Below are 576716 nucleotides of genomic sequence, written 5' to 3' on the forward strand. Positions count from 1 at the left end.
ACGGGTGGCAGCAATCTGGATGAGCTGCAAAAGCCTAATGGTGGTTGTCAAGTTGCAGTAGTCGAGCCGAGACATCACAGGTGTTTGGGCGAAAAGTTATGCTGCTTCTCTGGTGAGGAATGGATGTATCCTTCTGATGTTGTAGAGGAATAATCTACAGGAGCGTGCTGTTGCTGTGATGTTCGCCACACAGGATAAGTGGTTGTCAAGGATCACCCCAAGGTTCTTGGCTGTATGGGAGGAGGTCACAGTAGAGTCTTGTTAAGGTTGAGTGTCATCTGCTTAGCAGTGGCAGGAGAAACCTTGTGAGGAAATTACCGAGCCAAGAGATTTAGTATAGAGGGAGGACAGTAAGGGCCCTAGGACAAAGCCCTAGAGGACCCCAGTGGTGAGGGCTTGTAGAGAGGACAGTGATTCTCTCCACGTCACCTGGTAAGAGCGATTGGCTAGGTAGGCTGAAAACCAGGAGAGGGCAGAGCTGATGCCCAATTCTGAGAGGGTGGAGAGAAGGATCGGGTGGTTTACTGTGTCGGATGAAGCAGACAGGTCCAGAAGAATGAGAACAGAAGAAAGGAAGGAAGCTCAAGAAGTGTGGAGGGCCTCTGTGACAGCAAGGAGAGCAGTCTCAGTAGTAGCCTTAAAATACCCAGTGGTGAGGGTCAAGGAGGTTGTTCTGAAGGAGGTAGTGATGCAGTCGGTTAGAGGCAGCACGTTCAAGGGTTTTAGATAAGAATGAGAGAAGGGATACCGGTCTGTAGTTATGGACAGCAGACGGGTCAAGAGTTGGTTTCTTGAGAAGAGATTTGACTCTGGCTGTCTTGAAGGCCCCTGGGGCAGATCCTGTGGATCGAGAAGAATTGATTAAGGTGGTAAGGAACAGAAGGAAGTCTTTGGAGATGGATTGGAGAAAGGGGGAGGGGATAGGATCAAGGGGGCAGGTGGTTGCCCGCTTGGATGTGACCAGTTTTAGAATATCTTCAGGGGAGAGGGGGGGAAAAGCTGATAAACCAAAGACTGGGTGTAGCACAGTGGGTTTGGGAGGAAAGGTAGCAGTGTTGGTGAGAGGTAGAGAGAAAGAGCTGCTAATGTCATCAACCTTCTTTTCAAAGTAGGTGACAAAGTCATCCGCAGACAGGGAGGAGGGGGAGGAGGTGGGTTGAGGAGTGAGTAAAATGTGGAGAACAGTTTCCTTGGGTCAGAGGCTAAGGATTGAATTTTGGAATGGTAGTAAGAAGCTTTAGCAGCTGATGCAGATGAGATGTTGTTGAGGAGGAGAGAGATAAAGTTCTAGGTCATCAGGGAGGCCAGTTTTTCTCCATTTCCTCTCAGCTGCCCGGAGCCTTATTCTACAAGCTTGCAGGGTTTCAGACAGCCAAGGAGCGCATGGAGAGGATTGTGCCGGCCTTGAGGTCTGTGGACAGAGAGAGTCGAAGGATGAGGAAAGAGTGGACATGAGGGTGGAGGAGGCTGCATCAGTGGATAGAAGGGAGAAGGATTCAACAGAGGGTAGGGAGGATAACACAGAGGAAGAGAGAGCGGTGAGTGAGAGGGTACGCAGGTTGCAACGAGAGGATACAGTGTGGGTAGAGACTGACTGAGACGAGGAGGATTTGAGAGGAACGGAGAAGGATACAAAATGATGATCAGAAACCAAAAGAGGGGTAACAGTAAGGTTGGAGGTATGGGAGGATCTGGTGAAGACAAGGTTGAGCTGACTGCCTGCCTTATGAGTCGGAGGACAGTGGGACAGAGCGAAAAAGGAGAGAAGGTATGGTAAATATAGTCTTTCAAATAGGCGGGGCGGCCCCTGTCCCGTACTGGCCGGCCCTCCCTGACCACTGGCGGTGGCCTTTCCAGAACAGCTGGGGGGTCACCCTGAGGTGGGCCCAGACCATGGTTGAGCACTGGATCTGGCTGGAGGCCAGGAGGCACCAGATCAGGAGCTCGTTGAAGGTGCAGCTGAGGTGCCGGTGGCCATAGTGGCCCTCCCTGTGGGGGAGGGATTGGTGGCAGTGGGGCCACCAGTGGAGGAGCAGCCGGCTGTGGAGGGGTCCCCACTCCTTCACCCGGATTAGGCACTCTCCTCAGTCTCTTTGCATGCCAGCGAGATCCGTCACTCAGCATGAACGTGGCTGGACCCAGCTGGCGTCCAACCTGGAGGGGCTGAGACCAGTATGATGCCACATCTTATTGCCACAATGAGGCCTATGGGCCCGGACCCAGTCGCCCACCCAGAGAGCAGCACCCTTGACTCTGTGTTTCTGGTTGTAATACTGCTGCATTTGATGCTGTGTCTGGTTACGGAAGCTTTGACCTGTGCCTGGGGGCTGCCCTTGGCAGGTGTTGTCGTGCTTTGTGCCCTGAGTCTGTCCAGCGGCAGTTGCATTTCTCGACCCAGCATCAGGAGCGCTGGAGAGGCCCCGGTTGTGCTGGCTGGCCCTGTAGTGCATCAGGGTTTGGTTGAGTGCTGTCTGGAACGCACACCCCTGAGCCATGTGTGCTCGGATGCCGTTCTTAAGGCTCTGGTTGAGCCTCTCCACGCCTCCGTTAGCCTGGGGGTTGTAATATGCTGTGCGAATGTGCTTTATCCCCCTCTCCCCGAGAAACCTGGAGAAGTCTGCGGAGACAAACTGGGGCCCATTATCAGTAGTGATGGTGCGAGGCATGCCCCAGCATGCAAAGAGGCCCTCCAAGATGTCTGTGATCACCTGCGTTGTGACGGTCCCAGCCGGAACCACTTCGGGCCATTTTGAGTGGAGGTCATACAGCACTACCAGGAAGAGCTGATGGTGGGGGATTCCACGGCCGTGGATCTCCCCGCAGATGTCGAGCTGAAGATGTTCCCAGGGGCGGGATGGCCATGGCATTGGTTGCAGAGGGGTTGGCGCTGGACGTCCGGTTTTCCCGCTGAGAAGGCATGGTGCACAGTCCCTGACGAGTGCTGATGTCACGGTCAATGCCTGGCCACCAGACAAAGTCTCTGCACCTCTGCTTGAGCTTGACGATGCCAAGGCGCCCCTCATGTGCCATCGATAGCACACGCCCACGCAGGCCTATGGGCACCACTGTGCAAAGGCCCCTGGAGACGCAGACATCACCCCAGCATGAGAGTTCATCCCGCACCCTAGAAAATGGGGTGAGCTCATCGGAAACCTTCGCTGGCCATCCTGAGCGTATGTATGTTCGTAGAGCAGTCAGCATGGGGTAGCGCTCCGCTGGCTGAAGAGGCGTGTGTAGCATCTGGATGAGTTTGGGTTCTGTGTCGACACCCGGAGAGGCGATTGGTGTGGGGCCATCGATAGACCGTGAGAGTAGGTCGGCGACCACGTTGTCCGTGTGATGGTCCGTTCTGAGGACGTAATGCCGTCCATAGAGGTAGAGGTGCCACCGCTCGGAAGCCCAGACACAGGCGAGTGCCTCGCGCTCACCAACGGAGTAGCGCTGTTCTGTAGGTGTCAAGGCCCTAGTGGCAAAGGCTACAGGCCTCTCTACCCCGTCCTGTACCTGTGACAGGACTGCTCCAATTGCACGAGCCGAGGCGTCACAGGTGACGATGGTCTGGCAGTCCGGGCTGAAGTGGGCCAAAATGGGGGGCGTCGTGAGCTGGTCTTTCAGTGTTTACACCGCCTCTGAACATGCCGCGGTCCACTTCCACGGCTCCTCCTTCTTGAACAGCTGGCGAAGTGGAGCGGTGGTCAGTGAGTAGTGAGCCAAGAACTGGAGGTAGTAGGCTGTTATGCCTAAAAACGAGGCCACCTGGGAGGGTGAGGTCGGCTCTGGGATCTTTTGAATGGCGTCAAAGTTCGACTGCAGAGGGGCAATACCCCTGGCCGAGAGCCCAAATCCCACAAGTCGATGGCGGGCGCTGTAAAGCAGCATTTCTCCTCATTCAGTGTCAGGTTGTTCTCCAGGAGGGCCTGGGCCACCGCCTGGAGGTGCTTGTTGTGTGTCTCGAGGTCCGGAGCGTGGACAATAATGTCGTCGAGGAACACTGCCACCCCAGGGATGCCTGCCAGGATGGTGCTCATCACCTTCTGAAAGCAGCTGGGGGCGGAGCTTAAGCCAAACGGCATCTGTGTGTATCGAAACACACCGGCATGCGTCACGAAGGCTGTGAGGTCCCTGCTGGCTGGGTGAAGTGGCACCTGTAGATAGCCCTGGCGCAGGTTGAGCTTGGTGAACACTGTCGAGCCATAGAAGAGCGCGGTGAGCTCCTCAGAGGTAGGTAACGGGTACCTGTCCGGAATCACCGCCTTATTCGCCAGGCGGAGGTCAACGCAGATCCGTATCCGTATATTTCTTCTTCGCGATGACCAAGTTCGAGATCCAGGGGCCGGCATTGACCTGCTCGATAATCCCCATTTTCAGGAGAGAGCCGAGCTCACGGGTGACATCATCCCTCAAGGCCAGGGGAATCTGGTGCAGAGGCTGGATGACGGGTGACACATCTGGATTCACCAGAGGTCTGTGTGTAAAGGCCGTGAGACAGCCCAGGCCATTTTGCTGCCAGGTGGAGTCGACGTGGTGAATAGCAGAGCCGACGCTGTCCCTGAGCGTGAACCCCAGGCCCGTAAACAGGTCCAGACCCATAAGGTTGGCCCCCTTCCTGGCATTGTGAAAAGGGAATGAGAGCAGGTGCTTGGAACCGTAGTGGACAGGGACATGGAGCACACCCAGGATATCTATCATGGAGCTGTCATAGCCACATAGGGGAGTAGCAGGCTGTTCCAATGGCAGGTGGGAGAAGAACCTGTAGTAAGTGCTGGAGTTGAGGAGAGATGCAGCTGCACCTGTATCCATCAATAGAGGAAGAGTCACCTCAGCTAGCTGCACAGTGCATGTTTTGAAAGCCACCTGCCCAGCAGTCACATTCCTGATCTCTGTGTGATTATTGTGAGCAGGTGGGTGTCCCAAGGTCTGGGGTAGAGCTGCCGGGGCAGAACGGCACATTTTGGCAAAATGATTTTGTCTCAAACTATTTCTGCATTTTTGTCCCCTGGCAGGGCAATGTTGGGCTCTAGTATGGTGTGATTTTGAACCGCAGTTCCCGCAGACCACGGAGGTGCGCCTGTTGCTCTGCCTCTGTGTGACCTGCACTGGGAAACTTGCCTCCGAGCAGCACTGGCTGTCGTCTGTGCCGTAGTGCGCGTGATAGGTGGGCTGGAGCTGCTGAGTAGGCGCGTCCGCGATGGGTCGCGCGCCCGCGAGCACAGTGGTACACTCAACAGCTGTCTCAACTTGCAGCGCTACCTCTACAGTTCTACCCAAAGTCAAATTGTCTGATTCAAGCAACAGTCTCCCTCTTGTTTTCTCACACAGTATTCAACTCTATGAACTGGTCTCGAATTATCTGTTCCTGCAGTGCCCCATAGTCACACAGGCGGGCCATGTCTCTCAGGTTAGCCACATAGTTACGAACGGACTCACCGGGTCTTTGTAGTCGCCTTCGGAGCTTGTAGCGTCGGAGTAAAATCCTCTGTTGACCGGTGAAGTGATTCGTTAAAAGAGCTACTGTCTCCTCATAAGTTTCAGGCAGACCCAGGGTGGGAAAGATCCTTTGCCCCTCCACGCCGAGACAATGGCGAAGGAGTGCCATCTTCCTCTTGTCGGGTATATCATCATAGCCCAAAGCATCCAGGTATCGTGAAATTTTAAACCCAATTCGCCCACGGAGTTGGGGGGGTCTCCGGCCACGGCAAGAAAAGGAGCGGGCGGGGGTAAACTAAAGTCAGCCATCCTCGTTGCCAATATTTTGCTTGAGATAGATGGCAGGAATAATGCAGTTCGAGACGAGAGTAACGTTCAACTTCTTTAGTTAACTGTGCCACTCACACTGACAACACATTCTCACCCCGCCAAAACCCCAACGGTCCTTACGCTGTCACCTGCACTACCTAGTAGCGTCAGTACTGCGCACTGATTGCGCATAACATCAAATGCACATATATAACATGAGCGCTGCAAAACATGTTTGTCTACTGATGCTGTATCTTAAACCGTATTTAGTTAATGTTATACACACACAAAAATATCAACTATCTTTAATCAGTTAATGAGAGGATAAGAATGATTAAGTGTAACAAAATGAAGTATAGATTGATTTACTGTTTTGATTTATTGATTTGTTTGGATTGTTTTACTGTTTTACTTTATTGTTTTAATACTGTGAGTTGAGGGACAGAGCACTTCCTTAAAAGCACTTCCTAAAAAGCGACTTAGCTTTAGCCACAGCTGAGCCACATAGCTTAGCAACCGGTTTCCTGTGGGGCCTGCACACAATTCTGCAGAGAGTTCTGCAGAGAGTTTACAAGTGAGCTTGTGCAGAGCACGATGTCCTATGGAAAGTACCGCCTGGAAAGTACCACAATGGAAAGTACCGAATGGAAAGTACACATGGAAAAATCCTAGTGCACAATTACAAGTTATTGTGACTGCTTTCAAGTTAACAATTGCAAGTCAGCAGAACTGCATTTAAGTTAGAGCAAGTATATTGAGCCAGTACAAAGCTGAGCTGCCTACCCAGTCACCCTGTTACCCTTTGCCAGTTTGTTCCTTATTAAATATCTATATTATTTTATACCTGTGTCCCGACTCTGTGTGCTGCACTTTGGTTCACTAGTTCTGATACTTGACAGAAGGTGTCTCTGGACGAGACTGAACTAACATTGAAAGAGGCAGACAGTGGATGGGCTTTCATGGTAACTGACTGAGACTGAGCTGGACTTACCTAGGAGGCAGATAGTGACTGGTTCTGGAACTGGTTCTGAAGTTGGTGGAGACAGACATTAGCTGGGGTCAAAAGATGCCAACCACCCCATCTGGCCCAGTGCTGTCGGTATGGTATCTGGCAATATAAAGGACATATTTCATGTGGTCAGAGTCTGGATTTCATACAAACATTACATTTTAAGGGGAACATATTCAGCATTGCCCCAAACTACCACCCCATCTGGCCCAGTGCTGTCAGTATGGTATCTGGCAATGAAAAGTACGTATTTCATACAAACATTACCTGTACACTTACACTCTAATAAGTATGAAATCTGACTTTTTGGACACTGGACATTCCAAGCTCGAACGGTGATCTTGTAAATTGGGATACCGCGGTTACTTTGAGGGGGTGATACAGAGATTGAGTGCGAGCTGGGTGCACTAGACTTCAATAAGTTATAGAGGGCCCCAGGAGAGGAGATTACGAAACAAAGTTGAAAAAATAGAAAAAATAACCGGCGTAGATATTTCTCCTTCTGCCCCTGATTACGAATATATAATTGTCAGCCTGGGTTTAAGAGCTATTGAAGATTATTATTTTATTTTTTTTAAATACAATTTCTTTTTGAAAGAATTGAAAAAATAAAAGCTGGGTTTAAGAGCTATTGAAGATTCAAAAAAACAAGTGAAAAAATAAAAGGTGTACATTTTTTTCACACCCCTACCCCTCGGCATGCTCCAAGAGACAAACACGGGTCTGTTTCAGACCTCTGTGTGTTTGTGACTGAACAAGACGAGAAGAGGGGATGGGCAGTGGGCGACTTTGGAGGCGGGCTGTAGGCTGTTCACCCAATCAGAAGTTAGAAACGGTACTGGTATATTTTCTGTGCTATTTTTCCATTGGCTTGGGGAGCGTCGGGGTCATGTTGTTGGGCTTCTTCTTCTTGGATGATGCGGTAGAGCAGGGCTATTTAATTGGCTTAGATTTTTAACATTATCAAACATCTGCAAAAAATTCCAATATTTCGTGCTAAAATTAGCCTGAATCTAATTTACTCCAATCGGAGAAGCGGCTTTTCTCTGTTGTCCCGCCTATTGAGTACTGTCAATCAATATCACCAAAGTAGGGGTTTACAGCCAATCAGTGTTAGTGCGCGAGTCTTCGACATTGAATTTTGCAACACCACAAGACTACATGATATTGGGCCTACCATACCGCCTCAGCCACTTAGCTAATTTAACAAACTTTTAGCACGGAGAGATCTGAATCTAAATGTGAAAATGTCCCTCTCAATACTCAAGAAACGAAAAGTTGATGATGAAAATCGTCAACTCAGCAGTGAATGGACTAGGAAGTATCTGTTCATATTAATTACAGGGGGCAAACCAATGTGCTTGCTGTGTAATGAGTGTGTTTCTGTGTTAAAATACTTAATACTTAATATAATCTGAGGAAGCACTTCAAGACTAAATACTCAAACTTTGACACAAATTTTCCAGTGTGCTCAGATTTTTGCAAAAAGAAAATTGAAAGTTTAATGGCCTCCTATGAGCAGTAAGATATCAGAGATATCAATGGGAGATGTATATTATACACAATAAGAAAAGAAAACCACAGAAACCCCCCCCCCCCCCCACGATCAGGTCCTGTGCCTGTCTGCTGCCAGTGTGAAGAGGGCACTCTCTACCATCAACCCCCGCAAAGCAACAGGCCCAGACAACATTCCAGGCTGTGTGCTGAGGGACTGCGCAGAGGAGCTTAAGGATGTCTTCACGGACATCTTTAACACTTCTTTGAGTCAAGCTGCTATCCCATCACATTTCAAGACCTCCATCATCATACCTGTGCCAAAGAAATCCGTTCCATCCTGCTTCAACGACTATCGCCCTGTAGCACTGACCCCCATCATCATGAAGTGCTTTGAACGGCTAGTCATGTCTCACATCAAGTCCATCCTCCCCCCCACCCTGGACCCCTTTCAGTTTGCATACCGAGCAAAACGTTCCACAGAGGACGCAATCTGCTCTGCTCTCCACCCAGCCCTCACCCACCTGGAAAAAGCAGACTCATATGTGAGAATGCTTTTCATAGACTTTAGCTCAGCATTTAACACCATAATCCCACAACAACTGATCTGTAAACTGGACCAGCTGGGGCTCAACACCTCCCTCTGCAACTGGCTGCTGGACTTCCTCAGTGAGAGACCACAAGCAGTACGAGTCGGCAACAACACCTCGAGCAGCATCACACTCAGCACAGGGGCCCCCCAAGGCTGTGTGCTCAGTCCCCTGCTCTTCACCCTGCTGACTCACGACTGCACACCAACCTACAGCACCAATCACATGGTGAAGTTTGCAGACAACACAACTCTGGTGGGTCTCATCTCCAAGAACGACGAGACCCACTACAGGAAGGAGGTCAACCTTCTGACCACGTGGTGCAGAGACAACAACCTCCTGCTGAATGTCAGCAAAACTAAGGAGATTGTGGTCGACTTCCGGAGAGGCCACACCGAACACCCACCACTGACCATCGATGGTGCTGCTGTGGAGAGAGTGAGCAGCACCAAATTCCTGGGGGTGCACATTAGCGAGGACCTCTCCTGGACCACCAACACTGCATCACTGGCGAAGACAGCCCAGCGGCACCTCTACTTCCTCCGCAAGCTGAAGCGAGCGAAAGCTCCCACACCAATCCTGACAACATTCTACCGAGGCACCATTGAAAGCATCCTGTCCAGCTGCATCACTGTGTGGGGCGGTAGCTGCACCGAACACAGCAGGAAAGCACTGCAACGCATAGTGAACACAGCTGGGAAGATCATTGGTGCCCCACTCCCTTCCCTGCAAGACACTTACTTCACCCGCCTCACCCGAAAAGCTACCTCGATTGTGAGCGACGCAAGCCACCCCGCACACAGTCTGTTCAGCCTCCTGCCTTCTGGAAGAAGTATAGAAGAAGAGGTATAGGAGCCTCCGTGCCCACACCACCAGACTCATGAAAAGCTTCATACCCCAAGCTGTCAGGAAGCTAAATTCTCTCCCCTCACTCCCCCCAGCCACATCCTCCAGGCTGTCAGGAAGCTGAACTTCAACTGTAAATAGGGGTTCTGGGCTAAGCGAGGGGGGCATTGATCATTATTCACAATGGAAGATCAGACGATCACTGTCTTTGTATCAGCCACATTTAAACACATTTAAGTCACATGGCTGGTGCGATCAAATCTGTCTACAATTCTTAAATGGTAAATGTTGTTACACTTTACATTAAGGCCACATTTCATCATTTAGACATATTGGTAACTCATTAATTAATGTTGATAACTCATTAATAAATGATTAACAGTGTTGAGCTTTACATTAAGACCACATTTCATCAGTTAGATATTTTGGTAACCCATTAATAAATGTTGGTAAGTCATTCATAAATGATCTTCCACTTTACATTAAGGTCACATTTTATCAGTTACAAATGTTGATAACTCATTCATAAATGTTGATAACTAATTAATCAATGGTTAACATTGTGACATTTCATCAGATATACATGTTGGTACCTCTTATATGGTCAGAGGTCTTCTTCATAAGTACACAGGATAGAAGAGTGCTCACGTGACTTAATTATCAATGTGGTCTATTCATTGATATACCCAAAACCAGCTCAGAGTACTAACCACACACCAGTGAAGACAGAGAAGGGGTAAGTAGTGGATGGATACAACAACAAATAAAATCTGTGAACCTGCATGGTGGACATGTTTAAATGAGGAACATGTTGACAAGGACACTAGGATTTCAAGGGCTATGGTTAATAAAACATGGTGACAGCTGTAATGTACTTTGGGAGATCTTCACACTGTATGTACTGTATGTAAAGATGAGTTGAATCAGTTTGGTGCCAGCCGAATCATCCCCACAATTTTGGAAATAACTTTACCAAATGTGCAACCACTGTGCAACCATTTATAAAGCATTAATAATTGCCTCCTGATTGCAAGCTCCTTATTTGGCAAGCGCCAAGTGAATATCGAACAATCTAAACTAATGAGTTATAACTGTTTATGGTTTATAATTGAATAATAAACTGGTTATAAGTGATTTATTAACTAATTCTAAACCATTTATCCACCCTTTACAAATGTGACCTTAATGTAAAGTATTACCCTTCCAAGTAACTGGACAAATTCCTCTTCACATTCTCACATGAATATGTACAGTATGCAGATGATACCTCAGATAACACAACAGTGGTCAGCCCTATTGTCGAGTGACATCACTCCTAATCACAGGCGACGCTGGTTCCTCGACCAATAGTGCAGAGCTGACAAGACAATGTATCGGTCCTGATCCAGGAAAGCTACAGGATGTGCAGACCTTTGGTCCAGCCAAGCACTGTAGATTAGTCTAATGAAATAATTATTGAGATCATGAAAAGCTGAATCAGGTACGGTACTCAGTACTCAGCTCCCCAGATCAGGTCCAATGTTGGTGACCACTGAATAACAATATGTCAGTGCTTCCCTCTTGTGGAAGTAACAGGACACTACAGATTATCATGACATCTCATGGTCAGAACACCTGGATACAGGTACAGTACTGTATATAGCATTGTCCTACTCCAGTCAGGGTTGGGGTCAATTCTATTTCAATTCAGTAAGTGAATTTTGAATTTTAGAATGAAAAAAAGTCCAGCTTCTCATTTTCAGTTTATTGAGAAATCATTTAAAATAAATGCCCTATCTGCAATGATTCAATTGTTATTTAAATACATTTTACGTATTGAAAGGAGTGGGTGTGTTTGACTCTTATGACTGAACAGTGTTCCAAACTGTTCCCTATCTGATGAAGGGAGAAAAAATAAATCTGCCCCTCCTTCAGATCCCTTCTTGAGATCCCTTCTTGAGATCCTTTCCCCTGATGGACCAATGTAAACTCTCACTTGATGGTGAGAGACTCTTTGGAAATGTTTGAATACTGAGTGTCAATTGACTGTAACTAATAGGATAAGGTCAGATTGGTTCACCCTTGCAGCAACTCTTGATTTGAATGCTGATGGTTGAAAGGCGGGTATAAAACAGATTGTTGAGGAACATATCATTCTCTTTGTCTTGCTGTTGTGGTTCCAGCCATTGTCTGTGAGTATGCAGGCCATGTGGTATGTCCTCTCTCTATATATAGTATATACAGTATCTCTCTTTGCTCTTTTCGAATTTAGAATGTAACATTACTTTATGATATATTTGCTTTGTAGTGTAATAGATTTAGTATTCGTTATGTTATTAAAGCCTAATTTGATTTATTCTCACTGGTCATTCTTGCTCTAGTCAACCGAAACTCAACAATTATTTTTAAGATTATTAATATTACAGTATGCTTTGTTATTAACTATACAGAGCTCGACTTCCTTGGCAATTGCTTTAAATTGATTTATGCATTTGGTTGTTTATTGGTCCATCATGCTGGTAGTTGGTATTTATAATTGCATTGTTTGTAGGGATAACTCTGGCTGAATAGCATTATAAAGTAGGCCTATTTCAGGATCGACATATCTTTGGTAGTTGTAACCCCGTGCTTTAATAATTCAGGTAATCACTCTCCACGTTTAATGAACATAATGGCAAGGGGAAAATAATTGCATGAATTGTTTGAGGCTTCAGTAACCGTTAAAGACACATTACTGAAGTTGAGCAAGAAAGACAAGAATGGTATTACAATCTGATAATTAAATTTTGATTATTGGCAAACAATTGGCTTTCATAAAAGCAAGCCAGAGAAAAGGCAAATTGTGCATGTAATTGTGCCATTTTGCGCGTCAACACAAAAATCTTGCACAGGTGCCAGATGTCAAAAAACATTTACATAAGGATCTCGCCCAGGAGCAAGAGGAACTTCATGCATTAAGCCTACTAATAAGTGACAGAGCGAGAATGCATTACTAATACGTTTATTTATTAGCATACAGTCGTCAGCGTCACTTGGCTATGGCGAGCATAGCCACACTCCCAGCTGCCTCTCCGAATGTGCTTCAAGCTTAACTTCTGTGGCGTATTTGTAAACCTGAAACCCCAAATACTACTGCATGTCCCTGTCATGAAGACAAAGTTTTCTATAGGTCATCTTTTGACATCCAAGCCAACCCCGAACACCATGTTAGACATTGTAACAGACACGGTCACACAGTGACAACATGTTGGGCCTGGGCAGAGGCAGTTTTCCTACACACTCCAGACAGGGTGTACAGTATATTCTCAACATAGAACAACCCGCTGTGACTATTGTCAAAGAAGTGGCCACATCAAGTCAAAATGTTGGGATTTAGGCAACGGCCGACGCCCCTACCTTTTATGTTGCAGAATTCAGAGTTGAGCACAACAGAGCTCATAGCTCTGATTAACTGTATTCGGAAAGGTGCCTAAAGACATATCACATCAGTCCCCAGATGACCGTTATGTTTACAGTGCGCCAATGGGCTCACTTCTGTACATGCAATATATAAGGCAAGATCTTGTATTAAGTCCTATTGTCTATTATCTAATAATTGACTAATTGTCTCCTGAACAAACATACATTTTCCTTTATGTCAATCAGATTTTATCTGCTGCCAATATAGTATAATGCATTGCTATTTGTTACATTCCTAGCCACTGACTCTATTAAGGGAATTGAGTGGTGAGCTTCCTGGCAAATGTTACACTTTCCCATGGGTGCACCAGGGACTGTCATGCTGAGTTACACACTTCACTCTCAATTTCTGTCTCAAGGTAGCAAGTCAGTGGACTAGTGTTGTCTTTATACAGCAATTTTATAGTTGGATTGATTCAAGTAATACCTACTTAATACCTTATTTTAGATGTTCAAACTGATGTTCAGTTTGAATTGTTCCATCCCTGTTCCAGTGGTTCATTATCAATAAATAGCCTACCTTTGAGACCAGCTCAAGGGAAAAGAGTTATGTTACAAGTCTACTGGTGCCTGACCAGGCATTACCCCTATCCCTTCTCTCAAGTTCTATATGTTCAGGGTTAAATGTTTAATGTTATTATGCACACATTGCCAGCCAATGACAATCTCATTCTTTAATTGAACGCTTTCTTAGAACCTTTGCTTCTATGTTCATATTTTGTGTATTTACACTTTGCTCATAATTCTTGAAGAAAGCCGTAATGCTTATTATTGATACAACGCTAACCTAATTTATCCTATAATGCCTCAAACTAATTTTGTGTGCTAAGGGAATCTGCTAGAATCTAAGCAAAACATATACTTGAGCCTAGAAATTACTTTATGATCATTAGTTGCATTGTAAACTCAAGCATCATCGGACAACACACATTTGAATCAGTTGCTGTTCGAGCCTTGTGATTTCTGCAGTTGGTTTATCGCTTGTAATTGGGAGAGATATTTCCGACATACATATTACATGACAGGAAATGTCTCTTACTTAAACTGGTAATTTGCATGAGAGATTCCTGACCAAATCGATATTCAAAGATTCAGAAAGAAACTCTCGCTGTAGCCACAGTGTTTAAGAGTCATTATTATTATTCAGGGAATCAAGAATAGTTAGTCTAATTAAGTTCCATCTGACTCCAATTAATAAATGATGATAGATTGGCATCCTACTTGAGTAACTAGCCTAATATAAATCTCAGGCTGATTATATTAGGCTAGTTACTCAAGTTGTCTCTTACCAAGAGAGATGTCAGAGATGCACTGATAGGAATAGTGATTCTGGTTGATTAATAAGTTACATGATGCATTAGTATTACAGTTGTCAGATCAAATCTGCTCGATCAGGCCTTCGTGTCCATGGTTACAGAAGGTCCGCAGAAGGATTTGTTTTATCTTAGGCCAAGATGCTGGTGCCATTCCCATACTCAGCATAGTACCATCTTAACTTCAGGGTGGGAAGCTGCTGCCCATGTCATGAGACAGAAAACAAGAGGGCGGGCTGAGCGAGGTCATTAGATGTGCTGTCTCTGGTACTTTTCCACTGCTTGTAGTTTAGCTTAAAACTGAGGACCGGCCTTCGGCTCCTCAGAGATCCTTCCTACTTTGCTCTATGCTGTATCTCTCCTTTGTGCGGAAATTGTATTAAATCATTAAAAGACAACAATGATCTGATCTCACCTCTTGACTCCACACATCACACCTGAATCCAAGAATTACTAACAGAACATGTGGCTAATGTTGTGCCACTGGGAATACACTTAACAGTATGATGAAAGCAAGTCAAACTCTTGAAATTCCTCATACTGAAATCCGTCATTATTATTACTAGGCTTGCTTCAGCAAGTCCAACTATTGTTTTTCTACATACTTATAATCTATCATACATAATTATTATCTACAGTGCCATGCGTAATTAATGAGATGGTGAAGCATTTTTTCTGTTTTGGCTCTGTACTCCAGAAGTTAGAATTTGAAATCAAACAATTACTATGAGGTTAAAGTAGGTATCTTTCAGAATTGATTTGATGGTATTTGTGAACATATTAGTTTCACCATTTAGAAATGACAACACTTTTATACATAGTCCCCCTATTTCAGGGCACTATGAGTAATGTGACAGATTAATATAATGTACAAATTAATCACTCACGTTTAGTATTTGGTCGACAACGCTTTACATGCAATAACTGCCTTTCGTCTGCAACTCATTGACCCCACCAGACACTGGGTATCTTCTCTGGTGATGGTCTGCCAGGCCTGTACTGCAGCCATCTTCAGTTGTTGTTTGTGTCTAAAATCTTATCATCAGGAAATGAAATGGATGTTCAATTGGATTTTTAAACATGGTCTGTAAATATTTCTTGAAAATACCCTAGTACTTTTTTAGACATCACTTCTGTGTCAAGTAGGCTAATAATGCCTGTGTAGCCATAATGTTTATATATGTGTCTGTTTCACAATACGTCTGGTCATGTTACAGTTAGAATATGGATAGACTTAAGTTCTATTATATACTCATACATGATGTGTGTAAACCAACAAACATATACCTGCGTTGGGGTCCAGAAAAAGGAGGAGAAAGTTCAAGAGTTTTGGGTGGTCAAATATTGAGGCTTTTATTAAACAGAATCGATTCTGGAGTCAAACCCTCCTCGGATGCAGCTGGAAGGCATAACTACATTTTTCAGAGCAGAACACACTGTTTTATCGACTTGGTGCAAACCATCTGTTGTTTTGGGTGATAGGCAATGAATTTATAACAGGGTAGGTGAATGTTTAGATGAAACAAGACCATGATTGGAGACATTTGGGGACTCATGACCCAGAGAAATGTTTATAGGAGACCCAAGGCACAATCAAAGGGGTTCAAATGTGTTCTTAACACCTGCATCAGTGTTTCATCTTCAGCCTTTTGCCTTCAGACCTATTCAATAGAACACTGACCTGCATATTATTTTGTATGCAGCCTGACCTCTATGGGTTTGTATTATCACTCTGAAGAGTATGAATTAGGATTTTTGAGAGAAGCTTTGAACCTAAGCAACCTTCCCAGTGGTGAATATGTTGTTGTTTGTTTGAAGTAGAGTAGACTAACATACAGCACTATAGCAGGTATCAAAGCTGTGATGGAAACCCTTGTTAGTGCATAGGTGAAGTTATGGGTGGTGGTGCTCATTTAGCCATAACTTCTAACTAAAAACGTAGTTTTTGGTCATTAATTAGTTGACATTTTGATTCCGAAAGTATTGTCATATACAATCTCTGGTCTTATTATTCAAACATGCTGAAATCCAATGATCTAGGGTGAAGTATGTCAACCCTACACTGGGGGCAGAAGACTTGTGCATTAAAACTGTACTACGGACTGTGCTGAAATCGTTCCTACCCAATCACACACAAGTTTACTGCCCCACCGCGTCGGTGATCACCAGAAAACATTCCATTCCCTGATTGGCCATTTGCAGTCTTGTTACGATCTGTCTTAGCAGCGAAGGAAGAGAGCAATGGGAAGTGTTGATGGCAGTCATTAGCACTACAAAATAAATGAAGTCAGGAATTTTGAAATAATTTTAAACAGTATTGCCTTCATATCTTACTCTGTAACATTAGTTTTCCCTCCTTAGCGTCACTCATAACTCTTTACTGGTTTCGGAATTGCAATTTACGTAGTTGAACGGAGTTACGCGCTTATTTTGTGCAAGATTCCACCGGAGACGAGGCCCAACCGGGTACACTGAAGAAGCGGTCCCTCGGAGTTGAGCGAGGTAACCAGCCATAGCTAGCTAGCTATGTTTTCGGTGTTTCAGCTATCTCCCATATGTTGCTTTTGTGTTAGCCAAATATCTTGACACCTTTCCTTGTGTGGGGTGTGCACGTATCAAATTCCTACAATTGATGAAAAGTGATTGCATGGCCAAATAAAGAGTCGTCGTCTTCTTCTTCTTCTTCGTCTTCTTCTTCGTCCATGCACGAAGTAGCTAGCTAGCAGCAGCTCAAATGTAAACAACGCAGCCATAGCTGTCAGTGTCACAGGCCGCTAAACGCTAGCACTAATCTGTGTTGTGAGAAAGGCATCACTATTGATGAGCGAAATGTGTTTTGCGTTCCTGAAAATAACGTCACCTATTTGTGTTGTCCTCTGTTATCCCCACAGAGAATATGTAACATACATCAACTATGACATCTAGATTTGGTAAAACCTATAGTCGCAAAGGAGGGGAGGCCAACTCCAAATTTGACGAGGTCTTTTCCAATAAAAAGGCCACTATAAGCACTAAATGGGGGGAGACCACATACAAGGCCCGACTGGGCTCCAAGCGTCCCACCCTGAAGCCTGAGGTTCTTGAGTTACCCAAGAGGCCAAGGATTGAGGATGATGACAGTTCAGAGGACCCATTCGGTTTCGACAGTGGTGATGAGTCCAAACCTGTCACCTCACATAGTGTGCCCCAATCTAAACCTGCAGAGGATGATGCCATGGCCCCAGTGGATTGCAGTGGGAACTCAAGCATCACATCAGCAGGTAAGAAATAGCCTGAACGCCAAATGATTCCACAGGTAAAAGTTGGATACGGCAGCCATGGGTGGGCTCAAGCAAGGCAGTCCTTGCTGCTATTTTATGGTGGGAAGATATATGATGTGTGATGATAGTGATGATGATGATGATGGTTATTTCTGGAGCTGATAAATTAAGAGCCCCCTTGTGGGCTTTTTAGCCTCTGCTGGATGAGAGCTTCAATGTCAGCTTATCTCTTTTCTCCCTGGCAGTCTGCTAAAGATAAATCAAGCTGTACAGCGCAAGCATCATTCCGACAAGCTTTTCGACAAGTTTCATTTGAATGCAGATGAGTCACAGTTTGCCCCTGTAAGATCGGACACTGTTATAGTTTTCTTTCCCTTAAAAAATGTTTAACCTACTAAGGTCCAACACTTTGGATGAATATAATCATGGCCATAGAATTGCCTTTCCTCTTCCCTCACCACCCTGGCTCCCCTGAAAACCCGTTCAGTCTCATTCATTCACACTGCTCCCTGGTTCACCCCTGAACTTCGCCAGCTCAAAACCACTGGCCGTCGACTGGAGCGACTCTACAAAAAGACTGGACTCACTGTACACAGCCAAATGTACTCAGACCACCTCCATCACTACAAGAATGCCCTCACCACTGCCAAATCCTCATACTATTCCAACCTCATCAACACTGGTTCAGGTAACAACAGAGTCCTCTTCTCAACAGTAAGTCACTTATTTCAGCCTCCTAAAACCCTCCCTCCAGACATTTCCACCAATCAGTGCACTGCCTTTCTGGACTTCTTCAGCTCTAAGATCAACACTATTCACCAACAACTGGCCTCATCTTGCACCTCAAACGATCCGCCCTGGATGATCACCACTGGCCAACCTTTCATCAGCTCCCTCTCTGACTTCACCCCAGTATCAGAACACACCGTCACAGAACTCATCCACAAAGCCAAATCCACCACCTGTCAGCTCGACCCTCTTCCCACCTCCCTTGTCAAAGCATGTCTGCCGTCCATCTCCCCCATGATCACCAACATAATTAACTCATCCCTCTCTACTGGTACTGTACCCCCCACTCTCAAACTGGCTGCCATTACACCCATCCTAAAAAAACCCGGTGCTGACCCAGCCGACCTCAACCATTATCGGCCCATCTCCAACCTCCCCTTCATCTCCAAAACACTTGAAAGGGTGGTCGCCGCACAACTACAGTCCCACCTTGACACAAACAATCTCCACGACCCCTTCCAATCTGGCTTCCGTCCAAAACATAGCACTGAAACAGCCCTAGTCAAAATCACCAACGACCTCCTCCGTGCAGCTGACTCCGGACTACTCACCATTCTCATCCTCCTCGATCTATACCAGATACCATCTCCCACCCTCTGCTCCTGGACCGCCTGGCTGGCATTGGGATCACTGGTGCTGCACTGTCCTGGTTCACGTCATACCTCACTGACCGCCAACAATTCGTTCAGCTAAGCAACCACAAGTCTGGGTGTTCGGGTGTTTCATTGGGTGTCCCCCAGGGGTCAGTCTTGGGTCCACTCCTGTTCACCATTTACCTCCTCCCCCTGGGCACACTCCTCCGTCACCATGGGGTCCATTTTCACTGCTACACTGATGACACACAGGTCTACATCTCTTCCAAACCCACTGCCGCCATCCCTCCCACTTCCCTCATCACCTGCCTGGAAGACATTCAGAGCTGGATGAGCAGGAACTTCCTGAAACTTAACGGTGACAAAACTGAGGCACTGCTCATCGGCTCCAAATCCACCCTCACCAAATCACAACACACCCCAGCTCCACCCATCATCATCGATGGATCCCCCGTACCCTTCTCCCCCCAAGTCAAGAGCCTCGGTGTCATCTTGGACAACACCTTGTCATTTACTTCCCATATTCAGAACATCACCCGGACTGCATTCTTCCACCTCCGCAACATCTCCAGACTCCGCCCATCACTGACCCAATCCAGCACTGAAATCCTGGTCAACTCACTTGTCACACCACGCATTGACTACTGTAATGCCCTCCTTACCGGACTCCCCACCAAACTCATCAACAGACTGCAGATCATTCAGAACTCGGCCGCCCGGATCATCACCCGCACTAAATCATCTGACCACATCACCCCTGTCCTCATCCAACTTCACTGGCTCCCGGTACATTACCGCATCCAGTACAAAAACCTTCTCCTCACCTACAAATCCCTCCACAATCTAGCCCCCACTTACCTCCGTGACCTCCTCCATGAATACACTCCCTCCCGCTCCCTTCGCTCAACCTCTGCTGGACTGCTAACCATCCCCACGTCATGCTTCAGCACCATGGGTGCCCGAGCCTTCAGCTGCTCAGCACCCAAGCTCTGGAATTCTCTCCCCCCACACATAAGACAGTCCGACTCCATCACAACATTCAAGTCCCAACTCAAAACCCACCTGTTCAAACTGGCATACTTTCTATAAATTGGACACTCTGCACTTGTTTTTATCTAAATGTGTTGTTTGTTTTGTTTTTAATGATTGATGTCATGCTTTTGCTTTTACTTCTCTTCTGTAAGGTGACCTTGGGTGACCTGAAAGGCGCCTCCAAATAAAATGCATTATTATTATTATTATGGTTTGTAGGACTTGTAGGGTGGCTGCAGAATTTGGGTTCTATTTGTACTTGTTTTAATATTTCTTTTTACATTTATATGCCTGTGTCAAACTGGTTGACCTATTTTTATTTTTTTGTAATTCTCATTTACTCACAGGCAAACAAATGTCTAATGAAGGCGCAGAAAATAACAGCCAGTCCTGGAACAGAAACGTATCAGAGAGTAACCAGAGGGCTAATGCCCAGTCCATGGTTTCAAAGACGGTCCCCATGGACACCTCAGATGATTGGAACTCAGTGGGGATCCAGAGGTCTCTTTCTTCTTTCCCTTCTATAGACACCTTTCAGGGTACAGAGTCAACAGACACACCACCAGGGGCGAGCGGGGACTCTCAGTCATCAACTTCCCAGGATGGTCTCTCCTCCGATGGAATAAGAAATGCTGACCAGGAGACCTCAACTGAGCCTGCTGCTGACGACATCCCCCCTTCCCCCTTTCTCCTCAGGGCCTCCAACTGTAGGACGTACCACCGGCCCAACCGCTCCAACAAGTCCTCAGACAATGCCGTAGCTAGTGACAGCAAGCCGGCTGTCTCCGACACGGCACTGAAGCCCAACAACGTGTCCACTGCCAGCGGTAGCGGTAGCACTAATGCTAGTAAAGAGGCCAAACTGGCTGGCAGGGGCAGGGTTCGGGATTACACGGTGCTGCACCCATCCTGTTTGTCGGTGTGTAACGTCACCATCCAGGACTCTATAGAACGCAGCATAGACGAGCTGACGACCAGCATGGCCCCTGCTGACCTGGGGGAGGCCAGCAGGCTGAGAAAGAAGACAGACATACTCCCAACTAAACCCACCAGGTAAACTCCACCCTTCAGGTAAACTCCACCAACTGTGTATACTCTGGAATTTTCCTGGACAGAGATTAAGCCTAGTCCTGGACTAAATCATACTTCCAATGGAGATTCTTCATGCAAAATGCTTTTTAGTCTAGGACTAAGCATAATCTAGGTCTGGTAAACCAGCCGTCTGTGCCAGTCTCCGTATGCATGGACTGCATGTCATTGTGCAATAACCCTTTCCCCATTTGTGATAGAGGTCTAGGTCTGTATAGGCAGACTCACTTAGCCTTCCATAATAGTTTTCCATACAATGTTTACAAAACATTTTCACTGAACCTAGCATTGTGCATACATGGTCTTGATGAAGCGCCTCCTCTGTATTGCTGTCTTCCTGTGTCTACTGTGGCTGTAAACAATTCTGTTAACCAACAGATTTAGACCCACACAGAGTAAGACCAAGAAGGAGACCAAGCTGGAGTTCTTTGGCTTCGAGGATAAGGAGGGCCAGGAGGGGGAGGGGGGGGCAGACCCAGCGGCCGGCAGCAGCAGCTACAAGATTAAGTACTTTGGCTTTGATGATGTCAGCGAAAGCGACAGTGACGAGGAGGAGGGCTCCCAGGCTGCTGAGAAGAAGAAGGCCAAGAAGGCTATGGTGGCTGCAGCAGCAGCGGCAGTCATGACGGGCATGTCTGCCAGTGTGAACAGTCCCCAGCCTAGTGATTCTCAGGACAGTCAGAGCAGCAGCAATACTGGTGAGAGAGACATGGATACAGACAGTTTGTTTATTTATTAGGATATCTTTTAGCCTACAATCAGGCTTATCTTTCTACCTAGTACTTACTCCCAACAGTAGCAACAGGCATATGCTAACTGACGAAAATGTGAACATTTATTATTTACAAAAATATATATATATTAGCCTACTGGCATTACGACTGCCAATGGCCCCTGGTGTGAGCATTGATTACATTGTCTTATGATGACTGTTAGATAGATGATTCACTTACTTAAACAAATGTATTGTTGTACGTCGCTTTGGATACAGGCGTCTGCTAAATGCCATAAATGTAAAATGTAAATGTAATCTACAGTCATTACATCAGTTTGTACGTGATTCAGTTATATTGAGTTCACTGTGATCATTGTCCTGCCCCCTCCTCCTCCCATCTCAGATATTCTGGAGTTCTCTGATGACTCAAGTCCTACTGGGTCTGAGGGACAGAGGGGGCAATTGGGAAAACAGGGAGACAAATCCAAGGAGATTGGCCGGAAGATCTTCAGTGGGCCGAAAAAGGTAAGTGTAGGAATTCACTTTTTCATTTGAAATAAACAATGTGAGACAGACACCAGTGTTACATCAATTGGGATAAATCAAATGAATAATTTATTATCGTTCAATCAATACTCAAATGATGTCCAAGTAAGAATACAACAGAAATAATCAACAGAAAGAAAAACTTGCAAGGAGAGAGCAAGAACATACTCCAGGTGAAATACTGGAAGCCACAGCTCCCAAAGATTTGTTTTATAATTTGTTTTATACTGAAAAGACCTTCTAAAACACGTGCATGGAGAGGACAGATAACTTAGTCCCGTGACACTTGTATCTCACCCCGAACCAGCGAGGCGGGACTAAAACTACAGTAGGCTGACGTTAAGGTGATTCTCATAAACCAACCTTTGACCATGCCAGTGCTGATTTTTAAATAAAAACCATGATGTTACTATAAAATTGTAACATAATTAATTTCAATGATCATCTAATGCTCTTTAAATACATAAACACTAAACATATTTAAATAAAACTCAATGCATGTTCTTACCCTTGTTAAACCTGTCTTATAAATTAATTTCCATATATACATATATTTTAATATCATCCATGACCACCAGGATGTAGGCATATCCCCCACTGTTTGTTGTGATGGGTTCCGGTGTAGTCAATCTGTAGTGATTCCCTAGGGGGTCCTTGTGGTCTTTCTCCATGTCCTATGCCAAGGTGTCAGGCATCTCTTTGTGTACATCTGGCATTCTTGTCTTATTTTGGGCCACAGTAGGTCTGTTTTAGTTGGTGCCACATGGCGTCCGCCCCCATATGTGTGGAGCCATGGCATTGATATACACTCACTAAGCACTTTATTAGGATAATACACTACTAATACTGGGTAGGGCCTCTCTTTGCTCTCAAAACAGCCTCAATTCTTCGTGGCATTGATTCCACAAGATGTTGGAAACATTCCTTTGAGATTCTGGTCCATGATGACATGATTGTGTCACGGAATTACTGCAGTTTTTTCAGGTGCACTTTCAAGCTACCACATCCCAAAGGTGTTCTATTGGATTCAGATGCGGTGACTGGGAAGGCCACTGAAGAACTCTGAACTCATTGTCATGTTCATGAAACCAGTTTGAGACGACTTGCTTTGTGACATGGTGCATTATCATGCTGGAAGTAGCCATTAGAAGATGGGTAAATTATGGCCATGAAGGGATGCACATGGTCAGCAACAATACTCAAATAGGCTGTGGCATTCAAGAGATGATGGATTGGTATTAACGGGCCCAAAGTGTGCCAAGAAAACATTCCCCACACCATTACACCATCTCCACCATGAGAAGGTGTACAGGTGTTCCGTGCTCGGTGAGTGTATGAGTCCCCTTTGCATGTGTGTTGGTGTTATGGTCAAATTACCTTTTTTCCATCCGCTTGGGGGGGTCATCATCCTCTTTTGTGTTTGCCACTAGAATTTGCTGGCACTCTCTGGCGGCCTTCTTGGCTTCTTCAGTGATGAAACGGAAATGTCTACTGTGTGCTTGTTGGCTTCTCCCCACATTGTATAGGCTTCAGTCTTGTCTTTGATGTATACTTATAGAGGTGTGGACGTGGATGTGTTACTGCTTCCACTTGGCCCCAACTGTAGTTTCCCAATCCCAATTTGCCTTGCACGGGGAGAGCGATCTGTTTAACTAGGGCATGTGTCACCTTCCCTTCATATTCAAAGATATATGCTGCCTTGTCTGGTGTAGGGTCTGAGTGTAGGAGGGTGATTTTCTTCTATGGTTATGTCTTGGATCAGTAGTCGTAGTACTGGGGCGGAAGGTCCGAAAGTAGAGAATATACTTTGTGGGGTAAGTCCCACTATTCAGGGATATCAACTATTTGTCCTAATACTTGGGATTCAGATAAACCTAATTGGTATGATCTGTTACCTTCTGTACATCTTTGGTAAACTCATCCGTCCGTACCCTCGCGTCCGGAGTAATCAGGGTCAGGCACCTAGTGCAAGACCGGTCCATACCGTTCAGAATCTTCAGTGTGAGATTCAGGTCAATCTGGTGCCCTGTTGTGGTCGAGTATTCTTTAGGGTCTCGGAGAAGTCTTTCAAATCTACTTAGTTGACACTCTATGGCCTTTCTTCAGTTCTTGAAAGGTTGGTCAGAGGTGATGGTGAGGCGTTGGGAGGCTGGGGTTATCATAACCCAATATCCAGCCTCCACCTCTACTTCTGGTGGTCTTTTTTTTAAATCAATTTTGAAATGAGAAAATAGAATTTAATTTCTGTCCGAGAGCACTGCTTGCATAATTTCTAGTCCCTTTTTTTCACCTGCCCCAACTCTCCCCTAATTGGAGGACATGAAAAGAAAAATATAATTATAGGTATAAAACTTGATGATTGTTCAGTGCCCCATATGGTGAGCATTCTTTTGCTTGCAATAACAATGTTTTAATATGAGGCATATTATATTTTATATTACAAACTAAATCCTTACCTTCTCCTTTACCAATTTTCCTCTTCCAATTTTGTGGCAAGGCTGCAATTAGTTGATCCTTCATAATATCATTGATGAAAATTATTCTGTTGTGAAACATTTTTTCCAATAAGTATATTTGAGTTTAACCAGATTATTTGTTGTAATATTTTATCTGACTGTTCTCTGGAGGATAAACTTGAAATTGTAACCAGTTTTGTATGGATTGTTTTAAGAAGGGTTATACTTGGTACAGTATTTAATTGTACTGGAAATGAGATGTTTAATCTGTATAAAGGCAAAACAAAACAAACATATGCATAGGTCTAGTTGCTGAGAACCCATAAATAGGATATAACCAACCATTTAGACTGTGAAGAAACATCAACAATTAAACATACTCACTGAGTACTTTATTAGGAACACCTGTACACCTCATTCCTGCAATTATCTAATCAGCAATTATGTGGCAGCAGCGCAGTGCATAAAATCCTGCAGATGTGGGCCAGCAGCTTCAGGTAATGTTCACATCAACCATCAGGATAGGGAAAAAATGTGATCTCAGTGATTTTGACCATGACATGATTGTTGGAGCCAGACAGGCTGGTTTGAGTATTTCTAAAACTGCTGATATATGCTATTTAGCACTTTTATCCAAAGCGACTTACATTGCAGAGAGTGCATACATCTCAGTATATACACTCACCGGCCACTTTATTAGGTACACCTTGCTAATACCGGGTTGGACCCCCTTTTGCCTTCAGAACTGCCTTAATTCTTTGTGGCATAGATTCAACAAGGTGCTGGAAACATTCCTCAGAGATTTTGGTCCATATTGACATGATAGCATCATGCAGTTGCTGCAGATTTGTTGGCTGCACATCCATGATGCGAATCTCCCGTTCCACGACATCCCAAAGGTGCTGTATTGGATTGAGATCTGGTGACTGTGGAGGCCATTGGAGTACAGTGAACTTATTGTCATGTTCAAGAAACCAGTTTGAGATGATTTGAGCTTTGTGACATGGCGCATTATCCTGCTGGAAGTAGCCATCAGAAGATGGGTACACTGTGGTCATAAAGGGATGGACATGGGCAGCAACAATACTCAGGTAGGCTTTGGTGTTTAAACAATGCTCAATTGGTACTAAGGGGCCCAAAGTGTGCCAAGAAAATATCACACCACCAACATTACACCACCGCCACCAGCCTGAACCGTTGATACAAGGCAGGATGGATCCATGCTTTCATGTTGTTTACGCCAAATTCTGAGCCTACCAACTGAATGTCGCAGCAGAAATCGAGACTCATCAGACCAGGCAACGTTTTTCCAATCTTCTATTGTCCAATTTTGGTGAGCCTGTGCAAATTGTAGCCGCAGTTTCCTGTTCTTAGCTGACAGGAGTGGCACCCGGTGTGGTCTGCTGCGGTAGCCCATCTGCTTCAAGGTTTGATGTGTTGTGCATTCAGAGATGCTCTTCTGCATACCTTGGTTGTAACGAGTCGTTATTTTATACTGTTGCCTTTCTATCGTCTCGTACCAGTCCGGCCATTCTCCTCTGACCTCTGGCATTCAACAAGGCATTTTCGCCAAGAGAACTGCCGCTCACTGGATATTTTCTCTTTTTCGGACCATTCTCTGTCAACCCTAGAGATGGTTGTGCGTGAAAATCCCAGTAGATCAGCAGTTTCTGAAATACTCAGACCAGCCCGTCTGGCACCAACAACCATGCCGCGTTCAAAGTCACTTAAATCACCTTTCTTCCCCATTCTGATGCTCGGTTTGAACTTCAGCAGGTTGTCTTGACCATGTCTACATGCCTAAATGCATTGATTTGCTGCCATGTGATTGGCTGATTAGATTTTTGCGTTAATGAGCAGTTGAACAGATGTACCTAATAAAGTGGCCGGTGAGTGTATGTATATATGGTATATGTGGTCCCAGCAGGTCCCAGACCGAATCAAACCCACCAAACCCACGCTGTTAGTGCCATGCTCTACCAACTGAGCCACAGAGGACCATCTCCTGGGATTTTCACGCACAACAGTCTGTAGAGTTTACTCAGAATGGTACAACAAAGAAAAAACATCCAGTGAGCGGCAGTTCTGCGGATTGAAACGCCTTGTTGATGAGAGAGGTCAACGGAGAATGGCCAGACTGGTTCGAGCTGACAGAAATGCTACGGTAACTCAGATAACCACTCTGTACAATTGTGGTGAGCAGAAAACATCTCAGAATGCACAATGTGTTGAACCTTGAGGCGGATGGGCTACAACAGCAGAAGGCTACATTGGGTTCCATTTCTGTCAGCCAAGAACAGAAAGCTGAGGCTGCAGTGGGCACAGGCTCAGCAAAACTGGACAGTTGAAGACTGGAACAATGTAGCCTGGTCTGATAAATCTCGATTTCTGCTGAAGCACACAGATGGTAGGGTCAGTATTTGGTGCCAACAGCATGAATCCATGGACCCAACCTGCCTTGTGTCAACAGTCCAAGCTGGTGGAGGTGGTGTTATGGGGTGGGGAATGTTTTCTTGGCACACTTTGGGCCCGTTAATACCAATCAATCATCACTTGAATGCCACACCCTATTTGAGTATTGTTGCTGACCATGTGCATCCCTATATGGCCACAATTTACCCATTTTCTCAGAAGTTTGAGTCGGCGTGTACTTCAGAGAGTGCATTCACACTTTTTTAGCTGAGCAAGAGCTATACAGGCAGAGAAATGCGAGTAGCCACACTCTTGATTTTTCAATCGGTTTTCACATATTTTGGCCGGGTGCTATTTATCAGGCCAAAACACTTTTTTATCATGATTTGTGTGTATAAAACTGCACACAACTCGTGACGAGAGTGTCATGAAATAATGTTGCCAAAATGGACCATACTGGCTATGCTCTATAAACCTATTGGAGAGTTAAATCAGCAAAATAACAGCATGACTCCTACTCAATTGGCTGTCAGTAAGTCACAAATAGGAGAAAGGTTATCAGTTTATCATTAAAGTTTGTGCAGACTATTTTGTGCACGGCCTCAAACTTCTGCTGCGGGGGGCCCTTCAACTGCTGGGCATGTGTGCAACTTAGAGTGAACAACATGTTGGAATGAACAATATGTTTTGTGTCATGTTCTGACACGGATCATTTGTTCCAATTCTGCCAGAAATTGGGCACATGTTGGCAAGTAGGGATGGGCATGATTAATCGACGATCGATTAATTGATCATTAGAATTTCGTCGATTACATTATTTTTTTAGTCGATGAAGCTAGGCTTCGCGTTGTGCCAAACAACTCCCCTTACCTGTTGTAAAATCAGCGAAACCCGCGGCCTCTTGGGGCTTATTGCTTAATTTTACCACACGGGGGCAATATTTGAAAAAAACGCCACAGGCCTACTCAGTTACCTGCGAGTTTCCGTGTATTTCAAAAGTAATCATGAAGAGGTCACGGCGAAGTGTGGTGTGGGACCATTTTGTTTTAAAAAATGACTTAGTTAACTGCAAACACTGCGAAGCTGTGTATAAGTATAACTCGGCCACGACTCAAATGATGTACCATTTGAACAACGCGCATCCGACCCTGGTTAGTGGCGGTGCATCCTCCTCTCAGTCTCAACCTAGCATCAACTCGGTGTTAGCACGAAGGAGCTGCGATGCACAACGAGCAGAGAAAATTACCCAAGGGATCTGCAAGTTCATTGAGATGGATATGCTGCCCTTAAGTATTGTTGAGGGAGAAGGTTTTCGAAAACTGATAAACTTATTGGAACCAGCATATCACATTCCGTCACGACGTACTATCACCAGACTGATAGAAACTCACTACGAAGAACGGAAGCAAGAGCTGTTAAAAGAATTAAGCACAGCTGAAAGAGTTGCTCTAACCACAGATTGCTGGACCGCTTTAACAGCTGAGAGCTACATCACCATCACCTGCCACTACATCAGTGATGGCTGGAAAATGAACTCAGCGGTCCTGCTCACAGAAAGCCTGCCAGGCCGGCATACAGCTGACCACCTCGCTGAGAAAATGAATGAAGCTGTAGAGCAATGGGGACTTGAAGACCGAGTTATTGCATGCGTTCATGACAACGCGGCCAATATTGTTGCTGCCAACAGTCCCACCAGAGTGAACTGGATTTCCGTTGCCTGCTTTGCACACACACTCCAGTTGGCCATAAATGACGGATTTGCAACTGTATCTATATCGGGTAATATCAGCGGCTAGTAAACTTGTTAGCCACTTAAATCACAGCACCGCAGCAACCAATGCACTGCAAAAGAAACAGGAGCAAATGGGCCTCGCAACTCACCGGCTTATCCAGTCCTGTAAAACACGGTGGAACTCCGTGTGCGAGATGTTTGATCGGCTGGTGGAGCAGCGGTGGGCTGTTGCTGCTGTGCTGTCGGACAGAACCGTGACTAAGCTTCAAGACGCCAGGATCCTGGAGTTGAAGGATGAGTACTGGCAGATGATGAAGGACACACAGCCTGTGCTGTCAGCACTTAAATGTGCCACCACGGTTATGTCTGCAGAGAAAGACGTCTCCATCTCGAACACTTATCCCGTTACCTTCGGCCTCATCAATATCCACCTCATGCGCAGTGAAGAAGACGGGGCCAGACTCACCGAATTCAAAGCAAAAGTGCGGTCTTCCCTCATCAAGCGAATGAAGGTAAGCTAAACTTTTTTATTTTAGTTTAAATGATTTCCATAATAAATAGCCAATTGGAGTAGGCCTAATTACATGCATAGCCTACTTGCCAAGTTAGCACGGAGGTACCTGTGCACCACGGCAACGTCGGTCCCCTCAGAGCGGGTGTTTTCGGCGGCTGGACTGACGGTCACCAGGCTGCGGTCGCATCTGACCCCAGAGCATGTTAACATGCTCATCTTTCTCAACAAAAATCAGTAGACTGGTGCTGAAGTTGTATGTGAGTTACTGGTTATTTTTTATAGAGCTTTGTTAATAAGCCTAATTCATTGTTGGGTAGGCTAATCTCCCTCTTTCTCGACTTGGTGCCTTTTTTGATAGTTTTGAGTTACATTTGGCAAAACCTGTCCGACCTAAGTATTATATATTTTTGGTTAAATTATTGTTTAACATGATTGTTTTTTTTTTAACATTATTATTATTTTGGAAAAAAAATGAGGGTCAGTTGTGTTTATAAGCACCGGCTTAGCTGCAGGCTCCGCTGCGAGAGCACAGCAGCGCGTATCTTCAATTGAACGGATCCGGTTTAACTGCCACAAGAGTTGTTCATCTTGTAATAAAGATCTCAATGAGGAAAACACGCTGTGTTTTTGTATTTTCATTGCATTTTGAATATAGCCTATAAATAGTGAATTTTAATATAAAAATATTAATGATTAATCGAAAATCGATCGTTAATTTTCCCGACGATCGACTAAGACAATTTAGTCGAATGCCCATCCCTATTGGCAAGCTACCTTTTGAAGTTATATTCTATACAAAGATGCCCACAGCTGGTTCTTAGTAGCAAACTGGCAGTGCCATAGTATATTGCAAGTATCAAATATGCCTTCACAATAAATTGATTCCACAGTGTTTAATCAGTAATTGTGTCAGACATTGTTTGGAATCTGCTCTCGTAACTGACTGAGTCTGTGGTTGCAGTCTCCTGCCAAAGCTGTATACAATGCCCGCCACTGGAACCAGCTCGAGCCTGAAGAAATGCCTGCACCACCCCTGGCCCGCTCCAAAACTGCTCCGGTGAGAAACCCCCATCTAACATACAGTGCCCTGCCTAAGTAATGTGACAGTGAAGCATTGTTTCTTCTTTTGGCTCTATACTCCAAATGTTTGGATTTGAAATCAAACAATTACTATGAGGTTAAAGTATAGATTCTGAGTTTTTATTTGATGTTATTAATGTACATATTGGTTTCACCATTTTGAAATGACAACACTTTTTTTACAGTCCCCCTATGTCAGGGCACGGAAGGTAATGGGACAGATTCATATAATGTCCAAATACTTTTTACATAATACATTTTGCTGCTGCTGTCAGCAGTTACATCATCAATTAAGACAAATTAGCCAGTTCTAATGGCAGTTGTATATGTCCAAACCATAACACCCCTCTACAATGAAAATCTTGGGCAGATCCTTTTTTCTCCAAACTTTCCTCTTGCAATACCTCAGGTACATATCATCATATTCATTTTATCTGTCCATAAGAGCTTTTCCAGACCTCCTTCCAGACGCTTTTTAGGTACTTTTTTAGCAAACTGTACCAGACCTGACCATCCTTTTTGAGAATAACTAGTAGTTTGCACCTTGCTGTGAAGCCTCTGTAGTTTGGCTGGTAACGTATTTTGCGGATGGTAGTCTGACACATTTACGCCTTCCTCCTGGAGAGTGTTCCTGATCCGTGGGACAGTTGTTTTGGTTTTTAATTATGTTGAGCATTCTACGGTCATCCACTGTTGAAGTCTTCCTTGGCTTACCAGCACGTTTGCGTTTGCTGAACTCACCAGTCTTTTAAAAAAAAAAAGAAAATGTTCCAAACTGTTGATTTTGGTAAGCCTATGGTTTTGGCTATGATTTTTCAGCCTTATAAAATCCAAACTTTGAGTATAGAGCCAAAAGAATAAAACATGCCTCACTGTCCTATTACTTACACAGGCCACTATATCTGTTGTAATATTTGTTATTTCATCCTCCTTTCATCTACAAACAATACATTTGAGACAATAGGTAAGAGCATCCGATGCAAGAGTCATGAGTGTCCTCAACTTTAAAAAAAAAAAAAAAAAAAAAAAAGTCTCACTTTTTCATTGAATCTGCTCCTTTAGGCTAGTTTATCAAGCGGAAGCAAGGACACCAACTCCCATAAAGACGATGGGCTGTTTAAAGCTCCTCCCCCACCACCCAAGGTCATCAAATCAGTGACCATCCCCACCCAGCCCTACCAGGACATTGTTACGGCACTCAAATGCAGGAAGGAACACAAGGAGGTGAGCGTTGGGAAATACAGTCAACCCAGGCAGGTTCTCAACAGCCAACATTTACAAAACCTTTCAACCTTAATTTTTGTCTCCTGCATGCCGAACTGTCGTTAGTCAATCCAAACACAGTGTAAACTGTCGCCATTAATTTGGAGCACAGTGTAAGCTTGTTGTCGTTCATTTGGATCACAGTATGGGTTTGTCTGAGCACAAGGGGCACAGTGTTTCATTAAGGTCTACCCGCAGTGTGGCTTGTGGCTAATTTGCATTTTGCCCATTGACCAGGCATTTAGCTACAGATCCCTCATGTTAAGAGGGCTGAACCAAAGCTATCTCTGTGCTCTGACTGTCTTGGCTTTAGATAACCTTTAGTGGCCTGCAGTGCCACATGCACCATTGCTTAGACACACACACACACACACACACACACATACACACACATACACACACACACACACATACATTGCTGATCAGGCTCTTACACTCACAGAGGTGTTATTGATGACTCTATTAGCCCAGTCAGCAAATGGAACTGATGGAGCGAAGCCGGTTTACACGCACAAGCAAAAGCACACAAGCACACACACACATACACACACACACACACACATACACACACACACACACACACACACACACACACACACACACACACACACACTAACTCAGTCTCCTTTTTCTACCTCCCTGCAGCTCTACACAGTTGTGCATAATGTGAAGCACTTCAATGACGTTGTAGAGTTTGGGGAGAACCAGGAGTTCACAGATGACTTTGAGTACTTGGAGACAGGTCTGAATAGCAACCAGCCACTCAACACGCGATGCCTTAGGTAAGAACTCAGTCAAGAACCCCCATCCCCACCTTGGGAAACCTCCTTGACTTAGCATTTTACCCTCATGGTTGGACCACTGGTTGTACCGCTGTATATTTTCTCATCTCAATTTTGAAAGCAATGACAACCTTCCACATTTGCTCTTTTGCCCTCTCATCATTTGTGTACTTAATGTTAGCTCACAATAAAGACGATATTGTCGAAGTTTACCAATCACTTAGCGGATTCTAAGCATCTCAATATAATACAGCAACCACCATCACATTGGGTTGATAGTCCAATAGTCCAAAGCACAGGTGCACATGTATACGAGAGAGAGCACTGTAGGAAAATGAATAAAGGACTAATATAATAACACTTAACCTCCTCTATTTGCATTCTTTCTCTCTGTCCAGTATAATCAGTCTGGCCACTAGGTGTGCCATGCCCAGTTTCAGGATGCACCTGAGGGCCAGAGGGAAGGTGGCTCAGGTCTTCAAGATGCTGAACGATTCCCCGCAGCACCCGGTAGGAGTCGCATCCATTCACACATCTACAACCAGAACCCACCCCACATAACAACTACAGCTGACACCCCAACATTACACTCTACAGTGGGCTTTACTGAACTTCCTTTAGCTTATTTGACCCTTCTGCTGATGCGTGACATTAGATGACCTGCAGATTTTACAAGCAGGTCATTTTACAGCCAGTTTGTGGCTGTAGTTTTGGAAAATCACTGAATTACTGGTAATTTCCTTCAGACCTTGTTTACTACATGATGTAGAACATTTCCGGTGTTACATATGTCGTCATTCGTATGGTGCTAGAGATGATGGATATGATGCTAACAAATTGTGAGGTGTCCTAACTCGCAATTGATCCTGTCTCCACTAGTCCAGGGTCTATTACATATGTCAGATACTTCAGAGTCTTTGAAGCGTGCTAGTTTTGGGAGTACTTTGCACTCAACTCTATTCCATTGGTTCCATTGTACCAAGTACAATAAAAGAAGCACAGCTCAACCTTAATTTCCAGACAAATCAAAAATATTGTTTGTGCTTAAAATAAATAACCACCATTCCTCTTCTCTGTGTAGAACCTGTCCCTGTGCACAGCCTCTCTGATGTACATTCTGAGCAGGGACAGGCTGAACATGGATCTGGACCGGGCTAGTCTGGAGCTGATGCTCCGCCTACTAGAGCTGGAGCAGGACCAATCGGCCCATGAGGACCAGCTCACGGCCAAAGAGATGAGCAAGGTCAAGGAGAAGATACGTAAGCTCTGCGAGACCGTCCACAACAAGCACCTGGACCTGGAGAACATCACGGTCAGTGTGATGGTGGTGATGAGGATGATAATAGATTACATTTATGAAGAGCTTTTTGAAGTTTGGAAAGTACTTTTCTATGGCAAGGATGACCCAAGCAGGCTCTGGTTGTTTCAGACTACTAAGCTACTCTTAAGCTATCTCATCAATTGATTAGAACTTTGAGCTGCCATTGTGAAGAAGTTCATTCTGAAGTATTCTCTTGTGTGTTTGGGTTCCACTCTAGACGGGGCACTTGGCCATGGAGACCCTGTTGTCTCTGACCTCTAAGAGGGCTGGGGACTGGTTCAAAGAGGAGCTGCGCTTACTTGGGGGTCTGGACCACATTGTAGACAAAGGTGTGTGCGTGTTTGTCAGTCAAGGTTTTCCCTTTCCGGAAAATGTACATTTACATTTATGGCATTTAGCAGACGCCTTTATCCAAAGCAACGTACAACAATACATTTGTTTAAGTAAATAAATCATCTATCCAACAGTCATCATAAGACAAAGTAATCAATGCTCACATTGATGCTCACAAAAGTATATTTTATTAGCAGGAGAGAACTTGTACAGGGGGGTAGCAGGGGAGAAGAGGTCTCGGGGTTAGGGTTAGTATAGAGGGGGTAGTGAGGGTGAAGCGGTCTTTAGGAGGGACTGTTAAGATGTTGCTTGAAGAGATGGGTTTTCAATCTACGGCGGAAGATCGGAAGTGACTCTGCAGTCCTGACCGTTGTGGGAAGCTCATTCCACCAGCGGGGCGCCAGGACAGTGAAAAGCCGTGACCGAGTAGCACGGCCACTGCATCCACATAGAGGCGGCAGTGCCAGGCGGGCAGCCGAGGTGGACGAGCGGAGTGATCTTGCAGGGGTTTGGGGGCTAACCATTGCTTTCAAGTAGGGAGGGGTTGTTCCCTTTGCCGCCTGGTAGGCAAGCACCACGGTCTTGAATTTGATGCGAGCTGCTACCGGGAGCCAGTGGAGGGTGCGTGACATGGGAGAATTTGGGGAGATTGAACACCAGACGAGCGGCAGCGTTCTGGATGAGCTGCAGAGGCCTGATGGAGGAGGCGGGGAGTCCGGCCGAGAGTGCATTGCAGTAGTGAAGGCGAGAGATTACAAGTGCTTGGACCAAAAGTTGTGCTGCTTCTCTGGTGAGGAATGCACGTATCCTTCTGATGTTGTAGAGGAAGAATCTACAGGAGCGTGCTGTCGTTGTGATGTTTGCCACACAGGATAAGCGGTTGTCAAGGATCACCCGAATGTTCTTGGCTGTATGGGAGGAGGTCACAGAGTTTTCTACTGTGATGGAGAAGTCCTGGAGAGGGCAGGCTTTCCCTGGGAGGAAGTGCAGCTCAGTCTTGTCAAGGTTGAGCTTTAGGTGGTGGTCTGACATCCTAGCAGAAATGTCTGCAAGACATGCCGAGACGCGTGTTGCCACCTGTGAGTCAGAAGGGGGGAAGGAGAGAAAGAGTTGAGTGTCATCTGCGTAGGTGTGGTAGGAGAAACCATGTGAAGAAATTACAGAGCCGAGAGATTTGGTATAGAGAGAGAACAGTAAAGGCCCAAGGACAGAGCCCTGGGGGACACCAGTGGTGAGGGGTTGTGGAGAGGACAACAATCCTCTCCACGTCACCTGGTAGGAGCGATCGGCCAGGTAGGATGCAAACGAGGAAAGTGCAGAACCAGAGATGCCCAATTCTGAGAGGGTGGAGAGAAGGATTGGGTGGTTTACTGTGTCAAATGCAGCAGACAGGTCCAGAAGAATGAGAACAGAGGAGAGGGAGGAAGCTTGAGCGGAGTGGAGAGCCTCTGTGACAGCGAGGAGAGCAGTTTCAGTAGAGTGCCCAACTTTAAAGTGAGGGTCAAGGAAGTTGTTTTGAAGGAGGTAGTTAGACAGTTGGTTAGAGACAGCACGTTCAAAGGTTTAGATAAGAAGGAGAGAAGGGATACCGGTCTGTAGTTATGGACAACAGACGGGTCAAGAGTTGGTTTCTTGAGAAGAGGCTTGACTCTGGCTGTCTTGAAGGCAGCTGGGACAGATCCTGTGGATAGAGAGGAATTGATTAAGGTCGTAAGGAACGGAAGGAGGTCTTTGGAGATGGATTGGAGAAAGGGGGAGGGGATAGGATCAAGGGGGCAGGTGGTTGCTCGCTTGGATGTGACCAGCTTTAGAACATCCTCAGAGAGGGGGGAGAAATCAGATAAACCAGAGACTGGGTGTTGCGCAGTGGGTTTGGGAGGAGAGGTAGCATTGTTGGTAAGAGGTAGAGGGAAGGAGCTACTAATGTCATCAACCTTCTTTTCAAAGTAGGTGACAAAGTCATTGGCAGACAGAGAGGAGGGAGAAGGAGGGTTGAGGAGTGAGGAAAATGTGGAAAAAAGTTTCCTTGGGTCAGAGACAGAGGATTGAATTTTGGAATGTGACCGATTAATTAATTAATTTACTGGATATCTGACAAATTTACCAGACATCCACATGCATGTCCACCCACGGTGCTCAGAATCCAAAACATCAGCCTAGAAAGTTGTAAGAAGTATAATTATATGTATGTATATATGTAAGTCAAACGATGTTCTTATACCAGCATGATATATTTGATTGAAAAGCAAAACATCTCAGCCTGCCCCTTACGTCTTCATGCCTGGACTCGATAAACAGCTCTGATCACAAAGGTGGCGCATATACAATTGTTAGTAGCCTATATCAAATAGCGAGAGAGAGAGAGAGCGCAACATAATGCGAGATGGAGATGGAAGAAGGTCACCGCATTTTGGCTATTTATCCCGATTCCTATTTCCCACAATGACAGAAGATGTCCCGCATTGTAACATCAAACATTTCAAAATCCGTCACATCATAATATTTCATTTTCATAGTCATGTTCACCATGCCATTCACGCCAACATTGTAGGTGAAAGTGTTCAGGTAACAATTTTATTTATCTGCTTTTTTTTTTTTTTTTATGGCCAAAAGCCGGCTTTTGTGTGTGTGTGTGTGTGTCAGAGTGCCAGAGTTTCATTTTTTTTCATTCTGTTGTTCTGTACTTGAGAGTTCATATCAGATCATATTCAGTAGGGCTGGCCCCATTTAGTCGCCTATTCGACTATTTGGTACACTTATCCATTCTGGAGACTGGGGATGGCACAGCCAATCATTCTAAGACATATGCCAGTACTGAAATTATATAAGGTTATACAGTGTCCTACATAAGTATTGGAAAGAGGAAGCATTTTTGTCTTCTTTTAGCTCTAAACTCCAACAATTTGCATTTGAAATCAAACAATTACTATGAAGCTAAAGTAGAGATTATTATCTTTAATTCTATGTTTTCTTTGGATTGGTTTCACCATTTTGAAATGACAACCCTTTTTATACATAGTCCCCCTATTTCTGGGAACCAGTAGTATTGGAAAATTGTCTTGACAGGTGTTTCTGGTTAGTCACGTGTGTTCCATTTGTGCAGGCATAAGGGAGCTGTTTAGTGTTGATTCTAGTCTTTACGTTTTCCTTTGGAATTTGCTATTGGTGTCTGTCAACATGAAGACCTAAAGAGTTGTCATAATCATATCAAAAACCATAGGCGAACAGTTTGGAACATCATCCAAACGAAGAAAAACACTGGTGAGCTCAGCAATCAAAAACGGCCTGGTAGGCCAGGGAAGACTTCTCCAGTGGATGACCGAGTAATGGTCACCATAATTAAGAAAAACCCCAAAACGACTGTCCCACAAATCAAGAACACTCTCCAGGAGATAGGCGTGAATGTGTCAGAGACTACCATCCGCAGAAGACTTCACCAACAGAACTACAAAGGCTACACTGCAAGATGTACTAGTTAGCAACAGAAACCGGACACCAACAGTTTGCTGAAAAATACCCAAAAGAGCCTGAAGAGTTCTGGAAAAGGGTCTTGTATCTCAGCCCGGGGCCATCATTGTCTAAATTCACCACCTTGTTTTGTCGGGGACAGCCCTAATATTCAGGCCTTGTCATGTTGTTGGCTGATAGTCATGAACTGTTAAACAAGCTGTCACAAGCTGTCGCATATGTCATGTGTTGGTCTGTCCCTCCTGCAGTGAAGGAATGTGTGCAAAACCTGAGCCAAGAGGATGACAAGGAGAACCTTGTGGCATCATTATGGGGGGCAGAGAGGTGTCTACGAGTGTTGGAGAGCGTAAGTACCATGTCAACGAATTGGTCACATGCTCATAGGTTTTTTAAAGGCTCTGCACAGTGACCTTGAATTCCATATGAAATCATTTCTGGGTAAAAGTTACAAGTTTACAATTACAATAAGGGATGCACCGATACCACTTTTTCATTGCTCAGTCCTGAGTATCGGCCGATACCGATTCCAGGCTGCATGCCTAACATGTTAGAAAATGTTAAATTAGGCTAACAGGCTACCAACTATCGACACAGAGAGTTAAGGAGTGTCTAAGGCACCACAGATCATTAGATCTGAAAAGCTAAATATTTTTTCTTACTGGACATTTTGTGCTGCTTTGGTGAAAGCCCCCGTTTTGTGTAGCCGACATGTGCATCCAAGATACAATATCCTTGTATTGCCACACAACTTCCAGGGTCTGAAATAAACCTTAATTGCCTTAATTGCGGGTAGGTCTACATTTTCCTTGTGGCGGCTAAATCTTGCAGTGATCACCTGCCACATTCCTCGTTTTTCAAAGATTGGAGCAAATCATTTTTTGGCATATAATAGTTGCTTTCATGTAGGCCTATGGCTTTCACTTCAACAGGCATAAACTACCAGAGAATTATTTTGGAATCGTGGCGATTCTAAATGCACAACAATGTTTTGGCTGAAGTCTAGTGAACGGTTGAATGTATAATTTTACATGTCGCATCACTCATAGGCTATATGTTAGGCTATATAGAATGAAAATACAACGAGAGGGCTGAATAAATATCCAATATGTTGCATCATAAAAACATTATGTAGGCTAATGAACACTTTCAGCTCACTAACTATTTATTACACCAAAGTCAAATGGTCACACTGTGGAGCTCACTCACCTTGCACATTTTGCCTTAAGCGTGAAGTAATTCCAGACAGCAGACATGATTGTTAGTGTTGTCACCACACTCACATGTCATCTCAGCTGTGTAATCATCAGTCGGCGACACGCGTGTTTGGCAAGGTTTTACGACAGTTTGCGTCATGGCATCGGATCAGTAAATAACATTCCCCATCTCCGATTCCCGATCCAGCATTTTAGGCCAATATCGGCCTGATGACATAACTCAGTATCGGATCGGTTTCTCAACCCAGCAGACTGTCTGGCCGTGTTCTTTGCATCTTTGATTGACAAGTACATTACCATGCTTTGGAGAATTGAGATACAGCCTTAAATTCAAGCCGTAAGTTCAAACAGCTAGCAATTTTATGTTGAAACATCGCAGAGCCTCCACTAAGAGGTTCCTTGCCAGCAACTTAATCTAGGTGATACAATACAGCAGCTAGCTAGTGTGATATTCTCTCCCCTGATGGGTACATCGTAGAGAAAATTCCCATAAAGTAGAGCATCACCCAACTGTCAAGCTGCTCATGTCTCTGGTTTTTGCACCATTTTTGAATAATTTCCATCCTCCATCTGTTTCTCTTCATTCCATGGCAGGTCACCGTCCAGAATCCAGAGAACCAGGGCTACCTGATTGCCTATAAGGATTCCCAGCTCATAGTGTCCTCAGCCAGGTGAGAGAGAGTCAACAATCATTATGTTGTTGAGAAAGAGTGAGACACTTCACCTAAACAACCACAGAAGGATGGACATTCCTTTGAGGCTAAATTCTTCCTCTAAGCCACCTCCCTGGTGCATTAATGATCCATCAATGCCATTGGTTGACCAGAGTCCATGCATCCCTGATTCCCCCCGGTCTTAATCAGTCACAGATTGAAAGAGGGATAAAAACTAGCTGGCCCCTCAAGGACTGGATCTGTGGAGTCCTGCTCCAAAACCACTTTTCTCCAGAAACTCTGTTCAACTTAAGTCCCATTGAAAGGTCACCATAGTGGGGTGGGGTGCTGGAACTATGACAGCTACCACTTTGGCTTAAATCAGTGATCCACACTCCTGGTCCTGGAGAGCCGCAGTGCTGCAGGCTTTTGTCCCAGGTCCACAGGGAGACACTTGATTTAGCTAAGCAAGGTTTTGAGGAAGGTCAAAAAATGAACACCTGCCAAATGCGGTAAAATTTTGCCATTGGCGGGTAAATCTGTAAATCTTACCAGCCTCTTTAACAGGTAGCCAATACTATGCTTCAATGTAAAAATGAAACTGGTGAGATCTGTGATCATGGTCACCATAGATTCAATATTTCTGACAACAGTCCTGCTTCTCCTGCCTCCTCCAGCTGATTATAACTGCTGCACATCTAATTCACGCTTCTCTTGACTTTCAAACAACCCCCTGAGTCTATTAGCTTTCTTAGTTACAACGAAATAATGGATTAAAATAAAGTATTGAAGTAAAATTCAACTCCACATGACTAGCACAAGATAGCAACTTATATGTGGCCGCTTGCGATTTAGCAGATAGTGATTGGTGCAAAATTAAATTTTCAGTGCGTCAGGAGTCATGCTAGTGAGTTTTTTTTATTTATTTTTTTATCTTTGCCTTAATGATGATTTGAAAGAAATGTGGCTGGTAAAAACATCAGAGTGGCTGGTGAATTTTCTCATCCACAACCTTGGCTGGTAGACCAAAAAGGCAATTATATGCCCTGTTTTGAAGATCAGTAAGAGGATTAATTCAATCAGGTGTGATAGCACTATGCTGGGTCTAAAACCTAGACCCATTGCGACTCTCCAGGACGAGGATTGAGAATCAGTGTCTTAGATGATGATGATGGTGCCCTGACTCCCCTCTCCCACTGGTAGTGCATCAGAGCCATGACCTGTTTAGGGCTCAGCGTTAAATCTCTCCGTAGTGCCAGGTTAGGCTTTGACCAAGGTGGCTGAAAAAGCCTGAACTTATTTATACAATCTCGTCTCCTTTTTCTCTGCCCCCCCTCTCTTTCTTTATCTCTCTCTCATTTTCTCTCCCTCTTTTTCACTACCCTCCCTCCTCTCTCTTTCCTCCCTCCTTGCCCTCTTCCTCAGAGCCCTGTGCTGCTGTGAGGATATGATCCAGCGCTACAGTCGAGAGGTGAACAGCTCCCTGTGTTCATCGGGCACTGCTCTGCCCTACTGCAGCTTCAGTAACGTGGGCAAGGCTGTGGAAGACTGCATGAGGGCTGTCATAGGGGTGCTGCTCAACCTCACCCACGACAATGGTACACTACCTTTAGATTTATACTTCAATGACATCTTAACCTCACTTATAACAACATTACATTACAAAACCTTTTAAGCTTGTTCAAACACACCACAACGGTACAGTGTATCTATATTGTTACTACATCTATTTAACCTAAAGGTCACCCACAACATCAATACAATGCTACATGTGTTTAGCCTTACTCACAGCACCATCTTGGTAACTAACTGTGGTGTGTGTGTTGCAGAGTGGGGAAGCACAAAGACTGGGGAGCAGGATCAGCTCATCATCACAGCTCTCAACTGTGTCCTACGGGTCCCACGCTACCTACCTCAGGAACAACGTTTCGACATCAGAGTACTGGTGAGAGCATCGTGTGTGTGTGTGTGTACGTGCGTGCGTGCGTGCGTGCGTGCGTGCGTGTCTCATAATGCAGACAGGTGACATTGTTATGATAATCTTTGTTCTCACAATTATTATTAAAAGTATTCATATAAGAGAGAGAGAGAACTACCATGTTGTGTAGAGAACATTTCAAATAGGCTTTTTAACAGCAGCTCTGCCTCCTCTCTCATTTTCTTCTCTCTCTCTCTTCTTTCTCTCTCCTCCATCCTGCCTATGTTCTCCTGCAGGGCCTTGGGCTGCTAATTAACCTGGTCGAGTACAGTGCCAGGAACCGTCACTGTCTGGTGGACATGGAGTTCTACACCACCACCAGCCTAGAGCAGAGCCAGGGAGAGGGAGTGGGGGAGGAGGAGAAGACTCAGGGTCCTGAGCTAGCACCAGCCCTAGCCTCCACACAAGCAGGAGAAGAGCCTGCTACAGTATGCCCCACAGACGGACAGGCAGATGGGACTGAGGAGAAGACTAAGGGCCCCTTCTCTGGAGCCCTGGCTGCTCTGGTGCAGGTAGGAGTGCTTTTAACAACACCTTTTCAAACTAGTTGGAGAAAAACGTCAACTCATTCTCTCGTAGAGATGTTTTATATGAATGGTCAGGGATGGTTCAGGGACGGTTTCCCTGGACACAAGTCTTCGACTGGGCAAACCCTAACCCTAAACTCCCACTTTCAATAGACCTTTGACGATACTTTTCAGTTTTAAGCATCGGCTTAATCTGTTTCTGGGAAGTTAAACTCAAGTATCCTGTTCCATTTTATATGTGTGCTTTGACTGACCATTTTGTTTCTCTGTCCATAGTTCTTCCTGGAGCGGGAGCAAGCGGCCATCATGGCTGAGGCGCAGACTGATGTCATCATTACCGAGGCGCCCAAGCCTCAGCATGACCAGAGTGGTGAGTGGCAGGAGACCTCGGGGGAGATCCAGTGGGTCGCCTCAGAAACCAGCGAGAATGACAAGGGGAAGGAGAAGAAAGAGGAGGAGGAAGAGGAGCTGGACCTCAACAAAGGTAAACGAACACCGTGTGTGTGTGTGTGTTATTTTGCCATCACACCTATCAAATGCAGGAGCTGATGTTTATTACATGAATAAATTGGCATATGTAATGCATGAGGAGTGACACTGGAATATTTTTTGCCAGCTATGTTAGCCAGAGAAAAAACTGATGTTCTGAAGCTAGCTGCCAGTAAACCTGTGTGAAGTGACCTGTTGACTTGGATCATGGAGTATTTGGAGTAGAAAAATAAATTAAAATAAAAAAATTCGCAATGCGAGTGGGTGTGTTGTGCACCAACTGCAGAGCTGGCTTTATGTGTGTGGCTGTTAGCAAACATTAGCAATGTAGAGGCTAGTCTTATGTCGGTAAATCTCACTAATCCCATCTCTCTCTTTCTCTTTCTCTCTCTCTCTCTGTGGTGGTGCAGCTCTGCAGCATGCTGGGAAGCACATGGAGGACAGCATCGTAGCCTCCTACACAGCTCTGCTCCTTGGCTGTCTGTGTCAGGGGAGTCAGGTAAAACTCCAGCAAAACCCCGTAATGACAGCATGAAACTGGACAAAATACACTAGGAAACCAAAAACCTTGACAGTGACTGTGTTTTTTCCCTTTGAAATAAATTACAATTGTGAACAGGTCTATTGTAGTATAAGACTAGTTATACACTATTAACAAAATACATCTTTTTTTTCTTCGAATGGGGGTTCGGCTACAGGGGGAAAAGTTGTGAACCCCTTCGGCAGGACAATGGCAGGACAACTCTGAGCCTGGAGGACTGCTCTGTCTGCAGGCTTCTGTTACACACTTCTGTTAAAGCCCTGAATCAACACACCTGGTTCAACTAATAGTGGTCTCAATTGAAGACCATTACTTGTTGTTTCAGGTGTGTTAGAGTTGGGCTGTAACAAAAGCCTACTGAAATGTTTCCCCTGTGCTGCTGATCCGTGGCATTACTTCTAACAGATTATTTTTCTCCATGTTAATGGTGTGCATTTGCTTCTTTATCTCCCTGTAGGTCAGTGTGATTACTGTGAGGGAAACCCTACCCAAAGGTGATTTCTCCATCATGACGGAAATGCTGAAGAAGTTCTTGAACTTCATGAACCTCACTGTAAGTTACAGTAGGCCAGTGTTTAAAAGGTTCATACTGTCATCGCAATGGTGGTGTAGAGCATTTATAATAATATCAGTTTCCACATGAAGGTTTGGCAGAGACTGTTTGCTATATTTTGTTAATAGCAAAGCAGATCTAATGTTGATAATCTGACTCAAATGTAATTATCACAATGTGCAAAGAATTGTTGAGTTTGTGCTGCATTAGTGCAAGAAAAGTCAAATGAAATGAATCAAATGAGGCTTTAATAATACTATTGTTGTGAAGTTATGTGAGGTGCTACCAAAAGCCACCACAAGGTAGTAACGGGCTGTGAAGGATGTTTGAAAAGATCCATCCTTTTAATCACTAAAATAAAAATGAGAGAATGGTTAGTGATGGTTTGCCTTATCAGCTTGCCCTATCAGATAGATTGGCAAAATCAAGTTTATTATAGTAGCTCAAGAATAACAGAAATTAAGAGTGGAAATATCAGGTTATCTTAACGAGGACCAAGCAATGGGACCAACTCCAATCTACTCTCATACTGTCATTACGCATTTTCTCAGCGCAGAGAAGCGGGGGAAATGTTTCAGCACAGTCTGATATGAATGAGCACGAGTTGGCTTTAATAATGCAATGTATTGATTACAGAATGAAGTAATCTGATCAGCAGAGTGTGTAAATGATTCCTATTCAAATGAGGATTCCAAAGTTGTAACAATTATCATTGCATTCAATAAATGTTATGAGAGCCCCAGCAAAGGGGGGTGTAGCCTTTTGCAAACAGGTCTTCTGTTTTTAATGTTTAATAAATTAAAACCTTTTTAGATTTTTTTCGTTCACTTTTAAAGTGAAAATGCACTGTATTCTTATCACAGACAGATGACTTGTCTGACAATGGCCAAGTTCTCTCCCACATACTTTGCTCTGTTTGAAATATATTTACGGATCAGGTATTCTCTGTATTCTCTTTAAGGTAGCCATGGCCCTGTCCAGAGACAACCCATAACCCAGTGTTTCCCAAAGTGTGGGGCAGGAGTACTGCAGGGGGGGGGGGGGCGCAGGAAGATGGGATGGGAGAGAGAAATTAAGTGTACTGTAGTGGGGGAAAAATCCCTTGAATGTGTAGAATAGTAATATGGTGCAGGGAAGATCAATAAGTTCTGTGTAGGCTTTTTTCAATCCATGATTTCAACAAGGATAGGAGTGTGTAAGATAGGAATAGGGTGTTATATGTTATGTTACTTGAATTTTCTCTCCACAATTTAACTATAAAAAAGTTGTAACTATAATTGCATCTTTGTATTGTTATTTATAGAGAGAAAATGCCGGTTTGTACAACTATGCAACAAATACAATTCATTTTACCAAGAAAGATGGGGATCGTGTCGTGTAGGGGGGGGCCTGAATTATTTTCAATTACCAAAGAGGGGCCTGACTGAAAAGGTTTGGGAACCACTGCCATAATCCATTGGCCCTAGACGCCTGTGAAGATCTGAAAGGATTAAGATGGGTATACGTATAAAAGTCTGTACGTCACAGACTGCAGGATGTAAACATATTGAGTTGTGGAGACATTTTTTGGAGACCGGCGTCACTGTTATGATCGCTAGCAAAAAGTAATCTGTGGTTGCTCAGGAAATATGTTCTGATTTTTCAGATTTTTTTTTCTTAGTAGGTGTACTAAGCTAAGCCGTTAATTAGCTACCTTTTGCTAGCAATCATTACTCTGATGCCTGTCTCCAAAAATTACTAGTGTCTCCAATTTTGTTTACATTGTGCACTTTGTGACATATGGACTTCCATAGCGTATTGGCAAGAAGCTAGTAGCTCCACCCTGCCCTCTGACAGGCTAGTAGCTCCACCCTGCCCTCTGACAGGCTAGTAGCTCCACCCTGCCCTCTGACAGGCTAGGTAGAAGTATCACCAACTTGCTTATAGCTATCCTAATCCTTTCAGATCTAAAGTCTTTATTGTGATTTTCACAAGAGTTTCTGGACAGCTGCCAACTTTCACTCCACCTATCCCACTCTCCTCTTCCATTTCTATTTCTGTCACTCACTGCCTCTCTGTATCTCTGTTCTTCACCTTTCAGACTTCATTTCACACTCAAACACCTTTTGGATTTGCTACTAGAAATGTTGCTTACTGAATGCTTTGTCTCTCTATCTCTCCACAGTGTGCTATGGGCACCACAGGGCAGAAGTCCATCTCTCGGGTCATAGACTACCTAGAGCACTGTTAACGGACGATTCCTTGCACTCTGAGCGCACGTTTGGCGTGGAGGGATCACACCAAATCTGGCAACCCCACCTTGTACAGGCCCTGTACAGAGAAGCCACCAGGGGGTCATCCATGTCTCAGCAGTGTCCATCCGCATCACTTCAGGCTGAAGAGCAGGCCACACACATGCACACACACCTGGAGCACTTTCTGAACCAAAGCCACATAAACATACCTTTGTCTTTTGTATCAACGCTGTTCAATCTTCACATTCCCAAATCGATGAGACTGTAAGGTCCTCCTCTGGTACTTGAGAATCACACATTGCTCACCTAAGAGGAATGTCAACGTGTTGACACATGTCACAGTCAACACACATACTCGGCCAGGTCAAGCCTCCTTTCGAGAAAGATGTCTCAGAGACATCCTCTAATGCACCCTCCAACCGGGGGGACCAGATTCCTTGTATGAAAGGTTGAGATTGCTGGCATGCTGAATGAACCTGTTGGATCGTACCATTTGAACCATTTCATTGGTTCATTCATTGCATCATTTTGTTTCTGTATGTCCAATTAAGCTGAGGCTGGAATCATTGGTGATGGCATGAAAATGGGTTGTGTGTGTGTGTGTGTATGTATATGTGTGTATATGTGTGAGAGAGAGAGAATGATATCTATATGACACTTCTGCGTTTCACTAACAGTACATTGTTGCCCTTGGCTTGCGATAGAAAAAGGAAAGGGAATCTTTTAAAGCTTTGGTTTCAGCTCTGATTGTGCTCATTATCTGTGTAAGCTCTAAAGGGTATCGAGTCAGAATCTGTCTCCTTTGCAATGTGTTCACTTTTAAGAAATCAGCAGGTCTGGATGGCATAAAATGTAATTTAAGTCATTATTTTTGAAATAATGGCACTTGAAATATAATGCTATTATGAATGTCTTTTATCTCTTGTCTTTCCCAGTTTGACTTAAATTGTTTGAAATTGTAACTTAAATTTCCTTAAAAATGTACATGTGTAATTATGCATTAATCAACAATGATACGATTGGTATGTTACTAAAAATAATTATGAGTTGTATGTTCCTTTTAAATTAGCAATGCAGTTGTTACTGATGCTGCTTGTTTCAGTGTATGTATTTATTTTACCATACCATCATGAGAACTTTAACTGATATCGTATGAGACACTCCGGCTCCCCCTCTCCATGTAGATACACACATTTAGATTTCATTAAACATATTGGAGTTGGCTAGACATGGGCCTCATAACTCCTGTACAAAAGGTTTCCATTTGACTTGACTGAAACCCTAGTATAAAGGGTTACAGGGGACATTTTATTATAACCAAACTTGGGACTAATTGATTTTACATTACAATATAAAAACTTACTATATTTTAGTTTGTTTGCTGATTCAATCCATGCATGCACGTGTTAAAACCACAGTCCGTAATCCATGAGGCTGTTTTTTGAATATATAAATGTATGATATATACCCATTGATTCTTGAAGAATATTACTTATAGATACCTCACTGTCTTAACTCTTGAATATAAATCTGTTTTACTCCAATGTTTACAAACATCAGGGTCGTAAACAACCCCTGTATAACTTCAAAATATGTTTAAAACTCCTATGTTGATGTCACAAACTGTCAGTCCTTGCATTCAGAATTCTGTCACTTCATTTGAAACGTAACATTTTCCAACCCCATCCCTCATCTTAATGTGGCGGGCTGACATGTTTGTTGTATTTCAAATTACGGATTGTGGCTTTAAATTAAGTGATCATCTTTAAGCTGTCACATTTTCATAATTGTGTCCCCACTTAGTCATGTTTCCTTGCTCACGTTTGTGTCTCTCGTCACATTGTTGGATGTAAGGTCTCAACTACTCATAGACTGATCATGATCCATTTCTGCATAAAAAATAGTTTCAGCTAAACTAACCTGTCTTGTGCTCCAATAAGATACTGATTGAATGACAGCCATACAAATAGCAGGTTGTTCTGGTTTGTAGAGCTGCAGTGAATGTTTCCTGCCTGTTGATTTGAAAATCTGGCCCTGAATGTAAATACACCTGTACAGAGTGGGTAATGGATGTTAGAAACGCTAGACTACTTTTCTGAAGTTGATATTTTTATTTTATACAATATTTCCGAGTTGTGTCATTTGAAGTAAAAGTAATTTAAAAAGTATAAAAAGACAACTGCAGGAAAAAAAATAAAAGTTTGTACCGTTTCAAGGACATTGTCTTTGGTTACATTGTAAATAATTGTATCTCAAATAAACAGTTGCTACTTTCAGTACATCTCCTGTTTTTCTCATTTCTTATATTGAGTTGTACATGTTTTACATTCTCATACTAACTAGGTTATATACACTCTTTGGGATATTGAACATTGTTTTATTCTGTATTGGTATTCTTATGAAGAGGAGCCAGCCATGCATGACTATATTTGATCTTGTTTGTCCTTATTGTCCATGACAGAGCTTTCATTTGAGTGTGTACTGTACTGTATGTGATGCCTCTCTCTCTCACTACTCTTCACTCTTTCTCTCTTTCTCTTTATCTTCTTTTTCCTCTCTCTTCCGTCTGTGACAGACTCAGTGGCGAATGCTAGAAACACAATTTGTATACTTACCGGAGTGACAGTTTGCAGACAGAGCCCCTCTGGCTGACTGACAGGAGTATAATGGAGACAAATAGATGTTTGTTGGTGTTAAAACCACCGCCTCTTAAATCAACAGAATGCAAATGGGTTGAGGGGGGGGGGAGGCTGTTTCAGCCAGTGCATGTAGATTGGGACCTGTATACATGCTTGTGTCAGAACCGATGAGACAAGGTAATGAGAGTAGTGGACTGTAAATACTCTGAATGTACTTACATCATACTGTTGGTTAATCACCCGTGGTTATCGACAAATAGGATTACATTGATGCAGTGCAATGTTAGGGTAGTGAATGAATTAGTGCAATGTTAGGGTAGTGAATGAATTTATACATTGACAGGCTTGTTTCTTTGACAGGCATATTTCACCGCTCCCAGCACCCCATACCACCTCATTATACATGTGAATGGATTTGAATTCATGAGATTATCCTGAAAAAAAACATCTGCTATGAATATTCATGCAATCAATATGAGATGCAGTGGATGCTTTCTTGTATAGTTGAGAAACTATACAAGAGTTTCTGGGAGGGGGGGGGCAGTCTGTCAGGATTTGCTAAAGGCTAATGAGATTGATGTAAATTCCCCAATGAGTATGGATGTTCTTCTGAGAGAGAGATACTTTACAGAGGAAGAATCACCCAGTGAGCTTGTTGTTCATCTCAACCCTGCATTATGTACACACACACACACTACATACACAGACACAGCGACACACATATACACACACGAGCGAGACTTCATCAGTGGTACTACCTGCCATTTCCGCCTCAGGCTCTTATAACTCTGCTGTCTTTGGAGTGGATACCACCCTCAAATCAAGAAGACACACACCAACACACACACACACACAGACAAACAGGCTCCTCTTTAATCTCACACTTTAAATCATTGAACCCACTAGCCCATCTGTATTGCTAAGTGTGCGTGACCTGCACCGTAATGGATGGGTTTTTATGTCTACAGGCTAGCCAGATGAGTGCTGGGTACCTATGTGAGTGGGGTTGGTGAACTGCTTCTGTTTCTCTATTTCCTACCTTGGAGATGAGTCAGTCTTAATTCCATAAGGAGTAGAAGTGTGTGTGTGTGTGTGTGTGTGTGTGTGTATATGTGTGTGTGCATATGTGCGTGCGTGCCTATCTGTGTGTGTGTCTGTGTGTGTGTGTGTGAAGGAGGGGTAACTGACCACAGTAGAGCATCTTGGTTCAACCACAGCAATTGCCTTTGGGATTAGACTATTTCAATGCATTGCAAAACAGGCTATGCTGTGTACATTTAGGACACACACACACATGTACACACATACTTTGTATTCAGTGGCTGGAAAATAAACTGATTTCCATTCCGCTATGATATAATCCTGGCAGAATTGTAAATTATATTTTACACAGTTGATCCTGACCTCTCTTTGAACAGAAGTTAAGAGTGTGTGTGTGTGTGTGTGTGTGCGTGTGTGCGTGCATGTGTGTGGGTCTTAAGACCTGTTAAAGGGAGCAATTAAGGACTTTGTCATTCTAAAGAGTTAGATTTAGGGTGCATGTTAACATGGATGAGGTCCAGATAGATACCCCTGATCACACCTGCAGGGAGAGAGTATAGTAAGTGTCTGTGGAATAATTTTAAACATAATTACGACACTGATTTCACACCCAGCATGCTCTCTCTCTCTCTCTCTCCTTCCATCCCTCTCCATTTTCTCATTCTCATTTTCTCCATCTCTTTTATACCCCTCTAGCTCTTTCTCTGTTTACCTGTTAGCTCTTTCTCTCCCTCATTCCCTCTCTTTTTCATTTCTCTAGTGGTCTCTCTCCTCCGTGTTTCTCTGTATGCTTACCATGGCTTGTTTTGATTTTAGAGATAATACTGACTGCCAGCAGGCTCCTTCAGTCCGACTGTAGGAGACAACTATGGTTTTCACTGAAGAAAAGTACCTAAGAGCAGAGCAAGGAGTCCCAAGTCTACAGTAACCAGAAGTCTCTGTGATCACCATTGAACTGAGCATTCAGACAGGCTCAATTCACTTGAGTGAGTGATAAAGAGACAAGAAAGTAAGTGAACTGTTTGATATTGAGTCGTACTTGAAGCCTGCCTGTGCCAGACATAAGTTTTATTATAGTATTATGTAGCTAGCGTTAGTGCTGTCCCCTCAGATGCTAGCTAGCTAGCTAGCCCCTTTTTCAGCAAGAAGACAGACACTTCACAAAGAGACAAAGAGTCTTTCCAATGTCACATATGAGGTAAAAAAGAACAAAGGGGTTAGGGTTAGGGTATATAACAAAAAGGAGAAACAGCTGTGTTAGTGTTATCCAGGGGGATGCTATTTAAAAAGGTGGATTTTCGGAGAAGAAAAAGAAGAAGAAAATCAGACCTGAAAGGCTTTCTATTTATATTATCTTGAATAATTGAATCTCAGGAATTCATATGAATCCTTCTCTCTGGCAGGGTGCCCTGTAAAGCTGTAGTGCCTGGGGGGGTGGGGGTTTATTGAGGGTAGAGCCACACAGAGAGGCAACTTAGGTTCTAGTTTGGGGGAGTCAGTCTGAACCACAGAAAGGGGGGGGGGGCTCTATAGACTATGGATAAGTTGGACTAAATAGTGGGCGTGGTAGTTGGTATAGGGTCACCATGCGACTGAACCATAGAGCCACCAGTAGTTAAACCACACTCACCTGTACTCTGGCCTCATATTATTGGCCTCTGTTATTTACCCTAACCCTAACCCTAACCCCCTTTACAAAGATATGACATTGTGATAACAAGGGGTTGGACTGATAAGAACCACACCATTGTTGGGGTCCAGAAAAAGTTCAAGTTTTGATTTTGACATTCCCAGGAAATGAAGTTGTTTGAGCGAAAAAACACCTTTGTAATGCAGGTCAACAATGTTAAACTGCTTTGCTTCCAGAGTCTTGTGTGACTAAAACCTTTTGCATGGTAAATCCAAAACAACAATGCAAGCCTCTCTCACTATTGCTCTTGGTGTTATTAAGTCTGCTTGGTGGACTATGGAAAGTTCACTTAGTTTCTTCATTCTGTCTAGTCCAATTTATCGCAGCCTTCAGGCAAAGCTACACCTGAACTGCAAAGAAGTCTCTCACGTGGAACAAATTAGCCATCAGGGGCAGAGGATGTCTCTGTCTCTCTCCTGCTTTATTCCCTCTATTACTTTTTGTTATTCTTAAATTTCTCTCATATTCAATTTCTCTCCATCAAACACAAGAGTGCAGGTAGAAAAAAGACAGAGAAATAAATATATAGCTGGGCTTGCTGCAGAGAATATTTAGATGTTTGTACGTTTGTGTGTGTGTGTGTGTGTGTGTCTCTCTCTGTGTGTGTGTGTGTGTGTGTGTGTGTGTGTGTGTGTGTGTGTGTGTGTGTGTGTGTTTGTGTGTGTGTGTTTGTGTGTGTGTGTTTGTCCATTTTGGAGCTCCAGTATGCAGATGATGCCATCACTGCTCACTCGGAAGAGGACGTTCAGTGCATCCTGGATGCTTTCACAAAGGCATACAAGCTCAGGGGCTGGCCCTAAACATAAAAAATACTAAAATCCTCCACCAACCACTGCCTGACAAAAATAGACTGGCCCAAGTAATACATGTTGACAATACCACCCTTGAAAAAAATGTGGACTACTTTCCCTACCTTAGCAGCCTTCTCTCCTCCCAAGCCAACATTGAAAAAGAGTCTTTGAGGATTGTGACATCCAGAACTAAAATCCAGGTCTACAAAGCAGTAGTGCTCCCCACCTTACTGTATGGGTTAGAAACATGGACCACATGGGCACCATAAAGCCCTGGAATCACCACCAAAAGATGCCTCTGCAACATTACATGGATCAGATGGGAAGACAGGCTCACCAACACCAATGTCATATATCAACAGCACCACCACCATTCAACACCAGCTCCGATGGACTGAATGTGGTCAGGATGCCCAACTCTTGTTTCCTGAAACAGGTCGTGTACTCATAACTGAGTACATGACAGCAGACCCCTTGAGAACAAAAGAAACGGTTCAAGGACAACCTGAAAACAAACCTCAAAAAGTATCACGCTACAAAACACAGGTTGACATGGAGGAAAACTGTCCAGGAGAGTTCAACACTGTACGAAGAAGAACTCTGCCGTGCTGCAGAGGACAAGTGGCAACTTCGAAAGGAGAGACTTTCCATCAAGAAGGCCCGACCACCACCCACCACCACTCTCCCTGGCCCACATTGCACCAAAATATGTGGCTCCCGGATCGGCCTCTGTAGCCATCTGAAGACTCACAAGCAGGATCCACCAGGAGGGCAGTCATACTCGACCCTGAGTTATCACCAATGATGATGGTGTGTGTGTTAGAGAGAGTGTGTGTGTGTGTGTGTTTGTTTGTGTGTGTGTGTGTGTGTGTGTGTGTGTGTGTGTGTGTGTGTGTGTGTGTGTGTGTGTGTGTGTGTGTGTGTGTGTGTGTTTGTACAGCCTGACCCCTGCAGTCCCCTGAGTGTGTTTATTCTGTAACCAGCTGGGGGTGACAGAGAGAAAGAGAGAAAAATGAGAAATACTTTTTTCTCGATCACTTAAACCATTGGTATGAAACTGGAGTTCATATGCCCACCACAAGAGTAACAGTTTTAGCAAAACAGTAATTTCTCATTGCTTTCACACAAAATGCAAAAATGCAACTGTTTTCAAAATAATTAACACAACTCTCTACATAAGACACACAAATCTAGTAAGTCAACAAGTAAGTGTTGACAAACAAAACTAAATGATTTCCTTACAGCATATAGCTATTTCTCCAATTATAGTGAATCTTTGTAAACTCTCATTGCTCAATAGTTCAACTGACAATCGGTAATGCATTTTTTGTTGTTGTAACTATCTGCTTCTTTCTGAATATTTCAGATGAATTTGATTTATATTTATAGTAAGCATTAATATAACAGAAGCAAAACTACATAAAAAATATATAGTACAAATATTTTTTAAGTTCTTACTTTGATTTGTTTTACCTTTGCTTCCAATTGAAAGTTGGCCAACCTGCATAATGCATATTGATGGTTATAGTTACTATTTAGTGTGCCATTATTAAATTCATTTTTCATTAGATGACAAATGATACTGAATGATTTTGCAAAATAAATGTGGTGTTTAGGAGACCGTGTTAACTATTTTGAAAAGCTTAATACTGTTTCAATAAATGTGCTCAAGCAATCGAAAAAAACTGTAACACTGGGGGATTCAGATAAACTTTACATCCTCCCTCTCTTTTACTCCTAATACTCCCTCATGCAGTATTGATGGAACTCTCTCTCCAGTCTTAATTACCCTCTCCATCATAGCAATGGCAGCTCAGACCCGAGACCACGTGATGCTGGGAATTGGGCTGCCGTCCCCCTGGGTTTGATGTGGCATCTAATTTTAGGCCCGCTGCACACCGCTGTGGGAGAATCACAACAGTGACTGTGCGATAGTGGTGGCAGGCTGTTTTTGTGATGATCTCATTGGCCAACGGAGGGAGCTGTGAGCCTTGTGGTTCATACCGTTCATAGAACATAGAGCTGGATTAAGACATACATACCGAATGTGAAACATCATCATGAACAACACAAGTATCTACCTACTGAACTAAATAATGATTCAAAACATGAACCAAAGCATGTTTTTACTTTTCGAGAGATGTCTTGACATGTACTGTATGTACGTAACAGATTCTTTGCCATTCAATATTCAAATTTGATCAACTGATCAATTGTCATTTTTAATTATAGGTTTTGTGATTAGACCCTTTTTCATTTAACTTCTCTAAAACAATGAAGAACACATAGTAATTCACAGTCTTAACTCAACTACATTAACTTACATCTTTGTCAGAACAGTATGTTGGCAACACTAATTAATTCACATTATTTAGGATTAATAAAAGAAAGATTATGACACCTCACCACCTCTGGTTGCCATGGTGTTGAATCACAGACTGAAATTGACTAAAAGAATTGTGCTGATTGCCACCTTGTTTAAGGCTCAAGGTTACTTCTCTGTGCCCTTCCGGTGCTTGCAACTCACTAAGGCTTTGAAGGTTGCAAAGACTGGAGGTTGAAAAGACTGATTTCATTTGTATGTTTCTCTCTCTGCCTCTCGATCGCTCTTTCCCTCCCTCTCTCTCTTTCTCAGACTCTCTATCTCTCCCTCTCTCTCTATCTCCCTCTCTTTCAGCACTCCTACTGTGGGTGTTTGGCCCATACCTGCAGCCATTCCCAGAGAAGAACCAACATAGTCCTCAACCATGCAGACCCTTTGAAATACATTGTGCTTGCAAAATCCAATAGGAATCAAAGATAAGAATATGTCTTTCATGTTGTTGCTTCAGAAGCAATGATAATTTCCAGCCTCCAGTAAACTGAGAGTTTGAGTGAGGATCCGCTCTGATTTGCTTTCCGTGTGTCAGAGTGCGTAGAATCAGGTTCAGGGGCGATGGAATGATCAAGAAACTGGGGCCCTCTCTGAAAGGGTGTGTGTGTGTGTGTGTGTGTGTGTGTGTGTGTGTCCGGTGTGCATGCATGCATGCATGGGTGTGATGTAGTATGGTGTGTCTGTGTGTGTGTGTCTGTGTGTGTGTGTGTGTGTGTGGAGCCTTGAGGCCCCAGCCATGCACAAACTTTGATTCTTATGTTGTGGGTATTCCTTTGAAATCATAACCATCTATATTTAACATTTCTACATGAATGATAAACTTCAATAAAGAAAACACAGTAGTCATAGCTACAGTACAGTATTTCATTATTTAAAGGAGAGAGTTGTCTTTTACTCCCTTAGCCGGATAGAAGCACTGTCACGACTGTGGTATCAGGAAGACTTGAATTTGTAAACTATATCTGTAAGTTATCACTGTAGTAATGTACTGGGATTTATATATGAATTATACCTTAAGACTTGCATAAAACCTTTAAAAGACCTACATACTGTAGATGTTTCACAAATTGTGAAATATCATGCTTAAAAGGGTGGCAATGGGTTGATGCCACTTTTGGCAAAGAACCATAAGGACCCTTTAAGTAGTATGACTTTGCTTATTAATTAAATCTATGTCGGCTTTATCTATGGAATTAATTCTTAAAGTTATCCATCATTTAGACTGGGGTGGAAACTACCACTATCATTCTCCTCCCAGGATGGTCTTACAGCAGCCCCGCAACATTCCCATGAACTCTTTCACAATTCTCCCCGGAATCCAATCATTTGCAAGTATGGTTCATATAGCGGTGTCAAATGGAAATACACATATCAATACAGAAAACCAATTTAAACATATGTTTTTTTCACTTTGCGTTTTAGCTTGGAACAATAGCACAAATGTTCAAACAGTTGAAGGGAGAGCCTTTGTCTCAGTGTTTTGGTGTTGAATACACATCAGGAAATAGGCATGCAGACTATATTGCCCTAAAATGTCTCTTTGTTTTCCCATTTCAAGCCTTCGTAGCATCCCCTTAGATCCTGAGCTGCCAGAGTGAAAGACACACAACTATCTCCCAGCTTGTTGGCTGTGCGGGGCTTGTGGGGTTTGTGTTAATAGTCTAGGCACATATTAGCTAGCTAATAGCAAGCTAGCTGCCCTCAACCAGTACTTTAGCCATATGTGCATGACTGAGAAGATCTCTTCTTAGTCATACACGTACACCCTACAAATGAATCAGCAGCAACTTTAGCAGCGACTTCCATCATTCTTTCTGTCTGATCTCCATGTCCTTCTCTAGCTCTCTCGCTACTGCACTCCTTCTCTGGCCTGGCCTTGTATTCAGAGTATGGTTATGTTTTATTCAAATGCATTCCTATATAGAATGTTTCTCTCTTTCTCTCTCTTTTTTGTCCTAATGATGTCCTCTCCTGTTATTTGCTCCTTGCTGTATAGAAGTCTCTAGTGAGGTGTCCTCTTCCTCCCCCTGAATCCTCTACTGCTTCCTATCTCCTCCCTTGTTGCCTTTACCCCAGGCTGCCTTTTACCCCCCACACATACACACACACACCCTACACAATTTCCTAGCCTAATTAAGAACTCCCATAGGTTCTGGTTACTCAGCACAATGTTGACTTTTTATGGTTCAGCCAGGGGTTTCTGGGTCACACCAGGCGAGTGAGATGGGATGGTGAGGCTGGGGAGAGTTTATTTAGAGTTGGGACTCATAGGCCTTTGACAGGCACGTACAACGCATCTTAAATGTTTATGTATCCTTTTTTGAGTATCGAAGGAATTCAAGCACATAATTGACAACCATAATAAACTTCCTCTGAATGAGGAAAGAGCAGTGCCAATAACAGTCTTGTAGGCATGTATACTAATTAGTTCCCCATGTTTGGAGAGAAAAGGCTGATACGTTTTTCACTTACAATACTGATGGCAACGTATATACAGTTTACACAAAGGTAGCACTAAAAAAGAGACAGCATGCATCTAGACATTCCCTGCTTAAACAGTGGGGGAACTATTACCTGCTGTGTGTATTCCGATGAGTGACAAGCTACATTGGAGGTTAAACACAATGAAATTGATCAACACAAATTGAATGCAGCCTCTATCCCTCCGGGGGAGGAGCATGCTGCAATCACAAGGTGATGCAATTAAAGAATTCCCAGCCACAGAAGTAGAGCCTTGCGCTCCCTTCCTGTAGGATTCGTCTCAGGAAATGGAGAATGAGTAGCGCCTCATTTCCCTGCGATGGTGTCCAATCCCCCCCCCCCCCCCCCCCACACACACACACACACATACACCTGAGAGTGGACAGCTTAGGCGTGTCTGCCATAATAATCGGCTGATTTAGACGGCACACGTACGTTACCCTCTCTCTCGCTACAGGGATTAACTGTCTGAAGCATGCCATGAGGGTTCGAGCCGAGTGTGTGTGAGTTTCCAGGGTGTGCGGTGCTAAACGTGATTACATTGAGAGAAGATATACTCAAGAACTCATAGCTATAACTCCCCCTGTCAGCAGCTTTAACTTGTCTGACCAGAGGAAGAAATACAAAAAAACAGGTTCTAATCAAACCCTCTACTTTCATCCTTTGAATGTTGTTTTTGAATTTTTTGTATGGATTGTGGAATAGATTCTATTGAAATTCATGGTTACCTGGGTATCTGGAGGTTGATGTCTAGGGAGCATACTCATTACTGATGTCTGCTCATGCAAGTAGGGCTTCCATTAGTCTCTGGGTGCACAGGTTACCTAATAAACACAGTCTGTTCATCTGTTACAATGAAGGGTACATAATGAACATCCCCAGGAGAACATTACTGGTTGTCAACAGTGGACAGGTAAAAGTGAATTAGTGCATGCTTCCATATGATTGCAGTATCAATCAATCAAGCACATTTATTTATAGAGCACATTTCGTACAACAATGCAATGCAATGTGCATCACAAAAAGATACAACTGTTAAAATGAGGCACATACATTTGCATCAGTGGAGTATATATTATAAATTATAATTAATTAAATTAATTAAAGTATACATTATTATAGACATAAAAATACAGAGTAAACTCTAAATCTAGACTGAGAATAGAGGACTGATATTTTGACACATTATAATGTGATAATGGTGGGCTGAAAGACAAATGTAATACAATTAAATTAAATATAATGGACAGACAATGATAAAAGAAATACAAGAAAAAAAAGAAAGCACTAGGCAAAATAAAGTGTGAGAACTCAGTGTAGATGGGTAAATATATGATATGTGGTATTCAGTATGATATAGTCTGTCCTCTGAATGACCACATCTGGTCTACATTATCGTGGCACCTTAATCCTTACATACATTTGGGTTCTATTAAAAGATTCTTAGTCCCTAAAATGACATGATATAGGCTAAGGTGGAGGAGACTGTGCTCCCTTCAAAAGTATATAAACCAGTGTTTGAGACAACCAGTCGCTAATACATCTTGAATTGGATTCAAGTGCTTGTTGTTTGTTCTCTGTATCATCAAAACCAGGGTTATATTGGGTACATACCTTAAAAACATGTCAGACATGTACTCTGGTGCAAGGCCATGTTATGTTTTGTGAACCAATACAATTATCTTAAAATCTATTCTGAAACTAACAGGCAACCTAGGCAGATATCTTACAACTGATGTAAAAATGTGAGCTTTTTGGTCTTGGTCAGTACACGTGATGCAGAAATCTGAATCAGTTGCAGCTGGCCAATTGCTTTTTTGGGTAGACCAGACAGGAGAGTGTTACAGTAATCAAGTCTTCTAGTAATGAAAGCATGCATACATTTCTGGGTATCAGCCTAAGAGAGATACGGCTGCACCATGGCAATGTTCCTCAGGTGGTAGAAAGCTGTTTTGGTCTAATTTTTTATGTGTGCTTTACAATTTAGTTCAGAATCCAAGACCTGGTGCTTCATATTTAGTGCCTGTGACTTAAAACGTGAGGCACTCTTTCTTCCAATAATGAATACCTCAGTCTTGTCTTGGAGGAGGTTTTGAGCCATCCAAAGTATTTAAATTGGTAATACAGTTTAGGAAATTATAAATGGGGCTAAAATCTTTTGCTGCCAGAGAAATGTATAGTTGCATATCGTCCACATAGCAATGAAAATCAATACTGTGCTTTCTGATAACGCTACCAAAGAGTAACATACTGTATATAGACTGAACAATACCAAACCCAAAATGGAACGTTGTAGACAACATTGATGTTGATCTCTGAGTTAACAAATTAACAATTCTAAAAACTAAAAAACTTTGTGGGCTTGCACAGTCTTGGCTGTGAAAATAGTTTAAAGATGGTTTGGATGATACATCGATAGATTTGCTGGGGAGGCTGAACCAATGTACACAAGATGGTAAGAGGGTAGGATATAGGCTGATAGATCAGAGGTTAGATAAATAGATGAAAGAGGGGAGGGATAGATCAGAGAGAGGGATAGGGGTAGAGTAGTGCAATTGTCCGGGGGAGTGGGGTGCAGGGGTTGGTAGGTTGTCACCTAGGTGCAGAGTTGGAGTTCAGTAGGGTGACAGCTGCAGGGAAGAAGCTTCCTCTGAACCTGCTGGTTCGGGTGCGGAGAGACCTGTAGTGCCTCCCGGAGGGGAGTGGGGTGAACAGTCTATGGTTGGGGTGAGAAATGTCCTTGACGATGCTGCGTGCCTTAGGCAAGCATCGTTTGCCCTGGACAGCCTCAATGGAGGGGAGTGAGAAACCGGTGATGCGTTGGGCAGTTTTCACCACCTGTCAGATGCAGAGCAGTTGCCATACCATAGCAGTTGCCATACCAACGGATCACCACTTTCCCTAATCAGAAGCCATGGATGAACAGTGAGGTCCGACTCCTGCTGAAGGCACGCGACATTGCCTTCAGATCAGGGGATGCTCGGGCCTATAGCTCATCCAGGGCTAACCTGCAGAGGGGCATCAAAAAGGCCAAGCACAACCACAAGCTGAGGATCGAGGATTACTTCAACAACAACTCTGACCCCCGGCGCATGTGGCAAGGCATCCAGGCCATCACTGACTACAAACCCACCAACACCTCACCCCTCTCCGTCGACGCCTCCCTGCCTGATGAGCTGAACCACTTCTATGGCCGCTTTGACAGGGACAACAAGGAGGTGGCCATCAAGGCTGTGCTCCCTGCGGATCACCAGCCCCTCACTCTCTCTCCCACCGACGTGTGTGCGGCACTGAGCAGGACTAATGCACGCAAGGCTGCTGGTCCTGATGGGATCCCCGGACGCGTCCTCAGGGCCTGTGCTGTGCAGCTGACTGAGGTTTGGACTGACATATTCAACCTGTCCCTAGCCCAAGCAGCTGTCCCTGCGTGCTTCAAAACCACCTCCATCGTGCCGGTGCCAAAACACTCCACTGCAACGAGCTTAAATGACTTCCGCCCAGTGGCCCATCATCATGAAGTGCTTCGAGAGGCTGGTCTTAGCTCAACTCAAGACCTGTCTACCACCCACACTGGACCCCTTCCAATTCGCCTACCGGCAGAACAGGAGTACAGAGGATGCCATCTCAACGGCACTTCACTCCGCCACTTCACTCCGCCCTGTCCCACCTCTAGGTTCATGGTTTAGCCAAAGTATTGCAGAGGTACTGCAACAGTCAACTTGCCTTTTCCACACATTTTATTTGAGGTAATTCACTTCAACGGTACAACCACCAGGGGGCAATGTCGAGCAATTCTAATGGATAGGCTTGTTATATATCTGTGTCTTCACTTGCCCAAATTGTGAGCTGATATTGATTATACATTAATTACATTTGTTTTACTGTATTTTTATTATTTTAAAGAATTTAACAACAATGGCAGTCTGGATGAATTATTTTGAGGAGTAGTCTATGAGTTGTTGTTTTAATTGGGAAAAAGAAAAATTATTGTCTGGTCGGTGAAATTCAAAATGTCCCTGGATAAACCTTAATTTGGAATGAATCGTGTCTTCATGGACACTTAATAAAATAATGTCAAACATGGAATACCTGTGGCATTGATTCCCCTATCATTGATTTGGCTATCTTACATCAAAACAGGTGGTCAAACGCTGGTATAGCCAGATAATACGATCCCCAGACGTATTTCCTGGTCTGCAGAAACTATCCCCCAGAACATAATCATTTGGATACTATGTTGGAATCGGCAGGGCAGGCAGAAAAAATCTGAAATTGTATATTAATTAACTCATAGAGTTATAATGTTTCTCAGTTGATTCCGCACATTTCAACAGTAGGCTATACAGTGGCTTCGGAAAGTATTTAGACCCCTTTGTGTTATAGACTCAATTTAAAATGGATTAAAAAAATGTTTTGCCATCAATCCACACACAATACCCCATAATGACAAAGTGAAAACATGTTTTTAGAAATGTTTTCAAATGTATTAACATTTAAATACAGAAATACCTCATACCTCTTAACACAAGTATTCAGACCCTTTGCTATGACACTTAAAATTTGCTCAAATGCAAAAATGTCCTCTACAAGCCACATATTCATTTTGGAATGAATATCTTTTGTTTTTATAGTCTGTGGTTTGCATAGGAATCAAATACACACAGTGTGGATTAGGTTGTCCTTACAAACTGAACAAATGGAGAGGAACAAAACTGCTCACGAATGCGACTCTGAGGCCTGGGGAGACTTACTGGGATATTTATTTGAAGTGTATTATTAATGTATTATCAATGTATTTACATGTTATAAAGACATGAAAACTTTTATTGCACAACAAACATGCTTTCAGCAGAACACACCTACAATCAACCACAAGGGGGCGATGCGACATCATGCAACAGCATTGCCCCTGGTGGATTTGCCATGTAACATTTTGTTCCCGCCCTGTTCCTTAGTCTATGTTTGTCTTTGTTCCATGTTATTTCATTTATTGTTTCCTGTTTATTTTTGTGTTACCCACCTTGTCTCTCATTTCAGACACTTCACCACCTGCCCTTGTGTGTTTCCCGCCTGTGTGATTGTCTACCCCACCCTGATTGGCTTCACCTGTTCCTCATCATCCTTCCCTGTGTATTTAGTCTGTGTGTTCCCCTGTTTCTGTGCCAGTTTGTACCTTGTGTCAAGCATTCCAGCATTTTTTCCCCCCTAGTGTTGAGTATTCCTGGTTATTTTGATAGTGTTTCTGATAGTCTCTCTGATAGTGTTTCTGACTTTGCTTTTTGCCTACCCCTTTTCAGATTATCTGCCTGACTTTTTGAACCACTTACCTGTGTACCAAACCTTCCTTTGCCTACCTCCTTCCTGGATTATCTGCCTACCCATTGACTGCCTACCTGTGTACTGAACCTTTTGGATAGTAAAGACTATTCTATTGGATTTTTGTCTCTGAGACGTGCATTTGAGTCCTCTGCCTATGTACTCCAGTCATTACAGTACGAACTGGCCAAACTATGGACTCAGCTGACTCAGACTTGGTGCATGCTGTGCTTTAAACCCAGGAGAGATGGATTCTTTGCCATGACGAGCAACTCACCTCAATCTGCCTGGGGGTGAGTGGGCTGTCAGAGCAACACAAGGGCTTCCAGGCTTCCATCGGCAGCCAGGTTTGCCAGCTGGCTGACCAGATCTAGCAGCTGATGGTGTGCCTCGAGACTCGCTACTATTCCAGTTCCACTCCTGCTCCCCTGCTCACACCACCGACACCGGCTCCTCACCTCTCCAGATCCAAGTGGTTCTCCAAGGACTCCGGTAACTGTCAGGTATTCCTGGTCCATTGTGGGTTGCATTTCGATCTACAGGCATTGTCATTCCAGATGGAACGAGCCAAGGTGGCTTACGTCATAACCCACTTTACCGGCAGAGCTGAAGCTTAGGCCACGGCCGAGTGGGCTAGGGATTCTCTAGTCTGCTATTCCCTGGAGGTCTTCACTGTCACTCCCCGCAAGATATTCAATCACACAACCCCTGGTCGAGAGGCAGCAAGAGCGCTCATGGGCCTGCGCCAGGGCAAGAGGCGGGTTTCCGATTACGCCATTGAGTTCCACACCCTGGCAGCAGACAGCGGCTGGAACTCCTCCACCATGTTTGATGCTTTTCTTCATGGTCTTTCCGATCCCATCAAGGACCAGTTGGCATCTCTAAAGCTTCCCCCTGACCTTCCCCCTGACCTCCATTTTGTCACCATTGGAGGCACACACCCTCTCATTCATATGTGTATTGTATTTTGTGTTTTTGAAAAAATAAATATACAGTGCCCTCTGAAAGTAACAGTAAACAGTTAAACAATTTTTCTTCTTTTGGCGCTACACTCCAAAAGTTTGGAGTTGGTTAAAGCAGAGATTATCAGAAATTACAACACTTTTTATCCATAATCCCCCTATTTCAGGGTACCCAAAAGTAATGGGACAATTGGCTTGACAGGTGTATCAGGTAAGTCAGGTGTGTTCCATCACATCATTGTGCGGAGAGCTGTCAATGTCTAGTGTTGATTCTAGACTTTGCATTTTGAGATTGCTATTGGTGTCTGTCAACATGAGGAACAAAGATGTCAATGAAAGTAAAGGAAGCCATTATTAGGCTGAAAAATCTGATTTAGAGGCACTTTCCGAAGTAATCCAGGCCATTGCACTTTCAATATTATGCTGTCTGTTTCAGACTGAGGGCTGACTTTTGTTTGATTTAAAATCCAAACTTACTGGAGTAGAGCCGAAGAAAAATGCTTCACTGTCCCACTGTACATATAAACATTTTCTTTTTAAGAATTTGCACCGACTGTATAGGCCTTTTGTTAATATTAGAGCTGTGTCTTTACAGGAAATAATATACTGCTGAGAGTGCAACATATGTTGCTTTTGTATGTCAGTGTGTCAATGGTTAGAACACTCAGTGCTGCTTAGTCAGAGTACCGCTGCATGCAATGTGTTAGGGAAGAACGTGTATCATGTCAGATTTATGCCTTGTTTCATGTTATTCACCAACCTCAGAGGAGGAAAGTATCTTGTGAATAATGTAAGGACATATGATGGAATGTATATTTCGGCATTTTTCTTGCATGGGCTCTATCCAGGGAATTTACATTTCAGCCTATTATTTTCAAGAGATCTATCAGCAGTGTTGGGGATGAATGGATATAAAGAAAGTTTGTCTTGGTCAGGCTTTGCCTTTGGGGTGAACTAACATATGGTTACACATGACGGTTTTTCATAATAATTCATCATTGATCATCAGTGAGTGTGCCGGAAGAATGATCTTGCTGAAACATTTTTCAGCAACACCTGTGTGGATGGATGGTCTGAATTCAACATACATACAGTGTACTGGTGTCATTTTACATGGTTGGAGGAGAGTTAATAAGAAAACTGTGTGACCAGCAACATAGTCCCTCATCAAATCGGCCCTCAGTCTGAAACAGACAGCATAATATTGGAAATACAATGGTCTGAATTACTTAGGAAACTGCCTCCTCTGAATCAGTCAAGATCCTGTCTTCAGCACTTCCTCAGAATCCAATGTGGGTTTACGCTGAGTAGCTTGACCCACAGTGCAATCACCAGATCTGAACTCCACAGTCCACCCTGGCTCGGCCATTAATTCATTCTAATGGTGGCCCCAGACCAACTGTCAAACCTATTCCTAATACAACTTTGTCTCCATTTGCATAATATTATAGGAAAACAGAGGACTGAAGTGGCTCAGGGATAAGTATAAACCTGGGGAGGCTGGTGGGCAAATAAATCAGAGGAAGGGCTCAGTGTAATGCATGGAATGGAATCAGGAATGATATCAAACACATATAAAACACAGATGTTTGGTACCATTCCTCATTCAGTTCTAGCCTCTTGATTTCTCCCTCCACCAGTCTCCACTTGTGTAGTTATTCCTGACAGACAGAAAGGCTGTGTTTGATGCAGAACATCCACGGAGATAGGGAGGTTGAATTTAATCACACATAGGCAAACTGGCCGTGGGCTCAGCACTGTATTTCTCCTGGCTGAGTATTAATCAGTGCAGCAGTCCTTTCTGCTGCAGAGGAGGGTGAGATTCTCTCATCTTTGATTTTCCCTTTTTCAAGTCTTGAGGTTTATTTTTAAACGCATTGATCCATATCCATGCACAATAGTCAAATAGACTACCATTTTATAAATTAATTATGGTTATTTTTGAAAAGTCGACAATGCCATTCCTCCTTGTCCTGAACCTTTTCGCATGTACCATAGACATTTCCAACTGCCTCCCCAATGTGAGTAATGCACAGCTGCTGTTCTAGAATATGATTGTTGCACCATAAGTGTGTTTTGGATATCATAGCCTCGTTTGTCTAATTGGGTCGATCTAGCTTGTATTGCTTATCTTTATCTTCAATTTTGCCTGTATTGGATATCCAACAAATGTATTTAACCCAAGACGACTGGCCCTGCGTTGTGCAAAGGCTGCCTTCAACTTTAGGTTTGTCCAGTACCTTTCAGAGATCAAATATGATCATATAATATAAAATGTACTTTAGGTAGGGCTAACGGTGATCTAGATTGATGGATGGACACAGTTGTGCTTTTTAGCGTAACCATAATGATAAGGCCACATCAGCTGATTTGATTATTGCTCATGCAACAAACTTGGTATTTCACAAACATATGTGAAGACAACTATAATTGTCTCATACAAATAGGCCTATACCCTAGCACACATTTCAATATCCATGTAATGGCTGACGGCTAAACAACAAATGTTTGAACTGTAAATGGTGGAACAACAAAAATGTCATCCCCACCCCCCTCACTCTAAAGTCATGGAAGGTCACCTTTCAAGTTAGTCAGTCAGTCAGTAATTACTGCAGCAGTTGAAGCAGTCATTTCAATGAATCACACTCTTACTATTAGCTAAATGTAAAGACTTTGTCATTAACTGTTCGCCCAGTGTTTCTGACCAGGTGACTTACAATATAAAGCATCAAGACAAAGTTTGTTCAAATAAGTTGTATATACTTATAAAAATTAACAATTGACAAACAAACATGTCAATTTACAGCCAGTTGTATAGATTTGGCACATTTTGACACAGGGGTGTGTTACAAGGTACACACATGTACTTTATTAACCTCTTCTGCTTCCTTCCCCTGGTGCTGGATAGGCAGACATTTCAGTGCCTCCTTGTGCGACTGCCGTGCAGTGAGGCGCAGGGGAGTGTCGGCAGCTGGACGGCCCCCAGTGGATGGATGCCGAGGGGTGTGGTGCTCTTCCAACAGCTCTCTCATCATGTTCTCCTGGTATTTTGGTATGTGATCCCCTCACCTATGAGTGAGAGGGAGTGGTGAGAATGAGGGAGTGAAGTCTGTCTCTAGACTAAGTCAATTAATTTAATCTTGTTTAACTCAGTTTGTTGCTGTTAGCTATTGCTGGTGTTGTGGCTATGATGCCTGGAGCTTAGGGAGCTAGTTTCTGTTGAGAAAAAATTTGCTTGAACCCAATTGCTGTCAATCTCCAGTGGGAGGGCCTGAAACTTTTCTGCAACCTACTTAAGTCCCTACTCAGCTCTGACAAGAACAAAGTATATTTGGACTTGAGTGGTGAAGTCTCTCTGATTGTTAACTGATCGTTAGCAACTACAGAATCTGTACTTCTATCCTGACTGTCAAAGAGCGACAGCCACTGCAACAGCCTCCTGACACAAAGACGAAGGAGTCAATCTGTGGAATTCATCGAGGAAGGCCAGACTACTAAGTATTTTTATTCTACTAGTACTTTTTTAATTTAGCGCTACCTACATCTTGTATTGCCCACAAACCCTTTATCTCTATACCTTCAAATATCACAATGTGCTTTCTCCTCATTCCTGTTATTTCATCCCTCAGGAGGACCCATAGATGCTATACCCCCCTCGCAACCCATCTAATCTAGTCTACCCACTATGCACAACTGACCACGACCTCACTGTTGTGGGAGGACTTTGGAACTGCCAGTCAGCGGTCTGGAAAGCAGAGACTATGTCAGCTTACACCTGCTTCATGTCTCTCCACTTTCTGGCTCTCACAGAGACATGGATTACACCAGAAACACAGCTATTCCAGAAGACCCCTCTGATGCATAATCCTTTTCTCATTCCCCTAGACTGTCTGGTTGAGGGGGTGGCACAGAGCTCCTCATTTCACCTAAGTGGTCAAATAATATCCTTCCCCTGTCACACCTGTCCATATCCACCTTTGAATTCCATGCTGTTTCTGTCACCTCCCCTGTCAAACTTCACATTGTTGTCATCTATCGTCCCCCAGGTCAGCTTGGTGACTTCTTAGAAGAGATGGATGTCCTTCTCAATTTCTTCCCTGAGGATGGCACACGGCTCACACTACTGGGTGCCTTCAACATCCAGTCAGAGAAGCTTCACTCGTCTGGAGTATTTGACCTTCTCTCCTCCTTCGACCTTACCCTGTCCCATTCTCCTCTGACTCATAAGGCGGGCAATCAGCTCGAACTTGTCTTCACCAGATCCTCCCATAACACCAACCTTATTGTTACCCCTCTTGCAGTTTCTGATCATCATTTTGTATCCTTTTCCCTTCCCCTTAAACCCACCCCCTCCCAGTCAGACTCCACCCACACTGTATCCTCTGGTCACAACCTGTGTACCAATCCTCTCCACATGCTCCTTGGCTGTCTGAAACCCTGCAAGCTTGCAGAATAGGCAGCTGAGAGGAAATGGTGTAAAACTGGCCTCCCTGATGACCTAAAACCTTGTCTCTCTCTCCTCCTCAACTACACGTCCTCTGCATCAGCTGCTAAAGCTTCTTACTACCAATCCAAAATTCAATCCTCTGCCTCTGACCCAAGGAAACTGTTCTCCTCAACCCACCTCCTCCCCCTCATCCCTCCACCCTGTCTGCAGATGACTTTGTCACCTACTTTCAAAAGAAGGTTGATGACATTAGCAGCTCCTTCTCTCAACCTCTCGCCAACACTGCTACCACTCCTCCCAAACGCAATGCACTCCACTCGGTCTCTGGTTTATCAGCTCTTTCCCCCCTCTCCCCTGATGATAAAACTGGTCACATCCAAGCAGGCAACCACCTGCCCTCTCGATCCTGTCCCCTCCCCCTCTCCAATCCATTTTGAATCCATTCCTTACCACCATAATCAATTCCTCTCTATCCACAGGATTTGTCCCAGCTGCCTTTAAGATAGCCAGAGTCAATCCTCTTCTCAAGAAACTAACTCTTGACCCGTCTGCTGTCCATACCTACAGACCAGTATCCCTTCTCTCCTTCTTATCTAAAACCCTTGAACGTGCTGTCTCTAACCAACTGTCTGACTATCTCCTTGCGAACAACCTCCTTGACCCTCACCAGGCTGGGCACTCTAATGAGACTGCTGTCCTTGCTGTCACGGAGGCCCTGCACTCTGCTTGAGCTTCCTCCCTCTGTTCTTATTCTTCTGGACCTGTCTGCTGCATTCGACACAGTAAACCGCCAGATCCTTCTCTCCACCCTCTCAGAACTGGGAATTTCTGGCTCTACACTCTCCTGGTTTGCATCCTACCTGGCCGATCACTCTTACCAGGTGATGTGGAGAGGGTCACTGTCCTCTCCACAAGCCCTCACCACTGGGGTCCCCCAGGGCTCCCTCCTAGGGTTCTCCCTTTATACCAAATCTCTCGGCTCTGTAATTTCCTTCCATTATGGTAAATTTCTACAGCAAATAAATAGAGAACATTCCACATAGGACAGGACAAAAGCCAAAAGTGAGTTATAAAACCAATTATAAATGTTCCATAAGAAAACAGGTTGATGTAGAAAGGGAGTAAAACCAAGAGATAACCAGATGTTGATGAATGAATGGATTGATGTGAAAAGGAGAAGTTGCATGAAAGGATGAGAGCCTAGAGGAAGCAGTTAACCAGAGCATGAAAAACAGGAAATAGTAATAAGGAATACAGGGGGTGATGTAATATTAACCAATTATAAACATTCCATATAAGACAGGACAAAGAGGCTAACAGTGAGTTATGAAAAGCAATTATAAATGTTCCATAAGAAAACAGGATAAGGGATAGAGGGAGTGACGATTTATGGAGACACTGATAACAGTGCGGTTGGTAGGTGAAAGGAGGTTCATCGGTACCAAGCACCACAGTACTAATTACGATGAGCTCACCACCAATATTGTAGCAACCCAAGAACTATCTTTAGAAATGGGAGGGGAAACCAGGCCGTGACGAGATATAGGAACTGGGTGAATGATATTGGTGGCGAACAGCCAGGAAGTGTAAATGATTTGCATATGAGGGATGGAACCTAAATTTGAATGGTATAAACATGGTGGACTGGGAGACTGCTTTGTGAACCAGTTTGGCTTTTGTTACTTGTGAATAAAAGTCTGAATAAACCATCAGCTCTAGTCTTTGGCATTTTATTTCAAAGTATTTTTAACTTGGAATTCCACCACAGTTTCTCCTACCACTGCTATGCCACACTCAACTCTTTCTCTCTTTCCCCCCCTCTATGTCTTGCAGACACTTCTGTTTGGATGTCAGCCCACAACCTTAACAAGACTGAGCTGCTCTTCCTCCCTGCGAAAGCCTGCCCTCTCCAAGACTTTTCCATCACTGTAGGGAACTCCACAGTGACCTCCTCCCAGATTCTTGGGGTGATCCTTGAAAGAAAGACTGTTTATTTGCCATGCAATCAATTCACATGAATTGTTGGAATGGGTCTTTTTGCACACACACCCCCCCCCCCCCCCCCCCCGAGACAACACACACGCACTGCACACCCCCCCTCCGAGACAACACACGTGCACACCCCCGCCAGGGAGAACAGAGCGCTGGGCTCTGGGCACAGGGTCAGTCAAGTCAGCGCCCCTGGAGCAATTCGGGGTTAAGTGCCTTGCTCAAGGGCACAACGGCAGTGGTAGGGACCTGGATATGATGCCAGCAACCCTCCAGTCACCAGCTCACATCCAGATCCCTCCTGGAGCGGGGATCGAACCAGCAACCTTCCGATTGCTGGCCGGCCTCTTTAACCTCCAGGTTACCTGCCGCAACCACCTATCCTGTGCGGCGAACATCACAGCGACAGCACGCTCCTGTAGATTCTTCCTCTACAACATCAGAAGGATACATCCATTCCTCACTAGAGAAGTAGCGCAACTCTTGGCCCAGGCACTTGTGATCTCCCGCCTTGACTACTGCAATGCACTCTTGGCCAGGCTCCCCGCCTTCACATCAGACCTCTCCAGCTCATCCAGAATGCTGCTGCCCATCTGGTGTTTAATCTCCCCAAATTCTCCCATGTCACCCCCCTCCTCCGCACCCTTCACTGGCTCCCGGTAGCAGTTTGCATCAGATTCAAGACCCTAGTCCTTGGCAGCAAAGGGAACAGCCCCTCCCTACAAGCAATGGCCAGCCCCCAAACTCCTGCCCATTCCCTCTGTTCATCCACCTCGGCTGGCGAAGGTTAGGCATATAATTGTATGAAACTGTATTTAATTTGTATGTGAACTGTGTGTGTCTAATACAGAATCAAGAAATAAACATGTTCAGGAATCATCTCAACTGGCGGTGAACGATGTGGCCATTAAGGAGAGCAATATTAATCAGATGGAAAAATATATTTGTATACCACTTTTTCTGTGTTTTCCGTGAATAGTCCACAAAGCTGTTGCCCATGTCAGCCTTATCCACTGGCCCGACTGAATGCCAATGTCAGGCTGGTATTTCTTACTTTGTGTAAGGGGTCATTGAAGTTGGCATCAGGCATTATTAATGAAATGTAGGCATCGCAGCTGGACTAGGAAGCGGTCTTGGGAAAACAGAATGGTGAAGAAAGAGTTGCAAACATGGGATCCATGCTCCAGTAATCCCCAAGGGAGTTCTTCTTGTCACCAGGAAGGTGTACATCTTCCTGATTTAGTGAGCTATCCCCTCACTCCAGGCTCTGTCCTGTAACTCCAAGGCATAGAGGTCGGTCTCCTCCACTATGCCTCCTGCCAGCTCCTCTGTTAGGAATAGCTTGAAGCACTCTGCCTCATAGGGAGATGCAGGGGGATTTGCACTCCAGACTGGGACTCATCAAAAACAACAGCAGGGCCAGGGGGGTTGAAATGGCTGGCAGCCATTCAACTATTACTGCAGACTCAACTTCACTTACTGTTAGTCTGCCTCCATCACCACCAGCATCTTCAGCGGGACGTTGGTCTTCGTTGGTGGGAATGGGCCACTCAGGGTTCTCAATGGCCACAAGGTTCCTCACTGTCATCCTCACTCAAATACTCAGATTTATTATCGGAATTATAAAAGTTCTCTAGAATTTCAGCATCTGTGAGTTGTCTCTTTTGGAAGACATTGCTATTGTGTAACCTACTTTTTTGTGTACCCTAGCAACTTAAAACTAGACTGAATAGCTCTGAGTGTGTGTCAGTGGTGATGCGCTTGTCTGACTGAAATTATTGTAAGTACCGGTACTCTCAACTTGTATCAATAAAAAGTCAATGACAGAGGTTTGTGTGGTGATCATTTCTTTATTTACTGTGTTGTTCACATGTTTTCAAATACTGGTGACAAATCATGTATTCCAATTCTTGTATACATTGCAATGGACACATATGTTGCATGTAAAATACTTTTTTGAAGGTTGCTGTGATCATAATAAGCTAATGATGCTAATTACTGTCTACATGCGCATCCATGTCACGTTAACTTGTGTCAAACCAAAGATATCTTAGCGAAATTAGGTGAGTAGATTTGCTACGGGAAAACCGCAGCAAAACGTTCCAGAAGACTTGTGAAGGATGGGTGAATGATGAATGATGACCCATCTTGTCATCTCGTTTCATCTTTGGTTGGATGTGAACAAAACAAACATCTCAGTGTACACAAACAATAGCCACTGTTGGATTACTTTAAACTTTTGGAAAGAGTTTTAGTAAATTATTTCAATCACTGGTAAGCTCATTTGCTACATTGTAAATTGTAATCGCTATTAGCTAATGTTGGAGCCATTTATGTTTTAATATGAATTTGTAAATAGCAACATCTATAGGGCACCTGTGAAATATTATATGAGTGTACCTGGGACCTGGCACAGCCAGTCAGTCTAATTAGATGCACCTGTGTGTGAAACTGAAATACGCCAGAGGCCGAAAAGTTCATTATAATAATGAAGATGATGAGTCCGAGGGTGCAGAGAAGTGGCCTGTTCAAACTTTTAGAAAATCTAATTTAACTAATAAACTATCTAATAAACTAATTTATATTATGGTCCGAGAGTTGTCTCAATTAGACTGCTTGTAAAATCATCTTCCTCAGAGCTAGGAATAACGTAGCCTTAGCCTACATTTTCCAATTTTAATGTTATTCTGTGGCTAGTTCTGTGCATGTCTGAACTTCTACATCAATAAAATAAGGAGGACAAACAAAAAAAATTAATTTGTGCAAAATGTTTATGCGAAATAACAGTGTGGTCAGCTCGCCTGTGATTGTTCATTAGTCATAAATATATAATCAATTGTTCTAGTCACATCAGAGGCCATACGCTTGAGGAATCACTCTAGTCTGACCTCACCAGTTTGATCGTACGTGTCAAAGGTTTAAAGGATTAGTTCAATATTTTTCAACTTAGTCAGATGGTTCCTCACATTGAAACCTTGTTTTTGTTTTGTTCGCACTAGCTAAAATTAGCTGAAGTGGTGGCTATTTGAACATCTCTGAATCATGGATTGGATTTCTCCTGGCCCATAGACTACTTTCAGGGTAAGGAACCATCTGACTATATGTTTGAAAATACTGAACTAATCCTTTAAAGGAGCAGTCCAGTGTAAACTGCAATATACTGTATTCACATTTGGACCAAGACAGATGAAATTAGCATCACCAAAGTATGGAAAATGTATGTTATTGCTGTGTCCATTGAGCTTTATCTGAATAAAAAAAAATATATTAGCTGAGTGCGACCTGACGTCATATCGTCGCTCATAAACATATGCCAATAACGGTAGTATTAAAAAGCTAATATTTTCACCAGGTGGATCAACACAACTTTGTATGCTAGATACTTGTAAACTGCATGAGATTCAAAATGCCCATTCAGGTTAAAACAAGTAAACAAGCAGTTTTTAATGTAATGAAGGCATGAACATAATGATTAATTAAAGTGGCTATGCATAATAATTATGTTATCTACAGTATGAGTTGCATGTAGAATACAAGAATCAAATACTGTAGATAGGATTTGTAAATGTTGCAGATGTGTATCAGTGTATCATTACAACGACATTCCCTGGAGACTTAGTAGCCCAATCAGAGAGTGTATATTACAGAGACACCCAGCATCTGCTTCCATTCTGGTCTGTTCTGAGGGGTTTGTGATATAGGAAGTAACCGAGAGTGATGGACAAGTCGGGAACTTGATAATACGAGCTCCGAGTGGGAAAAATCTATTTGAGCAGCCCTCCAACGAGTAATTACAAGTGGGAAACTCAGGGATCATCCGACCTGTAGTTCTCTGACGTCATGTCAACAAGAAAGTCACTGCAAGCATGGCAGGATTTTCAGAAGCTTACGCTAAGTGAGGTGAAAATATAACTAAGCTGTTGTTTCTAAGCTGAATACACCCTGCAGTTTATTTTTGTGCATGAGATGCATTTTGGAGAGTTATAAACTTGCAAAATTCAAAGTTAAAACCCTAACCCTAACCGGCAGATGTTTATGTTGGAGTTTTCAACATCAAATCACAGATCGACCGCCAACTGCCTCCAGGTGGCCAGTCTGCTACTGATGCAGATACACAAACACAACTTGTCCATTTGAGTTGAATGTATGTGTGGCATAGATTAAGTTATCAGTCCTTTAGCATAACAATATTAGGTTTTAATAATGAAATCTGATCTCTTATACTCAATAGCATAGGCTACAAGAGGCACCAAAACACATCTGTACTTCAGTTGTAAGGTTTGACTGAAAACAATACAGACATGTTTAGTATGTTCCCCTATGAACCTTGATTAAATAAATAAAGCTCTATCACTACTGCGGCTATTTACTGTAGCTTTTCATGCTTAAACAACAGACACAAGGAAATTGAAAATGCTCAGGGGCTCAGTGTGGGGCAAGTGTTTGTTTATTTAACAAATACATATTTTACTGTTAGGAATGTACACAAAGAGAATAATGAAGAGTTTGCCCCAGATTGCCTGAGTCACTGTCTATGGTAGAAAAGTAATAATGTTCAGGTCTAGAAATACTGCACTTGGAAGACTTAAGTGTCCACACCAGCAATTCAAATGCACTATGTGTGCAAATACTGCCTCAAACAGTCAACAAAAGCTTTCAATCAACATGTTTCCCCAAGGACAGTCACACAACTGCAGCTCACAACATTTCAATGTTAATTTCAGTCTATGGTGTAGAGCGGCCTCACAGAGGATCTTAAGGTTTATCACAGTACTGTCTGTGATGTTATATCAGTCTGCCCCTCAGGGAGCAGCATTGTTGATCTCATAAGGCCGGTTTAGAATGACAGAACATTGTCTCTGATACTATGGTATTGTACATGTATAATGACTTAGTAGGCTACTAAAAACATATCATTTTCAGAAATACTATATTCAGGTGGCTAAAGCCCATGTTTATGTGTGATCACAATAAGTGAGAGGCATCCTCCCTGCAGAGGCGGGCCATCAGGGCCAGCAAGGCCTTCTCTGCTGGTCTAGAGATTGTCATAATCAGAAAACTATATTTTTATAATTTAATATATATTCTAAGTTCGTTCCCATCAGTCTATTAATGTCATGTCATTGCTACTCTCTCCCTGAGTTGTGCTGCTTCCAGTGCAGCTCATATAAATTAGAGCTTTTATCCAATCAGATTTTCCACCTGTGCTGTCTCAGGCTAAAAAATCTACCCTGAGGCCTTCAGAATTTCAAGAGAATCCCCTCCGCTGTTGAAGCAAATGGGGACGATGTTGTTGATTGTCATATTCTTTAACCAATCAGATTTCGAGTTTGCCATGTTGGGTGTATTCTTGGACACGTCGGAGCCTTCTAGCTTGCCTAGCCACCTACGTCAACATTTTTTGTGTGGCATGATCGGAGGGCCAGTCAGCTGACTGAAGTAAAACTTGCTATCACATAATGTAGCATCTTCTAAGATTTTTTTTTTTTGTGACTTTTAGATTTTTATATGTAGTGTTTCAGATTTTTTGTTTAGATTTTTACTTAGCCCTGTTGTTTTTTAACACACAATGACTGACGGTGGAGAAAAAATGGATTTGGTGGTGGATTTACTGGCAAAGCCTTTTTGGAGAAGGACCTTTCAAGCTAAGCTGGAAATTGTAAGGAAGGGTTGACCAACCCCGCAGCTATCAGCCATGTCCCAGCCAGGGAATGGATTTTACTTGTTATTGTACTTTCAATCGAGAAACTAGGAAAGGTACACCTGGCTTACAGCGTTGAGGGAACATTGCAAATTGTATTGCTGGGAATGCCTGTTATTTGCAACCAACCGATATGGTGTTTGAGCCACGCTGTGTTTGCAAACCTGAATTGCCTAACCAAGGCAGCAACAAGACACTTGATGGTTTCAATCACCATGTATTCATGTTTCTGCAATTAGTGTATTGTAACTCTCATAGGTGTTGAGCCTTGTGTTAAATCACTTTATTCCACTCGATAAAGGTTACTGTCCCTGGGAATATGGGGTGGTTATGTTGATAGATACAGTGCCTAAAGAAAGTCATCAAACCCCTTTGAAATAGTTACTATATTTGTCGTACAGCCTGAAATCAAAACCCATTAAAAGATTTAGCCATACAACATCAAACTAATGAAGAAAAAGGCGACAGTTCTGAAAATTTATAAAAAAATAAAAAATAAAAAAAGAATAACAGAGTTGGAAAAGTCATCAGTCCCCTGATTTACTACTTTGTAGAGCCACTTTTTGCTGCAATTACAGCCATCAATCTGTTTGGATATGTCTCTACTAGCTTTGCACACCTAGATTGGAGAATATTTGCCCATTCTTCCTTGCAGAATTGTTCGAGTTCAGTCAAATTTCGTGGTGAGCGGCGATGGACTGCTCTCTTCAAGTCCATCCACAGATTTTCTATCGAATTTAAGTCAGGGCTCTTTCTATCCTTAAGCCACTGCGTTGTTCTTTTGGCGGTATGTTTAGGATCGTTATCGTGTTGGAAGGTGAATGACCTGCCCATCTTCAGCTGTCTAGCAGAGGGACGCAGGTTGTCCTCAAGAATTTGGGTGTACTTGGCAGCATCCATTTTCCCTTCAATCCTGACCAATTGCCCAGTCCCCACTGAAGAGAAACATCCCCACAACATAATGTTGCCACCACCATGCTTCACAGTAGGTATGGTGTGTTTTGGGTGGTGTGCTGTGTTTGGTTTTCGCCAAACATAGCGCTTGGAGTTCAGTCCAAAAAGTTCAATCTTAGTCTCGTCTGACCATAAAACCTTTTTCCACATGGCAACAGAATCTTCCAGGTGTGTTTTTGCATAGCACAAACGAGACTGACTGTGGCACTTTTTCAGAAAAGGCTTCTTTCTTGCTACCCTGCCATACAGGCCAGCTTTGTGTAAAGCTTGTGAGATTGTTGTCACATGCACAGACAGACCAGTCCCAGCCATAAAGACTTGTAAGTCCTTCAAAGTTGCCTTTGGCCTCTTGGTAGCTTCTCTGATCAATGTCCTCCTGGCTCGGTCATCCAGTTTGGACGGACGGCCTGATCTAGGCAAGGTGTTGGTGGTGCCATACGCCTTCCACTTCTTAATGATGCTCTGAACGGTACTCAGAGGGATAGCTAAAGCCTTCGAAATCTTGTACTTTATCCCGGAGGCCTTTTGAAAGTACTTTTCCAACCATGGTGAATTCTTTACAGAACCATGCACTTCTAGTAGTAGAATCCTCAAGAAACAGCTGGTTTTATTCTGAAGTAATCAAAACCACTACAATTGATGTCAGGAGAGGGGCAATTAGCCTGGTGTTTGATCTGGAAGTTGATTGGTTGCACCCGAACAAGTTTACAATGGTATACTCAAAGGGACTGATCACTTAACCAAACCAGGTATTTCACTAATTAATTTGTAATAATTGTCCAGAATTTTAATTTTTTTAATTTTCACTTTGATGATGAGGGTTATAATGTGTACATACAGCTCAAAAAAGTTAGATTTGATTTATTTTAATTTCTAGGGTGTAATGTGACAAAAGGTAAAGATTTCACAGGGTATGATGACTTTCTATAGGCACTGTAATAGCCTATAGCCTGAACGTCATGGTGAGGTTATTCAAAGGCGGTTTAATTGTGGGAGGATAGCACTGAAGGCCTAGGTGTACACGGCCTGCCACTGCCTCCCTGTGACCTGTGTGCGATCGAGCAGTGAAAAACACTCTCCCCAGGACTGTGGCAGTAAAGGTGATGTTACAGGTGATTGAGGGCACAGTCTGTAGCCTCAAGGATACCACACATATACCAATGACTTACTTATTCAATCCACCTCTTCCAAATTCGCCTTGTTTTTGCTCCTCTTTGCCTTTTGAGCGCAATGATTTTCAGAATAGAAATAATGGTGATAATAACACATATATAAGGTTGTTTATTTGGGCTGTGAATGGAATACTGGAGGCCATACAGACTTCTCTGTGGTGGTGAGCTTGGCTAGGAAAGCCAGCGAAGCAGGACATTGATGCAGACAGAGGACAGAATGGATGTAATGGCTGGCCTTAGGGAGCAGAGAGAGAAAGACGGGGGAGAGAGAAAGCTGTAATGACTGGAGTACTCAGGCAAAGGACTCAAATGCACGACTCAGAGGCAAAAACTTAAATCCAATAGAATAGTCTTTACATTCAGAAAGGTTTGGTACACAGGTAGGCAGTTAATCCAGGAAGGATTAGAAAAGGGGTAGGCAAAAAGGCAAAGTCAAAAACACACAAAATATGTGATTGTTCAGACTTCTAGAATTATGAAGTGTAGTGATCTCAGTGCATTTCAAAATATTCAGTGGTTCCTTTAGTTCCACGAGCTTGGAGTATCTAGGCTACAGTTGCTACGGTGATGTTTCAGAATATGAAGTTTAGCTACAATTTCAAATTGTGTCATTGATGAACCAAACTTTGATGCAAAGAAATGTGTTTCAATCAGAGCATCCTCAAAGAGTCTATCCTTCCTAGCTTTTAAAGAAAAGTCTGATCAGACATGTACATAATAAATCCTGGTAATTCCTCTCTGTATGTTTGTTTCTGGACTGAGTTTATGAGTGAGTGACAGCGCACATTCAGCTACTGGTGAGTGAGAATCCTTACGGTGAAATGTCGCATTTGTTTCGATGTGGAACATTGTTGCTACAGTAGGTGAAGCAAAATTCTTTTTTTATTATGAAACAAACCAAGTCCACTTTCTGTTCACAACTACCAGGATCAAATCTAAATGTGTGCAGCTCATTTGGCAAAATATGTGCACTGAGTTCAGTTTGTTTTGTTTAGTTTGTTCTGCAAAAATTCTATGTTCACAAGACTACTCTTCAGCAGAACAAACTGCTCTGGATTATAAACAAATATTCCAGTCTGAACATGTCCTAACAATCAACAGATGGAACTCCTCGTGGAGGCATATTGACATGTTCCAAATGGACTAATAGTGGACCACCTTAGAATTGGCTCAGGAGTGGACAAATGATTCTGCTTGGTCTTCCCCTGCCTTAATGATTGACTAAATGGTTTCTCTCACTGTATCAGTAACATGAACATCATGCAAGTTGTTGTTAATCCTCATTATCTTGGTAGTCGAATAAGAAAACATTGTAATGCATAGTAGCCATGGTGAAGATGCAAAGGCTGGATATTTAGGTAGGAAAAATTTGAAGCATTTGAAGCATTGTGACAGTTTAACGCTTTGGGTGATATAGACACCTGGGAACAGATGTGGCAGTACTACAAGTGATTGACAGTCACCCTGGTGTCTGTAATATGGCACCCATAAATCAAACTTCCCGACACAGCATATATCATACTGCATCAATATGCACTAGTGCTGATTGGGTTTCGCTCCTACGATACATACATTTACTCTTCGTAACATATAACCTAACATGATACATTTATGCATACCTAACATGCAGACGCAGACACACAGAGACACATAGATATGAGACACGCACAGACTCACCACACACACACACACACACACACAAACAGAGATCCGATATATATAACTCCCTAACCACAGAGGAAATCAAAGTATAATACATTCAAACATAGATATGTTGTGGGTAGAGGCAGCCTCTTGCATTACATTATACTGCATATGAAGAATTAGTACTGAATGCAACCAAAACTACTGCTAGGGCTCACAAATCTAAGGTCATTGTTTCAAAGATCTGCACCTTAGATGGTTCCCAAAATTAGTATCTTGGCATCTGGATTGATGACAACTTATAATTTAAAACACATATAGTTGAATTAATAAAAAACCTGAGAGTTAAACCAGGTTTCTTCTATAGGAATAGGTCATGCTTATCACTTGACAGTAGAATAATTTTGTTTTTTTACAATCAACGTTTCTATCAGTACTTGACTACATTAAAACAATTAGATTCATGATTCTATGATTCAGCACTTCAATTTATTAAAGATGATACATTTCATACTCATCACTGTCTTTTATATCAGGCAGTGGGGTGGCTGTCCTGCTAGAAGGACCCACCACTGGTTTCTGTACGTATATAAAGCTATACTCCATAAACTCCCATGCTATCTTATTTACTTGAGATCTGGAGATCTGGAGATCTAGCACTTCAGATCAGCAGATGCATCAGATGCAGTCTCAAGATTGGTTAGTCCTTGAGGTCCCACGTGTCTCCTCTGAGCTGGTAAATGTCTTGTCAATGGAATGGGATGTAAATAGTATAATCAGGGCACACTTGAAAAAGAGATCCTGGTCTCAAGGTGCTTTCTCCTATACCTGTCGGCTGGCTAGTTGGTTTCGTAACAATACTTTTACTTTTGACACTAAAATAAAATAATTGCTGTACATGCCCTCCTCCTTCCTTGACTTTCCTAAATGTCTGTTTTTTAACATAATAGTGTTGTTCCATTTTCAAAATTACACAAAGAAAACAATCTAGAAGCATTTTCATAACTACCAATTTTTTTTTTGATAGCCAACATTCCCAAACCAATAATGGGTCGCACACATAGACAGAAAGACTAAAAGAACAAAAGTTATTTGCATGATTAGATGCCAGCATGCACCCAGCCTACGAAGAAGAGACACCTGTATGTCGAAATGGAATGTCTGCGGAACCAAATGACGGCACACAGAGAGGGTAGGGTTTAGCCCAAAGGCGTATTTATTAATAATAATAATAATAATAAAGGGAGAGGGGTGGTGGAGAGAAGGATAATCCGAGGGGGTCGTTGGGGTCCGGTCCGGGGTTGATAGCGGGAGGTCCAGTGTTCGGGAGAGGGGAAAGGCGCCGTGGGGGTAATCTGTGGGAAGTAGTCGGGGTTCGGTCCAGGGGTCGGTAGCAGGGAGGTCCAGTAGCGAAGAGGGCTAGGTCCGTGGATGGGTAGAGGAGGGGAATCCGAGGAAGACGAGGGTTCTGGATGGGGCACAGGAGAACGAGGTGAAAAGACAAAACACAAGGAACAGCTAGGAACTCTGGAGGGCTAGAAGCGGCTGTGGGTCTTGTGGAAGGTTTACCGTTAGTCACAGTACGATCTGGCACTGGAGTAAAGATTGGGCAGGGTTCTTATAGGGTGCTGATTGGGGATGGGTCACAGGTGTGCTGATTGGGGATCGGGTCCAGGTGCACTGTCGACTGGGAGGAAGACGCTCCAGTGATGACCGCCGTGGCCTCGAGGTGGTGCCAGAGGGTTGGTTAGAAGGGGGAACCGTAACAGAAACACAGTTTTTCTATTTAGACCTTGTTTTAAATGAGCATCATATGATATCTCCTCTCATGTGTATGTAGGCTACAGTATTTGTGTCTGCGTAAAGGCCATTGATTTTGATAACAATACCATAAGTGAGTGTATGTAGGCTCCAGTAGCCTACAGGTATGTCTGTCTGATTGATGATAAGAGCACCATATCAACACGCTTGGAGACGGACAAATTCCACCTGATTACAGACATTTGGAACACTTTTATGAGTAACTTGATTGCTTGTTATAAGACAGGAGACAACATCAATATTTGTTTTGAATGTGGTTTGCATGGTGGAGCATAAGAGCCGACAAATTTGTCTGTGGACTTGACTGATGCATTTGCATAAAGCGTGGAGCCACTGAAAGAAGAAGTGACTTTGTGTCCACTTTGACTTTTTTTTACCCTTAGCAAATGACTAGTGTATAGACCTTCTTGCAAATATGTATAATTATATGTCATTACATTTCATTATTGCTTCAGATTTGTGTTCTGTTTCACTTGTTATCAAGCATTGGTGCTTCACCCTTTTTCTTTTACAGTAGGTTATGTACAATTACTCCAGTTATGTTACATATTCAATATGTAAACTCTTTAAAAAGCACTTCAATGTGCTTTGGTTAGTAATGAGGGCCCAGGCTTCTAGTGTTAAGTACTTTTTACACCACTGCTGACAAGGTTGACATTCTATATTTATACTTGACTATGACACAGATCAATTTTCTGTGTTATTGACCCAATATATATCTCTGCCAAGAGCGTCAAGCAATATAAAAGCCTTGCTAGATTGTGCCCAGGTGAGAGCAATTGGAATTTATATATCTCATTGCTTCCTTATGCCTCTAGTGATGACAGACTAGTCTTGATGCATTGGGCACACAGTGTTCTACAATCCCAAGTGGCTCGTCAAACTACAGATGGTCGAACTACATTTTAACAGCTCATACATGTTTTAACTTCCATTGGAAAGTACATGAGGAATATTGCACATTACCCTTGGCTGTACTAGACTGTCAATAAAAATACGTAAGAGCACCGAGGGGCCTATTCAAACAAAGCCTGAGAGGGGGGAAGTCTTCATTTTTATTCATAAATAGTCAACACAGCTTTTGTCCAACCTTTGAAATTAGAGTGTGCATTCCCATAACCTTGTTGAGACCAGGCTTTCCTAGTTCGGACAACGCACATAACAAGCAATCATTCGTGACAAGACAACACATAACAACAAGCAATCATATACAGGCATGTGGGGGGAGTTCTTGGAATGTAACATCCAATGAAATTCCACTCCCATCGCTCCATCCAGGTTCAATCAAAGTCAGATCAGCTAATTTAAAGTTCTCCAGAGGAGGCATGAGAACAACGCAATTTGGAGGTATAGCTATGCAAGACAAGCATTCCCACAATGGAAGATGACTGCTGGTGTGACTTATCATGATTTCTCTTTAATACTGTCTTTGATTTCTTAATGCCAGAATCCGGAGTTGCTACAACTCCAGTGCCCACCCCACACCTTGTGTTATGAAAAGAAAGCAAGCCTTTTTGTGATCTCTCGCCTTGATTACTGCAACACACTCTTGACCGGACTCCCTGCCTCCGCCATAAGACCTCTGCAGCTCATCCATAATGCTGCCGCCCGCCTGGTGTTCAATCTCCCCAAATTCTCCCATGTCACCCCCCTCCTTCACACCCTTCACTGGCTCCCAGTAGCAGCCCGCATCAGATTCAAGACCCTGGTGCTCGCCTACCGGGCGGCAAAGGGAACAGCCCCTCCGTACTTGCAATGGTCAGCCCCAAAACCCCTGCCTGATCACTCTGCTCTTCCACCTCGACTGGCCGCCTGGCACCGCCGCCACTACATGGACCCATCTCTTTAGGCTACATCTTAACTGTCCCTCCTAAATAGCTCTTCATCACCTTTACTACCTGTACTATGCCCCAGTGCAAGTTTCTCTCCTGAAAAAAAAAAGTCCTTTCTTCTAGCATTGTGAGTGCCAATAGCCCCTGGTATTAGCATTGTCTCCCGGCAATCAAGGCCCAGTACAGGAGCCCCGGTGTAGCCCTCCTTCTAACGGGTAGATCTCTTAGCCTGAAGGACACCTCCCTAACAGGATTCTGAAAGATAGTTTAGGCTAGTGTCAACTAGATTCACTCCGCTGTTAACTGTCTCCATCCTATAGTCTCCCCTGCTTCCTCTTACCACACTATGCAAACATAAATAACCCGCTAAGACTTGCATAACATGGAAAGCCCTTATAGCCCTTATAACAACAGCTCTAATCTTAACGAGTGCAAGTTGTTGTGGTTGCGGATAAGTTGTTTATCGGTAAGTATACTTTTACCCAAAGGAGATAATTAGAGGTCTACCTGAATGATAGACATCTCTGAGGCTAGAATAACCATTCTGATCCTATAATGTGCTATAAGTCTAATACTGTATATTACGTAGCAAGGAGGGTAAATATCTTAAGTGACCAAAATATTCTAAATAAAATGTAATAAGCTGTTGCTTTAAAAATTAGAAAGTAATAAAAAATTCTTCCACTTTCCCTACTCTGTCTGTTCTTACTGGAAAAATTGTGCTTGGAAAAGGCCCAATGGCGTCCCGTCGAACGGCACCAGCTCCTCTGTCAGCCCCGGCAGTGTCAAGGGGATTGACTATCGTGCTCTCGCCGAGAGAATCGACTCTCGCTTCCTTTTCCATGTGAAGCAAGGATTTCTTCCCTGAGCAAATGTCTTAGTAACAACCACCGTCTCAACCAGCTAAGGGCATGCCTAGTGCTGAGAGAGAGACAGCACCTGTGATTTCAGGACCCACGGCAGGATTTAATCGGAGTGGACTTTGGCAATAACCCTAACCTCCCGGAATGGACCCTGAAAGTCTGTACCCGGTCTCTGGTCTCAGCACACTCCCTCCTGGATTGGGTCTTCAGGTTTTAACACTCCTCAGCGGGGAATGACCGTTGTGGTGCTCCGGAGAGCTCCTTATATGCTCTGCTCCGAGCTAAGCTGGGTTTTTCCCAGCTCTGCATTGTCCTGTAGACATTTGATAATGACACGATGACAGTCATGATATGACAGTCATGATGACAATTGTGCACTAGAACCCTTGGTACTTTTCAGGGATTTTCCCTTGGACTGGTTTGAGCTCGATTAAGGACACCATGCTCTGCACAAGATCTTTCTGCAGGACTCTGCAGAACTCTCTGCAGGCTCCATAGAAAACTTGGTTGCTTAGCATGGCTCAGCTAAGTTACTAAGCTAAGTCGCTTTTAAGGAAGTGCTTTTAAGGAAGTGCTCTGAAGCTCAACACTTGATAGTACAACAGTATTAAAACAATAAAATAGAAACAGTAAAACAATAAAATAAAACATTAAATCAAAACAGTAAATGAATGCGTACTTCATATTATCATTCTTAATTATCATTATTACTGATTAAAGATATATTAGTGAATCTTTTGTTGTGTATACTTCACGTACTTCACTCTGTATGATCCGCACACCATTAACTCTTTATGCATTAATATCACACATCAGTAATCATCCCTGAGTAAGTTTACATAATCAATCATCAATTTTCATGTATACTTAGTGCATTTCATTAGTTATATTTGCTATCATTAAGATGAGGCCTATGCAGATATGTTGACGTGAGGCTTTCACACTCATGCTTTATATTTTGCATTGGTTATTGATTATATCATGCTGGTTATATATATCTGAATCAACTTATCAATCATAGGTCGAGGGGTAGCGACTTGGCAATCAGATCCATCACCTCCTTGTCCAGTTCTGGCATCTCCAGTTGCGGTAGGGTCATCTCGTCGTAGAGGTCAAGGATGTCGACCTCAGCGCCATGTCTACGGATGTAGGTAGGACACTTAGTAGCATATCCCCTGTCTCTGGATCAAGGGTTGGCATTGGAACATCCTGTTGCTCAGGTACATCACCTCTTTTCGGTTCTGCAGGGAATAGGTCGAGGACAGACAGCCATAGCTGTGAATATTGGCTCTGGTATGGATCCCTCGGTTTGTGCGGAGGTTGCTAGGTCTACTACTTTCCAACCGGGTGGTAGCTTTAGATGCTCACAACCGGTGAGACAATCACAATCCAGGTGTGGAGTGTCATCGGCTGAGGCCTCCTCTGGCGGTGGTGATCTCATCCTCTTTGTATATGCACCTTGACCTCCCTCGGGTCTCCGTGGGACATTGATCCTCACCTCTTTCTTTCTGGTGGTGGTTTGAGTAGCTCGAGTGGCCACGCTACTACGCCTCTTAAGAATGGGTTCTGGTCGATAGTAGGTAGACTCAGGCTTTGGTTCCAGGATAAGGCCTCCTGGTGGAGTCATCTCCCACGCTTGTTAACAGGCTTTGATTCGCTTGTAGCTTTTGGCGCCATCTCCTGGTCTTTGGACCTCTTTTCCCCCTGTCTCTCCTTACTTGACCTTGTCTGGTATCCTTTGGCATGGTGTTCAGGTCGAGAAAGGGCCGTATCGGCGAAAGCATTGATTACTTTTCTTATGATGACTGAGGGATAGATGATTCACTCACTTAGACAAATCTATTTGTTGTAAGTCGCTTTGGATAAAGGCATCTGCTAAATGCTGTAAATGTAAATGGCCTTTGTTTTAGGCAAGAAGGGTCTTTGTGCAAAAACAATGTATGGATGTTATTTCATCATTAATGTCTGTAATAGACAAAGGAAAAAGTGCCACTTCTGAATGTCTGTACCCTTTCAAAAAGTGTTTGATCAACTACACCATGGAATGTTCATGTTTACTTACCCTGGTAACGAACGTGATTAGCCAGTTGGTAACTTGCCGTCAATGAGTTCAAATCATGACATTTTATAAGGTGTCAAAAGAATGAGCAAAGAAATCATCATAAGGAAGAAAATACTATTAGATTGTTTGCTTCGGAAAATAAAGATTCTGATTGAAGTAAAAAAGCAAGTGATTTATTGTTCAAGTAATTTAATGCTTAATGCTTGAAAACTTAAAAACAAGATAAGGAATGTGGAATCAAGATATATACATGTTTGCCAAGATGGCGGCGCGCATGCATCGCGACGCTCAGTGTCTCTCCAGAGTTTGCGAACTAGTAGTTATTTGCTTGTTTATCTTAAGTATTCTCGCTAAAAACAGTTTAGCGTACATATCGTACAGCCGACAAGAACTTCTGGACATCGGTTCCGGCACTCCAGTCATCTTTACCGACGACATACCCGAGATTAGCAAAACAGCGGGTCCAGCTAACTCCGCTACACCGACCGGAAGAGGCCCCAGACCGGCTCGGAAATGAAAACACAGGCGAGGGAGCCGAGGTGGGCTGAGAGCTAGGCTAAAGCTAACTCCACACCGACTCTCACTACCTAGCCTTTTCCTTGCAAATGTTCGTTCCCTGGCAAACAAGATGGATGAACTGCGGCTGCGGATCACCACCCACAAATGGATTATGGACTGTAACATCATGGTTTTCACTGAAACCTGGCTCAACAGCGAGGTTCCCGACAACGCTATCGAGCTAGCAGGGCGCTGCGTTCTCCGAGCAGACAGAACAGCAGGCGACTCCGGTAAGACCAGAGGTGGAGGTTTGTGCATTTATGTGAACAAGACGTGGTGCACGGACACTACCATCACCGAGAGTCACTGCTCAGCTAACCTGGAGTTTCTCATGGTTAAGTGTAGACCTTTCTATCTGCCCAGAGAGTTCACGTCTACTGTTATCACGGCAGCCTATATCCCCCCGGATGCTAATGCTAAGATTGCTATGAAAGAACTGTATGCTGCCATTAGCAAACAACAGACTCTGCATCCCGAGGCAGCCTTCATTGTCGCGGGTGACTTCAATCACTCCAACTTAAAGACTGTACTGCCCAAATTCCACCGAAATGTCTCTTGCCCCACCAGAGGAGACAGGACATTGGACCAAGTATACACCAGCATGGCTGATGCGTACAAAGCCGTTCCCCTCCCCCACCTAGGTCAATCAGACCACCTCTCATTGTTCCTACTGCCCAAGTACTCAGCACTCATCAAACGAGTGAAACCTACAGTGAGGACAGTCAAGGTCTGGCCAGAGGGAGCTGACTCAGCGCTCCAGCAGCGTTTTGGAAACACTGACTGGGGTGTGTTTGCCACTCAGGCCACCCATGACTCCCACACGGACATTAATTCATATGCCTCATCTGTTTTGGACTACATCAATTCCAACATCAGCAGTGTCACCACACTCAAGCGGATCACCACTTTCCCTAATCAGAAGCCATGGATGAACAGTGAGGTCCGACTCCTGCTGAAGGCACGCGACATTGCCTTCAGATCAGGGGATGCTCGGGCCTATAGCTCATCCAGGGCTAATCTGCAGAGGGGCATCAAAAAGGCCAAGCACAACCACAAGCTGAGGATAGAGGATCACTTCAGAAACAACTCTGACCCCCGACGCATGTGGCAGGGCATCCAGGCCATCACTGACTACAAACCATCTAACACCTCACCCCTCTCCGTTGACGCCTCCCTCCCTGATGAGCTGAACCACTTCTACGGCCGCTTTGACAGGGACAACAAGGAGGTGGCCACCAAGGCTGTGCTCCCTGCGGATCACCAGCCCCTCACTCTATCCCCCACCGACGTGTGTGCGGCACTGAGCAGGACTAACGCACGCAAGGCTGCTGGTCCTGATGGGATCCCCGGACGCGTCCTCAGGGCCTGCGCTGTGCAGCTGACTAAGGTTTGGACTGACATATTCAACCTGTCCCTAGCCCAAGCAGCTGTCCCCGCGTGCTTCAAAACCACCTCCATCGTGCCGGTGCCAAAACACTCCACTGCAACGAGCCTAAATGACTTCCGACCAGTGGCACTCACGCCCATCATCATGAAGTGCTTCGAGAGGCTGATCTTAGCTCAACTCAAGACCTGCCTACCACCCACACTGGACCCCTTTCAATTCGCCTACCGGCAGAACAGGAGTACAGAGGATGCCATTTCAACGGGACTTCACTCCGCCCTGTCCCACCTCGACAAGACTAACTCTTATGTGAGAATGCTGTTTATTGACTTCAGCTCAGCATTCAACACCATCATCCCCTCCAAACTGATCTCCAAACTCAGGCAACTGGGCATCAACCCCTCCCTCTGCAACTGGATTCTAGACTTCTTGACCAACAGGCCGCAGTCTGTTAGGCTTCACAACCACACCTCCTCAACCCTCACCCTGAACACCGGCGTTCCACAAGGCTGTGTGCTGAGCCCCCTCCTTTACTCCCTCTTCACCTACGACTGCACACCTGTACATGGCTCAAACACCATTGTTAAGTTTGCAGACGACACAACGGTGATCGGTCTCATCAGCAACAACGATGAGTCGGCCTACAGGGAGGAGGTCCAGCACCTAACAGTGTGGTGCAACGACAATAACCTGGCTCTCAACACCAAGAAGACCAAAGAACTCATTGTGGACTTCAGGAAGTCTAAAGCTGGCGCACACACCCCCATCCTCATCAACGGGACTGAGGTGGAGCGAGTCACCAGCTTCAAGTTTCTGGGTGTCCACATCTCTGAGGACCTCTCCTGGACCCTCAACACCTCCACCCTGATAAAGAAGGCTCACCAGCGTCTCTTCTTCCTGAGGAGACTAAAGAAGGTCCATCTACCTCCTCAGATCCTGGTGAACTTCTACCGCTGCACCATCGAGAGTATCCTTACCTACTGTGTCACAGTATGGTATGGCAACTGCTCGGCATCGGACCGGAAGGCACTGCAGAGGGTGGTGAAAACTGCCCAACGCATCACCGGTTCCTCACTCCCCTCCATCGAGGCTGTCCAGGGCAAACGATGCCTGCGTAAGGCACGCAGCATCGTCAAGGACACCTCTCACCCCAACCATAGACTTTTCACCCCACTCCCCTCCGGGAGGCGCTACAGGTCTCTCCGCACCCGAACCAGTAGGTTCAGAGGCAGCTTCTTCCCTGCGGCTGTCACCCTGCTGAACTCGAACACTACACCTACCTGACAACCTACTACCCCCGCAACCCCCACCCCCCCCCCCCACCCGGACAATTGCACTATTGCACTATACTCCCCTCCCCTTCTCTTACTCAATACCACTGCTCTTCTGTACATACCTGTTCATAATGCACATAATGCACATATCCTATATTTTCTTTAATACTACTGCACATACTGTACATACTTGTTTATACAGCATTCCATATTTATATTTATTCGGCATCTACCTCATGTTACTGTTAATACATATATACTGCTAGACTGCATTACCCATACAGCTCATATGCTGCTACACTGCAACTATTTATTCTGCTATAATGCTACTGTTACTCACATACTGCTACACTGCACTGCTATATTATACTGTTTATATTATTCTATATTACACTGCACTACTACTGATCATATATTGCACTACCTGTAAATACTGTTCATTGCACTTTCTGCTATTTTGCACTTCTGGTTAGACGCTAACTGCATTTCGTTGTCTCTGTACTTGTACTCTGCACAATGACAATAAAGTTGAATCTAATCTAATCTAATCTAATCTAATCTACAACATATCAACCCTAATCATGTGTTAATCAGTGAATTGAATAGTCCTATAATCAATATATACAACCTATAGTTGTGTGTTGAACAGTAGTTAAAGGTTGTTATGACTGTGTAGAAACTATAACTCAGAAGTAGGGAAGTCTGTTTGTGCCTGTGTCTTGAGAAACAGGAACCTCTATGGAACCACCTTGCGAAGTTGGCAGTACGAGTAGAAAGTATCCAAAAAGACTAGCACAAACATGTTGACATGTCTTAGACCTTGTGATTGATTTGTTTGAGAATCTTCTTGTCATCAGCCTAAGTTCTGTAAAGAATTAACCTGTTAGATAGAGGTCTGATCTGGGGCCTTGTACTGGGCCTACCCAGAGACATTTTTGCTGTGAGAAAATAAGATTTCTGAAGAAAAGGAAAGACTTCTGCAGCTCAAAGTGAAAACATCTGTGGCTGATTCTGAGCAGCATTGAAACCAGCAAAGCGCCTGGAGAGAGAGTCATCAGTGTATGAGCACAAAGTACACTGATTGACGGGCATAAAGAAACAAACCAGGCCAGAGAGAGCTGGAGACCTAAAGCTGATAACAGTCGAGAGTACTGGTTGGAAGGACAGACAGACAGGGGAACCAGTCTGGTGACCTGAGAGCTGCATGCTACTCCTGGCCTCTGCAGGGACCCAAGGGGGTTGTAGCGGGCAGCGACTCGAAGCTGGCAAGAAAAATGGCAGAAAGGACTGATCACTCCATGAGGGTCATTGTCAAGATCGGGAAGTGGGACAGAACACCCAAGGGAAGGGTGGTACCAATAGAGACCGTGGAGGGGGTAGTGGATCAGTGCATAAAAATATGGGTCATGCAGGTCTACTCCCCATACGCAAGGAACTGGAGAAGCACAACCTTTGGGTTCCAGAGCAGTGAGTCCACCACATTCTCAGAAACTGCGCTGTATTTGGTCAGTACAATGCAGGAAGGAGAGGACAAAGAGTGGTGGTGCCCCAGGTGAGAGGATTGCTGAAGAGGGCTGGCGTCAAAGGTGTAGGATTGGTGAAACCAGTTCTGCTCTAGAAGCTAAACAGGAACCAACAACCAATAGCCACAAGCATGCAAAGCCTACCACCCTGGGTTAGAGTGGCCACTATTAAAGGGGTGGTTGTCACAAGAAGAAGTACAACCAGGCTCTGGGCAGGCAGAGCTCTGAGGAAGATGAACACTTCTGCTTACCTTTCAAGACATAGACTCTGAGCTGATAGGGAGAATTGGCAAGCCAGGCCAGCTTTTCTACCCTCTCGGGGAGGGAGGGTATACAAATCTTCTCATCAGCCTAAGTTCTGTAAAGAATTAACCTGTTAGAGAGAGGGCCGGTGTGGGGCCTTGTACAAGCAAAAGTAGAAAATCTTATGCCCTGCAAACATTTGCGGTGATATTCTGGTGAACACTGGACGAAATCATACTACATGCATTACTCAATTTCTTGTTTTTAAAATAAAACAACTTTACAATACAACTTACCACAGCACAATGAAAACAGTATTCCAACATTTCTTGCATGCATTATTAAGACCTATTTACCTTTCAAACTATGATATTGAAGAACAAGAGCAAAGATCTATTGAAAATACAACATTTATTCAACTGTTTAATACAACTACAGGACACAAGAAAAAGTGATCAAGTGATGGTTATGGGGGCTATAAGAGAGACAAACAACAAAGTGATATCTCTGGAGTTTCAACCTTGTAAGGTCTAAAGCAGTTTTTTCAGAGATACAAGCTAGAACCATTACAACTGATATTACGAGAATGAAAAGGATGAAAAAGCTACAATATTTTTTTTTTTTGTAACCCTAACCCTAACCCTAACCCAAATAAATAAAATTAGAGAGTGTGGCATTTTTGCAGTTGTCAGTCAGTCCTTCATCCTATGGTTGTTCACGAACACTTGATAGCATACACTGAAAAACAAACACAAAACTAAATAACATTATCTTGTATTATTATTATAAAAAAAAAAAAAAAAAAGTGTATTAAGCAGGATTATTGTATTAAGTTCCTTCTGTTCTTTGAGAGCTACATGCATTTGTCCCAGCCAAGCATTGGCTCACCTGGATCGACAATCGCCTATCACATAACAATTTGGAGACATTCTCCTAATGAAAGTGATTACAATGATTGATTAAGTGATTTTGCAGTGATTACAAAATTTGGAGAGCACTGGAACTCTGCACATGGGACTAAAATATATGTATTGAAATCATTTAGCTGCTTGGTGTAAATTGGGACTAAATGTCTTATCTGTTCCTTGATATCTGTCCCTCAGATGGAAAGATGCCATTCAGTTTAAGACCTGGGTCCAGAATGGGGTCATGAGTGAATGCTGTGACAGTAATGGGAGTGCCCACTGCCCATGGTGGGGATGGGGATGGTCATGGCTCAAATGGTCAGTCATTTGAGCCACGGTGCAACTGTCCGCGGGGCCGTGAGTGGAATGTGATGGCCGTTACCTCAAACACACAAATGACTGAAAATGATGGAGCAAGTGACATATGTGATTTGGATTTGTGTGTGAACTTTAAGGTGCAAAACCGTACATAATGTAAAGTTATCCACACAATCATACAACTCCAAACATCAAACTTTTAAGTTAAAACTGATGGAAAATGAAGTGACAAATCGAATCAAATCAAATTCATGCATCTACAGTATGAATTCAACTGATGGAAAAATTGCTATGTGCTTCCGCAATAATAAAAAATATATATCTGCCTGAAACAAAATACTATATCATAGGAATTAACAGTATATCCAATGAGAATCCAACTTCACTTGTCAAGATGTTAACAGTGTTGACAGTAACAAACTGGGTGCCAGGAGAATCCAAGTCTTACCTAACAGAGTAGGATGGAACATGTAGATAAATACAACCCTAGCTGTATCAGTGCCAGGGGACATCACAGATGCTCTTATGCATTTAGTTTTTATATTTATTTTTCTGAACTTATTACTAAAATTCAAAACAAAAGAATCCTCCCTCACACACATGCAAAAATGTCCTAATGAGCAGCCACATGCTGGGAAAATGCCACATGCTCAAATGTGCACATTCATTGTGTAGTGTCGTCAGATAAACATGAGAGGGAGGAATTTAAATCAATAGAGCAAGAGCACAGAACACTAGTGAAGTCAAAGCAGCTGTTGAGAAAACAGGCTCCTGTCTCTGGTGAGTTTATAATCCTCATGTGCTCATTCAGATTATAACAGGGCCATGACACTTCTGTAGATAATACGAGAGGAAGCACAACAGCAAACCTATTGGTGTTCTTGGGAAGGAGACAGGTTAGGGCTTACTTCCCTGCAAACAAAATGACTTATTTTGGCTAAACAGTTTCCATTTCAAATCAAACAATAACTGAGGTTAAATTAGAGATTAGCTTTTATATTATCTTTTAATATATATTATATATTATAATGTGGCTAATATATTATAATGTGGCTAATGTGACTAGTCTCCGTTTCTGGGATGATGGGATGAACTAATTCATGAACACGAGTACATTTTACAGTACTGCACACTTGTTTTTCATGTCAGTGACATTCCGCTTTACCAGCATATTGGCTTTCCAGGTGTTTCTGGTTCATCACATCATTTGTGCAGTCATAAGAGAGCTCTCAATGTCTAGTATTTGTGTTTGCCTTTGGAGTCTGTTATTGGTGTCAACATGAGGACCAAAGAGATATCCATAAAGGTCAGGGAAGCCATTATGAGGCTGAAGTATCAGAAAGAAACTCAGAGTCAGAAATATAGCTAAAACCTAAACCTACCAAAATCAGCAGTTTGGAACATCACTGAAAACAGTGGTGAGCTCAGAAATTGCAAACGGCCTTGTAGGCCAAGGAAGACTTCTACTGTGGATGACAGAAGAATGCTCACCATGATTAAGAAAACCCCCAAAATAACTGTCACACAGATCAGGAACATTCTCCAGGAGGTAGGCGTGAATGTGTCAGAGACTACCATCCGCAGAAGACTTCACCAGCAGAAAGTTTGCTAAAAAGTACCTAAAAGTGCCTGTAGTGTTTTGGAAAAAAGGTATTTTGGACAGATAAGACAAATATTTACATGTACCATAGAAAAAAAGGGTAACCTTAACCCAAGCAAATGTAATTTACCTGAGACCCAGTCATTTCATGCTTTTCACTCGCACTAACCACTACGTTATTCTCCCATCTAAAGTCGCCAGAATTGCTTGTTTAACAGGTGACATGCAACATTTTCTCTGGGTACAAGGGGGGGCACAACCCCCATTTACCCCCCTCACAACATTTTAGGCAGCACCCACTTGTGAAATATAATTCCTATGTCCCTGCATAAATAAACACAACCGTTTTAATATGTTTGTGATGTAAAATTTAATTTATAGCAGTTCTCTAAAAAGGTTTTGGCTACAGTAAAATCAATGTTTGCATGTCAATCTTCTATGAACTAATGGAATTCATTAAATTAAGAATTTTACTGTTCAATGGGAGGAGTGGGACTGGATTGTACTCAGCATTCAAAGTGTATCTCTGAAAGACTGTCTAGTGGCTAGATACATTGTCACACTTTTGTTTGTTAATGGGAAATGATTTGAACTTGTTTTAAGTGGAGCTCAAGCATGCATACACAGGAGCTGAATCAACATGTGTAGCCTACAGATCATGAATGTCACACATATCAAGAATTGTCCAAGGCTACAGCAATGTTATGACAACTATATGAAATGTATCCATTTGTAGCCAACTATGATACATGATATGATGGGCAGGGGCAAAAAAGGACAGTCAAATACAGACAGTAGACAACTAGAAATGACTAGTTGCCAGTAAAAAATAAGCAGTAAAAATATATTTGGTTTTATTCTCATCATTGCACATGACATGTAAACATTTTGATTAATTCATGAAAGCTCTCATTTCAATCATGTGAAATACGTTCAAATACATTGAACTCACAGTGCCAGAGTGGAAAATTAGTGACAAGAACTGCGCTCTTTGCTTTGTTTGCACGCTTCGTCCATATAACCTACTGCTGAAATGTGCGGAATCAACTGAGAAACATATCACTATGAGTTAATTGATATGCAATTTTGACACACTGCTACATAAAATCCATGTCGGACATTCATGAAGTGTCCATGAAGACATGATTTGTTCTACATTAAGGTTTATCCAAGGACATCATCAACCGCATACAACATTTTAGACAGCAGCCCCTCGCAAAATATACTTCCTACGTCCCTGATAACAACTGTAGGGTATGTTTCTATCCAGTCTCAATCCCACTGAAACCCAAAATTCGTACTCCTGTTTTACATGAAAATCCCTAACTTCATTCTGTAATCAATGCGTTGGATTATTTAAGATGACTCATGTTTATTAATGTCAGATTGTGCTGAAACATTTCCCCTGCTTCTCTGCACTGTGAGAGAATGTGAGGTGATGGTATGAGAGTAGTGGTCCCATTTGCGAGGTCCTCATTTAACCTCTATGCCCTATTTGACTAATTTCTGCCTAAAAAACAAACGCAAACTAAACTGCTTATAACATTATCAGTTGCATGACCAGATGCATGATGATCAGATGCAAAAGCAGGAAGCCATTTGATAGGTAACACCTTGAAGTTTGTGTGGATATGCTCAGATCATGGTTCAGAATAACATACTACACAACAAGGAGACAAAGTGCAAATAAAACATACGAAATGTATTTTTTCATTTTCAAAGTCATCTTCCACAGAACATTGACAAGTCCACTATAGGTCGCAAGAGCACAGTGCCTCAGCAACTTGTCAATAACATGTGTGCAAAAGAATTGTGTTGCTACTGCTAACAGAACAGAAGTTATACAGCTTTTTCTGAGTGGTTCCCTTGAAACCTCTCCAGGTGTCCCGAAATCTCTCCTAAGTGTCCAAATGCTTTACTTTCTTTTAGAACCATAGAAATGTTCAAAGAACATAATGAAGTCAATAAAACCCATCAATCCACCCATATGTACAACATTCTGGATGTTACGTACCCCGGCCCAGGTCTAGGGAATGGGTGAGGCACGTAACAGGACACATGCAGGCAGTCACAGTGGAGAGAGCACAATGGAGAACAATGACACAGAGGCAAGGAAACAGTATAAGGATAATTTATTTGAACAAAGGCTAAGGAGAGAAGGGGGGGGAATTGTGCCCAAAGAAAGAAACAAACATAAATTGAAGTCCCTAATCTAAGGCTAACCTAGGTCTAAGAAGGCCGCTAGACACAGTCTAGCGCCCCCACTCTAAACTGACCAAAAACTACAGCAGATGGCACCTGCCCCCAACTAACTAGTGTGTATAGACAAAAGTAACTTATGTGCAGGAATGTATACCCATGGGCTGCTCTCACCTATACCTAGTGATGGCAGTGCGACACTGAAGCTTCGATACGTGCTTCAAACCCTGAACAACAATTCCATAGAACCACTGCTTCAAAGCTTGCTTTGGTGCGAAAAAAATCACGTGACATATGACGTCCGAAGCAGCAACTGCTTCATTGCCTGAATGAATCACCTGACTGGTTCGCGGTCCAATCAGGTGATTCACTGGCACTGCCTCGTCTCGATTCTGACAGGTGACAGGTTGCGACAGTTTTGAATTTGAGCGCCTCAACACTTTATAACCGCTCTAAACAATGCACAATTTGTGGGTTGTCATAGTAGGTGCGTTGTTGCTGTTGTTGGTATTGCGTTTGTATTCTCTGGGTGTTCTTCTTGTAATCTTTCAGTGTTCCCCATCCCACATAATCACCCCCTGCCATAGTTACACAAGCACACCCAACCTATGCCATATTTTCCCCAGCACTCTCTCCTCAATAACACAATACACACATTCATCAATCTTTATTTGTAAATAGAACATGATATTCAGTCTTAGTGTGTGTGTGCATCAAATAATTTTCAAAGCAAAGATACTTTCAATCCAAGGGTGATCAAAGCAAAGATGCTTCAGAACAAAAGATCTTTTCTACAAAAGTAAAGTAGTTTCTCCAACACTGCTCATTGAGGTGTGTGTGTGTGTGTGTGTGTGCGCGTAATTAAAAGCCTTCGGTCCACCAACTAGCCTGCCTAATTTGACTGCAGCCTTGCACTTCACCAGGAGAGGTCATTGTAACTGAAGCTTCAGGTAATGAACCCATTTTTGAAACAATTGGCTCAAGTGGTTCAGTGCTTCACAAAAGCTTAATTTGCCCATCACTACCTATAACACTTCTCTCCTGTATCCTGAAGAGAAAACACAAAGCATCGCTTAAGGCTGAACAGAGAATTGTTACACCAACACAGGCTCAGAACAGGCGGACAAACAAATGGAAGAAGAGGGAGAGGAGAGGAAGTGCAGGGTTTAAGTATGACCGGGCCGTCCTCTGATAGGCTATGGAGGTGATTGGGGAATGAGCTGTAGCTGAATACCTGTGGGGAAACACAACAGAACACAAGACAACCAAAACATACGTAACATGGATGACTATCAAACAACATTACATACATCAACTATAAACAATATGAACAATAATCACTTATACACCTCTTGATTGGAAGTCACACCCCTCCCCCCCCTCATTGGCTACAAGCCTGTCTGGTTTTCCACAATCTATAGCGTCATAGTGTGGCTTCAACACAGATAACATTGTATACAGCGCTCTTTCGATGTAGTGACCCTGTTGTGCATTTAGAGTGCTCACACACTCAATCTTTGTCTGATCAGAGCAAGCTATACTAGATATGTTTATAACAACCTGATAAATAGCTACATACCACACATATGATGTCTGATCAGACACAGAGACCTGTACAGTGACTGTTATGACATGTTTGTAGTTTGATTAAAAAAAAATGCGACACTTTTTTGCTGTAGATTAACTTATTTCACAGAAAACAACACTGACCTGCTACTTAGAACCAATAGACTGTCCTGTTTCAACCAGTACCAAACATGTGTATGTTCTGTAATATACTTCGAGTTTTCAGAGCGTCTGGAGACGGGAGCGTCCATCTTTTTTTACTTTGCGACTTGAAGCGCTGCCCATATATAGAGGTGACGGCATTTGCGATGTTGGGCTGAACCTATTAACCACGTGCCCACCGTAGTAATAAATATAAATGCACCGATCCAATACTGAGCATCGTTATCGGACCGATATTAGCCTAAAATGCTTGATCGGAATTAGACATTGGGAATACTATTTACCAATCTGATGCCATGACGTAAACTGTTGTAAAAACTTGCCAAACACGTGCGTCATCGACTGACGCTGCACAGCTGAGATGACAACAATAACAACCATGTCTGCTGTCTGGAATTACTTCTACCTACTACTTTGTGAAAGACTTAATGAAATAAAGTTGTATGGCATAATTCAGTCATGTTGAATGTATTTTGTCCCCCATTCTGAATGAAAGACGTGTCAGAGTTGATACAACTTCTTTCATGCTCCCATTTCCACATCCAGGTTTCAAAACATCCTTGAGAAGTTGACAGCTCAATGAGAAAGATGGCAGTCTTTCAGTGGCTTGTTGTATGAACAAAGGTTGATCAATGGCAATCGTTTTTTAAACAACCAAGCTGAGTGTTGTAATTTTTCTCTTCTCTCTCTCAATGGAATTAGAGTGGAATGGAATGGAATGCCCTTTTTGTCACTTTTTACCTTTATACACATGAAGGGTTTAAAAAGGTATAACTTTGGCTCTGATGGAGATATCTCAGTATTTCATTAATATTCAATGTGAAGGGTTTTCTGAGGCTGCCATACAGTTATAAAGTGGGATCATTAATCATTAAGTTAATGTTTTCCAGCTTGAGCATGGTGTTTACCATTTTTTCAGACAATAATGATAGCAAGAATAGCAAATCCACACAGAGCTTGTATAAAGCTGTTTAATAAAAAATAAAGAGCCAACTGTACATACAGTTAGCGTTTGTGATAGTTACTAGGCTAGGCTAACAACAACAATGGTAGCCATCTTGGATGTGGTGAAATGGACGCCATTTTGGTAAGGGCTTGTTTGGCTGGAAAACAGCAGGGTGGCCATCTTAGACCCATGATAATCTATGAGGAGAGTGGAAAACCTGACTTGCCTAACAACTAAACTAAAATAGTGTAGAATGGTCTTATCGATAGATTTGCATATGTAACCTATAACACTGCAGTTATTATATCTACATAGCTTATAAACTGATAATTATACAAAAGTAGACAGAAGCTCTGTACCCTATAATTACATATTAATAAATAGTATGCTGTTGTATAATAGGTGTTTGCAGCTGCTGGAGAGGGACTGATGTGTATACCCCCAGTCCAGAATAAACCCGGGTATAGTTTGGCCCAGGCTAGAGTATACCCGGGGAATAAACTGTCCTAGGCCAAACTATACCTGGGGTATAAATTAGCCTAGGCCAGACTATACCCCTCTAGGCCAGAATATACCCCTCTTGTGTAAAGAGGTTTTGATTGTATTTACACAAGAATTACTTAATTGTTCAACATTTTAATGGGGTTTCAGCTGTGTCATGTAAGTTAAGTGAGAAAGCTAACTGACTTAAATCTTGAAATAAGACCACAACCCTGAACACATATACTTTTATTACTTCAACCATGAAAGCCACAATCAGTAAAAATAAAAGGCTCCACAAAGATCAAAGATTACTACCACAGTTCTCAGTAGTGTTTACACATTAAAATAAAAGCACAGACTCAAAACAACATAATGGAATTGTAACATAATTCAACTTGACTGTTCATAATGTGATAAAAATCAAAACATCCTGAAACTTCAACTTCTAAGACTAGAAAGTCCTCGCTACAATATAAATATACAAAGTTAAACACTGATAACAACATCAAAATGATCATGCCTGTTTTCAAGATAAAGTGCATGTTCTGTTGTTGATTGAAGATTGAAGCTTGCGGGGTAGGTAAGCCAGTCCATGGAGTCACCGACTTTTGTGTGGATTACGATGTCACAACCCAACAGATTCGCTGTGGCCATGATCTCTGCATCAGTTGCCCAGACTCCATCACGAGAGATGCCAGAGGTGTTTACATATTCATTCACATTTTGGTTCAAGTAGTCCTGTAGTTTTTCTGTCAAGTCAGTGTTCATGTGGTGGATGACTTTATCTCGGAGAAGGGAGTGGTTGTCCTCTGATCCTGTAAGGATGTAGCTGATGGCCCGGAAGTAGCAGTTCCCATCACCTTTGGTTTTATATGTACGCCGTGGTTGTCCAAGGTCCCCTGTGCGTCCATAGTACACAACTTTACCAAACATAAGGCCAAGAGCAGTTCTTAGATACTTCCTTCCTGAACTTGGTAGTGGTTTGAAAGTCTTGGTCGGCTTGTGTTTCTTTGAGATGTGGATGTCATCATTGTCTGATTCTTCACGTGGTCTTTTGAGTGTCTTTTGCTTTGGGCTCTCATTGCCAGAGTCACTGGGACATCAGGGGACTGGGGTGATGGTGGAGCCTCTTCATTCTGGTAAATCTTAAGGTTGCTGGCGTGGTAGGTGTTGCTCAGTATCTTGCCAGTCTTATTGTTCTTGAGTTTTACTCGTCCCTTGGTCAAGGATTCCTCAACTGTGTAGGGTCCAATCCAGCGTGGTTCCATCTTTGAACCCATGCGATGAATGCGGCGCTCTATTCTTGATATAAACGGTGGAGCCAGCAGTGATTTCTTTGTTGCTGTTGTGTCAACGATCAAAGGCACGCTTCTGGTGTTCCTGGGCAGAGTGGATGTTGGTACTGACAGTTGAGCGGAACTTTTTATGGATGGTTGTCAGTGTATCCAGCACATCAGAGTTACCATCATCTGGAAGGGGCATGGGGTCCACAGTGCCATCTTCTGAAGATTTGAGGTCCATAGGAAACTTGGCCTTCCGTCCATACATGACCTCAAATGGAGTGCATTTGGTTGAGGCATGCACAGATGTGTGATAGGCAAACAGCACACCAGGGATGAACTGGTCCCAGTTGTTTCCTTGGTCATTAACAAGCTTACTAAAAGATTCTTTGAGTGTTCGATTGTCACGTTCCCGCTGGCCATTAGTTTGTGGGTGGTAGGCAGATGAAATGCGGTGATCTGTTTGAAAATGCTCCATCAGGTTGTCGATGATCGAGTTCACAAACTCTCTTCCCTGGTCGCTAATCAGAGTGTCCATACAGCCAAGGCGGCAAATAACGTAAGTACAAAAAATTTGCTACTGAATTGCCACTCTTGTCTGGGACAGCTGTTGCTTCAGTCCACTTGGAGAAATGATCAGTGACAGCAACTATATATTTGTTGCCGTTCGATGTTTCCTGAAGGGGACTGATCATATCAATCCCGACTAAGCTCCATACTTTTCCAGGCACTGGTATACTGTTGAGTGGTGGAGCCTCCTTGCTGATTTTGGGTTTTATGACAAAACATTTTTGACAGGCTTTGACATGTTGGTGAACATAGTTCTTCATCTTCTAATAACGGTCAGATATTTTGGCTAACGTTTTATCTCTGCCAAAATGGCCACCAAAAACTGGGTTGTCTTGACAGGCCTTCAGGACATTTGGCATTCGGCTTTTATTGAGAACCTCCTTTTCCCCATGGTAAAGAATCCCTCCTTCTGCTCGATATGGCTTAGCTGTTTGTCTGAACTGGGACTTGGCATTTACACGTTTCTCTGGAGGTAGATCGTAGATCCACTGAGGGTACTTTTGTTGTGTTGCAGTGTAGAATGTCAAAAGCTGGTTATACAGTTGATCTTCCATGGTTGCCAAAGTTGGAAAACTGAAAAAGTTTGGTGGTAGGGCAAGCAGCTGTGTGTCTGAGCATTCACACGCTTTTGGCCTTGAAGCTAAATTGTGGCTTGTGAAATGATGCCGTCCACCAAAAACGTCAACAAGTCAGAAAAGAAGAAACTTCATTTCAAAATACAAGGCGACAATCCACCACATCAATATCACCCTAAGAAAATGTGAAATGTCAAAAGTTTGTTAGTGGCCGGACGGCGAGTGGGCATACCATCTGCTGCCCCTCCTGTCAGGGGAGGCGCAGCTCGCTGCCCACAGCCTGCCAGCGGCCGGCCAACGGGATTATCCCTCCCTAGCCCGGGCAATTCGAGACCGCCTGGCCCTCACGCCGGAAGAACACCGTCGCCGGTTCCGGGCCCTTGCCTACGCCCAGCGGCTGCGGGACAGCGCGTGGCGGTGGCTGGACCCGAGAAACAGCTCGGCGGAGGAGGTCGAGGACCGGGTCGTGATGGAACAGTTCCTCACGGGGATCCCGGCCCGAACCGCCGCCTGGGTCCAGTACCACCAGCCCCAGGATCTCACGGCCGCCGTTACCTTGGCGGAGGACCATCTCTCCCTCCCGCCGCGGGAGCCCCGGCGACCAACCCCCGGAAGCAGCCGTGGCGCCGGATGAGGAGGGACCAACGCCCGCCCCGAGGATGAGATGGCAGGGGCAGACACGTCGAGAACCAGCCCTGGCCCCACAAGAAGCACCCCGAGTGGCAGGGGGGGTGTGTTGGCGCTGCGGGCGGCCGGGCCACGTCCAGGCGGATTGCCCAGTGATGGAGGTGGGGCAGGTCGTCTACCCGGCAACAAACCGGGCCCTCCCCCCAGACCAGGACAGGCGTATTGTGTTCCGGTAAGGATACAACACGATACGCACCAGGCGTTCTTGGATTCGGGCTGCATGCAGTCCATGATCCAGGAGCGCCTGGTTCGACCGGGGGCACTGTTAAAGGCATCGAGGGTGTTGGTGAAGTGTGTGCATGGGGACATTCACGAATATCCTGTGGTCGCTATTGAGATTCATTTTGAGGGGAAAAAGCATAGTGTACAGGCGGCGGTTAGCCCGCACCTCACGCATCCCCTTATTCTGGGTGTAGATTGGGAGGGGTTTCCTCAAGCGGTAAAGCGGGCTACCGGGGTGCATGCATGACAGAGAGGGAGGTGTGAGGTGTGTAATGTGCTCTGCGCTGAGGCGGTGCCTCGCGACACTGCCGAGGAACCGGAGCCGGCGGGGGGGTCTCAACCCGAGATTTCCCCGCCGAACTATCCGCTGCTAGGTGACTTCCCCCTCGAGCAGTCTCGTGACGAGACCCTACGATCGGCCTATGACCAAGTGATAGCAATTGATGGTACTTTGGTACAGCCAGACACAGTGCACGCCCACTCCTATTTTGCGATTATCAGCGACAGGTTATACAGAGTAAGTCGTGACTCACATAGTCAGGAGGAAGTAACCCAGTTGTTGGTTCCCCGTAGCCACCGGGAAATGGTCTTCCAGGCGGCTCATTTCAACCCCATTCGGGCAGAGGTGCGTAGGTGGTGCGCTTCTTGTCACAAATGTCAGTTGGTAAAATCCCCCAGCCATTCCACGGGCCCCCTTGCGGCCCTGACCATTGGTCAAGAACCTGTTCGACCGCATTGCCATGGATATTATCTGGCAATTTGATCGGTGTACACAGGGATATCGATTTGTGTTGGTCTTGATAGATTACGCAACCCGATACCCCGAGGCAATACCGCTGCGCAATATTTCTGCCAGGAGTGTAGCGCAGGCATTGTTTCAAGTTATCTCCCGCGTGGGAATCCCGAAAGAGATTCTCACCGACCAGGGCACAAATTTTATGTCACGCACCCTTAAGGAACTGTACGGGTTGTTGAACATCAAGGCGGTTCGAACCAGTGTTTACCACCCAGCCACTGATGGCCTTTGTGAGCGGTTCAATCGGACCTTGAAATCAATGATCCGGAAGTTTGTACACGAGGATAGTCAGAATTGGCATAAATGGCTAGATCCCCTGCTGTTTGCGGTACGGGAAGTCCCCCAAGCTTCCACCGGGTTTTCCCCATTTGAATTACTCTACGGGCGTAAGCCCCGGGGTGTCCTAGACCTTCTTAAAGAAAATTGGGAGGAAGGGTGAGATTCAACAGGTCCTGGACTTGCGCACAAAGCTCTACGCCCTAGGGGTTATCTCACGCGAGCATTTGCTGTAAGCCCAGGAGCGTCAAAAGCGCCTATACGACAGGGGAACTAACCTGCGAGAATTTATACCGGGAGACAAGGTGCTCGTACTGTTACCCACCTCCAGCACGAAATTACTCTCGAAGTGGCAAGGGCCGTTTGTGGTCACATATCGCATGGGGGACGTGGATTATGAGGTAGTACACTCGAACCGGGGGGATAGCTTGCAGGTGTATCACGTAAATCTCCTTAAAAAATGGAACGACGTGGTCACTGTTGCTCTGGCTACAATAATTCCAGAGAGAGATGAGTTCGGACCGGAAGTCCCAAAATCAAAATCATTAGCACTCCGGTCGGCATTGATAACCATCTCTCTGCTAGCCAGGCCACGGACATGCAGATTTGCAAGCTAGGTTCGCTGACGTGTTCTCTCCCCTGCCCGGTCGGACTACGCTTATCGACCACCATATAGAAACGCAGCCGGGTTTAACGGTGCGCACGCATCCCTATAGGTTGCCGGTGCGCAAACGAGACATTGTGTGCAGGGAATTGGAGGCCATGCTGGAGCTGGGTGTGGTCGAGGAGTCCCGCAGCATGTACAGAGTGTGGCTGTTGTTCTGCGGTCCCTCAGGCAGGCGGGGCTGACGGCCAACCCGAAAAAGTGCGTGATCGGGCGGATGGAGATCCGGTATCTAGGGTACCACTTGGGTCGAGGGGAGGTGCGGCCACAGATTGAAAAGACTGCGGCCATCGCCGCCTCTCCGCGGCCCAAGACGAAGAAGGAGGTGAGGGCCTTCCTGGGGCTGGCTGGCTATTACCGGCAGTTCGTGCTGGGATTTTCAGAGCTGGCCAGTCCCTTGATGGACCTCACCCGGAAGGGTGCCCCGGATCCGGTCCAATGGTCGGGCCAGTGCCAGGGGTCGTTCGAGGCCCTTAAGGGCGCTCTTTGTGGAGAAACGGTCCTGTATGCTCCTGATTTTAATTTCCCTTTCTCCCTACAGACGGATGCGTCGGATAGAGGCCTGGGGGCAGTGCTGACCCAGCAGGTGGAGGGGGCTGACCGGCCGGTGCTGTACCTGAGCCGCAAACTGTCGGAGAGGGAGGGCCGGTACAGCACGGTGGAGTGCCTGGCCATCAAATGGGCGGTCGGCGCCCTCCGCTACTACCTGCTGGGTCGCGCTTTCACCCTCTACTCCGACCATGCTCCCTTCCAGTGACTCCACCGCATGAAGGATGTGAACGCGAGGATCACCCGGTGGTATCTCGCGTTTCAGCCCTTCAACTTTTCGGTCGTGCACAGACCGGGGGCGCAGATGGTCGTGGCAGACTTCCTCTCCCATGCAGGGGGGGGGGGGTTAGGTTGTCGGCTGTCGTGTCCCCGGCCTGTGACGGGCGGTGGGGGTATGTGGGCGGACATGCAGCGCTCGGCCTGTAGAGGGAGCTACAGGACCGTGGCCAGGGCTACGGAGGCGAGGTTTTGTTGCACACCTGTTGCAAATGAAGCCTCGCTAACGAAAGGGTTTAAGATGTGTGTGCCTCTGCTTTTAGGAGGAAGACAGTTGCCGAGTGTTTGGAGGAAGGCTGAAAAGCCAATGACTGGAAAGTCTACTGGAATAACAAATAAACAGGACTATTCCCTTAACCACTAGCCTCTGTGTACAACAGACCTTGTTACAATACTATATTTACAATTCTATTCCATTACAAGTGTAACTGATTGAAGGTTAGGACCAAAGAAAGAATGAGTAGAACGGACATGCCCATTCAAATCAACATTCCATGATGGGTGTACCGGCAGCCATCTTTTGGTGTTTGTAGTGACAACCTGATCAACACAACACAAACAAAGATTTTAATTCCAAAACTATTATTCTTGCACTCAGATTCAATTCAATTCAATCGAGTAATTTGTTGAAGAAATGTTTGCATTTGAGATAATTTTAGGAGTGTCATAGCAAAGGGGGTGAATACTTATTGACTCTAATTATCTAAGATCTACTGATTGACATTTCAGCTTTTCATTTTTTTATTAATTTGAAAATATTTCTAAAAGATAATTTTCACTTTGACATTATGGGGTATCAGTGTCAAAACATCTCAATTAAATCTATTTTAAAGTCAGGTTGTAACACAACTAAATGTGGAAAAGTCCTGGGGGGTGAATATTTACTGAAGGCAGTGTATGGACAGTAAAACCTATTATATCTGTGAATGTTATATTGTAACAAGGTCCGTGACACACAGAGGCAGACACAGTGTGGGAATAAGGAAATTGTCCGTTTATTTTGTATATCGCTAGGGACTTTACAGTCCTTTGGCTTTCCAGCCGTTAAAACACTTGGCAACTGGAAAGTTGCCGTTCTTCTCGTATGCTTTCTCCTCCTGCTCCGCCATTCCCAGCCCCCTCTACTGAAAGCAGAGGCACACACATCTTAACCATTTCGTTAAACGAGGCTTCATTCGCACCAGGTGCGCAACAATGCCTCGCCCCCCGTAACCCTGGCCACGGTCCTGTAGCTCCGTCTACAGGCCGAACGCTGCATGTCCCCCCACATATATTCAATATGTAAGCCCTTCAAAGTACAAAAATGTGGTATTCTGATGGTTTTTATGTCTACACTAAACACAACCAATGCATTATTTCTTTACATGATATTTATCTAATGATTGAATGATTACACTGTTACACTAATGTAAAAATAAAACAGGCAGTAAAATATGTTCTCTGCACTGGTTAGTGCGGAGGGCCTTCTTTGTTATCTTTCCTTTATAGCCACACATCTCAGATCCATACTGTAGTAACAAAAGATAGGGGACAAGAACAGGAATTATTGTCGATTTTGAGCATAACCGATTGACATGATGTATTCCCTTCATTGACTGGTCCTCCGGATAGCGGCAACCTGTCTCCATTCTATTAGGCAGCCATTCTTCTCCTCTAAAAAAACATTGTATATGGTTGACTGCATTGAATGATCATCCTAATGGAAAATCAATGGTCTTTGTCCGCCATTGTCACCACCACTCACAACGTGAAACTCTATTTTTTCAAGGGTTGTCTCAGTTCAATAATGGAGTGATGGTCCTAGAGGTATTTACAGGGTTCAACCTCACTGAGCTACAAATGACTGGATGACCAACTCTGTGATGGATGTCTCCCTTTTGATTGCCTGAACCCTCTAGATGCAGCACTACCGTGGAACTCAGAGAAACACACATACACACACACACACACACACTCAAGCAGCTCCCACACATGTGCATGCACACACGCACACACGCACACACACACACACACACCCAGAGTGACTGATCACCCATTCCCCTCTGTCACATTACCAGGTCTGTTGATTGTGCTCCTCAGCTGTAGGGGAAAGCAGCTGTAGGAGAGTAATCTCACCTCTAGTTCATCCACTACTCCCAGTGTCAATAGCTGTCTCTAGTCAATGCATCTCCCTCATCCCTTATGTTCCTCTATTCAGTTCATGAGATACTCTAATCTACTATATTCACAGATACATTATCGTTCATAATGTGAAATAAATGCTTATTGAGTACTTCAATACGGCTCATTCAATAAAGCTCTCAGATCTGTGTGGGTCACCTATTGTAATGTCAGCATGCTCTAACACTACTAACACTAGAAGGGAATACACTGAGTCTCTTTGGCAGGTCATTGCCAATTCCTCTCACTCTATAACTGCATAAAATAATGCCACAAAGTACACAACCAGGTGTCTCTTAATCAGTTGTTTCTCCCGCATGGTGTTTCCAATAGTTTTAGGACATTTATTGTGTTTTTTTCTTTTAGCTATTAAGACTATTATATATATATATATCCTGCACGAAAGAACAGGTGGCTACCCCCCGTTATAGTGAACTCTGTAATGACATTTCACAATTTGATAGTGTACCTCTGTAGCCAACAGAAACACTATCTGGCAGGAATTTTTTGAATCAGCTTGTGTTTTACATTGATGATAAGTATGAAAATCTGTCAAAATACACTTGGACACATTTAGAATGTACAGTATCCGACAGATTGTGTTTTGCATTGGAGACACACATGAAAAACACCTAAAATGACCTTCGACACATTTATCAACTCTATAGTGAACAGCTGAATTACATTACACGATTTGATAGTGTATAGACACCTCTGTAGCCAACAATAGTATCTGATCAATGTAACCATCAGTTTAGCCTTTGGCACATTTGATTTGGGTTTTCATTGGATTTTGCTCTAATTTTGCCGATTACAACCATGCTGTTCACTTGTGTATGAGAGCCTCTAGTGGTATAAATTGCTACTGCTCCATTCACAGCATATGTATAGCTGATAAGTCTATGATTTATAGTTCTGTTTAGTTATCCGACAATAGATCATAAAACACTCATGGGGGAATGCAAGCCTTAAAGAAGATGTGCAATTGCTGTGTAATTATAAATTGTGAGCTAGAAGATCATAAAGGAATAATAAGATAATAAAACATATATGAACAATACCGTATTGATGCAAAGTCATTTTTTGCAAGCACACATAGACATATAATTCCCCTTCACCTTCCCTCACCATTTGTTAACAATAGCCAGGTGCGGCAGAGGTTGGCAATGACATTATGAATGCCAAATACGCTACAATTCGCTCACCTTCCCCCACTACAATGACCTGTTCTAATAATTGTACAGTACATAGAAACTCCTTTTGTCCCACTTAATCATCGACATATGTAAATACAACTACAGAATTAAAAGTGTATGAGGGCTATAATAAGAGCCATATAAAGAGTCAAGTGAAAGTTTATTGGTCATATGCACAGGATAGGGTTGTAAACTGTACAATTAAATGTGTTCCTTGCAAGCTTCATCTCAACAGTAAATAAGGCAATAAGTGTAAGATAAATTGAGCAATACAATGTCCAGTTACACTGGACACAATGTGCTGGTTTGTGCTGTTATTAGATTTTTATTCAACATTGACATTCTTGATCACATTCCAGTTGATGGGAGAATAACATAGTGGTTAGCGTGAGTGAAAAGCATGAAATGACACAAGGCTGATTCACCCGAGTGCACCCGTCTGGGCCCAATAAACAGCTCTGATCATGAGAACGTTGCATATATTTGTCAGCATATCAATCCCAACTCATCCAAACCTGCACTACAATCTGGTAGGAGCCTATGTCAATGCACACCACTACACAAAGTGATCGCATATAGTCCTTTAGGAGTAGCCTAACCAGTGATATCTAGACTACTAGAGCGCAAGTTGGTATCGGTATATTAAGGAGTGAGTTAAGACAGAGAGACTTGTAAAAACGTACGTTCTCTATGACAACTGAATCATAACATCGCAACATCGGTAGGCTAACATTAGACAAATCACAGAACCATGACAAATATCGATAAGTGGGTCATGATGGGCTGTGAATTATACTATAGTGGGGGAGTTGTTACACTATAGGAGAAGGTGTGGAGTGGGGGAAGGTGAGCGAATTTGTCAGTAAATGTGGGCTGATATCACAGTCATCTTCTGCTGTCCTATATAGGTTGTTATCAAGTGTCACAATAGCCTGAACATATCCATCATGCTCAACGATGCCTCCTGGTGGTTGTTTTGCTGAGGTGAATGACCTGAAATAAAACTCACTAATGCCTACCTACTGTAGTATTTGTCTTAGGGTTGCTGGCAATAGTGGATAATATTCAATGTAAAAAAGCAATACATTGTGGGGTCATTAATAATAATAATAATAATGATAATAACAATAATAATAATAATAATAATAATGCATTTATTTTGTAAAGAGCTTTTCTCAGTACTCAGACACTACATTCTATGGAGTGAACAAGAATAGATGGATACATAAACAGTAAAACAAAAGCATAATCAGTAAAAACAATAAAAAATAGTTAAAGATTAAAAGCAAGTTTAAAAAGATGGGTTTTGAGGGATCGTTTGAAGGAGGAGAGTGTGCTGGATTCTTTGATGTGGTTTGGGAGAGTGTTCCAAAGACTGGGGGCTGCAGTGGTGAAATCCCGGTTAAGTTCTGAACATGTTAGAGTCCGTTGAGGACTCTGTCGGTGGCCTCAAATAGAACACTGTTGCAGTAGTCCAGCCTGGAGGTAACAAACGCATGGATGTCTACATTGCTGAAGGACAGGGAGCGTCGGAGACGAGCAACATTCCAGAGGTGGAAGAAAGCAGTTTTAGCCATGTGTTTGACATGAGGTTCAAATGAGAGGGTGTGTAAACTTTAGCACGGATGGAGATTCAGTGAGGAGGCAGACGTGTTGCAAAAACCCTTTGTGGGGCATTTTATTGGTACCAAACTCAACAAACTTCCAATGGCCACACTTAAATACCCTCCCAGGTGACATGATTAACACAGGACAAACTAAGTAAGAGGGGAGCTTCACAATGTACACAAACCAAATTACATAATCTAACATCTATTTTTATAACATTCACACACATCCAAGTATCACAGGCACATAAAAACAAACAATCACTATTAGGCTATAGTAAATGCAAAGGACACAGAATATTCTCCAGCCACCAATACCATTCCCCCCCTTCAATTAACAATGGGAGCTTCCAGAACTATATAGGCTGTCCCTGTGGCTTGAGGACTCCTTTTGCCGGTGAACCAGGAACTGCAATCACAACCAGGTGAGTATATACACAAATTCTACCTTTCATTCATCTCCCATATACAATGTAAAATATAGAATACCAATGTTTCACAATAACTCAAATGTTATTTATAGTTAATGTTATTTACAGCTATCAATACCAATGTGTTAGTAACGTACTCATACCTTTTATTCTTTGCAGAACCGCACCTCATGACTGCCCCCCCCTGAAGCCTCCGCCTGCGTTGCACAAGCACCTAAACACCACATATACCCCTGCACACAAACACACCCATACACTCCCAACCCGTGATGGACTGATCTCCATCACAGGGTGGAGTCCAGGCTAATGCCAAGGTTATGGACCTGGCTTGATGTGTCTTGGGCAGACTGGGAAAGGGACTTTGGGCCAACAAGTATGATTTCTGATTTGTTGCAGTTCAATTTAAGGAAGCTGCATAGCATCCATGACTAGATGCCAATAAGACAGTTAGCAAGGGTGGAGTGAGTGGCTGGAGTGATAGTTTTGGTGGTGAGGTACAGCTGAGTGTCGTCAGCATAGCAATGGAACTGGAGACCATGGCGATGGATAATCTTTCCAAGAGGGAGCACATACAGGATGAAGAGGAGAGGACCAAGCACCGAACCTTGAGGCACTCCTTTGGTGACAGTGGCTGTGTTGGACTTGCAGTTGTTGATGAAGATATAGTGACTTCAGTCAGAGAGGGACCATATATACTGAAAAATGTATGCACTCACTGCAATGTAAGTCGCTTTGGATAAAAGCATCAGCTAAATGGCATATATTATTATTATTATTATTATTATTATTATATTATAGAGGTAGGAGGTGAACCAGTTCAGAGCAGTACCGGTAATGCTGAGGCAGGACTCAAGGCGAGTGGTGGAGACTGAGTCGTCGCTGGTGTCAAAAGCGGTGGTCAAGGAGGATGAAGATGCTGAGGGATCCGGCGTCAGTGGAGAACAGTAGATCATTAGTGACTTTTAGGAGCACTGTTTCAGTACTGTGTTTAGATCTAAAGCCAGACTGAAATGACTTGTAGAGGTTGTTGGAGCTACAACTTGTCCCAATATTTTGGACAGGAGAGGGAGGTTTGAGATGGGTCTATAGTTGTTTGGGGCTGTCCTGGTCCAATCCAGGTTTTTTAAGTATTGGGGTGACAGCAGCAAGCTTTAGAGCAGAGGGGACATTATCAGTTGAGAGGGAGGAGTTGACAGCTTTGTTGATGAGTGTACTGATTGCAGGGTGGCAGGCATTTACCAAGGTGGATGGAATTGGATCCAGGGCACAGGTAGAGGTCTTCATATCTGCAACCACCTTTGCATAGTCAGAGGTGGTGATTTCAGAGAAACTGGAGAAGGAGCTGTTTGTGAGAGAGATGTCCGAGTCTAGCTTAGACGAGGCAGAGGAGGTGGCCAATTGGTTAGAGATTTTGTCGATCTTGGTTTAAAAGAATGACAACAAGTTGCATTTGTCAGTGGTGAACGAGTGAGAGAGATTGTCCACTGGTTTAAGGAGTTTGTTAATATTGCTGAACAGTACTCTGGGATTACCACAACTGGACTGAATTACATCAGAGTAGTAAGAGAAGCGGATACTTTGGAGAGCATCTCTGTACAGCTGCTGGTGTTGTTGGTAGGCCTTAGCATGTACAGTGAGACATGTTTTCTTGAAGAGTCACTCAAGTTGACGTCCTCTAGATTTGAGTTGACGCAGCCCAGGGGTGTACCAGGGGGTGGAGTTTGTGAAAGACACTGACCTGGTCTTCATGGGGGCGAGTTAAATCAGGCAGGTGGACATTGTCGTTGTAGAACTTCACCTGTTCTGTAGAGGACGAGAATATGGCCACAGTTGTGTGTGGGGAAATCAACATGTTGCATGATGTTAAAACAACTGAGAACCTCCAGGAATTCAGTTAGTTTACAGTCAGCAGAATCAACATGGATGTTGAAATCAACCAGCAATACAATTGATGGTGATAGGGTTTCTCACCTTGTTACATGAGGGATGGCATCTCTGAAGGAATTAGGCTTGATGGATTACTGCCATCCCGCTCTCTTTCCTCTATATGTTTTCCACCGTAGTAGGCCCAGGGACATGAGAAAAGCCTTACATTTCACTGCAATTGCAGTTTGCAATTTTTTAAATTTAGAGGAGGAGGCTAGCTGGGTATCTGTTGTAGTACTCCAGTCTAGTTTGAAACTTTATCCTTGAGGAACGCATTGTTTGAAACTGTGTCTCACAGCGCAGTTCCAATGATCAGTGGGGCAATCATGCAGTGTGGGGGTGGACTTACATAGGCCTATTACATGTTAGTTAGGAGTTCAAGCCTGAAGGCTAACCCTATTGTAATTGCTGGAATTCTTTCTTTTTTATATAGGGGTAGATCAGCTTTGAAATTAGTCAATTGAATTTAAGTTCTATCAGATAGCATTGCGTTACGATAGCATTGTAAGGTACACATATAATACTATATATAATACTGACACACATACACATAACATGCTTATGAACAGGAATTTCCCATCACTACCTGTATTGTGTTTATATGTGAATCAATTATTTAATCCAATTTGAATTCCAACCTTCAAATGTCCACAGGTTAATCCATCTTTCCCAGTATACTCTTATCATTACCATTTTACTATTTCCATTTGCAATACATCCTTCTATTTTACTGTAATGTTTTATGAAGGTCTTAAACCTCTCCATTTGTATAATTTGCTGAAATGTAATCATGTAATACCAATGAATGGGCCTAGTCTGTTACACAGAAAGTCTGAGGAACCAAACGACGTTACACAGAGAGGGTAGATGAAGCCCGAAGGCGTATTTAATGTAGTAGTAAGGAACGGGGAATGGGGACAAGTGGAGAATCCAAAGAGAGTAGTCAAGGTTCGGTCCAGGGGTCGGCAGGAGAGCGGGGGGTCGGGCAGGTAGACGGGTAGTTGGACAGGCAGGCGGTCGGGCAGACAGACGGGTAGTCGGACAGGCAGATGGTCGAGAGGCAGGGCGGTCCGGTAATAGGTAAGGGGGGGCTAGGTCCATGAAAGGGTTGACAAGGGGAAAACCAGGGAGGACGAGGTATCTGGATGGGGAACACAGGAGAACAGGTAGGGTTACGAGGAGGAAGACTAGGCACAAGGAATTTGCAGGGTATATAGGAGGGCTGAAGCGTCTGTAGGTCTCGATGCGCAAATGTTACCATGGGATCACAGTACGTTCTGGCACTGGAGTGGAGTTCAGGCATGGTTCTTATAGGGCGGTGATTGCAGATGGTTCGCAGGTGTGCTTAATGGAGACAGGGAACAGGTGCGCTGTCGACTGGGAGCTGGACGCTCCAGCGATGATCGCCGGGGCCTCAAAGTGGCACCAGAGGGATGGTTAGGAGGGGGAACCGTAACATAGTCCCTCAAATCCTCAAACAATATAGATTGCAGGTCTATCTGCACACCAATTTTATGCCTTAACAACCATTCCTGGAGCTGAATCCAAAAGTGAGCCACCGAGGGACAGTACCAAAATAGATCTATTGATTCTGTTTCCTTGTGGCAGAATCTGCACAAGGCTGACCATATATTGAGCATTCTTTTAATGGGATTTAATAAAGGTTTTTATGTGAGATTAAATAATGGATAGCTGTGTCAATTGTTGTTATGTATGTTAAACCTGATACCATGGTTTTGGGACATAAACAATCTGTTCCCAACTATCTTGTATTGTATATTTACATTTACATTTAAGATCCAGAAACTCTTAAAACTATAGGCCTATATCTAACTTGCTGTTTCTCTCGAAAATACTTGAGAAAGCAGTAGCCCAGCAGCTCACTATGTTTCTGAAACAGAATAGCATATATGAGACCCTGCAGTCAGGTATTAGGCCCCAACATAGCACTGAGACAGCGTTAGTCAAAGTAGTTAATGACCTATTGCTGGCTTCAGACCAGAGCTCTTTCTGTTTGTCCTTGTACTTCTTGATTTAAGTGCAGATTTTGATACTGTTGATCATATTGTCCTTTTAGAACCATTAGAGAATCTTGTTGGTTTGTGTGGTTTAGCATTAGAGTGGTTTAGGTCTTACCTAACTGATAGATAACAGTTTGTTCAACTAGATGAGAAAACCTCGGCTCCCTCTAAAGTCCAGTTTGGTGTCCCACAAGGCTCAGTACTAGGCCCTTTACTGTTCTCTCTGTATATGTTGCCCCCAGCAATATTATTCATAAGCATAGTGTACATTTTCACTGTTATGCAGATGACACTCAACTCTATATTTCGATGAAACAAGGAGAAGTACCACGGTTGGATGCTTTAGAAGCTTGCATTTCGGGCATTAAAATGTTCATGCTCATCCTTGGCGCAAAGAAACAGAGAAACCTACTATCCGATATGACACTCAGTCTCAACGGCTGCACGATCACTCCAAAGCAGGCAGTAAAAATTCTTGGTGTTACTATTGACCATGATTTTTCATTTCATATACATATCAAAACCATCTAGAAAATTGTGTTTTTTCATTTCCGTAATATATCTAAGATTAGACTTCACAGATTCACAGGTTTGTATCCTCGCAACTTGATTACTGCAGTGCGCTATTATCTGGCTGCCCAAATTCTCCAACTAGTACAAAATACAGCTTCTAGAATCCTTACTAGAACCAAAAAGTATCACATCATTCCAGTACTTGCGTCTTTGCACTGGCTTCCAATTGAAGCACGAGCAGACTTCAAAATTCTAATTTTAGCCTATAAAGTGTTACATGGACTTGCTCTCTCGTATCTCACCGACCTCCTTCAGCCATATAAACCTTCATGTGCACTTCGTTCACCAGACACAGGGAGATTAGCTGTTCCCAGAATATCTAAGACTACGGCAGGGGGCAGAGCATTTTGCTACAGAGCACCTCATCTCTGGAATAATCTTCCGATTCATGTTAGGGAGTCAGATTCAGTCTCAATTTTCAAATCTAGACTCAAGACTCATTTCTTTAGTCAGTGTTACGACCAGTCTTAGCCTGGTGATAAACCATCCTTGTTGTCTCTGCCTGGGTGGCTGGCTTGCTGGGTGGTTACTCAATCCCACTCCCTCCCTTACCCTTAACCCGGGCACGTATGCTATTTCCCATCCTAACCCATCCCTTGACCCTCTGACCTGCTCTGATGTCCCTCTAGAAGGCTGCCCGTGGCAGAATGGATGCGGTGTAAGCGGGCACTTGCCTTGTCCTTTGGATGTATTTTAAATGTGCCGGGGGCCTCAGGCCACCTGCTTTATTCTAATTCTCTCCTACTGTTTAATGTATCAGTTTTTCAGTTTGCAACAGCCTCTAATCTTGTGTTGTCTTTGTGATTATCTGTCCGAGGGGCTCTGAGCCCCTCAAAACTAGACTCCAGTTCCTGAATGAGTCTAGTCCTATGTTATATCATATATCCAGGTCCACCCAGGTCCCATCAGAAAGCTGCCCTTCACTATGGACCCCTGAACTCTTGCACCACACCACATTCCACATTAGTTTACTCTTCAGCACCTGATCAGCCAGAGGAGGATGTGTCCCCTGGAGTCTGGTTCCTCTCAAGGTTTCTTTCTCTGAGGGAGATTTTCCTTGCCACTGTGCCCTATATTTTTCTCCCCCTCTGGGGAGTTTTTTCCTTGTCTTACTCCTGGGGGTCTATGATTTGGTGTTAGATTATATTGGTGTATTGTATTTATTGTTTATATTGTTTCATATTATTTTGTTGTGAAGCGCTTTGTGACATTTGTCTATGTAAAAAGCGCTATAAATAAACTTGATTGATTGTTTGAAGTAGGCAGGGGCTGTTCCCTTTACCGCCCGGTAGGCGAGCACCAAGGTCTAAATCTGATGTGAGCTGCTACCTGGAGCCAACGAAGGGTGCGGAGGAGGGGGGTGACATGGAAGAATTTGGGGAGATTAAACACCAGACGGGCAGCAGCATTCTGGGCAGCTGCAGAGGTCTGATGGTGGAGACGGGGAGCCCGGCCAACATTGCATTGCAGTAGGGAGAGGGGGGTAAGAGCTGATAAACCAGAGGTCGAGGGTAGTGCAGTGGGTTTGGGAGGAGTGGTAGCAGTGTTGGCAAGAGGTTGAGTGAAGGAGCTGCTAATGTCATCAACCTTCTTTTCAAAGTAGGTAACAAAGTCATCTGCAGACAGGGATTAGGAAGGGGGGGGGGTGAGGTGGGTTGAGGAATGAGGAAAATGTGGAGAACAGGAGCAGAGGATTGAATTTTGGAATGGTGGTAAGAAGCTTTAGCAGCTGATGCAGAGGAGGTGTAGTTGAGGAGGAGAGAGAGAGAAGGTTTTAGGTCATCAGGGAGGCCAGTTATACTCCATTTCCTCTCAGCTGCCCTGAGCCCTAATCTACAAGCTTGCAAGGCTTCAGACAGCCAAGGAGTGTGTGGAGAGGATCGTGCTGGCCTTGTGGTTAGTATACAGAGAGAGTCAAAGAATGAGGAAAGAGTGAACAGGAAGGTGGAGGAGGCTGCATCAGTAGGTATATGGCAAAGTTGTCACAACCTTTTGCCCTCAAATGAAACTGATACACTTTACGGTTTATATTAACCATTTTAAGCCATTTGTGGTTCTCTTTCAGTCATCTCAGTTCAACATCTCATCATGGGATATGCGTGTGTGCAAAAAGATTCATTCCGAGAATTGATTGAGAAAATAAACAGTCTTTCTTTCTTACAGATCAAAGTTCTCTCGAATTTGGTTTGCCAACAAGAGATTGAATTAGCTTCTAGCCTAGCTAATTCCTCAGGTGCCATGTGAGTTTTGTTGATAGCTTGTGGCTTTCGTTGTTTACACCAGTGCTCCCCTCTATTACTATGACTGTTAGCCTCCTCCCCCCACTTCAATGTTATTAGCCTGGCTCGCGTCAGACCACATCAGAGTAATAAACCCACACTAGGTAATTACTATGAACCACTACCTGGCTACTTTCTCTCGTAGTTCCTTTCAGGTTCAACTTGAGTTTGTGTCAGATAGTGACACACATGTTGCTACTGGCTCATTTGCATTGCATGCATTCAGAGCTAGCTAGCATACGAATCACACTGTTGACCTAGCCATTTTTAGGGGATTTTCCACTAGCCTGGTGGTAAGCTTCAGTCTTTGCTACTACCCTGTGCATGGTCTGATTCATCAGCTATGACGTGGGGTGGTTGTTGGCAAGGCTCTCTCTGTACCAATTAGTTTCTCTTTATTCTCATCCTCTGGGTTGATAGAAATCGCCGATCAGATATAAATAATCTGATCAGTGTCAGAGAAAGGATTGAAGAAGGCATATGCTCTCGTCATTGTGGAGGGTCTGTGAAATGTTCATCCTGCTGGCTTCAACATTTTACATATGTGAGGACAGTTTCTATATCCTTCAGTTAGTGAGCTTGCTCCCAATTGTTAGGTTGGGATCTGTGATGAAAGCCAGCTTTGTGGCATGTTGAGCTGGCGGATAACCTGTGACATCACAGGTCTTCCCCCTCACCTCTCAGTGGAGAAGAAGGTGGAGCAGAAGACTTGCACTCTACTCAACCTGTGTTTAAAGAACACAGGTGAGTGAGGGTTAGGAGTCTATTGCTGAATTGCTTTCTTGAAAATGATCAGACAGGCTGCAGTGAAACTCTATGTCAAGCTTCTTGCCCCTTACTCTCTTTCTGCACACAAAAATAACAATAATAATAATTTAAAAAAAACAGGCTGACCTGTGATGTCACAGGTTATCCGCCAGCTCAACATGCCACAAAGCTGTCTTTCATCACAGATCCCAACCTAACAATTGGGAGCAGTCTCACCTGCAGTCTAGGAGAGTTAAATCCCCTCTCCACAACCATTGTCATAGACATGAATGAGTGGGCTGGAACTCCCTCCCGTGGAGACCTTGGCTGAGTACCTCGACCCGAAGGTGATGAGTTCCTCCTCCTCCAACATGGCCACTCTGAAGCTTGAGAGCTTCAATGCTACCATCTATGACAGGATTTACAGAACTGCTGCCCAGGCGACGCGCTCAGATACACAGGTCTCCTCTCTGTTTACTTGCCAGTGTAGGCTAAGGAGCTGACTCCATGGTCTGAGGGGCTACAGTTGAGTGTGAGAAATTAATGGAGCTCCACCTCCTTTCTGATGTGCTGCAGCTACTGGCAGAGTGATAGGGCAGCTCAGAGAGCTCTGGCCGACCACCAGAACAAACCATTGGAAAAGGAGAGGAAACGTATCCTTGATGACCCATCGACACCTCAGGTATGTTCGGGCAGGTAATGGTCAACAGAATACAAACCCTGTTGGACAAGGGAGCTGTCCATACGGTGCCATGGGACAAAGCCCAGCTAGGCTTTTACAGCCATAATTTACAGGTCCTGAAGAAAGGGTATCCTCGATATATGGTGAGGCTGAGGCTACTTAGCAGCATATGGTCAGACTCAGGCACTTTATCTGTTCCAACAGGGACTTCATGTCCTGTCAGGTCGGACAACGCGTCCTCAGTGACGCACGGAGGGATGTGCTCCTAGCAGCTCCTGGCTCTAGCACGGGAACTGCTGCTTTGGAGCAGGGACCATCTGTTGTCTCTCAGAGCAACACATGTACCAGGCAGGCTAAATTCGGGAGTGGATTTAGTGTCGCGTGGAGGCCCCCTAACAGGGGAATGACATCTCCATCGAGATACCATACTGGAGATGTGGAGACGTCACAGCAGGGCTGCCGAAGATCTTCATGCATCACAACACAATGCGCTTTGCCGTCTGTCTTAACTGATAAAGGATAAATTTGTCTTCATTAATTATGTAACTGCTGACAGCAGCAATAGAATGTATTCTTAAGTGTACAGAAACATCTTGTCTGCTTGAATCGAAGCAAATGCCTCCAAATTAATTGGATGGTGCTTCTTCATACAGTAAGACAATGACCCAAAACAGACAGCCAAAGCAACTAGAGCAACTCGAGTTTTCAGGGCCAAAAAGCAGAAAGTTCTTGACTGGCCAAGTCAATCTTCAGATTTAAATCCAATTGAACATGCATTTCATTTCCTGATGAGAAGTAGGCAAAAAGACCTCAAAACAAATAACAACTGAAGATGGCTGCAGTACAGTACATCACAGGAGAATATACCCAGCGTATGGTGGGGTCAATGGGTCACAAACTTCAGGCAGTTATTGCATGCAAAGGATTGTCGACCAAATACTAAACATGAGTACTTTGTTTGGACATTATATGTACATGTACTTTCTAAATGGTGAACCCAATCTGAAAAAAACAACATTGAATTAAAGCTAAGAATATCTACTTTGACCCCATAGTAACTGTTTGATTTCAAATCCAAACGGTTGGCTTATAGAGCTAAAGGAAGACATGCTTCCTCTTTCCAGTATGTATGTAGGGAACTGTATTTAGGCCTAGAAAAAATATAATATAGATAATAAATAGATTTTTAATCTTTTGAAAAAAAATTAAGTTAACCTCCGTGACTAGGCTCTGTGTTTGTGGCGGCAGTGCTTCGGTGACCCTGGCGACATCGAGGACAGTAAGGACAGTCGTCATTTTGGAGAGGTCCCCCAAAATGGCCAAAAGTTTTTTTGTGATCGAACTGTGGGAGGCATGTCCACCTGTCCAACGGTTTGCCTTGTGAAGCATCAATAAGTATCTGCTCCCAACACGCAGCAATTGCCATCCCCTCCTGGTCAAAGTGCCACACCAACTCAGACTTTACCAAGTCAAGGGCCTCGTAGAACTCCCTCTTCCACACAATTGGATATGCACATGCTCTGCCTCCACTGTTTGTCAGTAGCGGGCAGGAGTCTTGCTGGAGTCTGTTTGAAAGCATGCCATTCACAGTGGCATCACTTTGTAGTGCACAGGAGGAGCTGAAGTGTTCATTGTGAGATGTCAGAGCGAGTCGACTAAGATGTACTAAGAGGAATGTAATCCCGGTTCTCTGAAGGAGATGAAGGAGGCATCTCTCCAGATTGCCCCTCTTTTACAGGCTTGTGAAGAGGTAGTTCGCAGAATGAAATGGGCACTGGAAATTAAATGCAAAAAGATCAGTTTTAAGTGACATATAAGATTATATAGCCAAAATATACAGGAAATTCAACAAAGACCTAGAAATCTATATGCTATGCACTGACAAGGTTTTCCAGCACACTCAGCTTTGACTCCTGCCACAGTATAGTACAATTCAACTAAACAACATACACTCACCACTGGGCAGGTTGTTTAGGATTCACACCTTCTCTCAAATAGCCAAAGACTTACTCTTCAGAGAGGACCTTATAGTGGACTGCTTTTAGAAGAATAGCTTAGAAGTTTGCATTTAGGTATAGGCCTAGGTTACACAGTGCCCTCCATGGAAAGCATTTGGAAGGATTTTGTCTTCTTTTAGCTCTATACTCCAACAGTTTGGATTTAAAATCAAACAATTACTTTGGGGTCAAGGTGTAGGTTCTCTGCTTTAATTCAGGGTTTTTTGTTTTAGACATGCTTCCCCTATTTCAGGGCTCCAAAAGTATTGGTCACATCATTTGTGCATAAATAAGAGAGCTGTCAATGTCTCATATTGATTCTAGGCTTTGCCAAATGGAGGATGATAGGTATTATATATCTGCCAGGATTTTTTATATATGCTTTTAAATAAGGAAACATTTTCCTGCATATTTTCAGGGATTGTGACAGATTTATTGGCCCATTAATAAATCTTACTGTGAAGAGTAACAGATTGTGGAGGAGCAGATCCTCATGGTGGATGCTATGGGGGGGAGGTATCAGTCTAAAGGTTGCACTGTTGAAAGCATCGTTTCAGTGGAATCTCAATGAAAATTTAATTTGGTTTCAACGGTGCTTATTGTCATGGATTGTCATTGGCTATGGGCTAAAGAGGACGGAAAGGCCCAAACCCTGATATCTTCACTATCTACACATTGGATGGTGATGAGCAACTGTATAGGCAAAGTGTATGGTGAGAAAGAAAGAATTTTTTAATACACCTTTATGGTACAAGAGTTTATGGAGCACACAGCCATATAGTTAAAGTTTATTTTTAATATTAGTTCCATATAGACTGGACAAAATAAAATAAAATAAAATTTTAAAAACCTAGAGGCCTATTCTATTATAAAATGTCAGTATGTCGCAACATATTGTGACACACAATTACATAAGTGAATAAAGAAATAATGTTTCAGTGTTTTTCAATTTTAGATAGGGACTCTGTGCATGCATGTTTCCTTTCTGCCAATTACAGTGATAAGTAAGAAGGTTTAATTAAATGGTAAATTTGAACTGGTGTGAACCATTTCTTCAAGCTAACTCTTCAGAGGATGTTTTTTTCAGTGCATCTTCTTTCCAACTGCATAGGTCTTTTAAGTGGTTTCCCTTAAATAACCTCATCGACTAATTACTGTTTTCAAGGCACAGCTGTGTGTCTGGCACACACAGTGGGTGCGCTGGATCAGAGCTCACTAACAACGCTGTAAGCTACGATAACAATAGCTGATGCATAACAGGATTTACATTTAGGCAACAACTGTACACAAGCGATTCTGGTGAAGCTTGAAAACCAGTGTTATCACATTGTTGTGTAATACATTAAAACAAATAACTCTTCTTTGATCATTTATGTTCAACTGAACAGCATCTATAGATTATATATAACATTTCCAGACTGGGATCTAAATGGCTTCCATTAGTAATAGTGAATACAAATTATTTTTAGCTGTATGTCCATAGGCACTTCCATTCATAGTGTTGGCCCATTCAGTTGGTTGACATGCAGTACAATACATGCTTTGTGCTCTGTCCTTGAAAATTGTCACATGAAATTCTCTATGCTCACTCTTTAGTGACACACTGGCTTGCACTCTATCCCTTCATTATTTCTCTCTCTCTCTCTCTCTCATATGGAGACATGGAGTCATGCATACGGAGACATGGAGGAATGTAATGGCCTATATTTGACATTTCATCCCTGGTCTCAACTCAGTTGATTGCTTGTACACAGAACATGTTCGCAATCACACATCCATATATCACATGACTAGGAGAGAATGTGTGTGTGTGTGTGTGTGTATGCATGCACATGTGTAGGTTAGGGTGCATGGATGTGTGCCTGTGTGTGCGTGTGTGTATGTGTACACATAGTGCTTGTTTGATTTCAAATCTTTTTGTCAAATCTTGAGTGTAGAGCCAAAATGAAAAAAAATGCTTCACTGTCCCATTACTTACACAGGACACTGTATTTGCTTATTCTAGCACATGTAGCTAATAACCCCAACTATCGACAGCAGTGACCAAATGTAGCTGATGATATTAGTGACTCCAACTATAGCAACTGTAAAGAAAGGGTTAGGGTTAGGTGTGAAGACTACATAACTTCTACAAAACTGTCTATTCTCTTTCTTTGCTTATTATGTGGGACATATTTGAACAAGATGGACTCTTGGTAAATAACCAGAACCAACAATATGGCACATTTCCTATCATGAGAAATACACTTTTAGACTTTAGACTTTATCTACTATAGTGCTTTTGTAAGATTTCAGAACTAATGTTTTTTTCTATGTATTTCTTGGTACATTCCTGCCAAATACATATTTTACCAAGGTTGGCATTTCAGTGTTGAGATATGAAATTATTTATTTGTGTTCAATGATTCATTGGCCTCTTTTTGCAATGCAGAGGCTGGAGTTTGTGTTATTATTCCATAACAAGATTAATCTATCATGTTCACCATGTTGTGAGTGAAAGGTCTGCTCAACTCAAATAGGTAGCCTTTCATATTATGCTCTGTGTAATACTCCTTGTATTACGAATTGATTCAAACAAGTCTGAGGTCTTACCTAACTAAATAAGTGCATGACCTGATCATATTTCAACATACAGGAGTGCTAGACTACACAGTTCCTGATTCTGCCATCCACTCATAATATTAATGTCATAGCCAAGGATATTAAGACATACCTCTTTAACCTTGCTTTTATTTAGGCTATTTTATAGTCCTTGAGTCTTTTAGTCCTGTATTTTATTTTAGTCTTCCTGGTCTTTTAGCCAATTGGTTACTCGCTTCACTTTGTTTAGTTCTTTCCTTTTATTACATTTGAGGTGTTAGTTTACCATGCATTAATCTCTACAGTCCTCACATTTCTTTACTGTTTGAACCTCCATGTCGATATATTTTTATATATTTTCTCAATGTCTTTTTAATTTAGTCTTTTCTGGCTTTATTTATTTCTTCTTTTCTGTGAAGCGATTTGTGTTACCTTCATGTATGAAATGTGCTATATAAATAAAGTTTGATTTGATTACATGTTTTAAGGCAGGACTAGGCTATGTTGCATATTGTGGAACTATGAATAGGCTTTCTCTCCTCGATGTTATGCTCAATGTATTTCCTCATTAAATCAGTAGACAAGAACACATACCAGAGACCATTGGGACGTAATCTGATCTAATTATGTTGTCTTGCAATGTGCTTTACCGCCTACCGGTCTACTCGGCCCTCCACTTGTGATATAAATTAATTTGTACAGTGCTAGAGTTGTTTTGTACAGGGCTAGAGTTGTTTTGTAATAGACCTAATTGCGCTCTTGGGATGGTGCCTCATTTCTGATTAAAAAGACAAACTCAATTAACAAAAGAAGCGTTTGCATTAAGAATAGGAAACAATTGTATTTTAATGCCCACTTTATTTGGATAGTCCCCTACAGATGCTTGAACTATCCCTGCAACTCTGCTGGCATGCAATATTTGCTAAAGTTAGGATTAGGGTTTAGGTAAGGGCTAGGGTTAGTGCACTGCAAAAAAAATGACCACTCAAAAATCTATGATTTTGACAAAGAAAATGTGAGTTTCTATCTTTACATGAATATTTCTTGTAAAACTCAACATATTTTTTTGATGACATGCATCTTCTAATACAGGGGTTCTCAACCTTTTGCAAGCTGGGCCCCCCCAAAGCTGGTTCATTGCAGTTGGGGCCCCCCCTCCTCCCGGCGCCCCCCCCCCCCCCCCCCCTTCCCGGCGCCACCCCCACTACACCACCTTGCATAGATAGATAGATAGATAGATAGATAGATAGATAGATAGATAGATAGATAGATAGATAGATAGATAGCCCTAGGCTAGGCTATTATTGTTAGGCCCACACTATTATTATTATTATTATTATTATTATTATTATCATCATCAGTCGCGGTAGGTAGGCCTATTATCATTACTAGGCTATTGTTATAATTGGCAGTAGCACCAGACTTCTAGTGTGAGCTTGCAGGCATTATTATTATTATTATTATGAGTAGTGGTAGGCCTATTATTATTACTAGGCTATTGCTATATAATTATATGAGGTTACATGCTTTATTGTTGTTGTTGTTATTATTATTATTATTATTATCAGTAGGCCTATTATCATTACTAGGCTATTGCTATAATTGGGAATTGGCACCAGACCTCTGATATGAATTTATGCTTTATTATTGTTATTATTACTAGGCCTAATAGTAGGCATATCATCTGCATTTTTTACAGAAGCTTGCAGGTAGGCGATGTTAATGTGAGACCTGAGCCTGCTTTGCCTTGCAAAGATCCTCAATTCTTGGCGCAATGTCTGATAAACATAGCCTCAAATTATCCTTGATTTGTGCACGATTGCGGTATTCCGTTTTGAGTGCAGTAATTTTTGAGAATCCTGCCTCACACAAATATGTCGACGCGAAAGGGAGGAGAATCTTCAAGGCAACGTCACAGAGTTGAGGGTATTCCTGCATCAATGCTGCCCAGAATGACGAAAGAGGGCAGGAGGTAAAGAGTTCCTTCAGCCTACTGTCACTCTTCAGCTCAATAAGCTGTTACTGCATATCAATTGACAGCTCGTTTGCTGTGCACACAAATGGATCTCGAACCCACGCAAAAGAGCGATAATCCTCTTTAAAGTACGTCGCAAATTGTTTTCTCATTGCTGACAGGTGCTCAGACGCTGATTGAAATAGAGAGGAGAAATCGTGTGACGTGCCTGCATCAGTGATAAAGTCTGCAAGGCTGGGGAACATGTCGCAGTTCCTTCGACTGATGCGGCCATGCCAGAGGTCAAGTTTTTGTGTGAAGGCGTCCACTCTGTCTGCGAGGAGCAAAATATGAGTTTTGCGGTCTTGCAAAGACAGGCTGAGGCCATTCAAGCGGTCAAATATATCGACCAAATAGGACAGAGACGCAAGCCACATAGTGTCATCCAGATGCTTCGCCAGATCTGATTTGATTTCTGTCAAAAACCACTTCACCTCCTCTCGCAGCTCATACAACCGCTGTAACACCCGCCCCCTGGAGAGCCAGCGAACTTCAGTGTGCAGAAGCAACTGTTCGTGCCCTGACCCCATCTCCTGGCAGAGGACCCCAAACAAGCGAGAGTTTAGCAGCCGTGATTTGATGAGATTTATCATTTTCACAGATTGGTTCAGCACGGAGTCAAAGAGAACCGGCATTTTTTTAGCAGCTAGTGCTTCGCGATGGACCATGCAATGTGTCCATTTCACAAGTGGAGCTACTTGCTGAACGCGAGCAGCTAGGCCACGCTCACGGCCCGTCATTGCCCGCGCACCATCCGTGCATAGGCCAACGCATCGGTCGCAAGCCAAACCATTTTCATGGATAAATATATCGAGGACATTGAAGATGGCTTCTCCTGTAGTGTGCGACTGAAGAGGCCGGCAAAACAGGACATCCTCCTCAATCGCCTTGTCCCGCAGATACCTGACATAGGTGAGGAGCTGGGCCTGCCCAGCAATATCAGTGGATTCATCCAGCTGCAGCGCGTAGTAAGGACTCTTTTTTATGAACTCTATCAGTTGCTCTCTGATATCATTAGACATGTCTGAAATTCTCCTAGCGACTGTGTCATTGGACAGTGGTACTGTACCGAGTTTGGCTGCTGCACCTCCTATCATTATTCTGCACATGTCTTGCGCGGCCGGCAAAATGAGAGTCTCGGCAATTGTATGTGGTCTACCCAGTTTACCTATTCTTTTGGCCACTGCATACGATGCCTCCAAACACTGTTTAGACACAGTGCTGTGCACTGAAATGGTTGCCTGTTGCTGATGGAGGCCATCAAGCTTTCTTTTAAAATATTCAGCCGGTTTATCCTTAATGCCAGCATGCTTTGTTTCGAGGTGCCTTTTTAGTTTGCAGGGCTTCATGCTGTCGTTTGCCAGCACCTCGGCACACACGACACACTGAGGTCTCAGATCAGCCGTGACTGTAAACCCAAACTGCAGGTATGCTTCATCGTACCTTCGAAGCTTTTTTGCAGCTGGTGGTGCGTCGGTTGCCTTGTTGGTCCTCACTAGAAATCTCTCCTTTTTTGTTTGGTTTTGAAATAATTTGGATGTGGATTAGTTGTGTTTTCAATAGTTTAGGTTTTCAAAGTTTAGGCTATGATCTAACGATGTGTGTGGCCATGTTGAGAGACTAGTATTGGGGGCTAATCAGTCGGGACTTAGGCACGATCTTTAATACAACAGTACACAATAACGATTTTGCAGGCAATGCAGATTTTATTTTAAGACTTAACAATTGTAGTCCTTTGTGAGTGAGTGAGTGTGAGTGTGTGTGTCTTAGTCGCGTGGGTCGTATAGTTGTGTTGCAACACGGTGAAAAAGTTGCTAGCTAGTTAGCTAAGTGCACGCCTAGCAGTTAAAAAATTACTGGCGAGGGCTGAGATGGGGATAATCTTTTAAAAGACTGTTTGTGGGGTTAGTCTTTAAAAAGACTGTTTGGGTTTTGAAGTATAGGCCTAAGTAAATCGATATCGAGATTGATAACAGATAGACTAGCGAGAGTTGGCACAAGCGAACTTGGCAAGAGACTAGACTAGAGTGAATGGAGCTACGACGCGTGTGCGGACGCTTATATAGTAGCACTTACGTGACGTCGCGTCACAGGCTCAAAATACTACCCCCTGTATTGGTAGATTTGAAATGAAACTGTGTGGTTGATTTGTTTGTGTGTTATAATAGTCCAACCACTTGCATTTCGACATGGGGGGAATCTGTTGCATCTCCTTTGTAGGTCTACTAATAGCCAGTGAGTCCGTGATTATTATTATTATTATTTTATTTTTTTCCCTCCCATCCTGTAGCCTACTCGCGCCCCCCCGGGAGAGTGTCCGCGCCCCACCGGCTGAGAACCACTGTTCTAATAAATATGATGTTACATTTACTTACATGTATACATTTACTTAACTAAAACTCTCATGACCTGTACAAGTACTATCATATCAAAAAAAATACCATCCCAACAAAACACATGAACATGAGCGCAGGTGTAATACAGTTCAAATCAAATAAGATCCAACATCACAGGTACATTGGTTAGTGAGATAATGCGCCACAAAGAACATAAATTCACACTTAGCTACAATTCTCTAGCAAATATGCAAATGTATTCCTTCTGTTGCAAGGGCATTGTGGGTAATTGTGAATTTTCTTTCTGTTGCCTTATCTCACTAACTAATGTATGTGTGATGTTGGTTCTTGTTTGATTATAGCTCTATTATGTCTGAGCTTATATTCATATCAGTGTTTTGTTTGGATGGTTGGACCAGCACCCATTGGCGTGAAGTGTGTGCAAGTCTATAGGTCCGGCCCTAATCTTCACTAAAGAAAGTTCTTTACCTTTGAGAAATTTAGTGCTATACTCAGAAAAAACTGCTTTTCTTTAGAGGGGCACCCTTGAAGAACCCTTTTGGGCTCCATATTGAGCAATGTAAGAGTAATATTTAGTGATGGGCAAATTAAGCTTTTGTGAAGCACTGAACCACTTGAGCCAATTGTTTCGAAAATGGGTTCATTACTCGAAGCTTCAGTTACAGTGACCTCTCCTGGTGAAGTGCAAGGCTGCTGTCAAATTAGGCAGGCTAGTTGGTGGACAGAAGGCTTTTAATTACACGCACGCACGCACGCACGCACGCACGCCAACGCACACACACACACACACACACACACACACACACCTCAGTGAGCAGTGTTGGAGAAACTACTTTACTTTTGTAGAAAATATATTTTTGTTCTGAAGCATCTTTGCTTTGATCACCCTTGGATTTAAAGTATCTTTGCTTTGAAAATTATTTGATGCACACACACACTAAGACTGAATATCATGTTCTATTTACAAATAAAGATTGATGAATGTGTGTATTGTGTTATTGAGGAGAGAGTGCTGGGGAAAATATGGCATAGGTTGGGTGTGCTTGTGTAACTATGGCAGGGGGTAATTATGTGGGATGGAGAACACTGAAAGATTACAAGAAGAACACTCAGAGAATACAAACGCAATACCAACAACAGCAACAACGCACCTACTACGACAACCCACAAATTGTGCATTGTTTAGAGCGATTATAAAGTGTTGAGGCGCTCAAATTCAAAACTGTCGCAACCTGTCAGAATCGAGACGAGGCAGTGAATCACCTGATTGGACCGCGAACCAGTCAGGTGATTCATTCAGGCAATGAAGCAGTTGCTGCTTCGGACGTCATATGTCACGTGATTCTTTTCGCACCAAAGCAAGCTTTGAAGCAGTGGTTCTATGCAATTGTTGTTCAGGGTTTGAAGCACGTATCGAAGCTTCAGTGTCGCACTGCCATCACTAGTAATATTTACAAAAGAAAATGTAGGTAACTATTCCCGTCAGCTTTTTGAGTAGGATGTATATAAAAAAAGACATTAGGAATGCAAATAAAATACGTTTAATGAATCTGGTTACGATAGGTAAGAAAAATCTGAAACATTAAGTAAATCAAATTTACAAGTACAGTTCTGGACTAGAAAAAATAAGTTGATCCAATTTACAATAATGACTCTGGATCTGATACAATTATGTTGGTTTTACACTAAAAGCTAAGTATATGATTCATAAAACTCAGACTTGTTGGTAATACTTAAAACGATTATGCAAACAGTTGCCTCACCTTTTTTTAAAGTAGAGCAAGCACAATATTTATTGTAGGATAGATGGTTAGATCTTGAGTTGAGCATCTATAAACCATCTCAACAAATTACAACACATGTATTTGTTGTAAGTTGCTTTGGATAAAGGCGTCTGCTAAATGCCATAAATGTAAAATGTAATCTCCTGTTCCATCTTGGAACACAGAATCTAATCTTGCAACTAATTTATTGAGAGTTTGACTTAGTGAGACTATAGGTACTATACAAAATAACAATTCTCATCTAGTTTTCAATTTAACTACCTTGATATCTGATGCGCAAGACTGACATCTGAGTAGGCAGATTTTTATTGGAGGGGGAGAATGATAGTTGCTGTGAGTGAATAGGCGTACAGAATATTCATGAACGGCAGAGGCCAGTAACAATGCAAGCACGTTTATTGGATTGTAAACAATCGTCATTTCACTGTCAACCATCTGCTCTGCTTCAAGCTAGGAGGAAATATGGATAAACCTAGGCCTCAAAGTCATTATAACAAAGTCCCAAGGAAACCATTTAACTCATGTCTCTCCTTGATAATGAGGTGTTTATTTCATCTTTCTGCTCCAGGCCTCCCGTTGGGCTCATTTGGATATACAGCTGGATGACAGACAGTACAGTAACTTTAAGAAATAGTCCATGTTACTCTTGGTCGTCTACAAATATCTAATTCATTCCAATAGCATTATTTGCTCTAACCGCTGTGCTTCAATATCCCTGATGTGATAACGTCTCTTCTTAAATAAACTTCTTGCCAATCCTGGAAAAAAATAGTTTCTATCCTCCTCAGTTCATTGCTTGACTGCTCAAAGTCGGTGTCTCATCAGACAAATGTTGACAAACAAGGAGATACACTTCTTCAGTAGAACTGACTGACTGTTGAACTGACTATACCAACAACCCCCCTTTTACTCAGTGACATTGCACTCCACTGACACTGCACTCTATACTCTTATTACACTTTACTACCTACTTTTGCTACAAAATTCTGTATATTATGAATATTTCTACTTATTTACTGTTACCACTTTAGTGCTTATATTTATGTTTACATTTATGTTTATGATTATGTTTACATGTTTTACTTATTACACTTTATTGTTGATGTTGATTGATGTGGTAGAGCTGCTCTGCATTTCTTTGCCCTGTATATGATATAATGACAAATAAACTTGAACTTGAATTTGAAGGTGGCTTAACTAAGGGGGCTCATTTCTTTCTTTGTAAAATTGCCTGCAGGCTGCAACTACCATATTGTTATTAATGCCTCTTTTCCTTCTCCTCTCACACTTCTCATTATTAAAACACATGAAATGACAGCACTTATGAGTTGAGTATGAAAACAAGAGGGGACCTTTGGTGTTTCAGATGATAGCATACTCCTCAGTCGATCGGGAAAAGGAGAGAGGTGGGGATGACATGGGAGGAAGCAACAAGTCGTAATTTCAACATGTGGCCAGTAGGGGTTGTATGTGAACTGTGATTCGACAACGTATTTGGGGCTTTGGAGCATGGATCCAATGTCTATGTTTCAGGTGGGTGAAAACTGGATGGTTAGGATGCATAATGATATTATACTAAGATAAGTTACAGCTGGAAAACCTGGATCCTTGGATCCTTTATGTTGGATCCTTAAGCAATTGGAACGCATGTTGCTATTTATCCAAACGACAGCTCAACTGGCCCTAATCCAAAACAAGATTTTCGTAGATCCAAGGCAAAGCAACGTGTGGTTGTACACGTTTTATATTGTCTGCGCATGGATGTCAGTAGTATTTGGACATGAACGTGTCCTTGTGAAGTTATGGAATGAATAAGTTGTATCTGAACATTGGCGACTGTGGAAACAGTTAAGTAATAGGTGGTTGTCTGTGATTACGATCGACAGGTGTAGTCGATTGCCAAGCGTTCCTGCAGCATATTTCCAGAGGCGCTGTCCATGGTGCTGAAAGCTCGCGACCTGGTAGACGTAACCACACAACTAAAAGATATTTCCGTTTAAGTACAGTCACAAGAAATATCCTTTAATTGTAAGATTATGCCTATCATGAATCTTCATATTGCACTTGAGCATTCTTCCCAAAATGTGTCCTGCAATTAAGACTACGGTTTGTAGAAAATGAAAGAAAGAAAACAGGACTTTACCACGCCTCATGAACCCTAGATGTTATAGCCAAAAAATACAATTGGAAACATGCAATCGGCTCAATTATGGCAGTGCATTCAGTTATTTAGTAGATTGCATGCTAGTACTTGTAACAATTACCATGATAGTTATTGCTAAACAAGTGATCAATTTTTTTGTTTGCTCAACGTATAGGCTACAAGTATATTCATCAATCAATAATTTCGTTTGCAGCGCGTGTTTTTCGTCTCACTCAGTCCTCGATTCAGGTCAAATTCGACTGTTGATCCGTTTTCGCTTGCACTAGGCTGTAGAGTGATCTGTCAAAAGTCTGTCCGTCATCCGTCACCTTTCATCGGTAAAAATGGGTAGATCCATGTCGTCGGTTCAACATCTGCACACGGCCGTCTACATGCGTAAATGTAGTAATGTAATCCTAGCCCCGCTGTTCTCATGCCTCAGCTTGGTGACAGATAACTTTCTTAATGCACAGTAGGCTATATTTATTACTACGTGGAGAGGAGCTTAGGTAATAAAACTTGCTTGAAAAGCCAAAACTACTCAATTATCAATGACTATGGTAGGCTATCTGACTCTTTCAGTATCTAGTTGACCATCAGCCCCCGGGTATCTGAAACTCCGCTCTACCCGCGTCTCTTTCCGGCTAGAACAAATTTCATTTCTGCCTCGCTTCTCGGGACAGCGCCAGGACTTGAAGTCTCTGCAGTCACGTGGTCGGGAGAACGAAGGAATGTGTGTGTGTGTGTGTGTGTGTGTGTGAGAGAGAGAGAGAGAGAGAGTGAGTGAGAGTGAGAGTGAGAGTGAGTGGTTAGTGGGGTGTCCCTCCTCCGCATTTCTGCAGCTTGCCATGCTTTGGACACCTTGAGCACAGGAGAGGACGAGAACGAGAACGGAACGCCGGGCTGACTACCTATCTTTGAACATAACCTCTGGTTTTCCAGCCCTTCCTCTCCTTATTTACTCCTTACTTTCGTTTTTAGACAATTGAAAACACAGTCACTACTTTTTCGTTCGTCTTTTGGTCTGTCGTGCATTTTAGGCTTGTGAACTACAGCTGCTGAGATTATCTGTTTTTGATCGTCTTTTTTGTGGTGGCCCATTGGATTGTTGGATAGCCGTGGAAGTGTGGATGAGCTGCTTCTCTGAAAGCCGGAGATGAAGTTGCTGTTTATTTGCCTTTCCCTGTGGGTATTGCAATGCAATTCTGCCCGAGCGGACTCCATCATTCATATTGGTAAGTACCGTGAGCAACTGTGCGTGTGTTAAAGATAGACGTGTGTTAAAGGTTGCTAGAATCATTTAGTCGTATAGCTGAGACAACAAATGCAATTCACAACGATGCATGCGCTCAAAACCCCAGAGCATTCGGAGATGGAAGAAGCGTTTGAAGAGAAGAGCCGCATGGAATTAGCCCCTTATTTTTTTTTACCTCTTTAGATATAACCTGTCAAGTGAGTTGGCAAGTTTAGGTGCAATCAATACACGTTTAGGCTATTGTTTAATTTCCTGAACGTAGGCAAATTTTCATCTGTTGGATGCAGACAATATCGCGACGTTGCAGTTATAGGTGACTGTCCATAGCTATTAACAAGTCAATAACAGATAACGTATATGTCAATAATTAAGCCAACTGTGGCAAAACCTTTTTCTTTTCAGGAATCAATGTTCCATGTGTGGTCGACTGAACCAAGCCCTCCCCCTATTAAGCCTGAACTTTCATTGGAACGTGATCGCAATATCAATAATCATAGAATGCGTGTCAAATGGGTTCTCATTGTAGAAGGTGCAGAAATATGAATTTCTTTTCTCCATATTAACTTAAATTGCTTAGTTTTTGACAGCTTTTAATGCGTCATTATTTTAAAATAAAAAAATATATTGTTTTACAAATATCAGTTATTATTATTAGTAGTAGTAGTATTATGAATATTATTATTGTTATTATTATTATTATTATTATTATTAATAATAATAATAATAATTACAATAATAATAATACACCAAAGGTACGGAAAGTTAGAGGGAAATGGGGAAGGACATTGATGCCCATAGCTCCACAAAATAGGTGCTCAAATGGCTCATTCAACAGCCTTGGGGGCAAAATCTCCCAAAACCTAATTTAAAAAGCAGTTGTCGGCCATACGCGACCCTTATATCCGTCTCGCACGGTTCTCCGGGGAAATTGCGGTGAGTAGCCCCGACGACCCGGATAAATACAGCATAATTAATCACATGCCATTTTTTTGTCCAAGTGCATTATGCAACACGACTAATGAGGTCTACTAATTCATGTCTCAGTATATTCTTACTTTATTTCCAAACCTATGAGGTCATGATGTTGCATCCACTACTATTACTCGTGTGGTCCTTGCTAAGACAACTTTTCTTTGCTTGCAGACAGTAAGGTACTTAGGTACAGACTACAGAGCCGACCCGCGAATATTTTTCTTCACATTGTCCTTTCCAGCGCTGTTGCCGCAACCACGGTGGATCTGTAACAAGTACAGCCAAGTACAGCACGTTTGGTTAAACCCGGTTCGGCTCTGTAGTGAGAATTAGGGTTTATACACTCAGCTTCATAGAGTGGGAATTGAGTTGCGTTACAAGTTTCAGAGCTAGGGTTAAGTATATAGAGAAACGCCAAACCGAGCCGTGGTCGCTCTCCAAGGTGCTGAAATGCACAGTTGACTAACGAGTTGAAAACTTGTTATTTTCAACAGGTGCCATATTCGAGGAAAACGCTGTAAGGGACGACGAAATTTTCCAACTTGCCATCTCAGACCTAAGTCTCAACGACGACATTCTACAGAGTGAGAAAATCACCCACTCTGTAAAACGTATCGAGGCTAACAACCCCTTTCAGGCGGTGCAAGAAGGTAAGTGGTTTCCGACGGAATCATTTTGCAATCGATTGTTTTGCTGTTTTATTTCATTAGTCGGGGCTGGAGGATTGGGGATGCATCCCAGTTGCATCTGCTTTGTGGTTAGTACGAACTCAGTCGTATAATAGCCATGTTTAATAGCCACACTTGAGGATATCATCAGCATGAATTCTTTCCACTTCATTGGTTGGTGTCAAGGTTGCTGTCATATTAAGACTACTACGTCAGGTCTAAACCTCACAAGTTAGTCAAAATTGATGTTATACATTGTTCAAGGGTGTGGGAATGATAGAGCAGTGTGTGTAACTATGAACACCAAAACATGTGACCCTAGCGTAGCTGCCTGGGTGTCTAAGGAGGGTCTGTGTGTGGTGTCACCTGCCAGACACCCCTCCCACAGGGACACAGTGTCTTCTTTGACAGAGAAGGTGGACATATTGAGTCAGAGTGCAGGGTAATGATGATGATCTATCTATTGATGTATATCTTCTAAAGAAAAGAAAGGCATTTACAATATGCAGATGATCAGTTCTAGACTGCCTAGATTTAATCAATTACATCAGGAACATATTTAAATTCCTTCATGTAGAATTATGTCAGGGGACAACTGATTCCAGCAGCAACTGTAATCTATAGAATTCAACAGAATCTTCAACTGTTAAAACAATGGTGGAGGATGAGTGAGCTTTCAATCATTCAGAGGTCAGAATTTCTAGACCACTGTGAGAGACAATCAACACATATTCTAATGCACCTCATTAGATACCAAGGAAGCTGTGAAATTAATGCCCTTCTCTTTTACAAACCTGGGATTTTGTTCCTGCATCCTACTATATCACAATGGCCTTGATTAGTTACTCCGAGACAAAGTCACATTTACATTTTTACATTTTACCGGGCTAGGTATTATTCATTGTTATTCAAGAGGACTCCAGTTTAATTGGAAATACATACAGTGCTTTCGGAAAGTATTCAGACCCCTTCACTTTTTGCTTTGTTATCTCATTTTGTTATGTTATAGACTCAATTTAAAATGGATTAAATTAAAATAATTTGCCATCAATCCACACACAATACCCCAGAATGACAAAGCGAAAACAGGTTTTTTAGAAATTTCAGTAAATTTATTAAAATTGAAATACAGAAATACCTCATGTACATAAGTATTCAGACTCTTTGCTATGACACTCTTAAAATTTGCTAAAATGCAACAATGTCATCAACAAATCACTCAATAAATTGAATTCATCTTAATGCAATGATAATAGTTCATGTAATTTTGAAATTAATATCTTTGTTTTTATATTGTCTCTGATTTGCATAGGAATCAATTACACACTGTGGATCAGGTTGTCATTACAAACTGAGAAAATGGAGAGGAACAAAACTGCTCAGGAATGTGACCCTGAGGCCTGGGGAGAATACAAATCTACAAAGTTGGTGGAAATTGGTCTATAACCAAATGGCCAAAAATAATCCCTTCATGGAAAATCTATCTCATATCCGTAATTGTTTGCAACAATGAAATCGGGTAATACAGCAAAGACTGGAAATGTGTTTATTTAGTTTTACTACTAAGCATTAAGTTTGGTGCAAATCCAGCACATGCAATGCAGTTTCTGCACCATCTCGCGTGTGATGAATAGTTGTAGCTGCATCAAGTTATGGGTATGTTTGTCACCAGCAGGGACTGGGGAGTTTGTCAGGATCAAGACTCTTGACGGTGGGTCTCAAACTCAACTTACCTGGGGGCCGCTGGAGGTAGAGTCTGGGTGAGACCCGCATCAAGTATTCCACAAAAAAAGGGTTTCAAGTATTCAAAAAAAAAGTACAACTGATCCAATCTTCTCAGTCTTTATTAATAACAGTTCAGAACATAGGCTTCTCTTACCTACTCCTTGCTGCCAGCGACCTGGCAGCGCTTCCTCTTACATAGCTGATCTTATTTAGTATGCTCTTTCTATATATTCTGAGAGGGATTTGAAAACTTTATCATTGTTCATAGCTTTTTTGAGCACTTAGTTTTTCTTATCATTATTACATTTATCAATCGTGTTCTCTCTCAGGTGTTTATACCTTTCACAATCATAAATAAAGTGATCTAGATTTTTTTCTTTTTGTTTACATCCTACACATCCTTCTGCTCTACCAAATCTCTCTGGATACCATTGAGCTAACTCTGGTGTCCATGTTACTCCACCTGTCTTAATTCTTAACATCAAGTGCATTGTCTCATGTTTTATGTCTTTTAATTTCTTGCTCTTTTTGATTAAATTGTTCTTGGTAAATTTGTTTTATTTTGCGATCGCACATATCTGTCCTTTTTCCTTTTCTTTATTTCTCTTGTAATAATAATCTATAACTTCTTCTTTATAATATTCAGGTTCTAACCACCATTTAGCTTTTGTTCATGCCGCCCATCTCATGCTATTTGCTATCCGTGTAATTATTTTCCCTTTCCTATTGCAACACTCTGCTGTCTGTATTAGGTCACTGATTACTCTTGTTGAGTCCGCCCACTTCCTAAATCCTCTGTACCTTGCACTGGGTGACAGGATATATTTTCCTTCCACTTGGTGTCACTCCGGAATCACGTTTCAACCAAGTGACTAACGTTGCTAATTCGCGTTGGCTAACTTGTCAACAAACACCACCGGAAGCTGTCACGAGCCTGAGCTATGGTAGCCCAGAAGTGATAAAACTATATAAAACGCCCAGGGCAACGACTCGGCAAAAAGGTGCGTGTGAGAAAAACGCGCGGGCCACACTAACACTAAACTTTGATGTCAAGTATGGGGCCACAAAATATCGTCCCGCGGCCTCAATTGGCCCGCGGGCCGCGAGTTTGAGACCCATGATCAAGAGAAAATTATCAAATTTGCTGAGTTGCTAGTGACATCCTAATCTACATAATGTGTAATTGATTCCTATGTAAATCAGAGACCCTATAAAAACAAAGATATTAATTCCAAAATTACAACTATTATCTTTGCATTAAGATGGACTCAATTCAACTTACTGAGTGATTTGTTGATGACATTTTGCATTTTAGCTAATTTTAAGAGTATCATAGCAAAGGGTCTGAATACTTATGTACATGAGGTATTTCAATGTTAATAAATGTATTGAAATTTCAAAAAACTTGTTTTTGCTTTGTCATTCTGGGGTATTGTGTGTGGATTGATGGCAAATTATTTTAATTTAATCCATTTTAAATTGAGTCTATAACACAACAAAATGTGGAAAAAGTGAAGGGGTCCGAATACTTCCCGAAGGCACTGTACAGTATTTCATATTTGTGACCTTCTGTAGTGAGATTTAGGTTTAGGCAATAATTACATTCTTATTCAATTAGACCCTGATGAGAGCTGGAAATCCAAAGACCATAGGAAAGTTTCAGAGGAAAAGGGATATTGTTGAGCATAAACAAGTGTCAAGTCATGAATGTGATATTTCTGAATGTTCTCTCTCTCTCTGGTGAGATACAAGTCATTTCATTTCATTTACGTTTTAGAACTGTGTTTATTGCAGTTCCATTTACACATTTTAGGTTTGAATAGTTATTATAGTCATGAATAGTAAAATAGTCATTTATCATTGATAATCATTATAATTGAATTTATATATATATATATATATATATATATATATATATATATATATATATATATATATATATATATTGCTTCTGATGAAAGGTTTGTTATCATGTCCTAATTCAAAGTTGATGCCTTGTGAAAAATTCAGAAACTAAACATTCAATTTCAGAAAAACAATATTTCTGCCTGCTTACAGCTGGGATAACTTATTAGCTGTAAAACATATAAGAGATGACAGGAGATGTTCATTTTTCTTTTTCAGTGCAGAAGAACAACAACAAAAGGCTCCAATGGGTTTTGCAATGTTTGATTGATATTTTTATTTGATGGTTGTTAGTTAGTCACGTGTTGTTTGGAATCAACACTTTATTAGATGTTGTTATCTGATGGCTATTTTTCAACTTTCAAGGTTGTCATTTGATGCAGTTTTTCTTAACATTGGCAGTTGATGATCAATGTCAGACCATCTCACAGTTGAAAATAATTTTTTTAAATGTTGCCTATTTAAGCAAATACAACGTTAAAGGTCTAATATTGATATAATGTGAACTTCCTAACCAAATGGATACTTAGGCACAAAAAAAAGCTTTGATAGTTACCCCACCCCTGTATTCCACTTGCTGTATCTGAGCAATTGTGTCATTGATATGATTACCTCTTATGCAATCATGCTTATATTTAGGCTTTTACAATCAGGATTACATTTTAACATTTGAATTCAATGTACTCACTTTTTTATGTGTCCTCACTTGGGATTTGAACTTATAACCTCTTGTAAGACATTGCTTTGCCTTTGTGCGCCACCGTTATCTAGTGTTTCAGTTGATCTACACTCTACCATTGATTTAATTGACTTCTACAGATATGTTTCAACAGCTTAAGTGTTTTCATTGTTGTCTAATGTTGGTGGGGGTATACCTCTGTTCTATTACATACTGAGGATTTTTAATCCTCAAAGTGTGATAGAAATGTATGAGTACACATTATTTAACCTTGTTAATGTTACTCACCCATTACTAAAATGTATATATATATATATATATATATATTAACTGTTTTAGTTTGATATTTTACGTTTTATAATAAACACATATTACTGTACAATAAGTCCACTTTTTTTCATTTCAGAGTCCAGAAACTGGACTATTATACACCTCCATTAGGCTCACAAATGTTAAGAAGTAAAAATTAACATGATACATAGCCTATATAAATACTGGGATAATGTGAAGATATTAGACACTCCATGCACATGAGGTTAAAAACAGAACGGAAATGAAAACATAAAAAAATAATAGAATATTTAATTCAAAAGAGATAGTGGTAAAAGTAGTATAAGAGGATAAAGTTCAGAACATGCTGTAAAGGCTATTACGACAAGAAAACCCATTCTTCTTACAAATGTTCAACATGTCCAACTATTGTCTGTCATTACAACCTCAAGGAAAGTATTTCCCCAAGTTTCTTAATTTCTCTGACGTGCAATCCCAATGAATCCCATTATTACTTTGTACTTTGCATTGTGGACAGAACAATGTACTACAAACCAACAGGTTGTGGGTTTGAATCCCAAACAGTGTCATAAAAAACAGTGTTTATTCAATCGTAGTGCATGGAGAAAGGACTCTTATAGCTCAAGTCAGTGTTAAGTAAAACATTCAAGCTTCTGTTGATGTAATGATATTTTATTGTTTTTTTTACTTCCCTTTGGTTAGGAAGCAATAGACAATCTTGGTACAATGTTGGATCATGACTGTTAAATAATGACATGTAGAAAACTTTTCTTTACAGTCCACATACAACCTTGTCACAAATGCTGATTTTCAGAAAACCTTTATTTATGTAAATACATACATTTTAACAATTATTTTCAACTGTGACTAAAATTGCTATAGTGTGGGCTACTTGAATGTTAATTTGGGTCATGTTTTGATAGAAAAATGATACACAAATGTATCTCGAGCCAAAGTACTGTATCTCGCACCAAGGTAGTGTATCATTATTGTGTATTTCGCACAGCCTACACTGTTAACGGATACTAACAACAAGTTTGATCATTATTTTAAACCAATTGATTCAAAACCAAAACATGATATTAAGGTACACTAGGGAAATATGTAGGCACAGGAGATCCATTCAGAAGAGGAGGAGGGCAAAAAGGGCAAGAGTAAACAGACTTTGGAGTCATCTCCATCAGAAGAATACAATTATAACACTGCTAACTTCAAATGCTCTGACCACTGGGTGCACAACTGAACAAGTCGTTTAGCAAGGCCTCGGCCACAGGGAGATTTGTTTTTCGGATGAAACAGTGCAACACCATTTCGAAGACAGGGACTGGGTCAGAGACACCAACTGGAGAAGGTATGATCTTCCCACAACAGTTGTTTATTTTACCTCCCCTTCTCAAATAAATCAATGGATAATTCAAAACTGAAACCATTGTCAATCGAACTTGACCTTTGGGGATCCGTATAATAGGCCTACTATCTTAACTTATTTTATCAGTGTGTTCACAAGAGATACATTGTTTGCCACGGAACATAACTGTGTGCTTGTGATCAATATTTCCATTGATATTCACAGTTTCTGACTATCTATTTGGGATGAAGCATGTCCATGTTCACTGCACAGCTGATACAACATGAACTGAATGTTTACCATGACATTTAAGGCTGCACTGTAGTGTCTCCACTGATAAAATAATACTACATAGGCGTCTCTGGGAATAGGGGTCGAGGTGGCTCAGAGAATACTTTTTTAGGCCGGCTTTTGGATGGCTTTTAACCTTTCCACAGAATTATATGATGGTATAGTGCTATCTCTGTGCAGACATAACTCAGGATGACAGGATGGATATTGTTGGCATTGCTCTGCTGCTTGTGTTGTATTGGGTAACAGACAGTTTCATCTACAGGCATGCACATTGCCATGGTGATTGCTGGCCTTTAAACAACATCTGGTTGACAGCACCTGACCAAACAGCTCAAACTTCTCTCAGCTACATTGTCAGTTTCAACTTAGCCTACTATTTGACAAAGTACTGTGAAGTCTGTAATTGAACAGGTCGTACGTGTTGTTGTGTCATGGGGAAGGTCGGGAACCAACGCTTTATCGCTCATAAGGATGTTTAGATTTCCAAAAGATGTGGAAAGACGACTTGCCTGGGTTGTGCAAAGGGAGGACTGGGAGCCCAAAGATCAGAGAATATGTAGTGCTCACTTCATCTCAGGTAAGGTCATAAGTAATAAGAAAATACCATCTGAAAGTGGTTAAAGCAATATCGATAATGTATCTAGAAAAACTAGTAGATATGATTTTAGAAACCTTGATCTGAATGTTCTCAGTGATTCAAATGACAAAGTAACAGAAATGTAAACAAACAACAGCCATGCACCAGGTTTCTACACCAAGACTGGGAAACTGCTGAATCTCACAGCCATCCTTGTGGCCACACTGCTGCTGCTACTGTACCACTCTGCCACTAAGCATTTTGTTGCAAGATTGGAAGGGGCTAGAATTCAGATGCATGTATAGAGCTGAATAAAAATAAAACGTATGTATTGCTTTACATATTCTATAACATATTGTTTTACTACCTATGCTTCACATATTCTGTGTTCCAATTTTTTTGCTTTAGGTAAGCCATCCCGAGACCGGTCCCATCCAGACTACATCCCATCCATATTTCCTCAACAGAAAAGTACAGACGGTCCTCAGAAGATGGCAAGATACTTCAAGATTCAGACAGATAAATAGATAGATAGGTACTTTATTGATCCCGAGGGGAAATTAAGGCGTTACAGCAGCTCACATCACAAACAGCAACAACAAAATAAAGTGACAATAGAATAATAAAATAAAATAGACATCTGAAACATTATACACAGTAAGAACAGTCCAGTGTGATTTAACATCCCCCAGCCTGACTCTGATCACCCCAATCTAGCCAGCTGGAGGAGGAGTTGTACAGTCTTATTGGCAGGCAGAAAAGATCTCCTATAGCGCTCCTTAGTGCAACATGGTTGTAGTAATCTGTTGCTAAAGGAGCTTCTCTGCTCTGCCACAGTGTCATGTAGGGGATGGGAGGGATTGTCCATGATGGCCAGGAGTTTGGTACTCATCCTCCTATTGGCCACCGCCTCCACACTGTCCAGGGTGACACTGAGGACAGAAACAGCTTTCCTAATAAGCTTGTTCAGCTTCTTGGTGTCACCATCCTTGATGCTGCCTCCACAGCACACCACTGTGTACAGCACTGCGCTGGCCACTACTGACTGGTAGAACATGTTCAGCAGAGTCCTGCACACGCCAAAGGACCTGAGCCTCAAGAAATAAAGCCCCTCTTATACTGGACATCTGTGTTACCAGTCCAGTCCATTTTATTGTCCAGGTGCACCTCCAGGTACTTATAGCTCTTGATCACCTGGATGGAAGCAGGAGACAGGGGAACCCTAGTCCTCCTAAAGTCCACCACCATCTCCTTTGTCTTGCCGATGTTGAGTAGCAGCACAGACCTGTCTACGGTGGGCACAGACCTGTCTATGATGAGTGGACACAGACCTATGTCTATGGTGGACATCGGTCTGATCCAGCAGAAAAAAAATCTGAGGAAAAAAGTGGCAAAAATTTAAATGTCAAGAAAAAACAATGGAAGACAGGATGTTTGCCAGTCCATCAAAATGTATTTTGAATGACTACCAACTAGGGTTGAATAGCGGTAACCGGGTTCCCGAGATTTCACGCCCAAACCCATTCCCGTTTCCTGAGATAAATAATTGCGAGAAACAGGTAAATTATAATACAGTATTCTATGAACAGTCTGACATGAAACAGAACTGTTCTATTATATGCAATGTCTAAATCTGTCTCCTCTATGGTCTTCTCTTCTCTGCTATCTGCTTGATCAATAATCAACGCTCAGTGTGTGTGTGTGTGTGTGTGTGTGTGTGAGAGAGAGAGAGAGATTGCACTGTTGTAGTGTACCGTATTTACTTACAAAAAGTCACCATAGAGTCAAAGCGCATATGCTGAAACTGTACTCACAACCTTGAAAGTTTGCAGTTCATGCGGTAATAAAATTGGCTCCAACTTTGAGCTACATGTAGACCTAGCAGCTATTTGTAAACATTGAAACATGTTGGCCTACAATTCTGTGTGGAAGAGCTTTACAAAAATAAATTACACTGAAGCGTAAAATATGCAAGTGTAAAATAAAATGTGCAGGCGGTTCGACCAGTGGTTTGATCAGACATGCAGGTCTACACCCTGCAAATAGCGAGGCTAATGAAGAGAGATGGCTTCAGCAGCAAAATATACTAGAATGCTTGACTCTTACCTCAAGCCAATGCAAGAACTGGATGAAAAGCAGAAATGGCTGCATGCGACGGGTTCTCATACCATGCCATTGCAAACAGCAAGTACATCAGATCAGCACTCCAAAAAGATGGCCATACTCTCCCTAAGAATCACTCAGACATCTCACAACTGGTGAGAGAATATGCCGAAAAAGAGAAGATCAAATTAGCCAAGATGTTCCAGGTCATGGTGAGGAAAGGCAGCTGCTTCTCACTAACCATAGATGAGTATACCTCCAGCCAGAACAAATGATTTATGAATACAAATCTGCATATCTTCCAAGAGCACTGGAACCTGGGGATGGTTAAGATCCATGGTGGCCTGTCAACTGATCAGGTGAAAGAGATGATGGAAAAGCAACTGACCTCATACAATGCAACCTCACAATGCAAGATCACATTGTGTGCAGCACTACAGATGCAGCATCAGTTATGGTGAAGTACGGGAAACTGATTGTCCCAGAGCTACAGCTGTGCTACTTACACATAGTGCACTTTGCTGTGATAGACCTAATGTACCGCCATCTACCTGATTGACAGAGATGATGACAGTGATACTGAAGAGGAAGATATGGTGCGTAAGGAAACATGCACCCAGTATGAGCTGAGAGGGGAACTGCGCAACACAGTGAAGAAAGTGAGAAAGATGAGATCTTGTGCTTCATGCTCAATGAGCTAAAGAAACACAAGTCCCAAATATTCCAAGAGATGAGAAGTGCCATCAAGGCCAGGTTCATGGAGAGAAGGCAAAATAACTTGGTTTCTCTCTCCAGGTAGGCAAGACTATATTATATTATGGTAAATTAAGTTATGATTAGGCTAATAATGTGAATGAAATTGGTTAGTCCTATCTGTCTTTTATGCAAAATGGGTCTGCTTTTACATTTTAATAATTTATCTTTTCATTTTAATACCCAGTAGGTACCTACTGAATCCCACAGTGCTGAGCAATCCACCCAACAAAGTGTTCTCAATGCCATCAAGGGCCATGCTGTTGACGACGGCAAAAGGCCTTGTTGAACAACTGTTTGAAGAAGAGGAGAGAAGCGCTGAGAATGCAGTATGTCAGAAGAACCCCAGGAGAGAAAGGAAACTGACCTGTTGAAAATCCTCCCAAAGGAGTTCTCCCTGTTTGAAGCCACAAATATGGGCATATTCAGAGCTGAGTTGACAAAACTATGCATTAGTCCTGTTGTGAGCTTTTCAGACGACAGGAGTATCTCTCGACTTAAGTGTTCCATGGTGAGTTGCGGGTCTGGGTGTTGTTCCATCAAAATAGAGCTGTGTTATGAGATGTTTACAATTCAGATTTTGACTTAAATCAGTGTTTTGAAGGCGGTCTTTGCTCATGAGAAAAGGTGCTACTAACTGGTGGTTATGGCTCATGTCATAAAACACGATTTATTCTCTAGCCTATGTTGGGTATTGATTTTTTGTTTCTTTATTTATTGCATTATCATAACACAGAATGCCCAGAATGTACCCTTGTGTTTAATAAAGTTTTTTTTTTATTTAACCTGTTCTATTTTTGCCTGGTGATTTAGGCTGTTTCAAAACCCCAACGACAAATCAACATTTTAAAAGAAGACCTTCAGATGATTTTATTACTTTAATGGATTCAAAGGAATAATAACAAGTACAATAAGAAAATATTAGCTTTTAAGTTACAATGGCTCATGATTACGTCCGATAGTTTTATATGCTTTAGAATGACACTTCCGGTTTTGGCGGGAATACTGGGTTACCCGGGAGAAAAGTGATTAATTCTTAGGATGGAACATTTTTAAATTTAGGGGAAAATATTCAACCCTGCTACCAACACATTTACTTCTACACTGGTCTTCCCTCTGCGTGCCATTTAATCTTTTCCTTTCCACTCTGTCCGAAATGTACTGTATTTATATTCTTGTAGCTAGCTAGAACTTAACTGTTCCACCGAGACAGCCGAGTCCTCGGCTAGCTTTGACAAGCACATTTTTTCTCGCCTCGTGTGAGAGATATTAGCACCCTGTTCACAGGAGGGTTTGCTAGCTTGTGTTTGTAGTCCCAGGACTACTGAGCATGTAGTTTGACATAATTCCTAGCTAGTTACCTCTTGTAATGAACCTAGGTCCCTAGGGTAAGCTTCATCCTTGAATTGGACTCCCTCCCTTCTACCCAATCTGGTACGGCAGTGTGTGAGTCGAAGGATGTGGTCCCCTCCAAGCCGGACATGTCCTTCATGGATGCAATCGGCAGAGCCTCCTCGGTCTCAAAATTGAGCTCCTTGGGGCCCTATCACCACCCAAGAGGACCAGGCTTGGGATAACTCTGAATGGCAGTCTACCATCCTTGCGGCAGCATGTGCCGATTCTCCCCAAATACCTTGAGGCCATCAAGGCATCATGGAAGCAGACCCATGAAGTGGAAAAGGCTGGGTGCCCCAACCTGCCTCTGATTGAAGGCTTACTGGCCGAGTATCTCGACCCTACTGCTCCCAGGGATGCAGATTGGTTTGGGTTTCACACCTACGACCGCATTTATCGCTCTGCGACATCCTTGATGGCCCTGTCGTCCCAGTTGGGTTGTTCGGAGTGGCTCTCGAGGATATGAAAGTGAGAGTCAAGTCGAGATGCAAGGACAAGGAGACCTACATCTCCGTCCTCCAGCTCAAGGACCGACTGAGGGCAGAGAAGAAACCCTTCCCCGGCCAAGTCGTGACCACCGCACTTCAAGATCCCGAAGTCGCCCTCTTGAACTCCTGTCAGTGACACAGAGGTTGTTGACATAGAGCAGTGAATATTGACTGTCCCTCAGAAAAAGCTGAACACTGGAGCGAACTTACTATCACAGGGTGGACCCCTAGAATGGCGACTACACCCGCAGACCATCCAAGAGGTTTGGAGATGCTACGGCTTGGCAACCATAGGTCTGTTTGCATCATGAGAAAACGTGATTCTTTGCAATCATGCTCCACTAGGTGGAGGCGCTCTTCCCCACCAGTGGCCACCCGTGCTCCTGTATGCCTTCCCTCCAGTGGGCCGAAGCCCTCCCATACTCGATAGCTGTTAACAGTTTGTCAATACTCCTGGTAACCCCGAACTGGCCTGGGAAACCTTGGAAGGTCACAGATAGCTCAGCTACACCCACTTTGCAACTCCCGTTGTGCAGAGACATACACTCACCTGTACATCTTCTCATGGTGGAGGTAGTGTAATGGTGTGGGGAATGTTTTCTTGGCACACTTTGGGCCCGTTAATACCAATCAATCATTGCTTGAATGCCACAGCCTATTTGAGTATTGTTGCTGACCATGTGCATCCCTTCATGGCCACAATTTACCCATCTTCTAATGGCTACTTCCAGCATGAATAATACACCATGTCACAAAGCAAAAGTTGTCTCAAACTGGTTTCATGAACATGACAATGAGTTCAGTGTTCTTCAGTGTCCTTCCCAGTCACCGGATCTGAATCCAATAAAACACCTTTGGGATGTGGTAGAACGGGAGATTCACAGCTTGAAAGTGCACCTGAAAAAACCTGCAGGAATTGTGTGATGCAATCATGTCATCATGGACCAGAATCTCAAAGGAATGTATCCAACATCTTGTGGGATCAATGCCACGAAGAATTGAGGCTGCCCTACCCAGTATTTGTATAGTGTTCCTAATAAAGTGTTCGGTGTGTGTATTGTCCCAGCACAGGCTCATTTATTCCTCCTTCATCCCAAGCTGATAGATACATTGGGTTTAGGCCGTGAAAGGTCCAATCAACATTTATTTTTTACATTTATGGCATTTAGCAGACACCTTTATCCAAAGTGACTTACAACAATTACATTTGTTTAAGTAAGTGAATCATCTATCCATCAGTCATCATAAGAAAAAGTAATCTATGGTAGAACCAGGGGCTATTGGCAGTCACAATGCTAGAAAATTACATATATATATATATATATATATATATATATATATATATATATATATATATATAATTATTATTATTTTATTTTTTATTTTTTTACAGGAGAGAAATTTGTACAGGGGGGTAGTGGGGATGAAAAGGTCTTTAGGAGGGACAGTTAAGATGTAGCCTGAAGAGATGGGTCTTCAATATACGGCGGAAGATTGGTAGTGACTTTGCAGTCATGGCAGCAGTGGGAAGCCCGTTCCACCAGCGGGGCACCAGGACAGTGAAAAGTTGTGCCACCTGTGAGTCAGAAGGGGGGAAAGAGAGAAAGAGTTGAGTGTCATCTGCGTAGCAGTTGTAGGAGAAACCATGTGAGGAAATTATCGAGCCAAGAGATTTGGTATAGAGGGAGAACAGTAAGGGCCCTAGGACAGAGCCCTGGGGGATCCTAGTGGTGAGGGCTTGTGGAGAGGACAGCGATCCTCTCCGCCACATGGTAAGAGCGATCGGCCAGGTAGGATGCAAGGTCCAGAAGAATGGAAACAGAGGAGAGGGAGGAAGCTCGAGCAGAGTGGAGGGCCACCATGACAACAAGGAGAGCAGTCTCAGTAGAGTGCCCAGATTAAAGCCAGATTGGTGAGGGTCAAGGAGGTTGTTCTGAAGGAGGTAGTGAGATAGTTGGTTAGAGACAGCAGGTTCAAGGGTTTTAGATAAGAAGGAGAGAAGGGATACCGGTCTGTACTTATGGACAGCAGAGGGGTCAAGAGTTGGTTTCTTGAGAAGAGGTTTTACTCTGGCTGTCTTGAAGGCCGCTGGGACAGATCCTGTTGATAGAGAGGAATTGATTAAGGTGGTAAGGAACAGAAGGAGGTCTTTGGAGATGGATTGGAGAAAGGGGGAGGGGATAGGATCGAGGGGGCAGGTGGTTGCCCGCTTGGATGTGACCAGTTTTAGAATATCATCAGGGAAGAGGGGGGAAAAAGCTGAGGAGATACAGCCTAGTTTCGGAAGGCCTGCTCTGAACGTGGTTGCTATGATTCAGAGTGCAAGAGGCTGTTTGAGAGAAGCTTTGAATCCTAAGCAACCTGCCCAGTGGTGAGTACATGTTGTTTGAAGTACAGTAGACCAACATACAGCACTATAGCAGGTATCAAAGTGTGCTGGAAAAACTTGTAGTGCATTGGTGAAGTTATCGGTGGTGGTGCTCATTTTGAATTTCCTGTCTTTTGCGGCTTTTGACAAGCCATAACTTCTCACATTTTTTGGTTATTCATTTCCATGGTTCCATGGTCTGCAGTTAAATTAGAAAAATGTGATCTCATCATTATCTTGTGAGAATTCATAATCCTATTAGAAAAGCAAAAACATTTAAGAACTAGGCGTATCATAAATAAATTTAAAAAAATAGTGGCTTGTTTTCAATGCTGTTCTCATTTGAAAGAGTGGGTGTATTTGGCATGGCCTATGACCACAGCCTATTCGTGCTTTATTAAACCGATTAATTCAAGAAAATGTTTACATCCATTCTTGGATATTCTCTTTCATGTTATGCATGGTTCACAAGCTAGCTAGCAGCTACCCTTGTCTGAAAGCATAGTGAATGAATGTCACAAATTATCTGCAGATCGCCCAAGGCTGCTATGCTTGGAGTATATACAGTAATGTTGACCAGAAAAATTATCTTTCCGATAATACTGTATTACCAGTGCAAGCTTAGTGTTAACTGGCTGGACCTAGCTACATCACTAGCATCGGAGGAAGTATTATGCCATTGCCATTTTACAGATTATTTACACAATTGTCACAGAGGAGCATCAATGTTTGGACATAACAGGGGTAAGCCCAATACCACACCTCTTGTCCTAAATGCTATGGGGAGGGGCTTTCCTCTAGGAGCCTGGCCAATACACAAATGATCAGTTACACACTACCGTGGATAGCAAGCTAGATTTCTGTTTTATCAGGCATAAATTAACATTAGGGCATACATCGTTATCCCAGCAAAGGTACCTCTTTCAGCAATGTCATTATAATGATCTGCCTAGCTTTCACATACATAACATATAGTCCTCTAGGCTAAAGCTATAGTTTAGATGATGTAGCCCATGGGGCTAGCTCTGATGATAACATTGTTAGCTATGGGTAAAACAAAAATAGTTGTAATCACACCCGAACCACATAGTGTTTACTAAACCTTTTTGTTTATTGACTCGATTTCAGCGAATATTGTAGCCAAGCTCTAATGATGTAACTGTTGACAGCAGCAGCAGGATTAATTCTGAAGTGATCAGAACCATCTTGTCAGCCCAAGCACAAAGTGAACGCATCCCAACTTATTGAACAGCACTTCATCATACAGCAGGACAATGACTCAAAACATACTTCCATAGCAATTAGGGAGTTCTTTAGGGTCAAAAAGTGGAAAGTTGTTAACTGGCCAAGTCAATCTTCAGATTTAAATCCTATTGAACATGGCCTGGCAGAGCATCACTAGAGAAGATACTCAGCATCTGGTGGGGTCAATGGGTTGCAGACTTCAGGCAGTTATTGCATGCAAAGGATTGTCAACCAAATACTAAACCAAATAATTAATTTGGACATTTGATAAATCTGTCCCATCCCTTTTGGGTACCCTGAAATAGGGGGACTATGCATACAAACTGTTGTAATTTCTTAATGGTGAAACCAATATGTACACAAATACCATCAAATAAAATCTGTACTTCAACGTCAAACTTTTGGAGTGTAGAGCCAAAAGAAGAAAAAAATGCTTCACTGTCCCATTACTTATGCACGGCATACCCATATCATAAAAGCAGCAATCAAGTCTAGGAGGAAGGCTAGGCCAGCCGATAAAGATGCATCTTAAGGCCTGCATTAGGGCACAGTCCTCCATTGTGTGGAGCCTGGTTCGATTGTGGCATCAGCGGTGGTGCCTCACAGTCCACACCCTCCATGGTAGAGTGCATGGTCTGTGATCCACTCCAAACTGTCAATACATAAATCATGAATCAAAACTGCATCCATATTGTAATGCAAGAGAACATGTCTGACATAAATATACTACAAGGTAGCTGGCAACCGACCTTCATATCATGCATGGGAAAACTAGCTTACTGGAACTAGCTTCCAGCAGTAATTTAAAAAAATAAGCCTAAAATGTTAGCTGTCTCCTTGAGGTTGATGATAGGTGGAAAACATAATGTTTTCCTTGAAGGGAAGGCTTCTGTTATGAGGATTTAGCTACTACCCATAAATTACCTCAAATAGCTAACCAGTTAGCCCTACGGGCCAAATTAGCTAATGTTCTTGATTCTAGTTACTAAGATAAATGAAACATCTCTCAAAATAGCTACTCACTTGGTGGGTTGGAGGGATTAGATGGATGGTTGGTTGACTTCTTGGTCGGTTGGATGGATTAATTGATAGATAGTTAGATAGTTAGATAAATGAAAGAAGGTTAGATAAAAGGTTAGATAGATTAGAGAAGGTTATATAAATGGATAGACAGATGAGAGAAAGTTAGATAGATGGAAAGATAGATAGATGACAGAAGGTTGGATGATGATGAGAGAGGGTATGTATAGATAGATAAACATGAAGGTTAATCAGTATGGGTTAGAAATTTAGTTAGATAGAAAGTTGTAATGTTGGGTAGTTCAGTGGAGTGGTTGTAGAGGTGGTTGGTTAACTGGAACAGTTTTTGGAGTTACAAAAACCTTAATAGTTTAAAAAGTTCAATAGGTATCAGACAGTTGTTATCAGAGTTGATAAGATTTTCTGGGTAGCTGAAAGAAGGTGAGAGAGTCTTATTATGGTAGCGGATAAAGTTAAAGATGGTTTGGTTGATTGGTTGGTTGGTTGGTCGGTTGGATGAATGAATGGATAGATATAAGAGAGGATGGATAGATGAGAGAGGGGATGTATAGATAGATAAATACAATTAAGAGGTTATCAGTGTAGATTATACTCAGTGAAGCAGGAGTGACTGGTGAAAGAAAGAAAGGGTGATGCTAGGTAGTTGAAAGGTTAGATAGAGATAAGGTTGGAAAGATAGAAGGTTAGATAGATAGTATGTTAGAAGGTCATAGATAGATGAGAGGATACATAGATAGATAGATAGATAGATAGATAGATAGATAGATAGATAGATAGATAGATAGATAGATAGATAGACAGACAGACAGACAGACAGTGAAGTGGGTAGGGTTGGTTGATTGACTGGTTGAGAGTGGTTTCAGTAGGGTAGAACTGGTAGCCAAGAGAGTGCATTGTTGTGTAATTATTCCAAGAATGTGTTCTCCAGATCTCCTGATTTTTATTCAAGAGTTGTGAAAGTTCCATAGCAGTTGCAGTAACAATGGGGTTCTTGAGAATGTAGGCCAAAATCAACATTCCACCATGTTAAAAGATAGGAGTTTTTGAGTTACAAAAAGCTGAATAGTTTAAAATAGTTCCAGAAGAAACTTTGTGGGCTTTTAAAGTCTTATTTTGGTAGTTTAAAGATGGTTTGGATGATAGATAGATTTTCTGGGAAGTTGAAAGAAAGGGAGAGTCTTATTTTAGCAGATTTGTTGGTTGGTTAGTTGGATGGATGAATTGATAGATGATAGATACTTCGATAGATAGATAGATAGATAGATAGATAGATAGATAGATAGATAGATAGATAGATAGATAGATAGATAGATAGATGGGAGAAGGTTAGATAAAAGGTTAGCTATATGAAATAAGGTTAGATAGATAGACAGATAGACAGATGAGAGAAAGTTAGATAGATGGAAAGATAGATACATGACAGAAGGTTAGAAAGATGAGAAAAGGTTAGATAGATACAGTGCCCTGTGTAAATAATTAAGTAATGGGAACAGTGACAAGTTTTTTCTGGTTTTGGCTCTACACTCCAAAAATGTGGAATTGAAATTCCAGTTCCAGTGGAAGCCATACATGCCCAAGCCATAACACCCCCACCACCATATTTCACAGATAAGGTGGTATGCTGTGGATATTGGGCACTTCCTTTTTTTCTCCACACTTTACTCTTGCCATTACTCTGGTACATGTTAATCTTTGTCTTATCTGAAGACCTTTTTCCAGAACTCTGCATGATGTTTTAGGTACTTTTTGGCTATGTTTCTGATTTGTCAGCCACATAATGGCTTCCTTCACTTTCATTTACATCTTTTTGGTCCTCATGTTGACAGACACCAATAGCAGACTGCGAAGGCAAATGCAAAGCCTAGAATCAATACTAGCTCTCTTATGAGCTCTCTTATGACTGTACAAATTATGTGACAGAACACACCTGACGAACCAGAAACACATGTTTTTGGGTTTCCTGAAATAGGGGAATATTCATAAAAACTATTTCTGAATGGTGAAACCAATATGTACACAAATACCATCTAATAAAATCTGATAATCTCTACTTTAACCTCATGCAGGGCACTGTATGGGCTGTAGGGCATTAGCTGTCTATATATCTCAGGACATTGAATGAGTGCATATCCACCCTTAGGAAATATCCACATATAATGTTAGCACAATATGATATGTCTACAAGACATATCTGGATTCAGAATTTGTCAGGATATGGTGCATATCCAAAAAATTCAAATATGCATCAGAAATTGTCCCTATTGTTAACATATCAAAAAGCATATGAAGATCCGGATATGGATTCATATCAGGACTCAAAATAGCTTTATTGTATGCTGAGAAAATATAAACATGCTATGTACTGTCAGTATTTGCCTATATAGAGAAAATAAGAAGTTATATCTTAGGATATCGAACGAGTGTCAATATGTCCATACATGATATTCAGAGTAATCCCAGTTCATATATGTTTGAGAAATTTGACCAGCTTGATGCCCGTCAAAGGTGATAACCACCTGATGAACCATCAGCGTCAGAGTCAGTTGTTTTGGTACATGACAAAGTCTCCCACTCTATCTGTCCATAGGACTGTATATAGGAGGATGCTTTTTGATGCAATAATCCAAGCAGTTTTTTTCAGTTTGGCTGGCCCCGATCTCTCTTCACTCACATCTTGTGAGTATGTCAAAATTCTTCACCTTTTCAGAGTAAAACATAATTCTAGACAATTCTAGAGCTGTGAAGGATGTTTGAAAAGAGAATGGTTTGCCCTATCAGCTTGCCTTATCAGAGAGATTGCCAACATGAAATTTATTATAGCAGCTCATGAATTGCAGAGATGAAGAGTTTAAATATCAGGTTATTTTAATGAGGACCAAGCAATTGGATCAAATCCTATCTACTGTCATACCATCATTACGCATTCTCTCACAGTGCAGAGAAACTGGGGGAAATGTTTTAGTGCAGTCTGACATGACTAAGCTTTATTAATGTAACAGAATGACTACAGAATGAAGCTAGGAATTTTCATGCGGGACAGGAGTATTGATGTTGGGTTTCAGTGTGATTGAGACTGGATAGAAAAGTAGCCTACAGTTTTTACCATTAAAACAGTCATAATAGGGTGCTCATGTTCACATTTTCCTCAAGGGCAGCCTTCTTTCGTTCACGCAATATACTACTACTACTACTAATAATACTAATAACGCATTTATTATGTATAGAACTTTTTGAGGGATAGTTTGAAGGGGGAGAGGATGCTGGAAAATGTGTCACGCTTTTGTTTCTTAATCGTTAAAAAACTATTTGAGCTTGTTGTAAGCGGAGCTCAAGCTAGCACACACAGACATTTAATTCCCCCGTCACATTCCTCCACCCATTTGTTAACAATGGCTAATGCTTGGTTGTGCTGTTATTTCATTTTTATTCAACACTGATGTTTTTGATCACATTCTGGTTGATGGGAGAATAATGTATTGGTTAGTGTGAGTGAAAAGCATGAAATGATTGTGTTTACGGTAACTGACACAAGGACTACAGCTGATTTACCCATGTACCCACCCGGATCCGATAAACAGATCATGACAGCGTTGCATGTATTTGCTGGTATATCAATCCCAACTCCAAACCTGCACCACAATCTAGCAGTTGCCTATGTTAATTCCCACCATTACATAAAGTGATTGCATATAGGTTTTAGGAGTAGCCTAACCAGTGTGATATCTAGACTACCAGAGTGCAAGTTGCTATGAGTGGGGGAAGGTGCTCACCTTTGAATTTGTCAGCAAATGTGGGCTGATCTTCTACTGTCCTATATAGGTTGTTATCATTAAGCATCACAATAGGCTCTGACAAATCCATGCACACTTTACTGGAAAGCTGACAAATGAGGCTAAATCAGCTGGAAGTTTATGCAGTCGATCTATCAGATTATTCATACAGTTGCTATGCATTCAACGTTTTTAATGATAACAACCAGGCAGGTCGGAAAAGGGGGTGCAGCTGCAATCTAAAATATCCAACATTAAAGGCTACTGTAAAATCAATATTTGCATGTCAATCTTCTATGAACGGAATTCGTTAAATTAAAACTTTACTGTTCACTGGGGAGGAGTGGGATCATTCGAAATGTATCTCTAGTGGCTAGATAAATTGTCATGCTGTTGTTAGTTACATTACTGTCTCATTATATGCAACCACTTTGTGTCGTGGTGCGTGTTGACATAGGCGCCTGCTAGATTGTAGCACAGGATTGGATGAGTTGGGATTAACGTACTGACAAATATATGCAATCGCAAAACATACTTTCTCGGCCCTGGACAGTAAGCAACTACAAATGACTAGATGAAATTATCAATCAATCAATCAAGCTTTATTTATATAGTGCCTTTCATACAAAATTGCAATACAAGATGCTTAACAGTAAAATTGAAAATCCATAAGTACAAAACATACAAGCATACATACATATATATACACACATACATACATAAATAGAGAATAGAATAGAAATAAAAATAATAATGGATTAAGAGGGTAAATAAAAAGAAAACATTTTTTTTTTAGGTAGACCAGAGAAGAGAGCATTGCAGTAATCTAACCTGTTAGTGATAAATGCATACATAAGTCTCTCAGTATCTGCCTGGGAGAGAAATGGTTGCACGTTGGCAATATTTCTAAGGTGATAAAAAGCGTTTTTAGTAATATTACTGATGTGTGATTCAAAATTCAAATCAGGGTCTAGAAGTAAGATTTTTTGCGAGGGGCTTGGTGTTTTGTGCTAGAGACTTTAAGCTAGTGCATAGTTTCTCTCGTTCGACCTTTGTTCCGATTATTAAGACTTATTAAGACGTCTTATTTTATGGGACATCCACGAGTTGATATGATCAATGCACTGAACTAGTTTATCAACAGGGCTGATGTCATTGGGTGATAAAGAAATGTACAGTTGTGTATCATCGGCATAGCTATGACAATTAATTCCATGTTCTCTGATAATGTTTCCTAGAGGCAGCATATAGAGACTGAACAACACAGGTCTCAAAATGGAGCCTTGAGGGACCCCACACGTTATGCTAGTGTTAGCTGAGGAGTGTTCACCAAGGGAGACCGAAAAAGCTTTGCCGGAAGATAAGTCCTAAACCAGTCTAAAACGGAGCCAGAGAGACGAACACAATTTTGTAATCTGTTAGTAAGTATGTCATGATCAACTGTATCAAATGCAGGGCTTAAATCTAAGAGTACTAATAGTGTGAGTTTATTGAGAAACAGTGTATGACTTAATTATTATGCACACATATCAGTGTCTGATATAATTTTATGAAGTGTCCATGAAGACATGATTTGTTCTACATTAAGGACACCATTTCGAATTTCGCCGACTAGACAATAATTTGTCCTTTTCCAAATTGAAACAACAATTCATAAACTATTCTTCACATAATTCATCAGGCGGCAAAGTTCGTAAACATATCCATCATGCTCAACGATGCCTTCTGGTGGTTGTTTTGCCGAGGTAAAACACTTGAAATAAAACTAAAAGTGAGGGCCATCGTGGTACTCCTGTGACATCGTCACACTGGTGGCCAAATTCTAAACTTAGGCCTCCTGTGAAATTACATTAATTCAACTGTTTACTAGACTTGAGACAAAACATTGAGCATTTCACGTTACATGTCACATTTAGAATTGCTGCGATTCCAAAACTATTATCTAGTATTTCTCGCTTGCTGAAGTGAAAGCCATAGGCCTACATCAAAGCAACGATTATCTGCGGATAAATTATTTTCTCCAATCTTTGAAAAACGAGGAACTAAAATGATTAGGCCTAAATTATAATACCAAATAGATATTTAAAAACTGATAATATTGAATAAGCCGCTGCCATTCGAAAGCACCGGCCAGAGTGTCAGGTGATCACTGCAAGATTTAGCCGTCACAAGTAAAATGTACACCTAGCCGCATTCAAGGCTTGGCAGGTGTTCATTTCGGACCCTGGAAGTTGTGTGGCAATACAAGGATATTGTATCTCGGATGCACATGTCGGCTACACAGTGTGGAGGCTTTCACCAAAGAAGCACAAAATGTCGAGTAAGAAAACATATTTAGCTTTCCTCATATGACTCTGCGTGTGGATAGCTGTTAGCCTAAATTAAAATGTTCTCACCATTTGATAGCCATATGACTTGTCTTGGCCTATACTGTCAGTGTAATGCATGCAGTCTGAAAGTGCCTTCCCCGCATGCAATTGCGATGTCATGATTTTTTATTTTACTTCGGCCTAATGTGTATACACAGACTCCACCAAGTACTCAAAAAGGTGCACTTTTGTTATCTCTGGGAGGCCTATCAAACTCAGCAAAAGACTGATCAAAGGGGTCAAATAATGAGCAGACCAACATTAAATTTTTCGCTATATCTCCTTTGCTCATCTTCTTTAAGCCCATGAAAATATTGGCTGCATATTCATACCTTCGTAGCTAACAACCTCGCTTAATACGAACAGCTGGAAGCTGTCTCGAGGCCAGTTTTACGCACATGCGCAGTGACGTTTATTATTGTTATAAAACTTCTTTATTGCTAAGTCACTATTCCCATGCTAGCTGTGCTAATTGGATATTGTAAATGGTTGATTGGGTGAGGGTTTGAGTGAGTGTTAGGCTTGTGGTCGATGAGAGCCCAGGATAGAAAAGTCTCCATGGGGCATGGGTGTGTGTGTGAGATGGGGTCATGGTGGTGGTTGAGTGGCAACAGGGTCGCGATGACCTTTGCTTTGCCCTTTTCTTCACATTCACCCTACTGTGACTGCCTCTCTGGACACTGACAATGCTTGGCAGGGAGGAGAAGACAGGCAGGGGTGGGGAGAAAAGAAAGAGAGGAAGGAGGAGGATGAGTGCTGGAATATAGGGTGAGTAAAGGAGCAGGGAGAACAGATGGTTAATAACAGAGGAAAGTGCTGTGTCATTGTCCTCATTAAGTAAAGAAAATGGACACCCAACATTTTCAGCTTTCTGTACAGTCATAGATTTAGAACACTTTCAGTATCAAGTCAACATTCTACTGACCTCTGCATGACTGTCAACACAATCTGATCAGTGACAACAAATATATCAAAGACTACATTTTAGGCTCAACTGCTCTTAACCATTGAACAATTGAAGAAGGGGTTAAAATATTACCTGAGAGAAAGACTTACCAGCAGACTCCCCACGCTGGCTTAGTTCACTTTGGCTTTACTCTTTACATTGCAGGGGCTAAATTAGTACTTCCCTAAAGAGTATCTCTAAAGAGTCTACTTATGATAACTCATTACTCACAGGGCTCTAAAGATAATGGAACACTGGCCTTTGACTATTATTGTCCCCCGTGGTTTGGTAACCTAGTGTAAATCTCCATGATGGCTGTGTTTGTGTTTTTATGTCTATTCACCGGGTGTACAGTGGAGAACCATCATGCCATTTTTCCAGGCCTGTTAATTACCCAATGGTTATTTTGAATCCATCATAAGCTCCTAGATGGACCTTGCACCCTGTCGTGCCCCAATCAGCTAAGTGAGGTTTCAGCCGATGTACATTTCACCTCACTATTTAATCCCTGCCTAACACCATGTCTGTAATTACACTGCATGCCCCTGCGACCAACGTGGAAGTCAAGTTATGGGGGCGTTGAAGGTCCACTGTGGCCATAACATTATAGAAATTGTATGTAGATTTTGCATGACAATCTACATGCGGTAGATGCTGAGCGGTAGTTATCTAAGAGGCAGTATGCTTTGTGGGTGATTCTGCTACAGTTCTGCTCATATGTGTGTGTTTTTTGTACTTCATGCTGAGTTGGCTGTATGTGTTCAAGGATGTGTGTGTATGTGTGTACAGTATCTGTGTGAGAGAGACAAAGCTGTATTTATTATTGGAATCCAAGTTATGTGGTTGTGTGTGTTTGTGCAGTAGTGACCATGCAGTCTGATGCCTATTAGATCAAAGTTCTTCATGTAGAATGCTGCCTGCATGGCTCAAGGAAGGCCCTGTCAAAACCACAGCCCATTGAGGCCTGAAAGGCAGTCCATTAGCGCCGTAATTACCAGGTTTTCCAAGAAATTAAAAGAAATGCACAAATTAGGTTGTCAAAGACACACCAGGTCTCTCTCTCTCTGCCAACCTTATTTCCTCATCTTGGTTGAGTGATTAATAGGGACCTTAGTTCGTTTCACATAGAAGTACTTTGGATGTTGATGTTTTTGGGTCATTCTGTAGCAGGTTAAGTAGAGGTTGAATAGACTCGCAAAAGTACAATTGAGTCACTTGATGTGGAGGTCAGGTAGTATGGCTAAGATGGAGAAAACCTTGAACCTAAAAGGAGCAGCACCCAAATTAGATTTTTTTAGCTCTAAAATTTCCACCACAGAAGATCTAAATTAACGGTTACTTGCTTGCTGGAAAATATGTATTTTGACATATTAGGGATGGGCATTCGACTAAATTGTCTTAGTCGATCGTCGGGAGAATTAACGATCGATTTTCGATTAATCATTAATATTTTTATATTAAAATTCACTATTTATAGGCTATATTCAAAATGCAATGAAAATACAAAAACACAGCGTGTTTTCCTCATTGAGATCTTTATTACAAGATGAACAACTCTTGTGGCAGTTAAACCGGATCCGTTCAATTGAAGATACGCGCTGCTGTGCTCTCGCAGCGGAGCCTGCAGCTAAGCCGGTGCTTATAAACACAACTGACCCTCATTTTTTTCCAAAATAATAATAATATTAAAAAAAAACAATCATGTTAAACAATAACTTAACCAAAAATATATAATACTTAGGTCGGACAGGTTTTGCCAAATGTAACTCAAAACTATCAAAAAAGGCACCAAGTCGAGAAAGAGGGAGATTAGCCTACCCAACAATGAATTAGGCTTATTAACAAAGCTTCATAAAAAATAACCAGTAACTCACATACAACTTCAGCACCAGTCTACTGATTTTTGTTGAGAAAGATGAGCATGTTAACAGACGCGACTGCAGCCTGGTGACCGTCAGTCCAGCCGCCGAAAACACCCGCTCTGAGGGGACCGACGTCGCCGTGATGCACAGGTACCTCCGTGCTAACTTGGCAAGTAGGCTATGCATGTAATTAGGCCTACTCCAATTGGCTATTTATTATGGAAATCATTTAAACTAAAATAAAAAAGTTTAGCTTACCTTCATTCGCTTGATGAGGGAAGACCGCACTTTTGCTTTGAATTCGGTGAGTCTGGCCCCGTCTTCTTCACTGCGCATGAGGTGGATATTGATGAAGCCGAAGGTAACGGGATAAGTGTTCGAGATGGAGACGTCTTTATCTGCAGACATAACCGTGGTGGCACATTTAAGTGCTGACAGCACAGGCTGTGTGTCCTTCATCATCTGCCAGTACTCATCCTTCAACTCCAGGATCCTGGCGTCTTGAAGCTTAGTCACGGTTCTGTCCGACAGCACAGCAGCAACAGCCCACCGCTGCTCCACCAGCCGATCAAACATCTCGCACACGGAGATCCACCGTGTTTTACAGGACTGGATAAGCCGGTGAGTTGCGAGGCCCATTTGCTCCTGTTTCTTTTGCAGTGCATTGGTTGCTGCGGTGCTGTGATTGAAGTGGCTAACAAGTTTACTAGCCGCTGATATTACCCGATATAGATACAGTGCAAATCCGTCATTTATGGCCAACTGGAGTGTGTTTGCAAAGCAGGCAACGGAAATCCAGTTCACTCTGGTGGGACTGTTGGCAGCAACAATATTGGCCGCGTTGTCATGAACGCATGCAATAACTCGGTCTTCAAGTCCCCATTGCTCTACAGCTTCATTCATTTTCTCAGCGAGGTGGTCAGCTGTATGCCGGCCTGGCAGGCTTTCTGTGAGCAGGACCGCTGAGTTCATTTTCCAGCCATCTCTGATGTAGTGGCAGGTGATGGTGATGTAGCTCTCAGCTGTTAAAGCGGTCCAGCAATCTGTGGTTAGAGCAACTCTTTCAGCTGTGCTTAATTCTTTTAACAGCTCTTGCTTCCGTTCTTCGTAGTGAGTTTCTATCAGTCTGGTGATAGTACGTCGTGACGGAATGTGATATGCTGGTTCCAATAAGTTTATCAGTTTTCGAAAACCTTCTCCCTCAACAATACTTGAGGGCAGCATATCCATCTCAATGAACTTGCAGATCCCTTGGGTAATTTTCTCTGCTCATTGTGCATCGCAGCTCCTCCGTGCTAACACCGAGTTGATGCTAGGTTGAGACTGAGAGGAGGATGCACTGCCTCTAACCAGGGTCGGATGCGCGTTGTTCAAGTGGTACATCATTTGAGTCGTGGCCGAGTTATACTTATACACAGCTTCGCAGTGTTTGCAGTTAACTAAGTCATTTTTTAAAACAAAATGGTCCCACACCACACTTCGCCGTGACCTCTTCATGATTACTTTTGAAATACACGGAAACTCGCAGGTAACTGAGTAGGCCTGTGGCGTTTTTTTCAAATATTGCCCCCGTGTGGTAAAATTAAGCAATAAGCCCCAAGAGGCCGCGGGTTTCGCTGATTTTACAACAGGTAAGGGGAGTTGTTTGGCACAACGCGAAGCCTAGCTTCATCGACTAAAAAAATAATGTAATCGACGAAATTCTAATGATCAATTAATCGATCGTCGATTAATCATGCCCATCCCTACTAGATACAGTATGAGAAGTTGTGTATTTCTATTAGAATAGATACAGTATGAGGTGTTGTGTGTTTGGAATAGATACAGTATGAGGTGTTGTGTGTTTCTATTAGAATAGATACAGTATGAGGTGTTGTGTGTTTCTATTAGAATAGATACAGTATGAGGCTTTGTGTGTTTAGATTTGATACAGTATGAGTTGTGTTTCTATTAGAATAGATATAGAATGAAGTCTTGTGTGTTTCTATTAGAATAGATACAGTATGAGGCTTTGTGTGTTTTTATTAGAATAGATACAGTATGAGGTGTGGTGTGTTTAGAATAGATACAGTATGAGGTGTTGTCTGTTTCTTTTAGAATAGTTACAGTATTAGGCATTGTGTGTTTATATTAGAATATATATATAGTATGAGCTGTTGTATGTTTTTATTAGAATAGATACAGTATGAGGTGTTGTGTGTTTCTATTAGAATAGATACAGTATGAGGTGTTGTGTGTTTCTATTAGAATAGATACAGTATGAGGCTTTGTGTGTTTTTATTAGAATAAATACAGTGTTGTGTGTTTAGAATCGATACAGTATGAGATGTTGTGTGTGTATAGAATAGGTATAGTATGAGGCGTAGTGTGTGTAGGATAGATATAGTATGAGGCATTGTGTGTTTATATTAGAATAGGTACAGTATGAAGTCACTCACACACTCACTGACATCATAACACATATGCACACACATAATTATCCATTGCAGACTCATCTTCCACTGTAATTATCTGTACTGTCAACCTGTCATTGCCATTGTATATAGCCATTCCATTGTGTACATTGCTTCACCGCTGTTTATACTGCTTATACTGTTTATACTGTTTATATTTTTTTTATTATTTCTATTTTATTTTATTTTATTTTATTTTATTTTCAAACTTATTGTTGCACTACTCTGTGGCACTGTCACTTTTGCATTTCACTGTATACGTGTATGCACGTGACAAATAAAGAATCTTGAATCTTGCTATGAGAAGTGTTTAGAATAGATACATTATGAGGTGTTATGTGTTTCTATTAGAATAGATACAGTATGAGGCGTAGTGTGTTTCTATTAGAATAGATACAGTTTGAGGTGTTGTGTTTTTCTATTTGAATAGATACAATTGGAAGTGTTGTGTGTTTCTATTAGAATAGATACAGTATGAGTTGTGTGTTTAGAATAGATACAGTATGAGGTGTTGTGTATTTAGAATAGATACAGTATGAGGTGTTGTCTGTTTAGAATAGGTACAGTATGAGGCGTAGTGTTTTTCTATTTGAATAGATACAGTAGGAAGTATTGTGTGTTTCTATTAGAATAGATACAGAATGAGGTATTGTATGTTTCTATTAGAATAGATACAGTATTCAGTGTTGTGTGTTTAGAATAAATAAAGTATGAGGTTTTTTTTGTTCAGAATAGACACAGTATGAGGTTTTGTGTGTTTCTATTAGAAAAGATACAGTATGAGATGTGTGTTTCTATTCGAATAGATGCAGTATGAGGTTTTGTGTATTTAGAATAGATACAGTATGAGGGTTTGTTTGTTTAGAATAGATACAGTATGAGGTTTTTCTGTGTTTCTATAAGAAAAGATACAGTATGAGATGTGTGTTTCTATTCGAATAGATGCAGTATGAGGTTTTGTGTATTTAGAATAGATACAGTATGAGGGTTTGTTTGTTTAGAAAAGATACAGTATGAGGTGTTGTGTGTTTCTACTTGAAAAGATACAGTATGAGGTGTTGTGTGTTTCTACTTGAAAAGATACAGTATGAGGTGGTGTGTGTTTAGTTTATAATAGATACAGTATAAGGTGTTGTGTATTTAGAATAGATTAGGTATGAGGTATTGTCTGTTTAGAATAGATAGCAGTATGAGATGTTGTCTGTTTCTATTAGAATAGATACAATGTTAGGTATTGTCTATTTAGAATAGATACAGTATGAGGTATTGTATATTTAGAATAGATACAGTATGAGGTGTTGTGTCTTTAGAATAGATACAGTTTGAGGTGTTGTGTGTTTCTATTAGAATAGATACAGTATGAGGTATTGTGTATTTATAATAGATATAGTATGAAGTTTTGTGTGTTTCTATTAGAATAGATACTTTATGAGGTGCTGTGTGTTTAGAATGAATTCATTATGAGGTGTTGTCTATTTCTATTAGAATAGATACAATGTTAGGTATTGTGTATTTAGAATAGATACAGTATGAGGTGTTGTGTCTTCCTATTTTAATAGATACAGGAAGAGGTGTTGTCTGTTTCTATTACAATAGATACAGTATGAGGTGTTGTGTGTTTAGAATAGATACAGTATGAAGTGTTTTGTGGAAATTATCATACTTTTGGATTATTTGAATGGTGAATTGACTGTTTCTGTTTTGAATGAAGAATCTTCTTTTGCTTTGTTACTACATTCTTCTGTGCAACGTTTGGTTTTAACTTTGTCCCACAGTTATTTTCCATTGTCTCTCTATGGTTGGCACAACACAGTGAATCATCTGTTTACATTTGTTCATACAATGTTTGGATTTAGACATTTCCGCACCATACCATTTTTCGTCATGACCTACATACAACGATACAATCAAAAACCGATGTAAATACAACATGTTTTTTTTCTAAAATGCCCATGGGGATGTTACATTTCTGTGACCCTCAAACCACTCGGGATTAGCTATCAATACTGTTCTACCTAAAGTAACTAAAGAGGAAAGAGAGACAGATTGTTTGCAGGGAGATGATCTGACCATTCAGATCGATGCTCATAAGTGTCTCAGTGTCAATCAACTGTTTGACATTCAGGTTGGGTCATGTCACTGTCAGTGACAATATTTCTCTTCACCCTATAGTTTGTCAAGCTTCTGCATTATTGAGTTGCTTTAAATGCGCTTGAGGAAATGGTGGTGGATGGGATGATGGGGGTGGGAGTTGAGGGGGAGGGAGTTTTTGTGGGTGCAGGAGGGAAGCATTTGTTGCAACCTCATGTTGAAGAGCTTTGAGGACAGTGTGTATAATTTACTACCCACCACCTGCACTGTTGGCTGCGGAGGACTACATTCCATGGCGGAAGACAAGGAGTGGAAAATAAGTTCCAGAGTAAATCCTATTAGACTCTAAACAGGAGGCAGCCAAAGGAACACCGGTTGGCTGCCTCCCACCTCTCTTTCATTTCAGAGTGAAAAAAAGAGAGAGAAAGAAAGAGAGAGATATGGAGAGAGAGCACGCTCCAAATCTTAGGGAATAAGAACAAAATAAATAGATGTAAAAAACTAAAGTAATTTGAAACTCTGTGTGTTGGTACAGCCCACTGCCACATTGACTACCAGGCAAATGACACAGTGTTTTGAGAAGTTGTGTCTTTCGTATTGCCCAGAAACACATATCTACTGCTCAGCATCAATACCTTGGACCATTTGTATCTTGGCCCCCCCTCCACCCTCTCCATGCCACCAATGTGTATCCCCTTCTAATATTCCTGCTTCAACTTCACGGGTATTACTTGGTGATCAAGCCATGTAAACCCCTAAGACTTAAGATTAAACCTCTCCCCAAAAAATAGTTATTTTGGGGTTTAAGAGTGAAAATCCAATTCAGAAAAAAGAGTGGATGATATTTTAAAGACAATAATTCTTCTGAGCAAAATGCTTTGATTCATTGTTTGATTCCCCTCATTGTTCTAGTTTTTGGTGTCAACTAGGAAGCTGCAAGCACAGTAGAGGGCTTAAGGCCTTTTTTACTGTCTCACACATAAATGCCAGCAGACCTTTAAAGTGGTGCAGTACCGAGCTAATGCAATGGGAGTGAAAAAAATACACTTGAGAATTTAAACTCAGTCTCTCTCGCCTTTTGTTTATCGTATAGGAGATGTTGTTATTAAATATTCATATAGCTTTGCATGTTGTGGTGTGCTTTATGTTTCACAAATGAAAGCATGCATCATTGCTTTACACAGTATGAAAACTGACTTGAACTTATTACCATTAAGTAGGCAAAGTCCTCACAAAGTCATCACATGCTAACAAAGAAAAGAAAGGAAATATTTCTGGAACCATTCATGAGTTGTTCTCATGAAATATCTACGCATCCTGCTATATAGTCAATTTCAGAAATGTCAATTAAAAGGATGGTCTTTAGCAACCACAGGAGGGTGGGGATCAGTATCTCTGGTACAGCACCTCTACTTAAAGAGTTGGCATGAATTATGAAGTAGCTACAGGTTAAGAAGGATCTTAAAAAGTGTGAGAGAAAGAGAGAGGTGTGTGTAATGTGCATCCTCAGGCCCTTTTAAACTGGAGTTAATGTGAATGATTCATAATTCTACTCTCCTTCAGTCTAGTTTGCTTATCATCCTCCATTATCTAGTCACCTACAGCTATGGCCTCATTTTGTTCACCTCAGACAGAAAATGTTTCCATGTTGCTGGGATACTGCACTTACTCTGCATTTGTCACCCTCATTTTCCCTGCTGTGCTCCTTCGGACAGTAATACAGTGCCTATAGAAAGTCATCATACCCCTTTGAAATAGTTACTATAGTTGTCGTACAGCCTGAAATCAAAACCCATTTTTCCAGCTTTATGTACAAATTTAGCCATACAACATCAAACTAATGAAAAAAAAAACGACAGTTCAGAAAATTTATAAAAAATGAAAAACAAGAATAACAGGGTTGGAAAAGTCATCAGTCTCATTATTTAATACTTTGTAGAGCCACCTTTTGCTGCAATTACAGCCATCAATCTGTTTGGATATGTCTCTACTAGCTTTGCACACCTAGATTGGAGAATATTTGCCCATTCTTCCTTGCAGAATTGTTCGAGTTCAGTCAAATTCCGTGGTGAGCGGCGATGGACTGCTCTCTTCAAGTCCATCCACAGATTTTCTATCCGATTTAAGTCAGGGCTCTGACTTGGCCACTCAAGGACATTCACCTTTCTATCCTTAAGCCACTGCGTTGTTCTTTTGGCGGTATGTTTGTTACATTCCACGTAGGTTTGTCTGTTCTGTTTTCCCTCTTTCTTTATAGGGCGACATCACCACTCCCATTTGCTGCACCTGCTGCCAATCCTCCTAATCACCTGCCATCCCAGTCCAACCCCAATCAACTCCCTTCATTTAGTATTTAAGCTGTGTGTTTCATGCCAGTCGCTCTCCTCCTGAGCTCATGCTTTGTTGTACACTTTGATGTGTGTATCCCCACTGACACTTGTTTTCCCCTACCTTGATTGTGTGTGTGGTAGTTGTTTGTATGGTCCAGGCCCTGGGGCAGGTAAGACAGAGGCCTCTATACTCTCACACGTAGGTGGAACTATTGTATAGATACACTAGGAAAGGGGTGGTTGCCAACCATGTACATTTTGATGTCCTTGGTCAGAGTAGTTAGTTAGTCAGGGAGGTATTTTGAGTTTTGGATGTTTAGTTAGGATCAGTTAGTAGCCTCTCCTAACCCTCCTAGATTTTTGTTACTTTCTTTTCCTTGGCAACATCCGTGTCCCCTTGGCCTGTGGGCTGCTAGTGTTGTGTGTGTCTGTTGTGTTGTGTGTACACTGCCCGTACACCCCCCCCCCCTACTATTTACAATATACCACTATTTCAGTTCACTCCATCCTTGTCTGGTCTCCTTTATTTCACACCAACGCGCTCAAGATTCCTGCCTTTAGTTGGTCAAATCTGTTACGTACTTCCCTTTACCCTAGACACAACTGAGTCGTAACATATTTGGGGGCTCGTCCGGGATCTTGAGCGTCTTGGTGTGAATATACTGGTTGTCTCAATAGCAGTTTAGAGTATACCGTGTAGTGTGTTGTTTTTTGTTATTATTAGTATTGGTACACTTGGAGGCATAGAGTAGTGAAGAGGAAGGGACTATGGCTTCAGCGGCTTTTGATTTGGAGGCGTTTATTGAAAACCCTTCAGTAGTGGACCTTGACATATGCCGTAAAGTGGATTTGGTACAGATAGCACAGCATTATGATGTCCTTGTGCGTAAGCAGTCCCGTAAGGATGAGATTCGGGCTGCAGTGAGGGGTAGGTTGGAGGAGTTGGGTGTGTTGGCCCCGCCTTCTGGGGAGCCAGAGCGGAAGCTGAGTGGCACAGCTTCCCCCGAGGTGGTGGAGAAGGAGGGGGGATCGCCACCGCTTATTTCGTTGCCGAAATTCTCGCCACCCCCGTCACCAGCGCTGTCAGCAACATCATCCTGGTCTGATTCAGCGAGGGTGAAGGTCCGTTTGGCTCGCCTGCAAATGGAGAGAGAGCAGAGTGAGAGACGAGAAGCCTGAGAGGCACAGAGAATAGAATTTGAGCAAAAGCTAGCCCTGCGCTCCCTAGAGATTGAGGCAGAGACTAGGTTAAAAGAAATTGAGGCAGAGTCTAAACTTAAATTAGACCTCCGCAAATTAGAGCTGGAGAGCTCTGCAGCACATGCCGCGCCTCTCGGTGAGCGTCATGATGTGAGGAGGCATGTAGCTCTACCCCCCTTTCGGGAGACAGAGGTGGATGCTTATTTTAGCATCTTTGAGCGCCTTGCTACGGCACTTAGCTGGCCAAAAGATGTTTGGACCACGCTGCTACAATGCAAGCTAACAGGCAAAGCACAGGATGTTGTAGCTGGGTTATCACTCACCGATAGCCTGAATTATGAAGTGGTGAAGGCGGCGGTGCTCCGTGCATACGAGCTGGTTCCGGAAGCCTACAGACAGAAGTTCAGAGATTACCGTAGAGCCCCGGCCCAGTCTCATGTTGAGTTCGCCAGAGAAAAGGGGACTCTTTTTGATAAATGGTGCGCTGCTAGCAAAGCGACCGATTTTAATTCACTCCGGGAGTTAATCCTTCTAGAGGAATTTAAGAAATGCACGTCAGAGTGGTGCATTGTGTACCTGAATGAGCAAAAAGTCGCCTCCCTTAATGATGCGGCGATCTTCGCCGACGAGTTCGTCCTAACACAAAAGTGTATTTGTATCCCGTGGGCAACCTGCTGAGGCAGACCCACATTTCGTGCCCTCAGCTAAACCCCCTAAACTACCCCCAGTAGTAGGCATACGCCCCAAGGAAGAGAGGGAGTGTTACTACTGCCATAAGAGAGTGCATATCGCCACAGACTGTTTCATATTAAAAAAGAAAAGCCCCGGTAGTAAGAAACCGGCGGTTTTTATTAAAACAGTGAGCCCCACTAGTAGCTGCGATAAAGGACAGGGTGGCTATGAACCATTTGTTTTCGAGGGTTTCGTGTCTTTGGGAACCGAGAGTCAGAAAAGCAGTCCGAGTTTTAAGAGACACTGGAGCGTCTCAGTCCTTCCTGTTAGCGGATGTGTTGCCCTTTTGTGGTGCGGACGTCCTTGTACAAGGGATTGAAATGGGCTATGTTAGTGCTACGTTGCATGAGGTGCAAGTCGACACTGGTTTGGTTTCTGGCTGTTTTAAGGTGGCCGTGCGTTCAGCTCTGCCGGTCCAAGGGATAGATTTTATTATGGGGAATGACATTGCAGGTGGTAGAGTGTGCCCTGTGCTGGAGGTTCTACAACACCCCGAGACGGTCGCCATCACACAGGTCTCAGAGTATCCTCCTGACATTTTCCCTGCCTGTGTACTAACTCGAGCACAAGCGAGGACGTGGGGAGAGCAGGTTAGCCTGTCTGATACCATTTTAGCCACTCCCTTGGCTACCGATGTTCCCGTATTGGAACCTATAAAGAAAGAGAAACCACTATCAGTGGAATTGCCTACAGTCAAGCTACCCGTTACTCGGGAGAAGCTTATTGTTGCACAAAAAAATGATTTGACCCTTGTTTTAACTCTGCTGTCACCCCTGAAGCCGCGAGAAATATGGCGGTAGCTTATTGTGTGATTAATGGCCTATTGGTGAGGAAGTGGACCGTACCTGTGGCAGCTGGCATGGACTGGGGTGTGTTGACACAGGTAGTGGTACCTACACCCTATCGCCAGCAGGTTCTGTCGCTGGCGCACGAGAGCCCTTGGTCTGGTCACCTGGGTATAACCAAAACCTACAACAGAATATTACAGCATTTCTTTTGGCCCAAGTTGAAGACCACGGTATCTCAGTACTGCAGAACATGCCATAGTTGTCAGGTTACGGGGAAACCTAACCAAACTATTCCTCCCGCTCCCCTCTGTCCTATACCAGTTATGGATGAGCCATTCACTCACGTGATAGCTGATTGCATAGGGCCCTTGCCGAGGAGCAAGACCGGTAATCAGTTCCTGTTGACCCTCATGTGTACAGCCACACGGTTTCCGGAGGCTATTCCCCTGCGTGCGATCACTGCAAAGGCCGTGGTAAGAGCGTTAACGAGGTTCTTCTCTACGTTTGGCTAAGACCTAAGACCCTCCAGACGGATCAGGGATCCAATTTCCTATCACAAATTCTTAAACAGGTTTTAGCGTCCCTAGGGATAAAACACAACGTGTCCTCTGCTTACCATCCGGAATCGCAGGGTACGTTGGAACGCTGGCACCAGACGCTGAAATCGGTGCTACGTACAGTGGGGGAAATAATTATTTGATCCCCTGCTGATTTTGTTAGTTTGCCCGATTACAAAGAAATGAGCGGTCTTATAATTTTTATGGTACTTTTATTTTAACAAATAGAGACAGAATATCAACAAAGAAGTCCAGAAAAACACATTATATAAAGTTATAAATTCATTTGCATTTGATCGAAGGAAATAAGTATTTGATCCCCAAGCAAAACATGACTTAGTACTTGGTGGAGAAACCCTTGCTGGCAAGCACAGAAGTCAGATGTTTCTTATAGTTGGTCACCAGGTTTGCACACATCTCAGGAGGGATTTTGGTCCACTCCTCTTTACAGATACTCTCCAAATCCTGAAGGTTTCAAGGCTTTTGCTTGGCAACTCGAAGCTTCAGCTCCCTCCACAAATTTTTTATAGTATTAAGGTCTGGAGACTAGCTAGGCCACTCCATGACCTTAGTGTGCTTCTTCTTGAGCCACTCCTTTGTTGCCATGTTTTGGGTCATTGTCATGCTGGAAGACCCATCCACGACCCATCCTCAGTGCTCTGGCTGAGGGAAGGAGGTTCTCATCCAAGATCTTACGGTACATGGCCCCGTCCATTGGCCCCTCAATGCAGTGAAGTCGTCCTGTACCCTTAACAGAGAAACAACCACAAAGCATAATGTTTCCACCTCCGTGTTTGACGGTGGGGATGGTGTTCTTGGGATTGTAGCATTCAGCATTTCTCTCCCTCCAAACACGACGAGTCGAATATATGCCAAAGAGTTCAATTTTGGTCTCATCTGACCACATTACCTTCTCCCAAGCCTTCTCTGAATCATTTAGGTGTTCATTGGCAAACTTCAGATTGGCCTGTACATGTGCCTTCTTGAGCAGGGGGACCTTGCGGGCACTGCAGGATTTCAATCCGTTACGGTGTAGTGTGTTACCAATGGTTTTCTTGGTGACTGTGGTCCCAGCTGCCTTGAGATCATTACCAAGCTCCTCCCGTGTAGTTCTGGGCTGATCCCTCACCCTTCTCATGATCATCCTTACCCCACGAGGCGAGATCTTGCATGGAGCTCCAGGCCGAGGGCGATTGATGGTTATTTTGTATTTCTTCCATTTTCTAATAATTGCACCAACAGTTGTCTCCTTCTCACCAAGCTTCTTGCTGATGGTCTTGTAGCCCATTCCAGCCTTGTGCAGGTCTACAACTCTTACCCTAATGTCCTTTGAATGTTCTTTGGTCTTGCCCATGGTGGTGGAGAGGTTGGAATGGAAGAGATTGATTCTAATGACAGGTGTCTTTTAAAACCTTTTTCCACATGGCAACAGAATCTTCCAGGTTTGTTTTTGCATAGCACAAACGAGACTGACTGTGGCACTTTTTCAGAAAAGGCTTCTTTCTTGCTACCCTGCCATACAGGCCAGCTTTGTGTAAAGCTTGTGAGATTGTTGTCACATGCACAGACAGACCAGTCCCAGCCATAAAGACTTGTAAGTCCTTCAAAGTTGCCTTTGGCCTCTTGGTAGCTTCTCTGATCAATGTCCTCCTGGCTCGGTCATCCAGTTTGGACGGACGGCCTGATCTAGGCAAGGTGTTGGTGGTGCCATACGCCTTCCACTTCTTAATGATGCTCTGAACGGTACTCAGAGGGATAGCTAAAGCCTTCGAAATCTTTTTGTAGCCTTCACCTAACTTGTGTCTTCCTACAACTTTATCCCGGAGGCCTTTTGAAAGTACTTTTCCAACCATGGTGAATTCTTTGCAGAACCATGCACTTCTAGTAGTGGAATCCTCAAGAAACAGCTGGTTTTATTCTGAAGTAATCAAAACCATTACAATTGATGTCAGGTGGGGGGCAATTAGCCTGGTGTTTGATCTGGAAGTTGATTGGTTGCACCTGAGCAAGTTTATAATGGTATACTCTAAGGGGCTGATCACTTAACCAAACCAGGTATTTCACTAATTAATTTTTAATGATTGTCCCGAATTTTTAAAATGTTTATTTTCACTTTGATGATGAGGGTTAGAATGTGTACATACAGCTCAAAAAAGTTAGATTTGATTTATTTTAATTTCTAGGGTGTAATGTGACAAAAGGTAAAGATTTCACAGGGTATGATGACTTTCTATAGGCACTGTATATCTGTCTGTCTGTGTGTAGGTGTGCCTGTATGTAATTCCACTGTTATCATGGGTATGCCTTTGCCATAACATAACAAGTTACCGTTATTATGGGCATGTCTTTGCTATAGCATAATAATGAAATCATGGAACATACTGCGCGTGCGCACGTGTGTGGGTATATGTTTGTGTGCATGTGTATCTTGCCTTGTCTTGAAGCAGTAGAGGTTCTCATGTCCTGACGCAAATACCTCCATACTTCCACTGACCAAATAGCCCATACTACACTGTCAGCATTGCCACACGGACTGTCCTTTGATGCACTGACACACCCTTAATGCCCTTTGAAATAACAGTCCTCAAACTAAATGCATAACATTTAAAATCCTGCATTATAGTAGTATACAGCCATTATATATGCATGTAATTTTAATAATTGAGACTCAACTGAAAGGGTATAATAAGATAGGCAAGCTGTGATAATCATATGGATCTTCAAAAGCTGATACATATATACAAGCCAAGTAACTGCATCAAGAGTAAACAGTCTCTACTTAGTCAAGAGCAACATTTTCTCTCTGAAAGGCAATGGTTGGTTTTTTTAAACAGTGCATCAGCTCTTCGGTGCCCTCATACGTAGCTAGATTATTTTGGCAGGCCACATACAGTTAGTCAATCTGCCCATGGGCCACACATACTCATCAGCCGAGAAATCATATTGCAATTATACTGTATTTCTATGTGTGAAACAATATAGTACTTGGTGGATTTTAGCGAAGGACTTTACCTTTGACAAAGAAACCACCACTTCTGAGTACCAGTAGCATGGTAAGTTGTTAATGAGTAGGAGGGCATGAGGAGCAGTTAGCCGGAGGGGAGGAAGGGAGGAAGAGGATGCGTTTCTAATCGTCTCCATCCTCACTTTCTTTCACACAGCAGGATGGATGTCTGTCCTCACTGTCCTCGTTCCCAGCAACGGCAACTTCATCCTAGCAACCGCTGAAAATTCAGGCACAGGACAGAGGAATGATACATCCTAAATAGCTCCCTCCCACTGTGTCTACTGACAAAAAAAAGGCATCCTTTGTGTAAATCTTGGTAACAACACAATTATGCATTGTGGATGGAGAAGGAAGCTTGAACATACAGTATGGATTCCTCTGGTGATCAATAGTTGACATGGTAACAGCTCTCTGTGTGAGGAAACTGTTCAATGTCCACCTGTTGCATGTACTGGACATTGTGTCTGCGTCCGGCTTTGTTGTTGTACTTCATTGTGATTGGTCGAGAGGGTGCCCAGCAGACAATTGTGGGCCAGATCTGGTCTTGTGGTGGCACATGTGGTGAAGTGCCGGAAACAGCAAGTATTATATGGGACAGCACTGGATGAGAGTTGGCATCTTGCTCATGGACCAGCTCTGGGATGTCATATCTGGCTCAGATATGTTCCTGTCATTAAAGGGCCATTTTTGGTTGAAATATGGGGGACCTGTTCTGGGTGAGAGTTAGCACTTTGCTCATGGGCCAGCTCTGGGATGTCATATCTGGCGTTGATATGTTCCTGTAGTTACTGGGCAATCTTTGTGGTTCACCAGTACTCAGTGACAGTTGGAACTTTGCTTATGGGGCAGGTACTGTATGTAGTGAATGGCTATAATAAGTTAAGATTGTTATTAGGCCAATGTCGGTCTGAATGTACGGGACCAGTACTGGGTGAGAATTGGCAATTGGCTAACTCTGGCTTGCGTGCGGTATGCAGCCCAAATAAGTTAATGTAGTTGCTGGGTCACTTGGATTTGCTAAGAAATGCCATGAAAATGTTCATTCTGTGAAAGCTATTATATGTCTCACCTCTAAATCAGTCAACTAGATTTCATCAGACAGACGACCTATGTCCCAGATTTAAAAAAAATTCTGGACTGACAACAAAATCTCTACATATTTAGATTTATGGCATTTAGCAGACACCTTTATCCAAAGCGACTTACAACAAATACATTTGTCTAAGTAAGTGAATCATCTATGCATCAGTCATCATAAGAAAAAGTAATCTATGCTAGGACCAAGGGTTATTGGTAGTCACAAAAAAGGAAGATTTTTAAAAATTAATTAATTAATTTATTTTAATTTATTTATTAACAGTAGATAAACTTGTACAGGGAGGTAGTGCAGATGAAGCAGTCATTAGGAGGGACAGTTACGGTAGCCTGAAGAGATGGTAATCTTCAATCTACGGCAGAAGATAGGTAGTGACTCTGCAGTCCTAACAGCAGTGGGAAAAGCCATGACCGAGTAGCGCGACTGCTGCATCCACGTAGAGGCGGCGGTGCCAGGCAGCCAGCCAAGGTGGAAGAGTGGAGTGATCGGGCAGGGGTTTGGAGGCTGATCATTTCTTGAAAGTAGGGAGGAGGGGCTGTTCCCTTTGCCGTCCGGTAGGCGAGCACCTGAATCTGATGCGAGCTGCTACAGGGTGCAAAAGGAGGGGGGTGACATAGAAGAATTTGGGGAGATTGAACACCATTGAGCCCCTCCCACCTAATGATCAGTTAACGACCAGACAGGTTTCACCACTCAATTCCAAATGTATTAGTCCTGGTCCAAGGTGAGCAGGAGTTAAATACCTTGCAGAATAGTTTCAGGCCCTCCCACTGGAGATTGACAGCAATTGGCTTCAAACAAATAGCTTTCAACAGAAACTAGGTCTCAGAGCTTAATGCAGGATAGCCACAGCAAAACTACCAGCAACACACTGACTTTAAACAAGATGAAATTAACTTACTTAGACTGGAGAACAGGCTTCACCTCTCAAATCCACTGAACAAATTGGATAAGAACACAAACTGGTAGCACATCAGCTTCCCCTGACTTCCAAAAAGCTGCCCCAACACTTGACACATCCTCCATGTATAGGTGACATCCAATAAGACTCAGGTGTGGCCAATTACGAGACAACACACCTGATGGCAGTATCATTAAGGCAGTATTTAATCCCAGTGTAATTTGGGGGGAGTTCTTTGGTAGGAGACAAAAGGCTAGGTTGCTTATGCTTTTGTTTAGATTGCTGAGATGCTGGTAAACTGGGAAGCTAATTGTTCTTGTAATTAGTAATTTTCACGTCAAGTCCTACAGGTCTTTGTCATTATCCTAAATGTTCTTCAGTTAAATTTTAGTTCACCCGACTTGAATGGATTTTGTTTTTGATCTGCCATTAAGTCAAATTCAGGCTGTGCTGGGTATTTATTTAACTTAAGTCTCTATATTTTGTATGGTGAGTCTCTGTAATGTGTTGCTCTGCCTTCCTAAGTGCTCAAATAGTTTGCCTTCCCTGAAATGATAAGTTTGTGATATTTAATGTTATAATCCAGTGGATCCTTATTTGTAAAGTTGTAGATAGACTTATATTAATATTATATTAATATCAGTTTCCACATGAAGGTTTGGCTATATTCTGTTAACAGCAAAACATAATATTGGTAATCTGACTCCAATGTAATTATCACTGCAAAGAATTGTTGAGTTTGTGCTGAATTAGTGCAAGAAAGATCAAATAGAATAGAAATAGGCTTTAATGGTCCACTAATCACCCTAAAAACCACAGTGTTTAAATTAGGAGCTGTTGATAAGGAGACCCAACCACAATCGATGTTATTCTTCACAGCTTTGACACCTCAAGACATTCCACAGAGCTCACAGCCATTTTCCTTCCGGGGGGGATGGTAAACTTAAGAAGATTGGGGCAGAATTGAAATTCTGAGTACTCAGAATGGAAATTCTGCCACTATAAAGTAATCTTTGGCCGAAGAGAAACTTATGCTGCATGCATGACACGTCGGAACAAGGAAACTCTGATATTTCCAACTTGGAAACTTGTTGTAGAAAGGTGATACCAGACTTAGGGCGCTTTCACACCAACCTCGTTTGGTGTGGACTTAGCAATACGGATCATTTGGACAGGTGTGAACACTCCATCTAAGAAAAGGATGTTCTCGGTCCCCTTCCATTCTAACCGTGGCGCGGTTCTTTACTAGTGTGAACACAACATCCGGATGCCAGTAGAAAACAGACATGGGCCAGATCTGGGCCATCATTTCTCTGCTTACTGGGCATAAACATATCTATGCTTTCAATCACATTGTGTTATCATGAATTTGACATTGGCCATGTTGAGGGAATCAGAAATACAAGTACAATGTAGGGTCTATAGATAAATAGATAGATTGATAATATATATATATATATATATATAATATATATATTATGTCTTTGAAGTATAGGCTTTATTATGTAAACCTTGACATAAAAAAAAAATACACTTCATTGTGTGCAATGGTGAGACAATCAGAGGTAGGCTATAATGAGCTAATTGGTTCAGAGAAAATGCCTCTGACTGAATGTAGCGAGTAGGATGTCTGTGATGCAGAGATTCCTTTTCTCTGAATTTCCCAGGAGAGAGGGTGGGTGATGGGATCTTTACAGACTGTGTGTGTTAGCTGGCTGTCACTGGTAGTTAATGTTCTTGTTGGAGTTTCTCAGTATCATACTGTGTTTCTGTCTTTGTGTTTTTGGAGACATTTCTGTCCCATGGATATTCTCTCAGAACCAAAATGTGTTACAGTAATGCAGTGTTTTTTTTTCTTTTCCATGGACCGATAGAGATCTGATGGCAGCGTTTGTGTCGAGATAATAGTGCGTTTTTTTATGGGATGTACAATTCATGTAAAAGGTCAATGCCAACTCAGGATTATCTGTAATTTGTTAAACTCAACCTGTGCCCCCAGGACAACAGCCTTTAGCCCGCTAAAGCTACTTTCCAAATGCATCCTTTAATATCCATGATAAAAGCCACTGTATTTGATCGGATTATTATTGCCTCCCTCCCTGGACAACATTGGAACAGAATGTCCTTACACCATTGAAACACTCTAGATGATTTTCCAGGGGAAATCCCAATTTGGCGCACATTGAGATTGCAGGGCTCATGGACCAGTTGTTGAGGCTAATGGCGGCTTTAGTGTTGATCTAGATCAGGATAGCTATCGGAGTGTGAGAGCTCAATCCCCTGTCTGCAGGGGCAAGTAGCTTAGACAGCATACTTTGTGAAAAGCTCTCAAGCTATCTCCCCTCGGAGAGGCACAGCCTTCCGTCCTCCCTGCACCCAACAGGATTTTCCCTTAAACAGTGTAAATCTCTGATGACGTGTCAGGGTATCAGAAGACTGTGGTTCAGAGAATAAGGCTGGTGGGGAATATCATTGGTAATCTCCCTAGTCCCATAATGTATTTCAATCCTTCAGTGCAGTTGACGCCTCAGGTACTGTAGCTCTTGTAGCTAGCACTATGATACACTGTATCCCATAGCTTAGCTTCATCCGACAGTCTTCCCTTTTTGTGCTTTTCAGGGCAGTTTTGGCTTGAATACAGTAGCTTCAGTATGTGACCAGTATACACAAATAAACTATGGCAAATCTTGAACATTTTGTCAACGATCAGTGGTGGTTTTAATTGATATGTTATGCTGACAACTGTGCCAGTCCTGTGCTGCTTGTGCTTTGAGTGAAGACTTGTCAGGCTGGTGCCAACTATGGTCTCATTCTAGGCTCATCTCTGGCTCAGAGTAACGATTCTTTGATTAAGACTGATTAGCACTATTTGAGCATCGGGGGTTGACCATGCTGTCTGAACTGAACCATATTTAATTCCCTGTGGAAGAACCACCAGCATCTAAATTATCACCAGAACTATAATGATCAAAGAGATGAGTTTCCCCCCAGCTCAGCAGAAGAGTTCATGTGTTCAAGAGTTCACATGTTTGGCTCAGGTCCATCAAGGTTCTCTTTTTACACACACACACACACACACACACACACACAGGTAGGCACATCCTCCACACAGACATGATAAGCTTATTATTGTTGCACATTGGTTTCTTGGTGAGCAGGTGAATCATGTTTCACACTTTTCTAGGTGTGAAAATGCATACTCCTACGTTTCCACCCACAGGGTTGAGCTGATGTCCTTTCACATATCACTTCTTCCTCTCCAACAACCATCACACACTGTCAGTCACAGAACTAATGGCAAACAACCCCTTTGGTAAGCAGCATGGATACTTGATTAGAGAAGAAAACATATGGGGAAGGTCTCCTCATGCAATTATGGCACACTTGGAGAATAACACTCTCTCACTATACTTACTGCACTCTGATTATTTTAAATTGGACAGTTTTCTGGTATTGCTGAAACTAATTAATTATAAACCTTAACTTTTCAGTATTGTCGTGCTGATAAACTGCCTCCCTGGTTACTTTTTACTATGTGCAATGCCATGTTTTCCACGTTGGCCAGCCAATTCCCACTTGCAGTGTATTGTGCTGTATTTGTTTCCCCACCGTTTCCTAGTAATGTTGTCTGTATACCTTACACTCTCATCCTACATCACACTGTCATTATATGGATTAGCTCTTGGGTTGTTTTCTCCAAGGATTCTGGAAAATGCTGAAGCCATCGGTGATCTCTCACCTTACTTATGATGCCTGCTTGGTATCAATCACAGCGCATTGACATGTCCTTGTTTCTATGTTTTGGTTTTGTACATTAATTGACTTCATGATTACTGGACAGTTGACACCTGTGAATTTGTGGGCCATTTGGTGCAGATATACTGTACATCCTACTGTATGTAAATACCTAATAGGCACTCTCCCTCCAGAGAAAGATAAAGCACTTGAAGTGTACCATGATCTTTACTGCTATTTTTGTGTTATTTAGTGTTATCAGGTCTTTATCAGAGTATATATATATATATATACACACACACACACACATAGCAATCTGTGTTTAGAATCTTTTCTGTATCCCCCAGTGAGTATAGCCACGCTCCAGATAAGGTTATTAGAATTTTGGAGATTGGAGACACACTTACACCTTTCAGAAAATGTAGACAATTTAGTCTCAGCTGAATATAGTATACTCTCCTGTAGAAAAGAAGATATGCGATTGCAATTGACCATGGTTGGAAATAGAGAGCAGGCTTCGATTCACATGATTGCTCATGAATCTATTCCTTGCTCAATCATGCAGGTTGAGTCTATTTATTTATTTATTTTTTAAGACGATATCCTTATTGTATGATATGAGTGACAGTTCGTACCTGTTATAATGTCATTGCTAAGAAATCCCTACTTATGGCTGTAGGCCTGTTTGTTTACTGTGCATGATAATATCTTCCTGTTACATGGCCCATCGCATCTGATAAATGGGATCCAGTGTAACAGTTTAGCATGTTAGTGTTGCAGGATAAGCGTCTTCAAGAAGATTACTTTGGCTACACACAAAAGCTGTGGCAGCGGAGAAACTTTGCATTTTATGGAGTGACAGCACACTCTTGATAAGAGTCATTAAAATGACGTGCCAACATCAATGTTATTACTGGCCCTGTTGTTAATAGCCCATAGCCCCTCTGTCTGAGTTACTCACTGTCCTCATACTCTTACTGCTGGCACTACCCCGCACCCTCCACCCCTCAGCTGATCAGCAAAGTGTTACTGCCCCCCCCCATACAATAAAAAATATACTCGTACTTGTGCATTCAGGCATTCACTTGTGCCTTTTGGTATGGGTTATTATTATCATCCTGCTATGATTATCATTATTCTTTTTTCTTCTGTTAATCATGCAAATTTCCCAGGAACACTGGCAAGGTGATCACAATTAATTTGGCAGTGAAAAGACCACTCTGGAGAGGTTATTTTATCACTTAGAAGTGGGCTGCTGCATTATCCAAATGAAAAACACGAGGCAGATTTGTCACAGACTGATTAGTGTGCTTACAGAAGCTTTCCTCTGCTTCGACAGTAGCACCTCAAGGACAGAGCAGAAACCTTCGAGGTGTGTGCCATCATACAAATATAGCAGAGATGATTTGGAATCATGCTCTTGTGATGAGGTTGCCCTACCTGCAACTTCTAAGACCAGATATAGCCCCCGTACCACAATGATTTCCTTTTTGTATAACGGTTTATGCTGTGGCATCCATGCGTGTGGTCTTCAGTTCAAACCACCCAAATTACCCAAACATACATTTAACTCTTTACTGTGTGGCATGCAAAACAACACATCCCTCCACCAAACTGTTAGAATCTCTGTCTACATGGACACTGTAGATCTGGGTTGAAGGGCTCAGGGTGACAATGTTGACTGTGTGCTTGATGTATTGTTGCTGCTTGGAGATTGATGGTCCCTATGATCATTTTGCTGCTACTTGACTCAATAAGCAAGTTGAGTGATACAGTAATAGCCCATTGTGTGTTGGTGACTATGTTGGTGACTATTGATATTACCATGGTTGATTTGCAACACGCACACACACACACATACATTTTACATTTTTGACATTTAGCCTTTGGACGCCTTTATCCAAAGTGACTTACACACACACACACACACACACACACACACACACACAAAGACATGCATGCATACACCACAGGAAAGCCACTCACAGTTTACTTGTGGACAATCAATTTAAAAATAGACACATTTCCCTCCACCTGTACAGTAACTGTGCTGCTGTGTGTGTTACTGCTGCTGTTTCTTGGATTAGAGATGATGTTGTGAGACCCTGAGATACTTAATTAATGATGGGGCATGTCGACAGACACTGGAGTGCTGCTACCGCTAATGAAGCTCCTATGAGGACTGTAAAAACTCAATAGGTGCCTCAGGAAGTGGAGAGAGAGAGAGAGAGAGAGAGAGAGAGAGAGAGAGAGAGAGAGAGAGAGAGAGAGAGAGAGAGAGAGAGAGAGAGAGAGAGAGAGAGAGAGAGAGAGAGAGAGAGAGAGAGAGAGAGAGAGAGAGAGAGAGAGAGAGAGAGAGAGAGAGAGAGAGAAAATATCTATGTGTGTCAGCCTGTATCATTCATTGTGATGTGATAGGACACTGCAGTGAGCCTGTTTGCTCAAAGTAACACTGTGGCACGCTTTGCCTCACGCTTTGCCTCCAGTAGCCATTCTGACATCCCCTTAGTCATTCAAATTTTTTCACTGAAGTTTTAAGTGCTTAAGAGCAGCAGAGATCTGAAAAGCTCCTGTGGCTCATCATCACCTGTATTCTTTACTTGCCCTATAATTTGCTGGATGGCAGGATTTACATAAATTAACCTGTTGCCAACCAGTTTCTCTGTTACCACAACTGACTCTCCACACCCTCTACTAGCTAGTCCCACCTGCCCTGAATATCGGATGATTACAATACCAGTGGAAAACAGATGGTATTATATTTATGATATTTAACTCCCCCTTACTATTATTTTAAAATGACATTTCCCAAGATGGGACCGTTCCTCAAGATGGCTGCCGAAAACAGATCAACAGACCAAAAATGTCTGGCTCCACCGGTGAGGTAATCAATTATACGCCCAAATGGAAGTGTCATCCCCCAGTGTTCCCCTCAGTATGTGGCTGTGCTCCAAGGCACGGCAGTGGGTAATATTCCTCTGGGGGTTTTCCCCTGTGGAGAGTAATGTGGGCAGGAGAAATGAATGTTCCCAAAGCGGTTTTTGTATTGAGTTCCCCAGCTGGCCAAGGTCTGTCTTTTACACTACAGTAGCTGCATCTGTTCTGATTGAATTGTAAGTTCTCCAACAATGCTACTGAATCATGTCTTACCAAAGAGTAGTCTCAGCTCTAACACAGTGAACATGCCAATTATGCCTTTAGGAGGAGATAGCCACGTCTGTCTCAAACACACACACACACACACACACACACACAAAAGAGAGACAAAGTCAGACTCCCACACACATGCTCACATACTTCCACCTGTGGTGTGTGTGCACATATGTGCATTCTTATATCCCAGCATATCTATGTGTCAGTGTGTATCAGTAATTATTCATTGTGATGTGATAGGACACTGCAGTGAGCCTGTTTGTGTGTGCACACACACACACACAGATGTGTTGGACACAGACTGGTGTTCTCACATTAGATCATCATGCACAGGATGAAAAGAAGGACACCCAGATCATCCAGTCATGAGCTTGAATTATATCTATTCATTACGCTTCAATTTTCACATTCATTTAGTGGTTAGCCATGTTGAATGTTAGTCATGTTGAATAATAAATGCACTCGGAGTCCACCAATAAAGAGGTGATACAGTGCCCTCCATAAGTATGGGAAAGAGGAAGCATTTTGTCTTCTTTTAGCTCTATACTCCAATAGTTTGGATTTGAAATCAAAGAAAGAAAGCACTGGTAAGCTCAGCAATTGCAAACGGGCTGGTTTTCCAAGGAAGACTTCTCCAGTGGATGACAGAAAAACATAATTAAGAAAAAACCCAAAACTGTCCCACAGATCTGGAGGTAGGCATGAATGTGTCAGAGACTATCCTCCACAGAATACATCACCAGTCAAACTACAACAGCTTCACTGCAAGGTTCAAACCACTAGTTATCCTCAAAAAGGATGGTCAGGTGAGAGTTTGCTAAAAAGTACCTGAAAAGCCTGCAGAGGTCTGGCCCTCCAAATTCATTGGATGGCGCTTCATCATACAGTACCCCAAACATACTGCCATAGCAACTAAAAAGTGGAAAGTTATTTACTACTGAGTTCTAACAACTGAATAAGGCTGCAGTACAGGCCTGGTAGAGCAACACCAGAGAATATACCCTGCATCTGCTGGGGTCAATGGGTCACAGACCTCAGGCAGTTATTGCATTCAAATTATTGTCTACCAAATACTAAACATGAGTACTTTATTTAGACATGGTATGATTTTGTCCTCTTTCCAACACTTATGGAGGGCACTGTGTATGCCCTGAAATGGGAGGTCTTTCTAAATGGAATAGGTTTACTTTCTAAATGGTGAACCCAATCTGAAAAGAAAGGTCAGTAAATTCATGCTGCCCATAGTACTTGTTTGATTTCAAACTGTTGGAGTATAGAGCTAAAATAAGACAAAATGCTTTCCAATACTTATGGAGGGCACTGTATATGTCAAAATACATTAAAATATGAATCAGTCTGACATATGCCAAAATATAGAATAGACATCATATTGATTGTCCATGTTCCCATGGACCTTTTACAAGATCTTTATCAGGGATAAGCTCCACACACAGGTCTTCCTAATTTTCGTTCCACATTTTGACATTTGGGACATTTTTGAAAAGGTTGAATATTCATCTATGAACATGTCTGTCCCAGTTCATGGTGTTCGGCAGCATGTTTGTGTTCGCCCTGCTACATGCTATTTGAAGTCTGTTGGCTGACTAAGTCCCTGCCCAACATTGCTTCACCCTGCATCAGCAAGTGTCAGATGAAAAGGCTCTATTGAAATGGGTATGAACAGAGTGAAGTGCAGCCAAGGGTTGGATGCTTAATTACCTGGGGAACCGACATGAATCACCAATCCCTGTTTAGCACTGAGAACACTGATTTTAGTTGTAGACGAGCATGTTCCAGAGAAATCATACTGCTAGGGAGGGAGGGAGGGAGGGGGGGAGAGAGAGAGAGAGAGTGAGTGAGTCATGGTTGGTTCTGTTCTGTTCCTTCTTTCTCCTCACCATGATCAAATAATGTACCCATGGCGACAGTGGATGGAACTCCAATAAGGAGAGCAATATGTGAGGCTTAGCATATTTCCAGTGCACTGTTCCATGAACCTCTATGATTTGCTTGGCATTGAAAAGACAATGTTTCATTGACCTATGCTTGTAATTACATAAAGGAAATATCAGCCCCTCTCTAGTATAAATATTGACTAACATGAGCAAAGTGTAATCGAAATGGGTGCCTCATCTGATCTGACACATTGTCAGCACTAAATGTCAATGATGCCATAAATTTGCTTGCAGATTATTCCCACAATTCTTTCCTGGGAAAAAGGAGGGAAGTGGCACCTTTTTTCTACAATCAAGACGTGGTAAGGGAGGAATATAAATGAGACAGAGCTGACACATAGCTGATGAAATATACATTATCCCCTGGCCTAGATTGGTGGTATAGCTGGCGGCCATGACAGAAGATTGACTACACTATGTATTGAGGTTGTAAACCGAGCACGCACACATGCTTATCTGATGGGGAACACCTCCTACAATACAGAAGTTATTGAGAATGGCAAACATTCTAAGATGACATCTGTGTTTAGAAACAGGCTGTACCTATACCAGGCAGGAGGGATGGTGTGTAACAGGTTAACTAGCATATTTGAAGTGCTATATCGAACCCGACAGACTGATATGAAAGAGAGATTGCATTCCAATCAATTTTCATACTACTGTATGGCGAGGCCACACATCCAAGTGTAGTCCGAGTACCTACACATCCAATTTCAGATCAACATACTGTATTGTGAAACAAATCAATAAGTACACTACTACATACTGCCGTAGTCTGTTGATAGTATTATAGAGTTCTTTTTGACAAGATGCATTTGAGTAGCTTTCTGTGTGACACAGTTGATATAAGACATTTTGCGTGACTGACAGCAACATTACATTTACATTTATGGGATTTAGAAGATGCCTTTATCCAAAGCGACTTACAACAAATACATTTGTATAAGTAAGTGAATCATCTATCCATCAGTCATCATAAGATAAAGTAATCAATGCTCAGACCAGGGGCCATTGGCAGTCACATCTCAAACCCACATTAGCGCACTGAGCTAAAGTCTTGACATTAGCTCTGGGAGCATAATGTCTCTTCAGGTGTCGCGTGAGCATTGTTCACCAACCCACCTCTCCTACATGTACATACATATATTGATACGTCATTGAATGATAATATTAAAAATTCTGTAAATCAATGTGGGCGGTAATGTGCCATGGATACTTTCCACACCACCCAGTAACTCCACTATTCAAATGAGCCTCGGCTTCAAGCTAAATGAAGAGAAAAATGAAATGAAATCTTGTTTTAAAACCACTATACAGTATATAGTAAAATGCTGTGGCATAGAAACAATGTAGTAAACGAAAACCTAATGCACTCAGACTGCGTTTCTATTTTCTCAAAATGCTCTTCAAGACCTAAAAGCTTTGCGGAGGTTTCCTCTCATGTCTATTGACAAAAAGATGTGATTCTCATGCATAACAATCCATTTGACACTATAGATTTTCTGATGTATGTTGATGGGGGAGGGTCATCTTTTTCATTACAATGAGTATGAGAGAATGAGAGGGTGAGAGAGATATACAGCAGAGTGTGTGTCCAAACCTGGGGTGCATTTTCTTGTGTGCCGGTGTGCTCCTCCCAAATAGGCTACACTTAGTTATTGTCAGCCTACTAGTAAGAGTAGTGCATTTTGTACTACGAGATTCTCAACTTTTATTTTGAGGTATTTGTGTACATATTGGCCATTAAGAAATTACAACACTTTATGCAGAGTCCCGATATTTCAAGGTAACCAAAAGTAATGGAACAGATTTATCAAATGTCCAAATTAAGCACTCATGTTTAGTATTTGCCTGCAATACCTGCCTGCAGTCTACGACCCATTGACCCCGCAGGTCTATACTCCAGCCATCTTCAGTTGTTGTTTGTTTTTAGATCTTTTTGCCTAAAATTGTATCATCAGGAATGCCTGTTTAATTGGATTTAAATCAGAATATTGACTTGGCCAGTCAAGACCTTTCCACTTTTTGGCCCTGAAAAACTCCCTAGTTGCTATGGCAGTATGTTTTGGGTCATTGTCTTACTGTATGATGAAGCACCATCCAATGAATTTGGAGGCATTTGCTTGCACTCGAGCAGACACAAAGTTTCTGTACACTTCAGAATACATTCTGCTCATCATCAATTAAGACAAGCTAGCAAGTACACTGGCAGCTATAAATGCATTTACATTTACATTTAGCAGACACTTTTATCCAAAGTGACGTACAATAAGTACATATGTCAAAAGTAAGTAAATCATCTATTCATCATGAGCAAAAATCTATGCTAGGAACAGGTGCCATTGGCAGTCGCAATGCTAGAAGAAGGAAGGTTTTTTTTTCACAGAAGATTTTTTTATTTTTTATTATTGTTTTATTATTAACAGTAGAGGAGGAATACAGAGGGGTAGTAGGGGGTGAAGAGGTCTTTCGGAGGGACAGTCTAGATGTAGCCAGAAGAGATGGGGTGGAAGATAGGTAGTGACACTGCAGTCCTGACAGCAGGGGGAAGCTCGTTCCACCACTGGGGTGGCAAGACAGTGAAAAGTCATGACTGAACAGTGCGACTGCTCCATCCTCGTAGATAGCGGCCAGCCGAGGTGGAAGAACGGAGTGTTCGGGCAAGGGTTTGGGGGCTGACCACTGCTTGCAAGTAGGGAGGGGCTGTTCCCTTTACCGCCTAGTAGGCGAGCACCAGGGTCTTGAATCTGATGCGAGCTGCTACCAGGAGCCAACGAAGGGTGCGGAGGAGGGGGGTGACATGGGAGAATTTGGGGAGACAGAACATCAGACGGGTAGCAGTATTCTGGGTGAGCTGCAGAGGTCTGATGGCGGAGGCAGGGAGCCTGGCCAAGAGTGCGTTGCAGTAGTCAAGGCGGGAGATCACAAGTGCCTGGACCAAGAGTTGTGCTGCCTCTCTCGTGAGGAATGGACATATCCTTCAGATGTTGTAGAGGAATAATCTACAGGAGCAAGCTGTTGCTGTGATGTTCGCCACACATGGCAAGAGGTTGTCAAGGATCACCCCAAGATTCTTGGCTGTCTGGGAGGAAGTCACAGTGGAGTTCTTGACTGTGATGGAGAAGTCTTGGAGAGGGCAGGCTTTCCCAGGGAGGAAGAACAGTTGTTAAGTTTGAGCTTGAGGTGGTGAGCTGACATCCAAGCAGAAATGTCTGCAAGACACGCAGAGACACGTGTCACCACCTGTGAGTCAGAGGGGTGGAAAGAGAGAAAGAGTTGAGTGTCATCAGCCTATCAGTGGTAGGAGAAACCATGTGAGGAAATTACAGCCAAGACATTTGGTACTCGCTATGAGTTTATTAATATGACATTTTTCATTTTCTGCCTGCCCCAATGGTAGGGTATGCCTATCACCTGTCACATATATTCCATGTCTGACATCATTTTACCAAGTGTCCAAGAAGTCATGATTTGTTCTAAATTAATATTTATCCAAGGACATCATTTTGAATTTCTCTGACCAGACAATAACAAACATCTCATTGGCTACTCCTCACATGGTTCATCCAGGCTGCCATTATTGTTAATTCAGAATGACAAAATAAACCATTACAATAATACAAATTAAATTAAAATATACAATTAATATCAGCTCACAAATTGGGAAAGTGAAGACAAATATGAGCTAGTCTTTCACAACAAGCCTATCCATTAGAATTGCTCAACAACGTGCCCTGGTGGTTGATTTGCAGAGGTAAAACACCTGAAATAAAAAGTTTGGAAAAGGCCAGTTGACTCGCTACTGCTGTCGTGGTACTCCCGCGATACCATGCTCAACCACGGATCTTGTAAATACTGACCTACTGTAGGTTTATACATCTACATGATAGCTCCTACTTGGTCCTTCATATTTGATCTCTCTCCGTCCACTTCGAGCATGTTTTAACATACGTCAGAGGACTAGAATAACACAAGGCACAGTGGTTGAAGTGGGGAAAAAATGTGGTCAAGAGCTGTGTCATACGGCATTATCTGGCTGAGCTGAGGATCTGCAGGGCTAGGACCTCTTATTGGCTGCTCTCACTCCAACCTGACCTTTCCCATTAGGGAGCAGGGATAACGCAGAGGGAAAGGCCAGGCCTGGAGACTGAGAGGGAAATGTGTGTAGATGATGCAGTACTGCCAGACACACACACAGACGTTTAGTCTCTCCCTAACTACAGTGTGTGAGAGAGAGAGAGAGAGAAGTCAAGGAGCCAGCGAGATGTGAGATCTATGGGATTCAATTCCCCTCTCATAACAGCAGTGCTCAGCCTGTGTTTAATGCAGTTTGCTAAACCAGTGCACCAGTTTGCAACCCCTGTGAGGTGCAGAGCACAGCCACTATCGGGGGGGATGGGGATGGAGATGGAGGCTGTGTGTGTTAGAGTGTGTGTTTTATTGTGTGTTTGGGTGGGGTGGTGGCAGGGGGACCTTCTCTTCCAACACAGAGAAGCTCCCTTCAGTTCACAGCATAGCAAGTCAGTGCGGTGGTGGCCCCCAGGATGGGGGTGGGGGAGGTCTGATGATAACGTGGTACATCCAGGCAATTAGGATGGAGAGAGAGCAGGCTGATGCTCTAACAGACTCCCCCCATTACCACGCATGCTGTTACTGCCTTGGCTCCTGCTGAAGACAGATAACAGCTGGGTGGAGGTTTATATTTGCTTTATTGAACATTGGATTCACTTGTGTGTATTCAGTGGTGATTGATGCTCTTTATAAACGAAGAACGAACAAAGTGATCGGGCTGGGGTTTGGGGACTGACCATCGTTTGCAGATTAGGAGGGGCTGTTCCCTTTACTGCTCTGTAGGCGAGCACCAGGGTCTTGAATCTGATGCGAGCTGCTACTGGGAGCCAATGAAGGAGGGGGGTGAATTTGGGGGGCTGCAGCGTTCTGGATGAGCTGCAGAGGTCTGCTAGTGGCAGGCAGGGAGCCCGGCAAGAAATGAGTTGCAGTAGTCTAGGCAAGAGATGACAAGTGCCTGGACCAGAAGTTGCACTGCTTCTCTCTTAAGGAATGGGCATATCCTTTGAATGTTGTACTCTTTAACTCTTTCCACTCTTTCCTCATCCTTCGACTCTCTCTGTCCACTGACCTCAAGGCCAGTGGATCCTCTCCATGTGCTCCTTGACTGTCTGAAACCCTGCAAGCTTGTAGAATAGGGTTCCAGACAGCTGAGAGGAAATGGAGAAAAACCGGCCTCTCTGATTACCTAAAACCTTTTTTCTCTCTCCTCCTCAACTACACCTCATCTGTATCAGCTGCTAAAGCTTCTTACTACCATTCCAAAATTCAATCCTCTGCCTCTGACTCAAGGAAACTGTTCTCCAAATTTTCCTCACTCCTCAACCCACCTCCTCCCCCTCCTCCCTCCTCCCTGTCTGCGGGTGACTTTGTCACCTATTTTAAAAAGAAGATTGATGATATTAGCAGCTCTTTCTCTCTACCTCTCGCCAACACTGCTACTTCTCCTCCCAAACCCACTGCGCTACACTCGGTCTCTGGTTTATCAGCTTTTCCCCCCCTCTCCCCTGATGATATTCTAAAACTGGGCACATCCAAGCGGGCAACCACCTGCACCTTTCCCCTCCCCCTTTGTCCAATCCATCTCCAAAGACCTCCTTCTGTTCCTTACCACCATAATCAATTCCTCTCTATCCACAGGATCTGTCCCAGCTGCCTTTAAGACAGCCAGTCAAGCCTCTTCTCAAGAAACCAACTCTTGACCCATCTGCTGTCCATAACTACAGGCCGGTATCCCTTCTCTCTTTCTTATCCAAAACGCTTTAACTAGCTGTCTCTAACCAACTGTCTCACAACCTCCTTCACAACAACCTCCTTGACCCTCACCAATCTGGCTTTAAGGCTGGGCACTCCACTGAGACTGCTCTCCTTGCTGTCACGGAGGCCCTCCACTTTGCTCGAGCTTCCCTCTCCTCTGTTCTCATTATTCTGGACTTGTCTGCTGCATTCGACGCAGTTAACCACCAGATCCTTCTCTCCACCCTCTCAGAACTGGGCATCCCTGGCTCTGCACTCTCTGGCTCTGTCCTAGGGCCCTTACTGTTCTCCTTCTGTACCAAATCTCTTGGCTCAGTAATTTCCTCACAAGGTTTCTCCTGTCCTGGCGCCTCGCTGGTGGAACGAGCTTCCCACTGCTGTCAGGACTGCAGAGTCACTACCTATCTTCCGCCGTAGATTGAAGACCCATCTCTTCAGGCTATAACTATCCCTCCTAAAGACCTCTTCATCCCCACTATGCCCCTGTACAAGTTTCTCTACTGTGCATAAATTAATAATTAAAACAAAGAAGTTATTATTCCTTCTTCTAGCATTGTGACTGCCAATAGCCCCTGGTCCTAGCATAGATTACTTTTTCTTATGATGACTGATGGATAGATGATTCACTTACTGACAAATGTATTTGTTGTAAGTCGCTTTGGATAAAGGCTTCTGCTAAATGCCATAAATGTAAATGTAAATGTTGTAGAGGAATAATTTACAGGAGCGGGCCTTCGCTGTGATGTTAGCCGCACAGGACAGTTGGTTGTCCAGGATCACCCCAAAGGTTCTCCACCATGATGGAGATGTTTTGGAGAGGGCAGGCTTTCCCAGGAAGGAAGAGGAGCCTCATCTTGTCAAGACTGTGCTTCAGGTGGTGAGACACGTGTCACCACTTGTGTGTCAGAGGGGGGGGAAAGAGATAAAGAGTTCTCATCAGCATAGCAGTGGTAAGAGAAACTGTGTGAGGAAATTACAGAGCCAAGACATTTGGTATACAGAGAGAACAAGGGTCCTAGGACAGAGCCCTGGGGGACACCCTAACCCTCTCCATGTTACCTGGTATGAGCAATCGGCCAGATAGAATACAAACCAGCAGAGTGCAGAGCCTTGAGATGCCCAGCTCTTAGAGGGTGGAGAGAAGGATCTGTTGGTTTATTGTGTCAAACACAGCAGACCAGTCCAGAAGAATGAGAACAGAGGAGAGGGATGACACTCTGGCAGTGTGGAGGGCCTTCGTGACAGCAAGGATACCAGTCTCAGTAGAGTGAGCAGTCTTGAAGCCGGATTGATGTCAAGGAGATTGTTCTGAAAGAGGATGCAAAAGTTGGTTACAAGCAGCACGTTCTAGAGTTCTAGATAAGAATGAAAGGGATACTGTCTGTAGGTTTGGACAACAGATGGGTCTGGTTTGACTCTGGCTGTCTTAAAGGCAGCCGGTACAGAGCCAGTGGTCAGGGAGGAATTGATGAGGATGGTAAAGAAAGGAAGGATGTTCAAAATGGATTGGAGAAGGGGTGAGTGGGTGTGATCGAGAGCGCAGGTGGTTGCCCGATTGGATGAGACATGTTTTAGGACATCATCAAGGGAGAGAGATGATAAACCACAGCCAAATCTACTCGTGGTAGTAGTGATAGCACAATGTTGCGTGAGCCTTCTTTAGAAAAATCATCTGCAGAGAGGGAGGGGAAGGTGGGTTGAGGAGTGAGGAGACAGTTTCCTTGCTGACCTGGGGGGCGATGTGAAGTTTGATAGGGAAAGTAACAGAAACAGCATGAAGGATATGGACATATGTGATAGAGAAAGAAAATTAAATGACCACTTAGGTGAGATGAGCCCTATGCCACTCCCTCGACCAGAGGGTCTAGGGATATGAGAAAAGGAGTAGGCAGCGGAGAGTGCTGCTGGAATAGCCATGTTCTCTGATGTGATCCATGTCTCAGTGAGAGCCAGGAAGTGGAAGGATTTAAAGAAGGCAAAGGACGTGATAGCCTCTGCTTTCCTGACTGCTGGCTGGCAGTCCCAGAGTCCTCCGGCAATAGCAAGATCAAGACAGCTTGAGCGTGTGGGGTACACCAGATTGGATTTGTTGCTACGGCGAGGTGGAGTGCCTCGTCTAAGTACCCTATGGAAAGGTGAAATAGCTGGCATGGGGAGAAAACACATTATAGCAGGTGAGGTTAGATTGAGGGATTCTAAAGCAAAAAGGAATATAGCTAGCGCTGATGACAACTATACCAAAAGCAAATACTCAGCCGTGAGGCCCTTCTCTGTCCTTCCTCGATGGACTCTCACAGATAGACTACCTTGCCTTTGCGCACCCGAGTCTTAATGCGCAGAGGCTGAGAAGAAGAGGCTGACGCTACAGCTGTCAGATCAGTGAGGCTTAAAAGGGCAATTCACAAATTGCTGATTGCCTAGCAGAAGTGTAAGGCCCTCCCATCTATTAACAGACAGTAATTAGCCCACAAACTACCAGTCAGCACCTTCAAACACAGCCAGATGGCCAATATATTCAAAACAATAATAAAATCATTTCGACAGAAACTATACAGAAACTGACAGACTAACCAATCCCACTTACTCTACCAAAAACTGACTGAAACTCAGCCAATCCTGAAGAGAAGACACAGAAGATTCCACAGCTCTAGACAAGTGTGTGTGTGTGTGTGTGTGTGTGTGTGTGTGTGTGTGTGTGTGTGTGTGTGTGTGTGTGTGTGACTGTGACAGGGTATGTGTGTGTTTGGGGGGGGGTTATGTGTGTGTGTGTGTGTGTGTGTGTGTGTGTGTGTGTGTGTGTGTGCGTGCATGCATGAGAGAGATAGAAAGCATGTATGACAACATGGCTGCAATAAAACAGTTTCTGTAAACAGATTATTATTAGTATTGTGTCATATAATTTTAATCCTTCTTTTATCATATTTCACTCTTTCAGTTTATTTTCACTTCCATTCCATATTGCCTTTTCTTTTGAGGCTCAATACAGTAATCTTCCATCTAATTTCTCCATAAACCTGGCATTGCAGTAAGTCACTATTCATCAGACAGTTGCCTCCTTTCATCTCAGAATTAATTTACCTTACCTTGATCCTGGATAACATGAAAGAAATCACATTATTTAAAGGGGAGATATTTTCTCTGATCACGTTTATTTGGTGTATTTGACCTTTGCTGAGGGTGGCATAAACTAATGCTAATCAAACTCACCTCATTGTATCTTCTAATCTCTGCGTCCCACCACCATCATATTTACCCACACACCTGTGCACAGGCATCCTTTGCTGAGGGTGGCATCAACTGATGTCTTACAATATGGATGCTGCTATTATCAGTCTACCATTTATTTCTTATGTCGCCAAGATAAGAAGACCTTAATTAAACACAGATGATCTGTAAATCTTAAAACATGACAGTACTGCACTAATGAAACATCCATTTGTTGACGTTATTGTAACAGTTTATTTATTTAATGAGATCCATGACATACCTTATCAATTTAATCAATTTATTTGTACATTGAATTTTAAGGTAGAATTAGAAACTGAAAGTACTGTATATGAACTGAGTGCAGTAAGTGTGTATTTTTGTATAAATAAAACAGTCAAGTACTTCAAATCAAGGTCAAATGTGAAGTGCCAATGTTTGAGGTAAAAAATAACACAAAACAAATCTTTGGAGGTTTCCTGGTATCAAACTCACCTCATTGTATCTTCCGATCTCTGCATCCCACCACCATTATATTTACCCACACTCCCACGCACAGGCATCCCTTGAGAGAAGCCACACTAGTGAACATGTTAATATAAAAATAAGCCCACCGCTGATTAGTTCTGTCCATGTCTTCATCAGGGTGCGATGAAGGGTTCACCCATCGGTCATGCAAATAATTGTTTATCTTTCTGGCTACAGTATGTTGCTGATAGCCATTGTGGTTGAAATGGGTAAGCCATTCATAACTGTGACACCATTGACTGTCCACTTTTGGTATTATCAACAGTCTATCACTTGCTTTTACGCACAGAGCCACATACTGTAGCCTACATACACACACAGGTAAATAGCCTTAGATCTTGCATCTAGCAATATGATAAACGGTATGAAAAGGACACTCATTAATAACAAAGTCTAAATGACTGAGAGCAAAACTATGGTGTGGCTTCAGTAAAACAAATGTAAAACATTAAGCCTGCGCTTGGACATACAGATGTGATAAAGGGTACCTGTCTGTCCTTCGCAGGCTGGGTGCGCACTGTGCGGGCTTATATTCACTGTTATTGTCTGTCTTTCTATGTTGCTGATAGCCTTCACAGTGGAAATGGGTAAGCCATTCAAAACTGTAAGGTCGGTTTCAATTCACCATGATGAGGGTAAAGCTACGGTGAGTCTAGTCTTAATGGACCATTTGCGCTTGGAGTCAGGTACTAATCTTGTGACTTGGCTATCAAACAAGGTGTGGTAGTTATACATATTGCTTTCAGATTTGTTTCTATGTGTGATTTTGAAATTTTAACACTATTATGTTAAAAACAAACATTTAGGAAAAGTCAGAGAAGGAGGGGGACATGGGTTTCACAAAAGCAGAGCGATTTTATTATTAAGTGTCACATTGCCCCCATGGACGTCTTTCGAGGCAACTCGTGTTAAAGACACCTTCGAGGGTTAGTGAAATTTCACTTAGCGTGGCGGGATCTGACTTCACTTAGCGTGATCTGACTTCATTAGCCGACTCTTTTCCCCTCTGTTTGGATATGCAAGATAATGTTTGTCTCAGGAGGGTGGCCGCAGGTTAAGGCTGGTCCTCTACCAAGGTGTTTGCCTGTATAGATGTCATCATGCTTCAGTGAAGAGAGAATAATGAGTGGATCCCAGGGGACATCTTTAAGTATGTGCATAATTTCTATCAAGCTGAAGATGTATAGCAAGTGATAATGATACCAGGGGCATGGATAACAGATGGGGTTCTACGACATGTTGTTGCTCTCCAGTGTATAAAGCCTCAATCAGGTCTTTCTTTGTTCATTCTCATTTGTTCACAAAATCATGGTTCTAAACACTACATTTTCGTCCTAGCTCGTATCCAGAGCGACTTACAATAAGTACATTGCCCTAAGGTAATTAAAACAACTCTTTGAATGCACATTTTGTATTTGCCCAAATGATTATGTCATATCGCCATGGCAAGTAATACTGTATGTATTCCAATAGTTAATACTGATAGTAAAATTCTCTATTCTCAGCCTCAACCGTAGCATTTCCCAGACTAATCTGACCCATACCAAGGCTAAACTGTATCCAGTATGAGGGTCAGACGGATATAACAATACAGTGCTCTCATAGCTGCCACGCAACTGCTTTTGCTGACGTTAAAGTGACTTTAAGCCTTTAAGTTTAGAGCTTCATGTATATTTTATGGTGAGCCTCTTTTGTGCTTCTAAGTTCTGTTGCGATGTGTCGGGTGCTACACTTAGAGAGGGGCGTTCACTTCGTGTTGATGCTGATGAGATTGTACAACCGTGAAGCGACATTGATACAGTAAACATAAGCCATTTTGAAAAACAAAGTAAAACTGGCAAGAACGAACACAACTGTTTCTGAACAGATATGATGTGTACTTTATGTCCCTCTTGTAGCTGTGGAAATAAATAATAATATGTGAATTGTATGCGAAGGTCACAAAGAATAGCTGAAGCAATGTGTGTGTGTGTGTGTGTGTGTGTGTGTGTGTGTGTGTGTGTGTGTGCATGTGTGTGTGCATACTGTATGGTTGTGTCCTTTTCCTCAGTTTGCTTATACTGTAGACGGATTTAGACAAAGACAGTGATCGTTTGATCTTCCGATCATCGTTCAATCTTCCGTGTGAATGGTGATCAAGGCCCCTCCTCTACCTATTTACAGTTGTATGAGCATGCCTGGCAGACATCCTGAAGAAACAACACAACATAATTGTGACCAGGTTCTTCCATTTAATGTATAATGTTCGCATAAATCATTAACAACACGTAGAGTGAGTCATCAGCTTCAGATATTGGCCTGAGCGTAAACTCCTCACAATCCAATTTATCTTAACTTGAGGGCATGGTAAGACAGCATTTTGGGTATTCTTAATGAATCTAGGATCCGATATGATCGATTGTCTGTCACACAGGGATGAGCAATGCATTGTCAATCATTCTTAACCATGAAATATATTTTGGAGTCAGATATAACGTAATGTGTTAACTGGTCATGTGACCACTGAGTTCGATTCATCATGTCAATAACCGTTTGAAGTTGCACTTGGGAATAGATGTATGTATTATTCTTAACCCGTCCTTTATTCTTCAGTGTTTTTATTTCCAATTCTTCAATACTAGCCACTGTATTCCAACCTTGTGGCTCTGTTACCTACCCCTTTGGTTTCTATCTGATAATCTGTTATTAATTACAGTAATTACAATGACTTAGATGCCAATTCCTTTCAGGACTACACTCACAATCACACTCATTCACACACATACACGTACACACACACACCCACACACACAAACACACACACACAGTCTTAGGTCATTAAGTCTCCACAGTGCTACAGCTTCTGGCTTTCAACTTTGACTGTGCCAAAAAACGTTATTCTGGCAGTGATGGTCAGTGAAGAGGGCATGGCTCTTCTAGTGTGTAGAGCCCACCAGCGGTGCACATGGTGGGGGTCATAGATCAATAGCTTATGGAGGTTGTCTCACAGTGATGACACAGTTTAGCCCACTGCTCTTCCTGTAACCATCAGCCCAAGACAAGGTTTTGTGTGGCAGTGCCCTTATTACTTAAGGAGGAAACTGATTTATTAGAAGCACTTATCTCTAACATGCAGACGATGATGGGAAAATGCCCTGTCAAATTCATCAATGTGTGTGAGTATGCACTCACTCTGTATAATGTGAATAAGTTAGCAGGCACATTGGGTTGATCGTCGTCACAGTTACTTTCTTATCCCATAGCTACCCATGTGACATTCAGCTGGAAAATTAGTTCAACTTAATCTACTCATTCATATTTCATATCTTATCGGGCCCGTTTAAGCATGAATGAGTGTGTTTGAAGCTCTGCCTTTTCAAGGTCACTCTTGGTGAAGAATTGGGATAAAAACAGAGAAAGGACTGGACGGGATTATAATAAAGACATACATTTATTCCCCAATACTTCAGACAGTTATGGACATAATAAAGACTCTACACACTAGTGGTCACATGACCAACCAGTGTCAAAAATAAACATTTACATTTAGGCATGTAGCCCCTCCCCACACACACACACACACACACACACACACACACACACACACACACACACACATTTTATTTGGGTTCACAGTACAGCATTACATCAAATAACCAATAATAGGTAAAACACATAGCATGAATTTTTTATCACACACACACACACACACACACACACACACACACACACACACACACACACACACACACACACACACAGATTGTGTGATCTCTTTAATTATTAATAATTCATTCAACAATCTATTTATCAAACTGTATCTATTTACTTTTTGGTCTACACTCCAGGGAAGTAATTCTCTCAGATCAGCTCCCCAACCCTAATGCCATACCTATCACCATACTATTCATACCTTTGAATAAGCAATTCTGACCTATGACCAGCTATTAAATCTGACTCTACAAGAGAAGATCTGCACAATGGCAGACCTGAACAATGTTCCACATTCGAGCCAAAGGCCTGGCCCGTCCCGCTAACACACTTGATGATATGAATTGTTTTTAATAGCTCTGGAGACACTCTGCGGCGGCAGCGCCTTTTGAAGTTGAGAGAAAGTAAAAGGGAGGAGCCTTGAGGGGCGGCCAGGCTGTGAAGTGTATGCTGCAGGACTGTCACGGGTGTGCAGGGAGATAAACATCGCTAATGGCATGAAAACAAATGAACAGCTTCACTACAAGACTCAAGGCAGTGTCCCTTGAGTTGACTGTGCCACACATTTCCTATCAAACGTGGCTATGAGGGGCCTGTGTGCTTTATAGCCATTTGTTTTTTGAAGCCTCCAGAGGTGCAGGGCCAGTGAAGTGTTTTCTTCCCCCAAACGGGGCTTGTCTGACAGGGGTCCGTGTGATTGGCATCACCCCTCAACCTCCGTTCTATCCTCTGGATCCTTTTATGCCTGAAGGATGCTGATTTGGTGCTACTCAACTGCGGATGTCTTTTGATGATTGCCTCCCCCCTCACAAGGGAAGATAAGACACACACACACACACACACACACACACACACACACACACACACACACACCCCCCAAAAAAAAGGCACATGCAAGAACATACACCCAGACACACACACTCACAGGAATGCAGGCAAGTACATACGCATATGCACATGCACACACACACACACAAACTAAACTCCAATCTATGTAGATTGTGTTTGCTTTGTTCTATAGGCAAGGCAATCAGTCTTGGAGGGCCCCTTTAACTCCCACTCTGCCATCTCTCTGTGCTGTCTTATCTCCTTCATACAGCATGCTAATCTAAACTAGCCAAGCCCTCTATCTCAAATTGGGATCAATAGGTTTCTTTAAGCCCTCAGCAGAAAGGTCTCACAAACGGACACTGCTTAATGAGCCCAGGAAACAGGACTCGACCCGTTGTGCCACTGGTGGAGGATCATGGAATGAATTGAAAATCTCACAGCCTAATATGCATAATATGCTTGCATATTGTGGCTAGCTGTAGTGTCTGTGGTAGCCAAATCTGAGTTGATTATAGATATCATTTACATTTATGGCATTTAGCAGACGCTTTTATCCAAAGCGACGTACAACAAATACATTTGTTTGTGAGTAAGTAAGTGAATCATCTATCCAACAGTCATCATAAGACAAAGTAATCAATGCTCACACCAGGGGCTATTGGCAGTCGTAATGCCAGTAGGCTAATTATTATTATTATTATTATTATTATTATTATTATTATTTATTTATTTTTAAATATATTTTATTAGCAGGAGAGAACTTGTACAGGGGGGTAGCAGGGGAGAAGAGGTCTCGGGGTTAGGGTTAGTATAGGGGGGGATATACAGATGATTAGGGACTGCTTAATAGGGACTTGCTGCTATTGCAAGGTGTGTGCATAAATAGCTATTAGACTTCAAATACTAAAATCGCTTTTTGTTTGTGCCTTTCTTCGAACTGTTTATCTCTGTATTTGTTTTTCTATTTTCCCCAACATACTCCCTCAATGATAGAAAACACAGCACAAACTGAGATAAAAGAAGAGTGTGCACATTACTAGTAACAGAATGATGTTTTGATACATGCTTCCGGACATGCAGCTGTTTTTATGGTTTACGAAAGTAGCCACCCATGCAGTTTTATACGAGCAGATTGTCATGGTGGAAGGGATGGTGGTAGAGTGGGCTACAGATGGAGAGAGACAGAGGGATGCAAGTGCTTCATTTCACAACATCTGCTGTGACAGACTGGGATATTCCTAAAGGATGCATTTCGACATGTACACTTCATGTTTTTATAACTATTTATTTATCTGAAATGGAGAGAGAGAGAGAGAGAGAGAGAGAGAGAGAGAGAGAAGGATAATTGAATTCAGACCCCACCTTTGTGATGGAGAAGTGGGTCCCGAGCATGGATCGGTGGACTACAGCCAATCACACTAAGAAAGTGTGTGGCCAGTCCCCAGCGAGAGCCACATGATCTGATGATGCGTGTTTGTCAGGGTAATGAGCCTGCTGTCCCAGCCACAGGAGTGACAAATGCAGCTGCTCTCTCTAGAACTCTCACATACCAACTGATTTTGCTATGTTATTTATTGCTGTCTCCGGGCTGTGTATGGATGGGATGTGTGTATGTATTCACTCAGCTGTTTTATATATTATATTTGTGTGTGTGTCACATTATTGTGTGTGTACCTGTGTGTATCAATGCATAAGTGTGTGTGTTTGTACACACACACCTCTCACGCCCATGGGTTTGTCATAAACCACTGTCCTCTGCCTGTGTTCTCATTATTCTGTAGTCTCCTGATGGTTCCTTTGTCTCCCAGTCTATTGACGGGCAGAGCCCCGAGGATTACTGATCCCGTGTCAGCCTTTATGAATATTTAACCAGTCCTCAGGCTCTCTCTCTCTCTCCCCTCTCACTCTCTTTCTCTCTCTGTCTCTGTCAGATCATGCAGCTCCATCACTCCCCCTCTCCTCCCCTCCTTAGAGAAGGAAGAGTCTGCTAGCCAGCCTTGCTCCCCCCCCCCCCCCCCCCCCCACACACACACACGCACACACACACACAGAGTACACATTTCCTGTTTAATCTGTTCCACTTTATTGAATTAAATTATTTCAAAATGATTAACTCAGGATTCGAGGAGGGGCTTGGGGGCAAAAGGGGCTTGTATTGTGCGTAGCACAGTAGAGGGGGTCACAGGAAAGATAGTGGGGCAGTGTTTCTTTGTTTGTGGAGGCAGGGAGACTAAATAGCCACGCATGCATGATCATCAGTCTTGAATTTCATTACCATGGTTGTGCTTTGAGCGCATGCAAAAATAGAGTGTGTGCGTGCGTGCGCGTGTACGTGCATCCCCAATTAAATTAGAATCAGCACATATAAAGAAGTGCCTGGTTATGGGGGTCAGGTTAGGTTTTTCAGTGTGTGTGACAGATGTAAAGGCACGGCAGTTTGCCTTTCTGTAGTTCTGCCACTGTGAGAGGCAGTATTCATTACAATAAAGGCCTTCCTGAGCTATTGAAACCAGACCTGTCATTATGTCCAATGTGGAGAAGTGGAAATGTGGCTGGGTAACAGCAGCTTGGAAAGGATGGCTGTTTCTGCTTCTATTTTACCCTAATCACTGTGAATATGTCCTTGCCCATTGCAGTGGGAGGCCCATTCAACATACACAGACTATTCTTTCAGTCTCTCTCTCTCTCTCTCTTTCACTCTCTGTAATTGTGTATTTAAAGTGTTGTATATATCCCACAGAGTAATAGTTAACACTAGAAGCTCTGGGCCCTCATTACTAACCAAAGTACCCAGAGTGGCGTCTGGAGACCTCTATTTGTTGATGTTAGTGTAACAGTGTAATCATTGAATTATATCAATACCATGCAAACAATAATGCTCTGGCTGTGTTTAATCAGGACTTAAGAATCATTAGCATACTACATTTTGTTGAATATAATTTTGATGGACATAATTGGTATAAGTATACATACAGTAGCTTACTGTATAAAACAGTGCTATCAGATATGATGCTGCCAATGCTTGATAACAAGTTAAAACAGACCACAAATCTAAAGTGATAATGACATAATAAATATAATTTGCAAGAAGCTCTATGTTGAAAAAAATAAAAGTGGACACAAAATTGCTTTTTCATTCTGTGGCTATGTGCAAATGCGTCAGTAAAGTCCACAGACAATTCCGTCGGCTCTTATGCTCTACCATACAAAACACATTCAAAACAAATATTGATTAAATACAAAAAAATACTTTTAAGTTAGATATTTAGTGTTGTCAAAAACCGAAACAGATTGAGCAGCATAACTCTAAATCTGACCCTGACAGGATTTTCCAGCACACTCAGTTTTGACGCAATAGCTACAATGCTACAATAGCTTTGTTGGGCTACTGCACTTCAAACAACAGGCTACACTCAGTACTGAGCATGTTGTTTGTTTGAATTGGTCACAAATGGGTCTTCCAAATGGACAATGGCTTAAGGGACAACAAAGTCAAGGTGTTGGAGTGGCCATCACAAAGCCCTGACCTCAATCCTCCAGAAAATTTGTGGGCAGAACTGAAAAAGCATGTGCGAACAAGGAGGCCTACAAATCTGACTCAGTTACCCAAGTTCTGTCAGGAGGAATGGGCCAAAATTCCACCAACTTATTGTGGGAAGCTTGTGGAAGGTTACCCAAAATGTTTGACCCAAGTTAAACAATTTAAAGGCAATGCTACCAAATACTAACTAAGTGTATGTCAACTTCTGACCCACTGGGAATGTGATGAAAGAAATAAAAGCTGAAATAAATAATTCTCTCTACTATTATTCTGACATTTCACATTCTTAAAATATAGTAGGGATCCTAACTGACCTAAGACAGGGAATTGTTACTTGGATTAAATGTCAGGAATTGTGAGAAACTGAGTTTAAATGTATTTGGCTAAGGTGTATGTAAACTTCCGACTTCAACTGTATATATATATTAGTATCAATCCAACATGTGGGGAGTGGAGTACGAGGCAGTAAATCATTTTAGTTTGATGACTGCAGTGTTCTACGCCACTGGATGTCTGAATTATGTGGGATGTAATGTGCTCATCATTTGCTTTCTATGCATCTCCACTGCTGGAGATATACACTCACTGGCCACTTTATTAGGTACACCTTGCTAGTATTGGGTTGGACCCCCTTTTGTAGCCCATCTGCTTCAAGGTTCGACGTGTTGTGCGTTCAGAGATGGTCTTCTGCATACCTTGGTTGTAACAAGTGGTTATTTGAGTTACTGTTGCCTTTCTATCATCTCAAACCAGTCTGGCCATTCTCCTCTGACCTCTGGCATCAACAAAGCATTTTTGCCCAGAGAACTGCTGCTTCACTGGATATTTTCTCTTTTTCGGACCAATCTCTGTAAACCCTAGAGATGGTTGTGCGTGAAAATCCCAGTAGATCAGCAGTTTCTGAAATACTTAGACCAGCCCGTGCCACGTTCAAAGTCACTTAAATCACCTTTCTTCCCCATTCTGATGCTCAGTTTGAACTTCAGCAGGTCGTCTTGACCATGTCTACATGCCTAAATGCATTGAGTGGCTGCCATGTGATTGGCTGATTAGATATTTGCGTTACCGTGCAGTTGAACAGGTGTAAAGTGGCCGGTGAGTGTATGTTTAGGTGATTAGCTACACACACTCTGTTATACATGTTATTACATCATTGTTAGTTTGTAGACTAGCCAACAGTAGCTAGCAAGCTAACATTAGGCTACTGTAGCCTGCATACACACACAGGTGGAGAAAAATAAGTTTTAATAGGCTGAGAGTAAAACTATGGCTTGAGTACAATAAATGTAATAAGCCTGTGAGGGTGTGATGAAGGGTATGTGTCTGTTCTTCGCAGTATGGGTTGTTTTGATCATGCAAATAACAGTTATTATCTATGTTGTTGACGGTTGAAATGGGTAAGCAAACCAATTCTGGAAACATCATGTTTTCCTGTCTCACTGCCAACATTTTTTGTTTGTTTGATACATACAGTACATAAAGCACCAAACCATTAGCTTTGTTGCTGTTTCAGGCTGTGACTTCAAGCTAGTGAAGAGAGAAAGGAGAGGTTGATTGAGAAGAAATGAAAACCTAATTACAGTATTTTTAAACTTGAACTAATTTGACTAATTTAAACTAAGACTAATTGCCATGAAAGGCTATCTTTGATTATTTGATGATTTATGCATGTGTTGGTGAAAAGATTAGTTATACTCCGAAAACAGATGTGTATGCCCATACACACATCTATCCAACCACCCACCCACCCACCCAAACCCACTCGCCCACACACACACACAGACCCACTGATAAGAATTTAATTACTACAGGAGAAAGTCAAGGTGGATGACGTGCGTGTGTATTTTGCGTGGGTGGGTGAACAAATAACAAATCTGTTCACCAGCAGATACATTCCCATCAAAGAGAGCATTTCATTGCAATTAGTTGGAGACATGGATGTTGGGTCTGGGTGTATGTAGTGTACAGTATATGGTGTGTGTGAGTATTCACTGGCCCAACATGTGTGTGTGTGTGTGTGAGTGTTATTAATACCACTGCTATTTAGTAGTTTTTTTAGTAAGCTTTGTAAGGGTTCAGAAAAATTCCCATCAACACTACCTGTAATTTTATGACTCATAATTGCTCTCTTTATTCAGTGATCTCCATTGTAATGATAATATAATATTTGGGTATTCATGGGGATTCCATGTTAGTACAAAGCAGCATGTTCAAGATACTATAACGTAAGTGTACCTGTACAATTCACATAATGTTCGGTGCCAGTCACAGGCTTAATTGTTATGATTCGCCTGAGTGGAACGAGTGACTAAGGAACAAATCGTCATCCTCCTGTGAGGGGTTTGTGTCTCATAGGTTTGGGCAGTGAGATAGAAAGTGTATGGGACTTTGCACCGGTTGAAATCATTTCTACTTTGCTTTGACACACTGGATCACGGCAGAGGCCACCACAACCAGTTTTGGAAAATGGTTTGGTCAAAAAGCTTAGTTGAAGTTCAGGTTCCACATGCAGTATCTTGCTCTGTCCTAGGTTGAAATCTGTCCTTGATTGGTTTATATCTAACACTGCCTCTGGCCTCTCTGTTACCCTCACTGTCGCTCTTACTATATGATCTCTCGCTCTTTTTACATTTACGGCATTTAGCAGACGCCTTCATCCAAAGCGACTTACAACAATACATTTGTTTAAGTAAGTGAATCTATTCAACAGTCATCATAAGACAAAGTAATCAATGCTCACACCAGGGGCCATAGGCAGTTGTAATGCCAGTAGGCTATTTAAAAAAAAAAGAAAAAAAAAGATATATATATTAATATATATTGTGATGGCCGCCGGGGTGTGCGGGCGCGTCACGGACCCAAACACAGTGTAAGCAGAGAGATCCACACCAGAATTACAGTCAAAAATATTTATTCGATTAGCGGGGAGATAGCAGGGGGTTTCGGTACACGGTGGGTGGTCCTCTTACGTTCCAGGTCGGGGCGGCAGCAGGGTAGTCAGACAGGCGAAGGTTGGCAACGTAGCGGGCTCTCGGACGGTCTCGGGGTCGGGCTTCAAAGGGGGCTCTCATATGGTCAGGGATCGTACACAGGTCGACGGTGACTTGGCTTACTCTCGCTCTCATTCACTACTCCGTGGTTCGCCTTAGCAACTCCTCCTCTCTGGGTGCTCCGTGGGCTCCTTTTGTCCCGTCTCTGCTGCTCCTGCTGATGCCCTTCACCTGTGCCTTGATGGGCAGGAACTCCATGTATGGGCATACGGTGCTTATCTCCATGGGTTGCAGCTGTGGCCCCTTGGGGCGCAGGAACTCCATACATGGTCCTGCCAACGACAACACGGGGCAAGAGAGGGACAGCAGAAACAGCAGAGACAAAGCGAGGCGAGATATACACTCCACTTACCACCGTCCCACACTCGCGCATGGGCTTAGGCACGGGGCGGGCGCCACAATATATATATTAACAGGAGAGAACTTGTACAGGGGGGGTAGCGGGAATGAAGAGGTCTCTAGGGTTGGGATTAGGGTTAGTATAGGGGGGATAGTGAGGGTGAAGCGGTCTTTAGGAGGGACTGTTAAGATGTAGCCTGAAGAGATGGGTTTTCAATCTATGGCGGAAGATCGGAAGTGACTCTGCAGTCCTGACAGTAGTTGGAAGCTCATTCCACCAGCGGGGCGCCAGGACAGTGAAAAGCTGTGACCGAGTAGCGCGGCCACTGCATCCACGTAGAGGCAGCGGTGCCAGGCGGGCAGCCGAGGTGGATGAGCGGAGTGATCTTGCAGGGGTTTGGGGGCTAACCATTGCTTGCAAGTAGGGAGGGGCTGTTCCCTTTGCGCCCGGTAGGCAAGCACCAGGGTCTTGAATTTGATGCGAGCTGCTACCAGGAGCCAGTGGAGGGTGCGGAGGAGGGGCGTGACATGGGAGAATTTGGGGAGATTGAACACCAGACGAGCGGCAGCGTTCTGGATGAGCTGCAGAGGCCTGATGGAGGAGGCGGGGAGTCCGGCCAAGAGTGCATTGCAGTAGTCAAGGCGGGAGATCACAAGTGTTTGGACCAAACATTGTGCTGCTTCTCTGGTGAGGAATGGACGTATCCTTCTGATGTTGTAGAGGAAGAATCTACAGAAGCGTGCTGTCGCTGTGATGTTCGCCACACAGGATAAGTGGTTGTCAAGGATCACCCCAAAGCTCTTGGCTGTATGGAGAAGTCTTGGAGAGGGCAGGCTTTCCCTGGGAGGAAGAGCAGCTCAGCCTTGTCAAGGTTGAGCTTGAGGTGGTGGGCTGACATCCTAGCAGAAATGTCTGCAAGACATGCCGAGACACGTGTTGCCACCTGTGAGTCAGAAGGGGGGAAAGAGAGAAAAAGTTGCAGCAAATGCAGCAGACAGGTCCAGAAGAATGAGAACAGAAGAGAGGGAGGAAGCTTGAGCGGAGTGGAGGGCCTCCGTGACAACGAGGATAGCAGTTTCAGTAGAGTGCCCAGCTTTAAAGCCGGATTGGTGAGTCAAGGAGGAAAAAAAGAAAAAACTAGCCTGATTATTTTGTCTTATGATGACTGTTGAATAGATGATTCACTTACTTAAACAAATGTATTTGTTGTACGTCGCTTTGGATAAAGGCGTCTGCTAAATGCCATAAATATAAATCTTGTTTTGAAGGAGAGAAGGGATACCGGTCTGTAGTTATGGACAGCAGACAGGTCAAAAGTTGGTTTCTTGAGAAGAGGCTTGACTCTGGCTGTCTTGAAGGCAGCTGGGACAGATCCTGTGGATAGAGAGGAATTAATTAAAGTGGTAAGGAACGGAAGGAGGTCTTTGGAGATGGATTGGAGAAAGGGGGAGGGGATAGGATCGAGGGGGCAGGTGGTTGCCTGCTTGGATGTGACCAGCTTTAGAACATCATCAGGGGAGAGGGGGGAGAAATCTGATAAACCAGAGACTGGGTGATGCACAGTGGGTTTTGGAGGAGAGGTAGCATTGTTGGTGAGAGGTAGAGGGAAGGAGCTGCTAATGTCATCAACCTTCTTTTCAAAATAGGTGACAAAGTCATCGGGAGGGAGGAGGGGGAGGAGGAGGGTTGAGGAGTGAGGAAAATGTGGAGAACAGTTCCCTTGGGTCAGAGAGAGATTGAATTTTGGAATGGTAGTATAAGGCCTTTAGCAGCTGATGCAGATGAGGTGTAGTTGAGGAGGAGAGAGAGATAAGGTCAGGTCTGTGAAGAGGTACCCGCTCCATTGCAGTGCCCTATGAAAGATAATTTCTAACGTGGAATGACAGGGAGGGACCCCTCCAAACAGCTCAACAAGTTGCTGCAGGCTTCTCATCACGTAAGACCCAGTTTTAATAGCTAGGACACAGTGAGAAAGTAAATGTATCTGCTTGCCATGACAGATCATTCTTAAGATGAGGATGTAGCTTTCACTAATATAGACATTAGATGCATGCGATGCCATCCAGTGTATTTCCCAGAGCAGTGTCTCAGGGTCTCTATTCTTAGCAGCTCACAGTTAGCTGCTCTAACTACAACATAGTGAACTTACAGTGACAGGCTATTCTTTGAGGAGTTTAGTTGAATGTTATTCTAATACTCATTGAAATGCCTTTTAATCTCCCTGCTTGATCACAAAGAAACCCTGGAAGAGGCTGTTAATCCACTACGCATTATGATGTCTTCTATTCCATCTAACCAGCGCATTGATTCAGTATCCACTGATAATCAATTGGCTAAGCTTTAATCTACCCCCCTCCCCCCCACACACACACCCTCCACCTTCCTGTACCCTGCTTGTATCATACAGCGAAGGAGCTGTCCCAATATATACACAAGGGCTTCCGAAAACACAAAAGCATCTTCCGTGGAGAAACGTATCATAGCCCTATTAATCTGACTAGCACCCTAGCCATAGAAAACGTGTCAGAGAGGCTAAGGGAAGCCACTGCGGTCATAACCTGTGCCCATTAACTATACTGTATGTTATTATTACTGCATATTAAGTTGCACTGAACTTCTGTGATTATTCTGTTGTTATTATTATTCCCATTGTTTTTTACCAAAGCAACTGTGAGATAGTAAGTCAGTCATGGGACCACCTGCATTCATAGTGGGGTATACTGCTACCACTTGTGAAAACAACGATTTCCCCAAAGAAGAAATTAGTTACGTGAAATTACGCCATTAACTGAAGTGTGACAAGGGGACACACAAGTTGAATTTATATCTCTCATGGGATTGTCTCTTCCACCCACTTGAATGCCCCATGATGCTGAAGCAATCTGTTGAAGGAGTGTTGGAATGGAATGAAAAGGAATTCATGGAGTAAGCAGTGGCAGCCATCATATGCACATATCTGGTACCAGTTTAATGATGTGAGTAATTGGCAGGCAGTAAACACATTGGTTGGGTGGGTTGGGTTTATTAAGAGGCGTCAAGAAAGCCTGGGTTTAAAGTCCTGTCAGGACGTTGTGTTAGAGTCCATTGAATAGCAGTGTGTCAATGGGCATATGGTACTGTAAGGTGTTAGGACTGCGTGTCTGTGCCAGGTGATGGCAACTGTGTGTGTGTGTGTGTGTGTTTGTGTATGTGTGTGCTTGTGAGTGTGAGTGTGCCTGTGCATGTGTATGCCAACCAGGCTGGCTTGAGATGGCCAAAAGGCGGCTTGGGCTTGGAGGGCTCTGAAGTCCCACAGGGAGGACAGACTGTCAGCCATATCAAGTGGGTAAACATGGCAGTGAAGGGCCTGAGGGCGTCCAGTTAGGTCAGAGGTCATTAGCACATGGATGAATGATGGCACTGTATCAGAGACTGTGTTCCAAATCCACCCGACAGTAGCATCGTAGAAAGAGTGAAGCAAATTACTGCCCAAGCATCCTAAGTAGAATACTACAGTAGGCAAGTGTTTAAAAGGTTCATACTGTCATCGCAACGGTGGGCTACCTCAATGATCTCAGGACCTCATGACGGTTGAACTGCTGCTGGAAGGCACCACAAGGTGGTGACAACCTGTAAAGGAACGTTTCAAAACGTTTGAAAAGATCCATCCTTCTGTTGGTATAAATTACTTATTAGTGTTCCCTCCAAATAATCACGAGAAAAAAATAGAGAGAGAATGGTTTGTGATTGCAGAACTTTGCCCTATCTGCTAGCCTTATCAGATAGATCTGATACAAATCTAAATCAAGCAGATCAGCTTATGAATTCCAGAGATGAAGAGTGGAAATGGTTTAAAAAATCAGGTTATCTTAATGAGGACCAAGCAACTCATGAACAACTCATGTTTTTCAAATATCCTTATCTACTCTCATACCGTCATCACACATTCTCTCATAGGCCCTATGTGCAAGCAGCCACCAACCAATCCTTAACAGCGCAGAGAAGCGGGAAATGTTTTAGTGTAATTTGACATGAATAAACGCATGCCAGTTTTGATAAAAAAGGAATTTTCATGCGAGACAGGAGTAAGGATTTTGGGTTACAGTGGGTTGAGACTGCATAGAAAAGTAGCCTACAGTAGGCTATATAGGACAGCAGAAGATGGCTGTGACATCAGCCCAAAGTGTTATTCCCAGACACTTCAACCCGAATATGCAAAAGGTCTGGTGGACCAACATGTTAAATTTGGCCTTCATTAAGTCAATAGAAAACTAAATCCAAACATATGGCAGGTTTCTTTTTATGTGGTGCCTGTTGTAACCTAGATCCTGATTAATATGTGCACATTACCATCATCAATATCCACTGTTGTCAGTGGTAAAATACTATCTGTTTGTTGTATATTTAAGTGATTCAGATTATTCTTAACACTCATTGTGTTATAATCCAGGCGTTGCCTGAGTGCATACGGGGGCGTGACAAATAAGCTGTAATACCCCTAAAGACATTAACAGTAACCTTATTCATTCCACACCATTACAATTACTTAGCCCTCTGGCACTGCCTATCAAGACAATATCATCCTTACACACACACACACACACACACACACACACACACACACACACACTCACACACAATGACACAACAACAACAAAGGAAATGTTCCTAAATGCCTTTGGAGATGTTCTGGGGGTGGGGGGGACTGCAGTAAATTACCACCAGGTTGCATAGAACTAATTAGGCTGTCTGGTTGTCTAGAGAGCTCTGTGTTAACTGTTGATCTATCTGCACAACAGAACAGTGCTCTGAGATAAACCCCCAATGAGAGAAATTATGTCTGTAAACAGGCGCATGCATCTCATAAATGCATCTGCATTCATTTGACTCGACTGTGGGCCTCGCAGGAGGGCATCTTTGAGGAGACACTGCACTAAGCGAGAGGCAGTTTATACCCGCCATCTGGTGCGAAAGCAGGCAGCATCCAGTGTCTATGACCTCTCTGTCCACACCTGGTCATTCAAAAAATGCTTTGTCACTTTTTAGCAGAGGGGGGAAAAAATAGAACCAACTTCACGGCTCCTAGCTCATGAATATGCAATAGTTCCACTCAGTGGCAATAATTCCAGCATAATGGCTTTACAGTAATAGCGTTACAGTGTGAGTTTATGCAGGAGGCGGGCAACAAGGCCCTGTAAGTCATCATAGCCTAGCCCCATCGACATGCATTGCATTATTAGAGTGCAGAAAAGGGAGTATGAGCGTGTTTACTTCTGGGGACACTTTGGGAAGAGATTAATCTGACAGTGGGGGATCTCAATCATACCCTGTTGGCAACACCATCCATGTGACAATCCATCAGACATATTGGGATATTAACATTGGGACAACAACAGTGTGGGGACGATGACGAGGAAGAGGAGGAGGAGAGTGAAGTCTGTTCATTTTAGGAGTTTAAATTTGAGCAGGTGTGACACTATGGGGGGAAGGGTAAAAAAGATAATAAGTAAAAACTGATTAAAGTGGAATAATGCATGTCATTTATTCATAGCATTTCTCAGCTTTGGACATGGTGTTTGAGTGAGACCATTGTGGAACTGTACTATTATTTTTCTCTTTGGAAAGACACTAGTTTTATTATCACTCGTAGTTGTGATATTTTGTGAAACAGTTTTGAACTCTCTCTCTATCCATTTAAACTTTGAGTGGTAAGTTCGAGCATCTCATTTGCTTTTCTTCTCAGCAACAACCTTTGAAAATGACAAGTCATTATATTTATCGCAGTAGTTTCATATTTGTATGAGTAGTGCTCATTTGTATAAATCCCATTTCCACTATTGTCTGTATTTCAAAAGCAGAGACAATAAATTATTAGGCAGCCAGTTTCATACCCCCTTGATTGAAAAAAAGACATTTATTGTCATGAATCAGAAGCTGAACCCAAATGCAGACAAGGGACAAGCAGGTAAGTGTAAAGCAAGTAATTTTAATAAGAAAGGTTTTAACAGAAGAGGATCAGGTGGGGCAGGCAGGGGTCGAGCAGGCAGGCAGGCAGGTAAATGACTTTAATGCTTTTGATATATTGCTTGGTATTTTACAAGTCTGGAGGTTATGTCTAGTAGGGATGAAAACATCCATACATTTTACTGTGTGTGTGTGTGTGTGTGTTTCAATCAATCAATCAATCTGCACGTCACGCTCCTCTGAAATGCCCGCATGACTCAATCATAACAACAAACAACATAACTGCTTAGCTTTTATTAGAAACGGGACAAACAAGCTTTGTCTTTTTGTAATGTTTATCCCGTTCCTCTCTTTCTGGGAAGACGAGAGACAAAAGCAAAACAATATTGAGTAATCTGGGGATCTCTGCGTGAGTGAATGATAATTAGCTTGTCTTTTAAGAGGGCAAGGGTAGATGAACGAGCGCTCCCGCCAAATGAAATGGAAGTGTAGCCATGGATAAAATTATGAAATGAATGTTGAAGCCAATCAATCAAGCTTGCTGGAGAGCTTGCTTGCTGTGTCCACGGCAATGGCATGCAGGTCAGAGCCTGCAGGATTAAAAGACAAAGAGACACTGGATTCTGATGCCAGGAAAGATGCCACTGAAAACATTGCTAATAGGCTGAAGCCTATTAACTGTATTGTTGTGCATTGAGTTATGATGATTGTTGTATACTCCTATTTTTACTGGAGTAGAACTGTTAATAAAAAGGCATGAGACGTAGGAGTATTTCTTATGGGCAATTGTATTCTTGTCAGAACCCCGGAATCAGCATAACCATAACACACAAGGTATATAAGGGATACGTGACGGTATCTTCGGAGGGACAAACCCAGATGGCCAATACATAACAATGATGATTAGTTATTATTCTCTCATACTGTAGCCTAGCAAGGTAGCTTTATCCAGATAGCAATCAGTATATTCTTGTCTTGATATAAGAATACTCACAGGAGGCGAAGGATATGCAACCAGTTGTTCTGTTTATCTCCAGTTTACTGATAATAACAATGTGTATCACAATACAACAAGGCTGCTAGCTGCAACACTACAGGATAATATCCACCGCAAGGTAGAGAAAGACGCAAGCCATTAGTATGTCAAACAGGGTACTGAAAACACACCGGATAGGGAAAGGTGGACACGCCCGCCCCATAATAGTACACCCACAACAGTATTATATGACATTTGATGTTCCTCCTTTTTTATTTGAAAACCCTGCTGATCCACTATTTTTGTTTGTTTACCTTAATGTTAATCTTTTCACAAGCTCTGGCACATACAGTGGGGGAAATAATTATTTGATCCCCTGCTGATTTTGTTAGTTTGCCCGATTACAAAGAAATGAGCGGTCTATAATTTTTATGGTACTTTTAGTTTAACAAATAGAGACAGAATATCAACAAAGAAGTCCAGAAAAAACACATTATATAAAGTTATAAATTTATTTGCATTTGATCGAAGGAAATAAGTATTTGATCCCCTACAAACCAGCAAGAATTCTGGCTCATACAGACCGGTTATATGCCCATGAAGCACACAGATTAGTCCTGTCACTTTAGGAAAAGTACTCCTAATCTCTGCTTGGAATGGGTATAAAAGACACCATCAATCGCCCTCGGCCTGGAGCTCCATGCAAGATCTTGCCTCGTGGGGGAAGGATGATCATGAGAAGGGTGAGGGATCAGCCCAGAACTACACGGGAGGAGCTTGGTAATGATCTCAAGGCAGCTGGGACCACAGTCACCAAGAAAACCATTGGTAACACACTACACCGTAACGGATTGAAATCCTGCAGTGCCCGCAAGGTCCCCCTGCTCAAGAAGGCACATGTACAGGCCCATCTGAAGTTTGCCAATGAACACCTAAATGATTCAGAGAAGGCTTGGGAGAAGGTGATGTGGTCAGATGAGACCAAAATTGAACTCTTTGGCATAAATTCGACTCTTTGTGTTTGGAGGGAGAGAAATGCTGAATGCTACAATCCCAAGAACACCATCCCCACCGTCAAACACGGAGGTAGAAACATTATGCTTTGGGGTTGTTTCTCTGCTAAGGGTACAGGACGACTTCACTGCATTGAGGGGCCAATGGACGGGGCCATGTACCGTAAGATCTTGGACGAGAACCTCCTTCCCTCAGCCAGAGCACTGAGGATGGGTCGTGGATGGGTCTTCCAGCATGACAATGACCCAAAACATACAGCCAAGGCAACAAAGGAGTGGCTCAAGAAGAAGCACACTAAGGTCATGGAGTGGCCTAGCTAGTCTCCAGACCTTAATCCTATAGAAAATTTGTGGAGGGAGCTGAAGCTTCGAGTTGCCAAGCAAAAGCCTTGAAACCTTCAGGATTTGGAGAGTATCTGTAAAGAGGAGTGGACCAAAATCCCTCCTGAGATGTGTGCAAACCTGGTGACCAACTATAAGAAACATCTGACTTCTGTGCTTGCCAGCAAGGGTTTCTCCACCAAGTACTAAGTCATGTTTTGCTTGGGGATCAAATACTTATTTCCTTCGATCAAATGCAAATGAATTTATAACTTTATATAAAAAAAATGTTTCTGGACTTCTTTGTTGATATTCTGTCTCTATTTGTTAAAATAAAAGTACCATAAAAACTATAGACCGCTCATTTCTTTGTAATCGGGCAAACTAACAAAATCAGCAGGGGATCAAATAATTATTTCCCCCACTGTATAACTAAAACTTCCTCTGTGGTTTGTGGGTTTATTTAGTAATTTGATTGCTTCACCTAGCTACCAATTTGCACCAATGGATATACAAGTGGCTTATAAACCTTTATATACATGTGTATAAAGGGTGAATAGTTGTAGCTTTAGATTAGGAACTGCAAACGATTAGCAAATGAGTAATGTATTTTCAAATTATTCATTCATAAAATATGAACAACCCTTGGGAAAAGGGTCAGTAATGACGTTACAATGTATGGTCAAGGTCTACAAATGCTTCTAAACATTTAAAATGTTTGTAGAGTGTGAATTGTTGCAATGTGTTTTAATTTATTTTGCAAATGATTTGTAAATGTTTATGAATATAGTTACTAATAAGATGCTAAGCATTTAATAATACTTAAAAATGTTAATCATAATTTATTATAGTGAGTTCATTATTTATGAATTGTCTATAAATGGCTTATAAATGAATGTTATTATTAAGTAATAAGATAACGAGATCTCACTATAAAGGTGTTTATCCTTTTATGTTGCGGACGTGATTTGGAATCACGCTCTAATGATGAGGTAGCTGTGCTTGAGTCATATAAACTCAAGTGTCGCCCTCGGACCCTAAGGATGTCCTCTTGGCCTTATGGTATACGCTTGTGTCTTCCATGTGGGAGAACAGGTTTGAATCCCACCCGCCACTGCCCAATAGAACAAACAGCATAATGTTGATCTGATGTCTAATGCTAGGATGAAGGTCTTGCGAACTGAAAGCTTAGCTCAATACATTTAAAAACTTTGCTTTGATCGGGAGTGTGCCTTAACACAGTTCTCTTACATGCTACAATACAAAATATGCCTACGTTCATTCAATCATGTTTGAGTGATGATATTCTTCTGAGATGTTGTGTGCAGCGAGGAGATGGCCCTTGAACATTTTCACTGCGTTGCAACATGTTGTAGGCACAGATAGTGTTCCTTTCAGTTTTGTGACTGCTGCAGAAACAAATCCACACATTTAGCCAACCAGACAGCCTGTGTCTTCTGGTTAACAACGAGTTGTTATGTAAATTATGTAAATGATTCTTATGACATGAGCTCATAGAAGACAATGGGTAGGGTAGTTGAATTATAAATGCAGCAGTCATGAGAAAAGCAAGAGAGAGATATTGGAAATCAGCCTACCATTGAGTTGATCCCGATTTTTGTAAATTTTCTAAAAGATAGAGGCAACCTTCTGAGGCATCTGTTAATAAGAGATACCAACACAGATGGTGGTATCACAAGAGTAGGCGTGTTAACGTCGATGTCCTGGCTAAATTCCAAATCTGGCCCTTGTACTATCATGGCCACCTAATCACCCCCTGCTTTCAACTATATTTTTCATTCCCTCTCCTCTCCCCTGCAACTATTCCCCAGGTTGTTGCTGTGAATGAGAATATGTTCTCTGTCAACTTACCTTGTAAAATAAGGGTTAAATAAAAGCCTTTAAAAGCCTTGAGCCTAAAGTGACACTGATAATATATTGTTTCACACAGTATGTCAAGGAATTGATCACAATTTCATGTGGATAGTGGCTTCCATTGCCTTTTTCAGAGTGCACAAACTAAACAACACTATTTTATACAGTTTTTTGAAGACACTGTTGTACAGCAGACAACAAGTAGCACTGGACAACCCACAAAGTCAAAAATCGGGATCTCATACTCCCAGGCTGCACTCAGGGCCCAGATTACCAGGCAATACTTTAATTAAACAACCTGTCTAATCAATGTGTTCCATAGAGAGAGAGGAAGGGAGGGAGGCAGAGACAGGTGGTTAGGGAGAGAGAGACACACTGCCATACTGGAAGGGTGGACACAGTACTACTGCCACAGTAACATCATTAGTAGTCCTCACCTGTATCTATCACTCTCTTATACACAGGGCTTTGGACAGGTGTTTTGGGCTACATTACATGACCTGTCATTGATGAGACAATATCTCCCTTGTCCAGGGGTCCAGGTGCAAAACATAGACTTATATACGTGTTGGTCTAGGTCTTGCATTTCACATATTTAGCACTGTCTTTACTAACACATTAAAGAGGGCAGCTCCTTATTGATGGGTTCAGGAGTCAAGACCATTGCTCTGATTGGTTGACTTGATCTTTTGACCTCAGAGAAAGCTCACTTTCTCGATTAGTGACGGTATGCAAATTGTCGTCACAAAATCAATGTGTGTGCGTGTGACATATTCATCCACTGAAGAAAGTTACTGTCTGGACTTCGGGATGACTTGACTATGAGATAAGCGCTGCAGTAATGTCCTGTGTCGCTCAGTTGGTAGAGCAAGGTTGTGGGTTTAATTCACACTAAGACCATATATACAAAAATTTATTCACACAGTGTGCTACATGTCTCTTTGATAAGAAATGCCTGCTAAATGGCATATATACAGTGCCCAGTGTAAGTAATGGGACAGTGAAGTATTGTTTCTTCTACACCAAAAGATCTACACCAAAAGTTTGGATTTGAAATCAAACAATTACTATGAGGTTAAAGTTGGTTTCAGGGTATTCAAAAGTGATGGGACAGATTTATCAAATGTCCAAATTAAGCACTCATGTTTAGTATTTGGTTGATAATCCTTTGCATGCAATAACTGCCTGAATTCTGCGACCCATTGACCCATCAGACACTGGGTATCTTCTCTGGTGATGCTCTGCCAAGCCTTTACTGCAGCCATCTTCAGTTGTTTGTTTTGAGGACATTTTGCCTAAAATCTTATCATCAGGAAATTAAATGTATGTTAAATTGGATTTAAATCTGAAGATTGACTTGGCCAGTCAACAACTTTCCACTTTTTGGGCCTGAAAGCCTCCCCTGTTGCTATGGCAGTATGTATTGGGCCGTTGTCCTGCTGTATGATGAAACGCTGTCCAATGAGTTTGGAGCCATTTGCTTGTACTTGGGCTGAAAAGATGTTTCTTCATAATTCATCCTGCTGCTGCTCTCAGCAGTTACATAAACAATTAAGACAAGTGAGCCAGTTCCAGTGGAAGCCATACATGCCCAAGTCATAACACCCCCTCCATCATATTTCACAGATGAGGTGGTATGCTGTGGATATTGGGCAGTTCCTTTTTTTCTCCACACTTTCCTCTTGCCATCACTCTGCTACATGTTCATCTTTGTCTCCTCTGTCCACAAGACCTTTTTCCAGAACTCTGCATGCTCTTTTAGGTACTTTTTAGCAAACTGTAACCTGGCCATCCTGTTTTGTGCAAACTATTGGTTTGCACCTTGCAGTGTAGCCTCTGTAGTTCTGCTAGTGAAGTCTTCTGCAGATGGTCGACTCTGACACATCCACACCTACCTCAACAAAAGCATACAGTGCTAATACAAACCCCTGTTCTGCTCTACTGACCATGAATCATTTTGACTGCTGCATGTGGCAGAGCCTCACTAGACCATGTTTGCTTAGCCATGTCCTCGTGTAACTTATCACTTGTGAAGCCTCAGAACATACTCTACTGTGCTTGGCACTGAACTGCTGTAATATGCATAGAGATTTCCTTATGTACATTTGGACATGTATGTGGATGAGAAGCTATGTTTTAACAGCTTTTTGAAGACACTAGATTGCGTTTCACTTGATTGTCTTCTTCTGTACAGTAGCTTGACAAAGTGATGGTGCCAACCGACACTGCATTGCAGTCATGTATATTCTATTCTATTCCTATGATGTGCCACAGTGCTGCTTGCTGCTTGCATGCCTGGCCGCAGAAGAAATTGTCGTGATTTGATAGTGACAGCCATGGTGATGTAGTTATGACTGTCATTCTAACTAGGGCTGAACAAAGCACCCACTCTCCGTCTCTGTCTAATGTATTTCACATCAACTGTTAAATACATTAGACATGCAAACTAACACACGCAAATGTGCCGTAAGCATGTCTCGCCTGTTGAATTATAGAAACAAATGATGGAAAACTGTGATCAACCTCCACTTATTTCTCATTCTTTTGATCAGCTTGACAGCACACAGATAGCAGGGAGCATTCAGAGAGAATTAGAGCCACGATGCATCACATCTTCCAATCAGTTTGTGGAAGCTGTGGGGACATGTTAGGTGCCTGTTAGCCCCTGTCATAAACAAGCTGTGGGGACATGTTAGGTGCCTGTTAGCCCCTGTCATAAACAAGTGTCTGGACTGATGATGGTGATGATGCAGAGACCCAAGCATGTGCTGTCAGTCTCTGTCAGTTGTATCTGTGTGCTTCAGTATGTGGACAGTGTCAGTTGGACTGCATATCACGCATGTAGCCCAGGATAAGATATTGGTATAGACCATCAAACCTGGCTTGAATATTGTACATTTGAAATACTTAGTGTGCTTGATTAAGCTTGGAGAGTTAACAATTGTGAGACTTATCCATTGGATCCATTATACAAGGCAAAGTAAATCAAGCGCAGTATTCGAGAAAATATGCAACAGATATATTTCACCCAGATCTGTAGAGTAGGCCCTACCAAAGCAGCCAGTCATTGAGCCAGTAGTACTGTAGGATAGTGTCTTCTCAGTGAAAGTTATAGCGCTGTGAATGCTAGCGGGATCCTTGTTTCTCGTGCTCAAACACTACTCTACTCTAGGCCTGTGAGCACTTTCCCACAACAGCTTTGTGGGATTTGTGCGGGGCTATGTTGTGAGGCTGGCGCCCAGCCAGACTTGAGGGATGTCTCCCTCTGCTCCCGTTTCGGTCACGCCCTTTTCCCCTCTGCTCGGCTAATCCAGCCTGACAGTGTAATGTTACATATACCCCACAGCCACACTGTGGCGCTTGCTGATTAGCTCCCCTTGTTAGCCATTACACTCTGGAGGACTTTATAAAATCCATATGTTACATAAGTTAAAAGAGTTATTCTTACTGTATAGGCCCTCAGTGCTTTGTGATTCTCAGCAGTTGGTCTGAAATAGATTATCGTTATTTTTTGGAGTTAATCTCTTTTGGTTTTTGAACTTTTTCACTCCAAATGCACCTGCCCATATTGTAAACCCAAAACTGTCAAACAGGTCATTTTCATTTCATTTTTCTTGTTACTGCGAATGACATAAAATATGACTGTAAATATGTGGTAGTCATTTTAGGATTCCAAACTTCTCTTCTCTTCGGTCTGTCTTTTGCTGTCAAGCTTCAAACAGACACACTTTTCCATCGTCAAGCTCTCCCCATCCAGAGGGGTTTGAGTAGGTGGATAATGAGTGCAGAAAAACAAACTTCAAAAACAGCCCTTGCTGTCACACTGCACACACTCTCTCTCACACTCTACCTACTGCTGCTTAGAATATAACCTATTTACAGCAGGGTTTTGATGCACCCACTCTCTGTGTTAGATGTGAGAGAGCTCTGTCCAAATGGTAGTTAACTACAGCCATTGTCTGTCACAAACAATAGCTCTGTGCACCTCAGGGCTACAATTACCACCGGCACTTTTGATCAATTGACCAATTCAGAAGCAATACAGTGATGTAAATGTATTTATTTTTTATTGCTCTTACGTTTTGTATTGCTGTTATCATGATGACTCATTGCTCTTTGTTCTTTATCAAGGTGTGGATGCATGTGTAGTGGTACTGTGGTGTGTATTGCTCCGTTCTAATGTACTTAAGTCAAGACACAGCAACAGTTCTCTGGTCACTCTTTACAAATGCCAAGTGTTGGCCAAGTGTGCTTGTTCAGCAAAACATGATCGGCCTTGACTCGCAGCTCTTCTCCGTAGCATGTAAAGCCATGCTGTGAATCATGGGTAAAACTTAGACAGCAGCCTTACTTGTGTTTCTATTTTCAGAGAAGTGAAGTGAGAAGTGACTCACTGAGTGCTCTGCTTGGCAGTATTACCTGTGTCGGATTATATTAGTGAGTGACCCTGGTTGGGTTTACGTCATGTGTCTGAGTTTGTGAGGGGAGTAACAATGACTCCCTAACAAGACCGGGTTCAGTCCCCTTAAATTGGAACACAAAGCTCTCAAAGGCTGAACATCGGTAACCAAATGGCATTTTTGCCGGGGGAGTGAATGCAACATTACTATAGAAGACAGAGAACGATACTTTATAGATAGGAAAAGCCTTCAGTTCGCATGTAGCCATCTCTGTAGGAAATATACACTCACCGGCCACTTTATTAGGTACAACTGTTCGACTGCTCGGTAACGCAAATATCTAATCAGCCGATCACATGGCAGCAACTCAATGCATTTAGGCATGTAGACATGGTCAAGATGACCTGCTGAATTTCAAACCGAGCATCAGAATGGGGAAGAAAGGTGATTTAAGTGACTTTGAACGTGGCATGGTTGTTGGTGCCAGACGGGCTGGTCTGAGTATTTCAGAAACTGCCGATCTACTGGAATTTTCACACACAACCATCTCTAGGGTTTACAGAGAATGGTCCAAAAAAGAGAAAATATCCAGTGAGCGGGCGAAAATGGCGAAAATGCCTTGTTGATGCCAGAGGTCAGAGGAGAATGGCCAGACTGGTTCGAGATGACAGAAAGGCAACAGTAACTCAAATAACCACTAGTTACAACCAAGGTATGCAGAAGACCATCTCTGAATGCACAACACGTCGAACCTTGAAGCAGATGGGCTACAAAAGGGGGTCCAACCCAGTACTAGCAAGGTGTACCTAATAAAGTGGCCGGTGAGTGTATACTCCAGCAATGTCACAATATTATAATTAAAATGAAGACTGTCAAGCTCATATTATCTTCCCTGCTCATTGGTTAGCATATTTGTTCTTGGCCAGTGTGCCAAAGAACATTTTATATTTTATGAAAAAATAATGTTATCTTATCTGAGGAATCCAGGTTTTAGTGAGTGAATCACTCACTGATATCACCCTCCTCACTCTACTGCAGGCCAGGTTAGTCTAACACTAGAATAGCAACATCACCTTTGGCTACTACTCTACCCGTTTATAAAGACGTGGATACAGTATCACTCTCTTCGCCATGCAACAACATGTCTTGTTTGTATTTAATGATTTGACTTTCCCTTAAATGCAACTCCTAGCTCCTCTGATGATCAACAGAAGGAAGGAAGGGCAGTAAAATGTGCATGCGGCTGTAGTACTAAGTGCATTATTGGCATGACCTGACTGACTGTAGCTGAGGGGAAAGCATGAATATTCAACGACATTGGTCCACCTAAGGCTTTTTGGCTCCTCACAATATCCCACTGAAATGAGTAGTGAGTGGTTAGCTCTGAAAAATAAAAAATAAACTTTCAGTGTTGTTTCCCTTGTGTAGAACAGGGGATACTGGTGGAGGTAGAAATCGGAGGAGGAGGGCTCATTGTAATGCATGGAATGCAATGGAATAAGGAATGGTACTAAAGACATGGTGCAGTTTCAATCCATTGTATACTGATTTCGGGGGTAGGTGGGTGGGTGGGTGGGTTGGACGGTGTACCCCTCTCCTAATGCACTCTGGAACCCTCTATGCTAAACTGGTCCCCTTGGTGGCAGTGCTAGCTGGCCAATGGTACATGCCACACCTCCCTAATCATACCCCTCGTGCCAACCCTGCCCCCTCTCTCACCCACCTGGTCCAACACTCACTAACCAACCACTGAACAATGGTGGCTAGTCAAGAGACTGCCACAACCCCAAACACCCTCTTGTAATACAATGGTGTTTTATATGCTACAGTAAGTATGTAAGTGCTTCTGTAAAAAGCCCCCAGAAGTGTGCAATGTACTAGCAATAAACCATGAACATCAACAAAGAAAAAACACTAAAACATGTCACACTGTCACCTCCTGCTCTGTTGTCTTGCTATCTAATAGTACCAGTATAGCATTATGTCCCCTCTACTGTTTTTATATTCTAGGTTTTTCTCTGCTGTTTTTCTCCTGTTGTGAGATTATATGAGCAATTTAGTTAAGTGGCATATCCATGGCTGGGGACAAAAGGCTTGTACGTGCGTGTTTTTGTGTGTTTAGCATATATCAAGGCTTGTTTGTGTGCGTAGCATATTATCAATTGTGTTTAGCTTTGATTCGAATGATGGAGGAGGCACTGAGGGTGAATGAACAGTGTCCATCAAGCAGTTCTCAACTAATAATGATCGTCTTTGAGCAATGCTTTAGTCTTGCACTTTGTCGTTTGTTTAAATTAACACACCACAGAGTTCTTCCTTGTATTTGTAAGTCAGACCCCTGTCTCTATGTACTCTTGACTTCTGTTTATTCACATGTACTGTGTATGTTATGATGTTGTACTGTATGTCTTAGTGTATGTTATGGAGTTATTTTCAGTATATATAGACTAGCTTGCTGCAGATTAGATGCAGAGGTCTTGACTTTCTTTTAGAATCCCACAGGGGTTCAAGAGGTTATGCAGAGTCACAGCATACTATGAAATTTATGTTTAAGCTTATTATGGTTTATACAGTTATAATTATTTCACCATGGTCACAACACACTTTACATCAGATAAAAACATACACATACAATAAGGATAAGGATAAGGATAAGTAAGAGAAAATAGAAGGAAAAAAATACAATTAAAAAAATGTAAATGATTTGGAAAAAGGAACGACAATTAAAAAAAGTGAGTCTTTAAATGTGTCTCAGATTCTCTAACTTGGTAAGAAAAAAGACCTGCCATCCGCTGTCCTTTTAGTGATGCTGGGGGTGACTAAATGTCCTGCTCCAGAGGATCGAAGGAGATGGACAGGCATATAGAGCTGAATGATATCAGCCAAATAACTTACTTTGAAATCAACCTTGACCTTTATTGAAAGCCAGTGCACTTAAGCTGAAAGCCCTATTTAACAGATTTCCGTCTAAAAACCATACCCAAACTAAACTGCTTATAACATTAGATATATAATGATCAGATACAAAAGATAAAAAAGTGTTACCTAAAAATAGGTAAAGCTGTGTTTGTAAGACCAGATAATAGTGTTACAGTAATCTAACCTTGATGTGACAATACCAGCATTGACCACCTGTGGTGCTGTAAGATACGTCAAAAACTAAAGATACATTGTGTGAGAGTTACGTGAATTAGGACTTACATGGCGGTTAGGCAGTATTAGGGATTAACTTTGAGTGGTTAAGGTTAGGGGAAGTTGTCAGGGGAAGGCATTAGCAAATGTTAGCATAAGCAACAACAATTAGCAAGAATTAGCACCCAAAGAAGTCTCAAGCACGATTCAAACCAACAATGTTCAGGTTTTAAGTTTGGCGGTTTGGCCTAAAACCTGATTGGAAGCTCTCATAGATATTATTAACATTAAGGAAATTAGTGTACTGTTGAGCAACCACTTTTCCAATATTATAGACAAAAATGGTAAATTAGACCTGCTTAATTACTGCCACTTTCAGTAGGTTGGGAACACAGACGGTAGTGAGAGATCCATATAATTTATGATGTTTAGGATTGACTCGCCAAGGACTACAAGAAGATCCTTAAAAAGTTTAGTAGACACAGGGTCCAGAATCCAGCTGGATTACCACTAAATCATTTAGACAGTGTGTCACTGGAAATGGGTAAGAGCCAATCAAGGGTCTCAGGCAACCTTTGAGCCGACTGATGTGTTGAGAGCACTCATATGCTCACGTAGGCACGTACACACACACACACACACACACACACACACACACACTCACTCTCTCTCTAACACATACACACTCACATACACACACACACACACACAGACACATATTCATCTACCTTATATGGCAGCTTGTCAGCCCCTGAGAGCCAAAGGGGTGGCAGAGGTTACAGTGAAGGTGGTCAGACAGGTCTGCAGGGAGGGTGTGTGTGTGTGTGTGTCCAGGGCTAAAAGCAGCCTGGATGCGGGCCCTGCAGGCTTAATGGAGCGCTACAGTGACAGTGCATTATCGCAGAGAGAGGGCCCTTTCACTTTCACGCCTCCCATTATAAAGAGCTTTGATAGGACGTGCAAACAGGATTGTGTGATAGAGGAAGAGGCAGACACAGAGATAGTCAACTTTGTTATTTTTCGTTTTTGACAAAATGGTGGTTTTAATAGTCACATGGCACTGCATTTCTTAACTTGGATCCACCTAAACATGTACTGTACTTTACTTAATGTGTGCACACTATTCATGCTCATTGCATCAGGAAAGCATCACGTATATGTCACTATCAAAACCTGCACTACTGTCTAGCATGTGTCTCTGTCCATGCGTACCACCAGAAAAAGTGATCGTATAGAGCGAGAGAGAGCGAGAGCAACGTAATGCGTGATGGAGTACGCTGAACACCTTACCGCATTTTGGCTATTTGTCCTGATTCCCACAATGACAGATGTCTTGCATTATAACACAACACATTACACATTTCAAAACCATCAGATCATAATATTTAGTTTTCACAGTCATGTTCATCATGCCACATTCAGTCATTCATGCAACTTTAAGGGAGCGTGCATAAATTGCCTCTCCAAGCAAAATGGCAGAAATGATTTGAATGTCTTGACTCTGTGTGACAGGTTAAGTAATGTGTAGTAGTGATGTGCCTGGCAGTGTAAGATTAACCAGGGGTCTCTCTGGTAGTATAGAAGTCTGCCTGTGCCAATCACAATCAGCGGGGTAGGGACGTGTGTCACTGTGGCCCACATCACTCAACACTTGATTAATGACTGTTCAAATATGGACTTGTGAACAATGTGACATTGATAGATGTCACTCTGCCAATATGGCTTTTCACTTACTCTCAAATTGAATTCATACTGTGCATGCATTAAACAGTGTTTTCTTCACTCACAGTTCTTTTCTCTTTTCCTTCTATACTACTCAATCCTTGCTGGGGTTCACTACATTAGGTAAGATGATGTTTTGTTGTTAACTATCTAGAACACACACATGCATGTGCAGTACACACAGGGGCACCCACTTCCACACCCATTGAGAAATGCTGTAGCACATGGGCAGAACTCCATGCATAGAGTCACAGTTGAAAATGCCTTGTGTATGCTAAACCATGCCTATACCTTTTGTATGCTAAACCATGCCTATACCTGCATGGATGTAAGCAATTGTCCTGCCTCATACAGTATGCATTCTCATGATAAATAAAGCACTAAGCACCGTTCTTATTCATGTCCTGTTAAAGGCTAAATGAAATCACATTGGCTCAGTCTATCATAATCTCATGCTAAACCAGAAGCCTGTGGTTGAGGGCTTTGTCCATATGTGCACGAAATCAAGGTCCTTATGGCAACATGGATATTGTATGCTGGATGTTTTCAATATGAAGAAATGGGTGTCTGGAGAGCTTTTTAGAGTGACCAGCAGATTCATTTATGTCAAACTAGGTGTTTTTTTTCCTGTTAAACTATTACGTTTTTTGTAACTCCGAAATCTTATTCGGTTAACATGGTGATTTAGGCCAACATTCTGAGAGCCCCATTGTTACTGCAACTGCTATGTAACTTTCACAACTCTTGAATAAAAACAACAGGAGACCATTCTGATTAACCTCTTAATTGTTTTTATCTTCGATCCTGGCTCCTTCTATCTATCTATCTATCTATCTATCTATCTATCTATCTATCTATTTATTATCTATAAGATTATATCTGTACCTTCTAACATACTATCTATCTAAGCTTCTATCGTTCAAACCTTATATCTATCTTACCTTTCAACTACCTAGCATCATCCTTTCTTCCATTCACTAGTCACTACTGGTTCACTCAGTATAACCCATACTGATTGACCTCTGAATTGTTTTGATCTTTCTATACCTTCTCTCTCTAATTTATCTATCCTCTCTTTTATCTATATATCTAATCAACTAACCTAACCATCCTATCTCACTTTCTTTCAACTACCCAGACAATCTTCATCAACCCTGATAAAAGCTTTCTGATACCTATTAAACCTTTAGAACTATTAAGCTTTTTGGAACTTCAAAAACTCTCATCCAGTTAACCAATCAATTCTACCAGTCCCAATCACTCAACTAACCGACTCTCTACCCACTCCACTGAAGTACTCCTGGCTGATCCTATTTATCTATCTATCTATCTCTATCTATCTAACATTCTATCCATCCAACCAACCAAACCATCTCTAACTTTATCCGCTACCATAATAACACTATCTCACCTTGTTTCAATTACCCCGCAAATCTATCTATCTATCGAAACATCTTTAAACCTTTTCGACTACCAAAATAAGACTTTGCAAGCCCACAAAGTTTCTCCTGGGACTTATTTTTCTAGTTGTTGTTGTTGTTGTTATTATTATTATTATTATTATTATTATTATTATTATTATTATTATTATTCCAATTCTTCCACCTGCTACTCCTCCGACAACTATTTAGCTATTCACACCAATCCAACTTTAAAACGTGCAGAGAGGTCTGACTCGCATTGCTATGACTTTAAGTAAACGTTTTAAACTATACAAACTTGAAACTGCACGTTTTAACATCGAGGTCTATGGAAACTAAAAGATGCAGTTTTTGAACCACTGCTGCTCCTACACCTTTTAAGCTATTCACACCATTTCCACTATGTGCCAAAAACTCTGATAAAAGCCTATTGACACCTATTAGACTTTTTGTAACTCCAAAACTCTCATCCAGTTAAGATGGTGGAATGGTGATTCACACCCACATTCTGTGAGCTCCTTTGTTACTGCAATTGCCATGAAACTTTCAGGACTCTTAAATAAAAACAACAGGAGACCTGCAGAACACATTCTCAGAATGATTACACAACAATGCACTCTCTTTGCTACCAGTTCTACCCCACTGAAACCACTCTCAACCACTCAACTAACCAACCCTATACCCACTCCACAAAACTACCCAAGGCTCATCATATCTATCTATCTATCTATCTATCTATCTATCTATCTATCTATCTATCTATCTATCTATCTATCTATGATTTTCTAACATACTGTCTAAACTTCTATCTTTCCAACCTTTTAACTACCTAGCATCACCCTTTCTTCTTTTCACCAGTCAATACTGCTTCTGATTAACCTCTTGATTGTTTTGATCTTTCTATACCTCCCCTCTCACATCAATCCATCATCTCTTTAATCTATCCATTCATCCATCCATCCAATCAATCAACCAACCAACCAACCTCTCTCACTTTCTTTCAACTAACCAGAAAATCAACCCTGATAAAAGCTTTCTGATACCTATTCAATTTTTTAAACTATTAAGCTTAAGTCACGTGATGCTGTCGATGTGAACGGTACGTTTTTGCTGAGCTCCTGCTTCCGCCAAGCAATGTTTTCTATTACCTGCGTACGTTGTAGCTACAAATCTCTTTCTAGTGGCAAACAATGTCCTAACATGCCGTTGACCGAAAGAAGTTCATCCTACCAAGAAACTGCAGTGAAAAGTGTTCATAAGCTAAGAAACAGAATGCTAACCAAAAAATCGACACGGCACACAGAATGCTCAGCCATGCCGTGGATGGTCGTCTCAGGCCTGTGCTGATCAAACTTCACTGCTTCAAACAAAGGATTCTTGCAGTGGTAAGGGAGAAGAACCAGCAGAAGTACAAGGGGCGTGCCATCTCCGTCAAGCAGGACTTTTAAGCCAAGGGGAAGGAGTCATGAGTTCAACACTGTGTGCAAGAAGGACATTCGGTTTGTGATGCGCTTCCCAGCCACACTTGGAAGATGACTAGTCATCTGCCCGCAACGCTAAAGTATTGGATAAACTGAATTGATTGGAGATGGCCTTATTTCCCTTTCTATCAGGCATGGTTGTTTAAATTGACAGTTTTGCTGGACTTTCCCATATGCCCTGCTATGTATGCCCTCACAGTATGCCATGGATATTCTGTAGCCTAGCTAATGTTTACATTGTTTACATTTATGGAGCCCTTGGTATAGGCTGGTCATTTCTTTCATTAGCCTATGCCTACTTTTCTCCTGTTTTGAGTTGCCTACCTACTGCTACTGCATTGTATTCTTACTCTAATTATTTGCTCTGACAAGAGAGTATGTACTTTTATTCATATGGGAGCATGCTTGTTTTGGGAAATCAGTTGCTGCTTTGGTTTTGGGCTCACGGCTGCAACAATATTCTTATTTCTTGAATAGAGTGTGGCAGGAGGGCTGGAGAGGGCTGTTTCTCTCCTTTGGCGGGGTGTCACCTCTCAGCTTCATGTGTCCCAGTGTACACGGTACAGACCACTTTATGGTCAGTTTGAGTTTATGTTCGGGAGGGAGAATGGGGGGGATTTTTCAAAGTGTATTCCATCATTAGGGGATGGCTCCATTCCATCCATTAACCATATTCACCTAGAATCTGATTCTGTCGCCATCTGTTTGCCCATTCTGTGTAGGCGTATCCTAGTTGACTATGAGTGATCTTAAAATAGTCTCTCTTAATATTAAGGGGTTGAACCATGTTATTAAATGCCAAAAGATAATTTCTCTCTTAAAGAAACAGAAGGCTCAGATTGCTCTTCTCCAGGAAACCCACATATGTGATCTAGAACACATTAAGTTAAGGAGGAGCTGGGTGGGCCAGGTGTTTTACTCTTCCTATCACACTAATAGCCGGAGTGTGGCTATTCTTATACATAGAAGCCTCCCTTTTACTCTCGACAACACTATAAAAGATGAAGAGGGCCATTACATTCTCATGTCAGGATACCTCAAGATGGCGCCTCATACGGCTGCCACGGTGTGTTGGTTCGCACTTCTTTGTTTGTTTATAGTCTTTAATTCCGTTAATTGTGATTCCACTAAGTTTACTTTCATGAGGGACGAGATGCTTAACATCAGGGACTCAACACCATCTGATTTATGTCCCAACTTTCTCGCCTCATCCGTGGATTTACTGGACATTCTGGTCTAAGGTGCTCTGGCCCTTGGCCAAGCAGTGCGACGAAGGCGCCGGCACCGCGGCAAACGCGCTGGGGCTTTAGTGTGCTTTAGGGAGAGAGGATTACGCTCGCCTCTACCGGGAATACTCCTCTCAAATGTCTGTGCACTGTGCAACAAAATTGACAAATTGCATCTTCTTATCAGGACAGATAGAGACTTTTCCCTCTCTTCTGTTTTGTGTTTCACGGAATCGTGGCTGATGGAATCGACACCGGACTCCGCTGTACATGTGCCCGGCTTTCAGCTGTTCGGGCAGATCGCGACTCGATTTGTACTCGCAAGGCGAAAGGAGGTGGGATCTGTTTCTATATAAATCAACGCTGGTGCAACAACGTGAAAGTGATTTTGCAAACTTGTTCTCCTGACCTGGAATCATTTTTCATCACCTGCAGACCGCTTTACTTTCCACATGAATTCACTTCTTTTATATTGGCTGGAGTTTACATCCCTCCGCTAGCTGACGTGAAAGTGGCTCAACGTCAACTCGCCGACCAAATATTAGGAGTGGAGAGAAGGAGAGCCAACACGTATTCCCCAGTTATTGTCCTTGGGGACTTTAACAAGGGCAACTTAACTCACAAACTTCCTAAATATAAACAGTTAATCAAATGCCCGACCAGGGAGGAGAAGATTCTGGATCACAATTACAGCACCATCAGCAGAGCTTATCACGCAGTTCCCTGCGCGGCTCTGGGACTATCTGACCACGCTCTTATTCATCTGATCCTGGCATACAGGCAGAAACTAAAACTTTCTAAACCTGCTGTGAGGACATCAAAGAATTGGAGTAGCAGAGAAGCAGTGGAGCATTTGCGTGACTGCCTTGACACCACAGACTGGGACATTTTTAGGACTGCTTCTAACAGCAGGACGAATACACGGATTCTGTGACGTCATACATCAGCTTCTGTGAGGACAGATGTATTCCAACACGCACCAGGGTGAGTTACAACAATGACAAGCCCTGGTTTGTCATTGACTCAAACAGCTTTGTTTGGAGAAGGAGAGGGCTATCAGGAGTAGAGACAAGGAAAGGTTCAGACTAGCTAAGTACACGTTTGGCAAGGAGATTAAGGAGGCCAGACGACAGTACTCAAATAAGCTAGAACAACAGTTTGCAGCCAACGACTCCTCGTCAGTCTGGAAAGGCCTTCGAGTGATCACAGACTGCAAAACCAAATCCCCCCACTCTATAGAAGACCTCAGACTTGCAAATGACCTGAACGACTTCTACTGAAGATTCGACAGACAATGGAGCAGCCCTGACTCTGACCCACAAAACCAACCCTCCCCTACAGCTATCACACCTCTCCTTCCCTGCCTGGACAGAGACACTAACCTCTACAGTCCCCTCCCCCCCATCGCACCTCTCTCCATCCAGGAGAGAGACGTTAACAAACTTTTAAAGAAACAGAACCCCCGCAAGGCAGCTGGACCAGATGCTGTCTCCCCCTCCACACTGAAGCACTGTGCAGACCAGCTGTCTCCAGTGTTTACGAACATCTTTAACACCTCACTGGCTGAATGCATGGTACCTGCCTGCTTCAAAACATCCACCATCATCCCAGTTTCCAAAAAGCAGAGGATCACAGGCCTTAATGACTACAGACCAGTCGCCCTGACCTCTGTGGTAATGAAGACCTTTGAGCGCCTTGTGCTCACCCACCTCAAGGCCATCACCTTCCCCCTCCTTGACCTACTGCAGTTTGCCTATAGAGCCAACAGGTCTGTAGACAACACAGTCAACATTCACTTCATCCTACAGCGCCTAGACTCCCCCGGCACCTACGCCAGGATCCTGTTTGTGGACTTCAGCTCTGCATTTAACACTATCGCCCCAGCTCTCCTCCAGGATAAGCTATCCCAGCTGAGCGTGCCTGAGCCCACTTGTAGGTGGATCACTGACTTTCTGACAGACAGGAAGCAGCAGGTACGGCTGGGCAAGCTTGTCTCGGAGCCTCGGACCATCAGCACCGGAGCCCCACAAGGCTGTGTGCTCTCTCCTCTACTCTTTTCCCTCTACACCAACAGCTGCACCTCTAGCCACCCTTCTGTCAAACTCCTGAAGTTCGCGGATGACACTACCCTTATTGGATTAATCTCAGCAGTGATGAGGCCGCCTACAGGGAGGAAGTTGACAGCCTGGCTTCCTGGTGTAGCCAGAACTACTTGGAGCTGAACGCCCTAAAAACTGTAGGGATGGTAGTAGACTTCAGGAGAAGCCCAGCCCCAACCGCCCCCCTCCTTCAAGATTCAAGATTCTTTATTTGTCACGTGCATACAAGTATACAGTGAAATGCAAAAGTGACAGTGCCACAGAGTAGTGCAACAATACAATAAGTTTTAAAATAGAATAAAATAAAATAGAAGTACTAAAAAATATACAGTATGGACAGTATAAACAATATAAACAATATGAACAGTATAAGCAGTAAGCAATATAAACAGCAGATGGATGATTATGTGTGTGCATATGTGTTATGATGTCAGTGAGTGTGTGAGTGACTTGAGGGGGGCACTGGTGGGGTCATCGTTGATGATTCTGATGGCGTGGGGGAAGAAACTCAGCCTTAGCTTCTCTGTTCTTGCTGCATGACAGCGGAGGCGTTTGCCTGACCGCAGCGGCTGAAACAGTCCGTTTTTCGGGTGGTGAGGGTCCTTCATAATCCTGTAGGCTCTGGTCCTACACCTCCTGGTGTACAGGACATGGAGAGGGGGGGTTGGAGCTCCCATGGTCTTTTCTGCCAGGCGTACCACCCTTTGCAGAGCTCGCCTGTCCTGGGCCGTGCTGTTACCGTACCAGATGGTAATGTTGCCAGCCAGGATGCTCTCCACAGCTCCAGAGTAGAAGGACTGAAGGATCATTCGGGAGACTTTGAATTTCCTCTGCTGCCTGAGATGGAACAGGCGCTGCCTTGCCTTTCCCACCAGAGAACAGATGTGGGTAGTCCAGGTCAGGTCCTCTGTGATGTGGACTCCCAGGTATTTAAAACTGCTCACCCTGTCCACAGCAGTCCCATCGATGTCCAGCGGTGTGTAGGCCCTTAGTTGTTGTGCTCTCCTGAAGTCCACAATCAGCTCTTTTGTCTTGGAGACATTCAGGATGAGGCTATTCTCCTGACACCAGAGTGACAGGTCCGCCACCTCGTCCAGGTAGCCTTTCTCATTGTTGTCTGAGATCAGCCCCACCACGATGTTTTCGCTGGACTTAGCCACACAGTCATGGGTGTACAGGGAGTAGAGGAGGGGACTAAGGACGCAGCCCTGGGGGGACCCTGTGCTCAGTATGAGTGAGCTGGAGGTGTGTCTACCCACCCTGACCACCTGAGGCCTGGCCGTCAGAAAGTCCAGGATCCAGGCACACAGGGGAATGTTCAGTCCTAACCCAATCATCTTATCAGGCTGTACTTCCTGAGGAGGCTGCGGTCCTTCAATGTCTGCAGCAAACTCCTAGGGATGTTTTACCAGTCTGTGGTCGCCAGCGTTCTCTTCTATGCAGTGGTGTGCTGGGGAGGAAGCACTAAGAAGAGGGATGCCGGGCGACTGGACAGGCTGGTAAGGAAAGCTGGCTCTGTTGTGGGAGCTGAACTGGAGAGCATCACTTCAGTAATGGAAAAAAGAACTCTGAGCAAACTGCTCACCATCATGAACAATGAAGGTCACCCACTGTACCACACCATCATCCAGCAGAAGAGCTTGATCAGCTGGAGGCTACAAGCACTGACAAGCAAAACTGACAGACTGACTAAATCATTTGTCCCCAGAGCCATACAACTTTACAATATGTCAATCAAGGGCAGAGAGATGGACTTCTCTGCATAACCTCCACCCTCTGTATCACATCATCATGTCACTGTTTCACCTCATTTAACTACCTCCCTCCACCAGCCTGGACTAAATGCACTTTAAAAATAGTCCATATTTATGTAGCCCGTATTTAGTTTTTAGTATTTAATGCTATAATTGCACTGTCTGCCTTACCTTTTTGCACCTCACCTAACTGCAAAGACATTTACAACTGCACCTCGCCTGTATACAATACTGCTAATGTTGTATGTTGTATGTGTATGTTATGTGTGATACCCCTATGTCTGTACGCTACTTGGAACCTGAATTTCCCCCTGGGATAAATAAAGTTTCTATCTATCTATCTATCTATCTATCTATCTATCTATCTATCTATCTATCTATCTATCTATCTATCTATCAGCCAGTCTGGTGGGGACTATGGTATTGAACGCTGAGCTGTAGTCTATAAACAGCATTCTCACATAGCCCCCCTTCTGACTGTTAAGGTGAGAGAGAGTGGTGTGGAGGACCTGGGAAACTGCATCGTCCGTAGATCTGTTTTGTCTATATGCGAACTGCAGTGGGTCCAGGGTCGGAGGGACGGAGGAGCAGATGTAATCCTTAATCAGCCTCTCAAAGCACTTCATGACCTCTGAGGTTAGAGCCACGGGTCTATAGTCATTTAAGCAGGCTGGGGCGGTGATCTTGGGCACAGGGACGATGGAGGATCTTTTAAAACAGGTGGGAACTACTGAATTTGCCAATGATAAGTTGAATATGGTAGTGAACACAGGAGCAAGCTGGTTAGCACAGGTATTCTCCCCGGAATGCCATCCGGGCCAGCAGCTTTTCCTAGTGTTCACCTTCAGCAGAGCCCTCCTCACGTCGTGTTCCGTCACGGAGAGTGCTTGCTCTGCCCTAGCGTGTGAACTCCCATCAGCCGCGCTAGCCAGCACTGATGTTGTTATTGTTAGCCGGCGCGCTAGCGGTGGTGTTGCCAGCCTCAAACCGTGCATAAAAAGAGTTCAGGTCTTCGGCTAGGGATGCATCTGCACTTCCGGTTGAGGGGAGTGTGTGCCGGTAATCCGTAATAGATCGTAGTCCTCGCCATAGGCCCCTGGTGTCGTTGTTCTCCATCTGCGCCTGCATTCTGTCTGCATATCTCCTCTTGGCGGCTTTCACCGCCATCCGCAGTTTGTAGGACTCCGCTTTATACTCCTCCATGCTGCCGGATGCCAGCCCAGAGTTGTAAGCGGCGGTGAGAGCCCTCAGAGCGGCACGGATGGAACTGTCGACTCAGGGTTTCTGGTTGGGGTAGATCTTTACCGTTGTAGTTGGTACGATGTTATCGGCTAATGTAGAGATGAAGTCCAAGACAGTCTCTGTAAACTCGCTGACATCGCTGGAACTTGATTGAAACATATCCCAGTCGACGTCACTCAGCGCGTCTTGTAGCACGGCCTCTGATTGGTCGGACCACCGCTTTCCCTCCCTCTTCACAACCACTACCTGTTGGATCCTCTGTTTGTAAACAGGCATCAACAGAATGGCGCAGTGGTCTGATTTCCCAAAGGGAGGGTGGGAAACAGCTTTGTACCCATTCTTAAACTGAGTATAACAATGGTCCAAAGTTCTATCTCCCCTGGTGGCACACTTGATGTGTTGACAGAAGTTAGGCATAACTTTTTTAAGGTTAGCCCGATTGAAATCACCTGTTACTATCATCGCCGCCTCAGGGTGGTTGCTCTGATGCCGGCACAGCGTATCATGTATGGTCGATAGCGCTGCCTCGGTGTTGGCCTGTGGTGGAATGTAGATGGCTGTGATCATGATTGAGCTGAACTCCCGGGGAAGGTAGAATGGGCGGCATGAGATGGTCAGATGCTCCAGGTCCGCCGAGCAGGTCTGAGAAAGCGTTGTTACGTTGTTAGGGTTACACCAGTTGTTGTTGGTCATGAAACAAACTCCACCACCCTTGGATTTGCCGGACTCCTCCGTTCTATCCGCCCGGAAAACAGAGAAGGACTCGGAAGGGCAGATGACTCGGTTCAGTACCAATGAGGTAAGCCTTGTCTCTGTTACACAAAGGATGTTACAGTCTCTTACGTCTCGCTGGAAAGTAATCCTCGCCCTGAGATCCTCCATCTTGTTCTCCAGAGACTGGACATTAGCAAGAAGTATGCTAGGCAGAGGTGGACGGTGGGCCTGAGCTCTCAGCCGATTCCGAATGCCTCCCCGCTTTCCCTGGTGTTTCCTCCTCTTTTTTGGTGCGCTCCCATTGTTGTTATCGTGGGGGGTCTTTCTGATCTCCGCCGGCCACGCCGGGTCGATAGAATAATTATCCAAAATACTTGGTCTTAAGTTGTAAGTTTGGTCTTATGTCATCATGTGTGACTCCCCAGTTAACATTGTGGAGTCATTCAGATTCCTGGGGACAATCATTTCAAAGGACCTCAGTGGGCGGAGAACATCACCTCCACCATCAAGAAGGCCCAGCAGAGGATGTTCTTCCTACGACAGCTGAAGAAATTCAACATGCCGCAGAAAGTGATAGTTGAGTTCTACACGGCCATCATTGAGTCCATCCTCAGCTCATCAATCACTGTCTGGTTTGCTGCCTCCACTGCCAAGGACAAAGGCAGAAAGCAGCGGATCATTCGGTCAGCCGAAAAGGTCATCGGCTGCAACCTGCCATCTCTCCTGGACCTTTCACTCCAGGACCAGTAAGAGAGCAGGAAAGATCATTGCTGATTCTTCCCATCCTGGTCATCACCTCTTCCAGAGACTTCCATCCGGCATAAGGTTCCGGTCAATCAAGACTAAAACATCGCGCCACCTGAACAGTTTCTTCCCCATGGCAGTGGGGCTCACAACCAAGCCCCCTGCCTCTCTCTGACCCCCCCCCACCCTGTCACACAAACAACGCACTGACAGTGTAATTTATAATTATTTAAAATTATTATAATTTATAGTGTACATGCCCCACAACCATTTCACAGCCTCTTTGTGCCTACAAGATGTATTGTTCTGCTGCTCTTTTTTGTAAATTTGTTATTTTTGTTAATACTTTGCTATTTTCTTGTCAATATTTGTTTTTCATGTCCACACACCAACCTCATCAAGTCAATTTCCTGTATGTGCAAATATACTTGGCCAAATAAAATAATTCTGATTCTGATTCTGATTCTTAATGGAGAATATCCTGTTAGGCTGTGTTTATGCCCCTAATGTTTTTGAGGCTACATTCACATATCAGATGTTTCCTCATTCTCCACTCCATACATACTAATAGGTTTAATTGTGTACCTGACCCCAAGGTTGACCAGTCTCCCTCAAAACCCACACTCTCTCGTAAAAGTTCCAGGACTTTAGACCTTTGCCATGATCTTGAGCTTTTTGATACCTGGAGAATACTGAATCCTAAAGCGAGGGATCATACCTTTTTCTAGAATAGATTATTTCTTATCTTCTAAAATGATTCTAGATAGGGCAAGGAATGCATCCCTCTTCACTGAGAAGTCCCCCATTTGTAGATTATATTTTTAAACAACTGGAGTACTTTATGACTGTAAATAAAACACTAGATGTTCACCCCTATATTTAATGGGAGACAGCTAAAGCATACTTCAGAGGTGCTATTATATCCACCGCTGCCCAAAAAAAGGAAGCTCTTAAAATTCTATTAGAGTAGGAGAACAAAATCCAAGTCTTGGAGAGAGAGTTCAAATCAAGGAACTTAACAAAACAATTGGATGCAGCTCATTCAGCTTTAGACCAACTTTTAACCAGAAAGGCTAAATCCTCTTTTTTTTTCGCTAAGCACAAGCTCTATGAATTCGGCAATAAACAGGATCCACTCCTTGCCCGCCTAGCCAGAGGGAAAAGGGAAACTATCTCAATATCTTCACTGAAAGACAGCAACTGGGCCAGGCACCTTGAAACTAAAGGTATAAATAATACTATGAGGATGTTTTATCATAACGTATATTCATCTGAATGTGCTGCCTTGGAGGAGATGAGAAAAGGTTCCATGATAAGATAGCTTTTCCATCTCTTTCAGAGGAGCAAAAGGCGGATCTTTGTATGTAAATCGCTTACTGTGTCACTAGATGCCGAGAAGGCTTTTGATAGGGTTGAGTGGGTGTACTTGTTCGACGTCTTGGAGAAGTTTGGGTTTGGGGTGACATCCTCAAATGGATACAAACCATATAACACAGCATGTGTTTTAACTAATGGCCTGTGGTCTGAACCCTTTCCCCTGGCCAGAGGTACTAGACAGGGGTGTCAACTTAGCCCACTGCTCTTTGCTCTCACTCTAGAGCCACTAGGACAGACTATCAGACTTTGTCATAAAGGGTTTTGCAGTTGGGGGTACGCTACATAAGATTGCCTTATACGCGGATGATATACTTTTGTTCCTGTCATCCACTGTCAATCCCAGCTATATTGTCAGTTATTATTGATTTCAGTTCCATATCTGGATATAAGATAAACTATCGTAAATCTGTGGCCATGCCTCTAGACTGTTTTGATGATCTTGACTCTTTGGTGAACTTTCCCTTTAAATGGTCTAGCTTCACGTATCTCGGGATTAAAGTGCCACCAAATCACAAGGATCTTTGTCTATTAAATTTTGCCCCTGCCTTGCTTTGTCAAATATACGTTTTGACAACTGGGCGTGCCATGCTCGGTCTATTTGGGAATGGTTACATGTCTATCTCAACTCTAATCCCTCTGTGGCTTCCAGGGCTTGTTCACCTTTTTCCGTATGGAATCTGGTTACATCTGAAAAGGGAAACATAAATAAGGACATTAAAAATAACCCGATCATCTATAATACTATTAAAGTCTGGCGGCACATCACAAAATATATGAACAGAAAACACCTCATCTATACTAACCCCTATTTCCAGAAACCAGGATTTCCCCCCGGCGCTAGTTTTTGATTCATGGCGAATGAAAGGCATTCATGTAATTGGGGGTCTATTTCAGGACAATGTCCTAATGTCCTTTCAGAAGCTTCAAAAACAATTTCACATTCCAAAGGAACATTTCTTTGGTTACTTACAAATACACCACTTTATTTGCGCTAGAAGAATCCCTCCCCCAGATACTCCAGTATATAGCGAGGCTGAAAAGCATATCTTTGATCGATCTCTTTTTACTTGCCTACCCTCTAAGGATCTTTCACTCCCTTTCTCGCAGTATATACTTTTTGACACACTATTACTCCTAGCAAGGAAGTGTATTTTGATAAATTGGATCAAGAGACACCCCTGACTGTCACTCTGTGGTACAGAGAAATGTTCAGGGTACTGAAAGAATGAGAACTGTTCTGGGGGGTAATGAAAGGTCTTTTGAAAAGATCTGGTCTCCAGTTCTAGATTATTTACCTTCAGAGTTTACTGATGTTCTCTCTGGAGTGGGGGCTCCCTTCCGGAGATGTACCCTAACCCTAACCCTAAAATATCTGTGATTGGTGTACGTGAATGTGGGGAATTAGAGGCGGGTGGTTGGGGGCTTCTGGGGGTGGGGGGTGGTTGGTTACACAACAATGCACTCTTGGCGACCAGTTCTACCCCAATAAAACCACATTGCTTCTCTCTGTCTGCCTATATGCTGCTACCATCTGACCATCTTTTATCCATTGGTCCATCCTACTATCTCACTTTCTTTTAATTACCAAGCTAATCTATCCATATATTGTCCCCAGTTAACCATCTTTAAACTTTTCCCACTACAAAATTAGACTGCAAACCCACAAAGTTTCTTCTGGAACTTATTTTTCTAGTTGTTATTATTATTATTATTATTCCAATTCTTCCACCTGCTACTCCTACAATTTGTAAGCTATTCACACCAATCCAACATTAAAACCTGCAGAGTAGTCTAACTCGCGTTGCTATGACTTTTGGTTTTGATACCTATTAAACTTTTGAAACGTTACAAACTTGAAAGTGCACTTTTTAACATGAAGCCAAAATCTGTATTCAGATCTGTGTATTCACACCACCTCAACTGTAAAATGTACCAAAAACTCAAAATGTGTTGTTTGTTGTTTGACACCTACTAACATTTTCCAACTATTAAGCTTTTTATAAGTCCAAAACCTCTCATCCAGTTAACATGGTGGAATGTTTGATTTAGGCCAGCATCCTGAGAGCCACCATTGTTACTGTAAGTGCTATGGAACTTTCAAAACTATTGAATAAAAACAACAGGAGATCTGCAGACCACTTCCTTAGAATAATTACACAAATATACATTCTGTTGGCTACCAGTTCTACCCCGCTGAAATCACTCTGAAACACTTAACCATACCAGCTCTACCACTCATCTACCACTCAACCAACCAACCATCTACCCACTCAACTGAACTTCCCCAGGCTCATCCTATCTATGACCCTCTAACATACTATCTATCTAACCTTCTGTCTTTCCAACCTTATATCTATCTAACCTTTCAACTACCTATCATCCCTTCTTCCTTTCACCAGTCACTACTGCTTCACTCAGTATAAGCCATACTGATTAACCTCTTTATTGTTTTGATCTTTCTATACCTCCCCTCTCTCATCTATCCATCCTCTTTTTCATCTATCTAATCAACCAACCAACCTAACCAACTCTCACTTTCTTTCAACTACCCAGAAAATCTTCATCAACCCTGATAAAAGCTTTCTGATACCTATTAAACCTTTAAACTATTATGCTTTTTGTAACTCCAAAAACTCTCATTTGGTTAACCGACCAACTCTACCACTCAACCAACCAACTCTCTAGCCACTCCACTGAAGTACCCCTGGCTAATCTTATCTATCTATCTATCTATCTATCTATCTATCTATCTATCTATCTATCTATCTATCTATCTATCTATCTATCTAACTAACCAACCAAAGCATTTCTAACATTATCTGCTACCATAATAAGACTCTCACTTTCTTTCAATTACCCAGCAAATCTATCTATCTATCGAAACATCTTTAAAACTTTTCGACTACCAAAATAAGACCTTGCAAACCCACAAAGTTTCTTCTGGAACTTCTTTTTCTAGTTTTTCATATTATTATTTTTTTTCACATGGTAATTTAAGTCCATTATGGTATATTTGGTATTATTTCTGGTATACACGCTAAGATATTTTTCATAGTTGAATTTTTATAGTTCTTGAGATTTATTTTTCTCATTTGGTTTTGATGAATGTCAGTGTGGCCAGTAGGTTGACAAGATTGTTGATGATCCAGTCAACTTGAGATAAGTCTAGATTTTATCAGACAAACCATTTGTGTCCCAGACTAAGATGTTAACAAATTCCTGGATTGATACAAAATCTATACATATTTATTTCTGAAGAAATTGGATAAGAATACACACTGGTAATACATCATCTTCCTCTAACTTCTAAAAAGCTCCCCAAGCACTTGACACATCCTCCATTTATAGGAGACATCCAAAAAGACTCGGTGGTGAATTAAGTCAACGCACCTGATGGCCCCCACTCATTAAGGTCAGTGTAATTTGGGGGGAGTCCTCTATTGCACAACCCACAAAGTGTTTATGGATGGTGCGCAAAATTTGGCATCAGATCAACATTTTTTTAGCAATCACTATAATACTACTCTTCTGTTGAATGACCAAAAAGAGAAAACATATCAGTGTGGCAGTGGTTCGGCACGGCTGTGTTGTGTCTGGGTCAGAGATGACAGGAGCGGGAGGTGGAGGTGAGAGCGATGGCAGTATGGAGGGGGGGAATGGTGCAGGCAGGGGTAAGAAAAGATATAGAGGTAATGGAAAAAAGGGAGGGGGAATGTGGTGGGTTTGGAGACGAATAAGAGAAGAAGTAGCAGCAGTGGTGGTGGTGTAGAGAGTGGTGATGAGGAAGGGGTCCGCAGGTAAGTTAGGTGAGAAGCATAAAGTTATTCTGAGATTCAGGGAGGAAGCGGGAGTGCGGGTGTTTAATCTGATGAAGTTGATTACTGCGATAAAGGATGCTATTGGGAGGTGATATCTGCCAAAGTGTTCATAGATGGAAGTTTGATGGTGGTGTGTAATGATACGGAGCAGGGCCTCAAGGTGAAATCTATAGGTCAGTTTAAAGTAGTGGCATGCCTGACCATTCAGGGATCCAGTGGAATAAAGGGGTGATAACTGATGTTCCCATGAGCATGACCGATGTGAGGGCTAACTTCAGAGGAGGTTCTAGTGAATGCTCTTAGACTGCAAACCACCAGGGATGGGGTGAGTAATGACACCCTGTCAGTTTTGCTACAGTTTGTTGTTGAGGAGTTACCGGACAGAGTAACCATAGGGTATATGAGCTATTATGTGATGGCTTATGTATCAAAAACCTTGCTGTGTTATAAATGTCAGCGGTTTGGGCATGTTGCAGCAGTCTGCAGGGGGGGAAGGAGATGTGCCAGGTGTGGGGGAGGTCATCAGTATGGCCAATATGGGGTAGGCATTCAACCAAAGTGCTGCAGTTGTGGGGGTGCTCATAATGTGTCGTTTGGGGGTGTGAGGCAATGAAACAAGCGGTGGAAGTGCAACAGGTGAAAGCAGAGATGAAGGTTTCATATTCAGAGGCAGTGAGCATGGTCAGGTCCAGGAAGCCCCAATTTCAAGAGAGAGTATGGTGGAATGGACCAGGGACATCTGAGCAGGAGGGTGGTGATATGGTGTACATAGACAAGAGAAAGTTAGTGACTTTTATAGCAGGAGTGGTCAAAGACAGAGAGGATAAGGCTGATAGTGAAAGTAGCTATGAGTCATCTGGGTGTGACAGGACTGAAGTAGGAAGAGGTGAGGGATGACCTCACCATGCAGTCGAGTCAGGACACATGTATTGGTTGGTCTTTGTTATGGTGGTGATTCTACAATGGAATGCTCAAAGCCTGTTGGCCAAGGAGTACAAGCAGTTTGTTGTTGATATGCCTGTTAAGCCTGATGTGATCTGTGTGAAGGAAATGTGGCTCATACCAATGTTGATTTGATTTGATTTGTTGGATCATATCATCATAATGTAGTGGTTCGTCGGGATGGAGGGACTGGGACAGGGAAGTGTGTGCTACCTTCGTAAAGCGAGATCTTTCATATAGGACTCTAGAGCAGGAGTATGTGGTGGTTGAGGTATGGCTGAGAGGTGTGGCAGAGAGGGGGGAGGTTGGTGGTTGTGAACTACTATAATTCCTGCCAGGAATTGGGTGTGCTGGACAGGGTTGAGGGTCAGGGTATTTATAAGGTACTGTGATGTTGGGATTTCAATGCCCAGAGTACGCTCTGGGGTGGGGTAAGGATGGACAGAAATGGCAAGATGATGGAGGAACTATTGGACGAAAAAGGGCTGGCATGTCTAAACGATGGTCGAGGGACCAGGATAGATGTAGCCACAGGGAATGAGTCAGCCATGGACTTCACTCTTGCATCTAGTGCGATTGCAGGACTCGTGTATTGGAGGTATGGGAGGAGTCAATGGTAGGGAGTGATCATTATCCCATAGTGTGCACAGTTGGCCTGGGGGATGAGCTAGTGTCTGTGGAGGGAGTGGGCAGATGGGTGTTTGGTAGGGCTGAGTGGGATCGGTTTCAGTTTTGAGTGAGTAGGGGAAGGCCCCCTAAAGGGTGTGTTGGCGTGATTTCTGTGACACCATTGGAGGAGCGACCCCAGTGGGAGATGTGTGGAGGATGATTAAAAGGATGAAAGGGGTCAGACGGGATTACCCTCTGATGGTGAGTGTGGAGGTTTTGGCTGTGACGGACTAAGAGAAGGCGGAGATGATGGCATAGGCTTATGTCCAAGTGCACAGCTCAGCTCATCTGTCAGAGGAGAGCGGAGAGAGAGAATGAGAGAGGAGCACACTGGCGTACTGGACAGGAAGGAGGAGGTGAATGACGCGCTGAGTGCCCCATTTACTATGGCTGAGATGAAGAGAGCGATAACCACGGGTGGATTAACTTCACCAGGAAAGGATGAGCTGGCCCATCTCAGTGGTGAGGCGCTGGGTAAGGTGGGTGGAGTGGAAGTTACTGGGCAACTGGAAGGAGGCAGTGGTGGTTCCAGGGAAGGAGCCTACTAGTTATCAGACAAAAGCCCTTACGTAGCATGTGTGTAAGATCCTGGAACGTATGATCACTTACAGGCTTACGTACTTCCTGGAGTGTAGAGGTTGATGGCTCCATATCAAAGTGGGTTCAGGAAGAGGTGGGGAACAATGGACCCTGTACTCTGCCTTGAATCAGAGGTAAGGTTTAACTCAAGTAAACAGGGAAGCGGTGGTGGCTATATTTTTTCATCGGGAGAAATCATTTGATGTGGAAGGAGGGGCTGCTTATCAAGCTTGATGTTCTGGGGGTGCCAGGTAAAGCATATAACTGGATAAAGGATTTCTTGTTCGGTAGGTCTATTCAGGTGAGGATGTGGAAGTCTATGTCAGGCAGCTACATGCTGGAGAATGACACGCCGCAGGGGTGTGATTAGTCCTCTTTTATCATGATCAATGTTGTTTATGTTCGGGTACAGCCGGATATTGGGAGGTCACTGTCTGCAGATGATGGGGCCTTATGAAGGAGGGGTAGGAATATTCCGTATATAGTCAGAAGGTACAAGAGGCATTTGATGAGGTGGTGCAGTGGTCATTTATTTGGGGTTTTAGGTTTTCTGTAGAGAAAATACAGACATTGTGTTTTACAAGGAGGGAGGAAACTTGGAGAGGGTGGCAGCCTTCAGGTTTTTAGGGGTTCACTTTGATGCTAGGCTGACCTGGTCTGTACACATTGAGAGTGTTGTGGGGAAACGTAAAAGGGTTTTGAATGTGATGCACTGTCTGACAGAGATGGAGTGGGGGGCTGGACGTTTTGAGCATTGAAGACTATGCACAGTGCTCTGCAGGTAATGGGACAGTGAAGCATTTTTTCTTCTTTCGGCTCTACACACCAATTAATATAAGGTTAAAGTAGAGATTCTCAGCTTTTATTTGATGGTATTTCTGTACATATTGGTGTCACCATTCAGAACTTTTTATGCATAACTTATAGGTAACCAATAGGTAGCTCTACGCAAATAACTTACATTCATTTTAACATGAAGGTTTGGAGTTTCCGACTTTCCATGGTTTGGATTTGTTTAAACAAACACATTACATGTGAATTTGTGGTGATTTGGCTTCAAAATTGAAACGTCAGTATTTCCATAGCACCTTTTTTGTTAGCAGTGGCTACAATTAGCTTAAGTTAGCCTTGCTTATTTCAACATATCTGAATGATAATGTGTCTGTGTTTTCTCAAAAATAAGCGCACAGGGAACCCAATTGAAATGTTGATGCATCCCACTTGGAATAAAGGAACAGAACTATAGTTACTATACAAATGTGACATTTCTGACAATGCAACAAATGACCTGTTTACCACGCTGGATCTCAGCACACTCAACAGTATTTACATTTCCTGTTATGGTTGTAAACCAAATCTTGGCCACAATACAACCATAAGTGCTACAATACAGTTGGCAGATCTTGACTACAATTTGAGTAGAAGCAGCCAGCCAGCTACAGCCAGCAGTAGCTAGCAAGCTAACAACAGACTTATTGCATGTTCAAATTGGATTTCTGAAGATTGAGTTGGCCAGGCAATAACTTTCTGCTTTTTGGCCCTGAAAAATTCCAAGTTGCTATGTTTGAGGTTATTGTCTTACTGTATAATGAAACACCATCCAATGAATTTGGAGGCATTTGCTTGTACTCAAGCAGACAAGATCTTTCTGTACACTTCAGAATATATTCTGGTGCTGCTGTCAGCAGTAACATCATCAATTCAGTCAAGTTAGCCAGTTCTAGTGGCAGCTATACATGCACAAACCGTAACACCCCCTCCACCATGTTTTACAGATGAGGTGGTATGCTGTAAATCTTGGGCAGATCCTTTTTTCTTCAAATTTGCCTCTGAGAGGTGTTCAAAGCCATGATTTAATAATGATAATGTCACGGTTAAATCATCTATTATGATATTCCTATTCCACAGTAGATTCGTGTATCACGTTCCCTTGACAACATTTGTAGTTTTGGAATAGTGCAGGGCAGAAACAAAAAAAAAAATGTAGCACAAATTTCACAATTTTCTGATTTGTTGTGTAACCATTTATCGTCAGTATTGTCACTTGGTAGAGGTTTGCCGGTACTCTGCTGCACGTTGTGCCTAACAATTCCCCCTACCTGTGACAATACTGATGATAAATCACAGCCTCTCGGGCATTATTCCTTAATTAGTTAGCAGTGCATAACAATATCTCTACGCTGTAGATACAGTGAGCTGAGAACAAAGTGTAGTCAGCTAACTATCACATTAGTTCGAACTTTGCCTTGGTTACCAGGTATTACACTACATTGCTAGCTATCGTCCTGGGGGTAACCACATTGTTATTGTTGATGCCAGGGACAGTGTGTGTGCATGCATGTGTGCGTGCGAGCGAGTGAGAGAGAGAGGTTTATCACCAGGCTGAAAGCCAAGCCAAATTAAATGGGCAGCTTCAACATGATATAATATATTGATAACTAACAGTAGCAACAGCAGCTGACAAACAATGATAACTCAGCTGCAGCACGGGGAAGACTGCCGCAGACTGCTCATGTTGTTATTTTTATGAGAAGCACTAAATCATGAGGGAAAATTGAAAACCTATGACCAGTTTGCAATTTTTCTTACATTTGTAGCTCGATCATGTATTGTAGCCTGAGACAGGAGGTCACTGCTAGCATAGACCTCCAACTATAGTTCATGCAGCTGACAGGTGGCAGTTGTCATTGAAACATATTTGTGTAGATTTGACAGTCCATTTGGTCCCATGGATTAGCATTGAAAATGTTCCTGATATAACATTGGAAGGTGAAATAGCAAAAGATGGATTATAATGAACTGCCACATATTAAATCTTCTAGACATACAGCTGCACTGCTTTATGTACACAACACATTTTCTATTTTTTTGTTATTTGAAAATGTAATGTATATTCATGTTTGTGTGCATGCGTGCTTCTCCCCAAATGTATTGCTGATGATAGATAAGGGGGATTTAAAGGTATAGTTCACCCAAATTACAAAATCATATATTTGGTTTCTTACCCTGAAAGTACAGATTTCAAAAGACACTTTGGTTCGGTTTATCTGGGCACTGTCACTAACTGTTAATTCAACCAAAAAACAATGAAAGTCAATGGACCCAAAATTAGGATGTTTGAAATTCCATTCCCAAATCTTGGCATATTCTGATTTTAATTATTGAAAGGATGATTCAGCCAGGATATTTCAAGCATTCTAATTCAGGAGACCTGGCCATCAATACATACTTAGGCAATTTAAGTTGAGATAAGTTGCATTAAGGGGTGTTAAGTGAAGCATTGGTTTGTTTAGATGTCTTAAGTGCTTATGTACACGAGAGGACCTCTTTGGGGTGACAGCAATTAAAGCCCACACTGAGGAGGGCATGTACTTGCATGATTGGAGGAAATGTACTTGTGTTATTCCCCACCAGGGGTTATTGGCTCATTGAGCAAGTTGAAGCTTCCTAATCGAGAAGGCAGCACTGAAGGGCTCTTGTGTCCTGCTAAAGCAAACACACAACTGTAGGACTGAAGAGGAAGAGAGAGAGAGAGTTTTGAGTTTTAACACACCTTTATTGTACACTTAAGGATTGTTACAACTGGTACAATGGAACATGACAGGCATAGACCGGAACAAAACATCACCTCCACAAACACAAGTACTACCTCTACTACGTAACACACTGACAGAGAGAGAGAGAGAGAGAGAGAGAGAGAGAGAGAGAGAGAGAGAGAGAGAGAGAGAGAGAGACTGTCAAACAATAGACAAGCATATCAACCATTTCAAATAGAAGTTACTCAAATGTGACTGAAGGATAAGATAAGGGAATCGGATGGAAAAAGCGCAAGAGGGAGGGAGGGAGGGAGGGAGGGGGAGAGCTACATTGACAGCGACAATGAGTGAGACTGGTTAGAAGTATATAGAGAGATAATAGTGCTACGAGGCCAGCAGAGTGAGAATGTGGGCGATTTCTCTGTCAGTAGTGTGACTGAGCACAAAGGCCTCTAGTACAGGGGGGCACTTGAGGCCTTAGTAGATTTAAGGGCATACAGTAGATCACTGTTTAATATATGAATTTGTCAACGATGGCACTTGGGTGGGGTGTGTGGGGGAAGGGGGGGCATTGAAGTTGTGAATATTGTTTTAGACAATGTGAGAGAAGGAAGATCACAGCATACTGTATGAGATAAACATATTATAAAACAAAATTGTATGTATAGCCTATCATCAAAGTGAGTAATTTATTCTCATTTATTCAGTAAACAGTGGTGTTTATTCTCGCAGCAATCATACTGCATTTGACTCCTTTATCAATGCAATTTGCAAGAGTAGGCTACTACAGAACCAATGTTAATTTTTTAAATTAAGATTACATTGCAGGGGAGAGATCTTTTTGGGGGGATTGGAACTTTTTTGGGGGGATTGGAACTTTTTTTTTGGGGGGGGGGGGGGTTGGTATTGAGAAAGGGTACCCTGCCATACCCAAATGACATGCCTGCCCATCTCCGCAAGGCAGCTGCACCATCGTTAGTATTAATTCTCAGAAATTCGAGCAAGACCCAACTCTTGGAGTCCCATCAGATTCACGCTGAATAAAAGCTGTCAAAATAACGCACCCCTAGCCTATTGCATGAAATGCATTTCTATTAGGCCCAATGTTGTCCTATTTTATTTGGGGAAGAGAAGCTGACAAGAGCGGCCTGCAACAAGTAGTCAACATTGATTGCTTAGGAAGGTTTTGCCAGGGGTTATCGAGCTGGAAGGAGGCCCATCCGGAATGTGATCAAGAACAGTGTTGAATAAAAAAATAAAAAAATAAAAAAACAGGCCAGAGTGTGGCATGTGTGTCATGTTCAATTTGATTTAAATATAAAGATTGACTTGGCCAGTCAAGAACAATGGTAGTATGTTTGGGGTCATTGTCTTACTGTATGATTTTATTTATTCATTTATACAGGGGAAACAGACTGAGACCAAGGCCTCTTTTACAGGTGCACCCTGTCCACAATATTTACACAATAACAAAACAACACATGACAAAACAACACATGACACAGTTGAATACAGAAGTCAATACATCATACACAGCCACAATATTAGGAGAAACGATCACTTTTTTCACGAAGGAGGTCCTTAATTGACACCCTAAATTGCACCAGAACGTCCAACTGAATTTTCTTCTGTAGATTGTTCCAGCAGTTCGGTGCACCATAACTAAAAGCAGATTTATCCAATTTGGTGGAGACACAAGGAACCTCAAGATTTAACCAATTCTGAGAACGGGTTAGGTAATTTATTCCTTGAGTTTTAATAATGAGGTTAGGTTAGCCGGGACTTTATGCAGTAAGGCTTTATACACAATAAGGGAGTAATGAAGAGATTTACAAGATTTTAATGAGGTCCAGCCAACCTTTTGATAAAGTATGCAATGATGAGTATTAAAACTATCACCTGTGATAAAGCGAAAGGCGCTATGGTAGATGGCATCCAAAGGTTTAAGAGTAGTGGCTCCTGCATTTTGGTAGATAATATCACCATAATCAAGTACTGGCATGAAAGTTGAAAGCTTTCTGCTGTTCAGGGAAAGGCACAATCTATTCCTATAAAAGAAGCCAACCTTAAATGTTTGCTTTTTAACAAGCTCTTCCGTATGTTCTCTGAACGTCAAGTCTTTGTCAAACCAAAGTACATAAGCATAAATCAGATACATTTTTCTGTGATTTGGTAAATAACATATATTTTGTCTTTCCAGCATTAAGCACCAACCTCAGCCCAACAAATGCTCTCTGCAGGACAGTGAATGCAGATTGTTGCTCAGAAAGAGCTTGGTCAGTCGTGGTGGCAATAGCATGTACAACAGTATCATCGGCATATAAATGCAGTTTACAATAATACAATATTGTCGATGTAAACCAGACCAAGAATTGATCCTTGTGGAATAATGTCCAGAAAACCTGATTGAACACCATCAGTTAAGGCACATTGTGTTCTGTCCATTATATCATCAAACCATCTACATGAAGCCTGATCCAGGCCTATTTCAGACAACCTCTGAATGAGTAGGCAATGGTTGACTGTATTGAATGCCTTGGAGAGATCTATAAATAAGGCAGCACAATGTTTTTTTTCTGATCTAGGCAATTTAACACATCATCTAAGACAAGCGTAGCAGCTCAGATTGTGCTATGACCAGGTCTAAAGCCAGATTGGTGCACATTTAGAATCCCAATATAAACAGGTTCTTGGAGGTTCTTGGAGCTGGGAGTTGACCAGGGACTCTAATACTTTGGAAAGGCAAGGTTGCTTGGATATTGGGCTGTAGTTATCTAGGTCGGAGGGGTCACCACATTTATGGAGAGGGAGCACATGGGCTGCCTTCCAAACCTTTGGGGATAGTTCCTGAGATAACAGTTATATCGAAATTATCTGTCAATGACAGATAAATCAAGGAAAGCTGCAATAGGCCAAACAGATGAGCCCCAATGGATTTTTTTAAACATACATTTTAAGCAGGGCATCGAGTACATCACAGGTAGAACATGGTTGAAATGAAAACAAAGATTCGCTAGTAGTTGACTGAACTCTCATTGAGCCAAGGGGGGGCTGGTAGTTGACCGTCTTACCAGGATTAGCCAAACCACCATTTCTCTTAAATAAAAAGCCTGCTGGGGCGCTTAGTGGCATAGCACACTAATGCGCATACCACGTAATCACAAGGTTCCTGGTTCGATTACGATCCCCGACATTTCTTGCATGTCATCCCTCCTCTCTCTCCCCATCCTTCCTGTCAATCTCTACTGTCTCTATCTGCCCAAAAAAGCAGAAATGCCCTAAAAAATAAATAAAAAGCCTGCTGAGATAAAATGCTGGTTAAAGGCTTTACTTATCTGAATCTGACAATTTCTTTAGGTAGGGATGAAGAGGAATTTCCAGATCGCACTTAGGAAGTAACTTGATTTTAGCTTTCTTAATTGATGAGGTACATCTATTTCTCAGTTGTCTGAAAATCAGCTACTGAGTCTGTTTTTCTATCTTTGGCCCAGGCCTGGTTTCTCAACAAAAGGAGATCTGAGACTTCTGTGGAATACCAAGGATTAGATTCTAGCATAGCAGTGCAGCTAAATTATCAAGGGTATTATGATGAGCAGATGGTGGGTGATACACTCCTATCACAGACAACTTAGAGTCATTTCCAAAATATACACTTAGGACTAAACATTTATATTGATTTGGTACAGTGGAGGACAGCAGAACAGATGCAGTAAAACCGTTGTTGACAAAAATAGCCACCCCTCCACCACTCCCTTCTCATCTCCCGTCTATGCAAAATATGGAATAGTCATTTAATTGAAGACCCATCTCTTCAGGCTACATCTTAAGGGTCCCTCCTAAAGACCTCTTCACCCCCACTACCCCCCTGTACAAGTTTCTCTCCTGTTAATTATTAAAAAAAAAAAATTTAAAATTTTTTTTAAAAAAAAATCCTTCTTCAAGCATTGTCACTGCCTATGGCCCCTGGTCTGAGCATTGATTACTTTATCTTATGATGACTGATGGATAGATGATTCACTTACTTAAACAAATGTATTTGTTGTAAGTCGCTTTGGATAAAGGTGTCTGCTAAATGCCATAAATGTAAATGTAAGGACACATTTTTTTGTTTGTTTCAGAGATCACAAAAATGTCTGGGTTTGCCTGTTGAGCCCATGTGTTGATGAAGTCCATTTTATTTATTTGGCTTCTGGCATTTAAATGTAGTAGTCCAAGCCTATTTGTCAGTTTAGAATTGTCTGGTGTTTCTTGGGTGGCTACCTCCCCTGAGGCATAGGCCAATTTGCTATCCTGTACTGAAACAGGTTTTTTTGGCAGTCAATGGGGGAAATGGAGTTACCTTAACAGGGCTAGGACTAGCGTCTCTTCACCACTTTAACACCTTCTCCATGTTGTTAGATAGGGTCTCTACTGCTCTTCTGTTTGGGTGTACTCTGTCATGTTTAAAAAATGCTGGTCTCTCCCAAAACAAGTCAAAATTGTCTACAAATGGAATATCCTTGGTGTTGCAGAATACTTTCAGTCACTGATGTAGCTATCATAGCCTGCTGAACCTCATGTCACCTGAGTGTAGCAGGGGTAGTGGACCAGAGATCACTGGCTGTAGACCTGATTCCTTCAGGGTTGTGGAGAGCTTGTATAAAGTCCGTTTTCAGTTTCTCTGAACAGGCTAGTTTGATGTCGTTTGACCCAACATGAACCACAACAGTTTTTGCCTCACGGTTATGTTTCAGGACTGAGGGAAGAATCTGGTTTATGTCCTGGACACATGTTCCCGGGTAGCAGAACATTTTGTTCTCTGAGACCACAACATCCCACACCATAGAGCTGCCAAAAACTATCCTAGAAGGGGGTTGCTTAGGGGAGGGTGGGCAGGGAGTGAGGTGCTGGTGAGACTGGCGTGGCCGGCTGCTCACTGGAGGCCTCTGGGCAGATATATCCAGTACAGTAATATCCAGAAATAAAGAGTAGAAAAATAGAAATGTCTGTGTCGGAACGGTATACGCAGCAAGCCAGAGCCCGACCACACACTTGAAACCAGCCAGCACTAGGACTCACAGCCAGAAATCACTTCCAAAAAACATATCTGGCCAGCAGAACAAACAGCAAAAGGAGAGCCAGGAAATACTCAATGCGACTTATCTGCCAGGGCCCATCAGACAGCAATGCATTGATGGCTGAATTACCAGTGAAGCTAAGGGAGAAAAGTATTTTAGAGGGAAGGAGTTGTAGAGAAGTCGGCAGACAAGCAGGGAGGAAGCAGGCGAGCGCTACACCGGCTTGTACGAGAATCAAGAGAGTGGGTAATCCAAGGGTTTCTCACGTTTGGTAGCCAAAAAGTTTGTTAGCATACTCTCACAACAAGCATGACATCACTTCTGTGTTAGCGTGATTACGGTGGGATGAATGAAGTGCTAACCAATGAATTTGGAGGCATTTGCTTGTACTTGAGCAGACAAGATGTTTCTGTACACTTCAGAATACATTATGCTGCTGCTGTCAGCTGTAACATCATCAATTAAGACAAGTTTGCCAGTTCTTGTGGCAGCTATACATGTCCAAACCATAGCACCCCCTCCACCATGTTTCACAGATGAGGTGGTATGCTGTAAATCTTGGGCAGAGCCTTTTTTCTACAAACTGTCCTCTTGCAATCACTCTGGTACATGATAATATCCATCTTATCTGTCCACAAGACCGTTCGGCTGGTGATATATTCTGCAGATGTTAATCTCTGACATATTCACGCCTACCTCCTGTAGAGTGTTCCTGATCTGTACTTTTTTCTTCCTCATAATGGCTTCCTTGACTTTCATTGACGTCACTTTGGTCCTCATGTTGACAGACACCAATAGCAGACTCCAAAGGCAAATGCAAAGCCTAAAATCAATACTAGACATTGGCAGCTCTCTCATGCCTCCACAAATTATGTGACGGAACACACCTGAGCAACCAGAAACACCTATCAAGCCAATCTTCCATATGTTGGTGCCCTGAAATAGGGGGACTGTGTATACAAAGGTTTGTAATTTCTAAATGGTGAAACCTGAAAAAAGAAAACACTGAATTAGAGCTGAGAATCTCTATTTTACCCTCATAGTAATCATTTGATTTCAAATCCAAACTGTTGGAGTATAGAGCTAAAAGAAGACAACATGCTTCCTCATTCCAATACCTATGGAGGTAAGGCACTATACTGTCCATGCACAAATCCTGTCTGATTATGATGAATAGTATCTGATAATACTTTCTTAAATTTTGTGCGCTTTACATTTTGCCAGAATGTTTGCATCACACACTGTAGGGTAAGGGGCTTCCAGTTTTTTAAACAGACTGAGTGTTTATACTGACCACCTGGATCCTGTTTTAGTAATAGCGAGATCAGACTCTTGTGTTGCATATCGGATAGTTTGCCGTTGTTGTAGGAATAATTACAACTTGCTAGCAAGGGGTCTTTCAGTATCTGTAAGTTTGATATACTTCTACTGCCATCAGGACCAGGGTTTTCCCGTCTGAAAAAACTGCAGAGTCACTACCAATCTTCCACTATCAAAAAAAAAAATCCTTCTTCTAGCATTGTGACTGCCAATGGCCCCTGGTCTGAGCATTGATTACTTTATCTTATGATGACTGATAGTCCTGATGGCATCCCCGGACACATCCTCAGGGCTTGTGCTGTGCAGCTGACTGAGGTTTGGACTGACATATTCAACCTGTCCCTAGCCCAAGCAGCTGTCCCCGCGTGCTTCAAAACCACCTCCATCGTGCCGGTGCCAAAACACTCCACTGCAACGAGCCTTAATGACTTCCGCCCAGTTGCACTCACACCCATCATCATGAAGTGTTTCGAGAGGCTGGTCCTAGCTCAACTCAAGACCTGTTTACCACCCACACTGGACCCCTTCCAATTCGCCTACCGGCAGAACAGGAGTACAGAGGATGCCATCTCAACGGCACTTCACTCCGCCCTGTCCCACCTTGACAATAGCAACACCTATGTGAGAATGCTGTTCATTGACTTCAGTTCAGCTTTCAACACCATCATCCCCTCCAAACTGATCACCAAACTCAGTGAACTGGGCATCAATTCCTCCCTCCGCAACTGGATTCTGGACTTCCTAACCAACAGGCCGCAGTCTGTTAGGCTACATAAGAACACCTCCTCAACCCTCACCCTGAACACCGGCGTTCCACAAGGCTGTGTGCTGAGCCCCCTCCTTTACTCCGTCTTCACCTACGACTGCACACCTGTACATGGCTCAAACACCATTGTTAAGTTCGCAGACGACACAACGGTGATTGGTCTCATCAGCAACAACGATGAGTCGGCCTACAGGGAGGAGGTCCAGCACCTAACAGTGTGGTGTAATGACAACAACCTGGCTCTCAACACCAGGAAGACCAAAGAGCTCATTGTGGACTTCAGGAAGTCAAAAGCTGGCACACACACCCCCATCCTCATCAACGGGACTGAGGTGGAGCGAGTCACCAGCTTCAAGTTTCTGGGTGTCCACATCTCTGAGGATTTCTCCTGGACCCTCAACACCTCTACCCTGATCAAGAAGGCTCACCAGCGTCTCTTCTTCCTGAGGAGACTAAAGAAGGTCCATCTGTCTCCTCAGATCCTGGTGAACTTCTACCGCTGCACCATCGAGAGCATCCTCACCAACTGTGTCACAGTATGGTATGGCAACTGCTCTGCCTCTGACCGGAAAGCACTGCATAGGGTGGTGAAAACTGCCCAACGCATCACCGGTTCCTCACTCCCCTCCATTGAAGCTGTCCAGGGCAAACGATGCTTGCGTAAGGCACGCAGCATCGTCAAGGACATTTCTCACCCCAACCACAGATTGTTCACCCCACTCCCCTCTGGGAGGCGCTACAGGTCTCTCGGCACCCGAACCAGCAGGTTTAGAGGAAGCTTCTTCCCTGCGGCTGTCACCCTACTGAACTCCAACTCTGCACCTAGGTGACAACCTACCAACCCCTACACCCCCCCTCCCCCGGACAATTGCACTACTCTTACCCTATAGTATTACTATAAACTGTACATACTGCATCCTCACTTGTACACACTGCTCTTATACTACATACTACTGCTCTTCTGTACACATCTGTCTATACTGTTCATAATGCACATATCCTTATTTTTTTAATGCTACTGTTAATACACTGCACATCTGTACATACTGTACATATCTGTTTATACTGTTCATACTGCACTCCATATTTATTCTGTTTATTTACTTTGCTTTAATGTTACTGTTAATATATATATACTGCTTATACTGCACTGCCTATACAGCTCATATGCTGCTTATACTGTTCATACTGCATTCTATTTATTCTGCTTATAATGTTACTGCTAATACATATACTGCTACACTGCACTACTTATACTTATACTGCACTACTTATACTGCTCATATACTGCACTACCTGTATATATTGTTCACACTGCACTTTTCTGCTTTTTTGCACTTCTGGTTAGACGCTAACTGCATTTCGTTGTCTCTGTACTTGTACTTGCACAATGACAATAAAGTTTAATCTAATCTAATCTAATCTAATCTAAAATAGATGATTCACTTACTTAAACAATGTATTTGTTGTAAGTCGCTTTGGATAAATGTGTCTGCTAAATGCCGTAAATGTAAATGTAAAAAAAAAAAGGTTCAACTGCTTTAAGGAGTTTATCTTCTGTAATTTGTACAGATTCTTTTTGTACTGATGCTAATTTAACATTATCATCATTAAGAAATAAGTTCTGTCATTTGTAATGAGTTTTTGAATATTCTTTTTGGTCAAATTTCTGTATTGAATGTTGAATACAGAATTTCATTTCAGAATTTTCCATCCAATTCACTTTATTTTTGTAATATATTCCCCCAGTTCATTTAGTTTGTTTTCTAAGTTGTTCTGTTCTTCTATAGTACAGTTTTCATCTGCATCCACCTGTTAGTTTCTCTATTTCTGTTATTAGCCTAATCTCTTTTAACTGGAATCGTTTTTGTTTTAATGATGAGTATTGAACTGAATGGGCTCTGGTGGCACATTTGAAAGTGTCCCACACAATAAAAGGATCAGCTGTACTGTACCTATATTATGGAAGACAAAATCAGTTAAATTATTTTGTCTTAGTTAAGAACATACTGTCATTCACATGTTTTTATTCAGTTTCCAGTATCCCCATCCACATGGAAATTCTATAAGAGTTATTTGAAGGCCAACTAAATGATGGTCTAATCGCATTCTGTCACCTACCAACACTTTTTTTTTGGAGAAAGAGAAAGACCCTAAATAAAAAATAGTTGATAAAAAGCTGATATGTTATGAGATGATTTCACTAATCAGTAACATAACAATCGCCAAGGGCAATAAACAAACAAAAACCAAAAAATAAGTAAACATAAAAATAACAAGCAACAAGAAAAATAATAATTAAAATTAAGAAAACTAAATGTGAAACAATACCAACATGCCAAAAACACCAGTCAACATCGAATACCTTGACAGTAACTACAAAGGTAAAAAAAAGCCACATTTACCTCAACATCAGCAACAGCTACAGTACATCTGTAGCCTATAGTCTATCCCATAGTCTACCCCAGCAAACGGTCAGGCCAGTTCCGATTAATGATTTAAGTGTGATAAAGGGAGTTTAGATGTACCATTATCAGATGTGGGGAGAAGGGAGCATGCACAAGTGAACTCTGTTGCTTAATGTTCACTGATACACAAAGTATATATGAATTTGATATTTGTGTTTGTTCATTAAAACATGGAACAATAAAAACATTTAGCGGGCTATAACTAAAAAACTGTGAAAGTATAGGAATGTAAAGCTAGTTGAATAGGCTGTATAACTCTCTGTGTATGTAATTTCTACAAACCCCCCAAATTCGCTCTATGGACTGGGTATTTTAATGGCTGGCGATCACGCCTACAATGTGGGGCGATGGGGGCAATCTGTGATCCTGTTTCTGAGCGCATTTATCATCAGAATTCTCTATGCTACTGATGATCCATTCTGGGATATTGAGAAGAGAAGATGACACGAGTTCAAGTTAGGATTCAAGTTAGATTCTTTCACATTGGTGAAAGATGTGAACAATTGTACGCTATTTAATTTAATTAATCAGATCAAATAACATAGACAGGAAGTCTAATACTACTAGAAAACATAACAAAGAATCCCCCCCAAAAGGTCAGTTGTGTGCACAGGGGTTGTTGTCTCTTGGACCATTTTTATTTGATTCATCAGCAGCCCAATGACAGTATTATTTGAAAGCAGGTTTCAGTTTTGAATCATCCGATAGGGGATTGTTTACATACAGTATAGCCTATTTGCAAACATTATTGCTTACCTATTACTCTAGATGGCGCATTATTTACAGTTTCAACACTGATAAAAAAAAATATGAAAATGATTTAATTTTTGTTTTGATTTAATCATGTTTTGTATCTAAACAATTTCAACAATTTTCAAATTTCAAACAATCAACTTTGTTTGGCCAAAATAGGATATATTCCTGCAAGGAGGTTATCTAGTAAACTGATTAAGCGAGGCTCTGCAATCACAAACCATTCTCTCTCTCATTTTCATGTTTGTGATTATTTTGTTGTGAGGAACACAAATGTCTGCACTGTCAGACATTTCTAACACCGAAGGATGGATCTTTTCAAACATCCTTCACAGCTCTTGCCTCCACCTGGTGGTGGCTTTCAACAGCACTTCACATGTCTTTTTACATTTTACATTTATGGCATTTAGCAGACGCCTTTATCCAAAACGACTTACAACAATACATTTCTTTAAGTAAGTGAATCATCTATCCAACAGTCATCATAAGACAAAGTAATCAATGCTCACACCAGGGGCCATAGGCAGTCGTAATGCCAGCAGGCTATTTCTTTTAAAGGTATTTTATTAGCAGGAGAGAACTTGTACAGGGGGGGTAGCGGGGGTGCAGAGGTCTCTAGGTTTCGGGTTAGGGTTAGTATAGGGGGGATAGTGAGGGTATAGCGGTCTTTAGGAGGGACTGTTAAGATGTAGCCTGAAGAGATGGGTTTTCTCAGTGACTTCTTCAGTGACTCTGCAGTCCTGACAGTAGTGGGAAGCTCATTCCACCAGCGGGGCACCAGGACAGTGAAAAGCCGTGACCGAGTGGCCACTGCATCCACGTAGAAGCGGCGGTGCCAGGTGGGTGGACGAGTGGAGTGGTTTGGGGGCTAACCATTGCTTGCAAGTAGGGAGGGGTTGTTCCCTTTGCCGCCCGGTAGGCAAGCACTAGGGTCTTGAATTTGATGCGAGCTGCTACCGGGACCCAGTGGAGGGTGCGGAGTAGGGGTGTGACATGGGAGAATTTGGGGAGATTGAACACTAGATGAGCGGCAGCGTTCTGGATGAGCTGCAAAGGCCTGATGGAGGTGATGGGGACTCCGGCCAAGACTCCCCGACAATGTCTTCACAAGTACTATCTGCCGCAGTGGCAGCATTGTAGTCAGCCACCAATGTTCCGATACATAAATATGTGGGGTTTTTTTCTTCTTCAAATTGGGGGAGTGAATTTCATGAGGTGTGAAATGGGGGGCTCCGGGTGAAAAAGGTTGGGAACCCCTGCTCTAGTAGATGTTCTCTCCCTCCCTCTACATCTTACATGCTTCTTTCTTGCTGTCCCTTGTTCTCCACCACCCCCACACCCCCCCACACTCTTCTGGGCTTTATTGGCACAATAAGAGATTGCCAAAGGAGACATATAAAACGTATTAAATAAGTGATGTCAAAACATAAACGATGGTCAAGTCAAAATAATAATACATTACAGTAATGACTGGTGTAGCAAATTACAAATAACAAAAAACACTTTACTAGCTGTACCACATATCTAGCTGTCATGTGATTTTTCTTTTTCTTTGTCTGTTTGTATTCCTTGTAGTTGTTTATCATTTAGGAAAGAATTCTGCTCTTATGTGCAAATTTGTTGCAGTGTAGGAGGAAGTGTAGCTGTGTCTCTACCTCTTTTTGGGGGCAGAGCATACACACTGTTATATGTTATACTGCTATAACATATATAATAAAGTACCCCTCTTGTCCTTGATATTAAGGTCCTGGTGAGGCAACCTGGAGTCCTGCAGAGCCACACACACACACACACGCCAGTGGAGGCTGGTGGAGGTAGAAACCGGAGGACAGGCTCATTGTAAAACATGGAATGGAATAAGGAATGGTATCCAACAACCAGGGATGCAGTGGGGTAATCACTGTTTACATCCCTCTTCTAATGGTGAATAGCGTTTACCCACCTTTTTATATATATATTTTTTGTGTTTGTGCTTGTCATCCTAACACCTCAAAGACTAATATGGGGAAATTATCTTTGGGCTCTTTCAGAGTTGCTTCATTCATTCACATATGTTGTATTAAAAACTGTGTATGAGAGAGTGTCCAGGCATGGCTATTCTATTAATATCTCTGCTCTTGGGCATAGTCATTGAGCAGATCTAATGGTGAATGAAGCATAAGTAGATGGGGCCATTTTGATATAGCATGTCGAGCATGTAATTGACCATGTCTCTCTCGCTCTCTCTCTATCTCTCGCTCTTTCTCTCTCTCTCTCTCTCTCTCTCTCTCTCTCTTTCAATGGAAGCACCCATGTTCACTGTTGCTACCCGGGATGCTCAATCTAAACTTGAATAGACAAACACAAATTGGTAATTAACATCCAGTCAAAGGGAGTTCGTATTTCCATTCTTTAAATGAAAGTTGAATGTTTGAATGGTCAATGAGCAGTCCCATGTATACCTTAAATGAGTAGAGGAAGAGTGCAAACCAGATGTTCACCCCTATTATGATTTCCATTACATGGTAGACTGCACCTGCAATCTAATTATTGCCCTAAATTGCATTCTTATTTCATGTGATGCCTCCATTCAGACTGTGACTGTAACCCATTGTAGTCAACATCCTTGAAAAACACAGATATAGAGAAACACTTTTATGTGCAAAACCATTTTGGGTTATATAAGTAGGGAGAATGGCATCACTGTCCAGCCTGAATGCTCCTCTGGGCTTCTAGTGGAAGCTGCAGTCATGAATATTGTTCTACCAGCTGTTACACGACCCTCCCATGTCTCTTGAGTCTAAAGCCAGTCATGCTCAGGACAGCCTTTCATGGTAAAGTGACGTTGAAATCTTACTGGAACATTTTTTTTCTCCATTTGAAGCACCTCTTTTCTTGAGACAAGCCAAATTGTTTTCATAGATGAGAGGAGAGGGAGCAGAGGCATGTAATGGAGGGGGGGGGGGGGAAACAGAGTCACAAACAGGTATCAGTGTTTGTGTCTATTGTGGCTGCTGCATCTTTGTTTTGTTTAGATGTATGTTTATTCTGGTTCTTTGTGTCTGTCTCTGTGTCTGAACATGTGCCTTTAAAGGTTCAGTGTAGACTTGAGTTTTTAAATAGTGCTAAATGGCCATGATAAATCGGTAGTGATCAAGGGGTCACACAATGAAAAACGTTCAGTGAAGAGCGTCCAAACAATGCGCTTACTGTAATCTGGTGTTGTGGTTGAGCACTGGCCTTTATGTGGCCTACATTTGTTTGCAGGATACATTGTCAGAAGAAAGTTGTATACATGCGTATTTTGTTGTGAAACCATAAAAAGTAAATGTAAACACAATTTAAGTGTTACGTATGATTGTGATTGAACACACTATTACAGTAAACCAAAACACTCAAAAGTGGTTCTTGAATCAGGACTTTGGTGTAGTGAGTATGTGGCAAGAGATTGGTCAAAAATGGGCACACCTCCCAATGTCCATAAGCAGAGGCCTATTTTTGACAAAGTTTGTAGCCCTAAAACTATGAACTGTATAGTTTAAAATTAGGTATGTCATCTATTTTCATTTCATGATAGGAATATGATAACCGTACACTCAACACTCAAGCAGAAATGAATTAAACTTCTGTCATGTATCTTTAATTAAAAATAATAATAAGTAGGGTGAGTGGAATTCACTCTACAAAAAATAGATAATGAGAGATCATCATAGGCATTATATTTTGCCTTGGTTTCCAATGGGGAGTATTTCAACACACCTGATTTGACGTGTCTTAAAAAGTCTGGGAAACGTGTTTTAAACATGGGGGAACAATATGGTGTTTTTATTGTACCTGCTCAACCAATGACCTGTAATAGGATGCATTAACAAGTATGGACACTACCCCTTCTCTCTGTCAAAGAGTGGTGTGTGAGGCCATGTAGTCCCCAACATTGTTGTTTTTTCTAGGTTTTAATGCTAGTAGTTGCAAGAGACCATGTTTTTCATGCATTCATAACCAGTAAGTACTTGGTAACATCTTGTATTGTGTTCTGGTATGCTAAGTTTCTTCACTGATAGTAGTTCTTAATCATAGTGTTTTGCTCCTTAGGTAAACAATCAATATTCCAGTTTTTTTATTGTTTGGTCATCTTTTTTGTTTTTGATATACAAGATGGCTGACGCATTGTTCTATTCAAAATGGCCAAACATAAAATGCCCATGCTTTGTGTGTGTGTGTGTGTGTGTGTGTGTGTGTGTGTGTGTGTGTGTGTGCGCGTGTGTGTGTGCGTGCGTGCGTGTCCATCTGTCCGTCCGTCCTGCTAGTGTTTACAGTATCTGTTTGTGGCAAGTCGCTGGCTTGGCTACCTGTTCTGTGTCTGGGGTCTGGTACTTATGGTGGCAGCAGTGGGATACAGTATGGTTTCCCTGTAAAGACTCCACCTTGTCCTAGGGTTGGTGGAAGCTGTTTAGACGATGGCTAACCTCCTCATGGCTACCCTCCCGTGGGTAATCAGGCTAGCCTCATGCCACTGGAGGTAGCTTGTAATAAGCATTTCATTGTACCATTTACAGCTGTATCCTGTGCATAAGATGAATAAACTTTGATTTGAGTAGACCACGTATAGACCAGACCACAGGTTGGGGGGAGTGGAGGCACTTCATTAGCACTGCTAGAACAGCTGGAGGAGAGAGCTCCCCAGATGTGTGTGTGTGTGTGCGCGCCCATGTGTGCATGGGTGGGTGTGTGTGTAGGTGGGGGTGTGTGTGTTTGTGTCTGTGCATGTGCATGTGTGTGCGTGTATACGTGCGCATAAGTCAAGACATAAGTCGACATAAGTTGACATAAGTCGTATAGCAGCTTGTCTGAGACTGACCACGACACAGACAGGTCTATGGAGAAAAACAAAATGATCCGGCACATGCCACCTGTCACACTCAAATAAACAGATAGCCTGTATGATACACACATGCCTTGGTGCCCTTGTCCACCGGGAGCAAAGATGATAAGGCACATGTACAGTACAATGCTCTCCACATAAGACCTGCCCAGTCATTTGGATGACCCATGTGTCTGCGGCTCATGCTCACAGTAAATCACGCTCCGTCATAACAAGGGCCCTTTAGCTGCATCAGCTAAGCCAGACAAATACTGTAGTAGTAAGTTCAATACATAATTGACCGATGGCGAGATGGAGCAGAGCAGAATGCCTAATCATACTGTTGATAGTGTGACTACCCTCATTATCTCTTCCTACCGTAGAAGTAAAGTTTAGAGAGATAGAGGGTATAGGAATGGATGGATCGCTCACTTTAAGAGGCCTTCAGACTGTCAGCTATCTATCACATTGGGTCAGTATATGCTCAGAATATACTAGGGAGTGGGGGCAACCTCTCACTGCACATGCACATGCACATGCACACGCACACACACACACACACACACACACACTCACACACACACACACACACACACACATACTTTCTCTCGATCTGTCTATCTCTCTCTCTCAAACACACACGTCTCTGTGTTACCGCAGTTACTGTAGCTAACTTAGTCTGGCTAACAGTTCTCCGTGGAGACTTTGCTTGCAGTAATGACATTTTGAACCAGTGCCACTGGGAGAATTCATCATTTTTTAATGGCAATTTTTAACAAAACATTATTGGTTTGTTTCAGGGGCATTTCTATTCATTTTCATTTTGGGTAATTGGTGAAAATATCATAAAAATCATTGTTGCTCCTGCTACGTGAGCAAGTGAAGTTATTCAGGCCGTTCCGACACCAAGGACAGCAAAAGCCATACATATTGATGAGAGAATCATTAGTCACATAAAAACGCCCTGGATGAAGATAAAAAAGCCATTTGTGAATTTCCTTTCAAGGTATTCATTATGGCAAGTTATCGTATAGACACTCATGGCAATCTGACAAGGCTAATTGACTGAAGTCTGGACATCACAGACACAAAAGTGCCCGAGGGATGCTGTCTGATGGATCTGGTGTTTTCAGTGGTAGTCACCATTTGTAAAGATATATCAACATATGTCATGGAGCAAAGTGTATATTTAACTTTATTTACTACTTAATATTTTACTATTATACAGTATTGTACATCCAGTTGTTGTGTGAGGCATATTGAGGATTATTTATATAATGAGGAAGTTATTGATTCAGATGCCATTCAGCACTACAACACTATACTAGTGAGCATAGGGAAGCAATGCTTACCTGAGGATGAGTTCAACTTCTGAGCCATTTTACCTCATGATTCTTGCTGAAGATGTCTGAGTTTGAAGTGGGTGCTTAAGAGGATGCTTAGGGTCAGTTTGAAAAGTCATTCCACTTTTGTGAAAATGTGCTTCTTGCTAATTTTTTTTTTTTTTTCTTTTTTACTAAAGGGGGAAGTCAACAATAGTACCAGCAGTATTACTTGGATGTTTTGCATTTTTTATGGGTTAGTTTGGGATTGGGATGAGTTTTCATTCTTTCATACAGTTTTGATAACTCTGTATCGGAGGGGAAGAACAAGCACACACACACACACACACACACACACACACACACACACACACATACACACACACACACACACACAAACACAGACATGCACACACACTGTTGAGCTGAGAGGGGATTTGAGTGGCTCAGGCAAGAGTCTTGAAATAGCAGAGGTAGTTGGAATTAAGATTCTGAAGTCAAACCTTCCCATAGCCATTTACTGCACTTTGTCATTGAAAGAAATGGACAAAGCAACTGTGCTAAGGAGGGAAGGTGTAGACAGAGAGGGAGGACAACAATACATGAGATTTAGAATACATGTTGTGTGTGTGTGTGTGTGTGTGTGTGTGTGTGTGTGTGTGTGTGTGTGCCTGTATGCACGGTATGTGTGCGTCTGTAAGAACTCACCCATGTCTCCGTGAAGCATGGACATGCTTAACTTAACTTTGCATCGTCTTTCATACTATGTGGACAATGTTAATTTATGTTGGCACGGTGCAGTAGGTCCAACGCTGTAGAAGCTATGACACTGCTATTCATCTCAGCTAATTAATCCGGTCAACACATTAGTCACAGTTATGTTGACTATCAATCATAGCGTGCGCCTTTGTGAGAAGAGGTTGGTTAGAGAGATAAATGAATGTTGTGTAAATGTATTTGAGCTCATACCTGGATCTTTTATAGGGAACACTAAGCCACAGTACACACAATGACTAAGGTAAGATTGTTGTGTTAACAGCTCTGTATATGCATAATGTGCCCCTATACCAGCCCACCCAAAGTGGGGCCCATGGACCAAAGTTGAAGATTCCTAAAACATCTAAAAATAACAGTAGAACAGTAGAAGCCTATGGATCATGACTGTAGAAGGACCAGCATCATATATGAGAAGAAACTATTTACAGAATGTTCAAATTAAAATTAGTAATTATTTTTTATGAAAGCTACATCAAAATATGTACCACCTTATTGATATTTGAGTAACCTCTGCTCAATGCTATCTTTTATCAATGTTATATAATTATATAATTATATAACATTGATATCATATAATGTATATAGAACTCTCACCTTTCATGGCAAAAATGACTGACCACTTGTTTGATAGTTAACACTTCCTGCCAGAAGTGTTGTCCCATGGTGCTGGTCATGTTTTTTTAGGTTCAATTGCTAATTTAAGGTGTCATCTGTGTTTTTGGCCTTCGACCCACCACTCAGATCTGATTTTGACCCACCAAGCCAAGATGTTTTGGCACCCCTGCTCTATACAGTATGTTGGTCTGTATACTGTATGTCTGTGTATGCCAGATAGCAACTTGATGTTTTTTCCTGTTGATTTTCATTCGTTTTGATTAGTGTTAAATTGCATAATCTGAAACTATTACATATTTCTCTTAATATCCATACCCATATCCAAGATCCATACCCATATCCATGATCCATACCCAAAGGACTAATTAATATACTTAAAATATATTCATGTTTTTCTATACTTAGTTAAAGTACCCAAAAGTTGTACTGACTTTGTACTTTTGTGTAGTTACTCAAAGTATACTTTAATTTCATGCCCTTAAATTTGTGTTTTAGTATACTTGCAAAAAGTACACTAAAATTGAATGTACTTTAAAGTATACTTTATTGTCATGGAATTTAACCTGCACTTTAGTATACTTACAAAAATATATTGTATTTCAGTATACTTCTAACATAGTGTACTAGTATTTCAAAGATTTGTATATATATACACAATTCGACAATGGAGTCTAGGTCCATTTCTTAGATATGATATGTAGTGCCTTTGGAAAGTATTCAGACCCCTTCACTTTTTCCACATTTTGTTGTGTTATGGACTCAATTTAAAATGGATTAAATTTAAATAATTTGTCATCAATCCACACACAATACCCCAGAATGACAAAGCGAAAACACGTTTATAGAAATTTCAGTAAATATATTAAAATTTAAATACAGAAATACCTCATGTACATAAGTATTCAGACCCTTTGCTATGACACTCTTAAAATGGGGTCTGAATACTTTCCGAAGGCACTGTATATCTGTAATACTGTAACTTTCAAAAGTTTCAAAGAGATGAACACTGTGTAATAGTCAGCCTACTTAAATAAAGGACACCGTTTATGTGCTCAGAAGCACTGGAGTGCTTGAGGTCTGTGTAAAAATAAGGACATACAACTTTAAAGTATAGCTCACCTTAATGTGACTGCTAAAAGTGTGACTTTGAAAGTATTGTTCATCAGTTTGTAAAATGTTTCCTTTGTTTTCTTGGAGTCACATTGACAAAAAGTTTCATTACAGTGTGTTTGTTTTTTCACAGCAACTCCCTTGAGTCTCTCATGAATAACCCTTGCCGGTCCAGATTTTTAGATTTCTATTTTTGTGTAAGTCTACCCCTCTCCCTAGCTCCATAACTTGTGACATCTCTGCTGTGCATTTGACTATTTCAAACAGAGCTGATATTTTAGTTTCTAGACTTCCAACTGCTACTTGGTCATTACAATATGCTGCATGCTCAATTACTATTTGTTTCAAGTATTTCAGCATTGGAGTGGTTGTCTGAAGAACATTAAGTTAATGTGACTGTTGGCGGGTTCAGAGGAAGAAAGATAGAATTCAAATTGCACTTGGGCATTGCTACCACAGATATCACATAAGCATGGATCATCATGAATAATCTATGTATCTAGTGCTCTTTTCTCTGCATGAGCCACAATTTGGCGTCATCACAAAGCCAACACCTCCCTCTCCAGACAAAAGAGCCAGATGAAGTGAGGGATTGGTCATGGACATGGTGTCATCTACGTATGTTATCTGTCTGCAGAGCAGGCTTGCACTCTGAAGACCTGCTGCAGCCCTGAGAGTTCTGTCTATCTGCAGATAGAGGGGCAAAACTCGGCCAAATGATTCATTGGAGATACTGATAACCTTCATGATCATACTAAAGATAACAGTCTTGGCTTCTTCTTCATTCAGTTTGCTCTGTAGACTTTGTCCTGTGTCGCTCAGTTGGTAGAGCATGGCACGAGCAACGCTAAGATTGTGGGCTCGATTCCTGTGGGACCATATACAGTAAAAAATGATGCACTCACTTAAGGTTGCTTTGGATAAAAGTATGCTAAATTACATATATTATATACTGTGTACAGTGCCCTGCGTAGGTATTGGCTCTATACTCCAAAAGTTTGGATTTGAAATCAAACAATTACTATGAGGTCAAAGTAGAGATTCTACTTCAGCTTTTATTTAAGTGTGTACATATTGGTTTCATCATTTATAAATGACAACACTTTGTATACATAGTCCCACTATTTTAGGGCACCAAAGGTATTGGGACAATTGGCTTGACGGGTGTTTCTGGTATGTCAGGTATGTTCGGTCACATCATTTGTGCAAGCATACAAGGGCTGTCAACATCTAGTATTGATTCTAGGCTTTGCATTTGCATTTGGAGTCTGCTATTGGTGTCTGTTAAGATGAGGACTGAAGAGGTGTCAATGAAAGTCAAGGAAGCCATTATAAGGCTGAAAAATCTGAAAGTAGCAGAAACATAGTCAAAACCTTAGGCTTGCCAAAATCAACAGTTTGGAACATCATTAAAAAGAAAACTGGTGAGCTCAGCATTACAAACAGTCTGGTAGGCCAAGGAAGACTTCTACAGTAGATGACCGAACAATGCTCACCATAATTAAGAAAAACCCCAACGTCTGTAGTCTCGCGATGCATGCTGTTATTGCGAGACTACAGACACAGCACCCCAGTGCATTCATCCAGGGATTTTAACCATGTCACCCTGACAAAAACACTGGCAATGTTCTCCCAGTTTGTGAAGTGCCCCACTAGGGAGAACAAAACACTGGAACTGTTATATACTAATGTGAAGGACTTCTACATCTCTACAGCGCTCTCCCCCCTGGGCAGATTGGACCACAACCCAGTCCACCTTAGCCCATGTATGAGCCTCTAGTCCAGCAGCACTCAGTGACCACTAGGACTGTGAGGAGATGGACACAGGAGGCTGATGAGGCTCTGCAGGACTGTTTTGATATAGCGAATTCCCTCCTTTTTTTTTTTCCATTCCCCTCCTCCAGCCCCACCATTTCCTCACTTCACAACTCTTCAGCGCACCCCATCATTCTGCCCCCCGACACCACTGCCACAGCCAATGACCCCCTCACCAGGAAGGCTGCGGGCCCTTGATGATGTGAGCCCGAGGGTGCTCAAAGTCTGCACGGATCAGCTGTATGGAGTACTCCAGTACCTTTTTAACCTGAGCCTCAGTCTGGAAAAGGTCCCATCAATGTGGAAAATATCTTGTGATATTTGGTACCAGTACCAAAGAAAAGGAACCCCAGTGTTCTGAATGACTATAGATCAGTAGCCTTGACATCCCACATCATGAAGACATCATGAAGACTGATGCTAGCACACATGAGGCCCCTGGTGAAGACATCCTTGGACCCCCTGCAGTTTGCCTACCAGGCAGACATCGGTGTGGATGATGCCATTATCTCCCTGCTACACAGAGCTCACTCCCATTTAGATAAGGCTGGCAGCACTGTGAGGGTCATGTTCTTTGACTTCTCCAGAGCATTTAACACCATACAGCCCTTACTCCTTGCGGATAAGCTGCTGAGGATGCAGGTGGACTCCCCCATTGTTTCCTGGATTACAAACTACCTGACCAACAGGCCACAGCTTGTACGGCTGCAAGGATGTGTGTCGGACTGGGTGGTGAGCAGCACTGGAGCCCCCTAGGGAACAGTTCTGGCTCCCTTCCTCTTCACCCTCTATACCTCGGACTTCAGGCATAACACAGATACTTGCCAACTGCAGACGTTCTCAGATGATTCTGCTATTGTGGAATGTGTCAGTGGATGTCAGGAGACCGAGTAGAGAAGACCGTGGACAGTTTTGTTGAGTTGTGTGAGCAGAACCACCTGCTACTCAATATCAGCAAGACAAAGGAAATGGTGGTGGACTTTAGGAGGACTAGGGTCCCCCTCTCTCCTGTTTCCATCCAGGGAGAGGACGTGGAAGTGGTCCAGAGCTACAAGTACCTGGGGGTGCACCTGGACAATAAACTGGACTGGACTGGTAACACAGATGTCCTGTACAAGAGGGGCCAGAGCCGGCTTTATTTCCTGAGGAGGCTCAGGTCCATTGGCGTGTGCAGGACTACCAGTCAGTGGTGGCTAGTGCAGTGCTGCACGCGGTGGTATGCTGGGGGCAGCATCAAGGAAGGTGACACCAAGAAGCTAAACAAGCTTATTAGGAAAGCTGGTTCTGTCCTCAGTGTCACCCTGGACACTGTGGAGGAGGTGGCCAATAGGTGGATGAGGACCAAACTCCTGGCCATCATGGACAATCCCTCCTATCCCCTACATGACACTGTGGCAGAGCAGAGAAGCTCCTTTAGCAACAGATTACTACAACCACATTGCACTAAGGAGCGCTAAAGGACATCTTTTCTGCCTGTTGCAAAAAGACTGTACAACTCCTCCGGCTGGCTCAATCAGAGTGATCAGAGTCAGGCTGGGGGTTGTTAAATCATACTGGATTGTTCTTACTGTATATAATGTTATAATGTTAATGTTATATAATGTCAGATGTCTATTTTATTTTATTATTCTATTGTCACTTTATTTTGTTGTTGTTATTTGTGATGTGAGCTTCTGTAATGCCTTAATTTCCCCTCAGGGATCAATAAAGTACCTATCTATCTATCTATCTATCTATCTATCTATCTATCTATCTATCTATCTATCTATATAAAACAATCAGTTTGGAGAAACTGCCCAATGATCTGCCCAAAACTTCCAGCATACATCTAAATTTACATTTAAGACATTTAGCAGATATCTTTATCCAAAGTGACTTACAACAAGTATATTTGTACATTTGTCACCTAACCCTAACCCTGTGAAACATGGTGGAGAGGGTGTTATGGTTTGGGCATGTATAGCTGCCACGAGAACTGGCTTGTCTTAATTGATGATGTAACTACTGATGGTGTGTGTGTGTATATATATATATATACACATATATATATATATATATATATATATATATATATATATATATATATACAAGCACACAAATATACAATGGGAACTGTCACTCCAATTCATGAATACGATGATAACTGGGTTTTCTTACAATCTCTCTCTCAGCCCAGAGCAGTGATTTACAGTTCAAATCAAACTTTATTTAAAGTGTATATCACATGTAATATAGAATAAAACATTATTAACACAGTGAAATAATGACAATGCAGAGCTAAAAATGGTAAGTCTTGAGGTTGGACTTAACAATTGTAACTGTCTCTGGGGAAAGGCTATTCCACAGAAGTGGTGCTTGATATGAAAAGGCCCTGCCTCCAACTGTATTATTTTTTATGCAGGGGATGACAAGCAGTCCAACATCTTTGGATCTGTGGGTGCAAGTGGGTTGGTGGGATTTGATCAGGTCTACTAAATAATCAGGTGCAAGACCATTTAATGCTTTATAATTTAAAAGGAAGACATTGAAGTCTGTGCACTATTTTACTGGCAGCCAGTGTAATGATGGTAAAACAGGGGTGATATGATCACATTTTCTAGTTCTAGTCAGAAGTCTGGCTGCTGCACTCTGGACTAGTTGCAGACTTGTTATGGTATGTTGGAGGAGCCAGATAGTAATGTATTACAGCAGTCAAGTCATGATGTTATAAAAGCGTGAGTCAATTTCTCAGCGTCATGAAACAATACAAAATTCCTGACCTTAGCAATGTTGCGAAGGTGCTCTGGATGTGTTTTTCAAGTGTGCATTGAACGTCAGTTCAGCGTCAACGAGGACACCAAGATTTTTTACATTATTATTTGGTACAACACTGTAGCCGTCATACCTGATATGAGATGTCTCTGTTTTGGAATACAGTAGCATAATCTCTGTTTTCTCTGAGTTTAGGAGCAAGAAGTTGCTCGACATTCAAAGTTGTATCTCCACAACACAGGCCTCTAAACGAGAGACTAGTGAAAGATCTCCAGGCTTCATAGAGATGTACAGCTGGGTGTTGTCAGCATAACAACGAAGATTCACACCATGTTTCTGGATTATATCACTCAATGGGAGCATGTTCACTGAAAAAAGTAAGGGTCCAAGCACAGAGCCCTGTGGAACACCGCAGGTAACCTTGTACCACTCAGAGGACTGGTCCTGAGCTGAAATATCAATGGAACCAGTAAAGAGCATCACCTTGAATTCCAGCATAGTCTCCTAGTCTCTTAAAGAGAATCTGGTAATCAACAGTATCAAAAGTGGCACTGAGGTCCAGGAGACAAGACATGAAACAGAACTCTTATCAGCTGCAAGTAATAGATAATTTACAACTTTAACTAGTGCTGACTCCATTGAATGGTGGGGTTAAGAATGTCGCTAGATACTTTGGAGATTGTCTACACATTTTTGAGAGGTCTCAGGTTTTAAAGAACGATTAATAACAGTTCCTCTGACTTAAGGGAGCATGTTAATGTAAGTGTGTCGGTAGTTACAAGGACAAATTAGTAATAATAGAGGATTTTGACCACACAGACTCCATGACTAGAACTTCAAAGGAGAAGTTATTCTCTGATTTAGGCATGAGACACATATGTAAACCATGCAGCAGTGCAACACCTCCACCTCTGCCTAAGGCACATGGGACATGGATGTCAGAATAGCCAGGGCAGGTGGATTCATGTAGCTCAACATGTTCATTAGGCTGGAGCCAGGTGTCAGTCAGACTAATCAAATCAAGTGTGTTCATCAGTATTGAGTTCATTTATGATAGTTGTTTTAGAGGTAAGACACCTGATATTCAGTAATCCAAATATAAAATGTTCGCTGCTATATCCCTCAGACACAGACATGGCTTTATAGTGAACAAATTACTAGAGCAAGTAGACCTACCGCTGTTTGACCAGAAAACACTGTGCATCTGTGAGATTTCTTGACAGCAGATGGGCTCCTGTTATAGGTGGAGAAAGTACAGATTGTATGTTTTGCACCAGCTGGACAGCCAGCGGTTGAGGGAAGTGAGATTTCATCACTTCTTTTAACAGTGGGCCAGAGAAGATGTAATCAGTGGGCCAGAGAACAGTGGGCCAGAGAAGATGTTAGCCCACTGACCTAATCTCTTATTTTTGAGAGCCTCTGTTTCTTCTTGGCTACTAGCTTCAGATTTTATTTCATGTCTGGGCCTCTGGCACCTGGGAGACATGTTACAGTGGTGGAGGTTGATTGCTCAATCCTCACATTTCTGAGAATGGAATCTCCAATCACCAATGCCTTCGGCATAAGTGAGTCAGCAAGGGTGGGTCTGTTGGTTCTTTCAGAGGAGTGTGGATGGTCACTGAGAACTTATTTAGAGTACGGACTGGGTGGGTCTGGAACACCTTGGGTCTGTTACGGGGCAGGAGCTGTTAAGGAGCAGGAGACACCCATGGTGTACAAGTGAGGGGGTTATGGCGGCTTAAAGGGGTGGCTGGATGCTCATTAACCTCCTGGGACTGAGGGCATGGTCAGAAGGGGGAGCGGCATGCTGATGTGGATAAGGAGTTAGGATCACTAATATTTAGGCTAAGGAGTTAAGAGTGTTCGGGCTGTAGCAAGACTGATTCAATAAATTGCTTGTTTTTGCTTTTTGGTAGAGGTTCCTGATTCATTCTTCAAGGTCTTTAATTGTTGTTAGCTAGGACAGTTGTCTTTACACACTTCTTGCAAAAGCCATCACTGTTCAGTCTAATATCAGGCCTGGCACCATGCTGCACTCTTTGCAAGGAGAGGAGGATAGAGGCATGGTTTAAAACAGTAGATACATATGAAGAGATAATGTGTTGTAGGTGAATGAACAATAAAAAAAGGTGCTATAAAATACTATATGAGAAGACATACCAAAAAAGGACAATACAAAAGGACAATACAGTCAGTAGATAAGGTCCATAATGAGTCTTTTCTTGAGTCCGATCCAATTCTCCAGTGGGTTTTCTTTGTCGCTCTCTAGAAGGCCATCAGTCTATAAAACTTCCATTAATTTACAACAGTGTTTTTTGTTATGTTTCTTTTAACTATTCAATTGGTTATTTTGTATTGATATGCTATTCTCATTCTTCCTCTTTACGTCAATGTAATATGGTGCACTAACAGTTCTGCTAAAACAGCACAATATACTTGTGACCAGGTTTTCACACAGAATTCACTAATGTTCATGTACAACTGTTATTGACAGCTGGGCATGACTACTTTTTTTCATACGAGTTAAAGTAGGAGGGTCTGTCCATTCTTGACATAGCAGTTGTTCAATCACATGCAAGTAAAGACACTGCCTCCTATCACTTGACTTTCAATATGAATTTGGGCTTTGCCCCTTCATAATCATGCATCACTATATGTCTCCTATCTGGAGGCAAGAGCTCTCAGGAAGACATAAACAACACTGTCTCTGACCACTACACTACTGGGTCGCAGTTGTAAACTTTTCTATTGGTCTTAAAATCTCTGCTGTGTGTATTATTATCATATTTTTTGACAAATGAAGCAGTTTTATTCTTGCTTTTTACATTTTGAGGAGGCACTGCCTCCCATGCCTCCTCACACCACACGCCACTGAACTCCAGGTAACTCTGACCTCATACTGTATGTACTATTACCTCAAATATAATAATGTCACGTCCTTGAGAAATGCGGAATACTGTACGATCAACAATGTGATTAGAAGAACAGAGTGTATAAGGACAGATTGGAATTGGGAATAGGAATTGGGTTGTTGGCTGTTTGGCTAGCATGCTACTGTAGCATCATCGAATATTAGCATTGGGCAGGAACCAGGGAGTGGTTAGCCAGCCAGAGGGGAGAGGCTTTCTGTGGAAGTACCAGAGTGCCTAATGAAGAGGAGATGGTGGGGAACACTTGACTCCCACCTCACACACCGCTTTACACATCAGCTGGAAGCTTATTTAAGCTTATTTTTCACCTCAATTGACTTTGGGATAAGGGGTAATCAGTGGAGTTTTAGTACTGAGAGAAGACCATAATCGCTGTACTCTTTGAGCGGGTTGCGTTGGGGGGTCAGTTGAGAAGTGGGGTGCTCCCTCCTTACTCTCTCTACTATATTTCTCTTTTATGCAGACTACTCTCTCTCTCTCTCGTTCTCTCTCTCTTTCTGAGGAGCCATTAATTCTGCTCAATCAGCTCAAGGTCACTTGAGCAACCCAGAGAGAAAGAGAGAGAGGGGCAGAAAGGTAGAGGGAATAGGAGAAACAAACAGGAGGGAGGGAGAGATGTGGTGAAACATCAAAAGAGAATAACCATGATATAGCGATAAGAAAGACATCTCTTACTCCTGTTTGCGGACCATCACTTACAGTACATGGAATAGGGAATCAGTGTGCAGTCAGGCCTACGCTGTGATACCACACACAGTAGGAGGTAGGTCTGTGTTATGGGAGGTCACCACTGTGGCTACACACAAGGGGAGAGTTTCACTTTATCCAGAGCTTAACGCTGGGAGTGCTCCGCACACATTCATCTAAAAACAGCCAGGCTGTCAGGTACTGTAAGTGCTAAGTGCTATTCACTGTATTTTGCTCCAGGTAATGTAGCATACAATAATGACCACCCACCTCCCTTTTGTCTGTCCTGCTTTTTTACTTCATCATTTGTCTTTGACCATTGACAGAGTAACAGGCCTTTTCAATTAGTTCCTTTTGTTCAACGTATTCGCATCTTAGCCATTCACCTCTTGGACTGGATGCAAATGACCGAAGGCGAAAGTAAATGTGTTTCATCCCAGGGATAGACTTTGAGGGGTCGAGGGGGTGTGAAGTCAGAATGTGTAACAAACTGCCTTTCGTCAGTCCACAAAACCACCCAGAGTGATTTCAGTAGACATGTTAGTACAGCAAGTTATTCTAACCAAGATTATACTTCTTTGATACACACAGAATGTCACAGTTGTCAAAGTAAATTCCAATCTGTTATAGTTACCATTAGAACACATTGCTCCCAGGCCTCTCTGCCTAGAGTCATGTCATGACATGTCTTCATTCCTAACAAAAAGAGATGGTCTTAGTGGTCCAAACACCTTGGACTGTGACCTCTGGAGGTCACACATCTCCCTCTCTAACTTCAAATCTGTTATCTAATTACACTCACCGGTCACTTTATTAGGTACACCTTGCTAGTACCGGGTTGGACCCCCTTTTGCCTTCAGAACTGCCTTAATTCTTTGTGGCATAGATTCAACAAGGTGCTGGAAACATTCCTCAGAGATTTTGGTCCATATTGACATCATAGCATCACGCAATTGCTGCAGATTTGTCAGCTGCACATCCATTATTCGAATCTCCCATTCCACCACATCCCAAAGGTGCTCTATTGGATTGAGATCTGGTAACTGTGGAGGTACAGTGAACTCATTGTCATGTTCAAGAAACCAGTTTGAGATGGTTTGAGCTTTGTGACATGGCGCGTTATCCTGCTGGAAGTAGCCATCAAAAGATGGGTACACTGTGGTCATAAAGGGATGGACATGGTCAGCAACAATACTCAGGTAGGCTGTGGCGTTTAAACGATGCTCAATTAGTACTAAGGGGCCCAAAGTGTGCCACTACCACCACCAGCCTGAACCGTTGATACAGGGCAGGATGGATCCATGCTTTCAAGTTGTTTACACCAAATTCTGACCCTACTATCTGAATGTCGCAGCAGAAATCGAGACTCATCAGACCAGGCAATGTTTTTCCAATCTTCTATTGTCCAATTTTGGTGAGCCTGTGTGAATTGTAGCCTCAGTTTCCTGTTCTTAGCTGACAGGAGTAGCACCCGGTGTAGTCTTCTGCTGCTGTAATCCATCTGCTTCAAAGTTCGACATGTTGTGTGTTCAGAGATGGTCTTCTGCATACCTTAGTTGTAACGAGTGGTTATTTGAGTTAATGTTGCCTTTCTATCATCTCGAACCAGTCTGGCCATTCTCCTCTGACCTCTGGCATCAACAAGGCATTTTCGCCCAGAGAACTGCCGCTCACTGGATATTTTCTTTTTTGGACCATTCTCTGTAAACCCTAGAGATGGTTGTGCATGAAAATCCCAGTAGATCAGCAGTTTCTGAAATACTCAGACCAGCCCATCTGGCACCAACAACCATGCCACGTTCAAAGTCACTTAAATCACCTTTCTTCCCTATTCTGATGCTTGGTTTGAACTTCAGCAGGTCGTCTTGACCATGCCTAAATGCACTGAGTTGCTGCCATGTGATTGGCTGATTAGATATTTGCGTTAATGAGCAGTTGAACAGGTGTACCTAATAAAGTGGCCGGTGAGTGTATCTTCCTCATATAGTGGCAAAAAGAGAAATAGTCTCAAGTGTGTTTAGAGCTAGTCAAAGTCGAGCCATTGGAGGTAGTCACTGTCTGTCGTAATTGGTCGACCTCTGATTCGGTTCTAATTACAGTCCTATTGTAATTACAGATAACTACTGCGCTCCTGTTTTTTTTTATTGGTCTAGAGAATGAAGGAGACAGAGAGAGAGACACACAGTTAGAGAGAGAGACAGAGAGACAGAGGGGGAGAGCAGTAGGGAGATTAATTGTCTGTTGTCCTAGGATTGGCTTTCAGCACATAGCTTCCTGTCACACATTTATACGAGGTGGAGATGAAAAGGGGAGGCCTTGTGTGCCGTATTTCCATACTGATGAAATTAAGACTCAGCCCTAGAGGGAGAGAAAAACAGATGGATGGAGGCTCAGAGAGAAAGGCTGATAGAAAGTGAGAGAGACAAAGCAAGAGAGAGAGCCGAGGAAAATAGATGAATAAGGGAGAGAGAGAGAGAGAGGTGGGGGTACATAACTTCCCTTGTCACTGCCCTTATTGCAGCACTATTTCACTGCCTCTTTTTTGTACTTTTTTTCTACACTCTGCTCTTATGCTGACCTATGCCACAGTGGACAGGCAAGACATTTTTCCTTCTAATCGCGCTATTAGCTCTTGGAGTTTGTAAACCCCTGCTGTAATCCAATGTACCCAATCGCAAAAGTGATATAAATGTTTTATTACTGGTCTTTTTCCCTCTTATCAACTAGTGCATGTAATCCCAGAGGGAGAATGGACCAGAGATAGAAAGTTCAGAGAGAGAATAGACCTGGGTTTTAGCAAACAAACCAGAAGCAAGTCACCCTTTTCAGAGCCAAAGGGGTCATATCAACCTGTTAGGCATTTTACAGTATTCTGTGGAATGGTGTGCACTGTATAGATTACATTGTCTCTTCACTGAGGCTTTTTAAATGTGCAAAATCAAAGTCATGAGTAGTTTTTACAATCACCCTAATGTGATTGGCCGTCCGTTTTGCTTTCGCCCTGGTTTGTGAACATTTTGTCATATGCAGTTTGGTGTTTCTCATTAGGCTTGTATATTGACTGGACACTGTCAGAGTAATGATATATGATAGTACTCATATGAGCGAGAGGCTGTATTCATATCACAGTGACATGATTACATCCCATGTATGACTCCAGGCCTGTGGAGGGGGAAATTATATGTGATCTGACTGAGGTGATGCACTGTTTCAAAACTGTTTTTTAAACTAAATGTTGCAGAATTAGGCTTCTGTTAAACATTCCGATTTGTTTCATCCTTCCAATTAAAAGTCCCAATACGACATATCACTTTACATTTGTATTTTGGGAGAAATGTACATTTTTTTCAGAATTTGCCTGAAGTCATGTCGGTAAAGTGTTCGGAAATATGACGTCAATAGGAGAACTACCCGAGCAGGAGTGAAACCACTGTATATAGACGGTGAAGACCCACATCATACAGTCCTCCTGTTGTTTCTGAAAACATATTTTGGCACTCTGAATAAAGCCAACTTATTATCTGACCAGACCCTTGATTTCTTTATTCTTTATGAGTAAATGTTTTGGCTCAACATAAGTTTGTCTCCTGAAGTTTGGATTTTTTTTTTTGCTATGAGGTTAAAGTAGAGATTCTCAGCTTTTATTTGATAGTTTTGGGTACATATTGAGAATTCATATTCAGAAATTACAACACTTTTTATGCATAGTCACCCTATTTTAGGGTACCCAAAGGTAATGGAACAATCGGCTTGACAGGTGTTTCAGGTAAGTCAGGTGTTTTGCGTCACATCGTTCGTGCAAGCATAAAAGAACTGTCAATGTCTAATATTAATTCTAAGCTTTGCATTTTCCTTTGGAGTATGCTATTGGTGTCTGTCAACATGAGGACCAAAGAGGTGTCAATGAAAGCCATTATTAGACTGAAAAATCTGAAAACATTGCCAAAACCTTAGACTTGCCAAAATCAACAGTTTGGAACATCATTACAAAAAAGGCATAGTTGAGCTCAGCAATCGCTAATGGGCTGATAGGCCAAAGATGACTTCCACAGTGGATGAATAGTGCTCACCATAATTAAGAAAACCCCAAAACAACTGTCCCATAGATCAGTAACACTCTCCAGGAGGTAGGCATGAATGTGGCAGAGAGATGGTTACAGTTTGCAAAAAAAGACCTAAAAAGCCTGAAGAAGTCTGGAAAAAAGTCTTGTAGACAGACATATTAGAGTGCTTGCAAGAGTAAAGTGTGGAGAAAAAAGGATCTGGATTTACAGCATACCACCTCATACAACCTTGAAACATGCAGGTGGTGTTCAGTTTGGCGTGCATAGCTGCCACTAGAATTTGCTAACTTGTCTTAATTGATGACTGTAACTGCTGAAGGCAGCAGCAGAATGTATTCTGAAGTGTACAGAAACACCTTGTCTGCTCAAGTGCAAGCAAATGCCTCCAAATTCACTGGATGGCGCTTCATCATACAGTAAGACAATGACCCAAACATACTACCATAGCAACTACGAGTTTTTCAGGGCCAAACAGTGGAAAGGCATTGACTGGCCAAGTCAATCTTCAGATTTAAATCCAATTGAACATGCATTTGTTGATAATAAGATTTTAGGCAAAAAGACTTAAAAACAAACAATAACTGAAGATGGTTGCAGTACAGGCCTTGCAGAGCATCACTAGAAAAGATACATAGCATCTGGTGGGGTCTATGGGGCGCAGACTTCAGGCAGTTATTGCAACCTGATGTCATATGGACACATGTTACAATTGTTCATGCCTCAGAATATAACCTATTTTTACACATGCTTGACCACGTGAATTACGAATTGTGTGGCCGTTAGCCAATTTTAGGCATTAACTATGAGTGGTTAAGGTTAGGGTAAGTTGTTGGGGAAGGCATTAGCAAATATTAGCATAAGCAACATGAATTAACATGGATTAGCACCAAAATTGTTAAAAAAAAGTAGTGCCCCAAGCGTGATTCGAACCAGTGATGTTCAGGTTGCATGTTGAGCGAACTTTATCCCCTCTGTGTCATGCGACAGCAGTTCCCCTCATGGCCGGTGGAGGCATATGTAAAGTATTCGTACACATTGGTTGTTTTCTGTGGCATGAACAATCGAAACGTGTCTGTATCTTGGGGTGAGCAGGTTGAGTTATTGCATGCAAAGGATTGTCGTCCAAACTTTTGGAGTGTAGAGCCGAAAGAAAAAATGCTTTACTGTCCATTTTGTTTTTTACACATGGCACTATATATAGCATTTGCATAGACAGTTTGAATGGAATATCATTTGCATAGACAGTTTAGATGGAATATCATCAATTTATGTTGTTAGATTTGTGGAAACCTTTTAATATTCCCTTTAATATTCATATTTAAGTTCAGTCCATCTCTCCTTATTTGAGGCGTACACAATCATCAGAGGATTGGAATTGAAAGCCTGCAATTTGATTAAATGCAAGTGTGTCAGTGGTTGAAAAGTAATCGCGTTATTGCTACACATCATCAGCCGGCTACTGTCATTCAAATGTTGAAAGGCATCACATGAATAGTGCTAAATTAATTTCACTCTCCCAAGATGAAGGCTTCTCTGAGATAACCCTGAGAAACAGGACGAGTTCAATTATTGCTGTGTAGGGATTTATGGGTTGAAGCAGCTTTAAGGATTTAAGCATACTGCATTTTGTATGATGCATTTATGATGATGATTGTAGGGTGATTGTAATTCAAGACCAAAGGATAATAAGGATAAGGTGATACAAATATCAAATGATAAGAGACATTCATAAAAGATGTAAGCTTTGGATCCCAGAGAAAATACATTTCTTTCTGTACACAATGTTCTATTGAAGAATGAAAAACATCAATAAAAAATATGTTGTTCTTCAATTGAGGAGCTTTATTGCGTGGTCATAGATTTACATTTTATCTTAATCAGATGCCATCTTTCCATTGTTAGATGCATAAACTGTAGTTAGGTTTTAGCATCCATAACCACAACCATAGTCTAGTTGTCCTTTTACCGAGTAGTATTTTAATTGACAGGACATGGGGGGGAGGGGGGGTGACCTTTTAGCATGTGTGTGTCTTCTCCTCTAGCATAACTTGTTAGCATGCTGATATGATGCTGAGTGTGTCGTCCCTAACACAATTGGAATTATTATGGTGTTTGGCCCTATGTACCAAAAGTTTGGATTTTAAAGTAGAGATTCTCAGCTTTTATTTGATGGTATTTGTGTACATATTGGTTTCACCATTCAGAAATGACACTTTGTATGCATAGTCCCCCTATTTTAAAGTACCAAAAGTAATGGGACAATTGTTCCATCACATCATTTGTGCAGGCATATACTGTAAGAGAGCTGTCAATGTGCAGTATCGATTCTAGGCTTTGGATTTGCCTTTGGAGTTTGCTATTGGTGTCAAAGAGGTCCAAAAACAAAGCCAAAATGTTAGGCTTGCCAAAATCAAAAGTTTGGAACATCATTAAAAAATAAACAAAAGCACTCGTGAGCTTATCAATCAGCTGGTAGGCCAAGGAAGACTTCTACAGTGAATGATGGAAGAAAGCTCACCATAAGTAAGAAAAACCACGAAACAACTGTCCCACAGATCAGGAACACTCTCCATGAGGTAGGCTTGAATGATACTACCATCCGCAGAAGACAAAAACAGGATGGACAGACTACTGTTTGTAACTTAAAGACCCTGCAGAGTTCTGGAAAAATGTATTTTGGACAAATCAGACAAAGATAAACCTGTACCAGAGTGATGGGAAGAGTAATGTGTGGAGAAAGGAAGAAACTGCCTAATATCCACAACATACCACCTCATATGTGAAATATGGTGGAGGGGGTGTTATGGCTTGGGCATGTATAGCTGCCACAAAAGCTGGCTAAAATTGTCTTAATTGATGATGTAGAATGTATTCTGAAGTGTACAGAAACATTGTGTCTGCTCGAGTACAAGCAAATGCCTCCAAATTCAGTGGAAGGCACTTCATCATACAGTAAGACAATGACCCCAAACATAGCAACTAGGGAGTTTTTCAGAGCCAAAAAGCAGAACATTCTTGACAGGCCAAGTCATGTTCTTAAATCCAATTGAACATGCATTTCATTTCCTGATAATAAGATTTTAGACAAAAAGATCTAAACTAACTGAAGATGAAACTAACTGAAACTGAAGATGGCTCCAGTACAGGCAGTAAATATCCAGCGTCTGATGGGGTCAATGGGTCACAAGGCAGTTATTGCATGCAAAGGATTTTCGACCAAATACTAAACATGAGTACTTTATTTGGACATTATATCATTCTTTCCAATACTTTTGGATCCCTGAAATAGGGGGAGTATGTTTAAAAAATGTTGGTGGTGAACCCAATCTGAACCCTCCCCCCCCCCCCCCCCCCCCATTGAATTAAAGCTGAGGATCTCTACTTTGACCCCATAGTAATTACTCTTAGAGTATGTAGAGTATGTCACAAGATTGTGATTTACATTTTGCATAGAGATACAACTTTATTTTATTGTTAGTGGACCTAGGTTAGTGGAATTTGTTTTCAGTACAGCATGGTGCTCTACATTCACTGCAATGAATAGTTTGTAGATTGCACTCGGTCCATGTAATACAGGATCCTTTTCCTCTCATTGTTCACTGTTACTTGGTAATGTTTTGGGAAGAGTCACATGCGTAGTATGTAAAGTATAAGGTTATAGAAGCTTTAAATATGTTGTCCTGTCTGTAAACATTTCACTGTTTGACATCAAACTCAATACCATAATAATTACCATAATTATCCATAGAATGTGTACACAATTCAATCACTGTGTAACAAAGAATAAACACAGTCTATAAATATTTCCTTATTAAAATACCCAAGTACTTTTTCAGATCATTGGATAGTCCACATCATTCTGTGTCAAATAATTAGCTTGTCTAGACTTGCTTAGGGTTAGAATATGGATAGGCTTACATTCTATCATATACAAATACTTGTGTGTAAATCACCAAACATACACTCACTGAACACTTTTTTTACATTTACATTTATGGCATTTAGCAGACACCTTTATCCAAAGTGACTTACAACAAATACATTTGACTAAGTAAGTGAATCATCTATCCATCAGTCATCATAAGAAAAAGTAATCTATGCTTGGACCAGGGGCTATTGACAGTCACAATGCTTAGAAGAAAGGAACATTATACTAATACTAAGTCCCTTTGCTCTCAAAATAGCCTCAAATCTTCATGCCATTGATTCCACAAGATGTTGGAAACTTTCCTTTGAGATTCTGGTCCATGATGACGTGATTGTATCACGCAATTCCTGTAGATTTTTCAGCTGCATTTTCAAGCTGTGAATCTCCCGTTCTACCACATCCCAAAGGTGTTCTATTGGATTCAGATCCGGTGACTGGGAAGGTCACTGAAGAACACTGAACTCATTGTCATGTTCATGAAACCAGTTTGAGACGACTTTTGCTTTGTGACATGGTTCATTATCATGCTGGGAGTAGCCATTAGAAGATGGGTAAATTGTGGCCATGAAGGGATGCACATGGTCAGCAGAGATGTTTCATAGAAGCTTTGTTTTATCTTTGTTTTATCTAAGCAACCTGCCAAGTGGTGAACATGTTTGAAGTACAGTAGACCAACAGGTCTCACGATAGCAGGTATCAAAGCTGTGTGCTGGAAAACCTTGTTAGTGCATAGGTGAGGTTATGGGTTGTGGTGTTCATTTTGAAGGTTAGGGTTAGGCCATAACTTGTCACTTAAAACATAGTTTTTGGTTATTAATCTCCAGGAATTTTACACCGGAAGGTGATCTGCTGTTAAAATACACAAATGTGATCCCATCACTATCCTGCGAGACAATCCCATTAGAAAAGCAAAAACATGTAAGAACTAGACTTATTTATAAATATGGGAGTGGCTGACGTGTGGATACAAAACAAAACAAAACGCAACAGACCGACAGTGAGATAGTGATGTCATATTATGGATTTTTTTGACCAACAAAAATTAATGAATGTCGCAGAGCAATAGCGATGGACGCAGGCAGCCAGGTTCGAAGTTTGGAAAGTATGAATAATGTAATGACCCTTTGACATGTCACTTGTAAGCTGAGGGGCTGGATCTATGTAAACACATACAGTACAACTACAGTGGGAACAAGGATGGGACAAGGCTGACCTTTTGTTTTGCAATGTTGTTCTCTTGTTTGAAAGAGTTGGTTTATTTGGAGTAGGTTATGGCTAGTACTAGCCTGTGTTTTATTAAAGCGATTGATTCAATAAACTTTTTACATCCATTATTGGGTATTCTCTTATATTTTATGCATTGAATTCGCTACCTAGATAGCAGCTACTCTGAAAATGTAGTGAATGCATGTCGCAAAGCATCAGCGGATCACCTGAGGCCTCAGAAGTTTGGACAGTAGTGATGACCAGATAAGTTATCTTCCCCTTGCCAAGCAGGTTCCAATAACATTACCAGTGCAAGCACTTGCAGCGAGCTTCACAGTTAATTACCTGTACCTAGCTACTACATCACTGGCATTGCCATTGATATTTGGAGGACATATTATACCATTTTATTGATTATTTCCATAATTGTCACAGAGGAGCATCAAAGTTTGCTGGTAAAACAGTACCCAAAGTACCCAATTATGTTTTTCTTAAGCATTTTCTGATTTCATCAGCATTCCGAAAGATGGCAACTGAAAAAAACACCCTTCTTTTTCAACATCTATCTTTTACTCATGACCTGGTGCAGCACCACACCTGGCTGGGAAAATGCATTGCATTGTATTCTATGTCTGTGAGGTGCCCAGCCAAGCTGACAATGTTTTCAAGGGATGCTACACTGTCCCAAAACAAGTTTGGGGTCTCCTTGGGCAGTCACAATTACTGCTTAATTTTCATGCAAGGAAAACTGGGTCAGAGTATTGAGTATCTAAGGGTTAAGACCATAATGCAAGGCAATTTTACTCATAGAAATGTCTTCAAATCAGCGATGTGAGTTGCCATTTAGTGGTATGCTACCTTTGAAGCTAAGTCCCTGCATCCCCTGTGCCTAGCAATCTGTGACTAGACATCAACAACATCCAAATGTAAAAAGTAGTTTGTTCAGTCGCAAATTGGGGAGAATCTTCACCATACGTCGTCGATGGGCATGTGTGACATATTTTAGATATTTAATAAAAAATATATTACCCACAAACTTGGTCTCAGTGCACTGGTCTGAGACATTACCCGACAGGGCCGAAAGCCACATCTTAATTGGTTGTGTATAAATTGCTGTAGTTCTGACTAGGAACATGTCTTAATATTTATACCAATTTTTAAAGATACCAGGTAAACTAAAACAACTGAGCTGATATTGTAAATATTCGAGGATGTGTAGACATTGGTACGGTGAGTAGACCTACGAAATAGCATCAAAATTGGTGGTCAAGCAGCCAAGAAATTAGCCAAGGCAGTTCGGCGTTTTTAAATGTAGCTCGATTCAGGCCATAACTAGGCTAACACCGATCACACAATTCACTAAACATCATTAGAGTCACCTTTTCTCAGTCAACCTCACTAGACTGCAGAAAATGTTGTCTTTCCTCCATAACTTACTTTCAGTGCTTTTATTAACTCCAGCTTGATAACTCAACATTATTATTAAAATGTAGGACCTAAATTCTAAAGATATTACTTTTTGAGCCTGAGAACAGTTTGAGCCTTGCCCGAGTTGTTGCGATGGAATATTTATAGAGCTCAATTTGACTGCACAGATTGGAGATCAAGTATGTTTTTTTTTTTTAATTGGAGGACAAATAAAAACTTCTTATTAAAATGTATACAGATTCTAAAGAGGCACATTGCTCCTGCTCAGCCCTTTTGTTCAACAGGAGTGTGAGTGCTGTTTGCTACTACCCTGTGAATGCTATTTGTGTACCTTTTGTGTGACTTCCTCATTTTATTTTTTCAGCCTAACCCATTTTATTTGAGGCACATGTGTATATCTCCCTTAGCTGGGTAGCAGTACAAATGTAATCAAGAAATATTGCAGCTCTGTTAACTAAGCATCAAGGTGTTTTGGATTACTAAGGTGTTTTGAATAGCTTGTGCTTAAAGCTGCATTTGCACCTAGCGTGTGAATCCCCAGATCCTTTTCACTACATTATTAAATTGAATTATGCCTCCCTTCTCCCATCTTTGTTGCAAGCCACCCCTACTCCCACCCCCGAGCATGGCTTGGCTGGCTGGCTGAATAATTGACTTTGGAGATGCAGCCTGGTGCTTCCTACATCGCACGCAGCCTCTAATTGGCATTAGTGCTGTACTTTGTTTTGGGTTTGTTAATGAGGCCTCTTGTCAGTGCCAGTGTCTGACTTTTCCCTACTGCTAATGGAACATGGAGTAGCATACATGTGCACATGCATGTGTGTGTGTGTGTGTGTGTGTGTGTGTGTGTGTGTGTGTGTGTGTGTGTGTATCAATCACACATGGGTTGGGATTCAGTGTCAATTGTAATAAAGGATGTACAGTACTAAACAACGCTTTTATCAATTTTACACAGTGGAGGATACCACGATAAGCCTATGTTTTCTTTTGAAAAAACAATTACAGTGCTATTTTTCCCCCTTTTTCATAAGATTGAACGTTAGCAGTCATTGCTCTAACCTTGGGATGAATTACTGCCACATTATGGCCACATGTGGAGATATAATCCATTAAAGTGAAGGGAACATATTTCCTGCCTATCCATCTGGGTATAGGGTTATTCTGTGTCTGCAGGGGAATTATGGGGAATGGCAGCTAGATTTGGCCTCTGGCCCAGTCATATAAATCACATTGTAGAGGAGGGAGAGAGGACAAAGTGGGCAACAAGAGATGGGGGAGGTCGAGGCAGGTGCACCTGGAGGAGCTTGGGTTAGACACCTCTGACAGGCACGAGTTGTGAAGACATGTTATGTGCTGCCGAAATCCACCACAAGAGCTGTGAAGGCTGTTTGAAAAGATCCATCCTTCTGTTGGTATAAATTACTGACAGTGCTGACATTATTGGTGTTCCCTCCAAATAATCACTAAAATAAAAATGAGAGAGAGAATGGTTTGTGATTGCAAAGCCTTGCTTAATCAGCTTGCTAGATAGATTACCTCTTTCACGAATGACAGAATAGCTCCTATTTCCTGAGAAAATCAGATCATGAATTACAGGGAGATGAAGAGTGGAAATTGTTTAAATATCAAGGTATCTTAATGGGGACAAACTCGTCTTTTTCAAATCTCATTCCATTTGTTGGAGGCCAAGTGATCATGCATACTCTCATATGTGCAGCAACACGCAGTGGAGAAGCGGGAGAAATGTATTCGCGGTAATTCGACATGAATAAAATCGGCTTTCATAATGTAACCTATGCATTACAGAATAAACTTAGGAATTTTCATGCAAGACATGAGTAATGATTTTGGGTTTCAGTGGGATTTAGACTGAATAGTAAAGTAGTCTATATAGGCTCTAGGACAGGAGAACAAATTGCCCTCCCATGCCTCTACTTCATGGCTATGACAGAGATTCCTAGTGCATTAAATTCCCCATTCACCTTCCCCCACTAATTTCTTAACAACTGGCCAGAGTGCGAATAGTCTGTTAATGACCCGCTTCAGATTTTCTAACATAACAAGTATCCTATCAGAGTGCATATAGTTCCATAGACTAGCCTAGCCAAATAATGGGGGCAATACAGTACAGTTGCATGCCTAACCCCAAACGCTGAAAAATATCTTCAAGGTCTCAGGTCAGAGTAGTTTGGGCAGTTGGTGCCATAAAGTGACAGTGAAAAAGCGCTAATATGTGCCTTAATTAAAATGCATTTTGATACGTGTTTAATGTTTTCAATATCGCACTGATGTACAAAGACCACACATTTGTGCCTATACTCAAATGCATTTGATATGTGGATACGTTTATTTGTTCCATGTTTTAGTGAAAAATTTAGATTTACTGGTGATTTATTAGTTCTCTATGAGTATATATGGTATTTCTTCATTGTCAGATTTTTAGACATTTGCTTTACGTACAGAATATGCATTCTGATAGGATACAAATGTAACAAACATACAAAATCATGAATAACAAGACAGCTTAAGGACTCCCTTCCCCATAACATAACTGTAACTCCACTCCCTCAAATACACATTACCTTAGCCCCAGATCCCTGCGCTTTAACACATAATGTTAATGCACAACCCTAGTTTTCAAAGTCCATAATTCCATATTTCACTATTGCACATTTGCAAATGAGCAAATCCATCCCCATGCCCCTAATGTCCTCCTCATAAGGGTCAGTGAGTGTGGTACAAATTAGTTTTTGCACCTAACCAGTTTGTACATGGGGAGTCAGCATTGCTTCATGGATGGCAAGACGACACACTCTTAGTTGAGCACATGGGAGGGGTCCTCTGCTATTTTGTTCGCCATCCTCAGCAGGGTTTTTTTGCCAACTATTTTTTAGGCAGTTTTCAGCAGACTTTTCAGCTTGTCTTTCGCTTGTACCGTGACACTCTGTGATGCAGTACTACAAAATGCTCTGGATACTGGAGCAAAAGAACAAGTTCAGTATTTCCAAGCTTGCCCTGAAAATACATGTGCTGTTGCACCTTAGCATGGTCAACATACTCCCAGGTGATGTGTTTGCTGTGGACCAGAAAGTTTTTGTCACACCACTGCACTAGGCTGTTTAAAGCATCTAGGTACATTACAACATCACTGTTGTAATCCATCAAGGCCAACAATGACCTTCATTTTGGCTAGTAGAAGGTGTGGTTGTATGGTGGTGTTAAAGGTAGAGGAGAAATCTATAAAGAGTTCTCTGGCGTAGGTTTTTGGTTGGTCAAGTTTTTTTTTTGGATCAGGTGTGTGAGAGTGGTCACTGTGTCGTCTGTGCTGTGCCCTAACTGGTAAGGGTCCAGTTTCCTATCCACAGAGTTTTAAGTTCCCAAACGACTATTTGCTCCAGCGATTTGACCAGCACTGAGGTCAGGCAGTCATGGCATGGCTTTTTCAGGATGAAGATGACATGAGATGGTTTCAGGATGAGGATGATGTGAGATGTTTTCCAGGCCTGTGGTATTATGTGTCTTTTGAGGGATGACTGGAAGATGAATTTACAGACAAGCTCCTCAGAGAAGGTCTTGAGGAGGAGTGGGCTCACATTGCCTGGCCCCAAGGCCTTCCTTGGGTTCAGATGTTTAAAAACCTTTGTCACCTGTTCTGTGGTAACAATGATTTCTTCTGCGTTGGAGGTAGAGACAGTCTGTAGTCTGTGTGATTGTGGGTGTGAAATCTTTTGTAGAACAGCCTGAATTCACGAAGATCTTTATTAAGAAAAGTGATAAGAAATATTATGAATATTTCAAATGAATGCTTATTAATATTAAGACTAAGATATTTCTTAAGTACAATTCCTCAAAATGTTCTTAATACTAGTCATACTAAACAGATGTGCCACTATAGCGAGATGTGACACTGTAATAAAATAACTCAATGCCCATGTGAAACCAATGCCCTCCTTCTATTACTTTTCCTAAATGTCTATTTTTAACATAATAGCGTTGTTACAATTAACAAATCTACCTCCCTCACAAATTGTCATCGTTTATCATTACTGCTGTATACATCCCTCCCCAAGCGAACACTGCACTCAAAGAACTGAACACGACAGTGAACAACCTGGAATCGCCTCACCCCGAGGCCACCTTCATCATTGCAGGGGACTTTAGCCAAGCCAGCTTAAAGAAAGTCCTACCAAGGTATATACAGCACATCTCCTGCTACACGTGAGGGAAAATACATTAGACCATCTCTACTCCACTTTCAAGGACGGCTATAAATTCCTACACCAACCTCCATTCCGCAAATCTGATCATGCCTCCATCCTGCTGCTACCCAATCAGACTCTATGCTGCAGGACTGCTTCAATTGTATGGACTGGAATGTATTCAAGGACAACAACAACAACATCAATGATTACTCAGACACTGTTACCGGCTTCATTAGCAAATCTGTCGGTGACTGTGTTCCCTGTCACTGTTTGGACTTACCCTAACTAGAAGCCTTGGGTTAATGGTGAGATCTGTGCTCTGTTAAAAGCACGGACCAACGCATTTAACTCTGGTGACTCAGAAAAATACGAGAAATCGAGAGGCGAGCTGTGCAGGACACCAAGACCGCAAAAAATAATTACAGAGGCATGGTCTAAACACTATACCAGGGCGCTGATGTGCATGGTATGTGGCGTGGACTACAGACTATTACAGACTACAGATAGAAAGCTACTTTCTCCTACTTTACTCCTTGTTCACCCACGACTGCGTGGCTACACACAGCTCCAACTCCATCATAAAGTTTGCTGATGACACCTCTTTGGTTGGCTTGATCACTAAAAACAACGAGTCAGCCTACAGGGATGAGGTAAGAATCCTGGCAGACTGGTGCCAGGACAACATCTTCTCCCTGAACATCAGCAAAACCAAGGAGCTGATCGTGGATTTCACATCGGCAAGGCTGCAGTGGAGAGAGTCAGCAGCTTCAAGTTCCTTGCTGTCCACATCACCGAGGACTTAACATGGTCACACCATACCCACACTGTGATCAAGATGGCACGTTTTTCCTTAGGTGGCTGAGGAAATTTGGTATGGACCCCCAGATCCTTACAAACATTTACAGATGCACCACAGAGAGTATCCTGACCGGCTGAATCACCGCCTGGTATGGCAGCTGCCACGCCCTCGACCGTAAGGCTCTTCAGAGGGTGGTGAAAACAGCCCAGTACATCACGGGCCGCAATCTACCAGCTATTCAGGACCTCTACTCTGAGAGATGCAAGAGGAGGCTGGGAAGATCATCAGGGACCCCAGCCACGCCCTGTTCTCTCTGCTGCCTCCCGGACCAACAGGCTCCAAAACAGTTTCTACCCCCAGGCCATAAGACTGCTCAACTAACCACGCCCCCCCCCCCCCCCCTATTTTATTTTATAATTATTTTATTTTATTTATAATTACTGTATACAGCCATAGGAATGCCAATATTTCTAGCCTACGTTGATCTTCTACTTCATCTCAATAATACCATTTAGAAATGTAGAAACTTTGATATCTATTTATTTTATTTTAAAAGTCAGTCACTCGCCAATATTTCCTGCCTATAATTGATAGCATAAAAATATCAGTCGCTCCGCCTGAATAAAGCCATTTAGGAATCGAGAAACCTTGATATTTAGATTCTTTACTTTCTTGACAGCAAAATCCACAATCCATTTGGCTATAGCTCTAACTTCACGAGTCACTGATCACAGTTTGCATATGGCCCAGGCCTAATACAATGCTATTATTATATTATTATGGTAGGCTTTATTACTTTAAAAAAATAATTTACCAGTTCACATGCTAATAAAAGTGGCAATTATTTTGTTTTATTTTATTTACACTGTAGGCACAGTATGCTGTAGGTGGTTAAATGGATTGGATCATACTTGACTTACATTGACGCATGCACACGCACATTGTATTTCAAGGCTAATATTTACAGTTAAGTCAAGGTGATGGACAATGATGATGTTGATAACTCCCTGAACCTTGCTATGGATCTGGCATTGGAAATGATAAAGATGTGGAGATCAATGGCGACTGATCACATGTTGGATGGTGATCAATCTGGGCTGCTCACATGAACATTTAAAAGGCAAGGGTGGGGGGTGAGGGTGAGAGAGAGAGAGGTATGCAAACTGAGGTAGACATGGGTCTCCTCTTGATCAAACAAAGAGAGGGGGAGTATGGAGATAGGTAGAGAGAGATGGAGTGAAAGATAGCTCATTAGTGGCATTTGATTAGAGTGGGGATGTCTATTATCAGTAGAGGACCATGTGTTTTGGTCTTGCCAAGTTCTGTACATGCAGATGAGGCTGTCAGATAAGTAAAGCCCTCTCCTCTCAATATCATGACAGACTGGAGAGCACTGATATCGCTGTGTGTGATCAAATATAATCGCTGTCCTTGTTGTTGAGGACACACTGATTAAAAAAATGTAAATTGTGTGTGTATTTCTGACAACTGAATCGGTCAGGCCATGCTCGGGTTTGATGCGACAGAGCTGTGTTTACTTATTTTTGTATATAATCTTGTGTGGCTGCTCTCTCTCCCTCTTCTCTAGTCAGTGGTAGATGCACAGCAGCAGCACCACCTGTTCAATCAAATGTTTTTCTTGTTATTTTCGTTAAGGCTATATTCTGAGTGCCCTGTGTAGGTAATGGGACAGTGAAGCATTTGTTTTCTTCTTTTGGCAATATAGTCCAAAATTTTAGATTTGAAATCAGACGAATACTATGAGGTGAAAGTAGAGATTCTCAGCTTTTATTGAATGAGTTTTCTGTACATATTGGTTTCACCATGAAGACATTACAACACTTTTTAGACATATCCTCCTATTTTAGGCCACCAAAAGTCATAGTTAGTATTTGGTCGACAGTCTTTTGCCTGAAGTCTGCGACCCATTGACCCCACCAGACGCTGGGTATCTTCTCTGGTTATGCTCTGCCAGGCCTGTACTGCAGCCATCTTCAGTTGTTTGTTTTGCCTTAAGTCTCCTCTTCAGAAAATGAAATGCATGTTCAATAGGATTTAAATCTGGAGATTCATTTGCCCAGTCAACAACTTTCCACTTTTTGGCTCTGAAAAACTCCCTAGTTGCTATAGCAGTATGTTTCGGGTCATTGGAGGCAAATGGAAGCATTTGCTTGTACTTGCTGACAAAATGTTTCTGTACAGTTCAGAATTCATCCTGCTGCTGCCTTCAGCAGTTACATCATCAATGAAGGCATGTTAGCCAGGTCCAGTGGAAGCCATTCACACCCAAGCCATGACACCCCCTCCACCATATTTAACAGATACTGTATGCAGATATTCCTTTTTTTCTCTGCACTTTACTCTTCCCATCACTCTTGTGCATGTTCATCTTTGTGTAATCTGTCCATAATTCCAGAACTCTGCAGGCTCTTTTAGGTATGTTTTAGCAAACTGTAACCAACTGGCCATTCAGTTTTTTGGGCCAACTAGTGGTTTGCACCTTGCAGTGAAGCCTCTGTAGTTCTGCTGGTGAAGTCTTCTGCGGATGGTAGTCTCTGACAAATTCACGTCTACCTCCTGGAGATGTTTTGCTGATCTGTGGCACAGTTGTTTTGGGGTTTGTCTTAATCATGGTGTGCATTCTTCGGTCATCCATTGTAGAAGTCTTCCTTGGCCTTCCATCCTGTCCAGCTTGTGTTTCTAATTCTTTCACAATTTTCAGCCAAACCTCTTTGGTGCTCATGTTGACAGACACTAATAGCAAACTCCAAAGGCAAACACAAAGCCTTACAGTATGCCTTGCCAAATGATGTGACGGAACATACCTGACTAACCAGAAACACGTTTTCAAGCAGTCTCTCCTTATTCCGCAGTGCTGCAATTTTTCTGTTGTACACAATGGATAAAGCCACAGACGTTTTCTAGAATTCTGGCTTTTTTTGGGCTTAAAATATCTTGGATATCAGGCTCAGGCCTCATCTTAATGGGCCTAGGTTGGGTTGGGCATTTTCATGTCCGTTTCAAACTCTATTTCAACAATCTAATAACTGATCCAGTTACACCCTTATGCCCTCGTCTCAAGGTTAGGATGCCTGATTGCCATCAATTGATGTTAATCCAGATTGTGTGTGAAGAGGCTCTTCGTCTATCTGCCTCTAAATCTCAGGATTACCACTGCACCTCCATTGTTCACAGAACTTCTCCAACCAAACGCTGCTATTGTATGAGTGGTAAATAGTCTGTAGACTACACTTTCTCTTATAACTTTCTTTGTGCTTGGCACTCTCAATTTGTGCGTTGTTGCAGTTCTAATCCTTGGGAAGGGCTAAGGAGGGCTAAAATAAGGCATCGATTTATTTTTTATATTTATGGAAGTAGCTACACAAACTTTTTTTTTATTAAAAAAAAAAAAAATTGTATGTGTTTGATGATGGATTCAAGCCTTGAACTTCCTCATTACTGAAAAACCTTTGCAATCTGCATGACATCAAAGAGCACTTCCAGTCAGCTCCTAACCCCCCCCCCCCCCCCCCAACTCAACTGCAGTCCATCCAATGCTTGTCAGCCTGTCCTAGTTTCTCCCACGTATACACACATCTACCAGCACTTTCTTTTATGGTAAGTGCAGGTAGTGTCATGAGAAGTTTGGTTGGATGAATCAGTCCATGCTGCATGATACTGTTTATTCACATGAGTATGACGTTATCTTATTGCACACAGAGAAACTACAGTATGTTTCGGCAAGCACTGAGTGAGTGTCAAGCAGAGCATATTATGATGACATGGTAATCTACTGCTGTCCTGCTGTGCATTCAAGAAGTTTGCTTTGCTCAACTGATAACCTTAGGAAAGATGGCCCCTATAACATTCACTGATTGCTACACTTGTTTTCATTATAATTGTGTTGCTTGTTTATACTCAACATTTTGTAATACTACTCATACTGCATGTAAATGAGTATCTAAGGTGTGGTGGTAGAGTAGTGGAGTATACTGGAGTTCATTATGATTTCTTGGGCCTCTAGTGAAGTCTTTGAGCACTTCTTTTGACCCAGCAAATTAAAATGTCTGGTCTTATCAAAGCCCCCTGGAGAGAGAGAGGGTGTTACCCTGTCTGTCCTTGTCACGTCTTGAGGACTGTCTGCTATCACTCTGCTCTCATTTAACCTGACGTCACATTCAATAGTGCTCACAGTCTCAGTATGTGTTTATGTGTGTGTACGTGTGTGTGCGTGTGTCTGAGAAAAACAGTGACAACTTGGCTCGCTGTAATGTTATGGGTAGAAGGAATACATATTATCTGTCTTTATGGGTGTGATTGTGTATGCATGTGTTTGTGAGCAAGGGAGGTTATTGTGCATCAAGGGGGTCAGTGCATCAAAATAGAAAACATATTTTAGAATAATATTTTGGCTGACACTGGATTTGTATGTGTTTTGCTGTGTTTGCCTTCACATAGGGTTCCCTCTTATTAACTGGATGTCTTTGCACATCTGTGTCCTTGCATCTGTGTGTGTGTGTGTGTGTGTGTGTGTGTGTGTGTGTGCGTGCATGTGGTGAGTTGGCTGATGTATGTATAGGGCAGCAGCAGAGTCTCTAATGAGGATGTATGGAACTGGGTGCCGCCATTCCACTGCTCCCCTTCTGAGAGAGTTAAGATTTCACTCACGTCAGTCTGTCTCTCTCACACACACACACACACACACACACACACACACACACACACACACACAAACGCATTGCATCATTAGTTCGCTCCCTCCACCTGCCCGTATGTTTATGTAGGTTGTTGAGGCAGGGGAGGTCAGACTAAGGGAATCAAGCACACTGCATATCGATGTTCCAGACGCAGTTAGCAGGCATCACAACTGATCTATAAAACCATCCCTCCATCTCTCCATTCCTATACTTCTCTTTCCACATTCTTAGCACCACCTCATCATATCCTCCCATTTCTCTTTGCTAGCCATCTGTTTTCTTAGTAGAACTCCCTCTCTTGATTTGTCCATCTCCCTTTTTCCTATTTCTCTTTCCCCTCTCTCTCTCTATCTATCTATCTATCTATCTATCTATCTATCTATCTATCTCTATCTCTCTATCTGTCTCTCCACTCTCTCTCTTTTGCAATCAATGTAACAAAATGCAGTAAAAAATGCATGTATATATAAGCCTAGATCCTTTGACAGCACCAGCAAGCAAAACACAATTGGCTGAGGATGAAGAAGGTAGATAGTCACTGACAGCAAACAAATAGGCCTGGGGGGACTTGACAGGATAAGATATCCCAGCCCTACATGCATTAAGTGCTAGATCAGTAGACTGATTACGCACACTATGCCTCGGAACTGGTGAATCGGGTAGATAGACCTGATAGCTCAACAGCTGATGTGTGGTGAGACGTTGGACAGACTGTGAATAGAGCACACTCTGGAGATACAAAGTCAAAAGTAATTTTCTTTCTCCCATGAAGTAATTTGTCAAACAATGTTCAACAAAAGAGCCAGTGAAGAATTGGATGAAAGCACTGAAGAATAGAGAAAGCACTGGACAGGATTATAATAAAGACATACAGTTAGGTCCAGAAATATTTGGACAGTAACAATCGACAATGAATCGAGATGCAATTGAAGTGCAGACTTTCAGCTTTAATTCAAGGGATTGAACAAAAATATTGTATGAAACATTTAGGAATTGCAACCATTTTCAGCCCCCTATTTTCAGGGGCTGAAATGTAATTGGTCAAATTAACATAATCATAAATAAAATGTTCATTTTTAATACTTTGTCGTTAATCCTTTGCAGGCAATGACTGCCTGAAGTCTGGAACCCATGGACATCAACAAATGCTGAGTTTCCGCCTTTGTGATGCTTTGCCAGGCCTTTACTGCAGCTGTCTTCAGTTGTTGTTTGTTCGTGGGTCTTTCTGCCTTTAGTTTTGTCTTCAGCAAGTGAAATGCATGCTCGATCGGGTTGAGATCAGGTGACTGACTCGGCTATTGCAGCATATTCCACTTCTTTGCCTTAAAAAACTCCTGGGTTGCTTTCGCAGTATGTTTTGGGTCATTGTCCATCTGTACTGTGAAATGCTGTCCAATCAATTTGGCTGAATTTGGCTGAATCTGAGCAGACAGTATGTCCCTAAACACTTCAGAATTAATCCGGCTGCTTCTGTCCTCTGTCACATCATCAATAAATACAAGTGACCCAGTGCCATTGGAAGCCATGTATGCCCATGCCATCACACTGCCTCCACCGTGTTTGATTCGGATCATGAGCCGTTCCAAGCCTTCTCCATACTTTTTTCTTCCCATCATTTTGCCACAGCTTGATCTTAGTTTCATCTGTCCAAAGAATGCTGTTCCAGAACTGGACTGGCTTTTTTAGATGTTTTTTGGCAAAGTCTAATCTGGCCTTTGTATTTTTGAGGCTTATGAATGGTTTGCACCTTGTGGTGAAACCTCTGCATTTGCTCTCGTGAAGTCTTCTCTTTATGGTAAACTTGGATAATGACATGCCTACCTCCTAGAGAGTGTTCTTCACTTGGCTGGATGTTGTGAAGGGGTTTTTATTTACCATGTGAAGGATCCTGCGATCATCCACCACTGTTGTCTTCCATGGACGTCCAGGCCTTTTTGTGTTGCCAAGCTCACCAGTGCGTTCTTTTTTTCTCCAAATGTACCAAACTGTTGTTGACCACTCCTAATATTGCCATCTGCTATCTCTCTGATGGATTTTTTTTGTTTTTGCAGCCTAAGGATGGCCTGTTTCACTTGCATTGAGAGCTCCTGTGACCGCATGTTTTGAGTTAACAGCAAAAGCTTCCAAATCCAAATGCCACACTTGGAATCAATTCAGACCTTTTACCTGCTTAATTGATGAAGAAATAACAATGGAATAGCCCACACATGTCCATGAAACAGCTTTTGAGTCAATTGTCCAATTACTTTTGGTCCCTTGAAAATAAGACATATAAAAGAGCTGTAATTCCTAAACCCTTCCTCCAATTTGGATGTGAATACCCTCAAATTAAAGTTTCATATATAACTGTCACTTGAATATGTTTTGGTAAACAGCTAAAATAACAAAAAATTTCTAAATATATATGGACCTAACTGTACATTTATTCCCTAGTACTTCAGACGGTTATGGACATGATAAAGACTCTACACACTAGTGGTCACATGACCAGTTAACACAAGTTAACATTATGTTATATCTGACTCAAAAAGATATCATATGATTAATAATGATTGATAATGATTTGCTCATCTCTATGTGACAGACACTCGATCATATCAGAGCCTAGATTCCATTAAGAATACCCAATATTCTATTACCATGCTTTTAAGTTAAAAGAAATTGTAAGGAGTTTACACATGGTCCAATACCTGATGTGACGACTCAAGTCTACGTGTTGCTAACTATGCATGTGAATATTATACATTAATGGTGAACTCTGTGATAACCTGGTCATGCTTCTGTTATGCTGTTTTAACAGAACTTTTATCTAGCGCACAACATCACGTTAAGCGCAGAGTATCAAATTAACCAATGTAATAGTTTTAAAGAAACATACCAAATAAACAAACTGTAGTAAATTAATGGAAGTTTAACCATTTGTCTAACGCTATTTGTGTCAAGGACAACACAAAGACCGGTGCACATAGGCTTAACCCGAGGAAATCGAAGAATTAATGGTGTGTATCTTCCTTAAATATTCTCCAAACAATAGAACATAGGTGGGAGAGGCCTGTTATACTATGTACATTACAATAGCAAAGGAATTGATGACAGTCGAGGTGTGATATCTTTATCCACCAGGCATGCTCATTTAACTGTAGTAACTATATACTGGAGGCAACTATAGTAAAGAATAAATCTGTTATTGTAGTATCAAAGCGAACCAGATGAAGTAAGATGAGAGACTCTTTTTTCTGGAGGAAAACAGCTCTCAGCTCATACCCGGGTTGGAATCACTTCCATCCTAATACACAGTAGTTTTAGGGAATACAGTACATTGAAATTCAGTTATTGGATTGAAGTCTTGTCTTGGTATTTCGCCAATTCAATAACTTGATTGTGACATGTATCAGTCAAATGTAGTATATAGTACAGGTCACACATTATTATTATGGGGGGAAAGGAGGCGCTTCAGAGAAAGTTGTATGTACAATGTTTTCATTTATGTTTTTGTATTTGATATAATATATGGTGATCAACTGTATGTGACTTTAAATGTCAGACTGATGAGTAAATGAAAAGTCATAAAAAAGAGTGTTTGCTGAGAGGAGGGGAGACAAGGATTTCCGCCCCTGGGGAGTCAAAAGTTTGAGTGACCTGGGTCTGTGAGGACGATTTAATCTAAAAGCCGAGAACCGGTGGATAGAGTATTGTACAAACATTGGCTAAACATGGAATATTGGAGCGGAGATATTGGAGTTACGACGGCAGAGATCAGGTGAGATCACTTCAGTTTTTTTCGTTTCTTTTTTTTTTGCACTGCTAGCGTGTTTTTGCCAAGCCGCTATTGCCCAGCCAGTGGGTTTTTGACAATCCGCTATTTGTTTTTTTTGTTAAGGCTGGTGAAGGTTCCTTTTTGTTTAGATGATAAATTTGTGGGGATTATTTTGTAGTTGCGTCACGAGCGGATCCGTTTTCTATTGGGACTGAGTTAGGGCGGGACTTGGACTTGAGTAGGGAAAAAGCCAGTGAATGGTTGGACGTTTAAGGCACACCTACAGTGAGTGCTGTAAATGTGTAACTAACATGTCCATTAATGATCCAGTATGTAGATTTTAGCTTCAAAATAGTGCTAAATGGCCATGATAAATTGGTAGCCATCAAGGAATGAGATCACATGATGAATAACTTTCAATGAAGACTGCTGTATTGTTCCAAACAAAGAGTTTTCTGAAATCTGGTGTTATGTTACAACACTGGCCTTTACTTGCCTATTTTGTGTTTGGTTTGTTTACAAGGATATGCACATTGCTGCTATTTAGAAAATGGGAGGGCAGCAACACACAAAACTACTTGCTGCACCTTTAAGTATGGATGCCCCCTCTTTCCTCTTTTCACTAGTGTCAAGATAGACGACCATGCCCTTTACTTCACGCTTTGACTGGTGCTGTCAGCCTAGGATAAGGGCATCCATCCCCATCAATACATATTGAAATAACACTCATCTATGCTGGTATTGAGTGTTTGGCTGTTGCAACCTAAAGCTCAGGATGACAGTTTAACAGTTAGCATACAGGCTTCAAACATCAAAAGGGAGTTGGTTCAAGAGTTAGTACACATCGACTCTAACCCTAACCCTAAACAATGCAATTCTAAAAGTAGTTTTACTCTTTGGTTTCAAGAGTCTACTAAGCAGTGTGTGAGCCCCATTGCCAAAGGGGTCAACATATTGAACTGTTCATGAGAAAGAGAGAGAGACTGAGTACTAGGAGAAAAGGCGAATAGGAATGGCTGACAAGAGAAACCTCTACCACGTTAAAGTACTGTATGAACTCACAAGAGAAACATCTACCATGTTAAAGTACTATATAAATTCAAAAGCTGTCGGGCCACTTGCAATGTCTCTAGCATGTTGGCAGCTACATTGCTGTAGCCTCCTCGTACTAGAAGTTACTTGGCATAACACCGTTCGTTCAACAAAACACAGGAATGCTTATCAATCAATTCATTTGAAAGGGACAGCTGTGGATTTGTCGGCATGTTGGACTTATGACAAGATGGGCCACTCCCACCATAAGACAGTGAATAAAAAAAATATCACCACACAAACCTCTGTCGGTGATTTTGTATTGATACAAGTGGGGAGTGCCGGTGTCTTGGGCTGAATAAATGTGTTGGATATCCAATACAGGCCAAATTTAAGATAAAGTTAAGTGGGGAGTGCCGGTGTCTTGGGCTGAATAAATGTGTTGGTAATCCAATACAGGCCAAATTTAAGCTAGACCAACCTTTTTAGCCTACCGAGGCTAAAACATACAAAATGCAGCGCATATCCCGCAACAATCAAATTCTAGCAGCAGCTGTGCATTCTGATCACGTGCATAAAGAATTTACGCTGGGGGGCTGGGGGACGACGACATTAGAACGTAGCAGCCAGAAGTTGTGAAGACGTGTGAAGTGCTGCCGAAAGCCACCATCTTAGTGCAGTCTGACATGAATAAGTGCGAGCCGGCTTTAATAATGCAACATATTGATTACAGAATGAAGTTAGGGATTTTCATGCGAGACAGGCGTTTTGGGTTTCAGTGGGATTGAGACTGGATAGAAAAGTAGCCAACAGTTGCTATCATTAAAAACGTCATAATAGGGTATAAACATCCGAAGGGCAGCCTTCTCTCGTCCACTAAATGTAAAACACTGCTCAATCAGACATCTTTCTGTCATAACTGGCGAGATGATTTAATATTTGTGATACATTTTTAGAAATTCATTATTAACAGTTATAGTACTTTTTGACTCGTCATCTGTCAAACAGCAGAGAGATGGGTCACAGCTAGCTGCCTAAACCAGCTAAAAGTAAGGATTTGCAGTAAACATGAGGTAAAGTTTATCAGCAAACCTTGAATTCCTAGGTCTAACGCCACTATTGTAAAAGTGGGGTACGCGTACCCCCGGGGGTACGTGGATCGATCTAGGGAGTACACGGAATAAATCTGTGATTTACCTTCCCAAACAGTCCTGTTGAATAGCCGACTGCAGTCTCAGTACCAAAAATAAATGCATGCACCCTATCCAACAGAATAATATTATCACACTGTCTAATATGTAAGGGATAATGTTCATAGAATATCAATTAGGCTACAAAATAACCAACGGTGTGAATCGCGCAGGGTTATTCAATTTAGCTGGAACGCATTTCTCGAATGTTGCCTGAACATAATCCCGCCTACACAATCCATTAATTATGTTAAATAAGAAAACGAAAATAAGAAAGAAAATGAGAAACATTTAAAAGTGAATTGACTGGACAATCTTATCACCTTTGGTTTAATTTTTAAATGACAATTATTTTGGCGATTGAGTGCATGTAGGCGCATGGGAGGCATCTTGAGTGAGGGGTGCTGCCATGCAAAAGCCACAATTGTAACCTTGAATCGGCTACATTTAAGTTGCTCTTTTCGTTATATTTGCCCCATCTAATCATTGATTAGATTGTGATGGAAGTATTCTCTCGCTTCGTTTCATGCACTCTCATTGTCGTTTCGCTCTCTCTCTGTCGCTCTCTCTCACACGCGCGCGCGCGCGCGCGCACACACACACACACACACGGTGTAACCTTGCATCAGCTGAAGCCCTCGGTAACAAATAATGTATGGACTTTAACTGCTGTAGCTAAATTAAATAATATAAATAAATATTTTATATTCTTAAATTTAGCGCGAATATCTTTCTGTGCCTATGAGTGCATGAGAGCAGACACCTCTTGACCAATCACAACAGTGTTTATGCTCTCGCGCCAAGGAATACAAAATTGCCGTTATACATGCTCTTCATCACTGACATGTAAGCTTGTTTTACACCGCTAATTTGTGAAAAAAAAAAGAAGATAAATGGCTAAAAAAAAGTTCAGCCCACATCCAGAGTGGAAACAGAAAATTGATGAAATGAAGCCCCTGCTGTTGGGACCAGCTGCTCAGGTCATACAGGTGTGACCACCAGTTCTGATGCTAGCTGTAGCTCTACTGGTGCTGCTGGCCAAGCTGCCACCAATATGGACAGTGATGACGAAGCAGCCCAAGAGTCACAGACCCCTGCCCCAGGAAAACACCAAATTGACAGGGAGGTTGGTGTCTCAAAGAGACGCAAATATAACGAAGACTATATTACTATGGGGTTCACTTACACTGGGACTAAGGACTTCCCTCAGCCTCAGTGTGTCATATGTGCCCAGGTTCTGTCTAATAACATTTTGAAATCTTCACTCTTGCGCAGACATGAAACATGACCATTTGAAAAACAAGCCACAGGAGTTTTTTGAGCGCCAATTAAGACAACTTTCTAACACCAAGAAATGTCTAACAGCGACAGATACTATTAATAAGGCAGGTCTAGAAGCGTCTTACATGGTCAGTTGTAGAGTGGCTAAGTCAGGCAAGCCTTACACTATTGTGGAGGACCTCATTGTCCCCGCTACTATGGACATGGCTGAGAAAATGTTGGGGGAAAAGGCCAAACAGACTTTTCGGAAGATGCCTTCATCAGACAACACTGTGTCAAGACGCATCAGTGACATGTCAGCAGACGTTTTAAAACAGCTACTACTTTGCATACAAGCCAGTGAATTATATGCATTACAGTTGGACGAATCAACTGATGTAGCGGGCCTGGCTCAGATATTGGTATATGTCAGGTATATTCATGGGGGGTCTATTCAAGAAGACATCCTCTTCTGCAAACCGCTGGAAACCAGGACAACCCGGCAGGACATTTTTGGACTACTAGACAGCTTTATAACATCACATGGACTTACATGGACCAAATATGTTGGAATCTGTACAGATGGTGCAAAAGCCATGACGGGGAAACACAGCGGAGTAGTCACTCGAGTGCAAGCAGTTGCCCCCAATGCCACTTGGGTATGCTGCAGCATCCACAGAGAAGCGCATGCTGCCAAGGGAATGCCTGACAGCCTGACTGAAGTATTGAATAATACGGTGAAAATGGTGAACTTTGTTAAAGCAAGGCCCCTGAACTCACGCCTTTTTTTCCACCTTATGCAACGAAATGGGCAGGGATCATTTAACGCTGTTACTCCTTACAGAGATAACTGGATTCGTTACCCCTTTTCTTCCAACAACTCATGCCACCTACCTATGTCTGAACGAGAGAGTCTCGTTGAGATATCCACCAACGGGTCAATGAAAATTGAGTTCAATCAGAAGGCGCTGCCAGATTTCTGGATTGCCTTGCGCGTAGAGCATCCTCAATTGGCAAATCGCGCCATTAAGACTTTGATGCTCTTTGCAACAACTTACCTGTGTGAGACTGGGTTCTCAGCTCTCACTAGCATGAACACCAAGTACAGGCACAGAATATTTGTGGAAAACGATCTAAGACTGAAACTGTCTCCAATACAACCCCACATTGCAGCGTTATGTGAGGCCATTCAAGCATATCCCTCACATTAATCTGTGGTGAGGTGAGGCATTATGTGTTCAAGTTCAAGTTTATTTTGCCCAATGTATAAGTACAACGTGCAGCAAAATGCTCTGCTGCCAACTCCTTTTCTAACTGCAATGTGTGTGTATACAGTGGGTAAAGTAATAGTACTATGTACAGTAAAGTGGATGTGTCTCTGGGTATTTAGGATATTTACAGAATTATCGATACAGGTATACAGGTTGTATTGCATGTGTGTTCATTTTTACAGTTTTGTAGTCCACTATAGTCCATATAGCCCAGTTCAAATTGGCAGATACAGTACTGTTTATGGCTATAGTCCAGTTTGTTACTGACCAGTTTTGTTGACCTTGTTATGTGTTATGTTGTGCGTGAGTTTAGGTGCTGATCACCTGTTTGAAATCCTAATAAAAAGCAGGAATTATTGGTTATTCTGTCTCATATATTTATAATTTATGTATATTATATATGTGTGTGTTTACTTTTTGTTTATGCAGCAGAATTACAAACAAAAAACATTGTAGTGAGCTGTCCGTGGTGCTGGGGGTACTCAGTAGGATGTAGAGTGTCTCAGGAGGTACATGACTGTTAAAAGTTTGGGAACCACTGGTCTAACGTATTGACCAAGTTAGCGAAACAGATCTGCCTGCCAATATCTGAAAGTGGTACGTTGCAAGTGAGATTTACCATTCAGCATTGCTGCACAGGTGCCTCCAATTACACCTGAATTAGACTTTGACATATTGATGTTGCAAGTGGGTTTAGTCTTAAACTATTCAGAACACACTACCCTAGTAATAGGAAAGTACTTAAGAAGTTACAGAAAGAAATGTTTGTTGCAAGTGGCCCGTCAGGTACAGCTAAGAGTGGCCCAGAAATGTACAGTTAGGTGTACTACATTAACTTGTCTCACAACCGTTTATATGTTAATTTCAATACATATTAATGCATTATCCTTGTCAAATTAAAGCCCCAATATGGTAGTAAAGTGGAACGTCACTCGCTTTTTTGGAGACACAAACATGCATGCAACGCTGCAACACTGACATGAAAATTGTGATATTTGGCTGCAAAATTTGCTCCTACTGTAAAAAAAAATAATATTCTTCATAAATTTGCTTTCCCATAAACAGAGCCAATAGGAAAAAAAGCTGTGTAGGTTAGAAAAGTGTCTTCAAAAATGGTCTTCCAGCTATATTAGCTACTAGTCATGTTAGCCACATTACTGCACCAGTGCAGTCTTGAAAATATAAAATTAAAATATTATCACACTCAACAAACTAGCTTAAACAGCTATATTTACTAGTTTCCTATAGGGATTCCAATACAAACTTGCTATGTTTGTCTCCAAACAGCTGATATTTCTGTTGTCATGGTATACTTATGGTTATGATGGAATCTCTTTACCAGCGTATTAAATGGCTCTTGACTTTTTTTGCAAAGCTGCTGGCTGTTGATTTCAGTTCCTTGTGGATTCTAAGAGATGGGTCCCCTCACTTGTGAATAATAAACTAATGCTGCAGCACAATAGTGAGACCTATCTCTATTTCCTGTACAGTTCAATGTTTTTTAAGCATAGCCTACTTGTGGCTTCATGGAACATTCCTTTAATGTTATTGTTCATCTGAGTGAATGTGGTTGCACAAAGTTGTCTCTAAACCAAGGTTCTTTTCATGTGCAGTATAATGGATCTTCCTCTTAATCTCATTTGAATTTGTGCAGCATAGCACACATGTTAGAATAGAGACCCATTTCCTCCCACTGAGGCATTCATGAGTGTTATCTGACATAAGCTTATTTAAAAGCATGCCCCTTAGAAGATCCACAAAATCCATTTGTTTTTAAGAGGCAGGGCAGCAACTATTGTCCTTCTGTTGTGGAAAAAAATGTAACTGTACACATTGCATCATGTATACTTACAAACTGATGAGGCCCCATACAATTGACTGCATAAAGGGACTTTTTGACTGTTTCTAGAAATTGAGCAGGATATTTTTCAGAACGTCTCTACCCTAAAGATATATAAAACCCTGCACTCTAAATACCTCCAACCTGTGCCATCTCGGAAATCCAAACATAATGTGACAGAATCCACTCCTTTCTCATTTGTGTTGTATAAACAAGTGTATTATTTATTGGGTTTTGTTGACAAGGACGTCTGCCGGTATCAGTTTTCACAGTGGGACAACTGAGAGTGAGTCAGCGGGTTCCCCTGGCACTGGGCTTGAGGTGTGTCTCCGCAAACACAGGCCACTGGGGTCAGCAGACAGAGTTCACAACATAAGCTTGTGCACGCACACACCCTTTTTGTTTTACTTCTCATTCCTACCGGGTTGGCTCAATTACAAAGTAGATTAATATCATTTATCATATTGTTACTTCCGATTATCAAATGTCTGTAATCGTTCTCCCAGCTCTGATAATTACTTTCCGCACGTTAGCATAAAACAATTTGGGGGACCTCCAGGCTAATGAATCTGAATCAGAATCAGAATTATTTTTATTTGGCCAAGTATATTTGCACATACAGGAAATTGACTTGGTGAGGTTGGTGCATGGACATAAAAAACAAACAGCAAATATTGACAAGAAATTTACAAAATAGCAAAATATTAACAAAATAGCAATAACAAACTTACAAATTTACAAAAAAGAGCAGCAGAACAATACATCTTGTAGGCTGTGTGAGACTAAATGGCAATGAGTATATGTAGTATACTCCTTTGCATGCTACTCAATGACATTTTCCTAATGCCATATTAGCTGTCTATAATGACTCACAGTTTGGCTGAGAAGACAAGGTGCTCCCTGGGCTGTCTACGCTGTGCTGAATGTGGAATTGAACTGAAAGTGAAGTTCAAGGGAGCCCAGGTCTCATCTAACTGTCACCTGTTTGGGTTGTTGGCTGATTGATGTGAATGGTGAAGGAGCGTTATGTAGTGTTTTCAGAGGATAATTGTCACTGAGATTCCTCCTCTTCTGGATGGTCCCTATGGTTGTTTACTGCTGGAAGTCGGAAATGTCTCACTGCATGATATTCATCAGATTCAGAAACCTCTCACACTTCATCTTTGTAATCTGTCCTTAGCTCTCTCTCTCTCTCCTCAGCCACAGTCTCTATCTCTGTGTTTCTCTTTACATTCATTCTTGTCTTATCAGGATAATGGAGGAAACAATACCTCAAACTGCTACGGTTAACAATGATTCAAACTCATTCAGGCATTATCCTGTATATACAGTACAATACCTGGATTGCACACATTTAATTATCTGTAATGTTGAGGTTGTTTTACCCCCGAAGTACAATTTCATACTGTGCTATTTGCCACTAGAAATGGGGAGTAAACTGTATTTTATTTAAGACAGTAATTTATCGAAATATAAGGAAACTACATTAAAAGGTATTTCCGTTTGGACTGTCACTCTTTTAGGCAGCCCTCCCTTAATTAGGGGGGCAGTAGGATATAACGCAAGATCAGGAGACAGAGGCTGATGGAGTGCAATTCATACTGCAAATCAACCACCACAGAGGATGATACAGTAAGAGCCTAGATTCTCATTTTCATAATGAAGAAGACCTTCATTCTCACTTGGCTGTATAGCAGTGGAGTGGAGGAGTTCTCAGAAGTTTTACCTCTCTGAATAGTTTGGTTCAGACATCTCACAGACACATGTATATTTCAGTCTCCAAGCACCCCTGAGCCCTCGTTAAAACATGTCTCGTCTGCCCGTAGCACTGTTTCAGTGGCGGAGGCACCACTTGAGCAGATGTTGCTGTGAGAGATGATTCTGCAGATAGGCAACCATGAGTGATCACGGACCTCAGTGTGCCATGACAGTGCTACGGCACAAAGAGAGACCCTGACTGGGAGGCTCATGCACTGTGTGGATTGGATGGATGGTACTGCAATATGGCTAGCTTTCTCTGTACCATTAAGCTACTGTAGTATTTGGACTTCTCAGGTTCAGCAGTTAGCCAGCCAGCTTCATTGTAACTGCAATAGCAAATGGGCTAGGCCAGCTGTTTAGGGTTGTCAGGTCTAGGTATGCGTTCTCTAGGATATTGTAACTGGTGATGACTCAGCAAGGGAGCTGTGAGTTCAGTTGTCATTGAGAGTTGGCTCCAATTACATGGTTATTCTTCTAAACAAACATTGGAGATATGTTCATGGAGTAGCTACAGTATCAGCAGGCTTTACTCTCCTTTCTATTTTCAATAACTTCCTTTGGAAAACTGTTGCAGTAAAGCAGTTAATGGAGAATTAAGTGGTGCGTTATGACGACTGAATTAGCTAACGTGCCACATTTATCTGGGAACATGTTTGTTTATTTATAGATTTTTTCTTTCATTCCTGACAATGACAAGTTCCAGTGTTCTACTCCAGTGGGTCTGCTTTGGTTACCTGTAGGCCTGCCCACATCACTAATATGAAAAATATACCCCTATAGAAAGGCACCCCCTGTGCAGTGCTAAATTTAGACTCGTTCCTGCCGACACTGCTTTTTTGGGGATCGATGGGAGAGGTAGAGCACCGGGAGGGAGGGAGGGAAGGAAGGAGGGAGGGAGGGAAGAGGGCCTGTCAGTCAGGCATGGCCTAAGTGGAGAGAGTCAGTCAGTATCACTCTCCCTCATACCCAAAACAGTCTGTTGCACTTAGCACAACAACCCGGCCTATATAATCATAATAAAAAAGGGGCATAGGGGAGGTGGGAGTGTGTGTATGGTATGCTGTAAACTCAGCAGGCTTGTCACCATGTTGTAAAAAGGGTGAACATTAATCAAATTGCAATTAGCATGAGTAAGCTTTTAACTCAAGGGTGATTCAGGGAGGCAGTTGGTAATGGTGCCATAATCAAACAAACACAACCCAACAAAGATAGCAATTGTTTGTAATGTATTTTTTTCTTTCTTCTGCATCTGAAATAATGGTTTAGGGAGATGAGGTTGTTTTATTAGGTGCACTTGGTTTAGTAATTGTGCATCATCAATCAACTTATCGATACAGTCCACATTTAATGTTTTTTTTTTTCTTTGAGTCTCTCTCATTTTCAGCCGAGCATTGAATATGAAATGTCTTTGTAATCTCGGGTAAAGCAGCTCTGGGCTTAAACACACATTTAAATGCATGCTGCATTTGTTTGCCACCATAAAGAACATTTTTAATGACGAGTTGATTTTAGGACCTTTTCAGCCAATAGTTAATATCCAACACCCCATCTGCTTTCGTGAAATGAATACTCTAATTAAGTATGTGCAGGCCTAACTTCTTATATATAAATAAATGTATACTAAATTATATTTTCCAGGTTAATCTCTAAATGTGTGTTTTGCCTGTAATCAGAGTCATGTATCGGGGTGTAAAAGTGATTGAAATGGAGTCAGATCAGTAAAATGCTGAGTTTGTCATTATTGTATTGGGGCCAAATCCTATCTTGAGATATACACTCACCGGCACCAGATGGGCTGGTCTGAGTATTTCAGAAACTGCTGATCTACTGGGATTTTCACGCACAACCATCTCTAGGGTTTACAGAGAATGGTCCGAAAAAGAGAAAATATCCAGTGAGTGGTAGTTCTCTGGGTGAAAATGCCTTGTTAATGCCAGAGGTCAGAGGAGAATGGCCAGACTGGTTCGAGATGATAGAAAGGCAACAGTAACTCAAATAACCACTCGTTACAGTCAAGGTATGCAGAAGACCATCTCTGAATGCACAACATGTCGAACCTTAAAGCAGATGGGCTACAGCACCGAATCCGAGAAATCCGCTGACCATTTCCTAAGCCGGCTTCGTCCGTCCGCTACGTTCGAACGGAGAGTCCGATCGGCCCCATTCAACGTGGGTTGGGTCACAAAGTTTGTAGGGAACACGGGGATATGTGTCTTTTGATTTTATTCCGAGGGGAACTTAGGGTTTGGTCGCTTCAAAGTGAGGACCTCCCCCCCCCCGTCTACCAAACCCGGGGTCGGCGCGTATACAACTCCATAGTATTAGAGCGGGCATTCCGCTGACCATTTCCTAAGACGAATTGATCCGTTCGCTGCGGTCGAAGGGAAACTCCGATCGGTTCCATTCAACATTTGTTGGGTTACACGGTTTGTAGGGAACACGGGGATATGTGTCTTTTGATTTTATTCCGACGGAAACTTAGGGTTTGGTCGCTTCAAAGTGAGGACCCCCCCCCCCCCCAAGGAGGATTCTTGGCATGTTTTCACTTGGTTTTTATGCCTGTGTGTGTCTGTGTGTGTCTGTGTGTGTCTGTGTGTGCCTGTGTCTGTGTCTGTGTCTGTGTGTGTGTGTGTGTGTGTGTGTGTGTGTGTGTGTGTTGTCTGCCTCCATGTGTTTTCACCTCCAGAGGCGCATAGGCTTAAGGCCTACACAGAGACAGACAGTCAAGTGCCTGCCTATGACAGTCTCTCATGTCCCTGGGTGTGTGTGTTGTCTGCCTCCATGTGTTTTCACCTCCAGAGGCGCATAGGCTTAAGGCCTACACACAGACAGACAGTCAAGTAGCAGAAGATCACACCGGGTGTCATTCCTGTCAGCTAAGAACAGGAAACTGAGGCTACAATTCGCATGGACTCACCAAAACTGGACAATAGAAGATTGGAAAAACGTTGCCTGTTCTGATGAGTCTCGATTTCTGCTTTCAGATGGTAGGGTCAGAATTTGGCGTAAACAACATGAAAGCATGGATCCATCCTGCCTTGTATCAACGGTTCAGGCTGTTGGTGGTGTAATGGTGTGGGGGATATTTTCTTGGCATACTTTGGGCCCCTTAGTACCAATTGAGCATCGTTTAAACACCACAGCCTACCTGAGTATTGTTGCTGACCATGTCCATCCCTTTATGACCACAGTGTACCCATCTTCTGATGGCTACTTCCAGCAGGATAATGCACCATGTCACAAAGCTCACATCAACAAACTGGTTTCTTGAACATGACAATGAGTTCACTGTACTCCAATGACCTCCACAGTCACCAGATCTCAATCCAATAGAGCACATTTGGGATGTGGTGGAACGGGAGATTCTGCAGCAATAGCAGATGCTATCATGTCAATATGGACCAAAACCTCTGAGGAATGTTTCCAGCACCTTGTTGAATCTATGCCACAAAGAATTAAGGCAGTTCTGAAAGCAAAAGGGGGTCCAACCCGGTACTAGCAAGGTGTACCTAATAAAGTGGCCGGTGAGTGTATATTTAACTTGCAGATTTGCCTACGTCATGCATTCTACTGATTGAAGCAATTGTGGCAGATCACTCGCAACTCCAACTTCGAATTTACATCATGACGAGGATCTTCCGATAACCAAAAGCCTTGGGTTAATGGTGACATTCGTGCTCTGTTAAAAGCACAGACTAATGCATTTAACTCCGCCGATTTCAATGAGTGCAAGAAATCTAGATGCGAACTGTGTAAGGCTATCAAGATCGCAAAAAGGAATTACAGAGGCAAGGTCGAAACGCTGTACCAGAGTGCTGATCTGAGAGGTATGTGGCGTGGACTACAGACGATTACAAACTACAAACAGAAAGCTGATAGCTTGTGTAACGATGCTGCACTACCTGACGACCTCAATAGCTTCTATGCTCAGTTCGACAGCAACAACACTGAGCCCCCCATCAAGGCTCTCGCTGCTTGTGAGGGCAGTGTGCTAGCAATCATCCCAGCTGACATGAAGAAGGCGCGTCAACACGCGCAAGGCTGTCAGATGTCTTATATTCAATCTATCCCTGTCCAAGTCTGTAATTCCCACCTGTTTCAAAGCAACCACTATCATTCCAGTCACCAAAAAGAACAAGGTAACCTGCCTCAATGACTACTGCCCCATTGCAATGACCTCAATCATTATGAAGTGATTTGAGAAGCTGGTTAAGTCACACATCATCTCATCATTACCTGCCACTTAGGACCCTCTTCAGTTTGCATACCGCCCCAATAGATCCATAGATGATGCCATCGCCGACACCCTGCACACCGCCCTGTCCCACCTGGACAAGAGGGACACCTACGTGAGAATGCTGTTCATTGACTACAGCTCAGCATTCAACACCATTGTCCCCACCAAGCTCAGGGGCCTGGGTCTCAACATCTCCCTGTGTAATCCTGGACTTTCTCACCCCAGGTGGTGAAGTTAGGCAGCATCACCTCAACCACTCTGACTCTCAACACAAGAGCCCCCCAGGGCTGTCTGCTCAGCCTCCTACTGTACTCCTTGTTCACCCACGACTGTGTTGCCACGCACAGCTTGAACTCCACCATAAAGTTTGCTGATGACACCACTGTGGTTGGCTTGATCACTAAAAATGTCCTCGCTTGTAGAAGAAGACTAGTAAACACTATAATTGCAAATGGAGATACACACTCACTGAGCACTATTAGGAACACTATACTAATACTGGGTAGGGCCTCCCTTTGCTCTCAAAACAGCCTCAATTCCTTGTGGCATTGATTCCATAAGATGTTGGAAACATTGCTTTGAGATTCTGGTCCATGATGACATGATTGCATCACGCAATTCCTGCAGATTTTTCAGGTGCACTTTCAAACTGTGAATCTCCCATTCTACCACATCCTAAAGGTGTTTTATTGGATTCAGATCCGGTGACTAGGAAGGCCACTGAAGAACACTGAACTCATTGTCATGTTCATGAAACCAGTTTGAGACAACTTTTGCTTTGTGACATGGTGCATTATCATGCTGGAAGTAGCTATTAGAAGATGGGTACATTGTGGCCATGAAGAGATGCACATGGTCAGCAACAATACTCAAATAGGCTGTGGCATTCAAGCAATGATTGTTTGGTATTAACAGGCCCAAAGTGTGATAAGAAAACATTCCCCACACCATTACACCACCTCCACCATGAGAAAGTGTACAGGTGTTCCTAATAAAGTGTTTGGTGAGTGTAGATAACAACTTCACAGTGCCTCAGCAACTTGTCAATAATGTGTGCAAAAGAATTGTGTTGCTACTGCTAACAGAACAGAAGTTATTAGGCTTTTTGTGAGTGGTTTCAACGTGGTTCCCTTCGAAATCTCTCCAAAGTGTCCAAATGCTTTATTTTCTTTTAGAATCATAGAGAACCATTTTATAACATGCAAAGAACATATAAACTGGTTCAGTAAAGCCTATCGATCCACCCACTGTAGAAAATTCTGGATGATTATAAAAAAACAAACACATAAATCAACTATATACAATAAAGCACACTAATATGAATATTAATCACCTTCACACCTCCTGATTGGAAAATCACATCCTGTTGACCCGGATATCATTTGAAAGGTAATCTCATTGGCTACAAGCGTGTCTGGTTTTCACAGCCTGCAGCGACAAGTGTTTCGCTTCAACACGGAGAACATTGGAAACTGGCTCACATTTCACGTTTATGGTGCTCACGCACCCAATCTTTGTCTGACCACAGCATAACTAGGCTGGTTATGTTTATAACAACCTAATAAATTACTGCATACCCTACATATGATGTCTGATCAAACACCTGTACGGTGAATGTTATGACATGTTTGTTGTTTGAAAAAATGAAACGCAAAATCAACATCTCGACGTTTTGGGCTGTAGATTCACTTAACTTTCACGGAAAACAACACAGCAAAGATATTATAGCACCGTTGGCAAGACAAGATCCCCATCTTTCCAGTGATATACAGAGATTGGGCCCGTATTTGGGCCCATCCGGTTTAAGAGGCACAAAGCACAATGTTGACCATGCCTGGTAGATTAAGCTTTTGTCATAACCCGTTGTCAAGCAAGCAAACATGTTTCTTTTGGAGACTAGTTTTTTCAAACAAATCTTGTGTACATCCTTTTTGATGTTTTGTAACCCAGACAAATAGAGCCTATTAATAATGCACTTCCGGTATTATGAAATGAGTTAAATAAATAGAATGATCCTTAAAATAAGTGAATTAGTACTAAATATTAGACATTAAAAAAAAGCAGAATATACAATGATTAAGAAGCTAAAATCTATAAAAGATAAGATGATATGGGATATATTCATGGTTAAAACTGGAAATGGTATTTCATGTAAGAACTTGGAAAGGTGATTTGTGGATGACATCATTATTATTTAGCAGTAATTCATTAGATTTTGTCGAATTGAGAGACTATTCAATCAAATAATGAGAACCCTAGTCTCATTGTGAGTTAAGCAATCAGAAGTGTAGATCTGCCCTAGGCCTCATTGGATCATGGAAAAATCATCGCTCTGTCTTTTCCGTGTCAGCTCTCGTACTGATCAGACCTGTATGTACTATGCGCTGAAGATTCCTACCACGTGTGTGAAGAAATGCTTTAAAAGTAATTTTCCTTAGCAAGATCTAGCCCTAACCCTTAGAACTTCTTACTTCCATTATTGAGAATATAAAAGGCTAGTGTTACTTTGACAAGCATCGAGTGAAGTAGTGTGTGGAGTAGCATAGCTCCGCTAGCAGATAGCCTCATAGCTAACAGTATTCGGTATCACTCCAATTGGTGTTGCCTCCAAGTTATCTACGGAGTTAGGGTTAGGGTTTCCACGAATTTCCACCTTCCACGAATCCACAATCTCCGAAACACCCTTCTACAATTCCAGTTTCAAGCTGTTGTAACCTTGGAAAGATTTCCCTTTGCCGGGTTTTTTTGGATGAATTCATGATGAGTTCATTCCCTTTGGATCCTGGATTTCATCCTCATTCTGCTATGCTTCTGTTGGGGGAGTTTTGCGGAGCGTGGACTGGCGAGCCATTCCCAACGTCCCTTTTGTTGATTTGATCTGAGTGAGAAAAGGAGAGACACAGTGCACTGTGCCTTCTGGATTTTGGTAGGACAGATCCTTTGCATCCACACACACTTGAACTACCGGACGGACTGGTCCATGGACTGAGACTAAGCAATCACAAATCTCCTCATCCACTCATCGGAGTGTGGTACTGTTTTTGTAATGTTACTTATTGAAGTTTATTGATGTTTGAATCCAGAGTATACATGTATAGACGAGTGTCAGAGTCAGTTCACTACACTGATCTTGTCGCGACTAGAAAAGGGATTTCCCAAACCCACAAAGACTACCGCAAAGAAACCACCACGTCAGACAGGCGAACCCGTAGAAGCAAGAGTCAACACAAACTGCTTTAAAGTGTCGGAAATTGGTGAGAAAACAGATAGCCGATCTTCAAGCTCAAAAGACTACTCCACAAACGCCGAAACGTCAGCCTGAGAGAGCAGCTAGTTCAACTGGCACCCCAACCAAAATCGAAGCCGCACCTGCTGACTCGAATACCAGCGAGCCACCTAGGTACAATGGGCCAACAGCCAACAGCCAACCGGCCCTGTCCCTGGTACTGTTTCTGCTGCGGAGAAGATGGGCATATTCAAGTTTCAAGTTTCAAGTTTATTTTTACGTCTCATACATGTGCAGGGAGTAAAATTCTTGGGCTCAGTTCCATGACAATGCAGCATACAAAATACAAATAATACAAATACGCAAATACGCAGTAGTGCAATGAAATAAGGACAAGACAATAAGTGACATAGTACAAGATAAGTGAGACAGTTGGACAGTGACGATTGTTGGACACATAAGACAATAGACATGACGCAATTTATAGTATAAATAGTAAGTACAAAAATTAAAGTGGGTCAGTGGAATGTCATTGTTATTGCACTGTGCCGATGGTGTTTGTTTAAAGAGGTGTTTGTTTAAAGTGACTGTGTGCTAGTGAAGTCCATTCTGTGGGTGTGCTGGGGGTAAAGTCAAGAGTTTGAGGTAGGCTTGTTCATGAGCCTGAAGGCCTGGGGGAAATAGCTGTTGGTGAACCTCTGAGTTTTGGCCCTGAGGCTCCATCTTTTGGATGGCATCAGTTCAAACAGGCTGTGGTTGGGGAGGCTGGGGTCCCTGATGATCCTCCGGGCTTTGCTGACATCTTTTATTGTCCTGGATGGAGGGAAACTCACATCCACTGATGCGCTCAGCTGTCCGCACCACCTTCTGCAGCGCCTTGCAGTTGAGGGCGGTGCACTTGCCGTGCCAGGCAGTGATGCATCCCGACAGGATGCTCTCAGTCGTGCCCCTGTAGAAGGTCCGCAGGATCTTGGGCCCCATACCAAACTTCCTCAGCCGCCTGAGGTGAAAGAGGCGCTTCTGTGCCTTTTTCACCACCTGATTGGTGTGCTTGTCCCAGGTGAGGTCGTCGGAGATATGGACGTCAAGGAACTTAAAGCTGTTCTCTACTGCGGACCCGTTGATGGTGATAGAGTCCTGTTCCCGGCCTTTCTTCCTGAAGTCCAAAGAATACTTCCAATTCCTCCAAGGCTGATGAGAAGAGACGCCAACTGAGGGATGCCCAAGCTCAGTGGGATCTCCAGAACAATGTCACTCACATATCTCATTTAAACAGAAGAGAGTCTCCGTCGTAGGGCAGGCTGAGGCTGTGAAAAGAGACAAACAGCCAAGAAAAGTCAACACTGCTGCCAATGAATGCTCACAGCAACAAGAACAGTCTATCAGATTGGCAGCTGGATTAATAGGAACCAAGTGCACAGCTCATTTTATCATCGGAAAGAAAAAAGTGAATTGCTTACTTGACACTGGATCGCAAGTAACAACTATTCCTCAATCACTATATGAGAGCCAGTTGTCCAACCACCCCATGAAGTCCCTAAAAAAAATGTTGGACGTTGAAGGAGCCAATGGACAAGCTGTACCTTACCTGGGGTATGTGGAAGTGAACTTCACATTTCCTGAAGATTTTCTATGAGCTGAAATTGAGGTACCCACCTTGGCACTAGTGGTTCTGGACATGTGCAATGTATCCCAGATTCTCATTGGTACGAACACCCTGGATGTTCTCCACTCCATCTCCCTCCAGGAAAAAGGTGTCTGCAAACCGTCATCCCACAGTTATTGAGCCATGTCGGAGATCCTTGAAGCAAGACGGAAGCATACAGACACTGGTGCCCTAGGATGGGTGAAGATGCAAGGACCCAACTCTGAGGTCATACCAGCTGGTCACACAGTCATCATAGATGCAGTTGTCCATGTGAATGGAGCTACCACCGAAAGGTGGGCAACTGTGGAACCTCCGTCGATGTCCTCCCTGCCTGGTGGATTGCTATTAGCTAGCTGTCTGTATGCCGTACCTGCTAAACAGCCCCATTGTCTACCATGAATGAAACTAATCACAACATAGTGATTCCTCCAAGGACCACATTGGCTGAAATGCATGCTGTTCAGCAAGTTATGGGAAAAGACCACCCCCCAGACTCTGGTAGTTCCTTTAGCCAGCCTAGAACACCCACCAAAACCAAACTCGACTTTGACTTCGGTGATTCTTCATTATCACCCCCTTGGAGAGAAAGAGTAACCGACTTATTAAACTCCATGCCAGAAGTATTCGCTTCTCACGGCTTCGGTCATTGCGACAAAGTTAAACACAGCATTAAACTCAACGACAAGACTCCTTTCAAACATTGGACCCATTCATCCTCACAATGTGGATGCAGTCAGGAAACATCTGTTGGAATCAGGTATCATTTGTGAGTCTGTGTCTCCCTTTGCTTCCCCCATTGTTGTGGTCCAGAAGAAGAACAACTCTGTGTGATTATGTACTTACTACAGATAGCTCAACTCCCAAACGATTAAAGATTCATATGCCCTGTTGAATTGAAAAGTGAAAAGTGTTCTCGTTGCTCACTGGTTCGAAATGGTTTTCAGCGCTAGACCTGAAGTCTGGTTACTACCAAATTGAGATGGACGAAGCAGACAAACAGAAGACAGCTTTCATTTGCCCTCTCAGATTTTGGGAGGAATTATCAACGCTCCGAGTATCTTCCAACAACTTATGGAGCAGTGCATGGGAGACTTGTTCTTCCAAAGCTCTGTGAAGTACCTCGGCCACATCGTGTCTCAGCATGGAGTGGAGACAGATCCAAACAAGATTGAAGCTTTAAAAACCTGGCCCAGGCTGCGAAATCTCAAGGAGCTACGATCGTTCCTTGGATTTTCTGAGTATTATAGACGCTTCATCCAAGATTATGGTCTCAAAAATACTGAAACCTCTAAATGACCTCACGGCAGGATACCCACCTCTCAGGAAGAGCCACCACAAAGGGAAGGAGAAGGAAAGCACATACTTCCATCCAAAGGAGCCCTTTGGAGAAAGGTGGACACATGCGTTCCAACAAGCATTTGTGGAATGCATGTGTCCACCTCGGTGTAGCGTTATACCAAGACCAGGAGGGACAACAAAGAGTAATTGCTTTTGCAAGCAGAGGTCCAACGAAGAGTGAGGCAAGGTACCCCATCCACCAATTAGAGTTTCTGGCACTCAAATGGTCTGTCTCAGAGAAGTTTAGCAATTACCTTTATGGGACTGTGTTCGTGGCCATCACAGATAGCAATCCACTTACCTACCTTTTAACATCTGCTAAGCTGGATGGCACCAGTTATAAACGGTTGTCAGCCTTATCCACTTACTCTTTCAAAAGGAAAGAGAGAGAATCAGGCAGTTTGCTTTGCACCATTTAGTTGACACTGACTCCTCTGAAGAAGTTCTTCCTAGAGCATTTTTTTTTGAAAGACATAAAATTTGTCTAGTTGACTAGTTCTGTCCACAATGAAGATCTAGGCCCACCAGTTGCGTTGATTGAGTCTCTAGCTCTTCACCCTGATGTTATTCCTAGTAGTTTCCAGTTGGAAGGTGAGGTCTCCTTGTAATTCCACATATGACAGAGAAAGAGCTGCGAAAACGACAGCGAGCTGATCCCAATCTGAGAGAAGTCATAAGTTATCTGGAGGCCGGGGAGACACCTCCTCCACTGCTCAGGAAGGAGGCCCCTGATGTTGCCATATTGCTGCGAGAGTGGAATCGACTAGAACTGAGAACGGGAGTGCTCTACCGAAGAAAACAAAGTCAAGACAACATAATCTACCAATTGGTGTTACCTCGGGAAATGAGAGCCATGGTGTTGAAAAGTCTCCATGATGACATGGGTCACTTGGGGATAGAACGAACCACTGACCTGGTGTGGTAAAGATTTGATTGGCCTGTCTTCTGATGTGGAGAAGAAGATGAAAACATGCAGCAGGTGCGTACACAGAAAAACTCCCCCTGAGAAAGCAGCTTCCCTTGTAAGCATCAAGACAAGCCGACCCCTGGAACTAGTCTGCATGGATTTAGATTTTTGCCAGACCGTAGCAATACTAAAGAAATCTTGGTCCTCAATGAACACTTCACCAAATATGCTGTAGTGATCCCCACAAGAAATCAAAAAGCCCAGACAGTAGCAAAGTGCTTATGGGAAAATGTCCTGGTGCATTATGGATTTCCAGAAAAACTACACAGGCCCAGATTTGAATCATGCCTTATGATGGAATTGTGTCAAATAACTGGAATCTACAAGATAAGAACTACACCTTACCACCCGAGAGGAAATCCAGTGGAGCGCTTCAATAGAACCCTCCTTCAAATGTTGGGCACTTTGGACAGCCAGGATAAGACCAGGTGGAGTGGGTTTGTCAAGCCGTTCGTGCATGCGTACAACTGCACCAAAAACGATGTAACTGGATTCACGCCTTATGAACTGATGTTCGGAAGACAACACCGCTTGCCAGTTGATTTAGCATTTGGCTTACCAGTTAATAGTTTCCCTAAGTCACATTCCCAGTACATGTAAGATCTCAGGAACCGCTTGGAAGAAAGCTATAGAATAGCCACAAAGAATGCCATGAAAACAGCTAAACGCAACAAACTCCGGTTTGACAAGCGCGTAGTCAATCATACCCTTGCGATTGGAGATTGTGTATTGGTGAGAAGTGTCCGACTCAGAGGAAAAGTTAGTCGACAAATGGGAACCTGATCATGTCGTCATCAAGCAAGCTGGTGACTTTCCTGTGTACAGTCCGACCAGAAAGCAAGGATGGCCCACTTTGCACATTGCATGGAGACCTGCTGCTACCATGTGGATTTCTACCAAAAGTGCCAAAACCTGTCTGTCAACCTCGAACACGAAGGAATCCTGGAACCTCCATTGCTGAAGAGGATGAAATGATCAGCAACCATTCTGATTCAGAAGAAGAGATATTCTATGATCAGTATATCAACCCACCAACGAGCAAGACGCGACGAGAAAAAGAGACCTACCTGTAACCATTCCGGTTGAGCTGAACCATGCTCCCGTCAAACCTGTGGAAAAAGACTTACTTGAAGGAGAAACTCCTTCCAACCTAGAACCTGCAATTGGAAGCACCCAAGATGTGACGCGTGCTGTGTCATTTGATGTATCAAACATTATGGATGAGACATTACCTGTCCCGTCAGACATACAGTGACAGCAGCAAAGATTACAGGTTGCCCGACAGTGAAACTAGTCAGGATGAGTTGATGTCAAGAAGCTGTGAACACAGAGATGAAGTTCAGGAACAGGACAGAACCGCTTCCATGTCAAGTACTCCAGTGAGGCAGGAGCCAGAGACTTCGGGAATCCTTTGTGTCTGGTCATCCAGTCACTATTACAAGGCATTAGTGCTGCCTGCACTGCTTCACTAAATGTGACTTCATGCAGTTAACACTCGTGACAGAACTGCATCAAAAATGTCTTCTGAAATGTCCATGTAGCATAGTAGGGAAGCATAAACAGGGGAGAGGTTAGGGGGAAGATGTTGTTGGAGATGTTTGGTTAATAGATTAAGCTGATTAAGACAACAGCTATGCACCGTCCGTTTTCGATGAAAGTGTCTAGGACTTACACTTGTACTGACTGACCCTACTTAAATAACTTATATACATATTTTTTATACTATTTAGACTTTTTAAACATTAAGCACATTTGCAGACTCTCTCTCTATCTATTTATCTATCAGACAATCTATAATCCAAAACCACAAATTTCTTCAGGAACTTCCTTTTCTAGTTCAGATATTACTTCTTGTTCCAATAAAAGGTTATTTTCAAATAATGTTTAAATTTCCTGCCTATTTAAATATATATTATTAATACTGAGATAGATAACCTGATTGGTGGGGGGGGGGGGGGTCTGATATGACACAAACTGTATAGATTGAACTCTGTGATCTACACTATTTCCTGTGTGGATGATTTGACTTTATTTTGCTGCCATGTTGAAAAATTAATTAGCTCGTTATACTTGCTAGGCTGAGTAGTACCGTGGATCAGTCAAGCATGAGGTGCCAAGGCTATGCATGAGCCAAGCTGAAAATGTCAACAACATGCTTCCGTGAGCTCACATTAAACACTGACAGTAATAGCTGCTGTCACAAGACACACCACCATTATCAAGTCCATTAAGCCACACACATCTCACTTTTACCTGGGAACAAACATAACAAACAACAAACATGTTCAATGAATCACATGGTGTTGTTATTTAGGATGAGTGGAACCAAATCTGTCGAGAGGTTTTTGGGTCGGTTTTGAATGAGCATGCTCGGTTAAATGTGAGGGTGACTCCTTGTGGTGCAAAAAACACACATGTGGACACACACAAACACATACGTGTGCGCGCACACACATATACACACACACTCCCCTTTTCTGGAAATGTTTCTTAGAGTTGAACTGTATGCAAGCCATGTTTCTCGAGATGCATGTGATAGAAATCAGATGTGATGTATGGTAGTGGTACAGCACATGAGCAGCACATTAGTCCCTTAATTACCATTCCCCTTTGCAGTCTAATTAACAGGTTGTTGAACAGCCCATAGCTCTCGGTCTCTCTCTCTTAAGCTTTGTCTTCTGTTGTGTGTGGGTGTTACATTGCACATATTATGCTCCACCACTATGGCAGGGCTACAGTAGGATTGGTCTGCTGCCACTGTTAAGCTAGGCAGAGGTTTGTATTGTAGGTTCAGAAAGCGCAGTTTAAGATGTCATTTTGTAATGTGACTTCACACAACAGGGTGTGCATTGTTGTGATGCATTGTTGTGGTCACAGCTGTGTTGAGGTCAACAAATACTATTTAGCCTGCTGTACCATAGCATAAACATGTAGCATCATGTGTTGTGACTTTTGCCACTATTTAATACTGAATTAATGGTGGGTCTGACAACCCCGCCTTGTTGGCAAAGCATTTTAACAGTTGTGTTTGAAGCCCCTTGGTCCCCAAACAGATGATTTGTCTGAAATATGCGTACACAGTTACACACATGTAAACACGCACAAATCCTGGTCAATGTTTATTTTTCGATAAGTATGTGGATTAGTGTTTCTTCTTACCATTTCATTTGACACATTTTCAAGAGAAATGAAACATCAGTTATAGATAGTCCAAACAGACCAATGGATTGTATGGTTTAAATAAATAAAAGCTGCAAAATTGACAGAACATCTAAAATGGTTTGACATGTCCACAACAATATCATGTGTAATGACAATATGTACATTGCAATACGATGGTGATGAAGATGATTATAATGATGACTGCTTTGTAATTTGTTTTTTTATCTTTCGTACTCACCATCCTGTAACCGAGCATGTCTAAGGTCCTGCAAGAGTCACGTGACCACGCTGAAGTAAAAGAGCAAGTTGAGTTAACAGGTTTATTTTTCTAAACTATTACCACCTCAGAAACTTTTCTCCTTTGAGTTTATTTTCATCGAGAACACATCTAAGACCCACATCTATTATTATTGCATTCAAACTCCAGATGTACTGTATATTTTCTATTTGTAGCCCCTTCCCGTAATTAATTACTTGCTTCGAAATCCCATTTCCTGATTCTCAGCCCATCTCTTTGTTCTGTGGATGGTTCCGCATGGTCGTTCTTATTCATTTCCTCCCTGGTAAAGTTCAGCATAGTCGAACAACAAAAGCATCGAGAGGGATTCCTCATGCATGAAATAAAAGGAAATTTCCCCCACGTATCTCCAAAAGTAAAGCCAGTATATGCTCTCAGGCACTTTGTACATTTTCCCACTCTACTGAAAGGGGGCTGCCATGTGTCTCCCGGTATTAGACCCTATACAGGAGTCCCGGTCCAGCCCTCCATCTAACGGGTTAAATCCTCAGTCTAAAGGGTCTTACCCTAATAGGTTTCTAAAGATATACTTAGACTGGTGTTGAATAGACTCACCCTGCTGTTAACCGTCTACTTCCCACAGTTTCCCCTGCTTCAGCTTAATGTTATGCTCTGAAAGTGAGTTTAGCATATGAAAGCCCCAATGGTTAATGACAGCTCTATTCTTATTTGAGTTTCCAGTGCAGGAATGGTTGCAGGAATTTAATTTATCGATGTGGACAATTCATCCAAAGGGGATATTTTAATACAGGGGCTAGAATAACCATTCAGATCCTTTGGTGTAATATGCACAGTGTAATCTATCTTTTTATGTTTAGCAAGGAGAGTAACACAATTTAGGTGACTATTTCAATTCTGTCTAAACTTCTAACAAGAACTAAAATACTTGAAGAAATAAAAGAAATTAAAGTAAATAAAAGGAATAAAGTAAATAAAAAAAATTAAAGTAAATAAAAGGAATAAAATAAATTAAATCTTACCCTATCTGTCCCTACTCTGTCTAACTTAGAGAGGCTCCATCCAGCACCGGCATTTCCGCAACCACCGAATATTCTCTGTGCCTCTATCAGCCCTGCTGATTTCTCTGGAGTAGCACTGTGCCCTCAGCCGAGGGGCTTGGACGACTCATGCTTCCCAGTACAAGTGAAGCGGTCACTCAACCTCCAGCAAGCCTTGTAACCGAGTCCCAACCACAGGCAGTTATGGGCAATGCCAACTACTGAGAGGGCGAGGGCTAAGTCTCCAGGCAGCTGAGAGGAAGCCTACTCCGATACTAACAGCCACCCAGCCATCTAAACTCTCCCCAGAGAGGACTTTGGTTGTGGATACCCCGATTGGGCTAGACCTCCTGGTCTCTTAGGGATCCGTCCTCCGTGGGGGCATAAGGAAATGCCCATTGAGATGCTCTTGTCATCCCATTTTATACCTATTCTCCGGACCTGGACTCCTCCTGGTAGGTGGAACACTTTTCCCCTATCAGACTTCTTTCTCCTTCCCCACACCATAATTGGGCATACCTTCCCCTGTTCTGGAAAGTATCGTAGGTGGATGTTACGCCATATTTGGGCACATCTTCCCCTGTTTGTACAGTACTCTCCAGATAAGGCCCACGTCCCAAGGTCATTCACCTCTCTCTCCCTACCAAACTTGAATACAGATCAACACTTCAACTTTAATCATAAAACAAACTTCAACATCAACCATTAAACATGTTAAATACATTTCAATCATTAGTCAATCTTGAATCACTCTGTTAGGTACTCAACTTCAAACATTAAACATGTTAAACACATTTCCACATTAATCATTCTGTTAGGTACATTTGAAACATTAAATGTATTAAAACATGTACTATTGGTTATATTTGAATGGTTACATTTGCTGTTACTTATTAGCTACATTGGAATAGTTATATGTTGATATTTTATCATTAGTTATTTAGTATATCCAATTGATGACACTTAATTTTACTTCAGAACATCATTACTCCACACAGGCCTGTCTAGAACCAGACGTTGCAGGTCGAGGGAAGTCCATATCTTTTGACACACACTTATATGATTCTGCCTTATAGGGTGTGCATCTTCTGCTGTAGATCTTCTGTGCGTCTTCTGCCTTCACCTGGCAGCCCCTGTGGAAGTATCCGGGCATATTCAGGATATCAGTGGAGATGTATGCTTTCACACGGTGACTATTGGCCTCCTCTGTAACGATTGGCCCCTAAATACTCTTTCTGTCCCTGTGATCCTTGTCACACCCCCTCCATCAGACAGCCTGTACAAGTAATGGAGTGTGAGATGATCCAAGCCATGTTCCAAGCTGTTATTTCTGTCATCCAACTTACATGCTCATATTTTAGCTGTTTTTTTCTCTCTCTGAGCTGCAGGCGTAGAATTATAGCTAGAACCAGGCTGGCCTATCTTACTATGGCCTCCCTGGAGGCATTGAGGCCACATAGCTCTGAATCCTAATGATGTCATCTAATGACAGCTAAGAGGGATACATTCTACAGTAGGCAGGGGTTTAATACGAGCACACTGACATCGCAGCGGGGTATACCTCAATGCTGTTGCTGCAGCAGACGCACGGTGTGAAGTGCTGCCAAAAACCACTTGGTGGCAAGAGCTGTGAAGGATGTTTGAAAAGACAATGGTTTTCCTTATCAGCTTGTCTTATCAGATAGATTGGCAAAATCAAGTTTATTATAGCAGCTCATGAATTGCAGAGATGAAGAGTGGAAATGGTTTAAATATCAGGTTATTTCAATGAAGACCAAGTAATGGGAACAACTCCTATCTACTTGAACTTGGAATTTGTTAAATTAAGAACTTTACTGTTCCATGTCTGACATCATTTTATGAAGTGTCCATGAAGACATGATTTGTTCTAAATTAACATTTATCCAAGGGCATAATTTCAAATTTCTCCGACCACACAATCATTTGTCCTTTTCCAAATTGAAACAACAACTCATAAGCTACTCTTCACATACTTCATCAGGCGGCAATGTTTGTAAACACACTAAAACACACTGTAAGCATATCTATTAAGCTCAACAATGTCTCCTGGTGGTTGTTTTGCTGAGGTGAATGACCTGAAATAAAATTCACTAGTGCCGTCGTGGTCCGGTGCGACATTGTCACACCGGCGGCCAACTTTAAAACTCAGACCTACTGACCAACCAGTGTTGTTTCAGAAAGGTCATGTAGAGATGTTATCTAGAAATTACCTTTATATGTACGTACACATTGTCCAAATATGTGTATCTCTAGGTATCACAAGGAGATGGATGAAGAGCTCCGAAGTGTGCCGTCAGAATGTAGTTCCTTCTTTCTCCCAGTTATTATTTCAAATAAGTGTAACATATAGGTTTACAGTTTCTTGTCCGTTTTTTTGTCAGATTAAGTTGTGTTTGATCAGTCTTTGAGTTGGCTATCCCTATTCTCTAAATTAGGGTTAGGGTTTGAGAAACAGTTACCAGAACCAACAGCTCGATAATCTGAAATGAAAACATTAGTAGACTGTACGCCAATGTGTAACACAACGCTTATATTAGCTTTTTGGAAAAATCCAGATTGGAAAAAATGTATGGGAATTTTCGGCTTGAACCGGATATACCCATAATGTCACATCGTGCCATTTTACAAGTGTGGCAAGGGAGGCGTACTGTATAGCACATGCCATCTGTTCATGGGGACTGAGCTACATGTGAATAGACAGAGAATCCAATGGAAATATGATGCAGTTTATGGAGTAAGCTCATTTATTATAATGTATCACGAGATTTGGGTATTAAGCTGGGCAAACCTGCTATATTATCATGTTGATAACATCTACTTGGAGTGTCACCTCTGAGGTGAGCAATATTAACCCATGAGGATGCTGTCTCCAGTCCTCTGCTGCAGTATTTCTGCTTAAAATCACAAGCCTTGGCTTTCACATCCCACATACTGTGGATAATTTTTTGTTTCATTTAGTCTCAGAGTTATTTTTTCTCCCTTTTTTCTACATGCAAGATGTTTGTTGTTGGTAAATGTGGTAGATATGTCACGCGGTATACATAGTCGTGCTTATTACTGTAGATTTTGATTTTAGCACTAGTGATACAAACAACAAATCTGCACGCTTTTAGTAGAAGAAGCTTATATTGCATTCAAAACTAACGATCAAGACACAGGATATTTTTAGTTGCTTGGACATTCCATTGAAAAAATCAGTTTTGCCTTTAATAATTTCTCAAACCTATCTACTTGAGTGGTGACAGATTAAATATAGGCAATATTGTGAAGATCTGATTCATAAAGATCCATTCAGTTGTTTTCATTAAAACAGATTGTGTGAAAATTTAGCATTTTTTAATAGCATTTTTTTGTGGTCAAATAACAAAACGCATAGGCCTACGACTCTGTTTACAACATACAACTTGTTTGCAGCCGTATGACTAGAAGATTGAATGTGTGGCAGTTTTCATTAAAATCCATCTTTTGCAATTTCACCGTCCCAAGTTATGTCAATAGGAAAATGTTCAATACAAATCCATGGGGCTGAATGGACTGTTAAATCCACAGTAGCAGCTGTAGGCTAACTAATATGTTTCTTAGGCTAATTAATATGTTAAACTGCTGCCTGTCAACTGCATGAACCACAGATGGTTGTTGATGCTAGCAGTGACCTCCTGTCTCAGGTTACAACAATAATTGAAGAGGGCATCTTTACTGTACTCTGCTCAGCTGGGATAAAGCTACAAATGTAAGCAAAATTACATAATGTTTTAATTTTCCCCTCATGGTTTAGTGGTTCTCCAAGTTAACACTTTGGTGTTATCACTGTTTGTCAGCTGCTGTTATTGCTATCAATAAGTTACTCAGCAAACACAGCCACGTTGTTGCAATGTAGTGTCAACCTACTCCTTTTGGTAGCAGCAGAAGGAAGCCATTGCATTGCAAATAAATACTTTTAAGGGTCGCGACAAAGTAAGTGTGCAGCCTTTAGCCTTCCTGGAGACAACCGATGGTCAAACTTGTCAGGGGATGTACCCAATACAAAGTGGCAACGATTATTTATGTTTTGCTTACAAGGTGACAACTAGGACTATGTTTTACATTGCCAAAGCCCGCTATTAAGATACTTGTTTAACTGATGCTCTAGCCAAATATTGTAAATGGAGCTGAATTCATGAACTGAACTATCAATCACAATCACTCACACTGACATGTAATTAGACAACAATGTAGGGCTTCCAAAGGTAGTGTTTGTGGGACCAATAGCACAGCCTAACATAAGACTACATAACATTGGTATTGTTTACTGTTTGCTTGTAGCGCTAACAAACGGAAAGAACAGATTTAGTTGAATAATTAAATATTTATTTGAAAATCATTGCTTTTTTGGACCTGACATTGTTAGTTTGCGTTTTGACAAACCCTCTCCTATTTGAGATCTGACACCTTCACCCCATCATGGCAGGAGCCTACCTTGACACAACTAGCTCATTGAGCCCAATGAGGATCAGCTTGATTCAGATGTGACAACTCAAAGTATCTAACTTAACAGAGTTTCTTTTTTATTTTTATGAATATTAATTATTTTGTAGCCTTAATTGATCCAAAAAACTGAGGAAATGAACCTTTCAAACAAATAACAGAGCTGGCTACTGAGGCACTACTGACCTTAAAAAAAAACATCATGAGATGGTGAACACAGTGTTTTGTAGAGGAGACGTGTGTTGCTTAGCTTGCTACAATGTTTGACAGTGTTGTGCTTTTTAGTCAGCACAGGTCACAGCTGCCTGGTGCTCTTATTGTTCTATTGTTGCATTGTGAGTCACCCAGTGGACCTACCATCTGCTACAGCCATTGTTGCCCTGTCTCTGTCTGTCGAATCTCAATGCATTTTCTCTTTCTTTCTCTCCTCTCTCTCTCTCTCTCTCCCCCTCTCTCTCCTCTCCAGTATTTGGAGACCCATACCCATACTCATCTCTGTCTTGCTATCTGTCCTTTTCTCTCTGTCTATCTCTCCCTCCCCTCTTCCTTTTCCTCTCTCTCGCCCCTTTTCTCCCTCTACCTCTGTTCTCTACCCCCACCCCCCCTTCTGAACCAACACAATAACCTAAGCAACACAATGCCTTTATCTGCTACTTTCAGATCCCTCAGCATCCTTGTTTGATGTATTTTTTAAATTTGTGTTTGGTTTAGAGTGTCTACACACAGAATAGTGTTAAACATACATCATCATTTGTCAGCTCATAAACAAAAGTATCCTAATAGGCATCAAGTGCAGATTTCATGGCTATATGTTATCCCGTGGTGCAGATATGTGTATACTGTAAGGTTTACTGTAGGTGCAAGCATCTGCCAACTGAAGGCATCATTACTGTACTCAGTTCAGCTCCAAGACTTCTCCTTCACAGTAGAGACTGTGACCTCCTCCCAGACAGCCAAGAATCTTGGGGTGATCCTTGACGACCACTTATCCTGTGCTGCGAACATCACAGCGACTTCACGCTCCTGTAGATTCTTCCCCTACAATATCAGAAGGATACGTCCATTCCTCACGAGAGAAGCAGCACAACTCTTGGTCCAGACACTTGTGATCTCCCGCCTTGACTATTGCAACGCACTCTTGGCCGGGCTCCCTGCCTCCACTATCAGACCTCTGCAGCTTATCCAGAATGCTGCTGACCGTCTGGTGTTCAATCTCCCCAAATTCTCCCATGTCACCCCCCTTCCTTCGCACCCTTCACTGGCTCCCTGTAGCAGCTCGCATCATATTCAAGACCCTGGTGCTCGCCTACCGGGCGTCAAAGAGAACAGCCCCTCCCTACTTGCAAGCAATGATCAGCCCCCAAACCCCTGCCCGATCACTCTGCTCTTCCACCTCGGCAGGCCGCCTAGCACCGGCACCTCTATGTGGATGCAGCGGTTGCACTATTTGGTCATGGCTTTTCACTGTCCTGGCACCCTGCTGGTGGAACGAGCTTCCCACTGCTGTCAGGACTGCAAAGTTACTATCTTCCGCCGTAGACTGAATACCCATATCTTCAGGCTACATCTTGACTGCCGCTCCTAAAGACTTCTTCATCCCCACTACCCCCTGTACAGTTTCTCTACTGTAAATATATAAAATTAAATAAAAATAAAAAAGAGTAATTCTTCCTTCTTCTAGCATTGTGACTGCCAATGGCCCCTGGTCCTAGCATAGATTTGTTTTTCTTATGATGACTGATGTATAGATGATTCACGTACTTAGACTAATGTACTTAGTAAGTCGTAAGTCGCTTTGGATAAAGGCCTCTGCTAAATGTCTAAAATGTAAATGTAAAAGCTGGGTCTAATATCAATATCAACCGTGGGATTTCATATCTGTATATGCATATAACATCACAAGAGACTTGCTGATCCCACAGTTGTGGGATAGCTGATTAGCTATGTCGAAACTTATGTGAATTGCTTGTCTTTCCCAAAGTCCATATTGCAACACAATGTCCAACACATACAGTATGCATGGGTTGCTATTCTATTGTCCCCCTCCCCCACTTTCTCTCTATTTACTCACACACAGAAACACGCACGCACGCACGCACGCACGCACGCACGCACACACACATTCTCTCTCTCAATCTCTGTTTCTTGGAGTTAAGGCCATGATTCTCTAGATGCATGTGATAGAAATCAGATGTGGTTCAAGGTTTCTTTATTATCCCCTAGGAGAAATTAGTTTTGCAGCCAGAGTTCACACAGACAGAAAACAAAAAGGACAACATCACGACAACATCAACACAATAAATCACAGAGCTAGTTCAGAGATAGAAATTCATACCAAGTACAAAAAGTACAAGTGTGCAAAATGTGCAGGGGTAGTACAAGGAATACAGCCAAAGAGCTATCTGCCATTAAGCATATCAATAGCACTTGGGATGAAGGAAACATGAAATATTTTAGTCCTCCAAACAGGTGCCCTGAAACGACGGCCTGAGGGCAAAGGCTCAAACTCCCTCTGGAGTGGATGGTCCTGGCAGACCAATATAGCATTAGCCCTCCTAAGGACCTGCCTGTTGTAAATGTCCAAAAGCCTGGCCTGACTCCCCCCTGACATCCTACTGGCCACCTTAACAAGACCTCCAAGTCTGTTCCTTTGGACAGATTTAGGTTACCAAACCAAGCAGTAATACAAAATGTTCAGATTCAATTAAACTTCTGTAAAAGAGATTCATAATATCAGTAGAAACGTTAAAAGAGTTAATTTTTCTTTTAAAAAAGTCTTTGCTGGACCTTTTTAGAGGTAGCGTCAACATGGGATTCGAAACACAGTTTGTTATCAAGAACAATACCCAGATATGTATAGCTATCCACTAGGTCAATGTCAACACCTTTAATAACAGTTGGCAGTGGGCTTGGTGGTGACTTTCTTAAATAAATGTACATGTCTTTCATTTTTAACACATTAAGATGGAGGAAAGACTCATCACACCAAGCCACAAAGTCATCCATGATCCTGTTTCTCTCCTTCAAGGAGGCTAACAATAACGAAATCATCAGCAAACTTTAAGATGTGTCTGTTCTCATAGCTGCTGCGACACTCATTAGTGTACATGATGTAAAGAAGGGGGGAGAGACAGCAACCTTGTGGGGAATCGGTGGATTAGTAGAGCTGGTTGGAGAGTGCACTGTTAACTCTCACACACTGTGACCTATCAGTTAAAAAAAACATTATCCAACCAATCAGGTTAAGATCGAGTTTAAAATGACAGATGAGCCTCTCTGAATGGCTGGATGGTATTGAATGCCGAAGAGAAATCAATAAATAAGAGTCTGGCATGAGTCTTGGGACCCTCCAAAAGCTGGTACAGAAAGTTTAATAGTGCCATACCATACCAAGTTTAATTAACAACAGAATCCTCCACACCTCTACCAGGCCTGTACACAAATTGTAATGGATCTATCCGTTCCTCGACCTGCATTAAAAACTCATTCTTCTTAAGTTCCTCAAATTACTTCATAACTAAAGAAGTCAAAGCTACTGGCCTAAAGTTTATTATTTTTACATTTAACTCTTTAGGGGTTTTACTCTTGGCTACTGGGACAATAATGGAATGTTTCCAAAGCTTGGGGACCTTCTGCAGCATAAGCGATTGTGTGAAAATATACTGAAAGATGCTAAAGAGCTGGTTTTCAGTACCTGCCCACAGATGTTGTCAGGTCCTGAGCTCTTAGTCTTAGTATGCCTGAAGAGGTTTGCCACTCTCTTCACATCAATATCAAATTGTGGAGAAGCTGTGGTCTTCTCTGTGGTTTTCTCTTATCTCATTCATCTGTGCAGTAAAATCATGAGTATCAAATCTTAGGTAAAAAACATTTAATTCATCAGCCAGGTTTATCTGAATTAAAACCATTTAGAGCGACGCCCATGTTGCCCTTAACCTGTGTTCCTGTCATAGTTTTCATTCCGTTCCAGCTCTCTTTAAGTTGTTACTGCTTAGCTCTGCCTCAATCTTATCCTTGTACCTCATTTTAGCATTTTTTATTTCAGCCCTCACCTCCTTTTTAGATTCCCTCTCTGTATTGACATCACCTTCATTTAAAGCATTTTTCCTTTTACATATCAGACCCTTAATGTTTTTGGAAATCCATGGTTTGTTGTTAGGAAAAATCCTAACTTCTTTGGTAGGAATCACAGTCTTTGTAAAAGGAGATGTAGCTGCACACAAGGTCCGTAAGTTCATCAATATCAGAGGAGTCCTCCTGAAACACTTACCAGTCGGTGCAATCGAAACATTCGATCAAGAGAACTGACCTCAGTCCAGACCTTGACCTGCCTTTTAATAGTTTTCTCCTTCCTCAGCACAGATCTATACACAGGCAGAAGGTGCACAGAATTGTGATCGTAAGAACCCAATGCAGGTCCCGCCTTAGACTTATACGCCCCCTTAATGGAGCCATAACATAGATCTAGAGTTATGTTGTGACGTGTTGGGCAGGTGACATATTGATAAAAACTGTTGAAAGATTTCTTGAGATTGCAATGATTAAAATATCCTAATATAATATTTGGAGCATCAGGAAAGATGAATTGCAATTTCTGTGTCACTATAAAAATGGTGTCAGCAGCAGATTTAGCGTCAGCCTTGGGGTGAATGTAAACAACGGTAAGAAATAATTGGGGAAACTCCCTCGGGAGGTAAAATGGCCTTAACGACACAGACAACAGCTCTGTCGGGAAGGCACAGCCTTCACATTACTGCACCATCTGCGGCTGATGCAGATGTACAAGTATGTACAAGTATACCCCCCTTTTCATTAAATGACTTCCGCCCAGTGGCACTCACGCCCATCATCATGAAGTGCTTCGAGAGGCTGGTCTTAGCTCAACTCAAGACCTGTCTACCACCCACACTGGACCCCTTCCAATTCGCTTACCGGCAGAACAGGAGTACAGAGGATGCCATCTCAACAGCACTTCACTCCGCCCTGTCCCACCTCGACAATACCAACTCTTATGTGAGAATGCTGTTCATTGACTTCAGTTCAGCATTCAACACCATCATCCCCTTCAAACTGATCTCCAAACTCAGTCAACTGGGCATCAACTCCTCCCTCTGCAACTGGATTCTGGACTTCCTAACCAACAGGCCGCAGTCTGTTAGGCTACACAACCACACCTCCTCAACCCTCACCCTGAACACCGGCGTTCCACAAGGCTGTGTGCTGAGCCCTCTCCTTTACTCCCTCTTCACCTACGACTGCACACCTGTACATGGCTCAAACACCATTGTTAAGTTTGCAGACGACACAACGGTGATTGGTCTCATCAGCAACACAGGCCTACAGGGAGGAGGTCCAGCACCTAACAGTGTGGTGCAACGTGTGATGCAACGACAACAACCTGGCTCTCAACACCAGGAAGACCAAAGAGCTCATTGTGGACTTCAGGAAGTCAAAAGCTGGCACACACACCCCCATCCTCATCAACGGGACTGAGGTGGAGCGAGTCACCAACTTCAAGTTCCTGGGTGTCCACATCTCTGAGGATCTCTCCTGGACCCTCAACACCTCTACCCTGATCAAGAAGGCTCACCAGCGTCTCTTCTTCCTGAGGAGACTAAAGAAGGTCCACCTGTCTCCTCAGATCCTGATGAACTTCTACTGCTGCACCATCGAGAGCATCCTCACCAACTGTGTCACAGTATGGTATGGCAACTGCTCGGCATCTGACCGGAAAGCACTGCAGAGGGTGGTGAAAACTGCCCAACGCATCACCGGTTCCTCACTCCCCTCCATTGAGGCTGTCCAGGGCAAACGATGCTTGCGTAAGGCACGCAGCATCGTCAAGGACATTTCTCACCCCAACCATGTTCACCCCACTCCCCTCCGGGAGGCGCTACAGGTCTCTCCGCACCCGAACCAGCAGGTTCAGAGGTAGCTTCTTCCCTGCGGCTGTCACCCTACTGAACTCGAACTCTGACAACCTACCAACCCCGGCACCCCCCCCCCGGACAATTGCACTACTCTTACAGTATTCACACTTGTACAAACTGCTCTTACTCCATACCACTGCTCTTCTGTACATATCTGTCTATACTGTTCATAATCTGTCTATACTGTTCATAATGTACATATCCCTATATTTATTTTTTTATAGATTGAACATTTGCCAGGATTATAGAAGGCAGAGGAATGCGATTCTTTAGCTGTTGCTTCCTGAAGCGTTGACGCATGCCGCCTTTCTTTTCTCGTTTCCTGACATAACACAACTTAACAAAGTTGTTATCTGTCCCAATAAATATTCCCTTATTAAGGTTTTGATCCAACAAAGAGTGTATGGTATCATCCACAGCCTGGCAATTCCATTGTAATCCCAGGAGAAACTCACGCGTGAATGATTTGAATGTTTGGGGACACTGGTAACTCCAGGCCAAGTTCACAATAATCGTTGAAAGATAGTAAAAAAAATCAAATAAAAAAAAAAAATGTAAAAAATATCAATTTCTGAATTAACTAAACAACGACCTTAGGACATAAAGGGGACAGGATCGGACTCACATGGAAACTTAGAAACAACCTTTTAAAACAAAAACAAATGACACAAGAACACAAGGAACACTCACGACTGGTCACCGCAGAGCGGTAGTGGTACAATACAGTACATGAGCAGCACATTAGTCCCTTAATTACCATTCCCCTTTGCAGTCTAATTAACAGGTCGCTGAACAGCCCATAGCTCTCGGTCTCTCTCTCTCTCTCTCTCTCTCTGCTGTTCCATATGAGTGATGAGTGGGAGTGCTGTAGGTAAACTGTTTCACTCTTTCCCTACTGGCTCATGGTCATTTGGGCCTATGTCCAATGTCCTATAGGCATATGGTCATCACATCGCTGAGTGAACACTCGCCAGCTCATATAAGCTCTATACATGCCACCACAGGGAGCCCATAGCTCAAAGCTTCCCATATTAGTTTTGTTTATAGGCATTTGTGTATATACGCATGCAGAGGGAACCATTAGCGAAATACATCTTCTCCTCAAAACGGTTATTTTTTCTGTACGTCGCGAATGCTCCTAACAAAGTTATATATACTTAGAAAGTTATATATACTTAACCCTTAACATTATATATTTTTTTGACAACCTAATCCGTGGACACGGTTTAAAAATCCAATATATTACTAAAGGCTACAGTTGTGTCTAGTTCATCCTTTCATGTGGCTGCGGTGTGTGTTATATATTATATAGTCCTATTATATATAGCTATTCTTTCTGTCAGGGAGAACAATGACATCAAAGCACCTGCGGTGGCCCACTACCGATGCCGCGCATGCGGCTATCTGCATTAATTGAAACATATTCATGGTCCTATTAATCAGTCACCGGCATTACTAACACAAACATGAATGTGCTAGCCAAGATAACCACACTGGGCAAATACAAAGACCGCACATGCTGTTGTTGCCTGCTGCGGCTGTCCCCATCTATGTGTATTCCAGAATGGCAAACCATGGACACGGATTCCTAAACCGTGCGCACAGATTAGGTTGTACATTTTTTCTCTCTACCTGACCTGTTAGGGGCTCCGTAAATATGTACTGCAGATGCACCGCTTGTTCCTTTTTTGCTGAGTTGAATGAAACTGGCTTTGGATCAATGCAGTTGATCTGACTCTAGCAGAGAAAAATAGATATTCCCATTAGTGGTTAATGTACATTTTGATCCACAAGGATTTCTATCCAAGCAGTTTTCTACCTCATACTGTAGTAACTGTACTGTGCATGTAGTTTTTAATAGAAATAGGCTCTCATGCTGAGAAGCATGGAGGATAATCACCATACTGTATTTTCTGGTGGTTTAAAACATTCCACAGGGAATTCATACCATAATAAGATTCTCAATGAATTCAGTGTACATCTTTAGAAATCTACTAGGACCTTTGAGTATATTACAAATCGCCAGCCTGGTATAAGAGATATACTGTACATCTCCATCTCCTCCTCCTCTTCTGCATTGTCTATTAGAGTTACAAGCTTCTTTATGTTGGCCTAGTGTGGCTAATTGGCCAATCACACAGCCTCTGAGACAGTATAAAGCAGCTGCAGGCAGTGTGGAGACCTCTTCATGTCACGGGGGATTGAGAGTAGACCACCAGTGGCTCTATACACCTGAGCCAAGGCTGATGGTAACCAGGTAAAACTCCAAAATGCAGAGTCAGAGGCAGTAGGGAGGTCCAAGGCGTTTACTCGAAAAACTTAGGTATCTTTACAAAAGGCAGCAAGACAGTCTTAGGCATAAACTTTCATTACTTGACAAGGAGGCACTGCTAACAGAGGTCTTAATATACTATAACTAATAAGGTCTAATGAGTGGAACACAGGTGAGAAACATAAACACGAAACACAATCACTACTGTCATGGGTGGCAGGTGAGTCCCGAGGGCAGGAAGGACCAAATAAGGGCATCTCCTAATTACTTCCTCTCGGTCCCCCTGGAGGTGCGCTCTGTCGCCCTCTGCTGGTTGGACAGCCTCGTGACAGGACCCCCTCCTCTACAGCCGACTCCCGGCGGCCCAGGGCGACCTGGTCGACTTCGATGAAAGTCTTGGACAAGGCCTCGGTGCAGGACGTGTCATGAAGGGACCCAACTCCTCTCTTCCGGGCCATAGCCTTCCCAGTCTACCAGGTATTGTAGTCCCCGTCCAACACGTCTTGAGTCTAGCAGCCGCTTGACGGAATAAGCCATACCTCCACCTATGAGACGGGGTGGGGGAGGGGGGGGACAGAGGAGAGGTAATCACTGGCTTCAGCAAGGAGACATGAAAAACTGGGTTCACCTTCATGGATCTCGGGAGCTCCAGCTGGTAAGCAACCGGATTCACTCTCCGAATGATGCGGAACGGTCCGATGTAACGTGGAGCCAGCTTCCGAGACTCCACTCTCAATGGGAGGTCCTTGGTGGACAACCATACTCGTTGATCCGGTCTCAATTGTGGGACCGGTCTCCTGTCGGTTGGCCTGCCTCTGGTGGTGCGATGTAGACTGGCTTAAGGTCCTGCGAGCCCGTTTCCAGACCTTCCTGCAGCGGGACACGAATGCCTCAGCAGATGGAACTGCCACGGAGTCCTGCTGGTTGGGGAACAGAGGAGGTTTAAAGCCAAATTGGCACTCGAATGGGGACATACCCGTAGATGACCACTGGAGGGTGTTGTACGACAGCTCTGCCCACATCAGAAACTGGCTCCATCTGTCTGGGTTGGAGGACACAAAACATCTTAAATACTTCTCCAGGTCCTGATTCACCCGCTCGGTTTGGCCATTGGATTGGGGGTGAAATCCCGAAGAGAGGCTGACTGAGGCATCAAAGAGGGACCAAAAGGCCTTCCAAAAACGAGACGCGAACTGGGGTCCCCGGTCGGAGACGATATCCGCAGGAACGCCATGGATCTTCACCACATGCTGGAGGACGAGATCGGCGGTCTCGCTAGCAGATGGCAGCTTAGGGAGCGCTATGAAATGTGCTGCCTTGGAGAACCGGTCTACCACCACGAGAATTACCGTATTACCCCTGGAGGTTGGCAGGCCTGTTATAAAATCCATTGAGACGTGGGACCATGGTCGCCTTGGAATGGGCAACGGCAGTAGAAGACCTGCAGGTCGTTGGTGGCTGGACTTGTGCTGAGCGCAGACTGAGCACGCGTCCACAAAGGTCTTGACATCCCCTCGCATCTTGGGCCACCAGAATATCCGTCGAATGAATTCAAAGGTGCGCTGCATGCCTGCATGGCCTGTCAGTAGTGTGGAATGGCCCCATTGTAAGATCCGTGACCTCGTTGAGCTGGGTACGAAGAGACAGCCTTCAGGGGCCTCAGGGGGGCAAGTCTCGGACTCGAGGGCCCGGCGGACCGTGTCCTCAATGGCAAACTGTACTGGCGCCACGATGCAGGAGGCTGGGAGGATGGGCTCTGGAGTGCGATCCCTTTCAGAGAGGTCAAACTAGCGGGAGAGGGCATCTGCTTTTGCGTTCTTCGACCCGGGTCTGTAAGAAAGCACAAAGTTAAAACGGCTAAAGAATAGTGCCCACCTAGCTTGCCGTTCAGTCGTTTGGCCTCTTGGATGTAGGATAGGTTTTTGTGGTCTGTCCAGACCTGGAAGGGGTGTTCCGCCCCCTCCAACCAGTGGCGCCATTCCTCCAGTGCCAACTTGACGGCCAAGAGTTCCTTGTCTCCTACCGCATAGTTCCTTTCGGATGAGGTCAAGCGGCGTGAGAAGAAGGCACACGGGTGAATTCTACCGTCTTCCACTGACCTCTGTGAAAGGATGGCTCCTACTCCGACATCAGAGGCATCCACTTTCACCACAAACGGCTGGAGCGGGTCTGGATGACGCAGAATGGGGGCAGTCACGAAGTGTGTCTTTAGGGTGTTGAACGCCATCTGTGCCTCTGTTGTCCATTTGATCTTTGCTGGGGAACCCTTGGTAAGGGCAGTGAGTGGCGCCGCCACCGAACTGAAGTTCCTAATGAAATGGCGATAAAAGTTAGCAAAGCCTAAAAAACGTTGTACCTGCTTAAGGGTCGCTGGTTGAGCCCAGTCCAAAACGGCCTGCACCTTGGTGGGGTCCATGTGAACACCCTCCTGTGATATGACCAACCCCAGGAAGGAGACCTGAGTGACGTGGAACTCACATTTCTCCCATTTTACAAACAAGCTGTTCTCGTCCAGTCTCTTCAGGACCTCTCGGACGTGTTGGACATGGAGACTCTGGGAACGAGAAAAGATTAAAATGTCGTCCAAATAAACAAACACAAATTGGTTTAGCATGTCTCGCAGGGCGTCATTTATGAACGCCTGAAACACCGCTGGACTGTTGGCCAACCCAAAGGGCATCACCAGGTATTCGTAGTGGCCACTGGGGGTGATGAATGCAGTCTTCCACTCATCCCCTTCCCTCATACGCACCAGATTGTAGGCGCTACGCAGGTCCAGCTTGGTGAAGGTGGTGGCGTTGCGCAGCTGCTCAAAGGCGGACGACATTAAGGGGAGAGGATATCGATCCTTGATGGTGATTTTGTTAAGGCCCCTGTAGTCTATGCAAGGACGGAGCCCACCGTCCTTCTTACCTACGAAAAAGAAACCTGCCGCTGCAGGAGATCTCGACGGCCTGATAAAACCAGTCTTTAGTGCATCCCTGATGTACTCCTCCATGGCCAGTTTCTCAGGGGGAGAGAGGGAATAGTCTGCCCCTAGGTGGCATAGTACCAGGCAGCAGGTCGATGGCACAGTCATAGGGTCGATGTGGGGGAAGCACTGAGGCTTTGGCCTTGCTGAAAACCATAGACAGGTCTCTGTATTGCTCTGGCAATCCCGGTATCTCTAACCGGGGTCTGGAGTCCCCGCTACTCTGGAGCTGATCGGGCACAGGGAATTCCTCTATTTGGGCGTAAAATACTTTCTGAGCTCTGAGGCAGGAGAGGGCACAGTTAGGACCCCAGAGCGTTAAAGAGCCTGTGGACCAAGAGAACTGAGGTTCATGCTTACACAACCAGGGATTGCCCAGAATCACAGGATCCATTGGTGAGTCGAGTAACTGAAATTGGATGGTCTCATAATGGTCCTCAATACATAGCTGGACAGGCTTAGTACGGTAGGTTAGTTTGCCAGTGCCAATCGGTTTCCCATCAACGGCCTGCACCATTCGTGGCGAAGGGTTTAACTCAACGGGTAATTATAATTTTAAGGCCCATGACAAGTCTAAAAAGTTCTCTGCCGCTCCAGAATCAACAAGGGCGTTAACCTGTGCTTGCCCGGTCTGAGGATCCCTCCATCCAAGTGTCGCCTGCAAATGTAGGCCAGACACTGACCTGGACGGGAGTATGGCTCCGCTCCTCAGGGTTTCCCAGCTCCCTGAGGCGGTCTGACTTTTCCCTGCAGCCCTGGGCATTGGGGGCGGCGGTGGCTGAGAAACAGCGGGTGACAGGGTTGGGGGATGCAGGCCACTGGATGCCAGGCTCTTGCCACCTCGCTCTCTTAGGCGTTCCAGTCGGCGGTTGTCAATCCGGATGGCAAGGGTGATAAGTGCCTCCAGGCCATCGCCCCAGTCTCGAGTAGACAGCTCATCTTTGATGTCTTCTGCTAGTCCACGGTAAAAGGTTGAGACCATGGCCTCTTCTCCCCATCCAGTCTCCTCAGCTAGGGTCCTGAACCGAATGGCGTAGTCGACCACCATCTGTGATCCCTGACGTAGGTCTAGGAGTCGTCTGGCGGCCTCACGCCCACTTACGGGATGGTCGAAGACTTGACGGAGTGTATGGGTGAACACATCCAGACTGTCGCAGGTCGGGGAATCCTTCTCCACTAGTGCTGTGGCCCAGTGTAGGGCCCGATCAGACAGCAAGGTGATGATATAGGCGACCTTGGAGGCTTCTGTGGAAAAGGAATAGGGCTGGAGTTTAAAAATCAGTGAGCACTGGGTCAAAAATGGCTTGCACCCACCCGAGCGACCATCATAGCGCTGAGGGGCCGGGATCCTGGGTTCAGGGCCTGGTGTCTGGGGGTTTCGGTGTGGCTCTGGCGGAGCAGTCGGCATTGGGGCTGGTGAGGGTCCTGACAATCAACTCTCCAGGCGGCGCACAGAGTCAAGGAGTATTCCCACCGAGTCGGTGAGGTGCCGGAGCTGGTCGTGGTGCGCACCCAGCCGCGCTCCTTGGTTCGTCAGTGCCGATCGGATTTGCTCAGCCTCTGAGGAGGGTGCTGGTGACTCCGCGGGGTTCATGTTGTTGGTCAAGTAATGCGGTCACGGGGGATTGAGAGTAGACCACTCTATACACCTGAGCCAAGGCTGATGGTAACCAGGTAAAACCCCAAAATGCAGAGTCAGAGGCAGTAGGGAGGTCCAAGGCTTTTACTCGAAAAACTTAGGTATCTTTACAAAAGGGCAGCAAGACAGTCTTAGGCATAAACGTTCATTACTTGACAAGGAGGCACTGCTAACAGAGGTCTTAATATACTATAACTAATAAGGTCTAATGAGTGGAACACAGGTGAGAAACATAAACACGAAACACAATCACTACTGTCATGGGTGGCAGGTGAGTCCCGAGGGCAGGAAGGACCAAATAAGGGCATCTCCTAATTACTTCCTCTCGGTCCCCCTGGAGGTGCGCTCTGTCGCCCTCTGCTGGTTGGACAGCCTCGTGACACTTCATGGGTCCTTTGCTGTGACGGTCATGTACACCCCCTGACAACATTTATCACACGTCTTGTAAATGTCTTGTAAATGAGCACCAATGCATGATTTATCACTTTCACACCCTAGTGGTAATGCATGACTTCTGATGGTATAGTGCCGGTATTGTGGCTTTGCAGGAACACACCAGGCGATGCAATGTGTGCTACCCTCGCCAAATAAAATAGGGTAAATAAGGACAAGGATAAATAAGGGTAAATAAGGACAATAAATAAGGACAATAAGGGTAAATAAGGGTAAATAAGGACAAGGATCGAATTAGAAATAGTTTTCATTAAAATGCACTCAATATACTGTAGCTTGCTTGGCCCACCAGGTGGTCAGGCTTTACGCATTTAGAATGATTCCTTTGGTTTGCCTAGCGAAATGAAATGCACCTAAAGTACCTAAAGTATTTAAAAGACAATGAACACTATTCCAACGCAGGTCTCTGAGATACATTCTTGTGTAGCTGTACCTCCAAATCATGTTTTTCTCACGCCTCCTTTGGAAGTCTGCAGAATTTTTTATTAGCTGATCTCGCTCAGATGGAACGCTGGGTGCAAGCGACTGCGAAAGTTCACATTTTGATTGGCTTTGAGCAGAAGTGATGTTTCGAGAACAACAACCCCCTCCCCTTTTTCATTACTCTTGAAAAGAGCAAATGAATCAGTGTTAGCCAATCAACTTAGCTAACATTGCTAGCAAGCTATATTGATGAAAATGGACATTGCTGAAGTGGTTTTATTTTTCCTGGAATTATAATTTGGTTGTTGAATTAGTGGCTGTTCCGTTTTGAGCTGCTTATTGACTGGTTGGGAGTGTGGCAAGCACGTTACAGGTCTCCACCCCTCGCGAACAAACTTCTACTTCAAATTTCCCCAGGCTTTCCAAACCAGGGAATGATGATTTCAAATCCAAACTGTTGGAGTATAGAGCTAAAAGAAGACAAAATGCTTCCTCTTTACAATACTTATGGAGGGCACTGTAGGTAGGCTGCCCTCCAGATTTGAGCAAACAAAAGAGGAAATACAAAACAAATCCACATACAGATATAAGCCATAATACTGTACATTCTCCCTAAAGTGTTCTGTTAATTGCAAGTACATAATGTTCTTTGTAGTGACAGCATTCTGTCAGAGTGACTATACCCATTCTGTAGACACATTGGGCCCAAATGTTCTTGTGCAAATAGTTATAATATTTAACTCAGTATACCCATGATTTGTATTGTACCTGGTCTTTAACAATGTTTTTGATAAAACGTTTATTACTCAACCAGTTTTAATAAACAGTCTGAAAATGTATTGCATATCATGGAAATGCTAGTTGCAGTATTCAAAACTCCAATTGGATTATGTCTATTAGATATATTACACTTAAAATGGCCAGAAGTTGCTCACGTTTTGGCACTTTTTTGCACATGCAAATTGGACCCCACAATACCATGTCAACAGCACTGCTGTGGTGAGGTTATCTTAGCAATAGCATGGCCTCCCCCTTTGAATTCCTGTGTTCTGTTCTGAGGGAGACAGATGCCAAATGAGATCATCTCATTTTCAGCATGAAATCGCTCAGACAGCCCAATTTATACAATTTGCACCACAGCCATGGCACAGTGGTTTGTTCTGTTCCACTGTATTACATTGACCAATGTACTGTGCATATCGATGATATCCCTGTCATTGTAATGGCCAGATAGTTGTGTAATTTAGGTCCCCCATGAATATATTATGATAATCTTTCGATCCGTCTATCTCTACATCAAATAGTGCTTTGATGTGACAGGGACACTAACATCTGCAGGAACCGTCTACATCCAAAACACATTTTGAAATGGCCTTAATCTGCTTGGCAGATGCCTCTCTAATGTTCTCAATTAAGAGCTTAGGAACAGAAGAGATTTCAGCTAGAGGAACAGAAGAAATTTGGTTTCATTTAAATGACAATAAATGCATGACAGCATTGTGGCGGTAATCATGTCTTATTCTTGAGATGCAATGAGATTTTAAATAAAAAATTCCCACAATTCACCACAAATTCATTATTTGGTTTGGAAGCCAAATATTTTATTAAATCAGTGTCATCTCCTATTTATAAAGAAAAAATAAAGACGTTTACATTATGTGGCTATGCTACCTACACGTTGTACTCAGATACTATCCTTGATAAATTAAAGTTTCATAGCTAAATAAATATAATGGCCAAATGAGACACACGCCACACCTTAAGTACTGTATGTGTCTATACCAATTTTTCTAAATATAGTATTTGATTACAGTGTGCCTAGTTAAGAAACCCTCCTTTGAGGGTGAGGACACTAGTCCAACTGACATTACGTGTCACATATACAGCCCAGAGATGAGTAATGGCCTCGGTCCACTTTAGGCAGAGCATTTAGGAGTCATTACTCCGTCATTATCATCCTTGCCAATTACCTGTCAGAGGGTTGTCTAGCGGTATAATGGGCCTGAACTATCCATTTCAGCATCATCATCATCTCTTCCTAATACTGAGATAGGAGGGGTATAGAAATATGGCAGTGTGGTTTGACTGTGTGGTTTCCTATCTATCGCCTGATGTTTAATAAAGGATACACACTGCATGCATCATTAGCTTGTAGAATGAGGGGGGTTGGCGGCTGGTTACCCACAATATGTCCACCTGAGTACAGTGATACTGAATGATTTTGGAACCCCCAGAAGCACATTCAGTATCCAGGATATTTCAGGGTAATATGAGCTGCACTTGACTCAATTAGCTGTACAATAGGCTGCTATACACTAGAGTTATACCCGTGAGTAATGGTACAACTGGACTAGCATTTCATAATCTTGGAACTCAGAATGTCATCTCTCAATTGAGATTCTGGGGCATTGGAAGTCAACACTGGGGACGACAAGTTGCCTGCAAGTCTCAACCCCTCTAAAGATTTAGCTTGAGCTGCTTGCGACGCCCCTACCGTTCCGCCCTGCTCTAGTGTACAGTATTTACAATCCAACTTGCATGCATTGCACGAAATATAAACACTGAGTTAGCAGTATGTCCCTTTCTCTCTGTCTCTCACCTCTCACTTTTCCTCACCCCCTTTCTACCTCTGTTTGCTCTCCCTCTCCTCTCACTCTCTCTCTCTCCTCCCGCTCTCTACTCACCCCCTTGTCACACTCTTTACTTGCCCCAGTGCACCTAATTTACAGTCAGTTTATAGTCCTGTGCAAGGAGTCAGTAAGTGATCAACATTGCAGATGTGCTTGGTGCAGCGCAATAATATTGCATTGGATTTCATGTCATTATGCTCCTGTGTCAGGCCCAGTGTCAGGGAAAGTAAATTGAAACATAACATGTCTGAGGGGGCACAACTATTTGAGCAAAAGAAAAACAACCAAAATGTACTTAAACTATGCTGGTGGTGACCTGACAATACCTTCAACCCAGGCACCTGGCTTTCATTCAGTCAGTGGCTGGCTCATATCAAGGCTTCAGATGGTCCAGCCTAAACCAATCAAATTAGTGTTGTTTTTGCAGGCGGGAGGAAAACATGCAGATCTTGAGACAGTTAACCCTTTATGGAGCAGACAAAATTGCTTATCCAAAGACATTCAGATTTATCTACATTTTTGAGGCACAAAACTGAGGTGCACAAAATTCAAACTGAGTGGAGCCAGGCCCGGCCTGTGTGTGTCTTTACAAGTTTATGCTTAAATAAAATACAAAAAGAGGCATAGAGGATTATAGTCATACAGGGTGTAAAACCACATAGATCTGTGTATGTTAAACATAGATGTTTACTGTAACACTCATCATTTCAGATGTCTTTGCATTGGAATTCAGAAATAGCACAAATAGGGTTGGGGTATTTCAACTTGAGCAGGGGGTTTAACCACATCAACTAGGTTACATTTTTACATAACTTTTTTCACCCAGTCCACTCTACTACTCAGTGACCAGAGACTGGTGGTAAAGCAGTGCTCCTTGTTATTTAATAAGACTGCTGGTGCATTCAAGGTATCTTCTGAGTTTCTGTTTTTGTTTGTGTGCCTGACAGTGTGTGAAATTGGGATTACTATATTTAACGTATTTTGCAAATTCCTTGTCTGTGACATCATCTTCTAAGAGAGGCAGACATTTCAAAGCACCTATATACTTACATATTTATCATTGTGAATATTTGCTGTATATTTAATTACAGTATATTTTCACTTACAACCTACAAAACAAACCCTGTAGGCCTTCTTCATAGCTTTCACTTACCACAAGCTTACTAAAAGAGACATGTGATATTTACCACCAATATTTACCATACAATATTTACCACCACTTATAATGGACAGCTTTTCAAAGTAAATTATGAGTCATTGATGTTTGAAGACTTCACATGAATCTTTGAGTGAGCTTTTGGTAATTTGTCCCAGCAGCAATTTTAGCCAAACATAAACACAGAGAGCAAGAAGTGGTTGGACAGAAGCCAAAATATTACAAACATGTATTTCTTTAATTTGGATGACACAGATTAAGCGAGGATGTGTGTGTGTGTGTGTGTGTGTGTGTGTGTGTGTGTGTGTGTGTGTGTGCGCGCGTGTGTGTGTGTGCGTGCATGCATGTATGTGAGAGAGAGAGAGATACAGTATGTATTGCATTACATGATGATAAGACAGTGGTATATTTTGATTGACAATACATTTGGAAGAGAATGATGAGAATGATAATCTAGTACATGGCTCACTTAACCAGTTTTCTTTACATTGTGAAGAAAGAATGCTGCATCACTTTAGAAGGACACCTTTTCTACCTCTCTCTCCTACTCCTAACCAGTCATCTACTGACTACTTTTGCCACATTTCCTTTTTGCTTCATCTCCCTCTTCAACTCCTCTTACACACCTTACCCCTAACCTCCCCTCTTCCCACTGCTCATCCTTCCATCTTTTCATCCTCTTGTTTCGTATCCTCCTATATACTTACTCTTCTCCCTCCTTTATCCTTCTGTCCTCAACCTCATCTTCTTCCTCCCCTCTTCTACCTACCTCCTAGCAAATCATTCTTCCTTTTGTAGCTTCCTGCCGGTTGCTATAGCCTTATACATGCATGGCCAAAGCCCCCGTGCCGTCCAGTAGTGGAATTTGTAGCGCGCAGCCTGCTTGACAGCATACTAAGAGACATACGGGCGGGTATCGGCTGCGGCCGTAACACCCTCCCCCTTAAGATACAACTTTATAACAAATACATATATGTTTATTGTACACAGAATAACACACATCTATATTCTAGACAGGGCATCTGCTAAAACATTGTCACCGACCTGAAATTGTCTGGGGACGGCGGAGCGGTCGTAACGACGCTTCATCGCCGTTTGTGAACTGGCAAGAGCTTCTCTTGCAATGGCATGGGCCTTATGCAAGCGCTCACGAAATTGACTAACAAAGTCCAACACATTCCGCTCGGCGGAAGATTCGGACGCTAAAAATGTGTCTTGTAACGATTTCAGTGGACCACGGGGCGTGTGGCCAAAGACAAGCTCTACGGGGCTGAATCCTAAAGATTCCTGGACGGCTTCACGGGCTGCAAATAGCATAAATGGAACTCCCTCGTCCCAACTTTTCTCAGTTTCTAGGCAGTATGTTCGGAGCATAGCCTTTAAGGTTTGATGCCACCGTTCTAACGCACCCTGAGACTCAGGATGGTATGCACTAGAAAATGTATGCCGTACACCTAACATTTTGAAAGCCTGCTTAAAAAGCTTTGACTTAAAATTTGTGCCCTGATCCGTTTGGATCACACGGGGCAGGCCGAATGTGGAAAAGAATTTATTTAGCGCCTTCACTACCGAACTGGCGGTGATGTTACGCACCGGGACAGCTTCGGGAAAACGAGTGGCAGCGCACATAATGGTAAGTAAATACTGGTTTCCACTCTTTGTTCTGGGCAAGGGACCAACACAATCAACTATTACCCGTTCGAACGGCTCTCCTATTGCAGGTATAGGATGCAATGGGGCCGGAGGAATGGTTTGATTTGGTTTCCCTGCCAGCTGGCATACATGACAAAAGCGACAATGGTTAGCTACATCAGCCTTTAACCCTGGCCAAAAGAAGTGCCTAAGGATGAGCTGATAAGTTTTGGTTATCCCTAAATGTCCTGACCACTGGCTCTCATGAGCTACCGACAAAACATGGGAACGATACACAGACGGAACAACTACCTGATAGACAGTACTCCAATCAGAATTGTTCGCTAAGGGAGGCGACCACTTACGCACCAGAACCTCGTTATGGAGTAAGTAGGCTACCTTCTCTTTTACGGTGTCAGCACTCACCACATTGGAGAAACACTTAGCCAGCGTCGGATCAGTTCTCTGAGCAGCGCACAGGCGTTCGCGGGTCACTGGAAGTGACAGGGTATCAGAAGACGGCGTCTCTGGGCCGGTCGGGCGCACTTGATCTGCGGCACCTTCATTAGAGGATGCGGTTGCGACCTCCGTTCCACCCTCTCCTGAAAAGGTCTGCGCAAGCACACTGTCAAAGAGAGAAATATCCTCATCCCTATCCTTATCTCTGACTGACTGTGAGCGAGTGACTGCGCACGCAGGGAACAACTCCGTTTGAGACTGTCCCATTTTTCGTAACTCCGGGCACTGAGGGAAATCCAACACTTCCAGTGTAGGAGTCACTTTACCCCCAGCTATGTCGTTACCCATTAAAAAGGCAATACCTCTAACTGGCAACGCAGGACAAACAGCAACAGGAAAGAAACCTGTGATCAGTTTTGATCGTATGTGTATGCGGTGTACTGGCCGAGGGACGTAACCCATTTCAAGGCCACGCAACACAGCTCCATACCCGCATGCAGACTGCTCTGTGAAGGGTAACGCATCGGCGACCATTACCGACTGCGAGCAACCCGTGTCTCGTAAAATACGCACCAGGCGCTGATCACCAGTCTCGCCTGTCAGTGATACTAACCCCTCGAATGTGAATGGTTCAAAACATGCCTCAACTTCCGCAACACTAGTCTCGGTGTCAAAACGCGGTTCACTTTTAATTAATCCGACACTTTTCGGATACGGGCCCCTCTGAGAAGGCTGTTGCTCTTTCTGTCTAAGAGTCAAACAGTTTGCAATTATGTGACCAGGTTTGTGACAATAAAAACACTCTCTTTCCTCTTTCTTAGGATTTTGTGACTTAAACGAATGAGTGTGCACCGCCGGAGCATGACGAGGCTTCTCAACAGAGACTGACGGAAACACAGTCCTGTGAGTTAGCACATACTCGTCGGCCAGTACAGCAGCAGAGGAGAGTGAACTTACTTTCTGTTCATTTAGATAGACAACAAGGCGATCGGGCAAACTCTTCTTGAATTCTTCCAACAAAATCAACTCCCGCAATGAAGTATAATCATTGGCCTTGCAGGTTGTGATCCACTTATCAAACATTGTTCCCTTTTCCCTTGCGAACTCACCATAAGTCTGGTTTGGGGCTTTCTTTAGATTTCGAAACTTCTGTCGATAGGCTTCAGGGACCAATTCGTAAGCGCGTAAAATCGCGGCTTTTACATTATCATAATTTAGACTATCCGCTATAGGGAGGGAAGCAACTGCTTCTTGGGCTTTGCCATGCATTTTGCATTGTAATAATAATGCCCACACTTCAGCCGGCCACTGCAGCGCTGAAGCAATGCGCTCAAACGCACCAAAATAGGAGTCCACCTCCGTTTCCTTAAACGTTGGCACTAGTGCAATGTGCTTGCTAATTTCAAAAGTTTTATGCGGTGAAGTGGTGGAAGGAGGAGACATACCGTCTGCCGCAGCGGACGCCTGCAGTGCCTGCGCCGCTCTCTGGGAGTCGAGTTCCAGCTGTCGAATTCTCACAGCGGTGTCAGCCTCGATCTCCAGCTTTTTAATTTCCAGCTGTAACTGTGCTTGCCTGCTTTGTGCTTTCTCCTGGGCTTCTATGTGGAGGCGGGCAAGACGGACTTTTAGCCGAGCCCCGTCTTTGGACCCAGTGCTAGTAAAAGGCGAGGGATCGTAGCGAGGCAGCGTAAACGGAGTTTTCACCCGCTCATCTGTCTCACCCTCCACTTCCGCACTTGCCTGAGCACCTTGAGGATCACCTGCCACTTCACCCAGTGCACTACCATAGAGCACAGCGGACTCTGACTGAGACAATACAATGACTTCTCTCTCCACCAATTCGTGTATTACTAAAGCCTTAAGCTCGGCTTTCTTAATTATCCGCTTGGAATAAACTAGACCGTAGTGATGTGCTATCTGTGCTAAATCATCTTTACGGCAGCTATCAATCTGCCCAAGAGTGGGATTAGCCAGGAATGTGTTAACGTTGAACAGTGCCATGTTCAACGGGTACTATAAGCTCACACAATACCCTATTGTATTATTCTAAAAACAATCCAACCTCCCAGTTGTCAATAACTTTTTGTTTGGCTACGGGAATTAATCCTTTAACAGATAAATATCCCGGACGAGCCCCCACTTATGTTACAACCCGGCTCGCTAGGGGAAAGGGAAGCAACATATAACCAGGTGGAATTGGTAAATTATAGTTATTTTATTAACAAGGAACTTAAATTGTCTTAAGGGCAACAAGGGTAATACAGATTTAGTGGCTACAACAATAGAAAAAAGGACCTACAGGGGCTGTTCAACTCAACTAAACAAATATAACCAAAAGCAAGCTCATAAACAGGGAGCAAAACCTAAACCTTTATCATCTAATCAAAACCAAAGCGAAAACAAAACCTCACTGGCCTAAAGCAGTGGACAAAACTTAAATACAGTGCAGAACAGCCACCTCTACTCCTGGAGAGTCTAAACAAAGGAATCTACAGAGTGTGGTGCAAAATCAGTGCAACAAAACTATACTTGGCCCAATTTTCGGTAACCATAAACTAATAAACGATTATGCTATACACAGTATCACAATACACAATACTAACAAGTTTCTACAAAGTCTATCTTTCTAATGAGTCTCTACAAAGTCAAGTGTTCTACACAAGTCTCACGGGTACTGGTCAAACATACACAGCCCGCCGACTGACAAGCTGGCCCGGCTTTTTATCCGGCCCGCGCTGGGACCCGATAGGCGCGCTGGTTGCGATGCATCCAATCCGGATCCGCGCTGGCGATGTCGACGGAGTGGGCGGAGCCTTGGAATTTGTAGCGCGCAGCCTGCTTGACAGCATACTAAGAGACATACGGGCGGGTATCGGCTGCGGCCGTAACACACACACTAAAGCTGGTAACTACTATTGTGTGCAGAAACTTTATAAATGACTGGCCTGTACTCTTCCTCTCCTCTTCCCTCTCTCCTTCCTCCTCCACAGCCTGTGAGCTGATGAACCAGGGCATCCTGGCTCTGGTGACATCAACAGGCTGCGCCGCTGCCAGCGCCCTGCAGTCACTGACAGATGCCATGCACATCCCCCACCTGTTCATCCAGAGGAACGGGGACGGGACGCCACGCACCGCCTGCCACCTCAACCCCAGCCCAGACGGGGAGAGCTACACCCTGGCGGCCCGCCCGCCCGTACGTCTCAACGACGTCATGCTGACCCTGGTCACGGAGCTGCTCTGGCAGAAATTCATTGTCTTCTATGACAGCGACTATGGTGAGTAATGAGGATGTGCTGTGTGTTCATATGCAGGTAATCAAGAGCCTTTAAATGTTGCCTTTTCCAATTTGGAGGAACTGTATATGATGATGATGATGGTGGTGGTAACAAAAAGTCTCATGATAGCCCATCAAGATCTCATTTAGATGAGTCAAAGAACTTTTTTTTTTTGCTTAAAACCACATTGCTCCCGTTAAACAGTGCACAGAGCTGATAAACTGTGGAGCCTGTTGTACAGTATGCATGTGGGTTGGTGGCTGGGTGCACACACTGCACTAGTTTTTTATCAGCCTTAGATTTACGTTCTTCTCATTAGCACTTTCCTCTCTGAATTAACTGCTCATCTGCAGTGCGAGAGTAAAAATCCTCGCCTCACCTCACTGCCTTTGATTACTGTTCTAATTAAGTTATTTTGGGGTTCCATTGAAGTGTGGATTAAATATTATGCACAGTCAATATTTTAAATAATTTAATTGAAATAACATGAAATGGAAGCTTATGAAGTTTTCCTGTTATTTTACTGTTTGCATGGAAAGTTAATGGTGAATCATATTAATATATTTAGAAATTGGGGATTTGATCATGTCTATGAACTATTGAGCTAGTAAGAATAGAAAGTTGAGTTATTCCAAATATCCACCAACAGTCCCTCAAACTGCCCATTGGTGCTCACAAACAATCAAGATTATGTTCTCAGTACTTTTGTGTGTGTGTGTGTGTGTGTGTGTGTGCGTGCGTGCGTGCGTGCGTGCGTGCGTGCATGCGTGCGTGCGTGCGTGCGTGCGTGCGTGCGTGCGTGCGTGTGTGTCTTACTGCTACAAGTTGATATGTTCTGAAGAATAGAGTCAAAAACAAACCAGAAAACCTTAGTGGTTGTGGCCATATGCACATCACCACTGTTTGTGGAGAAGCAAGTCCTAATTAGCTGCATTGTGAAATAACAGTGAGTGAGAGGGTTCCTCACTCAGACATTCCATTTCATTTTATCTCATCCTGAACACCCAGAGGGCCAGACCTTTTCTGACCCACATTTTTATACACGGCAACCTCTATCTCTGAGCAGTTATTGGCCTCAGAACAACACAGAGCAGATGAGATAGAGCAGATGCTGGTGTATTTGGCATTCCGTTAAGAATACTTGGATTCCACAGTATAATCCCTCTACCAGTCAGCATCGCTAGCCTATGTTGCTATTGTTATATCTGTCTGTGTACATTTCTAGGTAGCAGCAGTGAATGTTATCCTCTTGGGTCTGTCTTCTCTATATGAGCGTGAGGGGTCATGGTTGGTCAGGCTCACGGTGGTGAGAAGGAAATATTACTTCTTTTACCAGCTTTGTCCTCCTGTAGGTGTGTATGTGACAGGTTCCTCACCCCATCATTGGTTATGCACATCAGCTTCCCTCTGCAATCCATCAGATGGACTGAGTGAACTACCAGAGTGTGGTGTAGTATGTTAAGCATGTGCCCTGATTTAGAGTTTAGTGTAGATATTGTATAGCAACATAGTGTACACACGTATCTAGCTCTGGCAAAACATCTCTTATCAAATAATTGTCCGGACTAATTTTCAATGCAATATAGTGGCTTACATCAGGCTACAATGCAACTTAAAGGAGGCTCCCTCTTCAAATCATGTGCGCATGCAGAAACACAGCTAATGTCCGACACTGGAAGTCCATTTTGGGGGTTTATATTATTATTAGAGAGGTGGCAGATTTCTGAATTTACCCCCTGCTCCTTTAGCACTAGTCATCCCAAGCAGACGCCCATTAGAGTGAAGTGACACTATAATAAAACAACCCATGCCCTCTTCCTTCCCTGACTTTTCCTTAATGTCTGTTTTTAACATTATAGCATTGTTATAATTTACACATAGAAACAACTCTGGAAGCATTTTCATGACTACCACAGTATTTTTTGATAGCCAACATCTCCAAGTCACATCCTGAGGTGCGATTAACACCTGCTCCCAAAAAGCTCACCGTAGCTTTTACCCTCATCATGGTGAATCAAAACTGACCTGACAATTAGGAATGGTTTACCCATGTCAATAGTTCATAGACAAGATAATGGGCCGTACACATAAACAGAAAATCAATAACACTTATTTGCATGATCAGCCTATGAAGAGACACCATATGTCGAAATTTGGACCTTGTTTTCAATTAGCATCCTGTTATCTCCTTCTGTGTAGAGAAAGACACAGAAAGATGTTCAAATTCTCCCTGATTACAGACATTTGGAACACTTTTGTGAGTAACTCGATTGTAACTGCTTGTTATAAGCCAATAACAAGGGTTTACAGGAAGAGGAGAATCAGAATGGTAGCAAGAACCAGAAATAAACAAAAAGAAATGAAAGAACACAATAACCTATCTTACTCCAGACACATAGCCAATACATGAAAAAACACACACACACACACACACACACACACACACACACACACACACACACACACACACACACACACACACACACACACACACACATACATGCATACACATACACATATACATATACATACACACACACTTACTCGCTCAGCCAAATATATACATGAACACTCACTCACTCATTCACTCACTTACACACCCACACCTACACCCACACCCACACAGGGGACTATTTTGGCCTAGTACAATCTGATAACCTTTGATGCACATGATGCGACAGCGTCCCATCTAGTGCAAGTCTGTTTCTACGCTCTGTGTTGTTGGCCAATTGTTGAGAAGACTCGTTCTGCATCCGCATTAGAGTGAGGTAGGCATAGAACAAGCTGTGCCACCTTCCCAAGTCTGGGGAACTGTTCTTTACCGGTTATTCAGCTCTTCTGTGTAGTCAAGTGTGCCCACACCATATCCAAACAATGGAATTGGTCTTCCTCTCAAACACTCACCAAGGCACTTTTCCAGATGGTGTCAGGTATGTCTGTTTCCTCCGGCATCTGGTAATCCAGAAACTCACCTGAAATCCTGTCCTGGTCCCTTGGGTCCTCGAAAATAATAAGGAATATTCAGAAGTTAATTTCTCCATTAGATTATTGAATTCTGTAAATAAAACCTCCATAAAACTATAACTAGTTCTTTATCCAAATAGAAAGAAACAACTATTTTCAATAGCAGAATCTCCCTATTTAATACCCCAGAGAGCAGTCTTTTCTCACCCATTACATTTTGATCAAAATCAAAATCACACTTTATCTTGATTTAACTTCTCACATTGTTTAAATGAAGTGTTGATGAAGTGAAAATAAGGGTTCAGTAATTTACCTTTGGACAAAGTAGAGCACATCATCCACATGCGAGTCTTGTCTCTGCCTGAAGTCCACAAACTCAGCATGTGGCAGCAGGTAGCTTCTTCAATGCATATTCTGTAGACCTTAGCAGGAAGCCACTTGCTGCCTTGTAGAATTTGGTGACATCACCTGAGGGAATCTCACCAGCTTCATGCAGCCTTTTCAGCGTGGCCTTTGCAGTCAGTCCAATACAAGTTGGAGGTCTGAAAGGCAAAAAAATAACATGCTATTTTTCACCCTTGCACCTTTTTGCCCACACTATATACCTGTAGATTTTTTCAGTTTCCATAAAATGGTCAAATAATATATTACAGTCAATTGTATTCACCTGGTAGCTGATTTTCCTGATCCTGAAGATCAACACTCTCCAAGCTTGTTGTTCTGAAAGCTGCAGGCTTCAAGAACTTTGACATCAGCTTTCGGATGAATGCCCTAACCTAAAATACAGAAAATATGCAACCCCCCATCCATAAACATTAATGTAAGAATCAATTATACTATTTGACATTACCAATACACTAACTGAAACAGTTAAGTCATGTACCTGCCCATGGAGTAGATAGATGCATGGGTGCTGCCTCTGGAACAACAGATTAAACTGGCAGAATGTAGGCAGAAGTGCCTGGTAGAGGAGGAGATGAACCTTTGTCAACGGATCCTCAAAACAGGCACGGAGCTGCAAACAACTGGCTTGCTTTTCATCTAAAAGACAAAAAGTTCCAAATTAAATAGTAAATAGCAAAATTGTATTTGATGCATTTTTCATTATTTACATAAATAATTAAAATGGGACTACAAACCAGTGGATCTGAAGAAGCTCATCAGGGCCTTGTAGAGGCGGAGTATGCGGTTGACAGCAAGATCCAAACTGAGCCACCTGATGCTCAAATGCTGAAGTACCTCCATGTACTTAGTGTCACAAAACATGCTGAATTCTGAGTAGAACAAAATATGTATTTTAGAGTGGCACAAACAATTCAAACAATTTCTAAATACAATAAACGTGTTATGTGAGGATAACTTGCCATCAAGCATGTTCTTCCTCTTAGTGCTGGGTTTAAACCAGTAGGCAAGATCGATACAGAAATCTTCTGGATGGTGAGCAAAAACATTTGTTAGTTTTAATAATTTTACAAAATGTAAAATGGAGCCAACTCAGTGAAATATTGCAAATGCAGAATGCAGTTGTGACTGTCAAGCCTTTACCTCGGAGTACACCAAGCCACCAGCGTGTGCATTATTGTGCACAATGTGACAGGGACAGCCAAGAATGTAGATGGATGGACATTGGCCCAGGACCTTGCTCTTAATGGAATTCCTGAATTCCCAGATTGACACTAGCATTGTCAACTGCAAGGGCCACACAGTTGGCCCATGGGATATTGTGCCTTTTCAGCACTTCATTCATTTTGCTGAATATGGCCTCTGTGGTGCTGCAGCTGGTCCCTGACGTCAGACACATGTCGAGAAGTTGTTGAATCACACCTTGTGAACTCCACAGTTTAACGGTCAGTGGATTCATCTTCTCTCTCCCTTGTCCTGGCTTGTGTGTTCCGGCGCAAAAGGCTAACTTGACCTCACTATGAATAACCAATGGAGGATATGCTGATGGTATAGCATTGTATTTCTTTGAACAGCAGACAATAGCTTCAAAGTAGAAGGAAGAGAAAGGTTCTCCTGAACCCTTCAACCGGAAAAAATATCTATCTATCAGTTTTCTTTTATGGATCATAAACTCTGCATTCTACAGAATCTCCAAAGCAGACCTGGCTCATGAAAATGAACTGAATCATTTAGTATACAACTAAAGTTCATGCAAAGTATCAAATGATGTTTTTACTTTTTTTTTTTTTTAACGTGATGACTGGGAGACAGTCAGAGGGTGACTGAGTAACCTTCACTGTGGCTTCTCTCAAAAGGCAGCAGGGTTCAGTACACTAGAATAAAAGTCAAATAAATATTATGATTTTGACATTTTTTCACAATTGAAATACAGCCATGTGCTGTTTCTCTCACCTTTTTCCCTAATGTTCTGCTGGTTTCAATCATTGCCTTGTTAATCAGCCTCTGACCTGCAAGCAAAGTCTCTCACCAATCAATTTTGGATCAATACATCAAGCAATTAAGTACCAGGAAAAGTAGATACAACAGCAGAATTGTGTCCCTTTCAGAGCATGTGAGTGGAATTGAGCAGTAGGAGATGTGGAGCAGGTATTCAAAACATTAGAGCGTCGGCCTTTACTCCCGCTCCAGTTTTGCTCCAATACCGCTCACATCATGAGCTCAGGGCACGACAAGACCAAAATATTTTGTCGATATTCAATAACTCCTGCATGGAAATGTGTTTTGTCAATGACATGATAAAGCCCTCCTATTACTGCCTTTACAATCCAGTGTCAATTCACTTTCGTTACTGAGCAAATGATCTGTTTTCTCATTACTTAGTAAAGATGGTAAATACTTTCAAATAATTGTTTGAAACAAAGAAATTAATGGAGCGACAACCTTTTTTTGTGAGCAGTTTTGGAGCGGAGCGCAGCAGAAGATGTAGAGCGAGGAGCGGCATCTCCTACCACTCAACTCTGCTCACATGCTCTGATGCACAAGCCTTCCCTCTAATGAGGAGGGAATGATCATAGGCAAATAGAGGGGAATGTGCTAGGGGCTTGTGTTATGAGGGAGGTAAAAAGAGGGGTAACATTGATTCTCAATCCAGCCCAAAAGCATTGTCTGCATGACACACCTGAATCTTGAAAAGTTCTGGGACTTTTTGACTAAGTACCTGAATCAGAAGAAATTGTCATCTCGCCCTATAATAGTAAAAAAAAAAAACTCCATAGAAACACTCAAATTCAACTCTGAAATACTTATATAATAAAATGCTCTGTTCTGTTTTAAACATCCTAAATACATTGGACATATTTCCTGACAAATATGCAAGTGGCTGCCTCTCGTACAGCAGTTGTGATTGACGCGAAGCAGGTCTACTTAACATCAGAGGTCCCTTCCTATTGGCAGTCAGAGTTGTGGAGTGAAAACCAAGTGGAGTATGCGATAGCGAAACAGGAAAATCTGCCTGTTGGATTGGAACTTCTCTCAATAAAGAGTAAGAAATTATTATTTTGGGGTGAACTATCCCTTTAAGTAAATCTACCACTGATCAATTACAATGATAGTCATGACTCACAGTGTTTTCTCACTGATATTATTTTAATAAACACTGATATTATGCATTATTTTAATTATACAGTGCTTGTTAGGAAACAAACATTTGGGTTTCAGCTATGTTTGTTTTCATCTCGGAAGGTGTGAAAAATGCAACTGCTTTCTCTGTGTGTTTCTCTGGGAGCGAGCAAGGAGTTTGCAACGTATTGTATAATAAAGCAGTGTAGAGGTTTATGTGGGAATTGTTACACAAACATGCCTTGACAGCAAAGGTCAGATGCCATGATTTCAAACTCAAAATGTTGACATGAAACAATGTATAGTGCACCTATAATTCAATTATGTTTATGGTCCTATACCCACAACAGATTGTCAAAAGATGTGGAAAAACAACTCCAACAACCATGATCACAAATGTATCTGAGTAAAGCTCAATATTGAAGCACTTGTTTGGAATAGCATTCAGTAAAATGGTGGCATGCTAAAAATACAATCGATGCACAATATCTGTGAACATACTGTCCAGTGCCATTGGCAATGGAGATGACAATAGTGATGGAGAGGTCAATATTCAGTAAGGAACCAGTCCAAACCCTTCTCTCGGTTTTCTATGGCACAGCCCTGGCAATGGCACAAGACCATGAAATTAATAATACGCCTTTAGTTCATGGTTTTATGCTCTGTGCTGTTTTTGTGTGGGCTTTGATCAGTTCACACTAATGTAGGAGAACAATCCTTTAGCAAACAATTTCACTTGATGCCAACATGGTGCTCATGTACCATTTAAATATCAATTGAGCTCTATACAGTATGTCTCTTGCTAGCATCTCGCACTCTTACACGTAGACACACTTACAGGTAAACACATGCACACAAATATCAAATTGCCATTGTAGCAGTCTGGGAGGGTCTTTCTCTGGAATGGCATATAGCAATTAGTTGCTAGCTACCTTGCTACGACAATGTCACAGTTAGTCTAGCTACTTTTCTCGTGGTTCCCTGAACTTTCAAGGTCTGTGGAACAGTTAAGCTAAGTCACAGGTTTTCTGAGAACGCTGCAAATTGCTTGATGCAAATGCGAGTGAAGAGGTGAAGAATGGGCGGTAGTGAACTGCCTTTTATCTGGGATAATATTTGCCTGCAAAGTCCTCTCCAGCCTGTTAAGCATGATTGAATAGGGCTTCAGCGAATGACCTGCACAAGTGTGTGTACCATAGTGAGATGTCTACCCTTATCTCCTTCAGAGAACCAGGGTTACATGCCATAACTTCTTAAGTTCTTAAAATGTTTACAAACAGATTTCAAAACTGATGCTTGTGAAAACATGTCCAGAACTCTGACCCATAATTCCTTGTTAATCCTCTTTCCGCACCTCCTGTGGTTGTAAATACTGTCAAAAATAATGATGTTTGGTAAATACAGAGGTTTAATGGGAAGACAACGAAATAACAACATTTGCAGATGTGTCCTCAAAGTACGTAACAGTATTGCTTTCCTAATAACTCAAAATGCACTAGTTCACTAGATTTCCAAAACATACTAGTTCATTTACAGTTCATGTAATGAATATGAAATATTACTTAGCCACACAGTACCATAATTTACCTAATTTGTTGTCCCATTTCTGGACTTATCTCAAATGGCTTTGCAGAGAGGCCAGTATTCTGGGCAGCACTGGAGAGGGACAGTGAGGAAAGTGTTACAAATGAATTGTGAATTGTTGTTTTTGCTTTTAACAGTGCATTAGAAACTAGAAATGTTCTTCCCCCTCTTGAGTTTAATGTCAGGAGGAAGAGTGATAAAGAGTGAAAAGATTCTGAAGTAAATAAAATGCTTATGCTTCAAAATGATGAATGCATTTAATTGTTGTATGCCTATAACCATTATCTTCAGTTGTGAATATGAGAAAATATCAGGTCTGTGAGCAATCAAGATTGCATTTGGAAAAATGCAATGGAAATGAAGTCACTGTACAGTGTATCCATTCAATACAAATGGCCTTATTGTGGCAAGACGTGAGCCTACTGTAGTTTGCCTCAAGGGACACAATGAGAAAACAGGAGAAATGTACAGTATGTTGGAACTGCTGCTTGCTTGGTCAGGTCAAGCATTTTCTTGTTATTGTAATTTCCCTTTGTGGCCCTGAGCAGCAACAGAAACACAACATCATGTCTTTGTGTGTGTGTGTGTGGGGGGGGGGGGGGACTCATTGATCATCCAGGTACAACAAGTAAATAATTGTAAAACACACAGCACACATGCACACACACTCTTTCATAATGCTCCAAAACATAGGATAACAATGTAGACTGACACTACAGTTGGACATTTCACAGTGACACTACAGTTGGATTCTGGAGGGTCTTACCCATCTGCTAGGCCAGGCTACTGTAAGCTAAGTATAAGATGGGGGCAGGGTACAGACGCTATGATGATGGGACTGGTGACAGTGAGGCTACAGGTTGAGTACTATAAGCTGGTCATTCATAATATGGGGGGGATCAGTGGCATTTTTTGTTCTGTTGACAGGGGGAGGGGTAGTCTGTTTTTGAGTTGAGCTGTGCCAATAAAGGCTTTGTTAGAATTCAAATGATCTCTCTCTCCCTCCCAGACATCCGTGGGCTCCAGATCTTCCTGGACCAGGCGTCTCGGCAGGGCCTGGAGGTGTCTCTCCAAAGAGTGGACCGCAACGTCAGCCGGGTCTTCTCCAACCTCTTCAGCACCATGCGGACTGAGGAGCTAAACCGCTACCGGGACACGCTGCGTCGCGCCGTGCTGCTCATGAGCCCCCGCGGAGCACAGGTGTTCATCCACCAGGTGAGTGACTGATGACCAGGGTCACCACCACCCATGACCAGGACATCATCGGGGTTACTCTTGTTCTCAGACACTTCTACCCAATTCTCAGAAGGACTGGTGGACCAACATGTCAAACTTTGTTTACCCAATACAAATATCTGGAAAAACTCCTAACATATAGCCATTAGCTTTACCTCCCATCATTCATCACCCACAGCACCTCCCCCAAGTACTTGCACACCACACATTTAGGATCTGTAGCCATGCCTCGCAGTGGTGTGATTCACAAAGATCAAATACTAGACTAGATGTTCACTCCCACAAAAGCCATGTTTGAGTCGTAGTTATAGCAGGATAACTGGGAGGCAAAAACATGAATCTTCATGTGCAGCACATGAATCAACACATTCATTAGTGCTGTGCAAAGAAAAATCATGTATTTGTCTTTTCCTGGAGGGGAGGGGTTGGGGGTGTGTGTGTGTGTGGGGGGGTGCTCCTGGCACTCAGGCTTGGTTAAGGGGTGGGTGGGGGTGGGCCTCCTGTGTGGCTGTGTTTTGCCAGGAGAGGGACAGGTACTTGTGTGTCGGTGCCAGGGAAGGGAAAGGAATGGAGAGTGGGTTTGTCAACCTTGGGGAAATGCGGCAAAAAAGGAATGATCAGACAAGAACAAGAGAGAGTGCAGCCAATTGTAGTTTGTTTTGTACACTGTTCAAGACAACACTTAGTCTGATGGGATTCAGTACAGTATTAAACACACCTTTACACCTTTATGGCAATATTTTTGATGGTAATCAAACCTTTCTAATGTGAAGTACAGTATGGATTCCTTTATCATAATAAGAGCTACCAGCTATAGCTTTGTCTCCCTCCTTCCCTGACTTTTCCAAAATGTCTGTTTTTAACAATGTCTGTTTTGACTACCTCACCTTTTTTGATAGTCAACATCTCTATGTCACGTCCTGAGGCGTGAGTAGTACCTGCCGCAAGAGCAAATGGATGGATTTTGAAACTAGCCTCACCTAGCTTTACCCTCATCTTGGTGAATCGAAACTGACCTTAGAGTTATGAAAGGCTTTCCCATTTCAACCATAATCAGCAACATAAACAGGAAGACGATTATTAGTTATTACAGTTATTTGCATAATCAATTGCTCAATTCCATGTGAATAAGCCCGCGCACCGGTTCATCACACTCGTATGTTCTGCTCTCAGTATATTTAGATGTTGTTTTCAATGAGCATCCTTTTGATATAGTTTGTTGTACTGTTAGATAGCAAGATAGTGTATTTTTAAAAAATCTACTCCAGTGTGTGTGTGTGTGTGTGTGTGTGTGTGTGTGTGTGTCTGTGTGTAAATGCACTGTGATAAACTGTTGATAACGGGGCAATACCGAAAGTGGATAGTCAATGGTGTAATAATAGGATAAGAGATGTATAGATAGAGCTAAACCATTTGCTTCCGTGTGTGTGAGTGTGTGTGTGTGTGTGTGTGTGTGTGTGTGTATGTGTGTGTGTGTGTGTGTGTGTGTGTGTGTGTGTGTGTGCTCGCACCTGTGTGTGTGCACCTGTGTGTGCGCCTGTGTGTGTGCGCCTGTCTGTGTAATTTATGCTTTCTATACAAAGAAAAAATAAATGGTTACTGTGCTCAGTATTGTCCATTGAAACTAACCTTACAGTTATGAAAGTTCTTACCCATTTCAACCATCATGGTTATCAGCAACATAGACAGAAAGAACTTTTGGAGAACTGATGATTGGCGTGTACCTGTCTTCCCAGACACCATGTCACAGAACTGCTTCAGTAAAATAATGTGATTCCTGTGTTTTGATGATAATGACATGAGACCCATGCACATGGAGACTGACAAAGTGCAGACATCTGGAAAAGTTTTGTGTGGAACTCAATTGCTTATTATAAGCCAGGAGACAACATCACTGTTGATGACCAATTGTTTCCAACAAAAGCTCAGTGCTGCTTCATGCAGTACATGGCTAACAAACCCGACAAGTTTGACATTGGCCAATTTGTACAGTAGGCTATGTACAACACCAATTATGTCCGTCAATATGTTTAAAATGTAAACTCTTTAAAATACAATATGTGATATTCTAATGCCTCTCAAACCCTGACTAAACACAACCAGTGCATTATGTTAGGAATGGTACCCAGTCAGCAGACATTTGTGGGCTAGATCTGGTTTTGTGGTGGCACATATGGCTGACTGCCAAGGCGGCAAGAATTATATGGGACAGATCTGGTCCGAATGTGGGGGGCCAGTCCTGGGTGAGAGTTGGCAATTTGCTGTGGGCCAGCTCTGGTATGAGGCCCTGATACCTTCCTCCCAGTCAGCAGACAATTGTGGGCCAGATCTGGTTGTGTGGTGGCACATATGGCTGGGTGCCAGAAACGGCAAGTATTATATAGGCCACACCTGGTCTGAATTAAGGGGGGCCCTGGGTAAGAATTGTCATTTTACTCATGGGCCAGCTCTGGTATAAGGAATGTAGTTACTGGGCCATCTTTGGTCTGGTGTGGTTGGCCAGTTCTGGGTGAGAGTTGGCATTTTGCTCGTGGGCCAGCTCTGGGATATGATATCTGGCCCTACCTTCCTGTCATTACTGGGCCACTTTTGGTTTAAATGTGGGGGACCAGTACTTGGTGACAGTTGGAACTTACCTTATGGTCCAGCACTGGTATTGTATTGTATGTCGTGTATGGCTTTGTGTTATGGCAGATTGTTACTAGGCCAGTGTTGGTCTGAATGTGGGGGACCAGTACTGGGTAAGAATTGTCAGTTTGCTTATTGGCAAACTCTGGTTTGAGGTATGTAGGACAAATAAGTTACTGTAGTTGCTGGGTCATTTGGATTTACTAAGAAATGAAAAAATACAACCTTGAAAGCTATTCCACGTGTCCCTTCACACCCTATGTTTCTCCCTTCTCTCCCCTTACTTTACTAGCCCTAACCCTTACATGAGGAATGTTGATCCACTGCTGGGAACAATATAGCAATATTTAGTCCTAGACAATGAGAAGATTAATCATAAATTCTGTGATATATCTTGAAATGGATGAACTGGTGGTTTTCAAAGCACCTGTGAAATTGTCTCATACACAATCCCAAGTCACATCCCAACCTAACTGAGCCAACAGAATTTAGAAATACACAGACCATTTGGTTGTAGAAGAGTTTGACTGTGGAACACTGACAACTCATCAAAACTAGAGGAGAAACATACAGACCATCTGAAGAAATCTAGACTCATCTAATTTGGTTTTGATGAGTTTATCAGTGTGGCCAGTAACAAAAAAACAGGAGGCGGAAGGCTAGGCTAGATTTGACCAGAGTCTGTATTTTGTGTGGCAAGTGTGTTTGTGGTATTTAATGTTGAAATCAGATGGATGCTTGTAGTAGTCTTTGGGCCAATAGGAATCTATGCTGCATTCATGACATGTCGAAACTATGAAACTCTGATATTTCCAGCTTGGAAATTAATTGTGGAAAGATACCAGAGTTTCCCACTTGGAGTATCAGAACCATCAATAGGCTGCTCTACACAAATAACTTTAATTAATTTGAACTTAAACCGGTTCTGAGTTTCCTACTTGTCATGAATGCAGCATTATGGACTTGGATTTGTTTAAACAAACTACTGTTAACATCAGCTAATTTTAGCTCCTTCAAACAAAGAAATATGCTAAGGGCATTCAACCAAGTACTTAAAGTAAATACTTGGTTGTATGTGAATTTGTGGTGATTTGACCACAAATTTGAAACTTTGAAACAGTAAATCTATAAATGGGCCTGTTATTGAAGACTTCGAAAAGAAAAGAAGACTGGATGAGATAGGAATGAATAACTTTACATTTATCCCCCAATGAACTTCAAAGACATGATCAAGCAGACTCTACACACATGACCATTTAACACAAGTTAACATTATGTTATGTAATAATAATAATAATAATAAGCTTTTATTTATATAGCACCTTTCATATATAAGAATGCAGCTCAAAGTGCTGTACAATACTGCGCAAAAGAAAGAAAAAGGAACAGATTAAAAAACGAGAACAACCAAAACATTAGCAAAGTGCTGTACAATACAGTGCAAGAGCAGTTTAAAAACAAAAACAACTATAACATAATTAATCAATACAATAAAAGCAGCATCACTCAATCTAGTTGCATAGTTAGTTGATCAATACAATAAAATCAGTAGAGATAGCAACATAGATAAAATGCTAATTGAAAGCTAAATTGAAGAGAGAGGTTTTTAACTAGCGCTTAAAGATGTTGACTGAGCTTGCTCTCCTGATTTCTTGAGGTACTGTATTCCATAGTTTAGGAGCATAGTTAATAACTGCAGCATCACCAACTTTCTTTTGGGTTTTGATAGTAACCTTCAATAAGCCAGCAGCAGAGGACCTGAGTGCTCATGAGGGCATGTAGAATGTCAGCGAATCAGTAAGGTAGGATTGTCCCAGCCCATTTAGTGCTTTAAAAACGAGTTGAAGGACTTTGAAGTAAATTCTAAACAATACAGGGAGCCAGTGCAGAGCAGTTAAGACAGGAGTGATGCTCTCTCCTCCCTAATTTTTGTCAGTAGCCTAGCAGCAGAGTTTTGAATTAGTTGGAGCCTGTCTTTAGACTTCTTGGGGAGGCCAGTAGAAAGTGCATTACAGTAGTCAAGTCTACTTGAAAAAGCATGAATCAGTTTTTCAGCATCCCCCTGAGTTAAAAACGGCCACACCTTGGCAATGTTTCTCAGATGAAAAAAGGCTGTCTTGGTCACCTTGCTAATGTGGGAATTAAAACTCAGATCAGAGTCTAAGATAACTTGTAACCAAGGGAGTTAAATTCCCAAGGCTGTTTAAAAGCATAGCCTGTTTGTCTTGTTCCAAGTAAGAGGATTTCAGTTTTGTCCTCATTTAGCTTTAAAAAGTTATTGTTCATCCATTCATTGACAGCTGATAGACAGTTAGTGAGGGGGCAAATAACATTAATACACATTAATAAACATTAATTTGATTCAACAGAGATCCGTATAGCTATGGACGTTTACATTGTGTGCTCTGATAATGTCGCCAAGCGGTAGCATATATATATGACTGACACAGAATTTTCTCCCTGTAATATATGTACGGAACCATCTTAGGATGCAATCAGTGAGACCAACCCAGAAGACGATTGATAAGCATCTCATGATCAATCGTGTTGAATGCTGCACTTAAATCCAAGAGAACAAGAATGGAGACCTTATTAGCATCAGTGTTTAGTCTGATATCACTGACAATTTTAGTGAGAGCAGTCTCTGTGCTATGATTAGACCTGAAACCTGACTGAAACTTTTCCAGAATCTTGTTTTTGTGTAGGAAGGAGTTAATTTGATTATAAACCACCTTTTTGAGTATCTTGCTAATAAAAGGGAGACTGGATATTGGTCTATAATAAGTTAGTGAGACTCTATCTAAATTAGATTTCTTCAGCAGTGGCTTCACAACAGTTGTTATAAAAGCAGATGGAAAAAAGCCTGATTCTAGAGATGTGTTGATGATTGTCAAGACAGGGTTTGAAACACTGTCAAAGACTCACTTAAAGAATGCAATGGGGACAGGGTCAAGACGAGAGGTGGACGTGTTGCTCTCGGCTATAGTTTTGTAAAGTTCTGCTGCAGAAATGGTTGTGAATTTATTTATTATTTATTTTATTATGCGTTTTATTATAAGGGTCACCAGTGTCAATAATCCCACCCCATATCTGACTCCAAAAGATATAAAATGGTTAATAATGATTGATAATGATTCACTCATCCCTGTGTGACAGACAATAAATAATATCTGATCCTAGATCCCATTAAGAATCCCAATATGTTATGCATAAGTTGTAAGAAATTGTGAGGAGATGTACTTGCATGGTACGATACCTAATGTCGATGACTCAAGTCTACGTGTTGCACCCCACTTTATCAAGTGATAACTGGGCCACATCCCCATATTGGCCAATGTCTGGCCAATGTCTGGCCTTTTCATGGCGAAGATAAAGCTTAGAAATGACAGCCAGAGCCGGCCCACTTCTGGCTTGGGGAACAAAGTTGTACTTGGGCCACATCTGTATGCCGGTAGAAAACAGATGTGGGCCAGTCTGGGCAGTCATTTCTTCTCTGCTGACCGGGTACAGTATTGATCTATTTCAGTGATTACACTGTTACACTAACATCAATTGGGTGTTTTGGTTAGTAATGAGGGCCCAGGGCTTCTAGTGTTAAGCGAGTTGTTTTTCCATATTGGGTGGTAATACCACCTAAAAACTGGCAGTTCTGGATGCTGGGATTGTTGGTAGCCAATGTGGGGCTTCTAGAGAAACGCCCAACATTTCAAACCACAGTTTATAAATATAAATAAATAGTTAATAAATATTCTTCTATCTCAGTGACCTTAGACATCCCAGTTTGGCAGTAGTAAATTACTATTACTGGGGTTTGTAGTTTCTGTTACGTTCCCACTCCTGCATATGTGTGTGTCCTTGTTGTGTTTTGTGTTTCCTTCTGTTTCTCTTTATCCTATCATTCTACATTCAGGTGTCCGTCAGCAATTGTCCATCCATCCCCGTCATCACTCATCTGTTCTTGTCCAATCAGAGGGCTGTCTGTTTCCTTCAAAAGCTCCCTTCGAGAGTTGACCCGTTTCTTTGTACTCGTATGTTAGCTGTTGACTCACTATTCCGTTGTTTGTTCGAATCCCTTCTGTATTATAGTCTACATCGTGTTTTCTTTTGTTAGGTTGTAGTCAGTGGTTGTTTACGCCATTGTTTACTTATTTTATTTTTCGTCCTCATCTTGTTTTCTCATAGTTTGTTTCTTTGTTATTTGTACTCCATAGGGGTAAGGTGAATAGGTAAGAGACCCATGGGTTTACATTTCCATCACGTAGGCTTATCTCTGTTACAATTCACCAGATTAGGAGTGGGTGCCTCCCTCTGTATGTATTAGTCTAGTGTAGCATAGCATTATAGCATAGACTTGATAGTATAGCCTACTATTGCACTAGTTTAGGGGATCATTTTGTTTAGGATTTCTTTGCTTTGGCACCGCTCGTAGTTCCCTTTTCCCCTTGGCGTGTATCTTGTGTTTGCCCTGAGCAAATAAATAGCTGTACATTAGTTGGATTGTGGCTTGTTTAATTCTTAAAATAAGTTTGGTGTGCTCCCTTTTGTTGCGACTCCTCTACAGCCCCTAGACGTAGACGAGTTTTGATCTACAGTCATAACAGTTTCCTAATGCCTGTGATAAATTGTAGCTTTTCCAATATCTTGCTTTCTTACAGTGATACATTGTACAGTAAATAACCACTGTGGCACCTCAAGTTACTGTAGCGTCTTTTTTGAAGGATCCATCCTATTCATCACTGAAATATTCTCAAAATTGTGTCAGGGTGTCACTATGTTAAACCTGAAATGAGTAACCAGTAAGATGAATAACAACTTAAAGCAAGTTGTTGGCAGTTCCTTGACACACATCAGCACAAGGAAAAGACATCCACAGACTGATTGACTTTCTCCTGTAATGGATGGAGCAGATGGAGCAGAATCAGGAATGGTATCAAACACGTGTTTGATATGTTTGATACCATTCCTTATTCCATTCCATGCATTACCATGACCTCGTCCTCCAAATTCTACCTCCACTATCCACCACATTGTTACATAGTTGAGATGACTCCACTTGTCAAGATGGAAACCTATAAGCCCCTGATTAAAAACGGGGGCTCCTGACACTTTGTGCACGATGCAATAAAAGTATGCCCTAGCTGGAAATTGTGTTTTCATGCCAAGGACTCCTTTCGTCTGACTGTCTGAAGTGGTTGTTGTGTGGACTGTAATTTAAAAGCGATCATGTTGACGTGCTATTATGGCGTGCTTTGTAGACAGACAGCAGGGATGAGTTGTCATGCAGCGATTCAGAGTTATCTACATGACAACCTGGGGGCACTAATACAAACACCCTTTTCCACTCACTAACACTCAGATATAGATGGCTTTTGACAGTTACGCTTCACTCCATAATATTTCTATGCCCTTCCTTATTGTTTTGTCAAAGTCAGTGAGCTACAGGTCTGAGATAGGGTAGTAGAAAAAAGTGTTTGAAAATGGTCTTTACTAGTTTTGGGTTATTACGGATGTGAAACATATGTGGTTTTGCGGCTACTATGAAGTGTTGGGGTTTCCAGGCAAAATCGCAGACTATCTAGTGTATAATCTAACCCAAGGATCCAGCAACCCCTATATTTAGAGGGGGGAGGGGCGGACTCAGTATACCTCTGCAGGGTGTCCTCCCTCTCCTCAAGGTCTACATTGTCTCATGTCTACCAAAGAAAGATATTAGTTGAGTGTTATACAGAATGCAGCAGCATGAGTCCTGACCAAGACCAGACTGAGAGCACACATCACACCAGTTTTAAAGTCTCTGCATTGGTTTCCTTGGAATTGATTTGAAGATTGTATTTTATTCGTTTATAAATCACTCTATGGTCATGCACCCCACTACATGTCAGACATGCTTTTGCTTTTTGGGACAGGTCTCCTAACTGTTCCAAAGCCCAGGACCAAGAAGCACAGGGAGGCAGCTTTCAGTTTCTATGCCCCCAGCCTTTGCAACAGCTTGCCAGAAAACCTGAGGAGAGCTGAAAATGTGGCCATTTTTAAGACATACATTTTTTACCTTGCTTTGATTTCGGGTGTTTTATAGTAATTTAGTCTTTTAATATTGTATTTTATCTTATGTTATGTCCTACCCTATTTGTCTTCTGGTCTTTTAGTCATTTGGTCACTCAGTTCTTTAGCTCATTCTTTTTATGAGAGGTCGAAGCAGTGGAGCTTCACAGAACCCTATTGTTATTGTTGCTGTTGCTTATTATTATTATTATTATTATTATTAATAATACTAATAATAATAATACATATTATTATTATTATTATTATTATTATTATTATTATTATTATTATTATTATTGAATTTATTTTGTGTAGCGCTTTTCTCAGTACTCAAATACACTACACTCCATTGAGAGATGGATACATATAAAGTAAAACAAAAGCATAATCAGTAAAAACAACAATACAAATAGTTAATGATTAAAAGCAAGTTTAAAAAGATGGGTTTTGAGGGATCGTTTGAAGGAGGAGATCGTTATTATTATTATTATTATTATTATTATTATTATTATTATTATTATTATTGTCCTGCATCCCTGTTTTTGCAATGTACTGTACCATGCAACTTTTACATAGTAAGGCAGATGAGCTTGCAAATTGGCACGATGGTAAAGGGCCATAGGCCATAGCCTGTCATGCATTATCATGCAATCTGGCCACAAGGCGGCACAAGACCATGCGATTTAAAATGCAAATTTGGAAAGGCCATAACCCTCACCCCATATGACCGAAAATTCAGAAATTTTGTGCAAAGCTCTGTCTCCTTACAAAGAACAAATTTGCCTGAAGGACCCACAACTTCTACCATGATGGATATTCCACCATTTTGACTATTGTGAAAAACACTCAAAGAATGTCTTTGCTGCAACTGCTGGGCCGATCTGCATGAAAAAAGTATATACATCTATGGACCAAGGTATATCAACGCAAACATATTTTAGTCAAGCACCATAAAAAACATGGCCACTCTGAATCAATGAACTATTATTTACATGCTTAAAAATTAGACATGGTGGGGTGCATCACTGCCAAACTTGGTCCCTCTCAGGACCTAACATGTGCAGTCATATTCTGATTTGTCACATCGTCACGCACATATTTATATCATATATCTTATTTTTATTCATTTCTTGACTTAGTCATGGAATTTGCACAGATGGTCAGGGGTATGTGTGTTCTGTTGGTGCCCTGTGAAATATGCAGTGTGATACTGTGCCATCGACCCCGGGCATGCCTGCTCACAGCTATATTTACATTTGAGGTTTTAGTTTCCCATGCATTAGTCTCTACAGTTCTAACAGGTTTGTTACAGTTCGAGCCTTCATGGCCGCTTTATTTGTATCCTCATATATTGTCTTCTTGTCTTTTAAAATGTCTTGTCTTTTCTGTCTTTATTTATTTATTCTTTTCTGTGAAGCACATGGTGTTTGTTACCTTTGTGTATGAAATATGCTATATATATGTAAATAATAATAAAATAAAATCAAGTTCATTCAACATACTGTATATACAGGGTACAGCGGAGTGTAAACACTGCAATGAAATGCTTACTTGCAAACTACCTCTCAATAGTGTCGTGAAATATCAAAGAAGTAAAACTAAAAATATAATTATAACACAATAAGGCAATAAGTGTAAATAAGGCAAAACTCAATGTGTCTCAGTACAGTATGTGATGTTGCTTTCTCTTTCACACTAGTGTGCTAGTATCCTCTCTTGCCCATGTTTCCTTGTTCCCACATGCCTGTAGTCTAGTTGTCAAATTATAAACTATTGTCGATTCATTATCCTGACACAAAGAACCCAGGGTCGTTGAAGAGATACACAGTGCTGACATAAACAGCAGACTCCACACACACGCTTGCACACACACACACACAGGAGAGAACTTGTACAGGGGAGAGATGGGGGTGAAGAGGTCTCAAGGGTTGGGGTTAAGGTTAGTACAGGGAGGGTAGTGGGGGTGAAGAGGTCATAGGAAGAACTGTTAAGATGTAGCCTGAAGAGATGGGTTATCAATCTATGGCGGAAGATCGGTAGTGACTGCAGTCCTGACAGTGGGGGGAAGCTCATTCCACCACACACACACGCACTCTTGCACTCACACACACACACACACACACACACACACACACACACACACACACATACACACACTGGCACACACACTCACTCCACCCTATCTCTTCCCTTGATCCATCACTGCCACCTCTTTATACCCCCTCGCTTGCTGTTAATAAGAGGGTCCAGGTATAATCAGACGTGTCTGTTTTCAGCGTAGAAAAAAAGAGTTGGGTTCAATTAGTCTGGCTCAGAATGATAATGAGAGTCCCCAGTGTTGACTGCTTAAGTGACATGTTTGGAGAGGATGGTGGAGACGCTTTGATTTTGGGGCACACAAAGTAATACTTTGAGTTGACAGAAAGATAGCAGGAAGTGTGAGATTTTGAATAGAGAACACAACAACATTGCTCTGCTTCTTTGGTGCAATAAAATCAGTAATTGTGTAATCCCAGTTTGAAGTATTTTAATAATTCTGATTGAAAATATTATTCAATTGCAGCAAACCTCCACTCAGCATTTGATATCCTTTAATTATTTCAAGATGTGTTGGAAATCTTACGGCTTGGGTTTATTCGCTTTTGATCACCAACTCCAAAAGAATCAGGCTAAAATCTACATCTTATTGATTTATCTGAGAACAAGATATACTTCTTGAAGAGACTCTCTTTATACCAAATCTCACCATTAAATTCTGTTTTATTAACATCCCTTATATTTAGGATCCTATGGATGGTAAGGGGGGCATGGGTGGCTGCTGTGATCACCTGTCTTGGGCAAGGGGGTGAGAGGTTCACAGAGTTTATCTCGGTTACTGTCCACTCTTAGCATTCCTCTCTGACTTAAGAGCTCCCACCCCCTGGCTCTTGTCCTCTCCCTCTGACCTCTTATGTACCCTTTCAATTCCATTTTCCTCACAATAACATTATGACAAATTGAGCCTGCCAGTGAGCAATCCATCATTGTCCTACATCTCATCCTCCCCTGCCCTCTGCTCTCTCCCTTTCTCCTTCTTAAACTCTCTTTTCCTTTCCCTATTCTACCTTCCCCTCCCTAATGGTTTCATGTACAGTATTGAATGTTATGTAAGTATAGAATGTTCAAAATATATTAAATCAACATCTCTACTGCAGATTCATTTTTCACAATGGGGAGGAATAATCAAGAAAAATGTCTGCGCATTAAAGTTCTGGTATTAAAATGGGAGCGTATGCAGTTGGCAACCTCTTTACTTGATGGATTGTTATAATAGTAGTAGTGGTAGTATGAATCATCTTGGGGATTTAAAGAACTTTTCATAAATAATTTTCCTTTTTCATGAGAAATCTTTTAGAATTAAGGCTGTGTTTGAGGAAATGTTCATTCTTGGGGAGAAGATGTAGCCAAAAACATGACCTTCTTGATTATTCCTCCCCATTTTGAGAAATGAATCTGCAGTAGAGATGTTGATTTAATATAGCAGGAAAACATTTGATGACACTTGACGACGATAGTCAACAGGACAGAACTTGTACAGGGGGGTAGTGGTGGTGAAGAGGTCATAGGAAGGACTGTTAAGATGTAGTCTGAAGAGAAGGGTTATCAATCTATGGCGGAAGATCGGTAGTGACTCTGCAGTCCTGACAGTGGTGGGAAGCTCATTCCACCAGCAGAGCGCCAGGACAGTGAAAAGCCGTGACCGAGTGGCGCGGCCGCTGCATCCACGTAGAGGTGGCGGTGCCAGGCGGGCAGCCAAGGTGGAAGAGCAGAGTGATCATGCAGAGGTTTGGGGGCTAACCATTGCTTGCAAGTAGGGAGGGGCTGTTCCCTTTGCCGCCCGATAGGCGAGCACCAGGGTCTTGAATCTGATGTGAGCTGCTACCGGGAGCCAGTGGAGGGTGCAGAGGAGGGGCGTGACATGGGAGAATTGGGGAGGTTGAACACCAGACGGGTGGCAGTGTTATAGATGAGCTGACGATGACGATGATGACAATGATGATGATAACGATTGATGATGATGGTGTAGCCACATTAGAGAGTGTAGTAACCTAACATATGAGATCTGCCTTGTTCTGAACAGGATGGATAAATGCAACCTGTCCATTATGACAGTGCTTAGCAGAGAGAGATAGAAAGGAAATCTTTTTAATACAGTTAGGTGCATAACATAAACTCCCGTGAACTCCTGTGAATTTCATTTGTGTATTTCTGTGGCAATACCCCTAAAGATATTCATGTCTTGACAGTAGGTGATAAAGTTTGATGGATGTTTGTGACTGTCAGACATCCTTTAGTGTTATTGAAACCGTAAACCTCTTGGGCACCTTTTATTTATTTATGCTTCCGCAGTCCAGGAAACAAAATGGTTAACCCATAAAAGGCGAGTAATCAAGTCCATCTAGTTTATATGTTGACCTCTACACTTGCCAATCAGTGTTCAAAACAGCTGCAAGTGGAAGCTCCTACTCACTATCGGCGCACTGAGATTTATTAAACACTACCAAGATGTATGTATGGGAGTCTCTTTGTTGTGACACAGAAATAGGATGTTTCAAGACTAGAATGTTTTGTTGTTTCATGGGATATTCATTTGGCATTCACATTGAAATATAGATTATTTCATAGAAATTGATATAAAGGTTGAGGTTCATGTGTGCAGGGGTTTCCTTTGTAAGTCGATGGGCCTGCTTGTGCAAATAATGCTGAGCAGAGCAAAAAAAAACAGCTCAGAATGATTTTTATTGCACCTGGTCTCAAACAATGTTTTTGAGAAAAGTGTCATTATTTAAGTTTAGTAAAAAGTCTGAAAATGCACGATATATCATGCAATCAGAAAATGCAAAACAGGTATTTCTACCCAATACACAGCACACCACACACCCTGAGATATGAGTAGAAAAGGTAACATTGAGAACTGCAATTGTTGAGCAAACTCTAAACTGTATGTAAATGCAGTAATACAATGTTAAAAACTCCTTGGGCCAAATCCTAACATGAGATGTGTGTGCTTATCTGACATGTTAATAAAATCAAATGAGAGACTCACACACAATTCAGAATAATCAACATGTAGCCATATCTCAAGATTTGCATATCTCAAGTTATGACATTTTTATCATGGCTGTGATGTTCAATAGGTGATATAATGTTCAATAGGTGATATAATGACATTCAAAATACAACTGGTAAAATTGCTTTACCTTGCTTTACCTTCTCCCTTTGTTATTGGCTCATCACACCAAATGATTTAATCTGAATTACAGAAGTGATTGATTAAATGGTTAAGACAGCGTTTCCCAACCGCTGTGCCGCGGCACACTAGTGTGCCGTGAGAGATCGTTGGGTGTGCCGTGAGAAATTATCCAATTTCACTTTTTTTTTTTTTATTAACATTTATTAATTATTATCTGCAAATAAAATGCCATTGTCGAGTGTCTGTGCTGTAATATAGTGACTGGCAGAGTAATGTAATATTCGTCCGGGTGGCAGCAGGTGACAGGTGAATTAGTGACGCATGCGACAGGTCGTGGTGACAGTGATGGAGAAGTTTTTAAAAAGGAAAAATGTAAACTCCGAACTGGGCCCTGGACAAGATTCTGACCCAGGTGAAAGCCCTAGTATGAGTGGTGGTAAAAAGAAAGCAAAGACGGTGAGCTCGAGGCAATACAGCGAAAGCTATCTTCCAACAGCGCCATGGTGCCAAGCAGCTTAAACACATCTCCAAACGAAACACCCGTCGCTTCAAAACAAGCCGATGGACTATTTTGTTCGCCTGCGTGAAAACACAGAGAAACAGGCAACTTTTATGAGAAAAACCACAAAGGTAAATGAGAAAGCCCTCAATGCTAGTTACCTAGTTGCTGAACTCGTAGCTAAATCAAAAAAGTCCCACTCTGTGGCAGAGACATTAATACTACCTGCCTGCAAAGCCATTGTCAACGAGATGCTCGGCCCTGACGCGGTTAAAGACATAGCTAAAGTCCCGCTCTCAGATAACACAATTGCCAGGCGTATTGATGACATGTCTACAGACATCGAAAGTCATGTTTTGGGAAAGATACGCATCAGTAGGAAATTTGCGTTGCAACTTGATGAGTCTACGGATATTAGTGGACATTCTCAGCTCTTGGCCAATGTGCGTTTTGTGGATGGAGATGCCATTAGAGAAAACTTCCTATTTTGCAAGGCACTGCCAGAAAAAACAACAGGAGAGGAAATTTATATAATATTGTAATTATATATACTGTATCAGGCTACAGAGTGTCATTTTGTAACATTTTTGGTTGGTGGTGTGCCGCAAGATTCTTCCAATGTAAAAAATGTGCCGTGGCTCAAAAAAGGTTGAAAAACACTGGGTTAAGGTGTATGTTTTTTTTCAAAAAACTTTGTTGTGAAATGGTGGTAACGCAATGTTCATACAAGTCATATTGCTTTAAAATAATCATTAGATTTTTCGCTAAAAATCAAAAAGCCACAACAGTTTTTGTTTAGCAATTATTTGATGTTTGGCTGGAGCCTGACGTCCCAGTCATTCATCCCCCTGGAGCAAGATGGAAAGGAAAAAGAGAGATGAGATCCATCATGACTTAAGTACATAAAATGAGTTTTATTTTACTATTACTTAATCACGTACTACTATTATATTTTGTCAGTAATGGAGTTAGAGATAAATTCTCACCAAAACAGTAGTGCTGCTGCCGTTCCCCATCACCACCGAACAGAGTCAGAGAGTAGAGAAACATACAGAGAGATAATGAGGGATTAGTTAGAGAAACATTGGGAATGAGACTTTCTAAACAGATGACTGAAGGGAGTTCAAGAGGTCAAGGCAGAATTGAATGCCAGAGTCCACTGCCTTGAGCAGCAGCTGATGTTCAACTGTCAAGTCGAATTCCATGACTTCGCTCCAGGTGTGGAATTATTGTGGCACCATGACTCGCTCCACAAGAGCGGTAGAAGGTCATTAGATCAGCTATGAGTTTTTCATTCATTGATTGGATTGGAAGAGTCTAGCTGGAATAGTATGTTCATCCTGTTCAACTCTCTCACCATTGGCTGCATAAACTTTAGGTGCACAAGGTTGGCTGGGTCAGTGTACATCTGATAAAATAGCTCTGCAGCATGGTTCCTCTCATTGTCTTTGGTGATCTGAAAGTGCAGCTTCAGCTCATCATACTGTGACAGTACCCGATTGACACCCTCACTGACTGCAAGCCATCTGATGTCAGAGAGTTGCAATATCTTCAGAGGGGCTTCATCTATATTGATGGTGGTATATATATCCTCATATTTGGCATCTGAGAACCATGTATACATCTGTGACACCATATATTAAACTTTTTGTGAAAAAACATTCATTGCTTTGGAGGCACAGAGTTGCGGGGAATGACACACACATTTGATGTAAACAATATTTGGATTCCGTATTTGAAGTTTTGTCAGGAAGGAATTGTTTTTGCCATACATTGTATTGCAGCCACCTGTGGCTAGACTGATACTTTCATCAATAATCAACAAGTAAGAGTCATTCTCAATGTTCTTTATTAGTTCCTCATGCTACGCAGGCCCTACAAAAACTGTATTTATGAGCGCTGTGAATTCTGTTCTGTGGATATTGATACCTTTCTTTGCAATGTCTTCAACAACACATCCCAGGTGATCTACAGTTACCATGCTGGAGTGGCATTCAATATGTGCAGCCATCTGTAACTCTGATGTTTTAACTGTGTCATTCTTTTTTACAAATGTAGTGCCTGTCTCAAACAATGTTCTTGCATTAGAAAATGGAGCAGCATTTCTCTTGTATTTCTCCGTTTGTGCATGAGAAATCAGATCGGAGTGGTGGGCTCGCATTCTGATTTGCAATACCTACAGTAGGCTTTTCTGTCATCTCCTGGGATGCTCTTAATCCATTCCATTAAACCCCATTCTCTTTCCAGTCTGCAATATTTTTGCCCATATTTTCCCCATTTACCTGGCATTCTGGAAGTAGAATCATGTCTAGCTAATAAGCTAGTTCATCAAATCTCTTCTTCTGTCCTCACCTCTGCACTCTCTCTCTCCTCTGAGTTTACCTTTCAGGCCAACATTAGCTAGCTAGCTACAATTTTCTTACAGTTTCATATTGTTTAATCCTCTGCCTTTCTCTGAAACTCTGTTTCTCTTCCTCCTTGCTGTGTGGCTCTAGGATTGGTAGGAATTGGCGGTCGGTCTGGAACTGATACAAGATGAGGTTGTATGTAGCTAGCTAGTTTGTTGTTCTCAGTCTCACTCACAGCGTGTGCGTGTGCTCTGCTCACTCACTCAGCTCATTTTGCAGGGATTTAGCTGCAGTTTGACTTTGCTAGACAAAACAACAGTCTTTGAATGACTGGACTTTATATTCAGACCCCGTCTTGAATATAGTCATGTCTGTGTGTGTGTTCAGTCACATAGTGTGTGTGTGTGTGCGTGTATGCCCTGTATAATTTACTATAAAACCAAACAAACCTGTCATACAGTACATGTCTGTGGATCTGAGTCTGGCCTCCACTCTCCTGTGTATTCTACCCTTTTGTTCACACTGGCCCCAGGAACTCCCTACAGCACATTTTGTGTGTTATGGCTTGGGGGCCCCACATCACTCCAGAAATATGCACAAACACACCACACACACACACACACACACACACACACACACACACACACACACACACACTCACACACACACACACACACACACACACACACACACACACACACAGATGGCCCATTGCTGCAGTACTATGTCTGAGCTCTGGTCATGTGACTGTGATTTAGCCAGGGGCAGAACAGGAGACTGGAGAGCACTGGGGGCTTTCACTGGCCTGTTTTGATGAGACCTCTGCTTTTCTGGTGGCAGCCATGATCAGTCTGACAAAATGCAGCCATAATACAGTAGGTCAGAAATATTACAACCATGTCACTGCATGGATTGCCATGACAGGGCTAAGAGAGTCCTCCAAATAATTAGTTATTGGTAGAAGAGACTAAGCTAAAAGCACACCATCTGTAAACTCTATTCTCTCACTCTCTCGCCCCCTCTCTTTGTCTGACAGTGCCTCTGTCTCTGATTTAATGTTCACACAGCTGCAGTGGGATGAACTAGATCATCAGTAGTCATTAGTCTGATGGACAGGATTGCTCCTACCCACTCCCACCTTGCTATGTTAGGCTTTCTAACCATGATGTAGAGAAAAACATTATTGTCCACTCCCTTCAGCTCTAGTGCGGACCTTAAGAAATGTCTAGGTGGGTGGAAAAAAGTGACTCCCAGCAGAATGCCTGGACACATCCCTCAATGAATGTGAATGGAGTAGAATAGAATATTGTATAACCACCATTAAATCTCCAAGATGTCAAGATAACCCTACCCTTTCGGCATACTCTGAGAAGCCTGTCACTTTTTCCGTAGGTCCTTCTTGTATTTTAAGAGCAAAATTTTTTCTGTTACCTTTGTGTGATTATGTAAAAATGGAACTCAAATCAAACCGAATCCAATTTTATTTGTCACACATATATCGCATACGACCGTAATTGACATCGCAAAATGCATTGGGATCTTGCTCATTGCTCAAAAACAACAGTCAGCAACAATCAACGATTCAACACTAAGGGTAATAAAAAAGTGACAATAGAAGAAAAGTGCCAATAGTACTAGTGCAAATACTCATAAACCCTGCACTTGTAGCCCCCTCAAAATGATTCCTGACCTGAAATGAGTTATTCTACCCAATTTACAGGGACATGATTGAAGATGAAGTCTCCATCTTCACAGATCATATTCCATAATGTTTTATTGTAATGTATTTTGTCCATGACTGACACTTGAGACTTGCTAATAAAAAACACTGTCCATACAACCCACCTACAGTGCTTTACATACATTTCTCTCTCAATGTTACTGCCAATTAAAGCAATGCCAATTCAAACAGTGAAATAGAATACTTGCCTCATAAAAGAGAAGTTGAGTTGCCTCTCATCATCATCATCTTGATCTGCCTTCTAATGTAAACCAACATGAACTTCAATGTGAATGGGATTCCACGTGTCACCATTTAGAATAAAAACTGTCAGATAATATCCAATACCATTTATATCAATTTCTATAGCGGTTAGTATGGGGAGATCTGGTTGAACATATCAGTAGACATGGGGAGGCTTGGGGGAGAAGATTTAGATGAAGGGTGGGTGGTGGCAGGCAGAGATGGATGGAGAGGGGAGGGGGAGTGTGCTGTCCAGGGTGCCCTGTAGAATCTCCTCTAGATACCTCTCTGAAACAGGCCTTTTATTCCCCGCTATCCAAAAAGCAGTAATTGCATCATTTTTCAAGGCCCTTGCCTCTGTCTGAGGGCTAGGCTGGCCCTATTAATCAAACTAATGGAGAAGTAAGTGATTTAAAAATGTAGCCTTTGATCATGTTTCCCTCAGCGCTCTCTCCCTTCACTCTATGTATAGTGGGAGAATGTGTACATGTACATTTTTTTATTTTTTTATTTTTTTTAAATGTCTGACTTGCCTGTGCAGTGCTAGGGTTTTGACAGCCCCATGTTTCTCTGGGTTGATGGGAGACTTTTCCCTTTCTTTTCAGTCTGAGCTGTTGCATAGGCATCACACAAAATGGTTGGCCTAAAAGCACTCTATAGTATTAAAGAGCATTACGTCCCCAGGAGCCACAGTTCAGACACATTTATTGATCTTGATGAGAAAGATTGAATTAAAGTGCTCCTCAGGTGTATTGGAACGCTCTGTGCTAGCTATAAAGCCTTGTAGTCATTACTTACGGCCACTACTGTAGTGGAACTTAGATTCTGGCCAAGCAGGCATTGGACCACAGCTAGAAAAAAATATAATTTCTCTCTTTCTCCTTTCCTCTCTCTCTCCTTTTTCCTGGTGTAGTGAGCAAAAAGACTTTATAGGTTGTTACGACTGTTTTGGTTGTGTTTTGTGTTCTATTGTATTTCCATCCCTCTACCTATCTCCATCCTTCTCAGGCATTCAGGCAATCAATTTGGTTCAGCTGCACCTCATTCCTCATCACCTCTATAGCCAATCAGAGGACCGCCGCAACGTATTTAAACCCTGCGCTTCCTCCCCTCACAAGATCCTTTTGTTTCTGTCTGTCTGTTCAGAGCGTATGTGTAAATTCAGTGTGACAACTCTCTGTTCAGACCTCATTCATTCATAATTCATCCACTGTATTTTCATTCCGGTTACAGGAGAGAAGTGGTATAGGTGAGAGCAGCCCATGGGTATACATTTATGCATGTAGGTCACTCTTGTCTATATACACTAGTTAGTTGGGGGCAGGTGCCATCAGTTTAGGGACTACCTTATATTTGGTTCTTTCTTTGGGCACTTCTGTCCTTAGTCTTGGTACAATAAATCATCATTACTGTTCACCTTGTCTCCTTGTCATCGTTTGTCACTGTTCTCACTCCATTGTAACTGTTGTCTCCCGGCAACGGTAAAACCTGGCCCTGTACAGGTGCCCCGGACTAACCCTCTGTCTAACAGGTATGGACCTTAGCCTATAGGGTCTCACCCTGATAGATCTCCAAAAAGGTCCTGCGTAGGTTAGTGTCGATTAGACTCACTCCGTCCACATCCCATAGTTCCCCCTCACTTCATTTACCCACTTCCGTGAACTGAAAATCCCCCAAAAGCATACACAAAAATGGGTAACCTCTATGGTTAACGACAGCTCCAATCTTATATGTGCAAGTTGGTGTGGTTGCGGAATTATGTTTATCGGTAAGTATACCTTTACCCAAAGGAGGTAATAATGGGCTAGATATAACCATTCAGATCCTAAGATGTAATATGCACAGTAATCTATAATGTTTTATGTCACCAGGATGGTGTAAATTCTTTGATAAATGGATAATGATTAAATTTAGAAAAACTTTTGCTTTAAATGCAGGTTAGATCTTTAATCAGGCTTAAAGCATTACAGCATAGCAAAGTTGTCAAAATAGAATGGGTTACAGACAGAGTATGAATTATCAAAAATTGTTAATCATGTAAAATTGTAAAAATTAGAAAAGAATAAAATCCTACCACTTTCCCTACTCTGTCTGATCTTACTTGAATGTGAATTTTGAGAGGAGCCAGTTGTGCTCTGTCGAATGAAACCGGTTCCTCTTTCCACCACGGCAGTGTTAAGGGGTCGGCAAAACGCACCCTCGGCCGAGGGACTCTGCCCTCGTTTCCCCTTCCAAGTGAAGCTAAGATTGTCTGCCAGTGTATACAAATAATAGAATGTAAGACCGATCTTAGTCACAACCACAGCCTCAAACAACTAAGGGCAATGCCTAGTGCTGAGAGAGGAACAGTGGAGTTTTCAGTGTGGTCAGGTCCCCCAGAGAATAGAAATAATAGAATGTAAGACCGATCTTACTCACAATCACAGCCTCAAACAACTAAGGGCAATGCCTAGTGCTGAGAGAGGAACAGTGGCGTTTTCAGAGTGTGGTCAGGTCCCCCAGTGAATAGAAATCATAGAATGTAAGACCGATCTTACTCACAATCACAGCCTCAAACAACTAAGGGCAATGCCTAGTGCTGAGAGAGGAACAGTGGCGTTTTCAGAGTGTGGTCAGGTCCCCCAGTGAATAGAAATAATAGAATGTAAGACCGATCTTACTCACAACCACAGCCTCTGTTACGTTCCCACTCCTACATGTGTGTGTATCCTTGTCGTGTTTTGTGTTTCCTTCTGTTTTTCCCTTACCCTGTCACTCTACATTCAGGTGTCCGTCAGCAATTGGCCATTCATCCCCATCACTCATCACTGTTCCTGACCAATCAGAGGGCTGTCTGTGTCCTTTAAAAGCTCCGCTGGACTTCCCCTCGGGAGTCGACCCATTTCACCGTAGTCTTGCGTTTGCTGTCAACTCGCTGTTGCCTGTTTGTTCAAATCTCCGACGTATTGGTTTTTGCATTTGCTGTTTGTTCAAATCTCCGACGTATTAGTTTGCATCTTATTTTCTTTTGTTAGATTTACGTCATTGTTTACTTATTTTCTCTTCTCATAATTTGTCTGTCTGTTAATTGTACGCCATAGGGGTAAGGTGAATAGGTAAGAGACCCATGGGTTTACATTTCCACCACGTAGGCTCACCTCTGTTACAATTCACCAGGTTAGGAGTGGGTGCCGCCCCATGTATGTTCTAGTCTAGTGTAGCATAGCACTTTAGCATAGCCCTGATAGTATAGACTATTGCACTAGTTTAGGACATCACTTTTGTTTATGATTTCTTTGCTTTGGCACCGCTCGTAGTTCCCTTTTCTCCTTGGCGTGTGTCTTGTGTTGTGTTTGCCCAGAGTAAATAAATCGCAGGCGCCGGCGTGAGCAGGCTGTCCATCCAGTAGCTCTCGTTGTTTTGTCTTTGTTAAGTCTTTTTAACTACTTTTCCATTTGCAATTTTTATATTTTATTTACATGCAACGCGTGGACATGTTGTATCCTATGGATACGGATACTTTTCCGCAGGAAAGCAGCAGCACAACGCGGACTTACTCGAGGAATCTGCTACTCGAGCTCAGATCAAAGGGAACTACCGACAGTACTTACGTTAACAGCATTCCGAAGGAGATTTGACGGCCTTATCGAGGCTGCAGAGCTGGGGCTAAAGTTAAGGAGAGGGTCCTAGCGAAGCGGTGGAAGTATAAACCGTCGATCCCTTCGTGTGTGATGGGTAACGTTAATTCACTTTCCAACAAAACGGACGAGCTGGCAGCTTTGGTGAGGAACGTTAAACTGTACAGGGAATGCAGCTTGATGATTCTCACGGAGACATGGCTGAACAACAACACACCAGATGCTAACATTGAGCTCCCTGGTTTCTCGCATGTGAGAGCGGACAGAGACCCGAGTTTAAGTAGCAAAAACAAAGGTGGCGGGCTCGTACTCTACATCAATAACAGATGGTGTAACCCTGGACATATTACGGTGAAGGACATTATCTGCTGCCCTGATGTTGAAGTACTAGCGGTGAGTTTACGTCCCTATTATCTGCCCCGAGAATTTACGAACGCCATCGTCATCGCTGTGTACATACAACCCCGAGCTATGGCTGAAACCGCGTGTGACGTCATCCACTCTACCATCGCGAAACTCCAAGCTCAGTACCCCGATGCTTACATTGCCATATCAGGGGACTTTAATCATGTCACATTGGATTCAACACTGCCCGCCTTTCACCAGTATGTCAACTGCCCCACACGACAGAGCAGAACAATTGACCTTCTGTATGCAAACATTAAGGATGCCTACACCGCCACATCACTACCACCACTGGGGAAATCAGATCACAATCTGGTCTCCCTACAACCACTGTACACTCCATGTGTTCGGAGAGAACCAATCAGAACACGCACCTTCAAGAAGAAGTCCCCCGAGACGGATGAGGCCATGAGGGACTGCTTGGACATAACAGACTGGAATATTTTCCAACAATCATATGGTGATGACATTGATGGGCTCGCACACTGCTACTCCGACTACCTGAACTTCTGTGAAGACACGCTGCTTTCCAAACAACAAGCCTTGGATTACCAGCGATGTCAAGGCCCTCCTCAATAAGAAAAAGTGGGCGTTCAAAGAGGGGGACCTAGCAAAGCTGAAGCACGCACAAGGGGAACTCAAAGTCAAGCTGAAAGAGGCAAGGGAGTTATACAGAAGGAAGGTAGAGAGGAAGTTGCAGCAGAACAACGTGCGAGAGGTGTGGGATGGGATGAAGATGATGACGGGCATGAGGAAGAGCAGTAGCTGTGTTGAGGGAGGTCGAGACCGGGCCAATGAACTGAACCAGTTCTACAACAGGTTCGACCACCCAGCTGCGGTGGCCTAACCCACCCCCTCTCCAGGAGCTGTCTCTGTCGGCGTGCAGGGCCATTCTACACCTCTCCCCCATCTCACACAGCCCCCCATCTCCCAACACCCCCCATCATCAAAGGCGTCACCGACCTCAATCACCAGCCATCAGCCACTGTCTACTGGAGCGCCCAGGGACAAAGAACCACCCCACCACCCACCCCCCCTACCTCCCAGCCCCTCCCCCCTACAATCACAGCAGACCAGGTGAGATCGGGACTAAAGCGACTTAACCCCAGGAAGGCAGCGGGTCCAGACAAAGTGTGTCCCAGACTGCTCAAGACCTGCGCTGCCGAACTGGGAGAGCCGCTGAGGTACTTATTTGACCTGAGTCTACGTCTTAGTAGGGCCCCAACACTGTGGAAGACATCATGTCTTATCCCTGTCCCAAAGAAGCCACACGCAAAAGAACTCAATGACTTCAGGCCTGTCGCACTCACCTCACACATTATGAAAACAATGGAGAGACTGCTTTTACATACACTCAGACCCCAGGTTAGCCATGCACTGGACCCACTACAGTTTGCATACCAGGAGAAGGTTGGAGTAGACGATGCCATCACATATCTACTGCACAGGACGCATTCTCACCTGGACAAAGGGAAAAGCGCTGTGAGAATCATGTTCTTTGATTTTTCCAGTGCTTTCAACACCATCCAACCCCTCAGACAGGGAACTGTGCTCTCTCCTGTCCTGTTCACCCTGTACATGTCTGACTTCTGCTACAACAAAGAGTTATGCCACATGCAGAAGTTTTCAGACGATACTGCAATTGTGGGGTGTATCAGAGATGGGCAGGAGGAGGAGTACAGGAGCCTGGTGGAGGACTTTGTGCAATGGTGCAAACTCAACCACCTCCAACTCAACACTACAAAGACCAAGGAGATGATGGTGGATTTCCGTAGGTCTAAGCCCGCTCTGCTACCAGTCTCCATTGAGGGAGTCAATGTGGAGATGGTCAGCACATATAAGTATCTGGGGGTCCACCTGGACAATAAACTGGACTGGTCAGCCAACACTGATGCGATTTACAAGAAAGGACAGAGCCGGCTGTACTTCCTGAGGAGGCTGCGGTCCTTCAATGTCTGCAGCAAACTCCTAGGGATGTTTTACCAGTCTGTGGTCGCCAGCGTTCTCTTCTATGCAGTGGTGTGCTGGGGAGGAAGCACTAAGAAGAGGGATGCCGGGCGACTGGACAGGCTGGTAAGGAAAGCTGGCTCTGTTGTGGGAGCTGAACTGGAGAGCATCACTTCAGTAATGGAAAAAAGAACTCTGAGCAAACTGCTCACCATCATGAACAATGAAGGTCACCCACTGTACCACACCATCATCCAGCAGAAGAGCTTGATCAGCTGGAGGCTACGAGCACTGACAAGCAAAACTGACAGACTGACTAAATCATTTGTCCCCAGAGCCATACAACTTTACAATATGTCAGTCAAGGGCAAAGAGATGGACTTCTCTGCATGACCTCCACCCTCTGTATCACATCATCATGTCACTGTTTCACCTCATTTAACTACCTCCCTCCACCAGCCTGGACTAAATGCACTTTAAAAATAGTCCATATTTATGTAGCCCGTATTTAGTTTTTAGTATTTAATGCTATAATTGCACTGTCTGCCTTACCTTTTTGCACCTCACCGAACTGCAAAGACATTTACAACTGCACCTCGCCTGTATATAATACTGCTAATGTTGTATGTTGTATGTGTATGTTATGTGTGATACCCCTATGTCTGTACGCTACTTGGAACTTGAATTTCCCCCTGGGATAAATAAAGTTTCTATCTATCTATCTATCTATCTATCTATCTATCTATCTATCTATCTATCTATCTATCTATCTATCTAAATAACTGTATGTAGTTGAATTGTGGCTTGTGGTTGTTAAATTCCTATAATAAGTTCGATGTACTACCTTTTTGTTGTGACTCCTCTACAGCCCCTAGACATAGACGAGTTTTCATCTGGAGTCGTAACAGCCTCAAACAACTAAGGGAAATGCCTAGTGCTGAGAGAGGAACAGTGGAGTTTTCAGAGTGTGGTCAAGGGTGCCCCGTCCTTAACAGCAATCCAGCGGCAAGACCTTTAGTCAGGAATTGATCAGAGTGTGTGCTCCGGCCCCGGACAACCTCGCGGGCACATGGACTATGAGAGCTCCAGTTTTACCCCGGTCTTAGGTATTCAACACACTCCTGATTTAGGCCTTCAGGTATTAACGCTCCTCAGCGGGGAATGTACTGCTCCGGGGAGCTCTTTTTATACTCTAACTCTGACCCAAACTCCTCCTATAGTCTCCTCTGCACGTATCAGCATCCAATGGCGGTCATTGTGGTTTTTAGTTTAGTACTAGGATTCTTGGTACTTTTTGTGCGGAGCTTTCCATTAGACTGGTCTGTGTTTGACTAATGACATTATGCTCCGAGTTTGTTCATTTGAGGATTCTCTTCAGACTCCTTCTGCCGAATTTCTCTATACGCCCCACAGGAAACTGGTTGCTGACTCAGCTAAGTAGCTAGAACTGTTGCTTCTAAGGAAGTGCTTTTAGGGAAGTTCTCTGTCCCTATACTCACAGTGTTAAAACATAAAACCATTACTACACAATAATCAAACAAATCAATAACTTTATGGTAAATCATTCTATACTTCATATAGTTATTCTTAATCAGTTACTCTTAATCTTTTCCATCATTTTGTTACTTGATTATAGATACAGTAGTACATCTTTTTGTGGGGGTGCTTTGCCTACTTCACTCCGTAGGCCTTACACAACAACTTCTTTTTATGCAATAATAAAACTCTGTATCATCAAAATAAACTTCAGTAATATAGTATCATACATCAGTAATCATCCCTGAGTAAGATTACACAATCAAACATTGGTATTCTTATATACTTAGTACTTTCATTGGTAGCATGCCGTCATCATAGTGAGGCCTAAGCAGATATGTTGACATGGGGTCATACACTCACACTCTAGTTCCTCTTAAGCAGTTATGCGGTTACATATATTTGAATCAACTCATCATTCAGGGATCTAGGGGTGTTGAGTTGATGATCAGCTCCATCACCTCTTCTTCCAGTATTGGCATCTCACATCATCGATGAGGTCAAGGAAGTCGACCCCGTCGGGCATCTCCATAGCCATTGGTGGAGTGCTCAGTAGTGTTGTTCCTGTTTCTGGAGTAAGGATTGGCATTTGAACGTCCCGGGTGGTAGCTGTGGTATCCCACAGCAGGTGAGCCAGTCACAATCCTGGAGTAGAGTGATGTCGGTTGAGATCTCCTTTGGTGGCTCTGGTGAGTCACAGCAGATGACACATTCATCCTCTAGGTATGATGGCTCCTGTGGTGTTGGTGGTGGTGGCGGTGAGGTCATCCTCTTGGTGTGCGCCCCTCGGCCTCCTTTAGGTCTCTCTGGAACAATGATCTTCACCTTCTTCTTGGAGGTTCGAGTCGCGCTAGTCGCCACACTGCTATGCCTCTTGAGAATAGGTTTCGGTCGACAGTAGGCAGTCTCGGACTCAGACTCGGAGGCCCAGATTAGTCCACTGCGTCGTCGAGGAGGCCTCATCTCACGCATGTTGGCAGTCGTAGCGGTGCTCGTACCCTTTGGCGCCATCTCCTGGCCCGCAGATGTCTTCTCCTTCTCCCCTGTTCCCACTACAATCTCAGACACCTTCACCAGATTATTAGGGACTGTCTGAGTGGCCTCATCATCCATTCGTGGCGGTAAAAACCCCATACTGTTACGCCTCTTAAGGCGTGATGGTTGCGCCCTGGTACCGTTAAGGCACTGTTTCCTAAGGAGCCTCTTCTCTTTATCGCCGTATCGTGGTAATTCACCAAGGTTGCTTTCCTCAGTAGCGGAGGCCCCTGAGGCCTTTGCTCCTCATTGCCCCCTTCTATTGGTGTCTCCCCGAATTCCGACAGGGTTACGGTTCCTCTTAAGCTCGTGCCTTGGACTGTTCCTGACAGGCTTAGCTGGGTAACGTTGCGAATGGTGTTTAGGCCGGGGAAAGGCCATACTAGACACTGTCTGTGTGTGTCCTATGTTTACATGCCTCACCCACCCGCTAGACCTGGGCTGGGGTTTGTAACATAAGGGAACAACTGTACATTTGGGAAATGTGTCTCTGTGCCTTAACCTCTCTAACTCAGTGGAGGACTATCTGTCAACATGTACACCCTCTCTCACTCAGGGAAAGTGGAGTTAGAGTGAAAACAACAGCAATGTCACAGGGTTATAATCCTCCTCTCTCACTGACTAGATAGAACTTTTTAGAATATAGCAAATCTCTGAAGACATTTTTTTGGGAAGCCCAATCGATTCAGAGATATGGCAAATGCATTTTATTAAATAATATTGAGTACTGGATTCACAATTGTACCTTTTTGGAGCTCTCAGCATAATAGTCTGTGGGCTTACTACGCATACGTGCAGTAGTAACAGCAACACACATGTGCACGAGGGGACTCCTCATACGTCATTCAAAACACAGATACGGGTAGCACTTTTTTTTTTCTTTTTTTTTTTACAACACAGATAGCTAGCAATTGTAATGCATATACCAGCGGTTTTCCCAAAAACTGACTTCAGCACAACTAACTAAGCTGTGTGATTTATTACCTCAGTGTGTCACCATTAACAAAAGCACCAATGCCAAACTTGTCGTGCTTGTTAGCCCTGTACTGCATGAAGAGGCGCTGAGCATTTGTTGACAACAATTGCTCATCAACAGTGATGTTGTCTCCTGGCTTATAACAAGCAATCAAGTTCTGCTCAAAACTTTTCCAAATGTCTGAAATTGGGGGCGAATTTGTCCATCACCATGCGTGTGGGTCTCGTGTCCTTATTATCAAAACACAGGAATTGCATTATTTTACTGAAGCAGTTCTGTGACATGGTGTCTGGGAAGACGGGCATGTGCCCATCATCAGTTCTCCAACAGCTCTTTCTGTCTATGTTGCTGATAACCATGATGGTTGAGGCTTTCATAACTGTAAGGTTGGTTTTGATGGACAGTACTGAGAAAAGTAACAGTTTTTTCTTTGTATAGAAAGCATAAGTGCGCCAATGACACACACACACACACACACACACACACACACACACACACAAACACAGGGAAGCAAATTGTTTGGCTCTTATCTACTATCCTATCATTACACCATTGACTATTCACTTTCGGTATTGCCCCATTATCAACGGTTTATCACTGCGCCTTTACGTACATACAGTATATGTGGGAGAAATGTAAAAGGGTGAGTGGTCTTATTCACATGTAATTGCGCAATTGATCATGCAAATAACTGTTTTTCTGTCTATGTTGCTGACAACCATTGCAGTTGAAATGGCTAAACATGCATAACTGTAAGGTCAATGCTGATTCACCAAGAGGGTGAGGCTAGTTTCAATGGACCATCTGCACTTGCAGCAGGTGCTAATCGCGCCTCGGGACATCACTATCAAAAAAAGGTGTGGTAGTCATGAACTTTTTTTTTTTTTTTTTTTGTGATTTTGAACTCAAAAACAGATATTTACAGTAGGTCACTTTTTAAAATATGCATGTTGTCATTGCAACGGTGGGCTAGGTTAATGTTTGAAAAGATCCATCCTTCTGTGGTAGAAATTACTGACAGTGCTGAAATTTGTGTTCCGTCCTTGTAACACAATAATCATGAGAATGAACATGAAAGAGAAAATAGTTTGTGATTGCAGAGCCTAACTTAATCAGCTTGCTAGATAGATTAACTCCTTGCATGAATGAGAGAATATCTACTATATGTGGGTTAGAGGGATATCAAGAGTGGAAATCTAAATATCAAATTATCATAATGGGGACAATATGTTTTTCAAATATCCTTATCTTTTCTCACAGTTTGTTGTAGTCATCACAGCAATACATGAGAAGTAGGAAGTCTTTTAACTGTAATTTGACATGAATAAGCATTTAGCAGATGCCTTTATCCAAAGCAACTTACAACAAATACATTTGTTTAAGTAAGTCAATCATCTATCCATCAATCATCATAAGATAAAGTATTCAATGCTCAGACCAGGGGTCATAGGCTGTCACAATGCTAGAAGAAGGATTATTTTTTTTTTTTTACATTTTGTTATTATTAACAGGAGAGAAACTTGTACAGGGGGGTAGTGGGGATGAAGAGGTCTTTAGGAGGGACCGTTAAGATGTAGCCTGAAGAGATGGGTCTTCAATCTATGGCAGAAGATTGGTAGTGACTCTGCAGTCATAACAGCAGTGGGAAGCTCATTCCACCAGTGGGGCGCCAGGACAGTGAAAAGCCGTGACCAAGTAGTGCGGCTGCTGCATCCACATAGAGGCGGCGGTGCTAGGTGGCCAGCTGAGGTGGAAGAGTGGAGTGGTGGGGCTGACCATTTCTTGCAAGTAGCTATAGTTACCCAGAATGAAGTTAGGAATTTTTATGTCAGGATTTGGGGTTTCAGTGGGATTGAAAAGAAGTGCATTGTGTGCAAAATGTGTTTTGTAGTGTTGGGGAAGCTACTCAGAAAATGTACATTTACAATTGAAGAAGTTAAACTACTACAAACCTACCCTTTAGAGAAATATAGTATGTCAAACTAAAGCTACTTTAAAAAAGTAGTTAAATTCATCGAAAATTAAAAAACATGACTGCAAGAACAGATCACGCTGGAGTCGTATGTTAACAGGATGTGTAATTTATTACACAAAAAGGCCAATTTTTGGAACACTTTATAGAACATGTTTCTAGGGCAATAACAAATGTTGTCCTTATTTGACACTGAAATGCTGTTCACATGCAGCAGACATACCTGTGTTGAATTTAAGTATTTGTAGAACTAGACCCTGTTACTTGGATAATTACTTTATAACTGTTTTGACTGATCCTTCCCAATATTGAAGTGTTGCTCACGTTAAGCAGGCAGGAACACTGTAAAGTCTTTGGAGAACTAGACCATCTTGCTGCTATAGGCCAATTATTTCGTTAACCACCATGCTCTTTTCTCTCACAAAATGGCCCTATTCAGTTGTCTGACTCATAGCAGAATCTGATTTCAAGAAGATTTCATCCAGACCTCATTCAGTTCCCTGTTCTTCTTTTTTGGGGAAAGAATGCAGTGATTTCATCTCCATCACTGTGGATCTTCTGCTTCAGGGGTTGTGTGAGCTGCTGCTGGGGTTTGAAAACATCTCACCTCCTCTTTAAGGTTGGACATGCTGCCAACTACCTTGTGCTCAGTGGGGATGTATTCTATCCGGAACATAGGGTGGGACGCATGACGCCATGACACATCTTCTGCTCTCAAACACATAGCCAAACCCCCCTCCAATGAGAGTGTTGACCAATGGCTTACAATACTGGAGTTGTGAATCCCTCTTGATCTTCCGGAGTTTCTCAATGAGGAGTGAGATGGTAGGCACCAACACCCCATAGTAAGCCATCTTGTCGGATTGGAGGACATCAAGAGCTTTTGCCAAAGGAGCCATCACCTGAAACACAAAGTGATACACCGTTACTGAGTAAAGACTTGATACATGATTGCAAAAAATCGAGCATTTGAATCTATATGATTCCAATCTTGGAAGAATATGAAATACACCCATAACGTAATATGCATACCAATGCATACCTTGATTGGATTTTGAAGTGAGGCTGGATCTTAGATTGATCAGAGAGTGTTGATCTGATTCCAATTAATAAAGGATTGACTTACGTAACTAGCCAAATATACCTCATGGTCCACAACAAACCTGAGGGTGAGTTTGTTGAATTTCAACTGCGACACTGTAGTCGCTTATCTTCCAAAGTAATGTGCTGTGCTGGCCTGTATTTTTGCCGGGGTAGTTTTTTCCTCTGCAGGTCTTGGTCTTTGCCGGCAATCTTGCTGCAATGTATCAATTTCCTTAGTTTTGATGGATGAATCTTCTGATAATCAAAAAGGACACATTTCAAACACAGGCAAATAATAATAAAAAATGATTGCTTCAAATATAATATAGCTTAGTGTCCTTTGAACTTGAGGATGGTACTGTCTACATATCTGGTATATTAGGCTGCATACAGTATCATGTTATGCAGTTCTAATATATTTCCACCAGTTGGCAGTAAACTAGACAGGGTTGCACCCATGGGGAGATAGGCCTAAAAATGTATTTCATAAGCTAGCTGTACACAATAGCTCGTTATGCAATTTATTCCGACAATACATTCAATTACAGAAGTGTTTATGCTTTTCTGCTTTCTGCTTGAAATATGCATAAACATTATTGATAATCTAGGTCAGATTACCAACTCTCATTCAATTTTTTGCAAGCTTGCTTATTCCATTAGCTAACATTTGCCATTTGAGTCTAAATGACGCTGACATTTAGCTAGCTACGATAGCGAGCTTCCTAGGCTAGCCAGAGTCAAACATATGGCTACCGGATAGCTATGAGACATCTACTGTACTGGCCAGCTAGCTAGATAGCGAACAAACTCACCTTGATATGTGTTCTTAAGTTTGTGTTTGACATCTTTGCTGTGGAAAGTATATTATCTTTGGGGTTTTCACAGCTCACATCGCACAGCTACACGATCTCAGCACAAGATCTCAGATCTGGCTTCTGAGAAGAGGTTTGACTTTGGCTGTCTTAAAGGCAGCCGGGACAGAGCCAGTGGTCAGGGAGGAATTGATGAGGGTGGTAAGGAAAGGAAGGATGTGGTTCGAGATGGATTGGAATAGGGGTAAGGGGATGGGATTGAGAGGGCAGGTGGTTGCCCGATGGTATGAGACATGTTTTAGGACATCATCAGGGGAGAGAGGGGAAAGAGATGGTAAACCACAGCCAAATCTACTCGTGGTAGTAGATTCTTCTTTACAAAATAGGTGACAAAGTCATATGCAGAGAGGGAGGAGGGAGGGGGAGGGGAAAGTATGTTGATGAGTGAGGAGAATGTGGCAAACAGTTTCCTTGGGTCAGAGGCAGATGATTGCATTTTAGAATGTCACAGAGGAGGAGAACTTCAGGAGGAGAGAGTGATAAGATGCTAGGTCGTCAGGATGGTCAGTTTTCCTCCATTTCCTCTCAGCTGCTCGAAGGCCTGTTCTAGCTTGCAAAAGTAACAGAAACAGCATGGATTTCAAATGAGGATATGGACAGATGTGATAGAGAAAGAACATTAAATGTCCACTTAGGTGAGATGAGGAGCCCTTGACCAGAGGATCTAGGGGTGTGAGAAAAGGAATAGGCAGTGGAGAATGCTGCTGGACTAGCCCTGTTTTCCGATGTGATCAATGTCTCAGTGAGAGCCAGGAAGTGGAGGGATTTAGGAGGCAAAGGACGCGATAGCCTTTGCTTTCCTGTCCGCTAGGTCAAGACAGCTTGAGCGTGTAGGGTACACCAGATTGGATTGGTTGCTGTGGCGAAGTGGAGTGCCTCGTCTAAGTACCCCACAGAAATGTGAAATAGCAGAGATTGGGAGAAAACACATTATAGCAGGTGAGATTTGATAGGGATTCTAAAGCAAAGAGGAATATAGCTAGCATTCAGTCTGTGGCCCTTCCTCGATGGACTCCCACAGATAGACTCCAACTTGCCTTTGTGCACTCTATGCCACTTATTCAATCAAAAACTAACAAATTAACTAGCAAATCACACTTAATTCAAATACAGAAGAAATTCTATTCAACCAGTCCTGAAGACAGAAGATTCTACAACTATAGACAAATATATCATCTTCAATAGGCTTGGTGAAATGCAACTGGAAATTATAGAACACATCACATATTTGCAAGAAGTAAAAGTGGGCAAAAAATTGAATCTTCTTTCAGTGGCTATGCACTTTACACCATTGTGTCAGTAAAGTTCACAGACATCCAGCAGCGATTATGCTCCACCATGCAAAACACATGAAAAACAAATATTGATGTTGTCTCCTGGCTTAAAACAAGCAATCGAGTTACTCGCAAAAGTGTTCCAAATGTCTGTAATCAGGGTGAATTCTTCTGTTTTCCTGTATGTGGATATCGTGCCGTTATCAATCAGACACACATACCTGCTACTTTAGCCAACATACACACACAGGGGAAGAAAATATGGTGGTTCTCAAAGACTGAGAGCAAAATAATGGCTTAAGTAAAACAAATATAATAAGCCTACGTTTCAAAATACGGGTGTGATGAAGGTTACATGCCTCTTCTTCACAGGCTGGGCTTCTATTCATATGTAACTGCTTTGATCATGCAAATAACTGTTATAGTATGTCTGTCTATGTTGCTAAAATTGACACTATGGTTGAAATGGTTAAACCATTCATAACTGCATGGTAAATTTCATTATCCACTTTTGGTATTGTTATCAATATCACTAGCCTTTACACAGGCACATCCCATAGCCTACATACACACATGGGAAGAGATATTATAGGATGCTCATTGAAAACAAGGTCTAAATAAACAGTGAGAAAAACTTTCGGAGGCTGGGTGCGTGCTGGCTTCTATTGTAATATTGGTCATGCAAATAACCGTTATTGTCTTTCAGTTTATGTGTGCAACCCTTTATGGTTGAAATGGGTAAGCCATTTATAACTGTAAGGTCAGTTCATTCATTATGATGAGGGTAAAAGCTACAATGAGGGAGCAGGTGTTAATCGCACCTCAGGACGTAACTTGGAGATGCTGGCTATCAAAAAAAGCTGTTGTAGTCATGAAAATGCTTCCAGATTTCTTTGTATGTGTGATTTTGAAATTGTAACAACACTATTATGTTAAAAATAGACAGGACGGCAGTTTGGGACAATTTGTGTTAAAGAGGAAAAATGCACAGATGCATCCAAAATGTTTCAAAAGAGAGGGGTGAAAAAGGAGACAGGAATTGTGTTTTCATTGGGAGTTTGTTCTACTCATCACATCCTGACAAAGCTGTCACATCTTAATGCTTTTTTCTATGTAGTTCAGTTCTGTTTATTTTTTTCTCTCCTCTCCTGACAACTTTCCAGCATGCATTGACTTCCTGGCAGTTAAAGGGTGAGCTGGTAGTCTGAAGCACAGATCAAAGGAGTGTGTGTGTGTGTGTGTGTGTGTGTGTGTGTGTGTGTGTGTGTGTGTGTGTGTGTGTGTGTGTCTGTGTGTGTGTGTGTGTGTCTGTGTGTGTGTTGTGTGTGTACCTGGTAGGTAGTGTTATCTCCTTAGAGACAATGTGAGACAAAGCCTCAAGTGCCTGATAGGATTGATAGGCTTCGACAGCCAGAAGTGTTGCACAGTAACAGTGCAGTAGTCTGCACTGTAGGGGACTTCAGGGAGAAAAACTGAGTGGGAAGACCCCCCCCATCCCTAATTTTGGAAGCTCACTAATGGAAGCACCTTGGGGCACATTTTTACTATTTAACAAATTAAGCTGAGTTAGACAGATTGAACCCAGTATAAACTTTCTACTGACAACTATGCCAATATCGCTAAGCTTACTGCAAAGTAAACACTGTGACAAATACTGCTTAGGCTATCAGTAGGGAATGCATTCTATCCCATCCCTTACTTTAATGAATACTGTTTCTAGAAGTTTCGATTAAGGAGCTTGCACACTGCCCATACAAACGGCAACAAACACCAACAGTGCCCTACATTCTAAAGATGGCGTAGTTGGCTGTTGTTTTTAGAATGTTCAGAAAGCCAAATGTCAAGGCACACTGCTCAAACATTGCTCAACAAAAAACACATTTTCCATTGTTATATTGCTCAGGCTAGGGTTAATCCCAGGGAAAATATCCAAAATTCACACATTCCATTAGATCACAGCAATTAGTCAATACCATTTAAGTCACAACAATACAATTTAAGTAACACATTTGTTAAGATAATTAGCTGGTCATTGGCTATGCAAAACATTGTTTACTTCTTGCTGCACATCATAGCGTGCTCTGCCCTCCCTACCATCAACCTAGGCTTTTCTCTCACTGTTATCAGTCTTGTCTGCAATGGATATGCAATAATATCAGACAGCTTTGGCTTCCGGTGCCAGTGCCGGTTGAGCTGGCTGCCTGTTTCAGCAGCTCCATCTTTTTTTTGTTATTTATCGTGGTTTATAGTAGGTTTTTGTTAAAATTGACATTGGAAATTAACCAAATAAACACTAAACTTTTTATTTACTTTTTCACTGACTTACTACTCATGGGGACTGTTTCTATTCCTGGTGGATTTGCATGCAGAGAGTCTGCTATTGTTTACTTACGAGAACAGCTGATCGCGTTGCCTCAGCCGGCAATGGTTTGTGTGCGGCCCACTGTACCGCAGGAAATAAGGAGACAGCATTGGGGGAGCAGAGCGGGGGTGAAGTGACTGATGAAGAAAAGGAGATATAAACAGCATCTTCCTTCTATCATCATGGGCAACGTGAGATCTCAGGGTAATAAGATGGAGGAGCTTACGGCACTGGCAAGAGGACAGAGGGAATACCGTGAATGCAGTTTTATGTGTTTTACAGAGACATGGCTGCAGGAGGTGCGGGCGGACAGGATTCATTGTCAGTGCGTCAAAAAGTGAGGCGGAGGAGTTGCTGTATTTGTCAACAACAGATGATGCAATTCACGTGAAGGAAAGTGTCTGTAGCCCGGACATTGAACTTTTGGCTGTAGGACTTTGCACATATTATTTGCCACGTGAGTTCTCTCATGTTATTGTTGTGGTCACATAAATACCCCCCTCTGTCGATGCAGAGGCAGCATGTGAGACTATGCACACTGTTATCAAAAGACTACAGACCCAGCACCAGTGCATTCATTGCAATCTCCGGGGATTTTAACCATGTCACCCTGACAAAAACATGTTCTCCCAGTTTGTGAAGTGGGGAGAACAAAACACTGGACCTGTTATATGCTAATGTGAAGGATGCCTATGTCTCTACAGCACTCCCCCCTCTGGGAAGATCAGACCACAACCTAGTCCACCTCAAGCCCATGTATGAGCCTCTAGTACAGCAGCACTCTGTGACCACTAGGACTGTGAGGAGATGGACAAAGGAGGCTGATGAGGCTCTGCAGGACTGTTTTGAGACAACAGACTGGGAAGTTTTCTGGGAGTCACATGGGGAGGACATGGTCTGATGGTCTGCATCTTGGACTACATTAACTTCTGTGTGGAGAACACCGTATCTACTAGGGGGGTGCTGTGTTTTCCCAATAACAAGCCTTGGATTACAAGTAACCTAAAGGCCCTCCTCAATGACAAGAAGAGAGCCTTCAGGTCTGGTGACAAGGAAGAACTGAAGTGGATGCAGAGGAAGCTCAAGGAGAAGCTGAAGGAGAGCAGGGACACCTACAGACGGAAGATGGAGGACAGCCTGCAGGACAGCAACACTAGAGAGGTGTGGAGCAGCGTGAGGAAGATCACCAGCTACAAACAGGCTAACAACCCACAAGTGGCTGGAGATCTGGATAGGGCCAACAAGTTGAACCAGTTCTTCAACAGGTTTGACTCGGGGCTCATTGTTTCCCTCCCACTTGCTCCACCAACGACCCCCCCCCCCCCCCCCCCCCCCCGCGCTCCAGTGGCTGCTGGCCCAGACGGTGTGAGCCCGAGGGTGTTCAAAGTCTGTATGGACCAGCTGTGTGGAGTACCTCCAGTACCTCTTTAACCTGAGCCTCAGTCTGGAAAAGGTCCCATTAATGTGGAAAACATGAAAAAAAACTGAATGACTATAGACCGGTAGCCTTGACACCACACATCTTGAAGTACCATGGAAAGACTGCTGCTAGCACACATGAGGCCCCTGGTGAAGACATCCTTGGACCTCCTACAGTTTGCCTACCAGGCAGACATTGGTGTGGATGATGCCATCATCTACCTGCTACACAGAGCTCACTCCCATTTAGATAAGGCTGGCAGCACTGTGATGGTAATGTTCTTTGACTTCTCCAGTGCATTTAACACCATACAGCCCTTGTGGATAAGCTGCTGAGGATGCAGGTGGACTCCCCCATTGTTTCATGGATTACAAACTACCTGACCAACAGGCCACAGTTTGTATAGCTGCAGGGATGTGTGTCGGACTGGGTGGTGAGCAACACTGGCGTCCCACAGGGGACAGTTCTGGCTCCCTTCCTTTTCACCCTCTATACCTCGGATTTCAGCCACAACACAAATATTTGCCATCTGCAGAAGTCCTCAGACAATTCTGCTATTGTGGGATGTATCGTTGGAGGCCAGGAGACTGAGTACAGAGGACTGGTGGACAGTTTTGTTGAGTGGTGTGAGCAAAACCACCTGCTACTCATCATCAAGATAAAGGAAATGGTGGTGAACTTTAGGAGGACTAGGGTCCCCCTGTCTCCTGTTTCCATCCAAGGAGAGGACATGGAGGTGGTCCAGAGCTATAAGTACCTGGGGTGCACCTGGACAATAAACTGGACTTGACTGGAGGGGCCAGTGCCGGCTTTATTTCCTGAGGAGGCTCAGGTCCTTTGGCATGTGCAGGACTCTGCTGAACATGTTCTACCAGTCAGTGGTGGCCAGCACAATGCTGTACGTGGTGGTATGCTGGGGGGGCAGCATAAAGGATGTGACACCAAAAGGCTGAACAAGCTTATGAGGAAAGGTGGTTCTGTGTCCTCTGTGTCACCCTGGACAGTGTGGAGGAGGTGGCCAATAGGAGGATGAGGACCAAACTCCTAGCCATCATGGACAATCCCTCCCATCCCCTACATGTCACTGTGACAAAGCAAAGAAGCTCCTTTAGGAACATACAGTATTATTACAACAACGTTGCACTAAGGAGCGCTATAGGAGATCTATCTATCTATCTATCTATCTATCTATCTATCTATCTATCTTTTAGATTAGATTAGATTAGATTCAACTTTATTGTCATTGTGCAGAGTACAAGTACAGAGACAACGAAATGCAGTTAGCGTCTAACCAGAAGTGCAAAAAAGCAGAAAAGTGCAGTGTGAACAGTATATACAGGTAGTGCAGTATATGAGTAGTATAGTAGTGCAGTATAGTATAAGTAGTGCAGTGTAAGCAGTAGATGAATTAGCAGTAGCATTATAAGCAGAATAAATAGAATGCAGTATGAACAGTGTAAGCAGCATATGAGCTGTATAGGCAATGCAGTCTAGCAGTATATATGTATTAACAGTAACATTAGAGTAAATAGCAGAATAAATATGGAATGCAGTATGAACAGTATAAACAGGTATGTACAGATATGTGCAGTGTATTAACAGTAGTTTTAAGAAAAATATAAGGATATGTGCATTATAAACAGTATAGACAGATATGTACAGAAGAGCAGTGGTATGGAGTAAGAGCAGTTTGTACAAGTGTGGATACAGTATGTACAGTTTATAGGAATACTGTAAGAGTAGTGCAATTGTCTGGGGGGGGGGGGGGGGGGTGCGTGCAGGGGTTGGTAGGTTGTCACCTAGGTGCAGAGTTCGAGTTCAGTAGGGTGACAGCCGCAGGGAAGAAGCTACCTCTGAACCTGCTGGTTCGGGTGCGGAGAGACCTGTAGCGCCTCCCGGAGGGGAGTGGTGAACAGTCTATGATTGGGGTGAGAAATGTCCTTGACAATGCTGCGTGCCTTACGCAAGCATCGTTTGCCCTGGACAGCCTCAATGGAGGGGAGTGAGGAACCAGTGATGCGTTGGGCAGTTTTCACCACCCTCTGCAGTGCTTTCCGGTCAGATGCAGAGCAGTTGCCATACCATACTGTGACACAGTTGGTGAGGATGCTCTCGATGGTGCAGCGGTAGAAGTTCACCAAGATCTGAGGAGACAGATTCATGCGTTCTATCTATCTATCTAGCTTTGCACGGGCCCCCTCCATGATAGGCTATGTTGCAATATTCTCCAATCCACCTTTGCAATATTCTCGGAGCCACTCGTTGCTATTTTTTTACATTCATACAGTGTTTCAATATTGGGTTAGGATGTTTCCCAAACTTTCCACAACTCCAACAAATGTAGATTAAGCAAACAAAAAAAAAACATCATCCGACCAGCGCCAACAACCGCAGTCGGGGGCACACACTGACCCAACACTGTTCGTTGTTGATGGTCATTGGCGTTGTTTGTTGTTTGTTGCTGTTTGTTGATGGTTGGCGTTTGTGCAAGTGTGCAAGCTCCTTTAGAGAGAGTGCAACATTCCATTAGACTTTAAAGTACTGTTTATCTTTCAGTGCCTGTGTCAAGAGCTTCTAAGGTGTTTTATCCACACTGCCTTAAAGGTAACATTGACTGAAGTGACATCTAAATGATTCATGCATTCCCAAATAAAAATGAATTTTATAATTGGATCCAAAGTATTTTTCAAGTGGGTGCAAGGAGGCTCTGTACCTGTGATCCGTTGTTCTCCACTAATGGCCTTTAAATAGTGTGAAATGCTGCTAGGGGAAAACAATGATGGAGGTCTTCTCCCCTGGCAGCACTCCACCAACTCTATGAGTAACCTGGCTCACACTGCTACAAGCAGTCTTGCTTCCTCGCACTCCGAGTTGCTCACATAAGTCTCAAAGCTGCATACTCTGTATTATCAACACATGTGACTGTCACCGAAAAGCTGTAAACCAGCTACTCCACCAAAAAGCTAGTACTTCGATGGCACAGGTGGGACTTGTAAGTTTATCTTCTTTTCAACTTGACAGTCATATGTGTAATGATCATAGAACTTTTAATGTTGTTGCTTTGATAATGCTAAATTGTTGTTGCAGTATTAAACTCTTGTGCTTTTGTTCTCAAGCATGTGTATCCTAAACAGACCTGAAACAGTTGTAGAAACTTTAGAAAATCCTATTTCAGGATTTTCAATTTCAGAGGAGGTTGGGGGCGATTGAGTTACTTGCTGATACTTATTTAATAAGCTGATGTACCATATGTGTAGTACAGGTCTGGGTTCAAATAGGATTTGTTTTGGTTCCGAAAGCTGCAATTGATTGAGCTTACCTGGTGCAATATAACTGGAGGAATGGTCCCTAAAGTGCAACAGGCAGGCTCCATCAAATGGTGAAAGTATTTGAAGGAAAACAAATGCTATATGAACAGAGGTCTGTATACAGTAGGGCAATTCCAACATTTAAAACTATTTAAATTGAAATATCTGCTCCAAATTAAGATTCATGTATGTCTGCCGAAAGAGTGGGGTATGTCGAAAGATATGGACTTCCCTCGACCTGCAACGCCACCTGGTTCCTGACACCTCCGGGTATACTCCACCTTCGATGGTATGGGTATACTCCGGTCCCAGCTTACCACAGTTGTTCTTAAAATAGGCTACTGATACCTTAGCCAGCATTCTGCCTAGGCACTCCTTGCCTTGCTCCGAGAGGTCACTCTCCTCGACTTTCTGCCTCATGACCTCTGGAACCTTCACTGGCTTGTACCAGTCCTGTTGTATAGGCCTCATTCCTACCAATCTTGTAGTTGCTCCAGCTTTTTTCATACTGGAGTCTGTTTTTTTCCTGCTCTGTGTATATCTGCCAAATCTTTAACCGTTATTAGGTTATTTGGTCCTAGTAGCTATACAATACCTTTCCAGATACCATACGGTACCTTATAATCTCATCAGCCAGTACCCTTCTTTTCAAAGCTTATTGTGGTTCATGGATACCTCAGCCCCTGAGTCCACTAGGTAGGGGATACCAAAGATGTCCATATAGATGTCATCTCCTACCCAGTAGGCATTATCCAGGGTGACCCGCAGCTTGGCAGCTATTACTTTTTGCCCCGTTCCAGCTCCCGCGCCTTTCGGGACTGGAATCGGACCTCTTTCTGTTCCGGAGTCATCTTGTTGAATTCCTCTTCTGGGACATAATCCTTATGGGGAGCCTGATTCCCACGTGTTGGGTTTGCTATGGCAGCTGGGACATAGTCCCTTCGGGTTGAGGTTGCCGCTGCGCCTGGGACGTAGCCTCTACGCATCTGGCTTGTTACCCCCTAAGTGAAACTTCCACCAGCCTGTCTCCTCTGTGTTTCTGGAGCCATAACAGGCTGGTTCCACTGAGGCCATGGTGTCGTCGGAGCTGATCTCGCTCCAGCCCCTGCGCCCTGCTTCCTTTTTTGTTCATAGTGCTCCCGGAGCAGGACCTACTTTGCGATCGATCGTCACCTCCATCTCATGTTGGGGGCTCAGACCCTCAGAACTCAAGCTCTCCAGGAAAACCCTGCATCATTGCTCTCAACATTCTCACCTGTTGCCTTAGAGGGATTTTTCCCTTGACACTCTGCCAGACAGCTGTCAATGGATGTTTTTCTCCCAGTTGTTTCCTTGCGACTGGAACCAGAGTTTCCTCCTCTCCACCTTCTCCTCTGGTGTACTCCTCAAATATTTGCTAAAAAAAGCTTTTTGGCCCCTTCACAGCTGCTACAGTCGGCTACTCTAGGGATTCATTCCATTCCATCGTGTTCCATTAAGTAATCGTTTAACCCCTCAGTCGCTTTCTTAGCAGGCACCATTAGATCTATCCTCTTTAGTTCTTTCATCTCATCTACGGCTGGCCCCACCAAGTAGGTGCTGTACCCTCTTGGTGTCTGACCCCCTTGGGTCAGGTTACCTGGCCCCGGTGTGGTTAGCCTGCATAAGTATGCTCACCTGACAGGAGTGGAATCAGCGGGGTCTGCAATGGCAGATCATCCAACGCTGAATAGCCCAAAGACACTCTCACCATCTGTTGACCCATGATCCTTGGGTTCTCCCCATCGACACCCTCCTGTGACGGTGTGACGATTGTCAGCGTTTTAGCCTGTACCAATTGGGGGACCTCGCCCTCATCCTCAGATATCACATCTAGAGCAGCCACCTTCCCCTGAGGGTCTGAGTGCATATCTAGGTATCTCTTTGGATTTGAAATCAAACAATTACTGTGATGTTAAAGTAGAGATTCTCAGCTTGTATTTGATTGTATTTGTGTACATATTAGTTTCACCATTCGGAAATTACAACACTTTTTATGCATAGTCCCCCTATTTCTGGGTACCCAAACGTAATGGGACAATTGGCTTCTGGTAAGTCAGGTGTGTTCCGTCACAAGCCAGATGTGTTTACATCATTTGTGCAGGCAAAAAAGAGCTCTTAATGTCTTGTATTGATTCTAGGCTTTGTGTTTGCCTTCGGAGTCTGCTATTGGTGTCTGTGAACACGAGGACCAAAGCTGTGTCAATGAAAGTCAACGAAGCCTTTATTAGGCTGAAAAATCAGAAGAAAAATCAGAAACATATCCAAAACCCTAGGCATGCCAAAATCAACAGTTTGGAACATAGTTTAATGGAAAAAAAGCATTAGTGGCCTCAGCGATCGCAAATGGGCTGGTAGGTCAAGTCAAACTTATACAGTGGATGATTAATTAAGAAAAAACACAAAACAACTGTCCCACTGATCAGGAACACTCTGCAGGAGGTAGACGTGAATGCCAGAGACTACCATCCAAACTACAGAGGCTTCTCTGCAAGGTGCAAACTACAAGTTATCCTCAAAAAGGATGGTCAGGTTGCAGTTTGCTAAAAGTATCTAAAAAGCCTGCAGAGGTCTGGAAAAAGGTCTTGTGGACATATCATTTTTTACATTTACATTTATGGCATTTAGCAGACGCCTTTATCCAAAGTGACTTACAACAATACACTTGTTTAATGTAAGTGAATCATCTATCCAACAGTCATCATAAGACAAAGTAATCAATGCTCACACCAGGGGCCATTAGCAGTCATAATGCCAGTAGGCTAATTTGTATTGATTTATTTTTAAAATATATTTTATTAGCAGGAGAGAACCTGTACAGGGGGGTAGTAGGGGAGAAGAGGTCTCGGGGTTAGGGTTAGTATAGGGGGGGTAGTGAAGGTGAAGCGGTCTTTAGGAGGGACTGTTAAGATGTAGCTTGAAGAGATGGGTTTTCAATCTACGGTGGAAGATCGGAAGTGACTCTGCAGTCCTGACCGTTGTGGGAAGCTCATCTCACCAGCGGGGTGAGGAATGGACGTATCCTTCTGATGTTGTAGAGGAAGAATCTATAGGAGCGTGGTGTCGCTGTGATGTTCGCCACACAGGATAAGGGGTTGTCAAGGATCACCCCAAGGTTCTTGGCTGTATGGGAGGAGGTCACAGTAGAGTTTTCTATTGTGATGGAGAAGTCTTGGAGAGGGCAGGCTTTCCCTGGGAGGAATAGCAGCTCAGTCTTGTCAAGGTTGAGCTTTAGGTGGTGGCCTGACATCCAAGCAGAAATGTCTGCAAGACATGCCGAGACACGTGTTGCCACCTGTGAGTCAGAAGGGGGGAAGGAGAGAAAAGTTGAGTGTCATCTGCATAGGTGTGGTAGGAGAAACTATGTGAAGAAATTACAGAGCTGAGAGATTTTGTATAGAGAGAGAACAGTAAAGGCCCACGGACAGAGCCCCGGGGGACACCAGTGGTGAGGAGTCGTAGAGAGGACAGCGATCCTCTCCACGTCACCTGGTAGGAGCGATCGGCCAGGTAGGATGCAAACCAGGAGAATGCAGAGCCAGAGATGCCCAATTCTGAGAATGTGGAGAGAAGGATTGGGTGGTTTACTGTGTCAAATGCAGCAGACAGGTCCAGAAGAATGAGAACAGATGAGAGGGAGGAAGCTTGAGCAGAGTGGAGAGCCTCCGTGACAGCGAGGAGAGCAGTTTCAGTAGAGTGCCCAGCTTTAAAGCCAGATTGGTGAGGGTCAAGGAAGTTGTTTTGAAGGAGGTAGTTAGACAGTTGGTTAGAGACAGCACGTTCAAGGGTTTTAGATAAGAAGGAGAGAAGGGATACCGGTCTGTAGTTATGGACAGCAGACGGGTCAAGAGTTGGTTTCTTGAGAAGAGGCTTGACTCTGGCTGTCTTGAAGGCAGCTGGGACAGATTCTGTGGATAGAGAGGAATTGATTGAGGTGGTAAGGAATGGAAGGAGGTCTTTGGAGATGGATTGGAGAAAGGGGGAGGGGATAGGATCTAGGGGGCAGGTGGTTGCTCGCTTGGATGTGACCAGCTTTAGAACATCCTCAGGGGAGAGGGGGGAGAAATCTGATAAACCAGAGACTGGGTGTTGCGCAGTGGGTTTGGGAGGAGAGGTAGCATTGTTGGTGAGAGGTAGAGGGAAGGAGCTGCTAATGTCATCAACCTTCTTTTCAAAGTAGGTGACAAAGTCATCGGCAGACAGAGAGGAGGGAGGAGGGTTGAGGAGTGAGGAAAATGTGGAAAAAGGTTTCCTTGGGTCAGAGACAGAGGATTGAATGTTGGAATGGTAGTATAAGGCTTTAGCAGCTGATGCAGATGAGGTGTAGTTGAGGAGGAGAGAGAGATAAGGGTCTAGATCATCAGGAAGGCCAGATTTTCTCCATTTCCTCTCAGCTGCCCTATTATACAAGCTTGCAGGGTTTCAGACAGCCCGGGAGCGCGTGGAGTGGATGGTGCCGGCCTTGAGATCTGTGGACAGAGAGAGTCGAAGGATGAGGAAAGAGAGGACAGGAGGGTGGAGGAAGCTGTGTCAGTGGATAGAAGAGAGAAGGATTCAACAGAGGGTAGGGCAGATAAGACAGAGGAAGAAAGAGTGGTGAGTGAGAGGGTGCGCAGGCCTCGACGAGACAACACAGTGTGGATAGAGACTGGTTGGGAGGGTGAGCATTTGAGAGGGAGGGAGAAGGATATAAAATGATGGTCCGAAACCGGAAGAGGGGTAACACTGAGGTTTGAGGTATGGGAGGATCTTGTGAAGACAAGGTCAAGCTGATTGCCCGCCTTATGAGTGGGAGGAGAGTGGGACAGGGTAAGGCCGAAGGAGGATAGAAGGTCAAGCATTCCAGACGAGTGAAGCTTCTCCGACTGGATGTTGAAGTCTCCCAGTAGTGTGAGCAGTGTGCCGTCCTCAGGGAAGGAGCTTAGAAGGACATCCATCTCATCTAAGAAATGTCCAAGCTGACCTGGAGGATGTGAAGTTTGTGAAGTTTGACAGGGGAGGTGATAGAAACAGCATGGAATTCAAAGGAGGATATGGACAGATGTGACAGGGGAAGGACATTATGTGACCACTTAGGCGAGATGAGGAGTCCTGTTCCTCCTCCTCGACCAGAGAGTCTAGGGGAATGAGAAAATGAGTAGGCATCAGAGAGGGCTGCCGGGGTAGCTGTGTTATCATGTACCAGAGTGATTGCAAGTGGAAAATTTGGGGAACAAAGGATTTCCTCAAGATTTACAGCATACCACCTCGTCTGTGAAACATGGTATAGGGTGTTAATGTTAGGGTGTTAATGTTAAGGCATGTATAGCTGCCACTAGAACTGGCTAACTTGTCTTAATTGATGTTACTGTTGATGGCAGCAGTAGAATATATCCTTAGGTGTACAGAAAGATCTTGTCTGCTCAAGTACAAGCAAATGCCTCCAAATTCATTGGATGGTGCTTCATCATACAGTAAGATAATGACTCAAAACTTACTGCCATAGCAAATAGGGAGGTTTTCAGGGCCAAAAAGTGGAAAGATCTTGACTGGCCATGTCAATCTTCAGATTTAAATCCAATAAACAAGCATAATCTAACATGCATTTAATTTCCTGATGGTAAGATTTTAGGCAAAAATACCTAAAAACAAACAACAACTGAAGATGGCTGCAGTACAGGCCTGGCAGAGCATCACCAGAGAAGACACCCAGCGTCAGGTGGGGTCAATGGGTCACAGACTTAAAGCAGTTATTGCATGCAAAGGATTGTCGACCAAATACTAAACATGAGTACTTTGTTTGGGCATTTTGGACATCAGACCCTTTCACTTGTTCCACATTTTGTTATGTTATAGACTCAATTTAAAATTGATTAAATTAAAATAATTTGTCATCAATCCACAGACAATACCCCAGAATGACAAAGCGAAAACAGGTTTTTATAAATGTCAGTGAAATACAGAAATACCTCATGTACATAAGTATTCAGAATCTTTGCTATGACACTCTTAAAATTAGCTAAAATGCAAAAATGTCATCAACAAATCACTCAATAGGTTGAATTGAGTCCATTTTAATACAAGGATAATAGTTAATGTAATTTTGGAATTAATATCTTCATTACAACAACAATGTCATTACAAACTGAGCAAATGGAAAGGAATACAACCCTGAGGCCTGAGGAGAGAAGTTGAATGATGGAGAGGAAAAAGCACAGTTGATGGGACAACATCATCTCAGTCACTCTACAAAATTGGTCGATAACTAAGTGGCCAAAACGAATCCCTTAATGGAAAATAATCTCTCTTATATCCATAATTGTGTTTGCAACAATGAATTCAAGTGATACAGCAAAGAAAGTGGCTGGAAATGTGTTTATTTGGTTTTACTACAAAGCATTAAGTTTGGTGCAAATCCAGCACATGCAGTGCAGTTTCTTCACCATCTCTCGTGTGAAGAATAGCTGCATCAAATTATGGGTATGTTTGTCACCGGCAGGGACTGGGGAGTTTGTCAGGATCAAGAGAAAATTATTAAATTTGCTGAGTTGGTAGTGACATCCTAATGTACACAGTGTGTAATTGATTCTTATGCAAATCAGGGACCCTATAAAAACAAAGATATTAATTCCAAAATGACATGAACTATTATCCTTGCATTAAGATGGACTCAATTCAACCCATTGAGTGATTTGTTGATGACATTTTTGCATTTTAGCTAATTTTAAGAGTGTCATAGCAAAATGTCTGAATACTTATGAACATGAGGTATTTCTGTATTTAAATTTTAATAAATTTACTGAAATGTCTAAAAACACTGTTTTTTTGTCATTCTGGGATATTGTGTGTGGATTGATGGCAAATTATTTTATTTTAAACCATTTTACATTGAGTCTATAACACAACAAAATCTGGAAAAAGTGAAGGGGTCTGAATACTTTCCGAAGGCACTGTATCTTTTCTATCACTTTTGGGTACCCTGAAACAGGGGGACTACACATAAAGTGTTGTAATTTCTGAATGGTGAAACCAATATGTATACAAATACCATCAAATAAAATTTGATTTCAAATCCAAAGTTGTAGAGTGTAAAGCCAAAGAGAAGAAAGAAATGTCTGATGAACAAAAAAGAGCCTGTGGTCTGGTAATATGTTTCTCCTCCATTAATTGTCTTTATTATAACCATCAATTTTGCAATATAAATTATAAATTCAATTTGTAGAGGTAGCATCAAATATTCACAACATGAATTCCTTTGCAGGTGTGATGCATACAGTAGTTTATGTTCCACACAGTGGTACGGAAAGGCACCTTTTTGCGGTGTAAAATAATGTGCATCCTTCCTCTTAATCAATCAAAAACAATTGATCTCAATTATGTTTCAGGGATTAAATGAGTATATATCACTTTTCAACAGTTTATTTTCACGACTACAGTATGTGCCGTGTGCTGTATTGCATATCCTGATGACTACTCATTTTGTTGCGTTTTTGGAGGCTTACCTGCTGTCTGCAGGAAACTTCTCTTGTTAGTTACTAGTGGAGCATTAGCGATTCAGCTCAGGGCTAACGTCAGCCGTAGGAGGTGAGCTGCAAGATGAAGGGGTTGCAACCTTAATGCTGTGACAGATGGGAGCAGTGATTCTGTTTAATGTCACACAGGCACAGGCTTCATGGGAGGGCTGGCTGGTCTGGAATACTGACAGGGAAGGATGTGGGATGTCATTAGATGTGAGATGTCTAGATATCTCTAGTTTGTCTGTTAACTCTACCATGACAAGAGGAAAACTCCTCCCTGGCTTTGATAGATGACATCCTGATGCTAGGGAGCACTTCTGGGAATGGTCAGCATATGGGGTCAATGCATATGTGATGATTTAGTGACAAAATAGCTGTTAGCAATGAGAATTAACAGAGGGATTGGAGACCTCCACCAGCCTCCCCTGCTGGCGACTGGATGAAAAATACCTCATGATTGTGAGTATATGCTTTTATGTAAATGTGTTTATGTTGGTCAGACAGACTGTATCTATGTGTTTACCTCTGTAATTTATGGATCCGCACCCCCCCTGCAGTTTCATGGAGGTGGCCCCAGTCCACTTGATTGGATATCATGCAGACAAAGCAATGATCTGAGCCGGACCCAAACCCAAAAAAAGTAGGGTAGATGGTCAGTAGCGCAAACAAGTGGAATAAAAAAATTAATGAACATAGAATCTTTAATCATTTGAATTTTAGAAAAATGTATAGGCTAAGCCTATAAAGTAGGAAATAAAATACCAACCATAATGTAGCCTACATTTTATTAGCCCATAGAATTTGACCCAAACCAGCTGCCTAATCTGTGGGTAAACCTGCAGGCCTTGCTGGTCCTGGGCCGACCATCACTACTGTGTACTAATAGAGATTTTACATTTTACATTTATATTTATGGCATTTAGCAGATGTCTTTATCCAAAGCGACTTACAACAAATACATTTATTTAAGTAAGTGAATCATCTATCCATCAGTCATCATAAGAAAAAGTAATCTATGCTAGGACCAGGGGCTATTGGCAGTCACAATGCTAGAAGAAGGAAGAATTGTTATTATTATATATATTTTTTAAAGTATACAGGAGAGAAACTTGTACAGGGGGGTAGTGGGGACGAAGAGGTCTTTAGGAGGGATAGTTAAGATGTAGCCTGAAGAGATGGTCTTCAATCTACGGCGGAAGAGATGAACAGGCTTAGGTCTGAAGTTGTTTCCACAGCAACAGAGCGCTGGGAGATAAGTCCTGGGTCTCGTTCCGTTGTAAATATTTCATGAAGGGCCTCATTACGGGTCTGTTGCCTTTGTAAGACTGGCACAGAGGGAAACTCCTAGGTGTGATGGCTTTGAAAGGCTTCTCATTTTCCATATTTCCAAATTACTGGCTGTTAAAGGCTAAAACCCTTCCGATCCATTTCCACCACTGATAGGCTCTGTTTCAGAAAGAGGTGTCCTCTGGTTGTTATATACCCATACCAACCATAACCAATTATATGTTCCAACTGTAGTGAAGAGAAAATGCCATGTTACAGTGCAGCATCATGAAGTAGGTAATATGGTTTATATAGGTTTGTATGAAAGGAGTGACACACTCATGTCTGCATTCCATGGAAGTGTAGGCTTTTGTCAGAGGAACTTGTTGTAAATAAAGTACAAATCTGCATTTAAAGAAAAATAAGTATTTTAGTTCTTGTTACAAATTTGGATAGAATTGAAATAGTCACCTAAGTTGCGTTATCCTCCTTGTCATATTTAAAAAGTTAGATTTCACTGCGCATTGTACATCATAGGATCTAAATGGTTATTCTAGCCTCTTTTTAAAATATCCTCTTTGAATGAATTGTCCTCATCGATAAATTAAATTCCTGCAACTACACCAACTGGCACTCATATACGAATAGAGCCGTCATTAACTACTGGGGCTTTCATAGGCTGAGTTCCATTGTGGGTCGCTTACAGAACAAAGCCAGAAAGAGGAAGCAGGGGAAACTGTGGGAAGTAGACGGTTAACAGCAGGGTGAGTCTATTCAACACCAGTCTAAGTATATCTTTAGAAACCTATTAGGGTAAGACCCTTTAGGCTGAGGATCTAACCCGTTAGATGGAGGGCTGGACCGGGACTCCTATATAGGGTCTAATACCAGGAGACAACCTGGTTCTATGTCAGATTTACCATTGCACTGATTGGTCTTTTCTATGGGAGGAATCAAAATCAACTTATCATATTAGAACATCATAACAGGTTTTGGGTTTCAAATCATCAGTGAGCTGTTACATACATTTATTGCAGTGTATGAAGTCACATGCAGATGTGAGACCTTGACCAAATAATGAGCTACCTCTGCACCCCATCTTATCTTACCCTGTGCCAGGCTCTACGAACCACAAATTCTCGGGTCCCATGAGATAACATTAAGGAGTAAAACTCTTCTCTAACTTTATTAGGTACACCTTGCTAGTACCAGGTTGGACCCCCTTTTGCCTTCAGAACTGCCTTAATTCTTTGTGGCATAGATTCAACAAGGTGCTGGAAACATTCCTCAGAGATTTTGGTCCATATTGACATGATAGCATCACGCAGTTGCTGCAGATTTGTCGGCTGCACATCCATGATGCGAATCTCCCGTTCCACCACATCCCAAAGGTGCTCTATTGGATTGAGATCTGGTGACTGTGGAGGTCATTAGAGTACAGTGAACTCATTGTCATGTTCAAGAAACCAGTTTGAGATGATCCTGCTGGAAGTAGCCATCAGAAGATGGGTACACTGTGGTCATAAAGGGATGGACATGGTCAGCAACAATACTCAGGTAGGCTGTGGCGTTTAAATGATGCTCAATTGGTACTAAGGGGCCCAAAGTGTGCCCAGAAAATATCCCCCACACCATTAGATATTTGCATTAACGAGCAGTTGAAGTTGAATAAAGTGGCCGGTGAGTGTATTGTCTCTCCCATTTCCGCAGGGACAAAGAATAACAGGGCACTTTGCACTTGTTATCAAGCATTATTGCCGATTCTGGTTGTGCCCAAACATCCTTTCACAGCTCTTGTCACCACCTTGTGGTGGCTTTCGGCAGCACTTCAAGCATCTTCACAACTTGTGTCCACTGCAGCAGTGGCATTGAGGTAGACCACCATTGCAATGGCAGTATGAACCTTTTAAACACTGGTCTACTGAATATCCTTCAACTTTCAACTCCTGACAAAAAGTCACTGCCTGACTTCAGGCATATGTGTTCTTTTCAAATTAATTGAAGTAGAAGAAGAATAATACAATTGTATAGTGCATTATCTTTCAGTGTGGAAAAGACCAGCCCACTCCATAAAAATCCATTCCTATAGAGAAATTGTACCTGCGAGCTCCTGTAACAGAACTACCTGCCTTCCAACCAGGCAGCGTAAATCCCCTGAATTCCCCCTCTCTTCCTATCTAAAGTTCCTTGTTTGAAAAAGTTTAGTTTGTTTGTTTTAATTTCAGTGGGTTGCATGCATGAAGCAGTCAGTCTCAACAGTGATTTTTTTTTTTAGATATATCCTTCAGATACACATCATTTGATAAATATTGGAGGAAATACAGGAAAGCTGTGTATGTTTCTATAATGATAGGAGAAGGACTAAATCCTGCTCAGGCATGGGGTCCCTCAAGTACCCCAGTTAGTTACTCCAGAATCACTTTGATTGGACCTTTGTTGGACCTCCCCAATAAAAAATGTTGACCTATACCTGTAATTCAACCAACCCCAAACTTGTTGCAATTGGTCAGAAGGTGATACAGAATAACCTCACATGAAGGCTTCAAGGTAAATGCTATATAGGATGCTTGGGATGACTCAATTCTGACATCACTCCATTGAAGTTGAGATTTAGTGACAGTTAAGATAAAGCTTAAGGGTAAGGGTTATGGTTAAAGTTAAGGTAAGGTAAGGGTTAAGGTAAGGGTTAGGGTAAGAGTAGAGGTTAAGGTTGGGCTAGGGTTTAGGGCAGGGTCGTCCCAAGGATCCCACTGCCTCAATGTCTTATTCCACATGATATTTTTCTAAATCTAACGAAGTTCAAAACTGTGATCTGGGGGACCCCCAAAAATGTTATCTGGGAGGTCCAAGAAGGTTATCTTCCCACATGGAGGCAACTAAGTAGGCCGCTTTTGAAGCCTACCCCACCCCTTTGATGTGTTTTGAGTCACATCTTCAGAAAGGTTGAGGCTAGAAACATGAACAACTATGACGCTCAGCTGATTTTTGAAAGTGTACACTTAACCAAAGGTCACCTTATAGAGAATCACTGCCTTCTCCCATCGAGAGAGAACCATTGCCTGCAGCACTTAGAGAACCAATGCCTGTCTGTGGGCTGAGATTATGGGATGCCCTTTGTTAAATTTCAGCTTTCTATACCCACAGGTATACCCTTAGGTACCTTAACATGGTCATGCAGTCTGTCCCTGCAGTTGCATGCCGACAGCTTCTTAGACCCTGTGCATAACAATCATGTGCCTGGATTAAGGGCCATAGGGGCTGTTTTGAAGGAACATAAAGTACATTGTTAATCGGACCAAAACATCTTTTGAACACTGGTCTTGGAGTCTTAGATATTGAGACCCTTAACCTACAGACTTGAAACTCACTGGACCTTTTAGGGATGTCCCCAGGAATTAATGTTATTTAACAATTAAAGTTTTGTGATAATTTCACCCCCATTATCATGCTCCATGGCATCAGTATCCTGGATGCCATCTCCTGCTGTTGTGCCCTTTAGCTAGGCACTAAAGTCTTAAATTCTCGAGGTGTGCTGAACTGTGACTGACCCTGGCTTGAAACCCCTCAGAGGTTTTGTATGTGTATTATGAGGGGCTGGGTTGAAGCAAATTACCAATGCTTTAAAAGAAAGAAAATTCATTATAAAAAAATCTTCAATTCATTTGAAAAGCACACCTATGCGTCACGTTAAGCAGAGACCTTTCTTCATGAGATGTCGTGCTGTTCATATTTGGATATACACATTATTTGTTAAAATAATTAATTCTTTAATTACATTGCATAAATATCACAAATGTGCAAAGTACAAATATTATGATGATATTGCACAAATACTGAAATCACACAATTTGGTTTAAATTTGTCACATGCAACATGCTGTATATAGCTTGGATCAAAAGAACACTACAATTCTCCCCCTCTAACTGAATGAGACATGTTAAAGTCCCAATTGGAAATATACAGAACAACATTCATGCAGCAATACGTCTTATTTAAAAGGGGGACAATAGTCCATACACAATCATTAGTTTGAGAATGAATGAATACATATTTATAAAAAAGTACTGCAAACAGATAACAAGGCCCAAGGCGATATAAAGTTAAAACTGTTACATATTACCAACATAACAGCTAGAAACATTGTTATTAAATGAAAATCATGTCATTTCCTCAAAATGAAATGACAATAGACTGTAAATAGCTTACACTGTTCTAACTTACTGCTTAATGCATAAAACCCAGTGAAATCAAAACAAACAAACAATGTGGTCAGTCAGTCCTTTATTATATATGTTACTTTCCCTCTATTTTTTCAAACAAGGAACTTCAGATAGGATGATGTGTAGGAAAGGGTTAGGGTTAGGGTTAGGGTTAGTGGCAGGGACTATGTTTCCTGGTTGGAAGGCAGGTAGCTCTGTTACAGGTGCTTGCAGGTAAGGTTTCTCACTGTAGGAATGGATTTGAATTGAGTGGAGCTGGAAAGAAAGTGCATTATAAAAAAAGTATTCTTATTCTTCAGTTCATTTAAAAAGCACACATATTGTATGCCTGAAGTAGAGTAAAAGAATCACATTTTTAAATGAGCAACCATAAGTGACTCTAAAAAGTTGATTAATTTATTTTAAAACATACACTCATTTAAAAATAAAAAGATTAACAAAAATGTTACTTGCAATGTTCTCTTTTCATAAATTGTTGCAGAAATACATAAGAACCATGATTTCTTTACAATAAAAAGAAATTAGTCAAAAAGTGGTGGTATGTTTCTTTGCTCTTTCATGCTCTTTTCTGTTTTGTAATATGTTATTTTGTTACGTAATTTTTATTTACTGTATTATTCTTTCTTAAGTTCATGCCAGTTGAAAAAGTCTAAACTAGCTCTTATGTTATAAAGATAAGCGATATTTATTTTCATATGCTCTATTTTTATAAACAGTTACTCTTGTTATTCATAACATATACGAAATAAGACATTGATATTTTTTCTTGGAAATAAATATTTTTGTATAGATTAAAGACTTTTTTTTCTGGAAAACACATCTTTTCTTTTCAAAATGTACATGCTCATTTTATAAAAGGTTGTTATATTTATTTTAAAAAATGCTTTCTATTAAAAATATTGCGAAATTTCTAAAAGTTTCTGAAAATATGTTAAAGTTACTCTTTCAGAAACATTCCTGCCACAATTGGGAGTGCCTTTGATTTATCTACCTCTCCCTAAAAAGTGTGTGCTTGAAATCGAAAGCGCAAATCTTTTTCTTTGCAAGCTAAAGGCTAAAGGTAACAGGATGCAAGGGATTCTGGGTACACATAGCTATATCCTCTTTCACTGGAACGACCCTAAACTACAATAGCGTACTATGATCACTGCTCAGGACATTGATTGTAGCCTATATTAAATCATTTCAATGTAAGAATAGAGCCAGAAAAATGCAATCAATTTTTTAGTCAACGTGTGCAAAAATACACCACACTGCAGGCACGTTTCAGGCACATTTCACAGTGTGCGTCAGAAGGCTGCGGCCGAAACATCCTTGTGGCGGTGTATTTGTGGACATGAATTGCCAATTAAATATTATGGAAACTTGATTAAGTGCTGGTGTAGTGGATGGTGTGAACAGCATTTCGCTGTGATGTTTCAGAGTGCTGCGGTTGCTCAACCAATACCTAGGTCTTGGTAGGATAATGGTTATGATGCTGTCCTGTTACGAGCCTGGCAAGCATCACCAAGTTTCAAGTTTCAAGTTTCAAGTTTATTGTTACGTCTCATACACGAGTGCAGGGACTGAAATTCTCGGGCTCGGTTCTATGACAATGCAGCATACAAAATACAAATAATACAATACATACCAGAGAAGATACCCAGAGTCAGATGGGGTCAATGGGTCGCAGGCTTTAGGCAGTTATTGCATGCAAAGGATTGTCGACCAAATACTAAACATAAATGCTTAATTTGGTTATTTGATACTGTCCCATCAGTTTTGGTGGCCTGAAACAGGGGGGACTATGTCTAAAAAGTGTTGTAATTTCTGTTTTACTATTTAATCATAGTCATTTGTTATTTTAAATCCAAACTTTTGGAGTGGAGAGGCAAAATAAGAAAAAATGCTGCACTCCCATTACGCCATTACTTACTGAGGGCACTGTATCACCATGAACTCAATTTATTACAGAACAGGTTTGTTTGACTAGCAACTGCATCTTTGTTTTATAAAATTCAACCTTTTTTGGCATATATATTCTAAAAACATGCATTTTCATTTCCAAGGTGAGATTACAGAATAGGTTTTTACCAGTGTTTCAAATTATATTTCAGTGAAAATTCCCAAATTCATTCTCACCCAACTAGACAATAAAATAATCTCCCTCTCTACCATATCTCCAAGGGACAGTATTCATTTTTTTTTTATAATTTAGAGGTCTGCATTTATGGAACGCCAACTCATACCTGGTAGACATCTCGCCCTCCCTGCCTTTCTTTAAGAGAAAATTAAAAGATGTGTTAATAGCACCCAGATGTATAAAATTGTAGCCTTGATTAATATATTGTATATTATTTTGTTTGTTTCTTTTGGCATTTTGATTAAAGTATTTAAGTTCTTAAGTTTCATATATTGTGTTGTTGATTTTTCTTGTTTCATCTCAAATTAAATAGCCTAACCATTTAACTCTCGCTGTTGCATAGAGGCAACAATGTCTTTAATCTATTCACAGGAAACTACTGTCGATAGTGGCCAATTATTGTAATAACACCAGCCTACTTTTCTCTGAAATACGTTTTCGCGGAAATCACACGTCTGTAAACACAAAAATTCTGCTTCTCCGAAAGAGTCTTGTATGTGGTCAAAAGCATGAGTTTCTGAAATTCAATGCATGCAAATTGCTAAAAAATTGCTCATTTATGGCATTTAGCAGACACCTTTATCCAAAGCGAGTTACAACAAATACATTTGTCTAAGTAAGTGAATCATCTATCCATCAGTCATCATAAGAAAAAGTAATCTATGCTAGGACCAGGGGCTATTGGCAGTCACAATGCTAGAAGAAGGAATAATTACTTTTTATTTATTTATTTTTTACATTTATTTACAGGAGAGAAACTTGTACAGGGGGGTAGTGGGGATGAAGAGGTCTTTTGGAGGGACAGTTAAGATGTAGCCTGAAGAGATGAGTCTTCAATCTACGGCGGAAGATAGGTAGTGACTCTGCAGTCATGACAGCAGTGGGGCGCCAGGACATTGAAAAGCTGTGACCGAGTACCGCGGCTGCTGCATCCGCATAGAGGTGGCAGTGCCAGGTGGCCAGCCGAGGTGGAAGAGCGGAGTGATCGGGCAGGGGTTTAGGGGCTGACCATTGCTTGCAAGTAGGGAGGGGCTGTTCCCTTTGCCGCCCGGTAGGCGAGCTCCAGGGTCTTGAATCTGATGCGAGCTGCTACCGGGAGCCAGTGAAGGGTGCGAAGGAGGGGGGTGACATGGGAGAATTTGGGGAGATTGAACACCAGATGGGCGGCAGCACTCTGGATGAGCTGCAGAGGCCTGATGGCGGAGATGGGGAGCCTGGCCAAGAGTACGTTGCAGTAGTCAAGGCGAGGGATCACAAGTGTTTGGACCAAGAGTTGTGCTGCTTCTCTGGTGAGGAATGGACGTATCCTTCTGATGTTGTAGAGGAAGAATCTACAGGAGCGTGCTGTCACTGTTATGTTCGCCACACAGGGTAAGTGGTTGTCAAGGATCACCCCAAGGTTCTTGGCTGTTTGGAAGAAGGTCTTGGAGAGGGCAGGCTTTCCCCGGGAGGAAGAGCAGCTCAGTCTTGTTAAGGTTGAGCTTGAGGTGGTGGGCTGATTCAGAGATACCTGAGAAATATATTCAGAGAAAGACAAATATTTATTTTTGGCGAAGGTATAGTCATTTAAAATATGGTATAGTCATGTAAAATAATATTTTTGTGGCTAAAAAGCTGAATGAAAACTGACATAAGACTTAACAAAACAATGTTTCATGATAACAACAGTGCCATGACAAATTGTACATGCAAAAATTAAATGTGAACCAACAAACTAGGGACAAACTGAACCTATAACATTGTTAATTACTTGAATACCACATTAATACTGATACCAAAAAAAATGGTTTGGAGTTGTTGGGGACATTACAACTTATACACCTCATATAAGATCCTCATTGTGAGTTTATCATTGATGTGCCCTGTGAGTGAATAGCCTTTCTGAACCGAATTACCTCCGCTACAATTTACACCTCTTTGACCACCCATAGGAGGACCCATCAAAGTCACACCACCAATGTGCCTGACAGGGGCCTCAGCCCACCAAGCTAAAGCCTAGGTATATGATGTCTGTTGATAAATGTAATTACTTTGTGTACAAATTAGAATGTCAAAATACTGACATGGGAACAATTATTGCACATTTCACTTGAAAACCCCATTGTATTGCTGTTATCCCTTAAAACGCCTAACAGCTGTTTGTTTCAAAGTGAGTTTCAAAGAAACATGTTCCTTCACCCACACTGCGGCCTGGGGATGGAGGGGTCACTCAAAATGCAGATGATTAACTATGTTGCATTTTCACTATGTTTGTTATTTTATCATATCACATGGTCGGACCCTTCAGTTGGTTATAGGCTTAATATGTTGTTTTGTTTTTAAGATGAACCTTCATCATCTACTGATGAGTCCGAACCATCCCTCCTGTGATTTTTTGGTGTTTGCGCACCATATTGACACATTTAAAAGTTGTTAGTGTCAAGAGGCATATCTCATTGTATGATTGCTTAAAGACATAAAGAGGATAAAGCATAGTGCATTGTGGGTAAACCTAACCCCCCCAACTCTGAATTCTGTAGCTATCTGAAATATTTGCTGTTGCTTTTACCTCTCCCCATATATCTATCGATTCACTTTTTGTAAGTGATGGTTTTGAATTAAAGTCTGCCTTCTCTCACTGTCTCTGTTGAGTAGCTTTAGTACAAAGATGGCTCCAGGGCACCTGACAGATGAGGTCAAGAGTACACTGACTGTATCATAGCTGTGTTATTTACGGCTTGTAATCTGACAAATAGGATTCTTCCCATAAGACATGAGATCATTTGCGAGTGCTAGAGTGCTTTTTGTTTGTTCATGTCAATTGTTACTTTAGGTCTGTAGCATGATATTGTGTGTACAGCACAATGTGATAATTACACATGTGATCTAGCTGCCAGTGGCCGTGCTAGCCTAGGCTAACCGCTGGTGGTTGAAATGATTTGTCTCCAGCTCACTGCATGAGGATACGTTCCAGTCCGCATTGTTTTTACATTGCTGAATAAATGTGCAGTGGGTCACTAAATCAAGCAGCTGTTTGGAATATTCTGCATCTCAATCGATGGAATTGAATGTAAGTGCAGTTGGATGGCATTTGGTCCCACTCTTTAATTTCACTGAACGAGAGATACAGAGCATTTCAACCGTGGAGGATGCAGGTGGATTTGAAGAGAACAAGCTGGAAATGAGGCACATTAAAATGAAATCATGACTCTTCCCAGTTTTCGAAGATCGATTGGGCAGCTTTTGGGGCTGCGCCATACGCTATTATTGATGAGAAAACTGTTGTCAAGTAAAAAATACTGAAGGCTTTGTGGTTTGTGAGGATGACACAGACCTATCAATCATCATAGCTCAAAGTCAAGCCCCATTTGGAAAGTAATTACAGCAATTTATAGAGGAAAGCAAAGCATAGGGGTATGACAGTCAAGCATGAATTTCTACATGAGATGTGAAAGTTATTAGCAATTAAGGTATTAAGGTAAGGCACTAGGTAGCAGGGCTGTAGCCATTTTAGTGAGGTCAATTTCTTGGGGGCCACGAAATATGAGGGTCAGCACGGGGGAAGGATGCTGTATGCGGGAGCTTTTTAAATTTATCTGCAATCTAGAGCCATAATCCTGTTATTTGATATCTAAACTACAGTACAGTATGTATATTTTTCTGCATAGGTTATTTACAGTAAGCATACATCCAAAACTAAAACACATGCTCAATGGAGTTGCTTTTAATCTCGGAATAGAGCTCATAATCTATCAATAACCAGAAGTTTCTCTGTTTCTGCTCCATAAATTGTGTCAACGTCTTTGAAAAAAACATGTATTTCCAAATAGTCCACTTTTCATGTACTATTATGATTATGGGTGCTTCTGCTTGTCTTGGTCCTATAGTCATTACACTGTCACAGCACATGGAAGGGGATGACTACTGTCCATTTGTGTTAAAATGTTGAAATGCAAAAATGGAGATGCATTTTTTTTCCACGACCCAGACAAATTAATATTTGAAAATATATTTTCCTGCCTACTAAACATGAGTGCTTAATTTGGACATTTGATAAATCTGTCCCATCACTTTTGGTGGCTTCAAATAGGGGGACTATTTTAAATGCTTAACTGTCACATTAGTTACACAGGGCACTGTAAGTATACTGTGGAATGGATAACCTTGGTGAACCATCCTTTCCAAAATGTAATCTCTCTCTCTCTCTCTCTCTCTCTCTCTCTCTCTCTCTCTCTCTCTCTCTCTCTCTCATACAGGCTGTGGAAACCAACCTGGCATCCAAGGACAGTCACTGGGTGTATGCCAATGAGGTAAGATATGCTGATATTTCAAACACATATATATATATATTAATTTCAGTTTACCATACTGTCATTGCCATCACATCAGCTGCCAATGCACATATAGAAATTTTATTTTTATTTTATTTTTTTATTTAACCTTTATTTCACCAGGGGCACCCATTGAGACCAAAGTCTCATTGTCAATGGTGCCCTGGTTACAAAGCATTTTTGAAACAATACAAAAATATCACACATCAATACAAGTTCAATACAAAAACATCATACATTCACACATTCAAAATGGATGAAAACTAATCATGCTCTTACTCTGTCCTCTTTCATATTCAAACTCATAAATAGCTTAAAGCTCTCAAGCCATGCCACTTCCATTTTATCTCCCTGGGGGTAGATAAAATGACGACAAAACTGTTTCTTTCCACATGTTCTTTGTTGATCTGACATTGCCTAAATGGCCCTCCAAAGTGGCACTTTGTGAATACCAAATGCTGTGCTCTCTGAGCCTGAGAGCCTGGCACATTTGCATTGATTCAGCTTGATTTGGCGATACGGACCAGAAGTCATCTGATGTCACGATGCTAATGGGAAACAAGCATAACATACTTTGATGCTTATTAACATTTAGGTGCTTTGAAAGTGTACTTGCTGGGACTTTTGAATACAGCTCCCCACCTATACATAAACAGACAGACACACACACACACACACACGCACACACACACACACACACACACACACACACACAGAAAATATGTCATCTCTTACTCTGTGATCCAGATTTGTTTCCTTCAAATGAACGTCTAGATCAAAACCAGTTAGACTTTGCAACACTTGCAATCATACAAAGGAACCTATGGTCTTTAATTCATGATGAAAGATGAAAAACAACTCCCTACCTCACAACTCTGCTTAACATCCCAAACATGAATTGTGTATTGATCTTGTATAATCTGATTCATGAATGTACCTCAGAGCATCTTCCAGGTCATGCTGCATGCTAGTCTTATCAGAGGCCATGGTAAAAATCAATGTGAATCAGATATTTATTTTGCATCATACAACCTCAGTCCTCCCATTTAGCCAATTACCAAAGAGTGCCACCAAGTCATTATCTTTAATAGCATCAGACTCAAAATATTAGCTAATAGCATATTAATTTCTCGCTCTCCCCTTGCTCTCCCCCTCGCTGTCCCCCCTAAACACAGTTTGGCATATTGTAGTTATCTCTCTTCATACGCTACGTTAATAGGGAGGCCCTGGCTATGTAATAATAAGAGAGTTGCACTTACTCATTCTACACTGGGAACACATACTTCCTTGTGACATGGCATGGGAATTCAATTGAAAGGAGGCCATTGGGGGTGATCTGGCAGATTTGACTTCATAAAAGCTGTGAAATTCATTGGCTGTTTATATAATCATCCCACAGGATTTGAGTGGGTCTCTAATTAGAGGAGTGGGAGCAGAGATGACATACTGCGCTAAAAAAATGCTTACCTAATTACGTTTAAAGTTAGCTGTACAGTATCTAGTTATTAATGGTGTTGAGATCACAGTATAGGTTACATGAACAGCCTAACAGACAGATGAATTATGGAATATGACGTAAATCTGAACTCAGAATAACATCAGCTTCCGGCAACATTTTTGGCCCCCGCAAGTGACAATAGTCCCTACAGTGTAAGGTCGGAGTCCCATGCGCTGTGACAGCACAGAGGCAGCCGTTTTAGCCATGTAATCTCCAGGCCCCTTGTGCCACGCCTGCCAGCTCCCATAATGCCTTTGAGCCACACAGAATGACATCAGGAGAGGAGGAGCCGTGTCTCTCAGCTCCCATGGACCTCGACACTAACTAGGACATGGAAGCAGGACGGATGTCTCATGTCTGATTCAACAGTCATGACAAGTAGCAATGCTAACGAAAGAAAGTCCCAGAGTTGCTGTCAGACACTAATTACAATTCATATATAATATGATTATAATTATGTTTTTTTTTTACATTACTTACTTCATTCTGAACTTTCACTTTGTTCACCACAATCCAGGATCAGTCACCAGTCTTTGATTTGTGAAGACAGATTGAAGAAATCTTGAAGCATCAGTCAAACCAGGGTGTTGTTGTGTCGTTGGGACAGAGGACGGTGGCAGACAGACACGGGGGTGGCGGGGGGTGGTTGGAAAAGAAGGAAGGTGACACCTGAGAATGTGTTTGATGGATTAGATGGAGGCGCGTGGCGTGACAGACATAGTTGAGGAGAACAGCAGTGATATGAGCGATGCCCATGGTAAACTGCCTGTCAAATGATGGGATGGAAATGGATAATGGTTGACACTATCTCTGGAACACCAGGGAAAAAAAAGAAATAACAAAAAACCCACACATACTGTACCACCATGCAAAACCAGGACTCTCCTTTTTGTTCAGTAGTGTATCTTGCATGAACATAGTGAGACAGGAGAACAGTAGCCTAATACATCATGTGAATTTGAAATGGATAATAATTGTATAGTCAATTTCCCAACACTCTTAGAAAAAATGGTTACTCATTTGTCCCCTGGATTCCATGTAGATAATTTTGGGTTCCATTTTTAACCCGCTGTGGAAAGGGTTCAACATGGAAACCAAAAGGGTTCTCCATCGAACCCAAGGCATGCCCAATATGGCATTACTCTCTCCAACATATACAAAATGGAAAAAGTATAGGAATATTGTATTGTATTTCATATTCCGTGCAACAGCATGAGGTTATAGTATGTAAGGTTGGGGCTAGTGTGAGAGTACAGTATGTGTGTGTGTGCTGCTAGATGGATGAGAATGCAGTTAAAGATGGTGTGTGTGTGCACATGTGTGCAAGACTACATGTGTGTCTAGAGGGCGAGGGGAACATTCTGATTCCATACAGCTATATCACATAGACCCTATTCCCCTCAGTCCTTCCTCATCCCTTGGTCCCAAAGCTCTCCGCATACACACGCCTAAAGCTTAAAAAAGCTCCTTAACTCCTAATTAAATCTCTGTAGTGATTACAGGGATTTCTTTTTTTTATATATCTCATGAAATATTAATAACATTGACTGAGCAGCACATTTGGTGTAATTTATCTGTCAGGCAGGCTTGATTTGATGAATGTATTGGGAGGATGTCTGTCATTGAAACATCCCTGTGTTGTATTTACTGTTTCCAGGATTAAGTAGGTGTCCTCAGGACCATAGTGTGAGCTTTGCATTTGTTTTCCCTAAAGTGTGTGCCCAGATTGAATGCATAAACAGCTGGGCCCTTACACATTCATTCACTCTCCCTCTTATAAGGGGTCTAAGCAGTAAAACTGCGATTTTTTACAGGTTTCTGTATTGCGTATGGCGCTTGAGAACACTGTAATCAAAAATGGACCCAATGTAAGTGTAATATTATGGACTTCAGATCCAATCACAATACCTATAATTCTATGACTTTCACACCCGCGCATTCTCTCTCTCTCTCACACACCCTTAGATAAGACTGAGTGCGCATGCGCATGAGAGTGAGTAAGAGAAACCTTGGTGACAACAATATTCATTTTTATTCTGTTTATTGTCTGAGAGGTCCTGTATCAGTAGAAAGGTGAATGATCACACAAATTCAAACAAATATGTAATTTAGTGGGAGTAGTAGATCTGCCTTTCTATCGTTACATCAAGCACATAAAAAGTTACAGTAAGCTGCTACAGTCAGCTTCAAAGGCAGGCAGACATGCAAGTGAAAAAGAAATATTGGAGTGTCATAGGATTTCAAGTTTTACATTAGATGACATTTAGATAGTATTATAATTAAATTATACAGTGCCTTCAGAAAGTATTTAGACTTCAGTTTTCCAAATTTTTTTGTGTTATAGACTCAATTTAAAATGTATTAAATTAAAATAATTTGCCATCAATCCACACACAATACCCCAGAATGACAAAGCAAAAGCAGGTTTTTAGAAATGTCAGTAAATTTATTAAAATTGAAATACAGAAATACCTCATGTTCATAAGTATTTAGACATTTTGCTATGACACTCTTAAAATTTGCTAAAATGCTAAAATGTCATCAACAAATCACTCAATAAGTTGAATTGAGTCCATCTTATTGCAAGGATAATAGTTCATGTCATTTTTGAATTCATATTTTTGTTTTTATAGGGTCTCTATAAAAATCCTAATTAAATCTCTGTAGTGATTACAGGGATTTTTTTTTTTTAATATATCTCATGAAACATTATTTTAATTTAATCCATTTTAATTTGAGTCTATAACACAACAAAATGTGGAAAAAGTGAAGGGCTCTGAATACATTCCAAATGCACTGTATATACTGATTAATAACACCATGAAAATATTAGGGAAATATTATAGTTATATAGTTATAACTATTATATTATAGTTTAGTTTCAAGAATAGTTTTATGTCACACAATTCTTGCTAAATATGTGAAGGCACCAAGTCAATACAAGGATGTAATATCCTGTGCTCTTCTACTTCACAAGCTATGCTGTCCCACTACATTTTAATGCAATCACATAGGAAACATTTTAAAAGTTTAATATAAATGTTTTTTGAACAGCGCTCATTGGTCCCCTAATTTATGGAATGGCCTATACATCTATCACATGGGATTAATAATGTACATTTTAGCTTAGACACGCCTTTGTGGTTAGCTGGAAGGCACAAAGCACTATGAACGATGTAGGAGTTCATCATTCAGACATTTTACTTCCTGGTCCGAACAAAGGATAAACAAATATTGCTTATTTGCTCAAATTTGTTTTATATTTCATGGCTATTTAGACAACAAAGACTACAGACTAAAGACTTACTAATAAGTTGCTGTTGATGTGGTGACAATCTGTGAAATTTTCCATTAAGCTTTTTGGGGGGCACTTACTACAGAAGGTGTAATGTGGAACAAAACAATTAATAATTCATTATTACACAAGTGTTCTGATTAACTAAAGCCTGCCTTTTGAGGCTTCATGGTCAGTGTAACTCTTTTAAACCAATGCTAGGCTTTGCCGTACGTAGAGATCTCCTCAGTCAAGGTCATCACTTGGTCAAGGCAGTGTCACCTGTGGTGGCAGTGACGCACTCTGACAGGTCAGAACAAGAATGACGACCCTAGTACGTGAGGTCACACCTCCATGAACCCGGTGGCACATTTTATCTGATTAATGCGCCCCAGCATCTCATGAAAAGTCATTATTTACAGTGGAGTGACTGTAATTTTTTACATTCAGTTTAAAGACACACATGGAAAGTCATTTATATGACTCAAACTAAAGTATACCAAAAATATTAAATTATATTATGTTATATTTCTAAAAGTAAACACCTTCTGAATCACAAAGAAGGTTTTTGTTGTTACCTAACAGTTTTGCCTTCCTCAAAATAACAGGTGCTTTGACAGTAGGATGCAGTGTGAGAGGGAAAATGCCAAAGAATGAGACAGCAAGACAGTGACAGTATGTAAAAGAGAAAGAAAATGAGACAGATAGTGAGAAAAAAAAGAAAGACTGAGAGAGTGACTGTAAATGAAAAGGAGGCATAGAGAGAGAGAGAAATAGCCTTAGGTAAGAGCAACAGAGAGGGTGTGTGTAACCAGCCAGTGACCCTGCTGCTATGTTGTCTGATCCCAGTGCTCCTGGGAGGGGTGTCTGGCACGACATTGAGCGCTGTCCTGCTCTTGAGACACAGGCAGGATCTCATCACTATTGATCTGAAGGTCCTCCCCTGTCTGTCATTCCCTCACCAGTGTTTGCATACATGAGAAAGAAGGTTTCACATCCACTGGTGTTACGTTACAGTATGTTTCGGGATTCTACCAACAAAATGTAGAGGAGGGTTAGTTGTTTATTGCTTTGTCAAAGGCCATTTTTAGTTATCTGCTCGAGAACCAGTTTGGGTGTTAAGTATAGTCTTTGAATGATTGAAGTTTTTTCGTGAAAGGTTCAATGTTTTGATATTCAATAATTTCAACCCCCAATATTCATGTTCATTATATAGATAAGCACGTTTAATTTTGTCTGGTTTACCATCCAAATAATCAGAAATATATTTTTGTTCATATAATTTGAATGAGTCATCTGGAGTTGGTAGTGCCATAAGTAAGCATGTGAGCTGAGATATGACTAAGGAGTTAATAAGTGTGATTTTTAAAAAATGGACAGGGTTGCAAGATCTTGCCTATTTTAGTTAACTTTTTATTTAAATTGATGGTAATAAGTTCATTTATATCTTTGGGGATATGAATCCCAAGTTATGTCTACTGCTCTATCAGCCCATTTTATCGGTAAATTCCATGGTAATGAAAGAGAGGATAGAGAAGTTGTCTGAGTCCTTAATAAATCCTAGCAGTGATCTGGATTGTAGACTCAAGAAAAAGCTTGAATCTTCCACATATATTTACGCTTTTGTATTTAAGCTCTGAATATCAACCCCTTGATCATATTATTTGATCTGTTTTTAGTTGCTAGCATTTCGATGGCCATACCAAACAAATATGGTGACAACGGACAACCTTGTTTAACACCTCTTGACAGTTCAATACTCTGAGAAGTATCCATTAATAAATTATTTTACACCTGGGGTTGCTATACATGACTTAAACCATTTTATAAGAGGTTCTCCAAAATTAAAGAAGGCATTTATAAATAAATTCTAATCACACTTTATCAAAAGCCTTTTCGCTTTGAAGACCGGGCCTGATTGCTCTGATGTTTCATAATGTTCTATTATTTAAAGTAATTGTCATATGTTATCTCCAATTTATCATCCATGTAAAAATAAAAAAAATATGAATGATATCTAGTAAGATTTTCTTAATTCTGTGCGCTATACATTTTGCCAGAATTTTTTCATTACAACACTATAGGGTAAGGGTAAGTTTTTTTAGTCTTTATACTGACCACCTGGATCCTGTTTTAGTAATGGTGAGACCAGACCCTCTTGTTTCATATCACATAATTTGTCGTTTTTGTAAGAATAGTTCAAACTTGCTAGCAATGGATCTTTCAGTATCTCAGAAAAAGTTTGATAAACTTCTACTGCTATGCTATCAAGACCAGAGGGTTTTCCCGTCTGAAAAGATTCAATTGCCTTAAAAAATTGCCCTAACCCTAACCCTAACCCTAACTCTTCACACACATTGTTCTGTCATTTGTAATGACCTTTTGTATATTCTTTTTGGTTGCATTTCTGTATTGAAGGTTGAAGGAAAACATTTTATTTTTTTACATTTTCCATCCAATTTGCTTTATCTTTGCAATATACTATCCGTGTTCATTCTTGAATAAGTTCCTCCAGTTCTTTTTGTTGGTTTTCTAAGTTGTTCTGTTCTTCTATAGTACGGTTTTCATCTGCATCCACATATCCTGTTAGTTTCTCTATTTCTGTTATTAGCCTAATCTCTTTTAACTGGAATCGTTTTTGTTTTAATGATGAGTATTGAACTGAATGGGCTCTGAAGGCACATTCGAAAGTGTCCCACACAATAAAAGGATAAGCTGTACCTATATTATGGAAGAAAAAGTTAGTTATACATTATTTTGTCTTAGTTAAGCACATACTGTCATTCAAAAGGATTTCATTACATTTCCAGTATCCCTGTCCACGTGAAATTCTGTAACTCCAACTAAATGAGGTCCGATCGCATTCTGTCACCTATCAACAGTTAGTTTTTTTACTTTTGGTGCCAAAGAGAAAGACAAAAGGACAGAGTCAAAATGACTAGCTTGATTTAGTCTCCTCCATGTATATCTCACCAAGTCAGGTTTTTTATCTCCATACAGTATACCCACTACTTGTAATGCATCCATAATAGTTCTGATCTCCTTAAGCATGATCATTTACAGTAAGATTCATTTCACGGTCTATTGATGTACTTAAAACTGTGTTGTAGTCCTCTATTATACAGTAATAATAGGATCATTTGTTGCTTGTGAGCTCAATAGATTGTTAAAGATATTCACAAAGAAGTATGTATCATAATTATTTGGACCATATAGATTAATAAGCCAAATATGTTTATTGCCCAATAGCATCTTTAAGAGGATCCAGTTAGCTAAGATATCTATTTTGACAGTTTGAACAATGGAATCAAAGTTGTTTTTAAACCACCTCTTTTGAATTGTTTTGCCCATGACAGAAGTAAATTCCTCCCCCCAGTCCTTTTCTCTTGCAACGTCACCTACAGTAACACTGTGAAATGAGTTTCTTGCAAACAATAAATCTGATATTCTTTCTCCTTCAACCACAAAAAAACTGCTATTCTTTTCTTATAGTCAGCTAAATCATTACAGTTTTAGCTAGCTGTACAAATTACTATAATAATACACAGGTTTCTATTATAATTAACTTTTATCCTGCTAAATTTGTATGAGAAACTACCATGATAATCATACTGCTAGACATAGGTGTCCCTGAGATGTACTAAGTCTAAATCTAAATCTAAATGTCCTCCATTTTCCCTATCCCATGTCCTAAAACCTCCTATCCCAGATCACCCCTCTTGCGCCATCATTACTTTCCAACCGCTACTGTTCCATATAGAACGATGTTTGCACCCCCAATGCACCCAGTCCAAACACAGACCTGAGGCTGGGTCATGGGAGGTAGATCTTCTCTATAGTCATGTTATGAGATGATTACTTGTCAGTAACATAACAACAATTGAAAAGGGCAATAAACAAAAACAAAACAAAGATCTGTGAAAGAAATAAAAATAATGAAAAATTCAAAAATAAATAAATATGAAAACAAAGACAAAAACAATACCAACTATCTTGATAGTTACCACAAAGATAACAACAGACACATTAACCTCAACACCAGCAACAGCCACAGTACATCTTTAGCCTATAGCCTATCCACAGTGAAGGGTCAGGCCAGTTCTGCGCCTACACACCCCCTGACATACAGAAGGAGATTTGGTTTAGTTTGCGGTAGCCTGCTTCGGTATTATAGTAGCTATATTCCGGCCACTGGCCTTTTTGGTCTCTGTTATTCATTCTGGAATCACAATGGTGTTTCCCTTTAACTTAAATTGTCACTCATTATTATCATTATAATGTATGATTTCCACAGTCTACTGGACTGTAGATAAAGAAGGAAATGTAAACAAATCCTGGCGCTAGAAAGAGAGAGATCATTGTATTGCAAGGCTGGCGGTGGCTATGGGCAGGAGTGGGCTCAGCCCAGCCAAACGTGCATTTGCCCACCCAATCAAAAGTTAAGAAAAAAAAAAAAAAAAAGTTCATCCAATTGAAAAATAGCACTCCCACCCTAACTCCTGATTGGGTGGGCAGCCACAGCCCACCTCCAAAGTTGCTCACTGCCCACCCCCTCTTCTCGTCGTGTTCAGGCACAAACACACAGAGCTCTGAAGCAGATACATCATCTGAGTGTCTCTTGGAGCATGCCAAGGGGGAGGCAACGATGAACTCTGATGGCTCAGAGTGCACACCCACAGGGCAAGGCAAAGCAAGTAAAATCACACACATGGTCCCACTGCTTGTGAAAAATCACACACTCAAACGCATAACCTGCGCTAACTCGTGTATGGATTGAAACAAATTAGTGTTCTAAATGTTAGTTTAACTTTAGTTAAGTTTTTGTTTATTACACTTATTTTGTCAGGGATCATGTACAAAAACAGTAATCTCAGAGAGAGGAGATGCTTTGCACCAGATTTAGCTACTAGCGAATTTCCATCAGCAGGCCATTTGCATCAACTCAATTTTATTAGATGAAGGGAGAAGGACAGACTGAGGAGAATGATCTGTGTCTGTCAGACCCCTACCCAAAGTCTCGCCCCCAGAAGCAGAGAATAGTTCCTCACCTATTGGTGATTACTATTGTTCCACACACTAATATATACCACACTACTACCTTTTTAAAGATATAATTACAGTGACATTTCTAGAAAGTTTACCCATTCTCTCAGTTTGTGAATGCTGTGCTGCTAGCGAAAGCTCATAGTTTGACCTACATTACATTACATTCATTTACTTTATCCAAAGTGACTTACAACACCTGCTGTGCCATGTATCGTTTTGTTAAGCCTATAAGCAAGCGTAGTGTTGCTTCTGCCTCTAGCAATGCTGCTGCTAGCACAGAGATTCAGAGGTTTCGGCGACTGTTCCTGTACCCTCCACAAGCACTGCCCCAAAGCAGATCCCTCTCTCAGCTGCCTCAGCCTCACCTCACGCGGTTAGCAACTTGAATGGCGATTCACCATCCCAGCCAATATTAGCTCGCTAGCCAAAGTGTGCATTCGGTGCTATATTACTATCATTCAATCCCGGCTGGTACCTCACAAAACCATGGCTGGAGTACTCTGTTCTGCGGGATGCATGCTTCTGTTTCCCCTGTCGGAAATGTCACTGGCAATGAGAGGGATGTTGTTTTTAACCTCGCGTGGTTTTAATAACTGGAATGCGGCCCTTGAGCGTGACAGGGGGTTACAGAAACATGCATCCAGCTACAGTCATGTACAGGCTGCAGCCACCTGGTCTGAGCACAATTGTAGAGAGGCAACAGAGGAAACCTTCGACTGTATGCTGGTTGGTAAAACACAGCTTGAAAAGAACCGATATTATGTTAAGAGCATTGGTGGTGTAGTTAAGTTTCTGTGTGTGAACGAGTTATGGCTCCATGGAACAATAGAAACCTTAAAGCATGACCACTGGGACACCGAGGCTGATGACATTGTTGCAGGTCTTTTTTAATTGTTTGAATGTATCTTAGAGAAGGACGACAAGCTAGCGGTATACCTAAAAATGCCAAATACATCTCTAAGGATATTCAAAACAAGGTAATTGAAACACTGGCAAACATGGTTCTTGTAGAGGTCAGGAAAAGGTATGCAAACGCTGACTGCAGGGTTTTGCATGAAAAGTGATGGGACTAGGGACAGGTGTAATGTTGAGAATTCGTCCATAATGATTCGGTTTGTATGTAATCCTATGCCAGAGGAGCATCTGATTGGGTTGCTTGACTTGCATCAACTTGATGCTGAGTACATGTCCACTGAAATATTGAGACATCTTTCTGATGCTGGCTACAGTGCTGACAACATAGTTAGCCAGTATTATGATGGTGCATCGGTGATGAGTGGAGTACAAGGCGGTGTGCAAGCATTGCTTCAAAATAAGTTTGCTAGATATATTCCATATATTCATTTTTCTAACCACCAGTTACACTTAGTGGTTGTGCATGCCATGCAGGGTGAGCCATGTGCCACAAAGCCACTATGTGTCAGAAAAGTATGATGCTCCTTGTCTCAAAAGACTGCTTGAAATTCGCTGGACAAGCCATTATGATGTGACAAGGTGTATTGTTGAGAATGAGGACCGTCTTCTCATTATCCTGTCAGAGATCTCAGAGAATGATGGTGCCATAGTTGATTTGTGCACTGATGCATCAGGCCTGTTAATTCAAATTAAGAGGCATCATTTCTTTTTGAGACTGGCAAATTTCTAGTGCTGGTGCTTGGTGTCTTTAAACAAGCGAATGCAATTCTACAGTCTCAGTCTGTGGATATGTGCACTGATTGTGAGGTTGTTGGTGCATCACTGGAGTCCTTAAAAGACATCCGTAAAGATGATTGCTGGACAGAGCTTTCTCAGGCATCTGATGGGGATGATCCACATCCTCCAAAGAGGAGAATATTGAGTAATCACCTTGGTGAAAATGTTGTGCTCTCAACTGTGGGTCATACAGATTCTGATGATCCCACCATCACCCCCTGTCCGTCTCTGAAAGGATCCCTGCTGTACATCCTTCACAGGGCCATTTCAGAAATGGAAAACAGATTTTCCAAGACAGCCATATCCAGTCTTGCACCCAAATTTAGTGCATTTCTAGATTCCACCTTGTTGCAGCCTCTGTGTGCTTGCTAGCACTGCGGCAGACGATGTGAGTCTGAAAAATGAAATTCTTGTCGCAAAACCAATGTTGGTCAAGAAATGTCCAAATGAAACAGACCTGTCCCTGCAGGAGTATCAGGAAGCTTTTCCTGTGTTGCATGAATTGTATGTAACAGCCCTGGTAATTGGTGTGTCTTCAGCATCATGTGCTTCTCCACACTGTCACAAGACCTAACCCCCTATCGTCGCACCATGTTACATGAAAGAAAGAGTTTGGTGATCTTGGCCCATGAGAAATCAATAACAAATTCCTTAGACATGGATGAATTTGTTAGAATTTACAGCTGATGTTATAGATAGATAGATAGATAGATAGATAGATAGATAGATAGATAGATAGATAAAAATAAATAAAGAAATGGATATATGACTGATATACTGTACATATACCTTCGGGCTACTAGTCCACTCCTCTAACCTCTGGGCTACCTATCGCCCAAGTTGCCCACCTATTATTTCTACCAGCCCACCCTAATATAGCAGGCTAAAACTGGCCCTGTTGTATAGTTGACAATTCAGCTGCTGTCACAGCATTCAGGGTTACTCACAGCTAGGTCGTTATGTTGCAATCCCTGAACAGTAGTTGTTGATGTACAAAGCATCCCAAACCAGCCATACCTTCATGCCCTGTACTTTGTGTTGTTTGAGAATTGGATATACTGCGCATCTTCTCTCCATGATTTACTGGGGATATTGTTCGTTGATAAATTGAGTAAATTGTTCCCTTCAGTTCCCTTCCTCTTTCAAGCACCGCCACTTTTATCTTATAAAGAGTTTATTGTGTACCTTTCTGCCAAGGCTATGTGCCCTTTGGAAATCCATTTTTTCAAACTGCTCCAATGTCACCTTGTGTTGTTCTCTAATAATAATTTTGTTTAAAAACTAAAAAAAACTTGTGTTCTCCCTCTTCCAGTCCCATTATAACAATATTTACTGCATAGTTCCAGTATTGTAGTTTTCATTTGCATGTTTTTCTGTTGTACTTTGGAGGGTGGTCACTGTTTTAACTTTGTTATTGTATTCTACCGGAACCTTAAGCGGTTCTATATTGGCCATCATCCCGGGGAGTAGATTAAGCTTTTTAAGTTGCTCATTCATGCTCACCAACAGTACGATGTCACCTTTTAGAGAATGTGGTAGGCAAATCCTCTTCCATTATTTCTCTGTTGGTGTGTTTGGTATGTCACCCTTCTTCAGCTTTGCTGGAGGACAGTGCTTGTCTTGTGCGTTTAGTTTGTTGACTTAACACGTCATTAAATTGTTTGTTGTTTTTTACTTGATGGCTAGTTTACCATTTTCAAACAATATCCATAGGGCATGTTGTGGAGCTCAGAATGTCGTGGAATTCTGAGTTAAAATACTTTGAAATAAAATGCCAAAGACTAGAGCTGATGGTTTCTTCCGAGACTTTCATTACAAGTAACAAAGCCGAGGTGGTTCGCGAAACATCTCCTTGTTTGCCCCTCAGCACACCATATTTATACAGTTTCCAATCTTTATCAAATTTAGGTTTGATCCCTCATATGTAAATCATTCACACGTTCTGCTTGTTTGCCACCAATATCATTCACACAGTTCCTATACCTCGTCACAGTTTGGTTTCCCCTCCCATTTCTAAAGTCAATTATCAGGTTGTAACAATATTGGTGGCGAGCCCATCGTGATTATCAAAAAAATATTACATCACCCCCCGGTACTTTTTGGTACTTTTCCTGCCCTTATCATCTGGGTACCTGGTACCTCTTAGTTCTACTCCCTCCATACACCAGCCTCTGGGTACCTCTTGGTACTACTCCCTCCATACATCAACATGTTTCTTATGGAATGTTTATAATTGGTTTTCTCAATTTCCCATACCTCACTTTTGGCCTCTTTGTCCTGTCCTTGTTATGTTCTCTCTTTATTTGCTATGGAAATTTACCGCTACCACACCTCTACCATACCTCTCTGCACGTAAAATCAACCATATCTAATTAATGACACGCTGAATCAGCTGAAAGTGTATGCAGTGGATCTGTCGGGATACAGTCACCATATGTTTGTAACAATGTTTGCCAAATCTCCGCAATCCCCGATAGTTGCGATATATCAAACCACTTGGTCAGCTACCATGTTTCTTTTCATGTCATGTTAGTAAGTGCGGTAGGTAGATAGCTAGTTACATTTAATGTATTTCCTAGTTTATTGCAAACCCTTCCTGTTAGCTGGTTATGGCCACTAGGTACTGGTAGTTGACCAGGTTTGTAAATGCATCTCTCTGCTGTTCAACAGACGACGAGTCAAAAAGTATGAAAACTAAACTTAAACTCTCAACAGACGATATGTCAGTTGTCACTGGCTGGTAAATCTTTTTCTCATATCACCCAAATATCATATAAAATTGCCAATTGTGATAGAAAGCAGATTGATTGAGCAGGGTTTTCATTATGTGTGGAAGAGAGAAGGCCCCCTAGCTGAAAATGTGAACGTTGAAATTGAATAATGGCATACTTCCACCATCCAAATGACTTGAAAATGGTAAAAAAAATATGACGGTGTAGTGAGTGTATACATGTATGTTGATTTTTATTATAAATTCATCCTAACTCCTTTTTACTCCTCCCTACCCACTCTTCTGCTTTGTCTTTGCCATAGGAGGTGAGTGACACAGAAATCATGGAGCTGGTCCACAGCGCATTGGGCCGGATGACCGTCATCCGCCAGATCTTTCCAGTGTGGCGGGACACCAACATCCGCTGCATGAGGAACAACCACCGCATCTCCTCCCTGCTCTGTGACCCCCAGGAGGGCTACGTGCAGTCCCTGGAGGTCAGTGTGACAGCAGATGATGTTACCCTGTATGAGCGCCAGGTCCATTAGTCTTTCTGGGGTGCAATAAAAAGACATTACAGACAATTAACATACATCTTAAAATGTACAATGTTCGCAAGGACAAAAAAGAATGACCATGACAAACATATTAAAGAATGTGGCAGAGAAAACTATCATTCGTGAACTCGCTTTGGCATTTACACAACATCACTCCATGTAATGTCACTGTGGCAGTAACCATACTGAAGGTTGTTGAGAGTCTTAGCCACTTCTCTCCCTGTCGCTGTGATTATTAGCATCACACAGAAACATGTTTCCAACAGGTCTTAGAAATGTTATGTGTTTTCATAGAGTGTGCAATGACCATGATTTATTACTCCCTATCAAGCCGCATTGGCTGGACTAGTATGTTGTTTCACCCTTCTGAAGACAGATGGCAGAACCATGTGGTGATTCTGCTGAGTTCATCTCTCAATAATTCATGTGAAAGAGATTTAGGCTTACTGATGCCAAAGTATTTGTCAGAGATGAAAAGCACTTATTATCTGACATGGACTTGTGTCATTTGGCTAAACCTTGACCTTCTTTTAGATAATAATGTCAATTAGTACCATATGGCAAGAACAAACTAGATCATCGATTTCCTGAGAGCAATTCAACACAAGAAGTTATAGAACATTATTGTGATATTGCACTACAGCAGCACAGATTCCTTACTGAGTAATACATTATCGTGTGATGATCTGTCTATTGTTTGATCAGCACAGTTGCCATTTTGTTCTATCCTAGTATGATAGTGACTTGGAATATCACTGTTAGTCATTCACTTTGATTGATTGTTAATCCTACATGACAGTTTCAGATAAACCTGTTTTAAAGGCCCACTAAAGTGAAAATCGTCATTCCCAGTGTTTTGGTTTGAATTTGGCTTCACAGATGAAATTAGCATCACCCAAATATTAAAAAGGAGGTTTCTGTTGTTTTCCAGTACTGTAAAAATCGAGCCCTGCTACTCTCCAAATTCTTTGTTTTCGATGGGTATGATTTAAAAGGTTACTCGTTGGTCACCATAACCTGCTCGTATTATACTCCAATAGCTTGCATGCTCTGGGTAGAAAGTCTCAATCAAGCAAACAATTACAGTGCCCTCCATAAGTATTGGAAAGAGGAAGCGTTTTGTCTTCTTTTATCTGTATACTCCAAAATTCAATGTTCAATATTTTAATTTTTCAGATGGGGTTCACCATATAGAAAGTACAAGATTTTTTAAACATACTCCTCCCTATTTCAGGTCTCCAAAAGTATTGGAATCCTATAATGTTCAAATAATGTACTCATGTTTAGTATTTGATCGACAATCCTTTGCATGCAATGACAGCCTTAAGTCTGCAATCCATTGACCCCACCAAACGCTGGGTCTGTTCTCTGGTGATACATTCAGAGCTCTCGTATGCCTACACAAATGATGAGGCAGAACACACCGATTAACCAGAAACACCTGTCAAGACAATTTTCCAATACTTTTGGTGCCCTGAAATAGTTGTAATTTCTAAATTAAAAAAGAAAAAAAACACATTGATTAAAGCTGAGAATCTCTACTTTAACATTGTAGTAATCGTTTGATTTCAAAAATAAACTGTTGGAGCTAAAATAAGACAAAATGCTTCCTCTTCCAATACTTCTGGAGGGCACTGTATATCATTTGTTTACATTTTACATCCCATCTATTTTAGCCAGCACTAGCAGTGCACACATTGTCAGCTCCCGGCAAGTACAGACAACAGCCCAGACTAGATTAACTGACCATTTAGAATGTTGTGGTAAAAAGCAACAACTGTTCAGAATACAAAAGGTAAGAAAATTATATAGTCAAAGGGATCTTGTTGTTTCAGCTAGCACAGTGTTGAATTTTGCAACTTAGAAAAATCTGTTCGCTAACAGGTGGCTTACAATTTGACAAAGCTAGCTAAAGTAACTCACCAAAAATGTAATATCATCCAACTGTAAACAGAAATGCTGCATACATCCCGATAAGAGACATTGTAGGCTGCTAACAAATTGGTCAAAAAGCTACTTCTTGCTTGTTTTTGAGCTTGTTTTTAAACAATGTAAGTATGTAACCCAACATTTACCCAGAAATGATTTGTGACATGAGGACAAGTGACATGAGGACAAGAGAAGATACACTGATATTTCTGGATCTGATGACCAGGTGAACAAAGTGTGACAAACCCGGGGAGTGTGGAGTTGTCACGAAACCAAGCCAAATAATAAACGAGATTCACAACCAAAGGAATGAAATATCAGTCAGAGTTTTATTGTACTTCCAAGGTAAAAGGGGAGGGGAAGAGAGTCAATGGTAGTTGGCAGTTAATCCATAATCCTGGAGAATTGTCATGGGTCGAGAGCTGGGTACACGGGGCAGATTCTCTTATGGTCCTTACGGTCCCCTCCTCCGCACCCTTCACTGGCTCCCGGTAGCAGCTCTCATCAGATTCAAGACCCTGGTGCTTGCCTACTGGGCGGCAAAGGGAACAGTCCCTCCCTACTTGCAAGCAATGGTCAGCCCCCAAACCCTTGCCCGATCACTCCGCTCTTCTACCTCAGGTGGCCGCCTGGCACCGCCGCCTCAAGATTCAAGATTCAAGATTCAAGATTCTTTATTTGTCACGTGCATACAAGTATACAGTGAAATGCAAAAGTGACAGTGCCACAGAGTAGTGCAACAATACAATAAGTTTTAAAATACAATAAAATAAAAATAGAAGTACTAAAAAATATACAATATGGACAGTATAAACAATATGAACAGTATAACCAGTAAGCATATAAGTAAGCAATATAAATAGCAGATGGATGATTATGTGTGTGCATATGTGTTAAGATGACAGTGCATGTGTGAGTGACTTGAGGGGGGCACTGGTGGGGTCATCGTTGACGATTCTGATGGCGTGGGGGAAGAAACTCAGCCTTAGCCTCTCTGTTCTTGCTGCATGACAGCGGAGGCGTTTTCCTGACCGCAGCGGCTGGAACAGTCCATGTTTCGGGTGGTGAGGGTCCTTCATAATCCTGTAGGCTCTGGTCCTACACCTCCTGGTGTACAGGACATGGAGAGGGGGGGTTGGAGCTCCCATGTTTTTTTCCGCCAGGCGTACCACCCTTTGCAGACCTCGCCTGTCCTGGGCCGTGCTGTTACCGTACCAGACGGTGATGTTGCCAGCCAGGATGCTCTCCACAGCTCCAGAGTAGAAGGACTGAAGGATCCTCCGGGAGACTCTGAATTTCCTCAGTTGCCTGAGATGGAACAGGCGCTGCCTTGCCTTTCCCACCAGAGAACTGATGTGGGTAGTCCAGGTCAGGTCTTCTGAGATGTGGACTCCCAGGTATTTAAAACTGCTCACCCTGTCCACAGCAGTCCCTCCGATGTCCAGCGGTGTGTAGGCCCTTCGTTTTTGTGCTCTCCCGAAGTCCACAATCAGCTCTTTTGTCTTGGAGACATTCAGGATGAGACTGTTCTCCTGACACCAGAGTGACAGGTCCGCCACCTCGTCCAGGTAGCCTTTCTCATTGTTATCTGAGATCAGCCCCACCACGACCGTGTCGTCCGCAAACTTGATGATGGAGTTTTCGCTGGACTTAGCCACACAGTCGTGGGTGTACAGGGAGTAGAGGAGGGGACTAAGGACACAGCCCTGGGGGGACCCTGTGCTCAGTGTGAGCGAGCTGGAGGTGTGTCTACACACCCTGACCACCTGTGGCCTGGCCGTCAGAAAGTCCAGGATCCAGGCACACATGGGAATGTTCAGTCCTAGACCAATCATCTTATCAGCCAGTCTGGTGGGGACTATGGTATTGAACGCTGAGCTATAGTCTATAAACAGCATTCTCACATAGCCCCCCTTCTGCCTGTCAAGGTGAGAGAGAGTGGTGTGGAGGACCTGGGAAACTGCATCGTCTGTAGATCTGTTTGGTCTATATGCGAACTGCAGTGGGTCCAGGGTCGGAGGGACGGAGGAGCAGATGTAATCCTTAATCAGCCTCTCGAAGCACTTCATGACCACTGAGGTTAGAGCCACGGGTCTGTAGTCATTCAAGCAGGCTGGGGAGGTGATCTTGGGCACAGGGACGATAGACGATCTTTTAAAACAGGTGGGAACTACTGAATTAGCCAGTGAAAGGTTGAATATAGTGGTGAACACAGGAGCTAGCTGGTTAGCACAGGTCTTAAGTACTCTCCCAGGTATGCCATCTGGGCCAGCAGCTTTCCTTGTATTCACCTTCAGCAGAGCCCTCCTCACGTCGTGTTCCGTCACGGAGAGTGCTTGCTCTGCCCCAGCGTGTGAACTCCCATCAGCCACGCTAGCCAGCACTCTGACGTTGTTGTTGTTAGCCGGCGCGCTAGCGGTGGTGTTGCCAGCCTCAAACCGTGCATAAAAAGAGTTCAGGTCTTCGGCTAGGGAGGAATCTGCACTTCCGGTTGAGGAGGGTGTGTGCCGGTAATCCGTAATAGATCGTAGTCCTCGCCATAGGCCCCTGGTGTCGTTGCTCTCCATCTGCGCCTGCATTCTGTCTGCGTATCTCCTCTTGGCGGCTTTCACCGCCCTCCGCAGTTTGTAGGACTCCGCTTTATACTCCTCCATGCTGCCGGATGCCAGCCCGGAGTTGTAAGCGGCGGTGCGAGCCCTCAGAGCGGCACGGATGGAGCTGTCGACCCAGGATTTCTGGTTGGGGTAGATCTTTACCGTTGTCGTTGGTACGATGTTATCGGCTAATGTAGAGATGAAGTCCAAGACGGTCTCTGTAAACTCGCTGACATCGCTGGAACTTGATTGAAACATATCCCAGTCGACGTCACTCAGCGCGTCTTGTAGCGCGGCCTCTGATTGGTCGGACCACCGCTTTCCTCTACGTGGATGCAGCAGCCGCACTACTCAGTCACGGCTTTTCACTGTCCTGGCACCACGCTGGTGGAATGAGCTTCCCACTGCTGTCATGACTACAGAGTCACTACCAATCTTCCGCCGTAGATTGAAGACCCATCTCTTCAGGCTACATCTTAACAGTCCCTCCTAAAGACCTCTTCACCCCCACTACCTCCCTATACAAGTCTCTCTCCAGTTAATAAAAAAATAAATAATAATAATAATCCTTCTTCTAGCATTGTGATTGCCGATGGCCCCTGGTCTGAGCATTGATTACTTTATCTTATGATGACTGATAGATGATTCACTTACTTAAACAAATATATTTGTTGTAAGTCGCTTTGGATAAAGGCGTCTGCTAAATGCCATAAATGTAAAATGTAAAAATGTAGGTTGGGTCTTTCAGCGGGGTAGTCACGGTCAAGATTTGGTACATAAGCGGGTTCTCCTATCCAACTAAAGTATACAACGGTGAATGGCACACAGCGCTGTAATTTCACTTCTCATACTACTCACGCTCTCCGGTTGATTTCCCTCGCGGTACTCTCTTAGACTGAGTGCCGCGCCTCTCTTTGTAGCACGGCCACTCAGCCTGGTGATTCCTCTCAGGTGTGCTGTTATTCTCCCTCGGATCTGACTGCACCACTAGTGGTTTGGTGAAGTCCGGGGTCACCAACACTGGTTCCGAGCACAGGGCTCCCTTTAGCGCCTGGAAAGCCTTCTCCATCTCTGCGGTCCACTCCACCTTGTCCGGCAGCTGGTTCCGGGTCAGGTCTGTCAGGGGGCTGGCTAGGGAGGAGAAGTGGGGATTGAAGCGCCGGTAGTAGCTTGCAAGCCCTATGAATGTGCGGACCTGTTTCTTGGTGCGGGGTCGGGGCCATTCCTGTATCACCTCCACCTTCCTTGCGCATCCTCTCCCAATGGGGTAGCCAAGGTAATCCGCTTCCCAGACGAGGCGACACTTCTTGGGGTTAACAGTTAGCCCCGCCTCCCTCAGGACCCGCAGCACGGCACTCAATTGTTCGAGGTGTATTCCCCACTCCTCTCTGTGTATTATGATGTCGTCCAGGTATGCGGCGGCGTAGTCTCGGTGGGGACGGAGGACCCAATCCATCAGTCTCTGGAAAGTGGGCGGGGCCCCGTGCAACCCGAACGGCAGCATCCGGTGGTCCTCTGTGGCTCAGTTGGTACAGCATGGTGCTAACAACGCTTAGGTTGTGGCTTAGGTTTGGATAAAAGTGTCAGCTAAATGGCATATATTATATATTATATATCCGGTATTGAAACAGGCCATTTTCTCTCTGGCCTCGGGTGCCAGGGGCACCTGCCAATAGCCCTTTGTGAGGTCCAGAGTGCTGATGAAACGGTTCCTCCCCAGCCGCTCGATAAGTTTGTCTATTCTGGGCATGGATTGGCGTTGAATTTTGAGATGGCGCTGAGCTGGCATAATTAATTACAAAACCTTATTGTGCCGTCGGGTTTCAGAACTAGCACAATGGGGCTGCACCATTCTCTGCGCGACTTCAATGATCCCGGCCTTCAGCATGGCTCTTACCTCAGTTCAGATGGCCTCTCTCCTGGCCTCGGGGATGCAGTAGGGCTGCTGTTTCACCTTTTTTCCAGCCTCTGTGATTACCGGGTGTCATGCCAGCTCTGTGTGCCCGTGCTCCTCTGTGAACACATCCCAGTTCTCTTGTCTCTGGGTTGGGTCCAGCTGCTCCTCAATTGGCACCCTCGCTGGTTCGATTTTTACTGCCACCTGTGTCGGGGAGAGTGAAAACAGGACCTCCCGTGCAATCCATTTTTTTTAAGCAGGTTAATGTCATATATTTTCGTCGGGTGTCTTTGTCCCGGCTGTCTCACCCGGTAATTAACCTCACCTACCATTTCCATGATCTCGTAGGGCCCATTCCATCGGGCCAGAAAGTAGGTGATCTGTGCCACGCCCGATAAGAACAGCGCTATCAAGCTCACCCACTGGTCCTCCGGCCATTTCTCCCGCTGCGCGGTGCACTCAAATGTGAGGAGGTAGGTTTCAACATAATCCACCTCGTTTTGCTTTCCTAAATATCTCCCGGGGTCAGCCGCCGTACCAGGTTCGCTGCCGCTTGTGCTTCCTGGGCTGTAATGAGCTGTTGGAGTTCGGCACGCATGACGGCAGTGTGCTTCTGCTGTGCAGCCATTAACTGGTCATGCCTTACCCGCATGCCTCACCCGCTTCCATCTGTTGTTCGTGCCTCGCCTGTTGCGCTTGGTCGCTCGCTATGAGCTGCGCGTTGAGGCCCACGAAACCGCCGCGAGATTCCATTGCTTTGGTTGTGCATTGATTATTTGGCTTTAGTTTGAATACGATGCCTGCATTCACCACCATATGTGACAAACCCCGGGGAGTGTGGAGGTGCCATGAAAACAAGCCAAATAATAAACGAGATTCACAACCAAAGGAATGAAATAATCAGAGCTTTATTGTACTTCCAGGGGAAAAGGGGACGGAAGAGAGTCAATGGTAGTTGGTAGTTAATCCGTAATCCTGGAGAATCGCCGTGGGTCGAGAGCTGGGGTCAATACACGGGGCAGATTCTCTTGCGGTCCAGGTCGGGTCTTTCAGCGGGATGATTTTCCTCGCAGCACTCTCTTGGACTGAGTGCCGCGTCTCTCTTTGTAGCACGGCCACTCAGCCCAGTGATTCCTCTCAGGTGCGCTGTGATTGAGCAGGAAGCCCTAATATGGGCATGGGTTGGAGCCAGCACGCTGCCACATATCTGCCCTCTATTACCACACCCCACCTTACTCCCATCCGGCTGCCACAAAAGGCAGAATAGGGAAATAAGCCTGAGGAGAGGGGGTTGAAGTCAGTTGAAGCTATAGCACTAATTTCTCCCATTCTCTCCTTCTATTTGAGCAATGTTTGCCATTGGTTGGTGCAACAGAATTAACTTCTCCTCACATCTTATGATAATGTGCACCCATCCTTCCATTGTGTCTACTTGCAAAGAAGTACAAAATGTAATAGGCTTTTTCTTTGTCAAAATTTCCTACAGGCAAATTTGAGAAGTGGAACAGGAGTTCAGTTGTGGAAAGAATGCTCTGTTGTTGCTCCAACAGGCAATTCCTTCTCTTTTATCCATATATTTTAGGCACCTGAACAAATGTAGTTTCTTATTCTTATGGTTGGAGTGCTCAGTGTAAAAGCAGGCATTGCTGTCAGACTAGCAGTGTCGTGCTCACCATGGTTTCTTCCTTTCATTCTGCCTCCTTGCTGGGAGAAATGTCTTGCCCTCCTTACTGAGAACTTCATTTCCAACGAATCATCACGAATGGCAGAGGCAGAAGGGTCTGCTTTTATGTTCCTGTATGATCAGAACATCTCATGGTTCAGTGTAAGGTTATGGTTATCTCTTTAAGATTTTAAAGTCTCTTATTCATGTTTCAACACAAGTCATGTTTTGTGTTTTTTTTTCTTCCCAGGTGTCAAACTTGTACCTTTACGACAGTGTGCTCATGCTGGCCAATGCCTTCTACAGGAAGTTAGAGGACAGGAAATGGCATAGCATGGCCAGTCTGAACTGTCTGAGGAAGTCAACCAAGCCGTGGAATGGGGGCTGGTCTATGCTCGACACCATTCAGAAGGTACAGTTCAGTGCCATGCTCTGCGGCAGGAGAAGCTGGTGGAGGGAGAAATTGGAGGACGGGCTCATTGTAATGCATGGAATGGAATAAGGAATGGAACACATGTTTGATATCATTCTATGTTTTACCATTGCTCATTCTATTCTATGCATTACAATGAGCCTCTCCTCCGATTTCTACCTCCACCAGCCTCCCCTGGTCTATCATCAATGGTGTAATGGAGTTTTTCCACTGTGCACACATACATGCACAGCAATCCACATCAATCAATCCCTATTCTTATCCTGTTGCCATAGGGACGTATCTCCGGGCTCACAGGACTGATGGATTTTCGAGCCGAAGGCTCCAACTCACACGTGCAGTTTGAGATCCTGGGCACCAGCTACAGTGAGACATTTGGTAAAGACGTCAAACGGGTGAGTCACCCTAATGCCCACTCCCCTTGGGCTGTCGGTGGGGTTTCACTGAATACTTGTCATGATATTTAAAGTGTCATAAAGGGTCAGGATGAAGAGCGCACTCTACTGGAGAGTGTGCTCATCAACTCCAGCAGGCAGTTAACTGTATCTTAGTTTAACATGGCTACGCCCGCTTGAGGAGCTGTATGTCTGTAGGCTAGCCTTGCAGTTCAAATCAAGTCTCATTTTAGGCTGAAATGTGTGTGAGTGTATGCGTGTGTATCTGTGTGTGTGTGTGTGTGTGTGTGTGTGTGTCTGCATACACATGTGTGTGTGTGTGTGCATGCATACACATGTGTGTCTGTGTGTGTGTGCGTGTGTGTGTGTGTGTGTGTGTGTGTGTGTGTGTGTGTGTGTGTGTGTGTGTGTGTGTGTGTGTGTGTGTGTGTGTGTGTGTTTTTGTAGTGCCATTTTGTGTAGGGAAATGGACTTGTTTGTGTGCACTTTGTGAGAGTTGTTTGTTTGTAGTTTCTGTCCTGGTTCAGTTTAGGGAGTTACAGCAGAATGAAGAGGAATTGAGTTTCCTGGCAATCTATGTGGAGCAGAGACTGACTAGAAGCAGTAATGAAGATTTAATCACTACTCAGCCTAACTGGAATTGTGAAGCCAATTCATCATAATATGTCCATTATCATTAACGGAAAGCACACACACACACACACACACACACACACACACACACACACACACACACACACACTGATACACTCAAAGTGCATTTATGGTCCTTAAAATAAGCATGTACTATACATACACACATGTGATCATATCACCATACCATCATCAAGATACCACAGGGACACAAACACATGTTCGAAAAATATAAACACACTAGGACAGGGACCAGGGGGGGACACAGACATTGAAATCATTACAGGCAGGGCAGGGGAAGGCCAGCGAATGACCTGCCAAATGCATTCAGTGTTATTGTTCTTTATTAGTGTGCTGGTCTGCTTACCGACTAGCATGGCCATTTACTGGGGGGCAAATGGATTCAAACACAAGTACCTCTCCTCTGTCTCCTGTCATTGTAAGTTCATATAACCATGCTCTCAAGTATGGGATTGATTTAGTTGTACCGTGTCTGCCATCACAAAAGGCCATGGTCTCACTGACATAAATCATCTTGTCAATCCTGTCTAGTAGGATTTGAGGACATTAACATGTCACTTCTCAGAGCCGCCAGGCTCTCCTCTCCTCTGTCCTCCCCCTGTTTTTTTATCTCCCTCTCTCCTCTCCATCATCGTTTATCTACATTCACTCCATTCTCTCCTCGGCCTGATTGCTCTCAGATGAGGCGTGTCTTTGGTTGGAAACTAAATGAAGACTGAAATACTATTTTCCTGTTCGCTACAGTTAGTTTTCTCCGGCACCCAGTTCAGCTGTGCAGATTGATGTTGTCATTGTAGTTTTTGTTTTCCAGTTAGGTCTTATTGACATGTGAACTCGACCTCTGCAAGCAGTTTAGTTGATGAGCCAAAATATTCATGTGGAAAGTATTACTCTCAAAGGAGTACCACCTGTTATGCTTGGTAAATTGTTGATAGTAAGTTGTGCTAGCAAATAGCTTTACTATATCATGGATCCTATTATAAAGAGAGAGAGAGAGAGAGAGACAATGAGAGATTTCAATGGGAGGTCACCATGGCCTGTCTTGGGGTGCCCAGTTCCCCTATGGACATGGCTGATCAGGACAACTCACTTGACTACAATGGGGGGCTTTCTACTTTTCCTCAACGCACGCTCGCAAAATATGAACCAGTGTTCAGTGTAACAGGCAAAGGGAGAAAGAAAAAATTACTAATTCATTGTCTCTACACTATTGACTGGGAACACAACAGCTAAATATTTTTTAGGAGCTAAGTGAGTTTTGCAATTGCCCCTGGGGGAACAAAACTTTTTGGATTAAAATCAATGCTGTGATCCACATATGAATGTTTAGTAGACAGATGTAACTTTCTTATATCAACAAATGATTAGTCTTGGTTGTTCGGTCTCTGAGTAATAATGAATTGCAAAAATGTTCTCTCTTTCATTCTCTCCCTCTGTCTGACAAAGTGGTGAAGGCCTTTGGGAGGCCGGTGTGAGGCTAAAATGACAGACAAGTGCCATGTCGGCCACATCTCTGCTTTTTAGGGGAGATAAGGTTCAAGCAGGGAGGGTTTGGACTTTTTGTTTCACCTTGTTTCTATTCAAATGGTAGTCTTGTTTATTGACAAGTTTCAGGGGCTTGAGATAAGACCTCAGGCACCACCACCAGCAAGACACGCGCACACACACAAACACACACACACACACACACACACACACACACACACACACACACACACACACACACAAATGACTGAAAGGTCTGGTCAATAAGGGGCGTTGTAGAATAATGGCCTTGTCAATAGGTAAACATCGGATTGAGGAGGGGCAGTCTTAATAAGGCATTTTTGCAGGGCTTGTGAAAAAGTTTTTCATAATTGGGACCATTATGCAGTTGTGAATGGGTAGTTATGGGTAGTTATCATGATTGTGTAGCTAAAAGGCTGCAGCTAGCTACTTTATCATCATCATATACTGTAGCTGTCATGTCTTTGTCAGTTTAGCATTTCAAAGGGAATATTAACTCATTATTAGGGATAGTTCCCTTTTGTGGTTTTTGTGTACTTTTCAGAAATGCAATGGATGAGTGAATTCTAATCTCTGCTACATTACCTATAGTAGGTATACAGAACGACAACTTTTCCCAAAGGCTTTTTCTTTGTGCTCATATGAAACTCCGTTGTTAGGTACTGCCTTTCTTTCCATACTGAGGTGCACTCAAGAAGACACATGTACAGTACATTACTCTACACACTTTAAATGATACCAATAGTGTTTATGCTAACTGCTTTTAGACTAGCTATAAAGCTATATAACCCACAAAGAAACATAACCCATCCTTATATTTATTATTCTTTTTATGGGCTACAACAGAGGTGGTTGTATCTTTGTGAGGTATTTTTTAGTGTCTCTGTATGCGGATCCTCTCTGGTGTTCCACTTTGTTCCCCTGAGGACCTGTCCACTCATGGGGAAAACAGGCCGGTGTGAACAAAGAGCGAGCGGTGACATTTACCCTGCACACACACGCACACACAGATACACACGCACATACATTCAAACAAGTACTCACTAAGGCCGAAAACCTAACTTGAGATCCACATGAGAAACTTGAGATACTGATCTTCACCTAACTCACACATTGAGGTCAATAAGAGATTTGCCCCAAACATAAGTTACAACAACCACCCCCCACACAACTTATCACCTCAAATAGTAGGAGATGTTAAGCACCTTGTGTTCTTAATCTTCAAACATAAAGATAGGCAAGAATAAGCAGTTGTCTAACATGAATGAACTGACAGTCATTATGGGATCATGAAGGTTCCATGGTATCTCTTTAAGCTTTAGATGGCTGTAATGTGGGAGAGATCTGTATTTCATCAAACCACAAGGACAGAGACATTTATTTTCTCTCATGTTCAATACAAACCCAACAAAGCCTGCTCATGTCGAGGGAGAGAAAGAGCAAGGGAGCTTTCAATATTTCATAAAGCTATCAGACATCAAAGTTTAGAACAGACCTTGTAATAAAATCCTCAAGTCTTAAAATAACCCATGGAACTTGGGTTCTAGGTTTTGATATCCAATTCCTCTTTTTCACTCTCATCCTGTGCCATTGAATCCAAGGTGCAGCCACTGTGACAAGAGGACAAGAGCAGATACACTGAGCAAAGATAGAACAGCAAAATAAGCCTGAGGAGAGGGGGTTGAAGTCAGTTGAAGCTATAGCACTAATTTCTCCCATTCTCTCCTTCTTGGAAATATCTCTCCTTGTATCATTGCATCACCCCTTCAATTGTATGTTTGCCATTGGTTGGTGCAAGGATTGGTTGGTGCTTCGTTTAGAGAAGGAGAGGGCTTTCAGGAGTGGAGACAAGGAAATGTTTAGACTGGCTAAGTACACGTTTGGCAAGGAGATTAAGGAGGCCAGACGACAGTACTCAAAGAAGCTGGAACAACAATTTGCAGCCAACGACTCCTCGTCAGTCTGGAAAGGCCTTCGAGTGATCACAGACTGCAAAACCAAATCCCCCCACTCTATGGATGACCTCAGACTTGCAAACGACCTGAATGAGTTTGACTGTAGATTTGACAGACAATGGAACAGTCCTGACTCTGACCCACACAACCAACCCCCCTCCACACTTCTTCTTCCCAGCCTGGAGAGACCCCCCCATACACAATGGACCCAGACAGCCCCCTCCCCCCCATCGCACCTCTCTCCATCCAGGAGAGAGACGTCAACAAACTGTTAAAGAAACAGAACCCCCGCAAGGCAGCTGGACCAGACACTGTCTCCCCTCCACACTGAAGCACTGTTTAGACCAGCTGTCTCCAGTGTTTACGGACATCTTTAACACTTCACTGGTTGAATGCATGCTATCTGCCTGCTTCAAAACATCCACCGTCATCCCAGTTCCCGAAAAGCAGAGGATCACAGGCCTTAATGACTACAGACCAGTCGCCCTGACCTCTGTGGTAATGAAGACCTTTGAGCACCTCGTGCTCACCCACCTCAAGGCCATCACCAACCCCCTCCTCGACCCACTGCAGTTTGCCTACAGAGCAGGTCTGTAGACAACGCACTTCACTTCATCCTCCAGCACCTAGACTCCCCCGGCACCTACGCCGGGATCCTGTTTGTGGACTTCAGCTCTGCATTCAACACCATCACCATCACCATCACCATCATCTCCTCCAGGACAAGCTATCCCAGCTGAGCGTGCCTGAGCCCAGCTGCAGGTGAATCACTGACTTCCTGACAGACAGGAAGCAGCAGGTGCAGCTGGGCAAGCTTGTCTCGGAGCCCCGGACCATCAGCACCGGAGCCCCACAAGGTTGTGTGCTCTCTCCTCTACTCTTCTCCCTCTACACCAACAGCTGCACCTCTAGCCACCCTTCTGTCAAACTACTGAAGTTCGCGGATGACAACCCTCATTGGATTAATCTCCAATGGTGATGAGGCCGCCTACAGAGAGGAAGTTGACAGCCTGGCTTCCTGGTGCAGCCAGAACTACTTGGAGCTGAATGCCCTAAAAACTGTAGAGATGGTAGTAGACTTCAGGAGAAGCAAGCCCCAACCGCCCCCCTCATCATGTGTGACTCCCCAGTTAACACTGTGGAGTCATCGGCCACTGTACATCCGGGAACTCGAAGTAGAGAGGGTGAGCAGCTTCAAATACCTGGGCGTCCACATCAGCGAGGACCTCACCTGGACACTTAACACCACACAGCTGGTTAAGAAGGCCCAACAGCGGCTGTACTTTCTGAGGAGGCTGAGGAAGTTTGGCATGTCGCCCAAGATCCTCAGCAACTTCTACAGCTGCATTGTTGAGAGCATCCTAACCAGCTGTATCACTGTGTGGTATGGCAGCACTACTGCTATGGACCGCAGACACCTGCAGAGAGTGGTGAAGACTGCTGAGAAAATCACCAGGACTCCACTGCCCTCTCTGCAGAGCATCTACCACCGCAGAGTCCACCCACAGGAGAGCCGCCTCCATCCTCAAGGACCCCACCCACCCCCAGCACGGACTGTTCACACTTCTACCCTCAGGCCGGAGGTACAGAAGTGTTAAATGCAGGACCACCAGACTAAAGAACTCCTTCTTTCCCACTGCCATCAGGCTCCTAAACAACGCATAGGAGATTATAATCATTGACTACTTCATATAACTGTACTACCTCATATAACTGAACCCGACTGTCATTTTCAGTTTGCACATGCATAATTGCACTGTTTACATTTGCACTGTTTTATTATTATTATTGTTGCTTTTTTATTATCACATGCTGCCTTAAATTTTGTTATCTTGTACATTTTGTTTAGTATATATTGTATATTTTTTAGTATTGTACATTTTACATTGGTTGGCATTCTGCGGACAGCAAAGCAAGAATTTCATTGTACAGGGAAACGTGTTTTCTACTGTGCATATGATAATAAACACTTTGAATCTTGAATCTCGAATTCAGATTCCTGGGGACAATCATTTCAAAGGACCTGAGGTGGGTCGGAGAACATCACCTCCACCATCAAGAAGGCCCAGCAGAGGATGTTCTTCCTGCGGCAGCTGAAGAAATTCAACATGCCAACCTCACCAAGTCAATTTCCTGTATGTGTCCAAATAAATGTTGATTCTGATTCTGATTCTGATCTGATTCTGCAATGGAATTAACTTTCCCTCACATCTTATGATAATGTGCACCCATCTTTCCATTGTGTCTACTTTCAAAGAACAACATGTGATATGCCTTTCTTTGTCCAAATTTCCTACAGGCAACTTTAAGAAGGTTGTTCAATTATGGAAAGAATGCTCTGTTGTTGCTCCAACAGGCAATTCCTTCTCTTTTATCCACACATTTGAGGCCCCTGAACAGTTTCTTATTCTTATGATTTGAGTGCTCAGTGTAAAAGCAGGCAATGCTGTGTCAAACTAGTAGTGTCGTGCTCACCAGGGTTTCTTTCTTTTATTCTGCCTCCATGCTGGGAGAAATGTCTCGCCCTCCTTACTGAGAACTTAATTTCCAACGAAACATCATGAGGGGCAGAGACGGAAGGGTCCACTTTTATGTTCCTGTATGGTCTCATGGTTCAGTGTAAGGTTATGGTTATCTCTTTAAGATTTCAAAGTCTCTTATTTTCCCATGTCATGTGTTTTTTTTCTCCAAACCAGCTAATGAGAAAGGGCAGGGCCATGTGTCTCATATCAACTGAACAGGAGTTACCTAGGAATTTAGTTGGTTCAAGATTAGTGGGGTTCTGCCTTGAACCGATTCACATCAAAAGTCCTCCCCAGGAATTTAGTGGGTCGGTACCATTCACGCCGAAGATGTAACCTAGGTCTTTGCATACAGTAGCAACGATCAAATATTTACGGATATAATAGCAACGCCAATGTGCCAGTGAAAAGAAACGACAAAGTCCGAAATAAATGAATTGTTAAGCTTAATTTTCCGTATGAGAAAAATTGACAGCAACATTTTTTACTATTCATAATCAAAAGGAGTTTGTTGGGGTTTCACATGGATTTTTTTTTTGTTTTGCCTCACAAATGTGTGTGTTTTTTTTTTTTTTTAGCTTTTTTAGCACACGAAACGCACAGCTAAACTAGTGGGTTTCTACTAGGTCCGGAGCTCTGCAATTGCTGGGGAGGAATTCAGTGGGTAGACCCATTCACACCGAACCTTCCTCACCAATAACCCACTAAATACCTACGGCATTTAGTTCTATTACAGCATATTGGATAACTATCATTCATATTCCTTTTACCCGCCTCAATGTAACATTGATAGTTTTAGGATATTTACATACCCAGCCTGGGAAGGATAATAGAATTTGCCCATCCTATACCCACCATGAGGTTGCTACAACCTACCTGTTTATAACACAGGTGCACAGAAGGAGAGATTGGTTGGAGTAATCAAGGTCACTGATCTGATCACCCACATACACAGTTCAATTTCATATCAGCCACATCATCACTTTGCTTGTTGTATAATTCCTTCTTTCATCCATGCGCTTTCCTCCTCTCACCTTTTCCCTTCACCTGGGAGTTTTAGTGCAACAGCTGTCTGTGACAAAAACCTCTCCAAGCCAAACCTTCATACCATAACCGCTACAATAACCTCTACACAGCATACATTGTCACCATATTAACAATAGTTAAAAAACTAGAACTAATGCTCATAACCTGCAATTCCAATCAATGTTTGCAATCATGGAAAGCAACAGCAAACAGTTACACCAGCGGGCCCTGGTGGCAATAAATTAATAAAACCGAAAGCTTAAGCTTTTACCTTGAATCAGAGGAGCTGCAGTGTTGGATAGCCTAAGCCAGCTTGCTAACATGAAAAGCATTCCTTGTTGAATAAGGTTGTTGCGTAGGCTAAATTAGCTGCATTAGCTAAGAAGTGAAAGGTAAACTAAGAAGAACAAAAAAATAATCATAACAAAATAATATTAAAAAAAATAGTTAGCTCTCTCTATATTAATTTCTTCAAAACTGTTCAACTTTTGTCTTTCGCTTTTCTTTGAGTCAACTACTTTCCACACTTTGTGCACTGCAATCCTAGCTGTAATGTGTGTGTGTGTGTGTGTGTGTGTGTGTGTGTGTGTGTGCATTCAGTAGCCTACTTCTTATTCTTACTTCTTATTCTCTTATCCTTTGATTGAATGGACAAGATGTTAGTTCATACTGCAAGAGCTCTGATAGGTTGGAGGACGTCCTCCGGAAGTCATCATAATTACAGTGTAAGTATATGGAAGGTGGTTTTGTATTGGAGTCAATGCAGCCAGAGGAGGACAGAAAATAGCTGTCCTCCGGCTACACCATGGTGCTACCCTAGAGGGTGCTGTTGAGACTACTGTAGACCTTCATTGCAAAACAATTGGTTTTAATCAAGTATTTGGTATCAGGTAAGTGTGAATATATTTAGTATAGTTGTATCTAAAAAGCATAACTTTTTAAATGTTTCACTAGTTTATGTTTTTCTGAAATTCACTGAGTAGGATGGTCCTCCCTTTCCTCCTCTGTGGAGCCTCCACTGATTCCTAAGTACACTCTTTGGCGTGAGACATGGGACTTTAAATTACTTTTGAAACTTCCCCCTATACTGTATCTTGTATGAGTCTAGAAACTTATTCTACTTTTCGCACACCATGGGTGTAGCCAAGCTGTATTGCTGTGGGCAATATGAAGGTTTTGGAGAGTGAGAGAGAGAGAGAGAGTATCTGCCATGGCTGAGGTAGGCTTTGTATAGAGGAAGGCCTGCTGTTTGGCCTTAGGCCAGCACTCTTGTCATGCCAGCTCGGTCCCTGCGGCTGCTCCCAAAGATGTGTCAGTTCTTTGACAGTCTTTGTCCAACTAGCAGCTGTGATTAAGAATTCAACAGCAAAAACTTTCCCAAGTAGGCTATGGGTCAAAAACAGTGGAGGCTGGTGGCAAATCCGAATACAGGCTTATTGTAATGCATGCATTACAATGAGCCCGTCCTCCGATTTCTACCTCTGCCAGCCTCCACTGGTCAAAAGCTAGAAGGTACATCAGCATGATTCTGATGCTGTAGTGGGACATAGTGGGATTTATTGAGGGGTTTGTTATAGCATCATTACAGCAAATACCATCCTATCTTCTGTTATGTTAAGTTGTGTGGCCCTGTGGTGTGTTTGTAAGCAGGGCGAGTGTTGCAGGATTGAGAAGAAAGCCCTGATATTATTCTAGAGGCTGCAATTGTTGCCTTGGTGACCAGCTCATACATTTGCATGGCCATTTTCCTGAGCTTCTTAAAATGAGTGAGTCACACTAATGCCAAATAGAGTGATTAGATAAGGCACTGCAATACCCCCTTTGTGTTTTCACTGAAGATAATTGATTGTTTAATTATGTTGCTGATACTTTGTTGAGATATGTTATACTCTCTCCGTGGTCTGTCCCCGCTACTGCAAATCTTCTCGCTCTCTCTCTCGCTCAGATTGCAACTTGGAACTCCACTCGAGGTCTGAATGGTAGTCTAAAGGAGAGCCGAATAGAGAATGGTATGCAAGGAGTGACACTCAAGGTGGTTACATTACTGGTAAGTAGTGCCATGTATTGGTTGTTTCTTAGTCTGCAACTCAAACACCAAGAGCATCATGACAACTTTAAATCAACAAACACAGTTCTTGGCCTAAAGAAGTTAAGCTGCACTGTTACACATTCAAAGTATTTGCTCCAGCATTATCAAAATAATGAATGCAGAGTGGATCTATCTGCACCGGCATTATTTAGAAAGGTATTGCACATTTCTGCATCATTTTATTTTTTTTGTGTGTTGGACACTTCCAGACACCACTAAACAGTATTTCAGTTGTAGAGGGTTAGGCTTCACTCAGATGAATAAAACTACAGTCATATGGACATCAATTAATCCACCACTTGGTCACAGAAGATACCTATTCTGCTCTAGGATTAGGACATATTTGTACAGTCTTCTCGATCTTGCTTTCTTGATTTGTGGTATCCTATAGTACATCAAATCCAAACTCAACCATACAGTTCATCATTGGTGGTAGTCCGACAGCTAACAAACCATTCTCCTCTCCTCTCTTCTCACAACATATACCTGCTCCATATTTATTCACATAAGTTCTGCTCAGCTCACACTCGGCAGTGCCGTTTAATCAAGTCGTTTCTCCAACCATCCAAGCAGCTCCCCTCTTTAGCTCCTTCTCCCACTCATTCAATTCTGCCCTGACACCTCCAGCCATAAAGAAGAGCCATGGCAAATTAAATGTCGAGCATCTCCATAGCACTGTGTTGCAGGTCAATAGCCACCCAGGAAAACTCTTCATGAAAATGAAGTTTGACTTCCGCAGTGCAGCTGGTCTTCATAAAGAAGTCACCATAGTTTCTAAATGTAATAGAAGACCTTCCCTGAACTGTTGACCTGAACCGTATCAGAAAGCATTACTTGACAAATGATATGCCTGTGATTTGATACACAGATACTACAGTATGGTGCAGCAAAGACTCAAGCTTTGGATATATATGTGTAATATGTTGCTGTATGTGTAATATGTTGCTAGCTGAGACATTGTCATATATTGCTGGAAAGTTTTGGAACTTCTTAACCCACTGGTGTTGTCCTGTACCTGTTTCAACAGGAGGAACCTTTCGTTATGGTCGCGGACAACATCCTTGGACAACCCAAGCGCTATAAAGGCTTCTCTATTGATGTTCTGGATGCTCTGGCTAAGATTCTGGGCTTCAAGTATGAGATTTACCAGGTGGACGATGGCAAGTATGGCTCCCCTCTGCCCAACGGCTCGTGGAATGGCATGATCGGAGAGCTCATCGGTAAGGTAAGTCTGTCTGGAGGTCCATGCCTGGGTGGCTGTTTGCTGCTCTGCCTGTTGCCCAGCCACTTTGGTCCTCCCCTGGCTAGCTAGCACTAACTAGCCTAGTAGGATGTGGCTGTTTATGAAGTGGGGTTAATTGAAGCATCCAGGTATTGTTAAGAGTTACAATGTCTATAGAAAGTCTACACCCCCTTTAAAAATGTTCATCTTTTATTTTCCTAGAGTCTAGAATCAAAATACATTAGATTAGGATTTTTTCCCAATAATCTACACAGCCTACTTGACACCTACTTGAAAGAAAAAATCCCCCAAATGTCAATAATTCATTAAAAAATGAATAACAGAAGCTCAAATGCAAGTATGTCTTCATCAAGTTAGTACTAATACTGAATAAGTTGAATATTCTTATTTGGGGGGTTATATTATTATTAGCAATGATGTTGTTGTTTGAAATTTCAAACTGAATTTTGATGCACTGTCCAGAGGTGGCAGATTTCCAACAAACTTACGCCCTGCTCCTTTAATGCTTTGTAGTAAAACCAAAGAAACACTTTTGCTGTATCACTTGAATTCATTGTTGCAATTTTTTATGGATTTCATTAAGGGCCACTCAGTTATACACTGCCCTGTGTAAGTAATGGGGCAGTGGAGATCTGTTCCCTATTTCAGGGTACTCAAAAGTAATGGGACAATTGTCTTGACAGGTCTTTCTGGTTAGTCAGGTGTGTTACGTCACATCATTTGTGCAGTCATAAGAGAGCTGTCAATGTCTAGAATTGATTCTAGGCTTTGTGTTTGCCTTTGGAGTCTGCTATTGGTGTCTCTCCACATGAGGACCAAAGCAGTGTAAATGAAAGTCAAGGAAGCCTTTATTAGGCTGAAAAACATCCCCAAGGGCTTGCCAAAATCTTAGGCTTGCAAAAATCAACAGTTTGGAACATCAAACATCAAACATCAACCACAGCAATAGCAAACGGGCTGGTAGGCCATGGCAGACCTGAGGGGTGGAATTTAAAAGAAATATCAAGAACTATACCACTTAAAATGAAAAATATCTTAGTATCTTACATATACCCCATAGCCAGCCTTAGTGGGGCCAACCACCAAAATAGTAATATCTCCCTAGAGAAAAAAAAGTCATCCACACACCACAGTACTACAGCAATGAAGCTACACTAAAATGGTGGAAGATAGTATAGCATATCAATTGTCTGCGAACAACTGGCAGAGTTGCTGTTTTGTGCTAGCAACGGTCAAATTAGCCACGTGCTCAAGTCGTAATGACGATGAATGCGCCAGCTAGTCAACTGTCCCAGTCGTTAGCCGAAACTTACACAAGGTACCTATGTTTATTACACAAAGTAACTAGCTAGGAATTACATCAAACTAGTAAATGCTCAGTAGTCGGGGGAGTAAAAACATGAGCTAGCTTCCTGTGAATAGGGCGCGAATATTTCTCACACTAGGCGCGAAAATATTCGCTTGTCAAAGCTAGCCAAGGTCTCAGCCATCTGGAGACAACTCGTCACTTAGTTAGCCGACTGTCCAAGTTCTAGCCATAGCCTACAAGAGGGACCTAGCAAGTTATAATAATAAGAAATTATCGTCCACCTAGCAGGGGTTCAACAACGTTCTTGTATTAGCCTGCTAGCTCAGAAAGTTAACAGATGCTCGCGAGGTGGAAATTGTCGAACTTGGCTGACCAAATTCTTCGATAATCTTCTTCAGAATGTCAAGCTGAGCTGCAGGAATCCAGTAGAGACAACCTAACGCCCCAAGAGAATCATAGGATTCTCAGTAGAACAGTGAAGTTACCTTATAGCTATTGGCTATATGCTTTGGACTGTCAGAGAGTGAACAGTGGAAAAGATGAAAATGGCATCACTGTCAGCGGCCTGTACCAGGCGTGATTGAATAGGGGTCTTCAGCGAAAGGTACACAAGAGTGCGTGTCCCATAGTGAGGGGTCGAACCGAGTCGACTGAAAGAGAACCCTGGATATATCACCTACACAGGCAATGTACACTCACTTAACACTTTATTAGGAACAGTATACTAATACTGGGTAAGGCCTCCCTTTGCTATCAAAACAGTCTTAATTCTATATGGCATTGATTCCACAAGATGTTGCAAACATTCCTTTGAGATTCTGGTCCATGAAGACATGATTGCATCTCACAATTCCTGCAGATTTTTCAGGTGCACTTTCAAACTGTGAATCTCCTATTCTACCACATCCCAAAGGTGTTTTATTGGATTCAGATCTGATGACAGGGAAGGCCACTGAAGAACACTGAATTCAAACTTTGTTATGAATGTACAGAATTCAGAGTAAAATTATTCAGGGTTCGAAACCCTGTCCATCACATGTACATGGGATTTCTGTGTATCCCATCATCCCACAGAGAGCAGACCTGGCCATGTCGGCCATCATCATCACCCCGGAGCGTGAGAGCGTGATAGACTTCAGTAAGCGCTACCTGGACTACTCCATAGGGATCCTCATGAGCAAATCCGAGGAAAAGATCAACATTTTCTCTCTCCTGGCGCCCTTTGATCTGGCCGTGTGGGCCTGCATCGCCGCCGCCATCCCTGTGGTGGGCGTCATGATCTTCATCCTGCGCCGTGTCCAGTCGGCGTGCTCCCAGAACCCCCCTGGGGGCCACCAGAGCCCTTCCGTGTCCACCTCCCTCCAGAGCGCCATCTGGATTGTCTACGGAGCCTTTGTGCAGCAAGGTGATACTGTTTATACTGTTATACTGTTATATATATACTGTTATATATAAACTATGTGTTGCTGAATATTGTGGGAAAGTAAAGCTTCATGCAAACAGCAGGACTGGAATAAGGACATTGGGCTAAACAGTGTAAGGATCAGCATCTGAGTTCTCAACATATATTCAAAGTGGCTTTGAATGAAAAATGTTATTTTTTGTTATCATCAAAAAGTAACCGTGGTGACATCACTATCCCTTGGTACTGTAACAATAGTACACATAGATAGATAGATAGATAGATAGATAGATAGATAGATAGATAGATAGATAGATAGATAGATAGATAGATAGATAGGTGGACGGACGGACGGACGGACGGACGGACGGACGGACGGACGGACGGACGGACGGACGGACGGACGGACGGATTTCTTTTGAAGCATGATGCCCCCTCTATAGCGTTTCAAAGGTGCCTTTGACCTTTGACTGCGAGAATATCAAGTCTTTGAGTCTGGTCGAGATCCAGGCATCTTAGATGTGGATAAATGGCTCCTTCAGCAACTACTGCTAAGCCCTCAACAGCATCTATCAAAGTCTGGCACACTGCCGCTGAACCTTTTTAAGCCCAATGCACACAATATTTAACAAAAGCTAAGTTCTCTACATTTTTTCCTTCTGCCATTTTTCGTCCTCGATTGCTTCTTTTGGCACTTCTTGTTTTACTCAAGGGCGTGTGTGTGTGTGTGTGTGTGTGTGTGTGTGTGTGTGTGTGTGTGTGTGTGTGTGTGTGTGTGTGTGTGTGTGTGTGTGTGTCTTTGGAAGATGACACAAGTCTTTGATAAATATGACTGGGCTGGCATAAACTGTATTATTGTGAAGAGGTATTGCAATTTGGCATGATGGTTGAATGAATTATTTCTTTAGAAAAATTAATGATTGATGTTTCTAACTCTTGGCAAGGTTTTGTTAGGTTCATGGTGCTGTTACAGCCTGTTCAATTTATTTATTTTGCCTCTTATTTGAGAGGGGGATTGACCTTAGGATGACCTTGCTTTACTAGGTCAAGTTCTGCCACAAGAACAGAGAACTTCCCACCACCCTTTGACCTTGGTTTAAGTGACTTGAGGCAAATTCAATAAAACAATAACAAAAACACAACACCAACAGCTCAAGGAGCAGCATTGATTGTGACACTTTGAGACAAATATGTTTTTTTTGTCATACCCTGAATCTCTCAGATGACATTTATACAGCTTTCCTCTTTGAAATGAAAATTCATATTGATATTCCCTCATGCGCTTTCTGTCCTCTGCTGTTTTAGGGCATGTGTTGTTGAGAAGACAGCACTTACACCCCTGCTAGAGAGAGATAGGAAGGGAGGGAGGGAGAGAGAATGGAAGGAGGGAGAAAGAGAGAGAGAGATGAAAAAGCCTTATCTAATGGATGGATCTGCCTCCTGCTGCCTGAGTAAACATTGTGAATGTGGAGGAGAATTTTGAGAGAAAGAGAGGGAAATGAATGACTGGGCCGCAAGGAAAGTTAAGATAAAGAGGGTATGACACTCAGACAGAGGGGAGAAAGAACAGGAAAAGAGAGGTACTTAAACAGTTTGGGTCTAAGCATTGGTATACTATATGGTATTGTATGCCATTATAATGCAGGACCATACGTAATGTTTTTTTTCGTCATTTTACAGGGTCAAGGAAAAACCATTATGAGGAGGATGAAGTATTGTGTATCAGTTGTTGTTGTTGTTGTTGTTGTTGTGTTTTCTAGGAGGTGACTCCATCCTGGGCTCGGTGGCACTGCGTATTGTCATGGGCAGCTGGTGGCTCTTCACCCTGATCGTGTGCTCCTCCTACACAGCTAACCTGGCCGCCTACCTGACTGTGTCACACATGGACAACACTGTACGGTAAGCCAAATGTAAAACTGTAAATCCTGTATGTCGGATCTTACATCTCCTCATGGATGGTCCTCCTCCCTGAGCGGTAAGCCTTACCTCTTGATGGTAAACTAAGCTTCCCTGCACACACACCATCTGATACTGACACTTACAACAGCATTGACCTGCACTGCTGATGTCAAAGTGTTTAAATCCCTGTGGTTGAGTAACACATACTGTGTGTAATGTCAGCTCTCACACCACTTCCTCCTGGTGTTATCAGTCTTTGCTCATCTTTTATCTAATCCAGTGATACAGGTAAAAGTTACAAAATATTTTAATCAGGAGCAGTATGCATTTGCTAATGCTGTTGATCTCCCAAGATGCATTTCATTCATTAGTCTAACTGATGTTGACACAGAGCTGTTAGGTATCTCCTAGTTTTAAACGTAAGGGACCTCAGTCTTTGTCCTGATGGCAATGTTTCAAACAGGTGGTTCAAAGGATGTGAGGGAAGGGCCATTTTGTGTTCTTATTTCTTGATTGTCCGCTCCTCATAGAGATGATTCAGGGTCCTTTGTGGTTTCTCAATGATTTTGTCCCATGTAGTGTCAATCTTTCCAGCTTTATTTACTTGATGTTGTTTAGAGAGCCAAACCAAGCTGTTAGGCTGAAGGTCAGTACTGACTCAATGAAGCAGGTGTAAAATGCTTGCGGTTGACATCCACTGTCCTTAGCTTGCAGAGAAAGAACAGCCTTGACTGCCACATTTATACTCCTCCACTCTTTCTATTGCTTTGGCTCCGATGGTGAGGTGCCTCAGGGGGGGTGGTGCTCGTCGAAGTCAGTGACTACTTCCTTCATCTTTTCCACCTTCAGGTCCAGGAATGCTTGACAGTAGACTGGAGCTTGTCCTCAGAGTTGGAGGTGTCCACAATCACTGTGTCATCTGAGTACTTGATGAAGGTAGTCTCAGGACTGTGCTCTGGCAGTCGTTTGTGTAACAACACAGCAGAGACCACTGCTCCTTGTGGTGAGCCAGTGGAGATGGTCTTGGTGGTATTGCATTGTCCTTTGTATCAAACCCACTATCTGTTAGGAATGATAGGAGGGTTGAGGCCCATGGTCAGCAGTTTCCGGGGCAACGTGTTGGAGAAATCTACAAAAACTAAGCTGGTGTATGATTTTGGTGTTTCCAGATGGGCATGGGCAGTGACAGTAGAGCATCATTGACTCCTCTATTCTGTTGTTAGGCAAACTGTAGTGCTATGCTCTACACACTCTGCTGGATCTGGGAAAGCACCAGGCACTCAAAACACTTCATAATGACTGAATGGTGAAACCAGCATGTACACAAATACCCTTAAGTAAAAGCTGATAATATTTACTTTAACCTCATAGTCATTGTTTGATTTGAAATCCAAATAGAGCCAAAAGAAGAAAAAAATGTTTTGCTATATTTTTCTCTCGTTTGAAAGAGTGGGTTTATTTGGTGTGGGATATGGCCACAGTACTAGCCTCTACATGCTTTATTAAACCGATTAATTTGATTTACTTTTTACATCCATTCCTGGCTATTCTCATGTATTTTATGCATTGAGTTTCCTAGCTAGCTAACAGCTACTCTCCTCTGAATATATAGTGAATGAACGTCGCAAATCATGTCGCAAATCATGCTTTGCTGGAAGTTTGGACAGTAATGACCACCAGATACATTATCTTCCCCTTGTGTTAGATAGTTGTGTAACTCTTCCGCAGCAACAGGTTTCAGGTTTTGCTATGGGATGAAATAAAGAGATGTGAGGTCGACATCTTTTGGAGAGGGTATACTTTATTCTATGTTAACAGCAGATGTTTTTTTCTCTCTCTCTCTCTCTGACATTTACTTCTTCCAAATAATATATACCAGTCGAAGACACTTACAGGAATTTGGCCTTGAAGATAAGGTCCTAGGTTGCTACGGTAACCAGTCCCCTGACTCCCTCTTTCCCTAGCAGATGTAATTTAGACTCTCTGCGTTGTGTGTAAGGCACTGCTAGGTGAAAGGTCGGGAGGTAAAGACTAAGACTCATAGAATATTGTACAATTCCAGGACTTGCCATCGTCCCGATAACATTGCCAATGCAAACTTTTGTGGGCAAGCTTTACAGTACATACAGTGTCGGTATTGGAGGACGTATTATGCCATTGCCGTTTTATGGATTATTTACCTGATTTTCACAGAGCATCAAAGTTTGGACATAACAGGCCCATAACTAGGGAGGTCAAACATTCTGGCCACTGCACCATCACAATGGGGACAAGTTGGGAGTTTTAAGTCAGCTGCCAGGCAAAATAGCTGTTTCAGGTCATTTTAACCCATTATAAATATCCCAAATAATGTGAAATAGTGTACAGTTACCTGTCAATTCATGTTGTCATGACAGTTACCATTATTAAACACCACACCTCCTGTCCTGTTTGGAATGCTAGGGGGAGGGGCTTTCCTTCTCCAAAGTGGCCTAACCTAATGCGGCTGTAGGGCAGTTGGGCACATCATTATCCTGGGAAAGGCATCCCTTTCAGCAATGTCATTATACTAGCCTATAGTATAGTGAAAGCTATAGATGATGTAGCCCCCATGTGGCTAGGCGGATAACATCTTCCTCAATGCAGGCCTATGGACAGACAGTGTCGAAGACTTTGCTATGTATCGAAATAAAAATGACCCCGCCAAGACAGTTTGTTACAGTTAGTTTCCATACATGGCAAAGTCTCCGACTCTATCTGTCCACAGAACTGTGATAATTGATGTTTCCATGACAATTGGCAACATCACCGTCTGGTACGGTAACAGCACAGCCCAGGACAGGCGAGCTCTGCAAAGGGTGGTACGCCTGGCAGAAAAAACCATGGGAGCTCCAACCCCCCCTCTCCATGTCCTGTACACCAGGAGGTGTAGGACCAGAGCCTACAGGATTATGAAGGACCCTCACCACCCGAAACATGGACTGTTCCAGCCGCTGCGGTCAGGAAAACGCCTCCGCTGTCATGCAGCAAGAACAGAGAGGCTAAGGCTGAGTTTCTTCCCCCACGCCATCAGAATCGTCAACGATGACCCCACCAGTGCCCCCCTCAAGTCACTCACACATGCACTGTCATCTTAACACATATGCACACACATAATCATCCACCTGCTATTTATATTGCTTACTTATATACTTACTGCTTATACTGTTCATATTGTTTATACTGTTTATACTGTCCATACTGTATATTTTTTAGTACTTCTATTTTTATTTTATTGTATTTTAAAACTTATTGTATTGTTGCACTACTCTGTGGCACTGTCACTTTTGCATTTCACTGTATACTTGTATGCACGTGACAAATAAAGAATCTTGAATCTTGAATCTTGAATCAATTGCCGTTTAGTTGAAATTAATTTGTCCTGACTTTGTTCTACAACATAATAGAATCAGCCTAATGATCCCTCTTGCTGTGCGGCACTCACAGGAAATTGGGGGACAAACTCACCACAAAAACACAAGCCCAATGAACTTTTGGAGTGCCCTCTCACACTGTAAAACATGTCAAGGAATGAAATTGAGTTAGCATTATAATTTCTTGGAATATAGTGGCACTGCATATTAAACAGAGGAGGTGTTCTGTTAGTGTGCCATGGGCAGTGAACATTATAATCCTCTGTTCATTGAATTAATGTCTTCATTAATAATGTCCAAGACTAGTACAGTACTTGTTTTTTTAATTTGTTTTTTGAATTTGTGAAATAGAATTCACTTTACTCCGAGTACTGCATACAGTATATATTTATCAGAGTACATTTAACAGTTTTGTTTTGCATTTTAATGCATACTTTAATGCATACTTAAGAATTGAGATACTTTATGAAAATGAAGTGTGAACTTTCACACTTTATTTTCATAAAGTATTTCAATTCTTAAGAGTTCTTCTCTCATGAAGAAAGTATTTGCCTGCAGTTGGATGAAGAGGAATTGGCAAAGTTTCACATGTATTCTGCCTGTTTCACATCAGATGGCAGACAGTAAACAAACTAATATGAACATGGTTATTAGTATAACCATTTACAATAATTCTGCTCAATTACATCACATACTGTCATATAACTCTAGTCTCTCATAGACAACTTTATTCTTTTGTCTAAGAACATATTTACTTGTGTTGCCATACTGTATGAGCCACAGATTATACTGAAATAGATGTTTAGCAATACTGAACCTATATTCAGTAAATGGTTATTATAAGTTTGTCTTTAAGAACATAATGACAGAAATGTAATCATACACTTAGACACATATTTGAGCTCAAGGCGATATTTACAGTTCTGTGGCTTGAATACCAATATTCATGCCTGGTTGCCCAAGATATTGTACTTTTATTATATATTTGTGCTATTACTGTAGCACAACGTGTCTCACATGACAACAACAGTAACAGGAGTTATTGACTGCAAAGACTGCAAACAGAGGCTATTGCGCCTAGTCTGGTGTGGGAGAGCAAGTGTGACCAGTCTAGCAATATTCCACATGCCAGGGATGGGGGGGACACTGTTTCTACCCTTTTCAGGGGTTCCCAATCGTCTTCATCCTGGAGCCCCCGTCTTCATCCTTTTCACACCTGATGAAATGTTTTATTTTCTATATTATGTGAATACAGTAGCCTACAGTGTACCTGTTCACAATTGTAATGTATTTCTGTCAAATAAAAAAAAGTTACAGTCACTGGTTTTTGTGGTCCTCGTCTGTCCCCCCCCCCCCAGTTTGGAAACCACAGCCCTATTTGACCTGTGGTGTTTACTGTGACCTTCCAGGACCTTCCAGGACCTGTCTAAGCAGATGGACCTGGCCTACGGAACAGTGAGAGGCTCATCTGTGTACGAGTACTTCCGGGCCAAAGGCACCAATCCGCTTGAGCAGGACAGCACCTTCGCCGAGCTCTGGAGAACCATCAACAAGAACCATGGCCACGAGCACTCGGTGTCCAGCCCCTCTGAGGGCATCCGCAAGGTGAGCCATGATGATAATAATAACAACAACAAAAACAACAACAGCAACAACAATGTCTTATTTGTAAGCCACATTTCCAATGCTCAATATGCTTACAAAGCACTTACTAATGTAACAGCATATTAATAATACAATGTTGAGTAATTGAGGCGTGACTACAAAGCTATAGAGTCAACTTTATGTTAACCGTGATTCACTCACCTGAACCAAGAATTAACAATGTTGTTTCCTCTTGCAGTGAAAGAAGCTTTTAGATTTCATACAAATGGTAACCACCTAGACATTTTTTTCAAGATGATTTAAAATGAATAATGAATGAATAATTAACTTTACTTCATCATGCAGGGCACACTATTGGGTCTGTAGACAGGCAATTACTTGTCCTGATGCAGGGAAAGGAGGTGTGGGTGTAAATTAAATTGTTAAATTATTGAAATGTGTGGCTTTTTTAATGACCCTCACCCGCCGCCCAAACAAGCAATCACACACAAACTCACACACACACCACCAGTCTGAGAAATGATCCAGTAATTAAACAAATAACTTACAACAGAGTCTAGACACACATACTTGTCATTACACATAAGTAATATCTGGCTGCAATTGGTTGAGCCAATGCTTTTCGTTATTGTGCAGATCAATGGTAAATTGCTTTGTGTTTTTGTGCTCTAGCTAAAACCATGTTGGATGAACACTGTTATTTTCCAAATAAATAGTTATAGTGTAGTCGATATTTGGGAAAGCTTGACTTAATCAGAGCCATTGAAGCCAAAGTATCAGAGTGCCATTACGTAGAAATGGCCAATGACTTTCTCAAACTTTCCCATTCTTTAGCGTTAGTAATTGTTTTACAGAAGGTAGTTGGTGAATTTCAGAACCTTGTGCAGTTCCAAAACTATTTGAAGCCAAAGGCTGTTCATGTTTTTTTTATAAAAGAAGAAGTGACATTACCTTGGAATACCATAGACTCCTGGAAAAGAGGCAAGCAGAACAAAAACATTCACCCACAAAAACAGGATTTAACAGAGTCTGCTTCTTTTATTGTAAAAGTAGAATAAACTTCACGGTCAAGCGCCTGCCCACTCTTTTAGTTCCACCTTGCGAACACTATTCTCACTTCTGCTGCATATTGCAGCAATGATTTATAAAGACTGTCATTGTAGACTAATAACTGTGAACAAGGCTTATGACTGGGAGTATGTGTCTGTGTCACATAGGTGCCTGTGTCTGTACAGTGTAGACACCAGGGGAGGCTGGTGTGAGTAGAAATCAGAGGACACCTCATCGTAATCCATGGAATGGAATGAGAATGGTATGGGTTTGATACCATTACTCAATGTACTGTACTATATTTCCTCCCACAGGCAAAAAGAGAGTCCTATGCCTTTTTGTGGGACATGGCTGTCGTGGAGTATGCAGCTCTGACCGATGATGACTGCACCCTCACTGTGACAGGCAACGGCTTCAGCAGTAAAGGCTACGGTATGGCTCTGCAGCACGGAAGCCCCTACAGAGACCTCTTCTCTCAGAAGTGAGTCCACAGTGTTGCGTGCGTGCGTGCGTGCGTGCGTGCGTGCGTGCGTGCGTGCGTGCGTGCGTGCGTGCGTGCGTGCGTGCGTGCGTGCGTGCGTGCGTGCGTGCGTGCGTGCGTGTGTGCATGCGTGCGGGTGCTTTCATTAGCCACATGGCAGTGCTTGTTTAACTCGCTTCAAAATCCATTTATTTTAACGACTGCCATTTTCCTGCTTTCAGCCCTAGTCTAAATGACTGTTATTCATCTCCCATTATGATAAGTTTGATTTTACATACAGTAACCTGTTTAACATGACTTTCATACAGGATGTACAGGGTATACTTTAATAATATATATTAAACATTGACTGTTATTATGCCTACTGTATTGCATCCTACTTGTTGCATTTTAGACATGTCATTATCATTTGAATAATTTGTAATTAATTCTAGTGAATTTAGACCTATCCTTTATGTTTGAATGGGAATTCACTCCAATATGCTATCAATGACTTAAGTGAGGCAATGCACAGCACTAACCCCCCCGCCCTCTCTCTCTCTCTCTCTGTCTCTCTTTCTCTCTCTCTCTCTCTCTCTCTCTCTCTCTCTCTCTCTCTCTCTCTCTCTTTCTCTCTCTCTCTCTCTACGTCAGGATCCTGGAGCTGCAGGAAAAGGGCGACCTGGACATTGTGAAGCAGAAGTGGTGGCCCAGAAAGGGCCGCTGTGACCTGGACCGCCACACAGAAGCCCAGTCTGAGGGGAGGGCCCTGAGGCTCCACAGCTTCGCCGGTGTCTTCTGCATCTTGGCGGCGGGGCTGCTGCTGGCCTGCCTGGTGGCCGGCCTGGAGACCTGGTGGAGCAGCAATCGCTGCCGGCAGGAACAGCCCAAAGAGGTGACCGAGAACGCAGCCCAGACCCTGCAGACCCCAGCCCTGCCCAGGCCTCTGCCAAGGCCCCGGCCGAGACCCAGACCCCCAGGCCCCCCGGTCCTGCCCAGGGATGCCACTGCCACACTCTACTTTATGGATCCAGGCACAGACGCCAGCCCTGATTTAGTAGAGCTGCAATACACCCAGTTATAGGTGTGCCCTGCTGTGAAGATAGTCCACATAAAGTCATGTGATCTCATTTTTTCTACTCATGTGCGAGAGGAGTTTGGGCTGAATTTGAGTGATTTGTTTGACGCTCTTGGCTCTTAGTTGTTTTCGTTTTCTCAAAAAAATCTAAATGCGCAGTCATTTACCTGTTATTTTGGTTCTTTCTGCTGAAAAGTGAGGATTCATTATCATTGTCATTGATGATCATAACGATTAAACCACCATAGAATTAATGACAGTAGTTTACATACTGTACAGTGGTCCAACTAATTCAACAAAATTGCGCTCCTGAGTCAATATTTTCAAAAGCTTTTCAAAAGCATATCCATTCAGGTCATGCTGCTTCATCAGACCAAGTTCATTCAGCCAGAGGTTGGCCAGCCTGCTATAAGCATGTGGCTTCATCAGAGCAAAGGCTTGACATGGATCCCTAAACTAAAGTGTGAGCAAATACTAGCTTTGACCTGTCTGTTTGATTCCACTATCTAATAATGCAATAAGAGCCACAGAAAAGGGAGCACTTAGGACCAAATTCTAACTTGAGATCTTCATCAAGGAACTTGAATACTGATTGACATCAATGAGCGATGCAAAGGTCAGAGTAACAGATCCACAGTCAAGTTAGGATTTGGCCCTCAAGTAAAGCTGCCGTCATAATGCTGTCATATGAGCCCGCATAACACTTGACATCCACTATTCCGTTATTGGTAGTTAGTTCATTGCCCTATAGTGAAATACTCGTAAATTGGCGGAAATAAACTGTTATGACCTTCAATGACAGGTGTTTTCTCACTCTTATGACAGCGAAAGCATAACATAGGCATTATGGTGGCTAATCCAAGTAAAGGGTAACCCCAGTCCATAATCCTTAGCAATTCTACTGAATGACGTCTTATTGCAATTATATATATAATTATATATAGAGATAGATTATATGTATGGTTCTCTGTGATCTCGTGCAGGTCACTAAGGACTACATTCTGGACAGGGTTTCTGGTCCATTGACATATAATGACATTACAAGTGCTTCATCGGAAGGGAGGCGGGACATATGGACAGACAGACAGAGAGACTGGGAGGAAACAGAGACTAATGACACAGGTCAGGAGAGACCCGAGATACAGGATGTTACTATATGGGGTGGGGTTTTGGGGTGTTGGGGGGGGGGGGGGGGGGGGTTGGGCATGGGGCTGATTTGGGCTAGATATGAATCACTTTACCAGTCATCTCATGCAGTGTTCATGCGAACACAGAAACTCTGACCTTCCGAATTAAAATAAACGCACATTAGTTTTGTAGAGCTTCCTATTGGCTGATTTTGATACCTGAGTTTCCCACTCAGAAAGTATTATCTTTATACAATGAGTTTCTAAGTCGGAAACATCAGAGTTTCCTAGTTCCAAGCACACTGTGGGCCCCAATTTGCTTCCGCGAAAGAGCGCTGTGCAACACTAAACCCATATGCAAGTTTTGCTAATTCCGTGTCACAGCATCTGCCACGACCAACACAAATGTACACTGATATAAGAGTTGGCATATTCAAACACATGGACAATCCACTTCAAATAATTACCAAGAGGCGAAAGTAGACATGGAAAAACAAATAAAGTGTTTTCTTCCTATCTCTAGCACTTAGACAAAATGTACTTATTGTGTCTGCTAAATGACTTAAAAGTAAATTGTAAATATATTTGATCATAACGGCAGCTGTAGTTGTTGCCTGTTGTGGATAATCCCTCATGCCACCAGTACATCCTCTATAAATAAGTTGAAGTAGGCCTTGTGCATATTCTCACATTACTACATTCTGTATGCCAAAAACATTGAATGACCAATGTTGCATACATCGATGGCCTCTGGCTCTCTGTGCCAATTATAAATTAAATCATGGAACCGTTTTTCAATCCGTGGTTATATTGTGAGGGGAAACTAATATAAACTAGCATACAATACAATACAATAGGCCGATGTAAGTTCACCCCACACTGCATGATCGCCCACACTGATCACTGGAACAGTGCACATCGCTGTCTTAACAGGTTGAATATTATCTACGAAGCCAGCGAGCCTAAGTATGCCTACAATAGGCTACTAATAACTATATATTCCTGACGGTGTTTACAGTGAGGAAACAAAAAGGTATGAAATTATATAAATAAATGCATGTAGGAAACTGTAAGACTGCACTTAAGTGGCAGGTAATTATGGTCATGACTGGGGGTTGTGAGAGATAAAGGAGAATTGGCTATTTATTTAGCTGATTGCAAGTGATAAGAAACATGAGAAAAGTTTAAACAGGTTCATTAAACTGTTACAGCATTTGGAGACACGCAGCAGGTTGAATTTGGCGGCCCACTGTACGCTTGTTGAGTTCTTAGATTATGACATCATAGACACTTCAGCTTGTGGTTACATTTGTTGCCTACAACTGATAGTATGGGCATTTTATTTGTCAAAAATGATTATCCATTCCAACATTCGCAGAAAAATCCTGATTGGCGAGGACAATGGACATTCATATAATATTCAATTAACCCCAACCACTCATTGCCAGAGACCTGCTCTCCACCTCTATGCTAACTAAAACTTTGCCGAACGAAATTACCAATTTAGCTGTCATGGCAACTAAAACGTAGTGTTGTGCAACGCTCTTTAACAGAAGCACATTGGGGTTCTGTGGACGTTTGGCTTGTTTATTATTTATTTATTGTTTTATGATTTCAATTTCATGAATGCATGATGGGAAATGTCTGGAAACGGTCAAAAAGAGGACAAGGAGCTGCCAAGAGGCTATTTGTTCGGATTTGTTATATGACAAATAATCTCCTTCCTGTTTACGTTGTCTCATCAAGCATCGCGTTTTTCACCCATTACTCTAGATATAATGAAAGGGAGAGAGAGAGAGACAGACGACAATAACAGTTTTTTACTTTACTTTAATATGCAATCAGGGATAATTATATCTACTTACTATCAAAAATTATTTTGTCATATTATTTCAGGTTTGTCCCCTTCAATCATCATTGTGATACATTGTACTCTGCTTGTGAGAGTATCGATGCTGTTCATGCAGTAGAGCGCTAACGTTGCAGCACCAGAGGTGCATGGATACACAACACGTTGGTTTGGAGAAAAGCATTCTACTGAATGAAGAGACATCCTGATCATAGTTCATTTGAAATGTGGAGAAATATACTTTAAAAAAAGCACATTTCAGATGGTGGTAATATCTTAGTCCCATTTTGTCTTTAATTTTGCAGCTTGAAGTTTAAGCATAGCTTTGATGTGTGTTTGACGTTAGGATTCATGCAGGGTGGAATCTTAACTCAAGATCTGTGCCTGTAACTCCAACATTTGTGTAAATCTTCCGTTCATGTCAATGGGATGGGATGATTCGACTTATGCACGCAGATCACAAGTTATGATTCCACCTTTAATTATGTTGATTTTAGTAGACCAGCATTCAATTACATTACTCAATCCCCAATTTGGGGAAGTATTTACCTTCCCTAACTGTGAAATGACAATTTGAGATGACTCCATTCATGGAAGTAACTACTCCTGCAGTCTAACTATTTCTAATTGTCTTTCCTTTTCTCCCTCCACCTCCTGCTCTCTCTGTACTCCCTTCTCAACCATTTGTTTCTCTACTTTTCTTACTATTCTTGCATTCTTTCTCTTCACAAACACCTGGGTACCCCTCCCCCTCTCTCTTTCTCTCCAGGACAAAGAGGTGAATCTGGAGCAGGTCCACCACCGTTTGAACAGCCTCCTGGACGAGGACATGGCGCACAAGCAGCTGTCAGGCCAGTCTATCGAGATCTCTGCCCTGGACATCGGCAGCATGCAGCCCAGCCAGTCCCTGGAGGTCCTGTCTGTACGGGACTACCCGGGCCACCGGGGGACACTCTCTGTGACCACCTTCCTCCAGGAGGATCATGGGGCAGGAAGGACACTCGGCAGAGCCGTTGGCAGGACCCTCCCACTCCCCCTCAGCAGTGCCACCATGCCCTCTATCCGTTGCAAACACAGGGCACCCAACGGGAGGCTCTTCCGTCAGAGCCCTATCAAGACGCCCATGCCAATGTCCTATCAGTCAGTGCCCGGAGGACCCATCCCAGAAGCCATTGAGCCTTGCCATGGGACATCCATCTGAGAACTCGATGACCCAATCATAGATGGGGGGGTTAAACAAGAATGGCAAGAGGAGAACTTTTTATTATCAGTTAAGTTTGTTTTTGTGTGTGTGTATGCGTGTGTGTGTGTCGGGGGGGGGGGGGGGGGGTACTTTTGTGTACATATTTGTAAATATGGACTGAAAGTGATGAGGTTAAAAAAATAAAAGTGTATTTTGAATATTCTCAAAAGTTGAGTTTAAAAAACTGAGAAAAAAAAAAAAAAAAAATTGAATGGTTTTGTAAATTGTATTCTTAATTAATAAAGGCGATAATTCCTTGTGGTTGTTTTTTAAGTGCCAAATTCAAAGATGTTTTTCTTTTTTTTCTTTCACATAAACATTATGAATGTACTCAGACAACTAAAGAAAAATTACTTCAAAGACACTGAAAGAATTGATATTTTATATAAAGAGATAAACAAAAAAAGATTAAAAAAAGTTCTCAAAGCCATGCTCATCCATCACTTACTGCAGATGTTGTTTTTTTTGTATCCCTTCCCTATTGTGAAGCTTTAATCTTCATCAATTAGTTAGTTTATCACTTATCTGCTACCCCAGTATCATTGACATGTCAACATAAATTACTTGTTAAATCAGGTAAATAACTATTTCTGTAACATTTGTTCAACTGTACAAGAGACACTGTGAAGGTAGAAATGTGTTTTTCTTCATTCTAGCAGCTTGAAGTTCTATTTTTTGTCGCAGCATAAATAATGCTTTTGTGTCCTACTGTATTTACAGTATGTCATGTTTTCCTTTCACAAGCTGAAAATGTGGTTTAGAAATGCGTTTACAGACTCAATAAATATGTGCGTGTGTACTGTATGAGTGTGTGTGTGTGTGTGTGTGTGTGTGTGTGTGTGTGTGAGTGATTGTGAGAGAGAGAGTGTGTGTGAGAGAGTTGCCTTAGTAACAATATCCCAGTCACAATTCACACGCTTGTTAGTAGGGCCTCTCGCAACGTCACTACCATGTTAGCAGCTAAATTGTGGCAACAAACACAACTTCCCGCTGTTAGAAGTTACGGTAACGCCTAAGTATAACCAACTTGTCAGATAAACCACTTGTTGGACTTGTAGATTTGTTGGCGTGTTGGGCCTATATAAAGAGTTGGCTTAATGAAAGTTTCCATTAGACAAGATTTATTGAAGGAATATGAGTATGTTGTTTGGGGGGAAGGGGGGGGGAGTAGATCAGCTTTAAAATGTGTAAATAGAATAAAATCTGTCTCTGATAGCAATGCTTGCATAATTCTAGTCCCCCCTTTTCTTCCTTGCCCCATCCCTTCCCTCAAAAAATGTTGTATTTTCTAATTGGTGAAACCAATCTGAAAGAAAAAAACATTGAATTAAAGTTGAGAATCTCTACTTTGATCCCATAGTAATTGTTTGATTTCAAATTCAAACTGTTGGAGTATAGAGCTAAAAGAACACAAAATGCTTCCTCTTTCCAGAATGGACCCAGTACATAGACAATGGGTTTACCCATGCTGCCAATATTTGTTTGAAGACAACAGTACTAACCCACAGCGCCACACTCCAGCTCACAGTACCTGTACCTGTGTGTCATGATAAACAATATTCATCTTGCATCATGAGCAATGAATTTTATTTTGATTACTTGAAATTTAGGAAAACTATTTTTTTTTTTTCTTTAATTTAGTTTTTATTTCTTTATGCTTCAAATATCATCATTATGACTTTGAACATGTTTTCCTTCTTAAATGTCATTTTTTATCATTGACTGTCACTTAAGGTATTTGATTGTAACCTATGAATGACACAGCTTGTTCTTAAATCAGACATTTGGTGTAAAGAGAGTATAGAACATCAAAGCACTAAAACAAGGTTTGTTTAAAAGCTTATTTTAGTGTTTTGTTTCAGACCTTGGTTTAGTGTTTGGATGTTGATTGAAGAACCACTTTGGGTTCTATCACCATTGTCTCTATGTATGTCTAAGTAATCTTGTGCAGTGTACACTATGGGTTTTAAAGAATCCTGTTTTTAGTGTTTTTCTCTTGGTGAAATCTTGAAACCAGATTTCTGTTTCCAATATCTTCACCTATCTGTACAAAGCGTAGGTGGTTAACATGGGAATATTGCCTGGCAAAGAGTTGTGACATATTTACTTTTTATTTAATTATATGTCACAGTATGGGGTGAACACCCAATAACTCCACCCAACACAGGGTTTACGAATCTCCAGCACACACCCTCGCACAGAAGACCAGGACAGGACAAGTATGTAAAAGGTAGACTTTATTACAAATTCATAGGGATACATGAATTGAACCCCCTGCAAGACCACCCCCAGCGCTGTTACTACTCCTTCCCTTGGCTAGCAGTGTGGGCAATGCAGAGCCCCCTACAGGTGGGTTAACCCTTCCCTTCCCAGAAAGTCCACTACAAATCATGCATGGGTGACTCCTAAAGCACAACACACGGTGGGATTACTATTATGGCACTGCAAATACATAAGGGAGAGGACTGCACTCTGGTGCTACTGGTATGGCACTGCAAATGGAGGAGAAGACTCCCCTCAAGAAAACAATAGGACACTGCACACTCCCACTAGGACTCACCCTTGGTGCTGCCCTACACTGCCCACCCCTCTAAAGGGACCCACAAAGCTGCTGGGATAGGTGAGGTGATGGGGGAAGGACACAGTAGCCTAGTGCTTCTTTAATTTGTGTGGATTAATAAATTACTTCAACCTTGCTTTAAAGGTTAGTTTAGGGGTTAAGATTAACGGGACAGTCATCGGAGAGCATGGGCATGGACATGGGCACGCACTGCATGGGGAAGGAGTTTTACTAAGGAAACACAGTACGTAAACCCAACCTTGAAGTTAGACTGTGGTGAGGTTGTGGGTAAATTGGTGCCAATGTGACCTCATGACGACCTTCGTTAAAGCAGTGTTGTGGTGGCATAAAGGTCGGTGCCATCCTGGTGCTAACACTACAGCATGACAACTTGTAATGCCAAATCACACATCTGAATCAAGCTGATTGGGATCACTGCATGCTAGTTGTGACAAGGTAGCCACTCGACTCATTGGGCATTCACTGATGGGGTGCAGGTGTCAGATCTCGCATAGAATATCGGTTGGCTAAAGGCTGCACGCTTACATTGTCGCGACCCTTAAAAGTATTTCATTGCTATGTAATGGCTTCCTTCTGACAAGGTTGCCGTTACCAAAAGGAGTAGGTTGGCACTATGTTGCAACAATGTGGCTGTGTTTGCTGGGATTTTTTAGATTCATTAGTAGCCCATGGACAGTTATAAGCAATCAAGCAATGTGTATGTTTGTAAACAGAATGAGCATTATCCTAGGTCCTCCATCCCATAGTCGGCCCATCTCCAACCTCCCCTTCATCTCCAAAACACTTGAAAGGGTGGTCGCCGCACAACTACAGTCCCACCTTGACACAAACAATCTCCACGACCCCTTCCAATCTGGCTTCCGTCCAAAACATAGCACTGAAACAGCCCTAGTCAAAATCACCAACGACCTCCTCCGTGCAGCTGACTCCGGACTACTCTCCATTCTCATCCTCCTCGATCTCAGCGCAGCTTTCGATACCATCTCCCACCCTCTGCTCCTGGACCGCCTGGCTGGCATTGGGATCACTGGTGCTGCACTGTCCTGGTTCACGTCATACCTCACTGACCGCCAACAATTCGTTCAGCTAAGCAACCACAAGTCTGGGTGTTCGGGTGTTTCTCTGGGTGTCCCCCAGGGGTCAGTCTTGGGTCCACTCCTGTTCACCATTTACCTCCTCCCCCTGGGCACACTCCTCCGTCACCATGGGGTCCATTTTCACTGCTACGCTGATGACACACAGGTCTACATCTCCTCCAAACCCACTGCCGCCATCTCTCCCACTTCCCTCATCACCTGCCTGGAAGACATTCGGAGCTGGATGAGCAGGAACTTCCTGAAACTTAACGGTGACAAAACTGAGGCACTGCTCATCGGCTCCAAATCCACCCTCACCAAATCACAACACACCCCAGCTCCACCCATCATCATCGATGGATCCCCCGTACCCTTCTCCCCCCAAGTCAAGAGCCTCGGCGTCATCTTGGACAACACCTTGTCATTTACTTCCCATATTCAGAACATCACCCGGACTGCATTCTTCCACCTCCGCAACATCTCCAGACTCCGCCCATCACTGACCCAATCCAGCACTGAAATCCTGGTCAACTCACTTGTCACACCACGCATTGACTACTGTAATGCCCTCCTTACCGGACTCCCCACCAAACTCGTCAACAGACTGCAGATCATTCAGAACTCGGCCGCCCGGATCATCACCCGCACTAAATCATCTGACCACATCACCCCTGTCCTCATCCAACTTCACTGGCTCCCGGTACATTACCGCATCCAGTACAAAAACCTTCTCCTCACCTACAAATCCCTCCACAATCTAGCCCCCACTTACCTCCGTGACCTCCTCCATGAATACACTCCCTCCCGCTCCCTTCGCTCAACCTCTGCTGGACTGCTAACCATCCCCACGTCATGCTTCAGCACCATGGGTGCCCGAGCCTTCAGCTGCTCAGCACCCAAGCTCTGGAATTCTCTCCCCCCACACATAAGACAGTCAGACTACATCACAACATTCAAGTCCCAACTCAAAACCCACCTGTTCAAACTGGCATACTATCTATAAATTGGACACTCTGCACTTCACTTGTTTTTATCTTAATGTGTTGTTTGTTTTGTTTTTAATGATTGATGTCATGCTTTTGCTTTTACTTCTCTTCTGTAAGGTGACCTTGGGTGACCTGAAAGGCGCCTCCAAACAAATAAAATGCATTATTATTATTATTAGTATAGTCTCGCTCCAATCCAGTTAAGCCTCATTATGATCAAAATCAAAAGTTGCCGGTTTTGTGTATAAAAGCTCATGTTTGTAGACTACATGAGTGATTATTTGATTTGCATGGATGTATGAATTTACCTTGCTTTATTTAGTAGCATTATTTGAAATCAGCCCACAGATTTGGGTAAGATGGGAGTCATGATGAGTTTGTGCATGGCAGGTTATAATATTTGTAGCCCAAGATGTAGTGCATAGCCTGTTTAATTCAGTATCAACCTTTCTTTATTTGAACATTAGACCTACTTGAGAGGAAGCCCATTGAGCCTATGCCTTTGAGGGTTAGTTTAGGAGTTTAAGTGAACAGGACATTGTGGATGCCATGGATTCAACACACACTGTATGGGGGTCAAAGAGACCATGGAATGTTGCATACAACTTAGTTTCGTTTAATTTTGACATACAGATATACAGATGATTATGGGTAATGTACTGTAGTGCTTTTAGTCTAAAGTGGACCACATCATTTATTCAAAATTCTAAAGTAGACCACGTCACGCTCACGGGCAGCCCGGTTCGTTTAAGCCCAGAACCGTGTTAATCGGCCCAGAACTGCGGGAGATTACTCATTGCACTCCTCTTGCTTAGAGCATTATATAATAGATCTATTCCATGTAAAAACAACGCAGTGATATATTCTGAGATGGTCTCAGTTTGGTTAGCTTCAGAGGGGTCTGAGTTAATTCTGAACATTTACTAATGCATTAAAGAGTTCACATAATTGTCTGAAAGGCACCAAGTGTGACATTACCCATAGACTCTTATGAACAGTCCCCATCGGCTTTAACATGCCACAACATTATCATATCAACATCTTTCTAATCATGCAATCCTGCCAATTCCATCCTGTCTGTATAATTAGCGTGTGTGGGCAGAGCAGCGTGCAACAATCTGGTGTAAAATAGGTCTACTCATCCCTCTGGGAGAGATCCCCTACGCCTGTCCATCCGGCCGTTAGCTGACCCCATGATTAGCCATTACTCAGCCTGCAGCCTGTTTTGACATATTTATCCATAACCTCTTCTCACATTCCCATAAGGAAAGAAACACAAATAATGTAGATCAAATGTTGAAATTGAACTGTAGTTCAATAGTTGGTTCCAACAGTATGGTAGTTTATTTGTACTGTGGCATTGCAATTCTGATAAAAACAAATTGTCCACAGCTCTCTGTAGCAGATTCTGTGCACAACATCATAATGCATTGGCCCTTTATACTGTATGGCATCATTCCTTGCAATCAGACTCAGAATCTATTTTGAGCCCTAATAATGTTCAGGGCATGAGTGAGTGAGTGCAATAATTAAGCAAAGCTATAATCAATCTCAATAACTCCTCAAGGCAAAATAAACTGAACATGTTGGAAAGGTGCGCTGGTACTGAATTGAATCAAGCCAGCAGCTCCCCTCCCATTTCTCTCTCTCTCTCTCTCTCTCTCTCTCTCTCTCTGTATATATATATATATATATATATATATATATATATATACACACACACAGAGGCTTGGATTATCCTTGATATACTGTAAATTATTTGTGATGTTGATCTGCAAACTTGTCGAATCCTGTCGTGTTAATACCTGGAGAGAGAAGGGAGATGTATCCCATGGCCTGTAAAGCTCTTCTCAAGTCTTCTGACCTTGACAGGATCAATATCTGCCAATATAGGGATGGAATGAGAGAATACACCAGCACTCAAGATATGGAGAGAGACAGTGAACTGCAATGACAATATTGTTTTCAAATTACTGAAAATATGACACTGTGACTTTAATCAAAGAGTTAAAATATGTATTATACCAATGCGTCTTTTGGAGTTGTATATTGATGTTTTGCCATGGCAAATTCATATATTTAAAGCTACATACTCCTGTATGAACATATTGTGTTGATTAATTGGAATGGAATGAATGTTAGCCAACGAACAAATGCAAACTTTCAGTGGAACTGAAAATTATTTCAGAAAGCAATCAAAAGTATGATGTAAGCTTTAGCATTGGAAAAAATTGCAATAGTCAAAAGGAAATACAGAATTAAGTCTCTAGAAAGCGAACATCTGTTGAGCAGAGTAATACAAATCAATAATTTGTCAATGAAATGTTGAGATGCACTCCTTATAACTAAAATAATGTCTATGGCAGCTTTTCATGTTGTGCTTCATGCTGTATCTTAGATGACATTCCATTGTAGCAGCATATCTCATCCCTCCAAGTCATGTAGACCTCCAGTTATTGTCGAAGTCTGGTGTTTCCTATCACCAAACCAAAGAGGCTATTGAAATAATTGTGGTCTATTTGCTATGATATCTGTCTCACCTGTAATCTCTCTGCATAGTACAACTACCTTGGTGCTTGGTGCTTAATTGGGTTAATCATAATAAAATATAAGAATTGTCCTAATTTGTTTTGTTTCTTTCCATTCAATATAGGAACCACTATTGTGACCAGTGTATTTTGAGAGTTCTGTTTTTCACATTCTATTTTTGAGTTTCGCTGTTTTCTATCTATGTTTTTGTGTTGCAATTCAGGTCTTCACTCTTCACAGGTTCTTTTTTTCACCCATAGAACATTTATTTTATTTTATAGAACTGGAGGAAGTGCTCTCTACTGCATTACACTGTTCCTTTTGTCTCTTAATGAAGGTAGCGTCAGTTCATTACACTGTTCCTTTTGTCTCTTAATGAAGGTAGCGTCAGTTCATTACACTGTTCCTTTTGTCTCTTAATGAAGAGCGTCAGTTCATTTTAAGGCGAACGGTACAGCTATGTGATAAACTTCTCGCTATTTGATAAATAAACCAGGAGAAACACAGCATCCTGACAGAGTTTTGAACGTTGTATGCCCTCTTTTGCAGGAGCCCTTCAGAATACCAGACAGAAATGAAAGTACCAGTAGAAATTCATACTGCCATCACAACGGTGGTCTACCTCAATGCTGCTGCTGCCACAGACAAAAGTTGTGAAGACCTAATGATTACAGAATAAATAATAAAAACAGGAGTAAGGATTTGGGGTTTCAATGGGATTGAGACTGGATAGAGAAGTAGCCAATTATCACTAAAAACGTCATAATAGGGTGCAAACATTCACATTTTCAGCAAGGGCAGCCTTCTCTCACCCACCCATAATGTAAAACCTTGCTCAATCAAACATCTTTCTATCATAATGGGCAACATGATTTAATTCATGGGTGATTGTTGCTAATTTTTGTATACTTTTTGGCTTATTTGTCAAAAAGCAGAGAGATCATCATCTCTATACAAGCTAACAGTAATGGTTCGCAGTAAACATGAGATAAAGTTTATCAGTGTCTGTAACTATTATAGCCTACCTACTAACATGACATGGAAAGAAACATGTGAGCTGGCCGAGCAGGTAGCTCTCTCAACTAGCAGAGATTTGGCTTGTTGCAACCATATGGCGACTGTATGAATTTCCAGACAGATGCATACTACATAAACTTCCATCTGATTTAGCCTAATTTGTTATTGATTAGATAAGGTAATGTCATTGTAGATAGTCAGTGGTCAGCTTTCCAATAAAGTGTGCATGGATTTACTGTGTAGGCTATAGCCTATATGAGGAACTACCCAGCAACATTTGATAGGCATGTAATCATTGTTATTATAGCTGACTCACGCTTATTCATGTTAGACTAAAACATTTCCCCCTGTTTCTCTGCGCTGTTAGATAATGTGTGATCTGCACTTCATGAGCTGCTATAATAAACTTGATTTTGCCAATGTACATGTATCTGATAAGGCAAACCATTCTCTTTTCAAACATCCTTCACAGCTCTTCTCACCACCTTGTGGTGGCTTTCGGCAGCACTTTGAACTGCAGCGGCGGTGTGCAGGGATTACACCCCTGCCTACTCTCCCTTGCTGTCCCTCATTCTAGTCCCTGCTGCTTGCTCCCATTATCCTTTCACACCCTTCTCATATTTATTCTTGTTATTGCTCATGACATGTAAACTTTTTTTTATTGATTCATAAAAGCTCTCATTTCAATCATGTGAAATACGTTCAACATGAATTTGTGGTGCCAGAGCGGAAAATGAATGACACAAACTGTGCTCTTTGCTTTGTGAGCACACTGTGTCAATATAGCCTACTGCTGGAATGCACAGAATCAACAGAAATATTATATCACTATGAGTTAATTAATATGCAATTTCGGATTTTTGGAACGCCCCACGATTCAATGGTAGGGTAAACACTGCCACACATATTTCATGTCTGACATCATTTTATGAAGTGTCCATGAAGACATAATTTGTTCTAAATGCAAATCAGAGACCCTATAAAAACAAAAATATTAATTCCAAAATTACATTAACTATTATCCTTGCATTAATATGGACTCAATTTATTGACTGATTTGTTGATGACATTTTTGCATTTTAGCTCATTTTAAGAGTGGCATAGCAAAGGATCTGACTACTTATGTACATGAGGTATTTCTGTATTTCAATTTTAATAAATTTACTGAAATGTCAGTAAAAGATCTTTGTCATTCTGGGGTATTGTGTGTGGATTGATGGCAAATTATTTTAATTTAATCTATTTTAAATTGGATCTATAACACAACAAAATGTGGAACAAATGAAGGGGTCTGAATACTTTCCGAAGGCACTGTATGTGACGGATGTATACACTGTTTCAGTCTTTTTGATTTCACCATTTCTATGTGGAAAAAGGGCTGCACAAAATGTGTGTTTGAATGATGATTGGAGTTGTGGTCCATTAACTCTACTGAATGGCTAGAATGTTATTAGTTAATTTGCAGGAGCCAAAAAATCTAAATGTGTCCAAATTATTGAACACCTTTTACCCCAACACATTTTCCCCTTATATTAGACTGCCATATCACCATAGCAAAAACATGATTATTATAACTCTCACATAGCATCGAACTATCTGAACCGTGCCTAATGCTCTAGGCTTCAGTACCAGAGGCCTGTTTATGTTAACACACCAGCTGTCAGCTCAGTGGAACACAGCCACACATCACAGATATTGTATTTATCCCAAAGTACAAAGTGAAAGAAGCAGCAAGAAGAAAAAAGAAAAATGAATTTTGGACGACTGTCATGTGGGGATCATGTTTCACCTAGCACTCGAGATGAAATCTATCATATCCGCTGAAAGATTGACAATAGTTTGTAAAAATAGACATGATCGATCACTGTATACCGTTGGATGTGGAATAATGTTTCAAATCTTTTTATTACTAAAAGTTTAAGTTAAACAAGGGTGCAAGCTTGTAACACATACGCTTAAGTCCGTATTTCTGATGCATCACATTAGAGACAGTCCTATGACAAGCGTCCAAGGAAGCACAAGTCTCTGTGAGGGGTCCACAGGAGAGAGGGGCATCCCACAGAGTGGCATCAGCATCATTGTTGGCACACAACAATGCCAGCGTAGCAGAACTAAATTGTTATAATAAAACAACTGCTATGGTATGTAACATTACATTTTTATGTCAATTTAGTGTGAAACACAATGTCATATCCTCTGAGCTCACTTAAAATCGGTCTCTTTCTCTCTCACACACACACACACACGCACACACACACACACACACACACACACACACACACACACACACACACACACACACACACACACACCTACTTAAAGAACAACCTTGCTAAATGACTGTACCTTCCCACGCACACTGTGACAGTCCAGGAGGAGCCTTAGGCAGGGGTCTATAGTAGAAGCCTGTGAAAAAGGAGAAACAGTCCAAGATCTCATTGGCACATTACTGCATCTACCACAGCTGGCCGGAGGCACATCCAGTCAAGATGCTTCCTCATCTCTTTTGCGGCACTTTGTCGCAATGCAATTTGAGAATGTGAACACAAACTGACAAGACCTTCCCACCAGCTGAGTTGATGATTCTGGAGCTTTTGAAGCTGGGCAGTGAGTCAAAAAGGGCTTGACTGTTTATTTTAGTTCATGAACAGAATGAGGAGTGTCTCTGCTGATGAGCAGCAGAAGGCCTATGGTGAAAATGAAAAGCGTCAATCATCTCTACAACATGAATGTGAAAACATCCGCTGGTATAACACAGGAGTATTCCCTGAGGCCAGGCTGCAGATGGAATAGTGCATTATCTGTATTCTGTGTTTCAAGATAATGAGAATGACACAATGCAAGCAATGTACGATGCCTCATAGTGATTTTCTTAAAGGTCTATGCCCCTAGAGTTGGAAATAGCATTGTAGTACTCATAGCTTTCTGTGTGTTATGACTCTTTCTTTCATCCCTACAACACCCTAACAACACACCGCTGTAACAACACACCACCATAGCAACACACCAATGTCTTTTACTTTCTATAACACACCACCATAACAACACACCACCACAACACACCAATTCTATTTACATTCTGTACATACCACCACTGTAACAACAAACCAATGTCTTTTATATTGTATAACACACCACCAGAACAATAAATCACTAGAACAACACACCACCTGTTACGCAGAGACGTTTGGGTGGAACCAATGACGGCACAGAGAGCGGAGAATAACGGTTTCGCCAAAAGGCGTATTTAATAATAATAAATAGAATGGGGATAAGGGAAGGGGAAAAGTAGGGTAATCCAGAGAGTAGTCAAGGGCCGGTCCAGGGTCGGTAGGGGGAGGTCCAGTAACAGGGGAGGAGAAGGAACCGTGGGAAATGGGAGGGGGCGAGGTCCGTGGGACAGGGGTAGAGGGTCGAGGAGACGAAGGGGCTAGGTCCATGGGAGGGTCGAGGCGGAATCCAAGGGGGTCGGGACTACAGGAGAAACATAGGAGACAAGGGGTAAGGCAACAACGAGGAGACAGACACAAGAAGCACTAAGAAAACACTGGAGGGCTGAAGCATAGTTGCAAGGTTTACACCAGGGTTACCGTATGGTCACAGTAAGTTCTGGCACTGGAGTGGAGTTCAGGCAGGGTTTATGTAGGGTGCTGATTGGGGAGGGGTCGCAGGTGTGCTGATTGGGGATCAGGTGCGCTGTAGACTGGTAGGAGAACGCTCCAGAGATGACCGCCGCGGCCTCGAGGTGGTGCCAGAGGGTTGGTTAGGAGGGGGAACCGTAACACCACCGTAACAAAACATCACCATAACAACACACCACCGTAACAACACACCAATGTAACAACACACGACCATGACCACACACCACCCTAACAACACACCAACGTAACAACAAATCACCGTAACAACGCACCACTGTAACAACATACCACCATAGCAACACACCAGTGTCTTTTACATTCTATAACACACCACCATAACCATTACAACACACCATCATAACAACACACCAATGCCTTTTACAATTGAATATACCCAGCAATAAAGTAATCCTTACCAACTTAAAATAAGCTTTAACAGTAGCACTTAACATTACACCTCAGAATATATGGGAAATAACATTGTAATTACCCGTAATTACCTGTAATTCCTAGTAACAAGAAAGACAACTACCTTGTTATTCCAAGCCAAATTGGACTGTAGTTTCCATGTAATTATTTTTGCATGAAAGATGCTTGAACAGATAAGGTAATTATCAAGAAAAAAGATTGTACTAGAGCTGGAAATGTGTTGCATTTTGTTCTAGCCATAACCTCACAACTTAGACCATGGTTACTCAGTAAGTGGTAATATGTAAGCTACCTATAGTAGTTTCGGTATGCATGATGCATCCACTGAATGTAACGGTAATAAGCTACCCAATGCATCTGATATGTTATATTTTTATAGATGATTTGCATACAGTTATTGTAAAAGTACCATTCACTAGGAGGTAGCTTCCTGTCAGGGGCTCATGTGCATTTGTTTATTTCAAGAGGAGTTAACTCACTGAACAAGCGTGATACAAAACACCTAATTAAAGTACTGTTTAACTTTTGTTTGATGGTCACCAAGGGCTATTTTCAAACTTACAAGTTACATGGTATTGCTATGCTACGTACAGTTACGGTAGCTGTGGAGCTCGAGCCATACGGGAGCTGGAGCTCGACCTAACCCTTTGTATTGTAAGGTCACAAACCAGTAATGAATATCATGTTCATTAATTAATATTTATAGCTAACATGTTGTTATTGTTGTGAATTAAATATTGTGGTGAATATCATTGGAAATATTATTCAGTCCAATTCAAGAGCTCGATCCAACTCCAACAACAAGTGTGATATGAATGTGTTGAAGGTGTGCGTTAATTCATTCTACACCCACAAAAGATTACATTACAAAGCAATGTTACCTACTGGACAGCTTATGTCAACGTCTCAATGTGTTAATAAGGGAAATGTAAATGTACATTAACTTTATGGAGTCATCCATACCCTTCATGTAGGCCTGTCAGACCCGTATTGCTGTGTTAATAATGCAGTGGACGCATGCATACTGATAAGTATGACTGTATTACCACTGACTGATGGTCTAACCATGGTAAACATGGTCTTAATTGTCAAGCTGGGATACAAGGGTACAACAAAATGGAAATAGGTAATATAGCATTTTCCAACTCTGATACCACTCTATTTCAAAGTAACTACCTTCTCTGTTTTTGGGTTACAAACCATGGTCTTAGTTGTGAGGTTAAGATGGGATACAAGAGTAGAACAAAATGGAAATAGGTTATATAGTATGTTATGACATGACTGTACTATTTCAATGGTAACTACCCTCTCTGTTCCTTGGTTATAAATAAAAATTACATTTGTGCTACATATCTACTATGCAAAATAAATAAGTGTACAGTACGCCTTACCTTAATTGTCTTTCTTGTTTCTGGTAACTATCAGTACTTACCATAGTTATTATCATGCTATTACCCACTTAATTCCAAGCTATAATGTAAAGTGCTATCACTTTATCTTTTGGGAGGCCATTGAATACATGCAGTCTCACAATCTGGCCAGTTTGTATCAAGAGTGTTACTACACTAAAGAGTGGTACTGTTGGTTTGCATCTTCTCAGCAAATACCACTTTCATGTTGTTTTATCTATTTCAGTGAGAACATGTTAATGTGCTAAATGTAGCATTAGAGAATTGATAATGTGCACAATATAGATGGGAACTCTGAGTCACGTTTGTCACTTTGTTTCCTGCCTCGTTTCCCGATAGCGAGGGAACTTAAGCTTTTGCGATTTAATGATGCATCGTTCCATAAGAATGACAATAGCTATGTTTCCATACATTTGTTGATAGAATGTTCAAATAATCCAAAAGTTGCATAAAAAACATACACGCAATTCTGGGAGCAAAGTGTTTCCATCAATCTGGCTTTTTATTCAATAAAACTTGTGCGTAATGATGTCACTTCCTCTTAAACCACCTACAGTAGGTCAGAGTTTTAATGGTTAATTCTTGAGTGACGGTAGACTGGCGGTACTACCACAGCAGTAGCAAGTCAAGTTGACTTTTTCATACTACATTTTAGGTCTTTAATCTCGGCAAAACAAACCATTGCATCGTTGACAACAATTGCATCGTTGAGCAATTCTAATGGAGAGGCTTACAATGTGTTATAGATCCCCTTCAGTGTTTCCAAACAATGCTGCTTGTGTGCTGTAGTAAATAAAATTACTACAGTATAGACAATCCTGACAGCAAACTCCACATGTATGTTTGGGTACCTTCCTAAAAAATTATCTTTTGTTACCCAATATGGTGAAGCATTTTTAGTTGGTGTTATTCCATTCGTAGAGCTAAGAGCTAGAGTATATAAAATATATTGAACTGACCCTGTCATTGAGACCATTGTCATGGTTAGTAGTGCAAAAATAGTCGTGTATATTTTACAGTATAGCCTTTCTGTCACACCTGAGGTTGCTGTCTGGTGACTCTGGTGCCTTCCTCTGGCGGTCCGGGGCCAGTGCTCTCCCAATTTACCATTATTCGTATCACCTGTGTATTCTGTCTTGTGTTTGTTATATATAGCCCGTGTGTTCACCATGTCTTTGTCAGAGATTCTCTCTGTCCGTCTGTGAGTACCCAGTCTGTATCTGTGTATCCGGTTGTTACCCTGTTACCCTATACCGTTATTAATATTATTTCTTAGTCCACTTATTAAGTTTGTACCTTTGTTGACGGAGCCTGGTTTTCTCCACCTTTATTTTATCCTTTATTCCAGTATATGTTTTTGTGCCTTGCGCCAACCCTCTCATTAAAGACATTCTTTATTTTCTACTACTTCTTCCGTCTGAGTATTCATCCGCACTTGGGTTCACCTCATCACCAATCCTAACACTTTCATTGTTTTAAAACATCCTCAGCCTCCTTTAAAAAAAAACAGCCTCCTTTCTCTGGTTACCAGTTAGTTTTAGATTTGATTTTAAGAGTTTTACTGATCACTTTTAAGGCTCAACTGGGTCTGGCACCAGACTATATTTCGGACATTTTAATCCCCTACGAGCCTCAGCGCAGCCTAAGATCCTCAGCCCTTCTGGCCGTTCCGGAGTCTAGAATGAAGACAAAAGGTGACCGTGCCTTTGTCATTAGGGCCCCTTGAGTCTGGAACGACCTGCCTGAGGATATTTGGCTAGCAAGATCGGTATTTTCTTTTAAATCTCTTCTTAAAACTAAGAAGACTTTTTTGGCAAGATATGCTCCTCCGCGATTGTGAATTTGGCTTTTTTGACTTGGTGACTAGTAAGGACACAGCATATGACTCCTCCAATGCTTTAGTTGAAACTGAAGTAGCCTTCTTCAATTTCTCTTGACTTCCCTTAAATTCTGCTAACCTTCTATGGAAAAACTCTCGTCACACAGGAGAGGTGTTTGGTATTGAGGTGACATTGTAATTGGGCTGGTTTCATGCTATTATTCGAAACCACCTCGCCACATAGGAAAGACAGTTTTGGCTCAGTGGTTGTGGAGAAAAAAACAAAGAAACTGTTGAACAAATTAATAATATTTTGTTTTCTCAGTTTTTTTTCTTTTCGGAAGAGGTTCACCCAGTTGAGCTGCTGCTGCTGGAATGACTTGATTTCAGCCATTGATCCATAGTTGAGATGGCTAGCTTGCTGCTAGCTATCCACCCAGTATTTTCTCACCCTCATACTGACAGCGACTGATAGTAAACTGAGCAATGCAGCAGGACGCGAGAGACAGAAATAAACTATAAAATTGATTTCAGACCAGGCCTCAATGAAATCTTTTTCTGCTTAATGAGAATTATTTTTGAGTTTAATATATCTCACAATTTTTTTTAAATGTTTATTTCTGTACATATTTTTTAAAAATCTTCCCACATACCCCCTGGGAACCACATGCGTACCCCTTGTTGAGAAACACTTTACTACACTGTAAACGTGCAGAAAGAATAGATGACTCTTCGCAATGTCAAGATTCAAGATTCTTTATTTGTCACGTGCATACAAGTATACAGTGAAATGCAAAAGTGACAGTGCCACAGAGTGTCAATGTCGCCTCAGTAACTAAGCAACAAGTAACTAAACTAAACTGGGTGACTTCAACATCCAGTCAAGTTTTACTCGTCTGGAATACTTGACCTTCTCTCCTCCTTTGGCCTTACCCTGTCCCACTCTCCTCCGACTCATAAGACGGGCAATCAGCTCAACCTTGTCTTCACCAGACCCTCCCATACCTACAACCTTAATGTTACTCCTCTTCCAGTTTCTGACAATCATTTTTGTATCCTTCTCCCTTCCCCTCAAATCTATCCCACTGCCACCCCAGACTCAACCCACTCATTGCAACCTGTGTACCCTCTCCCTCACCACTCTCCCTACCCTCTGTTGAATCCTTCTCCCTTCTGTCCACTGATGCAGCCTCCTCAACCCTCCTGTCCACTTTCCTCATCCCTCGACTCTCTCTGTCCACTGACCTCAAGGCCAGGAGCAGCTTCTACCCAAATGACACAACCTATGCCCCCCCCCCCCCCCCCCCCAGTTCAGTGACATTCTCAAATGACATTGCACGTTTGCACTCTATGCTACTACTGTTGCTGCTATACACTTTGCCACCTTATGTTATTGTTTTTTTTATTATTGCATTGTATTGCATTGTTGATTCTTTGATTGTTGTTTGCTGCATTGTTGAGGAGGTTGCCCTAAGCATAGTCTATGCATAGTCTATGGCTGTGTTCTATGTGTATGATGAAAAAACTTTGATTTGAGCGTCCATTAACTGATTACAGTGGGAGAGGTCTGTTTTTCACCTCGACGCTCGCATGTGCCGCAGGCAATTAGAATGTGGTGTTAGTGACTCAGGCTGTTTAGTCGGAAACACTCACACTGAACTACACAAAATACCCCATAATGTCAAAGAACATACAAAGACATGTTTACTAATTAATTAAAAATGAAAAGTTGAAATGTCCAACATAGTCTCCAAATGATTACGGTCTGGTGGATTGTTTCTGCAGACCAAGGAAATACAGTCTGGCTATACCAGCATTTGACCACCTGTTTTGACATGAGATACATCAAAAACTTAAGATATGTTGCATAAGAGTTACGTGAATTACGTTAGGCAGTATTAGGCATTAACTTTGACTGGTTAAGGTTAAGCGTTAACTTTGACTGGTTAAGATTAGGGTTAGGGTTTGGGTTAGGGTTAGCAAGAATTAGCACCAAAAAACAACCTAGTGTCCCCAACGTGATGCAGAAACGATCCCCCTGAACGTAATAATTGGATGGGTTGGAAATGAGTCTTGAGTCATGGAAATGTCTTAAGCCCCTTTGCTATGACACTCCTAAATAACATGAAATATCGTGACCATATTGAAACTCATTGCTTGGTATATGTTCGACAGCTAGGAGGATTAGGAGCTTCTCATTCTGATTTTCACAGAATTGTTATAAATTACACTACAGGTATCCAATAGAGCAATGATTAAATGTCAGAACAAAATAAATACAAACGAAATGACGATGTAGGCTACCATTAAGGTTACTGCAGTTTATCACTTTGGTTAAAGAAAAGTCAACTTCTATAGACTGGGTTATCAGCTGAATAATGCTGTGTGAACTGCTGTGTCTGTCTCTGTTGCATTGATGGTTGCTGGCTGAGGTGCGTTCCCGTGTGCTTCTAGTCTTGGTAACCCAGTGTGCATGCTTGATAGGCAGAGGCCTGCATGGGGCTGCCCAGGGGTTGCCTTTGGCTCATGCGTTCTTCTTGTTCAAGACGAGAGCGAATACAGAGCACATTCTGTGGGCGGACAGACCAAAATGGTGACAAGGAGAAGGCCTACTTCATTGCAGTGAATTGTCATTTATGACCTTGCAGGAAAATAGCTTATCATGTAGCTGTGGTAATTTGTGAATTAAACTGATATCTCACTAAACCACTTTGCCTCATATACTTGCCTACATGCTGAGTGCAAGGGGGGTAGGGGCTCCTCGGAGTGAGGGAAAAGTTATATTTTTGGGCGGTTCACAACATACATTTCTTTGGGTTCTCCAACCAAAGTTTAAGAATCACTGTGATAGACTACTGATTGTGACAATCATAGCATATTAATTTCATTTCAGATCTGGGACAAAATACCATCGCATTACTAAATGTGCATGCGTTAGAACAATGTGTAGCCATTAACCCCCTTCTGTTTGAGGTTGACCAACAATGGGTCTATGTTAAGCTTTTATTCATTCATAAATCTTATTTCATTCATGAGAAATGATTACAACATGGTATATTTTACTATCGGAGATAGTTTGAACTTCATTCAACTTTAGCCGGGTGACCTCTTTGTGATTTCGGATTGGTTAATAATTTAGATGGGCGGGGGTAGAGAGCATCAGACAGTGCATTTCCCGCCGTCTGCTAACTTAAACACAAGCAACTTAAACACAAATGGCTAGCAGACTAGTTGTATTAGTACAAAATATTGAGTTCCCTTGAAATGTAGTACTTAATTTCAATTGTTATATAATGGGGCATGTCATCATATAAAACCACCTTTTTTTTGTCATTAAACGAAATGTAATTTAAAACTAAAAAATAATTGCATTTTAGATATATCCAGAAGAATATGAGGTCTTCATAAATAATTGTGTTTGTCTATATTTCCAATGTGTAATTGTCTCTTAATTTCAAAGTTTTGGACTGAGGTGATCAATTTATTTATTTAGCTAAATGCAATCAAATCAGTTTTGAGTGTTAATCTTGAAGTTAATCTTACACAATGATATGTAACACATATTAATTCCTCCATTTGCTGTTTCTCTCTGTGTTAATATTGTCACCACCATGCAAGTCGTCATTCACGTAGCTCTCAGTAACATATCTTGTAATTCACTGAACTCTCGCACAACGTATCTTCAGTTACCTGACAGCACCACACATGGTCGACGCTGGTATAGCTACATAATATGTGCACACAAAACATATTTGGTTTGCCAAAACAATCCAAATGCAAACAGAACGTATTCTTTGGTCTGCAGAAGCGATCCCCCAAAACATTCCGTTGGAGACTATGTTACGAAAAAAAATTAGTTTGGTTCACTTAATTGGTTAAAATGAACCCATGGTAACTAACTCATTTGGAGGCGTTTAATTCTTTGGAGAAAGCCTACAATATGTGAACCACCTGTTTTCCAGCAGACATGTTTATTGTGGATGAGAGGATGTTTTTATGTTGTGTGTAGGAAATGTCCATTGCCCAGCATGACAGAATGAGTGATTTTATTTGCAGTGACGCAGAACAAATCAGTGATTAGAGTGGTGCATTCAAATGTGTAGTTAAACTCCCTACTGCCAGACCAAAATGCAATAAAACAATTCCCCAATGGAAGGTTCATATTTTGTATATTGCATATTAAGTATGACATATGTAAAATTAGCATTTGTGTCTGCAATGTTTGCTTTTCTCTATTCAATTTAAAACCATTTTCAAAATGGCTTCTCTAACCATCAGAGCTGTAGCAATAGATTCTCAAAGTGCTGAATAATGGATGCTGTTATTGTCAAAGCTCATTCTCCCCCCTGTATTTTATCAGCTGACTAGCAATGAGTTCTGTCCAAAGGATTCCACTCGTAGCTTCAAAAGGATTGGAGCAGACAGCTCAGCAAGATACCATACTGTGCTTTGTGTGTAACTGTCCCTTCTGTAAATACTCACAACCTCAGGAACTCCAGAGTCCTTCCTTGAAAATTGTATCTTGAGGAAGCAGCTATATCATAATTTATTTCTCTGGGCATCTCAAAATCTCATGAGACCCCTGCACGGAGGTTGTCTCAGAGCATTAAGGACCACTACTCAACAGATGCTTTCCCTGGACAGGGAGTGGGATTTATAGACTCAACAAGAAATTGCTCCTGGCATATAGTTACTGTACAGTCCAACATTGACGGCTCCAGATGTTTTGCTGTATTTACCTATGAAACAACAGCAAAAATCTGCTTCTTTTTGTTTAGAATTATTTATGACTTTCAAAAGAGGTCTTTAATTCTCAGACATTTCTGAGACAATTATTTAGCATAAGAGAAGGACAGCCACACAGTAAATATGATCAGATTTGACACTAATGGCATGTTTGAACTCCATATTTTGGTAAGCAATGAATGGAAATGGAGAGAATCTTTTTGCAGATTAGGGTTAGGGTTCAAGCAGATATTGTAGAGGGTGAATGCACACAATTGAATTAACATGAAGTTGCACGTGCTGTATATCTGTTTAGTAACACTGTAATGCATCTAGTAACAACATTGCATTTACTTATTGTTACATGGAATTTTTGTGATTTTAAGCACTATATGAAATATTGGACAATAACACTCAAATATAACAGAAATACATAGTGAAAAGCCCCATTTCACCAGCTATTTATCAATGCAGTTGTGTGATGTTCTTTGATGTCCTCTTCTCTGTGTCTATTAGCGAAGCATTATTCTCAGGAGAGTCAATGTACAAATAAGCATTTCTAAAATCATATTAACTGCTTTCTTATGTTTGAAATGAGAGCATTAATAGCAGGGGACTTTAGATTGAAGAAAAAGGGGGGAAACAGCACAAAGGTTCCCATAGTGACAGGAAATTAGCAATATTTCCCCCCTTGAAATGTAATTGTGCCCTCTGTTGAGTATAAGTAAATATATATGTAGTATACAGTTAGTTCCGGATATATTTGGACAGTGACACAATTTTCATAATTTTGGCTCTGTACGCCACCACAATGGATTTGAAATGAAACAATCATGATGCAATTGAAGGGCAGACTTTCAGCTTTAATTCAAGGGGTTGAACAAAAATGTCATATGAAACGTTTAAGAATTGCAACCACTTTTATACACAGTCCCCTATTTCAGGGGCTCAAATGTAATTGGACAAATCAACATAATCATAAATAAAATGTTCATTTTTAATTTAATGTTGAGAATCCTTTGCAGGCAATGACTGCCTGAAGTCTGGAACCCATGGACATCACCAAATGCTGGGTTTCCTCCTTTGTGATGCTTTGCCAGGCCAGCAGCTGTCTTCAGTTTGTTCGTGGGTCTTTCTGCCTTTAGTTTTGTCTTCAGCAAGTGAAATGCATGCTCAATCGGGTTGAGATCAGGTGATTGACTCGGCCATTGCAGAATATTCCACGTCTTTGCCTTAAAAAACTCCTGGGTTGCTTTCGTAGTATGTTTTGGGTACTGTACTGTGAACCGCCGTCCAATAAACTTTGCTGAATTTGGCTGAATCTGAGCAGGTAGTATATCCCTAAACACTTCAGAATTCATCCGGCTGCTTCTGTCTTCTGTCACATCATCAATAAACACTAGTTGGAAGCCATGCATGCCCATTCCATCACACTGCCTCCACCGTGTTTTATAGATGATGTGGTATGCTTCGGATCATGAGCAGTTCCAAGCCTTCTCCATACTTTTTTCTTCCCTTCATTCTGGTACAGGTTGATCTTAGTTTCAGCTGTTCCAGAACAGGGCTGCCTTTTTTAGCAAAGTCTAATCTGACCTTTCTATTCTTGAGGCTTATGAATGGTTTGCACCTTGTGGTGAACCCTCTGTATTTACTCTTGCGAAGTCTTCTCTATATGGTAGACTTGGATAATGATATGCCTACCCCCTGGAGAGTGTTCCTCACTTGGCTGGATGTTGTGAAGGGGTTTTTCTTTACCATGTGAAGGATCCTGCGATCATCCACCACTGTTGTCTTCCGTGGACATCCAGGCCTTTTTGTGTTGCTGAGCTCACCAGTGTGTTCTTTTTTTCGATTTTTTTTTATTTGGCCACTCCTAATGTTGCCGCTTTGTCTCTGATGGATTTTTTTTGTTTTTGCAGCCTAAGGATGGCCTGTTTCACTCGCATTGAGAGTTCCTTTGACCGCATGTTGTGCGTTCACAGCAACAGCTTCCAAATGCAAATGCCACACTTGGAATCAACTCAGACCTTTTACCTGCTTAATTGATAAAGAAATAGCAAAGGAATAGCCCACACCTGTCCATGAAACAGCCTTTGAGTCAATTGTCCAATTACTTTTGGTCCCGTGAAAAAGAGGGGGCTACATATAAGAGAGCTGTAATTCCTAAACCCTTCTTCCAATTTGGATGTGAATACCCTCAAATTAAAGTTGAGAGTCTGCACCTTAAGCCCATATTCATTATATAACTGTAACTTGAATATGTTTTGGTAAACAGCTAAAATAACAAAAATTGTGTCAGAGTCCAAATGTATATGGACCTAACTGTATATGTAGAGTCAATTCATCGTCCCCAGGTGTCCATCATCCCCCTCACAATAGAATACTTTGGCTTGGTATTATTTAAATGCTGTACTGTATGTTACAGTTAATATACTTTACATTTACACTTAATTGCCTAATCTGTTAAATCTCTTGTCATTGTTTGTGAAAGACTTTCATACTATACCTTTCCCCTTGTTGTTTCATATTACTTTAAAATGTAGGTTTCAATGCAGTGAAAACACTGCAGGAAACAATAACATGCTCTTACAATACACTTACTGTACATGAACATGTTAGCCATCGGATGCTGACTAACTTTGATTTGTCATGTGGAAACTGCACTTTTTCTAGCACTTTTTTTCTAGTCACTTTTCCCCACTTCTGGTAATATAACACTCTAACATTAATGGTTCTATATGGAACCAAAAAAGGTTCTATACTCTGATACATTGCCTCGTTATGGCCTGAACTGAGCTACCACTGAAAATGACAAATCACCTTGGCTAATTTTTCAGCTGTTTGACCACCGATTTGTATGCCATTTCATATGTCTACTCACCATGCCAAAGTCTACACATTCCCTGAATATTAAAACAATTAGTTCAGCTATTGTCGTTTATCACATACCTTAAAAGATATAAAACTTAAGCCGTTTTCTGTTAAACCTAGAGCAAGTCTCAGAGCATTGCATCGGGGGCAAGTTAAGTTCGTAGGTAATATCGACTTTATTAAAGTGATAAAATATTGCATTCACATACGCATAGATGAAGTATGGTAAAGACCAAAATGATGTTTTGATAGTCTAACATAGTCTAACATGAACGTTCGAAAAGCAGCGTTGTCCCCATCATAGTTTTACTGTTTGTGTTTACATATGAAAATGGGTCCAGCTTACAGGTGATATGTTAGAGGGTCACTACATTATTCATACTATCCAAACTTCAAGCCTGACTGCCTGGGTTTATTGCTAATGTTCTGAGACATTCATGCAATTTGTAAAAAAAAAAATCAAAATCCAAAAATCCAAAAATCCAAAATCCATAATATTATGTCGCTATCTCACTATTGTTGCATGTTGCTCACCTATTGTGGCTGAAGTTTGGTTTTATATCCAAACATGTCAGCCACTGTCATATTTATGAATAAGCCTCTTAAATGTTTTTGCTTTTCTAATAGGATTGTTCATTGTATCACAGGATGGGGTCAAATTTTTTGTAATTTAACAGCACAAAAAACATTTATAATGGTTAACCAAAATGAATGACCAAAAACTATGTTTTAAGTGAGAAGTTGTGGCTTGTCAAAAGCCGCAAAAGACATGAAATTCAAACCACCAATAACTTCTCCAATGCAGTAACAAGGTTTTGTAACACGGCTTTGATACCTGCTGTAGTGTTGTATAATTGATGTACTGTACAAGCAACCTGTACTCACCACTGGGCAGTTTGCTTAGGATTCAAAGCTTCTTTCAAACAGCCTAATTCATACTCTTCAGAGTGATGATACATACCCATAGAGGCTGCATACAGAAGAATATGCATGTCAGTGTTCCATTGAACATGTCTGTTGTGCCCCACCTAAAACCATCAGCTCTAAGCTCTAAATCAATCCTGGATGCTGATTTGAGGGTTTCTGCACCCCTGCTTAAGACAGAAGGCTGAGGAAACACTGATGTAGGTATATATTTGGTGGTTTACACACATATGTATGTATATAATAGAACTTAATTCTATCAATTTTCTAATTGTAACACGACCAGATTTATTGTGAAACAGACACACATATAAACAGTATGGCTAAACAAGCATTATAAGCCTACTTGACACAGAAGTGATGTTGATCCAATGATCTGAAAAAGTAATTTGAAAAGTATTTTAAGGAAATATTTACATATCATATTTCTTCTTTGTTACACAGTGATTGATAGAACAAGTCCAGGAAAATCATGCTCTATGGATAATTAGAGTAATCTGTGGTAGTGAGCTTGATATCACAGGGAAATGTTTACAGACAGGAACACATATTTAAAGCTTCTATAACTTTACACTGTCAGAAAGGCACATGACTATAACTAAAAACATTACCATGTAACAGTGGACATGTGTTACATGAACCGCATCTACAGTGCATTGGACTATATTGGGGTGTCTGTCTTCTATTCATTTTTGTGTATGTCAGTGAATGCATGTGAGTTCCCCACCATGCTGTACTGAAAGCAAATTCCATCAACCTATGGGGTCAAAGTAGAGATTATTATCTTAATTCAATGTTTTTTTTTCAGATTCACCATTTAAAAACGTACAGCATGTTTTAAACATACTCCGCCTATTATAGGGTTCCAAATGTATTTGGAAAAATCATATAATGTCCAAATAAAGTAGTAATGTTTAGTATTTGGTAGACAGTCCTATAATAACTACCTGAAGTCTGCAACTCATTGATCCCACCAGACACTGGGCATATTCTCTGGTGATGCTCTGCCAGGCCTTTTGTCATCAGGAAATTAAATGCATATTCAATTGGATTTAAATCTGAAGATTCCACTTTCCACTTTTTGTCCCTGAAAAAATCCCTAGTTGCTAACTCTAACCCTATGATGAAGCGCCATCCAATGAATTTGGAGGCATTTGCTTCTACCTTGAGCAGACAAAATGTCCTCTTATATGACCACAAGACAGTTTTCCAAACCTCTACAGGCTTTTTAGGTAGTTTTTAGCTAACTGTAACCTGACCATCCTTTTTGAGGATAACTAGTGGTTTGCACTTTGCAGTGAAGCCTCTGTAGTTAGGCTGATGATGTATTCTGCAGATGGTAGTCTCTGACATTTCACACCTACCTCCTGGACAGTGTTCCTGATCTGTGGGATCTAATCTTGTTTCGGGTTTTTTCTTCATTATAGTAAGCATTCTTCGGTCATCCACTATAGAAGTCTTCCGTGGCCTACCAAGCCATTTGTGATTGCTGAGCTCACCAGTGCTTTCTTTCTTTTTAAATGATGTTACAAACTGTTGATTTTGGTAAGTCTAAGGTTTTGGCTATGTTTATGATTGATTTTTCTGATATTTCAGCCTCATAATGGCTTCCTTGACTTTATTTTGACATCTCTTTGGTCTTGACAAAAATTACCACATTCCAACAATTGATGAGAATTGATTGCATGGCCAATAAACAGTCTTTGTCTTTAGTGGACTGCTTTCAAAAGAACAGCCTATATAGGTTTGCATTTGGTTGATTAAGGTTACCGTATAAACTAATGATAATGGAGCAGAGCTGTGCAAAGCCCACAGAACGCGTCACTCACTGGTTCCGCAACTATCAATGTATTATACTTTGATAAAAGCTTCTGCTAAATTACTCAAATGTAAATGTAAATATTATGTACAGTGGGCCAGTGGTTAATAGGTTAATATGACAGAAGATGCCGGCCCCCCTTTTTGTACCCAGTGAAAACATATATCACAAGCAATTCTGGTGACTTTTGACGGGTGAATAAAAGCGTAGAATCCAACATCAGTCACACAATTGAACCAGTAGCCTAGATGACACACTTCCACATATTGTCACACATACACCATCACAAGAACACAAGATCTGTATAAATATATATTTTTTTTTAAAAGAGAAACCCGCTGACAGGGGGTTCAACCTCTCCCCCCCTTCCTACATGACATGGGTTGTTATCATTAAAAACATCAAACACATGGTCAATTTCCAACAGACTGACTGCATAAACTTCCAGCTGATTTCGCATAATTTGTCATTGATTAGATATGGTAATGTCATTGTTGATAGTCGGTAGTCAATAAAGTGTGCATGGATTTGGCAGAGCCTATTATTATTATTATTATATTATTATTATTAATATTATTATTATAATATGACACTTTATGATAACAACCTATATAGGACAGCAGAAGATGACTGTGACATCAGCCCACATTTGCTGACAAATTCGCTCACCTTCCCCCACTATATTGTAATGCATGGCCCATCACCAACATGTTCTGTCTGTAGAAATTACTGAACCCTCATCATCCTGATTGCCCCACTTATCGCAGCAAAGATGTTTGTCATGGTTCTGTGATCTCTCTAATGTTAGCCTACATGTTACGATGCAGTTGTCATAGAGAACATAAGTATTTACAAGTCTTTCTGTCTTAGCTCACTCCTTAATATACAGTACCAATAGCAACTTGGTAGTCTAGATATCACACTGGTTAGGCTACTCCTAAAGCCCATACTTCCAAGCTGGGTAGCCTAAAAATAATTTAAATGCATAAATGAACACAACCATTTCATTATTTTCGTCATGTAAAATGGAATTGATAACAGGATGTTGTCAAAATGCAATTGACAACATCCACTAATGGATGACTTGTTGGATACAGGCAGTAAAATAAAAATAGCAGTACAATAAAAAAAGCAGAATTTGTTTTATTCTCGTCATTGCACATGACTTGTAATCATTAGACTGATTCATAAAAGCTCTCATTTCAATCATGTGAAATATGTTTAACATGAACTTGCAGTGCCAGAGCGGAAAATCAATGACACAAACTGCACTCTTTGCTTTGTGAGCGCGCTGCATCCATATAGCTAGCTGAAAAAATCCTACTGCTGAAATGCGTGGAATCAACTGAGAAATATTACATCGCTATGAGTTAAATAATATGCAATGTCGTGGACACATGTTCCATGTTCCATACTATACATTCCATGTCTGACATAATTTTATGAAGCGTCCATGAAGACATGATTTGTTCTAAATTAAGGTTTATCCAACAAACATCATTCCTTTTCCAAATTGGAACAACTCTTAAGCTACTCTTCACATAATTCAGGGTTAGGTTTATAGGGGTTTTACAATTTCTAAAGCATATTGATTACCTCAATTTTTCTTATTTCCATTGGCTGGTTGGGGATGTGTGTAAAACTTGCCTGATTGTTATGGGCTGACTGGATGTTAGCATATGAATAAAGCAGCCAATTGACTTCTTCAGGCCATTTCCCCCTGAGTTTCCCCAAGGACTGCAGTGATTACCTCTGATGATAATAAACCAGTTGCAGCTAGGCAACAAAAAACTATTTCATGTACTGCCACACTTGTCTTCGTCACGATCATGGTAGCTTTGTTTTCCCCATTCCATTATAGACCTGAAAATTCTGAATTTTGCTTTTAAAGCACGCTTGGACTCAAACGTAGACATTTTTCCTGCAAAGAATGGCCCATTATTTCATTACAGTTGGATTCACATACATGTTTTTTTGCTTGCGTGTTACTCCTGGAAGGAAAACAAAATCATGTTGTAACCTTAATGGAAACCTCTTTTGTGAATCTGTTGCTCAGAAAGTTGGATAAGACTGAACTGCTGTTAAATCTTCTCGTGTTAAAATTAAGTTGCTGTTATATATGTGTAGTAATGCTGTAACTATTTGTTCAACAACATTGTACTAACAAGTTATTACATTGTTATCTAGTACTTGCTTTTGCAATCCTGGAGCAATAGGATGTTATGCATGTGATGCATGTTATTATGCAACGTTTCAGCTGTCTAAGGATGTTCAATGTCCATATTCAGGGAGCACCCTTTATTGCTGTTCAGGTTCTAAACTCCCAAGGTGGCAGACATATCTGCCAGACATATTCCACTGTCACTCCACTGTCGCTGAGGTATCTGCTCTGCTCTCTGGAACAAAAACTCCCTGATCACCCCTTTGAAGTAAAGTGGATTCTGTCATCGTCTCTACCCTCCCCTGACAATGCTCTCGTTCTCTCTATCTTGAGTCTTCACAGATCATTATGCAGGAATTATGGCTCACTAGTGGTCTCTGCTCCTTGTCTCTGTCACACTGCTCAGTGTCGGGCCTATTCTGGTGGCCGATAATGACTATATATAGCTCCCCTCCTGTCCCTGTGGCTCCAGAGGACCCCTAGAGGACAGTCAAACAGGTACATACCCATGGAAGGAATGAGCTCATTAACCTAGGTATAATCACACTTGCCCCGCTTCCTCTCCCTCATAAGTACAAAAAGGAAAAACACAGGATAAGCAGTGTTAACTGACAAAGCGTTAAATCAACGGGGAGAGCAATAAAAATGGGAATTAGCTGCCTTTCACGGATTGGTAATTTAAAGAGGTGTCTGCCGTTTGGAGTTTACAATTTCATTAGAGGCTGAGGGGTATGACAGGGTGAGTGAGGGCAGGGTAGAGGGCAGCTAGTGCTGGCTACCTGTGGTGACTCTGTGACTCAAACAGGAAGGGCTGGCACAGGAAGTGCACTGTAGTCACAGTCACAGGCTCCTGGCAATAGTCACTTGGCCATCATAAAACAATTGTGATGCTTAGTCATTGCATTTGAGCTGTTTGTACCACTGAAAACACAGCTGCTAACCCACTACATACTTCTAATGAACTTTTACTCCCTCACACCATTACTACCTCAGTTAAAAGCTGCAACGATACAGATTCTGTCCATTATCGCCAGGCTCACAAGCTGATCCACTAACCCTGATATCACCCAGTGTTCACATTTCAAGTCACCGTGCAGGATATTGTGTTCTAGCTAGATTGGTAAATATTGTGTAGACTGTAGTCTTGCTATATGATCAAGGTACCACCACTATCCTCCTGCCACTGTAGTCTTATGCTCACATGCCTTTGCCATACTGTTCTGAAGCTAGCGAATGTCAACTCCTCAATAGCATACTGCCTGCCACTGTTGTGTTGTTTACTTGTTTCATATAGTGTATAGCTCACAGATAGGTGATACTTAAATATTCTGTCTGTGCCATCCGTTTGTTCAATTACTGAGTAGTTGCCTGTTGAACCTTCTCAGTCATCAATTCCTTTATCCATTCATTAATTGCTTATATCCTTATGTTATTCTTGCTTTTATATTGTTGCTTAGTTAGTTGATCAAATGTTTGTTTGCATTGATTCCTGTGACTGCGTCTTTGTGTGGACGAGTGAAGAGTTAAGGATCTCTGTCCAAATCATTAGTGGTGCCTCGTAAGTAATTACTGAATTAATTAGTAGCCAATTATAACTAATAACTATAACTAGACTTATTGGATTAAGAAGGAGTAAGATGTTGAATCTTGAGACATCATTCAATGTTCGCTATGTCAATTCACCTCATTGCCTTTTTTGTGGAGACAGGGGAGTAGTTCCTCAAATTATTAATATTCAAGGGCAGCCGTCTGCCTCGTCTCTCTGGAACATGCCGCTCCAGTTCTTCTGAACACTCTTGTTCCCACAATGCATACACACAGAAACATGCTGCATTAGAGGGCCATGGTCGACAGGTAACCTTCCACTACTGTCCACTCCCGTTACAGCAGGGTCAAGTGACTTAGCAAACTTGTGCTGAGCACTTAAGAAGCAAACAGCAGTCCATGTTTCCATCAAGGGACAGAAGGGCAGTGCTTAGTGAATTTGACCCCTACTAGAGTTTTACATTTCCAACCGGGCCCGACAGGCCAGATTTTCTGACAGTTGATTCGGGCCAGGCTTGGGTACGCTTGACAGGTTGTTGTTTTTACTGTGGCTGTGACAACAAGCATTTTAACGTTCTCATTTTCTTTTTCATTCAGTCTTTTTTGGCCAGCTTACTTTAATTTGAGGGTACTTTAAACCATTGGTCTTACTGCATCTCAACCTCAACCTTTCGAGGTGTCCAGTCCATTGCAGTATGCGGTCCTGGCCATGAGGTAACAGAGAACTGAAAAGGAATCTCTCAGGAATCTAGTTGGAAAAACAAATAGCAGGAAAAGGTAAACAAGTATGGCTGATTTTCCAGAAGTGCATCCCCGCAGTCCACCCTCAACTATCTCAACTTATTTTACATCCATCAGAAAGGAACCCAATTGAGGGATTTCAGAGACAACAAATGTATACTATGTGGCTCTGATTGATGTGTGAGACTCACAGAGGCTTAAAAGTAAAAGAAAGTAAAAAAAAATACAATTTCTAAATTACTAAATTATTAGCTAGTTTTCTAGCTAATAATTTAGTAATCACTTTATAATCAAAATTTGTTAAAGTCCAAGTAGCCTATAATAGACCCTATCAAATATGTATGTAGTTGGTGCTGCATATAAAGTAATAAAAGAAAAAAACAACTAAGGGAAAAGCTATGGCTTGTTAAAAGCTGCAAAAGAAACTCTAAGTGAGCACAAGCACCCATTTCTTCACCTATACATTAACAAGGTTTTCCAGCACACAGCTTTGATACCTGCATGTTGGTCTACTGTATGTCAAACAACGTGTTCACCACTGGGCAGGTTGCTTAGGATTCAAAGCTTTTTTCAAACAGCCTCAAACATGAATGCATGTTGCAAAGCATCAGCGGATCGCCCAAGGCTGCCACACTGCCAGGCTCGAAGTTTCGACAGTAATGACATAAAATGATATAAACAGACTCTCACAGTTAGGTAAGGTACATGTAGAAAATACTAGTGATTAATCAAAAGAATTCAGATGGAACTATGCAACTATGCTTTATTTAGCAAGTAGTGATATTCAAGTCCTAAACTGTTTGGACATGAGCTTACTAGGCTTGTATATTATTAAAAAAATGTTTTTAAAATGTTTAAATCTCATAAGCTATTGTGAAGTCATCAACAAACTGTATAATACAACCAATGCCAACAATGACCAAAACACTACAGCTCTCGCTAACTTGTTCTCATATAGAGGGTCTAACAACACATAATGTTGGCTAGCTAGCTAATGATGTAGCTATTTTGCTTGCAGACTGTCCAATATAGGCTGAATTATTTATGGCATTTAGCAGACGCCTTTATCCAAAGCGACTTACAACAAATACATTTGTCTAAGTAAGTGAATCATCTATGCATCAGTCATCATAAGAAAAACTAATCTATGCTAGGACCAGGGGCTATTGGTAGTCACAATGTTAGAAGAAGGAAGAATTACTTGTTCTTTTCTTTTTTTTTAAATGTATTTATAGGAGAAAAACTTGTACAGGGGGGTAGTGGGGATGAAGAGGTCTTTAGGAGGGACAGTTGAAGAGCCAGTTGCAGCCTGAAGAGATGGGTCTTCAATCTACAGCGGAAGATAGGTAGTGACTCTGCAGTCATGACAGCAGTGGGAAGCTCGTTCTACCAGTGGGGAGCCAGGACAGTGGAAAGCCGTGACAGAGTAGCACGGCTGCTGCATCCATGTAGAGGCGGCGGTGCCAGGCGGCCAGCCAAGGTGGAAGAGCGGAGTGATAGGGCAGGGGTTTGGGAGCTGACCATTGCTGGCAAGTAGGGAGGCTGTTCCCTTTGCCGCCCAGTAGGCAAGCACCAGGGTCTTGAATCTGATGTGACCTGCTACCGGGAGTCAGTGAAGGGTGCGAAGGAGGGGGGATAATATTCTATTATATAATTATAACACCGTATTTGACAAGATAGCCTTGATAGTGTTCATGGATGGTAAAACATTTAATATTCTGCTATTCATGTAGGTTTTACAAAATCCATGAATTTATGTGTGTGATTTCAGAACGAGAGCTCAGAGCCCTTCCACCCATGAAAGAGGAGGCATAAGGTAGAGGCTGAGCATGGGGAACTTCAAGGGGTAGAGGAGTGTGAAGAGGGAGGGGAGCACCTTATACTATTGATATCCATTATTAATTAGTGGCTGTGTGTCTTCACCATTCATAGAAAGACACAAGTACAAATCATTTCATTATTTAGGCCATTGGAGGAGGCAAGGCAGCTGCTTGGGAGAGTCGTGGGCCAAATTTCAAGGTGTGTTGTTTAACGTCATGGATCTCCAACCAGCAGCACCTGGTCTCACTGGCCACATAGTAGGACAGTTAGGCTGGTGTACCTGTGGGAGGTGCAGAGACATGCCCAGAGACCTGGAGAAGAAGTGCTGCAGCCAGAGCCCAGAGACATGTGTCAGCCAGTTGCCTCACACGTCCATCTACATTCTGGACCAGGGGATGTTACATTTAGCCAGAATGATGTAGAATGGCATCTTGGCACTGGCTGACACCCAGACTCCAGGAGAAGACCAGAGGCAATGCTAATGATATGCAGCCTACAGGCAATTTGTTTTGTGACAGCTTGGTGCCCTGGGAGCAGGACACAGGGTAGTGATCCCCATCTACCCAGGTTTCATTCCGGGGAGATGGTAGTGACTAGGAGACTGCGTCATTGTAATTCAAGAGTGTGTATAGAAAAATATTACAATTATATGGAGCCCATTTTAAATTGTATTTTTATGTAATAACACCAGTGTTATCCAACATATTCCAATGCTCACAAACCCCACTATACCCACGTCTGATTATTTACAATTGACCATTTACAAACATACACAGGTATTGGCATTGCAGCAGCATCACTTGAGAGGGGGTCACTGTGGCTGGCCATGTCCTAAAAATAAGAAATAAACAGTAATTATTACTCTAATTAGAATTGTACACATTGTCAACCTTTAGTTTGTACTGAAATGTCCCATGTGAAGTTATTTGAATGAAGAAAAGCAATGTTTTCACCATGAAGACATGAATGGAACTACACACTCACATTATGTCCAATAGTAGTAGACTTCAGATTACTTGTGACTTCAGATGACAAGTTCCTGGGTTGTTGGTGGTGGAACCTCTGGCAGCATTTCTAGTGTCCTGGAGTCATCTAGTCAAAGTTTTCATCTTCTCTGAAGCCCCTTGTCTGATGTCAGATGTCTCTCCACAATGTCTCTCTGGAGGTCTGGGATGTAGCTTAGCCTTGTGCGTTCAAAGTCCCTTTAAGACCAAGGTCTCTTTTTCAAGGGTGCCCTGATTACAAAGTATATACACCACTATTATTTCAAGATTCAAGATTTTAAAAGGACACAATTTACACAAGTAATATATTTTTTTGAAATCAATTGTTATAATTGCTTGTTAACAAGAGCACTCCTCCACTGATGAATCAATATTGAACATGACTTACCTTGTTGGGTCTTATTACTAGCTAGCTACACATACCACAGCTGTTAGCTTGACATCTAGGACAGTGAATAACACAGTAGATAGGAATGGCTGTGCTAAATGTTGACAACCAGCTAGCAATGAAGACAACCTAACTCAATAACACTGTAATGAAACTTAATTAATTTTACCTGTCTAGCTGTCAAAGCCTGCTCACAGTCGCTCTTCAGACATTTCTGATCCCGTAATTCTCTCCACCTTGTGAACGCCAATCCAAAGTTCTCTCTGATTTTCGTTAACAAGCAATTATAACAATTGATTTCAAAACTCAGTTCTTTTTGTTAATTTTAACCACCAAAGTTCTTGTTTTCATGGGTTTGGGGGCCGACATCCTAGCAGGACATGCTGAAGTTCAAACAGTTGTTGGAGAAGCTTGTGGCTTGCTTGCAGTGTCGCTCATTGCTGTTTTGATACTGCAGAATAGGCAGATGCACACAATTTGAACAGGCAGCCAAGGCCACTCCCCTAGTAGACCCTTCCCAAATGTATACAAACTGAGTCAGAGTGTCCAGTAGGACACTCCATTTTAGTAAGCCCTTTCTGGGACCAAAACAGCTTTGGTAAATGAAATATTTATTTCAAGGGATCTCATTCCCTGATCACTACTGATTAAACATAGTCATTTAGAACCATTAGAAAGCTTGAATGTTACATACTGGACCTTTAACTAGAACCTAGGTTCAATATTGATCCTTGTTAGCTAGCAAGGTAGTCACAAAATTTAATTGCAGTGCAGATCTTTATTTGAATTAATAAATATTATAGCCAATGTTTTCTTTCACTATACAATATAATATATGCCATTTAGCTGACGCTTTTTTCCAAAGCGGCTTACATTGCACACATTCTGTATATATGGTAACAGCGGGAAACGAACCCACAACCTAAGCGTTGTTAGCGCCATGCTCTACCAACTGAGCCACAGAGGACCACTGTGCCACATGACTATGCCACATGACACACCAACACAAAATATGAAATATGACTAGCACCAGCAGTTACTAAGAGACATGAAGCCACGTCAGCATCCACTTTGAGGACAAACTTCTTGCTGAAGCCCTCCCTCCATTGTTGATAGCCATGGAAGTTCTCAGGGATGAAATGTGCCACGCACATCTTCAGGAGAGATGAGTAGATTCCCAGTTCGCTCGCCTCATTTTCACAAATGTATCACACTTTTTACAAAGCTTTTCATTGCATGGCCATTGATGCATGAATGCAAATATCATTGCTAGCTCTATACTGTTACTGTCTTCACGCCTACTGTACACTGTACAACATATCATGCTTGCTCTACTTAAAAAAGTGAGGCAACTATTTGCATCATCTTTTTAACTTTTACCAATAAATCTGAGTTGTGTGTAAAACCAACATAATTGTATCAGTTCCAGAGTCATTATTGTAAATTGGATCGACTTAACTTTTCTAGTCCAGAACTGTACTTGTAAGTTTGATTTACTTAATTTTTCTGATTAGTTACTTATTGTGACCAGATTCATAAAACGTATTTTATTTAAGTTCCTAATGTCATTGTTTTTATTTACATCCTCCTCAAAAAGCTGATAGTAGCAAAGAGTTTCCTCAATTTTCTTTTGTAAATATTATTCTATAATATTGAACCTTAAAAGGGTTCTTCAAAGGGTGTGAAGGAATCTGAATCACAGGAATTGGTCCTGTGAATGTCTGTCTTGACCTCGTATTGAACTTCCATTCATAATATTTATTACACTTTGTTGTGACCAACTATGTCTTAAAATTTATGAAGCAGAAGGTTTAATCGCATATCACAGTTATGTCCCTCATGCTCAGGAACAACTAATACTGGCTGTGTAATGTGTTATTAAGTAGAAGAGCCTTGTGTGTCAGGAGCTATGTTTTGAGAACATGAGATAGGTGGGGAATTTAGACAACAATGGCCCTGGGGTGATATAGAAGTTATCTGTCCTCTCCACGCATATGTTTTAGAAGGTCTTTTCAGGATATAACAAATGAAGTCAGTCTTTGGGAGCTGTGGCTTCTAGTAAACAACTATTCTATTTCACCTGGGGTATGTTGTTGCTCTCTCCAAGTTTTTCTTTATGTTGATTGTATTTTACTAGAACTGAATTGAGTATTGAATGAACGATAACAAATGATTCATTTGATTTATCCCAACTTATGAGAACACTGGTTTCTGTCTCACATTCTTCATATCGAGTGAAAACACAAGTTCCTACAGGTGCCCTTCAAAATAATAAAATAAAAAAATAATAGGCATGTGTAGTTGTTAGGTGGAGGGCCACACCTATAGACTTGCACTTACCGCCAATTGGTGCCGGTCCAACCACCCACACAAAACACATGAACATAAACTCAGACAGTTCGAATTGAACAAGAACAAACATCACGGGTACATTATTTAGTGAGATAATGCAACAGAAAGAACAGAAACTCACAATTACCAACAATGCCCTTGCAACAAGGAAGGACATTTGCATATTTGCTTGGGAATTGTGTGAATTTCTGTTTGTGGGGCATTATCTCATTAACCAATGTACCTGCGATGTTGGTTCTTATTTGATTCTAACTGTATTACATCTGCGCTTAGGTTTATGTGTTTTGTTGGGGTGGTATTTTTTTCATATGACAGAACTTGTACAGGTCAGGACAGTTGCAGTTAAACAAATGTATAAATGTAAGTAAATGTAACAATATGCACTATGCATAAAAGTGTTGTAATTTCTGAATGGTGAAACCAGTAAAGGTCTAAATGAGGAACAGTTTAAAGGGTCCTTTACACTTTTAAGTGAGACACTGATGCATGCACAATTCATTGAATTTGGAAGAATTCCCTGGGTACAAAAAACTTCAAACGTTAGCATAAATATAGCACAAAGCTCTGGCCAAAATTGCTTATAAAATTCCCCTGGAAAACCATCTGGTTCTAGAGATTTATTTGCTGGCATAGATGTAATGGCCTCATATACCTCCTCAGGAGTAAAAGGAGAATTTAGACAGTAATTAGACAGTTTGGGAAGAGTAATTCAGTCTTGAAAGGTTTATTTTACCAATATCTAGTCTCAATCCTCCAAAGGAAGCAAATACTAAAATTTCATTTTCATCAAATTTTCATGGATGCAGTCGTTCACACACAGGGCTCGGACACAGGGATCAAAATACAAAAGAAAACTTCAAAACAGAAGTATAAAAACAGCACAAAACAGTGAAGTAGGCAATGAATGACTGAATGGAATAAAGGGTTTTGATTACTGGGAAGATTCACAGGCGGTACAGTACATGACGAATGGGTCTGGCACACGACACACATCACATTATCAATGCTAGTCGTTGGAATATTGTATCAAATGAATCAATTCACTCTTCTGAAGTGGGCTAAGTGGGGGGGTGGGGGGTGAAAAATGTCGGGGGTGAAGATGTGGAGGTAACTTTGTTACTTTGTGAATTGGGTTTCTCCTTATCTTGTCGCCGAGCGCGAGTCTAGTATGGCCTTTCCCCGGCCTAAACACCATTCCCAACGTTACTCAGTTAAGCACAGCAGGATTGGCCCGAGGTTTGAGAGCAACCTTGATGAATCACCACGACACTGCGAGAAAGAGAAAAAGCTTAGCAGCTGGGGGCCCAACCTGACGAGGGACACCGGGGCTGCGGATGTTCCTGAAACACATTTTATCTTTGATTTATCCCTCAAATAGGTGCAACTGCATAACTAAATAAGAGGAATTAGAATGCAAGTGCTTGACCCCGTGTCACTATATCTGCTTAGGCCTCATTGTAAGAGTAGGCCCGCTAACAAAGAAAGTGCTAGAAATAACCATGTTTACTGTGTGGTCTTGCTCAGAATTAATCGCTGAGGTAAGGCAATATATCTTTGAAAAGTTGAAGTCATGGGTGCAAAGTGTAACCACTGTAGGAAAGAAAATATGAAGTGAGACCCGTCGAAGGGGCAGGTCAGGTGGTGGAAAGTCCCCAACAGGAAAAGTACCATGGCGTCCAAAATCAAGTGTGAACATGTTAAGAGATGTGTAATACTAATAATATGAAGAATAGAATGATTTACTGGTTTTAGATCCTTTAAAATGATTGATTACTATATGGTTATACGGTTGGAGAGTGTGTTGATGTGATAGGGCCTAAAAGCAATACTTGCTGAGGGACAGAGAAAATGTCCTAGTCTTAGTGTTGCGAAATCTGGTGTTATTGCAATACCCTCTTCCTCTTTTTTATTTTTATATTCTCTGAAAACATACTTTGCAGGCCTGCTCTGCAGAACATAGACACACACAATGGAAACTTAGACACAATGTTCAGACATAGACACAATGTTCAGACATAGACACAATGTACAGACATAGACAAAACACCCAAGATAGGGGGGTACCTTAGCCAGGGTATAAAACATGCTTTTTGGGGCATTTCGTTTGTCATTCCCCGCTGCGGAGCGTAATATCTGAGGCATCGGAGCAGGATTGAGTGTGTTGGAGACCAAGCCCGGAGCTCATACTCTGATCATATTCTGATTTACGGATTGCCACCGCTGAACAACTTTTGGAGACGAGTTTTCTTGATAAGTATTTGGAAGTTCATTTTAGTGACTAGACCACAATCTGAGAACTCCACAGCTCCTCTTTCAGCACGGGGCTAAACCCTTAGCTGTTGGGGCTGTGGCCGTAAGCAATACCAAGGAGCTATTATCACAGGTTTTCACTCTGAGGAGCATTTATCATAGGTTTTCACACGAAGGAACAATTATTACAGTTTTGTTCTTTTCTAAGTTTTATTGTTTTCAGAGGAACCCCTTTGGATATAGTATTGTTACAGGAGTTCTCATCAGTTTCACGGATAATATTGGACACAGGATTTCAGGATCATCTGGATTTCAGGATCAACCGGAGTTCCGGATCATTGAGAGTTCAGGTTCGTCCAGAATTCAGGATTCTTCAATCAATTCCAAAAGAAAATAATTTTAGTAGTTTTTCTGGATTTTGCTCGTCAGGGGCAAGGCTGAGGCCCCCCGCGGGGAATCAGAGCCTCTTGGCTGGGTAGAGGAAACTCGAGCTTACCACAAACACGGCGGATAGAGGAAACGGATCTAACTCGACGGGGTTTGGAATCGGAGCCTCTCCAATCTTCACTGACCAATAGTAAGACAGGCTGATAGGTTTTTATTATTTTTTAATTTTTATTATTTTTCTATTATCATGTTAACAATTTAATCAAGCTGACTGTAACCCCATTTTATGATATTTTAGCTATGCTGTAATGCTTTGAATATTAATTAAACATCATATCCTGCATTTAAAGCAACAGTGTCAAGAAATTTAATGGTTTAATATTATTTTATTCTAAATTGTAGAACTCAGTATAAGTCATATTACTCTTCCTGGTAATGTAAAAAGTTATAGGCTACTGTGCATGTGATATCATAGGATCTGAAAGGTTATATCTGGCCCCTTATTTTTACCTCCATTGGGTATATTTTCCATACCGATAAATCTTATATCCGCAACCACACCAACTGGCACTCATTAAGGTTAGAGCAGCCGTACAACCATAGAGGTCACCTGCTTCAGTGCACGGTTTTATAGGGGTGACTTTTCAGTGCATTGGAAGTGAGTGAAGGAAGCTTTGGGGGAACTATGGGATTTTTAGGCTGTTAACAGCGGAGTGAATCTAACCACCACCAACCTACACCGGACCCCGAGGTCTAAACCTGTTACTAGAGGGTTGGTACCGGAGCCCTGTACTGGGCTATGAGTTCTGGTTGTGAATTTTATATTTTTAAACTGGAACTCAACTTTTGCCGGGAGACAATCTCCTAATTCAAAGGAGAGGGATGTGTGGTTTAGAGGTATGTGTGGGGGAGAGAAATGGCTTGGCACAAAGGGTCAACATCCACTAGAACCCAGTGTATTCAAAATGTTTGCTGATGATTTATCCAAGCTGGGATTTAAAGTAGAATTTAAATCCCCTCCTATCACTCCAAATCCACTAAAATGGTAAGTGAAAAGCAACAACAAACTGTCACTGACATAAATGCCGGTGTGTCAATATTCAGTGCATAAACCGTACATTCAGAAAAGTCAGTAAGTCCCATAAGTTCCCCCAAATTAAATGCTTTAACACAAAAGGCATGTGCTTGGTGAGAACAATAGCACTCTCTCTGTCCATCAGGATCATTAAACATAATGGTAGAGATCCATGTTAAATGAAAGTTCATAGCCAATCGGGCTATTAATGACGATCAAAATCAGCAGGATCAGTTCAGGTGGTTTTATCGAGCTCTTCGTTGAAAAATGTGTCCACCTCCTTTGGTGACTCAAAGTAGCGCAAGGCACCTTGGTGGTGCCCGGAGAGTGTGATTGGCAGCTTGAATTGCTGGTCAGCTGGGAGGTTAAGTCAGCCAGGGAGAACCAACAGGCTTCGGTCGGGTTGGGTCTGATTTTTTGACAATTGATTCGGCTGAGACGGGCTCAGGTATTTTTTTTTAGTTGTGGCCATGGCTGTGACAACTTTGGTTACTAGTACTACCAGTAGGTAACTAGTGGTTTGCACCTTGCAGTGACACATTTACACCTAACTCCTGGAGAGTGTTCCTGATCAGTGGGACAGTTGTTTAGGGGTTTTCCTTCATTATGGTGAGCATTCTTTAGTCATTCACTGTAGAAGTCTTCCTTGGCCTATCAGCCTGTTTGTGATTGCTGAGGTCACCAGTGCTTTTTTTCCTTCTTTTTAATGATGTTCCAAACTTTTTTTTTGGCAAGCCTAAGGTTTTTGCTATGTTTCAGATTTTTCAGCCTAATAAAAGCTTGCTTGATTTTCATTGACACCGCTTTGGTCCGCATGTTGACAGACAGCAATAGCAGACTCCAAAGGCAAAAGCAAAGCCTACAATCAATACTACGTATTTTGACAGCTCTCTTATGCCTACACAAATGATATAACGGAACATACCTGTCAAGCCAATTGTCCCATTACTTTTGGGTACACTAAAATAGGGGGACTATGCATAATTAATGTTGTAATTTCTGAATGATGAAACCAATATGTACGCAAATACCATCAAATAAAAGCTGAGAATCTCTTATTTAACCTCACAGTGATCATTTGATTTCAAATCCGAACTATTGGTGTGTAGAGCCAAAAGAAGAAAAAATGTTCTAATGTCATATTACTTACACAGGGCACTGTACTGTATATATGTAACTTTCTCTGTGTTTCTCTGAGTTATGAGTTGGATTGCAGTGAGACTGACCTTCATTATAGCTAATGCCCAGTTTAACATGTGTGGAGCAGCACTCATCGATCTGTTTGGCCCTCCCAGGCCTGCTCTACTAGCCTACTCATTAGAGGGCTGCTGTAAGGAGTTAAGTGTTAGCACACACCCAGTAATGAGGGCAGCTTTAACAGGGCTTTACCGACCCTTCTTCAACTGTCCTCAGCCCACCCCTCTCAATGTTTCTCTGCAACTTGCACCTCTGCAAAACTCTCTTCACTCAATCTTCTATTCTCTTTATAGAATTCTATCTCTTTCTGCCTTATTCGTTTCCTTTATCTGCCTTTCTTCCTCTGTCCTGTACTGTGAAACACACTTCTCTATTCTGAGTCACATTCGATTTAAATTGTCCATATTATTATCTATAGGGTAAGTTCCTTGTGGTTGGGGTGGGATTGTTTAGTTGATGATTATCTGCTCCAGATCTGAAGTCCATCTGAAACAAATGGGAGAGAAAAAGAGAGGGAGGCTGAGAGAGAGCGAGGTGATAGATGAGAAGGGGAGGGGAGGGGAGATAGAGTGAGAGAGGAATGATAATCAGCGAGGAGACAGCTGTCAACCAGTGAATTCCTCCCAGTTCTCTCTTCTCCTCTTAATGACCAGATGTCCTCATGGAATCAAAGGAAAGCTACTTCATGTTGAAGTTTACAATGCTATGAAATTCTACAGAGAATTGTAAAATAAATAAATAAATAGACTGAAGGTTACAAGAAGCAGGACCATTTGAAGGACATGTTTTGTAGTATTCAATTTCCTACCAGAATCATCCTGATTCCTCTTACTTCATACACCATACAAAATAGCCCGTTTTGTGGATGGAATTTGTTTTTCCTTACATACCAAATAACTATTCTGGATTCTGATAGAGGAACTATCTATAATGGCAGGAGTTCTCAGGCAAAGGACTCAAACGCAAGACTTGGAGACAAAAATCTTGAATCAAAAGTATAGTCTTTACTTTCGGGAACACAGGTAGGCAGTCAAAGGTTAAGGCATATAATTCGATAAGGAGAAGGCAACAGGCAAGTTCAGGGAAATAGCAGAGATCAAAAACCGGGAAAACAAATAACACAAGGATAGATCACTGGTACGTTTGGCACAAAGGACAAAGACGAACTGGCACAGAGACAGAGGAACACAGATTAAATACACAGGAGAGGGAAGGATGATGAGGGACAGGTGACACCAATCAGGGCGGGGTAGACATTTCACTGGCTGGAAACACACAGGGGCAGGAAGTGAAGTGTCTTAAACGAGAGAAAAGGTGAGACAAACAAAATAAAACAGGAAACAATAAATGAATAACATGAAACAAATACAACATAAACTAAGGAACAGGGCAAGACGTTGCATTACCCTCCCCTCTAGGGACGGCACCTGATGGCCCCAGCAGGTCAGGATGGGCTTGGTGGAGACCCAGGATCTCTCCTCAGGACTTCTGTTTTACCCCTCCCAGTCCACCAGGTACTGCCGTCCACGATCCTGACGACGAACTGCCGGGAGCCACTTAACCATGTACTGGGCATTGTGGGCATACTCAACCCAGATGAGGTGCCTGCTCTATGTGGCTGGGTTCTGGGACACAAGACACCGTAGGCAGGTCTCCAGCTCCTGGTTGAGCCGCTCACTCTGGCCGTTGGACTGATGATGGTACCCAGAGGAGAGACTGATGGTGGCCCTGAGAAAAGAGCAGAATGCCAGAACTGAGAGATTAATTGCGGCTCCCGATCTGACACCACATCCCTAGGAAATCCATGGACACGGAAAACATGAAACATCACTGCCTCCGCCGTCTCCCTGGTGGACGACAACTTAGGCAGAGGGATGAAGTGCACCATCTTAGAAAACGTGTCCACCACCGTCAGAATGGTGGTGTTACCTTCCGAGGGGGGTAACCCTGTGACGAAGTCCAGTAAGATGTCAGACCAGGGGCGATGAGGCACAGGAAGCGGACGAAGGAGACCAGGAGGCGGGCGTCGGGAGACCTTATTCCGGGCGCATACAGGACAGGCAGCCACATACTCTCCCACCACTCTCTCCATGGACAGCCACCATAAGCATTGCCAGACCATGGTGGATGTCTAGGATTTACCACACTGTACTTCAGCTCTTCGGAGGTAAGAATCAAGAAACAAGTCCTGAGTAGCCACAATATCTGAGTCTGGTATTTAACAAGAGACAAGAGCATAACAGCAGCCCAGCATAAATCCGGAGGTCTGTTGAGCGCAAGTCTGAAGAGGCGATTATCAGGGTTGTCTTTTATACAGATCAAACATAATGGTAGGCGCCCACCAAGGCTATCACCTGATGGCCCTGTGCTTACGCAGGGAGGGGGCAAGAGAGCGAGAACAATGAAGAGACTTTCTCATTGATTAATCGGCGTTCAACATTTCACACCTATCGGCAAGATACGTCTGTCCCCCCATCACTGCTCTCCCTCACCACTCCCTCCGAAACCACCGCTGTTCATATGGTAAATTATACAGTGCTTCTCAGAACAATGGCTATAGAACTTTAGAGGTGTGGCAAGAGAAGATGTAATGTATCAGTCATATGAAAGTATATAACCTGAAAACAATCAATGTATTTTCCATAACACCACAAAGAGAGTCCACCGTATACCAGGGTGACAAGAGAGAAGGGAGGTGTGAGCCCAATGGATAACCTGCGAGCGATGGGAGACAGGAACAAACAACCGGTGCAGGGGACAGCCGTCCGTTACTTGGGCGTTGACACTCGTCTGTCTGACCTCTTCCTCAATGAATGAAACAGCCCCAACACACAGGAGGAGGGCAGGAGGTTAGTGGGAGACCTTGGGGCTGAGTCAGGGTCAAACAGGCGAGACAGAGCATCGAGCATAACATTCTTGGAACCAGGCCAGTATGACAAGGACAAATTAAATCTGTTAAAGAACAGAGCCCACCTGGCCTGCCTGGAGTTGAGTCGCTTGGCAGTTCTCGTGGTCGGTCCAAACCAGGAAAGGGTGCTCCGCCCCCTCTAACCAGTGGCGCCACTCCTCCAGAGCCACCTTGATGACCAACAACTCCCTATTTCCCACATCATAATTTCTCTCGGCAGGAGAGAGTTTCCGATGAACCATCTGTAAAAATGTGCAAAACCCAAAAAATGCTGCACCAGCTTGCGACTGGTAGGCGTGGGCCACTCAGCAACAGCACTGACCTTGGCAGGGTCCATTGGAATGTTGTCCTCCGAGATGATGAAACGCAGGAAAGCAACTGTGGAGGCATGGAACTCACACTTCTCTGCTTTTACAAAGAGTTGGTTATCGAGGAGGCTCTGGAGAACTTGGTGGACGTGTTGGACATGGCTTTCCTCGTCAGGGGAGAAGGTGAAGATATCATCCAGATACACGAAGACAAACTGCTTAGGCAAGTCTCGGAGAACATCATTCACCAGAGCCTGGAACACATTGGCGAGTCCAAAAGGCATCACAAGGTATTCATAGTGACCAGGAAGAGTGTTGAAAGCCGTCTTCCATTCGTCCCCCTCCATTATCCTTACTAAATAGTACGCATTTCTAAGATCGTGCTTAGTAAAGATCTTAGCCCCTTGTAACAGTTCAAACGCTGTTTAGTTAAGAAGGAGGGGGTACCTGTTCTTAATGATAATGTCGTTCAGGCCTCGGTAGTCGGAGGGTTAGGGTTAGGGTTAGGGTTAGGGTTAGGGTTAGCGTTAGCGTTTTATCCTTCTTGTCGATGAAGAAGAAGGCGGCCCCAGCAGGAGAAGACGATGGGCAAATGATACCGGCAGCAAGGGAAGAGTCAATGCACTCCTCCATAGCCTTCCTCTCAGGGGCCAACAAGGTATAAAGACACCCTCTGGGAGAAGTTCCTGGGAGCAAGTGTATAGCTCAGTCGATGAGGGGGTAGAGAGGAAGCACAGGTCTTATTGATATCTCTTTGAGGTTGTGGTAACAGGAGGGAACATTAGAAAGATCCTAGAAGTCAGAGTCCGATGAAACCAAGGGGCTGAGGGGACAGGACACCTAGTAGGCGCTGGAGGCGCAGGAGGTACAGAGACCAGAGGTCGAGGAGACACTGAAGCAGGAGCGGACGGAAGGCAAGACTCAAACGCATGACTCGGAGACAAAAATCTTGAATCAACACAGGCGGGAAACACATAGGGCAGGAAGTAAAATGTTGGAAACGAGAGACAAGGTGAGACAAACAAAATAAAACAGGAAACAATAAATGAATAACATGAAACAAAGACAAACATAAAGTAAGGTACAGGGCGAGACGTTACACTATCACGAAAAAATAACGTTTCCTGTTGAAAACAGTCTATGTAGCTTCAGTAGTAGTCGTATACTGTACATCAATTCTAGCCTCAAAATAACTAAAAAGTGTAAAAACAATAACTTTGGACATAAACCCAGCATTTTCATGTTAAGTACAAATGAAGTCAGTCCAAGAACAGACCGTGATTTGCGGTTTTGTAAAGTAGAAGATGAGCTTTGGATGGCACATCAAAACGCACCTCTAATGTTGTCTATGTGTGCTATCATTCCTGTATGAAAGAGAATATAACAGTACAGCTGTCATACATGTGTCAGCTACATCCCTTGTAATCAATGATATTGTTTGTGCCCTAGATAAAAAGGAATATTGTGCTGCCCTGTGTATTGGTCTATCAACAGCTTTTGATACAGTTGAATCGTTCACTGTTAGTGAGTAGACTTGAATGATTTTGATCAGAATGCTTGTCAGTGGTTCCTTAACTACGATGAATAGAACTCAGTGTATAGTTGCTGACAAAGTTCAGTCACAATCTCTAGAGATCATGATGGGAGTGCCTCAGGGTTAAATTGTTGATCTGTTACTGTTATACTATATATAGGAGGGAGTGAGAGACAGACAGGAGAGTTATGAAGAGGGAGTATGAGAGACAGGCAGGAGAGAGTAAACGGCTTTGACCCCGACATTCGCTGCTCGCAGCTATATTAAGTGTTTGTTTTTTTCCCCATTTGTTTGACTAAATATGGACTAATTGAATACAAATATGAATTACGGTTTATGAAATCATGTTTTTGGGGTTTGTAATATGTTTATGAAGTCATGTTTTTGGGGTTTATCTTGGTTTCCTAAAGCAATATGGAGTCTCACTTGAAAAGCTACACACACTTTTTCCCATTTATCCCCTTACTCTTAAAGAAGGTGTGCATTATGGCTCAGGTATGCCTTGGGTATGGCGGTACCTTTACATTTTTTTGACCGCTATGGAAAGCACCTGCTATTTATGCCCCTTTGTTTCTGTGTACTTATATTTGATCATTTTTCTTTGATGGATGGACAATAGCCTATGGAATTACAGAGCTTTTGTTTTGGAAAATAAATGTTTGTTTGTTTTACACTTTACCAATGCTTTTTGTGGTACTACCTTGGAAGTCTGTCTAACTGCGCCATCACATACTCATAGCATCAAGGCAAGTTTAGAATTTTGATTACGGATTTATAGTGCCTTTATAGTGTTTAGTCTTACACAATAAGATGTGTGTTTTTTAAAAAGATAACTCTAGACTAAGGGTAACAGCAGTTTGATGTTCCGTAGAACTTTTGTGTGAGGAGAGAGTGTCGCCCTTCCCTCAACATCGAAGTGAATGTGGTGCCATGTGGTTGCCTGCTTTGTCTTTCCCTGGCTTGTTCTTTTGAAGCACAAAGAGATGCCAAAGAGTGTTTGAAATGGAGTAGCGATATGACTGTCTGATCCTACTCCCTTTGTAAAGCTGCTGTTAGCATTCTTCACATACCCTTTCAAAGTCCCCCTCAGTTATGTGCTCTCTATTTTCAATTCTGCATATCCAACGCATTGTTTGTTGATCATGGAAAGTCCATCTGGATTACAATTTCACACCACCCCCCTTTCAAGTGTATGGGAGTAGCAAATATGTTATCATATTAAAGTACAGGTTTACATTGTGATGACTGACAGCTCAAGACATAAACATAGGGCTAAGAAAGTGTTGAATATGTGTTGCATAGTGAATTCATTCCTCCCCAAGTCTCACTTAATGTGCCCACACAAATGGTTTTGATGTTCTTTCATGCTCTTACTTGTTCATAACAAATGAAAACATTCAGAAAACTTGTTCTTGTGTAAAAGACCCATGAAGATCAAAATGTGAAATTCATCAGAGCAAATCAAATTGGGTATCAAGTCTATATTTTGGGGAAATTAAGTCAGAAATACATGTCTCAACCATCTTCCATCATAAAAAATAGAGATAGCAAACATGGAAAAGGGTCTAAGAAAACATCTAGCAGGAAAAGTCTTTAATGGGGTTTGAAGTATAGACCCCAGGCAACTTATCAACACTTATATTTCATTTTTACTAAATGGTTTGGCTTTTATAAGATTAAGAATGATTGCCCAGTCTCTGGGTCATTCTGTTACCAAAAACCCACAGACGTGTAAGATATATAAAAATGTCTCTGCCTCTGACTATTTTCTTTTGATGTAATTAAGTAAGAGACACTGACACCACACGTCATTTGACATTTGATGTCAAGTTGATAAAATAATACATTATTACCTTAATGAGAGTGTCTATTTTCCATGGTTTCCCTATTTTGGACAGAATGACATTCAAATCCAGAAATTATGAATTTCTGTAGGGGACCCATTTAGTCATTCTGTTACTGGATGTAAATCCACTTGCACTTACTGTAGCTCAACAACCAAAAGAGATATTTTCAAACTCAACCTATCACATGATCGCTAACATCCCACTCTTTCTGTAGACATATAGTATTTGAATCTTAATTTGGAGCAGAGATTTTGGGGAAAATGGTTACATAAAAAACCCAGGGAGATTTTAGGGTTGCACAGTTTTAAGTTGCACAGTTCTTAAAGTGTTCTTAAATGTGTTTTTTTTGTCAGTTGGACTTGTTAGAAGTAAGATTCAAGATTCAAGATTCAAGATTCAAGATGGTTTTATTGTCATATGCACAACAGTTACAGAGCAATCGCTGGCAATGAAATTCTTAAGTCTTGGGCTCCTCCAACAGTGCAATAAGAAGTGTAAATAATAAAAATAAAGAAACAACAACAATAACAATATTTACCTAAATATAAAACTAAATAAATGTAAATGTAAAATGTAAAAAGTGAAATGTAAACAGACGTTTCTACAAGTAGTCCTTGTGCATAGAGTTTGTTACAACCCGGCTCGCTAGGGGAAAGGGAAGCAACATATAACCAGATGGATTTGGTAAATTATAGTTATTTTATTAACAAGGAACTTAAATTGTCTTATAAGGGTAACAAGGGTCATACAGATTCAGTGGCTACTACAATAGAAAAAAAGGACCAGCAGGGGCTGTTCAACTCAAATAAACAAATATAACCAAAAGAGAGCTCATAAATGGCGAGCAAAACCTAAACTTTCATCATCTAATCAAAACCAAAGCGAAAACAAAACCTCACTGGCCTAAAGCAGCGGGCAAAACTGAAATACAATCAAGAACAGCCACCGCTACTCCTGGAGCGTCTAAACAAAATAATCCACTACGTGTGGTGCAAAATCAGTACAACAAAACTATACTTGGCCCAATTTTCGGTAACCATAACAAATAATAATCGATTGCGCTATGCACAGTGTCACAATACAAAGTATGTCTTTCTCACAGGTCTCTACAAAAATCTAGCGTGCTAACAAGTTTCTACAAAGCCTATTGTTCTAACATGTCTCTCACGGGTACTGTTCAAACACACACAGCCCGCCGACTGACAAGCTGGCCCGACTTTTTATACGGCCCGCGCTGGGACCCGATAGGCGCGTTGGTTGCGATGCATCCAATCCGGATCCGCGCTGGCGATGCCGACGGAGTGGGCGGAGCCTCTGAATATTGTCGCGCTCAGCCTGGTTGACAGCATAACAAGAGACATATAACGGGCGGGTATCGGCTGCGGCCGTAACAAGTTATATAGTGCAGTGTTTTTCAACCTTTTTTGAGCCACGGCACATTTTTTACATTGAAAGAATCTTGCGGCACACCACCAACCAAAAATGTTACAAAATGACACTCTGTAGCCTGATACAATAATATCCGTAGACTCATCAAGTTGCAACGCAAATTTCCTACTGATGCGTATCTTTCCCAAAACATGACTTTCGATGTCTGTAGACATGTCATCAATACGCCTGGCAATTGTGTTATCTGAGAGCGGGACTTTAGCTATGTCTTTAACCGCGTCAGGGCCGAGCATCTCGTTGACAATGGCTTTGCAGGCAGGTAGTATTAATGTCTCTGCCACAGAGTGGGACTTTTTTGATTTAGCTACGAGTTCGAGTGAAAGTAAATCCGAACGAAAGATAGCTTTCGCTGTATTGCCTCAAGCTTACCGTCTTTGCTTTCTTTTTACCACCACTCATACTAGGGCCTTTACCTGGGTCAGAATCTTGTCCAGGGCCCAGTTCGGAGTTTGCATTTTTCTTTTTTAAAAACTTCTCCATCACTGTCACCACGACCTGTCGCATGCGTCACTAATTCTCTTGTCTCTAAGAAGGAACGAGGCAATTAGCTACCTGCTGCCACCCGGACGAATATTACATTACTCTGCCAGTCACTATATTACAGCACAGACACTCGACAATGGCATATTATTTGCAGATAATAATTAATAAATGTTAGTGAAATTGGATAATTTCTCACGGCACACCCAACGATCTCTCACGGCACACTAGTGTGCCGCGGCACAGCGGTTGGGAAACGCTGATATAGTGTGTTAAAATTTGCTATCAAGGGTTTTTGTTTGGCATATGTTAAGTTAAAAATTGAAAAAAAACCTTGCAGGTATGAAGCGCCAATGCTTGATAACAATTAAAACACAAATCTGAAGCAATAATGACATGTAATGAAATATAATTATGCATATTTTCCAGAAGGTCTATACAGCAGTCATTTGCTAAAGTAAAAAAAAGTAAAAAGTAAAAGTAAAAGTGGACACAAAATCGCTTCCTCTTTCTGTGGCTATGCGCCTTTACGCAAATGCGTCAGAGAATTCCACAGACAAATCCGTCGGCTCTTATACTCCACCATGTAAACCACATTCAAAACAAATATTGATGTTGTCTCCTGGCTTATAACAAGCAATCGAGTTACTTACATAAGTGTTCTAAATATCTGTAATCAGGATGAATTTGTCAGTTTCCCTGCACATAGATATCATGCTCTTATCATGAATCAGACACACATAGGATACTGTAGCCGACATACACACACAGGTAGGGAAAAATGAGTTAGAATAGACTGAGAGCAAAACTATGGCTTGAGTAGAACAAATGTAATAAGCCTATGTTTCGAAATACGGGTGTCTCTTCTTCGGAATCTGGGTGTGCGCACATTGTTATTGTCTTCTGTCTGTGTGTGTGACCCATTATGGTTGAAATGGGAAGCCATTCATAACTCTTAGGTCAGTTTCGATTCACCATGATGAGGGTAAAGCTACAGTGAGTGTTGATTGCGCCACGCTAACACTAGTTGTCCCAAATGGAGGTCCACAGGCATGTGTGATACTTTATAATAAAATAACTCTGCTGTTGTGAAACCTATGTCCCTCTCCTTTCTTGACTTTTACTAAATGTCTGTTTTTAACATAATAGTGTTGTTACAATTTCAAAATCACACATAGAAAAAAAAATCTGGAAGCATTTTCATGACCACCACAGCTTTATTTGATAGCTAACATCTCCAAGTCACGTCCTGAGGTGCAATTAATACCTGACGCAAAAGCGCAAACGGTCTATTTGCACCCCTCACAGATCTTTACCGTCATCATGGTGAATTGAAACTGACCTTACAGTTAGGAATGGCACATTGACAACAGTGATTTGCATGATCAAAGTGATTACATGTGAATAGAAGCCTGCGCCTTCGAAGAACAGACGTACCCTTCATCACATCCATATGCAAAACGGCAGCATAATACATTTGTTCCACTCAAGACACAACATAGTTTGCTCTCAGTCTATTCTAACTTATTTTTGTATGTAGGCTACAGTATCCTATGTGTGTCTGATTCATGATAAGAGCACGAGATCCACGAGCAGGGAGATGGACTAATTCGCGATTACAGACATCTGGAACACTTTTTCGCGCAACTCGACTACCTAGATAACAATGCTTGTTTTGTATGTGGTTTGCATGGTAGAGCATAAGAGCTGACGGATTTGACTGTGGACTTGACTGATGCATTTGCTGACACATTTTGTGTTCACTTTAAATTGTTTAACATTAGCAAATGACCTGTGTATAGACGTTCTTGCAAATATGTATAACACTAATGTCAACAAATGGATATCTCCAGTCCTTACCCTGGGTACTGGTTCCACTAGGGCCCATGGCTTCTAGTGTTAAGTAATATATACCATTTAGCTGACACTTTTATCCAAAGCGACTTACATTGCAGTGAGTGCATACATTTTTCAGTATATATGGTCCCAGCGGGAATCAAACCACCAACCTAAGTGTTGTTAACGCCATGCTCTACCAACTGAGCCACAGAGGACCACGAGGTGAAAAAAGTACATTAACTCCCAGAAGAATACGAGAGTCAAGATAAGAGAGTCAAGCCAGGATAGGACAGAGCGGTTCCAATGACAAGCTCATACTGCACCATAAAAACCAAACCAAATGCAAACCCTAAAGTAAACCAAACTCAGACCACCTCCAGAGATGGCCTCAGTTTGGTTCACTTCAGAAGGGTCTGTTCATTTGGGGCATTTACATATGCATGTACATATACATTTTGGCGAAGGGCCCTGAGTTCACAAAATTTACTGAAAGGGAAAATACCCTGAAATACCTGTAACACTTTATATGAAAAGGGTATACATAACACTTTCATAACAACTGACATAAACACTTCATAACACTTCATAAGTGTTGTGTCAGCCTTTTATAATGTATTTATGCAACATCTATGTCATGTATAATATAAATGTGGAACAGTATGTCAAACTAAATCGGGAATGGATGTCAAAAAGTCCCCCCAAACTATATACAGTGCCCTCCATACAGTGCCTTCGGAAAGTATTCAGTTTACTCCTTCACTTGTTCCACATTTTCTTGTGTTATAGACTCAATTTAAAATAGATTAAATGAAAATAATTTGCCATCAATCCACACACAATACCCCAGAATGACAAAGCGAAAACAGGTTTTTAGAAATGTCAATAAATTTATTAAAATTGAAATACAGAAATACCTCATGTACATAAGTATCCAGACCCTTTGCTACGACAGCCTTAAAATTAGCTAAAATGCAAAAATGTCATCAACAAATCACAAGGATAATAGTTCATGTAATTTTGGAATTAATATCTTTGTTTTTATAAGGTCTCTGATTTGCATAGGAATCAATTACACACTGTAGATTAGGATGTCACTTTAAACTTTGTTGATATGACTCTGGACTCGGTCTTGGCTCAAGCTGCCTCCACTGTGGACAGGCGAGAGGCTTGTCTCAGGTGTTATGCCACGACAGTCTCATACTGGATGTGTCTGAGGCTATTTGTGCTCCTGGCCTCCTTTTCATGCAAGATTTCCAGCGATGCATAGCACATGCACAGATGCATGTTTGTCTCCGCAGTATGCCTGATGCCACTACAGCGTTGGAGAGACCTCTCTCTCCTGCTGATAAGATGCCCCCATGGGGAGTGTCCTATTGCACAAAGTTGTGATGACAAATGCGTCATGACAGGGATGGGGGGCATGAAGGACGTTCAGTGAGTGAACTATCCCTCAGTTACTAGACAACTATCTGTTATCTCTCAGAGCAACACATGTACCAGGCAGACTGAATTCAGGAGCAGATTTTGAATATCAAAAAAATATAACTGGTATTGGATTTGTGTCATTCTGGCAAGCATTGTTGTGTCGTATTAAAGTGTGATCTGAATTGATGGCTTATTTATTTATGGTTTAGTTTTTCATTACATATGCCCAAGACTGATGCAATTATATTTCCATATCGTACTTCTGACATGATCGGCAGCTTCTATTCTATGAGATATCACTTACAAGATGTGTGTGTCTGTCTGCATGTCTGTGGGTGGATATTTCTATTGGCTATTATATTTACGATAGTAGACAGGAAATTACAATACACTTTGGGAATGTACTATATTTTTCCAAAACAACAAATGTTGGTCATTCAAGCACTAATCTGATTGGGGCACCACACAATGTAAAACTACTAACTGTATCTCATTGTGTTGCAGCACTCAAGGGTCTCTATGACCTATGACCATATTTGTGTTTACTGCATGGGCCTAAAGCTGCATGGCTTCATGTTTGTGTTAGTTGTTCCAATCGACACCTCTCAATAGCCATCTGTTTTGGAGCACCTCTCTCATTAATCTTTGACAGTCGCAGTCACCACGTGTATACTTTGGGCAATTATCTTTGGCACCTGCTGTGCAGTGTAGGCTGTTGAGAGGCAGTGATCAATCTCTGATATGGTGGTTTGTTGATTAACCAGCAGTAACATTAGCAACCACGGTACATCCCCACCATATCTTTATTGTGAAGTGCTATTGATCTCTGTAAACTTGTAGGGAGCAGTGTGTTTTCTTGCTCCTTTATAATATATAATAGTATGCTTTGTTTAGGCCCAGGAAATGATGTGTCATCTCTCGGTCACACTTCAAACCATCCGCAGCCTTGTTTGATCTCTTGAGTGTACTGACAAGGTCTCTCTAATTTGAGGCCAATTGAGCTGATAGTGATAGTTCAGCTTATGATCCTGTGTACAACCTATCTTCTCAACGTCTCTCTTTGTTGTTCATGTATCTCTATCTCTTTCTCTCTTTTCAGTCAGATGGAAGAGGTCATTTGCAGCATTGGTTGGTGTTTGATGGTGCAGAAATTTTTCCAGTAATTGAGGCAAGTTTTTCATCAAGGAGCCTCATGGAGCCGTACACGCGGGCCAAGAGAGCTGATGTTTGAAGATGCACTTATACAGGCCAGAAGCTCTGCTGTCAATAAACATACTGCAGAGCATCACTTTGAAATGGAAAAGAGAACAGACACGCTTACAGTTTAGAAAGAGGATCGAGCAAAGAAGTGATACAAACTACCAAGCTCAAAGCCTGAGGATTAGAATAACTCTTTTGATGATGCCAAATTACGCAACACAATACAAAAGCAATTTAATAATCACTGCCAAAGTCCAGAGAGGCCATATAGAACAACCATTCAATCCACTTTATCAACATAGATTCTTAACACAGGTCGGAAAATAATTTAACTTTCCCCTTGGGTCCCCTCATGAGACAGTCCATCCAACTATACATACTAATAGCAAAGTTTACACTGTCAGATCTATGCTTCTATAAAGCTGCAAATAGTGACAATAGTATGAAACCTTGGCCTGTTCTTCTGATGTCTTTTTTATTTGCTGACAGCATTTCAAAGATGTCAAGTGGTCTGTCCTTCTCTGCTCACATGGTCACTGGGATATAGAAAGGAAGAGAAGAGATGCCTCTTTTTCTCACCACACACCCACCCACCAAAATATTTAATTAAAAATGCTGTTTTGGTCCTGAAAAAGCGCTTTCTATTATGGAGTGTCTTACCTGACACTCAGTTTGCATATAAACATGTTGTTACTTAACTAGAGAAGTGGACTCGATTTTCATCTTTCTGTCTCTGGGGACTGCCTCTTCGAATGTTGCACACATGCGAAAACACAACTGCTAATGTACAACGCTGCAAGTTCTTTTCTGGGGGAGGATGTAGTTCCCGCGGTGGCAGATTTCCAAAAAACACACGCACTGCTGCTTTAACTTTCCAAAAAAAAGTTTGAACGCACCTTGACCGCTCTCCAAAGACAATTTGTTGGATTACGCTGAACCTGAAATGTAATTGTCAAATCAATCATGCGTTAAGCTGATTTGCAAAAAAAGTTTGCGGTTAAGGTTTGTCTACTGTTTAACTCTAGTAGCCCCGGGCCCTCATTACTAACCAAAGTACTCAGAGTGACGTCTGGTGATTTGTTGAAGTTAGTGTAGTCTCTTATAGCCATACCTCCAAATCACGTTGTTCTCACGCCTCTTTTGGTGGTCCGGAGAGTTTTTGTTTAGCAGATCTGGCTTGGATTGAACTGGACGGAGTGATGGGAGAATGTGCTTGCAATTTTATTGGATTTTACATTCTAAGACCCTCCCCACACGCCCGTAGAATGGTTTCTTGTTGTTATGTGCATCGTCTTTTCTGACCGCGTAGGACTATTTTGCAGAATTATTGCCTACGCGAGCTTGTAACATTGAAGAAAATGGAAGAAAACGTGAAGGAAAAACGCAAGGCATCACTCACTTCAAATGGGTTTCCACCTCTTGTAGCTTACTGCAAATGATTAACCCAGGCTTTCTGAACTAGTAAAGCCTGGTCTCAACAAGGTTAATGTTAGTGTAACAGTGTAATCATTGAATTAGATCAGTATCATGTGAAAAATAATGCACTGGTTGTTTTGTCAAGATTTAAGAATCATTAGAAAACCTAACTAGCCTACTGTACAACAAAAACAATTCTATTTAATTGATTTTATTTGTACATTGAATAATTACTTAAGTACGTAAGTGTGAAGTGCCAATGCCAAACTTGTTGGGCTTGTTAGTACTGCGTGGTCTCGTGTCCTTATTATCAAAACGCAGGAATCGCATTATTTTACTGAAGCAGTTCCATAACATGGTGTCTGGGAACACCATAACATGGTGCCCATCATCAGTTCTCCAAAAGCTCTTTGTGTCTATGTTGCTGATAACAATAGCGTTTCATAACTGTAAGGTCAGTTTGTCAAAAGCTCTTTCTGTCTATGTTGCTGATAACAACAGTGTTTCATAACTGTAAGGTTAGTTTCAATGGATAAGTGAGCTCAGTAGCTGTTTACTCTTTGTATAGAAAGCATATATGCACCAATGACACACTCACACACACAGGGGAGCAAATTGCCTGTCCATGTTCTGTATTGCCCGTTATCAACAGTGCACATTTCCCTGCCCTTTTACTCAGACACACACACACACGGGAGGAGAAATACAAATTGGAGAAATAGACCCACACTATCTATAACAGTACAATAAAGAATATCAAAAGGATGCTCATTGAAAACAATGTGTATATAGACAGAGAAAAACTATGTTGTGGCTTGAGTAGAAAAATTTAAAACAATTAGCCTGTGTTTCAGCATAGGGTGTGATGAAATGGTGCGCGGGCTTATTCACATGGAATTGTGCAAATAACTGTTATTGTCTTTCTGTTTATGTTGCTGACAACCATTATGGTTTAAATGGGTCAGCCATTCATAACTGTAAGGTCAGTTTCGATTCACCAAGATGAGGGAAAAGCTAGGTAAAGCTAGATGAGGCTAGTTTCAATGGACTATTTGCGCTGGGCATGGTTCTAATCTCGCCTCAGGACGACTTGGAGATTTTGACTATCAAAAAAGGTGTGGTAGTCATGAAAATGCTTCCAGATTTTTTATTTATGTATGATTTAGAAATTGTAACAATGCTATTATGTTAAAAACAGACATTTAGCAAATGTCAGGGAAGGAGGAGGTCACTGGTTTCACAACGCCTGTGGATCTCAATTTGGGACGGCTAGTGTTAACCGATGCTAACTGCGACCTTCTTCTTTTTATGTTGTTAATGCCTACATGTGTGTGACAGCATGTCATCTGTGATGTCATCATGTCATCTGCCACTAATAGGCCGAAATACAAATATTATTTTAAAATATTGGAATCAACTACGTTTTTTTATTTTTTATTTTTCAGTCAAATTCATTGTCATTTTAAGAATTCTGACATTGCCAGTCTGAGGATAAGTTTTCGGGATCAATTGGTTAATTATGCTTGATCTTTGTTGGCCAGTCATTCCCTAGTAAATAGTCAGTCATTCCCTATCGATGCTGCAGTAAGGAATGGCTCTTTAGGTCACTCATTGGCAGAATCACAGAAATGGTGAAACAACATATATGCATACAGTACATGTATCTCTATGGGTAAAATCTTCCTGTCCCTAGCTAAAATATGTATGCATAGTTGTGTTTGGAATAAAGCGACTAAGAAGAGTCCAAAATAAAGAAAGGTAAGTGAAGGCCAGTGTCTGGGGATCTGTTTCAGCTGCCATTGTGGAGGTCACCCAGCTCACTTTTTTTTGCCTAAAAAACAAGCAGTCTTGCCTGCAGCATTTGTGAATATTTGAAAGTATGGCCAGAAGGAAGAGAGTGGCACTGGCGTTTCCTGTAAAGAGGCTACACTGTGGTGCTGGGCAGGAAGCTCCTCAAACAACAATATATAAAGTGCCTCTGTGCCATTTATTCAAAACCCTCCCATGGCATACACACAGTTTGCTTCATGGAGCAAAGATTAATAAAGGCCAAAAACAATTAAATATCTTAGTTGACATGCTAATTAATGTGTAACAAACAAGATTTCAAAGTGAAAAAGTTGTTCAAACAAGCACACGGCGGAAATAGCATTAGATACTAACAATTAGCATCAGGGATTTAGGGGGATTTAACTGCAGGAATCGAGATTCAAGGCTCACTTATTAACGCTAATGAGCTCTAGCGAAGTGATGCTAGTCAGAGAATCATTATGCAGGTTTCTTTCTTAGAAGACAGGGTAGTGTAAACAGTTGTGACTCGTGGGAACTATGCTGATGAGTGAACCATGACCACTATTGTGGATTCATTGCTTAGACATATCTGCTGCTTTCAGAATATACTGTAGTAGGTATTCACTCCTCCTATACTTGTCTAATCTGTACTATAGCTTCAGAGGGGGGAAGTTCAAGTGTGTGCTTCCTTAAATGCATTATCTCAGTGGATTTAAACTAATATTAGAGCTCTGAGGTAAAGAGGGGTTAAAGTGAGAACACTCTTGAGGACTTTCTCTATCTACAGATGTTATATAGTCTATCCACTCCTTACCAAAGAAGCTTGTAAGAAAACCATTTTGTTTTATTCCAGTGTTTGTATTAGCATAAAAGGGTTTCCCACTTCCCACTTAACTATTCTGGCCTAGAATCGAAGCATGCACATTGTCCCTTTAGAGAATGACCATATGTATTACTGCCAATTAAGCTAAGTTAAGTCCTTCTTTACAGCTCCTCTGAAAATTCAATAGACAGTAAAACAGTTATAAATGCAATACATCGGTATTAGTTCCCATGGAAGAAATCCAAAACTTAAAGAAATTATCTTTACCACATTTAGTTTCAAAGACACAACCATAGAATTGAGAGGGGTGCTGTTAGAAAGTTATCTTTAGGGGGCTTCTAAACAGCATGAACAGTACATCTCTCCCTCTCTCGCCTCTTAAATGAAGTCCTTCCATTCCACCATAAAGACATAGCAATGGGTCAAATTTTTTTCAGTCACCCAAAACAAAAGAAATACGTAAAATGTAGAGGGTGCCTCGATCTTCTTGTTAGGATGACAGAAAGATCAACTGGTGGAGAATTGGGGCAGAGTTCATATACACTCTTGCAAAACGAAGCTTAAAAAATATGGCACCTTCAAAGAGGCTGGTTCCTCGCCTGCCCTCAATCACACCTCCGGTAATGAAATTCCTGGTCCTTTGAAGAGCGTTACGAACCCTCCCGAAGCTTCAAAAGGTGGGCGACTACTGCCAAGCCACAGTTTGATGAACATTCATCCCCAAAATTATGCCCACTACCCCTTCATCTTTCCATCACCCCTAGAGAACATTCAACACGGTATCATTGCAAAACGTCCTTATACTACGTCTAGGCAATGTCCTAATTCACATCTAGGGAATATCCTTTTTTGTCAAAATTAGATAAAAATAACTAAAAATAACTAAAAAAATAACTGTTAGCAACGACTAATGTGGCCGTTAGACAGTATTGGTTATTAACTTTGCATGGTTAAGGTAAAGGTTGTGAATTGAAGTGATTAGGGTTAGGAATAGCTTTGAAGTGGTTATGGTAAGTGTAAGTTATCAAGAGAAGGTATTCGTAAACACTAGCAACAAGAATAAGCTAATGCCAGCCACCACCTCCAACCTACCAAAGCATTCTTTCTTTAATATCATCACTACAATAATTATGTCATATTATGTGGGCTGGACCATTCTGCATCCTGACTTGGGACTTTGAAGACATTACTGTATCTTACAGCTGTTCATATTGGCAAGGAGACAAGGAGGCAGCTTTTCAGTGTATGTTAGTGTGATCAACAAATACACCCTGATCTTCTCTGTGCAACCTTCATTTAATCTGTCCACAAAATCATACAGCAGAAGACAAACGTCAAGGAGAACAACCACATATCAGTGTCCTCAATCCCACACCTAAACAGTCGCCATTGTCTGCCACTTGTCTCTTTTCCCTGTTTCTAGAAACTTCTAGATCAATGAATGTCAATAATAGGCAAAGCAGCCCACATACTGTACCCATCCTGAATCACACACTCATTAGGAGGCCAGGGATGAAACAAGGACACAAGATGGCCGACACTGACAGGATGCAGAGATACCTAATAAGGTGTGCACCCCTGCAACATCTGCTTGACAAACAAACTCTCTGCTTGACCTGAGCTACTGTAAATTAACCTAAAACAGACTTGGCAGATTTGGTACAGCTATCTCACATAACCTCAAGACAGTACAAACAGGGAGAGGAAAAACAACATAAAACACAAGTCTTGAAAAACCAAACAAACAAACTCAAGTTTACTGTTCCTTAAGCTTCAACCATATGATCTCTGGCTATCTTAATTTTCAAGAAAAAATATTTGAAATTTGCATACAGGTTAGCAACAGTTGCTAAACATATAGTATAATGCAGCTAATCAGTTAGTTCTCGTTTCTTACAATATTGCACCATATACAATGTGGCAATGCATTACAGCTGGAAGTGGTTGATGCTGCAGATGATCTGACATGAAATACAGGAACGAGAAATAGAATTGTTTCTAGTGGACATTTTAAATACATGAATACCCCACAAAAGTTGTAAACAAGCCATAGAGGGAGAAATGAAAATCAACACCCTTTTAATACACACATTTTAATCTGCAGTGGCGTAGTGAACGAACAAGGGCTAACATTACTCAGTCCCCTTGCATAAATAACAAAGGTAGATGTTTGGATGTACACTGTAGCCTACGTCCCATCGTGATAATGAAGGTCAGCTAACCTTGTTTGGTGCTTCATCAGCCCACAGAACCACATTTGACTTTTAGCTTCTCTACAAACAAAATTTGTTAGAAATGTTGCACTGCTCTCACTCCTTGGCTTGTAGTGGGCTTTGGCATTGGGTTGCCATTGCAGTTTTGCTAGACTCTTGCTTGAGAATAATTGAGCAGAAATATTGATTGGCACTGGAAGATAAAGCAGATTAGGGATAGGGATGGCACTGCCCTTCTTCCCTGGCATGGTTTTTCTCTAGTCTTTGGGCACACACACATCCAATAAAATATATTGGCAGCATGACGTCTAGAGACTCACAAACAGCGGGTAACATTGATTTCCTGTTTGGTGTTAAGCAGTGGTGAGTGGTAGAGCTGAGGAGTTTGGGTTATTCTCTGCACCATAGCACTCTCACTCACACACACACACACACACACACACACACACACACACGCATGCACGCACGCACGCACACCCTCTCATTACCTGGGCTCCACTCAGACCCCCCTGGCAATACACTGGCAGCCATCTTGTCTTGCTGTTGGGGACTGATGAATCAATATTTTGGGGAACCTTCACAAATGCTATTGTGATAGATAAACCACAACAGAAAATATTCCATCATGGTGTTATCCACTATACTGTGTGTGTGTGTATGTGTGTGTGTGTGTGTGTGTGTGTGTGTGTGTGTGTGTGTGTGTGTATTTGTCCCAGTAAAACAGAGAGTGCCACAGGCATTAAGCCTACAGCCAAGGACAACATGACAGGGGGCTAACAGTCTCTGTCAGAAACTGTTTAACACACTACTGCTCCCCATGTCTGAATGCTTCCAAAACAAAAACACTGTTCTAATGGACAGATAAACACAATACCCAAACACTCTTACTCTCCTAAAGTCTACCTAAAAATATACTGGACGGTTTTCCTAGGAGGGGGAGGCAGAGAGAGAGTGCACACATGTACACGTACACGTACACGTACACATAGACGTACACGCACACGCACACGCACACAGACAGACACACACACACACACACACACACACACACACATTCAGTAGGCATTGGAACTGTGTTAACATGTGAGAGTGTTCCTTGTGTGTGTGCGTGTATGCACACAGAGAGCTAAATCCTTAACTTAATCTTAAATCTTTGTGGTTGGTAACGCTATGGGAGCTAATTCCTCACTGACCTCACCATAATATTATCTACGTAATCCCCTAGTCCGCCGAACGCACTTCCGCTGAACTCCAGCACTGGAATTCAACAATGCAATCTCAATTAGTCCCCCATCATTAATGAACCAAACCTGTCTAGTAGTCTCCTCTACTGTCTCCTCTACTTCCCCTCTGCTTTTTCTTTTTTTTCCAGCTCTGTGATTTCCTCTGAGTAAAACTGTTACATCACAGAGGTCATCTATCTTGTGCAGCACTGCTGTTTCAGGGCAGTATCCATGTGAGTATGGCTTGAGTTGACCTTTGAACTTTCTGTGTGTGATCTCTCCTCCACCAAAGGAATGGCAACACAGTGAGAGGTTTACTGAAGACAAACTGTGAATAATGATCCCTCTGTGGGACAAGGTGCAGTAATGACTGGTAATCAAATGACTAGTCATGGATAAAGGAGATGATTTCTCGGTCAGATCATCTTCATTATCTATGGAAGCCATTTTGAATAACCATGTGTAGTGTAACTGTACCTTTGTAGACTATAAATTGAGAGACAGGATCATGCTACGTATTCTGATCACTAAAGCAGATAGTCAAAACACTAGCAATCATTATATCAGTCTGCATCACTAACACTGGAAGTCCCTGAGTGTCCAAAAGAGCTGTGGACACACACGTACTTGACATGAACACACGTGGTTAGGAGACCGTAGGTGGAAGAAGATAGATGTCATAGTGTCAAGTGTCATGTTTGACGGGGAGAAGGTGAGCTCTTCAGTGGATCTTTGGCTTGGCTCAGAGGCATGAGCGCTGGGACCCTGGGTTGGGAGTTGGGGTGGTGGTGGCTCTAGAGGGGGTCTCTGTCCTCCTCCCTGATGCCCAGAAAGAGCTCCTGCTCCTGGGACTGGGATGATCCCTCCTGTGGGGTCCCCTTGCTGTCACGGATATTGAGGTGGGTGCTGAGCAGCAGATTTAGCTTGTCTGGGTTGAGCACTGGGGGGGGGGGGGGGGGGGGGGGCATTTAAACCCACACACACACCCAGGGCCAGAAGTCCAGCAGGGTGGTTAGAGGCCAGAGAGCCATGGAACCTGCTCCTCCTCCAGGGAGACTCACTGTGGCCCTCGGTGGGGGCTGTTTTTGCTACTCTTTCCTGGGTGTGCTGCTCGCTGAGGCGGAGGCATGGGCTGGAAGGCTGTAGTACTTGAAGCTGTGGATGAAGAAAAACAAAGACATTATGATCAATGATATTGGTTGGACATCTAACCCCCACACTGGGCATATCGCGTAAGTGGAAAGTTTGTGTCCTGTTGGTTGGGGATGCTGCACCAGGCACGTGCCGTCAGTGCAAGCCGCAGACCAGAGAGAGAGGCTTTGGGCAGATTCAATTTGTGTTGTTTTCACCTGGATGGCTCTGTATATGCCTCGGATGGAGGTAAAAACAGACTTAATTCCTAAACTTGCGCTGCAACACCACAAGCCGCACATGAGGCTGTGCTGCTCACGGAACAGGTCTAGCATGTCCCATAGACAACTGTGGGAACAATTTTTGTTATTCTTCCATAACAGAGCCACGACATTCCCAGTGTGGTTTGAGGTTGGTGTGTGTATGTGTGTGTGCGTATACATGTCTGTGTGATGGATGTTGTGCTGCACTGTATCATGTTTTAGATATGTGTTTTTAAATTTCCTTTTTTTTTTTTTTTTTTTACTTCTCTGAGGAAACTTTGGACTGTGCATTGCAGACGGCAGCCCAAGAAAATTATTGGATCTTGTACTCAGGAGACATTGTTTGAATCTTAATATCATCAATGTTTCACTAACTACATTGAGACAACCTGGCCTGTCATGCACCGACAGTATTCCCCAGGACAGGGACAGTGCCAGATCCAGCACTTGATAGCAGGCAGGAGAGAGCGCACAGCTGGGCTGGGCTGTTGGCTCTGGGTACATGAGTTTAGATGTAGCTGTCAGTTAGTGTAAGGGATACTGTAGAACCTCAAATAGATTATTCTAACAGAGATATCTGCCTCCCTGTAGGCGTATGCACTAGTCTTGCAGAGGCTCAGAGTCAAGAGTCAAGAGCACAAGAAAGACCACAATTGTCTCCTTTAAGTGTGTATAATTAGTGAGACATATAGGAGTATACTCACTAACCCTTTATTTCACAGTCCTGTTTCAACTGGTATTTACCCAGTATTTACTAAGAAACTGTGGTAACAGTGGGTACTCTCTGGTATTTACCTCAATAAATTCAGCACCATTGGTACTTGGTACTAAATGGCACATACTTCTGCTTGAGGTCAGTGAATCTTAAAGAAACGGAGAGTGTAATTAATATGCAATTATCCATTTTATAATGATTTCACTAGTCCCATAAGTAAGTACCTGCTCAAAAACCAGGCTGTACAATAAAGGTTAACCATACAGTATACTCTTTTGTTTACGGATAACCATGGCCCAGGAGAAGATATTCAGAGCTGCATACACTCGTGAATTATTGGTAGAGGTGTCTGTCTTTCTCCGGAAGATTTTTTTTTCTCCTTCTCGAACTTCTCAAAAGCTAGATCCATTATTAACATTATAAACATAATTAGCATTAGCTGGTATGGATAGCTCGCATAATCTTATATTAGTTGCTGTAAAAAAAAAAGGTGACGATTCTGGTGATGAGGTCTCTGTTGAAATTCCAAATATTAGAGTTGATGATACAGTGCGGAGAACAGCCTGATTGCGTTCATTTGTCCACCGCTAGCTGGAGGTAACAGAATGAGGGCTGTGGCCTCAAAGTGATAATATGGCCTCTCAAATACAATTCTGTTATTCATGAAATGCAAATTTAACACCTGGCTTTTCATAGAACATTCAAACATCTAGAGGCAAACTGAATGATGCATGTATCATACTTAATACATGAGAGAACAGTAGTCTGACAGACAAAGGGACTACATGAGAGAAACAGCATAAGTCAAAGCTGTACCAACGTGACAGATAAAAATAATAACAGATGCAAAAATGAAAGTGAGAGATGAGCCATCTAAACAAAAACAAACATCCAGACAAAAACAAAATGACTATCCACAAAATGTAATTTTCCTGACACCTGCACCACAGCATAGCAACACGGCTGTAGCCACAGCTGTCAGTCCGAAAAAATGCAGACAGAGCGGGGAAACACAAAGTCAAACTCCCAAACCAAACTAAACCCAAGGCATGCAGATGCATGTGCACATCAACACACACACACACACACACACACACACACACACACACACACACACACACACACACACACACACACACACACACACACACACACACACACACACACACACACACACACACACACACACATACAGCCATGCGTCATTGTGTCACGTCATGCCATTTTGGCGTGCAGGGCTCAGGGTGTGTGTGGATGTTAGAGAGGGCAGAAATGGTTACTGTACCACGCCTTGTCACTGAAGTAATACACTAGGTGCTCCACTCCTTGCAAAAGGCATAAAGGGAGAGGCAGAGGGAGAGAGAGAACATGGATGGGCAATTGTTCACAGAGAGAGAAAGACATGGGATGAGAGAGATGGGAGGATGCACACACAAACACACACACACACACACACACACACACACACACACACACACACACACACACACACACCATGCTGTTTCAAACAACAATACAATCTGATTCCTCTCTCTCTCTTTTCAATCAGTACTGTTTTATTGGAACGACTGTGTGCATAACACTTCTCAGCACACCCCCCTCCCCTCCTTCTCATCTCTCTCTCTCTCTCTTTCACCATCTGTGTGGAATCAACTGTCCATGAGCTGACAGACCTGACAGACACCACACTTTGATTGACAGCGGGGGGGCTCAGCTGCGTTTTAGTCAAACACAAACCAAACAGAGATGCACTAGACACCGCCCCAGGGTTGTGGAAGCTCGCCCCTGTCCTGTCCCACACTTCGCTCTACACCCCGTAGAGAGAGATCAAAGAGACACAGCGTGGAATCTTTCTCTCCCTTATTTTCTCTTTCTCTAGCAGCAAGTCCTCCGAACATCGCTGTGGATTTTTGTAAGGGCAAACGTAATTTTTAGCTGGGTTGCACTAAATTCATCACAGTAGCCATAGAATAGATTAATAACAATCAATATTTAGTGACTCACTCTGTCTGCGCTGGGGTATGCTGGCATGGGGCGGCCCCTGGTACTGGCTCTGCCAGGGGGAGAGGAAGGGGGCAGCGGGCAGCACACCCTGCGCAGAGAAAAGGCAAAGAACAGGTGTGATGCACAAGCATGCACATGCACACACACACACACATTTGTTGATGACATTTTAGGTCATTTTAAGAGTGTCATAACAAAGGGTCTGAATACTTATGTATATGAGATAGACAGAGACGACTGTCAGCAGGTAACCTTTCAAACTGGCCAAATCTCCTAAAGTGGTAGAGAAAGGGACACAGAGTCTCTTCCTTGGGTATAGCAAGAGGGACGGACAGGCTACCTGGTGGGCCTGGGTTTTGTCATCCACCTCCTTCCTGTCTTTCCTGTACAAGACAATTATGCTGAGTGCCTCTACGGGGGCCACCTGCCATGGCTTCATTTGCAGGGAGGAAGGTTTGAAAATGGAGAGAGAGAGAGCTGAGGCTCACTGTGGCTGCTTTTTATCTGCAGCCCATCACCAGATATCCTGTCTTCCTTTGGTGTCCTGGTGTGAGTCCACTTTCTTCTTCTTCTTTTTCAAGATCTGACATTTGTAAGCAGTGGCCACACTCCATGAGAGGAGTATGGGTTCTCTTTGTCATTGTGAAATGCAATCGGCAAGGCATTTGGAATAATGCTTATTTAGTTTGTTTTGTGTGGTAAAAGGGGCTCCTTTTTTGACTTTCATAGTATTGAAGTTCATTGAAATGTCCATTCAAATAGCCAATGAAATAGCCATACTAACTTCAGCTACCATTAGCCACCGCTAATAAAAAACAACAATGTGAATGATTGGGGAACAATATTTTGTGGCCAAATCACCCTGAAAGTAACTTCCCACCAAGTCAGAGAGTTCATTTGAGGTAATTTGGCCATACAGTAATGGCTATTTGAACAATTCTGAATCATGCATTACAGTTTCCCCTGGCCGAGGTAAAGAACCATGTGACTATACTGTAAAATAGTGAACTAGTATTATAGCATGAGCTATAATAGTGAGTCGCTATCGCCCCAATCACCCACTACAAGGAAGGCTTTCTGCTAGACTGATAATAATAATGCCAGGCATTCAACCTCACCATGACCTTGTATTTCAGTGATTCTGGCAATTAAATTTCACAGAGAAGATAAAGTGGAGTTGGAGAGTAGTGCTGTGGGTTTTGGTATGGGCTATGGGGGAGTAATGTCAGGACCTCTCTGAGAAAACCACTCATCATCATGGCTGTTAATTCTGGACACGAGCTGCTCTTTTATCTGTTCTCTACCTCTCTCTCTACCCCCCCCCCCCCCCCCCCTCTCTCTCTCTCTCTCATGTAGATACAACAACCTGCTGAGAGGCAGGAGCATGGTCTAATTAAAGCAAAGAAATAAGAGAGAGAGAAAGGGACAGAGAGAGGGAGGGGGAGAGAGAAGTATGGAGTGAAAGCGAGAGTAAGGGTGAGGTAGACAGAGAGTGGGTGTAGCAGTAATTATCCTTTTGTCTTGGTGTGATGAAACACTAGCTTGTGGGATATATTGGTTTTCTGCCGGCGGTTTGTTTATCTACATTATTAACGAGGCCATTCTTGATTACATTCTCACACACACACATACACACACACACACACACACACACACACACGGTGTGTGATTCTAATCAAAGCATAGCATTCACAGTGCAATATCTAAGCTGTGAAATGTTACTGTATAACATGGGTTCCCTTCACATTTTTCAAAAGATACAGTGGACCATGTAATGATGAATGCATCAAAGTGTTGCCCTAAGAAAGTCTTCCAAAACACCTCAGCCACTTCAAAGACATAAAACACCTGGTGGTGATTAGATGGCTCATCATGAATGGTACTGAAGTCAACCATCCCCTACTAGAGGCACTAGCAGGCTGCATAATATCTCCCAACTACTGTAGTAGTGAAGGCTAGAATCAGAGGACTGGAGATATCAGGTTCCACCTGCTCTTACCAGCCCGTTGAACTATAAGAGGAGAGAGAGGGAAAAGAGAGCAGGGGAGAGTGAGAGGGGATATGAGAGTAAGAGAGAGTGAGAGACAGAGAGAGAGAGAGACAGACAGAGAGAGAGACAGACAGAGAGAGAGAGAGAGAGAGAGAGAGAGAGAGAGAGAGAGAGAGAGAGAGACAGACAGAGAGAGAGAGAGAGAGAGAGAGAGAGAGAGAGAGACAGAGAGAGAGACAGACAGAGAGAGAGAGAGAGAGAGAGAGAGAGAGAGAAAGGAGAGAGTGAGAGAGAAGAGAGGAGAGAGGAGAGTGAGGGACCGGGGCAGATGGGAGGGTGTGAAGGTGCTAGACTAGGCAGTGTATGCGTGAGACTTGCAGCTTTGATACCATGAGAAAAAGAGGTAAATATCTTCAGTCTGATTTGCGTTTGTTTACCCTGTTATCCTGCTGCTCTCCTCACCTTATCATAAACTAGCAGAATAAAGAAACACCTCACAATTCCCCTCCTCACCTTTCATAGCAATTGCGCACTGCTGGAAAATGGAAAATGTCAAAACTATCATTATATACTGTGCTTCCTGACATGGCTGCAAAACATCTTTATGCAATCAAATGTAATAGTGGATGAAAGGAGGCAACAGAGATATAAAAAGAGAATATGAGAGAGAGAGGGAGAGAGAAAGAAAAGCGAGAGAGAACATCAGAGGTAGAAGAAAAGAGGTGAAGGTGTGAAACAAGTAAAAGAAGAGGGACTGAGATGAAGACAGTAATAGAAGAATAAAATCTCTACCTGCCTTTTGTGAGGTTGGCTGAGTAGACCCAGGACACATGTACGCACACATCCAAAAACACACAGACACACACACACACACACACCCACCCACACCCACCCACACACACACACACACACACACAATAAAATGTAAAAAACAGTAACCTTACACAAAAGACCTGCTACTCTCCGTCTTGCTAATAACCTCAGTCCTATCGCCACCATCTACTCTAAGTATGGATCTATCTATAGGGATGCATGGAGGTATGAAATGGACACCCTTCTCTAAATGAACCATAGGGCGCAAGGAGCGTTGACAGGTCAGGGTGGTGCTATTGAGAGTGATCAGAGTGCGTCAGTGAGGGGACTACACATAGGTCACCCACAGACATGGACACAGACTGGGTAGTGCTAAGTCAGATGCTTGTGAGGACCCTACCCTTAACCATTTTAAATCTCAACTTCAATGGGGTGACGTCAGAGTCGGGCTGTCCCAAGCATCCCTGTTAGCATTTGACATATAAGACTGGTTGTGGCATACAGAAGATGGGTGCAGACTCACGGCGTGGAGGTGTTGGCCTCTCCAGGGGGTCTGGGTGGCCTTATCATACTGTGTCCGTCTGTCCCCTCGCAGCGATGGCGCCCTCTGGTGGCAATGACACCTGCCAGGCTGGACATGAGCAGGTTGGGGGGAGAGAGAGGGCAATGCCATTAACTACTGTACCGAATGAATTAATAAAAAAAAAAAAATGAATAAATGAACAAATTAATTACATTTTATTTCTGTGTCTTCTTAATAAATGACCCATCCCTTGTACATAATCAAATTATAGTACAACAACATTGTTGTACATAAAGGCACTTCCAGTGCTACATTTTACATTGTAGATGAATCCTGAAATACCACTACTGTATTGTATCATACAGGAATTATATTATAACCACCATTACCGTAAAGTTATGATTCAAAATATCCTTAGGAAAACTTTTACTTAGCATATATTTGAATTCTGATATGAGAGCAACATCGGAGAATCAAGTGAAGGTTTGTGCTCAAGAAACTAGAGGAGAATTGCTGCCTGAAATCGACTGATCATTGAGCGATCATTGATCAGCTCGGTAATCAACCAGGGGGTTTTCATGTGTGTGGATGAGTTGGTAATTAACAGTTTCTTGTTGAAGAATTGATCAATGAGGTAATATTCAATCGAAATAATAACATAATTATATGATTACATTATATGAACTGAGCTATAGTGGAATCTGACAGAACCAAATGTCACCGTATCCACCCCTCACTGTCATCATTGAAACCACTATCCTATCATAATGACAAAAACTGAGCATGAACACCCAAACTGCATTTTGTCAGAGGGAGGGTTGGCCTTAGGTTAGGCTAACAGTCAAGTTCCCTCCTTTCTTGGTCTCTCTGTCTCTAGGCCTGGCCCTGCGGACTGAGCTAGACTAAGGCTGGCCTCTCTCCCTCTCTCTCTCTCCCTGCCTCCCTCCGCCCCCTCCCCCTCCTCCCTCCCTTCCTCCCCCCCTTGAATCCCTCACTACTGCAGTGCATCCTCTCTGCCCCTCTTCCTCACCTCCTCCTTCTTTCCATCTCTCATCTCTTAAAGTTCAGGCAGAGATCTGCAATTATTCAGACACTGTTTGCATATGGGTGGGGGCAGAAGTGACAGTAGTGTACAGGAGAAAGAAGGGACACAATGTGGCTATTATAATTGGAATAGAGAGAGAAAGTCAGAGAGATTGGAATGCAGCCGTTTGCCTTGACATTTGATATTTTAATACATGGGTAATTTGAATAATGCCAGAGAAGGTATAATATTATTTATTGGCTAACGAGACCTCTATTCCCGATCACTAATGAATGTTAGGACAGTGATGGATCCAGCTAAAAGTTAGCAGAATGGAGGTTAGTATTTACACGTTCATTTCAGCATTTTAGGATACCAGTGTCATGTTCCAATTAATGGTTTCTCCAGCTATTAAAGGCCAAATGCAACATTTTTCAGTATATTTTTTAAACACGGTGCTTTAGGCACTTACACTGTAGAAACAGAAGACATAAAGATTCATCATTATCAAGGTGTTTTATGTGTAAGCAAAATACATTTATGTGTGTGTGTGTGTGTGTAAACCCGCCAATTGAGACACTGCAGTGAGGTTCCGATCAGATTTGTCTACATTTTCAGCCAAGATGAGACAAGACCAAACTGGTTCTAGAGTGGTAGAACACAGCAAGAAAGTTCGGATCACAGTGGTGAGTAAATGAGGAAGCTGAAATGATCTTGCTCGCTAGCCAAATTACTCAGACAGTAGGTCAGTGTTTAATATATGCATATGTCAACAAACATATGCATATATTAACAAACAAACAAAACGGCAAAGAATGGTTACCGCGACGGCAGGGGTATTACACCTCAGCAAAATAACCATAATCTTTGAGCTATTCTAATGGATAGGCTTACTGTACCTCAATGAAACACGCATTGAAGTTGTTAATATTGTGTTAGAGGGAAGATGTCAGCATACTGTTGTGAGACAACTGTATTATTATATAACAAAATGATATGTACATAATGTGATTATGTAATCAAAGTAAGTAATTTATTCTCACAGTAAACTGAGGTGTTTATTCTCACAGTAATTGTATTGCATTTGTCTTCTTTACCAACGTTATTTGCAAGATAGGCTATGACAGAACCAATGGTAATTTCTTCATGATGATGGCATGTATGGCAGAGGGGGGCGAGAGTGTCAGCAATTATAATCTTTGTTTTCTGGATTTAACCGCAAGACTAACAGTGATGAATAAATTCATCATGGAGTAAATTGTTTACATCCCTCCACCTTTTATAATCCTATACATTCTTCATCTTTTTAACAGATACCGCTGGTGAACTTCACAAGTTGTGGTTTACTGCTGCGTCTCGAGCGCGTGCAACTGCAAGCAGTGGACGCAATTTCGCTACCTGACTTTGCAGACAACCATAGATACAGGGGGACATTTCTAAATTAAGATTAGGCTACATGTATTGCAAAGGAGAGCAATTACGTAATTATCTTTGGTTTACGGGATTGGAACCTTTCTGTTTTCGGTGGTTGATCTTGAGCAATGATGCAATACCCAAAGGTATGCCTATCTCGGCCAGGCGACTGCACTAATCATTTCGGTCTGTATTCGTTCATAGAAATTCGAGCAAGACCCAACCCCTGGAGGAGTCCAGTCAGATTCAAGCTGAATCAAAGCTCTACAGCAGGAGCACAGCCTCCCTCCACAGATGTCACATAACAAACCCCAGCCCATGGAGACACTCAGGTGGCCAAAATGCACACAGAATAAATAATAATGTAAAATGTGTTGCATAAAAATGTGTTTCCAATAGACCCAATTTTGCACTGTTTTATTTAATGGATTATAATAATAAATTATACAACTGTGCCACAAAGGCCAATTATTAGAAAAGCATTTAATTTAATTTTGATGTTTAGAAACAGCAAAGAGAAGGCTACAAATCATTACCAAGACACTCATGATTTATTTCTGTTCAAGATCCGTGTTTCCATTATTTGTAGCCTAATTGCTGTGTCTCCAGAGATCCACTTATTGTCTGTTCAAAAGTAAAAGTTCTTCTATAGACTAAATTGGACATATGGTGGCTTGTTCATTGTAGTAGCCTACAGCTGGCTATAGCATATATTTTTTTTCGTTTTTGCAGTTGAAAATGTCCATACATGATAGTAACACTCCTGGTTGCCATACTGCTCTGGAGAGTGTGTTGGTGGCTCCTACGGTATATGGATGATAAATCCACTGGAGTTGATAGGGGTAGGCGTACTGTATGACTAATAATAGCTTTAATTTATATAGGCTTAGATGTGTTAGACTGCATGGCATACAGATGAATATGGCATAACTTTGATCCAATCAATTTGAAGGGGACAGTTTTGGACATTACAGCATTTTAGCTTTAAATATGGTTATAACCTTATGTTTAAATGAGGAAAGAAAGAAAGAAAATGTCAGTTGTGCATACAGTGGTTGTTGCCTCTTGGTCCATTTTTTGTTGATTCATCAGCAGCCCAAGGACAGTATTATTTGAAAGCATTCAATCAATGTTATTTTTTGTAAATCACACAATAACACCTGGGCTATCAAATACAGAGGAAAACAGTTTGACATTTGCTTTGTAAATACGGCCGTGTGCAACGTTCCAAACATCGGAGATTAATTGTCATTGAGTTTGAAATTGACAGTGGTTTAAATTTTGAAACCTAACTCACATGAACATTCCTAACTTTATTCTGTAATCCATGCATCCATTGCATTATCAAAGCCGACTTATGAGTATGCGTGATGACTACAACAAACAGTATGAGAGTAGACAAGGACAAAACACAAGTTTGATAAACACAAGTTGGTCCCCGTTAAGATAACATGATATTTAAACAATTTCCACTCAGGTCCCTGTAATTCATGACCCGATCTGCTAACTGTTTGGCCAAATGAAGGAGTTAATCTATCTAGCAACCTGATTAAGGTAGGCTCTGCAATCATAAACTATTCTCTCTCATCTTTATTTTCGATGACCATTTGGTACAAGGAAGGAACACAAATGTTAGCACTGTCAGTCATTTCTACCACAGCATCTTTTCAAACATCCTTCACAGCTCTTGCCTCCATCTGGTGGTTGCTTTCAGCAGCACTTCACACGTCTTCACAACTACTAATACTATTGAGGTAGTGAACTGCTGTGATGACAACATGCATATTTTAAACAGTGACCTACTGTTCATACAGAAACAACAATATGCATTTGCGTAGACCTGAAAGGTCTAAATAGGCATGAATAAAATGGTGAAAATCCCACCTAACCTATCAGAGGGCCTAGAGGAGACACTAGCATTATGTTTATTCGGTCCTTTCCAGTCCCTTCAGATCACAAAAGTCTGTAGGGAGTCAGAGCTAGGTCGCTAGGGTTGTTTTGAAATGGATTGTAGCCCAGTGATGTGGTCCTGCTGCTGACTGGTGGTTGACCCCTGGGGACACTCACCGTCTGCTGCTGCTGGAGTTGTTGCTGTTGCTGCAGTGTGAGCTGAGCAATTGTCCTCTCTTCACTCTTCAGCTCCTCTCTGAGCTCCCGCACCTCTCTCATCAGGTCCTCTAGCTGACACACACACACACACGTACACAAGCATGTGCACGCACACACACATGTGCACGCACACACACACACACACACACACACGCACACGCACACGCACACGCACACGCACACGCACAAAAATACAAACATACATATTTTAAGTTACTTTGAGGGGATTTGGTCAAGCAATTTCTAATAAGCCAACTTTGCCCCCTCCATTTCCATTGTGTTCGGTCATCAGTGCTAATGTTAGGAGTTGGTGGCAGTAGCTAAACCCATCCGCACCATAGATTATAGAGAATCCATGGTGCTGAATGGACTGTTAAATCTACAGTACCAGCTGTACGATAACTAATATGTTTCTATGACAACTGCTGCCTGTAGATGGAGGTCGATGGTTGCAGTTGTTACAATACATGATAGAGCTACACATTTCAGAAAAATAACAACAATGTTCTAAAATTACAATAAGTTTTAAATTTTCCCTCATGGTTTAGTGCTTCTCCTAAAACTGATACTGACTGAGTACACTTTGTTCTCAGCTCACTGTCTCTACAATGTAGCGAGATCGTTACGCACTGATAGCTATGAACGATATTACACACTGCTTCACAAAAATACTGAACTTGATGGATACGACTCTATTGCAGCTAGTAACAATGTAGCCTGTGTAACTTCTTGTGTACTGTAATTTCATACCAAGTAATCCATGTAAAATGCAGGCCTAACAATTCCGGAGATTGGGAGACTTGACATACAGGCACGGATTGATTTGATTGACAGCAAACATTTTCTGAGACAAATTATTTTACCATAAAACACATTTATACTCAAATAATATGGAAAATGGGACCAGTTCATCTAGGGAATAGCTGAGCAGTGTGCAGGATAGGCTTATCATGGATGGATGGTGAAGAGCTCAACTCTTCCACTTAGGGCAAGACAGGATTTTACTATGAAAAACACCTCAAATGTGTTTGTTTATGAGATTGACTCTACATACGGTGGAAACATTAATGCCCCAGGGGATGAGAGGGCACGTGGGACATGGCTTCAGTTTATGTCATGAGAGTGAGTTGACACCGGTATTTAGAGTGGTTATCACTGGGATATTCGACAAAGCTAGCTAGAAAGATAGATAGTTAATGACAGGTTATTACAATAATTTGTATGAAAATCGAACTAAAACACTTTATGTAAACGAAAACTAAAAGTATCTCCTTCTCTCTCTCCTCTTACTAAATACATGTGTAAAAAGTTATATTTGTCTCTCAATAAATCTCTCTCACCCGATTGTTGTGCCAGAAAGAACTGCAGCTACACGCTGTGAGTCAGTGAAGACAGTGAACTTTGGGTTACGGTATGTAACCCCGGTTCTCTGAAGGAGATGAGGGAGATATGGGATATGCACCCTTGCGTACCCTATTCGCTGAAACCATATTCAATCATGCCTGGAATAGGTCAGGACCAATTTGCATGGTTGACCCTGCCCAAGCCCAGCCTATAAAGGCTTCTGCAATCTCTTTTAATAAGCCTGTAAAAGAGGGGCAATCTGGTGAGATGTCTCCCTCATCTCCTTTAGAGAACAAGGGTTACATACCATAACCCAACGTGTCCCATCTCACTATGGAACATTTGCACAATGCCCCGATTGCCAAACCCCTTACAGAAAACCTGAGTGAGTACATGGACATCTACCTGGTCCACCCTACTCAGTTCCAGAGCCAAGGACCATATGCGCCAAAGAAGGTGCAGTGACATCCAGGCAGTAGAATCTCACAAAAGTGTGAGGGGAAGCCCAACTGGCTGCAGTACAAATCTATGAAACAGAAATGCTCTTGAACAGAGCCCAAGATGAAGAAATTCCTCAAGTGGAATGCGCCCAGAATCCCAAAGGGGGATGCAGATTTTTAGAAAGGTATGCTTCTGCAATAGCCTCCACTCTACAATGGGAAGGCACTTTTTGGATAGTGCCCTACTCCGTACGAGGCCTTGGTCTCTCACAGGCTAACCCATAGATCCATCAACTTGGGGTGTGGGTGGAATATTTGGCCCTGCGATTGGGATAGCAAGTCCCTGCGCAGTGGGAGACGCCAAGGTCATGCATAAAGAAGCTGTGCTATCTCCCTGAGAGGACTCTCCCCATGAGGCCACCACTGTAGGGTCGGTAGGCACGTCGTGAAGACAAGCACGCACCTACGCCGATGCAGAGAACGATCTAGACGGAGTACTATGGAATTCTCGCATGTGAAGGAGGCCAAGCGTGTGTGCTTGTTTGCCATGTGAGCAATAAAGTTGATAACGTTATCATTAGTTTATACTAATCAACCATTTGAAACTTAATAGGCAATTCTTCTGAAAGCAGTCCACTATATGGTCTATTGCCTCTCTGATGAGTAAGTATTAGGCTGTTTGAGAGAACCTGCCCGGTGCTGAGTGTGACCTATGTTGTTTCAAGTACAGTAGCCTAATGCAGCTTCTGTAGCAGCAGTCAAAACTGAGTGTTCTAAAAAACTCTGCTCAATTGAATATCCTGTATTTTTCAGCTATTGACAACAAAATATCTAACTTGTTTTTTGTATTTAATAACCACTACAGACTTTCAAAATATGGAAACATCTCTAAACCATCTCATAATCTGGTTAAACTATGCCCTTAAAGGCTGAAGTTGTGTGTTCCTGTACCGAAGAGAGGATAAAGTGTGATGCTTATAAAAATAATAATAAACGATATCAAAAAGGTTCAATGCTCATTGGAACCTAGGTCTAAATAGACTGAAAAAAAAAACTATGCTGTAGGTTGAATAGAAAAAACATGAAAGAATAAGCCTACAACAAAAACCAAGGCTAACCACAAAAGGAGTGGAGTAATTTAGAGTTTTTGCTACTTAAGCTACAACATATTTTGCTCTCAGTCTTGTGTGTTCCTTGTTGATACCAATCAGTGGTATGTATTACCTGTAGGGCTGTGCTGTTATCCTCATTGTCCACCACAACGTCTGGGACGGCCCCGCCATCCTCCATCTATCAACACAACAACAACAAAAACAACACTGGGTCAACACTCCTCAAGCACTTCATACAGAAGATTTACAATACTGTGACAAACAGGGAGGAGGAAGATAACAATAGCTGAACTGATATTTTGTCTGTTTGTTCATGATACCAATGGCTGCCGGGTTGAGGCTCTTGACATACTGTTGCAGAATTTCAAATCAGAGCATTTTTCAGTGGATTTTTTTTCATTCTACATCTACTGATTTCAGTTAAAAAGAGTGAGACCTTAAAGAGATGCTACAGGATGTTGTATGTTTCAGCCACTATTTAAAAAATGTGCGCTCACGAGCCAAAAACTAATCCCAGAAATAGACAGAAATAAATTGCCACTCCTATGAGCAATAGCTTACTTTGCACATATGTTGTATGTTGGCATTACACTGTATGTATGTATATTGGCATTACACTGAGGACTGTGTGGTCAAATGAGATAAGAAATCCATTCACATTATATAATGAACCATACAGTCAACACTTCAGCCAAAATGTTGAATGTCTTTGATGTAAATAATTAGTGCCAACAATCCTGTAGCATCCCTTTATTTGAACACATGATTCATTTACAATTCGAAAGGCCAGTTTCCCTAAACAGAGGGATGTGTAATGATGTATAACGATGCACCCTAAACCTGAAGTGATCATTATTCTTCTGTCTCTCAGGTAAAGCCTGTATCACTGGTGTGTGCTCCTTTATAGCTGGCTGAGCAATGAGCACACCTATACCACCTGCCTGTTGCTTGTGGCGAGATCAATTATGATTAAACTAGCTCCTCATTTTACAGCTGCTGCCCACAACACTGACATTACAGTTCACATATACAATTAAGAAAATAACAAGTAATGGTCCAAAGAAATAATGGTTGTGCTCAAGGGGGCAGAAACGCACTACTAATTAAAGCAAAAACACTACTTGAAGACTTTCCGAGATACATCAATAGAACCAAAAGAGGCACAGTGCTTTTTAAAACTTCAGAGGTCAAATTTGAAATGATGATGTGTTGATGGGTACAGTTCTCACACCTGTACAGTATGTATCAGACAGTTGGTCCCTAGTTGACCATCAAAAACAGCATTTTACTCCCAGCATGATTCTGTCAAACAAAATCAGTAAGGTGCTTTGTCATATCCTGAGAGGGAGAGCGTTTTTAGGTTACAGTTGAGTCAGTCTGAGACAAGTGTGGTGTATTGAGGGCTGTAGGGGAGCTAATATCAGTTCTGTCAGTACCTGTCAGTCACAGGGAGATATTGGAGTCCTCCAGGGCCAGACATGAGAAGCAGTATGCTCAGAGGCACTGCATTATGTCCTGATTAACTGGCTGACACGTCAGTGACAAGTGTGTGTGTGTGTGTGTGTGTGTGTGTGTGTGTGTGTGTGTGTGTGTGTGTGTTTAGAAGGACTTCACTTACAGCTCTCTCTCTTCACTTACAGCTCTCTCTATGACCTTTGTTATGTTATGGGTTCTTTGTTCTTTGATATAATACTTTACTGTGAACCCAAATAAAGTATTAAAATGTCTGTGTGTGTGTGTGTCCGTCAGTGTGCGTGCATGCGATAGCGTTTCAGCCCTATCCTCACCGGTACTAGGAAGGCTGTGACTACAATATACCATGAAGGCTGATGCAGGGCAGAATTCCACTGCCTTCACATTTTGGTCAAGTTCTCTAGCCTGGAGCTTTGACATAAAATGAAAGCTAAAAATAGTAACAGCAGCCTCACTCGGGTGAACCTCTGACATCTAATCAAGCTGATTCTATTGGATTCTAAAAGGAGCTGCTGGCACTCGTGACATTATCTGATTACCAGTAAACAGATCAATGTAACTAAGTGACTGGATTGTAGTGACAACAATAATGTGGGTTGATAAGGAGTGTGTGTGTGTGTGTGTGTGTGTGTGTGTGTGTGTGTGTGTGTGTGTGTGTGTGTGCATGCATGTGTGTGTATGTCTGTTTGCTTTTGTGTGAGCTTGCGTGCATGCATGTGTGTGTGTCTTACCTGTAGTAAGGTCTTGAGTTTGAGCAGCTGGTTTTTCACCGAGCTGCAGTCCTGGGCCATGTGTCTTAGGGTGAGCTCATCCAGGGTCGCCATGTGGCCATCCTGTCTCCCTGTAGGGGGAAGGGGCCGAGGACCAACCCTGAACACCCCCAGTCCTCCATAACCATCAAACTGCTGGAGGACAGGACCCCTACGAGAGAGAGAGGGAGAGAGTGAGAGGGAGAGAGAGAGAGGGAGAGAGAGAGGGTGGGGAATAAATAAATAGACAGAGAGGTCAGTAACTCAGTTTCTCAATGAGGTAATGTTTTGGAACCCCTGCTGTCAACACAGCAACAAGAGACTTTACAGACTGACTCAAGGTTAAACAGCCCCCATTCACAGCCCCTTTTCACCCCCTTACAACATTTCAGGCAGCACCCCCTCGTGAAATATACTTCCTATGTCCCTGTGTCAGAGTGAGAGCTAGTTAATTCGACACATTTGAGAATCTTTTTTTTATTTTCATAGCCTGGCTTTTGGATCTGCTATGACTAACTTTACTTAAGAAAAAAAAAAAAAGAGCCATTTAGCCATTTTATCCAAAGCGACTTACATTGCAGTGAGTGCATACATTTCAGTATATATGGTCCCAGCGGGAATCGAACCCACAACCTAAGCGTTGTTAGCGCCATGCTCTACCAACTGAGCCACAGAGGACTAAATTAGTTAATAGACAAATTACTGTACAATTTTGGCCAATCGTTTTCAGACAGGCAAGAGCTTAACATTTTCCTAGACAATGGACCATAATTGCCCAATAATATAAAGCTTTTGTGTGAAATAATCATCAAAGCCACTTTGCACATGGAGTCAATGGGCAAATGGAGTCATTTCTAAAATGCATTATTCTTGCAATTTCAAGAAATTATTTGATAATACTTTCCTATTACGGCCAATCATATTTTAATCTGCAGTTTCCTATTGATATAGAACTAAATGTTACTTTGGGTCTGGTTTATATCATGCTCAAAATCTATGACAGCTACTGAGACTCACCTGTTGTCATTGTTGATGTGATCTGGTCCATTCCAAGGACGCTGTCTCCTCCTCCAGTGTCCTTGTCGGCCCCCCCTCTCTGAACGGTCAAAATGGGCCATCCTGTCAGTGTCTATACAGAGAGAGGTCACAGGTTCACCTGTACAGTGCCTATAGAAAGTCATCATACCTTGTGAAATCTTTACCTTTTGTCACATTACACCCTGAATAAATCAAATCTAACTTTTTTGAGCTATATGTACACATTATAACCCTCATCATCAAAGTGAAAATAAAAAATAAAAAAAAATCTGGAAAATTATTAAAAAATTAATTAGTGAAATACCTGGTTTGGTTAAGTGATCAGCCCCTTAGAGTATACCATTATAAACTTGCTCAGGTGCAACCAATCAACTTCCAGATCAAACACCAGGCTAATTGCCCCCCACCTGACATCAATTGTAGTGGTTTTGATTACTTCAGAATAAAACCAGCTGTTTGTTGAGGATTCCACTACTAGAAGTGCATGGTTCTGCAAAGAATTCACCATGGTTGGAAAAGTACTTTCAAAAGGCCTCCAGGATAAAGTTGTAGGAGGGCACAAGTTAGGTGAAGGCTACAAAAAGATTTCGAAGGCTTTAGCTATCCCTCTGAGTACCGTTCAGAGCATCATTAAGAAGTGGAAGGCGTATGGCACCACCAACACCTTGCCTAGATCAGGCCGTCCGTCCAAACTGGATGACCGAGCCAGGAGGACATTGATCAGAGAAGCTACCAAGAGGCCAAAGGCAACTTTGAAGGACTTACAAGTCTTTATGGCTGGGACTGGTCTGTCTGTGCATGTGACAACAATCTCACAAGCTTTACACAAAGCTGGCCTGTATGGCAGGGTAGCAAGAAAGAAGCCTTTTCTGGAAAAAGTGCCACACTCAGTCTCATTTGTGCTATGCAAAAACACACCTGGAAGATTCTGTTGCCATGTGGAAAAAAGTTTTATGGTCAGACGAGACTAAGATTGAACTTGCGCTATGCGTTTGGCGAAAACCAAACATAGCACACCACCCAAAACACACCATACCTACTGTGAAGCATGGTGGTGGCAACATTATGTTGTGGGGATGTTTCTCTTCAGCGGGGACTGGGCAATTGGTCAGGATTGAAGGGAAAATGGATGCTACCAAGTACACCCAAATTCTTGAGGACAATCTGCGTCCCTCTGTTAGACAGCTGAAGATGGGCAGGTCATTCACCTTCCAACACGACAACAATCCTAAACATACCGCCAAAAGAACAATGCAGTGGCTTAAGGAGAGAAAGGTGAATGTCCTTGAGTGGCCAAGTCAGAGCCCTGACTTAAATCCGATCTGTGGAAAATCTGTGGATGGACTTGAAGAGAGCAGTCCATCGCCACTCACCACGGAATTTGACTGAACTCGAACAATTCTGCAAGGAAGAATGGGCAAATATTCTCCAATCTAGGTGTGCAAAGCTAGTAGAGACATATCCAAACAGATTGATGGCTGTAATTGCAGCAAAAGGTGGCTCTACAAAGTATTAAATCAGGGGACTGATGACTTTTCCAACCCTGTTATTCTAGTTATTCATTTTTTATACATTTTCAGAACTGTCGCCTTTTTTTTCATTAGTTTGATGTTGTATGGCTTGTTCATAAAGCTGGAAAAAGTTTATTTGTTTTAATGGGTTTTGATTTCAGGCTGTACGACAAATATAGTAAAGTATTTCAAAGGGGTATGATGACTTTCTATAGGCACTGTATGTGTATGTGTGTTGCCTGTGTCCAGAAGATTCTATATGCTGAATGTAAACAGACTCCACTATACACACACTTTCAAATGCACTCAAACATAAACATTGTATTGAGACAAGACAACTTGTGGATTATTTGAAGCCTACAATAAGACAATAAGAAATGAAAAAGGCATAAAACTCAGCGGTTGTCTGTAAGGCACGCACGTACGCACGTACACACGTACACACGTACACATACTATTTCTCTTATCAACAGAGCAAGACGAACAGTTCAATACAGCAACACTCTATTCCACATAGCCATGAAATGAACCGCGACCACATCAACATTGACAAAAAGAGAGAGGGAAGCTCCATTGAAATTAAATTGAGCCCCAGTCTAACAATAACTCAGTCTGTAATGCAATTGTAGCTACAGTACCAGGCGCAAAACAAAACAATCACCACAGAACAGACAGACAGACAGACAGACAGACATGGTATTCAGCTGAGGACTAAACAAAATACCTTACCCTGACTCTCTCAGTTTCACATACCACAGGGGAAGACAACCCTGTCCAAATAGTCAGCCCCAGATACTCCACTAGTGACTCGCTACATTCCAACTCTCTGTCCGTTATGTCCTTAAACTCCTTCCCAAACCAGTAACAACTCCGAAACAACAAAATCCTAAGTGAAAAGCTCCAAAGCGGCAGAACTGGGAGTAAATAAATCAAGTAGAAACTACACTGTGAGCTGGAGCAGCTGGTCAGCTGTTAAAGGGCACTAGAGAGACACCTCCGCACTGTTGACTGTCTGTTTCTTGGAACTCCCCAGGAGCCAGGAGGGAAGGAAGGAGAGGCTGGTGGCGGCTGTGTCCGTGGCCAAGCTGGGAGTCACCGTCTGGGCAGGAGGGAGGGGGTGAGCGATCACTGGGCCTCTCTTGTCATGGGAGAAAATACTGCAGCGGGGCATTCTCCTTTTCCTTCTTTCAACCCCTCCTCCCTTCCCCTTCCTGCTTGGCTGACAGAGGCAGAGTGTCCATGGGAGGGAGGGAGGAGGAGAGGGAGGGTTGGCCTTAGGTTAGGCTAACAGTCAAGTTCCCTCCTTTCTTGGTCTCTCTGTCTCTAGGCCTGGCCCTGCGGACTGAGCTAGACTAAGGCTGGCCTCTCTCCCTCTCTCTCTCTCTCTCTCCTGCCCTCCGCCTTTGCTACGACCCCTAGCCATGACATACAGAGCTATAAATATGACCTCTTCCACATACGGAGGTGGGAGGAACGCAGGTTGGATTCATATTCCTTGTGGCTGAACATTCCTGTCACACACACACACACACACACACACACACACACAGGGTTCATTAGCTTTATATCGTGTGTTACAGTGTAAACGGCTATGGCCTTGTTTTGTTAGTGTTGGACTGTGTGTGTGTGTGTACACGTTTGGTTTTCTTTTGTGCTTTGTAGTCATAAAGGGATCCTTGTTAGTAATCCACCACCATGACCGCTCAGTAGTCTCACACTGGGCCAAGTGTTTTTTCAGAGGAAATAACCTCATTGCCCAAGAGACATTTATAGTACAGTGAAAAACTGAAAAGAATTAAATTAATTTGGCTAATGATCAATGGAGTCAGGAAAAAGGTTTTGACACATACTGTACAACAACAACACACACACACACACACACACACACACACACACACAGACACACACAGACACACACAGACACACACAGACACCTCAGAGTTCTTCTATTCACAAGATCTATTTGTGGGACACTTTTTTCTTGTTATCTAATCAACACTTAGTAGAGAGCTCAAGGAAGTGTTTAACTGTTTCAATGTGCCTCATTGAGTAGAATGGAAGAAACTGTTGCACTGTCGTTTTTGATCAAAAACAAAATCCAATGGTATCTTTTGATTATTTTTGCTTTGGCTACACAGAAACCTGGCTAAGAATTGCTTCAGTGAAGGCTGCACAGGCTATTCCACCCAAGGAATTATAATAAGTAACGTAACAGAACCGATAGAAACAGGACTTTTTGCAAAAGATGTGAGTAAGGCTATAATGACCACATTTTATGCAATTAGGGTTAATGTAGGCCTATTTAACCACAACACACCGACACTCATGCCATGGACTAAACTAATGACTTTTATAATTCTCTCCATTCCTTGATCCTGCCCTCTCTATATACCGGTAGGTAACCGCTGCGTGCTGGTAAACTTCACCAGTTGTGGTATACCAATGCAGCTCAGTGCATGCGGTGTGCCAACTGCAGTTGCACTGATCCAATAGGCTACCTGACTTTTCAGTAGACCGTAGCCAAGTACCAAGGCCGTGGTCTGAAAGTGGGGCAGTGAATGATGTCTTCAACCTGCACTTCTGAACTGACCTTTCCTAGACTCAGATACAAGCTATGCCAAAACACGTTTTGAATTTGATTGATTATTTGATCGAATTATTATGGCAGAGAAAAACAGTAATAACTGTGTATTTGTAATATTATCGGAAAAACCTCCAAGGTTTTCCAGGACATTTTATTTTTTCCCTAATTTTCCATGTGTTTTCCAGGCCTGGAAGAGTAGTCTTCAATTTTCCAGGTTTTCTGGGACACGTGGGAACCCTGTACACCAAATTAAATTCGCTCTCTCTATTTGAAGAAAGACACATTGTATTTTCTATATTACATATGTCAGAAAAAGTCTTTCACTGTCTCAAGGTTTTTGGTGTCCTGGTTTCATTTTGTTCAGTTTCATGCTGTCATCAGCTTGTTTTCTCACACTCTGACACTCATGAAATTATAAATGTAGTTATTTGTTGAATATATAACAATGTTGTATAATGCCTCAAATCTACTAAGGCCTCAGCCTCCACTAAGCACTTTTTAGTTATTACTAACTTTTTAGTTACATAATTCCTAGCTAGCTAGTAGCCTTGTGTAACAAACATGGGTCCCTAGTGTAAGCTTCGGCTAACCACAGGGACGGTTGGCTAGCTAGCACAGTCATCGTCATCAAGAGTTGAGCTCACAGCTAATCTGACAGTTGCGATCTCCAATGCTTTGCGCAAACAGAGCCAGCTTGAAATAGCACCGCTACCAGTTGGTCTCAGACAATTGGCACGTTAGCTATAGTGTAGCTTCATTGCTGTACTGTTTTGGTGTGTGGTTTTTCTCTCTAGGAAGTGTTTTCTCTCTAGGGAGAATTTACTCGTTCAGTTGTTGACCCCACTACCAACCCTCTTAATAACTACTGTGTCTCTGTTTTCTCACGCAGGAAACATGGCTCCAGTTTCGACTAGATCCAGGAGACATCGCACCAAGAAGGTGAGCCCCATGGCCTGCCCGAATGGATGCAGTACTGCTCCGCCTAAATTGGTGCAAACTTTGTGTTGGTCGGGGCTGATGTACTTTGTGGTAACACCAAATTACTAAAACAGTTTTTGCACATCGTTTTAGTGTTGTGCAGCGCTCTTTAGCAATAGAAAATTGGGACCCTCTGTCTGTCTGTCTACTCACTATTATGTAGTCAACATCATATCTGTTTGTCAGTCCGTCTGTCCTCACCATTGTGTAGAGAACCATCCTCGGGCAGGTCCACGTCCAACATGAGGTCATCATCTTTCAGGTCACCTGGTTCCAGGTTGTCCAGGTTGGTCAGAATGTCCTATCAGGAGAGGAGAGAGGTGAGAGAGGTTAGGTTGTTCAGAATATCCTATCAGGAGAGGAGAGGTGTGATCATTTCCTATCAGCAGAGGAGAGGTGTGAGAATGAACTATCAGGAGAGGAGAGGTGTGAGAATGTCCTATCAGCAGAGGACAGAGGTGAGAATGTCCTATTAGGAGTGGAGAGAGGTGAGCATGTCCTATCAGCAGAGGAGAGAGGTGAGACAGGTTAGGTTGTTCATAACCTAGGCTCCCAGAGAAGTGTCTTAGCGAGAGGGGTGGAGACCTGTATGCAACTTGCTTGGCACACTCCCAACCAGTCAAAAGGCAGCTCAAAACATCAATAATTTTCACTGATCCCCATGTGGGTAGTGTTAAAAAAACACTTAAGCAATACCCATTTTCAAAAATATAGCTGTCTAGCAATGTTAGCTAATTTGATTGGCTAACACTAACTCATTTGCTCTTTCCAACAGTAACAAAAAGTTAGAGGGGTTGTTGTTCTCGAACAACCTGAAGAATTTGTGGATCAATTTCTATGAATATTGTTCTCCATTTAACAGAGCAGATTCTGAACGAACAGGAAAAAAAAACGTAGTCTTTATTTTAAATCATAAAAATCCAGACAATAACAGCGGCATTTATTTCTCTGAAGAATGTGTGATGTAATGTCACTGGGAGCATGTATTATTACAGCTGAAGTAGTCTGCTGTTTTGATTATGCTGCTTGTTGTAGAATTCAAAGCATACCCAAAAGCAAAACAAAAAAGTACAAATCAATACTTCAAAGAATGAATTGAGATGGCAATTTTGAGCCTCGGCACCAAATGAAAATAAATTGCAAGGCCTCAACTCTACTCAACTTAAGATATACCCACAATGTAAGGGAGCTGGTTTATGAATATGTCTTGTGTGATTCATGGTAACAGACTGGTGATCGAAATCAAACTGTCCTGCGGAAGAAAGGAAAAACGAATAAATATGTCTGCTCCACTCTTTAACTGTACAAGTTTTGGGGGCCTAGCTGAGCACTAGCACGGTTGTTAAATCTCCACACATGAACTACAGTGCTACATGAGCCCTACAATCATTGATATAAAAAATTGAAAATATTAAAGTAGGGTGGAATTATTAATTAATTAATTGGGAAGGCTTGCAATTTGAAGGCCATGTACTGTCAGATAATGCACCAATGTCCAAGGCTGCTAAATATCAGTATTACTAGCTGACATTTTAAGCCAAGGCCACTAATAAATCTCACTAGGAGCTGGTTAAAAAAGGCTTCCTCCATGTAAAGATCAAATGGAGCAGCGTACTTCTAATATAGTCACCTCTCCTTAGCATTCATCAACAACAACGTCAGATTAGAAAACACCTTGTCACCGTTTTCACTGAACCAACTTGCCATAACACAGGAATGCTTGTGAATGTTATTCATGCTATTCCACTACTTTCTCTATTTCTTCTCTTCCATTCCTTCCCCCTTTTCATCTTCTCCCTCTCTCCTGTAAAGTTTCCCCATATATAGAGGGGCTTAGTCACAGAGCCTCACTTCAGGAGGAAATGGCATTTCACACTGGCAGGCTGTGGCTTACACGCACAGCAGTGTGTGTTGGCGATGGTCTGGTGGAAATGATCTGGGAATCATCATATTTCTTTCACCCGGATCCCAAATCAGTTGACTGGTCTAGCATGACGGTGTTAGAACCATCATCCCTCTTGACACAGTGTGTGTGAGTGTGTGTGTGTATGTGTGTGTGTGTGTGTGTGTGTGAGTGTGTGTTTTGCAAGCATTCCCCCTGAAACTTTGTATGCGGATATCCTTGTTAATGCACTCCTTGAGTATTCTACACACCCTATGATGCCTTGGAATTCTGTAGTGTTAATATGCTAGCTATCAGTTTAATTAGAAAATTACTGTGCAGCCAAAAAATTACTTGTTAGCTAGTACAACATCCATCTGGGTAGTGTTATTACAATGTTGGCATGTTAGATATGTATTGTATCGAGAGAGATGTCGGCCATGTTTTTTTGTTTTGAAAAGCCAATGTGTTAACCCTTACCTTCACGGCCCCCCTTTCTCAGTTGTGTGGTTGTCAGAGATTGGCTTGGAATGCAGTTTTAGCCAATCAGATCACATATTTCTCTGAACCCATTTTATAAAATAAACATAACTTGCACAAACACTCAGGGGTGAATTCACTAAGAATAAATTACAAGTGCTGTTTGCCTTATTTTGTATGCCTTACCTGTGGATGCTAGTTTTAACAACAGTATTGTTGCAAATAAAGTAAGCATGCAACCACGCCCAAACTAGACTACAGTATTTGCACCACGGACCGACAAGAGGACAGTTTAACTTTGACACAGCTGTGTCACACCAAGACACTAAGACTGTTAAGGTAACCCCAATCAATTTCCCCCATTCACTGCCAAAAAATCCTGTTTCAGTACAGGCTAGCAAATTGGCCTATGCCTCAGGGGAGTTACCCACCCTAGAAACACCAGACGATTTTAAAATAAGAAATGGGCTTGGACTACTACATTTAAAAGTCAGAAGCCTAATAAATAAAATGAACTTCATCAACAAATGGGCTCAATAGACTAACCCAGACATTTTTGTGATCTCTGAAACATGGCTACATTTTTCAGTGCCTTTCTGAGCTACAGCCTGCATTCACTGTCCTGCAGAGAGCATTTGTTGGGCTGAGGTTGGCGCTTTATTCTGGAAAGACAAAATCTATGTTATTTACCAAATCACAGAAAAATTTATCTGATTTATGCATATGTACATATGTGGTGGTGCCCCCATTGAGCGTGTCCCGGCTTATAAATACCTGGGCATTTGGTTGGACAAAGACTTCAGATGTTCAGAAAACATATGGAGGAGCATGTTAAAAAGCTACAATTTAAGGTGGGCTTCTTTTATAGGAATAGATCGTGCCTTTCCCTGAACAGCAGAAAGCAGATTTTATGCCACTACTTTATTTTATGGTGATATCATCTACCAAAATGCAGCAGCCACTACTCTTAAACCTTTGGTTGCCATTTACCATAGTGCCCTTCACTTTATCACAGGTGATAGTTTTAATACTCATCATTGCATTCTTTATCAAAATATTGGCTAGACCTCATTAAAATTCCGTAATTACTCCCTTTTTGTCTTTAAAGCCTTACTGCATAAACTCCCGGCTTTTGTAACCTCATTATTAAAATTCAAGGATATAAATTACCCGTTCTCAGAAATGGTTAACTTTTGAGGTTCCCCGGGTCTCCACCAAATTGGGTAAATCCGCTTTTAGTTATGGTGCACCTAACTGCTGGAACAATCTACAGAATAAAATTCAGTTGGATGTTCTGATGCCGCTTGGGCAATTTAGGGTGTTAATTGAGGACCTCCTTGGTGAAAGATGTGATTGTTTCTTCTAAATATTGTGGTTTTATATGATGTATTGAACTGTGTTGTATTTTTTATGTGCTGTTTTGTTATTGTGTAAATACTGTGGACATGGTGCACCTGCAAAAGAGACCTTCGTCTCAGTGTGTTTCCCCAGTATAAATAAATATTAAATAAAACATTTTTAAAAATCAGATTAATAAACCAGGAGAATAAGGTGATTATAATCGAATAAATAGATAAATAGCAGTGAGATAGTGTAGCCTACAATCATAAAGAACATTTTTCGATTTTATTATGTATTTATTTTTCGCAATTTCATTAAATGACATCCCTAAATTATCCCCTTTTGATTATAGATAATACTGTATGATGAACCTACACAGAACCGACAGAAACACAAATTTTCCATAGCGATCTGCATAATCACCAAACTGGAGTTAAAGTTAAGGTAAATTAAGGTCTAATTTAACCAACACACTTGCAGCACCCATGTTTTCAAGTTTCAAGTTGATTTAGTTTTAAAGTGCATTTTTACTAACCTCTGAACATACTGTACATCATATCAAAACCAATCACATTAACAAAACACATAACATAAATAAAAGCATATGGGTAGTCTACAATAATCTTGACATGGGGAATAGGGAAAGGCAGAGGGGAGGGGGAGTGAAGGGGAGGGAAGGGAAGGGAAACTATGCAGCTCTAAAAAAGTGGGTCTTGACGTTAGTCTTAAAAGTGGTAACTGTCGCTGACCCCATAACAAGGGCAGGTAGGGCAATTCCACAGAAATGGCGCTTGATAAGAAAACACCCTGCCTCCAGCTGTTTTCTCTTTGATAGGGGGACAACAAGCAATTCTGCATCTTTCAATCTGAGGGTGCAAGTGGGTTGGTAGGAGTTGATCAGATCAGATAAATAGTCAGGTGCGAGACCGTTAAGGGCTTTATATGTTAAAAGCAAGACCTTGAAGTCTGCACTGTTTTACTGGTAGTGATACTAGGAGTGATATGATCACATTTTCTGGTTATGGTGAGGAGTCTGGCAGCTGCATTTTGGACTAGTTACAAACTTCATATGGCTGCGTTGGAGGAGCCAGATAGCGCATTGCAGTAATCAAGTCTTAATAATATAAAAGCATGAATACATTTTTTTTAAGTCTTCCTTGGCCTACCAGCTTGTTTGTGATTGCACAGTGAAACCCCAAAACGCATGTCCCACAGATTAGGAACTCTTCAGGAGGTAGGCATGAATGTGTCCGAGACTACCATCATAAATCTGTCCCAATAACTCACACACAGCACACATTTTTTTTGTTTGTTGCTTTTTTACGTTGTCTCGCTGTTTCTGTCAATCCTAATGAATTGGTGTTTAAAGGTGGTGAAAAAAAAAATCTGAACTGTATAAACATTCCCAATTGGCAAATGTGCCTCGGCTCTGTCATGCTCTCTTCGCCTGCACCTGACCAAGAGTTATTAGATCAAGTGAAGGCATAACAAACTCTGCTGTGTGAAGCCTTCTGTGCTATTGGCATCAACACTTACAAACACACAACACAGTAGACAACAGCAAGATCTGGGTATTTTAAGGTTTCAAGATTTAAGGTATTCTATAAAAGCATGGTGCATTAAATAGTTGTTGATAGTAACTAAGGCGAAGCTAAAGGCTGATTCATGCTTCATCGACAACATAATCGGTACATAGGTAACATTACAACCTTCTTCCTTCACTGAAGCTCCATATAGGATGAGCAAAATCTGTCCTTTTGATCGAAAATACGTCCTCTACCCTCCAAAATGAGAGCAGTTATTCGTAATCCAATTATTCGTCTCATTTGCTGCTCTTGAACTAATGCATTTCCCCCCCAAAACTCAATCCTAAGGCTCTAGCCAAATATGACCATTCTCCGTGGTTCTATAAAGTGTGTAATGTGGAGTAATCTGAGAGTGGAGGGCCATTGCTGCGGAGGGTTTTATTGATGTGTAGATGAGGGACAATTATGGACTGTTAGAGAGATCGATGAGAGGAGAACTTCTCTTCGAAGGACGCTGATGATGATGATGATGATGATGATGATAATACAGACTTGGAACAGGAAGTATAGATTCAGGGAGGGGATCCAGGGGAACTGGACCATGTTTGATATATTTTCAAAATACATCCTTCTGAGAGGAAGTCACTGAACAAACATGATTGGACTGGTCAAGCTTTCATTGCATTGCTTTTGCCAATCACGGTCAGTGATTTCCTCAAGGATGGGAGGAAGGAAGGATGCATTTAAAGTTGTGTTACTTTAGGTTTGGGGTGGTTGGGGTTGAGACGGATAGAGCAGCTGATCCTCACCCTGTAGTAGGCCTTTGTAAGGGAAGTTATACAGTGGGTCATCAATGTGCTCACTCCGGAGAAGTGGAAGGAAAATGTGATGACTTTGTTGTGCCGTCATTTTAGGGATGATTCATATAAATGTAATCCTCTTAAATAGGCTCTCCAAAACTACTGTAGTGACCACCATCTAATGTGTTTAGATAGATAGATAGATAGATAGATAGATAGATAGATAGATAGATAGATAGATTCAACTTTATTGTCATTGCACAGAGTACAAGTACTGAGACAACGAAATGTAGTTTGGCATCTAACCAGATAGTGCAAATAGTGGCAAAGTGCAAAAGACATGATATTGCAGACAGTGCATGGTATTACAGTATAAGGTATTACAGTGAGTATAAATAAATGAATATAATAAGTGAATATAAATGAGATGGATATCAATATGATATGTACAGTTGAACAATGGCAGTAGATCTTGAGGTATGTTACATATATGTAAGATGTAGAATTAGAGACAAATATAACAAATATGGTATGTGCAAACAAGCAGTAGTGCAAAAGCAAATCGAAGTCCTGACTGTGCAGCTAGTAGAGGTATGGGGGGAGGGTACACTGATATTGGGAGTCAATGTTCCTCTTGTTGGGGGGTGGAGGGGGGCAACTGAGAGGGGAGGGGCTGGGCTACTGCCAGGATTCTGAGTTCAGCAGAGTAACAACTGCAGGTAAGAAGCTGTTCCTGAGCCTGCTGGTGCTTACCACCGTGGTGTCGTCTGCGAACTTGATGATGGTGTTAGAGCCATGCACAGGCACGCAGTCGTGGGTGAAGAGGGAGTAGAGGAGAGGGCTCAGCGCACAGCCCTGTGGGACACCGGTGTTCAGGGTCAGGATGGAGGAGGTGTGGTTGTTTAACCTAACAAATTGGGGTATGTTGGTGAAGAGGTCCAGGGTCCAGTTGCAGGTCGCTGAGTTTGGTGACCAGCTTGGAGGGGATGATGGTGTTGAATGCTGACCTGAAGTCACTGAACAGCATCCTTGCGTAGGTGTTGTTGTTATCTAGGTGAGTCAGGGTGGAGTGTAGTGCCATGGAGATGGCATCCTCCGTTGACCTTTTCGGGCGGTAGGCAAACTGGTGGGGATCCAGTGTGAGGAGTAGGTGGTCTTTACGGTGAGCCAGGACCAACCTCTCAAAACACTTCATGATGATGGGTGTGAGTGCAACGGGGCGGAAGTCATTCAGGCCCGCTAGAGTAGAATGCTTCGGCACCGGCATGATGGTTGCTGACTTGAGGCACGTGGGGACAACTGCCTGGGCCAGTGACAGGTTAAAAATGTCAGTGAAGACCTTGGCCAGCTGCCCAGCGCACGCCCTGAGCGCAGCCCTGAGCACACGCCGAGGGATGCCGTCAGGGCCAGGAGCCTTGCGTGCATTCACCTTGGGTGGCCTGAGTGGAGAACATACTCCAGTCAGTGTGTTGAAACTGGTGCTGTAGAGTCCACTCCCTCAGACTCCCTCAGACTCATGGAAATATGTGATAGTGTTTATGTAGATAGGGGTTGTGATAGTGTAGCCTATTATTGTGTGTGTGTGTGTGTGTGTGTGTGTGTGTGTGTGCGTATGAGGTGCATGTGTGCACATTGCTTACCATGTAGGGCCATGTTGGCAATTTATGCTTGGCCAACAAAGCAGGCTAAGTATTTGCTAATTAATATGACAAAAGAGTCTCTCTGCTTACTGTGTGAAGCGTAATGGCTGAGTGCCGCAGAGACAAAAGGCTTAAGCGCCTAACTCATTTAGATGCTAATGAATTAGCCCGTCTCAATCCCAGAGCTAAAAAGCCTCAAATTAAACCCAAATAAATAAATCAAGAGAGCAGCAACTCAGCGGCCTTGAAGTGGGAGGGAGGGTTACACACAGAGCAGTCAGGAGTTTGCTTAGGCAGTTTCTCTCAGATGAGAGAAAACTGCATTCATGAAATAAAAAACATGGCAAAGTGCAGGAAGTAAACACTCCAAGGAAAGAGAGAGTTTGCTTCAGATGTCTGTCTAGTATGAAAAGTAAAGTTGTGCAGTACTCCAGGGGAAAGAGAGAGGGAGAGAGAGAGATAGAGAAAGATAGACTACATGTCTTCTATTCCAAATATACAACTTCTCTACTAAATGTTATTCCTCTTTTCTGAAGTGCCTGCTTCCTTCCTCTCATTTCTTCTTGAGTTGCTGAATGAAAGCTGCTGGATAGGAGTCACACTCTGCTCAATGTGTGACACTACTCAATGACATCAGACACGGTACAGTATCGGGACTTTTAACCCTAACCCTCCCCCCCCGGATGACCGTAGAATGCTCACCATAATTAAGAAAAAAAAAAAAAAACTGTCTCACAGTCCAGGAACACTCCTTCCCCTTTGTTCCTGTCGTAAACCATACACACACATTCCCCACTCTGAGGTTCCATTGGGGCCATGACAGACTTTCAACTGTTCTTATCTAAGTCTTCACCACCAGAGACCGCTCAACAGACCCTAAACCATGGAGTACTGGCTTTGCATCAGAAGATGCAAAAATGTCCAACAGCACCCCCACATCCTAACAAAGGTGTGAAAGAAGGAACATTCAGAGGAGGCGCTCATACACACATGAAACACAGACAAATGGATCTGTGCACATGATTGTCTCTGGTAACTAACACATTAGAAATGCCTATGAGTATTACCTGTGAAAGTATTTGAAATAGTGTGTGCAGTCCTGTTCTTATCTTCATCCTAAATGTGTTATTACAAGTGTTGAAACAATGCTTTAAGATTGTAATCATTTATTGTTTGATATCATTCTCTCCTTAAATATGAAACAAAGACTTTGACAATAATTGCCGATGTGCCCATGAGATTTTCTTTCACCCAATCACGATTGCGTGACCATGAACGCACGGACTGTTTACTATGAATGGACTGTTTACTATGTTAAAAAGATGAGGCAAAACATATGCAACTTGCCTTGTCGATTATGTTATAATTATAAGACTGTTATCTGAGTTAGGCGAGATATCAATTTTTTGTATGTGTTATTTTTTTTTTTTAAATTGGTAATAGCCTGAAGTGAATATGTTTGCATTAGATGTGAACAAACTCTAGCATGCAAATGCAGAACTATATATTGCGCTTTCTTTCAAATAGCGATGAAGACAACTTACTTAACAAGTTAAACAAGGCCTATCAGTAGTGTTGACGTAAACAATTCGCAATATGAAGTCAGAGCTGTTGTAGGCCGCCTTTACTTCATTATATATATATATAGGCCGCTTTTACACACATATACAGTGGGGGAAATAATTATTTGATCCCCTGCTGATTTTGTTAGTTTGCCCGATTACAAAGAAATGAGCGGTCTATAATTTTTATGGTACTTTTATTTTAACAAATAGAGACAGAATATCAACAAAGAAGTCCAGAAAAAACACATTATATAAAGTTATAAATTAATTTGCATTTGATCGAAGGAAATAAGTATTTGATCCCCAAGCAAAACATGATTTAGTACTTGGTGGAGAAATCCTTGCTGGCAAGCACAGAAGTCAGATGTTTCTTATAGTTGGTCACCAGGTTTGCACACATCTCAGGAGGGATTTTGGTCCACTCCTCTTTACAGATCCTCTCCAAATCCTGAAGGTTTCAAGGCTTTTGCTTGGCAACTCGAAGCTTCAGCTCCCTCCACAAATTTTCTATAAGATTAAGGTCTGGAGACTAGCTAGGCCACTCCATGACCTTAGTGTGCTTCTTCTTGAGCCACTCCTTTGTTGCCTTGGCCGTATGTTTTGGGTCATTGTCATGCTGGAAGACCCATCCAAGACCCATCCTCAGTGCTCTGGCTGAGGGAAGGAGGTTCTCGTCCAAGATCTTACGGTACATGGCCCGGTCCATTGGCCCCTCAATGCAGTGAAGTCGTCCTGTACCCTTAGCAGAGAAACAACCCCAAAGCATAATGTTTCTACCTCCGTGTTTGACGGTGGGGATGGTGTTCTTGGGATTGTAGCATTCAGCATTTCTCTCCCTCCAAACACGAAGAGTCGAATTTATGCCAAAGAGTTCAATTTTGGTCTCATCTGACCACATCACCTTCTCCCAAGCCTTCTCTGAATCATTTAGGTGTTCATTGGCAAACTTCAGATGGGCCTGTACATGTGCCTTCTTGAGCAGGGGGACCTTGCGGGCACTGCAGGATTTCAATCCGTTACGGTGTAGTGTGTTACCAATGGTTTTCTTGGTGACTGTGGTCCCAGCTGCCTTGAGATCATTACCAAGCTCCTCCCGTGTAGTTCTGGGCTGATCCCTCACCCTTCTCATGATCATCCTTACCCCACGAGGCAAGATCTTGCATGGAGCTCCAGGCCGAGGGCGATTGATGGTTATTTTGTATTTCTTCCATTTTCTAATAATTGCACTAACTCTTACCCTGATGTCCTTTGAATGTTCTTTGGTCTTGCCCATGGTGGTGGAGAGGTTGGAATGGAAGAGATTGATTCTATTGACAGGTGCCTTTTATACCCATAACAAGCAGAGATTAGGAGTACTTTTCCTAAAGTGACAGGACTAATCTGTGTGCCTCATGGGCATATAACCGGTCTGTATGAGCCAGAATTCTTACTGGTTTGTAGGGGATCAAATACGTATTTCCTTCGATCAAATGCAAATTAATTTATAACTTTATATAATGTGTTTTTTCTGGACTTCTTTGTTGATATTCTGTCACTATTTGTTAAAATAAAAGTACCATAAAAATTATAGACCGCTCATTTCTTTGTAATCAGGCAAACTAACAAAATCAGCAGGGGATCAAATAATTATTTCCCCCACTGTATATATATATGATTATGATTATGATTATTTATTTTTTCAAATGTGCCTTTATTTTTTTGTTTGTTTGTTTGTTTTGTTTTGTTTCTGTAAATTGCATTTGTTTTTCATCTTCCCTCCTCTTGAATACAAATAAACAAATACATCCTTAGTTGATAAATACATACAGTCCTGGTAAGGTAGATATAAGCCAATGCCTGAAAAAAACAACTGGGTTGTTATCAAGAGAGGGGAGCTAAATTATATGGATCAAGTTTAATCTTAATGGTGGGGTCTTGAATCTAGTGCTTTGTCATTGGTTTTTTTCTGGGGCTATATTTTTTCAAAGCCTTATATTCCATAGAGATTGCTTGTAATGTTCTATCGTCTCGCAAACACGGAGAGGTTTTGGAGAGACATTTGGAGGTCACACTGGTATGGGGTTATTTTTCTGTTTTTATCAGTTGTGCACATGGCTGTAAGTCTTAATGTAGTCCCTGTAGTGAAAATGATAATTGATATCCTCTATTTTCAAGAAAAATAAGGAATTGTTGTATGGATAGAGAAAGGATGAATTACCAGTCAATCTGTAATGGTTGCAGTTAAAATGATTTCATACAATGTAAATGGTTTTAATAATATGATTAAGAATATATTGCAAAAACTGAGAAAACATACAGTTTAAGGCTAAGGGAGGAACAGGAATCACCATGGACTCAAAACTAGATGCTCAAGGTAATAAAAAACATAGCTCTAAGCAAGCATAAAAAACTATGAGACAAGCTACAATACAGATGGGTTTAGTTGATGTATGGAGAGCACTCCACCCGATAGAAGGATTACACATTTAACACTTATGCAACATATTCATGTCTGGTTGTTTGCTTTTATGTTTAAAAATAGTATGTTGAGGGTTCAAGAATGCAATATTAATCAGATTACTCTCTCAGATCATGCTCCAATATCACTGCTTGTAGATCTAGGACTAGAGAAAGGGAGATCAACATGGAGGCTGAACAATTCCCTGCTACAGGTTGAATAATTCAGAGATAAAACAAGGGCAGTTATAAGGGACTATGTAGAACTAGAATTAGTAACCTATGGGAGGGTGGAAAAGTTGTTATTAGGGGGGGAAATCATATAATATGCAGTGTTTAGGAAGAAAGAAAGGAACAAGGGGGTGAAAGAGTTAGTGTAGAATTAAGAATTTAGAGAAGGTCCATAAAGTGAAAGGAGAGAGAACTATTTGGGGGCAATTGAAGGAATCAAGGAAAGACCTTGACAGCTTACTAACCGAGTGGGTTGAAAAATCTTTGATATTCACTAAACAGAAATATTATGATAGTGGAGCAAAGGCAATGAAAATACTTGCCTATAAATAAAGAAAACAACAAACAAAATCAAACATTATAGCTATAAAAAATAAGACTCATGCAGTAAACAGGAGATAGCACAAGAATTTGCCAAGTTTTATCAACATCTTTATAGACGTAAAAGTGGCTTCTGAGGATCTGTTTAAAGCATATTTTAAAAATCGAGATCTACCCCGGGTCACAGATGACCAGAACAGAGATCTTACACAAAATCCAGAGAGCAATACAGAAACTGAAAGTAGCAAAATGCCAAGGGAGTGATGGATTTACGGGAGAATTTTATGAAGAGTTTAAACAGCTCTTAATTCCTTGAAAGAGCCTTTGATTGGGCGTTAGAACAAGGATTCTGGGCAGATACATAGACTATTAGACCAGCACAGATTATCCCAGATATCATAGATTCAGACCAGACAGGCTTCATAACAAATAGGCATCTATCAGATCATGTTTGACGCACATTAAACATTATAGATAACGCAAGTAAAGTCAGGACCCATACAATGTACTTACTTTTGACAGGGTGATGTGGCCATTTTTTTAACTTGTCAAGGCTTTGGATTTCATAAAACATGTATTAATTGGTTACGGGCAATGCATAATAAATATATCCAGAGCCCAAGTTAAAGTGAATGGAATCCTCTCAGATAGGTTTGAGCTGTTAAGGCAAACTAGACAGAGAGATCCTCTCTCTCCACTGATTTTTGCACTTTGTATTGAGCCTCTGGCAGAGAGGTGAAGTTAGAGAAGGAAACAGAAGGAGTGGAAATAACAGGTGAAAGGCACAACCTAGCTTTATATTCAGACAACATGGAATTTGAGAACAAACTTAGAGAAATCATTGCCAGGAATAAAGCTTATTATCAGGATATACACTCAGTTAAAAGGTCATTATGGATGGAAATGGGATCAAGACAGGGTTAAATACTTAAGCATAGTGTTCCTAGAGAATTTAGAATTATTATATGACTTAAATTATAGGTGTCTGGAAATTCTGATTAAGCAAGACCTTAATAGATGGAGGTTGGTACCCTCATCGTTGATTGGCAGGATTGACACCATAAGAATGAACATATTTCCCAGGTTTCCCAAGCAAGCAAGCAACCAATTCCGAAAGCACCTTTAGGAATTGGGATAGATTATTCAATAGTTTTCTGTGGAATGGGAAAAAGGCAAGAGTGAAAATGAAAACAATTAAACTTGCAAAAGATCAAGATGGACTCGCCTTGCCCAACCTACAGAACTATGTTTACTCAGCCTAAATATAACCTATAAGATCCTGGTTGAATAAAAACTCACCTGCTAGATGGAAGACAAAAGAGGTGTTGGCAGAAAACAAAAACACTGTTGGAGTAAGGAAACAAGATATTGCCAGGCTAGAAAATACGTGGGTAAAAAACATGTTTAATGTTTGGGAGAGAGTAAGGAGAAACTCATAGAGAAAGACTTGGTGGTACTGAGAGAAATAGCTGTTGATCCTTACTTTATCCCAAACAAAAATGATGCAAGGAAGAAGCCCCCCCCCCACCCCCACCCCCCCCCCATGCACCCTTATGTTCAACTCCAAGTGCACACTGCCATCAGGTGGACTGAAGTAGATACTGCAACACTGAATCAGGCTGATGAGCATGAGGGACCATGGTATGGAGCTATTTAGGTGCTTTCCTGCATTCCAATTAAAAGACTGTTTAAAAGACATTCTGCATTCCCCATGTGGCAGCATCACTGCTTTGGCTTGGACAGAATTCTGACTAGTTTCTTGCTTTCGTTTGGAAAGTATATGAGCATCATCTCACGATACATTATAACCCTAGGATTACAATAACCCTGTACCAAACCTATTACCTATTATCAAGGCAGTGTGTTCCCTCAGCAAACAGAATTTCCAGCACTCAAAGGCAGGATCCAAGTCAAATCCTACAGATCGTTCCATAATCAGTCTGGGGTGCCCTTAGGCCTATATCAACAATACTACACATTTCATGGTCTGCTCTCACAGTCTGCTGTCACACTGCCCTCGCAACTCCAAAACTAAATTTACATTTACATTTATGGCATTTAGCAGACGACTTTATCCAAAGCGACTTGCAACAAATACATCTGTTTAAGTAAGTGAATCATCTATCCATCAGTCATCATAAGAAAAAGTAATCAATGGTAGGACCAGGGGCTACTGGCAGTCACAATGCTTTTTCTTTTTTTTACAGGACAGAAACTTGTACAGGGGGGTAGTGGGGATGAAGAGGTCTTTAAGAGGGACCGTTAAGATGTAGCCTGAAGAGATGGGTCTTCAATCTACGGCGGAAGATTGGTAGTGACTCTGCAGTCCTGACAACAGTGGGAAGCTCGTTCCACTAGCAGGGTGCCTGGACAGTGAAAAGCTGTGACCGAGTAGCGTGGCTGCTGTATCCACGTAGAGGCGGCGGTGCCAGGCAGCCAGCCAAGGTGGAAGAGCGGAGTGGTCGGGCAGGGGTTTGGGGGCTGACCATTGCTTGCAAGTAGGGAGGGGCTGTTCCCTTTGCCGCCCGGTAGGCGAGCACCAGGGTCTTGAATCTGATGCGAGCTGCTACCGGGAGCCAGTGAAGGGTGTGAAGGAGGGGGGTGACATGGGAGAATTTGGGGAGATTGAACACCAGACGGGCAGCAGCGTTCTGGATGAGCTGCAGAGGCCTGATGGCGGAGGTGGGGAGCCCGGCCAAGAGTACGTTGCAGTAGTCAAGGCGAGGGATCACAAGTGTTTGGACCAAAAGTTGTGCTGCTTCTCTGGTGAGGAATGGACGTATCCTTCTGATGTTGTAGAGGAAGAATCTACAGGAGCATGCTGTCGCTGTTATGTTCGCCACACAGGGTAAGTGGTTGTCAAGGATCACCCCAAGGTTCTTGGCTGTATGGGAGGAGGTCACAGTAGAGTTCTCTACTGTGATGGAGAAGTCTTGGAGAGGGCAGGCTTTCCCCGGGGGGAAGAGCAGCTCAGTCTTGTTAAGGTTGAGCTTGAGGTGGTGGGCTGACATCCAAGCAGAAATGTCTGCAAGACACTCAGAGACACGTGTCGCCACCTGTGAGTCAGAAGGGGGGAAAGAGAAAGAGTTGAGTGTCATCTGCGTAGCAGTGGTAGGAGAAACCACGTGAGGAAATTACCGAGCCAAGAGATTTGGTATAAAGGGAGAACAGTAAGGGCCATAGGACAGAGCCCTGGGAGACCCCAGTGGTGAGGGCTCGTGGAGAGGATCGCTCACCTGGTAAGAGCGATCGGCCAGGTAGGATACAAACCAGGAGAGTGCAGAGCCAGAGATGCCCAATTCTGAGAGGGTGGAGAGAAGGATCTGGTGGTTTACTGTGTCAAATGCAGCAGACAGGTCCAGAAGAATGAGAACAGAGGAGAGGAAGGAAGCTTGAGCAAAGTGGAGGGCCTCTATGACAGCAAAGAGAGCAATCTCAGTAGAGTGCCCAGCCTTAAAGCCGGATTGGTGAGGGTCAAGGAGGTTGTTCTGAAGGAGCTAGTGAGACAGTTGGTTTGAGACAGCACATTCAAGGGTTTTAGATAAGAAGGAGAGAAGGGATACTGATCTGTAGTTATGGACAGCAGACAGGTCAAGAGTTGGTTTCTTGAGAAGAGGTTTGACTCTGGAAGAGGTTTGACTCGCCGCTGGGACAGATCCTGTAGATAGAATTGATTAAGGTGGTAAGGAACGGAAGGTCTTTGGAGATGGATTGGAGAATATCATCAGGGGAGAGGGGGGAAAAAGCTGATAAACCAGAGACCGGATGTAGCGCAGTGGGTTTGGGAGGAGAGGTAGCAGTGTTGGCGAGAGGTAGAGGGAAAGAGCTGCTGATGTAATCAACATTCTTTTCAAAGTAGGTGACAAAGTCATCCGCAGACAGGGAGGAGGGGGAGGAAGTGGGTTGAAGAGTGAGGAAAATGTGGAGAACCATTTCCTTGGGTCAGAAGCAGAGGATTGAATTTTGGAATGGTAGTAAGAAGCTTTAGCAGCTGATGCGGATGAGGTGTAGTTGAGGAGGAGAGAGAGATAAGGTTCTAGGTCATCAGGGAGGCCAGTTTTTCTCCATTTCCTCTCAGCTGCCCGGAGCCCTATTCTACAAGCTTGCAGGGTTTCAGACAGCCAAGGAGCGCATGGAGAGGATTGTGCCGGCCTTGAGGTCTGTGGAAAGAGAGAGTCGAAGGATGAGGAAAGTGGACAGGAGGGTGGAGGAGGCTGCATCAGTGGATATAAGGGAGAAGGATTCAATAGAGGGTAGGGAGGATAAGACAGAGGAAGAGAGAGCGGTGAGTGAGAGGGTACGCAGGTTGCGACGAGAGGATAGAGTGTGGGTAGAGACTGACTGGGAGGGGGAGGATTTGAGAGGATGGGAGAAGGATACAAAATGATGATCAGAAATCGGAAGAGGGGCAACAATAAGGTTGGAGGTATGGGAGGATCTGGTGAAGACAAGGTCGAGCTGATTGCCTGCCTTATGAGTCGGAGGAGAGTGGGACAGGGTAAGGCCGAAGGAGGAGAGAAGATCAAGAATTGGCTTCAAACAGATGGCTTTCAATAGAAACTAGGACCCAGATCTTAAGGCAGGATAGCCACAGCAAAATACACAAGCGACCAACAGCACACTGACTTTAAACAAGATTAAACTAACTTACTTAGACTGGAGAACAGGCTTCACCACTCAGTCCCAAATGTAATAATCTTACTCTCCTCTGAATCCTTTCTCTGTTTTGTAAACCTGTGTATACTGATCATTTTAGTAGTGGCCTTGCATCAGGAAGTCTGCATGATATTGCAATTGCTTATTGCCCCCCAGTGATTAAATCACTGTGATTCAGTCTCGGTCCGTTTGTATGTCACAAGCTTCTCCGACACCACTGGGACAATTTTGATGAAACTTGGGTGAATGGTGGGTCTTGTCATACAAATACGACATTTACAAAATTACACTGATTGGCCCAATTTTGACAAAACTATGGTGAAAGATGCATCTTGCCATAGAGATTGTTTAGGACTTTTTGTGCTTGTTTTTGCTAGGTTACCTGATACAGTGCTTTAGCTGGCACGGTAGCTAGCAACGATTAGCAATTATGCTAACACGAACTTCATAGGCATTTCTATGCTAGTAACAGAGTAGCTTGCTAGCAATAGGGGTAAATATATTTAGGGTTTGTGTCATATAAAAAAAGTGGATATGTTATTTCAGAAACCGTAGTGGAAGACATCCTCATTTTCCACTGAAGTAGCCACCAACTTGACATTTTTGTTTGTCCCGCCCCTCTGTCAATTGTATCGGTTTCTTCATCCAAAGTGACATTGATATGTGGCACTCCATTCCAAAAGTTTAACATAATTCAATATGTGAGTGTCCAGAGTGCTCCGCTAAAAACAGCGAGGTGCGCTGCTTTAATGAAGGAGCGCGCAAAACTCGGATTTAGGAATAATATTTTGAGAAACAATGCAAAGTTGTAAGAATCAATAAGCACTACAGGTTTCGGTATCTTTTCAGTCTGGCTACAAATGCAGCTGTAGGCCTATAGCCTAACAAATTTGGGAATAATATTTTGTGAGTGAAGTCTGTTATGCAGCATAATATAATACTGAAATATGGCCTATATCAATATGGAAACCAGAGTTGTGTAACCTTGGTTTATAGCCAGATGCATTTGTAACCAAATAATTTGTCTGTGAGAATATTTTGTTTCAGCTAACGAATTTGGGAATACGATTTTGAGAAATCAACACAAAGCTGTAAGAATCAAGACTGATAGAAATATTGGCTGTGCAAATATTTTGTCTTAGCTTATTGGTGAAATTCGTGTTTGTAGTAGTAAAGGCGTCTTACATTAATACAGAGTTAGTACGATAGTAGCCTAATGGTTCCCAAAATATTTTTCTCTGGTCACAGAAGGTGATCGCACCAAGAGAAAAGCCATCCCTGTGTGCAACAGGGACACAGTACTGTTAAACACCTTTCAAGCTATTTAGACCAATCCAACTGTAAAATGTGCCAAAAATTATGGTGAAGAATGCTCACTATTATTAAGAAGAAAAAAAAAAGACTGTCCCACAGATCAGGAACATTCTCAAGGAGGTGTGAATGTGTCAAAGACTAACATCCGCAGAAGACTTCACCAACAGAACTACAGAGGCTTCACAGCAAGGTGCAAACCACTAGTTAGCAAGAGAAATCAGAGGGCCAGATTACAGTTTGCTAAAAAGTACCTAAGAGTGTCAGAGTTCTGAAAAAAGGTCTTGTGGACAGATGAGACAAATATTAACATGTACCAGAGTGATGTAAAGTGTGGAGAAAACTGACCAAAATCCCCGGCAAGGAAGTGCCCAAAATCCCCGGCATACCACCTCATCTGTGAAATATGGTGGAGGGGGTGTTATGGCATGGGCGTGTATGGCTGCCACTAGAACCGGCTCACTTGTCTTCATTAATGATGTTACTGCTGACGGCAGCAGCAGAATGAATTCTGAAGTGTACAGAAACATATGCTGAATACGAGCAAATGCTTGGACAGAGCTTCACCATACAGCAAGCCAAACATAGTGCCATAGCAATTACGGAGTTTTTCAGGGCGAAAGTGGCCAAGTCAATCTCCATATTTAAATGCTCAGTAAAATAAGCACTAGGCTGATGGAAGCTCAGAGAATATATTTTTTAACCCCACATGCAAGAGCCTATTGCTTATTGGAGAGATGGGATGTACAGTAAAAATGTAGGCTATTCTTAGAATGACAAGACATCTTTGGAGGGTTGTTCTTTACCACTGCCACTGTCTGCTTTCCCATGCTGTGACAATGCCATTGAAGACGGAAAATTCTGCCCCGATCTTCAAATAACCATTCCCCCGATGGAACAAATGGCTGTGATCTCTCTGTGATGTTTGAAGTTCTCTGGAAGGTGTCAAAGCTGTAATGTCATCAGTATAGAATTGACTAGGATGGAGGACTGATTGGTTCCCTTGCAAAAAGCTCTTAATTTAAATAATATGATTAGAAAACAGGATATAAAACAGAATGTTTAGGGTCAGATTCTCTCTCTTTGTTCTGGTGTGTGTTCTCATCTGAGCTCTGTGAGTGACCATGTGGTCACCTCTGTGTATGAGTGACCATGTGGTCACCTCTGTGTATGAGTGACCATGTGGTCACCTCTGTGTATGAGTGACCATGTGGTCACCTCTGTGTATGAGTGACCATGTGGTCACCTCTGTGTATGAGTGACCATGTGGTCACCTCTGTGTATGAGTGACCATGTGGTCACCTCTCGCTCTCTATCATTTACCATTGAGGGTAGAATGTTACATTTTTCTAGTATTTGCCTTGTAATAATTGTATAAGTATACAGTGGATGTGCCATAGAATGTCTCACAGATACACAACATCTACAAATTAAGTTATTGTTATAGTTAGGTTTCTTCAGTATCACTTATTTTTCTTTGTAATGAATATATTTGCCCACAAGGTGACGCACATTGCCTGCACTCTGCTCAAAGTTCTCAGTATGTGGTACTTTGAGGTCTCATATATATACAGTATAATACAATTCTGACAGTGGTGAAAATCTATCAAATGAGTATACAAGCTCTACATTTACAGTTCACAAGCCGCATCTAACCCTTAAACCAAACCAAATCATTGCAGGGTCATTGTATAATGCTTGCCACTTGCCTGAGATTCTGGGGATGTTTCTTAACCTCACACTAAACAGATTAGAATAGCATCAACACCTATTTATTTTCTATATGTTTACGTTGTAGTATACTGTATCTGATCATCTGACGGGTTGGAAAATATGTATTTTTTAACAGTATTTCGTCCTTAAACACAAACACACACACACACACACTCACATAAAGCTCTCTTCTCTCTTTAAAACTGTCTCAGTTGTGGAAAAGAGTTTTTATTTTTTTTTACATTTATGGAATTTAGCAGATGCCTTTATCCAAAGCGAAATACAACAAATACATTTGTCTAAGTAAGTGAATCATCTATCCATCAGTCATCATAAGAAAAAGTAATCTATGCTATGACCAGGGCATTCACAATTTTTTTTTTAACTTATTTATTTACAGTAGAGAAACTGTACAGGGGGGTAGTTGGAATGAAGAGGTCTTTAGGAGGGATAGTTAAGATGTAGCCTGAAGAGATGGGTCTTCAATCTATGGTGGAAGATAGGTAGTGACTCTGCAGTCCTGACAGCAGTGGGAAGCTCGTTCCACCAGCGGGGCGCCAGGACAGTGAAAAGCCGTGACCGAGTAGCGCGACTGCTGCATCCACGTAGAGGTGGCGGTGCCAGGCGGCCAGCCGAGATGGAAGAGCGGAGTGATCGGGCAGGGGTTTGGGAGCTGACCATTGCTTGCAAGTAGAGAGGGACTGTTCCCTTTACCGCCCGGTAGGTGAGCACCAGGGTCTTGAATCCGATGCAAGCTGCTACCGGGAGCCAGTGAAGGGTGCGAAGGAGGGGGGTGACATGGGAGAATTTGGGGAGATTGAACACCAGATGGGCGGCAGCATTCTGGCTGAGCTGCAGATGTCTGATGGCGGAGGTGGGGAGCCCGGCCAAGAGTGCATTGCAGTAGTCAAGGCGAGAGATCACAAGTGTCTGGACCAAGAGTTGTGCTGCTTCTCTGGTAAGGAATGGACGTATCCTTCTGATGTTGAAGAGGAAGAATCTACAGGAGCGTACCGTTGCTGTGATGTTCGCCACACAGGATAGGTAGTCGTCAAGGATCACCCCAAAGGCCAGGAGCTGACACACTCGACCACAATGTTAAACTAATGTTAGACTAATGTGAAAGTATTTTTGGCTCTTTTTAGTTTCCGTAGACATTCACCAGTATGGAGAGATGGGATGTACAGTAAAAATGTAGGCTATTCTTAGAATGACAAGACATCTTTGGAGGGTTGTTCTTTACCACTGCCACTGTCTGCTTTCCCATGCTGTGACAATGCCATTGAAGACGGAAAATTCTGCCCCGATCTTCAAATAACCATTCCCCCGATGGAACAAATGGCTGTGATCTCTCTGTGATGTTTGAAGTTCTCTGGAAGGTGTCAAAGCTGTAATGTCATCAGTATAGAATTGACTAGGATGGAGGACTGATTGGGTGTCCACATCTCTGGTAAAGGGAACAGTCCCTCTCTACTCCACATCTCTGAGGACCTCTCCTGGACCCTCAACACCTCCACCCTGATAAAGAAGGCTCACCAGCGTCTCTTCTTCCTGAGGAGACTAAAGAAGGTCCATCTATCTCCTCAGATCCTGGTGAACTTCTACCGCTGCACCATCGAGAGTATCCTTACCTACTGTGTCACAGTATGGTATGGCAACTGCTCGGCATCGGACCGGAAAGCACTGCAGAGGGTGGTGAAAACTGCCCAACGCATCACCGGTTCCTCACTCCCCTCCATCGAGGCTGTCCAGGGCAAACGATGCCTGCGTAAGGCACGCAGCATCGTCAAGGACATCTCTCACCCCAACCATAGACTTTTCACCCCACTCCCCTCCGGGAGGCGCTACAGGTCTCTCCGCACCCGAACCAGTAGGTTCAGAGGCAGCTTCTTCCCTGCGGCTGTCACCCTGCTGAACTCGAACACTACACCTACCTGACAACCTACTACCCCCGCAACCCCCACCCCCCCCCCCCCCCACCCGGACAATTGCACTATTGCACTATACTCCCCTCCCCTTCTCTTACTCAATACCACTGCTCTTCTGTACATACCTGTTCATACTGTTCATAATGCACATAATGCACATATCCTATATTTTCTTTAATACTACTGTACATACTTGTTTATACTGTTTATACGGCATTCCATATTTATATTTATTCTGCATCTACCTCATGTTACTGTTAATACATATATACTGCTAGACTGCATTACCCATACAGCTCATATGCTGCTACACTGCTCATACTGTAACTATTTATTCTGCTATAATGCCACTGCTACTCACATACTGCTATACTGCACTGCTATATTATACTGCTTATATTACTATATTATACTGCACTACTACTGATCATTTATTGCACTACCTGTAAATACTGTTCATTGCACTTTCTGCTATTTTGCACTTCTGGTTAGACGCTAACTGCATTTCGTTGTCTCTGTACTTGTACTCTGCACAATGACAATAAAGTTGAATCTAATCTAATCTAATCTAATGTTGTCTATTATTATCGACAGGATGGCAGTTAGCGATTTCTTTTTCTTTCTTTTTTTTTTTTTTTGGGGTGGGGGGTCTTCAAATCTTCTCGGGCATAGGAGAAAAAAGTGCGTCACTGTCGAAAGTAGGTGCGCGCCAGCTAATAGGTATCAGAAAGCTTTTTACATGGTTTACACATTTCAGGGAGAAAATACACATGGTTTGGAGTGTCACTTAAAAGGTGTACCAGCAGCAGCCTTCCAAAAATTGCATCTTTTGGTTACCATTGGTTACCTACGTGAAAGTCATTATACTATATAGATATTATCAAAAAGTTGAATACAAGCAACTTAAGTTAGACTTCGATGCATTTTATAAAGTTGAAATGGTATGTTTTGCAAAAAAATCTGTAGGAGGAGTAGCAGTGAGAAGAAAATAAAATGGTAATAATAATAATAAGAAAATTAACTATGACGAATACCAGTAGTGTGTAGTACTGGACTCAAATACTATGGTCAAGGGCTCTCTCACTCACACACGCACGCGCACGCGCACGCGCACGCGCACGCACACACACACACACACACACACACAGTATAGTGGATCTATGCTGGAGGGTATGGGGGGGTGGGGGTGCAGTTTTGGTTGCAAGCATGTTAACAGTTCAAGGGATCATCCTTATGACATTCAAGCGTAGACTCACAACGCTGTTGAGGTCAGAGTGGTCGTAGCTGTCACAGGGGTGTGTGCAGGGCCCGCCCAGGGGCTCCAGACCCTCCTCGTCCCACATGTAGGTGCCCACCGAGCTGTTGGAGGGGGACAGCTCCAGAGATGAGCCCTGGAGGAAGTCTCCCCCTGGGGACAGGATCGGAGGGCCCTGGGATGCTCCCATGCCCACCTCCTCCTTCCTCCCTGCACAGGATGGGACACAAGCACAGGCCAGTGTTAGACATTAAATAACCACGACCAAACCACTCAACCCAGCAGCTAACCTATTCATACCTTTTACTTACTGTCAGGAATAATGGGTGTAGGGAAAGTGACTACTAGCAATAACAGGTTATGCATAATAGCGGATGCATTGGTGTTAGCGGTTATAATGTGACAGATACTGCAAACATATTTTTTGTTAAAATCCAATGTACAACAGTAGTAGTAGTAGTAGTATCAGAAGTAGTAGTAGTGGTAGTGGTAGTAGGAGTAGTAGTAGGAGTAGTAGTAGTAGTGGTAGTGGTAGTGGTAGTGGTAGCAGTAGTAGTAGTAATAGTAATAGTAGTAGTAGTAGTAGCAGCAGCAGCAGTAGTAGTAGCAGCAGCAGCAGTAGTAGTAGTAGTAGTA

The 576716-nt window shown here is 42.3% G+C and overlaps 3 protein-coding genes across 5 annotated transcripts in view; 2 read left to right on the forward strand and 1 right to left on the reverse strand.

Annotated features, from left to right (window-relative positions):
- Positions 1 to 16667: 16667 nt before the first annotated feature.
- On the forward strand, positions 16668 to 48276 carry wapla (WAPL cohesin release factor a). 3 transcript variants are annotated; one of them, XM_083695900.1, is made up of 20 exons: positions 16668 to 16928; positions 17318 to 17686; positions 20448 to 21153; positions 21568 to 21887; positions 22308 to 22429; positions 30526 to 30621; positions 31707 to 31868; positions 32553 to 32689; positions 33088 to 33199; positions 33771 to 34001; positions 34228 to 34339; positions 38060 to 38157; positions 39620 to 39696; positions 41104 to 41276; positions 41508 to 41623; positions 41893 to 42168; positions 42460 to 42667; positions 43083 to 43171; positions 43671 to 43766; positions 45931 to 48276. In XM_083695900.1, exons 2-20 carry the CDS (start codon positions 17341 to 17343, stop codon positions 45994 to 45996), a joined length of 3543 nt encoding a protein of 1180 aa, XP_083552026.1. In that variant the 5' UTR covers positions 16668 to 16928; positions 17318 to 17340; the 3' UTR covers positions 45997 to 48276. The 3 variants fall into 3 exon arrangements, with proteins under 3 accessions (XP_083552026.1, XP_083552025.1, XP_083552027.1); XM_083695899.1 differs by lacking the exon at positions 45931 to 48276 and adding an exon at positions 45070 to 45179; XM_083695901.1 differs by lacking the exons at positions 34228 to 34339; positions 38060 to 38157; positions 45931 to 48276 and adding an exon at positions 45070 to 45179.
- Positions 48277 to 132488: 84212 nt separating this feature from the next.
- Positions 132489 to 468536, forward strand: grid1a (glutamate receptor, ionotropic, delta 1a; the record flags this gene model as incomplete). Its single annotated transcript, XM_083695162.1, has 16 exons — positions 132489 to 132567; positions 134054 to 134209; positions 347939 to 348223; positions 357303 to 357508; positions 417407 to 417460; positions 432025 to 432198; positions 440592 to 440753; positions 441050 to 441169; positions 450778 to 450879; positions 451949 to 452146; positions 454548 to 454878; positions 456636 to 456774; positions 461576 to 461771; positions 463136 to 463302; positions 463936 to 464176; positions 468105 to 468536. 16 exons carry the CDS (start codon positions 132489 to 132491, stop codon positions 468534 to 468536), a joined length of 3042 nt encoding a protein of 1013 aa, XP_083551288.1.
- A 65105-nt stretch (positions 468537 to 533641) lies between these two features.
- ccser2a (coiled-coil serine-rich protein 2a) overlaps positions 533642 to 576716 on the reverse strand; it is a gene marked incomplete at both ends in the record, with an annotated part of 44639 nt that continues 1564 nt past the window's right edge. The window contains 9 exons of the mRNA XM_083696185.1: positions 533642 to 533697; positions 533895 to 533982; positions 537221 to 537328; positions 541725 to 541838; positions 544775 to 544840; positions 546867 to 547056; positions 547902 to 548013; positions 553197 to 553296; positions 576082 to 576290. Coding sequence (XP_083552311.1) covers positions 533642 to 533697; positions 533895 to 533982; positions 537221 to 537328; positions 541725 to 541838; positions 544775 to 544840; positions 546867 to 547056; positions 547902 to 548013; positions 553197 to 553296; positions 576082 to 576290 — 1043 coding nt within the window. The remainder of the gene's footprint in view (positions 533698 to 533894; positions 533983 to 537220; positions 537329 to 541724; positions 541839 to 544774; positions 544841 to 546866; positions 547057 to 547901; positions 548014 to 553196; positions 553297 to 576081; positions 576291 to 576716) is intronic.

Source organism: Argentina silus (genome assembly GCF_951799395.1).
Source record: "Argentina silus genome assembly, chromosome: X".
Taxonomy (NCBI): Eukaryota; Metazoa; Chordata; class Actinopteri; order Argentiniformes; family Argentinidae; genus Argentina; species Argentina silus.

Excerpts from the sequence above, each read along its gene's own strand:
- wapla (XM_083695899.1), top strand. The coding sequence starts at position 17,341 with ATGACATCTAGATTTGGTAAAACCTATAGTCGCAAAGGAGGGGAGGCC. Across the intron at positions 21,154-21,567 it reads CTCCCAACTAAACCCACCAG|ATTTAGACCCACACAGAGTA; the intron begins GTAAACTCCACC and ends GTTAACCAACAG. Across the intron at positions 22,430-30,525 it reads TCTTCAGTGGGCCGAAAAAG|TCTCCTGCCAAAGCTGTATA; the intron begins GTAAGTGTAGGA and ends CTGTGGTTGCAG.